Here is a 576716-nt window from a genome sequence, read left to right on the forward strand (position 1 = left end):
AAATATCAGTCTAAGTCAAATCAGTCTCCAACCCACATACATTCCCTCAAACCAAAGCACAATCCCATGGTGGTAGACTGGTTTAACCACAAATATCCTGGTGTCCTTGTATTCAGACTCTTAGTTTACACAGCTGAAATGGGATTGTTAAGGTCCCTGGCTAGTGCAAGGAATGAGGAGAACTATGAAGGAAAGGCAGTCATGTGCTCAGAGGTGGCCTAATCTGCCTTTGGATTAGCACACAGGGGCGCAATGTCCCGGCTAAAAAGAAAAATAAACAAATGAGAAGGGAAAAAAAAAAGATCGCTATGAAAAACTAGTCACTGCACATTGGAAATTGCTGAGCTGGGTGAGGGTCGTACATCAAATGAAGTAACCAATGAATACGGTTTGTTGCTGTCCATAGTGGAGCATCAGTTTGAATATTGGCTATTCTGCCTTCTATCTGCTGGTTCACTCAACACATGCTCACAAAACAGTTAGGTCCAAAGCTAAACTGCACAGTGTGGAACTCCTTTTAGACCTCTCCTGTGAGTGGCAGGAATCGAAACATTTGGCCATCTTCTGCTACACATTAGCAGGAAAGAATCTTAAAATTATCAGGACAGAAACTAAGCAAAGATACGCTAGAGTCAAACTGTAGTACCAAGTAAATTTGCCAAACAGTTCCAGTTGGAAGACTTCATACAACAGCTACGGAACATCCAGTACCCTCACCACCCTATATCGGCACACAAATCAAGTCTCAGTATTAGGAGAATTTAAATTATACCACATACCTTCCAAGACCATGAAGCAATAAAAATACAAATCAACAGGAACAATTGAAAGCTTACAAATACAGGGAAATTACATGATTGCGCAACAATCTCTTCAATGAGCAATGGCTCTGTGATGCAGTTAAAAATATAAGAAATACTTAAACAAATGAAAACACAACACATCAAATTATGGAGAATACAGCAAAGAAAGTATAAAGAGAGAAGTTTATAACAACTATTGTGTGGAATTAAAAATAAAACATTTGAAATAAACAATCTAATGATACATCTCAAAGACTTAGTAAAGCAAAAACAAATGAAACCCAAAGTTAACAGGAGGCAAGATATAATAAAGAACAGAAGGTAAGCAAATGAAATTAAATCTAAGATAATGCAAAATTTTTTAAATGAAAAGATGATTTTGACAGCTGTTTCACAATGCTGTTAGACTAACAAAGGAAAATAAAAACGGTAAATACACAAATAAGTACAATTACAAATGAAAATGAGATATTAACATTGATAACAGATAAATAAGATAATGATGAAATATTATTGGGGAACCTTTGCGAAATGGGGAAATCCTAGGAAACATGCAACCTACCAAAATCAAATCAAGAAAATACTGAAAACCTATCGCTTCTCGGCCTTTTGGCTAAGATCAAGTGAAGAAAATACAGAAAACCTAAACAGACCATCTACATGGGAAATCCAGATGTAATTCCAGGCTCTTATCCTTATCTTGGGACATCTCCTTTTATGTCTCTTCCCAAATAAATATTTTTTTTAAATGGGAGCATAAAAATATCTTTCTTGTTCATTAATTGCAACAATTGATGCCATTAAAATATTCTTACTATATATAGCAATCTATAATCAACTCCAGTGGAATATGAGATTCATAATAGACAAAGGGATCCTAAAAGCAAGTCAAGTTGAAGAAATTAAGTTGAAGGCATCATAATATCTGATTTCAAAGCATAGGATAATGCTTTAGAAATTAAAACAGAATTGTATCAGTGTAGAAACTAATAGATGAAGGAAACACAATAGTGATAAATAAATTTGCATACAGATAGTATACTGACATTTGACCATAAGTTCATACATTGGAGCATGAATTGTCTTTATAGCAAGTGGTGCTGGCATAATTGGATCTATATCTGTAGAAGAATAAGAATGAAATTAGTGCTCCATTTTTTTCACAGACAAAAACAAAATCTCAATACACATCAAAGACCTAAACCAAAAAGTCTGAAACTATGCCATTTCTACAAGGTTAGAGGAAACATTTAAAGACATTGAATAGTCAATATTTTTTTGTATAATATTGAATGTCAAGGGCAGCAAAACAAATCTAAACAAATGGGATTATATCAAACTCAGAATCTTAAACACTAAAAAGAAAACAATCAGCAGAGTGAACAGACATCATACAGAATAGGACAAAATACTTGCAAACTACTTAACTTACTACAGAAATGTACACAGAATGCATTAGCAACTAAAAGAAAAACCAGAATTACCATTTCTTGATGTAATCAAGTAATGTCAATAAAGGGGAAATGCTGGTTGCCTTGTTTTTAACAGTACACACTGTACTGAAATGTCACACTGTACATTATAAATGTGTACATTTATTGGTAACAAATTTTCTCAAAAATATATTTGTAACAACTTAGTTTACAATGAATTACCTTGACTCTTTCTCATTGGATAGAAAGTTCCATCCTCCTAGAAAAGGAAGATATATCCACAGACAGATGTTCCCCATCATTCAGACTAGCAGAATCTGATTTGTTTTAAGAGAGGTTGGTCTTGCTCTAAAAGTTATGGTCCAAGATGTCAACGAAATCACTGTTGCCATCAGATTAGGACATTACAATCACTCTTCTGGGTGAATATGCCTACATTCACTCCTTCTGGGACTGTTGTTCCTTCAACATTCTGCCTGAACTCTATCACAACCATCACACACAGCACATCCAAATACTGTCGATTCTTCATGGCCTTCTCCATGATCAAAACTCTTGGAAGCTTCCATGATACTCAAACCAGAAGGAACCATTACCTTTTTGAAATTTTCTGACAATTTATAACTGCCTCAGAACCCTTATTTCTCACAGCCTTGTCTCACAATATCTGACACAGGTACCCCTTCTATTAAGGCATGTAAGACCTAGGATTTGTCTTACTCATTTTAATCCATGCAACATTAAGCATGACTAAGCAGGACCCCTTAGAAGTTCCATAAAGTTAGTTAGAAATGACTGTGTTGATGGCATGAAGTGAATAACTTCAAGAATTACACAACCAGGATAAGCTGGGTTGTGCTGATGCAAAAAAAAAAAAAAATTAAATTCCAGTGGCTTAAAAAAGTACAGATCTATTTCTCATTCATAATGCAAGCGCATTCTGAATTTATGGTAGATTCCATTTTAATAACACCCTGACTCATGAAAACATGCTGACAGAGACTTCAATTCCCATAGCACCAGCAATTCAGATGGCAAGCAGAAAGAAAAGCACTGAATGAGGCACCACTCTGCTAAAGCTTTTGCCTAGAAATGACATTTATCACACATCAGTAACAATAGCAATCTATTGGTCAAAACTGATCACTAAGACACATCTTATTTAAGAAGACAAAAGATTGTAGTTATGATATGTGTCTAGAAAATTCAGTGAAAATCATAATCATTACAAAAAGATTAAAGCAAATTACTGTCCAGTCTCTAAAAAAGTTATCCTCCATTAAGTATGGAAAGATGGTAGTTCTGACAAAAATAAACTTCAGCCCCACCAGCAGTGGAGTAGGGTTCCCTTTCCCCACAACCTCGCCAACAAGTGTTGTTGGTGCTTTTATTCATGTGGGCCAGTCTTACTGGCGTTAGGTGGTACCTCATTGATGTTTTAATTTGGATTTCCCTTATTGCCAGGGAACTTGAGCATTTTTTCATATGTTTATTTGCCATTCGGGTTTGTTCCTTTGTGAAGTGTTGCCCATTTCCTGTGCCCATTTCTTGAGTGGCTTGTTTGTTTTGACATTTTGGTTGTTTTGGAGTTCTTTGTATACTCTGGAGATTAGCCCTCTATCACCTACGTAGTGCGCGAAGATCTTCTCCCATTCTGTGGGTTGCTTTTTTACTTTGTTGATTGTTTCTCTAACTGTACAGAAGCTTCTTAGTTTGATGAGGTCCCATTTGTTTATTCTGGTCTCGATTTCTACTGCTTTTGGTGTCCTTCTCAGGAAGTAGGGACCTACCCCTAGATCTTGAAGAGTATTTCCAACATTTTCTTCCAAAAGTTTGAAGGTTTCTGGATGTAGGTTTAGATCTGTTATCCATTTAGATCTGATCTTAGAGTATGGTGAGAGATGTAGGTCTATGTTTTTGTTTCTGCAGGCTATTAACCAGTTGTCCCAACAGCATTTATTGAAGAGACCTTCCCATTTGCCTGGATTGTCGTTTGTCTTTTTGTCAAAGATTATTTGGCTGTATCTGTGTGGGTTCCCTTCTGGTGTTTCTATTCTGCTACATTGATCTTCCTCTCTATCTTTGTGCCAGTACCAGGCTGTTTTGATAACCACTGCCCTATAGTATGTCCAGAGGTCCGGAACTGTGATTCCCCCTGCTAACTTCCTGTTCTTCAGGATGGTTCTAGCTATTCGTGGTTTTTTTGTGTTTCCAGATGAACCTTTGGATCATAGTTTCCAGTTCCATGAAGAATGTTTTGGGCAATTTGATTGGGATTGCGTTGAATGTATACATTGCTTTTGGCAGTATACCCTCTATGGAAATCAGTATGGAGAACGTTCAAACAACTCAAAATGAACATACCGTATGATCCAGCAATAGCACTCCTAGGAATATATCCAGAACACTTGTTTTATGAGAAACCAACATGCACTCCTATGTTCATAGCAGCACAATAAGTAATTGCAAAAACATGGAAGCAGCCAAAATGCCCATCAGCAGAGGATTGGATAAGAAAGCTATGGTTCATCTACTCCATGGAATACTACTCAGCTATTAAAAAAACCAAAATGCAGTTCTTTGTGGCCAAATGGGCCAAACTGGAAACCATAATGCTAAGGGAAATGAGCCAATCACAAAAGGTTGAATACCACATGTTTGCCTTGATTTAAGATGATATGATGTTATGTATAACATGTTATGTTATGTATGTTATATGTTGTGTATAAACTAAAATTGAAATGTCAATGAGGTGGTCACAGAAGGTGGTTAAGAACTCGCATTTACTTTTAACATATTGGTTACTCATTACTATGTCAATTAAGTATATAATGATGTAAATTTTTGCTGATGGTATGTTGGAGCTTTTAATTGATCGGGATGATACTCTGCTGGCTCTGTCTTCAGATCAGAGAGGGTATACCTAAGAAGCCGTTGAACTTGACTGGACAATAAGATGCTGGACTCTATGTTTGGTATATGCTTGCAATGGGGGAATCTCAACTGAACTTGAACTGTGGTTATGCAACAAGATGGAGGAATCCACCATGGTGGGAGGGTTTGGGGAGGGGGGGAGAACCCAAGTACCTATGAAACTGTATCACATAATACAATGTAATTAATGAATTAAAAATAATCAAAAAATAAACTTCAAATTATTAATGACCCAGACATCTTGAAATAGATGTCAAGAATCACAGAATTCCATATTTTTTAAAACATTTCTTAACGTAAACAGAAAAGATTTCATAGCTACAATTCTAACACAATCATACTTTTCTACCTTTCTCCATTTTCCCTCCTTCAATGCCCTCCTTCCTATATTTATTTTTTCTTCAATGCTTACAAAAACATAATTTTAATACATTCTATAATCACAGTAATTTATGCAGTACTAATTATAATATTCAATAACTTTTAAAATACCACAGTTCCACAGAACTAAAAAAAGGTAAAGCAACAATCAGATCACACAATATTTATTTTATCTCTGTACATTTTTTGCACTCTATATTAGCTATCACATATCAGAGAAAACCTCTATTTTTGGCTGGGGAGGGGTATTTCTTATTTCACTAAACATAATAGTTTCCAGTTGAATCTATTTGTTAAAAGACAAGCTGTTTGTGCCAGGATCCCATATGGGCACTGGTTCTAATTCTAGCAGCCCCACTTCCCATCCAGCTCCCTGTTTGTGGCCTGGGAAAGCAGTTGAGGATGGCCCAAAGCCTTGGGATCTTGCACCCACGCCTTGGGATCCTGCAACCACATGGGACACCTGGAAGAAGCACCTGGCTCCTGGGTCCTGGCTTTTGGCTTGAAATCAGCACAGCACTGGCCATTGTGGTCACTTGGGGAGTGAATCATCAGATGGAAGATCTTCCTCTCTGTCTTCCTTCCTCTCTGTATATCTGACTTGGCAGTAAAAATAAAATAAATCTTTTAAAACAACAACAACAAGAACAAAAGACAAGCTGTCCTTTTATGGTAAGTAGTATTTTGTGGTGTATACGTACTATGTTTTCTCAATCTATTTGTTAGTTGATGGACATCTGAGCTAATTCCACATTTTAACTATTGTCAGTTGGGCTGCTATAAACACATGGGATACAAGAACCCTTTCATATGCTGATTTCACTTTATTTAGGTAAATGTTCAGGAGTGGTATGTCTGGGTCATATGGTAGATTTATTTCCCATCTCTGAGGAATCTGTTTTTATTAGTAGTTATATTAGTTTACATTCCACTTCCACATCTTACCAGCATTGCTATTTTCTTATCTTATTTTATTTTATTTTTCATTTTGGACAATATCCATTCTAATTGGGATAAGGTGAAGCATTATTGTGGTTTTTATTTGTGTTTTGCTGATTCTTAGCAATCTTGAGCATTTTATCATGTGTTTATTGGCTTTTTGTATTTCATCCTTTGAAAAGTGACTATTCATGTCCTTTGCCCATTTATTAACTGTATTGCTTGTTTTTGATGTTGTTGAGCTTGTTTTTAGCTCCTCATATATTAGAAATATTAATCCCTTATCAGTTGCAATCAAATATTTCCTCCCATTTTTCTGGTTGCCTTCTCCCTTACTGAGTATTTACTTTGCAGTATAGAAACTTCTTAACTTTTTGTAATCCCATTTTTCTGTTTTTTGTTCTTATTATCTGTGCTTCTGAGGTCTTTTCCAGAAAGTTTTTGCTTAGGTTAATGTCTTGCAGAGTTTCTTGATGTATTCCTCTAGTAATTTCATGGCATCAGGTCGTAGATTTAGATCATTGGTCCATTTTGTGTTGATTTATGTACAAGATATAGGTAGGTGTCTGGATTCTACTTCAGCATGTGTAGACCCAATTTTTCTAGCAAAGCTTATATTGAAAAGTTTGTCCTTTTCCCAGGTATTAATTGTAGCTCATTTATCAAGGGTTATTTAGTTATAGATACATGGATTCGTTTTTAGGGTTTCAGTTCTGTTCCATTTGTTCATACTTTCATTTTTTATGACAGGATTAGGATATTGTGATTGCAATTGCCCTGTAGTTTCTTATGAAACACAATGCTTTCGTACCCAGCTTTGTTTTTGTTCTTAACATTTCTTTAGCTATTCAATGTCTCTTGTGCCCCCATATCATTTGTAACACTGATTTTCTAGATCTGAGAAGAAAGCCCTTGGAATTTTGAGTGGGATCACATTGAATGTGTATATCATGGGTAGTATGGAATTTTTAATGATACTAATTTTTCCAGTCCACAAACATTAGCATTTTTAATTGTTTGTTTATTTATGAGAGTTGTATTTTCTTCTTTGTTCCTATTTTTTACATGTTCACATTTATTTTTAGGCATTTGTGGAAATACTTGTTTGCTTTCTTCTCATATAGCTTTTTATCTTTGAAACACACCGCTGTTGTTTAGTGGAGAGTTTGTTCTTTCTGTAGATTTCCAGAGGCATATGCTGGGTGCAGCCAGGGGACTTGGACAGGTAGGGTTCCTGCATCCAGGGTGACGCCCAAACTGGATGTGGTAGATTTTCCCTGACATTGGCATGGGAGAGGATATGATCACAATGGTTGGCATGATCATAGCATAAGGATCTGTCTGCCAAGATGAAGCAACCAGCCAGGGTCCTCAGCACCGAGTGTCTCATCCACACAACTGCATGAACTATACAAAGGCACTGCATCCTCTTCACTATGAGGACAGAAACTCTAAATTCAGACGCAGTTATTGCCCCAAATTCTGGCCACAACCCTAATGAATGCCCCATAGCAGTCACAGAATTTCAAAACAGGGCAGACGTGGTCCATTGCATTCACAAAATGATCATCCATTCATGGATTGAGTTGTGGCATTCCAGCTGCTTTTTTTTTTTCAATGTATTTTTTCACTGGAAAAGAAGATCTACAGAGAGAAGGAGAGAGAGACAGAGAGGATCTTTCATCTGCTGGCTCACTTCCCAAATATCTGCATCAGCTGAAGTTGCATTGATCTGACGCCAGGAGCCAGAAGTCTCCTCTAGGTCTGCCATTTTGGTGTAGGGTTCCAAGTACTTAAGCCATCTTCCACTGATTTCCCAAAGCATCAGCAGGGTACTGATAAAAGATAATCCTATGAGAAAGGCTGGATGGGAAATGGAGCAGCTGGGATGCAACTGGCACCCATATGGGATGGTGGCACTGCAAGGAGGAGAACTGACCTATTGAGCTACCATGTTATCTTCCCCAACCCCTTAGAGGTTGAGTGCTTTGCCTAAGCAAGCTGATTCACTGTGCATTTAGAGAGTGATAGAAGACATATATTTCATGGTCATAAGTGAGTACCCTGCCTTCTAATGATCCTCCAGTCCTGACTCAAAGTCAATTGTAGATTTATCCCTCAGATTAAAGCCATGATCATTTGAACACCACAGCAGCATCCACTTGTCTTCTCAAGAGGATATTTCTCCCGCTGGTTGCTGGGTGTTTTGATCCAAAAAGATGGTCTTCCCTCCAGCCAAGGACTGTGGGAGTTACGACAGGTGTCCTCTCACTGCTACATGACTATACTGTCCCTACTGCTGTGTCTTATTGTCCTAATTTTAGAGAATTTGTACTGCAAATTTTCCTCCAACTTTTCCCTTGGGAATGTAATTCCTCCTCTTTTTTCCTGTTATCTTCTTCGTTCAGATTCAGAATGCCTTTCTCTATTGAGTCATCTTGGATCAGAGTGTACTGAGGTATATTCAAAACCTTTCAAAAAGATAATCCAATGAGAAGGGCATGCATGCTCTGCCTAATTATTTTGCTCACCATATACTTTATTTTTGCTTTGTCTTCTAGTATACACTAACAACAGCAATGTTCATTTGCTAAACACCTAAAACTGTGATTGTTTTGTGGAAGCCAACATGCTTATTTTTATTTGCTAGGCTAGTGACAAGTCAGGACTATTTGTAGTTTCGTTTTGTTTTGATCAATTAAGCAAGCAGTTTCCTTGAATTCTGCATGTTTAGGTTGTCAATCAATCCTCTTAAAAATGGCACATTCATTGAACAAACCTTTACAAATCTTCTGAAGTTGTTGTTTCACAAAATGGAACATTGCCCTCAGTTGATGACCGCACTGTGTGGGTAAGATTATAGCAAACTAGAAATTTGAAGTAAAGAACCCTTCAACCAGCCAAATTAAAGGAAACAAGAAGGAAGGGAGGGAGGAAGGAACAGGGAGCAGGAGAGCGGGAAAGGAAAAGAAAGTATGGGAGAGGGAAGTAGGGAGAGAGGGAAGGAGGGAAGAAACAAAGAAGGAAGGGAGTGACAGGAAGAGGAGAAAGAGAGATGGAGAGAGGAAGAAAGGAGTTTCCATCTCCAATATTGCTTATATCACGCATGTATGGACAGAAAAATAGATATGAATACTTTCTGATAAAATAAACCTATGAGTCCATTAATTTACTGGGTATGAATCAGTATGCTGTCAGAGGAATTAGATATACTTCTTGAAGACTGAGACATGAAAGTATAAGAAAGCATCACGCTTAACAAAAAGTAAGTTCGTTGTTACGAATGGTTCATAAGCTATTTGGGGAATAAACCAGTAGAGAAATCTATCTCTGTTTCTTTTACTCTCTTGTAATTCTACTTTTTAAGTTAAAAAAAAAAGTCTTTAAAAAGGTAAGTGTGGAAAACAGAGAAAGCATACACCAAAGCCAAGAGCATGAGGTAGGTTCACATTTCCCTTATTCACTGGATGCTCCCTAAAACAGGAAACAGCATTGCAATAAGTTGTAAATAAATAAAAATCTTATGATATCACCAGCCATTCCATGACTACCAGAGGGTAGTTTTTCTAGCTCATTTCTCAATTTGTACAGGAACACAGCTTTCATTTAGAGCTGTGTATTTCTTATGTATGCTTGCTTCTGACTATCAGTGACATTAACACTAAGTCACTGATGGTAGATGATTCCATGGTCTATGCTGAAGTTACACATATGATTGCGGCTACCTCAGGGGGACAGGCTGAGAGTCCTTCAGAGACGATACCCTGAGATGTGCAACCCCAACTCCTATAAGCCACTCATTCTGAATTATTGAAAATATAAGAATGAATATAAACAATTCAAGGCTGTGTTACTACTATAAGCAACATGTGAAACTACTAGAAAGGAGGAAAGAAGAAAGGAAATTTATCTTAAGAAATGTTCTGAGCAGACCTTCTGTTCCCCTATTTCTTTCTTTCTCCTTTCTTTTCTACGTTTCTTTTTTTCTTTCTCTTTTTCTTCCATCCTTTCATTTTCCTTTCTTCCTTCCTTTTTCTTTTTCTTCCTTCTCCTCTTATTCTTCCCCTCTCCTCCTCCTTTTTCCTCTTCTCCTCTCTCCTGCCTTTTCCCCCTATTTCTTCTTTTCCACAATACTGTTTTATAAGCATAGGGGTTCATCCCTCTCCCTCCCCTTACCCCATCCCCATTTTCTCCTCCCACCATATGTCCCCTTTAGAAAAAATTACAAGCTGAACTTCCTGATACTTATATGTATCATGATGTGATACGTATAAGGCAAGCTAGAAAACCTAGCATTATAGTGTAAAGGTGTATTTATGTATTTCTTTGTGAGTAAGATTCATACTGTATGGTACCTTTCCTTCCTGGTGTGCTAATCTTCTTTGTACAGTTCCTATATATATGTATATACATAATTTTATATATTTATATATTTTGCATATTAAGCTTATAATAGAGAGAAAATGTGATATCTGTCCTTGTTTTTGAAACTGGCTTTCTTAGATAAGATTTCCACAAAATTTCTATTGCTGGAAATTGCTTTTGAACTACAACTATAACACACACACACATTTGATTCATCTTTGTTTATATCACTTTCCTTTCTTTAAAGTCAGTTTAAACATATGATCCTAGTATGTTCAAATATAAAAGGATCAAATCTGTTCTTCATATAGAAAAAGCAGGTAGGTTAATGAAAAAAAAAAGAAAAATATCTTACCCATGATTGGCACTTCACAAAGAGCTTCCATTCTCTTCCCATTTGATCTTTCTATCAGACTTATTAGCAGGCAGAGAAATATCACTGACCCTTTTTACAGTTTTTACTAAACTGAAGTTCAGATTGATGTTCAGTGTTACAAATAAGATAATGAAATGTAGATAATCAAAACATAAATTCAACCTAATTTTCTAAATCTGTTATCTTTTTCAAAAATATGCATGCTCCTGGTATAGATATAGAGAGATGATAGATAGATAGATAGAAACTGTTCATCTATTTATCCATATCTAATTATCCATTTACCTATCAAATAAATAGTTAAGTAAACTTTATGAAGCTTTAGTCTTGGGGAGTGATATCAGTGATATTTCTACTTGTCCCTTATAGGTTAAAAAATCTAATTTTTGCCTGCACTTACATCCCCTACCTACAAAAACGATCCCCTTCCCCAAGGACTAGGTTCTTCTCTCCTTGCCTCAGTCACTTTGATGGAATTATGCCACCAGTGTTATGCAGATAATTTAAATACAACTCTTTAATTTAGCAGATCCACCCACAAGGTTCCAGAAGCTTAAGTCAGCATGAGTCTTTGGGAAAATATCACCCTGGAAAAAAATAGTACATGTGAGAAAAATACTGCGAATTTAGAAGCATTTGTTTTACAAACTACAGATGCAGAGTGAAAGAAAATGACATCTCACTTTGATATTAAGCATTCCTCCATAACACTTCCATCTGCAACATGTTTTGCAGTCACTTACCCGCTAAGCCTCACCACACACAGATTTGCACATGAGGCACAATATAGCTGACCCCGTTTTACAGATGGATATAATAGAAACATAGTGAGATTAAATAAATGTCTAAAAGTTTCCAATCAGTTTTCAGGCAGCTTCTCTTGGGCAGCTAAGTAAGCCTCACTGGTCCTTTATTAAAGTTGGAAAAGAAAATTGTATCAGCTCCAGTGTTTTCTTTTTAGAAGATAGTTGTTGGCTGACATCACTTCGGAAGGACAGTAGGAGTACTTGTCTTAAAGCCATTTTTGTGCAAAACCATAGTCATTAGTTAGATTTTAATTTTGTTCAGTGGAAGTTGGAGGGGAAGATTAGAGGTGGCTTAAAATGTTAAAAATAAATACTGTTGGTAAAAGGAAGACGAGAATCCAAAATGTTCAATTACATGTTTGTACTTTCTGCTCCCACAGCCAATCTACTCATTCAGTTTTCTGCCCTATGTGGTATCCTGGTAACTTAGTTTCCCCAGAAGGTACCATATGGGCATATGGACATATTTGCCTTTCTAATTTGGCTAGGGTTTACAAAATAGTAGACATAGATGAAAAGCTGAGAAGGGAACACTGTATTCCACCCCACTTGTGTTTCCTTACACCTGTAAGGAGTAGGCACTGGCAATCCCTTCTGCATGTTTCCCTTGATAATCACCATTTCTTGTTAGAAACCTATAATATTATTTCCTGTGCCCTGAGTAGCTGTACTCCTGTTCTAGGCTGCTTTGTTCCTCCACGTTCCTGCTAGCATTGTCCTCGTGTTTATAAACACTTCATTGAATAAATTCTTTTATGTTTCCATGCTGTGTGCCATCTGACTCAGATACCATGTTCTCAAGCTTCAAAGAACCTTGCCTCAGCATGAGCTGAGTGGCTTGCAATGTACATGCTGCTGGGCTCTGTCTTCAGAATGTCTAATGCAAGGGATGTGGAATAGAGCCTAGGAACTTGCATTTCTAACAAATTCCCAGGAGTTGGTGATGTTACCAGTCCAGGGACTACATATTGAGAACTGCTGCCTCATAGTGATTCCTAGCCCGGGAGGCATATCAGAATTGCTTTATGAAATATATAACATCAGTGATTCTTGAAGTGTCCTCTGGATGTACTGAACCGAGCCTGAAAGACTGGAGGGTTATCATTCCTAGATTGCTCCGGGTGATTGTGATGAAGCTCAGTAGCCGTGCACTCTAATATGGGCCACAATTGACTTAACTGGCATTTTACCATGAAGCCAAAAGGTCTTCCACAACAGCATAGCAAAAACAGGGTCGAAGAAGGAGGCAACATACCATTAAGAAAACAATAAATGAGGTGGAGACAAGATAAAGACTATGAGACCAGGTGGTCAGACGCAAGCCCCCTGTCTGAGGAAGGAAGTCAACTTAGAACACTCCCTGCCTAACTCTTTTATTGAACTGCTTATGAAGTCAAATTATAAGAGTTTCTGTGGCACAAATATTGCACACCACGTTCCATATTGATGTTAACCAGCCAATGTTTGATAATCGGGGAGCAACACTGTGACCCAAGTACAGAAGTTAGCACGTGACTGTCTCAAAGATCTTTTAGAGCACACAGTCATGTGGTCTTACACCACTGCCCAAATGAAGACCCCTGCACGCCGGCCCGAACCTTGGTATCAGACTTTTGCCCACTCATGGACCACTCTCTGCCTGGAAAATGGATAAGAAACTTGTTTCTTACTCCTTTTGAATGTGAAAGGGATGGTCTGTTTGAGTGCAGTGAGGAGCGTGGCCATCTCCTTTAGAGAGTGCATCGATCAGAGTGCGTTACACTCTCAGAACTGACTCCCATAAAAGTGTTGAGCTCTTTTCAGACAAAAATTGAATTTTAGCAACTTTGCATCAACAAAATTTAGCACTTACCATGCTTTTGCATCAGCAGAATATAGAATCTAGTGTGACTCAAAATGGGAATAGGATAGAAGATGGTTGAATAAATAAATGAAATGATACAATGAAGGAATACATGTTTTCCTTGCTTATTTCTCTTATGAATGATGCCAGAACAAAATTAGAAGAACCGAGTATTTTGCCCTTAGACCCTGATTATTTCTATTTTTATTTATGTACTTGAGAGGCAAAGAGACAGATCGTTTCCGCCTGCTTGTTCACTCTCCCACAGCTCACAGTGGCCTGGGCTGGGGTTACCTGAAGCTGGAAGCTGAAAAAATAATCCTAGTCTCCTTTGTGGGTGGTGAGGACCTTAAAGCATGAACCATCATCTGCTGCCTTTCCTGGTTCTGCATCAGCAGGAAGTTGGAATCAGGATTTAAGATCAAGACTCCAACCCAGGCACTCCCACACAGGACTTAGGGCCCTCAACTGTCATTTTGCCACTAGGCCAAATGCCTGCCCCAAACACTGATTTTAGCAGTGAATTTACCAACACTGAGTCAAATAAAGTTATTTGGATGGCCTCCTAGATCTTATCCATCTCTTAACATCTTGATTCAACCAGCAATTGAAAGAAATCAATCTCCCACTGAGTGACAGTTTTGACAGCTGCTGTTCTCAGGATGTCAATGTAGAATCTGTTATTCTACTTACCAATTTAAAACCGAACAGACATATGAACTGACAGTCTCACTTCTCTGATCTTACTCCTGCCGTCCCCCGCCCCAACCCTGTTTTATCCTGTTCTTCCCCCCATGTCAGCGTGTATCTTTAAAATTGGAGCCATCCGGAAGCTCTTCTGCCTGGCGCTAGAAGCTAGATTACACCTCATCTCCCTTGAGTATCATTAGGACACTTGAACAGTGGAATCTCCAGTTTGGTGAACTAAGAGGCCATCACATATTTGAAGCTGTTCGAATAATAAACGAATCTTTTCTTTATGCCTAGCTAAAGGAAGGGAATATTAAAGTGAATAAGAGTGATAATAAAAAAATGAGTTAGTAGCATGGGTATAATTAAACTGAATAGCTCACACACAAAAAAAGAAAGCCGGAACACTGACTTTCTCTGGGACACACCCCACTACACCCAGACCTCGCCTCAGAGAGGAATGTGCAGCTTGTCCTCCTAAGGCAAAGCAAACACCTACTCTCAGGTTGCCATTTACAATAAGAGAGGTGAGTTTGGCTTCCTGAATCAAAACTTCTTCCAGCCCCTGAGAACCAAAAAGCTCTCTCTTTTTCCTATTGTTTCTGTATAAGATGCCAAATATGTAATTGAATTGTTAAGATGAGTAACTGTGCAGATAAAGACTTGCTGCAAAGATATTTTATTTGTATCCAGTGTTATTAGTGGATTTTCTTTTTCTAAAGAAAGTAATTTAGTTGAGAAGAAAGGAGGGAGGGAGAGAGTGAGCAAGAGCCAGAGTCACAGACAGAGAGACAGAGAATGAGAAACAACAACAACAACAAAAACTGCTCTCCAATACTTCTTTCCAGAAATGCCTATAGTGCTTCCACGCAGGCCTAGGATAGTAGTGAGGAGTTTGGAACCCAGTGCAGCTCTCCCAGGTGAGAGGTAGGAAGCAACTGCTTGACGTGCTGCCTGTTTCCCAGCATCGCCTGAACAGGAAACTAGCAACAGAGCTGGGCAGGAATCCCAGTCACTGGAACATGGGATGTGGGTGTCTTGCCAGAAAGAGCTCAATCACCAAGGGTGGAGCTGCCACCATCTTCACTTTCTACCCTGGAGCCATTTTAAGCCCTGTGAAGTTATCCAGAGCAGGTTATACTTTCCATCCTTCCTTACCAACCCTGGGTCCCAGTCACTCCTAGGATAGTAAGATCAGCAAGAATTTCTTCATCACTCTTGATACGTTGAGTTTATCTTTACATTTATAATTTGGAAATTGTACATTTCTGTAACTCCTTTCCTCCAGTCTATTCACACAGAGGCCTTTCATAGGGAGTCTTCTTTTAATGGAAATATACTATTCAGCATGAAATCTTCATTATGTGTATGAAATGCAAGGTTTCTCATAGCTACTGTAGCTTCTTGAGTTCTTTTCTTCTCTTTTCTGTGTATTTGAAACTCACATATTTTATGCCTCCTGTAGCAAAGGGGAAAGTCTATACACTTGCTGGGACACCACAATCCAAACTTGTTTTCCAACTGTGTTGTTAATAGCTCTGTTCAATCTGTCAAAAATAGCCGTAAGAAGGAACAAGGCTTGATTTGGGGGACAGCTTCCCTCCCCTCAGTGTTGAGACTCATCTGCTGCATACTTTAATGCAAGAGAGAAGAGCCGCTTCCACCTACGATATCCTAACAGCCAGGCTTACTGCCTGGGTTTGGTAAGATGAAGTCAAGGGCCTGGAAATCATTCCAGGTAATCCATGAGGGTGGTAAAAAACCTAAAACCCAAGACATAACCAATAGTTTCACAGATTTTCTATTAGTAGCAAACTGGAATGGAGACTGGAGCCAGTACCCGGACCCAGATATTGCAAGCAAAACTATGCCAAACACTTGCCCCAAACCACACTTTTTATAGTTGTATCGATTGCGTTATGTCTGGCATTTTTATATTTCAGCAATTCTGAAAATATTAAGGCTAAAATAGAACGAGACTAACAGCTCACAGTACAGTCTTTTTAAACATCTGAGTTTGAGAATTATCTAGCCTTCTATTGGCCTGTGTTTCTTTTTTCTTAACAATATCGAACAAGGATGCTGAATGTCCCTTTAAGTGTGAATGTTCTCCAGTATTCTTCTCTCAATGACTGATAGTTATTGAAGTGATCATTTCATCCTTTAGTGTGGATAATCAATAATTAAGCAAATATACTTATATACATGTAATAAATAGTATGTATTGCACATGTGAGGTCATCTTTAGGAGCATACTGGAGCCATTGCTTTAACATTTATACTATTTTAATATCATTGTCTATTATAATATAATCTGATTATTTATTTTGAATTTTAGGGCAAATGAGTAAGCATTATAGAATGGGCCCTTTTGAGTCCCAGCTTTTCACTTGTATTTCTTATTTGGTTTTATTATTATATGATCCTGGCAAATCACTAAGTTTCAATGAGCCTAAATGACCTTATCTGTAAAATTGGATCAAATGATGAAGAAGAGTAGATACTTTATAGTATGTTTCCTCTAACAGTTCAAGCTCTGCCAAGCAGTGAAAGAGGAATCTGACTAAACTCTAGGCATTCGTATTCTTGTAAATGGCACTATACAGGTCATGTGGACACATAAGGTCAAAGAAAAATTGGTAAAGAGAGTTAAAATCCACGCACAAAGGGACTCGAGTTCTACAGAGTTTTCCTGCTTTGTTTCTTTTTTTTTTTAAAGATTTATTTTATTTGTATTACAAAGTCAGATATACTGAGAGGAGGAGAGATAGAGAGGAAGTGGAGCTGCCGGGGATTAGAACCAGTAGCCATATGAGATCAAGGCGAGGACCTTAGCCACTAGGCCACGCTGCCAAGCCCTACCTGCTTTGTTTCAAAAGTATGTGGCAGGTAGCACAAGGGAAATGGCATGGATGGTTATAACACAAAGCCAATTGTTCAAGTGAATCCTTTCTGTGTGACACTTTTGTGTCTCCCTTCCTGTATTCCAAATCTGTTGCTCTTAAGAAGTAAAGAGTCGGACCCGGCGGCGTGGCCTAGCGGCTAAAGTCCTCGCCTTGAATATGCCCGGATCCCATATGGGCACTGGTTCTAATCCCAGCAGCTCCACTTCCCATCCAGCTCCCTGCTTGTAGCCTGGGAAAGCAGTCGAGGATGGCCCGAAGCTTTGGGACCCTGCACCCGTGTGGGAGACCTGGAGGTTCCTGGTTCCTGGCTTCAGATCAGCACAGCACTGTCTGTTGCGCTCACTTGGGGAGTGAATCATCGGATGGAAGATCTTCCTCTCTGTCTCTCCTCCTCTCTGTATATCTGACTTTGTAATAAAAAAATAAAATAAATCTTAAAAATAAATAAATAAATAAAAGAAGTAAAGCGTCCCTGAACAGTCACAATTCATTTTCTTTATAGGAACAGTGATAATTCCAAAAAGCAATATTCTTACTCGTGTGTGTGTGTGTGTGTGTAAAAATCGGTTGTATAAACTCTTAACTTCAACAACCTAATTCACATGAAATTCACTCATACTATAGTATAGCATTTGTAGCTTTATCTAAATGATCTATTGATTTTTAATAAAGGGAGAAAATCAGAGGAAAACGTAAGAATTTTATCTCTAGGCATTGTATTAAGTCTTTACAATACTAAAATAAATTGTCTAATATTCATTAAAATATGTTAAAAAGGTAGAAGTCATCATAAAAACTATTCTTAATAAATATCATGTAGAATAAAATATAACCTTGTTTACAGGCTTCAAACAAAAACACATTCTGATAAACTGAGAGCTCTAGGCACATAGTCAGAATCACCACGAAGCAGGTACTTAGAAAGTTGCCAAAGTATTAAACTTTATGACCCATGTCCCCTGCTTGAACTTCACAGAAGCATAGATAAGTGGATACAGAGTCCAGTAGGAAAAGTCTTCTCCAGACCAAGGATAAATTACATAACATGCCCAAGGTGCTCTTGGCAATTTGACTAAGTTACCTTTCCAGTACTGAAGTCACACATTGTAAGGAGACGTCCTCAAGGCAGAAGGATGTGGCACTGTGACCTGCTTCAACGTTATTTTTTTCATCTTTGCCAACCATAGACACCCTCCTTTTGACAAAGTGGTTTGGCACCAAAAGAGCAATAGAAGTCAATACCTGTATTTTGAGGACCAATTGCCATAAGCTACTTAGTTTTCTATGTGAATAACAGGAACATTATTTGAGTAATAAGAGCAAAATTAGTTATGCATAGGCAGTCTAATCAACCATGAGTCAACATGTGTGATCAGAAAGTAACCTATTTGCTTAATGATTTTACAAGTTTCAAAGAGATTGAACCAGAGCAATGATGGTTGACATCAACTGTACATTAAGAAAACCTGAAGACCACTGAATGTTATAAATGCTAGACACTTACTCCATGCTGCCAGTAAACTAGGATCTCTGGTGGTGGGGCCTGAACCTCTGTATTACATGAAAACTCCATAGTTCCAATGTACATCCAAGTCTGAGAAGCACAGGTGCCTGTAAAAGCAAGGGAGAACATCAATGGAATTGAAAGATTGATCTTAATGCTAACATTGAATTCTAGAATATAAATAGGAAAGGCAATTGGAGGGGAATGAGGGTAGGTTGACCTCACCTACTATGTCACTATGCAGATGAAAAGCAGAATAACTTAAAAAATTAAAATAAAACTAGTCTCATGAATTTATTGAACTTGTTTAAGGGAATGGGAGATTGCTGTTTCCTGCGTAAATATTCAACTTCAGAAGGTTTTTCAGTTTTCCGTGAGTGGGAATGCTTGTGAAATAATATACCCAACAAAATAGCACCCCGAAATTGCTATTGCCTCATGCTGGCAACGGAAACTCTGTTTTCCCTTAGGCTTTGCTTCATAGGCTGGAGTTGCCATGGGAAGCAAAGCTTTATTGGGATGCCAGAACAAACAGGCTCTGAAACCACCCCAGCATAACTTATAGAGCTGTCTATAAATCAAAGAAAGCCCTAGGGTCAAAGCCAGTTAGACACACACACACTCACACATGTGTATACTCCCTGAAAAATGTTACAAAGAGGAAGGTGTGTCAGGGAAATCCAACTAAAATTACTGCACGTAATAATAATGAGAAATTTATGTGCCCCTTTCATCCACAGTTCTAAAAAGAAACAAAATGTGCTAAGTTTACTTGTCTTTTGAAACCTTTCCAATGTTGTAAAGGATATACAATGAGAGAAATTTTGCATTAAATCAGGTAAAAAGAAGTGATTCTTAGGGTTCTTCTATTACTCTTGTCTTGCTTCAAACATACTTGTGAGAAAACGCCATTCTCTTGTTCCTCTTGGCAAAGTCAGTTCTATAACATTCCAGGCAATCGCCTTCCATCTGCCCTACCCTGTATTTCTCTGGAAGACTTTCTAGCAGTGATCGTTGTGCCAGGATAGCATTTTAAGTCTCATCTCTCATAACACTCAGGCACCAGTGTGAATCATTTGGCAGGTCAACTATGGTTCAGTTGTCCATCTAGTCCCCTCATCTCTCCTTAGCGTTTACTTCCCAAGCATGCCTGTTGACCTACCAAAGAGGATTCTGAGGACAAATAGTTTATTATCCTTAGAAATCCAGCCATACCACATATTCTAGATCTTAAAAAAAAAAAAAAAAAAAGTTCCCAAGGCTTTGGGCTGGCCTCTACTGCTTTACCAGGCCACAAACAGGGAGCTGGATGGGAAGTGGAGCAGCTGGGTCACAAGTCAGAGCCCATATGGGATCCTGGGCAGGCAAGGACTTCACCCACTAGGCTACCATACCGGGCCCATAATCCACATCTTTAAGAAGTATTTCTATACCTATACTACTTACACTGTATTCTGAAACTGGTATTCGAAACTATACAAACCTTGTCTATGTTTGCAAAAACAGCAACAAGAACAAAAAAAAAAAAAAAAAAGAGGAGCAGGTGGTCCCAATCTGCCTCTGAAAGGAACTCCTAGATACCATTCCTTGATACTTCCTTCCCTTGTGCAGTTCTTTGTGATTTTCATAATGCCACATTCAAGTATGAATGAATCTTGAGATTCTCAATTTAAGTGATTCTGATCTAGTTCACTACCCAGTATTTTACCCCAAGGCTCTAACCTTGACATTGTACCCTTATCTTGATAACTAAGTTTCTATCTTGTGCTTGAGACCCTTTCACTGCCATAATCTAAGTCTCTATTAGAGCCTTTATGAGCATTCTACAGTAACTTGCTTTTCATACCAACTTCCCTAACACTGTTTCCTTTCATCACACCTGCTACATGATGTGAGACCTCATAGGATTCTTGGGAAAAGAGCAAATGGATGGGAAATACATTTCAGGTATTGTCTGGGTTGGATTCTTGTATGTGCTTCTCTTATGACTCATTATGTATAGCTTTTGACTGTGTATTTAGCGAAGAAATAGGCTACGGATTCCTGCACTCTTTACTTTTTCATTACAGAATCCCTGAATAATTTTGGGTCTCATTCCTCTACTTGTCCTTGTTCAAATTATCTGACTCGACAATGAAATAATGGCACACAGTAGCTACAGCCTAGTGAAAAGTACCCTGTGCTAGTTGCCTATTTCAACTGGAGAATTTTGATTTCTCTACGCATTGGAAGCATAAATGGGTGAGTTATTTCATTCTCTGAGCTTCAGATTATTTACTGGATTTCTGTGTGTGACAAACAAGTCTGTGTGATTTGTGTAGTACTGTAAGTAGACACCTGGGCCTGAGGTCTCAGAGGTTGCAGAAATCTGAGACAATTACCACGAAGAAGCCGCCGCTAGGGACCAGCTCCCTTTTGCCAGAGTGGATTCCCTAAATCAGGACTACATAACCAAAGCAGTTGCAGTTTTATTTTCTTATACTACCCACCCCCAAAATGATTTGTAGCTCTGTGTGCAGTTCTTCGCCCTGATATGTGTGCTCTGTAATAAAAACCAAATCTAATATGTCTTGAGAACAAATGTTTTAAGAAAACAGTGGTAACACATTCAAAGTAGTTTCAACCACTTCCTCAGATTAAGTTATAGCAATTTGGGAAATCCCTTCTGGTCAGGTACTGCTTAGGTTCATTTTTGTCATCTCCACTAAACCATGGTTTTACAATAACTGACACAGTGCAAGGGTTTGGTGCTTATATTTATATCTCTACTGCGCATTTTTTTCTCTCAGGTTTAGCTAAAACAAAACTTCAAAGAATAACTCCTAAACTAGTGAGGGAGCTTCAAAGCCTTCTTGCAGGGTCAATTAGCACCTATAAAATGTATCTCTGTTGTCACTAGTGGCTATAAAAATAGAGTGGGGCTAATGAGGACTGATAACCACCACCACCTACTGGGATTGTTGTCATTCAAGTGGAAAATCACTCTTAACTCTCTTTGCATAGTGAACATGTGATTGGTTTAAGCTCCAGTAAGTATTGTACATTTGAAGTTCTTTATTTAGAACTCTCACAGGTAAGATTTGTGGCAACAACAGATCTCAGGTGCCTGCTTTACTGTTAAAAGAAGTTTGCATGACTTCTTCATGAAAGGAGAACTACACCATCCTGTGTATTCTGAAGGTTCCCAAAAATCACGTGGGCATTTAAGTACCACCTAGTGTTGCATTCTGTCCAGGATGTGAAGTGAGCCTGAGACCACATCATCCCTCTGCCATTTTGCAAACTCTTAGTCTTGGACAAAGCTTCCATGCTTTTTTGCTTCCTCACTAGTAAGATGGGGCTAATGGAAGCATCTATTTCCAGACATCATAGTGCAGGAAGACAAAGAATACAAAATAATCGGTGATCATAGCATTTGTTCACCCAATGAATGAATTTTGTACCAACAGGGGTAAATGATACTTACAGTCAAATTTTGATAATTAAATTTATGTTATGTTTAAGAATTTTAAATTATAATTATGTCTCACATCATCATAAAACTACAGGTATGTATTTTTACATAGCATAGATGTTATTTCAATATGCTTTGAAATGTTTTATACCTTTTGTAAATAAAATTAACACTTCTAAATGTTTTTGAAAAATCACAAAATATAAAGGAACAGAAAAAGAACTTTACTTATATACAGTTATCCAAAAGCATTTTCTCAAAATCTCTTACAAAGAATATTTGAGTTCCAGAATACTACTGAGATAAAAAATAAAAGCAGTCATTTTTGGTTTATTTCAGCATGCTTGACATATATGAAATGCCGTCTAAATATAAGAAAATTATTGGTTATTTTGCTCCTTGATATCTGGCTGATTTTCTTTGCAATTTTTACTCCCCCGGGGTTCTTCAACATCTTTAGCGAAGGATTTTCCAACAATGAATGCATGTTAGAATCTCTGGGAAGACAGCCATCTACATTTACCTGCATTTTGCTCCAAAATCAGTTAGTCATGAGAGGTTCTGAGATGAGATGGGTAAAGTATGCTTTAAAATCCTCCCGAATGATTTCGTTACAGGAAAATGGTGCAAAGGAGATGAAGACTGCTTCCATTCTTGTCTCACATGAAAGAATAATTTCCATGCAGACAAATCAGTAAGCAAAGTGAGATTTATCAAAGACAAAACCTTTTGTCACAGCAAGCAGGAAGGGAGATTTAAAAGAGGAAACTCCAACATTCTTTGAGAAAAAATAGTGTGCTGTCAATTAAGAAATGGGGATGAAACTCCTCAAAGGGTCAGAATCCCAACCTTGCCTAGCATGCTCAAAGAAAAAAAATGAAAAAAAAATGAACAAACAAAAGACGCCATGCAAGGGTGTATTCAGTAACTCTTTCTTCATACTCTGTTGATAAGCTGCAAGTTCAGACAGGTGGAATCATTGTCTCTGTTCTGAGGATCAGAACTTCTGATCTGGCCAAAGGCAGCTTCTGGGGAGAGTCATTTGGCATCTGCTTAAATGGACTGCACTACTTTCTTGCTGTTCTTTCAATAAAACCAGGAGCCCAGAAGAGAAGCAAGCTCTTTGCGCCTTTTTAAAGAGACTTCCTTTCCCATGCAGATCTCACCTAACTGCCTATTAGTTGCTCTGCTCTTGGTAAATCTAGAAACTCAGAGGAATTGGTATTTTGTCTTTCCAAGGTCAACTTCTTGGGAGAAACAAGTTCTTACACAGTTTTAAAGATACTCCTCTGTTTTATCTTTCACCACACATTTGGCTCTATTTGCCTATTAGTTCATCTAAAAGTCTCAGTGCTAGCTTATTTTCCTCAGCATGCCTTTCTGGAAGAATGTTCTCTCCTTAGCATCCTGGCAAGCTGAACCATGAGCAGTTCCCAAGCTGTCCAGCATGAGCCTCCTTTCCTGTTTTCTCACTGTTCCCTGGAAGATCATGGATAACTACCCTCCTGAAATTCATTGTTCAAATGTTTCACTTCCTCAAATTACTTTTCTAACCCTATTAAATTCTTCACCCTTAAACTAGCTCTTAACTCTTTTGCTATACCTCTCTTCTGATTGTTGTGAGTCCTACAAAAAATAAAATGAAACAAAATGAAAATTCTGCAGTGAAGTGGTGACAGGTGCAAACCTCAGCCCTCTGTTCACAGATGTGAGGATGTTTTGAGTAGCAAGCCTCTGGGACCTGCCCTTGAATGCGTTAGAGGATTTTTATTAGATCTCCATTTTCCTTTCCTACAGAAAACAGACATTTTATTCACCTGACAGCCCTGGGAATATTTCCTTGGGAGAAATCTCTCCATCAACTAAAAGCCAATTGCATTTCTCTCATATCTGTGGAGAGAATAAATAACATCAGGATAAACAGAAAATGGAACACAGAGAGAGAGTAAGAAAATTCTGAACTGTTTAGTGTGTGATAGACTACAAAACTCCTCTGTTGTCCCTTGCAAAGAACTCTCTTGAAAATACAATGTTTTCAAATGTTCTTTAGTTACATTTTTAGTTTGGTTAGTTGGGTTGGTGATTAGCGGTTTTAGAAAAGCGTGTGGATATGCAAAAAGAGTACACAGGCAGCCAAGTTACATTCAACTTTTCTAGAGATATACTATTTGTTGAGGACTTGCCACGTACTGTTTTAGATTGGTAAAACCTCAAAAGAGCAGCCAACAAAAGGATATATTCTCTAGGAAGGAAAACTACTTGTGTGCCTGTGTGTGCAACAAGATTTCCTGTCCTCATGTCCTGGCTTGCGTTTTTGGGGGGAAAGACCTCCTCCTCATAGACTTCCCAACTAGGAATTCCAAGTAAAACTGATTTCTGTGGAAATACATGTTGTTCTTTTGTGTTCTCATAATTACTGTAGGAGAGTTCCCTTTTGGTCAATATGTTCCTTCAATTGGTTTGAGATCTGATGCCTAATGGCTAATGATTTATAAGCTCTATTATATCATGAACTTTAAAATAATTCTTAGTGAAATATCTGACACATAGTACACACTCCAAAAACAGTTTTAAACTTGTGAATAAATTTATATTTTGTAGCCTACCATTGCCCTTGTTTTATTGCCTCTTATGCTCTCTCCCTTTTTAAAGAATGTAAAGGTATGAATGAGGTATTCCTGGTAATATTACCATTCCTCTTGATGAAAATATTTATTATTACTATGACCCTAACACTTAGAGTTTGATACTAAACATCAGTTTTTGCATAATATTTCTTGAAAGTCATGAAAAAGAACAAATCTCTTTACTTTGGCTAAGCTATGTGGGAAGCAAAAAAGAAATGAATAGTGAATTATGTGAGGCAAGCTCTTGATGATACTAAAATCATTGCCAGTCACTGTTGTAACAATGAAGAATAAATATGCAAAAGGACAACCACTCTGAATTTTTTTCATGAAAATAAAGTTATAACTTCATCTGCTCGATGTTCAGTCATTTCTGGAATATATTATTAAAAATAAGAATTATATATTTATAATCATAATAAAAGATGGTTCATAACACGACCAGAGATCTTTATATATATATAAATCACTTTGCATCCAAGGATTAATGTACTGAATGAGAACAGAGGACCTAGAAGTACAAAGAGTCTGAGTGTTCTGAGTTATTCAACTGCTCAGTGCTAATAATGAAGTCAGAAATCAACATATGAATGCTTGCTGGGGTACCCATGAATAAGGAAGACAAAATTAATTAGTGGAAGAAATGCTCTTTTTTTAGTTTTCTGAAAGATGTATTTATTTGTTTGAAATGCAAGAGTTACAAAAAAAAAAAAAAAGAAGAAGGAAAGCAACACACCGACAAAAAGAGAGACAGAGAGAGAGATGGAGAGATCTTCTATCTCCTTGTTGATTACACAAATGATAATAAGGGCCAGATTTTGGCCAAGCCGAAACCAGGAAACAGAAGCTTCTTCTGGGTCTTCCGCATAGGTTCAGGAGTCCAACTATTTGGACCATCTTCCACTGCTCTCCCAGCTCGTTAGCAGAGACCTGTATTGGAAGTGAAGCAGCTGGGACTCCAGCCCAGTGCCCATATGAGATGACAGTGTCTCATGCAGTGGCTTAAACTATACTACAACACAGCCCAATAAATGCTTTAAAAAAATTATTTGAAAGGCAGTGCATATGTGTGTGTGCGTGTGTGTGTGTGTGTGTGTGTGTGTGAAAGAGACGGAGAAGAAGAGGAGCCTGAGAGAAAAATCTTGAATCTGCTGTTTCACTTCTTAAGTGGTCACAAATATCTGGCCAAGGCCAGGTTGAAGGCAACAGCATAGAATTGCATCTGGGTCCTCCAATTGGGTGCAAAGACTTGGCCCATCTTCCACTACCTTCAAAGGTGCATTAGTTATCAGTGGGATCAGAAGCAGAGAAAACATGACTTCAATCAATAAGCATGTAGGATGCCAGCACTGCATGCTGTGGCTTAACTTGCTTTACCACAACTCTGGTCTCCACTGCAGAAATCTTGAATAAAAAAGAAATACTGGAAACAAAGTTATCATCAAACAATTACTCACTGATAAATGCTTTTGAAATAACATTCCCTTCCATTTTTTTTCCAATACACATATATTTAAGCACCTTTGTTTAAAGCATTTAGGTAAGGGTAGGCATTGTCATGCAGCAGGCATTGTTCCGCAGCAGGTTAACCTGCTGTTACTGGTGGTCACATGCTATCATATAAAGCCTCAGATGGAGTTTTGACTCCACAATAAAACATGTTCTCTTTGACAGGGAATTTTAAAGTTTTTTAAAAATGAAAATTTTTGAAAGAAAGACAGAGCATGAAACAGAGAAAGAGATCTTCCATGCTAGAGTGCACTCCCACGATAGCTAAAGCAGAGGGTTGGTCCAAGCTAAAGCCAGGAACCACACTGGTCTCCAACATGGGTGGCATTTACATGCACTTTGGCCATCATTTTCTGCCTTCCCAGGTGCATCATCAGGGAAGAGGATTGGAAGTGAAGCATTGAAATCTCCATGCAACCCTCGGATACTGGCATTACAAGTGGCAATCTAACTCACTGTGCTACCATGATGACCCTGGAATTTTGAACTCTGATATGGAGAGAGGGCTTCTGAAACAGAAATCATTAGAATCATTCAGACCTAGCCTAGGAGCGCCTCTGTGAGAAGGTCTTCCTGAGTTTCAAGGACTGCATTTCTTACAATTCCCTGATGTTACCAGTGCTTGTCCTGGGGATGATACTCAGAAAGCAACTGAACTAAAGCATCTGTTTAGAAGAAGAAGCACCGGGGGTGGGGATGTGTGTGAGGATTCAAGGAAACGTCCTCACTTGTTTACAATAAAACCTTAAGGTGTTAGAATCAAAGCTGAACATATATCCAGGGGAGAAAAACAATAAACAGAGAGAGATCACTGGTTCTTTATCCTTTCCCTTGGCATTCAACCGTACCTTTGGGGGTTTCTGCTGATTATGTCCCCTCAAGCTGCAACAGGGATGATATGTCTTCACTCTAGTACTCTATGCCAACTGTCACTGCATACTTTATTATTTTCTTTGAAAACAGATGAGATAATACAGAATTGTCCAAAGTTTCATTACCAACATGAACACAAACCAGAAAGTGAAAAATATCTGAAGCTGCAGGAGGAGGTCTAGCTTACATGATATAAATATCTGAGAATTAGTTAATTATTAGAAAAAAATACACCTGAGCTTCTGTAGCCCTATTCTTTCACAACTTCTTGGTTGTAGTTGGTTGGACCTGGCACAATACCTCTGGCCTTTCTCCCAGTTCTATTGCTTTCTGGAATCATCTTCTCCCTGTGGCTGGAACAACGCTTCTCTTCACCTTGTGTATATTGTCTTTTAGTCACCATGTGATTAAGGTTGTTTAAGGCCAACCAAGTTGGTTTAGCTTCCAGAACACACTGCTTTCCCAGACAACTAACAGAACTTGGAGACTGATAAAGGATCGAGCATCTTAGGTCATCAAATACCTAGATTCTTTCTACTGTGTGTCTATAGATACCAAGGCATAATAATTTTTCAGTTATAACACATTGCTGGCACATGAGTAGCAATAATTGCACACACCTACATTAGCTAGCCTATGGGGGAGGAGTAATGGTGTTGTAGCTGATGAAAGAAAATCTTATCCAACCACTGTTTTAGACATAGCAAAATTAAAGACCCATGCAACTGACTTGCTCAAGGTCATGCGGTGAAGCTGAGACATGTTCTTTCCACTGCATCACCCTGGAATTTCCTAAACACTCCAACCAGACTTACACCTTTTCTCTAAAGAAAGCGAGAGAGAGGTCAGAGTCCTTATTTTTAAACGTGCATTAAATGGAAACCTCTGAAAGAGCAGGTGGTGGTAATGCTATGAATCTGGCTCAGCCTGGAAACACAGAGGTCATGATATTTTTCATATTTAGTAACTTTAAAAATATAGGGATGATGTAAACTTCCTAAGACCTGTTGCCAGCCTAGTGATCCTGATGGCTCTGGGCAGAAGCGTGCATCATTGGTCATAATAGTCACACGTGTAGCCAATGAGTTTACTCTAGACCAGAGAGATGCTCTGGTAATGCTTTCCAATGGCTATCTTGCTTACAGTAACACTAGCAAGGCTGCTTAAATTTCCTATTAGACATATGACAAAAATATCTTATGATGTGCAGAAGTTGCTAAGACCAAATAGTACCTTACTTCATAGAGTTGAAAGATTTAGTGAGAGAACATCATTCAATGTGCTTTGTATACTCTCCAAATCTCAATAATAATAATAACACAACTCTGATGTTTCGAATTAAATTCGCTCATTGCAAGCCCCTCTTGGACTCTGCCTACAGTTACATACCATCAGTGGAAGAATCACACTTCATATCACACTTGGAAGGGGCAGCCACAGTAACTGCAGCAAAACACCACCAGACAGCAACTTAATCCATGGCATTGACAGAACTGGAATCAGAACCTAGATATCTTCCCCAAGCCCCTGCTTTTTCTCTGATCAGAACTGTATTTGGCATTTAGCTCCCTTAGCAATTTTTGATTTAAAATATTTAAGTGGTTTACAAAGATGAGGCGCATTCAATGTGTACCACATGGAAATTTGCTCTCTCTCTCTCTCCATACTGTGTAACTTATGCTATAGGTTAAACTCCCAGGATTTTTCCATCTTGTAAAAGATACAGCTGAACGCCTGAATACTTTAAGCAATTTCTCACCAGTTCCCCTAGTACCTATTGTTCAACTCTCTATGAATTCACTTTAGCAGCGGTGGGGTTTTGCATTGTGGCATAGTGGCTAACGCCACCTGCAATGCCAGAAGCCGGATAAGAAATGGAGGAGCCAGGACTCAAAACAGCACTCAAATACCAAGTAAAGTAATGCCTTAATCCACAGCACCACAATGCTGGCCCATTGTATGGTATTTTAAATCTAGGACGAGAGGTGAGCATTGTTTGTGTTGTTCTTTAAGATTTATTTTTGGGGTTGGTGCAGTGGAATGGCCAGCTAAGCCTCTGCCTGTCAATATTCCATATGGGTTCAAGTCTTCCCATTCAGCTCCCTGTTAATGTGCCTGTGAAAGCAGAAAATGGCATAACTGCTTGGATGAAGAAGCTCCTGGATCCTGGCTTAGTCTGCCCAACTCCAGCAGCTGTGGCCATTTTGGGAATGAGAATGCGAATAGGAGTCCTCACTCTCTTTCTTTATAATTCTGCCTTTCAAATAAGTAAATAAATAAATAAGTGAATGAATAAATAAATAAATACTGAACAAGAATTCATGTTGACATCAAATGCAAGGTCTCAGAATCCTGACCAAAAAAACCTAACTCCGTGTTTAGAATACAGACCCCTTAGATTTGCATTAATTCTTTAGATCCTACTGAAATCCCATGTGATCACACCATGTATATTTCACCATGTAGAAGCTTACAAAGAATAGATGAAGTCTAAGGGTATTTTTATATCCAAAATTATGTGATTTGCTACCAGTTCAGATATTCTGAAATGGTTCCCAAATAAACTGTTAAAGGTAAAATGTGAATATAGACAATTAACATGAAAATAGGTTTTTCACAAGATTCCTAATAACATAAGAATCAATAATTTATAATTATGTCCTCTAGAATATTTTGGTCCTAAGATAAAAGAATAAATAATGGGGACCAATGTTGTGCTATAGTAAGCTAAGCCTCTGTCTGCAATGTCAGCATTTCATGTCGGTACTTGTCCAAATCCTGATTATTCCACTTCTGACCCAGCTCCCTGCTAATGTGCCTGGGAAGGCATTGGAGGATGATCAAAGAGCTTGAGTCCCTGCTGTCCAGGTGGGAGGCCCGGAGAAAGCACTTAGCTCCTGATTCCTGCTATTGGCTTAGACTTGACACAGTCCCACCCCATTTAGGGAGTGAACCAGTGGATAGAGGAGCTGTCCTTCCCTCTCCCTCTCTCCTCTCCAAGTTATTCTCAGACTTTGTCAAACATATCTTCTTTTTATTAGTTTGTTTTGTTAAGAAAGATAATGATGAGTTGTTGTAAAGAGTAGATTTTTAAATTGCATTAGTAGTAGTTCTATTACTAATTATATCTCACATTTGGGAAAATGAATGATTTTTCTACTCATGTAGAATTAAATCTGACTGAATCTGATTGGTAGGCTGTGCATTGTCATTCTCTAAACAACTGCCCATGAGTTTGTCATCAGAATTAAGAACATTAGTCACTTAGCCTGATTTTAATAAAGTAGTATGCCCTTGCAGCCTTTTAAATATTCTTTCACAAATCATTAATATGCTACTATTAATTTACATATGCATTTTAAGATATTTATTTGCATTTCACCTTCAATTTACATGGAAACTTTGAAAGAAAAACTAAGTAAGATATTATCTCTGTGCAAATAGAATTGGACAAAATCAATGTTCATGTCTAATTATATTTTCCAGCAACCTACTGTATCAGTAGAAGTGAAATGAAGGGTACTGTGAATTAGTTATGTGTGACAATCTGAGTGTGCGTCCTGGTTCTGGTGCATTGTTTAGATCATTAAATAGCTCACTTCTTGTGTCGGGTTCAGTTTCTCAACATATGAAACGAAGATGGGATTTACTATGTGATTTAAAGGCCTGTTCCAAGAAGCCTAAGAAGTATTCATAAACAGCAAAAGGTTTACAGGGTAACATAATTGAATCGCTTCTGTGCTTGCACATGCATATGGATGACAACATCAGAACACAACCAAGTTATTGCAGTGTGGATTCAGCTTTCTCTACCATCAAATGGCAGGGGAAAAAAAATAAGCAGAAGCAGTTGTTCTCTACATGAGAAGAAACAGAGTTGTCTACTTCAGTTCATCATGTCTCACCGACAAGCTATCTGAGACTGTTACCCTCACATTCTCGTATTCCCCAGTCACTGACAATTGGCTCTCTGGCTTTCTGAGGGCTCCATTTTCTCTCAGCTCAAGGCTAATACAGAGTTCAAATCCTCAGCTCCTCGGCCCTGCCCTGCCTTATGCTCACCAATTATTCTCCTTGTTCCAAGTTAATCTTCCCAGAATATAAATCTTGTGATGACCCAGATCTACTTACAAAGGCAATGGCACCTGATTACCTTTGGAATAAATCTAAGCTAAGTAGCTCAATTTTCACATGAGTTGGTCCCAATCTATCTTGCTAATCGCAGTTCACTTTCCACTCCCATCCACACACCCCACGCTCCACCTAAGGAAACGTGTTCCTCTAGAATATTAGGTTGTATTTACTGAACACTCTCAAGGCGCCAGGTGCTTTTACATATCATTTAATCAAAGGATAACACTTCATAACAGGCATTATCTCTTTTCAAGAGAACTTAGGTAACTGGCTTGAGGTCTTTAGCTGTGCTAGGTTTGAGTACTTGTATCCATTCGCTCTGGACTTGCCTGCCCATTGTGACCCCAGGGAGAGATGTCACGGTTTACGTTGTCATTTCTTTATTTGTAGTGTTCTTTACATTCCCACTTGTTTGCATCTTACTCGTTTCTTGAACCCATAAACACATGACGTTGTTGGCTGTGGGTTTTTTGTTGTTGCTGTTTTGTTTTGTTTTTGTACTCCTCTAAAAGAACTACTATTCTGTCTTCTACAACTCAGTGCTTTGCTTATAGACATCCATAACACTAGGAATTATAGTTACAGTATTTGTGTATATTTCTCAGACTCCCGTTAGATTGCAAGTCCCTGAGGCAGGAGTTTGGTGTAGCAGTTAGTTGCTGTGTATGCCCATCCTGCAGTTTCTGGGTTCAGTTCTTGCCTACAAACTTACTTATTAGTTCCTGACAATGTGCTCTCTGGGAGGCAGAAGGGGACGGCTCAGGTGATTGGGTCCTGGCCACCGATGTAGAAACGGAGATTAGCTTTATGGTCCTGGCTTTAGACTGACCCAGAACTAGAGAGTAAATCGATGAACAGAAGTGCACATCTCACTAGAAATAAATGAATAAATAAAGACTTCCAGAAAATGAAATGTGAATTTCTGAAGAGCAAGGGCCACATTAACACATTGAACAGTACCTGGAACATAGCAGATATTCACTATATCCTTCTTGAAATAAACATATGAATAAAATATTTGTTTTATCTATATTATGCTCTTTTCCAAAGTTAGATATTACAGAAATACATTAAAATCAATCACTACAGAGCAGTGTGGGCTATCACAGAAAAATCTTAGAAAGGAACATGGCTCAAACTTCAAAAAAAGGAAACTAACCTGTGCTCCAAAATGTACTATTCATCATAGAACTGATTACTCCAAAATAACTTGCTACCATTTTCCTGTAAATGACTCAAATATTTTTTTCAAGTGATATATTACTTAAAAATTTGCCTGAATTACACAAACATTAATCTACTTCCAATCTTGCAACAAAAACTCCCAGGCTTTCTTTGGGTTTGCTTTCTTGTATGAACTCACGACTGAACAGAGTGCTGGGTGTGTTCCAGAGCAAGTGCTACAGTTTGTTTATTAATGCAAGAATGGCATTTACACAGATACAAGCACATGCAGCCATCTCAGCTTTTGTACAAAGCATTATTGCAGTCATGTAAGAAAAGTTTCCAGATTTAGACAGCCATACTTATTTACTCACTGAGGTCAGAAAAGTGTTCCAGCAATCTAACATGCTAGAAGATGTCCCCTAGTTGGTTTTTTTAAAAGATTTATTTATTTTTATTGAAAAGGCAGATGCGCAGAAAGGAGAGACAGAGAGGAAGATCTTCCATCCCCAAGTGGCCACAACAGCCGGTACTGCGTTGATCTGAAGACAGGAGCCAGGAACTTTCTCCAGGTTTCCCATGTAGGTGCAGGGTCCCAAGACTTTGGGCCGTTCTTGACTGTTGGATGGGAAGTGGAGCTGCCGGGATTAGAACCGATGCCCATATGGGATCCCAGCACGTTCAAGGTGAGGACCTTAACCGCCATGCTATTGCACCAAGGCCCACCCCCTAGTTATTTTAAGGAAGAAAAAGAAGGGAAAATTAACTACAGCAAATGGTGCTACACATCTTTGAAATGTGATAAAATAAAAAGACAGCTTCCTTTTGATAGTTATTATTAAACACAGTATGGCTTATAGGGCTCCCACGTGCCTGCTCTGCTGTTACTCTGTTGCAGGCCCTTCCATTTCTGCCTAACACAGAGGGAACTTTTGTCATAACACAAGTAGCATCATGTGGGAAGCTTTCCCGTGGGTACAGAATATGCTCTCTGCATAGGAAAATGAAAAAGGACCTGTTTCACTTAAGCTGTGAAGCCATTCCCCACCCAATACATCTTCCACAGTTCTATATTCTTCAGAGTGTATGACAATGATCATTTTCCCAAGTATTTCAGGTCAGTTCTAATGAATCCTTACTCCGAATAACCATATTGTCATTTTCCCATTTTATATTGAGTTCCTTTTTTGTGCACTAACAAAGCCAAAAGGGGAGAGACAGTGTTTCACTTATTTTTATATTTTGCAAAGCATCTGTGAAGAGGCTGATCAAGCAAGTCTCCATGTTTACTGAATTAGTGACTGAAGAGCAAATGAGTTTCTTGCAACCAAGTGTAAGAAAGACTTAATCATGACTAGACAGTTTGTCCTGAAAATCCACCCACTTGAACTGATACCTTGAATTAGGAAACTTCAAATCAGGTTGTGGAGAATATCATGAAATCATTAAGACGAAGCAATCATATCATACCAAAAGAATACCTTCAGGGTTCCTAATGCCCTGGCACTCTGCTGGCTTTTGACATTCTGTCCAAAAATAATTTCATACAATCGGTGGGCTAGAGTTTCAGAAAATTCAAAGCAAAACAAAACAAAACAAAACGTAAATTTGAATAAGATGAATTTCTTCACAATAAAATCAAATGAAAAATAAATAGTGTTCATTGAAAGACAGCCTTGTTTTCTCATCCCACAGAGGAAGAATTCTATTTTATTAATAGTACTGACCAGTTACATGAAGCAATCATGGTTAGGCAACAGTATAGAACCAGAGGGTTTTTATAGCTTACCTTAACTAAGCCTCTCTTTCAATTGTCTCCTCTGGGAATTCAGAACTTTTTTTTCCTAATACTTCATTCGCAAGAATAGTCTAAGAAGGAGGCTTTATTCTTTTTTCAAACTCAAAGCATGTGCAGGGGCAAGAGCTGAGGTTGGGTCAGGCCAAAGGCAGAAGTCCAGAATTCCAGCAGGGTCTCCCACATGGGTAACAGGGATGCAAGAAACTGAGCCATCATCTAATGCCTAATAAGATACATATTAACAAAAAGCTGGAATGGATACAGAGTAACTGAAACTTGAAGCAGACATTCTAATATGGGATGATAGCCCCTCAAAAGGTGATTTAACCACTGAGCCAAACACTCAGCAAGCTTTGATTATCTGCCTTTCGTGCCAGCACAACTGGGCAAAAAGACTTATGCGGGCTTCGGTGTGGGCTTGCAGGGGGGTTGGGGTTTCACATCCAGGCTGGTGAAGAGAGCCTGGGGATTTTCCTATGTGCTTGGTCCTGGGCAGGTAGGGGCATGACCCTATGTTGCATGCTGGCCTGGTATGCAGGTGGACCAAGCTTGGGGATATTTGAAAGAGACTGGATCTTAGGTTAGTGGAGGGGTAAGATCCCAGGCCAACGCATGTGTCAGGAGGCTTGGGACCCTAGTGGGTAAGAAGAGCTCCAGGCCACCCCATCTCATGGAAGATTTAGTTTTGGAAGGCTGGGCTGGGCTGGGGAACCCACGTCCTCCTTGACATAGAAGCTGTGGATTGTTCAGGGAGGGGGTTTGATAATGTTAGGAGGGTGGACCATTAAGGCACTATGTCACAGGTGAGGAATGACTTCTGAGGGACTTTCATCAAGAAGGCCACTGTATTTGCAGGTATGCAAGGGGGCTTAGACCAAGTAATTTGGAGATGGAAGCTGAAGATCTTTATGGGTCAGACGATGCACCAGCTCACACAGGAGACCTAAGCTGGGCTAGTTAGCATGGATCATTGTCAACCACTACTCAGCAGTATACAATAAAGCTACAACTGGGGGCCTATCTGGCAGGGCTAGATCACACTACTCACCAGTGAGTCAGAACAGGGGACCAATAATGTTAAGCTGGGCCATGATACTAGCCAGCATATGAGAGAATAAAGTCTGGGCCAGATTCTGTGGGGGATATGTGGGCTCATCACTGTGGAACTGCACTTTCTCCTAGTTTGGTTAAGAGCTTGGGCTGATAGTTCAACAGTTCTGAATTGCTGCCACTCTCACCACTCCAAGCACGATCCGGTCGTTTGAGAATCCACTGATTGACATAGTCCATCATATAGTCTCCGTTTGCCCAGTATTTTCAATGCCAACATATAGCTGAGGTGGTTGATTGACTTGGTCTGTCCTCTGTCTTTTGATGGTTAGCATTCTGAGTCCAAAAGCTCGATTGGGGGGATCCCCAAAGAAACTTTGTCTGAGGTGTTCCCGGACCAGATTCTTGTATGTACTAGCAAGCACAGGGACTGGCACAGTCCATCACCCCGATCAGCTGGTGGTTGCATTTGCTGGGTTGGGTCTGTCTCTATCCCTGTCTTCCACTGGAACCAATGGGTGTTTGCAGTCTGGCCTGGTTCTGCCCAGCACATACTCGGCCCTCACATAAACCAGTGGGAGCTGAAGCCTAGTCGGAGCAATCCACAATAACCCCCACCAGGCGCGCCCCCTACCCTGGTTTGCCAGTATGTGTGGCAGACTAGTCCAATCTGTCCCACATCCCCTTCTGTTCTCATACATGTCAATGGGTATTAAAACCTTGTTCTATCTAACCAACTCAACTATCCAGCCTTCTCGGATGTTGTTGGGTGTCTCTCTGTCTAGCCACCCCAGCCTCTGTCCTAGTTTTCGTGGCCTTCCATGGGGGGTGGTAACCCAAGAGGGAGGAGCCCACTATTTCCCTCCCAGGCCACTCCCACCCCTGAATTATGCACTCTCCAGGTGGTTCTATGGTTTAACTTGACAGAATTAGCCCCCAGTGCCAGCTTCTGCCAGCTGATACTGTGGCTAAGCCCCAATAACCCTCACCCACTCTTTGTAGATTGCACCAGTAGGAATAATCATCCCAGCCTGGTTTTTCCCTGATCTGGTCCACATGAGGCGCACAGGTGTTGTAGCCCTGCCTAGTCTGGTCTGTCCCCATCCCAGCTCACACTCTCCAGAGGGAGTAGCTGTTCAGCAAGGGAACCATCCCTTATTCCCCTGCAGTTTCTGCCCCCTCCCTTCCTGGTTCTCACGTGTGCTGGTTGGGTGCTGCGGTCACATCTGGCACAGGCAACCTCACCTTGGCATTTCGTGTTGTGTACTGCTTTTGTCGCAACCAAACCTGGCTCGACCCACACTCTGTTCTGGCGTTTGGATTTGCCAGTGGATGACATGAACTGATTCAGCCTGCCCTGCCCCCGACCCATGCCAAATGTATGCCAGTGGGACACTCTCCATGACCTCTTCTGGGCTGTTTCCTTTCATGCTTCTTGTGCTTACCTGGAGGGTCTGCGTCCTGCCAGAGGAGTTGCCCAGGCTTCTCCCTCAGAACCCCTCTGAGTGCCAGATTTCACGCATACAAGTGGGTCCATGAGCCAGCACTACTCAGTTCACCTCCTGTCCTGGCAGGAACAGTGGCTTTTCCTAACTGACCTTCAACCCATTCTGGTTCTTGCTGTTGGATGTTTCAGCCCAAGCACGGCTCGTCCATACCCACATATAGCTCATATATGACTCAGTTGGGGTTGAGACCTAGCCTAGTCTGTCCCACATCTACCCTGGTCCTCCACAACACCAGAAGGTGATGTAGTTTGGCAAAGCCTGGTGCGTCTTGTCCCAGTTCTCACTTGTGCCAAGGGAGACTACAACTGTATCCTGACCAGAACACAGCCCCATTCCAGCTTGTGCGCCCCTTGGTGGGAACCTCCACCCAGCCAGGGTGTCCCCTTAGCCCCCCAACTGGGTCTGTTCCCAGCCACAGATTGCACACATGCCAGTGGTTGCTCTGATTCAGCTTGGCACAGTCCCTCACCTGTCCTTAGACACTGTGGCTCAGCATCCATGGCTCACCCAGGCCAGTCAGTGCAAAAACCTAGCTGGGCATGTCCTGTGCTCCAACCTAGTTTCCAATCTTACTTGTGGGTTACGGTTTGCTCAGTACTGCCCGGTGTGCCCATTCCATCACCTTTTTCATACATTGACCGGCTGTTGGTGCTACTTTGCCCAGCCTGTCCGACCCCCAGGTCCGGACCACCTGTTCAACAGTGGGAGTTTAATTTGCCAGGGGAGCTTCTCAAGTTTTTCCTCCTGATCCCCTCCCAGACCAGACCCAGTTCTCATACATGCCACTAGGCTTTAGGCCAGTGCCCAGTGCAGTCCAGCCCTCCCCTTGGCCTTGCATGAGCTGGTGAACATTGCAGTCCGGCCCACCCCACACCCCACTCAGGATGCACACTCGAGCGCTGCTACCCCGACCAGTCCAGACTGCCATTGGTTCTCCAATCTGTGATCAATGGCAGGCTCCCTGGTCACACCTAGCTTAGTCCACCACCACTCCATCTCTTGAAGTAACCTGTGGGGCTAGAATTTCCATAGGGTTTGGCCCACACATCCCCCACAGAATTTTCCCCCGGATATGGTTCTCTAGCGTGTTTGTTAATGTCATGGCCCTGCTTAATGTGACCGGTCTCCGCTGGGTCAGTTCTATTTCCAGCCCTGTCATCCACCTGAACCAATGGGTATTGTGGTCCAGCTCGATCCTACCCACTTCATATTCAGTCCTCACGCAAACCAGTGGGAACTGCAGCCTAGCTGGGGCGACTCCCCATAACCCCCACCAGGCCTGCTCCCTTCCCTAGTACCCATGTATGTGAGTATGTAACGCAGGCTTGTTCAGTCTGTCCCACCTCCCATTAAGCTCTGCAACTTATCAATGGGCATTGAAGCCTAATTCGACCCAACCAGCCTACTATCCAGCCCACACGCATACTGGCAGGTGCCTTTATGTTTAGCAACCCTGCCCCTGTCCTGGTTTTTGTGTTTTAGTGGGAGTAGTTACTCATGAGAAAAGTGCCCACTATCTCCCTACTAGGCCACTCTAACTTCTGGAATGCACACTCTCCAGGTGGTTCTGGCATTTAACTTAACAGAATTTGTCCCTGGTGCCAGTCTCTGCCATCTGATGATGTGGCAAAGCCCTACCAACACTTGCCCACTCTAATTTTGCTTGCACCATTCAGAACAGTCAGCCCAATCAGGCCCTTCCCCGATCTAGCTCATATGAGGCCCACAGGTGTTCCCCTCACCTGTCTCAGCCTCTGCCTTCAATGCTGTGGCATAGTATCCCTGCCTCCTGTAGACCAGTTGTTGTAAGAGCCTGGGTTGGAATGACATGTGCTGCATCCTGACTTCTATTCTTTTTATTTTGAGTTGAAATTTGTTTGGCCCTGCCCAGTGCAAGACCCTCGGAGCATGCCCCACATCTGGGACCTGGGTGGGTAGGAGACTGGGTGGGGCTTCTCCCTTAATATCTCCTTTTACATCAGATACATTAAGGAAACAATAAAAAATAAAGAAAGAAAAGAAAAAAAACAATGTAGTCTGACAAATGCTCCTACAAAAGTGATCACAAGTTATGATGTTTTGTTTTGAAATTCCAATATGAATTGCGTTTCATTTTTTCCTCCCCTAGAATCTTTCTCAGTTCATGTAATAGTTTACATAAACTAAGTGAAGAACCAATAATTCCTCCACCCCTTCCTCCTCGAAAAAAATTTGATCATGATGCATCAAATTCCAAGGTGGTAACCTGTTGTCAATTTACTCCTACTTTTTCAAAGTTGTACATTGAAATAGTGTTCTTTCTTAATGTTTTGTCTTACCCTTATAGGTTTCGCCATGTTTGTTGTTGTATTTAAAAAATAATTTATGTAACTGTTCAATCCTCATAAAAATTCTGAAAAAAAAAAAAGGACTAATTAGCTGACAAAAAAAAGAGCTTGGGCTGAACTAGGCATGACCATGGAATCCTTCAAACCTCATGGGTACTGGGAATAGGCCAGGCTGGTCCAGGCTTCAGTACCTGCAGGCATATCCAAGGATAGGGTGTGGGGTATGTTGGGCCGTAACATTCACAAGCACACACAAAGGCTGAGAAAGCAGGGGCAGACTATGCTGGATAAAAGCCTAGCACTTGCTGGTGCATGTGAGATCTGGATTTGGGAGTGGGCCTGGTGGGGGAACAGAGGAAAATTTCTTTGTGGGTTGTAGCTGTGCTGGTAAGCACGTGATTTAGTTTTGGGTGTTGATCAGGCCAGTGATCAACACAGCTCCATCTGTCGGCAAGAGTGTGGATTAGTTCTGGAGTGGGATGGAACCAGCAGGGTCAGGTCAAACCTTAGTCCATCGGCATGTGCATGAGCCAGGAATGGGAGCAGACTGGGCTGGGTAAGGCTGTAACACCTGCCAGCAGCAGTTGGGACTGGAGGCAGATCAGGTCAGGTCAGGCTGCAGCATCCAGTGGCAAAGCTCAAGACATGGGATGGACTATGCTGAGCTGGGTCAGAGCAACCAATGGCTTATGCAGGTCTGTGGCTGGGATCAGGCCTGGTTGGGGAGCTAAGGGGACACCTCAACTGGGTTGTGATTCCCACTGGTGATTCCCACTGGTGAATGGGATAGCCAGAATGGGGTCAGCAATCTGGGCTGGACACTGTTGCACTGTCCCTCGGAAATGGTATGGCCTGGGTCTGGGGTGTGCCAGACTGGGCTAGATTCCAGCACCCACTGGTGCTCGTGAAATTGAGGGTGAATGTTGGATGGGCTGGGCTGGGATTTGGCAGCCACTGAACCATGTGAGAGCTATATCTAGACATGGACTAGGTGTGGCTGGGCTGTACCACCCAATAGTAAGAACCAGAATGGGTATGGGCTAGTGGGCAAGCCACTGTTCCTGCCAAGACAGGAGATGGACTAAGTCAGTCTGGGCCAAGGACCCACTGATGTGTGTGAGATCTGCCCCTAGGAGGAGATCTGATTAAGTAGCTTGGGAAACTGCTTTGTCAGGATGCACTCCTTGTAGGTGAGTACCAAGAACCAGGGCTGGGAATAGACCAGACCAGGTCAGGTCACAGTATCTGCCATTATAGGTATGGGTCAGGTCTGGGGAGACCATGTTGGGCCAGTTTGTAACATCCACTAGCAGATATTAAGAACCAGGATGGGGTGCAGGACAGGCTTTGTCAGACTACAATACCAAACAGTTCACATTGGGGCCAGAACTGGAGACTGGCTAGGATGGTCTAGTCAGCATGAGCTGAAACTAGGGCAGACCATTCCAGGCCAGGCCAAGCTACAGCAACCACCGACAAATGCACAGGTGAGGTGTACCAGGCCAGACTGGGCCGCATCATGCACCAGCACATGTAAGAGCCTGGAGGGATGAGGTGTGAGCCTGGTAGAGGTGTGCAGAGGGCTCTCCTGCTGGGCCACTGCTCTGAGCATGAGAATTGCAGTGGTGGCAGATCAGGCTGAGCAGGGTTACAACACCTGTTAGCCTGCATGGGAACTAAACTAACTATATCCCTGGTGCATTCATAAGTCAGAGTAAATGCAGTCTGGTTGGGCTTTAACATATCATTAGCTGGAAAATGCTGGGATTGGGGATGAGCCCTGTGAGGCTAGAATGCAGAATCAACTGCAGAGTGCACAATCCAGGCCTGCCTGAGAGCGGGCCCAGTACTGAAAATGTGGACACATCTCTGATGGCCTGCGGCTCCTACTGGTGAACACGAGAACCAGGGCTGTGAGCAGATCTGGCTAGACAGGCAGTGGCACCTGCTGGCATAAGTGTAGGCTGGATAGTGGGATCAGTTGAGTTGAGCTAGGCTTCAACACCCATTGATATGTTTGAGAGCTGAATGCGGTATGAGACAGACTGGACCAATCTGCTCCACATACTGCAAGCACAGAAACAATGTCTGGGGGCGGGCCTGGTGGGGATTATTGGGGGCACTCCTACTATGCTGCAGTTCCCCTTTGGTGTACTTGAGGGTCATGTGTGTAGTAGGAAGGATTGGGCTGAGCCACAGCATCCATTGCTGTGCACAGCAACTGCCAACTACCAGTGTGTGTATAGATTGAGGTGGGTAACTGGCAAGCACACACAGTAGTCAGGTCTGAGATTACTTCTGATGATGTTTCTTTTGGGATCCCCCACTGAACTGCTGGACTCAGAACCCCAACCATGGGGAGACCACAGAATCTATGGTCTGACTGTGGAGTGCATGTGTTAGAACTGTGGCTAAGATGGAGCAGTGGATAGCATGCCCAGATATGGAAGATATGGTAGTCCACTGGGGCCTGTGGAGGACCATCTCATACCATAGCAGAGAAAAGAGGGCAGAGCATATTGGTCAGCATCCCAGCCAAGCTTCGACAGCAAATATATGGGTGAACTATGTCAGCCAATGGACCTTGGAAGGATTTCCTCATCTTTGGATTGTTGAGATTGACAGTATTTAAGAACAATCAAAACCATTTGAGCAGAACCCTTGGAGCATGCTCCACATTAGAGAGCCTGGGATGACATTGGGTGGCCATTCCCCACCCCCAGGTGCTGAGGTGGTTGGGAGGATGGGTGTGGCAGTCCCCAGATACAGGAAGAAAAGGAAAACTTGGAAACAATGGTCTCACCCACTTTCCCCTAATCCTGGATTGCACCCATATCGAGTATGTAGATATCATTATCATCTAAAAAATTGATCATCCAAAGTCAGGGTTACATTATTTTAATTCTAATTAAACTATTTGAGTATTTTAATTAAAATGTTTGAATATTCAATTTAAATTATTTTAATTCAAAATGAAGCATCCTGATTTTGTGAATATTTGTTATATTTAATCCCTATTAAACAAATCACCTATGTATTGATTGTAGACTGATATAAAGTGAGGTAATGAATCCAGGTAAGCTCTGTAGGACACTGGACAGAGGAACTGGCATAAGGGTATACAAGGCTGATGATCACAATGTATTCCCATTTTCAAGAAGCCATGTCCCAATTCTCTTTATTCATTAAGTCTATTGCTTTTCTGCTCACCAATCCACTGGTATTCAGTTTCTCTTTACTGGATCCTTGTTTCTACTGTTCTCAATTTCATTTAGTTGATATCTTTTTTTAAATTTGATATCTTTATAACTTCTAACTCATCCTTCATGCTTGGCTACTTTCTTGATTTGTAATGAAAGCATTAAGGAATGAGCTGACTTTGAGTATAATTTTGGCTTTGAAGCATGAATAAATAATTATAGTTAGGCATGAATAAATGATGATATATCTATATGATGCAATATTATGCAACACTTAAATACTCCTAAATGATTTTATCTCAAGCAAAAAAAATGTTCACAGCGTGCTATTAAGCAATAGCAAGATGTTCTGAACCATTTTAAAACTGCCAATCTCAATTTCGAAGATGTATTTTACAATCAAAATATGACTGAAAGGCGTTCATTAGTGCTTATCTCCAAGAAATGGTGGTATTATTATTGAATTTTGTTTTCATCCTTTTGTCTACTTCTTTTCAGCTTTTTAGAAAATTGGATTTTATGATCACTTAGGAAACATTTTCTATTATTTTCTAAAATATTATTAACATTGCAACAGGCATAGAAATTCCAATAATGTTGTTTGTAAACCACTATTATGTGCATTCTAATCTTAGCATTGCAAAAATAGAAGTTGTAAGGACATACAATTCCACAGGAAAAAAGTAAGGAAGTAAAAACACAAAATAAAAACTATTGTATTATTATTTATAGATTCCTTTCATTTTCATCAATATTTTCCCAAACATTTGCCATGGGAAAAAATTACTTTCATATGAAGTGGACAAGAATTCGGCATTCATGCCATATGAATTGCACACATCCACCTGAACTCTGGGCTACTCAGAAAATTTCAGCTGCTTTCTTCATGTTTTTCATCTGTCTCTCATTCATTTCTCTGTAATTAACACTGCGATCTCTAAATCAGAACCCATCAAAAATTCTCTATGAAACAGAACTTACATTTTTTTTTGACATAAGCAACCAAGCTCTGTTTTTATTACCCCATGTGTATCAACATTTACTACTCAATTTATTTTTATTGGAAAGACAGACCAGATCTGCAGAGAAGGAGAGACAGAAAAATATTCCAATCACTGGTTCACTCTCCCAAATGGCCACTAAGCTAATCCAAATCCAGGAGCTTCTTTAAGCACCCCCACATCGGTACAGGGTCCCAAGCTGTTGGACCATGCTCTACTGCTTTCCCAGACCATATGCAGGGAAGTGGAGTAGTCAGGACACAAACCAGCACCCTTATGGAATCCTGGATCTTACAAAGTGAGGATTTAGCCATCACACTGGGTCCTAATACAAACTTTGTCTCCAAAGAAACTCCACAATCAATTCAAAAAGCCTGCTATTCTGCCAACTAATTACAAGAGGTTCAGTACTGCTATTTTTCCTTTTTGAATGGCACCATTTTTGATTTTGTGATGAATCAATGTAATCAACACTTTCCAGATCCTTCTCATCCCCTTAACTGGAATAAACATTTTACTTGCACTGTTTTTCTAAAACTTACATTGCCATCAGTTTTGTTACTCCTGCTATAGGTAGTTATTAAGTATCAAAATGAATGTTTCTAACAGAATTCAGGACATGTGTTGTCCATTTCCTTTTTAGTATTGTTTTAAGCCTGCATCTCAGGGAGTCTTATCAGTCTCCTATCACATCATGTGGTGAGACTTTCAAAGTCATTGCTAGGTAAACGAAGATTGAAAGTCATTCCCATGCAAACCTTTACTTTTCTAAGTCATACTGCTTTGATATCCTAGAAATATGGCTTATTACTTTGGGTTTCTTTTTGTTTGGCTGGTTGGTTTAGAATTCTTGGACAAAATTTTGAGTAATCAGACACTGGAAGTATCATTTTTGTCTTCCCTATGTGAGAAGTTCAAGAGCCCCTACTACATTAAGTTTAAACTGATGGGATGTGTCCCTAGTTTAGAACTGTGACAACAGAAATCAGAGTTGGTTATGAATTGGGGCAAAGGTGATATCTTTCCAGTTAGCATTCTGGACAGTTTAGCCTTATAATGACATAAGAAAGAACCAAGAGATAGAGACCAGAGGTGGATGAGCAACAAGAGCCTGCTTCCAAAAACATCCAAGGAAAGTGCCATTGCCAACAGCTCCCTTAAGCATATACAACCCCATTCTGTGATGTGTGAGGAGGCCTGGCAGCACATGTAGAAACAGTAACAAAGTGGTTCCTTCACACTAATTTTACTCTTTTCTTGCATGTTAAACATGAGGGGCATGTTAACGCTCTCTAAATTGAGTGAGACCTTTTTCAACATTTAATAAGGCTCTCTGATCATATGAAAGCTAATCTGCCACTGGGATTTGGAAATGTCCTGTAAAATCCTAAAAATCTGATAAGGGCATTTGGTTCAAGGTTTCAAACAGCACAATGGAAGAGAATAAGACACCAAAAGAGACATACTGCCTTTGTCACAGGTATGCTGACTACACACAGGCATAGTGTGGCTGAGCACACAAAGGTACAGAGATGGAGAAAACTGAAGCAGCAGATTCTGTAAAATGCACAGGTACATCCTTGCAATTTCTTTAGAAAACTCCAGATTCTAATGTGATATTCTTTGGACTCCTCAAGACCTGTGATTTTTCCATCTAAAAAGGAAGTCCAAGCACACTGGATGTGAGAATAAGGACGTTTATTTGAGCCAGCGTGAGTATGTCTACCCAGCAACACATCTTGTTGCCTAGACTAAATCCTCCGAAATAACGTTGAAAAAGTTCATTTTAACAGAAACAGGAATAAATAAGATGCAGATCATGATGAAATGATATGGCACTTACATGTCATAAGCAGGGAGTTGGATCAAAAATGGAGCAGTTGGAACATAACACAGGTATCCATACATAACGCCTGTGCCACAGTCAGATTAGCTTGCTACGTCACCATGCCAGCTCCAAGATTTATGTGGTACATTCCAGAAACAAAAGTTGCAAGAATACATGACTAGCTTTACACAAATCATTATCATAATAATAAGTGTCAGTTATGGGAAATTACAGTTTGACTAAGATTAGGCATCTTTAGACGCCTAATGTTGCTGACTGATTCAGGCTTTTCCAGTCTAGTTTAGAGGTTTTAGTGAGTGTCAGTCTTGGCCGACTTCAAATTCATTTCTCTCGTATATAAGTGAGGTGGTGGTACAGATCAGGATGGGCTCCAGAAGGATTCACAGGTGTCCACAGACCATAGAACTGAGCATTTTAGATGCTCTACAGGAGCCAATACCTCAAAGTTGCTGAATCAGAAAAGAAATCAAGAGAAGAGAAAGAAGAATAAAAAACAAAGCAAAGAAGAAAGCAGTGTCAGACTTGATGTAGTAAAAGCATGTCAAGTTCAAGAACATCAATGAAAGATAAACCTTGTTGGTTCCTGGAAATTATGGGTGGAAATCGTTTTGAAGGAAATGACATCCTACATATTTAGATATGGTAAGAGCCAAAAATTAGAAGGTAATTTCACTAGAGAGGTAACAGCTAAAGTTTTAGAGACAGAAACAGAGCCTCTTGTGACTTTCTATTCATGAGATCATGGGCAAGGACTTAGACTTCACTAAGTTTCATTTCCTTCTTCTATCACAGGTATAGGGAATTTTCAGACCATGAACCTCGTGAAGATCAGGAAATCATTTGATTTGATGCTGTCAAAGCGACTGTAGGCAGGACTTGAAATTCTATCAATCTGGGTCTGGTGCAGTAGCCTAGCAGCTAAAGTTCTAGCCTTGCACATGCCGGGATTGCATTTGGGCGCCAATTTGAGCCCAGGCAGCCCTGCTTCCCATCCAGCTCATTGTTTATAGCCTGGGAAGGCATGGGAGGACAGGATGGCCCAAAGCCGTGGGACCCTATACCCACATGCAGACCTAGAAAAAGCTCCTGGCTTGTGGTTTTGGATTGTCTTAGCTCCAGTTATTGCCACCACTTGGGGAGGGAATCAGCAGATGCAAGATCTTCCTCTCTGTCTCTCCTCCTCTTTGTATATCTGATTTTCTAATAAAAATAAATAAATCTTTAAAACAAAGAAAATTCAATTTATAGCTTGCTAATCTTTAAGTTGTCAATTCTGTATGACCTGTGAATAAAGTTATAAAAATCCAAATAAATTTTAGCATTAACTATTCCCCACCCTGCTTTACCCAATAGAGAAGGAACAGAACATAAATCAGCCTCTATACTCTAATTTATCGTGACTCACACTGAGGGAAAGCTCTGCTTACTCTCTGACTTCAGTGGATTTTCCATAGGGTTTAGGAAAGTAAATGTCATTGCTTTAAACCTGAGTACATTGGGCGTCACAGCCAGATATGAAGATAATTATTTTTTATTCTCACCGTCTGTTTAGGAAGCTGACCAATTTTATGCTTTGTTACAGTCTCCGTACAAGCTGAAGCCTAGTTGAATAGAATGCTGAATCTGTTCTTCCTACAAAATCTTCACTCCCCTAAAACTTGGGCCTCAGCTAATTGCATCTGCCAATATTTCATAAGATGTTCACCTCTGGGCTTTCCAAGATAACAATATCCAACATTTCTTTCCATTTGGTTGCTGGTGTTTTGGTAAATATCTCTTTGGCTGGCAACCCTAGGGAAGAATGAACTGTAGGATTTGGACTGCAACCAACCACATGTTAAATCATACTAGAATCCGTCATTATACCTTTCAGCAGAATTTTAGGATTAACGAGAATTCATGTTCAATACTAAGCATATTCTCTGGCATATGCTATTCACTCAATCAATGTTACTGTTTTCCAGTGATCACAAGGATCACAAGTAGGTGTCACTGGCTAGTGATATCTAATCAAATGGATTTCAAGTCTTTAGAGAAGTGCTCTAAGGAAAGAGGTACAAAAACTAGGTTAAGGAAAATGGGAACAAAATGGATAGTTTAAGCCTACTGTGAATTTCCATGTGTGGCTCTATATGAAAATAATCATTTTTTTTCTTTAAGGAAAATTCTTTAAGAGTTTACTCTATGAAATGTTTTAGATACATACATGCAAGTACCACTTACTCTTCAGCCTCTGAGTAGCCAATATTGGGGAAGGGATCTCAATGTAAAATCTCCATATGTACCTAGACAGATTTTGCTTAATGAAACATGGAAGTGTGAAGAAACTATACTTTCTCAAAGTATACTAAATATATACTAAGTATACTAATACTAAAAAGTATCTTTCAGATTGTAGGACTAGAGATCACAGTTGGCCGTATGGGCTAACACTTAGGGACAAAGTCTGCTGGGCTTAGGCAAGAGGAAGGCACTCAAACAGGGGCTGAGGACCAAACCAATGTTTTGCTTTAGAGCTTGTTTCCAGAAGATATTCCAGAAAGGTTTATCTTCTAGTGCTATACTCAGAAAAGGTCAGACCATCCATCAGCCAAACAGCGTGTGATGAGATAAATCAATCTGAGGCAGTTCTCAACATGCAATGTATGACCATGTGTGTGGCATGGGCAGAAAAGCCTTTCTTGCTCCCACTTTTTTGGTCCTGGACTACTTCTTTCCATTGCTATAAGTGCGTCCAGAAAATTGATCCTCAGGGGAAGCAATTTCTTTTGGAAACAAAGCCTTCCCACTGTCTCCTTTACTTGCCACAAGTAAATAAATGTTTCCTTTGAGCAAGTCCTGCCTGTGCTGATTATTTGGTAACTCTTTAAGTGGATGGAACCCTGACTTCCTTAAGAGTAGAATGAACTTTGAAAGCAATCCTTAACAATATGGGAAGCAGGATTAGATGCAGCCATGACAGTCTTTTGATTTTTATATGTGAGTGTGAAGTCACCAGGAAGCATTGGTATCCAGTATGTAATAGTCAGTGTTCTACATGCCAGCACATTCTGCAGCCTAGCCTGGCTCATCCCATATCCCATCGAGCTCTCATGCACATTGCATAAGTGATGCAGCTTAGCTCATCTCAACTTGCCCCGAGACCCAGCTCACACATATGCCAGTGGGTGCTGCTCTCTGTGGGTGGGTGCTCGCCATGCAAGTCCATTCTGTTATCATTGTATCTTCGATAAATATTCTTGAAATTCATGTTCAACTCTGAGGAAAGGGTAGTACTGCACTACATGATTCAGGAGATCCCTAGAGAGAAGACAAGTAGCCACCTAACGTAACCATGGAGACTCAGGAGATAAATTTGTTTTAAATCTATTTATTTTTAATTCATTAATTACATTGTATTATGTGACACAGTTTTATAGGTACTTGGATTCTCCCCACCCCTTCCCAAACCCTCCCACCATGGTGGATTCCTCCACCTTGTTGCATAACCACAGTTCAAGTTCAGTTGAGATACCCCCATTGCAAGCATATACCAAACATAGAGTCCAGCATCTTATTGTCAAGTCAAGTTCAACGGCTTCTTAGGTATACCCTCTCTGATCTGAAGATAGAGCCAGCAGAGTATCATCCCGATCAGGAGATAAATTAAAGTGTTGGTTTTACCAATAATCTGAATAAGTAAAATATGCAAATGGTTCTTAATAAATTCTTAGAGACAGTCCTTTAAGAGAAGACCTCCTGTAGCAATGTAGTTTGGGACATGCTTTACTAAGTTACTACAGAACAGGATGGCTCCTACATCACTGTCTTTTTAAAAATTTTTGAATATTTCCTGTTTCTCTTCCAATGTAGTTTTCCTCAGTAAAATGAGGATCAAGATACACTATCTGCAAATACATTTCAACTTTCAGTGTAGCTGATTATGTCTTTCTGCAGTCAATCAAACATTTGTGTTTACCGTGTTCTGGTACCAGAAAATACAAAGCAGATAAGATGTATCTCATTAATTCAAAGACCAATTATTCAACAGATAAAGACAAACACATAAGCAGGTAATTCCAATACAGTGTAAATGTTTAAGCTGTTTATACCATCTGAAAGATGCTATTTACACAGATTCTGCGAGTCATATCAGATTGTTCATCTGATTGTATGCCTTCTTGTTTCACTTTCATGGAACAAGTGTAAACTCTGGCCGATGGACTTTCTGGCACAAGCACCCATTAGGAGAGAACAGATCACAGAATGTAGTAACCATGGAAATACACCTGTGCAGCACAGAGGCCCCACAGTGAAAAGCAGTGGGTAGTTTGCACTAAACTCCAGGTCTAATGTGTTTGTGGAAAACAGGATCAACAGTGAGTGAAAGACAAGAAGGAAGGACAGTGTCAGCAAAGGGCTGGATGTCACTCACCAGCAGTCACTCATGATGACAGCTGCCAGGGCTCAGAGCGCTGGATTCAGACACATTCTCGAGGCTTTGCATCACATGCCCAGGATGGTGGTCCTTGCTCATCTAAGATCACTGCCCTACTCAAACTCCTCAGTCGTGTGCTATCCAGGCTGCTGTATCTGATTTCCAGCCTGAAGGGATTACTCAAATGCAGTCTCACAGCTGTGTTGTCAACCAGGTTTCTGCTTCCCTGGCTGGCCACAAGATCTCTAAGCCCACACGTTCTGAAATCCAGAGTCTCACACGCATTTTTCCCTGGAAAGAGGACAGGGCCACATAGCAATCCCCTCTCATCCTCAGTTCATGTCTGTGTGTGCTTGGAGAAGCAAACAAGGGATGTGGGACCTTGAGTCACTCTCCTCAAGTCACCTGGAGAGAAGGGATACTAACTGGTCTAGCAGCTTCTGGTTATTGGGTGGTGTGCTGGGGCATACTTCCATTGTTCAAAATTTACCCTCAGAGGCACGCTTGGAGGCAGATATTTTTAACACTAATTTTACATGATGGATCAGAGCAACAGAGAAACTAAGTAATTTGCCTTGAGTTACTCAGGGATTACATATTGAAGCTACAACTCCAGCTTGAATTAGAGTCACTACAAAGCCTCTACTCCTGCCCCTATTCTTGCCTGCAAACAGAAAGGGTAGTGTAGTTCTTCCTGCCTCTAAGATTCTATGATGCCTTTTATCTATATACTCTATGGGTAAGTGAATTACCATGACTACTCCCCATGGTTTTTCAGTTTTGAACTACAAGTACCATCTATGTCTTACTAACTAATGTGTCCTCAATGTTCAAGCATATACTTGGACCACGCAAATTATTAGACGGCTAGGAATTTCCAAATCCCCATTTTTACCATCTTTCAAACAATTATATGGCCCTTGTGTCACCAGTTACAAGACAAAATGTGGTTCAAACAAGATCTTGTGTTTAGAACTACATTTTTGGAAATACTGTAATATAAAATTCAGGACACCTATCATAACTGCAGTCAGCACTCATTGCATATGAAGTGTTTGTTCTCTGAAACAAGACATAGCTATTGCGAGAATTCCAAAACCCTCCCTTTGCTCCCTGCTTGTCACATGGCTCCACCTTCACCCCCAAGGTTAATCACTCTCCTGATGTCTGATAATTGCACATGTAAATTGGGGCTGTGTTTATTTTAGATTTAAACATGATGGGACATACACCCCAATACATGACTCAGTCCCTCCCTCAGCTTACTAGATGCACTCACACGTGTCTGTGTTATTTTAGGCTGTACTTTCCCATTGATTAGAATATCCAATTGTGGAACTGTACAACACTCGCCTGAAGACAGTGATGGTCTACTGGTGGTGATAATCTCCAGGCTCAGATTTTAACTATAACCACTAGTCCCTGGATCTACACATTTGCTTAGCATTTTAGATATTTTGCCAAACTATTAACTAGAGTAATTGTATAAAATTGGACTTTATAAAAATTAATGATCTTTATTTGGGGCTATTGTCATGAAGGAGGTTAAGCTGCCATCTATGACATCAGCATCCCAATTGAGCACTACTTGGAGTTTGTTTCTGCATCTGTTTCACTTCCCTGTATCTGCAGCAGAAGTTCACTCTGATACTTGTCCCCTTATTCCGACATGGGAGACACTTATGAAGTTCCAGACATCTGGCTTCTGCCTGGCTCTGCCAAAGTCGATACAACCATTTGGGGAGTGAACCAATGGATGGTGATCTCTTTCTCTCTGTCTTCCCCTCTTTCTCTCTCTTTAAATAAATAAAAATAAAACTTTAAAAAAATAAACATTTACTCATCCAAAGATACTATCAAGTGAATGTGAAAGTCATTAACAAATGAAAATATCATATATAACCACTGTTAATAAAAGACTTAAAGAACCCTTGCAATTCAGCAAGAAAAAAAAGGTTATAGACTCTATAGAAAAAATGGACAAAATGTAGAAAGAAATAGTTCAAGCTTACAATAACTAGAAGTCCAGTGAATATGAAAGCAACTAATGGTGTAAGTCATTAGAGAAATGCACTAGCACTAATGAGATATAATTACATTTTTACAAAATGGTGAACATTTTAAAATGATAATTCTAAACCACCCACATTTTAAGAAACTGTACCGCTTCTAGAAATTCAGTACTAGACATGGGAGAACCATACCCTTATATATAAGTAGCATTGTGATAGCCCAGGGCTCAGGTAAGTGTGGAGATTTTGAGCATTAGGGAAATTTTTCCACAAGATCTGTAGCTAAGAAAACACAGTGTTTTAAAGAAGGAAGGCTAGACCTTTATTCATAATTCAGACTCTCCAGGAATTATAGACCAAGATGAAATTTTAAAAGATAGAATTGGGTTGTTTCTTTGTTAAAACTTTGAGAATTAAGCTGACTGGAGAGTATCCTGGCAACAGCATCTAGGATTTTGCAAAGAGGCTGCAAAGAACACAGAACTGGCAAAGGAGAATTAAAGCCCAATAAAATACACAGGTTTCAGTCACTCAAGTGAAAAGTTTTGGACAGAGATATCCAAATTAGGGTGAAGGGATTAGATATTTATATAATTCCACTGTGAACAATCTTCTGATGAAGTCTCCTTCTAGGAAGGGAAAATGAGGACTTTGGGTCTGTCTGCATGTTTCAGCTTCCAGACATTCCTAGGATATGGACTGTTTTGGAAGCCTTATCTGTCAACATCCAACACCAATGAAGCAAGTGTTTAACTTAATAAAGTATATTAGTTATACTATTTGGCTTTTTCACCAGAAGTGTCTATATCTTGTCCATTCTTTGCATTGTTGATCTTTTAAGCTATCATTTGTTTCATCTAAATCACAAGTCCATCTTCAGTATCCTTCAGAGGAGTGCAGGATGTGATTATATAACAGAAATCTGCAGAGAGTAAAAGTGGATATGCTTCCCATGAGAACCTCTGCAAGAACAATTGAGTACTGGATGCTTCCGTTAGGGGAGGAAAGAATTTTAGCTCACATGCTAGAAGCTTTTGCCTCCCTTTGCTTTTGGGGCTGCAGGTTACTAGCTCTGGCTGGCATTGAGGGGACTTGCATTTTCAAGGCTATTTTCTCTTTCTGTGTATCCCAGACATGCTGGGGGAGTTTTTCCTACAAAGGATAATGTTGGCAAGTGCACTAGATGCCCAGTCCTTGAGGTGTTGCCCGAGGTGTCAACTGTTGGTCTACCACAGCTATGACCACATGGTGCTTCAGTTCCTACCCGAGGTTCATAAAAAATATTTTCAATTCCATTGAGGATTGGTCACCACTTTTAAGCTCCCATGACTGAGCCTGTCACTCGCTCATGGCCCCTCCTGTGCAGTGATGATGTAAAAATACATTTTACTTGTAAATATATGGAGATTTTCCTTTCTCTTGATTATTGCTTTCTAATTTAGTTTCATGGCCATTAAAGACAAAACCTTATGTGATTTCTATTCTGTTATATTAATGAGACTTGCTTGGGGCACCGGCATGTTGTAAGGACTGTCCCTTTGACATGCCTCATTAGTTTGGTTTTTGAGAGCTTTCTTACTTCCTTGAACTATATGCTGCTCCAGAATCATTGTGAAATTTCTCCAATGCAAGCCTAGAGTCAGCATCTACACAGACCTCTTTTTTTTGTAACTTATTTTTTAATGGAAAGGAAGGTTTACAGAGAGAAGGAGAGACAGGAAAATCATCCATCTGCTAGTTCACTTGGCAAGTGCTGCAATAACCAGAGCTGAGCCATTCCAAAGCCAGGAGCTAGGAGCTTCTTCCAGGTCTCCCACATGGGTGCACGGTCCCAAGACCTTGGACCAACTTCTACTGCTTTCCCATGCCACAAGCGGGGTGCCAAATGGAAAGCAGAGCAACCAAGATACAAAGCAGCATGTATCTGGGATCCCCGTCCATGCAAGGCAAGGATCTAGCCACTAGGTTATTACGCTGAGCTCTGTGAAGAACGTCTACATCTTTTTAAATCTGTATTTAAGTTTCTGACTTACATCATTTTCCTTTTGCCTAAAATATGTCTCTGAGTTTTTCTTTTGCAAAAAAATAAAAGATCTTGATGATAAATTATCTGTTTTCTTTTCCCCTCATATTTGAAGCATATTCTTTCCAGATATATATTTTGCTAATGGAGACAAGGGGTCCACTTGTGACGCCATCAAACAATCATCCTCAGTGAGGTGTTACTCAGGAAAAGGGATCTATTTACTTGTGAAAAGACATGATTTCCTTAAAAAGTTGCCTAGATGAGAAGTAGTTTTCCAGGGCTTTAGTAGCCAGAGTTAGTTGAATATCCAGGATCTAGGAAACAGGAAAGCACGCACGTATGTTACCTTTAGGGTCTCTTACAGAGGAGTGGAGTCTCCAGGCAACTTTCAATTTCCAACATAACCATAATGGCCTAGGGCACTCCAGTCACCACCTCTGAATAAAAACCCTAACCAGTATCATTTTGTCCTAGGACAATGAAATCCTGGGATAATTTGCCTTGGAAGGCTTCTAATACCTTCTTCAGCCTTTTGGCTCTCCATGGAATAGCTTTTATCCAACCTCCACTCAGGGAAGGTAGCTGTAACATGAGGAAGCATTTAAATTTCCTTAGGACTGTAGACACGTTAGTGCTGGTTGCCGCACAATCTTTTCCTGTTACGGTACCTCTCACCTGAACTGCTTTGGATGTCAGGAGCTTGAAAGACCTAGTGTGGACATTGATTTTTTTTTTTTTTCTTTTGGACAATAAGTACATCATCTTGTTGACTTATCTACTTCTACCCTGGGGATTTGATTGCCTTAAGCACCCTTTAAATACAGTGAAAACACAGTAGATGATTTTTAAAAATGTTTATTCCAACTTAGTTGATACAGAAAAGTGGGAATGCATGAGCAAGGAAGAGTGAGACCCCAGACAAAACTAGGAAGTAGAATGGGAGAGAGAGAAAGAATTTTTCTTCTGCTGTTTCACTCCTCAGAGGTCTGTCATGGGCTGCCCCAGAGGAACAAATCCAGAATCCAGAAGCTCTATCCATGTCCCCCATATGAGTGACCAGGGGCCCAAATAATGTGGTAATCTTCCTCTAGTTTTTTTTTTTTCCAGGTGATTTGCAGGGAGCTGAATCAGAAATGGAACAATGCGGACATGAAGCAGCATCAATATGGAAGCTGGTGCCAAAAGTGTCGGCTTTATCCATTATACCTCAATGCTAGTCCCTTCTATGAATCTTAACATACTCTTCTATAGATTGAAATTTAATTTTTATTCTGGCTACTTTTTGGATTTCCTTTTTGCTGGAGGCATGGGAAAAAAGTAGGTTAGCAAATGTAACCATTGTGCAGTGCCTCATTCAAGTTTCTGGCTTCAATGCTTATGAAGCAATTTCCTGCTTTTTAGCTGACAGAGGTAGAAGATGATGGTGGCTCAAGTCCTTGGGTTCCCCTCCTCTGTTGCTTCATCTCTCTGTGTTACCCTGCCTTTCAGATAAATAAATGAATAAATCATTGTTATGACAAATAAATCATTTTTAAAAGATATTTTCCTTCTCTTTGGTTTTCTTAATTTAAATATTCCTAGAAGTATACATTTTGCTTGGCCATTATTTCCTTGTTTGGTGTTCTCTGAAGTTCCCGTAATTTGTTGTCATTAATTTTGAAAGGTTCTCGGCCATTAACTATTTAAACCTTTTTTCCATTTCCTTTCTCTTTTATCCTTGAATTTGAATATCTAGCAAATTGTTGGATATTCAATTCTTTTGTCCTTCCTTCCTGCCTGCCTTCCTGCCTTCCTGCCTTTCTTCCTGTGTTTTGTTCTTTTTCATCTGCTAAAGTATGTTTTGCAGTTTCTATTTGCCTTTCTGGAAGCACATTAGTTCTCGGGTAAAATTACTGATATTATAGGCATCTTTAGTTTCATTATAGTATTTTTCAGAAATACCTTTTGATTTCCAATAGTTTTGTCTCTGTGTTTACAGTCTCCATCTATTTTTGTCTCCTCTCTTCTTAGAGCCCTGCATATTTACCACAGATATTTTGAATTACCAATGTTATTATTTCAGTATCCGTATCCTAAGATGTTGTATGTTGTAAATTTTGCCATGCTCTCAAAATTGGGTAAGTTTTATTCAGTAATAAAGACTGAGATAAAGAGGGCTTTAATGTGGGGATTTATGTTAATCTGGCCCAGAGTTGAGATATGTTTAATGTTTGTTGTTCTATATGTGCAAGAAGATTCAAAATCCTTTTGTGTCCTTATTTTTGTCTCCCTGCTTAAAATGTGGCCTTCCTTAAGCACTCCTTCTCAGAGAAAGTCTGTGTCTTGCAGATTTTGTCAGCTGTAATCCAGTGTTATTATCCCAAGTCCTCACTGAGGTGGGGCTGCACGATGGGAGGGCGTGTTCTGTCATCATCTGATTGAATACAGTCTTTTGGTGGGCCTTTGCCTCTGGACTGTTACCTTCAGAAAAGTTTCTCCAGTGGTATAGACTTGTTCTCTTCAACTTAAACTCATTTTCCTGGTTGAAGCATTGTCCACCTATTCTCTCCAAGTCCTAACTCTTGCTGAATATGGTTTTTATTATCTTTTCTAGTGAAATAAAATAAGAATCTTGGAGATGTGGGACTTGGAAAACTTCTTCTATTGATGCTGGGTTAAAACTCTAGAAAAAGTTATTTTTCTCCTTTACAGTACACATTTATCCTTAAGGGTTTTAGTGTACTTTTCAATTATTATTGGCATTACTTAAATCTCAGAGAGAATGCCATGAGAAGCCAGATACATAAAATGCAGTGGCGTAGTCACAAGGCAAGGAATACCAAGGATCAATGTGCAACCAAGAAGACAACAGGTAAGAAAGAACTCTTCTCTGCAGTGCTCAGAGGGGGCATGGTCTCCCTGATAGCTTGATTTTAAACTCCTGAACTCCTGGAAATTGAGGAAGCACCATATTGTTGTTTACAGTCATACTATTTGTGGTATTCTTAAACTGCAGGTTTAGTAAACAATTATATTGTTTTTCTTGTGACCTGACAGGTCTATGTCTTAAATTCTCAGAGTGAGGATATGATTGGACTCAGGGACATAAAGCCTATAAGCGTGTTTCTTGCCCCTAGGACTATAAAACCTAGGTGCTCTCTCATACTTTTGTTAGTCCATGGTCACCCTCCACTAGGCAATTGATGCCACTTAAGTAGGTCTGTACATTTGTGGTTCTGGAGGTTTCTGTTCCAGAGAAGCAAATCCTAGCCATTTCTCCAATTATACCTGCCCCTGTGTGCGTGAAGGTGACAGTCCGTTCTGTGATCACAGTTCTCTCATGGATCCAAAAGACTCATGGATTTCCAGTTTGTACAGATTCTTCCTTTTAGAGTGATGACTTTCAAGCTGTCTGCATGACATGACTGAAACAGAAACTGGAGAAAGATACACACAAACCAAGTCCTAGCTGCTAAGCATGCTGTTTGCTCCTGGGAGTATAACTAGCTGTAGGTCCTCTCAATGGATAAAACTAGTAAATAAATTCCATTTATGCTACTCAGTGTAAATGGTACATCAGTAACTATATACTCAACATTTTGTTGTTGACCTATATGACATACACTTAGCATGTGATTTTTTTAATAGAATGTTTTATTTTTTTTTCTACTGAAAAAGCAAGTACACAAAGTTCACTCCTCTAATGCTCACAATGGGTCAGCACAGACCAGGGTGAAATAATTACCACATCATATTGTGTTCTCACTTTATCCTTTTCCACTTAATTTCTACTCTGTTGCAGGACATCATAAGCATACATATGTATTCTTTAATATGTCAATATTCTTATTGGAGGATATGTTTCTTTAAAATAATTAAAAATGAGAAAAACACTGTATACTGATCATCTTATTTATCTTCATTATTTTGTGTAAATATTAATATTTATCTGAAGACATAATTATTTTGTCTGGACAACTTCCATTAGTATTAAAGATACTAGTATTAAAGATATTAGTATTAAAGATAATTTAATCATTTTTCAAAAACATTTTAATGCACATAGAATTCTAGATTGATTTTGATTATCATTTTCACACTTAGTATTCAGATATGATTTCATTGTGCTCTAGTTTTATTTCTTTCTTAAATAAATGTGATAATCCTTGCCAATTTTGTTTAAAGAAATAAATCCTCTTTTCTTCTGGCTTATTTGAATTTCTCCTTTTACCATTGTTTTTTAGCTTTCCGATTATAATTTTAATGTTTTAGGTGGAATTCTTTGTGTTTTTCTTCCTTTGATTTTTATTGATGTTGCTGAATCTATTAGTATAAATTTCATCAAATTTGTAAAATTCATCAAAAATTTTTGCTGCTAGGCTGCTATCAATATTCTTAGAGCTCCAGTTACATGTGTCACTTTTTAAAATTTTGATTCACTAATGTCTGTGCACCAATATAAATAGTATCTATTGATTTCAGTTCACCAATGGCTTCTTCTGCAGTTTCTAAGCAACTGCTCCAGTTCCCTAGTGTAGCATTCCAATTTGTTCCTTTTGTTCCCTTTATATTGTGTTCATGCTTTTTTTTGAGTATCTTAACTTTTGAAGATTGTTTTTATTAGAAAGATATACAGAAAGATAAGAGAGAGAATGATCTTCCATCTGTTGGTTCACACACCAAGTAGCCACAATGGCTGGAACTGAAGCAATCTGAGGACAGGTGCCAAGAGCTTCTTCCAGATCTCCCACGGGTGCAGGGTCCCAAGGCTTTGAGCCGTCCTCGACTGCTCTCTCAGGCTACAAGCAGGAAACTGAAAGCAAAGTACAGCAGCTGGCACACAAACTTGTGCCCATCTGGGATCATGCATGCAAGGCTAGGGTTTAGCCACTAGGCTACCACACAGGGCCCATTGTGAGTGTTTGAATTTTTTTGAATTTATTTTTTTAATTTTATTATTATTGTTATTATTTTAATTTTGAATTTTATGGTACAATTCCATAGGGTCTGAGATTTCCCTATTCCCCTCTCCAAATTCCCAGCCCCAACTGATTTTCCCCATATCATTACAATAGTATAGTCTTTCATAAGCAGTCATAAGTCCATCAGTCTGTTATTTAAGTGTGTCCTGACATTGTTGGTACAGACAATGCCAGACAGTCCAGCATCCCATTGTCAAGATATATCCAAAAGTTCCATTGACGGTCCACCTGTGATTTGGAAGTAGAGATGCATACTGCATTGTATCTTCACATTTGGTTATGATAGTCTCTATTACAACATCACTATACATTCACTTAAATGAGAAGCAATAAAACAAAATCAACAATAGCAATGAAGTTAAAACAAAAAACGTACAGCACCATGGAGTTAAACAACATGCTGCTAAAGAACTAACGTATCAATGAAGAAATGCAAAAGAAAACACAAAAGCTTCTTGGGTAAAATGATGCTACTGTGTGATCTACAAGAGAGTAAAGAATTTGATATAGGAAAAGAAATTATTTGGAAGAAATAAAAATGAAAACAAAAATATCAAAACCCATAGGCTACAACAAAAACAGTATGGAAATGGTTGTTCATCTTATAATTTGCATGAAGGCTGCCTTATAATAGAGCTTATGGTATTTGTTCTTTTGGGATTGACTTATTTCGTTGAGCATAATGATTGCTAGTTGGGACTACCTAGCTGCAAATCGCATAATTACATTCTTTCTAATGGCTGAATAGAATTCCATAGAGTAGATGTACCACATTCCTCTTTGGTCCAGCATCTGGGTTGTTCCCATGTCTTTGATATGATAAATGTGCTGTTTAAATATCGGATTGCAGATCCACTTCTCGTGTGCAGTTTTTAATTCCTTTGGATATATTACAAGGACTGTTTGAATTTTCTAAAAATTTTTCTTTCAAGTGTGTTAAATTCTGTTTTGGAATGCAGTTGAGTGATTTATGAATCAGACTGATCCTTGGAAAATTTCTTTTTTAATCTTGCTAGAATAATTTTAAAGTAACTTTTATTTTATTTCTAATGTAATGTTGCTACTAAAGCTTATTCACAGTGTTCTATAAGATCTTAGCCAAAGTTGTCAATGAGGCTATCACTCTTTTGACCAATTCAAACTTGGACAGATCTTCATTGTTTGTGAGTTTTTTTTAATTACTTTCCCATAATCATATTATCCTACTCTGCAAACATAAAGCAACTCAAGGGAATTCTCATTAATATTTTTGGAGTAATAAATCTTCTACCTAGATCTTCCCTTTCAAATAATTTGCTCCATAAATTTTAGGTTCCTTAATTTTCCAGAACTCAATTTCTGTCTGTTGAACTCAGTAAGCTCGGACTCTGCCTGCCCTGTTGTCTGTACAATGTATCAAAAACAAACCCGGAGCACATTGTAGAACTTAGCATGGACGAATTGGTCTACATTGTGGATAAGACATAGAGGGGCTCAGTACAGCTGTCTACTAAGTAAAATTCTCACCTTGCAAGCACTGGGATCCCAAATGAGTGCCAGTTTTAATCCTGCTGCCCTGCTTCCTATTCAGCTCCCTTTTGTGGCCTGTGAAGGCAGTTGAGGATGGCCCAAAGCCTTGAGATCCTGCACCCATATGGGAGACCTGGAAGAGACCACTTGCTCCTGGCTTTGAATCATCAGCTCAGCTCTGGCCATTGCAGCCACTTGTGGAGTGAATCAGAGAATAAAAAAATCTTTCTCTCTGTCTCTTCGCCTCTCTGTATATCTGACTAAAAAAAAAAAAAAAAAGGAGAAAATCAACCATGAAGAGACATGGTATTCAGACATTAGCTTCTTCTTTGGAAGGAATTACACCTAACTTGTCACAATTTTACAAGATCAAGGAGAAGCCAAATTCACTGACCCCTATCAGCTATATTACAGAGGATGCTGTATCAAGTTGTGTCACTCTAACAGACATGAAGTTAGTTTAAAAAATAGATGCCATGCAAATACAGAAAATGTAAATGAAGTTTAGTAAGTGTACTTGGAAAATGTTCATGAAGAGGATGGTGCCAAAAATTTATCCTGAACAGGTGGGAGTAATTTCAGTTCAAGAACAAGACAGAGAGGCATTTCTGATAATCAAACTGATTATGAGAAAGATCAAAAAGCAAATGCATGAGAATATTTCAAAAATAGCAAATCGATCTAGAATGGTTTACACTCAGGTTGTAGGAAATGAATGTATTAAAATGTACTAGACACAGATGAGAGATTACTACCATCTTAACATTATTGTTCCTGTAAGTACACGTTACATGTCTAGCTCTCTGAATTTTCTGAGTGCATAATGGACAACCACAGAATTTCTGACTAAACACAACTCATATTTGCTATCAAATGGTTTCTGCATGTCACAGATGTGATCATGGCATATCTGGGATTTTGCGAAGCTGAATTTAATGTATCGGGTGTGAAGTATTGACTCTTAACTAAAGGTTTTGCTGGAAAATAATCTGCCCCCAAGTTCACATTGTCATTGTCTTTTAATTTTGGGGGATAATGATTCTATTTTTTCTTGTTCGTTAGACAGCAGATACTGCTCAGAGATCCTGAAAGACCCTTCTGTTTTAGAACAGAGCTGCTTACTTTGCTGAGCCAACAAAGAGTCTTTTGAAATGTCTACTAGCCATATAAACCTTTATATAAAGCAATAGAAGCATGAGAGTGACTTCCTTTCACCTTAGCTGAACTGTCAGTTAGAGACTGCTCATTCACAGGAGGATGGATTACCTAAGGGCAAGAACATCGGAGCTGGGAATTGCGTACAGGAGAAACATGAAGAGTGTCCGTTACACTTAAGCACTTAGATAAGTTAACGCATGTTTTTAAAGATTTTTTTTTTACTCTGATTTGAAAGGCAGAGTTATAGAGAAAAGGAAAAAGAGAGAGACCTTCCATCTGGTGTTTCACTCCATAAATCGCTACAATGACCAAAGCTAGTAGCCAGGAGCCAGAATCTTCTTCCAAGTATCCCAGAAGCCTGCAGTGGTCCAAGGACTTGATCCTCTGCTGCTATCCAGTGCCATATGCTGGGAGCTGGGCTGAAAGTGAAAAAAACAGGGCATAAAGTAGTGCCCATGCTGGCATGGCAGGAGGAAGGTGAGCCTACTACACATGGACCAGACCTATGACAGATTATTTTAATCAATCCTGTCATGAGCTCAATTTATAAACAAGTAGTGCGATTTTTCTTTCAAATGAACTCTTTGATAATGTTTTATGCATGACTATAATCAGCCATGAATATAAGCTATAATGTTCACATTTTAACTTGTATCCTTCACAATCTGATTAAGTTTATGTTGAATAATTTTTATTTCAGTGAAGATGTGGATGTTTTGACCATCTTTGCTACAATGAGCTGCAGTGATATTCTGTTCTTATTTAACCACCTGTAGTGTCTCTGTCTATTAGAGGTGAGGGTATTAGTCTCATTTTGCAAGGAAACAGAGATACAAATAAAGAAAGTAACTTTCTCAGTTATTCAAGTAATAAGTAATGGAGTTGTAAGCCAAGCCTTTACTATGATGTTCACTGCAAATTTAAACAGTATTTTCTTGAGGGCAGGTATTGTGTCTAGGATTAAAGCTACTGCTTGGAATTCCTGCATCCCATACTGCAGTCCTAGGTGACACTCTACAAGGCAGCTTCTCATCAATGGAGACCCAGGAATGCTGTGGGGTCCCTGCTACCCATATAGGAAACTCATATCAAGTTCCTGCCGCCTAGCTTTGGCCTGGCCCAGTGATGACCAAGGTGGACACTTGAATGGAGAACCTACTGATGGGAGTAATCTCTCTCAAATACATACATAAAAACAGAGAAATGTTATCTTTTTAATGAGATACAGTCACCAATTATACTCATTAGGTTGATGAGTCCTGGAAAGGTTTTAAAGCAGCACCATTTCTATGGAAGACAAGGACTGCGAATTCCATAAGGGACGAAACTATGTAGGTGTGATTCCTAGATGTGATGTATGATATCTAACAGTTTTCAGTAGAAACCTTAAAGAAAGGAAAGAAAACAGAGAACAGAGGGAATATAGGAGTAACCTGTAGCAGCACAATCTATTTAATAGGACATGTTGATTCAGCTCTTTAAAAATGTTATTTATTTGTTCATTCATTCATAGTGATTTGAAATACAGAGAAAGAGGAACGCACCATGGGAAGAGTGTGAAGAAAAGGGAAAAGGAGATGGAGAGTTACAGAGAGAGAGGGAGAGAGACATAGACATCTACAAAGTGGCTTACTTCCTGAATGCCCACAGAAGCTGGGACTGTGTTAAGCCAAAGAGAGCAGCTGGGTGCACAATCCAGATTTCCTGTATAGGTTGCAGGGATATAACTTTATTTTGCTCCAGCCTTCCTTTTATTATTTTAAAGATTTATTTATTTAATTATTTGAAAGGCAGAAAAAGGATAGACAGAATTCTTCTTTGCATAGATTCATTCCTCAAATAGCGACAACAGCCACAGGCAGGCCATTCTGAGGCTGAGAGCCAAGAGTTTCTTCCAGGCCTCCCATGTGGATGGCAGGGTTTCAGGTGGTTGAGCCATCCTCCATTTAATTCCCATAAACATTAACAGGCAGTTAGATCAGAAGTGGAGCAACTGGGGCTTAAACCCACCAGTCTCACTGTTACTTTTGCAATAAGCCTCAATCTCACCCTGTTTGAAATGCAGTTTAATTATCATGACTAGAAAGGAAATAAGTCTGTAATACTGAAGGGAGGAAAGGAATGGAGACAGCTATTCATGTAAGTAATAAGCATGTTCAATAGCATCAATAAGCACGACAGCAGAATTAAAGCAGAGCCACAGCAAACTAACCTGTGATTAAAAGGAAAAAGTTCAAAAGATGTCAGGAAGAATTTATACACAAAGAAAAAAAACAATGAACACAGATTAAACCTCGGAAATAATGGAAAGTAAAAAGCAATGAATAGGCCTGGTGTGGTAGCCTAGAGGCTAAAGTGTTCGCCTTGCACGCACCGGATCCCATATGAGTGCCAGTTCGTGTCGCAGAAGTCCCACTTACCATCTAGTTCCCTGCTTATGGCCTGGGAAACCAATCAAGGACAACCTAAACCTTGAAACTTTGTACCCATGTGGTAGACCAGAAGTGGCTCCTGGCTCCTGGCAGCAGATTGGCAAAGCTGTGGCAATTGTAGCCATTGTGGCCACTTGGAGAGTGAATCAGCAGACAGAAGATCATCTTCTCTGACTCTTCTCCTCTCTGCATTTCTGCCTTTCCAATAAAAATAATAAAAAATAAAATCTTAAAAAAAGCAATGAGATTATAGGCAAGCGCTGAATGGTCAAAGGAAAATAAGAGACTAGCCTAGAATTCCTTATTCATTAAAAAATATGTAGCTTTGCTTTGTTACTAATAGACTCTTGTATTATTGGGACAAATATTGCTCCCAGATAAAAAGAATGAAACTACCAGTATTCATACCAGTGGCCATATAAATGGGTTTCAGTCAGTAAGATAGAAGTTAAAGTTACTAAGAGGAATTTTTGGAGGTTTCTTGGAGCTCTGTATCCTTTCTTCTCCCTTTTCCTAGCAATGATATGCACATGTTAGAAATCTCGTGGCTGACTTACATCATGAGATGACCCTCAGAATAGACATCATGCTAGATGACCTCTAGCTTCCTAATGATGACAGACGTATTATGACATCTCTGAACTGAATCCTAAGCTTAATTCTAAACATTGTTTACATAGAATAGAGAGTGACAGATTTCTACCTTTCTTAATCCAGTGTCACTGTGTAGCTGAATTTAATAGTAACTGATTTAAGGTAGGACTCCGAGATATAGTGAGTGTACACTAATGGTACATACTTGTCAATTGAAACAAATATTTACCATTTTGTCATTTGTTATTATTGATATATGGCTGAGTTAAATGTCTCTGCATCAAAGTAGATCAATCAGAGTGGCCAGAGAAAATGCAGGTGTTTGATCTGTGGAGCCAGAGGATCTTTTCCAACCTCCCTTGACGTTAATGTGGTTATGTCATTGAGTTTTGCCAGTGGGAAATAGGCAAATATGGTGTGTTTCATTTTCAGAGTAGCCAACATTTCTTTCACATAGAATCTTACATTCCCTCGTTTACCCCATTTCACCTGAAGGGAGAAGAGTTTGAGGAAACAGAGCATAGTGCAGACAGAAGGACTGCGTTATTGGATAACTATATAGAAGATCATCAGACTTCTATTCTGTTAAATTATGGAGGACTGCAGTTAAGCAGTAGAGTTACTAGAACTAATTATTTCAGTGGAATTGAAACAGCACCATCAAAGTACTGCATAATGTAAATCTGTAAGTAGAAAGTTTAAGTCCTGAAACTAATTATCTAACTTACAGAAAAGAGTTTCATCTCCCTTATTTTAGTTTCATCACTGACAAAATGAGGTAAATATCAGCTACACTAGACAATTATTTATAACACTTTCTTTTCAGTCCATAATAGTATAAAGATTAACTAGTAACAGTGTAAGAGGAAGTGAGCTCCTGAATGAAGTACAGAGACAAAGGAATAGAAAAAAAAAAGGATGATACACAGTAAATCTGTTGCAAAGGCAGCTCAATCTATCTCAAGTACTCTGAAGTGATTCATCCTTGGGCCCATTCTGCCTACATTCTTGTTAAAGAAATAACCTCTGATCCACACTATTTATTTCTCTTGCTCCCTCCTGAAGAGGTTCAAGGCATAATTAAAGATCTTACTTGGCATGGCTATTTCAGGAAATGCTGCAGGTGGTAAGCGCTGAGACATCTCTTGGCATATCATGCTCAGATGTAGGACAATGCAACCTAAAACGGATATGCTCTGACAATGATTCCCTGGTAACTATGGCAAACAAATTCTGTTTGCTAAATATTGGCAATAGCCAAGAAAATGAATGAGAGCAATCATCAAATCCACAGCATTTTCTCTTATTGTTGGCAATGCCAAACTGCAAAGTGAAGCTCAGAATGCAAACAGTGACAAAACGAAGGTTTCAAGAAAGATTTTGTTTGGAAAAAAAAAATGTCAGCACATAGAAAAGACAGAGTGAAAAGAAATAATTTACAAAAAGCAAAAGGCAGGCTTGTGACTTCAGAAAACAGACATCAAATAATAATTACATAATTATTGAAAGTAAATGATAGAACTTCTGCTTAGGATATACAAATCCAGAATTCTTTAACAAATAGCATAAGCCATAAAAACAGCAAAATCATTTTTCTAGGGAAAACTTGCCAGAAGTTTAAAGGTATCAAAATAGCAAGAAAAAAACCAAAGTTATTTCTGACATAAACAGAGTCATATTTTTCCTCTTCAAGCAAAGGATTTTATCACAAATGAAAGGAAATCTATTTTATTCTTTTCATCATTTATTTTTATACATGTTATAAATTCTTGAGTAAGTTATTATAGCATTATTCCATTAAATGTTCAATAATCATTGAAACAAAGTAAACATAAATTGATAAACAATAAAAATCAATGAAAATCTTTCATATTTTCTCTGGATACATATTTTTCTGATACTTTCCGTCCTAAGATTCTGTGTGATGTAATTATTTTTTTATCATTCTTTACAGTGCCAACATAAGGATAATACATTACAGGTTTTTGCTCATCTACTGTATCAGTAAAAATAAGACGCTAAAAGGTATGAGAAAATCAAGAACAGATTACTTGGAAAGTAGTAATAAATATAAACATGTCATGTTATATTAAATCTAGTGAGATTAAACATTGCAGTTAAAACACAGAGATTGGAGCTGATAGAGCAGTACAATGAGTCAATCCACCAACTATGACACCAGCATCCCATATCCAACGCTTCACTTCTAATCAGCTGCATGCTAATTGTCTATGCAAAGCAATAGAAGATACATTGGGTACTTGGGCCCCTGCCAATTGCATGGGAAACCTGGATGAACATAGTTGTCCATTTCAACCTTGCACAACCCTAGCTAATGGAGCCATCTGATGAATGAACTAGAAATGGAAGATCTCTCTCTCTTTTTGTCTCTCTCTCTTGCTCTGTAGCTCTTTCAACCAAATAAATGTCTTTAAAAAGAAAAAAAACTTAAACGCTGAATAGAAGTGGTTTTGAGTTGCATCAAGTAAGATCCAGGTGTCGATGTTTGGCACTAACATTAAGATCTGCTTGGAATGCTTACATCCCATATCAGAATGCGTTGGTTTGAGTACTAGCTCTGTTTCTGATTAATGTGTACCCTAGAAGGCTCCAGATAGTGGTGCAAGTACTTGAATCCTTGCCATCCCTGTGTGATTCCCAGGTTTTGACTTAAGCCAGATACAGTTGTAGGCACTTTGGGAATGAACCAGCTGATGGCAGATCTCTGTTTTATGTTTTAGTCAGAATAAGTGGATTCTCATATGTTTTTATTGATCCAAACTATAATAATTGTAATTTTTGAAGTCTATGAGAAAAACAGGAAGCTTCACACATATAAGTGGAGATGGAAAAAGATGTGTTGAAAGAATCCCAGGAATACTGAAAGCCCTTATTTTGTACTCAGGAAACTGCTGCCTCAGGACATGGGAAAACAACAAAATCTCATAGATCAAATTGGACTACCTTATACCTTTCCTTTGTGATTTGAAAAAAAGTAAACCTCAATCTCCTTGCAAACACTGCACTTTGGGGATTACAGTTTAGAAACATTTAGTTAATACTTCAAGTGCTACACAAATATTTATAAGCAATGTGTAAAACGTTAGTTTGGAAATATAAACACCAAAAAATAAATAAAATTTAGAAAGAGTAATACCATGGAGTTAATGCTTATGTCTTATCAGAACTCTGTTAACAACTGAATTCCAGTATGATCGTATTGAGAGGCTAAGCCTTTAGAACATTAGAAGTCCTAAGAATGGAGCCAGAAAGCTGATTAGCTGTTTTCAATGTGTGAGAAATCTAGAGGTTGACATTCTACAGTTCATAAGAGGACTCTCACCAAAATTTGGTCATGCAGTTATGTAATCTCCTATAGGAACCATCTATAGTAGTGTTAGAGCAGGGTGAACTGACTCAGGCAAGTACAAGGGAACTTCACATGAATCTATAGTATCAAATCGGGAAAAAAATGTATTTGAAGAAATACTGGAAAGTATCAGACTTTCTTAAATACACATGATTGGTGTTTGGGGATTATACTATTTTATGTTTGTATGTTTGAAATTTTTTGCAACGAAATGAATGTGATAAAATTCATATAGTATGAATTTACATTTCATACTATAATTGCTATTCTCTCAAATGGGCTGAAGATCCCAAACACTTTTATCTTTTAGAAAATAAATTAATGAATATTATTAAAAATGCAATCCTGAAATTCAAAATGAATTTTGATGGAAAACCAATCTTAAAAACGAATGTGAAATATGTATACATACCTAAATGCTTTGGAAATTTTTCATACATTGTTATAGTTATCTAAACTGTTTTAAACATTTGGCATTTTTCTACGGTTAACATACTATCATACAGTTTAATTTTTTACACATCAATTTTTAATGTAAGATTTGTAACAACGTTCTGTATATTATGGAAGTATGCCTTTATAGTTAGAAAGTTACTTAATATCCATCGCTCTCCATAATATTAGCAATAACTTTGTTTACTTGGGAAACAAAGATGATCAATATGTATTACCAAAAAATTGAGCTCTACAGTGACTCAAGTAGTATTTCTAAGCCCACACAGCAAGTTGTTTTATTCAGTCACGTGTCAAATTAATTTTCCATATTAACCTAATTGCAAAACCTTTTTACTTAGAATTCTTCAAAACATTTTCCTTTGCATTACAACATTAAAATGGCTAGAATGAAGTTGCATGGCACCCAGAACCAGCAAAAAAGGAAAAACAACCCAGCATAAGCTTTAGCTTTAATGTAATCAAGGTCCATTCTCTAAGACTGCTGAAAGCTCAGGAGAGTTACATATTTTGAGGACTTTGTTACTTCAAACCACAACAAAAGCAAAATCTGTAGAGAAGAAATAGGGGAGAGTTACTTGGCACAGTGCTTGAGATGCTGTGTGGATTCCCCAAAAGGCTCCTATGAGAGTGCCTGCATTGAGTTTTAGATCCACTCTGATTTCAGCTTCTTGCTAAAGCACACCTTGGGAGGTAGTAGGTGTTGGCTAGCATACACGTCTGCTTTCCTGGCTAATGGGTTTGGCGTGGCCTACAGTTGGCTTGTTGAAGGCATGTGGGGTGAACTTGCAAAAGTGAGATTCAATCTCTCTGCGCATGTTCTCTATGAATTGTACCTTTCACAAATATAAAATAAAAATATAGGAAAAAAGGAAAAAAGATGGACATGTCTGCTGGATGAGTAATCTGTCTCTTTCATTCCTGTAATACAATTTTATTTCATTTAAATTCTTTCTTTTGAGTGGATGGTGGAAGAAACAGAAAAAAATTACGATACAAATGCTGCCCTTTAATTATATTAGTGAAATGGAGGACATCTGTTGTCCTCTTGAATCTGAATTTAGTTCAGCTTTCTGTTTTGCCTTTCAACACACAAGTTCTATGTGTATCTATCTCTGTGTATTGTCTTACTTTTTTCTCTTTCTTTTTCTTTCTGTTTCTTTCTTCTTTTTCTTTCTCTTCCTTCCTTCCTTCCTAATGCCAAAGTTAATATTTCATATAAAAACGAACAGAATTACATTTTGTTTGAATGTCATCCTTATCATTACAAATTCTCTAAGGACATGACTTTATTCTGTTTTGCTCATCATTGACACATGCAGTCTGAGCCAGTGGCTTACACAGTGTAAGAAATGAATATGTCTTCTAAATCATTAAGACTTGTTGCACCTGGTGTGATACCTCTGTGGTTGAATCTTAGCCTTGCATCTGACAGTATCCCATATGAACGCCATTTCATGTCACAACTGCTACACTTGCCAGCCAGTTCCCTGTTTCTAGCTGGGAAATCAATAGAGGATGGCCTAAAGCCTTTGGACCCTGCACGCATGGGAGTCATGGAGAAAGCGCTGGGCTCCTGGCTTTCAATCAGCTCAGCTGCTGTCATGCAGCTACTTGGGGAGTGAACCAGAGGACAGATCTTTGTCTCTGTCTCTTCTCTCTGTAAATCTGACTTTTCAGTACAAGTAAATACATCTTTAGACTCCTCGCATCTTTTTTTTTATTTGATCACACCTTATCATTTATGAAATCTCCTTTCTTGTGCTCCCTGAAATTCTAAATCTGAAAACCTAAACTGAAAGCTTTAATTCCTCATAAAGTATCACTGTAAAGCAGATACTTTCCTTAGTGATTTAGTGCCAGAAATTCTTGTAAGAGTTTGATATTATATGCATATTCCTCCCTAAACATGTCATATATATAAGCCAAAGCTATCTCCAAACTGGTAATCATAAAGCCAATATGTTTAGTGTATACTTAAACATGATACCAGCAGTGTCACAGAGAGGAAAATAAAATGCCCTCCTCAAAATTCACCCTACACATTACTAACATGCTTGACAGTACAGATGGAAGAAAGTATGATTGAGCATTCATCTCTATACCCTCAAACCACCTCATCATCAGTCACTTGTGTCCAGAGAGCTCCCTGGGCCAGACAGTTACCTCACGCAAGACACAGGACACCCATGGCTGTGGAAAGTCCCCTGAAGTCACTGGAACAGACACAGGAGTGTGTCTATGGATATAAATAAAACGCTTCACTCACCTCAGTCCCCAAACCTGACCTTGTTTGTCAGTACTACCTTGGCTGTGTCTGGAAAGGAACGGAAGAAGAACATGTAGACCAGCTGATGGTGTGACAGATGTAGGAACAGCAGGTGTGCCTGAGAGCAGGCGGAGGCTGGAAGGCCCTGTGCATCTGTACCTTTGCTGCCCTCTGCCTTGCTGATGGAGGAAGCCACACTGGTCTGGATAAATTCTTCCAGGAAGATCCCAACACTACCTGACATTGCCTTTTACCACTATTGGATATATCTTTATGTCCAAAATCATCAAGTTTCACCAAACTTAGCTACTACAAAATAAACAAATCACTCTACTTTATTCCATCCTAAGACATCATGTAAATTCAATCAAATATGGATAGAAAATTCACTAAAAGTCCTTTCCACATTTTTACAGAATCCTAAGCGCTATTAAAGAATTTCAAAATTAAATTTTGTAGACAATTTCAACATTCATCATTTTTTCTCTTGTTCGTGTATCATTGGCGCCTGTTATATGCAATAATTATGCTTCTCTAAAAGTTTCAAAACTGAAGTCTATTGTTTCAGTGAATGCACTATTTAAAGGTTTCCAGCTTATTTTGAATGAAATATAAGCAAAACACACAAGATATAAAAAGTTCAGTCATTGCAATTGCTTAAGGATATTTATAAACTAGTTTGTATAGATTGTAATATTTTAAGACTCAATCGGTGGCAAAGAAGAAAAGCACACGTTTCCATACTACACTGTTTCACATACACAGTATCTCCTTCAAGTTTGCTGTCCAAACGGGACTCTCTTCCTTATTTAAACATTGCTTTCTATTGACAGACAGGCTTTGCATGCTTTTGGATAGTAAGCATGACTCCAACAACCTTCTCTATATTGTCTCCAGTGCATCTTCCTTTTCCAGTCATCACATCCTCGTGTTTTCTACACAGTTCTGCAGGTGGCAGTGGCATGAAAGCTGGAGTTTAGTGTCTTGGGTTCCAACACGCTGTGACTGTGACAGCAGGACATTATCTCAGTTGGCTCTGGCTTTTTTAAGGCTTACTTGCATACTTCTAAAATAGCAGTACTGGCTGCTCCCAGGATGGGAAGCAAGCCTCCTATCTGATCCTGGTTTCATTTCTTTGCAAAATCATTGGAATGGGTGGGAGTGGAATTTCTATTCTTTATCTTGCTATGCAATTATTATATTTTTTAAGCAAAATGTTGTGACCAAGTCATTCGGGCTGTAAAGTCAAAGTAGGAGATGGAGGAATTAAACAAAAAAAAAAAGCTTTTCTTCTCCCTTAACAAGCTTTACTTTAATTATCTTCCTCTGAACATGAAGCTTCTATTTGAGCCACCAGAAACCACACATTAACTCTTTGTCTATGTACTCCTGTTATTACACTCCTAATTACCTTCAAAATTTCCAGCTCTGCATCCTGATGCCTGTTGAATGCATGGTTCAGGCTGACTTAGATGAAAGTCAGGAAATGTGGAAGAGTGACACATATTCATATACTATTACATCATCTCCAGACATACTACTGATAAAAACTATTGATTCAAGAGCATATGTTGTGAACAATCCATTAATACTGACCAGTTCAATTATCAAAAAAAAAAAGCCCCATTACTATAATCTATTTTTGAGAGCATTGATTTCATGGCCTCCTTGTAAGGATGATCATTTTGAAACTGTTACAAAAAATAACACAAGAATAATCTTTAGATTCTCTTAGTTATTCTTTTTTATCCTAACCTCTTCAAACGTGTAGGGAACAGAGACTCAGCTATGACGATATTCACTTCAAAAGCTTCTTGGAATACAATGAGAGCGAAAGGGCATACCAGAACTGCAAAGTTTTTCACCTTGCAATCTTACTTTTATTTCAAATCAGGATTTGATTACTTTACTGCTACTAGCTTGATGATTTATGAATATATTAATGTTCAGATTTGATTCAATCTTACAGATTTTCACAATGGCTGTTTTTTTTAAAGATTTATTTATTTTATTACAAAGCCAGATATACAGAGAGGAGGAGAGACAGATAGGAAGATCTTCCGTCCCATGATTCACCCCCCAAGTGAGCCTCAATGGGTCGGTGCGCGCTGATCCAAAGTCGGGAACCAGGAACCTCTTCTGGGTCTCCCACACGGGTGCAGGGTCCCAAATCTTTGGGCCATCCTTGACTGCTTTCCCAGGCCACAAGCAGGGAGCTGGATGGGAAGTGGAGCTGCCGGGATTAGAACCGGCGCCCATATGGGATCCCGGGGCGTTCAAGGCGAGGACTTTAGCTGCTATGCCACGCCGCCGGGCCCAATGGCTGTTTTATATTCAAATTTTTCATCAATATTATAATGTTTTCCTGGCTCCATTTTACAGTCAAATTGAAATTCAAGGAGTTCTAGAGGTATTCTCAAAGTGTTGGAAAGAGCAGGACCTATGGAACAGTAACACAAAAAAAAGAGAGAGAGAGAGAGAGCGAGGGGAAGATGATCATGGTAACAGAAGGGTAACCCAAAGTTCAATTTTTTGCTTCTGATGTATTATTTGTTTTCAGAAAAATTAACATGGCCATGCTATTTCTTTCCCTACTGATCAAAACCAGTAAAGTCACTTCAAGATTATACCACAGGACACTTCATTCAGATATGGGAAGGTAACAACCATTAATGAATGCTCACTCCCACTGAATAGCAGTGTGTTGCTTTTTCTGTTATATTGCCACTGCTTATTATTTTCATTTTGAGTAAATCTTATTCTTAAAACTTACTGACTTCAATAATTATCATGTCAAGAATAAGCAAAATATTCACCTTAATAAATAATAGAATTGTAAATAGCAACAGCTATGAGAAAAATACTTTTTTTTTTACCTCTTACAGAAAAGCAGGTGTGGAAGGGTTAAGGATTAGTCCAAAGTTTCAGGAGTGAACTGGGAATCTGTGCTTCTCTTACAGTTCTGGTCTCTGATAATTGAGGGTTTTAGCACAATGTGTGTTTTATCCTTTTCAAATGAGGGAAGAAGAACCACAGCTCTTACCAACAAGAAATGAGGAGACTTGCCAACATTCCAGCCAACTCTGCTCAGTAAGTGCTGGGCATCTACTGAGGGCTAGGGCTTGCGCCAAGTGCTCTGGGGGATAGAGTTGAGTAAGTCATGGTCATCGCTTTCTCTTTCAGTGGTGAAAGCAGGCACACACGACAGTAACTCGATTCCAAGGCAGACTGTGATAAGTGTTATCTTAGATCACTGGAGGAGACAGGTCACACGACTGGAATAGCATGAAGTCAGGCCTGAGGCTGAGGGCATGCTGTTATTTAGGAACCCTATCAGGTTCATCTCACATCTTGGCCATGATTCAAAATCCTGCAGCTTCTTGTCCTGGGTGTGCTGGGTCATAAATGCTTCCATCCGCCTCTCCTGGAGTATACTGTTAGGGCCACTGCACCCAGGTAGAGGAGAGATTTCTTCTACTGTTTGCATAAATTATCCTAGAATGTTTGGTACAATAAAAAAGCAACATGTTTCCAGGCTGCATATTTTCTCTATTAGCATGTCTTGGGAGATGCCTAATATCCGCCTCTAGTTTTCTATCTATCCAGGTATGAATGAAATGAAAACTGTTTCTTTGCCCATGGTGATTCTTTGATTCTTATTTATGTTTTGGCCAGATGTTGGGATGCCTGTATCCCCACAGGAATTGTGAAGTATCAAAGGGCAGAGCTCCTCAGACTTACTGTTCTATCTCCCAGTATACATGTAGGAAGTTGTTTGTTTTGAGCTAAATAGTCAAGATCAACTGTATTGAATTTAACTCTGCTATTTTTAATGCTGTTACCAGTTTCCTTATTTGCTGGAAATACTTCCAAAATGCTCCCCACTAATCATGAAACTATGCTAAGTATGTTGTAGAAAAGCCAGATAGGAGAGAGGAATAAGCCTTGGTGGAAAGAGGGAGGAGAACCCAATTGGAAGCACAGAGGCCTGAGCCCTGCTCCTGACCCTTGATGTCCCCTGGAAAGCTGCTGTGCCTCTAGAATCTCAGCCGTATGAACCACCAAACAAGAGAGAAACTTTATTACCGAAATTTGATTTTGAGCAAGCTATCATGTCCCCTGTGGTTAATCTCTATACTATCTGCAACAAAAATAATAGATTTAGGGCCCATTGTGGTAGCCTAGTGGCTAAAGACTTCACCTTGCAAGTGCTGGGATCCCATATGGGCACCAGTTCTAATCCCGGCAGAACCACTTCCCATCCAGTTCCTTGTTTGTGGCCTGGGAAAACAGTCAAGAACAACACAAAGCCTTGGAACCCTGCATCCTTGGGACTCAGAAGCAGGTCTGGTCTCCTGGTTTCAGATCGGCTCAGCTCTGGCCGCTTGGGGAGTGAATCAGTGGATGGAAGATCTTCCTCTCTGTCTCTCCTTCTCTCTCTGTATATCTGACTTTCCAATAAAAATAAATCTTTAAGAAAATAGATTTAAATTTACAAGCATTTGCACACATATAACTTCCTCATAGGTATGCATTTCATTTAGCTTTATAATTCCATGATTGGTATCTGATTATATTGAAATGAAAGCAAAATGCTGCCCAGGGCACTCCTCTCCAGGCTCTCTCATGATGCACAGTTGACCTCTAGCACTTACTCTGGCCGGGATCACATTCCTGTGGTCACACTGAAATCCAAACCACCCACTGGGGCTTCAGAGTAGACAAGTCATGGTGTGGATGGATCCAAGAAACCCACAAATACGTGCTTCTGCATCTACCAGCCAAACCTCCAATAAGAGCTGCAGAAAGCGTTTAGACAGAGGGGTCTTCCCAGTCTTCACTGCAGACCTCATGCACACTATACTTTCAGTCATCAAGTAAGAGTGAACTCAGCCTAATAATTCTATTCTGTTCTGGGATTCCAGCTCACACTCTGCTTTTTCCATTGACTGCTTGACATCTCTTTTCCTTGAGACTCAATGTGAGCCATACTACTCTCACTGGCTTCATCCTAACAGCATCTCCTCCTAATCACAGAGCTTTTCCAGCTGTGCCAATATCTGACTTCTTAACTTCATTCAAAAATTGTGTTTCAGCATTGATTTTTTTTGAACTTCTGTTACTAGATGATAGATAATTACAACAGAGTTCTTTCTGTGGGTTATATACCACTGTAATGCATGTCCTCATCATCACATTCCTATAAAAATACTTTTCAAAGTATGCTCCCTTCTGGTGATGTCACATCTTTAATAATAATTAGAGGATATCTACTACTATTGTATAGTCCATTTTTTTGAAATGTGATATGTATTTCCATTAAGTGAACTGTACCTTGTTTTATTCAAAGAGATTCCTTCACATATTACCACTAATATGTTTAGTGTGCCCTATTCTATTTCACCTGGCCATTCTTTTTTTCAATTTTTTTAAAAAATTATTTTTTGATTTTTGATACAATTTAGTTGGCACTGGGCTCTTCCATGGCCCTCCCCAATTTTCCCTCCCCTCCTCTCTGTTCTCCCTCCAGGTTCATAATGTGTGCTCTTCGTGAATTTTCCCAAGTCCATCATGTTTCCACTGGAGTGTTTCCCAACCATGCAGGAGACCTCTCATTTCGTTGTGAGTTCATTTTTATATCCTGGGGCCCAAATGTAGGTACAATGAGGATCAGATCTTTGTTACTTATGGGCGGTACCAATAACAATGATAAAGGGGACATTGACCATCGAGGTGATTGTAAACAATCAGTTTCTTATGGATGGTTGATTAATGAATTACGCCACAAGATCTTGTTACAGAAGGTACAGGTAAATATGAAGTGACAGAGTAAGATTCACATACTATATCTCTAAATTTGACATCATATTATTTTATATTAGAGCAAATAGATGATATCTCACCTTTTGGGATTGGCTATTTCCCTTAGCATAATGGTCTCTAGTTTGGCCCATTTGGCCACAAAGCAATGCATTTCATTTTTTTAAATTGCCAAGTAGTATTCCATAGTGTAGATGAGCCACAGTTTATCAAGTCCTCTGTCGATGGGCATTTAGGTTGCTTCCATGTTTTTGTGATTGTTGATTATGCTGTAATGAACATTGGGTTACATGTTGCTTTGTTGTGTAACATGTCTTTTGGATATATTCCTAAAAGTTCACCTGGCCATTCTTACGAAAACATGATTCCATTCTCCAACATGCAGCTTAAGTGTCCTTGATTTCATGTTTTTAGGTTACATTTGTGCCTTTCATTTTCCAAAACCCAGAGCATTTTTTTCCTTTTTTAAGATTTTTTTTTTTTTATTGCAAAGTCAGATATACACAGAGGAGAGACAGAGAAGAAGATCTTCCATCAGGATGATTCACTCCTTAAGTGACTGCAATGGCCGGTCTGTGCCAATCTGAAGCCAGGAGCCAGGAACCTCCTCTGGGTCTCCCATGCAAGTGCAGGAACCCAAGGCTCTGGGCCATCCTTGACTGCTTTCCCAGGCCACAAACAGGGAGCTGGATGGGAAGCGGGGCTGCTGGGATTAGAAGCAGCGCCCATATGGGATCCTGGCACATTCGGGGCAAGGACTTTAGCCACTAGACCACCATGCTGGGCCTTTTTTTTTTAATTTTTTAGGAAGTGCCCTAATCATACTAACTAATCATCAGTGAATTGTGTAACTCCTCTGCTAGTATCACACTAAATGAGTTAATTCAAGCTCCATGGTGAATAATATTGAATCTGAGGTAGACCAAATGATGAACACATAAGTGGTGCTCAATAAAGCTAAGATACAGGACAGGAGACCCACAGCCAAATAGCCTTGACAGGTCAGCTTCTGAATTCCTTGGTTATCTGTAGAAGCACACTTCTGATCATAGTACAGGGGCCAAAAAGAGATGGTTAAGACTGCTAATAAAATTAAGAGGTAAAGAATCAAAAGCTCAGGAAAACAATGAATATTTCACGATTTTCCTATGCTGACAAGGGCCTCTATATAGTACTTCTGGCATGGAAAGAGATGTTCTTCTGCGTAGGAGTCAGCCTAGGTGTTACATGTGGCACAGTGTGTGCACCAGGTATGTGTCAGTGTGCACACCGATATGTACCACTGAGGACCTTGAAACAACAAATACCTCCAAACAGCTAGAACAGGGTAGCAGTGCAGACTTGAAAAAAAAGGAGTCATAAAAAGAGGAAAGAATGCAGGAAATCTTTCAAGCTTCATCCACAGTCTTTAAGATTTGTTTTATGGTTTCAGTCAGAAGGATCATAGTTATAACATAGCTACCCTTCACTGATTTTCATAGGAATGCTCTTTTATTATATTCAAATAATTTCATAACTGGGTTTGGCTTCAGAAGAAGAAATGTAATTCAAAGCAGAGAAGTACCTTACACTAAATTATAATTTCTGTCAGCTACTCAACCAGGATGGAGGCTATTTACACTTGGATATCTAGCTGATCCTGTAACTACTACCATTATTTCAACCAATTTTTACTGACTTAGCTGTCCAAATATTTTAAAAAATCACCATGTCTATGTTTAAACACTATTGATTTTTGGAGGAGTGGATGAAAGATTAACTTGTCCAAGCTCACCTCTGGGTTCTCTTCACCACTGTGAAATCATATGGAGCTTAACTGTTTGTATGTTTGTCACCCAAGAAGGAACAGAAAGGTCCTGGAGGAGAGAGGTGCTCTGACTCACCTCTCTATCAAAAGCACCCAGGGCTGCTTGACCCTGTTAGATCTTCAACCAACAATCACTTGAATTGCTATAACCTTTTGCCATTTCCTATCTCTTTTTCATGTTGTATATAGTATTTCTTCTAGTCACCAAATGGTTGCTAATTCTACTTTGCCAGATAAAATTCCTATTGCGTATGGATTAATTTGTTCTCTGCATTCCTAATCATCAATAAATCCCTCAGAACAAGAATCGTGGCCCTCAATCCCCAAACCTAGCTTTGGACCTGAAGTGAACACACTGTACTTCACCAGTCCTGAGAGGAAGGACATCATGGGCCCTGACCCTGGCCCTGACCCTGCACCCAGCAGCTGTTCCCTGAGTACCAGGGCCTTGGCCACCTGGTGCTTATCCCCTCCTTCCACCTGACAGGAAGACCGGTTAAGCTTTCCTTTCAACAATGCATTGGAGTCAGAGGAATGAAAGAGACAAAAAGAAATGATCAGGTTGATTTCATCAACCAAAGTAGCAGTTCCTCAATCTCTTTTTGAGAAAAGATGTTTGGCAGCTTACCCTCAACATGCTCAGACATTGAACAGGATATGTGAGTAGCCTGCAGGCTCCTCCTTCCCTCCTTTCCCCTCTCCTTTTTCTCCTCAGGAAAGGATTTTTTTTTAATAGGATGCTAGCAAAAATATCAAAACCCCTGTGCTACAACAAAAACAGTAGTTTGACTCATAGATCATACAATAGTATCATTTTCTCCAAGGATTTTTTGTTTTCTTTTTCATTTCTTCATCAACACATTGGTTATTTACTATCACGTTATTTAACCCATGGTGTTGTAAACCTTATCTTTATTCCTGTTATTGATTTTGTTTTAAGGCATTTCATTTCAGGGGATGTATAGCCCTTGTATAGAGACTATCATGTCCAGATGTGAAGATACAAGGCAGTATGCATCCTTACTTCCAAATCAAAGATGGATTCCCAGTGAAACTGTTGAATACATCTTGACAATTGGATGCTGGACTCTCTGCCATTATCTGTACCCACAATATCAGGATACACTTAGCAGAATAATAGACTTATGACTACTAATGAAGGACTGTACTATTGTAATAATGTGGGGGAAATTAGCTGGTGGAAGGGCAGATGTATCATACAATTAAAAAGGTAATAGTAGAGAAAAAAAGCAAAACAGAATATGGAATGCTAACAAAGAAGGTCAATGGATTTGATTTCAATCAATAAGCAAGTGTCTTCAGAAATGAAGTCTCCACAGAGCTTCAGACAAAAGTATGCAACATATCATCTGCCCATGAAAAAATTGTTTGGGGTCTTGTTTTGGTGTTTGCTTTTTGCTGGATACAAAGTAATACATTTACTTTACAAAGTAATACAGAATTTTTAGAAACATTTTTACGTTTTATATATGTATGTATATATATACATACAAAAAGCATCTATGTGAAAGAAATCATTTGATTGAAGCAGTTTATAACTTCATATGATGCATATATGCTAAAAACTTTTTCCTTGATCATTAAATATTCTTGTACAATTTAAATTGGTCATATAATTCTGTACTATATGGTTATAACAACATGTATTTAGAGCTGCAGTTTTCATATTTAGGGTCCATTTCTTGGTTATTATACACCACGAGGTGACATGCATCCTGTACACAACGTTCTTTTGCTGTGCATACTCGTTTGGAAGAGAATGCACATTCAACAGGGGATAATGGTTTCCCTTGTTAACACTGTAAGATATGACACTGAATTGGTTTCTCAAATGTAGCCAAAGGAGCCAAGATGTGACAGTAGGAAATTTGTGAGGATTATTGAGAGTGAAGGAAAAAAATAAAAGAACAGAAACTACAACTGTCATTTTGCTCTGGTCCTTCTAAGCCACAGTAAACCACCTATCTGAAATACAGACTTTAATTGAGCCATATCTTAATTCACCCATCTCTCTAATTACAATCTTATAACACCTAGAAATCCATATGGATCAGTAAGTATACCACGTCAAATTCAACTAGTACAGTTCATCAGTCGAGAGTAATTAAAGGAACTTTATTCTTTACTTTCATCCATACATGGATTTTGAAAGGGACCCCAAAAATCAATCTACAATAACAAAATTCTAACCACTTTCTTTAATCTGACCACAACTATGAGAATTATCTTAGGCACTCTATTGTGTAGATAAGCTTAGTCCCCTTTTCAGCAAGAATTCTCATTAGGTAAATGTAAAATGGAGATGGGAGTATAGGATTATATTTGGTGGTCTAAGGTTAAGAACTTAATGATAATAATTTTTGTCCTATTGCATAATTGTTGCTTAAATATTCACTCAAGGGCCTGGCATGGTAGCCTAGTGGCAAAAGTCCTCGCATTAAATTTGCCGGGATCCCACATGGGCACCAGTTCTAATCCTGCTCCTGCTTCCTATCAGGCTTCCCACCAGTCCCTGCTTTTGGCCTGACAAAGCAGTAGAGAATGACCCAAAGCCCTGGGCTGCTGCATCCACGTGGAAGACCTGGAAGAGTATCCTGGCTCCTGGCTTCAGACTGGCTCAACCCAGGCCACTGTAGTCACTTGGGGAGTGAATCAGCGGATGGAAGATCTTTCTCTTTGTCTCTCCTCCTCTCTGTATAACTGGCTTTGCAATAAAAATAAATAAACCTTAAAAAGATTACTCACTGAAACTTGGTGAGTCACACACTATACTCGTTCCTATATAAAATATAGGCTGAAAAAAAAAATCTCTGCTCTACAGAATGTTATAAGTAGAGTAGGCAAGCAAAAGGTGAATTCTCTGATAAGAGGATTGTTCTTCCATGAAAAGATAAACAGTGTATTAAGGTTTACATGGGAGTGGAAGGGATGGGGGAAAATCTCCCCAGATCTTTTATTTATCAATATAAATTTACGTAATGAAAGCAAACAAGACATGTACTCTGGTGAATGAAAATATCTTTGACATCTAACCTTAACTTCTTGGTGCACAGATTAATTAGACAATTGATAGACTTGCACATAAGTGAGGTAATAATTAAGCATATCATAAAAGAATTAAATAAGAACCATATTTTAAACAGAAAAACAATACTTCCTTTGGAGTTTGTTGAAAAGTTTCTCTTGAATTGCAATGGAACTTTAAAGATTTTTCCTTCCCTGTTGTGTTACTAAGACAGTCACGAGTGTAATCTTTAAGTGACAACTCAGTAAAGTGAGTTTTGATTTCACTTGCCATGACATCACAATAGTTTGTATCTCCCCACTATGATCTGGATATGATCTTGAATTCTGAGGACATGAAGAGTGATTCCACATGAAACTCCTTTCAAGTTATTGTGAGAGAAGATGAACATATTTGAATTCTGCTTAACAGCTTGTAAACTTTACTCCACTTATTAGTTGAAATTAAACAAAACATTTTAATATCATTGTTGACATTTCACCCATCAAACTCTTCCAGCCAAAAAAAAAAATTTCTTTAAAAGAAAAACTGAGTCATATTTGCCATTTGCACTAAAGTACTCAAGACTCCAAATTATTTTATTTACCCTATACTATATCCACTGCTTCTGAATATTTCATGTAAATTTAATAAAGCTTATAACTTTGATGATTCCTTATTACTCAGTTTATTACACTGATACTTTCTGTGGTTTATTTTCACAGATACTTGTATTTTTCTTTTCTTGCATATTCAATATTCTAACAGTTAGGTAACAGATTCTAGCATCTGGGACTAAGTTGTCTGCTTTCTGTGACATTTACTAAGAGCCAAAGAGTCAATTTCACACATTAGTCAGCTATGCATAATTTTCCATGTATTTTCATTAAAATTTTATTAAACATTCATTTCTTAGTTTCTTCCTTCAGAATCATAACTTCATATAATTTTTTTGAAGATTTATTTATTTTATTACAAAGTCAGATATACAGAGAGGAGGAGAGACAGATAGGAAGATCTTCCATCCGATGATTCACTCCCCAAGTGAGCAGCAACGGGCCGGTGTGCGCTGATCCAAAGCCGGGAACCAGGAACCTCTTCTGGGTCTCCCACATGGGTGCAGGGTCCCAAATCTTTGGGCCGTCCTCGATTGCTTTCCCAGGCCACAAGCAGGGAGCTGGATGGGAAGTGGAGCTGCCGGGATTAGAACCGGTGCCCATATGGGATCCCGGGGCTTTTAAAGCGAGGACTTTAGCCGCTAGGCCACGCCGCCGGGCCCAACTTCATATAATTTTAACATCTGTGCTCTATTATTTATTATAATGTACTCTGAGTCACTTTACCTTTTAAAACATTTTAATTTATATCACACAGGTATTAAATGACTAAAACAGATATTTGGCGATGGTTTGAATGTGATTTAACCCCCAAGGCCCAGGTTGAAATTTGGACCCTGACATAACAATGTTGTGAGTTCGTGGAATCTTCATACAATATTTCAGAAAGTGAATTGGTCAGCTTTTTACCACTGTAATGAAATCTTGGCAGCAAGATAACTATAAATAAAAGAAGTATTTTGGGAGCTAGTATAATGGTTCAATGTCTAATCCTCCACGTACAAATGCCAGAATCCCATCTAGGTACTGGTTCATGTCCCAGCTGCTCTACTTCTGATTAACTCTCTTCTTAAAGCTTGGGAAAGCAGCAGTGGATGGCCCAAAGCTTTGACACCCTGTGCCCTTGTGGGGAAAAATCTCCTGGTTCCTGGATCCTGGTTTCAAATGGGCTCAGCTACGGCCCTTGTAGTCATTAGGGTTTTGAAACTACAGATGGAGATCTTTCTCTTTGTCTCTCCTTCTCCCTATGAATGAAAAGATCTTGAAAAGAAAAAAGAAGATAAGAGATATTTTGGCCAGTAGTTCTGGATTTCCAGGTAGTTCTAGTAGTTCAAAGTCCAAGGTTAGACAGGCCCTGTTTCTTGGCCTCTAGTGATAGTCCTTTGTTGGAAGAGTGTCCTAAGGCAGGGCAGGGCTTCTGAAGGCCTGAAGGCAAGACACAGGAGAGGCACATGTATGTCTAAACAGTACTTCTCCATCTCCTTATAAAGCCTCAGGATTCAATCTTGAATCTGTGTGGATCTACTCTAATCTCACCACTTTCCAAAGCACCTACCTCTAAACACCTTGATTGCATCAAGTTTCAATGTCTTAGAACCACCAATAATGGACTTTTGGGACAAAACCTTTCTGACAGTTCAGGCATCAAATTACATTCAAATCATGAGAGAAGGTGTCAATGCCTATAGGAGGACTGGATCAGTTAATGCGGGACACAGTGAGGCCACCTCTCTTTTGCCCTTCTGCTTTTGCACCATGTGTGGTGCAGCATGAGGCTCTCACCTCAAGCTAAGTAACATCTCAGCTGTGTACATGGCTTGATCTCAAATATTCTGTTGTGCCAATAAAATCTGGACTAAATCACGTATTTATATTAAGAATTAAACAAAGCCTATGGTAATAAATCACCTGGAAATTCCTAAAAAATTTTAAAACAAGCACCCACATTACTTCAGGAGAATAATTTTGGAGCAATCATTATCTATTAATTGCGCCACTTTATCTCTCACTGCATTTTTCCTGAAACAAGCCTCTAAGCTTGAACTCTAGGTCCTGTTTTATAAATGAGAAACTGCACATCAAAGTATTCATTAGCTTGTTCAATAACATATTTGGCAAGAGAGAATGAGCATGTGGGAAGTGAATATCTTTCACTTACCTGGGCAGAAGATGACCACAACATCCTTCTCTTGTTTGGATGATGAGTTTGATCACTGTGATCAGACTACACTTATTGAACTGAACGTCAGCAAAACACATTTGTTTCTATCTCTTTGCCTATTTCTCAATAGAGCTAGGTTTTTAGAACTGCAATTAGGGAAAAAATTGGAAAGCCCATTACTGCTATAATGCATGTTATTTCTTCATGCTTTAATTTCGCAATTCATCTCAGCTGCTCTTATGCTAAGCCACAGTCTCATCGTCTGGGCCTTCCTTCTCTCCCCAGTTTCCACCCCCACAATGTACTTATTTTCAATTAAAATGATTCTCCTGACAGAAGTTACTACAAAGAAGACCACAGTAATACTGCTGGTTGTTAATGTGAGGATTCTCGCAGTTATTATTGAGAATACAGCCATGCATAATACTTAAAGCATCAGACAGATGATATCTGATATTTGATATTTCTTGAGGACCTGCTACATATATCAATTTCTTGTAGTCTTCACTAATGGGTATCAGATGTATGAAGAAGGTATGGAAATAGAGTGTGAGTTTGAGAAGTGACCCATTCAGTGTCACACAGCTCATTAGGAGTTTAATTGGATAATGATCCCTTATCCTAAAATTTGTGAAAATTAGGTAGTAACATCTAAACTTAGGTCTGTATAAACTAAAAGGTAAGGCTATGACGTCATTTAGCCCAACAAGTTCTTCACCTTTAAATGAGGACAGCATTAGTGGTCCAACCTACTCCATAAGCCATTTAAATAGATCTAAGGCAATGGAAGGAAAAACACTTCACAAAAATTGTGACAGGTGTTGTCCTACATTCACGCCCATATTCCATTTATTAACTGAGGACAGAAAGTCTCATTTAGTTACATGGGAACTTTATGAGTTAAAGAACTCAGGAAGTGCTATTTCAATTATTTCTGCTTTGGTATTTGCTTTCGTATTTCGCATTGAATACTTACACATACCTTATAAATGCAGGCGATAGGCAGGGAACTGAAAGGGAAGGGGAACAACTGAAAGTGGAACATGAACCGGCACCCATGGGGCTCCCAGTGTTTGCAAGGTGAGGCTCCAGCAATTGAGCCATTGCACCAGACCATAAAAAGACCTTCAAGACAATTCATTCTTGAGATGATGAAATTTGACATTTTAAAAATTCAATAACTGTAATTAGGGAAGCATCTTTATCTTGTTTAGGAGAGAGTTTATATCCAAGTCAACCAAGTATTTCTACGTTGACTTCACTCACTTCATTGTTCATTGAAAATCTCCAGATAGAAAAACAGTAAGTTTTGTGACACAATTATCTTCGTGTCTTCCCTACATTTCCATTTTTCTTCTGAACACAGATGTGGACTACGCTTGTCTTCAGAATGTATTTTTGGCAGCATTCATGTGAGGAACAGCACTAGCCGATAATGATGGCGACTGTCTGGCTCAGTAAGGGGCAGACAGACTTACTGCCTATTTCTAATATGCATGTCATCCAAGCTCAAGCTCCCTCTCCTGTCACGGACCACATTGTGGGCATATCACATGGGGGCTTCTTTGTACTTCTCTGTGAAAGCTAGGGCTTAGACAAACAGTTCAAAAATGCCAATGCTCTGGATTCTTCTGATGCTGCAGCAAACTATCTTTCATCTCTAACCCAATAGCCATGCTTCTTTTTCCAACACAAATAAAGCTATGCTATTTGCGATTGATGGTTTGCTAGCAAAATCTCAGACCCTTCTCAGTCATTTATTATAGCCATGTTTGACTTTGTTACCATTATCTCATCTGTGGTACAGAATTAATTTAATTCCACTCCTGCCTCATAAAAACTGACTTACCAATTTTATGCATGGAATGCTAAACTGACCAAAGTGACATAATGGAAACAATGGGATAAGGGTGCCTGGAGGTTATAAATTAAAGAGGCAGAGAAAGTCTCATTTTTGTAATGGAGTGCTGTTGGGACAACTTGATATGATTCTTGAAAGAATTTTAGCCATCTAATAACATCCTGGAATGACCAAAATAAAAAAAAAAAGACACAGAGAGAAAAAAGGAAACAAAAGAAAGAAGAACAAAAATCAGCCCTACATTATGGAACTGGAACCATAAAACTCCGACTACATTAGGGAATATTATTCCTTATTTTAAGGCATTTCTCTTCAAAGTATTATAATTAACCCCATGAGAATTTCCTTTATTGACTTAACCACATATTCCCACAACTACACTGCATAAATTCGTAAGTATTTGTTTTATTTTAAGACAACATGTATACAGAAGAGAGTATAGACCTCTAAAGCAGAATTTAAAATAAAAAACAAACCAAGCAAAGGTCATATCAGCAGCATCATAAATGTCCTCCTATTTGCCCATTAGGTTACAGCTTCTAGTACTCTACAGATAGCAACTATTCCCATTTTATTGTCATAAGTATGATTGTGTTGCTCTTTATAGCTTCAGCGCCAAGCATGCTTTCCCTAATCAATATTGTTAACCCTTGTGTGGTTTTAAACTTTCTATAAGTAATATAGTAGTTTATTTATTATTTTTATCTGCTTTTTTTCTGCCAGGTGTGGTATAACATTATGCAGTGTTGCATGGTAATTCACCTTCATTATATCAATATTTCACTATTTTTTTTACCTATAGTTACATTGAGCACTGGGTATTTTTCATTAGACAAATAATAAGATATCTTCACAAGAATTTGAACAGTTAATATCAATTTGCAAGATGTTTGGCAGGTTATACAGAAGAATTTCTGGGTCATAGGATATTCATATTTTCATTTTATTAGATAAGTTTAGGGTTTTTTTCTTGAAATATCATGTCAATTTATATTATCTTAAAATACAAGGTATATAACCATTGTACCACATCTTCTGCAATATTAGCTATTGTGAGATTTTTCATTCTTTAATAAAGAATGTAATGTATATTTGAATTCTAATTATTAATAATTAAATTGAGAATATTTTCATGTTTATTAGCCATTTGGTTATAGTAAGCATTTTTAAATTGTATAATCTGGATTATTAATTTTCACTTGTAGGATCTCTTAGTATATTTTTATTACTTTTTCAGATGCTAATTTTCAAATAATTGCTTCCAGATTTTGTAGCTTGGATTTGGATAATATCAATTCAAGCAATCCACAGAGGTCTTGTAATTTATGCTAGCTTCATTTGTTTTTTTTAATTCATTAATTACATTGTATTATGTGACACAGTTTCATAGGTACTTGGGTTCTCCCCGCCCCTCCCCAAACCCTCCCACTATGGTGGATTCCTCCATCTTGTTGCATAACCACAGCTCAAGTTCAGTTGAGATTCCCCCATTGCAAGCGTATACCAAACATAGAGTCCAGCATCTTATTGTCCAGTCAAGTTCAACGGCTTCTTAGGTATACCCTTTCTGGTCTGAAGACAGAGCCAGCAGAGTATCATCCCAGTCAATTGAAAGCTCCAACATACCATCAGCAAAAATTTACATCATTATGGAATTAATTGACATAGTAATGAATAACCAATATGTTAAAAGTAAATGCGAGTATTTGTACATCATATTATTTCACAATTCTAAATGACATATTTCTTTAAAAAAAAATCTAAATGTGGGCCTGGCATGATAGCCTAGCGGCTAACGTCCTCGCCTTGGATGCACCAGGATCCCATATGTGCACCGGTTCTAATCCCGGCAGCCCTGGCTCCCATCAAGCTCCCTGCTTGTGGCCCGGGAAAGCAGTCAAGGATGGCCCAAGGCTTTGGAAACCTGTACTCACATGGGAGACCTGGAAGAGGTTCCAGGCTCCTGGCTTCAGATTGGCCTAGCTCCTGCTCTTGCGGCCCCTTGGACAGTGAATCAATGGATGGAAAACCTTCCTCTCTGTCTGTCTTTTCCTCTGTATATATGACTTTGCAATAAAAAATAAATCTTTAAAAATTTTAAACATTTTATTTTTTTAATTTTTATTAAAGACAGATTTACATAGAAAAGGAGATACAGAACAAAAGATATTCCCTCTGCTGGTTCACTCCCCCAAGTGATCGCAACAGCTGGAGCCGAGCCAATCTGAATCCAACAGCCAGGAGTTTCTGGGTCTCATGTGGATGCAGGGTCCCAAGCTTTGGGCCATTCTCTACTGATTTTCTAGGCTACAAGCAGGGAGCTGGATGGAGAGTGGAGCAGCTGGGATATGAACCAGTATCATATGGAATCCTGGCACTTGCAAGGTGAGAATTTAGCCACTAGGCCATCATGCCAGGCCCAACATATTCATTTTGTAATAGTTAATTTATTCCAGGTGATATTTTAAATTTTTAAAAAAATTATTTCTTTGTAAGTCAGAGTCAGAAAGAGAGACAGAGAGCAAGAGAGAGAAAGAAATATCATATTTTACTTGCCAGACTCACTTCCATACATTAGTACACTGTACAATGGTCACCACTGAGTGAGGTCAAAGCCAGGAGCCAAGAGCTTCATCTGGGTTTCCCATGCTGAGTAACAGGGGTCCAAGCATGTGGGTCATCCTCTATTGATTTTCCCAGGCCAATAGCAGGAAGCTGGATGTGAAGCAGAACAGCTTGGCTATGAACCTGTGTCCTTGTCGGATGGTGGTATGACACACAGAAGTTTCACTTGCTAAGTCACAAAGCTGGCAGAAAATTTTGCATTTTATTTTAAATTATATTTGTTATGATGTATATGTTATTATATGTGTTATGTTTTATATAACTTATTATTAATATTTACTGCTCTCCTCTTCCTCCCTCCTCATTTTCCTCTCCTGCCATTTTTCCCACATTATCACAGTACTACAGTTCTTCAATAATAGTTACAAGTTTAGCTTACTGCTATCTAAGTGTTTCATGGCATTGTAGGTACAGGCAAATATAGAACCTCTAGCATCATACTGCCAAAGTATATTTAATTTTTTATTTTTACACCAATTTTTTATTTATTTTAATATTACTACATTTTGTAACTCATTTTCATTCTTTATCAATGGACTTTCTACTAGAGTTTCCACATATGGAATAATGTTAGCTGTTTCCCATCATTTCAACTTCTAATCTTTTTCTTTGCCTTAGTTCACTGACTAGTTCCCCAACCCCAACCCCACTCAAATTTGAATAGAAATAGTGAGAAGTAGAATTTAGGTGATATTCCAAATTATATTTTCATTTCCTTTTAGTAGTTACAGGTAGACATGCAACTGAGTCTTTGTACATGGAATAGAAGAAATGTAGATTTCTGTCTTGAGGTCTTACCTACCAAATAATTGCATGTGATTTTTGATTAAACTACCTATCTTGCTTCTATTTGCTTCTCTTTAGCTTAGAAGAGATCAATCTACAAGATGAAAGACTTAAAACAATTGAATGCCACATACATTGCCACTTGATCAGCAAGACCCTGCATGGCTGCATCATCAGTAAGGATTAACTTTATTAAGCCAGTTTGCCTTTGGATTTTTCTTTTTTTCTGGTGTATCGGTTAGAGAGAGATCAGAAGACCAGGAAAAGCAGGTCTGGGAAATGAGCTTATAAAATAATATATAAATATGATAAATAAAAAAAGTGTAAAGAACTTCATACTGCATGTTAATGCCCACCAGAAAGCACCTGGCTCACACACTCAGTGAACCATTTGGCAGATAATATCACACGGCCAACTGTTGTCACCCAGCCTTGTCCATTTCCCCCAACATGCCTATCCAATGTGAGGATGCTTACGTGGGTGTGGAGGAAGAGGATCCACAAATGCATGATCAGAGGTTATGATCACACCAGGCACCCTGGGCTGCTACTCTCCAGGGCTCATCAACTAACAGCAATGTCTAATGCTCAAATTTTCAGAACTTCAAAAGCAACTTCATTCTTTGAGTAAACTAACCCATGTCTTGTTATAATCACTGCTTAGACATGGATAATATTTTATCCTTTCTTTCTTGGAAACAGACATTCACATAGGATGGAATTTGTACATTTTCTAGGAATATGTTTTATTGGGTCTCACCAATACTACTAGCCAAGGGCACAGCAATATACTTAATCAAATGAAGAATCCATCTTTGCCACAAATGCAGTTCAGTACTGAGCTCATGGCCTATGACAAAAAGCATGACCCAAATCTATAATAGGATGTGGTAACATAAAGATCTTTTGAAATCCTAGTTAATGCACTAGCTAAGTGATAACCAAGATGTTGTAATGATACCATTCAGGAAGTAGTCACCACCAAATGAATAACCATTATAAGATTCCCACTAGCAAGAATACAGAGCATAGAAACCAAAGTACGGCAGAATAACTTTACTTATCACAATTGGGAAGTATTTGTATTAAACCTACTCCATGTTAATCTTTTTTTTAAAGATTTATTATTTTTATTACAAAGTCAGATATACAGAGAGGAGGAGAGACAGATAGGAAGATCTTCAGTCCAATGATTCACTCCCCAAGTGAGCCGCAACGGGCCGGTGCGCGCCGATCCGAAGCCAGGAACCAGGAACCTCTTCCAGGTCTCCCACACGGGTGCAGGGTCCCAAATCTTTGGGCTGTCCTCAACTGCTTTCCCAGGCCACAAGCAGGAAGCTGGATGGGAAGCAGGGCTGCCGGGATTAGAACAGGCACCCGTTTGGGATCCCGGCAAGTTCAAGGCGAGGACTTTAGCCGCTAGGCCATGCCGCCAGGCCCCTCCATGTTAATCTTAAAAGCCTAAAGGCCCTTTTTAATGCCAGAAGAGGTGTGATTTGGAAATAAGGAGTAGGCAAAGAAGATACTATAGTTCATAGTTTTTAATAATTGAGATGATCAAGTTCAAAAGAAAAGCAACACATATTAATCAATATAAATACAAATATGGAAAAAATACAAGGAATTATGAATGCACAGAAACAAGGCTTCTAAATCAAGTAGAATGTGTTTGTGTTTGTGAGTCAGCAGAAATAACAGTATAAATTTGGAAGAGAATTAGAAAAGGCAGGAAATATTTCCAAGGCCAGGTGGTGATTGATTTGGATTTGGGGGAAAATAAGACATTAACTATGTAGATGTTGAGATGATAAGCAATTCAAGCATAAGGCAGAGGGAGTAGTATACCGGTAGGAAGGTATACAGATTTTGCTAGAGAAAAGGACATATTAGAAGATGAAGTCATAGAAGCAGACAGAGACAAAGCAGAAGCTTTTAATGCTGGGTTGCCTGGAGGTAAGAGAAGCCATCAAGGAGTTTTAAAGCAGGAGATGACGTGATTTGCACCGAGCAAATTGAACTAAGAACATCTGTTTCCGCTAGTTTTTGGTGTCATCCCATTCAAACAAGACAAACTAGCTGTTTGATAGCAAATTCATATTGCCAAGATTTTGGTAGGGTTTTTGGAGACGTTCCAACTTAATTCTAAAATGTTCCTTTGACACAGGTGAAATACACACATACACACAAACACACATCACTTTTGAGAGAGAGAGAGAGTGAGTGTGTGTGTGTGTGTGTGTGTGTGTGTGTGTGTGTGTTTTATGAGGCTGGGAGGTAGAAAACAGATTTTTTGGGGAATCTGGCTGATATTAAAGACAGAGAACAGAATTGCTTCAATAATGGGTTGTCTTAGAAACCAAAATTTCCATTAAGAGAGTAGGACAAGTGAAGCTACAATAATACCATCCTGAACCAGAATGCCAAATTTCAGTTCTGAATTGTAAATTCGTTGAATCAGGGCTCTGCTGAGACATTCTTCTCAGCACAAATAAGTAAACTCGATCACTAGGATGAGTTTTCCTGAACAAAAAGAGAGTTCAACCTTTATGGCCTACAAGCAGGCATTATTCCATGGATACACCTCACATCTTTTGGAATGTCAGGTTTGCAGCCCAGGATGCTGTAGAGATCTTTCATTGAATTCATACAAATATTCTCTTCTGCACTTTAGTATGGGTTATATATTTTACAGTCATCATTGGTAGATCCTTTCTCTGAGCTTATCATATTTTCACAATAAGTGTGTGGTCATTATTGGGACTCTCCTGTAAATTGAAAGAAATTTAACATGTTCTTCACAGCGACTTTTCAGTGGCCTAGGGCAATGAAATCTCATGGGATTCTCACTTAATCATGTTCAGAGACACAAGCATTCTGATAGAATAATTTTATTGTGTTTCTTTAACAAATATTTCTAAACTCAACCCAGCTATTAGAATCAACTGTAGAAGCTTTTCAAAATTTCTTTCCCAGGGTTACATTTACATAAATTATGATTTAATGGGCTGCTTGTTCACCCAAATGCTCAGAAGGGCAGGGATGGAACCAGGAGGTAAGAACCAGGAGCCAGAAGTCAGGAACTTAATCCAAGTCTCAAACATGGTGGCAGAAACCAAATTATTTAGGTCTCCTGTGCCTCCCAGGATGCACATTGGCATAAAGCCAGAACTGGGAAGTGGAGCCAGAAGTTGAACCCAGGCACTCGGATATGAGACGCAACATCCTAACCAATATCTTGCCTGCTAGGCTAAATAACCATCATGGACTTCAGTATTTTGAAAACGCTCCTTGGTGAGGCTGGAACTGTGACATAGTGGGTGGGGCAACTGCCTGTGATGCTGGCTTCATATGTGAGCACTGGTTTGGGTATCAGTTGTTCAGCTTCCCATCCAGTGCCCTGCTGATGCACCTGGAAGGGCATCAGAGGAAGGCCCAGATACTTAGACCCCTGTATTGGCGTGGAACACCTAGAGCAAATTCCTAGCTCCTGACTTCAGCCTGATCCAGCCCTAACCACCACGGCTGTCTGGCAAGTGAGTCAGTTTACGTAAGAGTTTTCTTTCTCTTTTCATTCTCTCTCTGGGGAACCTTCCCTTCAAACACATTTTTTTTCCTTTCAAAAAAGGCTCCTGAGTGGTTCTAACATGCATCTATTTTTTTCAAGCCAAACCATGTTAGCTATAGACCACAGACCAATACAGAACAAACTGGACATCAGGTTGCACTGTACTGCTCCTCATATTGCTCACAGAGGTTAACTAAAAGGTTTTTCAGGGGAAATTTCTGACTCTCTTTCATCTGTCTGTTAGCAACATTGAAATGTTCAGCAATGGGGAAAGGGGCAGGGGACACTTCAGAGCAGCAAATCTTGATAAATCTGAGAAGAGAATACGGCAGCAAAGTAAGGAAAGATCACTTTCACTCCATATGTGGTGATCGTACCCCATGAAAAGCAGACACAAACTGCACAACAGCTGCCTTGAACTGCCCCTCTTGCCTCTGCAAAACAATCACCTCTGGCAGAGAGTCTTTTCTCTTGCTTTGACAACTGGCAAAGTATCTCATCTCCAGGGTGAGAGTCCAAACTTACTGTCAGTGCGCAGTGGGCTCTGGCCACTTTCAAGGGACTTGAAGAGAAGTGAAGGGAAAGCAGGGTTTCTGCTAAGACCCATAGAACAGACATGATCTGTTCTACCTCAGAGATCCTGTCGATACGAGGTTTCTATAGGCCACCTGCTAGCATACATTAGAATTTTCCAGGAGGTTCATAATTAGTCATCTACAAAGCCACAGTCATGAAACTTATCTAATCCAATAGACATATTCATCTCACCTGAACATTTCTTATTCAAGAGGTCTGTGCTGGGATCCTTCAGCTTAAGATTCTAGTAAGTTCCTCGCTGATACTGATCTTGCTGCTCTGGGCCCACTTTCTTATCTCTAATCTTCAAGGACTTTCTCTGCAGCCCCCCTGACTTGGGCTGTCAAGAATTCAATGTCTTGCATTGCCACCGTGTTTAGGAATAACTCTTTTTTGATGTAATCTAATTAAATAATATGGAAACAAGAAACTGCGGAAAAACCAAAGTAAATAAAACAGGGGTTTTTTTTTCTCTTAAAAACTAAATGATATATTTGAAGGCTAATCTATAAGTAGCATCCAAAACAGAAAAACACTGAGATTTGCTGACTATCTGGTGGGATAACTATAAGATTGTGAAGTAAGAACAAGGAGAGAGAATTACAAAATTTTAAGATTCTGCATTCATATTGATTTATAGGTTATTTTCAAACCTTTTCTCTGTCCTCTAAGATATTAAATTGTAACAGCCCTTGGCGCTATATCATAGTGTCATTAACTCCATGTATATATAGACTTCTACTTTAAATTTAAAATTTTTAAAGATAACTAGCATTTTATTTTGTATAAGTCACATATTTCTTCCATTCTTCCTCATTGTTAATACGCACAAATTCTGAAATCGATCAGTTATGGGTCCCTGTAGTTACTGAACTTAAAGCATACTAATTATCTGCCCTTAGAAGAACAATGGGTATTTCTCCTTAGGTGCTAAAAAGTTAGAGTAAATGAAGCAGAAAGTACTAGAATATTCTGTAGCGAGGGAGAAAATGGAGTCCTTATCTAAGGACATGAAGAAAACACTGTCACAGGGGCACACGTAAATCATGTGTGTGTAGATCTCTTGACACATTGCAGATATAACTGTACAGATTCGTGTACTTGTGTGTATGCAAATTATTTCTGCCTCCTTTACTTAATACTTAATTCGGTAAGAGTTTTGAACACTTCCAGATTTTGATTTTGCATTTGTCTGAAATAGTAACAGTTACTATGAAGAAACTATTATAATCTTGGCCTAAAATGCTGGCATCCCTTATAGGCACCAGTTACAGTACCAGATGCTCCATTTCTAATCCAGCTCCCTACTAATATGCCTGAGAAGGCATTGCAGGAGACCTGGAGTAAGGCGCTGCTGCTTGGCTTCAGACTGGCCCAGCTTCTGCTATTGAGGCCATTGGGAAAGTGAACCAGCAGGTGGAAGATATATCTGCACCTCCTCCCACCACTCTAACACTGCCTCTCAAATAAATAGGCAAAATTTTTAAAAAATTGTCCTTGGAGATTTAAGAAAGCCTTTTCTTTCTCACACTGCAAATTCGATATGTATCTAAAAAGTAATTCATGTTTGCTGCCTGGTTGTTACTTACAAAACTATTTCTGTCACTCTGCTCTATGGTAGATCTATAACACTAAAATCTTTCATTGTAACTTTGATATTCCACCCAAAAAACTCCTTTTGTTTCTTGTTTTAAAGCTTAGTAAATTAATTAGATAGATGACAGGGGACAGAGACAGAAGGATGTTTCTTCCATCAGTCTGCTTCCCAAATACTTGAAATGTCCAGGACTGCGCGATGCTGAACAAAAGCTGAGAACTCAATCTAAGCCTAAGCTTTATTCACTTATGTGAAAGGCAGAGTTACAGATACAGAAAGAAGAGAAAGAGAGGGAGAGGGAGGGAGAGAGAGAGAAACAGAGAAACAGAGAGAGAGAGAGAGAGAGAGAGAGAGAGAGAGAGAGAGATCCTTCATCTGCTAGTTCACTCCCCAAATGGTCACAGTGGCCAGAGCTGAACCAGTCCAAAGCCAGGAGCCAGGAACTTCTTCCAGGACTGTGAGGATGCAGGGCCTAAGCACTTGGGTTATTCTCTGTGGCTTTTCCCATCACATTGCCCTGGAACTTATTCAGAAGCAGAGCTGTCAGTACTTAATTTAGCACCAGTATGGGGTTCTAAGCCTGCAGGTGATAGGTAGCTTAATCCACTTTGCCACAATGCCATCCCCAAATTCTTAAAGCACCAGTTAGCACATTCCTTCTTTGAGTGCTTCTTCTAGAACTTACCTCTAGTTTAATATTAGTTCATGGTATATTCCGAGTACTTATTACATATTTGTACTTGTAGTTTACAGAAAATGAAGTCTTATAAATTATTTTGGCAAAGTTTTTCCTACATTTATATGGAAGAAAAAATATGTTGAGTAGTTTTTAAAATCTGCATAAATATTTCATAGTTAATGTTAAGTAACCAAGCAAAAAACTAATAATTATGATAACATAAAAGTACAATGTAATATTAACACATTTTTTCCTTGGAAAACATAGATTTTCAAGATACAGGCTCTATTGCAGGAGATATATTTTACAAAAAAAAAAATTGAGGGCACAGCCTGGTAGTAAAGTGGCTAAAGTCCTCACCTTGCACCCGCTGGGATCCCATATTGGTGCTAGTTCTAATCCCGGCAGCCCCGCTTCCCGTCCAGCTCCCTGCTTGTGACCTGGGAAAGCAGTCAAGGATGGCCCAAAGCCTTGGCACCCTGCACCTGTGTGGGAGACCCATAAAAGGTTCCTAGCTCCTGGCTTTGGATCAGTTCAGCTCTTGCCATTGCAGCCACTTGGGGAGTAAACCAGCAGATGGAAGATCTTCTTCTCTGTCTCTACTCCTCTCTGTATGTCTGTACTTCAAATTAAAAAAAATAAAATAAAATAAATCTTTAAGAAAAAAACATTAGGAACAAACAAAGAGAATGAGATAGTTGTATAGTATACGCTCATGTCAGGCTCAGGGGCAAGCTGGTGAGCTTAAGAGCTGGTAGTCCTAAGCCATGTCTGTGACATGCATGCTGGGTTGAAGAGAGGGGCCAACTGATGGTCTTTTCACATCTCCTTGGTCTCCCACGCATCAGGACCTCCAGTCTCAGCACCAGAATCCATGGATGTGTGTCCTGGCTTCAGCACAAAGGTTGCATTTTGGCCACCTCCGTTACTGACTTCTGGGCACAGGAGAGGAACATGAAAAGTAAGTGTGCCTACTCTTGTGAATCAACTGAAGACCTCTAAAACCTCTTCAAATGCAAAGATATAAATGAAGTCTTTGCATTCATCATATTAAGGGCACTAAGGGCAGACGTAGTTTTCCCTCCTCTTCTTTTGAGCCTCCAGAAGATGCTACTGTTCAGTAAACTGATTCATGAGTCCTTCTACCATAATATTAGAAGATATCAGTATGTCATATGAATCTAATTTTAAAAACTGTCTATTGCATCAGGTAATTTGATCTATACTTCAGATCACCTTCTATAGCAAGTATTTAAATTTTCAAACACGGTGCAAAATACTCATAGACAATTGACAGGCCTTAGAAGGCATATTTTTGGGACAAGGAGGAGACTGTGCAGTGAATAACTGAACTGTCAACTTCATTCCAACAATATTCTATTCACTAAAAGGGACATTACTTCTTAAGGCCAAATGATGGTTTTACAGTCTGCAATCATCACCCAGTTTTTGGAATAATAAAATACAATGTTAGAGAGCACTCCAACTACAAACTTAAACTGTCTGTTTCATAAGCCAAAGAGTTTTCCTATTAATGATGATAGCATGTGGGACATGGCTATTGGCACTGACTGGAAATTCTCCAGCTCATAAATGGACCCATTAGATGAGCTAAGAAGAGATTTTGATATGCAGGGCCTGCATACCTAACCAGCAGGAAATAGCTACCAGAGTGATGAATTTGCATTCTTGAGCAGCCCTTAAGATTGAGGGTCAGAAATGTATGGGTGAGACAGGTAGGTCACTAGATCAGCTTCAGAAGTTGGAAGCCAAAAGTTCACCTCTCCTCATACGATGCTCTGCAGCTACCTGCAAGCTGAATGACCCCTCCCCACATTGTACTTCTTCTCACCTAAATCTGGGACTTGTACCATGGGACCACTCTCCTTTCTAGACTCATGAGAAGCCTGGTGATGCGGAGTGATATTCTATCTCTTTCCACAGACACAGGACAGAAAGTAGAAATATTTCTCTTTTTTCCTGTATTTCTACTCTAGACCTGCTGAATCCCTGAACATGGCACACAACTGTGTGATTTCCTCAGCTTTTAAATAAACTTTTTTTAAAAAATACCGTATAGGACGACTGGTTGCTGTTTCTGTAAATATAATGTTTCAATCTAATAATTTTCATTGCTTATTTAGACTTAAACTATTAAAATACAATTATGTCAAAATGTAATCATATTCAAATATATTCATAAGAAAGCAAGGTTTAAACTAACTGATAATGAAAGATGTTCCTGTGCATAAATTCTAGGAATTTATGCACAGGAACAGATAATAAATTTGTAAAACAGCATTTTTACATTAATAACACAAGACATTGACAGAAATAAAAATAGAATAACTTGGGGCCATATTTTCTCTGGGATAGGTGAAATTTCTGCAATTTGACACACACATAAAATACCTACCCCTAAAAAGACCTATGCAAATCAATAAAAATAGTTATATCTAAAAAATGAAATAAAAACCAGCCAACGGGCCCGGCGGCATGGCCTAGCGGCTAAAGTCCTCGCCTTGAACACGCCTGGATCCCACATGGGCACCGGTTCTAATCCCGGCTGCTCCACTTCCCATCCAGCTCCCTGCTTGTGGCCTGGAAAGCAGTCGAGGACGGCCCAAAGATTTGGGACCCTGCACCCGCGTGGGAGACCCGGAAGAGGTTCCTGGTTCTCAGCTTCGGATTGCCATATTACCGGCCGTTGTGCTCACTTGGGGAATGAATCATTGGACGGAAGATCTTCCTCTCTGTCTCTCCTCCTCTCTGTATTTGACTTTGTAGTAAAAATAAACAAATCTTTTAAAAAAAAAACAGCCAACAATCAATACCACCAACAAGACAACACTGATAAGAGGACTGAAGTTTTATAAAGGCTCTGCCCTGAAAGACTGAAACATGGTTGGCTCAGACGTGGAAATCTGCTTCTCTCACCAGTAATCAGAAATGAGTAAATTAAAATATGAAATATTATGTTCAATTAACAAGCCAAAATACCATTTAATAAAAATGTGTAATACCACCTTATACATAAGGAAATACACTCAACTCAAGTGATGTGCGAACTCTGGATGCAAATTTCAATTATGTATAAGCATATTCAGTTGAGTCCTTAACATCTGAAAAGTATCCTGTATAATTTCATCACAAATATGTAAGAATTTTGTGTGTCCGAATTCCATGCTCCATTTTTAGCATTATTACTGAAAAGTGACACACAGCCCCATTTGCCTTTAGATGGAGCCCTATAAAATGAAGTTCTAGCCAAGAGAATGGGTGTAGAATGTAAGCTATTCCTAGATCTAGCCAAATTATCCAGGCTCAAGGTTTAATTTTTCATGGTTTGTACATAACCTTGTGCAAGTAACCTCAGATGTCAAGCCTCAGTTTCCTCATCTGGAAAAAAAAAAAAACTTTATAATAGTTCCTACACCTTAGTGAAATAAGCCAGTCCCTCAAAGTTAATAATGCATGTTCTCTCTGGTATGTGGTAATTATTACAGACTCCCCAAAAATGTATGGGAATGAAATGTGTCTACTGATTTGATTGTTATTTTAGCCTTGTTTATAGTTCTGTCAAACTGTGACCTATTTATTTTTACTTGTTGAATTTTATGATTAGTGCTGCATAAATCCTGTGATTATAGAGTGAAATGAAATCATCTTTGTGCAAAAATTAAGCAAAATGAAGAAGCAAAAAGAAGGATTGAAGGGTAGAAAGAGGGTAGAAGGTGATTGTGGTTATCTTCTTAGAATTGTACCCACTTCAATCTGTTCTCTTTATTTTAATCAAAATTCTTAAAGAATATAAAAAGCTTTAAAAAGTACATATATATATATGTATATATGTGTGTGTGTATATATGTGTCTGTATTTATTTATTTATTTATTTATTCTTGGACCAATATCTGTGGATCAGCAAATCAGAGCTACAACCAAGAGTAGCAAGTGCTCGGCTTGGTCCTTAGCACAGCAATGGTCATAGAGTGAAGGAGGCTTGGGTTGGCTTGCCCTGGGTATGCTCTGTGTTTGTTCCTTAGAAGTCAGCAGTGTGGTGTGGAGATCTCGCACCATAACGCAGCAGACCCTCTCAAGGCTCCCAGTTACCAAAGGCCCGCGGATGCCAAAAATCTCTGACCTCTTCTCAAAAAACAGTTCTAGTTGAAGAGGACATTTAAATGTGAAACCCTTGAAAAGTTCCTGAAAATGAGTTGTCACTTTTTAAAACGAAGTTCTGCAGCCAGAAATTAAAATAGGCAGATGGAAGATCCCAAGCATCTCTGTTGTCTCAGTTATGCATTTGCTTTGAAGTAACCAACATATTTTAAAACTACTTATTTAATAACCACTTACAGCATGCCTGCTGTGCAAAAGGTACTGCTCAAAGACATCTATAAATATTAACAAATTTAATCTTCAAAACAACCCAAATAGAAACATTGTCCCATGTTGCTGATGCACTTATGTAGCATCCCAAAAATTGTAAAGCAATGGAAACAATTCAAACAGACCAGGTGACATCCAGTTCCGTTCTCTAGGGCGCCAAGCTTTGGTCCACTCTCACCGTGGAAACAGAGGGATGACCATTAACATTAGTTTTAATACTGCTTTTTATGTTAGTATGCCATAATTTCAAGTTCATATAGAGTAGTCACAGTGATTAACAGATTTACACCTTCATCTCAAGAGGCAGATACATAAGTCTATTATTAGTTTTCATTTGACTGGAAAAGAAATTGAGGCTGTGAGGATCACAGAAGTATTTAAAAAAACAACTGCGGGGAATCCTGGGATTAAATGTTTTAGTGGTGACCCACTCTTCCATTTTCTTTTCTGGATAAATTAAAATGAGAATTATTTTTTTCTCTATTACTTTTAAAGTTGCCAGAATGATTCAATCAAAGAGATGAACATTGTTTGTTAAACCAGAAAGTTAAGCAATTCTTAAAATTACCGGGAATGTTTGATTTCGATCTTTCAGGTAACCCATTTACTTATTAAGTCATGAAGGCTTTTGAAGCTTGACACAATTGTACAGGATGACTGGATAGAATGTGGCAGTCACTTTTCCACCTTCATCTTCAGCCAGCACATTGGACTGCTCCTTTGCCAGCTAGAGAGGCAGGCATGTTGGGACACTACTTGGCAGGAATTGTAAGGTCTGGTAGAGAAAACCCCAGGGCTGCAAGAAGAGGACCTGGGTTCAAGTCCTAAAAGAATTCACAAGTCTCCAGGAATCCTCAGCAAAGCACCTGTCTCTTCAGGCCCCAGTGTTTCCACCTGCCAAATAGGTAACTGCTACTGGCTTTCCCTGCATCTCGGTTCCTTTGGTGATTTTAGCTTTTTTCCTAATCATAAACTGCAGTTTCCTAATCAGTAATGCAAGAACTCTACTGTCCTAATTCTCTCTGTGGATCTGTGAATGCAAAAAAGATACTAAATATATATGCCTTTAAATATAAAATATGCTTTATAACTTGCAAATACTTAGTAGGTGAACTATTTGGGGAAAAGAGAGTTCAGATTTCAGCTAGTGAAAAAGTTACCACCAAGTTTCATATAGCCCTTAATGGGTTAAACGCTTGGACATCTGGTGAAATTCTAGCCTCAGCTGTTTAAGTGACATCTTCTTGGGTCAAATTTCTCTCCTCTCTCTGCAGTCCATCTGCTCACAGCTTGTCATGATAAACGCTTCTGAGTTACAAAGCAAAGAGTACACAGCAACAAGAGAGGGACAGCATCTTGGATCTCAACAAGACAATAGTCACAGAGCCAAAACAATACTCTCCCCTCTACTCTTCAGGCTGTTAACCCTCCCCTAAGCTATACACTCTGTCTCCAGCTTAATTTTCCTTGTATTCGAATGGCCAAGAGACAATCTGAAAACAAGATATCAAAGCCATCCATGACACAAAATGCAGCTGATGAGTAAAAATATTGCCAGGTGGCATTATATATGTCACATGATGAACAGAAGCACCTCAAAGCAGCAGCCAGACAACAAGGTTACTTGGCTGATCAAACTGCTGTGACGATTTGCTCTGAGAAACTAAACAAAATAATCAGGAAAAATTCAGTCTCACTTTACCCATTGTAAAATGAAGTGGTAATTGGTGGAAGCAATTAAGCACCTATTCCATTCTTATCACTAGGCCAACCTGTGTGGCAGAGATTTTTCATTAAAGACTAGGTCATTTTTGAAGCTTGAGGCCAAGGACTTCCATCTTGCAATGCTCTGGGAATAATCTGCACTATGTGATAAAGCAATGTAAGCACCAGAGCGGTAATTAATATTTGTGGCTTTGTCTCCTTTTCTAGAAAATCAGAGCATTATAGAGATGTTCTGTTCATTTACTCCTTTTTCTGATATGAGATCACACTTATACTTTCTTGAGAGTCTAATTACACTAAAACATCAAAATTTGCTCATTCTATACATTTTTTTGGCCACTGTATACAATTTCAAAGGCCATCATCTGTAGCCTTAACGTCATGGAACTCAAAATAACCACAGTAACAATTAGATTACGGCATATGCACACAATGCTAACAGTAACTAAGAAGTCATCCCATGTATTTTAATGTTTTTATTTCAGTTTTATTAATTCCAAATACTTTCTTTTCTCTTGTCAAATTCATTGCTGGCTCATGGATTACACACTGGCATCATTTTTCCCAAGTGTTTCCTTTTTGTCACCCCTGTGTTGGTTACTCAGTGGCGCATTTTTTCATAGTGCTATAATTTGTTGAGGTCATTGTTGTTGTTGCTGCAGTTGTTCTAACTCATACCAGTTGCTGACCTTGTTCCATGGCTTCTCAATTATGGAAATGTATATAGTGATGGAGCACTGGGATCTACCATATACAGATGTGGGGGCATAATGCAACATTCATTCTTGCTTCCAGACGAAAAATGGATTCCCAATGAAACTGTTGGAAATGTGTCAACAATGGGATGCTGGACTGTCTGACATTGTCTGTACCAGCAATGTCAGGGTACACTTAAATAAGAGATTGATGGAATTGTGATTCCTCATGAAGAACTATACCATTGTAGTAACGTGGGGGAAAATCTGTCAGGGATTGGAGTCTGCGGGGAGAATCCCAGTCTATACTAAATTGTACCACATAAATCAAAAATTCAAAATAAAAATTTAAAAAGTCACTGAGATTGATGGTGTAATCTCAGATAATATCTTAAAACATCCCTGATTCAAGTTGCTTATGCATTCCTTATGCAACAAAGTAAAGAAAACAAAGTATTGTCCAAATCAGGAGAAAAGGAAAAATTTTTTTCTGTTTTCCATTTTTTAAAAATTTGTTGTTTTTTTTTTTTCATTTAATTGGAAGGCAGAGTTGGAGTGGGGGATCTTCTGTTCACTGGTTCACTCCCCAAATGGCTGTAACAGTTCAAGCTGGACCAAAGCATGGAACCAGGACCTCCTTTCAGTTTGCCACACAGTGCAGGGGACCAATCAAGTCCATCCTCTGCTGTTTTCCCAAGCACATTAGTAGGGAGCTGGATCAGAAGTGGAGCATAAACTTGTGCCTATTTGTGATGCTGATATCACAGGCACAGGTATAACCTGGTAGCCACGAACTTGGCCCCAGGAAGGAATGATTTGTAATAAGATTCAGAGCATTAGGTAGGCAGTGAGAGTTAGTGGGATAAATTGTTTCTTGGCACACCTCCCTCCCTTGTGTAAATGGCTTGGTTCTAGTACCAGTTCCTGTAAACTTCAGATCCAGCTTCCAGCTAATATGCTTAGGAGACAGCAGATCAAAGCCCAAATGCTTGGTTTCTTCTACTCACACATGGAGAAACAGATGGAGTTTAGGTTCCTAGTTTCAGCCTAGCCTAGCTCAGGTATACATGAATTTGAAGAGTGAACCAATAGATGCTAGCTCTCTGTCCCTCCCTGATTTCTATTGTGCCATTCATTTGATAAAACTAAAAAACATAAATCAGGGACTTGCATTGTAGTCTAAACTGTGATGCCACTGCTTCCAAAGTTGGAATCCCAAACGAATGCTGGTTTGAATCCCAGCTGTGCCACCTCTGATCCAACTCCCCGCCAATGTGCTTTAATCAGCAGTCAAAGGCGGCCCACACATGGGAGAACAGGGTAGAATTCCAGGCTCCTGTTGTTAGCCGGGCCTCCTCCTTACCATTGCAACTCTCTGTCTCTCTCTCATATATATATATTGCTTTCTCCTTGTAATTCTGCCTTTCAAGTAAATAAATACATCTTGAGAAACAGTAAAAATATAAAAACAAGCAAAAAAAGAAACAGCGCAAGATAGAAATTGCCCCAGTATTTAATATATAGGATATGAAATACTGTATTTCTGATCAGCACAGTCTCAACCCATGGAGTCATTTGTCTCTTCCACTTGAAAAAAAAAATGTACTTGTTCTAAAAAACAATCCTAAAAGACTCTACATCATTTTTCCCTCTGGCTTTGCTTAAGCAACACATTTCATTCATCTACCGACAAATAATACATTATAGCATTCATGTGCCAAGTTCTGTGTGCTATGGAAATAGGACAGATACATAAGTAACACAGCTTCATCTTGCAAAGATATAATGTGATGGAAATTGTCACACATTTCTCTTGCAAAAATAAATTGGCATCAACTATGGGGAAAAAAGACTTGATTAGTTTTTATGTTTAAAATTAACATGACATATTTCAGAATCCCGCATTTCCATACCTAGATAAAATGCTGGAACATAGGCAAATATTGAATATACTCAGCCAGAAGTTACATAAAAGCATGTTGATAGTAGCATCATATTAGAAATGAATGAATCAGAAATAACTCAAATATACACAGAAATGAACTATAGCTGCATGGATCATTTTCAATGAATTTCAAAATGTGCTGATTATAAAACAAGTCACAAAATACAGCGTCTAATACAAGGGTACTAACAGTTTATGAAAAAATAAATTAAAAAATGTATTTATATAAAGGTCAAAAAACAAGAGACAAAATGAAGCTATATCAATTGGTTAGGAATATATCTCTATCTATATATATATGATAAATTACAAGGGAAAAAAGTAAATTAACACTCAAGATGGTGGCTACACTTGGTAGTGAGGGAGTGACAAAATATAAAAGGGCAATTAAAAACTTCAAATATATTGGGAATGGGATGGATATAGGATTGGTAATAGTACTATTAGCCTTCAAGTCATATTAATATAACATGACATGTGGCATTTACCTGCAAAACATTTCAAGAAAGTAAATATAATATGCACAGAATGGAATATGTAACAGAAGATCACTGATTTGTTCAAAGTCCAAATCAAAACAGTTCTTGCAACATGGAATCTTTGCTGACCTCACAGATATTTTCCTTTGCTCTATTGATCACTCTTGCTATATTTTAAAGGTTTATTTGTGTTGGGGCTGGGATTGTGATGTAATAGACTAAGCCTCTGACTGGGATGCCAGCTTTCCATATGGTTGCCAGTTCATGTCCCAGCTTTTCTACTTCCCATCCAACTCCCTGCTTATGGACTGGGAAGGCAGGGGAGCATGGCTCAAGTTCGTGGGTCCTTGTGGGAAACCTGAAAGAAGTTCCTGGATCCTTGCTCTGAATTGGCTTAGTGGCAGCTCTTGCTGCCGTTTAGGAAGAGGACAGTAGATAGAAGATCTCTCTTCGTTTCTCCTCTCTGTAACTCTGCCTTTCAAGCAAAAATTAATCTTAAAAGGTTTATTTGGTTCATGACAACCTTCCATTTGCTTTATGAGTATGGCTTAGATGAAGACATATCTCCTTGGCTGCAAGGCCTGGCCCCACCTTTCTTGCTTCTTACACAGCAACTAACTGGGAGGTCAGAAGTGACACATTCGTGAATATTGGGAATTACCCTCAAGTGCTTTGAATTAAAATTCTGGTTTTATTATTTAAAATTAATGAGACTCTGAGCATGCATTTCCATTGCTATGAAATGTTAATGATGCCTACCTATCAGGATCTTGCTGAGGATCCTCTGACATAATGCTTACTAAGTTGCTTTAGGAAAGATTAGAAACACACATGTAGGCTTGGGCCCCCACAGAAGACAAGGTGCCAACAAACATCTGTGGAGTGATTTTAACTTGCCTTTACTTTATTACGGTCAAGGTTCCTAATCAATACACAAGGCAAATGTAATAGCTTTACAACAGGGAGGTGATCGCTTACAGTCAAAAAGGAAGGTACTCAGGCCACCCAAGAGTCTGGCTTCACTAAAATATGTGGGTGGGAATTTTTCAACCTTGAGCCCTCTGAGCCGCAATAAGCTGTTGATCCATCTGCTTCCCAACTCCTCACTGGAAGGGAACTGTGAAAGGCCACCAGACTTTGGGGCCATGTGGCACTGTAAAGCACAGTCAAAGGCATACAAGGGAGCAGCTATAAACAATTCATGACAGATTTGATAGCAAGTAAAATAAACAGAAGCTGCTTTTACTTTGAATTAAGTCATTATTTGTCAACACATTTCAGAAATATAACATTGGAATTTTAGACTCGATTGTAGACAGTGTTGCAAAAATTTGAAAACTTACTTTCAGGGTAATTAGGAATGTTTTAAAATATGTTATTAGAATATTAAGGTTTTTTTCTGAAAAAAAATTTTAAAAAGGAAAAATGCAGAGAAAATTTTAGTTTTTTTTTAAATTTGGAAATATGTCCTTACTTATTAAAATGGTTTGGTTACTAACATTTGCTTGTTTCCAAGGTGCTTTTGGATATCTCATTTTATTTGGATACAAATTTTAAAAAAGTCCAATCTGTGGGCCTGGCTCAACCCAATCAGCTAATCCTCCCACTTCAAGCACTGGGATCCAATATGGGTGCCACATTGTGTCGCAGCTGTACAACTTCCCATCCAGCTTGTTGCTTGCGGCCTGGGAATACAGCAGAGAAGAGCCCAAAGCATTGGGATCCTGCACCCATAAGGGAGACCCAGAAGGAGCTGTTGGATCCTAGTTTTTGACTGGCTCAACTCCAACAGTTGTGGCTATTTGGGGAGTGAACCAGTAGATGAAGATCTTTTTCTGTAGATCCTGTTTTTCCAATAAAAATGAATATTTTTAACAATTCTTTTCTATGCAAGACCGACTGGAAGTGTAGATAGCAAGTAGCAAAGCCAGCAAAAAAACACACAACTTATTTATTTATTTATTTATTTATGAAAGGTAGAGTTTCAGATAGAGCATGAGAGACAGAGATCTTCCATCCACTGGTTCACTCCTCAAATAGCCACAACAGTGGAGTTAGGCCTGGCAGAACTTGAACCATCTGATTCTGCCTTCCCACACAGAATAACCAAATTCACAACTAACTTGACTCACTCTGGGCCCATCACCATTTCAGCTTTTACCTTGGTTGGATTACCTCTTCTCGTTAATGTTTGATACATAAAGAACTATGTTCTGAATATCTAAGGCATATTGTACAAAATTAAAAATTAAGTCATGCTTTCACTAAGCATCTTCAAAGACTGGCATTGTGTCATGAGGGGTTAAGCCACCATCTATGACAGCAGCATTCCATATCATAGCACTGGGTTTAGGCAGTATTGCTCTGTTTCTCAGCCTGTTCCCTGACTGATGATACAAGCACTTAGGTCCCTACCACCCCTTGGGAGATCTAAATGTAACTCCAGGTTCCTGGCTTTGACTGGGCTTTGCAAACATCTAGATAGTCAATGAATGATGGAGGGTCTCTTTCTGTCTCTTTCTCTCTGTGTGTCACTGTGCTGTTAATTAAATAAAATATATCTTAAGGAAAGACCTTCTTGTTTCAGGTGGTGAGGCAGACTCAGACTCTTTCCACTCTCACCGACATGGTGCAATTTTCATAGTTTGTATGAGTTTACTAGAGGCAGAAACTGCTCAGACAGTTAATATTTAAAATGCAGGGGACAAATTTTAGCTCTTCCTCTACAAGATAGGTCCCTTGATTTATTATATTTGGTAAACAAGAGGTCACCGGCCAAAGAAATCTAAAGTATAAATGGCAGTGTTGTCTCTAAAAAACAAGCAAAACAAAACAGAAAGATATTTTGTTCATTACACTTGGAAACTATTTGTGTGAGGCTTATGTCTGACCTGCCCCCCAATCCTACCAAATAAAAGTCCTGTGTTGCAAAATAGATTTTTAGACAAGAAGACAGACCCAAAATTTTGATTTGTTATATGCCTTAAATTAGCAAATCAGCTGATAACATAGACCAGAAAAACAAAGAAGTAATGAAGAAAGGAAATACGTAATCCAGAAATGTGAGGTTCTGATCTGGGAGTACAGGGAAGCGCCAGATGATAATTTTGGGAATAGTCCTAGAGGGCAGGCAGTCCTGGGTGTGACGGATGTCACAGGCAGACAGAGACTATTCCAAGAAATGAAAGAACACTGCATGTCCATGCAACTGTGACTGAGAATTTGAGAAGGAGACGTGTTCAGTGATGTGATTTATTTACTGAGAATGAAAGGATATTAATTTTAAAAAAATGAATTTCAAAGGAAAGTCAGAATATAAACACAAAAATAAACTAAAATGGAGTATGATTTTGTTCAACTAATGGATTATTAAAAGATGAACACAGGGACTGGTAGTTTAAGACTTTGCCTGCAGTGCCAGCATCCCATATGGGTGCTGGTTTGAACCCAATTGCTGTACTTCTGATCCAGCTCCCTGCGGGTATGCCTGGGAAAGCAGTAAAAGATCACCAAAGTTCTTGGGTCTTTACAACCACGCAAGAGACCTGAAAAAACCTCCAAGCTCCTGGCTTTGGGCTATTGTAGCTATTAGGGAATGAAGTAGCAGATCAAAAATATCTTGTTCTCTTTCCCTTTCATTGTTGCCCTCCCTCTCTGCAAATCTACCTTTCAATTAATAAGTAAGCAAATATTTTTTTAAAAGTGAACACAGAATATCAAATCATTAAAATTTTACAAAAGACATTTTCTTAGCACAATTCAGTGTACTTGCACTAAAATGAAGTTTTGTAGAATCGTAATAATGTTTGCTTATTGCTATTCAACTTTCACAATCAACTTATATGCAAATGAATATAGTATTCTACTTGGTTTCAGAAGAGTGCAGATGTTAACCTTGAAATACAAGTGTAAAAGTATGGCTGACGACAGTTTTGAGTTATAAAGGAGTTGTGGTGTGAAAAATAAGAACATCGATACTGATTTCCTCATTCGAACAGATCTTTTCTAAAATTGTGAAACTAAACAAGGAGGTATAGAGATTCTATTTATATGATCTTAAGCAATATCTTTACATTTAAAATTAAAAATACAATCAACAGAAGAACTGAAACTAATAATAAATATGGGAAGAAAAGGAGTAAACATTGCAACCATGTAGAAATCTGAAATGGACACATGTTGTGTGAGTCTGACTCTTTCAAAAACAGAATTATTTGTATATTAGTAAGGATCTTGAAAATAGTCAATAGAGCAACTAAACCATAAACAGTAAAGATCCTAGACAATGTAAAAGAACAGGCCAGAGCACCACTGATTTTCATTAGAAAGAATTATTTGAGGGTTTTTTTGGGGGGTGGTATTATACACAAACAACCTTGTTACGGTGCATCAATTCATGTTTCAGCTCTACCTAAGATATCAGCTTCCGGCTAATGTGCTCAAATGTCGGCTCATTGCCACCGAGTTCCTAGACATTTGGGGAATGAACTAGCAGACGCCAGGTCTCTCTTTCAATCTGTCCCCTCTTTATATCTCTCTACCTCCACCCACAACAAGTTAAAAAATAATTTAAAATAGATCTATAACAATACCCAGGAATGATCATTACAATATAGTCATGGTTGGGCCCAGTGGCGTGGCCTAGCGGCTAAAGTCCTCGCCTTGAAAGCCCCAGGATCCCATATGGACGCCGGTTCTAATCCCGGCAGCCCCAGTTCCCATCCAGCTCCCTGCTTGTGGCCTGGGAAAGCAGTCGAGGACGGCCCAAAGGCCCGTTGCGGCTCACTTGGGGAGTGAAACACCGGATGGAAGATCTTCCTCTCTGTCTCTCCTCCTCTCTGTATATCCGGCTTTCCAATAACAATAAAAATCTTAAAAAAAATAAAAACAATATAGTCATGGTTGGCTTAAAATCATTTTATATTGTATTTATACAGCATATTCATTTATCGACCACTAGAAGAATATTCAGAAATCTAGAACTAGCATGGAAATGGGAACCTCCTCCCCACCAGCTGCTTTTGTAGGGGGGATGCACCCAACCTGACTGCTTAAAGCCATTCAAGGCCATCTTGGCTCACACAGCCAGGGTTCCAACAGTGCCAGGCTTTTGAGAGCCTGGCAATGAACTCTGGGGACTTGGGGGTGTGAAACCACTTCCTAGGGATATTCCATGCAGAATGCCTCCATATGTGTAGGTGAGGAATGAACCTTGAGGGACTCCCAACAACAGGGCCACTGTACTTGCAGGTAAGCGAGGGGACTGAGATCTGGTGGTTTGGAGGTAAGAGACCAGAATGTCTGTATAGGTCAGACCAAGGCACCAGCCCACATGGAAATTCTGAGATGGACTTGTTAGCACAGAACAATGCTGATCACCACACACCAGCTCACACAAAAGCTGGGTCTGGGTCTGGGGGCCTGCTTAGCAGGGTTAAATCCTAGTACTTGACTGAATGTGAGAACAAAGGATGGGACACATTAGGCAGGGCCATGACATTGACCAACATATGAGAGAATCAGATCCAGGGGTAGATTCTGTGAGGGATAAGTGGGCCAAACCCTTTTGAAATACAAGTTCCATTGATTAGCTTCAGAGTTGGGATGATGATGGGCTGAACTAGGTGTAACCATGAAACTTGCCAAAACTCACACTTACTGGGGCCAAGACTAGGCTTGGTAGTCCATGACGCAGCACCTGCATGTGCATCCTAAAACAGAGTGTGTGGCAAGCTGGGCTGCAACATTTACCAGCCCATACAAAGGCCAAGATATAGGGCAGGCTATGTTGGGCAAGGGCCTAATACCCAGCTTGGAGCTTGGGGAACTTCTCTGTTGGGACACAGTCCATGCAGGTGAGTGCAAGAACCATGACATGAAGCAACTCAGACCAGGCCAGCTAATGACACCCACTGGCATACATTTGCCTCAGTTTTGGGGTAAACCAGGCTGGGCCAGTTCATATCACTCACTGGTAAATCTGAGCACCAGAATGGAGTGTGGCTCGAGCGGGGCCAGGCTGCAACACAAGCTAGTTCACATGAGAGTCAGGACTGGGTGCTGGCTGAGTTGGACTAAGCTGTAGCCCCAATTGACATGAGCTGGAATTGGGTTTGGGCCAGAGCCAGCCAGGCTGCAGCACCCACTGGCAAATGCTGAGGTGAAGCATTTGCCTGGGCCTGGATTTTTCCTGGGCCACAACACCCAACCAGCACATGTGAGATTCAGTGGTGTGGATGGGGTAAACGAGATAGGAGGACTGTAAGGGGTTCTTCTGCTGGACTACCACTCCACTGGTAGCATGAGGGCTGGGAAGGGAACAGATCAGATTGGGCAGGGTTACAATACCTGGTGGCCTCATGTGAGCTGGATCAGGGGAAAGCCAAGCTGGGTTCCTATTGGTGCATGCATAAGCTAGAGTGAGTGTGGGTTGGTTGGGCCGCATCATCAGCTGGCAGAGGCTGGCATGTTGGGGAGTGAGAGAGGTTCTGTCAAGTTAAACTGCAGGACCACCTGGAGAGTGCAAGATCTGGGAAAATGAATGTGCCCAGTAGGAAAATATTGAGCACTTCCCTCTTGGTTGCCACTTCAACTGGTAAGCATGAGAACCAGGACTGGAACAGGCATGGATAGACAGAATGGCACCCACTGGCACATGTGTGGGCTGGATAGTGGAGCTGGTTGGGTAGAATTGAAGAACCCACATTTTTCTGCCTTTTGTAATTCCTGCCTAAATGGCTTGGCTGGGGGCTGTGTGAACTCCGGGCCTGATAGTCTACGTGACACCCAGCAGGACACCTGGCAGGTCATGTAGGCAGACCACTCCTCAGGAAGGAGGTGCCTGGTGTTTGATAAGATCCACTGCACTATAGCTCATCAATTTGTACTTTTTAAAAGTTGCTTCAAACCCACCAAGAGAAACCTGCTAAATCATGACTGTATAATTAATAGCCTAAAATGTATAAAAACGCTGGGCTGTTCAACCAGAGGGCTCACTTGCTCTCCTTCTTTTTTGCCTTCCCTGCCAATCTTGCAGCAGCCTCGACTGTGACTGCCCCTCCCCTGCCCAGCCCTACTGGGCTGGGGGAGGTGGCTGGGAGACCTAGGTTAACCTGAATAAACCACGTTTATGCCTTAGCACCAACTTCAAACTTGATGATTTTTCTGGGGATTTCAAAATCCAGCACAACAGAACTAGTCTTCAATGCCCATTGACATGTATGTGAGCTGAATGGGATGTGGGACAGACTGGACCAGTCTGCTGTACACATTGGCAAGCATAGGAACCAAGACAGGAGACGGACCTGGTGAGGGTTATTGGGAGTCACCCCAACTAGACTACAGCTCCTACTGGTTTACGTGGCCAAGTGTGTGGTAGGCAGGATTGGGCTGGGCTCCAACCCCTATTGGTTTGTGTAAAAGACAGGGCTGGAGACAGAACTGACCCAGTAATTGCAACTAACAGTATGCATGATGTACTGTGCTGTATTGGCATGCACACACAAGAATCCTGTCTGGGATCACCTCAGATGAAGTTTCTTTGGGGATCCTACCAACTGAATTGTGGGACTCAGAAGCACAACTATGGAGAGAATTGTAGGCCCCATGGTCTGACCGTGGAATGCATGTGTCAGAGTTGGGCCTCCTCAGTGGCTTAGATGGAGCATTGGACAGCATATCCTAGTGCACATGGAGGATATGCAAGTATATTAGAGCCTGAAGAGGACACCTGGTACCAAAACCGAGGACAGAGGATAGAATAAATTAATCAACTACTCCACCAAGGTTACCACAGTGAATATCCTAGCAAGTCACTAGTTGTGCCTTTGGAAACATTTCTTCTAAGATTCTGAATCTACCTACAAACTGAAGTGCAAGGATGCGTTGATGTACAAATTTCCTATCTACATTGACATTCCAGTTTTGATTCTTCTTTTAAACCAAAGTGTTTAATGGTGTCCATAAATATTATTTAAAATATTTGAATTTCATGATCCCATTAAGTACTTCAATCTTTTAACAACCTATGACATCTAATACTCACAAGTACATGTAGATAGAAATTGTGGCCCTTTGGATGGCTAATTAATTACTCAGTAGAGATATCCTTGGAGGGTTGGAAGGATGAACTGTTTTCTGGTATGTAACCATCAGAATATCGAAGAGTGAGCTCAACATAAGATGCCCATTGGAGCTTTCATATTCTGCAACTATGGAGCCATGTCATTTCCTGGCTTGTGTGCCTTTCCATCTATCCCATGGACAGTAAGTCGCTAAAAGGAGTTTGTGATTACATCTCCCTCTAGTGACCAAAGCTTTCCCGTAGTTCAAAATCTCCTGTGGCTCATGGGCAAGAACATATTACTTGAAAAAGAAATAAAAACATTAGTTATTTGATAATTCGAGTAGTACATTATCATCATTACTCTCTGGATAAAACAACTTTTGCTATGCATGTATTACACTTAGCATTGAGGAAACTAGAACTCAAAAAATCTAGTTTTCTGTTTTCCATCTTTTTTAATTTTTCTTTTCTTTATAAAAGACAGAGAAGGTGTTAAATTGAGTGCACTTCCATCCATCAATTTACTCTAAAAGTTCCAGAGAGTATATCAGGGCCAGGGCAAAGCTAGGCACCAGGAATACAACTCAGGTCTACCACATGAGTAGCAGTAACTTGACTATCTGAACACCATTATTGTGCCCATGAAAGAGTCAGAAGTCAATCTTATCAATATAATTCACTATACCAATCAATTGCATCATGTCAACTTCAGACTGGATTACTTTTAGTGAATCGATAGAAAAAAAAAATCTCTTACTTAGTCTATCTGTGTATAATTATCCCAAGACTGATTTTGATTGTGGTAGTTATGTACCTTTTTATTAAGAAAAGAAAAAATACCAGGAACACAGCATTCAGCAATCCTATACCTTCATAAGAGAAATTAGTATTTCATTCTTGAATGTCAAAGTTGAATAACAAGGGCAAGTCCCTTATTTCTATCCAAGTACCATGTTGTTGGGAAATAGAAATGAATGAATGAACCTTACCCTTGACACAAACATTACCTTGTGAGGATTAGAGTGAAGCCTTAAGATAAGTAAATTCTAGCACTTTGAAATCTCACAAAGTTTAATACCAAATATTAAAAAGTTTAATAAAGACTATTAAAAATATTTTAATATTAGGGGTGATGACCAAATACAATAAACTGAACCCTGGGTATATTCTTATAATTAAAAATGATTTTTACGGACCCTGCAGGGTAGCCTGGTGGCTAAATCCTCACCTTCCATGTACCAGGATCCCACATGGGTGCCAGTTAGTATCGTGGTTACTCCATTTCCCATCCAGCTACCTGTTTATGGCCTGGGAAAACAGTAGAGGGTTGCCTAAAGCCTTGGGGTCTGGCACCTGCATGGGAGACATGGACGAGGCTCCTGGCTCCTCTCTTCTAATTAGCTCAGCTCTGGCTGTTGTGGCCATTTGGGGAGTGAACCAGTGGATGGAACATCTTTCTCTCTGTCCTTCCTTTGCTCTGCAAATCTTCCTAATAAAAATAAATTAATATTTAAAAAAAGAATGAAAGCATGGTATTTTAAGCATATTACCTACAAATAAAAATGATTTTTAAAGATCTATTTATAAATAAGTGGAGCAACCAGGATGAAACCAGCATATACATGGGCTCCTGGTGGTTGAAAGGTGAAGATTTAGCCACTGAGCCATCACACCGAGTCCCATCATGCTACATTATTAGAGTTTCCCCTATTTGAGATTTTTGCTGTATTTCAGTTAAATATATAGATTTATTATTTCCATGGTACATTTTCTCACTGAACCTGTTTGTAAAGAATATCCTGAGTTGGATACTTTAATTTGGCTTATATACAAAGTTGGATATTTGGTGAGGGACAGGAGGATCTTTGTCTTACACACTAACTAACTCCATCAGTTTGTTGCCCTGATTCGCCTCTTCATTTAGAATGTTGTCAATATTCTGGGATGGTGGGGTGTGTGCTGCCTCATAGGGCAGGTCAGATGCACTTAGTAAAGTGTCAGGATAGGATGAATAACACTAATGTTGGACAGCCAAAGAGGCAATTTCCTGACTGTTCTCTAGCTGGCTATCTGCCAAAAAGGTGGTATATATCCTTCATTCCATCGAAGAAGTGAATGTGAGCTTAATTCTGCTGATATATAGCTCCTATGTCCATGCCAGCAACAAACTACAACCTAAGAGTGGAAACAAGTGAGTGCCATATCTTCAGCTGCAAATGTTCCTCTTTGTCACCCTAAACTCAATCCCTCTTTCCCCAGAACTGATTGACATTCCTGATCACCTTGTTAGCGTGTTCTCGCTCGCTCTCTCTCTCTCTCTCTCTCTCCCTCCCTCCCTCCCTCCTTCCCTTCTTCCCTCTCTCCCATTAAAGGGATGCTTTCCAGTTTCCAGAATGGGAAGCATTTCTGTTCCCACCCCCATCCTATAGTCTCTCAAATCTGTGATATTTTTCTAGGCACATGAACACTAATCAGGTTCTTGAAATACAGGCTATCAAAACTCAAAAATTGGGGACTGATTCATTTTCCTCAGTAGAACATAGAGCTGAAAGAGTTTATGTGACTCTTTCTCCTCCAACCTCTTGCCCTTTTGTGATCCAATGAATTATGGGAAACTGAGGATGAGCTTAATTTGCTATTTATTGCACATTGTTAGGAACATTAATAATAGAAGACAGGTGATGAAGAAATACACAAGAGAGGGCCCAGCATGGTAGCTTAGTGACTAGTCTTCACCTTGCATGTGGTAGGATCCCTTATGGGTAGAGTTTGTATCCCGACTGCTCCACTTCCCTTCCTGCTCCATGCTTTTTGCCTGCAAAAGCATTCGAGGATAGCCTAAAGCTTTTGGACCCTGCACCCACATGGGAGACCTGAAAGAAGCTTCTGGTTTTGGATCAGCTCAGCTCTAGCCATTGTGGCTACTTGGGGAGTGAATCCAGCACTCTGTCAGGTACTGGGACCTCGCCATGCTAGACAAACCCTCAGACTTAGCTTTCACATAGACTGGTGTGTTGTGGTCAGCATTGTTCAGTGACAGCAAGTTCTACGCAGGACTCACGAGTGGGCTGCTGTATCAATCTGACCCATACAGCTCGTCTGGTCTCTCTCCTCCAAACCACTAGGACTCAGTAGCTTTGCTTACATTCAAGGAAAAGTTACCCTGTTGTTGGGAGTCCCTCAGAATGGATTCCTCACCCATACACACAGTGGCCTTAACATGAACACAGCTAGGTAGCAATTCCACACCCCCAAAACCCTAGAGCTCATCACCAGGCAGTCAGCAGTCAGAGCCTGGTGCCAAATAGTACACTGGCTGCCCGGACCCAGCTCACCGCGTGGTTGTGGTGGCTATAGCCATGGCCCCAAGCATGGAGTCTGACCCAGCCTGGGTGCTCCCAGCATCCGGTGGCTGCTAGAAGTTCTGTGTAGTTAGTATTTTCAATCACTCCATTGTAATAATGCAAATGTATCCAATGCCCACCATTAGGCAACACCTTTTTCACTATGCCAGTGTGAGAAAAGAATGGAATTCTAGACATAGTTAATATCTTAGTTCAGTTTATAGGAGATAAAGAATAAGAGCTTTCATGTCAGTGAAACCCTTATCTGAATACCTGTATGAAAAGTGTATTTTTAAAATTAGAATTTGAAAATAAATTGTCGTCTTCTAGCATTTAACCATAGACAATGGTTAAAACATTCTAAGGTTTATCTGTAAGTATGAATAATATTCCATTTGAAAATTTGTCTTAACAAAATCAAACATGAAGTATCTAAATAACGTAACACCCAGTAGAAGCTCCCTAATTAGTATCTATAGTTTGTAGTATAACCTATATTATATCTCTGTATCATAAAGATTGTTCTAAATGAGCTTAGAAATTGAAAGATGAAAGAGTCCACTTAAATGCTCAAATAAATATGTATTTAATAGTATGATATTTTAAGTGCCAGGATATCACTTAATTGGCACGGCTAAAATAAAGTAGTTTGGACTCCAATTCGTCACTCTTGACCATAAAAGAAGTATGTCAGTAGCACTGGGGTATTTACAAACAGGAGTTTTGGAGTCTTAGTGAGAACGGTTTACAACTAATCAGCATACATCTGTTGGGAAGGAACAGAATAAGAAAGATTAAATGCCTAATATGATTTTGTCACAGAGACACACAAAAACAGCTCTATGCTCTACTGAGGAAAATTAATTGCTCAAGGTGGCAGAGTTAATCCTTTACACACTGGGCTTGAAATTCCCACACTCAGCTATCTAGGCTGGGTCATGTTAACCTCTATGCTTCAACTGGAACATAAAAACTGGAACATATGAATCTCAAATTTCAAAGTAAGTCAGACTTCCCCTTCCGTACTATATCTTACAGCAACCATCAGATGTATGAATTGCTCATGTAACTTGTGATTTCCACTTTATATCAACAAAGATAGATAACAAGAGACGGACATGACTTCCCCCAAATTATTGACAGATTCTACAAGCTACTCCTCGTATCGCCAATATTTTCTAAAAGTATCTATTTAACAATATTTTTAAGCATTTTTGAAACTTATATTTTTGCTGTATTGAAATCCCATATTTCTACTTTCTGGCACTTTTCATTTGCATTTTTCTAAATCCTCAATTAAACTTAAAAAAGAAGTTGCTTTACTAGATTGTCCATCTATTAAAATAAATGAGAAAGACATTTTGTAATTGCCTCTTTTTATTGAAACGATTAAAATAATAAAAAAATAAATGCATGGGTGATTCAAGGATTACAAAGGAATTGTATCTAACCAATCCAAATCACAAAGGCATAGAAAAACTAGTTAAACATGAATGACCGTGTGAGGGACAGTGAGTGCCATTATCATGGACACAAAGGAAATATTTTCTCAAGCCAGCCATGTTTGACTTAACAATAACTAATGTAAACTTGTCTTTAATTCAGCCTTACTCATTTATAATCCAGGTAAATATACAAAGATAAAACACAGAACCCTCAGCATCAGAATCCTGATAAAGGCATAATAAAAGGCACAGTAATAAAAATAATTGAAAATGCCAACAGAGAAACTCAAGAACAAGCCCATACACCAAAATCTGTTCTGTCAAATCGTAAGAGTTTGTGTACCATCATTAATAAAAGAGATTTTTTGATAAGTGAGAAAGTATACTCACCACCAGGAAGTATAAACCTCAGATCAAATTTGATATGATACTATGGAATAGAATTTCCCCAAACAAGATGAATCTGTGTGGACAAGTGTTTTCCTTTTTGTATCTTCTATTTTTTTCACTATATATTTTTCTGAGTGAATTGTGTGTTATCACTAAGCTTATGAGCCTCTCAGTATCAAAATTAAAACTAAAACATCACTTGGGATCTGATGTAAATTTTAAAGGAAATACAGAATGAGAGAGAAGAATCAGGAAGAGCTGCAGTTGTATGAGCTGATAGCCTGGGAAGGTGGCATTGCCAGTAGTTGTGTTGATGAAGTGTGTGCAGTGGGATCAGACATGAGATATGTCTCCACTCAACAGTGCCCTAGCTCACTGAGCACATACAACAACAAAATTCCAGTAGTTCAAAGGAGCCAGAGCTAAAGCCTGGCATACACTGACGGTGGTCTGCTAGAATCCAAGACAATCTGTTCCTACACGTAGCTGTTCAGATTACCCCAATATAAAAGGAGTCTCTTTCTAGTTCTTTATTTCTTCATAAGAAGGCCAGCAGAAAGATGAGCCATAGTTATCTAAATGGTTTATTTTAGGATTTACTTTCATTTACTGATTACTTTGTTTTGCATATTCTCCAAGTTTATGGAGAATACTACTTTGGTGTGTTTTGAAAGGCAAAATTCAAGTGCTTGTTTTAATGCCATGAATGTGCATACATCATGAAGATAAGATTCTGGATGAATGGAGCAATACACTGATTAAAGGGCTAAGATTGAAAGTAGCTTCATTATAACATTTTCTATTAATATTGGTAAATGTACATAGTGTATTCTCTTCAGTTGACAAACTTCTTCCCTCAGACCATGTGGTGGTGCTTAATCATTCATCTTTTCTATTGGGAACTCAATGAACACCCAAAGCAAATGAAGAAACAAAATTTATAATCTAACAACTGGAATTATAAAGATATCTAACATAGTAATAGGAAAATTAAAAAATATAAATTGGTGAGACAGTATTCAGAGGAGGTGTGATTTTCCACAGGTGGGTGTCACCAGACAGTTTATCAGCTGAGTCTTAGCAGAAAATGGATGGAATACTACTATTGGAGACAGTTTAATGGAAAACAGTTTCCAAAGCTGTGGACACCATTTAGGTGACACAATGAAGTCCTGTGAAGTACTCACAAACAACTGAAGGATAAGAGAAGCAAGAAATTACCAACACATGGAGTCACCTATTCCTGCAAAGAGTCCCAGCCTCCACAGTAGTGGGTAAAAGAAGGTGTAGCTAGAGATATAGCCATTAACCTCCTGGCCCAATAGAAAACATTATCCCAGGGACCAGAGCTCCTCCTGATCTTTTTTTTACAGGTCATTTTGGGCAAGCCCATTTGAACAATAGCACGTGAAAATAGGCACTGAAATCCACGGGTTGGACTGCTAGGGCACAGGGCAGGGAAAAAAACACTGGAGAATGGATTAGAGAAGCACACAGGCTATGCCACAGAGATATAATAAGTGGAGCACTTTTATTTTATGGTTGACTGGATAAGCATATAGATGTCTACAAACATCTTTTTCAAATTTTATCTTGTATTTACATACACTAATAAAGCCTGTGGTAAAGAATACACATATAAGTCTCCCTGTTACATTTTAAATATATTATACTTGAGTTTCACTATATTAAAATATTATATTTAGTGCTCCTTATAAAAATTATAATACCAAAATGCAAGATGGCTAAATGGGGTGTAGCCATACTAACTTTAGCTGCTCTGGGATATGAAAAAATAAAGGAAGTACCATGTTTCCAGGGGTCTGACTGTATCTGGTGAAGAAGTGAAAAAATAACAGACTTCACAGCACAAATTTGGAGAAGGCAGAGACACTGCTGCAGCTTCCACACAGCCAGCGGCCAACTGCCAGCCATGCATCCACGCAGCCAGTGGCCAGCAATGCATCCACGCAGCCAGCGGCCAGCTGCCAGCCATGCATCCATGCAGCCAGTGGCCAACTGCCAGCCATGCATCCACGCAGCCAGCGGCCAGCTGCCAGCCATGCAGCCATGCAGCCAGTGGCCAGCTGACAGCCATGCATCCATGCAGCCAGCGGCCAACTGCCAGCCATGCAGCCACGCAACCAGCGGCCAGCTGCCAACCATGCATCCACGCAGCCAGCGGCCAGCAGCCACCCATACAGCCATGCAGCCAGTGACCAGCAACCATCTTACCACCAGACATTGCACACAAACTGCTGCTTAGTTTTAGCTGAGAGTGAGTTTCATTCTCATCCACTGACTTTTACTTCAGCTGAAGGAACTGCCCAGAGTTTGAGTAACTCCTGGGCTTGTGGGAAGGAATCCACTCCAGCAAATCACTATTGTAAGCAACAAAAAATAAGTATGCAATGTACCTTTATTTGCTCCCCCAGCGTTAGAATCAGATTCAGGGAATATGTGGAACAAAAGACAGATTTGTATTCTGCAACTGTGCAATTTCTTGAATGTCAGTTCCAGAGCTATTAGCAAAGGACTTCAATAGAGTTCTTGAAAAAATAAATGCAAACGGCCAACAAATACCTAAGAAAATATTGAACATCACTAGCCCTCAGGAAAATGAAAATTGAAGCCCTAATGAGACATCACATCATCCATTGTACAGCATCTAGAATACAAAAAGCAGGGAGTGGCAAATGCCTATAAGGACACAGAGAAAAGGGAACAAAATATGCATTGTTGTTGGCAATGTATATTAATGTAGGGTCTGTGGGAAACAGTATGGAGATTGCTTAAAAATATATAAATAGACTTGTCATATAATCCAGTAATCACTCTACTGGGTATACACCCAGAAAGGCAAGAATGCATTGTGTCAGATATCTACATCACCATTTTTATAGTAATGCTGTTCACAATAACCAAATTTCGAATTGAAGTCTGATCATCAGATGAATGGATAAAGAAAACATGGTGTTCACACAATATAATATTTTTCATGTAAAAAAGAAACATAATGAAAAGCTGTAGCACAGTGCATGCAAGTGGAAGAAATAATATTGAATTAAATAAGCTGGATAGAGAAGAGAAATTCCAGATATTCTCTGTCACATCTGAGAGCAAAAATTAACAGAGAGCACGTGCACAAGAGAAAGCAAAGTAAAAAGAGATGCCTGTGTGCATCAGTAGTACTGCAAATATTTTTCTGAGACTCTTCTGTATTCTTGAGAAAACAATGGCAAAGATTATAATAATATAATGTAAATGTAACACACACACAGAGGCAAAATATACCTAGTAATATAGAAGTGACTTCTGTAAATGATGTGTTTCTATGAGGCCTTTGCAAGCCATCACAGTTACCATTTTTTTCTCTCCTTTATTATTGCTATTAAAAAATGAAATGGACAGAATCAGAACAATGAAACAAAGGTATGCCTTATCATTCACCATGCATTCTGACTCAGAAAGGTAGATAATAGGGTTCAAACACTGACAGGATTTTACTGGAAAAAGTCTGAAATAAGCAGATGAAGTTTCCAAAGCACACTACAAAGAGCTTGAGTTAAGGAGCAGCTATACAAAGTAGCCAAGGCCACTGCACAGAAAACAAGCGCATAGGGAATGGACACTAAGAAAATCCAACAAGTTCAGGCAGATGGCAGACCTCCTCTTTTGGAGAAATTTCAATAGGCTGGTCTCACTCTGCCTTGTCAAAAGGACTCCGCCTGAATCCTGTGCTACTAATCCTCCAGAACATTCGATTTGCACTTTCATTTTATACTTTATTGTAGTGCGCATTATTGTAGAACTTGCACTTTCTGTGTCTAAATAAACACTCCGTTTATTGATGTCTCTACGGATTCACGGATTTTTTTTTATGGCTATAAACTTCCCTTACTTTTTCGTTGCTACAGTTGCTCCCAATTTGTCCTGTTAAAGCCCCTATGAGCTGGGTTTTCTGTTCTTTGACACATTCTCTTTGCTTTTCGCTTTACAAAATGTTCCTGCTTTTATTGTTTTCTTGTTTATCTATCAGAAATAGCTATTTCATCAATGATCTCTGCAAATTCTATTGTAAAAAAATTTAAGTGACAGGTATGCCCATTGCCAGAGACTTCATCTCTATTCTCAATTTCTCTTAGTGTACAGAACTAGAGAATGCACATGACTACACATGAACACATATATATCTATGTTCATATGTCCTTCTAATCAATTTAAAACTTTTTAAATTAATTAATTGATTTTATTATTTCATGATACAGTTCCAAAGGCTCTGGGAGTTCCTTTCCACCCTCCCCAAATCCCCATGCCCTACTGATTTTCCCCATGTCATTACATTAGTATAGTCCTTCACAATCAGTCTTAAGTCCATCATTCTACTATTTAAGTGTATCCTGATACTGTAGGTATGGACAATGGCAGACAGCCCAGCATCCAATTTTCAAGATACATTCAACAGTATGATACCTGCCTCTTGTCCCTTTCTCCAATTTTCTACTAATGTAAATGCTGAGAATTGGGAATGTTGGCTTACTAACTTGCTGCCACCCACTGGGAGACTGGAAGTATGTTTCTGATTCCCAGTTTTCAGCCTTGGTTGGAGTTTATCGAGAGCACTGAGGGAATGAGTCCATGGGTGAGTGCTCTGCTGGCTCTCCCTATGGGTCTCTGTGTCAGGCTGTCTGCCTTCCCCTCCAAATCATTAAAGTTATTGTTTTAATGGGGAATATTTAAACTTAAAAAAACTGTAAAATATTATAAACATTGAAATGTTTGTAAACACTGATGAACACTGGTGTGATACACAATATTCATCAACTAGAAGACTCAATGTTGTTAACACATCTTCTGTGCCCACACTGACCTCTAGATTTCATGCAGTCCCAATCAAGATAACAGGAGACACAAGGACTGAAAACATGGCTCTAAAAAGTATGTGGGAATTGAAAGGATCAAGGATCACCACAGCAATCATGTGCCTTGAGAGACTGTAAAATACGAAGAAAGACCAAAATAATTTTATATTTGGACAATGAAGTACTTATAGGATATCAGAATCTGTGATACTTGTCACAATGAATGAGTAACACTTCTCCCACCATCAAAAAAAGTGAAGGGCAAAGGAGAATTCAAATGGAAGACGGATGAGCAGCTACATGCTGACTCTTCTCCAGGATCATACGGACACTGACACACTTTACACCTCTTCATCCCTGCAATGACCCTGTGAGACAGACAGAATTAAGTCTCCCACTTCACAGATGAGGAGACTGAGCTAAAACATTTGAGGTTAAAACACAAAGTGAACCACACAACCATAATATAATAAAGTCTTTGAGACTCCAAAATTATAAACAGGTAAACTAAAATGACAAATACAAAGCTAGCATTGTAGCACAGTGGCTGAGGTCTTAGCCTAGCATACACCGGAATCCCATATGGAAACTGGTTGGTGTCCCAGCTGTTCCACGCCCCTTTCAACTCCCTGCTTCTGGCTTGGGAAAGCAGTAGAGGACAGCCCAGGGCCTTGGGACCCTGTACCTGCACAGGAGACCCAGACAAGCTCCTGGGTCCTGGCTTTGGATTGGCTCATCTCCAACCATTGCAGCCACTTGAGGAGTGAAACAGTGGACAGAAGATCTTTCTCTCTGTACCTCTTTCTCTGTATAAATCTGCCTTTCCAATAAAATAAGTCTTAATTTTAAAACATGACAAACACAAATGAGCTGCAACATATTCTTCTCCCCAATGTGTCATCAATAAAGACAGTAAATAAGAACTGATCTTTAGTAAAATGACACCTTGTTCTTCAGGATTTAAAGTGATAGTGTTTACTTCAAATCCCCTTCAAATGGTGTGTCAAACATTTTGATGTACAGATGAAATAACAAATTGAAAATAGAAAGAGCATTGAGAAATCCTAGGCTCTGGTTGAATTCCAAGTAATTATAATCAGCAGCGATGCAGTAATGAAGTTACACATGGACTTTTTGAGACTCATAGTAAAGTAGATCACTGTGGAGCTCTGAATTAAAAGAATTTAAAAGAGTCAACTCTTACTACCATTCAAGGATTAAATAACAAAATTACAGAGTTAGTTTAGGGAAGCTTTTCCTAGAAAATTCAGTAAGAAAAAAAAAATAATACTTCTAGGGGAAAACTTCGAAATTTACTGTTAAATATTATTTTATACTGATCTTGTTGAGTCACCCTAGGAGAGATATAGACACACCATAGTTGACTGTTGTATTTGAAGAATTTAATTTATTTAAGATATACACAATATGTAATATATGCAAGTAACATGTTTACATGTATTATGTATAACATATTTAATACATGTATAAATATATATATATGCATATATAGTACACATGTGTGTAAATAATTGAAATTTATGAAGAACACAGAACTGAGAATATGTGTAAATTGCTAAGAGGTAAATGCAATGTACATGCTTGGGTAAAGTAATAGTCATAGATGTATGAGAGTAGAAGAAAGTTATGAAGGAAGGGTGAAAATCAATAGCAGGGAAAGAAAACAAAACACACTCTAGGTCAAGGATCAGCAGAATCCGAGACGTGGTAGCATAAAAGAGGATAGCATGCTCAAGGAATCAAGTAATTCAGCATGATTAAAGAAATGTGTAATACACAGATTGGCAACAAGGCTCGGGAGGCACAATGTACAGAGTTGGAAAGTGTCCTAAGGTTTTAGAACCATGGCATGCTTACACTCTGGATTGCTTCATTGACAATACCTTGGTAATATGGTACACATCATACTCAGGATTATTGTTTTGGCAATAATTCACAGAAAATACAATGTGGAACAAATTTAAGGATCTAGACAGAAGATTGAAAAGTGAATTTAAGGGCCCGGCGGCGTGGCCTAGCGGCTAAAGTCCTCGCCTTGAACGCCCCGGGATCCCATATGGGTGCCGGTTCTAATCCCGGCAGCTCCACTTCCCATCCAGCTCCCTGCTTGTGGCCTGGGAAAGCAGTCAAGGACGGCCCAAAGCTTTGGGACCCTGCACCCGCGTGGGAGACCCGGAAGAGGTTCCTGGTTCCCGGCTTTGGATCGGCGCGCACCGGCCGTTGTGGCTCACTTGGGGAGTGAATCATCGGACGGAAGATCTTCCTATCTGTCTCTCCTCCTCTCTGTATATCTGACTTTGTAATAAAATAAATAAATCTTTATAAAAAAAAAGTGAATTTAAGAATAACGACGAGGAAGAATCCACAGAAATTGGCATGCATTTGAATGTGCAAGGGCTGATGAATAAAGATGAAAACTAATTCAAGGTCTTGTGGTAGAAGGTGGCTGAATGAACAGAAGCATTGCTAATGGATGATTTTGATTATTGAACTTCTAGACAGGCCAAAGCATGCAAAAGGTGAGCTTGTGGTTTCTTAATGAGAGTTTTATCCATGATTCTTTTATGAATTAAGCTTTCAAAAAATAAAGGCAACCTCAAATTTTCTGAATTTCGATGTTTACGAAATGACAACGTGAGCACTACCAAGTTTGGGAACTCTAGTTTTACTGAACCTGAGATAGCAACGTTTGTCATAATGATTCAGACATATAATTCCCTTCTGAACACAGTGAATCATTCGCTCTGTCTAATAGGCTGACATTAGGCAAAAAAGAAGTTGCCATGGCACAGATGAAGATGAGGTCAAGCAAATACATTGAATTGTGAACACCTGCTATTCTATACAATGTGTTATTTTAGAAGTTTTAAGTTGAATGCTCACAAAAACCCCTGCAGCAACAAAAGCATCTCCACCCAGAGTGAGCACTACTCTGCAATGCTGAAAATGAGCTAAACGCAGATATGACAGAGCACTGTTGGGATACAACTCTAGGATGCTATTATAAAAGCAATCTTTCCTCACTTGCCTGCCATCCATCTCCACACGTGTTCGCACCCTGAACTATCTCCAACTTCATCCCAACTGACCTCCAGAGATTCAGCCTCATAGTCTGTGTTTGACACAGAATTTTTCTCAGGAATCTCCGTAACTCTGGGCCACACTTTACATGTGAGGAAACCAGGTAAAGATTGTGGGTTTCTGGGAAGGCCCAGAACTGAGGATCAAGACACATTAACCACCACCACTTCCTCTCACCTCATGTCAATGCCCACTCATTTCTTGAAGTACAAACAGTCATTTTTCAACTACTATATTAAAGTTAAAAGTAAATGACATGAGGTTTCCAAATGTTCTTTGCAAACTTAAAATGCTATACAAATGTTACCTAGCATTATAATTATCTACCATTAAAATGCATTCGGAGTATTATTTAGCACTTCTCAGCTGGTTTATGTACTTTGTTAATTACATGAAGATTAAACTCAGTTTCTTTTTTGTAGTAAACAAATAAAAATACCGCATTAAGTTATTTTAAGAACAAAATGGGTTATGAAAAGCTTAACACATCAAAACAAAAGTCCACATAAGAAACAGGCAAAGGATACAAACAAGTCATTTTTCAGAGGATGAAATACCAATGGTTAGCAGAGACCTTAAGAAACACTCAAAGGCACTATCCATCAGGGGAATGCCATAAAAACCACAATGAGGGATCACTTCACTCTATTTATAATGACCATCAACCAATACCTAACAATAATTAATATTGACAAGTGTGCAGAGGAAAAGGCCCCCTCATGCAGAGTTGGGGGAATATAAATTAGTGCAATCATTACAGAAGACAGTGGAAATCCCTCAGAAATCTGAAAATAGATCCAGCATATGACTCAGCCATTCAATGCTTGGGATTTTACCCAAAAGAAATGAAATTAGCATATGAAAAGATTATTTGAATCCCTCTATTTAACTCAAGCCACAATTGTTAAAATATACACTCAATACAGAGGTTGATCGGATGATGACTAGAAAAAGAATATGTGGTATTTCCATACATATACTAGGACTAATACTCAGCCATAAATAATGAAATCTTTCATTGGAAACCAGAGGCAACAGGAGATCACTATGTTCAGTGAAATAAGCCAGTCCCAAAATGATAAACATTTTCTCTGATATGTGGCAATTCATATAGAAAACAAAAACATTGATTATTGCACACAGCCCTTGTCAGTATTCCTGAAGAACTCTGAGTTTCTGTTTTTCTGGTGCATTATATTCAGTGGCATATTAAGCCTGGGATTATAAAGTATATTAAAAATACGTTATTGCAAAAATTAAAGAGAAAACAGAAAAGGAGGAGGGGAATTTAAGGGTGAGAAGTATGGTTATGTTCTTCGAATCATCTTTGAAATACATGAAATCTGTTCTCTTAATATTAATTTTTTAACAAGCTAGAAAGTAAAGGAACATATTGTGCAAGCTTTGAAGGCACTGAACACTGAATATGAGGTGTACCTGTGGTGAAATTCCTATTATTAATACGTTCTTACTGATCCATCCCAAAGTTAGTGTATGGAATTGGCCTACATAGGGATACAAATGCACTGAATTTGAGATTCTGCATGTTGAGAATGCAGAGCAAATGACAGCATCACATGCTATAATGTTTCGTTGCTAATTTTGGTTACAACTTCGCTTGTTACAAATCCAATACTGCTACTGCTGACAAATAAGCTTTGGTGACAAAAATGCTTCAAAATTTCTTGGAATCTGTGTCTCAGTAAGATAATATTTGTGTGCATATTAAAGTATTGTGGACGGGCCCGGCGGCGTGGCCTAGCGGCTAAAGTCCTCGCCTTGAACGCCCCGGGATCCCACATGGGCGCCGGTTCTAATCCCGGCAGCTCCACTTCCCATCCAGCTCCCTGCTTGTGGCCTGGGAAAGCAGTCAAGGATGGCCCAAAGCCTTGGGACCCTGCACCCGCGTGGGAGACCTGGAGGAGGTTCCTGGTTCCCGGCATCAGATCAGCGCGCACCGGCCGTTGTGGCTCACTTGGGGAGTGAATCATCGGATGGAAGATCTTCCTCTCTGTCTCTCCTCCTCTCTGTACATCTGACTTTGTAATAAAACAAATAAATCTTTAAAAAAAAAAAAAGTATCGTGGACAACAAGTTTGAGTCATCCCATCTGGCCTCCCTTTGCGATGAAATTGTGAGCTTCACTTCCGGTGGTGGGGAATGCTTAAACTGCCCTTGTTTTGATCCTACAACTTGAAAATCAGACATGACCCTAACAGCATTTGTTTCAACCCAGTAATTGCCACATGATGGAAGCAACCCCTTGCCAAAGGTTATATTTGATCAGCACAGGAATCAGGTCAGAGCTCCTAACACCCTTCTAGGCTTGTTTCCTCCTTTATGCTGCACTAGGTTAACCTGGTCTCTGTCGGCCAAGACCACCTTGCTGTTGGGTGTCTGAAGCCAAGAACTTGGGTGGTTTCTTATCTGAATTTTGGACAACTGCCAGGCATGTGAATAGGCAGGGAGGGTTGACTCAGACTTTAGAACACTTTGTGCCTAAGGGGTGAAGGGATAGTCTAACAGAAGGGTGTAGTCCCTGGGTGCTTCCCCAAAGCTTACAAGTTGTCAGAGTGACTAGGTAAGGAAAAAGCAGCTGGGTCTCACCTGCAGGCCTCTTGGTAACAAGTTCTGAGACATGCACCAGCTTTTGCTTCTCTTTTTTTTTTTTTTTAAATTACTTGCCCAACCCAGAACATTGACCCCCACCCCAGATAGATAATACAGTGAAGGGAAGGGGACTGAGTATAGCCAAGAGTGAAAACAAACTCTGTTTTTCATTAACTTGTACTAAAGAGATTTATTATGCAAATGCTCAAATAGGGTCCCTTACTCTCAGAAATCCTACAGTAAAATGTGACAGGTGGCAAATAAACAGCTGTATTTCTACACAGTCACATTCATATTATAACAGGGGTAAACACAAGGCACTGTGGAAAACACGTGTGTGTGTGTGTGTGTGTGTGTGTGTGTGTGTGTGTAGAGAGAGAGAGAAAGGGAGAGAGAGAGATAGAATTTCAGAAAGATATTTCATAGGAAAGGGACTTGTCCCAAAACTTTAAAGATGAATAAAATGGGAAATGTGTGAAAAGTTACAGCTGTTGGAGAGTGAGTAATTCAGGAAGTTCATAGAATTAGAGGGAAGGATTATTGGCTATTTAGTGCTGTGCCAGAAGGTAAAAGTTGCTGCCTGCCACACTGGCCTTTGATATGGGTGCCAGTGGTTGCCACACTTACAATCCACCTGCTAGCTCATGGCCTGAGTTGATCAGAGGAGGATGGCCCTAATGTTTGGGCCTCTTTTTTTCAAGTGGAAACCCAGTTGAATCCTGGCTTCCTCTTGGTCCAGCCCTAGCCACCGTGGCCATCTGAGGAATGAACCAATGAGTGGGGTGGTAGTTGCAATGAGTGGGGTGGTAGTTGCAATGAGTGGGGTGGTAGTTGCAATGAGTGGGGTGGTAGCACCAACTACCACCCCACTCCCTTTTTCTCTCCCTCTCTCTCATTGTAAATGTTTCAAATAAATCTTAAAAAAAAAAATGTGGGTCCAGTGCAATGGCTCAATGGCTAAATCCTCACCTTACAAGTAAACGAATCCCATATGGGTGCTAGTACATGTCCCAGCTTCTCCCATCCCTGCTTGTGATCTTGGAAAGCAATACAGGATGGCGCAAAGCCTTGGGACCCAGCACCCATGTGGATGACTGAGAAAAACCTCCTGGCTTACAACTGCAGCTCAGCTCAGCTCTAGCCTTAGTGGCCACTTGGGGAGTGAACCAACAGATGGAAGATCTTTCTGTAGCTCAGGAATATTAAACCATTTATCCATATTTAGTTTGTATCTCAAAGATCATACATAAAGAAAATTATCTTCAAGACTTCTTTAAAGATGGAAATGTTGTCCTTTTTTTAAGATTTACTTATTTTTACTGGAAAGACAGATGTACAGACAGAAGAAGAGACAGAAAGATCTGCTGATTGACTCCCCAGTGGCCACAGCTGAGCCAATCTGAAGCAAGGAGCCAGGAACTTCCTCTGAGCCTCCGACATGGATGTAGGGTCCAAGGCTTTCAGTCATCTTCTACTTCCTTCCCAGGCCACAAGCAGAGAGCCGGATGGGAAGTGAAGCAGCAGGGACACAAACAGCACCCATACAGGATCCTGGTACGTGTAAGGCGAGGCTACTGTGAGAGCCCAGAAATGTTCTGTTTTCTCATGGAGACTATGACTTATGTGTTCAATGCGAGGGGTGGGAGTGGAGGGTAGGGAGTAGGGAGAAATATTTAGCCCACAAATTCCCTATAGTGCTTCACCAAAGATAATTATAGTAAGAAACTGTCAAAAAAATAACCACAGCGTGTCAGTAAATTGTCTTCAATAAGGAATGCTTGAAAAATCTCACTCTCACCTTCCTATGGTAAGAAACAGGACTTAGAAGCGTTCACTGACTGAGAGGCCCAGGGGCACAGGGAGTGTCAACGTGTCTGGAGGATCTGGAATGCTTAGGCCAGAATCTCTTTTCCACATCAAATCACTTGGAACTCCTCCTAACCCTGTTTCTCACTGTGATCCCACTCATTCTTTCCCTTGTGAATACTGTCCAATGTGCAACCTGAGTTCCAAATCATGTTTTTCACCTACTTGATGCCACATAGAGTCCCCATTCTCCCTCTGAAATAAACACCTTGAAATTTGGAAGTTTTGTTAAGGCCCAGACAAGTATGGAAAATTAAGCATTAAAAAGACCTCAGTGGTGTGCATCTTTCTGTGCTTCTTTCCCTCAGCATGCCTTCCAGTCCCAACCTCTTTCCCCAGCACACTTGGACCATGGATTAGGAATGAAGTGCGCTCTCTGCAAATGGGTGAAGCTCTGGTTCTGTTGTCACAGCATTTCATCTTGTTGTTCACTTTGAACCATGCCATAAGAAACATTTCTGCTCCAGATGATTTTATAGTCAGATACCACTCCATTATGTGTGTGTGTATCATATTCTCTTTATCAAATCATCTGATGACGGATAGCCTGTTTAATTCCATATTTGGCTATTATGAACAGTGCTGTATAAACATGTAGAACAGGCATCTCTGATACAATGATTTCATGTCTTTGGTGTATATACTCAATGATGGGATTGCAGGATCATACAGCATGTACATTTTCTATTTTTCTGCCTGTGGATCCTCTGTAGAGAAGCATAAGCATGTGATTAAATCTAGCTTTATCATAGACAGGCCAGGGAGTCTTTGAGGATCTTGGGCCACTCTGTTTAGTGACCTTTGTAAAGGTTCTTGGTTGGCTTTTTCTCATCTTTATGTTTTAACTTACCCAAAGCAAAAACACAGTGAAGGAAAGCCCGTTGGCTGGTACTTTCCTGTATCTTTTGTCACCATATCCTGCCTGTTCTGGGACAGATAAAAGCATAGGACAGAGACAACATAAGAAAGAGTGACAGACCCTGATATTACAGTTCCTTCAGCAAGTTAGATTCTTGTATTAACAATAACATGTATCTTATGTTTTAGTATTGTCCACAAATCTTACAACATGTAAAAATGACAGTACAGTTCTTTAGATGTGAAGTATGAACTAGTTCAGTACAAAAACAGAAAGGATCTCAGGGGTGACCTGGTCTGATTTCCTTTTCATTGTACTGAGGTGGTAACTGGGGCATACATGGAGATCTAAATACGTTCAGGTTAACAGAGAGAGCCAGAGTCATATTAAGAACTGGAATTCCCACCTGGCTTGACCTCAAACAGGCTGCCACTGAACTTGAGGGTCCACAGAGAACTTTCTATTCATTATTCAAAAAATTCTGGGTTTGTCCCCAGATGAGACTGGTTAAAATGATTTGCCTAAAGACACAGTTACCACAATGGCTATAAATTGCTCTGTATTTGTGACATTTCAATTGCAACACTTGCAAAACTATAAAGATGGCTGTGTGGAGTTTCCCCAAAAAACATCTGGCCCATGCAGTAAGTTGACAGTTTAAAAATAAGTGACCACTGCAGAAGATTTCTTTTTTGGGAAGTTCCAATGTGTGAGAGAAACGACCCTCTCACCCCCTTGAAAGCCAAAGCTATAAACAGAAATCTCAGAATGAAAGTTAAATGACACATCTGCTTTCATTTCTTTAAATAAAGTGTATTTTATGTGCCCTATAACATAATGATGCAGATCACTTTAAAATGGAGGTCTCCTTTGCCAGCTCACATAGACAGTGAAATAGGAATGATGAATACACTATCTGCCAAATAGGTGAAGCCATGGTTCAGTAGTCATGGCCTTTTGTTTTGTTGTTAACTTTGGATCATACCACAAGAAACTTTATATTTCCATGACTTTATTAAAAACACCCTCCCACACACTGATGCATATTTTTTTGATCCTTTGGTGAAAAAAATGCTATTTCTTCTTATTGTTATTATTATTATCATTCAATATCAGTCACTTTATTAATGAGAAACTGAAGCCAAACATTTCAAATGTAATACATCATAGCACAAACCTGTGTTTTCTGATTCCAGTGCAAATAAGCTGAATGTTACTCTGTTCAATTCCCAACAATGTTTCTTCTGGTACATTGCATCTTGCAGAGAAATACAGCAGCTACCAGTCCAACTAATACTGGTATATTTAAATGTCTATTTGCTTCTATGGAAACAGCAGTCTCTGGATTTCAGACTGTTAGGTGATTATGTGTTACATAATTAAGGTGGTTGCTATAAACACCACCACTGAAAACTTGGTTTTCAAAATGTATTCATAAAGCCTCACCTTTCACAGGTTTCCAGTTACATTTGCAATTTCAATCTAGTTGTTTTTAAAATTGCTTGATTTATAATACAAACTAAACTGTTAACATTTCTGTATGCTCCTCTACAGAATGAAGATAAATGAAGGAAAACTTAAAAGATGCATGCTCTTGGGCCCAGCGGTGTGGCCTAGCACCTAAAGTCCTCGCCTTGAACGCCCCAGGATCCCACATGGGCGCCGGTTCTAATCCCGGCTGCTCCACTTCCCATCTACTTCCCTGCTTGTGGCCTGGAAAAGCAGTCGAGGATGGCCCAAAGCCTTGGGACCCTGCACCCGCGTGGGAGACCTGGAAGAGGTTCCTGGTTTTCAGCTTCGGATTGGCGTAGCACTGGCCCGTTGCGCTCACTTCGGGAGTGAATCATCGGATGGAAGATCTTCCTCTCTGTCTCTCCTCCTCTCCGTGTATCTGGCTTTGCAATAAAAAAACTAAATCTTAAAAAATAGATGCATACTCTTAACTCCTTATGAAGGACTACACTATTGTAATAATATGGGGAAAATCTAGGGGGTGGGAATTTGGGGAGGGGGAAAATCCCAGACACTACAGAATTGTATCATAGAATTCAAAGTTAAAAATAAAAATTTAAAAAACCTCAACATACTGCAATGACCCTCTTTTATATTTATTTGTTACTGCTATTCTCACTTTATACTTGGTTGCATAAAACTTTGTTAAATTTGACTTAATTTAGTAAACTCATGCTCACCTTGCGTTAGCACAGAACATGACTACTTTTTCCTGGCTGTATGGAAGGAGTTTATTCCCAGTTGCCTGAGCAGATTTATCTTGGCACAAGTATATAAAACAGATCAAACACTCAAAGTCACACCAGTTTTATTTTCTCGGATCCACATAAAATGTTTGGTAGCAAGTCATCGTTAGCCTGAAAATAAATTGTTAGTGCTGTATGCTGTAGTTCATTTCAAAATGAGATGTGCACAACCACCATGCTGAGCTAAGCCAGGCTGTTTTCTGAAGGTTTACATTTAGCTCTGTCTTGAAACTGGACCCAGTATTGCAACAAAATCAGCTTTAAAATTTTATGTACTTATTTATTTAATTGAAAGGGTATGTCTGTGGAAGATAAAAAGACCTCTAGGTGTTGGCTCACTTCAAATACATACAGTAGCAAAATCAGGTCAAATCCAGGAGCTCCAGGAACTCCATCCAGGTCTTCCTGGTGGATCACAGATGTCCAAGTAGTGAACTGCAACCTGCTGCCTCCCGGGGGACCATTAGCAGGATATGATGGAAAATGCAGCCAGGACTCAGAACAAGGCACTCTGATTTGGATGTTGATGTCCCAAATCACCACTATTGTGCAATGATAACATGAATATTTATGAATACAATTAGACTGCTGTTTAAAATAAATCAACTTTCAATCTTCTTAAATGAAAGAGGAATCCATGCTTTGTTCAGTAATTTGTAAAAAAAAATTAATTTTTAAGAATGCTTTTCTTTATAAATAACAGAAAACCTATATAAAATAATTTAACCACTATGTATATATATTGTTTCTTTTTCATTCCTAGAGTTCCTGGTGTCAGTAGTTCCATGAAAATTTAGCTGTGCTTGGAAGGAGCAAAGACAAGATGATTTTGACCACTGATAACAGAACTGTGAAAGAAAACCAGGGCTTGTGGTTTGCCTGATAGCTCCCACATCCAGTGCCAGAGTGCCTGGTTTACAGTCTCTCCCGGGTACTGCAGATTCTGCCTTCCTACTCCTTTGCTCTCTCGGAGGTGCTGTGTGCTGGCTGGAGTAATTGAGTCCTCGCCAATGATGTGAGACACACAGAAGGAGTCTCCAGTCCAATTTCTGCATAACAGCCCTGGTCAGTTGCATGTAAGAAGTCAACCAAGTGAATGGGAGTTTCTCTCTCTTTCCTTCTCTCTCTCTCTCTCTCCCTCCCTCTTACCACTCCCTTTTGCTCTCTCTTTACCTCTCTATTTCATTCTGTCTCAAATAAATGTTTCATTAAAAAAATCTGCAATCTCTAAGAAACTCTTAAAAAGGAATATAATTGATGTGCTAGGGGCAGAAACAAAATTGAATGCCATAAATTGATCAATTACGATAACAGAAGGTATAAAAATGACAGAAGACATAAACAACAAGGCAACACATAGAATACAGTAAGAAATAGAATGGATAATAACCCAAAGATATCACTCATCTGTCTTAAATTTAGTGTTCTAAATATATCAAAAGGCAAATATTGTCAGCATAAATTAAAAAGAAATACCTAAAAATATAAAAAAAACTACATGTATGGCACAATAAATCCATCTTAAAGACCCCCCTATTAAGAGTAAGTGGATATTTTTCTGTGAAAAATGCTGTTAAAAGAGGATATGTTAGCTTAGAGTAAGTGGCTGCACAAATCTAACCACACAGAAAGTAACATTTTCTACCTAATATTACTTATCAATTAAAGTTATCAAAAATACACAAAGACAGCCTCTAGTGTTAAAAAGGTGAATATTGTAAACATACATATTCCTTAATCTGCTCCCACAGAGTAAGAGACAAAACTGACAGAAGTTCAAGGGGTAAGAGATGAACACACTTTTTTTTGAAGCAGGCAGAAAATTACCAAGGACAGAGCTGAGTGCAACAGCATCATTGAGCAAGTGGACACAAAGCAGTCCATGCAACGTTAGTAGCATGCACACTCTTCATCACACATGGAACATTTACCAAAGCAGCCCACAGATACACACAGATATACATGCAGTGAACGAATGTCCTGTATTTCATGATTCAGATTTAGTAGCCCAACAATACTTCCCTCCCTAAATTCCCTAATGTCCAAACTCCCCACTCACCCTCTCCTTACTTCTTTTATTTTTCCTCCTTTTTACACTTTTCACTTATGTTTGAAATCACAGGTTTAACACTCTACTATTAGGCAAAGTAGAGAAAGAAAGAAAGAAAGAAAGAAAAAGGAAGGAAGAAAAAGAAAGGAAGGAAGGAAGGAAGAGAATATAAAAGTAATAAAGCAATGAAAAGAAAATAAAAAAAAAAACCTTACTATTCCTCAGAAGTACAAAGTCTGTATACAATAACTAAATTCCAGGCTGTCAATTTCATATAGATTACATTTTTTTATACTTTATGTAATAGTTATCAAAGATCAAGTAAAACATATTTTCTTTTGGTAATTAGAGTATTTCATTGAGCATAATGATTTCTACTTGCATTCATATGATATAATTTAGCAAATCTATGTCATTTCAGCTAACAAACAACAGTGAAATTAATCTGGAACAAGGACAAAAAGATAGCTTGGAATTCCTGAAGAATAAACAACACAATTTTAAATAACATGTAGGGATATATATATATATATAATCTAAAATATCTAGAACTTAAAAAATTCAGGGCCTAACGTGGGACACTGCACCCATGTGGGAGACCTGGAGGAAGCTTCAGGCTCTGGCCATTGCAGCCACATGGGGAGTGCACCAGCAGGTGGAAGATCGTTCTGTCTCTCCTTTTCTCTGTAAATCTGACTTTCCAATAAAAATATTATTTTTAAAGAAGAAAAATATATATAATATATTTAGCAGGATGGGTGCTACAGCACAGTGAGTTATGCTGAAGCCTACAATGATGGTTCAAGTAACAGCTGCTCCACTTATGATCCAACTTTCTGCTAATGTGTCCAGGAAAGCAGCGTAAGATGGACCACTGGGTCCCTGCTTACAGTGTAGGGTAACCAGATAAACTTGCAGGCTCCTGAATTCAGCGTGGGCAAGTTGCAGCCACTTGAAAAGCGAAAAAGCAGATGGCAGTTCTGTCTATCTCTCTATCCAACTTCCCGTTCCCCATAATTCTCTGTCTCTAAAATGTATAAAAAACATTTCTACAAATGAATACAATTATGAAAACTTTCTGGATTCAGTGACAGTAATGCTATAAAGAAAATTTTTAGCAATGACTATAGTTATTAGAAGAAAAACAAAGTCAGGAATTCAAACTCATAATCAGAATATCACAAAACTAAGAAAATTAAATCCAATTTAGGCAGAAAAAAAATGAATAATAGAAGAACAGAAGTCAGTATCTTGTATATAATAAACATAAAAAACAAAAACCTCATTCTTGAAAATATTATGTCAGTAAGCTTCTAGCCAGGATAACTAAACAAACAAAACAAACAAACAAACATGGAAGTGGGGAGAAAGAGATAGAGAAATAAAGGAAAGAAAGGCCATGATACGGCTCATGGGTTGAACCACCACTTGTCACACTAGTATCCTAGATTGGAGCTTTAATTTGAGCCCTAACTGCTCAACTTCAGAGTCAACTCACTGTTACAGTGCCTTAAAAGACCCAATTATTTGGGCTGCTGTCACCCAAGTAGGAAATGATGACGAGTTTCCTGGGCCCCCGGCTTCTGCTTGGCCAATCCCCACCATTATAGTCATTGCAATTGTACAGGGAATGCACCAACAAATGCAAATTCCATCTCTCTCTACTTCTCCAGGCTCTCCACTCCTTCTTCCCCCCTCTCTTTCAATCACTTTGCCATCCAATTAAAATCACTGAATCTTTGAAAGAGAGAGTCAGCAAGCACAAATTATCATCAGAAATAAAAGAAGGATCATCATCATGGATTACATGGGTGCTAAAAGGAAAGTAAGGAATGCTGTGAGGAATTCCATGACTACAAATTTGAAAAGCTATATAAAAAATGGACCAATTTTAAATATTAGCTGCCAAAGTTCACATAAGAAATAGAACAATATTTTTTAATGTTCTATCAAACAGAATTAGATACATGAATTTATTTTGTTAAAACTATTTGAGTTCAAATCTGTTTTTCATAATACATTAAATATATATTATGGAAAAAATAGGCATGAATTTCAGATTTTGCAAAATAAACTCAAACTTCTAATTCCTCTTCACAAATTTTTAAATCCCTCATAGATAATATTAATAGATTTACATCTCTTTTAAACACTGAATAAACAGTGGATAAACTTCAAAAACAGAAAAACTAATACCAAATGGGTTATCTGGATAATTACGCCAAACATTTAAAGAATAAATTAAATGCTGTCTCTAGAATCACTTAAGAAAATTAAAATGAAATGGGAACACTTTCTAAATCACACAAGAGGCAAACATCTCTCCACTATGAAAAGCAGATAAATTGCAAGAAAATAAAACACAATGAACAATCTAACTAAGACAGATATGAAAACATTGACCAAAATATTGTTGAATAAAATCCAAAAGAGTGCTACACCATGACCAAATAGAGTGTATCCAAAGTATGCAGTCCTGGTTTAAAAATTTAATTTCTTTGTGCCCTAATCAGAGACGACCAACAGTGAATATCAAAACCTCCGCAGAATACTTTAAACATGCCTATTTTGTTATCCTATATCATTGGCAGAAAAAAATGGAAGTGAAACAGACTTTTTGCATGATGGATGCTGAAACTATTGCACGCAGGTCAATTGCACACAAGAGCAGAGCTTTCAATGGATATTTTACACAAATGAAATCACAGAGCATTTCTTTGACAGAAGAACAGAAGATGAAACATCACCTTCCCAATGAGATGCTGAAGATAAAGCATGTTCACAGTAAAGACTGCTAAGATAAGGACTTGATCCAGTCAAAGCAAAATCATACCAGTTTCAAGCCTGGCACAATATCCTGGTGGCTAAAGTGCTCCCCTTGCATGCACTGGGATCCCATATGGGTGTCGGTTCCAAACCCAGCAGTCCCTGCTTCCCCTCCAGCTCCCTGTTTGTGGCCTGGGAAAGCAGTCGAGGACAGCCCAAACCGCTGGGACTCTGCACCCATGTGGGAGACCTGGAGGAGGTTCCTGGCTCCTGGCTTCAGATCGTCTCAGCTCCAGCCATTGCGGCCGCTTGGAGAGTGAAACAACAGAGGATCATCCTCTCTGCTCCACTCTGTCTCTCCTGATATCTGTATCTAGCTTTCTAAATATATATGTGTGTATGTGTGTGTGTGTGTATTTAAATTGTACCAGTTTAGAGCAAAAGTCATAGTAAAACTTTTAAGGGATTTCCAGTATGTTGTATAGGTTATCCCTTGGGAGAGTCAAAGAATAACAACTGTTTATCAGAGCACCCCAGGAAAGCTTCACCAGAGTAACTTCACTACTATAATGCTTGTGGTGATTCCTCTCACCAAGCAAGGGCAATCTTAGAAGAATTTTATTATGCATCCAATTTACAGATCCACTTTAGCTGCTTCTGAATTCTCCGTTTTCAATTACTAATGCAAAAAAAAATGACTACAATGACATTCTTTAGGAACAGATTAAATAACTCTGACCTAATGGAACTTAATGTTACAAAATAAAGTTTCTATTCTTATTTTAGTCTTTGAATCGTATTTTTGTGAATTTGTTGTGGTCTTCTATGGTTCAGCTGATGATGTTTGACAAAGAGACAAAAGAGCAAAAATAGCATAGTAGGGCCATGTAGCCTTTCCAACAAAAGGTACTCAAACAACTGGACATGTGTATGACAAAAGGAAGAAGGTGCCTGGACACAGAGCTCACAAAATTCACAAAAAGTGATCCAAAGTGTGTAAGTAATCAAAATGTCAACACGAGAAAACATAGATAACCTTGAGAATATTTATGACTTTAAAGTATGACATCCAAGGTATTTTCCATAGAATGAAAAACTGAAAAAATGAATGTTACCAAAATCAAAAGTCTCTGCTCTCTAAAAGACAATGTCAAGATATGAGTACTCAAATCACAGATATAAGAAATATTTTCTCCAGAACACCAGAAGGCATTGCAGTCTGGTCCAGCCTGGTGCATCTTGTCCCAGTCCACACTTGTGCCAAGGGAGACTACAACTGTATCCTGGCCAGAATGCAGCCCCATTCCAGCTCGTGTGCCCCTTGATGGGGAACCTCAACCCAGCTAGAGAGTCCTCTAAGGACCCCCAACCGGGCCTGTTCCCAGCCATAGATCACACACATGCCAGTGGTTGCTTTGACTCAGTTTGGCATAGCCCGTCACCTGTCGCGACCCCTGCCCTAGACACTGTGGCTCGGCATCCGTGGCTCATGCACACCAGTTGGTGCAAAAACCTAGCTGGGCATGACCTGTGCTCCATCCTGGTTTCCAATCTAACTTGTGACCTAAGGTTTGCTCAGTACTGCCCGGTACACCCGTCCCATTGCCTTTTCATACACACTAAAGCTAGCCTTATTCCTGGGTGTCCCTAAGCAGCTATTTCAAATCATGAAAACCCCAGAGCTTGCCACTGGGTGGCCAGCAGGCAGAGCCGTGCACCAAATGGTGCACTGGCCGCCCAAACCCAGTGACTCAGTCACTGCCTTGCTGCAATGGTCTTGGCCTGCTGAGTCCCCATTCTCGGACCGGCCCGGCCGGGGCGCCCCCCGAGGGTTGCCAGCCCTGAGAGGCTGCCAGCCGCCCCCAAGCCCAAGGTTCTGAGTCCTCCCAAACTGGTCCTGCCGAACTGCGGTAATGCAACAGGGTGGAGGAATCCACCATAGCTGGGGGGTTGGGGGGGTTGGGAGGGGTGGGGGGAATCCCAGTGCCTATAAAAGTGTCACATAATGCAATGTAATCAATAAAAAAAATTATTTAAAAAAAAGGTTTGGCAAAAAAAGAAAAAAAGAAATATTTTGGGGCCTGGCACAACAGCCAAGTGGCAAAACCCTCACCTTGCATTGCCTGCATCCCATATTGGTGCCAGTTTGCGTTCCAGCTGCTCCATTTTCCTTCCAGATGCCAGCTTGTGGCCTGGAAAAGCAGACAAGGATGGCCCAAAGCTTAGGACCCTGTACCCACATGAGAGACCCAGAAGGTGGTCCTGGCTCTTGGCTGCAGATTGGCTTAGCTCCAGTCGTTGCAGCCACATGGGGAATGAACTAGCAAAATGGAAGATCTCTCTGTCACTACTTAGAAAAGAGAAGTACCTGTGGAAGACATATTGATGGAGATTTATCCAAAATATGCAGAGAACTTTTAAAACTCAACAATATGAAAATGAGCAAACCATTTGAAGCATAGGTAAAATGCTGACAATGTGTGCAGCAACAAGAACTCTCGTTCATGCAGGAGGGATTATAAAATTTCAGGACAACTTTGGAAGATGGTTTGGCAATTTCTTCCCACATTTCATATGATTTTTCCATTTAATCCAATAATTATGCTCCTCAGCATTTATCTAAAAGAACTGAAAATTCATGTCAACATAAAAATGGATTCAAAGATGTTTATAAAAGTTTTATTCATAATTTTTAGAATACAGGTAATTAAACCAAGGGATATCCAGACAATGAAATAGAATTCAGGAAAAATGAGATAACATACTGCATAAAGAAATTAAAAATATAACCCTCAGGTCTGGCACAGTAAGCAAGTGGCTTAATCTTCACATTACATGTGCCCGGATTCCATACGGGTGCCTGTTCATATCCTGGTGGTCCCGCTTCCCATCCAGCTCCATGCTTGTGGCCTGAGAAAGCAATTAAGAATGGTCCAAAGCCTTGGGACCCTGCACTCAGATGGGAAACCTGGAAGAAGTTCCTGGCTCTAGATCTGCTCAGATCCGGCTGTTGCGGTCACTTGGAGAGTGGATAAACTTACACATAATCTTTGTATCTCCTCTCTTCTCTGTAACTCTGCCTGTCCAATAAAAATTAATAAATAAATGCAACTATCACAGATTATTTAACCTAAAAACATTTGAAAATCAGCAAGTGCAGGTAAAGCACTCTTGTCTGTTAAAACCAAAAGATTAAATTCATATATAATACTACTAAGCCATTAGAAAGAATGAAATTTTACCATTTGCAACAAAATGGTCCCAACTAGAGATCATTATGCTCAGTGGAATAAGGGAATCCCAAAAGGACAAATATCAGATGTTCTCTATGATGTAAGGCAACCTTCAAGGAAAATTACAAGATCAATAGATAAAGGGGCAAACATGCATGTACATATACAGTCATCTAGAGGAACTGTATCATATTGTATCATATTGAGAACTGAAGATATTTTGCAGTATGCATCTTTACTCCTGTATCAAAGATGGACTCCCAATGACACTGTTAAATATATCTTAACAATAGGATGCTGGACTTCCTACCATTAGCTATGCCTGTAATGTCATGACAAACTTAAATAGAAGAATGATGGATATGTGTCTGTTTTTGAAAGACTAAACTATTGCAATAATCTAGGGGAAATCAGTGTGGGGGGTAGAGAGTGGTAGAGGGAAAATCCCTCAGCCTATGGAACAGTATCATAAAATAAATATTTTTTTAAAAAATTCTCATAAATGATATCTTGTCTACATTATAGAAAAAAAGATTCTGTTGATAAATACACAAAAGTTGAGGCTGAAGGAATTCTATACAAACTTTTCTAGCAACTTTATATAGTTAACAGCCCAGTCCTTTTGATTCTTTCATAGCTTGCTACACTTTGTCCAATTCAATATTTAAGCATCTGATTCAGCTACATTGAGTCTATACTTCCTTAGCTGGGCTCCTATGTGATGTAAAACTTGTATTAAATAATTTTGTGCTTTTCCCTTGGTATTTGTGTTGGCTAATTTAAATTTCATACCCACTTAGATCTAAAGGAAGTGGAGGTCAAGTTCTGCCTCCCATATACATAGAAAAAGACAGAGAAGTCTTAAGATGATACTACTAAAGAAAAAGCCAATCAAAAAAAGGCTTCACGCTGAATGATCACAAATACAGGACATCTCAGAAAAGGTAAAGTAGTAGAAATTCTAAAATAAAAAAAGGCAGAGACTACCAAACATGAAGTGGAAGAAAGGAAGCAGTAAAGGCGCAGTTTTTTGGAAGAAGAACCCTTCTGCATGCCGCTAGAACAATGAACAGATGCTATTACACACTGGCCAAAACCAAAGAATGTGAAACACAAGGAGGGGACTCCAATGAAAATTACAGACTTTTGTGAACATACTTAAGAGAGTTGGTGTTGGTATAGGTCCATTTCCTGTGACCAGAAATCTTGGCATCAGTTGTTGATGGTGGGGAACGTTGACAGGTTTCAATGTGAGCATACTTGCAAATACTCCATATTCTCTGCTCAGTTTTGCTGTGAACTTAAATTGCTCTTTAGCAAGCTCATTAATTTAAAACAGGAAGCAATGCTTTACCTATATATTCTCAATGTAGATGAGATTGTGGATCACTTAGCTAAAATATGAGGTTATAAGAAGTATAAAATGCTCAAAACTCCACACAACTTGTTTCTACCATTTTACGTAGGCTAGATTTAGAGAACATACAATCTATCATCATAATAAATAGAAGTATTTGATATTTCTTTTAAATGAAATCACTGCTTGTCAGTGGTTTTCTTATTTTAATCATTCTGTCTTCACTCCTGAATTGTGATTCATCCTTCTGTTGACTAGATATTGTTGTCAAGAAATCACAGCCGGAGCTGAGCTCCAGGAATTAGGAGCTTCCTCTGCGTCTCCCACGTTGGTACCGGATCCCAAGGCTTTGGACCATCCTCTACTTCTTTCCCAGGCCACAAGCAGGGAGTTAGATAAGAAGTGAAGCAGTAGGGATACCAATCGACACCCATATGGGATCAGGGTGCATGGAAGGTGAGGATTTTGAGTAGGCTGTCAAGCTGGGCCAGGAATACTTTTTGATTTTGTGTGTTGAACAACTCTGTGCAGTCTGTTTACACCCATGCAGTATTTGTGAGGTATCTCTATACTGATAAATGCATATTTGGCTTATAAGCTTTAACCTCACAATCCTTTGATGCAGATTGTTTCTCTTTCCTAACACTGTAGCAATAAACATTCCAGAGCATGTCTCAGGGTACAAATACAAGAATATCACTTGCAGGGGGAAAACAACGATGGGTGCAAGATTATGTAGATCTCCAGCTTTTCTTGATGCCCATAACATAACTGTGTAATTTTATTATTCTGACAGCCCTTCAAAAGAATTTTCATAAACTCTAATTTTACCAATAAATATTAAAAGGGAGTGACATATATTGGAATGTTAATGACACTGTGCTAAGACCTATTTCATAAAATGGATTGAATAGTTTTCTCTACCTGTACTGAATAACATAATTTTAATATAATCCTTTTGGTAAAAGAAATCATAAAGATGGCTGAAGTCTGTGTATTCTAGGTAGAACATTTTATTATCAGGTCTATTTTAATAAATTTTATTCAATTAATTTTTTAATCATGTCTTGCATCAAATTCTGTACTTTTATTTGTTTCAAAAACAGTTTCTGGGGCCAGCACAGTGGCATAACAAGCTAATTTCTGTCTGCAGCACTGACATCCTATATGGGCACCAGTTCATATCCTGGCTGCTCCATTTCCCATCCAGCTCTCCCCACCCCCGGAAAAGCAGTAGAGGATGGTCCAGGTCTTGGGCTTCTGCACTCATACTTGAGACGCAGAGGAAACTCCTGGATCCTGGTTTTAGATCAGCTCAGCCACTGTAGACATCTGAGGCATGGATCAGTAGATAGAAAATCCCTCTCCCGATCTTTCTTCCTCTCTGTAAATCTCCCTTTCAAGTAAAAATAAATAAATCTTTACAAAAATAATTTCTGTTTAGGCCTCTTCTTGATGAGTGTTCAGTACCCAATATCTTATCTAATATTTATATAAATTCAGTATTTTGCACATAAGAATAGAATTTATCAAACACTTAATGTCTATTATTGAATATTTCATTTGTTTATTGTCTTTCGTGTTCTGAATTTATTTGGATATAGTCAAATGAATTATATTAATTTTTGTCAAAGAATTAGCTTTTGATTTCATTTCTGCCAGGAGTTTTCAGAAAGGAAGTTGATGTGTGAAGACCATACCAACATCGGAGGATGAGACAATTTCAACAAGTGTTTAAGGGAAGGACAGGTTGCTCCAGCAGAATGAATTATGTGAACAGAAGTGAAGAAATGGGGCTGTGCCTGGTTTAGTTGAAGGAGGGACAAGATATTCAATATAAGTGTAGCATGAGTGGCAAGGCAAGAATGATGGTTGATACAAATAAATAACTAATAATAGTTGTTATGATTATAGCTAACTCTTTCACAATGCTTCCTGTTTCTTGGCAACGTTCTTATTTCTTTATGTGACAGATCATCTAAGTCATTAAACATCTCTATTAAATACCTGCTATTCTTATCTCTACCTCAGCTTACCAAGCCCTCAGAAACAGTAGAAGTGAATTGAAATCTAGGTAGTAGATTTTTGAACCAAAGCCCTTAAAGATTCATACAAAATTTCAACTAAGCGCATATGGAAGATATTTTTTCAAGATCAGCTGTCATTATCAGAAATCATACAATTTTGTTTTCTATTTTATTGACAGAAATAATTCTGAGAGAAGAGTTATTTGTAAGTATCACATGAATACAAAGGCAGATGCGATACAGGTAGGATCTGAGGGAGAAAAAGAAACCTAAAATTTAGTGACTCTACTGTCATATTTAGAATTGATCACTAGCTTTCATTCTAGAAATTTGAGCCTTACATGCTGTGAAAGTAAAATAATGTTAAAGTCAGCCCTCCCGAGAAAAAGCATAGTTGCCAATGTCTGTCTGCAACTATAGAAATGAAAACTTGTGAAAAGTTCAGTCCTTTACACAGTCTTAAGGCTTTTATGGCCAATGGTTTTATTTTAAAATATTGAAACCACTTTAAGTAAATTTAACATGGTGTTTCTGTGTTTTGGCATGAAGCCTAAATCTTCCCTTTCATAATTTTGTCCCTAGTTGAATCCAAACTTTAAACTGTACTCTGCTGATGAAGTTAATTCCTCCTGAGGGATTTACATAAAGCTCCTCCCTATGGCTTCCTTCATGTGCCATTGCTGTATGAAATATGCAAAAATATTACTAAATACAAAAATGAAAACAGACACGAGACAGCTGAATAGTACCCTATAGCCATTTTAAGGTATATAGCATCGAGTTGTGTATATACTAATATTGAAATGTCAATGAAGTAATCACAGGATGTGAATAAGAACTTACATTTTCGAATCATATTGGTCACTCAACACCATGTCAATTAACACCATAAGGTTGTAAACCATTGTTGATGCTATGTTGTGGCTTTTAATGGCGATATTCTGCCAGCTCTGCCTTCAGTCTGCAGATGGTCTCTCCAAAAAACTGTTGAGTTTATCTAGACAATAAGATGCTAGACACTATGCAAATTACATGCTTGCACTGAAAGAATTATGACTGGATTTGAACTGTAATACTGCAATAAGGTGGAGGAATCTACCATGGGGGGGAGGTTATGGGGAAGGGCTGGGGGAATCCCAGAGTCTATGAATCTGTGTCATAAAATCAAATGTAATAAAAAATTTTTAAAAATGTCCCTGCAGACAAGAATCTGGATAACACTGCCAAACTAAAGCCTCTTTCAAATTGTGAAATTGATTAAAAGAGATTGAGTCTACAATGCACACGTGTGTGCTTTAGCCAATTAATAAAGAAAATAGACAACCCTCTCTTGCTTGAGAAAATCTGAAAGCCTGATCTAAATTTCCAACATTTTCAGGATTCTGGATTCATGGGTTCATGGGTTCATTGGAGAGTCCCCACCCACATACTCCACACACACTCTCCCAGTTTTTTTGTTTGTTTGTTTGATTTTTATTTTTTTAATTTATTTATTATTTTTAATTCATTAATTACATTGTATTGTGTAACACAGTTTCATAGGTACTTGGATTCTCCCCACCCCTCCCCAAACCCTCCCACCATGGTGGATTCCTCCACCTTGTTGCATATCCACAGTTCAAGTTCAGTTGAGATTCCCCCATTGCAAGCATATACCAAACATAGAGTCCATCATCTTATTGTCCAGTCAAGTTCAACGGCTTCTTAGGTATACCCTCTCTGGTCTGAAGACAGAGCCAGCAGAGTATCATCCCGATGAATTAAAAGCTCCAACATACCATCAGCAAAAATTTACATCATTATGTACTTAATTCACATAGTAATGAGTAACCAATATGGTAAAAGTAAATGCGAGTTCTTAAACACTCTCCCGTTTTTATTGATACTCTTTTTTTTTTTTGCAATATAGTTCCTCATTACCCCCATCCCAACACTGACAGTTCCCCAATTTTACCAAATTTTACCCAGCTCAAACATCCTGCTTTCAAGAAAGATACTCTTTCTCATCTTTACATTCAAAAGACTTTCCAAAAGCCTCTGAGAGGATCTCATCAAACCCCTCTCAGTACTGCATTATCTGGAGAAATTAGAACGCTCAGGTGCCCCTCCCCACAGCCGTGAGCCCTCCACCCTGATGAGTCAAGCAGCTCATTCGTAAGCTTTCAGTCATAGAGCACCGCATACAGCTGATGCTCTTTTGATGAAAATTGGTGCTGAAGAACGGCAATTAGGTGTGTTGGCATCTACAGCATTAAATTTAGAACTGGAAGGAATAAGGGTAACAGAACCATAAAGTAGTCATGTCCAAAGCCTGGTTTTACCTCTAACACTGATACAGTGAATATATTAACCTTTATGTAGGTTCTTGTCTGCTGCAGCGACATAAACACTCTACACAGACCAACATTGTTTCAAACCAGGAATAGAGTTCATCGGGCAGTGAGGGACTAAACCACTTCCACGTGCCCATGTGTGGGTTGTCCCCCACCGAGAAGCTTCCAATATGAGCCATCCATGGAATTGCCTGTAACATAGAAAGAACAAAGCGAAAATGGTACCTGTGACGAGAAAGGTCCTTCTGAGCTCCTGGGCGGTGGAGTGCGGTTGAGAGCAGAGACTGAACTTGGAAACTAAGCATACAGCGGAACTAGTAAAGTGAGGACTGCAGCAGAAGGAGCGAAGGAGAGAGACCCATCCCAGCAGAGTTCAAGGCAGCAAGTAGGTTCTTTGACCTTCCACCTCTTTATATTAGGAAGGGGGTGGTCTCTCAATTGGCTATGCAAATGAAGTGGGGTTTTAGCACATGCCCTAGTGCTGGATATGAGGACTGTATCCTAGGAAGGCAGGGGTATCAATTCAACAGTTAAAGATAACATCACACCACAAGAATACGAGAAATCCAGCCCAACTAAACGTTAACTTCCTGCATACTTATCACACAATAGCATCCACCCTAATATCAAAAAGATCACGCTGTTCCTCTCTCACAGGATAATGCACTGCATATTCGTGTAAGGTTCCTTCAGATACATAGAATTTGTGTTCTGTGATTGCCCCCAGTAACCACATGCACACAAAATGCAGATTACTTAAACCAGAGAAATCTGTTTCAGAAGAAGCCTCATGAAGCCTCACCATGCTTAATCAGCTAGGGGATCTGCCTAGTAGAATCATACATACCTTGACATACTGGCATATAAGATAGTACTGGTTGTGTGGGAGACCACATAAACCTGCTCAAAAAAAGAACACTTAGAATTAGAATCATAACTTTATTTCCTGAGGAATAAACTGAAATCCAAAATGGTAATTTGTTTTTTTCTCAAATCAAACTAATACTAGCAGAACTCCAGTTAGAACCCAGGGGTTTTTTTTTCCTAGAAAGAGCTTTCTGCAATGGAACTAAGCTTTTACTTATTTAACTGAGCTTAAAAGGCTGAGATGACATGGTATCTGAGGTGGCATAGGGGACAAAGCCTCTGCCAATGCACCAGCATCCCATGTGGGCACTGATTTTTATCCCAGCTGTTCCACTTCTAATCAAGTTTTCTGCTAATGTGCTCGGGAAAACAGCAGAAGATGGCACAGGTGCTTAGGTCCCTGCATCCACGTGGGAGATTCAGAAGGATTTCTTGGTTCCTGGCTTTGACCCAGCTCATCTTTACCCATTGCGGCCACCTGAGGAATGAATCAGCAAATGGAAGACCTTAGCTGATTGTACCTATCTATACAGCTCAGCCTCCAAGACAATAAATAAATAATGTATGTATGTATACATACAGCAGAAGTATGAAGGAAAAAAAAGATGCATTTAGAGGTTCATTTTGCTAATTTGAATATGGCTGCATTAATCAAAATTTATGATAGGCATAATGATTATAGGGTAAATGAAGGCTAGTTCAAAAAGAATGGTGGCAAAAAGTTTTCAATGTCCTTATTTTCATATAAATTCAACTTCTTCTAAATGTTGAGCCTCCATTTGTTTATAGTATTTTAACGGTGACATTTACTCCCTAAATGTTGGTGGTGACTGTGACTGCGCTAGACTGAAGGTAGGAACAGAAAATGTAATAAAGGTGTCTCAGATGGGCAGCCAGAGCCCATGACTTGCTGCGTTCCAGAGGCTTCGTTAGTGGAAAGCTGGACATCGGAGAAGAGTAAGGACTCAAATTGTGGAGCTCTAACATGGCATGCAGGCCCACCTGTCCTTTGTGAAATCGTAATCTTTGCTTCCTTAGTGTTCCTATTCGTTCTCTAGATTTGTATGTAAGTTCAGTGGGATTTATGTCAAGGCACCAGGAAGAATCTAGTGCTCTGTTGCCATTGAGTCACTCACTGAAATATCCCAGAAGCACTTGATTCACACCTGCTCATTCACACAAGTCATCCAGGTGCATCCAGGAAATTACCCTTTGCCCCATGGTCAGTGAATGTTCTCTGTCTTTGTTATTCCCCTCTGCTTTTCTTCATTGGATTACGGGAGAATGTGAAGCCAAGGTCTTATTTACATAAATGAGATTTTCTTCTTGACCAGGATTTCCTAGAATGCCAGGAACAATCTTCTCACTTTTCTAATTCTACACGACTTTGTGAGGATTCTATTGTACTTTCTAGAGTTTTCATATGCTGTGTTGAAAGTGGCTTATGATTCAGTGCTCTCATCAACCTAGGAAATACCTTCATTTGTTTTTTATTTTATTAATTATAAAGACTCTATTTTCACATTTTTCTTATTAAATAAGAAAATCACAAATATATGCAAAGCAATGAAAATGCAAGGACCTCATGCACCTTTTTCCCAACTGCAATAATCAACTAGCTATAGCTAACTTTGCTTTTTTCAGTATGTCCAGACATTTCCCACAAAACCCCAGACATCTGATCATCTTCCTTAAAAACAAATTTAAGTAATCTCTTAAATAACTAGAATTCTTTGAAAAATGTCATTATTACGGAAAACCAATAATTCCTTAACGTAATAAAGTATGTACTTAGAATTCACATATTTCACACTATGTGCCTAATGAATATTTTGCTTTTTAAACAATGCATTTGCTAGAATTTGGAAGCAAATATAAATGACTTTTTGCTATTGTTTGATACGTGTTGTAAGTCAGCTTCGATGTTCATGTAGCATCTTTACCAATCTTTTTACTTTACCATCACCACCCAAAACATTCTTCTGAAAAATAAAATCAGGCCATTTATCTGTAGATTTTCAGAAAATGCTTTATCTGGATTGTGAAGTCCCACACGAACTTCGTATCATACCAATCTAATATTGAATTGTTTTCCTATCACCTCTATTAGTACATGGCATTAGACTTAAACCTGAAATCTGACTGGTTTAGCACAACAAAGTGTTGTATGATGGGAAAATTTAAAGCAGGTATGAATGATCCAACAAAAAATGGCTTTCCTCTGCCCCATTGTTCAGGAACCTATGCCCTTCACTGTTGTGACTTCCTCTAACTTCCCAGGTACCTCCTGAGTGTGCCAAGCAGGTGATCTCCTTCTAGCTAACCAGGACAGAAAGGAATGGGGATGGATTATCTCAAGTGGTGGGTGTCCATTATCTGATATACCAGACCTACCAATGGAGCATGTCACTTCCATTCATGTTTATCAGCCATGGCAAACTGCAAAATAGGCTAGAAAGTAAAGTCTAGCTGCATGCCAGGAGAAGGAAAAATCAGTGTTAAAAAAAAAAAAAAAAGCACCAGTCTCTGACCTTCTCTAAAGACTATATGTTTAAAACTCAAAAGTTAAAAGATTCACTTTTTTCAACATTTTTTTTTCATTTTACTTTATTTTTTTTTATAATCTCACTTAGTTACTTAGGGTACAAAGGGTCAAGGGCTACAGGAAAATGGGTAATACCATTGTTTTCACAGTAACATCATTTTTTTTTCTGTATCTGGGGTCAGGGGAGAAATAAAGGGAAAAGCCCCACCCAGCCTCCCTCCCATCCCAGGTCCCTGATGTGAGGCGTGCTCTGAGGGTCCTCCTTAAGCAGTTTTGATAGTTCAACAGTTCTGAATTGCTGCCAATCTCGCTGTTCCAATCACGATCAAATCTATTCAGAATCCACTGGCTGTCATAGTCCCTTCATGGTTGGGGTTCTGAGATCAGCAGTTCAGTTGGAGGAATCCCCAGAGAAACTTTGTCCAAGGTGATCCCAGACCTGATTCTTGTGTGTGCTTGCCAGTACAGGGTGTGGCACAGTCTGTCGCCCCAATCAGCTTATGCACATGCTGGTGGTTTTAATTGCTGGGTCAGTTCTGTTTCCAGCCCTGTCTTCCACGTGAACCAATGGGTGTTGCAGTCCAGCCCGATCCTGTCCACTTCATACTTGGTCCTCAAGCAAACCAGTGGGAACTGCAGCCTAGTTGGGGCAACTCTCCATAACACCTACCAGGCCTGCCCCTTACCCTGGTTCCCATGCTTGCCAGTATGTATTGCAGACCTCTCATACATGTCAATGGGTATTGAAGCCTAGTTCAACCCAACCAACCTACTATCCAGCCCACACACATACTGACCCCTGTCCTGGTTTTCGTGCTCTCCAGTGGGAGTGGTAACCCAAGAGGGAGGTGCCCACTATCTCCCTACTAAGGCACTCCAACTTCCGGATTATGCACTCTCCAGGTGGGACAGGCTGGGCTAGGTCTTTGCACCTACTGAACCATGTGAGAGCTGGGTCTGCGGTGGACCAGGAAAGACTGGGCTGTAGAATCCAACAGCAAAGCCTGAATGGGTATGAGCTGGTCAGGCAAAGCTGTTGTACCAGCCAGGATAGAAGATGGGCCACGTCAGGCTGGGCCAAGAACCCACCAGTGTATAGACAATCTGTAACTGGGAGGTAACCAGATAGAACTCTGGGAATTCTTCCTTCAGGACGCAGTCCCTATAGGTGAGTGCAACCACCAGGACTGAGAGCAGCCCAGACCAGACCAGGTATTGTACCTGCCACCAGAATACATGGTGATCAGGTCTAGGGGCAGGCCAGGCTGGGCAAATACATAGCACCTACTGGCAGATGTGAGAATCAGCATAGGATCCAGAACAGGCCAGCTTAGGAATGGGGCATTCCAGGTTGGGCAAGGCTGCAGCACCCACCAGCATGAACTAGAACTGGGGTTAGACTGGGCTGAGCCAGGCCGTAGCACCCGCTGATGAATGCCGAGGTAAGGTGATCTATGCCAGTCTAGGCCATAGCACCCACCAGCACACATAAGTCCTGGGATAAGAGGCAAGCCCAGTAGGGGAGGTGCAGGGGATCCCCTGCTGAGCCATTGCTTCTGCTCGTGAGTGTGAGAGCTGAGACTGAGGACAAACCAGGCTGGGCAGGGCTACAACACCTATTGGCCTGCATGTGAATTGGGTTGGGGAGAGCCATGCTGGGCTAAGCAATCATATCCCCTGGTGGATACATGAAACAGAATAAGTGCAGACTAACTGAACTTTGCTGCAGCATCAGCTGGCAAAGGCTGGGACAGGGGTGGGGGCAAGTTTTGTCAGGCTAGACCATAGAACCACTTGGAAAGCATAAAATCTAGAGTTGGGGTGGGCATAGCAGGGTAACTGTGGGCACCCTTCTGACATGCTACAGTTTCCACTGGTGAGCATGGACATCAGGGCTGGGAATGAGCCTGGCTGTACAGGCAGTGGCATCTGCCACTATGAGTGTGGGCTAGATAATGGGCTTGGTCAAGCTGAGCTAGGGTAGAACACTCATAGATGAGAGTCAAATGGAATGCGGGACAGACTGGACCAGTCTGCTACCCACAATTGGCATGCACAGGATCTGAGGCCAGGGGCAAGCCTGGTGGGGGGTTACTGCAGGTTGCTGCAACTTGCAGTTCCTGCTGGTGAACGTGAGAGCCTAGTGTGTGGTGGGCAATGTAAGGCTGAATTGCAGCATGATGCAGTGTTGGAGACAGAACTGACCAGGTGACTGCAACCACTGGTTGTGTGTGTGTGTGTGTGTGTGTGTGTGTGTGTGTGTGTGTCTGTGTGTAGGCTGATGTGCGTGATGGACTTAGCTGGACCCCACACTGTCTGACACAGAGAGGAGCCTGGTCTGGGATCACCTCTGGCAAAGTTTCTTTGGGGACCCTCCAACTGGGGTCTGTACTAAGTTCTGTACTCAGAACTCCAGCCACAGTGAAAATTATAAGATCTGTGGTCTGACTATTGAGTATATGTGTCAGAACTGGGTCTCCTTGGTTACTAAAGCCTGTGCAGTGGACAGCATGTCCAGATGTTCATGGGGTGTATGACAACTAGTTCATCAAAACCAGAGGACATTTAGTACCATGGAGGGCAGAACAAATCAGACAGCTCTCCCAGTCAAGCTTTGACAATGAATATCTGGGTGAACCGAGACTCTAAGCTGAACTATGTCACCGAATGTACCTTGTAAGGATTCCTCCTCATCCTTCGAGCAATGAAATCAGCACCATCTCAGAACTATCTAAGCCATTTAAGCAGTACTCTCGGAACTTGATCTACATCCAACCTCATCCACCAGTGAGGCTGGGCTGCTAGGAGCAGCGCTCTCCCTTCTCTCTCCACTTTCCCAAATACAGGAAGGAAAAAGAATATTAGAGGAAGTTGTCTCATTCACTTTTCCTGCTTCCTATACCCTCCCCATCCTGATTGTTGGTCAACATGGGCATGCATCCCCTCAACTATGTAAATACCATCAAAAATAAAATGGATTTACTGTTACAAAAATACTAAATAACAGATTTAAATCATTTTTATAATTGTTTTCATCTTTGTTTTCTGTTTTGTTTTGTTTTGCTTGGCACCTGTCAGCTTCATGCCTTAGGCAATCTGTGAAACTGATCTTCAAATGCCTGGAAATGAGACTTTGTCAAGGTAACTCTTGCCTTGTCCTTCTTCACTGCCAGGCTGAAGGAACCAGCTGGAAATCAGAGCAGCTGCTCCTGCTGCCCTAGTTAGGGTCACTTCAAAACACAGCTTGTGCTTTATCCCAGTCTAAGTAAAGTCATTTCAAGATCCCGTGGAATGGGACATGACCCATCTATTTTATATTTAGTTGTGACTTTCAATGAAGATAGACTGCAGTGTGGGGGAGGTGGAAGGGAAAGATGGAGCAAGATCTTACTGGTGCCAGGTCAACAGTATCTATATTTTTAGAGTACCTTTCACTTCCAAGAATGTGTCCACTCTATCCCAGTATTCGCAGTCATATCAGCCCTTCAAAAGTGGTTAAAAAAACAGTCAAAAATTTGAGTTGAAGGAAAAAAGATGAATAATTGAGAATTGGCCCTATTCAGTTTCACGGAATATTTATCTTACAGGGAACCTTCTTTCCTAGTGTGGAAGGGATCTACCATTCCACTGCCACGCTGGCAGCCTATTTTTATGTTCAGGAAGTAGAGTTATTGCAGAATCATGAGAATTGGAGACGGAAAGAATTCACGAAGCAATCCATTCCAACCTGAGGCCACTTCAGCACAATTTTCAGTCTGCTCTTCAGCCTAGATTAGAACACCGAATTCTTATCACACCGTTCTGAGATAATGTCGCCCCAACCAAAATTTTTCAATTTTATTAAAAATCATGAACAAAGACTTGGAGGTGTTTAAGAATCTATGTACAGGGCATGGCGCAATAGCATAGCAGTTGAAGTCCTCACCTTGCACGCGCCAGGATCCTATATGGGCGCCAGTTCTAATCCCGGCCACCCCTCTCCCCATCCAGCTCCCTGCTTGTGGCCTGGGAAAGCAGTCGAGGATGGCCCAAAGCCTTGGGACCCTGTATCCATGTGGGAGTCCTGGAAGAACTCCTGGCTCCTGGCTTTGGATTGGCTCAGCTCCAGCCATTGCAGCCACTTGAGGAGTGAACCGTCGGACAGAAGATCTTCCTCTCTGTCTCTCCTCTCTGTATATCTGCCTTTCCAATAAAAATAAATAAATCTTTAAAAAAAAAGAATCTATGTACAGTTAATTTAGGGTCAATAGAATTCTGTAGTCATTTTTTTACACAACTAGTGTTTGACAAACAAGATGCCAAATTCTTGTATATGAATGAGAATATAGAAATATTTAAAACAAAGCCAATAAATCGTGCAAAGTACATAAATCAGTGAACAATGAGACTCACACCAAAATTTTGTGATATAGAATCACACAGTTTCTTTAGGGTGTCTGAAAGGCGCATGAGCATTCCCAGCATAGCTATTATTGTTCAATAAATATGTATTGAATGAAATTCACACATATGCCCAGTAAAAGACTCTTTCATCATCCGATGTTTAGAGTGTGTCCTTCACTGGACGAAATCAATGCAGAAATATTAACCAGGCATATTGATTTATGACCCAAATTAATTTTTAGAATAATTAAAGTACACATTTAGTTTAAAAAGTAGTCTTAAAAAATAATAATGCAGAAAAATAAATAAAACCCCTGCATTAGTCATGTCTTCTGTGAAAAACAAAGCAAAACTGGGTGAGTATAATTCACAAATATGTAAAAACAGTGTGCAAAAAGTGAGTGATAGAAGCTGGTGAGTCATGAGATAGGGAGGACACAGACAATGTGACAGCAGCCTGGTACTGGGAGAGATTACCCAGGAATATTAGAGATCTATGTGATTACATTTTAAATTTCACCGAGAAGTTCATTGATTTTATACATTATACTATTTTCCTCATTGCTTTATGCATGATTCCCTTCCCTATATTTGTTCCAGTTTAGAACTTCTTTAAAACAGTGGTAGAATTAATGCTTATTAGACTGCCCTATCAAATCCCCATTTTACATGCTATTTGCTAAATAAATCCTGATTGGCTGCTTTATTGGCTCTCACTGTCCTACATCTCTGGCTAAAACTCCTAGACTTGTTCAATTTTTCAGTCACCACAATCAAAGCAAAAAAAAAAAAAAATGCCTTTGACTCAGACTGAGGTAAGTAGTTATAAAGTGATTTTTACATAAAATCTTGTAACAATCATTATGTATAAGCAGCATGTGAGAATTAATAACTCATTGACATCTTCACACTTTTTTAAACTTGAATCCACTGAAGAAAGGACATGAGGCATCATCAAGTTCAATGTTTTCACTGTAAGAATTCGTGAGAAAAGGGAAGATGAGGAAGCAAGAGAACTGAGGAAGAGAGGACTGGTGTTCAAGGTCATTTACTGTATTACTGCAGAGCTGGAATTAGAACTTCAGTTTCTTGGCTCCTAATTTAGAGTTCTTTCCAGGGAACAATTTGGTCTTCTTTTCTGGTGCTAAAGTTTTAAATGCTCAGAATTGTTCAGTACCTTTAAAAGTCCTGGTGTAAATTCCATGCTCCTGTAGGCTTCATTCCTCCTGGGGTCACACTGACATTCAGCCCATCATAGCCACTTGCACATTGACCCAGAGGCTTGGGAGAAGGTCTGTATGGGCTGTGTGTACATTGGTTACTGCAAGTATCTGGAGTTTTAAGGTATCTCCGTGGATCACATTTCTCTGCAAGCTGCACCACAGTGACCCAGACACAACACTGACAGCTGTGGAATAAATAAATAAAAACAAAGTATTTTGATCTAATGGGGGAATGAGAGGTGAGGGTTAAGAAGAGAGAAGGGAAGACACATTGAAACGGACACAGCTGTGACACAAACAGATGCTGGCCACTAGAGAGGGAGAGAGGGAGAAAAAGAGGAGTGGAAACATTAGACTTCCACCTATGTCAGAAATGTGAAAGCTCTTGGAAAGGGAGGCACATACTTGGGACAGGTGGGAAGTGTTTACATTAAAGTCAGAATGTCAGAGGCCTTCCTAAACAATAAAGACCCAAGTTGACCCACGGGAAAAAGCTGAAGTCCTTTCCCAGAAAGTTCTTTACAGAGTGCCCTTCCAGATTTCTTCATATTCCATTCCAAGTGCTGGATAGCAGCTCTGTGCATCAACACATTACACTGTATGCCAGAGCGCAATCCCCCAGACAAGCCACATCAGTGGGGAAGTCAATAGAAGTGTAATTTTTCTGCTTATTAGGATCTGTTGAACCAGAAACTCTGAAGTTATCACCTGCGTTCTGTGATTTAATTAGCATTCTGGGAGAGTCAGATGTATCTTTAGGATTGAGATCCCCTGCTATAAGTGCGGCATACTGCTAAGATTGCTCAGGATTCTCCATGGTTTCATGGAAATCACCCCTAGTCAATAGGCCTCCACTCAACCTCACAATGCGGACCATCAGGGTTCTACGGACCCAGGCTCCTACATTACCAAGACTTCATACAGAGAAAAGAGAACTGTATAGTTTGTATCTCCAATAGCTGAAGCAATTCAGCAGTGAAACCTATACAACAAAACCTGAGAACTACACATTGACATTAGAACCTACAAAACACACCTCAAACAAAGACTGATCCAGAACAGACAACAACTTCATTCTTAAGGCCTTTGCAGAGCCTGTCATTTAAGTATGCAAAACATTTTCAATACCATTAAGTTACTGAATTGAACACCTCAGGGTCTGGAGCAGAGTTAGGAAATTTGTCTTGATAGAAGTTCAGTATCTTGCACATAAAGCAGAGGCTCTCGATCCCAAATATGCATAAGGACTCCTGGAATGTTTAGAATAAGACAAATTCACTCTCTCTTTCCTTTGACATTATTTTTAGACATTAGTGATAGAGGAGCAAGGAGTTAAGACGTCTAGCTTCCAGTCTGATTTTGTCCACTGGTCCCTGATCACTGTTCTGTCTCAGATCAAGCTTTTATACATGTAATAAAGAGCTTGATTAGAGATAATTCTTTCAGATCCCTTTTCAGTTTTAACAGATAATGCCCTTGTAAAGGAGCTGCCTGTTCTATAAACCAATTAGAGAAATTAATTACATGCAAGTTCTATGTGCAATTGTCTGTGTGGTTGGCTAGGCTGGGTTCAGTGTCCTTCCTTTATAAACCTACAAGTTGTTTTCCAAAGGACCCTGGTAGTTCATTCTGTGAGACATGGCATCAACCTGTTAATTACCATTCTGGAGAAAACAACTATGCATGTGCTGTTTGACAGGGAGTAGTACTGTGACTTCAACTGGAGGGGACTTCAAAGTTAGTTCAGTAAGAATTGTTTTAGAGGTAGACTAGAAAAGAATTTCCAAGTCCAGAAGTCATTTAGATTGCTGGAGATTTTTCCCACTAGACTCTGCCCTCATGCTAATATCTCAGCATGTCTATTTTGAATCCCAACAGGTCAAAGGACACAATTTTAAAATTAGAGAATGCAGTTACTTTGCTTCTTTAGAAAGCAGTGATGTAAAAGAAAGTGATAAGGACTATTTATTTAGTAGCAACTTCATGCCAGTATACATGTCAGATGCTTCACTGAAACTCTTGTTTGATCCTAGTTCGCTGAGGAAGTCCAGGCTTACCCTTTCTGCTTCATCAGTGGGAAGCCAGGATTATTACAAAAGGACCATACAGTTCACACTGTGTGATAGGAGCCGTTCTGAGACAAGACGTCCATTGAAGTGATCTTTTCACCTTTCTTTGTTCCTTTTCCTGATACATTTTTCCCCTAAAAGCTCAGCATACTCTAACCAAATTTGGAGGAAAGAGTGAAGGAAATATTGGGAAGCCAAAAAGGTCTTTAGATTGTTTTTACTTCTACTGCCCACTCTATAAATAACTACGTATTAAACCTTGTTATCATGAAATTCCCACAGGTAATTAGGAATTAGCTCAATAGAGCTATAGACCCACAAGTCCAACTTCCAAAAAGACTTTATTATTTCAGATTTTGGTGGTCACTGCAGTCAATTTATCAAGACAGAATAATGTTAGTAAAATGTGTCCCTTACTTTCTGCACAGCAGCCACCGTAGCATTGCCTAGTTGAAGCTTCAAAACAGTCCACTGAAACAGATAGGAACCATTATAACAGTCATTTATTTAACACCTCTACTTTATTTCAGGGTTTTTAAATGTTAATGGCCTCCAACCTAATCCTCATAAAAATATGAGAGGGTTTCAGTGTAGGAATTTTGCAAATCCCATGTGAGAGGTGAAAAAAACAGGTGAGACTTAAGAAACTGGTTTTGGATCACACAGGTAGAAAATACAGGAATTAAATTTCTGAGTCCTCACACATTGTGTTTTGAGTTACACACAGGGACAGACCACAGCTACCAACTGAGGGATCACATAGCTGGGTCACAAGACTCTAATTCCAATTGTTTCCTATAAGGCTATAGAAGGACTCCTCCACCCCCACCCTCTGTTGCCAGCTTGCCCTGGGACAGATGGGAAAGGAGAGGGATAGTTCTTGAATCATGGCAGTTTATTGGTCATGTTTTCTGCCCAAAATACTGAAACTCCTGTGGATCCAACAGGTATTTAAGGCCCTAGTTATTCTTGCCAACAAGGTCGGGGATGATGAGGAGCACAAACATTGAAAATAAGAAGGCAGCTGCTCTTCCTGGCAGTCGGCAGGCATCCTTGCTTCCTTGCATTCCTGTTTTGCCATCTGTAAATGGAACAGCATGTGCAGTTTTAAAGGGGTAGTAGCCAGGGATCCTCTGCTTTCCCTTTATCCCAAAACCCTCAGTTCAAGGGGCCCTACCTGAATTCCCTTCTTGTTCTCCACCATCAAGTGCCACATCCTCATTTCAGCTATTTTCACCAGAAGAGGTCCTCTTAGACTCTATAGATCAAGTGTGCTTCATGGTCTATTGATTCCACTCACATTGTAAAGCATGTTTCAAAGTACAACAATGAAAAATCATCATATTTAATTCTTAATTAACATTAGGTTTTTCCTTAAAGAGAAATGTCATCTTTTATGAATAAACTTTACAGATGTTGTACCTCCTTTTTTTAAAGATTCATTTCATTATTTGAAAGGCAGAGTTACAGAGAGATAGGATAAGGAGAGAGAAAGAGAGAGAGATCTTCCTTTTGCTAGTTATTTCCAGGGTATCCATTATGGCAAAAGCTGGGTCAAGCTAAAAGCAGGATCCAGGAGCTTCATCCATATCTCCCATCTGTGTGGCAGGGGTGCAAGTATTTGGGCCATCTCTGGTTGCTTTCCTAAGCCATTGTCAGGGGAGCTGGATTGAAAATGGAACAGCTGGGACACACCAGTGCCTACGTTAGATGACCATGTTGTATGCAGAGGTTTCACATGCTGTGCAATAATACTGGCCCTCTGTCATTCTGTTTCTTACCTCCAAACGCAAAAACAGACACAGTATTTAAATAGAAATCACCACCAGATGGGGAAATACCCAACAACACTCAACAGGGAAATGCAAATCAAAATTACAATGAAGTATCACCTCTTTCCAGTAAGAAAAGCAGTTATCAAAAAGACAAAAGATAGCAAGAGCTGGCAGGTATGTGGAGACAAGGGAAACTTTCCAGAGGGCTGGTGAGAATGTGAGTCAGAACATCTTTCATAGAAGGCATTGTTAAGGTTCCTTTAAAAACTGAAAACAGGGCATGGCGTTGTAGCCTAGTGGCTAAAGTCCTGGTCTTGCATGCCCTGGGATCCCATATGGGCACCAGTTCTAACACCAGTGTCCCGCTTCCCATCCATCCCCCTGCTTGTGGCCTGGGAAAGCAGTTGAGGATGTCCCAAAAGCCTTGGGACCCTGTACCTGTGTGGGAAACCTGGAAAAGCTCCTGACTCCTGGCTTTGGATTGGCTCAGCTCTGGCCATTACAACCACTTGGGGTGTGAATCAACAGATGGAAGATGTTCCTCTCTGTCTCTCCTCCTCTCTGTATGTCTGACTTTGCAATAAAAATAAAATAAATCTTTAAAAAAAAACCACAGAAAACAGAATTGTTATGTGATCCTGAAATCCCCTACTGGATATATATCTAGAAAAAATGAAGTCAGTCTCTCAGAATAACCTAAGTGTCATCCACTGATGAATGTAGGAAGAAAATGTGGTACATCTACACAGCAGAATACTACTCAGCAGTCATCCTCAACATCAGTGGAACGTGGGGTCACTGGGTAAGTGAAATTAGCCACGCACAGAAGACAAATTTAACATGAGCTCATGAGCTCACTGACATGTGGACCTCCAAAGCGGGGGGGGGGGGGGGTGGTCCGGGGGGGAGATGTGATCTCCTAAAACTTTTAAGTATAATGGTTAATGGTGGTTGGCAGAGATTAGAGAGGGAGAAAGAGAGGAAGGAGTGAGAAAAGACTGATTAACCAGTACTATGCTTTTGCTGGATAGGAGTAAGGAGGTCTACGTTTCTGTAGACCAGTAAGATGATTACTTTCACTAAGCAGACAGAATTTTGGTGACTTCACCATAAGAGCTATGAAGTTTTAAAGAGAGAAGTATCTATTCTGAACGGACATCCGTAAAGCACACATGTATTGAAAAGTAACACAGAATTCCTAACTACACAAATATTATATAACTCTTTTAAGACATTTTAAATTTTTTGAAAAAATGGTAAACAAGTCAAAAAGAGGTAAAGAAGTCAACACGAGACTTGAATTATTCAAATGTCAGTTTCATTAGAAAAATGTTCATTGATTTCTTTATTCCTTGTTTACTTGAGATACAGAGATGGAGAGAGCTTCCATCCACTGGCTCATGCCATAAATGTCCACAATGGGACTGGGACTGGGCAGAAATCAAAGCTAGGATCAGGACATATCCAGGACTCCCAAGTGTGCAATAAAAACTGAATTGCTTGAGCCGTCACACCTGCTTCTGAGAATCAGCATTGGCAATAAACTGAAGTTCAAGAGAATCTGGATACTCTGTCATGGCCATGCACATTTTACACCTGGGATAAATACCTGCTGCTTCCTTGAATTTAAAAAAGAAAGCAAAATTATTTTACAATTATCTAATTCATGCTTTAAAATCTGTTTTTTATGCTTTTACTTTTATCCGTGCACCCATATTTATTTGCCAGCACAACTCTGTATTATATGTGTTTATGTATATATAACACATGTTAATTTGCATATCGGTATATAATACTAAGATATAAATGCATAAGCAGTGGAAGCATTAACTTAACTAATTTAGCTAGTCTGAAGTTAAAAGTGCAGTAGATGATCAGCAATGTCTCTGCTTGCATGAGTTTGGGCAAAGCTTTTTCACAGCATTAATCCTTTGTTTCCTTGCTTATGTCAATACAACACACAAACTTGAAATCATTTCCTCCATCTCCAATTAAGCACATTACGGAATTTTTGGAAATTTAAATCGTTTTTATTAAATAGATTTTGAAAGAATATGATGCCGCACATATAAGACTTTTTTACTACAATTATGTTTATTTTTTGAACCTTCTCCTCAAACTTCATTCTGCATAAGTAGTTTTGGGCCTGGTGCGGTGGCCTAGCGGCTTGAGTACCCGTTTGGGCACGCCAGGATCCCATATAGGCGCCAGTTCTGATCTCAGCAGCTCCATTTCCAATCCAGCTTCCTGCTTGTGGCCCGGAAGGGTGTTCGGGGATGGCCCGAGGCCTTGGGACCTTGCACCCACGTGGGAGACCTGGAGGAGGTTCCTGGCTCCTGGCTTCGGATTGACACAACGCTGGCCATTATAGTCACTTGGGGAGTGGATCGTTGGATGGAGGATCTTCCTCTCTCTCCTCCTCTCTGTATATCTGACTTTGTAATAAAAAAATTATAGTCTCATAATTTTATAGATTTTGCTTTCTTAAATTGATTTTTTATTATGGGACTCTAAGCTTACTGAGCTTGATAACTACATACATCTTTTCTGTTATTATTTTCTGTTATAAGCAATCTGCTACTGTTGGGTAGTGCATCAAAAATTGAACATTGCAAGTCCAAATTATATAAACTATAACTTTATTTACTTATTAGTGATAAAAGGCAATCTTATTCATCTTTCTCTTCTTTTATGAATTTAATGCTTTATTGAAATTATCATATCTAATAATTTAATCTGAATATATTTCAAGCTACCTCATGTAGCAACATATTTAATCTAAGTAAAGTTCTAGTCATACCAAGAACAAAAACAGAAATATCTTTTTTTTTCTTGTAGACAGTAAAGGAAGAAGGAATCACTAAGGGCTCTTTTACATCATCTTATAATGAAAATGAAGTCAATAATATCCCCATTGTATGGCATGTAGTTCATTGCGAAGAATAATTACACAATGAATATGGGCACAATTGATTAACTGTAGTAAGTAATGCAGAACGAGAAATCCTATTCCACGAATTTGTTGGCTGTGATGGTGTTAGCAGGTAGATCCCTGTTTGGGACTAGAACTTGCATTTGCAGTCTATGAATCATCACTCAAACTCTAAGTCATAATGTAACAGGCAAGTCTAAGCTATTCTTTGATTGCTGTGGTTTTGCACTGCTTAACGCTGTGCCTCCATACATAGGAACCAAGAAATTCATTTAAAATGTTAGCACCATTTGCATATAGCAATGCTGAGTAGAACCTGTTCATGGTAAGCCCATTTTCATTTTACTAAGTGATTTCAGCTTGTTTCCAAACTTGCCCTTATATAACCTCAGTGAGTCCTACTTCAGTTTCAAAGTTTAATAAAGACAGAAGCTTTCACATGGAGGCAAAAAGGATTTGTTCTTTCCAACCTGCAATGTGCACAGCTTGGGCTTCCAAAGCTACGCAAAAGATGCTAGTGTGTCATCAGTCTCACAACCAGGCAAAAGTACCAAGATCTCTCCCTGGGCTCAATACCATAAGCAAATCGAAGGGCACAGAAACTTGAAAGCTGTTGCTTTGTGTGCCCCAGTAGGTTTTGCACTTCTGCTGGCCTCCTAGGTCACTGGACAGCCAGGGAAATGAGCATCAGGCCCAGAGGTTGCCTTTAGGGGAACTACTGGAATGTTGTTTATCTTCAGACCACAACAACTGCTGCTGCTGTGTTTCACAACAGGATGGTCTGTCCAGAGCTGAGACTCTGCAGGCTTAGAATCAAGGCCTGAAATAACCGCCCCCTCAGCTTCCACCTTCCATCTCCCCACCCTGCTGAACCCCTCTCCAATAAACCGCTCAGCTTAGAAAAAAAAAAAGAAGAAGAAGTCCAGTCTGTCACCTTGAAACAAACAAAATAGAGTTTCCTGAGTAGCTTGCAGTTCATTCAATACTCTGAGATACAGCCTGCTCCAGCAAGATTTTAGGTGCCAGGAAAACCAGAAACGGTGCCTTCTTTTATTGCCTTAACCCCTTGACTCATAAAAATTAGTCTATTTCACATGGCATCTGATGTTATCTGTGTTATGAAAGAAGAGTTGAATTCTAAAATAAAAAGCAAAACTTGTTAACTTTCACTAAGCTACACATGATTTGGAGGACTCTATTTTTAAAAGTCCCCAAAAGCAGTTGTAATCTCTTCAACAATTCAATTAACTTCTCTTATATTCTGTGCAAATATTCAGAGAAATGGCCAACCCTGTATTTGGATCCATAAAATAATGTGGCTTTCCAACCTCCTGGGTTTTCCGAGTCTCCTCAGCAGATAGTTCAGAATTCGGGAGAATCTTGGAGGTTATATCCTTTAATACAGTGGGCTAAAATTGCTGCTGAGAACAAATCCTTCTGTACCTGCCATGAGGATGGCCCTGCACTGTGGGGAGTCCTAAGAGGGAATGGTTGAGCTGTAATATTTCTGACTAGATTCCAGCACCCCAGTTAGACTTGCACTATACAATTCAGCTTACCTCTTCTTTCTTGTGAAGGAGAGAGAAAGGTGGATTCAAGAAACTACATTCTTTTTTCAGGACGTGGTAGGATGCAGAATTACTTCATCTGAAGAGTGATGATTGCTTAATAAAACTACCTATTTTATTGCTTATTCCTCCTCGGAAGCCTTTAGCTGATAGCACTCTGGTAGGTCATAGTATCCCTGTTTCTGGACAATGACCAAAAAAGTCGTTCTGTCACTCAGAAGAAAATGACCACAAGCCACTTTAAGGTACAAAAGTTGAAAATAAAATACTCAATCTTAACCCTCTAAAAAGTAGTGGGGAGAATAAATAAGCAAGAAGTCAATTCAAACTAAATAAAAATGTTTTAAAAAATCAACTAGTTTACAGATAAAAGTAACACTTAAGGGTGATGGAATGCAGGGAAAAAAAAGCAAGTTAATTCTGGGTTTGGGCAATGGACTTAGTATTGAAGCTGCAGGATGTAGCACATGGGTCCATTCCAGAATTGCCAGGTTCAACACCCAGCTCCTACTCCTGACGTCAACTTCCTGCTAATGCAGACCCTGGGAGACAGCAGTGGTGGCTCAACAAGGTGGATTTCCACTTATGTTCTTGAAATTTGGGAATAAATTTGTGCATGGACATTCTCTCTCTCTATATATATATAAATAATATATACACATATAATATGTATATCTATATATCCTTAATGAATGAATTAAAAATAATTCTGACAGTGGTTCTCAAGAAAGGTTTTATGAAATTAATGCTATTTCTTGGGCCCGGCGGCGTGGCCTAGCGGCTAAAGTCCTCGCCTTGAAAGCTCCAGAATCCCATATGGGTGCTGGTTCTAATCCCGGCAGTTCCACTTCCCATCCAGCTCCCTGCTTGCAGCCTGGGAAAGCAGTCGAGGATGGCCCAAAATGCTTTGGGACCCTGCACCCATGTGGGAAACCTGGAGCAAGTTCCACTCTCCTGGCTCCTGATCAGCAAAGCACCGGCTGTTGCGCTCACTTAGGGGGTGAATCATCAGACGGAAGATCTTCTTCTCTGTCTTTCCTCCTCTCTGTATATCTGACTTTGTAATAAAAATAAAATAAATCTTTTAAAAAAGAAATTAATGCCATTTCATCTGCATCTTAAAGGACAAGCAGAATTTGATTGGGAGGATACAGTAATGACCCCAGTTCTAGCTAAATTCAAAGTAGCTGGAGCAGAAATGTATGAGAACATAAGTGGTTCGTGTGTAAAATGATGAGCACTGGAAATCAAGACCAATTCTTGACTATATCTTTTGCAAAATTTCCACAAGCACTCTGTCTTTCCAATACTGATAGCAGTCAAAGTTGAAACTTCATTAGGAGTAGCCTGAAAAGAGATTAAACATACAGATCCATGGGTCTAATTGTGTGGACTCAAGATTACCTTGGACAGTTATCAGTTGTGCTATTTTGAGCAAGTTCGATAACTTCTCTGTAACTCAGGTTTGTCTTGTATAAAGTGTGGGGAATTATTAGGACTACTATGAGAATTAAGCAATAAAAATAACATAATATTTGTCACAACTCTGGCGTTATTAAACAAGATTCAATGTGAATGGTTTGTTTCTCTCATTAGACTGATATTCCTAAATGCCGAGGAATGATTTGTTACTGTGTTACCCTCTTGGCCTAGTATCTAGAAGAATTTTACATTGAATAACTTCAACAAGCATATGAGAAATAAGTGAACTCATAAAGAAATGGAACTGCATATAGCATCAGGATTTGAGTTTGCATCTTATTGAGCTGTGCACACATGTGAAGCCATTCATAATTCATAGACGCCACATGCCTTCCAGTGGCACTGAGAGGAGCTCAGGTGCCCAAATGGAGAGGGTAGATAACAATGTGGGACTCAGTGCTCTGCTTTTGCCTGGCCTATGATTCTAAAAGATGTTTGGTCTATAACAAAATTCTATCAACTATAACATAAAAATAATTACAATAACCACTTATAAGGGTGCATTTGTTTAGGGGATTCCAAAATCATTAGCCAACAGTTGGCTAATGATATGTTCCAGAATCCTTGGGGGAAAGATGGGAAGCAGTAACACTTTTAAACAAGTGACCCTGTGGTTTCTTACTTTTTGCCCAAAGTTGCAGCCACAAATGAAAATGAAACGCTGAAGATAGCAGCTGAGTATCAATCAAATGTATATGTGTATACATATGTTTTGCATATATAAACATATACATACTTGCATACATATGCGTGTATATATACTTATTTATTTATTAATTAACTTATTTTTTATTACAAAGTCAGATATACAGAGAGGAGAGACAGAGAGGAAGATCTTCCATCTGATGTTTCACTCCCCAAGTGACCACAACGGTCGGTGCTGCACGGATCCAAGGCCGGGAACCTGGAACCTCTTCCGGGTCTCCCACGCAGGTGCAGGGTCCCAAGGCTTTGGGCCATCCTTGACTGCTTTCCCAGGCTACAGGCAGGGAGCTGGATGGGAAGTGGAGCTGCCGGGATTAGAACTGGTGCCCATATGGGATCCCGGCGCGTTCAAGGCGAGGACTTTAACCACTATGCTATTGCGCCGGGTTCCTAAGATAAATTTTAATATGATAATTGATATTTCACATTTTTTTTTGTTCCACATGAGGAAGTACAGTCAAATAGCAAATTAATAAAAGTGATTTTACTTTGGAGACATTTTTGTACAACCACTAAGATTTTTTTTTTTTATTTAAACAATTCACAAACCTTTGTACTATAGCTTTAAGACGGACAAATTACTTGCAGTACACTATGGAAAAAATCGCAATGCAAAGTTCATCATACTATCTATTTTACGTGTCTGTGTGAGGACTGCTTCCCTTATACTTATTTATTTATACAAGTACTTTTCAGCAAGAAATTAAGTACATGAAAACTTGTACTCTCCTAAATTTTCAGACAGGTTAATTAAAGAAGTTTAATATGAGAGGAGAGTGAATGGTAACATTTCAGAAGATAAAGCTCAAATGAAAAATTTCAAAGAAATAAATATACTAAACTCTCAGAAAAGGCATTGGCAAATATCTTTGTACCAATGCCTTTAAACACTTAGGCACATATTACTGTCATGATATGTTCCAAACTGTCATTAAATTTACTGTAACAAGCTACATTTATAATCTTTTGTTTAGAAGTCCTGTCTCTAGTCCAAGGTCAAATGATTTCACCTGGGTTTAAAGTATTTCCTTTTATAAGCAGAGTAAGTCAAATACTGAAAAAGCCTACCTTGCATCAGTAGTTTAATGAATCAACTGTTTTTGATATAATTATATGATAGATCACCACTCTGGTATAAAGGAAATAAAAATTCTCAAAAACATATACCAAATGAAAAAAAAACATATACCAAATGAAAAAAAAAACAAACAAGAAGACTACATACTCTATGAAATCCTAGAAGAGAGGAAAAAATACTTTGTAACATAAATCTGGGTCTGCAAATATTATGGATTATCTACAAAGCAGCATAAGAGAACTGTTGGGGAGGATCTTGATTGAGGTGGTGGTCATATGAGTCACATTTTTCAGAACTTTTAATTGCTTCTCCATCATGTCAACTGAAACAAAAAAACACTAAATCCAGAGGGGAGAGGATAGGAGACTGGAATTTAAACGCAGTTTAGATTATATCTGATTTTGCATTTTAGTGTTTTTTCTTCCTCGTTACACCAACTTCTGTGTTGTTTTAATTTTCACTTCCCACTTCTCTTAACGTTGAAACCAGACTTACAGTCTTTGAATGCAGTTCTAATTCCTTGATTGACGGTCAAGTTCCTTTACAATTAATCTGGCACTACCCTAGCTGTAATGGCCTCACCCCTAATCTACATTCACCTGTCTTTTCCCCAGCCAGTCTGAAATACTAGTCCTCTATTCTATTTCATGTTCCCAGCCTTTAACACACCTGTTACTTTATGCCAGACACCGTTCTTCATTTTTATATTCTCCATCTAACACCTAGCAGTCTCAAAACTTGGGCTGATCACCCCTCTAAAATCTAAAACCACTGAATCCTCTCTCATTTCTGTTTCTGGATGTGACACCTAACATCCTATGTGCCACTCCCCTAGATTGTTCCTTCCACCAAGAGCTACAGAAAAGGCAGGGCGTTGCCCTAATGCACTTATAATTCCGCAGTTACTAACATAGCATCTAATGGTATGTACTAAAAACGTGTTTACGGAACAAACTGGTATGGGTTGCTAAATTTATGGCAGGAAAACATACTGTCCAAATACTAAATTCCAGATTCCAAAGGCAGATGATATGCAATTGAGTGAAGGTCCTGATTCCGAGTTCTACATTGGTATTAGTGGCATGACAGTAGTCTTTTTGTTTGTCAAAATGTGTCTGAGACCAACTCAAGGACAAGAGACTATAATTTGGCAGTGTTGATCTCAGCTGAAATCAAGATGTATTTGCATAAGACAATAATCACTTAACTGCTTTGTTGCTAAGAACATTAATATTCTGGCCTTTCCAGACAGGCTAGGCAGTGCGATTAGAAGCTGTTTGAAAAATGACACCCCACAGTTAGCCAAGGTTTTGTGAACACTTTTTCAATCTCAACTGCTGATCCTTTAAAACCTCCTTTAGGATTCTTTTTTTTCCCCCATTCTTTCCCTTTTCTTGTGCATGTGTGACAAGAACTCTCTTTTGAAACTGCCTCTACCTGCCAAATTATTAGTTATTTAGGCATTTAGTCTTGTGTTTAAAATAAACATAAAATCTTTCTATTCAGTTAGCCAATAAATTCTATGCTAGATTATATGGCCAATTATGACTTTTCTGGCAAATGTACATAAAGCAATCTCATGTTTTCATCCAGTTTTTTCCCCCTACTTTCTGCTGATCCTTCAGAGATGGCATTTGTCTCCCTAGATTACTGTGCCAGGTCTGAGTAGCAGCCTGATGACACCCCCAACAACACAGTCCCTGGAAATGACTATGGGATTCCTGCTTGAAATCTACCATAGCAGAGGGCTGACACATTCTGAGAGGCTTCCTACTGCATCTTTGGACAGTGCTGGCTATTTCACATTTGGAAGTCATTTCTTGTGAGCTTCCATACCACTAGTCTGAGTCTATGTTTCATAGCCCGTGAATACAATCTCATCTGCATGCTAAGCCTTTTGATATATGAAAATGACAAAGATAATCCCATGAGAGTTCTCCAGACTGCTCTCCCATGAGAAGTCATTGGAGCTGTGCTCCTCCAAAGTCTCTTGTAATTGTCAGTGTCACTCAAAAGTCTGGTCCCTGGATATGAGCTGTCATCCAGATGTATTCTGGCAAAACATAACAGGAACCAGATCATTATGTATTTCTCAGATCAGTTATCGGGGATAGCATGTCTGTTTCCTTGGTCTCATATTTTGTTTTCTGCTTTCAAATGTGCCTTTCACTTTTTTGTTTCCTTAGGCTCATACACTCATTATACTGCCTTTCTTTTAACTCTTCTGGTGGCTTGGGGTGGGAATTTCTTTAACTCACAGATTGTTGAAGACTAAGAAACCCACATCTTGTCCTGCAATGCTTGAGTCCATTTCCTCTTTCCAACTCCAGACTCTTTCTGCCAGTGCTTACCCCGAGAGGCAATGCTAATGACTCAAGGGATTGAGTTCCTGTAACCCATATGGGAGATCTGGATTGGGTTACAATCTACCAGTCTTACAACTCAGCTTGGCTTAGAATCAGTGTGGGTGTCCACAAATTGAAGAAGTACATGGAACTCTAGCTATCTCTTGCTAACTCTCTTGTAATATACTTCTCTGTCTCTATACCTCTCAAGAAAAAATAGTGTAGCAAATGACAATGCTTCACTATGCAGAAGAGAACCACAAAGAAACTGGTTACATATTTAGATATCTTTGTTTGAGCCACTATTCTGTTTATTGACATACAAAATTTAACTTTCAGAATTCAGGACCTTGCTCATTTTAACCAACCTTCCTTCGTTCCCTTCCTTCCTTCCTTCCTTCCTTCCTTCCTTCCTTCCTTCCTTCCTTCCTCCCTTCCTTCCTTCCTCTTGCTTGCTTGCTTGCTTGCTTTATATCTTACTGTCTTTCTTGCTTTCTCTCTCTTTCTTTCTCTGTAGATTTACAGAGAGAAGGAGATACAGAGAGAAGAACTTCCATCTGCTTGTTCACTCCCCAAGTGGCCTCAACAACTGGAGCTGAGCTGATCCAAAGCCAGGAGCCAGGAGCTTCTTACTGGTCTCCCATGAGGTTGCAGGGTTCCAAGGCTGTGGGCCATCTTTTACTGCTTTTCCAGTACATAAGCAAGGAGCTGGATGAAAAGGGGAACAGCAGAGACATGAACCTGTTCCTATATGGGATCTCGGGGTAGGCAAGGTGAGGATTTAGCCACTAGGTCATCTTGCCAGGCCTGGTCACTTTAAATTTTAACACTGCCAATTAATGATTTCCCTTCTGACTTTACAAGGATGCAGCTAAGCTCAAAGAGGATTATGTTACATCACAGGAAGTATCTGTAGACCTCAGCTGTATTGACACAAGCTAGTAGTAGCCAAGTTGTTTGTTTTTCTGCCTTCCAACATCAATGCCCATGTGCTCTATCCGCACCTCCTGCTGGCAATACAACACATCTTACCCTTAAGGTGTGAATCCCGGCTGTCTTACAACTCCAAACCCTCTCCCTTCTCAATGTTTCCAATTCTGTGAAAGCTCAGTTCTACCTGTTCTAGGCAAAAATTGACAGGTTATCTTTGACTTTCATTTATAACTACCCACATGTATTCTCACAAAATAATATCACTTCTCTCTTCCAAAACACCCAGAAGCTAACCCCTTATATTAATTTGCACTTCAATATACAGTTCTAAGCCACTTTCATATTTATCTGAATTCTTGCAATTGCTTCTTCACTGTCATTTCTGCTACCCCTTTGATCCTTGCAGGCTGTTTTACTCAGAGCATCTATTGTGATTCCACCAAACATTGTCAAATCTCGCCCCCTCCCTTACTATTAAACAGAGAAAATCTTCCCCTCTCACAGTAACAAAAGCCAATGACTGCACTGACATGCATGACTCTGAAGGAAATGTGCACATATGACCTCTCTGACCTCATTGTCACCCTGATTCACCACATGATAGCTATGCCAGCATCCCTGTTTCTTCTGTTGGAAGTCATGCTCCTGCCTCAGGACCTTACAAAAACTGCTCTAGGAATCTGCACGGTTTTTCTAGTTTTCCTGGTCTTTGCTCAATAAGACTATTGCTGATTATCATTTTTTAAATTGGCTGCTTCTTTCAGTAGCATTTTTTTAACCTTTTGTTTTCTTCCTCCATAGTATTTACCAACTTCTCTTTCAATCCTTTACTATGCTTATTCTTCATTCCTCTCTCCCTTTCCAGCAACCAACCACTTTGTGAGGGCCAAGATTTTGTAACTATTTTTTTTTCCTCTCACCATATTCTAAGAGGTTAAGGTGGTGTTCTGGCACATAACACTAATATTTTTTACTACTTGAAATTCTGCTCACGGCTTACTATATGTTCTGCTTCACTTTCGACTTTGTTGCTGTTTTCTGACAATGAGATTTCTTCAAGGTCATAAGATTGTGTTCTACAAGCTGTCCAAAGAGTTTCACGAACACTGGCTGGATACCTCCCACGCTGCTCTAAGGTTGCAGTGTCTTCCTAGACAACACTTAGGCCCTTTGCCCAGACACAATGCAGCCCCCGCCCTTGTGCTCTGTCCTAGGACCCTGCCAGAATCCATTCAGGAAGTTGGTTCCAGCTCATCCAGAATTTCACGTTGCATCATTTTGGGGAAGTTTAACAGTTAGTCACTATTTTTGTCCTGCTAACACTGAATGGGAACTCACTTTGTCACTAATTTTGGTCAGCTTCTCCCAATTTTATTCACTCCTTTTCCCTAACTCCATATTTTTATCTAGTCATGGTCAATATGAATACTCTTCAACTCTTCAATGAGAAACTATGTCTGTTTCTCTTATGCCAAAATCAGTTAATGTGAGAATTTGGGCTGTTGACACTAAAAAGAAACAAGCAAACAAACAACAACAAAAACACCACCACCACCAACAACAACAAAAAAACCCTGAGGCTTGTAGACGTCCTAAAGAATATTCCTTGAAGGTTTTTAATTTCTGTCACTGTCTTCCAAAAGTCTATTTGTAAACTCAGAAGTTGAATATTTCTTCCTTTTTAAGGTTTGACTGCGTGTGGTATTAAGTCATCTTGAGGTCAAGATACTGGAGAGAACAGCTCCAGGTTCCAGGAAGCTGGAAGGCGGTGAAGGAATGAGCCAATATTTAAGAGTCTTAAGCTTTCCAAAGAATAGATCGCCTTGGATTCCTTGCCAGGAAGGAAAAGTTGACAAGCATTTATACTCCAGAATCTGAATATTGCCAAAGTTTAAGTCAGCTTGGGGTTCCCACTACAGGATCCTGTGGAGATATACTGAGCTGACTCTGCAGATGGATGCTCAAACCTGTTAATTTCATTGTTACTTATGAATCTGCTGAGCATGTGAAATCATGTGACTCATTATTCCAGCCTGACTTATCTTCAGTCCAGGTGAGTTGAGATAATAAAAGTCACAAGCATTCCTTTTTGTTCCTAGCATCTGATTAAAGGCTGCTTGAGAAATACCAGGAAGTCTCAAGGTACAGTCAAGCTCAGGATGAATGCTCAGAATGGGCGCAACAACACAATTGCACCATGGGAATATTTAAAGATGGAAGTGGTGAACCAGGGAAAACTCAGTGGCTGTAAAATTTAAGAGGCATCAAGAAGGAAGTTTCAACTTGGGCAGCGACTTGCATTACATTTCTTACACATTTCTCTTCTGACTCCCAATTCTGTTATAATCCACTGTGAATTCAGGTAATGCAAACTCATTTTCATATCAGCAAAAGGGATTAGGAAGGTAAATCTTCAGAAGAAAATAATAGGCATGATGTATTTTGAAGCTGAATATGGTGTAAATGATTTTTTAATCCACTCTTTTTTTTATTATTCATGCCTCAGCTCCCTGTCACGGCCATGAATACTTGAAATTTATAAATGCTATTGGGTCCATGATGGCACAGAGTCCCCTGGAAACTGAAGATCACCTGCAGCAAGCTCCAGGGTTCCATAAAACATAAATGTGAAGAACTTGAAGTTAATCAATATCAAAAGACTCCAATAATCTTCTTAAACTCCTTTCATAAATAAAAAGAAATCATATACCTACATTTAATTGCATTTGAAATTCAAAGCAAATTACAGATTGGTGTCAAAAATGCAGATCAGATCAGTAGAGCAGAGTGCATTCCTAGGTTTTGATGCTCCCTGTCTCCCTTGCACTTTTGTAGATTCCAGTTTGAGAATCCTAGGGAAGCCCAGGGATTGCAAAAGCATGGCCAGGAACTAACATTCATGTGAACTAACAAAGATTTCACACATGTGAAAGGAAAAGGGAAGTTGAACACTTCATGAAACACTTATATAGAATTTTGCATTTCCATGTCCATTAATACAGTGTCTTTGAAATAATCATGAGTTCCTTTGGCTATTTCAGCTGCTATTGCAGCCGATTGTGAGGACTACGTGGTCATGTACAGACACAAGTATGGATCCATTACATATGATGGAGGGTTTTAGACAAACAGAAAGAAAAATCTGCGAATGGAGAAGGGGGTGTTAAACTCATTTTTCTGCTTGAGGTTACATTTTATTTTTATTTCTTTCCCAACTGGCACGTGTCTCCTTTGTTTGGAATAATGGAGATAATTATACATTCAGGAGATCATAGTATAAACTCCTAGACCAATTAAGGAATCTTACTGTAGGCAATCATGAGAAAACGTGAGGGAGGATTACCCAGAGAGACAACGAAAATCATACCTGTACAAGTTCCCTTGCTTAGTGCAGAGATCTAATGACCACCCTTCTGCTTTTCCCATGGCCTGCTTGTTGATACTCCAGGCTTCTTTCAGGGCAAGCTGATTTGTGCTTCTAAATCCTGATCATTGGAAGTCAAAGGTTTGAATGGGTCACTGTTGGGAAACTGCTGCTTCAGTGATTTTGACCCCAACCTGTAAGTCTGAAGATTCTGGTCCAGGAGAAACTACAACAAAAGCTTCCATTGTCTTCAAGCTGCAAAAGGCTTTGTGTAGGAGAAAGCTGCCCTGTAGATCACTCACTCAATCCACCATGTATCTACAAAGCAGTTTCCACTAAGTACCACCCAGGAAAAGGATACTGTCACTAATTTGAGTTTAGATAAGGCAGATAAGGAAACAGGAAATTCAAATGTGTGTCTTACTGCATATGAAACCAGTAAGAATAGATTTTTCTGGAGTGGACTCTGAAGGTAAGGGGCCTAAAGAGCAAGTGGAATTAATCAGAAGAGGTAACAAGAGGTATTTGAAAGGAAGAGTGTGAAGCCTTACTGGGAACATAGGCCATTCAGAAAACTAGGTGGGGTCAATCAAGACTAGGCAAAGATCTGCGGACAGGTGGATCTATGTCGACAAATGACTTCTGAAAAGTCTGCACAAGCCAATCAGAAAGAGTCTTGAGCCATATGCCAAGGATCAGGACGGCAGCCTCACCCTGAGGTGGAGCCTCAAAGGGTCCCAAACTTGGACAACGATGAAAGGATCAGATTTCACTTTCTAAACATAAAGTAATGTTTCCCTCTCTGACTAAATATTATTAATTATTATGCTGTCAGTTTCAGGTCTAACAGTATAACGATGGCAACCATGATAGGTGATAATACTGTTTTAACTTGTACTTGGCATTGTGAAGCACCAACCTGTATTATATCATGCAATTCTTAACACTACCCTAGGAACAGATGTCATTATCTCTGACATTTTTCTCTGACATATAAGGCTACTAAATAAGATTCTGTGTATCTAATTAGAAAACTATAGAATTGCCAATCCTTAAGGAACAGAGGCAGAATTCAAATTCAACACAGTTTGAATCCAGAGCTCAAACTCAGCATGGAACTTAAATGGAAACACCAAATTCAACTTTTAACTTGGATTCTTGGTGACCCAGTAATGAACGACTTTCAATGGCTCAAGTCCTCCTGATATTTACGTAAAAAGGATAGACCACATAATTTCCTTCATCAAATCCAACAGGAAGATGTCTCCTTTTCTGCAGATGTCAGTGGAAAAGTAGTTCAATTTAGTCATTTATAATTTCTTACTGTTTCAAAGGTAAGACATAAAATTAGCTGGGGTGATGCTTGGTGCAGCACCAAAGATAGTACATAGGATACCGCATCTCATGTCAGAGTGTATGCTTTGACTCCTAACATAGATTCTGTTTGCAGTTTCCATCAAAAGTCTACTTTGCGGGGCAGCAGGTGTTGGTCCGGGTAATTGGGGCTTTGCTATATATCGGAGACCTGGATGGAGTTCTAGGCTCCTACTTTGGCCTGACCCAGCGCTGGCTGCTTGAGGCCATCTGGAGAGTGAGTCAGAAGATGCAAGCTGTCTATCATCTTTATCTCTGTCTCTACATCTCTATATTTTTCAAGTAAATATAACTAAGTAAATAAACATATTTTTAAAAAATGCCATGGAGTGCAAATGTCAGAGCCAAGCCTCCTCAGAGGTTCAGACGGAGCAGTGGACAGCATAATCAGGTACAAATGGAGGATATGGCAGTCTATCGGAACCTGCAGAGGATACCTGGCACCATGACAGAGGACAGAAGAAATCAATCAACAACCCCAGCCATATGTTGGCAGTGAAAAACAGGGCAAACAGAGACTCTAACATGGACTATGTCAATCAGTGGATTCTGCAGCGACTTCATCGTGCTTGGAATGGCGAGACTGGCAGCAATTCTTAACTGTTGAATTATCAAAACCACCTGAGCAAGACCCTCAGAGCATGCCACACACTGGGGACCTGGGATGAGTGAGAGGCTGAGTGGGACTTCTTCCTTTATCTCCCCCTTTACCCTAGATCTAGAAAAAAAGAGAATGTGGAAATAATAGTCTTCCCCACTTTCCTGTAGCCCTTGAACCTTTGCGCCCTAATTAACCATGTAAAGATTGTCAAAAATGAAGAAAAAAGAAACAAAGAAAGACCAAAAGAAAGAAAAGAAAAGAAAAGAAAAGAAGAGTTAGCTAAAATCAACCCCAATCAAGGACATGTGATCTCTTTCAAGGGTCATTCAGAGCCTTCCCCTCCTTCTCAGCCCTACTCCCCAAGTTTAGAGATGAAATTCTGGCAGCGGAGTGCGGTTTAGGTAAACACGTGTTGACTGTCAGTGCATCAGAAACTACAACGTCACTGAAACCTCCCTGTCACATGTAGCTGTCATCAGGTTTTGTCTCCTTTATGGTACACTGACAGTAACAATAATCCAGGCTCTGTTTTCTGTCAATTACACTTTCAGCTGCTCTGGGTGAGACTTTTCATTAAAAGTTAACAAAAAGATTCAATGTGAAAATGGCTAAAATCGTGTTTCCTCTGTGTGAAGTGGGCAAGAGATGACTTTTCCTGAATTTCACACTGCTATCAATAATTAGAATGAAGTCATGATTGACAAAAAACAGCTAACAGGGGGTAGAAATCATCACACCCTCTGGTCCTCAAGTTGCCAGAGCAGCATCAACATTTGGCTTGGCTTTTGATACTGGAAACATCACTCAGGGCCTCAGCTTCAGGACACTTAGACTTCCTGGAACCATAGGTTTAAAGTCTTGGCAAGCATGAGTCACAGATCCAGTCTCTTGTCTCCTTCGAAAATATAGGAAGAGTAAGTGATTTACAATATGTTCTTCCTCTCAACTAGCTCTCCAATCCATGGCCACTGAGCGGACTTTGAAATATGCCCACAGGGGTCCTTTATTCAAGGACATGCTCTGGGTGCTTATTATTCCCTTTACTAGACTAGAAGTTCTTTAATCATTGTCTCGACATTTGCTTTAATCTACAAACTGTCAATTTATTAGCTCACTTAGTGCCTGAAGCTTCTCACCATCTTAGTGGAGAAAAACGAATATGAATTTGGAAGACAACTCTGAAAAAAATAAAATTGGCATGAAAAGAGGATAGAAAAAAAAAACAAAGTAAGACAATGGCATATTATAAAATTAAAGTTTGTTTCTAAAATATCCTATACTTCCCTGTAAGTGTAGGGAGTTTTTAGTTCCTGTCTATATTAGCAGTGGTTGAATGAGGTAAAGAATTGCTATTTTCAAATTCAAAGCTATTGACTCTAAACCTGCAGCACTAAAGTTTTTTAGAAGTTACCCAGAGTGAACATTTGAGAGATACTCCTTTTTTTTTAAGAGATACTCTTTAAAACAAACATAGTCAAGAAACCAAAGACCATGAACTATATTAAAAATATTTCATGGAGAACATTTGAAAGAATGTCAAGAAATAATGTTTCAGATACAAGGTAAGCTAAAGAGCCCTGCAAAGCACAAGACTGGGGCAGTGGACAGAGCACGTGCAAAAGATGGCATTACAGAGTTCAAAGGGAAAGGCTGGAAAGGATGACTTTACTCTGAAATGATACAGCCGGAACTTTGTCTTGCAGATGACCTAAACACTGGCCACAGCGAGTCTAATTACTATAATCACATTGAACCCTCCCAATTACATTCCTGGCCCACTGGCATTTATCTCAGGATTTTCCTGCCAGAGTTGCTTCATTACCAAGTAAAACATTTATTTTTCCTACAGAAGAGAACTTAAGAACACCTGGTTCAGCCCATTCCCTTTACAGATGAGAAAATTAGAATGTCAGGAGGTTTGAGTGAGTTGGTCAGTCATCCAAGCAGGAAGCATCGTGGCAGGACTAGCATCTGGAACTGTCCAAAGCCCAAAACAAATTTCCTTCCAAGAGCCCATTTTTCCTTCCAAGTAAGCACCACTTGCCTCTTAATGAAAATGGCAATTCTGCTAAAGCTCAGAAATACTGGTCATTAAGCATCAAAGGTTGTATATTTTAAAGCTAGCTGAAATTGAGAGGAAGACCAAACCAGCACATTTACTCTAAAGAGGGACTCAATATGACCTCTCAGCATCCAGGCTTAACATAATTTCTGTCTACCCTGTTAATTAACCACTTTTGTGATTCTCTTACTGTAAATTGACTTCGGAGATTTCAAAAAACTTATCGCCTAAATCTAGTTTCCATTTTGTGAACAAGGAAGCAGAAATTCAAAAATGGTGTCTTACAGAATCATAAAATTTGTATCATTTCTAGCATCAATGAATAGTGAGCATTATTTTTAAATCTATAAAAACAAAAATACAAAAGGTACTTAACAGAGTTTCCAAGAAATCACAATAGAAAACTTTGTGTCTTGTCATGTTTCCTCCAAACATTTTTTATTTAAGAAACAAAACAATGGAATTACAATTGAAATAACTTTCCCATGTCCCTCTTTGCCAACCCAGGGATAGTCTATATTACACATTAGTTGTGAATCCTGGTAATTTATTTTCTGTTAATTTTGTATGCACGTATAAATGTTAGTGAGCCACAGATTTTCCACTGGCACAAAGGATTTTTAACACTTTTTTAACCTAAACAACACTAATCTTGTGTGGTTGTATATAATTTTGTCTAGAAAGCACAAAGCCATATTAGGTCCACAAAACTGTTCATAACTTCAATCAAACTCGTGCATGTAACTAGGGCTCAGGGGTTAAGTGACCTGCCCAAGGAACATGACATCACCACCCAGTGACAACGCAGGCGTCCCTGGTCATCCAAGCACCCATTCCATGTTCCTTTTAACTAGGAAACATGGCATAATTGCTGTGTTCTTTTATTTTAGTGCTGTGGGTGTTTTGATTTAGAAAGACCTGTTTATTCCCCGTGCTTCCATTCAGAAAGAAAAACAATCCTCGGCTTGAGAAATTTCATAGCAGAAACAATATACTCTTTAACTTAGCACTTCATTCTCAACAGCAGGACCAGCCAGGCAGACACCAGGCCTCACACACCATTATGAATCTGTCAGCAATTAGAATTCTAAACCCTATTCGGCTTTTACTTGCTTCAATCAACTTGTCACTGCAGTGAGGATTATCTACTTTCTCAACATAAACATCAACAGAAGTGAGCTCCGTGGCTTGTGTCCTTGGCGAAGGCGCTGCCAGGGAGAATGTTAAATAACACACTCTGCAGACAGGAGGGATCTGGGGCCTTAATGGGCCATAATTAGAGAGGGGAGAGCCTAAACTACCTTTTGTGTAAAACTTCAGAATGCTCTTCCTTAAGTTTGAGAGATGTAAGGACAAAAAGAACATGAACCGGTGCAATGTTTCCTCCCAGCAGCGAAGGCAGTAGGGATCCTGTCCAACCCTCTCACCTGTAGGGCTAAGAAACCGGAGCGTAGAGAGAAATGTAGTGGGCCAAGATTGAGCCTGAAGCAGAGTCCAGCCCGGGGTTCTGATTCAGCCCTATGCTCTTCCCACCCATCACACCACCTACCCTGCAGAAGGGGTGCAAATGATCTGAGAAATAAGTCACATACATCCAAATTCTCTCACAGATTTTCAAGGCATTCAGTGCTGCAAAACATCCAGCAAGGCAGTACACAAAAAACCTAAGAGCATAAAACAATCCCATGGGCAACCACTTACCAGGAATGAGTCCCACTGCTTCTCAGATCCCTTGCGATGAAACAGAGGGTACAAGTAGACAAGAAGAAACTATTCTGATTTCTTCCTCCAAAGCTATTCCACAAATAATTGGCCAAAAGAAGCTAGAGTTTGGTGAATTAAGACAAGGTTTGACATATAATGTTATGAATAACATTAGTGTTACAAATGTCAACTCATTCCACTTTAAAAAACATTCACCCAAGCTTGGTACTATTAACTTTATTTTACAGATGAGGGCACTGACTCCAAGAAACTTGCTCCAGATTATGCCTGTGGAAATGGTAAAACCAGAGTTAAAACATCTACAGTCTGGCTTTAATGTGACCAACTCTCTTGGTTCACCTGTGATTGTCCCAGGGTTCGAAATTAAAGCCACATGTTCTTCAGTCCTAGGAAAAGCAGAACAGTTGACTGCCCACTGTATCACTCTCATTTATCAACAATTATACTCAAGCTGCAAGAAGTGATGCAGCTAGTCCAGTTGCCATTTGTGTCTCCATGAACTTTGGAAATCATGTGGGGAAGAACTTAAATATTAATAGTCATCAAGCAATTTAACTGTAAACTTTTCAGAATGCCTGTCATTTAAATTGACATATATATATATATATATATACACACTCTTATCTGTATATATATTTTTGTGTATAAATACGTACATATACACATGCATATATATTTATATACTTACTTATTCAAGGCACATACCTTGAATGAGTTATAAAAATAAGAAAACGGAGGCTCTAAGAGAACTTGGTCAGTTGTCTAAGGTGCCAGAGTCAGCAAGAGGACAATTCAGAATTTGAATAGCAGACAACCAGAATTCCTTCAGGCTTCTTCATTGGGAAAGTGACCAAGATTGGGAAGTCCTAGAGTTGAAAAATTCTACCTATTTAGCATATGTTGTATCAACACAAAATTCATAGTTAGAAATCTAAGTATCATTCTTTGAGATTTCTCTCTTTCTGAGTTTTTACATTTCTTCCTTTTTGCGCACCCATGGAATATGGCTTCAGCTGTCTTCATAGGAGGCTCAACAATGTCTTAATTCCATGATGTATTTCCTCTTAGATTATCACTCACCTGTCCTGTTTGCCTGTGAACCTCTCTAAGTTCAAATAACACCTCTTTTTGTATTCTTCCATTAACATTGTGTTTAAATGATCTACCATCTTCCCCTTCCTACCCTCTGAATGCTTACACCTTTTAAAACCGTATGTCGATCTGCTTTGTTCAGTTACAGCATGCAAGGCTGGAAGCAGGATTACCTAGCACTCTTATCTCAGTACCTTTTGCACTTGTACCTACTTGTACTTACTTGTACAGGTAACACCTGCACACATAGGAACATTCATGTGTATTCATTTATTAAGTGTAATGTTTATAGCTGGAGATTTGGGCAACCCCCCCCCCCCAAATATCCAGATGTTTGTGTGTGTCGGGGGAGTAATTCCTTTTGGCACATGTAGCCCAGACTCCATTTAAACATGAAAGTAAGAAATAAAGCCCATTTGTTTGATGACTGTATTAGATTCCTCCTTCTATAAGATTTGAGGAACACTCAATATTATTTGGTGTTAAGAACCATTATTTTAAATGATCTAATAGAAATACATGCATGGCCACTTTCTTGGCCATGAAGGAATTCACTGTGCAAATGTGCACCCTCTGGTTGACCAAATTGTGAAATAACAGGATAGAAATGCAGAACTTCTAGGAGAACTTCAGACCCTCAAGTATATAATCCGGCAGTATAGACAATCAGAGCAACTCTTCCTGTCACACACACACACATTCTGTTCCCCACAATCACAGTCTTGGCACTCAGCATATTCTGGCTGAATAATAGTGTCAATAACAAATTGTTAAAGAAGCAGTTCAGCCACTTGAGGAGGAAAAGGGCATTCTGGTGAAAGGAAGGCGGCCAGAGACTCTGGAGGGATGCGATGTGTGAAATGCAGCCTAGGCCTTTAATGAGTTTAAGGTGTGAAAAACCCAAGCTTCAGGGCTGCATTCCCTGGCAGTAGTGAGCACAACATAGCTCTATGCCCTCTGTGTTCTATTTTAGAATGCGCTCCACGCCTGGTTCCTCACAGGCAGCTGTGGCTGTCTGTTCACTGTGAGGCATAGCCCTGCATTTAAGAAAATCTCTCTTGCTTTTCTCTAAGGAAAAGGCAGCTTAAGGAGGAAGGATCCAGAAACAACAGGATTGGTGACGAAAGAGGTAACAGTTACTGAAATTGGAGTGTAACAAACTTAATTCCAATGGACCAGGGAAGAGAGAAGACCCCTTTGGGAAGGCCAGAAATAAACAGTATTGGCATGTCTCACTTCACAACTGCACCCAGTTAGATGTTTCATTCAGCATCCAAGAGCCCCTCAAGACTCCTTGACTAGAAATGTTCCTCTTGTATTTGGGTTTTATCTTTTGAGACCTTAACCAAGGAGAAAATGAGAATGAAGATGAGTAGTTTTCACCAAGCTCCCACCCTTCTCTTCTCCATAATCCCTTCCAGGGCCCAAAGTGCAGAGCTGTCAAGTCCTGCCCTGAATGCTTTAGTTAAGTGGATGCCCAGCCCAACTGAGGAAGCTGTGTCAGGCTTGGGTTAATCTCCTCAGCTGCTAGGAAGGATAGGCAAGGTCACCATGGAGACAAACCCTTCATCAATCACTTAGTGACTCATGAGAAGATCACTAGGGTAAAAAAGGAACTTCAAGGAAAAGCTGCACCTTTTTCCTTGAAAAGGGCTGTGTCATTGCATTTTTAAATGGTAGCTGAATGTAGGCCCACAGGCGCTACCTGCTACGCTTGTGAAGGTGGGCAGACACTCCCTCCCACCCTACGGGTGCAGATTTTGCTGCCACACCCAGTTTTCTCTGATACAACTCAGTGTTAGAAATAGAAGAGACTGGGATATGATATATTAAAAATACTTATTTTTAAAAGGCATAACTGAAGATTAGGAGTGAATAACCTTCTTCAAACCCTTACAGTGACATGGGCAAGAGTCAATACCGAAATAATGGCCTTATACTAAAAATGTATGCCTGTTACCATCTTCCTGGAACCGGAATGATTCTGCTATGTAACTGATGCAAGTTTCAGAAAACTTCCATTTTTAGGTTCTTCTTAGGTTCTGGATGCACATTTAGCAAAGTGTTCTCATGGCCATTTTTAGTTTCTTAAATTTTTATAACTACAAGAGTTTAACTGCCACTGATGAAGGTCATTGCTCTTTCCCTTCTGTCTTCCCGCTCATCACTCATTCTCTTTTCGTGAGCATTAAAATGATCATCAATATTTGTGGGATCTGATTTAGGAACATTTGACCTAGATTTACATTTAGCTGGAATTTTCTAGGATATAATTATGTGGTCCTAATCACTTTCAGGATAAGTTAAGTTATTGCTTATCCTGATTTAGGACTGGGCCCCAAGAATACCTTCATAACCATCATCATGAATCAAAGGAAGAATAAATGTGTCTGAAGGCTTGTAGCATAGAAAACAAGAGAATAATTTCAGAAAAATAATATTGAGGAACTGGTGCTGTGGCTTAGTAGGTTAAGCTTCAGCCTACAGTTCCAGCATCCAATGTGGACAACAGTTTCAGTCCCGGCTGCTCCACTTCTGATCCAACTCCTTGCTAATGTGTCTGGGGAAGAAGAGAAAAAGGGTTCAAGTGCTTGGGTCCCTGCACACATGGGGGAAACCTATAAGAATCTCCTAACACCTGGATTCAAAACAGCCAATCTCTAGCCATTGCGACTACTTGAGGACTGTGCTAGCAGATGAAAGATATTTCTCTGTCTCTGCTTTTCCTTATATAAATCACCCTTTCAAGTAATAAGTAGCTCTTTAAAAAGAAGCAAAGAGCATGTTTAAAAACACTTTTGGTTTCCAGTAATTAAGAGCTACTCCTTCCCTTCAATATTTCTTTAATGAGTTTATGTTAAATACAGTATTACTGAGAATCACCAAAAAATTTCTGGATGGGTTTATGGGTTTTGTAAATTAGCAAACTTTTCTTTGTTTTCTTCTCTTTCTTTCATTCTTTCTTTCTATTCTTCCCTTCTTCCTTCTTTCTTTCATTCTCTTTCTCTTTCTTTCCTTCTTCTGTTTTTCCTTTCCTTCCTTCCTTCCTTCCTTCCTTCCTTCCTTCCTTTCCAAGACAGAGTCTGTCTTTCCTTTGAAAGACAGGGCTACAGAGAGAGGGGGGGAAGGAAGAGACAGAAAGATCTTGTATCAACTGATTCACTTATCAAAAGGCTGCTAGGGCCTCAATTGGGCCCATACAAATCCAGAAGCCAGGGACTTCTTCAGGGTCTCCCACGTGGTTGCAAGATCCCAAGCTCTTGGGCCATCTTCTGATGTTTTCTTAGGCACATCAACTTGATCAGAAGTAGAACAAGAAACTTGTGTCCAATGGGATGCTAGCACTGCAAGCATGGGCTTTACCCACTACTGCACAGCCCCAGCCCCAGGCCCTGTCTTTTTTATACAATCACTCTAGCACTAAATTTGTTTGGAATTTTACAATTTAAAAACATGAGTTCTACATCCTTCAGTTTATATGTAGGAATAGTTCCTTAATACCAATCCATTTGGGTTACTTCCATTGCTGGTAGTAGGAATAGTCTTTTAATACTTCACTCTTACTCATCAATGTTATATTTATTCTTGACCTGTTTCCCAAGCAACCAAACCAATTAATCTTATTTGATTTTTCCCAAATTAAATTGTCTTTTTAAGAGATGTGTGAATCACACCTTAACCCAAGGAAGAGCCTTAATTGTTTAAATTAGAATTGCTTAGTCCCATCTATGATATGCATTCCTTACATAGGGAGTTGCTCTAAAAATTAAATGAGACAATGCATATGAGATATCCTAGCTCAGACAGCAAAACACAAATACTTGGTAAATGCTAGCTCAAGATTAGATGACTCATTACCCATTGGTGATGGGTAAAGCTTGGGTTGATGATGTACCCAGACACCTATGGGCATTTGTAGAGTTCCTTGAAAGAAATTGTGATCAGAGCACATAGTTTCAAATTTCTTTGCTCCAACATGCACTATGAATTATAAATCTAAAGCAAGAAAACCCAGCTTTAACTTTTTTTTGCAAACTTGAGTGGGTAGGACATCTTAGTGAGAATAGGTGATCTGTTGTTAAAAAATCTGACTCTAACCTTTCCAACATCTCATTTATCTGAGGATAGTTGTGTCATACTGCATCACTGTGCTTTGATTCTTTTGAGTTTATGACAGACATGTGTTATCTGAAACATTCAGATATTGCATATCATCATTTTTATAGCAGCCAAGTCAAATGGAAAGCTAAAGCAAACCCACAAACCTTTCCTAAGTCTCACACATTCCCTCCACCAGTGCCACTAGTCACTTCTTCAGAATCAATAGGTATAGACAAGCAAGAGGCAGTTCTTATGGATGAATAACAGTGCAAATGCTCCCAACCTGGATCATGGAGAAGTAAATATGTACTTGATGGAAGGATAGATAAATAAATAACACCTGCTGGAGAAAAGCCTAGAAGTATATCACGAGCATCTTTTTTTTTTCCACAGAAGGGACTAGAAATGGAAACCATAAATAGATAAATAAGTATATAGATAAATAAAAGTGAAAATATTATTAATAAATATTATAAGTAGTAAATTGAGAGAATAGAGAAGGGAAGCATGCATTTGGTAGAAATAAAGTCTCTTAGTCTTTCAGAAAAGAAAGTTAGTAAATAAAATTTTTACTGATAAATCAGTGCTTAAAAATAAAATTAATTTTTGGAGTGATAGAAGCAATCACCAGCAGAATCAAATAGAAAAGCTCTTAAACCATATTATTACTGAATTGGAAATATAAAAGAGATGGGTTGGGAAGATGTCATTTCCAACACAAAATAATCTGTGTCATTTAATTTTCTTTAACATTTTATAAAATGATAAACCTCTGCGTTCTTTTATGTCGTTTGGATTATCAAGATAAACTCAGATACCAGTTATTAAGGATTCCATTCTCTGCCACCACGTTTCTTCACTCCATGCTGGTGTGGTTCAATAAGGTAGTCTCTAGATGCACACATTTAATTTAAAGTAGAAAAATTCAGTTCCTAATTCCAACCTGCTGCGTTTCATAGCTAGTGCCTACCACTTAGTTGGACAGCACAAAACTAAAAGAATATGATATTTTCTCGTATGTGCAGAAAGTCTTACGGAGTAACATTCTTTGGTACCATCACTCTAAATAACTTCATCCATTTTTAAAGTTTTGACTACTGCTCACTCTTATGTGGCTTGCCGACTTTACCTGTAGGCAAAGATAGTGTCTCTTGAGCAACATGTCTTCACGTGCTGATCAGACAAGACCGTTTTCATCTGATAATCCACAGCTCTTCAAACTCAACTTTTCCACATGTGAGCACACTGCACTTATCTCCTGCAAAAGACAGTGTTGGTGACTCCAGTTCCTTCTTTTCTCTTGGGTCACTATCGGGGAAGCCAGCAGAGTCAGGTGCCCTGTTAGTATTCCTCACAGCTTACTCTCTCAGCGGCAGACATCAAGCAGGAGAGTCTAGGTCCAATACATTTTCCCAAGAAGCTTCTAGCCAGGGAATCTGCCAGGATACCATTTTCTGCTTCTTCTTGGTGGGGTCTACACTTCTGCTGACTGACCTCTGTTCTGAAACTGAAAAGTCGCTGACTGTGGACATGACTCAGTTAGCTTGTGTGACTTTTTCCCCCTCCTGGTAAAATGTCATTCTTCACTACCTGTAGCTATGATGCATTGTAAGTGGTTCCATATATTTTTTTTTATTTAACCACAACAAATAAAAAAGCCTTTGGGACAATCAAAAATGTTAGTTCTCTTTAAAGCAGGGGAGAATGCCCAACATGGTCTGCTGCTCCCAAGACAGTGGTTTCACAGAAGCTTAGGCATGTGCTACTGAAATGGTTTAAACCAAAATTCCTATAGCATCAGTATCACAAAACACACTTACTGATTGCCTAATGAACGTAAAGGTTTTCGTTCAAGGAGAAATCAGATACTTTCAGGAATGTCACAGTATATCAGAGAGACATCATTTTAACAGTTATCTTTAAAATAAATCAGGTTGTTGAGCCAATAGAATGGTCAGCTCAGCATCTAGTCCAGTCTCTTCTGGCGAGTCTTTTATATTGCAAAAGTTTGAAAGAGTAACACTACAATTCTCAAATTCTTTTGTTACTACATTTTGGATGTGATTAAGTCATAATTTAGTTTGGATAGACCTACCAGATATAAATCTGGCCAAGTGTTTCAGCTTTATCGAGCTTCAGTTTCCTCATTTGAAAATTTCAGCAGTAGTATTACTGTTATAGTCTCGAGAAACATGTATGAGGATTCATTGATAAAATCATTAAAAATATCTGACCACAGCATGTAGCTCCTAATGAGCACCCAGCAAATTTTCTCTGTCTCTATTAAGAGTTAAGAAATGAAATGCTTTTCCCTGGTCCTGCTTCACTGTAAATGAACGAGACAAAATGTATCACGTCCAGTTTATTTATGAAAACCTAGCAGCTACACTGTGATTCTAGAGCCAGCAGTTCTAAGTGAAATTTCTGACCATCATCTGTAGCTAAGGTGGATAATTATGGTCCTAACTGGTGGGATAATGTCTTTGTAATACCCAGCTTCCTGTATAAGGTAGATCATCAATGCCTTTGTGAGTCAACTGTGTATTGTTATTCTAAGAATCATTGTTAGAATCCAGTCTAGAATTTTGCACCCAATATTTCTAATGTTTTAAGTATTTACTTATATCTATTAGACAAACTTCATGCTTACAATGGTGACATTGTATTGAAGTTGAGATAGGCAAAAGTTGTTTTATGATTATGTCACTTGGTAGCTATGTGTGAGAATTCATTCTCATTCTACATTCTTCTGAGAATTAACAAAACACTAAAATGTAAGTTTCAAAGTATAATTCATGGGAAGGTAAAATTCACAGTTTTATAAATCTGTGTCAACAGAACTGGGAAACATGTTATCTTCACAGATTCTAAAGGTTTTAGATCAAAAGGTAACATTGGGCTGGTTAAAATGTACTGATTACTGTGAACCAGGCCAAGTGTCTGGATTCAATGTCTCTGAGATACTCAAAGTGGTTTGTCTTGGCAATTAACTAGAATCCCATAGAAAAATACATGAAAGAAGTTGATATGCCAAATGAAATCATCGCAAGGCTTAGGGGAATCAAGATGTTAAAGTGAATTTATTGAATAAAGCCTTATATCTAGACTCTACATAACCTAAGAAAATATGAAGATACTTCATCCTCCAGAAAAATAAAAGTGAATTTGTGAAAAGAATTCCAACATCATGAACAGTTCCATTGTGGCTGCTCACTATAGGTGAGGAGGAGATATTTGTCATTGAATTTCGATTCCTGCATATAATAAGGATGATAGTATGAGACACTATGCTGGACTAGCAGGTAATGATTCAGGTCAGACATCAGAACAGTTCTGCTTACACAGATGTAAGATCTGAGTGGGTTTTCTGCTTTTTCTCTTTGGGTATCATGATCAAATAACAGAACAAAGACAACTGATGGTCGAAGCCTTCTGCTGATGCTTTAGCCCTACACTTAACCATAACAGTTACACTCACCTCATCTTCTGGAGGAAACACAGAAGAATTTCTTTCAAAAGCAAAGTTGGCCTCCAGAGCTCACAAAAGTCTAAGACCAGCTTGGGCAGAGCTATAAGATAAAGTATTAATCAAATATTTGGGGGAAAAAATCACCAAAATATATTTTTAAAAGACAATTATTACTGAGAGCAAACATGGGTTTACTAAGAGCCAAAAATACTAAAGTTGTCTTCTTTCTTCCTTGAATTAATTTACTGTCATAAAAATTATCGATTTTATATAATATGATCATAAATTTCATGTGAATCAGCAGTATGGCAGAGAAAACCAAGAAGTCATTAAAAACATCATAGTGGCAAACAAAAGAATAACTCTATTTTAATTTATCAATCAGCCAATCTTTAAAGAGCCCAGGCAAGAGCGAACATACTTTAAAAAAACATTAATCAAATAGAATAGTCAACAGGTAAGAGACAAGCTTGATAAAGCTGTTAGATAACAAATTAGATAAAAACTCATGTGATCAGCAGGAATTATGTATCAATAAATGAAATAAGCTCTTTCTCAGTACCCATTGAAAGGGTATAAGCTACGATTTTTTACTTTGAGCATATGAGGAAGTGGATTGGTTTGAGATGACTTCAAGCCAAGATCTCAGTGTATTTTCAGGGAGGAAGACCTGAGGGGTGCAATATTCAGAAGAGTCGTCTTCTTTTTTTTTTTTAAGATTCATTCATTTTTTTTTTTTTTTTTTTTTTTTTTTTTTTTTTTTAAATATATATTTTATTATATTATTTATATATCTGAGGTGAAGGGGAATATTGAGGGAGAATCCCCACCCAGTCTCCCACCCGCCCAAGGTCCCAGATGTGGGGCATGCTGAGAACTTGCTCAAGTGGTCTTTATAGTCTTCCAGTTATGTATCGCTGCCAGTCATATCCCTCCCAGCTTGATTAGGTCATTGAAGAAGCCACTGATTGTCACAGTCCATCATGGAGTCTTCGTTTGCCCAGTATTTCGCTGCCCAACGTTTAGCTGAGGTGGTTGATTGACCTGTTCCATCCTCCGTCCTCTCCTAGCCAGGGCTCTGAGTCCAGCAGTTCGATTGGGGAGATCACCAAAGAGACTTAGAGGTATTCCCAGATCAGATTCCCGCATGTTCCAGCTAGTACCGGTTCTGGCACAGTCCATCGCCACAATCAGTTGGTGGTTGCAATCGCTGGGCTGGCTCCGTTCTCAGTCCCGGCTTGCACTGGAACCAAGGGTGTTGCAGTCCAGCCTGGTTCTGCCCAGCATGCACTCTACTCTTTCATCAACCAGTGGGGTCTGCAGCCCAGTCGGGTTGACCCACAATAACCCCCACCAGGCCCACCTCTCACCCTGGTCTGCAAGTGTACATAGCAGACTAGTCCAGTCTGTCCCACTTCCCATATGGCTCCAGTACCTGTCAATGGGCATTGAAGCTTAGTTCCCTCCAACCAACCAACTCTCCAGCCCTCACGGATATTGCTGAGTGCCTCTCCTTCTAGCCACCCCAGCCCCCGTCCTAGTTTTCATGCCCTCTCGTGGGAGTAGTGACCCAAGAGGGGGAACCCCACCACTTCCCTCTTGGGTCTCTCTCAGCCCTGGTTTATGATCTCTTTGGGTGGTTCTGTGGTTTGACTCGACAGAATTAGCTCCCAGTGCCAGCTTCTGCCAGCTGTCTGCGGTTAAGCCCAAACAACGTTCACCCACTCCAATTTATGCTAGAACCGGCAGGAATAATCAGCCCAAGCTGGCTTTTCCCTGTTCTAGTCCACGTGCAGCGCTCAGGTGTTGCAGCCCTGCCCAGTCTGGTCTGTCCCCATCCCATCCCACACTATCCAATGAGAGTAGCTGTCCAGTGAGGGGACCAGCCCCTCCATCCCCCCGCTGCTCTACCCTCTCCCTTCCTGGTTCTCACGCGTGTTGGTTGGGTGCTGCATTCTAATCCAGTACAGGTAATCTCTCCCAGGAATTCCGTTTCATGCACTAGTTTTAATCGCGACCGAACTTGGCCCGACCCACACTCTGCTCCGGTGCCCGGGTTTGCCAGTGGATGACATGAACTGATTCAGCCTGGTCCGCCCCTGACCCATGCCAAATGTATGCCAATGGGAAACTTTCCATGGCCCATTCGGGGCTGTTTCCTATCATACTTCTTGCGCTTATTTTGCGCATACCAGGGGGTCCATGAGCCAGCCCTTCTCAGTTCACCTTCTGTCCTAGCAGGAACAGTGGCTTTTCATGGCTGGCTTTCACCCCACTCTGGTTCCTGTTGCTGGATGACTCAGCCCATCCATGGCTCGTCCATACCCATGTATAGCTCACACATGGCTCAGTAGGGGATTGAAACCTAGCCAAGTCAGTCCCACATCCACCCTGGTTCTCCAGGACACCAGATGGTGCTGGGGTCTGGCCCAGCCCGGTGCATCCAATCCCTGTCATACTAGCGTCATGGGAGACCACGACTGTTTCCTAGCTAGAACGCAGCCCCCATTCCAGCACTCGTGACCTTGGTGGGAACCTCAACCCAGTTAGGGTGTCCCCCCCGCTGACCAAATGGCCCGCTCCATGGCGGCAGATCACGCACCCGACAGTGAATGTTCTGACTCAGTTGTCTCAGGGCCTCTCCTGTCTTGGCCTCTACCAGAGACACCATGGCCCAGCATCCCCGATGAAAGTAGACCTGCAGGTGCAAGCGCAAACAGTTACCTGTCCCTATCACTGGCAGTCGCCAGGAGTTCATGTTTCACCTATACTAAAGTTGGCCTAATTCATGAGTGTCCCTGAGCAGCTATTACAAATAATAAAATCCCCAGAGCTCGCCGCTGGGCGGCCAGCAGGCAGAGCCTGGCACCAATTGGTGCACTGGCCGCCCTAAGAAGCAGGATGGAGCTGGATTAGTCCAGCTCCCAGATTGCCCTCATGGTTTGCGAACGTATGGGGGTCCGCTTACCGGAGGGATCGTTGCTCCATGGGCGTGGAGAAGACTAAAGGCTCGCCCACCGCCTTGCGGGGTGGTTTTGGCTCGAACCCTTAGCCGGATCCGCCTTAGCCGAGGCGCCACCCCACAGCCGCCACCCTGAGAAGTGGATCATTCCGTCCCCGGCCCCAAGCATGGGATCCGCCCTAACTCGTCCTGCCTCCATGGCGGCAGGACGGAGCTGGATTAGTCCAGCTCCCAAATTGCCCTCATGGTTTGCGAACGTATGGGGGTCCGCTTACCGGAGGGATCGTTGCTCCATGGGCGTGGAGAAGACTAAAGGCTCGCCCACCGCCTTGCGGGGTGGTTTTGGCTCGAACCCTTAGCCGGATCCGCCTTAGCCGAGGCGCCACCCCACAGCCGCCACCCTGAGAAGTGGATCATTCCGTCCCCGGCCCCAAGCATGGGATCCGCCCTAACTCGTCCTGCCTCCATGGCGGCAGGACGGAGCTGGATTAGTCCAGCTCCCAAATTGCCCTCATGGTTTGCGAACGTATGGGGGTCCGCTTACCGGAGGGATCGTTGCTCCATGGGCGTGGAGAAGACTAAAGGCTCGCCCACCGCCTTGCGGGGTGGTTTTGGCTCGAACCCTTAGCCGGATCCGCCTTAGCCGAGGCGCCACCCCACAGCCGCCACCCTGAGAAGTGGATCATTCCGTCCCCGGCCCCAAGCATGGGATCCGCCCTAACTCGTCCTGCCTCCATGGCGGCAGGACGGAGCTGGATTAGTCCAGCTCCCAAATTGCCCTCATGGTTTGCGAACGTATGGGGGTCCGCTTACCGGAGGGATCGTTGCTCCATGGGCGTGGAGAAGACTAAAGGCTCGCCCACCGCCTTGCGGGGTGGTTTTGGCTCGAACCCTTAGCCGGATCCGCCTTAGCCGAGGCGCCACCCCACAGCCGCCACCCTGAGAAGTGGATCATTCCGTCCCCGGCCCCAAGCATGGGATCCGCCCTAACTCGTCCTGCCTCCATGGCGGCAGGACGGAGCTGGATTAGTCCAGCTCCCAAATTGCCCTCATGGTTTGCGAACGTATGGGGGTCCGCTTACCGGAGGGATCGTTGCTCCATGGGCGTGGAGAAGACTAAAGGCTCGCCCACCGCCTTGCGGGGTGGTTTTGGCTCGAACCCTTAGCCGGATCCGCCTTAGCCGAGGCGCCACCCCACAGCCGCCACCCTGAGAAGTGGATCATTCCGTCCCCGGCCCCAAGCATGGGATCCGCCCTAACTCGTCCTGCCTCCATGGCGGCAGGACGGAGCTGGATTAGTCCAGCTCCCAAATTGCCCTCATGGTTTGCGAACGTATGGGGGTCCGCTTACCGGAGGGATCGTTGCTCCATGGGCGTGGAGAAGACTAAAGGCTCGCCCACCGCCTTGCGGGGTGGTTTTGGCTCGAACCCTTAGCCGGATCCGCCTTAGCCGAGGCGCCACCCCACAGCCGCCACCCTGAGAAGTGGATCATTCCGTCCCCGGCCCCAAGCATGGGATCCGCCCTAACTCGTCCTGCCTCCATGGCGGCAGGACGGAGCTGGATTAGTCCAGCTCCCAAATTGCCCTCATGGTTTGCGAACGTATGGGGGTCCGCTTACCGGAGGGATCGTTGCTCCATGGGCGTGGAGAAGACTAAAGGCTCGCCCACCGCCTTGCGGGGTGGTTTTGGCTCGAACCCTTAGCCGGATCCGCCTTAGCCGAGGCGCCACCCCACAGCCGCCACCCTGAGAAGTGGATCATTCCGTCCCCGGCCCCAAGCATGGGATCCGCCCTAACTCGTCCTGCCTCCATGGCGGCAGGACGGAGCTGGATTAGTCCAGCTCCCAAATTGCCCTCATGGTTTGCGAACGTATGGGGGTCCGCTTACCGGAGGGATCGTTGCTCCATGGGCGTGGAGAAGACTAAAGGCTCGCCCACCGCCTTGCGGGGTGGTTTTGGCTCGAACCCTTAGCCGGATCCGCCTTAGCCGAGGCGCCACCCCACAGCCGCCACCCTGAGAAGTGGATCATTCCGTCCCCGGCCCCAAGCATGGGATCCGCCCTAACTCGTCCTGCCTCCATGGCGGCAGGACGGAGCTGGATTAGTCCAGCTCCCAAATTGCCCTCATGGTTTGCGAACGTATGGGGGTCCGCTTACCGGAGGGATCGTTGCTCCATGGGCGTGGAGAAGACTAAAGGCTCGCCCACCGCCTTGCGGGGTGGTTTTGGCTCGAACCTTTAGCCGGATCCGCCTTAGCCGAGGCGCCACCCCACAGCCGCCACCCTGAGAAGTGGATCATTCCGTCCCCGGCCCCAAGCATGGGATCCGCCCTAACTCGTCCTGCCTCCATGGCGGCAGGACGGAGCTGGATTAGTCCAGCTCCCAAATTGCCCTCATGGTTTGCGAACGTATGGGGGTCCGCTTACCGGAGGGATCGTTGCTCCATGGGCGTGGAGAAGACTAAAGGCTCGCCCACCGCCTTGCGGGGTGGTTTTGGCTCGAACCCTTAGCCGGATCCGCCTTAGCCGAGGCGCCACCCCACAGCCGCCACCCTGAGAAGTGGATCATTCCGTCCCCGGCCCCAAGCATGGGATCCGCCCTAACTCGTCCTGCCTCCATGGCGGCAGGACGGAGCTGGATTAGTCCAGCTCCCAAATTGCCCTCATGGTTTGCGAACGTATGGGGGTCCGCTTACCGGAGGGATCGTTGCTCCATGGGCGTGGAGAAGACTAAAGGCTCGCCCACCGCCTTGCGGGGTGGTTTTGGCTCGAACCCTTAGCCGGATCCGCCTTAGCCGAGGCGCCACCCCACAGCCGCCACCCTGAGAAGTGGATCATTCCGTCCCCGGCCCCAAGCATGGGATCCGCCCTAACTCGTCCTGCCTCCATGGCGGCAGGACGGAGCTGGATTAGTCCAGCTCCCAAATTGCCCTCATGGTTTGCGAACGTATGGGGGTCCGCTTACCGGAGGGATCGTTGCTCCATGGGCGTGGAGAAGACTAAAGGCTCGCCCACCGCCTTGCGGGGTGGTTTTGGCTCGAACCCTTAGCCGGATCCGCCTTAGCCGAGGCGCCACCCCACAGCCGCCACCCTGAGAAGTGATTCATTCATTTTCATTATAAACTCAGATATACAGACAGGAGGAGAGACAGAGATGAAGATCTTCCATCCGATGATTCCCCAAGTGAGTGCAATGGCTGGTGCTGTGCCGATCAGGACAGGAGAGTGGAACTTCCTCCAGGTCTCCCATGCCAGCGCAGGGTCCTAAGGCTTTGGGCCATCCTCGACTGTTTTCCCAGGTCACAAGCAGAGAGCTGGATGGGAAGTGGAGCTGCCAGGATTAGAACCGGTGCCCATATGGGATCCTGGCACGTTTAGGGCGAGGACTTTAGCCACTAGGCCACGCCTCCGGGCCCCCAGAAGAGTCTTCTATTTATTGCAGTTGCTTACTGATGGAATGAACTCCTTTAGAAAGCAAAGAGTTCTAGGCAGTGGTAATGTCCGTGCAGAAACTGTCCACCTACTGTAGATGCTTTGGATAAGGTTGAACAGATAGGAGGTTGGATTTGATGAATCTAAAATCTCTTCCAATCTAAGATTCAATTAATTCATAAAGAGTAAATGGGGCATGTGAAAGAAAGGAAAAGACAATTCTTAGATACAAAGCATGTAAGTATTGTAGCAGGACATGAGTGACACACTGGTGGGTCAGAGGATTTAACCCAATATAGTCTGCATCCAGGAATTAGCACAATGTGCTCACCTATCTATCTTAAAAACACAAGGGTTTATTAAACTGGGCCTTCACATTCTAACCAGCTTCACTAAAAGAAAGACTTGTCAGTTGCTTGCAAAGAGTCCCCCCCCCCCCGTTTTTTTAATTGAGTACAAAATAGATTTGAGATACAAAATGCAGATTGAGAGCCAGTCTCATGACTTTGTGCCCCGTATTTCATACTGGCTACAACCCTGAAATGATAAATGGCTCACATTGTTCTGTCTTGAGTTTTGAAGCTAAGTTTTTAGTGGAGGATGTCATAATTTCTCCTCTGGCTACAGAATCATCCTAAGATGTTGCTACAATTAGGTGAAATAGGTAAGTATTGGTCAACGCTCAGTTACTTCCAAGTCCTCAAACTGGGTTCTTTTCTTAGCCTCTGGGGAAATTGTATCTGCAAGGAAATCAAGACGCTTGGCCCCCTGACTGCCTTCAGAGTACATTGTGGGAGGTGTAGACCAAAGGTGAGTTTACACATCAGTGACTAAGGTTTCCTGCCACTAAGCATAAGAAGTCACTCATGAGCAGCGTCCCTAAACCACAGCTACAGGATGTGGGCACAAACTCTTGTATAATTGTTGGCCAAGCGCCAAGAAGCATTCATCCCTGTGCAAATACTTGGGCTATTTTTTTTGTTGTTGCTGTTAACCTCTGAAAACCACAGGCATTAGTCTCTCTCTTTCTTCCCTTTGGCACAAGCCTTTTTTTTTTTTTTTTTTTGTCCAACTTGTTCTCTGTGTATAAAGAATTTCCTAGGACATTTTTAGTCTAAATTTAACATCTTTGCCCTCCCCACTCTTGCCCCAGAAAATGCCAGGCAGAGGTAAAACTTCCTTACAAAATACCTGCTGGCTATGCTGACTTCCACAGCTTGCTTTGGGCATTTTGATCAGATAGGGCATCAGAGCTCCTTGAGTGACCTTCGTCTTTAAGAAAATAAAGGTAACTTCTGGAAATCCCCCTAAACAACCATGATCTATTGTTTTCTCACATCAGAATTAAGTCAGTGATTAGGATACACTGACTCAGATAACAGGCCTTTCTCTTGGGAAAAAGCAGTAAGTCAGGAAGAGGGACTGGGATAGTCTAATCCCAGCAGTTAGTGTCATCCCAGCCAAAAATTCATTATCTTCTTTCCGAGCCATTTCTTCCTAGTTTCTAGTCCTTTGCTTTATGTCTATGAAAGGGAAATTTTGAATAAAAACATTGCTTTGCTTTCGTGGCCCTGGGGCTCTGTGAATTAGCTTTAGTCATGCTCTAGCAAAAGGACAGTGAAAGTGGATGCCAAAGCAAAATCTGAAATTCACAAATCACTGGCAAGCTTCTCCTGTGCCTTAGAGGATGGAAGAGGCCCAACTGACCACTGACAGCTTAGGAGGAGAATTTTTGCCAACCCTGACTTGTAAACATTAAGGAATCCATTGGCCTTGCTCCTGTCCCCACGTAGCTCATGTCTCTGGCAATATTAACCCAAGCTGAAATTAACTGCAGATTAAAGCATATATTTTAACTGAGCTGGCAGGTAGTTGTTACTGATTTTAAGTGGAATTAATTTTATATATTTTTTTAAGGAAGAACTTTCTATCAAAGCTGCCCAAGATGTATGAGACTGTGAGGAGTGTGTCAAGGATGACGCTGAAATTTTCACAAAGGAGCCTTACTGGAGAGGGTCTAGTGGAAGATCCTGAATGAGATAAAGAGCGAGTGTAGAAGATTACAATCATGACATTTTGTGGTAATTTTCTTCCTATGTAATGCTTCTTACATCTGATCCCTATTCTTCATGAAATTTTTTATGCCTTGTTAGGAAATTCTAGTGGCACAGTTCAAATGACAGCCTGAAGGAAAAACTCATGGGCTTGTATAAGCTTCCTATCTGAGCTGAAAAACAAAGAGATCAAATAAGACCGTCAAGTGCCAAGTAGAAAATCCACAGTCAGTAGGACCACAGTGATGAAATAATTCCTGGGGAGAACTAAATTTAGTTTCCTTGAATAATTATTGCAAAAATCTGCATCAGTCTACAAACATTTAACTTTGTTTCATTCCATCCTCAACAGGACCTTTATGAACTAGGCAGAAGTGGTAGCATTGTTGTTTTAAAGGTGAACAAATTAAGATTTTTCAGGGTAACATATAATTGATTCAGCTCTTTCCAAAAAAAAACATCAATTATCTTATCATTAGCTAAAGTCATTTGGAGAACTGGAATGTTCCTGGCCTTACAGGTGTATGGTCATCATCTTTATGAATACTGAAACACAGCAACCTCTTACTTGATGTTTATTGTATCTGATTCCTTTTTTCTTTTTCATTTTTTATTATATTTTTGACAATCTTTACATAGTTAATTAGGGCACAAAGGTTCAAGGGCTATAGGAAAGTGGGTAAGACTATTATTTCCATATTGTTTCCTTCATGTATCTGATGTAAAGGGGGATACTGAGGGAGAAGCTCCACCCAGTTTCCCATCCACCCCAGGTCCCGGATGTGGGGCATGCTCTGAGATACTTGCTCAAGTGGTTTTGATAGTTCACCAGTTATGAATCGCTGCCAATCTCGCCACTCCAAGCACGATGAGGTTGTTGAAGAATCCACTGATTGACATAGTCCATCATAGAGTTTCTGTTTGCCCAGTATTTCACTGCCAACATAGCTGAGGTGGTTGATTGACTTGTTCTGTCTCCCGTCTTTTCTTGGTTAGGATTCTGAGGCCAGAATTTTGATTGGGGAGATCCCTGAAGAAACTTTGTCTGAGGTGTTCCCAGACCAAATTCTTGTATGTACTAGCAAGCACAGGGACCAGCACAGTCCATCGCCCCGATCAGCTGGTGGTTGCAATTGCTGGGTTGGTTCTGTTTCCAGCCCCGACTTCCATTGGATCCAATGGGTGTTGCAGTCCAGCCTGGTTCCGCCCAGCACATACTCAGCCCTCACATAAACCAGTGGGAGCTGCAGCCTAGTCTGAGCGACCCGCAATAACTCCCACCAGGCCCGCCCCCCACTCTGGTTTGCCAGTATGTGAAGCAGACTATTCCATCATTGAATATGTATAACTAACTCTAAGAAGTTCTCAAATTCATGAATTTGTTCACCCTGTGGTCATAAACTTTCTTGGTAGACCCCATCAAACAGTTCATGGAGTATCTGATATGACAGTCTTGGTGAAATGTAAAAATCATTCTCACACCATCTGCGAGTTCCCTCTTCTCCATTTAAAGCAGGCCGATTTCCACTAAACACCCTATTTTTACAGACTGGATCTTTGGACTAGGAAATATCTTTACTCTTCCCATCCTTTCTAAGCTGTTCCTATTGATAATCATCCACTTTGTCCTTCAGAAGATCATTTGGGAACAGTCTGGCTTGGGTTACAAGGAAGACAAAGTGCAGAGAAAAGTCAATTGTCATGCTGATTCAAACAATATGCCGGACATTTCAGAGATTTCTGCCAACAAATGCCCAATCTTAAGGCATATGGGCTTTGGGGGCAGCAGTATTATAATATTTCACCAATAATTCCCTCTTCAGAACCACTGCCAAAACAATCGAACACCTTTTCATTCCACTACTGTTGACAGGACAGTTAAGGATTTCAACATTTCCTTTTACAGTCCGAATTAAGTTTCCTGCCTTGGGGACTATAACAATATTTGCCATCATGAGTGTGAAGAAGTGGAAGTTGTGAATGGGAGATTGAGAAGGAAAGTATTACTAAAAGTAAATAAACCCAAAAGGAGAGTTTTCAAGATTTGAGTTTTGAATGTCTGCATCAAATTCATGTTTCTGAATATTCCAGAGAATAAATTCTGAAAATCAAGAAAAGCAATCTTCTTGAAGAAAATATTTTGAAAATAAACTTCACCTAAATCAAAAATTAACAGCACTTTTCATATCAACTATCAAGAAAAGTATCTCAATTTTAAGTCTCAAAAAATTGAAAAATATTCTAGCAATGCTTATTGTGCTCTTTATTTAAAGCTTATTTTTTTTAAAGATTTATTTATTTATATTGGAAAGGCAGATATACAAAGTGGAGGAAAGACAGAGAAGAAGATCTTCTGTCTGATGGTTCACTCCCCAAGTGACCACAACAGCTGGAGCTGAGCCAATCCAAAACCAGGAGCCATGACCTCCTCCAGGTCTCCCACACGGGTGCAGGGTCCCAAGACTTTGGGCTATCCTCGACTGCTTTCTCAGTCCACAAGAAGGGAGCTGGATGAGAAACGGGGCTGCTGGGATTAGAACCAGTGCCCATATGGGATTCTGGTGCATTCAAGGCTAGGATTTAGCCTCTAGGTTATCGCAGGGTCCTAAAGCTTATTTTTTAATTTGTAAAACATTTATTGATTTTCAAATTTTTATTTGAAAGGTAGAGTTACATAGAGAAGGAAAGGCACAGAGAGAGAGAGAGAGAGAGAGAGAGAGAGAGAGAGCGCGCGCGCGCAAGTGCTTTCATTCACTGGTTCACTCCCCAAATGGCTTCAATGGTCAGACCTGACCCAATCTGAAGCCAGGAGTTATGAGTTTCTTCTGAGTCTCTCATAATGTTACTGGAGCCCAAGTATTTGGGTCATCTTCTGCTGTGTTTCCTGGTCATACACAGGGAGCTGGATCAGAAGTGAAACAGCTGCAACTGGAAATGGTGGCTATATGGGATGTTGGCTCCACATGAAGAGGATTAGCCTGAAACATCATGGTCTCAACCCTGTAATTAAATTTTAAATTCTTTTTTTCACTTACTTGAAAGGTATAGAGAAAATGAGTCTTCTATGACCTAGGACACTCCACAAATGTTTGCAATGGTCTGGGGTGGGTCAGGAGCCCAGGAATTAATGAAGGTCTTCCACATAGGTAGCAGGAACTCAAGTACTTGAGTCATCACCTTCTGCCTCCCAGGGTGCATTTCAGCAGAATGCGGGATTGGGAGCAGAAACGGGTCTTAAACCAGGTACTCTGATACATGATGCAAGTTTCTGAAGGGGTGTCTTAGCCACTGCACCAAACAGCTGCCCCTGCCTCTTTACACTGTGGAGTGCTTCCAGCTGAAGACCTGACAGTAGAGAGTTGTCAGTGGTTATAGCAAAGGAAGCTTCAGCATTTGCAGGAGCAAGATAAGGGGGAAGGCAAGTCATGTTGCAAGTGCTGCTGGCAGCTTTTATTAACATCGGTGTTGCCAGCACACAAAATGAGGAAGGAAGGATACTTGTTTGGTTTAGAGGTAACGTGAAAGAAAGCTTGGTAAGTTGCCTGGAAAGATTTTGACTGGGGGAAAGATGCTGCTGCTGCTGCTGGTTTTCTTGTTCTTTCTTATAATGCCTCAGGTGCATAGGCTCAGGAATTTCACTTCTACCCTCCCTCATCCTCTCCCCACCCCCATAATGATTTTACCTATATTATTCAAAACAGTAACCAATCCTCATTCAGCTGCTTAAATGTATCATTCCACTGTAGGTACAATCAATTGTAGAAAGCCCCGCCTACTATTGTCAAGATCTATTTAATGATGTCATTGGGAGTCCATCTTTTTTCAGAATCAGAGCTGAACACTGCAACATATCTTCACTGCTTAGTATGTTAGTCTTCATTATTCAGTTCCTAAGATCAATAAATATTAATATAAATATGTATGTATGTATATATGTCATACACACACACACACATATATATATATGTAGAGAGAGAGATGATATTTTTGTCCTTTTGGGATTGGCTTATTTCACTGAGCATAATGGTCTCTAGTTGGGACTATTTTGATTCAAGTGGTAGAATTTCATTTTTTTTATTAATTACACTGCATTATGTGACCCAGTTTTATAGGCACTGGGATTCCCCCCCCAACCATCCCCCCATGGTAGATTCCTTTACCTTGTTGCAATACCACAGTTCAAATTCAGTTGAGATTTTTTTTATTGCAAGCATATACCACGCATGAAGTCCAGCAACTTATTGTCCAGATATGTTCAACGGTTTCTTGGGGAGACCATCTCTGGTCTGAAGGTAGAGCCAGCAGAGTATCGTCCCAATCAATTAAAAGCCCTGACATAACATCAGCAACAATTTATAACATTATGGAATTAATTGACATGTTAGTGAGTAACCAGTATGTTAAAAAAACCTCAAGTTCTTAACCACATCCTGTGACTTCTTCATTGACACTTCAATTTTAGTTTATAAAGAACCGGGTTCTTTTTTTTTTTTACATTTTATTATTATTATTATCATTTTATGATACAGTTCCATAGGCTCCTGGCATTTCCCTTATCCCCTCCCCAATTCCCTCCCTCCACCTAGTTCCTCTATAACATTACTAACATACAGTTCTTCATACACGGTCATATGTCCATCATTGTGGGCATGGACAATGGCAGAGAGTCCAGCATCCTATTGTCAAGATATAGTGACAATGAAAAATGACATTTCATTGTAAGTCCATCTTTGTCTGGAAGTAGAAAGCCTTGGCTCCTGGCTCACCACTCTCCACCTCCTGTGATACCGTGCTGAGGCTGCACCATTGTCTCTGCAACCTTTCTTCCACTTCCGGTTCAGCAGGTCCCAGGATTAGAGAGACACCAGGCGTCCTATATAGTTAGGTTGTTGGTGGCGCTGATTTTGCCAGAACCTACTGGACGTTAGGTCTGGGTGCCACACGGACCTATTTTGACCTGTACGATGTCACAGTCGGCATTATTTTCCTGCGGGAGCAGTGCAATCCATGGAACACAGTGGGTTCTTGCAAGCTCAGCACATGTGCAGTTTACTGTTGTCCCCTGCAGTCCTAAAGCTATTGCCACAGTGTGCAAAATGGCGCCTGACATAGCACTAATAGAGTTCTTGATCTGCTGGCTGTCAGATGTGAGAGCTACCCAGACCTGTCTTGGGTGGAACCTGTAGCATGCCACGCTGCTGCAGTTCACTGAGTCAGAAATGAGTTCACTCCCAGCTCAGCGTATGTTTCACCCTTTCCCTTGCCTTTGCCTCCTTTTGCAAAATAGTGCCCAGTTCAGCTCTTGGGGGCTGACTGGGCTGTGAAATCCAGCCTGTTCCTGCACTGCCCATCTGGGATCTGCTGCTCTGTCTCTGCTCCTGGTCAAATCAAATGGATCAGCAGGACGGACAGTTCTTTGTCTGGATTCACCTCCCAAGCTCCCAGTGAAAGTCCCTTCCCACCTGGTTGCTGGTGGAATTCCAGCTGCTGGTGGAGTTCAGATTGCTGATTGCTGAATGCCGCTAGATTATCAGTCACTGCAACACCACACCATTGTGTCCGTTGCTTTGCTCTGTCTGTCAGTCTCCAGGTACCCCTCTGCTGTTGTTCTGTCCTTTTCTATTTCCTGAAATATGTCCTCTCTGCTTCATCCTGATTAAATGTTTTTCCATCCATTTAAATGTGTCCTTACCCTATGCCGCCATCTTGATTCTCCCACAACCAGGTTCTGTACACCTTAAAATGGCTATAGATTACTATTCAGCTGTCTCATGCCTATTTTCATTTTAGTATTTAGCAGTTTATAGTGTTGAAGCATGATTTTGCTGAACCTGGCTGTTTTTGGGGTAGTCTAAACTGGCTTATAACTCTAACAAGACATGTGTCAACAGTTTAGGTGCAGAACAGTTTTAGGAGGGGTGTGCAGAGAAATCTTCAATACCCAATTTCATTCTTTTTAATGGCTGAGTAGTGTTCCAAAGAAAAGATAAGCCACAATGTCTTTATCCATTCCTCTTGCAAAGGACATTTGGGCTGTTTCAATGTCTTTGCTATTATAGATTGTGCTGTGGTAAATACAGGATTATAGGTTACTTTTTCATATGCAGATTTCACATCCTTTGGATATATTCCCACAAGTGGGACAGCTGAGTCATACAGATCCATTTTTAGTTCTCTACACTTGCTTCCATAGTGGCTATGCTAGCCTACACTCCCACCAACAGTGAAGTAGGGTACCTTTCTCCCCACATTCATATCAACGGGTGTTGTTAGTAGAGTTTCAAACATAGTACACAGTAAATTCAAATTTAAAAAGATGTTCAAACTCAAAAGAAAGAAACTCAAAGAGAAAAGAAAACATGAGATAATGTTTTGAGTTTTTTAAAATTTGACATGTCAAGCAGAGAAAAAAATAAAGGAAAAAAGAGCAACAAGAATACAATGAGGTATGACAACATTTTTAAAACATGGTGCTACTTCTCTGTCTGTAACACTTTCAAATCAATAAAATAAATCTTTAACTAACTAATTGAGTAAAATATGGTCCAAAGAAGCCTCTGAAGTCCCTCAGTATTCTTAGCATTGCATTTCTGAGATCCTTAGAACTTAGGAGGCTTTTATATGTTTTCCCTGGCATAAACTGACTTCTTCAAAAGATTTAATTACAAGGAAGTGTTTTATTAAGAGATATATTTGAGGGAAAATACCCAAGGAAATGAAGCACTAAAAGCTCCTCATCAGAGAGTGATAGAATCATATCTTGTTTCAGAAAAGGGCAGTTGGCCCTGTGTGGTCGCCTAATGGCTAATGTCCTCACCTTGCCCACCCGGAAGCCTTTCTGGGCGCCTGCATCCTGATGGTCTCGTTCCCTTCCAGCTCCTTGCTTGTGGCATAGGAGGGCAATTAAGGATGGCCCAGAGCCTCGGGACCCTGTATACATGTGGGGGATATGAAGGAAGCTCCAGCCTCCTGGTTTCAGATCAGCTCAACTCTGACCATTGCAAGCCACTTAGTGAATGAATCAATGGACAGCAGATATTCCTGTCTGTATCTCCTCCTCTTTGCATATCTGACTTTCAACTAAAACTAAATAAATAAATCTTTGGACAAAAAAAAAAAAAAGACAGACAGTCAAATGCAGGATGAATTGAATGGGGGTCAGGCATGGATCAAGTATCCCAACTTAAAATCTGCAGCAATTGGGGCCAGTGCTGTGGTATAACAGGCTACATCTTCCCCCTCTGTGACAGCATCCTATAAGGGTGCTTGTTGATATGCTAGCTGCTCCACTTTAAATCCATCTTACTGCTTATAACTGGGGAAAACAGCAGAGGATGGCCTAAGTCTTTGGGACTCTGCATTCATGTGGGAAGTGAACCAGCAGATGAAGGATCTCTCTCTGTTTCTCATTATCTCTTTAAAATCTGCCTTTCAAATAAAAATAAATGAATTTTTTTAAAAAAAATTAAGCATAACCAAGTGAACAGAATTAAAAACTTAGTCAAATAACACAGTTCTAACACTGGAAAGATATAACATATGAACAATTTTGAGAGAAGAATGTGCTCTGAGTTTGATATGTGGTCTTTTAGATACAATGTTAAGGCATGTGGAATGTATTTGCTCTGGATGTATCTGAAAAAAAATTCAAAGAACTATGAACTAGTGGTTGTTAAGATGGATAACTAGTACCATAAAAACATTACAGAGAAATCTGAAAGTCTGAAGATGTTGAGTATGTGGGGTATTTAGAACAGTAAAAGATGATTCACCAATATATCGGTGGGGCATGTACAATGGCAAGACATCCAGTCAGGTGAACATCAAGCCGAAGATGCAAGTTTTCTATCATGTACAAGCCCCTCAAGTACAGTCAGCAAGGCACTGGCACCTTCCACTCCTTCTGAATCACCTCAAGTAGCTTCTGGCAATAAAGGAATGTTGCTGTTTAAAGAAAACAAACAAAAACAAAAACAAAAGCAATCCACCAAGTTTTGCATAAATACCAGAGATAAACAGTTATATATGCAAGTCATTCCCATATAATATTGGTGTCTAAAATAATAAAAACAGTGAGATCTTAAATAAGAGGATAGAAGACCAAGGTCAGGAAAATGCCTACATTTAGGGACCAAACAATAACTCAGTTTACAATCAGTTCCTCATGTGATACCATTTTAATGGGCTCAGAATCATTTACTTTTTGATTTTAAGATAGAACATACAAGAATCTGGTCTGGGAATACCTCAAGGTTTCTTTGGAGATCTCCCCAATCGAACTGCTGGACTCAGAACTCTAACCAGGAAAGGACAGAAGACAGAACAGGTCAATCATTCATCTCAGCTATATGTTGGCAGCGAAAAATGGGGCAAACAGAGACTTTATGATGGACCATGTCAATCAGTGGACGACCTCATCGAGCGAAACTGGCAGCGATTCATAACTGGAGAACTATTAACACCACTCGAGCACATATCTCAGAGCATGCCCCACATCCGGGACTCGGGGTGGGCGGGAAACCGGGTGGGGCTTCTCCCTCAATATCCCCCTTTACCTCAGATACAAGATGGAAACAATGTGGACATAATAGTATTACCCACTTCCCTATCCCCCTGAACCTTTTTTTTTTTTCTTTTTCTTTCTTTAACTGTAATTAACTATGTAAAGATTGTCAACAACACAATAAAATAGATTATAAAAAAAAAAGAAAGAAAATTTCAATTTTTTTTGAGATCAGAAATATGTGCTTATCAATCCAATGGTTTAGATTCCTGAAATAAATATTCAAAATCATACAGCACTCTTTAAAAATAATCATTCAGTACAAAAATATGGTGGGTTGGAACAGAAAGTTCAATTATTATGTATTTATAAAACAAGAACTCCTGTACCAGTAAGAGTCAAAAACCAATACTTCCACGGGCAAGGGAATAACCCAGTAGGTTGCGGTTTCCAATGAATGACATTAGGCCTGCGTAGGTCTCAATCAAAATGGGTTCAGTTAACACCATCAGGCTCTTTCCTCGGCTGGATCCAGTGGAATTCTTGTAGGCATTCTGGACAGCTGGAACAAGCTTAGACACAAACCCAGACAACTGAGGGAAAAAGGAGAAAGCATTGAGTTAATAAAGGCAAAATAGATCCAAAGATTCCCATGCCTACGATTCAATTTTCTCCAGGGGCTGCAGTTCTTGCCACCTTTCTGAAAAACCTGTTACTTATTTGTTTGTTTGTTTGAAAGTTAAGAGATACAAAGAGAGACAGTGAGAAAGAGATCTTGCATTGACTGGTTCACCCCACATGGTCACAGCAGTCAGTGATTGGCTAGGCTGAAAACAAGCGCCAAGAGCTACATGGATGGCACGGCCCAAGCACTTGGGCCATCTTCTGCTGTATTTCCCAGGCCATTAGTAGGAAGCGGAATTAGTCAGGATTCAAACAGCTGCTCACATTAGATCTCACCATCGCAGGCAGCAGCTTAACCTGTTACACAATTCTTACTTCTTCTATTTTTTTTAAAGATGTACTTATTTTTATTGGAAAGTCAGACACACAGAGAGGAGAGACAGAGAGGAAGATCTTCTGCCCACTGATTCATTCCTCAAGCAGCCGCAACAGCCGGAGCTGAGACAATCTGAAGCCAGGAGCCAGGAGCCTCTTCCAGGTCTCCCGCGCAGGTGTAGGGTGCCAAGGTGTTGGGCTGTTCTCAATTGTTTCCCCAGTCCACAAGCAGGGAGCTGGATGGAAAGCAGGGCCACCAGGATTAGAACCAGGGTCCATTTGGGATCCCGGGTATGCAAGGCAGATTTTAGCCACTAGGCTCCCACACCAGCTCCAATTCTTCTTACTTCTTATTCCTAAATTGTTTTCCAGACTATGTAACATAATTTCTGTTGGTATTTTAATACATTAATCACTTAATAAGCTATGTACCTAATAAAAAATCTTCCACATCTTGTTTACTTTCTATTATTCATAATTCATACAACAATAAGAAGTCAATTTAATATTTACTGATAGTCTATCATTAATCAGTCACTTGTTAGGTGCTGCTGGAAATGTCAAGTAAGATACAGATTCACTATTTCAGAAAATCTAGAAAATAACTTACATCAATTGAGCAAAGATCACTAAAATAAGCAGTAAGAGAGGTATAAGATACAAAAGGAACACAAAACAAGGAGATATCACAAATGATTAGAAGATGAAAATTGATTCTAAAGGAGACCTTTGGGGCCATTGCAGTTGTATAGCAAGTTAAGCCTTCACCTGTGGCACCAGCATCCGATATGAGTGCCGATTAAAGTCCTGACTTCTCCACTCCCAAACCAGCTTCCTGCTAATGAACTGGGAAAGTGTTGGGGAAAGGTCCAACTACCTGGATCCCTGAACCCACGTGGGAGACCAGGAAGAAGCTGCTGACTCCTGACTTCAGGTTGGATCAGCCCCATCTGATGCAGTTGGTAGAGTGAACCAGCAGATGAAAGATCTCTCTCTATGGGTGTCTCTCCTTCTCTCTATATAACTCTTCAAAGGAATCACTTGACAATTCTTACGAAAATAATACGATTTCAACAAATAGAAATGAGATTCAACAGGTTAGGAAGTATATAACAAATAGCTGCTGCATTTTCCAGTTCAGCATCATTTCCACCAAAACCGCCTATATTTTCCTTAATATATTCACTGTCTTCCATTTAATTCACGAAGTCATTCATCAGTAATCTTGTCATATGAAAATCATGTCATGTGGGTGTTCTCACACCAACAAAGAGAGCCCTAATATCATTAGGATCATCTAATGCAATGTCATTATGATAATAATGTAATGATGTAATATCATTTTGAATCCATCACTGCATTTCTGGTGCACTGCTGACTGAAATGTTGTTAGTAAGCACATCAACTGTTAAATGAAGCTGATATTAGCACAAGATGCAAACCTAACATCAGAGAAATCCAATCGTCTGGTCATAGAACTTGGCTCAGGTATGGGCACATGGCAAATGTGGTTGTCAAATTGACAGTATCTAACACTGAAGGTATAAGTGGTTATTTTTGCCATATAAACATGACTAAGCAGGAAGCCAACAAAGATAAAAGAATAAAGACATGCAGCAGGAAGCATTCTTGACAAAATCATTTAAATTACAAGATCTGCGTACTCCTTCAACTTTCAAGTTCAATAAGCCCTCCAAATCATTTTGGGATAGGGTATGCTGCATTGAATATCTTTATTTGTCATACAAAGAGGAATGTAATTTGGAGAGATTTCCAGAGATAAAAACAAGAGTTTAAATGAGAAAAATCCACCTTTTTGGATTTCCAATGAGGCTTTTTACAATCATCATCTCATTCCAATAAAAATCATTGAATAAATTAAACAAGATATCATCTATCCTTTGGTAGAAATGCAGGTGGTAAGTGAGTTATCCACAGTCACTTCACTTTCCACATTTTATTGAGTAAAATATTAAGAATAATGTCCCGCAGCACTCACAATGAGACCCAACATATTTCTCAAGCAATGGCTCAGTAGTCTAAATTAAAACTCTAAGAGTTCACTTCCAGTTCATTCTAAATCATTAAGTATTCCCTGAAAAGAGATCATTGTTCTCATCTCTCCACAAAGAGGCTAATTTTGCTTTAACTTATTCATACAAAAGTACATACTTGTGGTAATTCAGTGAACTCCTGTAAGAGAAGCATTGGCTTTATTCTGAATGTTTTGTTTTTTATTAAATCATTTTTGAGCAAACTACTTCTCCATTTTAAGATTCATAATCTTATTATTAAGGTAAAAAGGAAAAAAAAAAAAAAAAACTAGGTGCCAGCATTGTGGTGGAGTTTGTTGTGCCAGCATTGTGGTGGAGTTTGTTAAGCCACCACTCGAAAAGTCGACACCCAATATGAGTATAGCTGTTCAATTTTCATGTTAGCTCCTTAACAATATTCTTGGGAAATCCTCTGGCGTAGACCATCCCCAGGCATCATGGCCATTTGGTGAGTGAGCTAGCACAAGGAACATATCTTTACCTTTGTAACTTCCATTGAAATACATAAATGAATTTTTAAGTGGTAAAAAGCCCTAACGTTTAGAATATAATCCTCATTACTAGCTGAACTAACCTATGAAAAAAGAAAATGACATGCAAATAAAACTTCAGAAACATATTTGCTGTGTGACATTGTATATTCAATTCCTCACTTTTCATTCTCAGTTAGCTGTTTTGATAAGCTTTGAAACTCAAGGCTTTTTAAAATAACATCAGAAGTAAAATAAATTGGTTCCCCTGATGATAAAACATGGTGGAGTTCACTAGACTAGTCCTATTGCTGTGCGTTCTCAAAGAGTAAAGTAATTATCCCCCTCTATTTTTACTCAAACTGACATTTATGTAATTGGATAATATCAAGACCCTGGTTTTAAAAAGAGACTTTACTTCACTGAGCCTAATGCCTATAGCAAGCTAGAAGCATTTTGCTCATTTTCTATGCATTTTAGTCTACAATGGCTAAGACCGAGCACTGACAGCTGTTGCTGCTGGTTCCTAGAACAAGCATCCTCTGTTGGACCTTGGCAGGGACATAAGTTATGGTGTCACTTAATGAAACAGACATAGCCTAGGGATGCTGGAACTAAAACAGAATGCCAAAGGACATTCCCTTTCTTGCTACAAGCATCATCAGGGCTTTCATTGACTGGGGAAGTAAAAAACGTTTTTTTTGTTTGTTTGTTTGTTTTTTTAAATTCAGCTTCAAGAGGGAAAACAGAAAAGGAACGGTGCGTTTAAAAGATGGGCTTTCATTCAGTATGGTTTAAAATAAAGAATCTCAAAATCATAAGTGTTATTAAAATGTATCAATTCTAGGAACTTAGCACTCCAGTCACCCTTGATTCATACTTAACAAGAAGTCACAAACCTCTAAAAAAAATCTAACGATATAGTATTCACCTCCACTCAAACTTGTCTATTCTATCATTGTATAGGCAGGGGCAAATTCAGGGCATGGAATGCAAACAACCATTTATGTTTTCCTGTCCTACCGTTGACTGATGATAAGTCCTTGGAAAAATCATCTAATTCTACTGGGCCACACTTTACTCATCAGAAAATGGAAAAATAGTAATAATGAGGATAATGATGGTAAATTCCAATCTTATCAGCTTGTTGCATGATTTTAAATGAAGTATTCAAAAATATTTTTAATCTCATGTCACTAATAGATATAAATATGATGATTTATAGGCCAGAAATATTTTTAGCTTTCCTAGTTTAATTCCTTGCTTTTTCATACTCAAATACACATTTCTCTAGCATTCATCATGGAGACTATAGAAAGTATCCTTAAAAAAAATCACAACATATATGTTTAAGTAATAAAGGTTACCTTGGATGCTAAAATGATACATTAAATTATACCCAATACCCAATACCCAATAGTTCACTGGCTGAGCTACAAAGTATCTGCTCCAAGATGCATACCAATTATTTAGAGAAAAATAATTTGCATACATGCTATGTTAGCTAGTGATAAGGTTAATAGCATTAGTAATCATATATATATGATTTACAACATTTATGTAGTATGCGTAAAAACAAATTAGTAAGACCTTTATCTAATCATTAGAAAACACTGATGAGAGGCATTTCAGAAAATAATTGACCAAAAGTCATCAACAGTTAAAAAAATGTCACAAATGCAGGGGAACAGCTGAGAACCCATCGGAGATAAATAAAGACAACAACTAAAACTAATATGGGAGCTTGGGCTGAATTTGGGCACAGACAAAAGATATTGGGGAGAGCGGGATTGTAAAGCTTTAAGATCAGAAGTTTAGTTAATAGCATCGTACCACTGTTTAACTTCAGGTTTTGATAACTGTTATATAAATTGTTAACATTAGAAAACACTAGGTACATGGAAACTACTATTTCTAAAATTTTCTGTTTAAATTTCTTCAAAGTTAAAACTTAAGAAACCTTGAGTATTATCTTCAGTGAAAAAAATGACAAGACTACATGACTGTATTACTTTACTTTTATCTCTATATATAAACCTACATCAGAATTACACGAATATTAGTAAATTTTCATTAAGAATAAATCACAGCTCATGTGTGTTGTGACGCATTAGAACCGTGGAATTCATTAAAGAATTTCACATTTAAAGCAGCTAAATACTTTTTTCCATGTCTTTTCTTGAACACTTCCTGCCTGATTATTTTCAGTGAAATGATTACAATGAGTGTTTAATTTTTCTCATTTCAAATTTACTATCAGGGCAGGAATGGTGGCCTAGATTTAGGAGGTGGAATCAGTGAACAGAACCAGTGAAGTGAACTGTCTTCCCTTCAATCTCCTCTACTTAAAAAGAAAGAAAGAGAAATGTTTAAAAAACAAAATAAAATTCAGTTTTATTGCGGTGACTCAACAGGCTAATCTTCCACGTACTAACACCAGCAACACAAATGGGCTCTGGTTCATGTCCCAGAGCTCTGTTTTTTATTTCAGCTCTTCATTTAGGGCCTGGGAAAGCAGTGTAGCATGGCCTAAGCTCTTGGCTCTGGCCATTGTGGCCATTTGGGGAATGAACTAGAACATAGAAAATCTCTCTCTCTTTCTCCCTCTCTCTCTCTCTCTCTCTTTCTCTGTCCTTCTCTGTCAAATCTACTTTTCATATAAAATCAGCCATTATAAATTTTTTGAGACTATTAATTCTAATATTTTCTTGGGTGTGGCTTTACTTGTTAGATTCTTTTTATTAAGCCAAAGTGTACCCTATTAAGTTAATACAGTTAATAATAGTATTTAACGCAATACTAATTTTCCTCAGGCAATATTTCTTCTTAATGCCACAAATAATGTGTGTGTGTGCCTTTAGTTTCTATCTCGCTGATTAAACTTACCAAGTGCTATTTTAGTTTTAACTGCTTAACCTTTTGTGTATACAAATTAAACTGTTTCCACCATATTTGCTAAAAACATGGCAGAGCAACAAATTATTGGACAAATACTGACAACGACCCACACTACACCACTAGCGCATCCTAAATGTTCTGAACAGAATGCGAGAATGATTTTATAGTGCCTAGACCCCAGACTTAGTGGATGAAAAGCAAAAATTAACAGAAACATGTAATTCCAATGATGACAAATTCCAGGAAAAAAAGTAAAATTTAATAAAATGTCTGAAAGTAATAGGAGTGAGGAATGCTTTGCACATTTTATTCATGGTAAGTCTTTCTGAGGAAGTACAACCAAGGCTGATATCCAAGTGATTAGAAGAGACAGCTATGGGGAGAACATCTGATAGACAATATCAGCACTGCAAAGGGGGTAAACGGGGATTAGACAAGGACAGCAGGGCTGGAGGATAGTGATCGAAAGAAAGAGGCTGCAGCACGAGGCAGGCAGGGTCCTGGCCATCACTCAAACCACTTCTGTTTGCATCAAGTCAGCTTCAGGTATTGTGGCCATTTGGTAAGTGAACCAGTGTGAGGAAAATCTCTCTCTCCGCTTCTCTTTCCCTCTCTGTCTCTCCTCTTTCTGTAGAGTCTGCTTTTCAAAATAAGAATAAAGCCTTTACAAACTTTTAAGAATGTAAGAAACTGAAGCAGAAAGATGACCTGGGAGGCCACTTCCGTTGTACAGAGAAGGGACGATGTGGTTTTCACTAAGAACAACAGTGGGGAGACCGTGAGAACTGGTTGAGTTATAGACGGATCCACACGATTTTCTGAAATATTGAATCGGGGAATGAAGAGAAAGAAGGAATGTGCCTAAACACTCAGGCTTTTGACTTGAGAAAACTAGATGGGTAGTGATATCATTAGTGAGAGAATTAGTGATATCATTAGTGAGAGAATTAGAGAGGCAGAAATTGGAAATGGTGCAAAGGGGATCAAAAATTCTGTCTAGACATATCACTTTGTCTAACCAGTAACCCGCTAACAGGTTTCAATAGACAGCTGGGTATAAGCCTGGAACTCAAAAATGATATGGAAATTAAAGTCCATGTCTACATTTAAAATTTCCAAAGATATCTACAGGTCCATAAACGAACAATTATATGCATAAACTGAAGTTATTAATCTTACAAAGACAACATAATAGGGTGATTCATGTGCAATGCATATTATGAAAAATTACGCATGGACATAAAATATTTTTGCTCTAAAATAAGCTTATTTTGAATTTCATTTTTCCACAATCTTTCTGAAGTACACTTGTACAGAACAAGGATAGAGGGCCTAGTGCAGTAGCCTAGTGGCTAAAGTTCCTACAGTGCATGCACCAGGATTGCATATGGGTGCCAGTTTTAATCCAGTTGCTCACTTCCAGCTCCCTTCTCGCAGCATGGGAAAGCAGGGGAGGATGGCCCAAGGACTTGGGACCCTGCACCCGTATGGGAGACTTGGAAAAAGTTCCTGGCTCCTGGTTTAGGAGTAGCTCAGCTCCAGCCTTGTAGCCACTTGGGGAGTGAAGCAGCAGATAGAAAATCTTTCTTTGTATACCTCCTTCTCTCTGTAAATCTGACTATCCAACGAAAATAAACCTTTCAAAAAGAAAGATCAGGAATAGAATCAGCAAATTCATTTTTCCTTGTTGAAAAAGAATTAATAATTGAGAGAAAAGCAGAGGGATGTAACAGACAGAATGATTGACCACAAGTAATTTTTCATCACAATCTGCTTTTCATTCCTGAAATGACCACAACACCCAGGGCTGACCCAGGCTGAAGCCAGACCTTCAAAATTGTTTCTAATACTAGGGCAGGAGTCCAAGGACTTAAGCCATTCTCTACGGGCACAGTAGCAGAGAGCAGGATCGGGAGGGGAACTACTAGGTCTTGAACCAGTGCTTCAACACAGGATACCCATGTGGCAAAATGAACAAAAAATTTATTAAAGGGATGATTGACCACAAGTAATTTTTCATCACAATCTGTATTCTTTTGAAAACAGAGAAAATATAGATAATATCTTTGGAACAATGGGTACCTATCCATTTTATTTGAATTTTGAGTAAGATTTTGGTTTAAAAAGGCTTTTTTATGTGAAAATTGTTGGACTAAGAGTCTCTAGAAACCTCTAGGTCTGATAATCTATGACTCAATCTTCAAAGATCTATAATGACCACATTTCTCTCATTTATAACCAGGTGCATATCCTTTCTCTTCCACATGCCTTGTTACATATTGCAAGTTAATCTTTTCTTTTATTACATTTCACTTACACCTTCACTCAAATATGTATTCCAGTTTGCAAAGAGGTAGAGTCATAATCGTGGCCGTCTACATGTCTGTGTCTCCCCACCATGATACTGTTATTATTCTGGGGCAAATAGTTCTTCACCACAGAGAATGTCATTTGTAGTTAGAGTGTTGAGAGCAGCATCTAACCACTAGATATCCACAGCAAACCCTCTGCAGGTGTGACAATCAGAAATCTCAGATATTGCCAAAATGCCCCTAGGGCAAAAGCACGCCCTCTTGAGCACATGGAACTTTAGGAATATCTATCTATCTATCTATCTATCTATCTATCTATCTATCATGCTATAATGACTGTTGGGATCTACAGATCTGGTCTGAAGTTGCAGCTGTGGCATTTATTAGCTGTGTAATTTTGCACAAGTTACTTGGTTTCTCTGAATTTTATATTTCCTTTTCCATGAAATAATTAAATTGATCACATAAAACTCACAGGGTCATAGTAAAGAGTAAATGAATTAAACAGTTATATATGTTATACTCATGTGTGTGCACATCTATGTGCTCATGTATTGCAGGAAGGCAAGTGGAGTGAAGTGAGACTTGAATTTAGGATTACAGTACAAAAGCCATAAAGGAATCTTATTTTCAATAACAAAAGAAATACTAACTTCTTTACCATGATTAACATCATTATTATTGAATCACAATCTCCTAAATTCAAAGTGTAGTTTATTTCAACATTTCCAGGATCATCATGATATAAATTATCAGGATATCTTTTCATACAGCTATGAATGTTTTTCACATTGGATTATATTTTTCATCATGGGCTCAGTTTCATGAGAATCCTCTGTGACCTTAAAAATCTAAGCGCTGAAAAGAAAAAGTTGACACCACTTCATACTCAATGAACTTGGCATTTCTTTAGCGTCAGATGCGCTTCATTTCTAGACATTTCTAGGATTTGTGTGCGCACGTGTGTGTTGTCTGTCGGAGATGGTGGGAGAGGAGGGAGATGGGACTGCTTACAGAAATAAGTACTGCACTGAAGCAGAGGCAGACAAAAGGCCAATTCCCTTAGCTGGTTCTTGGAACATTTCAAGCACCTGAACTCAATCTGTGTGACAGGAACGCTGTGTCATCTGATATGAATGCCACCAGCCACATACTTTTCTCTAAAAGCTTTTATACACCCACCTCTGACTCCTTCTTTTATTCCAGTTTCCAAAATGGGGAGTGGGGGGAGGGAGTCAAGTTTTAACAACTGGTTAGCCTAAAGTACAGCAGTGGGCATGCGGATGGGGTGGAGGGTGGAATATTCTTGACTTTAGTGCAATTGTTTACCAACTGAGTGCCTGGGTCCCTGGCTTTAGGTGCTGCCTGCCAACAGTTCACTGCCAACAGTCTCAGTTTTCCTTATTATAACCATCACTTGCTTCCTGTTTACACTGGGCAAACGGACTAGGTTTCATGCCTGCCGGCTCACATTCCTCTGCTGAGCAGGTTTTCCAAACCTTCAGGCTACAAGTTTCAGCCGCCTTGTGTAGGGAGAAAAGCATCCTGAAATGAAGTGCAAGCTCATTCAATATTCAATACTTGACTACCCATGGGAAGCTACACTGTGGGTCGCATGTATACACTGTCCTTGAACATTCTCCTGGAATTATTTCTAAGATCCCAGGACTGTTTGTGAGTTGGTAGGGAGTCGGGAATGGATGGCAATAAAAGGATAAGAAGTTACAATCTTCCTACAAAGGAGAGGTGCCCACACATCATAATTTCCATTTTTATCCTGCCACACTTTCTAATCCTCAGTTCTGGGCTCCCATAACACTCTATGAATCTCCTATTAACTATGTTAGTATTTTAAACTGTAATTTGTTAATCATTCTTCTGCCCTGCTCATCTTACACACTTCAGTGTTAGGTAGGTATGCAGTGCATACCTGCTGAATTGATGCAAAGGAAAACAATGAACCAAAGATATAAAGTTAATTTGTTGGATAACAGTTTGGCTCAATGTAATGATCTCCTTAAAGGGATAGGTAAAGATGCTGGAGACATAATAATCTGGAGACCACTTTGACCTGGCTATAATACATTCACAATTATCAACCATCTGAGAAGGCTGGTTCTTCCCAGCAGTACTGTCCATGTATTTCAGGAATCCAGAAAAAGCAATGATGCAAACATGGAAAGATAAGGTTACAGGTTGCAAATATGAAATGCATAAAATAACTGAAGAAAACTGAATAAAGTTGCAGTGAATAAAATCACATCATTAAACACAAACCAACAGTTTTCTATTCCATCTCACATTCAGAATCGCATATGCACACTTACATAAAAAATGCATCAAGATAGGTAACCATTTTCTTGCATATTAGCAAACTGAGTGTACCTCTAGGGTTATCAATGTGTGAATTTAACAAATACACTTAATCCCAATGATTAAGCATCATCAATCTTAAAATGAAGATGGAAGGGAGGGAGTGTTTGGTGAAGCATTTAAGTTGCAGCTTGGGAGTCTCACCTACCTTATCAGTGTTCCTGGTTCAAACCGAAGCCATTCCATTTCCAATCCATCCTCCTAGTAATGGGCATCTTATAGACAGCAAATGACAGCTTCGATGTGCGAGACACAATTTGAGTTCTAGATTCCAGGGTTTCAGCCTGGCTCTGTCTTGGTTGATACGAGCTTTGGGGAGATGCATCAATTAGTAGAACCAGCAGAGTAAAGTTTGTCACTGTCAAACTCCCTATGAGAGAGAGAGAGAGAGAGAGAGAGAGAGAGAGAGAGAGAGAGAGAGAAAGAGAAAGAGAGAGAGAGAGAGAGAGAGAGAGAGAGAGAGAGAGAGAGAGAGAGAGAAAGAAAGAAAGAAAGAAAGAAAGAAAGAAAGAAAGAAAGAAAGAAAGAAAGAGAGAAAGAGAGAAATCTAGGGCCTAGCATGATGGCTCAATTGGCTGTGGCAACTGCCAGGATCCCATATGAGCATTGGTTTGCTTCCCAGCTGCGTACTTCTCATCCAGCTCCCTGTTTATGGCGTGGGAAAACTGAGGAGAATGGCCCAAAGCTTTAACACGCTTCACACACAATAGAGGCCTGGGATAAATTTCTGGCTTCTGGCTTCAGATTGGTTCAGCTACAGCCATTGCGGCCATTTGGGGAGTGAATCAGAAGACGGAAAATCTTTCTGTCTCTCTCCTTCTCTGTCTCTCTTTCCCTCTATGTAAATTCTTTCTTAAAACATTTTGAAATTAAATTCTATTCAAAATGCAGAGAACACGTAATTATCTTGATCTAGTGTTGTTGAATTGTATGAAAATATTATTCAATCTATAATCTATAAAAAACACAAAGGCTGCATTTATGTTGTTATAGTTAAATCGATGCCAGAAAAACTGCTATTTTACAATTTCATAATTGCTTTATGAAAATAACCCATGAAATGTATTTGGACAGATTACAAACTGGTGAGGTGTGAAGGTAAGTGAAACTAGGAACAGGCTGGCTAGCCACTCTATTTGCCAGATGCGGGGAGAGTATAGAATTCATGAGATGGTTAAAAGCAGAAGTAACATATTTTAACACGGTTGATTGATTTTGAAATTATGTACAGCAGCATGGAGAGTTAGAAATATTATAAATAATTTGAATAAAAACTAATGTGTGTTAATGTTGTTTCTTTGAGTCCTCCCTAACGAGGCATCCCTGTAATCCAGCTCTAACCCACTCTTGCAGGATCTGAACCTCAAACCTGGTCCTCAGGTTTCTGTCTGAACTTCAGATCTTCTTGTCCAACTGCTTGACAACCACGTCAATATGGTATTCTCTGGCTGTTTCAAATTTCAAAACATCCTCAACTAAACTAATCCCCAACCCACTTTTCTTCCAGCTTTACCCATTTCAAATTAGCAGAATCATTTTCTATCCAAGCTGAAGACTATTTCAATTTTGACCTCTTCTCATCTAGCTTCTATATCTTCTCAGTTACTTGCCTCAATTAGTTTTATATGCTGGAAGACTCAAAATTTATTCACCCATGATTCTTTCTACTCTTCCTAATGTATATTAGTTTCCTATGTGATCCATTATTGTTGCATTGAGAAATGCTTAAGATAGAACTTTAGCTAAACTGAATTATGCTTTATAAATACTCAACATATCTTGTTGTAGATATACTTTCACTTGATCCAAGCCTCTGTTATACCTATTAGCACACTTTTTTTTTAGTTTTTGCATTTATACTGGTCTACTTTCTTAAATAATGCAATCCACAAGTACAAGATTCTTGTATTATTTATTTGTAACCTGAACAATGATCTTAACAGTTATACTTGGTGGTATCAGAAAACGTTGGATAAGAGGATTGCAGATGCTATAAGACAAAAACTTTGAGTAAAAATAAGGTTGAATTATTTTATTAAAGTGTATTTATGTCTTCTTATTTATTTGAAAAGCAGAATGACAGGAAGAAAGAGAGACAGATCTTCCATCTGCTGCTCTCTCACCAATGGCAACAGTAGTCAGAGCTGACACAGATTAAATTCTGGAGGCCATAGCTCCATCTAGGCCTCCCATATGAGTGACAAAGGTACAAGAACTTCAGCTATCATGAGCTAGCTGCCATAGTGCCTATTAGATAGAAGGTCTATCTGAATGTCCCGGGCACTCATCTATAAGATGTGGCATCCCCAGTGGCAGGTTACCCTACACTGCAGTACCTTCACCAGAATTTTTAATTGTGTTTTTAGTACCAACTTATTTCATTGCAGATACTTTGAAAATGTTGTCTGCGTGTAACTCCGTTTTACATTATTTCCTCATCTTTGCTGAAACAGGTTTGTTGAATTAGTCCAGGTGTTTCATTTAATTGCACATTTCTCCCATATTCTCCCCATTTCACTTGCAAGACAGATGAAAAACCCAGCTTATAGCACCTCTTTAAAATCTTATGTTATTTCAAAATATTCACATAAAAGGCAGTCTAGATCCCCATATTATCTTTCTTCTTATTTAGTCTTTTACATTAATATAGTTGGGTCTTAATCAAAGCCAATCTTGGAAAACGTCCTAAACACAAATAATATTGTGATATAAAAATTAACAAGAGCAAAGAGACTAATACTCCAAGAACTGGATCAAAGTACTCATCATCTCCCAATCCAGATGGAGATCATTTATGTTCCTAGAGAGCTGAGACATGGGGTGGCCTTGGAATAATTAATGATTTGGCAAATGAAAGTGCCAGACTGCTGCAAGGAAGGAAAAAGAAACTGTGGAATAATAATTTAAAGGGAAAAACCTTAAAGAAAATATACTTAACAGATTCACAACATTCAATTGACTGCAAATTAATCAACCAACCACCCATCATCATTTGAGTTACACAAATTCCTGGTAGTCCTACTTCTATCTAATAACAGCTAATAAAACAAGTTTCACTTTTAGCTTTTACTTTACCAAGGTCAGGGCAAAATTTAATGTCCTGGCCTATTAACTCATATTTGGTGAATAATGATGTCAAAATTCCTTTGAGATTTTGTTTTTGTTATTATTTAAATGATTTCATTGCATCTAATTGTTGCATTATAAAACAAAGCAACATCAGATGTTAGAAGGAGATTGTGATATTTCTCTAAAGTTCATAAAGCTTGTTTTTAACTCTCTCACCCCAAACATCTTCCAGCAAAGGGCTCACAGGAAGTAACTACCTAATGCACCAGGTATGATGAATAAGACAAAACTTGGCCTAGGAAGAAATGGAGTAATAACTAAGGCAGTTGGTATTTATTTTGACTTATAATAAAATATAATTAATATTAATTCAAATATATATATATAATGGTTAGAAGCAGATTTCCTTTTAAGAGTGGAAATGTCTTTGGGAAAAGATGTTATTAAGTTCTTTCATTTGGATTACCAGATGTTTTAAAGGAAAACAAACAGCTTAATATTATTAATAATAATAATAAAAGAACAAGCATTTGCAGGATGACAAGAGCAGGAAAGAAGATTATAGAACAATATGTCACAATAGTACTATTAATTAACACTTTTAAAAACACAGAGGTCTGAGTTTTGCATTGTAACTTAAGGGGGTTTGTAAGACACACATCTCCGATATTCTCAGAGGATGCATTCACACAGACACCTTTGCGTAAGCGCTATGTTGTTTTTATTGGTTGTCATTTTATTTTGCTTTCTTGGCTTTCAATGGTGAATTAGGCAAGGCGCTGAAGTAGACTTCTCTTCTGAGATCTTGTGCAATAGTATCACATGATGAGTAGCAACATGACCCACGCACTGAACTAATTTAACGCCAACAATAACTTGGAGCCAAAAGTCAGCCATGAGCCCGTAAGCCTCTGAAACATCTGTGTACATTTTGAGAGAACCCTTGACTTATTCTGGAAGTAGAATGGGATTTGAGGCATGCTTACCTACATACTAGGGGAGATAAAGATACTTTCCCGTCCCCAATCATATACAGATTGCATTGAACTCTTCTTATAATAGTGGAATTTATCAATTTAAAATACCTGCTTTCATTAACCTATGTACACCCTTGTGAATAGGTGTGTCAAACTACTACATACCATAGAAAGAATTTAGATGTAGATAACCAAATTTTGAATTTATAGTACATAAAGAGCTATAATATTCTGAAGCAAATGACAGAATATAAAGGCAAACATCAAAAGGATTGAGAGGGTAAGATTATCTAGACCTGTGAATACAATAGCAGGTGTTTATTTATATATTTTGTTTCATTGTAGATGTAAAGTTTGATCTTTCACTGGACACTCACCTCCAGTTATTTTATTTCCTAACTAAGAATATCCCAGCACAACGTAAGATTCCTGGGGCAGATGAAAGAATAAACGCTGGATGGGACTCTCCTGGGCACTGAGGAGTTTAAAATCTGCTTGCATAGATGAGATTTTTAAGTTATAACAACAATCCTAATTGCTTTGCCTTTTATGGAACACTGATACACACTGTATTCCATTTCACATTACTAGGTCTAATACAAGTGTGAGGAAGAGCAGTGTTTATCATCTTAGTGTTATTGCTGTGGATACCAAGAGCCAGGGGAGAGAAGTGACTTCAACACGACCACAGAACCACCTCTTACTAGACATACTTACAGTATTCCACACTACTGTAGGCAATAAGCACATCATGTTACAACTAATACGAAGATTATTTTTACTTTAATATGAGTAAAAAACTACTCCAATGTTTGCTAAAAAGGTTCCATACATTTCTTAAGGATTGTATCACAGACATCCCAAGTTGTAACTTGTCTTTTTGGTTTTATTCTAACTGCCCATGTTTGAAAACAATGAATAAAGCTGATTTACAATAGTTTCCCAGCCGTCTCCTACCTTGCAAATCTCGAGGAACTTGTCACTGGTGTATTTCACGGGGTGCTCAGTGAAGGTAGCGTACGGAACCTGAGTGGACCATGGGTTCCAGCGGGACAGCAGTGACTGCTCCGCTGGACTTCCCCAGTAGATCCTAAGGCCTTCTCCTTGTCTCCTATAAGAAAAGGGTCTTCCATTAGCTATTTTCATTAGAACCAAAGCAAAAAGAAAAGGACAGCAATATTTCAGTTAACCTGGTTAACCTTATATCGTTGCTGGAGTAAGCAGTTTAACTCATCTAAGTCACTGAAGAGACTTCAGGAGATGGAGAGAAAGGGATGAATCTGTTTAAAACAAGGTGAGTTCAAGGCATGGCAAAGAAGTCTATGTGGAAATACTTAGTTAGGAATCTGAGTGCAATACAGTGGCCTGAGCTGAAAATACAGATTTCGTGCTCACATCCTAATAAGAATAATTAAAAGAGAAAGAGGGAAGGATGTCAAAGAGAGAGGAGAGGAACAGTCAAGGTGGGAGAGTTTAAGCAGAAATGAGATGGCATGTCAGCAGTGCCAGCTTCCACAAAGCAGTAAACATAAGACCCGATGAGAAGACGCATGAGATGTCACCAGCAGCAAGTCAAATATAATCTTTAAGAGGAATGATGGCCACTCCGAATGTCCTGTAACCACAGCTTCTATACGCCTCATGCCCCTCTATTCTCTACACATAATCCATTGAGTGAAATTGTGGCAACGAACAGGTCATATTTTGTAAAGGAGTAATTGTCTTCCCCTTGCCACTAAGTTCACAACCTTCATGAATAATTAGAATACGGGCCCCATCGGTTTGACCCAGGCCCAGACACCTGATAAACCCAAAAGCCTAGTAAAATAAAGTCAGCTTAGAGGTGCTGAGGGAAAACTGTGGGAGAGGAGCATGGCTGAGCTGAAAAACAAAACTGTGTTTTCCACGTATTTTTACAGATGCGCTCATAAGAATTTATGGTTGGTGCTTTTAGACACCCCTGAAAGCAAGAAACTCCTGGAGGTTAAACCAGGCTCAGGTGCCTTTCATTTAATCAGCTTTAAAATTAAGTTGCCTGTAATTCTACACAGTCCTATGGGACATCACAGGGGGCTGACTTTTTTTCTAGAAAATTAAATCCTGGATTTCTACAATAAAAAAACTGGGGCTTAATTATGGTGCCTCCACAAAGCTGTCACTTCCTGTATTAAGGAAGGATTCCTTTGGGAATGCTATTGTGGTTTCTGAATGTTTATCCAAGGAGAGATGTGTATAAACACAACCTCACACATGTGCAGTTAATACCCACTCCCTAGTTGGTTGATCCCTGGGCTGCATCTATCAAAAGGAACTTAGAAGAGCCTGGCACACTCTGCTGCCCAGGTCTCAGATTTTCAATGATTATATTTGAAAGCTGACACCCAACCATTTTGAACATAATCATTCACCCAAGAATAAAAGAGAAATCATATGAAAGAAAATAAGAAAAAGAGAAGAGGAAATGAAAAATAGTGTGTATATCTCTGAAATTCTTTTCTTGGTCCCTCACCTTCCCAACTGCCATTTTGAGATTTAACATCCTCTATCCTACAATCTTATTTTTGTCCTGATAATAAATCCTAAACTCAATGAATATTTAATGCATGGTGGTTAATAGATCATTCTGGCTTGAGTCCATTAAAACAACTTGCACAATGAAATTATTTATTGCTTCATATGTCAATTTATGTGCTGGGTGTAATTTTTGCTTTTATCCAAAGGGGATGAAAATCTGCCAAGAAAGCTTCTCTATTAAGTATACTTTACATTTTTCTGCCATGGGAAAGTCCTGAGTGAAATTTAAGTTTGAAATTTAAGTTTAAAATTTAAACAGAACCACGATTTCTACAGAATCAATCAATTTGACCACAGCAATGACTTTTCTCAGAGATATCACATACTTGTAAATACAGAAAGTCAGCCAACCTTCTTTCCTGAGCTCTACAGGTAAAAAAGTAGGAAGCTAAACTAAAGAAAGAAAGAGAGAAAGAAAAAAGTAGAGACTTCTGCAAACCTTTAATGTATGAGCAATATTTGGTGGATCTGTATTTAATGCTTTTCAAGTAACAACATTTCAGAGCTTTGATTCAGTGCCTCTTAGAATATATATATGTTTATATCATACATTAAATATACATTTTATATCTATCTATATATATATAGATATATATATATATGGCAGAACTACTAACAGGGAAATGCAGAGAGAGTGAGAGTGAGACAGACATTTCATCCACTGATTCACTCCCCAAATGACCAGAACAACCAGAGCTGGGCTCAACAGAAGCCAAGGGCCAGGAGCTTCGTCTAGGTCTCCCATGTGGGTGCAGGGGTCTGACTACTTGGGCATCTTCCACTGCTTCCCCAGGCACAGTAGCAGGGAGCTGGGAGCACCAAGGACTTCAGCTGGAGTCTGTAAGGGATGTTGGTGCTGCAGGTAGAAGGTTAAAGTTAATCCACTGAGCCACAGGGCCAGCTGTACCTTCCTTCTATAAATGAAAAATAGAAATGTGGAAGCTACCAGGACTTTCTTAAAGCATCACTTCAGGATATAAATGAATTGACGAGAACACTAGGCTCTTCAAACTTTGCACAGGCATTTTTTCCCAATTCTGGCTACTGCTAGGAAAATATTCAACACTAAAGTCGTTCTAGCACACAGTGTAGGCTTATTTCCCATAGACACTGAGTTAAAATTTGTTTTTTCTTAAGGAGCCTGTCAATGACTGTGAGTAAAATATTTACCTAGGTATCCTAGGCACACCTAAAAACAAAATCTCACAAAATGAATAGATTTGCATATAGACTCAATATTGACACTTATATGATTGTAGAATAAGTAGAATTGATAGTGAAAGGGAAAAGTATAAGCAAATTATGTGGTCACAGTAAAAAAAAAAAACATGGATAAACAAGTCATATGGGTTTTTCTCAAAGAGATATTGTGGTAGGGTGAACCATATGGAGGTATAATCCTATATAAGGAATGCTCACACCAAATTATTAAAGAAAGAATTGGCACTTGTAATACTGAAATGCTGTTCTGGGTGTTACTTGTGAGTGGTACTAGCTCTGTGTCTTTGGGCATTTCAAACCAATCTTCCTCATGTTTAGGTAGCACTAATTCCATGAGGATCAAAAGGAGAATGGCTGAAAACTATATCATGTATTTTAAAGCACTTCCCATCTAGAAAGACAATCACGAATTTCTACTCTGTGCTATAATCCTTACCATGCAGTGTCAAAAGAAAATATTTCAAATTTTATTTAAGCTACACATTTTTTTATCTACCTTGGTAGATATAGACGTAGTTAGAGAAAATGACAAATGCCACAAGATTACTAAGAATCACTAGTGAAACAGAATTAAAAGCCGAGCAGCACTAGTGAAACGAAGAAAACGGAGAAGGGAAAACAACCTGAGCCTTGCGCAAGATCAAACTAGGGAAGCAAATTTCGAGCACAGTGGAAAATCTGGGAGTTTCCTTCTGTCTTCAGCAGTTGTTCCCTCTTCCCACCTGATTTTGAGTTCCAGGATAAACCTGTACCCAGGCTGTACTGTCCATCAATAATTTCATATAAATAATTTCCTACTTTAAGTTCATCAAGATTTCTCCATTCAGAGAGTTCAAATCATTCCTTTGCTTCTTTCTTCAAATTCAATAAGCTTTTGGAATGAATTAATAATGTTTTGAATCACCACAGAGATGACATCCTCAAACATCCCCAAATTCCCTTTGGTCAATTCCATTTTCTACATCATATGTCCTCTGGGCATAGTATCCTGGGAAGTAGAGAGACACAGGAATTAGCCTCTAAACTCCACAAGTCCATGGCCCTACATTCCATGAACCAAGCAGATTTCCCTTAGCCATACCCCATAGCTAAAATACTGCTGAGAAACCTGCACATCTCAACACACAAGCAGAGAAGGCCCTACTGCAGTGTGATTTTGTTCTATGTTCTGTCTTTTAAAAACTGGCTGGATCTGGCTTCCATTCCCTCTAGTGGAAGCAAGAAGCCTACCATCTTTACTTCTGGTAAAGTTCAAGGCTTCTGACAAACAGACGACACAGAGCAAGGCCTTCTTAAGGATTTGGCAGAAGTTTTACAATACAGGTGTTTAGCAATATAGACTATGTAAGTTTGGAAATCTCTTCAAGGCAATGGCCAATTCTTTTATTTTAAAGCTATGTAGCTTAATAACCAGGGACCAACATTTTCAAAGATCACAGTTGTTAGTTCAGTTTGTTAATTACATGTTGTAGTCAGATCTAGAATTCTTCTCAAACACAGCAGTTGGCACGGTGGAAGGCTTAAGTAATTACTACATTAAACCATAGGCAGCCGTAGAAAAGTCTCCTTCCCCACCACAACAGTAAAGACATGCTACAGAAACGAGGTCTCCAGAGAAGAAGCTACTCAAGTGACAAAGGATTCGATTGTGGAAGATAAATATGTTTAAAGAATGCACAGCTTTGCCCCAAGCTGAGTGGAGGGAAAACTTTGTTGGATAATAAGCTTCGTAAGATAAGAAATTATTTTTGGAAGGATTCCCTTCGTTCTTGAAGTCAGTGTTAACTGAACCAGAAAACATGGCAACTGGTTGCTAGCCTGGGTGAATTTGCTCATTCCACACATTCTTCTTTCTGCAGAAAGAAGCCAAGCAGCCTTTGGCCTAGGACAACACGGCCAGCTTCCTTCCGCTAGCCCTACTTTCCTGCTAACCAGGCCTGGCCCGGAAGAGATCTCTGCAGGCACAGTCATGTCCCTGTTGCCGAAGCCAAAGCAGGACGTGAGCTCCACAGAAGCAGAAAGGCAGCCTCCATGATCAGCTCTCAGCTGCCCCACCTTCCTACTCTCACATCTCAAAGCTCCACCATGGAATTAAAAATATAGCTCCAGGCACCAAACTGAGATTTATGAGAGAGCACAGACATTAACTCTTGCTCTAAACGCAGGGCGTGTGCTTGTAAGTATGGGTGAGCAAACAGAGGGAGGCCTCTCAGGGCAGGAAGGCAGCCAGAGGAGGAGAGAGCGGAGCAGAACAACACCGTGTATTTTCTTAATGTCTCCTCTCTCCCTTCCTTACAGCCTGTATTGTTGAAAGGCTGGCCTTCTACCCCCCATGAAATGCTAGTCCCTTGCTTATTTATTCTGGACAAAAGCAGGGACAGAGTTGGCACCGCAGAGGGTATTCAATGCTCCTTTGCTCATTGAATGACCTCAGACGAAATATTTTCCATGACAGGAACCCAAAGGAGGCTGGCACAGAGTCAGACAATAAGATTTGCAGAATGTGTTTACATTCTCTCATGTCCCCAGGCTGTTCCAAACCCATGGCAGGTGCTGCCTTTATCTTCTCTCTTTGCTCACCTGGCTCCCTCCCAGAAGTTTCCAGGGCCTTGGGCTCAGTGAGATTAACTATTTCCTGGCATGGCTAATAAGAGACCCTGTGGATTACGACTTGAGGGCTGAGTTAGAGGTGATGATTGGAATTGCAGTATCCACAGGACAGAATCAGGGGTACTGTTTTCCAGGGTAGGAACCCTTGCTTGCTATTACCCCACAACACTTTGCATGTTCTCTGTGGGTTCCAAAAGTCAATGTGTAAAGCCAGGTGATTCAAACTAGGTCATCTCTAAGGTACTTTTCCGTCCTCAACAAGGCCCAGTCATTTGCAAGACTACACCATAAGCCAATGGATAACTTAACCATGTGAGAAATTCTGCAGAGAATTTCTTAAACTAGGTAAGAAAAGACTCAAGGTTAACTTAAAAAACACCACACAGAACTGAGTGTTAATAATTGGAAAAGGTTTCTCAGAAATGATTATGAATGCTCCCAGGCGGAGAGTGCACAAAGGAGATGTTCATCTGCTTTGAAAGCTGTAGTTGCGCTTGTCCTGTCAGTGGTCATGTTTGTGCCTGAGGAGAGGGAGGCTGGAGTTCAGTCCGAAGGCACACCATAAGATTTCATGACTCACTGTGTCAGATGCGCAGATATGCACCCAGAAAATGCTTACAGTGACACGATCGCCAACAGTGGGAGAACCAGGTTCATTGTCACCACTGAACACATCCTTTTTCATTAGCTATGGACGAAATAATGAATCCATAGGCCAAGTTGGCCCATGAGTTTGAATGCTTCCATTTTTGGAAGGCGACATAGTTTGGTAAGAAAGTGCTGGCCTGGCAATCAGTAAAAGCAATTTCTAATCCTAGCCCTTGCGCTAACTTTTGTAACCTAGCCGTGAATATATTTTTTCCTTGGATTAAACTAAAAGTAATTTATTACTTAATATAGGCTATCATAAACCTCATATTTTAACAACTAGAAGAAATTACATATACATATATATGTATAGATCTTATGTCATTAACCTGTTAATTTCACCAGGGATTAAAATTTAGAATATTACCCAGTTTAATATGCAAGCACCTTGTAGTACTTTGCTGTACTCAAAAACTTTCCTTTATGAAAATTAACTAATGTGTATGAAGAGTAAGACTAGTACCTAAAAGCTCAAAAAGATACTTGGTTGCTAAGTTTACTAACTCTTATGTCAGTAGCCTTTTCATCACCATTAGGATGCTATCAGCATTCCCAGCTCTAGCTGCTATTTTAATTTGCTTTTCCTAAACAGAGAACTAGGCATGCATTACCATGAGGTTTGAAGGCAAATAAATAAGAATATTCTCTTTCTCAGGCTATTTCCTATGACGGAAATATATTCCTTTGGTGGAAAAAGCTTTTGGTTTTCAGACATTGTTTAAATGAACAGTTAATCCAATGAAGACATTGATAAATAACTTTTGGAGAAACTTCATGCTCCTTTTCATCATGAGCATCTAAATGGCTCCTTGGATTTTGCCTGTCAGAATAAAATAAATGTGATCCCAGGATCAAATACTGATGGCCTCCTCTGCATTGATGCTCACAGCATGAAGTATGTCATTCCTACTCCCATACCTGGCAGACACAGGCTCTGTCACACTCTGGAAAAAGAGTCTCGTGTTCTGATCCCTCCACTAAATGTTTGAGGGTAGAACTCCCAAAGTATTTTAGCAATTGCTCCAGGAATGGCATTCTGTGTTAATTTTTGATAGCTTCCCCTCAGAAAACCCAGAGAAGGTGAACTGCAAAACTGAATTCATAGCAGTTATCTGGCCTAGGAGTTAAGTTGCCTGCATACCATAGGGAAGTGCTTGAGTTTAAGTGGCAGCTGCAGCACCCAATTCTAGCCTCCTGGCAACGCAGACCCTGAAATGCAGCATGGTTCAACTGACACAGTCCCTGCAACCCATGTGAATGACCTGGCTTTGGCCTGACCCGGCCATGGTTGTGGTAGACACTGGTGAGTGAAGCAGCAGGTCGGAGCTCCTCTCTCTCTCTCTCTCTCTTTGGATACATTGTAAAATGAGAAAAAGATTATTGTGGGGAAGATTCAGAGGCAGGAACAACCTCTTGTATCTGAATATATCAAGGCAAGTGTTATATACAGATTTCCAAATTTGTACAAAATACAATGAAAGGACCTAGATGGATATACTTCAAGCTTCAGTGAAACTCAGAGCACTCTAACGGCTTTATGAGGAGCAGGTACCCTGTTAGCTGAAATTTAAAGGATATTAAGACTGACAAGCTGAGAAGGTGATTGGAAAAGAATTGCATTGACAGCACAGAAAACAGGAATCCATGCAACAAGGTCCCCATAAGGGAATTTTGATTTGTGACTTGCTTCATGAAATGTATTTTCATAACTATTTATTTCCCTCTGGGCTACTTTTGAACAGACAGAATGGAGGTAGACAGCTCAGAAGATGTCTACAGAAATGGAGGGACGTCTAGGGCTAGTGTTGAACAGCGTGATGGATGATCTAAGGCAACCTAATCCTAACACGGAAACTGATGGGGAACTCCCTGCAGAAGCAGTAGGGAGTGGTTTTGAAGTGAGGGCCTTTGTCTCTGGCTGCTCTGACTGCCAGACTCAAAGCTACAGAGTGAAGAGGCAGTGCCTGTGCATTGAGTGAGATGCCTGGCTAGCCCAGATGCCCTCCTTGGACCTCAAGCCATGAGTAGGGCTGAACCTTGTGCTCTGTCAATGTCCTGCTTGGTGTCAGTAGGAATGCCAAAGGCAAACAAGAAAAAACAAAAATCAAAGGTTGGAGAGTAGTGATGGCGATGATAAGAGCAGAAAAGAAAAAAAAAAACCTGGAAGTGAAATAAATCTTTAGCTTTAACATACTTTATACGATTTTTAGTTCATTTTCACCTCCATTTGTTCTTCTGTTTAATAGGGATAGTGATCGTTTTCTAAAAATTGCTATGCAGATTAATTATAATTAAAATGTAAAGGATTTAACTGTGGCTGGCACATAAATAGTAGTCTTCAACATTTGCTGGTTGAAGAATGCCATACAGCACATAAAATGTTTTCTTATTCATTACATTGCTATTCTCATTCATTACATTTCTCCCCATCACACTATTCCTCGGGAAACTGTCGTTACCTGAAAACTAGAAAAAGGAAGCATAAAATACTTGGCAACACAGAGCTATTAAGGGTTGGCATTCACAAAAGGATATTTGTGATCCAAAAGTAGGACTCTGATCTAGCTTCCTGCTCAGAGCCTTGGCTATATTAGCAAGCTGTAAGTCAAGAAGATCCATGTGCTGGTTAACAAAGGGGATAATTATGGCACTGCTGGCACAGATGGCTCACTTCTTACAGTACTTTGAGTACAGGTGTGGAGTAGGGCTATCTTTGCAACGAAGAAAGAAAAAAAATATTTAGATGCTAGGATCTAGAGCATCGGTCTAGCCCCAGTTCTTCTCTTCTTCAAACAGAAAACCAATTTGGCAGCATTAACCCTGCTTCCTTTCCAGTCCTTTACCTTGGCACTAGACCTGGGTGGGAATCACATAAAAGGATTGAAAAAAATTCTAGAATACTCACACTGGTGACTGTGCTGTGGGATTCTGTCTCTCTCCAGAAAATCCTTACTTTCTCTGAAGGACATGTATGTTCTACATGAAGAGAATAACCGTCCTGCTTAAGGTGTACAACCCCTTCTCACAGCCAGGACTAACAAGCTTCCAGGAGTGTATTTGTTGCTCTGCACTCACTGTCTTGAATCCTACCACGAGCTCACAAGGGAGGTTTGTAACATTTCTTTTCACAAATAAGAAAAACATGAGATCAAAAGCCATTAATAGTTAAATGATAGAGCTAACTCTAGAATGTAGGTGTTTTTGATTCCATATCTCCCCATAATTACATGATAATCTATGGCTACAAGGGGTCATGCAGTGAAGAAGTATTTATAACTGCCAATCATTCATCTGAAATACAGCTCAGATATCCAGTTTTTTTTTAAAGATTTATTCATTTTATTACAGCCAGATATACACAGAGGAGGAGAGACAGAGAGGAAGATCTTCCGTCCGATGATTCATTCCCCAAGTGAGCCGCAACGGGCCGGTGCACGCCGATCCAAAGCCAGGAACCTGGAACCTCTTCCGGGTCTCCCACGCGGGTGCAGGGTCCCAATGCATTGGGCCGACCTCAACTGCTTTCCCAGGCCACAAGCAGGGAGCTGGATGGGAAGTGGAGCTGCCGGGATTAGAACCGGTGCCCATATGGGATCCCGGGGCTTTCAAGGCGAGGACTTTAGCCACTAGGCCATGCCGCCAGGCCCCAGATATTCAGTTTTTTAAAATATTTATTTATTTTTGTTGGAAAGACAGATTTACAGAGGGAAGCAGAGATAAATATCTTCTGTCTGCCAGTTGACTCTCCAAGTGGCCACAACAGCAGATCTGAGCTGATCTGAAGCCAGGAGCCAGGACCTTCTTCTGGGTCTCCCACATGGGTGCAGTGTTCCAAGGCTTTGGGCCGTCCTCTACAACTTTCCCAGGCCAAAGCAGGAAGATGGATGAGAAGTGAGGCAGCCAAGACACAAACTGGTACCCATATGTGATCCTGGTGCTTGCAGGACAAGGATTTAGCTACCAAGCAATTGCACCGGGTCCCAGATACCTATTTTATAGATGGCTTCTCTCTTTTTTAACCAATCTATCTTCTGCCTCTCTCCACACAGCTTATCCAACCAGCTCAGGAACCTAGAGATCTTCCACTCGGCAACCTAATTCAGAAGCACTTTCTCTGTCTTAGGTTCATCAAATGCAGATCTAATATTCATTCCCAAGACTCAGTACCACAACTCTTCAAGCTCCCACCAGAGTGTTTCACACACTGAACCGGCCTCCCATTTGTGGTAATCTCATCAGTGTGGAATTATTCTAATACTTATTTTACATCACCAAATGAAGGGTAATTGGTCAACACAAAGTCCGTGTCTACTGTCTTCACAATGCTATCTTGTAGTGCATAGTCAAAAGTTTTGAAATGTACAGATTGCAAAAATACACAATCCAAAGCAAAACAGAAGCACTCATTCTTCAGACAGCAGTGGTCTGGCTGATCTTATTCTTTTATGAATCTATATTCTGAATGCAAAGTTTAAAAAAGAGCTTTGGAAATGGACCCTGATATTTAAAGGGGAATGGGAGAGATTTCTTATTGCTATTGAAGTCTACTTTAGAATCATTTTAAAGAAATCCATGGTGGAAGTGGCTGTTTCTTTGCAGGTAGTTTGACTTTGTTGCAAAAGCATTTTGCTACAAATGCTGCCAGGCCCTGTCAACAGGGAGCCGTACTTGCCAGGTGGAGGAGAAGATAACTGTGACAAAACTACCAAAAATGCCATACAATGAAAGACACATTGGAAGGCAACTCCCTCTATTATGAATGGAAACATTTGGAAACTTACATGAGCCTCTGATGTGTGTGTCCCCTCCTAAAAAGAAGTTCCTATTGAGCTCCCCAACTAACCAAGTTTCAACATGTGCAGAGTTCCTAGGTTGAAAAAAAAGCCTCTTCTGAGAAAAGCATTTTTCTTCTGCTCATCTGTTTCCATTTCTTCGCAACAGAGAGAGATTAGAGAGTCTAAAATACATACATACAAGGGCAGTTAGAAAGAATGAGCTCTATAAACCCTGACCCAACTGCCCATGGCACTGGACAAGACAGCCAGGACTGTGGAGAATTGAAATAGGTAGGCACTGCTCTTAAGGACAAATCAAGAATCCAAGTTTTCTCTCCTAATACTTTGCAATGGAGCATGTTTCTGAGACTCAAGTCATTTGTTCTCCTTACATTGGAGGAGTTTGAAATAGAAATTTTAAGGGATGATATCTGATGAACTGCTTTATGTTTACCTTTAAGTTTACTGATGATACTTCATGCCACAACTTTTATCAACAAAGCAAAAATGCTTTCTCTAAGTTTGGCAAGCAGACCATAATGAATCTTTTCCACCTGCTCATGGTCAATGTGAGCCCTTGAAACAAGTCTACCAGAATCAGCGGTCCCATGGATTATCTTCTAAATAGCAGAAGTAAAATTCACACAACACAAAAGCCATGCTTCATGTAGGTATTTGACTGTAATAAAAGAGATTTTGAAGGTCGGAAGATGCAGATGTGGGCTCAGATCTCAGTGCTTAGATTGCTCTGTGACCTCACAGAAATCCCTTTAACCCTGGTTTAGCAGAAAGTGGTATGACAATGTGGAGTGCTTGGCACCACTCAGAATATATCGGAGACACTTTACTGAGCACAACTTGCAATAAAAAACAGCAGAAAAGAAATTAATGAGTTCTTTTGGACTCTTGCTAACTTCTTTTGCTCCCACCAAAACATGCCAAATCAAAGGTTTTGTGGCTACAAGGAGAGGTTGAAAAGGAATACGATGTGAAACGTTAGACTATGTACAAAGTTAAGCAATTTCAGACATTTCCTGAAATAGAACTGATTCACCTACATTCCACAGTGTATATTTGCTTTGGGGTAAGTAAGCCAAGATTTATTCAGGCTTTTTTTTTTTCAATTTGTCATCAAGTTACAAAAGTATTGCTTTGCAAACACATGCATTTGGAATTTATGATTCTGCTTTTACTGATGTGTTCTCCTTGCCACAGAGCCTAGCATTCCCACTCAGGCTCAGCGCAATAGTGCCAATATGAGCCATGAACCTCCCTGCTTTTCCCAATTTTAGTAGTATTTATCTCAGTGCAGCAGATTTTGGATACATGAATGAGGACAACCAGCTATATTTTCACATTCATTCCAAAGGCCCAAACCTCTAAGAATGATCTCTTGGCCATCCTTTAGGCCCAACTAAATGTCCCCTGGCAGCTCAGTTTACTCCTGGAATGACAGACTTATTGAAGATCTCACACATAATCAAAGAGAGGGAAGGCCATTTGGCCAGGGAATTTGAGTATCTCAGGCAGCATGCTTGATAAACTTCAAGGTGCATTTAAATCACCGGCACTTACAGAGATTCTGATTCAGTGAGTCGAGAATAGGACTACTGACTCTAGATGTCATACTTCTAACAAGTGACTCCTTCCAGTGAACCTAAAAACTGTAGAATGGAGAGAAGTGTGGGTCTTGGGTCCACAAAATCATTGGGCCTCAAGAGCTAGCTCCTCATGCTATAGAGATGAACACAACTAGAAGAGTCTATCTGCAGTTAACGAGTAGAAGACACAATGGCTATGCCTTGAATGTAAGCAGAGATTTCTATCACTGAATAACAATTGTAGGTAGAATTCAAAGGTTGGCACTCAGGGCCCAGCCTAGTAGCTAAAGTCCTCATCTTGCAAGCACCAGGAGCCATATGAATGCTGAGTTGTATCCTGACTGCTCTACGTCCAATCCAGTTCCCTGCTTGTGGCTTGGCAAAGCAGTAGAGGATTATCCAAAGCATTGGGACCTTGCACCTGAATGGGATATCCCAGAGAAGGTTCTGGCTCCTGGCTTTGGACTGGCTCAGCTGTAGCCATTGCTGCCACTGGGGAGTGAACCAGTAGATGGAAGATCTTTCTCTCCTTCTCTCTATAAATCTGACATTCCAATAAAAATAAATAAATCTAAAATAAGAAGCTGTCATTTACGCAATTTCCCTACATAAAGCCAAACTACTAAGTAAAATTCCTCACAATGCTTATTTTTCATTAGCTAAGTACACCAAGATTTGCTTGAAGATTATTTAAAAGTTTAAAAAGATATAAATATTTGTCATGTAGTTAGCTCTCTAACTATGTGCATGGTATGGATTTGTATATCTGTGTTTTTGCCCTGCTTTATTTTTGAAAAGCAACAGCTACAACACACAACTACTTCCTTCAACCACTCCTCAACTAGCAAGATCAAAATCTCTTCACTAGCCGGGTTCCCTTCCTCTGACATATTCTGGTTTTCTGAAGTCCTTATTAAAGCATGTGGCCAGGAAAGGAAAACAATACTTTAACATTGATCCAGTCATTGTGGAGTATGCTATGACAAACGCCTCCTTCCTTCTAGAGGTTGGCTATGTTCTAAGTCAGCCAACAACAACACTAGCTGTTTGTTGACTTAAGATACTACCAACTAACTTGGTGCTCACCATCAAACACATTTTCAAATGCTTTCTTAAAAAAAGGAAATAAAACGTATGATAGCAAAGGATACAAAGTAGGAGCTGCAGCAAAAAGTTTTAAGTCATTGTGACACCTGTTGCTGCTAAGCTACATCATAAAGAGCTGACTTTCAAATTGACATTTGAAGAAATTAGGTGACGAAAACATAGTTCATAGTTAAATTCTGCCTTTGGCATCAGATCTTTTCATGAACAAGCTTTTGATCAGAAACTAGGGGTGGAACAAACAAACTCATCCCATGACTTATTTAGGCTGTATGCTCAAGGCAAAGGCAAGAAGAATTGAATATGTAATGTTAGTTGCCAGCTCATCAGAAAGTGTAGCTCTACTTAGGTAAGGGAAGTAAAACCCCAAGCAGGTGTTTTTTGGTTTAAAAAACAAAACAAAACAAAACATGTTGTGGACAAAGTTGAAGAAATGGTTCATTCTTTAAAAGTACATCTTTTAAAAATGAGATAAAATAAATCTTTTCACAATATAATTAGGAGGTGGCAGAACATTTGCAAAATGGATTCTATTCACATTGTAAATATTATCCAGAAGACTGTGAGAGCCAAAGAGACAAAGTTTGAGTATAACTTTCAGTTAATCCTGCATCCCAACCAGTAGTGCAGCATGCATACTTGGAACTTCTGATCATCTAAATTTAAAATCTGAGTGCACTTACAATCCTGACGATGCTTTGGGCACAGATAGAGACTAACCATATCCCCATATAAACACCCCCTACAGACAATAAGGAAGAAATGACGCTCAGAATATCATGGTTTCTTAGCAACGGTGTAAAGGTGAAATAAACCAAGATACTTTTTGCATTCTGAGTGGTGGGTGCCTAACAGGGTTTATGTCAATTAAATACTAAATATTAAGCAAAAATAAATTCTTATTTAAAAGCATACAGTAGTGCTTAGCAACATTATTATTAATTAAAACAAATGCATGCTGAGTACAATCTTACTTTTTGGAAAAAAAAAAAAAAACTGCCCTAAGCAATGTTCATTGGAGATGAGCAAGGAAATTCCCCTGCATTCAGGGTGCTCACTGTCTACTTTGGAAGACTGTGTTGTAAGATAAGAAGAGAAAGGCAAGAGAAGAGAAGACTTACAGACGGGGAAACTCCTTGTCTGACTTGGGAATCAGTTAATCCTAAAGAAGTGGCAATTTAATTAGAACATCCAATTATAATGAAAAGTGGCCATTCAAATACTAGGTGAAAGTTATTGCAAATGGACAGGCCTGGTATAAAAGCACACACGAAAGTGTTGGATTTTTCCTGTTTCTCACCCTAGGCAGGGTGAATAATGGGTATTCCTTTTTAACCATTAAGTCTTTATTAACCATTGCTCTGAGTTGGTGAGTGATTCTAGGTGTTGGACAAATGAAGGTGCCAGAGAAACATAACTTTTATGCTCTGCATGTAAGAAGTACATTGTTTACAAACAGCACAGTGCTTTTTTTTAAAAAAAAAAGAAGAGTTGGGAACAGAGAAACTGTGATGACCTACTTTAGAGAAACAACAACGAAAAGAGAAAAGAAAAAGAAAAGAAAGAAATACAAACTTCAGAGTAGAAGATAATGGGTCTTATTCACTAATTGGATGTCTCCTCAGAAAATCACAATGTGTTCTACCATCCTATGGTTCTGAGGTTTTCTCCATCAGTGAATGGTAAGACAGTGATGCCCCCTACCAAAGCAGTCAGTAAGGGTCTGCAAATGGAAAGGAGCTTTTTAATGAACCTGCTGAGCTTGAAGAATTAGACAAATCCATCTCTGATGCTTTCTGCTCTCTTTCCTAAAACACCTTTCTCCACTTTTCCCTGCCAAACCCTTTGCAACAATGAAAGAGCTATTTAGCTATTCAAGACCCAAATCAGGAAGGCTCCAAGTTAAACCCAAGAGAAAAGATAAAAGTGTCTAGCTATCCAGGTTACCACTACTATCATTTCTGGTATGCAAAGCTGGAGGTGGTTGTGGGGGGTCTCCCTTACAAACAGACCAGAACTTTAACTTGGTTGAAACTGACAGCCAGACGAAGGACGCTGCCAGAGTAGCCTCCTCAGAACCTTGTTTATTGCTGGAGGAACAACAAAACAGATATGGGAGGTACGGAATCGCTCCCCGCAATCTGGCATCCAGTCACCAACCTTAAAGAAAATAAATTCCTTATAAATGACATAAACCAATTAGAGAGTTCCCTAAATGGAGCCCATGCTACAAAAGAGAGATAGCAGGATCCTATTAAGCAGAATGATCTGAGGAAGGGCCAAAACAAGCAGGACTATGAATATCTGCATTCTGGCCTGTTCCAGAGACGGCTGAGCCCTCTTCTCTGAACCCTCACCTGGGCCATGGCCATCTCTGTAAATAGTGTTTCCTGGCTTTCCTTCTGGGACAATCTGAGCAAGCATTTCTGCTTGTTGTCATGTAGCATTTAATTATAGAGTTGTTTTAGAGCCAGTCATCGTAGAGCATATAAGGAAGAACTGAGATTTGGAATAACTTCTCACTTTAAAGCTTTTGCTTAGGGGATTTACAAATTTGCCTTATTTGTTCCATTTAGAATTCAAGATTACAGTTGATTATTTTTCTAGCCTAAAGTCACTATAGGTTTGAAGGGTAAGAACAAAGAGGTGTGAATTCTGGTAGACACATGGTCTGTTAATTAAGCACGTATAATAATGCCAGGATCTGTACTTTTCAAATTTTCTTGTTATCTCTCCATATCCCTATAAGTTGTATACTATTGTTGTTATTCTCATTTTGGAAATACATAGGGAAATTCATAGTCAAGGAGTCAAATAATTTTTCCAGTGCCACCATGATAGTAGATTGAGAAAGCATATGCTTGGTCCAAAGTGTGATGCTGTCACAAAACTAATATAATATAAAAATGTAATGGAGGGAAAATATGGATACAGCATACAGATAGGAAAAGTAGAAAAAATGAGGAAAATTACATTTAATCTGACCACCAAGACAATCACTCTTACTGTTCTGAGCACACGCTGCAATTGCACACATTTTAAAAGCATTTTGATTTCCAACACAGATGCTACAAAGTTTTAAGGCATTTTACAACTTCTTGTTATATACACACTCATTGGGAAAGAACACATAAGATATTTTCATGTATTTTCAAAGAGTTCAAAAGGCAGTTGCCATGTGCCACTCCAGGTCCAGACACTGCCTAGTATCTAAAGAAACAGAAAGTACTGGCGTTCTTCTAGTGTTTGTGTTTCAGAAGATCCTTTGAAATGGTAGCCATGATGAGTATGTAGAAGGCTGCAGCTCTTGGGCTCTCTTGGAGGGCATCCAGAGGAGCGCTTCAAGACCATCACAGGTGTTTCTGCATGAGCACAGTCAGAAAACAGGGCTCCCAGCTTCAATGAACCCATTCATTCCTCAGATGGTCATTACCTCTCTTGCCCTGATTAATAATCAGGGTGTTGGTAGGAGCTAATGGGATAAACATTTGCCAAATTCCACTGAAATGAACAAAGAACTATGCAAACAAAAGGTGACAGTTAAAAGCTCTAATAATGAAAGCAATAGGTTCTTAGGTGTGGAATTTTCCAACTGCTGATTCACTACCCCAATGGCCTCAATGACTGGGAGCAGGGAGCTTCTTCCAGGTTTCCCATGTGATGCAGGACCCAAGTTTTTGGGCCACTGACTCTTGATTTCCCAAATGTATTAGCAGGGAGATGTACTTGAAATGGGACGGCTGGGTCTCAAATCAGTGCCCATATAGGATTCTGGGGTCACAGGTGATAGCAACAATGCTGGTCCTATATACTCACCATTTTGAGAGTGGTCTGCCTGACTTAATCTCATCCTGTATAAAGTAAAATATATCTGCAAATATTCTCCAAGATGTCCTCATCCGCAAACTCCTTCATTCCTACTAAAATCTTTGATCAAAGTTGGCCACGCTTCATTTGCCTGAAACCATGCAGATTTATGATTTCCCTTCAGAGAAAGTTATGCTGGGGGGCTGTCACTGTACTGACAGAATCCTATAGGGACACTTGCCATAAACATAAAATTTCTTTGCAATCTCAGTATTATATATATGATAACTATATAATATATGTGAACAAATATATAAAATATTTGTTATTTATATATAAGTGTATAAGTTTATATATAAATACAGAATATATGTAAACAAATGCATGCATGCATTCTCATAGAAGAAGTGCATGACACTAGCATACCATATACCTGGAAGAAAAGATACTTTGCATTATGTGTCTCTATCCTCAATTAAAAGTAGGATTCCAAGGAAACATTTAAATAGACCTTTGCAGTATGATATTGGATGTTGTACGCTTGCCTATACTTACCATGTCATGATACAGTTAAATAGCAGCAAATTGAGCTTGCAATTGTTACTAAGAAACTATACTTTTATAATAACATAAGAGGAAATGATGGGAGGAAGTAAAGGCGAGGAAGGAGATTGGGAGAGGGGTGAGTCCCTATGCTTAGAAAACTATCATGGAAAATAACAAAAAAAGAGAAAAATCAAAATTACATAATTATGTTTCCTGCTGCATTGAATTTACATTGGCTGATCATACCATAAAAATAATATTCAAAACTATACATTTTAACACTGACTAAAATTCATACTTCATACTTCATAGTTATGGCATATTGCCAACTAAACATAGATGCCTTTGCAATTTTGTTACCTTAGATTTCCTGAACATGGTTTAGAAAGCATAACTGGGTACTGGGGCCTCAGTGGTAAAATTCTGAGTACAGATGAGTTGATAGTGTTAAATTGAATGAATTTAAGGGCTCTTGAGATCTTGGTAGCATGATCCAATAATTTCATATTAGGTAATATTTATTTAGTGCTGTATTAGACAATTTGAATAGATCATTTTAACCAATCCATATCGTGATCTATCATTTTATAGGTAAAGAAATAAAGGGAACAAAAAGGAAGAGAATGTAAGCACTATTACAAACAATGGTAAAGGTTGAACCTGAACTCAGATCAGTGTATTAGCACTCAAAAGACAAAGCTGTTAGCCACCAGTAGTAGTGCATTCAGAAAACCATCATAATCATTGAACTGAGAGGTATAAAGTAAAATAATGACAGTAGGAATGGAAGGCAGAGATGTGGCAAAGATAAACTTGATAGAATTTGACAACCTGATTAGATTGGGAGGAAAGAAGAGGAAAAACTAAAAGATGACTGATTTTTCAAGTCTGGATAATTGGTAAGATGATGGGAACATTTTCATAAATAAAGGACTGTACAAGAGAAGCAAGTTTGTTAGGGAAGCAAGAGATGGAGAAGATGAAGACTTGGGTTTGATGTGCCTGAGGGGCATGCAGGTGGAGACAGCCAAGGGGGAAGAAATGCAGGTGTGATGTGTTCCCCACCACGCAGGCCCCAGACTTGTTAAAGGCCCAATCAGTTCTTGTCAGCCTAGGTGTTCAGTCTTTCAGACTTACGTAATACACATCAGCATGTGACAAAGGGTCAAATTGTTCATACATGCTTCCATAGAAGGGAAGAAAAAGGGTTCCCAAGCAGCAAGTATGCTTCAAGTCCAACTCTGCCTAACAAGCTGTGGTCTTTGGCAAAGCTATCTTCAGCCGCTTACTTAGAAATTCATAGCATTAGCACAAATTGATGATTTTAGCATAGATGCAGTAACAGATGAGTAATCCCATTTTTACCTGCCCTAAGCAAAGGTTAATTTGCTACTCCCTGATAATGAATTGTGTTTAGGGTTGTTATAATAGCAAATTGGAATTAAATGTTTCACCCAGGGTTTGGCCTAAGAAGACCCCTGACCTATTGGAAACGGGAGGAGAATTATAAAAAAAAAAAAAAAAAAAAAAGCTGAAGGAAATATTGGAGAAGAAAAGAAACATGGAATGCAATCCCCAAGTTCTTTTATCAAATTGAATCTCTGTTGTTATGTATTTATGATCATGAGATTGATTTTTGCCCATTGTAAAATTAGGCAAATAGTTGCAAATAATATGGTTAGTAGCATGTAATTTGAGAGAATCAAGATGGCGGAATAGGGTAAGGACACATTTATACAGACGGAAAAACATTTAACCAGGATGAAGCAGAGAGGACATATTCCAGGAAATAGGAGAGGACAGAAAAACAGCAGAGGGGCACCTGGAGACTGACAAACACAGGAAAGCAGCAGACACAATGGTGTGGTGTTGCAGAGACTGATATTCCAGCACGGCGATCTGAACTCCACCAGCAGCTGGAACTCCACCAGCAACCAGGTGGGAAGGGACTTTCACTGGGAGCTCGGGTGGTGAACCCAGACAAAGAACTGTCCGTTCTGCTGGTCCATTTGAATTGACCAAGAGCAGAGACAGAGCAGCAGATCTCAGATGGGCAGTGCAGGAACAGGCTGGATTTCACAGTCCAGTCAGCCACCTAGAGCTGAATTGGGCGCCATTTTGCCTAAGGAGGAAAGGGCAAGGGAGAGGACTGAGCATGCGCTGAGCTGGGAGTGAGCTCATTTCTGTCTGGGTGAACTGCAACCACGTGGCATTCTACAGGTTCCACTCAGGGCAGGTCTGGGTAGCCCTCAGATCTGACGGCCAGCAGATCAAGAACCTTAGTGGTTGCATGGCAGGCGCCATTTTGGGCACTGTGGCAATAGCTTTAGGACTGCAGGGGACAACAGTGAACTGCGCATGTGCTGATCTCACGAGAACTTGCTGAGGTCCGAGATTGCACTGGTCCTGCAGGAAAATAATACTGACTGGGTCATCGTACGGGTCAAAATAGGTCCGTGTGGCACCCAGACCTAATGTCCAACAGGTTCCGACAAGATCAGCGCCACCAACAACCAAATTATATAGGACACCTGGTGTCTCTCTAATCCTGGGACCTGCTCCAACCGAAAGTGGGAGAAAGGTTGCAGAGACAACAGTGCAGCCTCACCACAGTATCACAGGAGGTGGTGAGTGGTGAGCCAAGAGCTGGGGCTGTGGAGACCACAGTAGAAATCTGACATAAGAACCCAGCCCTGGACCTTGCTGGAGGTTGTGGCACAAGTGGCTGCAAGAAAAGTTGTGTACCAACCACAATAAGTAAAATCGCATTGTAGACCTGTGGGTGACACAGCTCAGAAACCTACCCCAAGGAGAAGACTCTGCTAACCAGAAGTACAATGATCAAGAGCAAAAGAAGAGACAAAGGCACAATGAATATTGCCGAAAACTCTCCTGCAAGGGAGCAAAACCCTATGCCAATCTCAGAGTTAACTGAGGAAGACATCGAGAAAATGCAGGACACAGAATCCATAAGACTCATTTTAAAGATTCTGATCAACAATGAGAAGCTCATGCAAGAGTTTAAAGAATTTAAGGAAGCAATAAAGCAAATCAAGGCTGGTATATCAGAAATTAAGAACACAATAGAGCAAATTAAGAGTACAGTGGAGAGTCTCCAAAATAGAATGAAGCAAGCAGAAGAAAGAATCTCAGAATTGGAAGGTATTTCCTGTCACCAGGGAGAAGCAAACAAAAAGCTGGAAGCAGAGCTGGATCAGGCCAAAAAAAGTATTCAAGAATTGAAAGACACTATTAAGAGGCCAAATCTAAGAGTTATGGGAGTCCCAGAAGGTGCAGAAAGAGAAGCTGAGTTTGCAAATGTATTTAATGAAATAAAAAAGGAAAATTTCCCTAATCTAGAGGAAGAATTGGGAAACAAGTTCCAGGAGGGGCACAGAACTCCCAACAGGCTTGACCAAAAGTGATCTTCACCAAGACACATGATCATCAAGCTCTCTTCAATTGAACATAAGGAAAAGATCCTGAAATGTACACGTGAAAAAAATCAATTGACATATAAAGGAAAGCCAATTAAGCTCACAGGAAATCTCTCACAGGAAACTCTAGAGGCAAGAAGAGAATGGAGTGACATATTCCAGATTCTAAAAGAAAAAAATTTTCAGCCCAGGATAACATATCCAGCAAAGCTTTCTTTTGTCTTTGAAAATGAAATACAATTCTTCCACAGTAAAGAAAAGCTAAAAGAATTTGCCTCTTCCAAACCTGCCCTACAAATGATACTTCAAGATGTTCTCTTGGCAGAGAGGAGGAACAGCACCTACCAAAACCAAAGGCAAACAGGAAGAACATCCCAGTAAAAGGACAACAAAAGACTAAACAAATGAACAACCCATTCCTAAAATGACAGGACCAACGTAACACCCATGTATATTAAACTCTGAATGTAAATGGCTTAAGCTTAATCAAACATCATAGAGTAGTACACTTGAATAAAAAACAAAACCCATGTGCTTATTGTCTGGAGGAGACACACTTCAACAAAGATTAGTGGAAACTATATCACATGGGTTTTGTTATTCTCTGTTAGTTTCATCTCTTCAAAACACTTCCTTCAGATTAAATCATTCAATGACTCGTAGATCATATGACAGCATCATTTTCTTCAAGAAGGTTCTTGATTTTCATTTCTTCAGCTAAACATTAGTCATTTAATAGCATGTTAACTTCTTGGTGTTGTAAATTTCTTTTTTCTTCCTGTTGTTGATTTTGTTTTGTGGCTCTTCATTTAAGGGGATGTATAGTAGCTGTGTAATGGAGACTGTCATATCTAGTAACATGTCATTTAACTTCAGGCATTGTAAATTTCTATTTGTTGATTTTGTATCATGACTTTTCATTGAAGGGGATGTACAGTAGTTGTGTAATGGAGACTGTCATATCTAGTAACATGTCATTTAACTTCATGGCATTGTAAATTTCCTCTTTTCTTTCTATTGTTGATTTTGTATTATGACTTTTCATTTAAGGGGATGTACAGTAGCTGTGAAATGGAGACTAACATTCAGATGTGAGGATGTAGTGTGGTATGCATTTCTGCTTCCAGACAAAGATGGACTTACAATGAAACTGTTTACTATATCTTGACAATAGGATTCTGGACTCTCTGCCATTGTCCAGGCCCGCAATGATAGACATATGACTGAGTATGAAGAACTATATGTTAGTAATGATATAGAGGATCTGGGGGGGGGAGGGAACTGGGGAGGGGATAAGGGAATATGAAACTGTACTATAAAATAGTAATAATAATAATAAAATGTATTAAAAAAAAACTAGCATGTAATTTCTCCTAATATTGCTGTGTACTACTTTACTCATTCCTTTGCCCCTGAAAATGTATGTTAACCATTGAAGCTTTGATTTACTTCCTGTTGCAGTCTTACTACAGCTTCCAGAAATGACTAAACAGGACAAACAAGCATTGATATCTCAGTTTGCACAATAGCAGCACCTGCTTCTCAGATACAATATATCCCTCAGTTTTGAACACAGAAGCAACTACATGGTTGAGCTAAACATAAACATCATGAAAGCTAGTTTTATTATTTAGCTCAAATCTAGAAGTGTATACACAAATACTTACACACAAAAGTACATTTTTCATTTTCCCTTTACTTTCTTTTCAGTTCTGATTTAAACTTTCTGTTGAGTATCCAAATGCTAATATCTATGAGTACCTGGTGAATGACAGTCATATTCCATTAATATTGACTCAGTTCTGCTAATCTTTCCCAGATTCCGACCTAAAATTATTTATCTTTTCTTACAATTTAGAGGCTAACATTGTAGCATAGTTCATTAAGCTGAAGCCCAAAACATCAGTAGCCCATATGAGTGCCAGTTCTAGTGCTGATGCCTCTACTTGGAATATAGTACCCTGATAGTGTGTGTTGGAAAGCAGTGGAAGATGGTGCAAGAGCTTGAACCCTGGACCCACGCGGGAGAACAAGAAGCTTGTGCTCCCTAGTTTCAGCCTGGTGCAATTCTAGCTGTTGCTTCCACTTGGGGAGTGTACCAGCAGGTATAAGATCGCTCTTTTGGGCTTTCTTTTGTAACTCTTTTACATAAATAAATAAATCTTATATAAAAAGTCACACTTTCAACTTCAGGGCAAATATGAAAAGATAAATGCATGGAAGTTCTGCTTCAAAAATGTGCCTCTAATTGAAAATGTGGCTATTTTAGCCATTTGTTACAAAAGAAGAGTTATTTTTCTGAGAATTACAAGTGTTAACTCAGCATCTTCAATGGAAATAACAGATACTGTGTTCAACAGCCCTTCTCTGCTAACCTCAAATAGAAATCTACAAATTCAAAGCACCTGATTGTTTTACCAAGAGATGGTCGTTTTTTGAGATACTGGATGGGCAACAAACTATAGGTGGAAATCCCTGAGGGTGACTTTATCCCTCAAAGGAAAAAGATAAATCCTAATCAGAGGTTTCTGCCTCTCCCTACTTCCCATTCTTCCTGTCTGAAGTGCACATATGAGACCATGCAGGACAGCGTCATTTTACAACCAAGCAGTGACAAGCATGATCATCATAGTTTTCAGGCCAAAATCAGCAAAATGGAAAGATGAAAGTGCACAGAATCTCTTCTGATCTGTTATCCATCATTAAGTGTCAGTACTGAGATTTAAGGCACTGTTTGTCCTAACAACCACATCCTATACTTACCACCAGTCCACTGAAACTGACCTAGGTAAAATTGGGGAGTTCATTAGGAGAGACGCACTCCCAATAGTACATAGAAAATTGTAACCTGGCCTCGTATATCAGAAACAGCAGAAAGGAGAAAGCTGCGCTGGAACCCACACAGCCTCTCCAGCTCTCAATCCCAGGCCTCGGGTCTCTTATGACTGAAATCTCCATGCAGTGGCCTGATTACTTTCTCTTTGACAAGAATTTGGAAGCATTCCTCTTTCTGCACATGGGTATGGTTCACCTGTAACTCTGAGGTTACATATTCTATTCTCCCTGTTTCTTCACAGCCATAATTCTTTCGCTCTCACCTGGTCTAGCTCAGTCTTGGTTACAAATATGTGGCCAGGAGAATCTGTTTCTTCTTGAGAAAGGCATCTGCTCCACAGCCAGGAGTTGCCAATAACATGGAATATGCAAGGCTTCACATATTTGCACTTAGTAAATAGTTACTGAGCTCCTACTCTGGGCTGATACTGTTCTGGCTGCCAGGTAATGGCCCTGCAAAGCACATCAAGTGTCACGGGACTCACGTGCTGATTCATGGAGACAGGGAGAAAACAAATGCATAATATGTGGTACAAAGATGCAGCACCATAAAAAATTAGCCAGAGTAAAGCCAAAAGACTGACTGTGGCAAAAAAACAAAAAAACAAACAAAAAAAAAAACGTACCATTCTTCTTTAAAAAGGGTAGTCATGGTTCTTACTAAGTGACATTTGAATGGAAATAAAGAGAAAATAAGAGCTTGATCCTTGTTCTACTAAGCAACACTCTACTAGGGGGAGAGAACGTCAAATCCAAGGACGCTGGAACAGAAACAGTCCCTTTTAAAAGAAATATGAAAGAGGGCTGCACATCTGTAACAGAGCTAGTGAGGAGGCAAGCTGCAGAAGTTAGTCCAGAGAAGGGTCAAAAACCATGACTTCTGAGACTTCATCCGTCACAGCAGTAATCCCAACTAAGCATGACTAACACGGAATGGGCAACGTTTCCATGCCAGATACTTAGGAAAACGGATGTAGGTATGCGATAGTACTTATATCAGAGAAATGATCATAAATGGAAACTCAACAGTGTCTCTGGGGAGAGCACAAGGCAGGGATGCACGAAGGGAGGCTCATGGAATTTGGGGACAGATCTACATCTGAATTCTTGTAGAACCACTAGACTTGTAGGGCCTTGAGGAACATTAGCCTGTGGCTCTCAAGTAATAGAATTAATGTTCACCACAAAGAATTGTGAGAAAGTAATGAATGACAATAAGCATAATGAGGTTCTGTAGATGTGGTACAGGGAGTTAATCTTTTTACTGCAACAGCAGCATCCCACATGAGTGCCAGTTCCAGAAGTGTCTGTTGCACTTGCGATCTAGTTTGCTAAGAATCCACTTGGGAAATCAGCAGAAGATGGCCCAATTGCTTCCCAGCGATGTAGTACCCACCTAGGTTGTACCTACCCATGTGTGAGACGTGCATGGGGGTCTAGGCTCCTAGTTTCAGACTGGCCCAGCGTTGGCCATCACAGTTTTGTGGGGAGTGAACCAGAAGATGGAAGAACTCTGTCTCTCACTCTCTGTAACTCTAACTTCGCAATAAACAAATATTTTAAAAACTACATACAATGGTGGCAATATGTATATAAGAGAGTCTCTGTGAAGACAGAGTTTTATGATTACAAAACTTTAGGAAACATTCTGTTTTAGATGTTTATAATGCAGACGAGTTTGATAATTTTAAAGTACATCAGTGATAAGCCCAATTAAATGTATTCAGTCTGGGCCCGGCGGCATGGCCTAGCAGCTAAAGTCCTCGCCTTGAAAGCCCCGGGATCCCATATGGTCACTGGTTCTAATCCCTGCAGCTCCGCTTCCCATCCAGATCCCTGTTTGTGGCCTGGGAAAGCAGTTGAGGACGGCCCAGTGCATTGGGACACTGCACCCGCATGGGAGACCTGGAAGAGGTTCCAGGTTCCCGGCTTCGGATCAGCACAGCACCGGCTGTTGCGGCTCACATGGGGAGTGAATCATCGGATGGAAGATCTTCCTCTCTGTCTCTTCTCCTCTGTGTATATCTGGCTGTAATAAAATGAATAAATCTTTAAAAAAATGTATTCAGTCTGGTATTTCTTCATTTATTGGAACACTGAACGTGTTTTTCATGTTGTGTGACTGCATTGAACTAGTGTAGCAGAATGTGGCCACTCTAACTTGTGCCAGGTGTGACAGGTCCTGGGGAGAAATTTTCACAAGTCAAAGTTTAACTACACGTAAACCCTACTTCTCCACAAAAGTTGGGAACTAATACTATAGAAAAATAATTAAGGTCATCATTTTAAAATTTTCAAGTTTCATTTTTTTTAAAAGGGGGAGAGACCAAGTAACATAGTTCATTTACTACTTTGTTGTGCAAATGCCCACCACGGCATTTGATCAGGCAAAGTTGAGAGTCTGGAATTTTAGGTCTCTGACGTTGGTAGTAAAGAGAGTAGGCAAGAAATAATCTGCTGCTCCCAGGGTGGAGCCCAGCAGGAGGCTGGGACTGGAAGTAGCACCAGGACTTGAATCCAGGGACTCCATGTGGGATGCAGAGGTCGCAAGTGTTGTCTTCATTAATGGGACATATGAAGCAAGAGCTAAGGTGTTTGGATGAGACTTCACTGGGTACCAGTCCTTTTAAGATCTATGTATCAATTTTTGCTAGATGTCAGTGACTGGTTCCTGCCTTAAAAACAATTTGGTCATGGGAGAAGGGGGAAGTCTGCAAGCATCTTGTTTGTTGTATATCATGAAAATAGTTACACATATTGTTAAAACATATACTGAGACGTGTGATTGGTTTAACACAAGTTGTAGATTATCTTGAAAATTAACTGAATTTCCCTGCCACCCCTGTGTCTTCCTTTTCCTTATTTTAAAAAATAGGACAGAAATTTTTAGCATTTTTTGCCTTTCCCAAGTCTGATATGAAAACAAGGCAGGTAACAATCCCTTGTCTTCCTTAGTTTTAACAAAATTTCAATTAATGAATTATAGCCCAATAATTGCTAACTATTTTTATAACAATATTTTCTCTCTTGGCTTCTGTGAATCCATTGACATTCTTTTTGTTGAAACTGAATTTCATGGTAATTTTTTTCATTAAAAAGTAAAATATGCTACTTTCACAGCATCAAAAGTCTTGAACAGGGGGCAGTACCTTGGAATAGTATGCTAAGCTCCTATCTGTAGTGGCAGCATCCCAAATGAGTGCTGGTTCATGTCCTGGCTTTCAATACTGCTAATGGCTTGGGAAAGAAGCAGAGGAAAGCTCAAGTTCTTAGGACCCTGAACCCACCTGGGAGTCCCAGAAGAAGCTCATAGCTCCTGGCTTCAGATTAGCTTATCCCTGCATACTGCTGCCACTCAGGGAGTGAATCAACAGATGGAAGTTCTCTATCTCTTCTCTCTGTAACTTTGCCTTTCATATAAAAATAAAAAGAATCTTTTAAAAATCTTCACCACGTCATATCATATGGAAATCTTGTTAACTAATTTCTGCTAAATAAAAGAAACTGGTGGCCACTGTGGTGCTGTGGGTAAGGCTGCTGCTTATTATGCTAGTGTCTCACATTGTAGTGCTACTTTGAGTCCTGCTTCCAATCCAGCTTCCTGCTAAAGCATCTGGGAAGTACAAGATAATGGTTCAAATGATTGTGCCAATGGGAAACTAGGATAGCATTCTGTGCTGCTTGCTTCAGCTTGGCCCAACACTGGATATTTTTGATGGAATGTCTCCCTCTCTATTCCTGCCTTTCAAATCCCCCCCATAATATCAAATATTAAAGAAATAGTTTGTTGGCTTTTGGAATAAAATTTAATAAAACTTGAGTCATGTAGCAGCTATTTCCTGAACTCTGTCAGAAGCTGAATGGTATTTTTATGGATCTGAAAATTATCACCAGTCAGAAGTGGGATGTCCTATTGCTTTTAACAATGATAAAACATGAGGAACAAACAATTGAGTTTTTAATCAGAAATGAAAATGAATGGTCAAGGAAATCCTAAGTCTTTAATAATTAATTCATAGACTTTCTGGTGCTTTAAAATATGGGCTCGGTAACTCAGACCCAATGCATTATAATTCACGCCACGCAGGTTGATTTAAAGTTTCCTTTTTAGTTATGCATGGTTTACTTCATAATAATAATAAAAGAAAACCACAGAATTCCACCCCTACAGCATCACTCCCTCTAACCGGCCTCGGCATGCCACTTGCAGAGCACTTAAACCCACACACCAAGAGTTTTACTTCTTGGGCTTGGCTGAGTGACTTGGATGAGACTTTCACTATTCAGACACAGAAAATATTAATTATCATCATATCTGTCATTATTTTCCCATCCCCCCTTCCACATCCTCATCTTGCCTCTCTGATCCTTTCTCTCTGCAGCCAGCATAACGAAAGGCAGTGATTTGCTGAGTGGATTGTGGTTTTACTCGAAAAGAAAAAGGGCCAGCTGTGTATTCCTGTTTGGAGTAATCAAAACAAGGAGCTGGAAACATATTTCTTCAAGTGCCCTAAGGCAGTTCTGTGGAAAAATCCAGAAAGTATCATTTCATGAAAGCAGCTACAAAAGAAAGGGAGAAGGAGAAAAATGAATGAGGAGGAGAAAGGGAGACAGAGACAGAAAATAGTAAAGGCAGAAAGATGAAAACTAAGTACAGAAGCAGAGGAATAGTAGGAGGTGGAATGAGAAGAAAATGGAGCACGGAACCGTGTATTTAATGCCCTCTCTCCCACTCTCTGATCAGCATGCCCAGGCAGATACAGGTGTTTGTAGAGTGTGTGGAAGCAGCAACCGGAGCTGGCTTGGCTTGCTAAAAGAACAAACGCCTACAAGATATGACTTCACCAGTGCCTGGATGACCCACTGCCCAAAATAACACCACTCTATGCACTGGCTGATGCCTAAAATTCCAGTGTTCGTGATTCATTTTCACTGGAAACTTCTTTGGTGTCTATTGACATTGCTCTCACTTAGGAAGCTCTTTCACGTTGCTTATAGTCATTTACAATTATCCTGTAGGTGTCTCTCAAGATCTTGCCTCTGTGTTGAAAGGACCCAGAGGTAAAGAAGAAAATAGGAACCTAGTAGGTATCTGAACAAGACAAAGTGTCAAACAATACAAGTGGAGTCATTCAACACAAAATTTATTTATCAAAGTAGCGCATAATTCTTTTGAGATCAGGTTTACAATGGATATTTAGTTTGTATTTCAACATTCAGAAAGCTGAGAATGTACCACTACACTTTGGTTTTAAGTTTATAAAAGTAAATATGTCACATATATACTACTCCCATTCTATCTCTTTCTTTCTCTCTCCCTCCCTCTCTTCTCCTTCCTCCCTCCCTCCCTGTCTCACACACATGTACAAACACACACGCACAGAGGTGCACACACATGTACATAAAACCCATAATTATATAGCTTGGGGGTTTGCAAATACCAAAAAAGTGAACAATATCCAGTTCATAGTAGATTAACTGAGTTGGTGCATATGGAGGTCTTTAAACAACATCGGGTTCATAGCAGGTTCAGTTACTTGCTTGCTATTGAACAGGGTCAGGCACTCTTGCTAAACCATTAAATGCCAAGGGAATTTTTGAGATCATTTACTTCTGGGGGCTGGGACCATCTTCCCTGAATTACAAAGAGAATAAATACATAGGTAAAACTGGTTTTGGTTAGAATGGAGAAGGGGATCAGCGGTAGGTTGTTGAGTAGGTAATCCACAATGTCTGCCATTAGTGTTTATTACCTCCCTATGATGCAGATAGTATCTTCCCTCTATTACAGGGAGAATGTAAGACTCAGAGACATTAATTAATTTGCCTAAGGTAATAGAAATAGAAATTGTAGGGTTGGGTTGCACTTTAAACCAGATAATCTGACTTCAAGTCCTGTGTTCTTTCCATTATGACAAACACCTCCATCATGATGAAGGGCTAAGTCTCTCACATGTCCCATTGCATGAGTTTTTTCTGGTCTGACAGGCATGAAAGCTTTATATTCTGGTTTCCATTGTGCCATTTAGAGGAGTGTAAGGATGGAAAAGAAAATGGGTAAGAAAAGCATTAAATGAGATGCAAGTGTTCCTATTTAGAATATAAGTGTTGCTGTTCTTAAACCGTTCACTGAGGTTTCACCATATAGCAGATATCATACTAGAATAGATAGAAATTATTACAATGTATGTGCATGTATATGGACACAGGATTTCAGGCAGATTATATAATTTAAAGTGCAAATTAATCTAACAATTTCTATTACCTTAGACTAATTAATGGCTCTGAGGCTTAGATTGTCCATGTAATATAGGGCTGATGCTCTCTGTATCATAGGGTTGCAATAAATATTAAAAGACATAAACACACTGAAAATCTATTCTATGGCATATTATTGGAAATAAGACCTTGCTGGAACACAGATTCTTGCATTTATTTATAAACTATTTATGGTTTCTTTCTTACTACAATGGTACTATTAAGTGTTTGTGGTACATGCATATGGTCTATCACAGATACATCCTGAAACTTTGATTTGTGTATTTTTGTTATTTTATGTCACTTATATGCTTCCCAAGAACATTAAGTGCATTACTTAGAACTGGAACCCAGATACTGGATATGCCTTTCTGTTCATCCCTTTTAATATGGGGATAGGAGAAGAAAAACAAGAATACAAGTTTGAAAGATAGACCTGTGTTCAAATTCCAGAATGAGGCTATTGAGTAGAAATAATTCTACCTGTATTTCAGCCCAGGATCGTCACATATTTTTAGAACACTAGGACAATTCCTGAACACACAAAAAATGGGATTATTTTCTAAACGGAACAAACTAAGGTTGCATTAAACTCTGATATATTCAAGAATGTATGCTGAGTCTTAGGCGCTTACCTCTCTCCATATTGTCACACCCAAGCTTATTTAATGAGTATATGGTACAAACGAGACACGTACGAACAGGCTTTTCTCAGAGCATCACTCACTCCATGACTGATATGGAATAATATACATTGAGGTGAGCCTCTATTTGTGAAGCAATATGCTATTCTGCACCAATTCCAGCACTGTGCACTAGGCAAGAAGACCTAAGGCTGTGAGACCCCCAACACATCCCAACCCCTAGAAACCTGCAACCATTGCCCAAATGTTTATTTTGGGAAGATTCAATCTTATGACCTGGGCATTAAGTTACCCAGTCATTGCTCCTTAGTCTGACAGTTACAGTTGAATTTTAAGTCTACAATAATACAAATAATGCTATGGGAAGACAAACCACCAAGCCCTAATTAAAGAACCAAGGATACAATGAGGGTACATGGTGACAGGGCTCTTTGTTACGAAGGGACATACTTTGTGAGGAGGATTAGTGAGCAGAGACAAAAAAAAAGATATAAAAAAAAATTGGTTGGCCCAGACTTGGTAACAGAGTAATGTCTAAGTTTCACATCTTCGAAAAATAGAAGGGCTATGTGAAGAAATAGTGAGTTTCTCACTCCTGGGCAGGTTGAAGCACATACTAGTTTTCAATTTGCTATATACAGTGTGATGATGATTTGAGCATACATACATAGTGGAATTGAAATAAAGGTATAACTGCATCTTAATTCTTGGACTGATGTTGCCATGTTCCTCAATATGTTTTTCTACTATTGCTGCTGTTATTTTAAAGTTCCTAAGCCAATTTTTCAATCAATGACCCTCTCGAATTGGCTTTTAAAATTTCACGACCATTAACTTTCACTCAGTCTTTGATACTATGTGTACTCACCAATCTTTATCCACTTCAAAATCACAATGAATGATACATTATAAATTTGCGAAGTTTTAATCATAAATAAAAGCTGAAAAAAGCTTATTTCAAAGGGACTAAAGTTGCATGTATTCATGTATTCCCATGCTTAAATTTATCCTATTGTCTTCATTTTTCTTCACTGACACAATCAGATCACCGATATTAATTTGGCTTACTTTGAATTTACTGTTTTCAGAAATATGTATGTGATTCTGAAATGCCCCTTGGATCCTGGAATAGGAGTTGCTACATGAGCTTTCCTCATATTCTGACAATTGTATTTGAATCAAGTGCTTCATATGAATTTTTCTTCATCACATAGTCAATGCTATAAAGGCCCTAGGATGGCTGGAAACCATAGCGGAAGCTGCTTTGTGGAGCAGAAAGCCACAAGGCTGCACATTTCACACATCTCTCCTGCTGCTTCATTTTATTCTCTCTCTGTCCTTCACTTGCCAAACCACTACAATTCAGCTAATTCCTTCTGGAGTAGTGTCTCACCCAGTGCTGCAATTATAGTGGAGACAGAAATGGAGTTAGAAATGCAGTAATAAGGAGGCAAAGAGAAGAAGCTACAATGATTCATCCCTAAAGCATGTGGTCCAGTAAATATGCACGTGGCCCAGTAATCACTAATTTTATGTACTAACTAAAAGAAAGGAGGAAGAAATGAAAATTAGGTGTTTACACAAAACCTTCTTCTCTTGGTATTTTCCCAAGTATGCAGCTTGCTTAAGGGGATATGTCCATGTTTAACCAGAGTGCCAAATCTGCCATCACAAATAATCTCAAAGTATTATTTGAGACAGTCACAAGCAAAGTCTAGGAAGGTGCTGGGCACTGTTAATAACATCTGCTTTTTACACTTTATGCTTGATACACAAGATCTACTATCCTTTTGCTAAGTTGAAATCTCTCAGACCCCAATATTTAAAGCATGTGTGAGGCAATATTTGGAAATTTTTTATTTTTTATTTATTTTATTGGAAAGTCAGATATGCAGAGAGGAAAGATAGGAAGATCTTCTTTCCACTGATTCACTTCCCAAGCAGTCTCAGTGGCCAGTGCTGAGCCGATCTGAAGCCAGAAGCCAGGAGCTTGTTCTGGGTCTCCCATGCAGGTGAAGGGTCCCAGGGTTTTGGGCTTCCCTTGACTGCTTTCCCAGGCCACAAGCAGGGAGTTGAATGGGAAGTGGGGCCACCAGGATTAGAACTGGTGCCCATATGGGATCTTGGCGGTTCAAGGTAAGGACTTAAGCCACTAGGCCACTATGCCAGCCATATTTGGACAAGTAAATTGTGGTCTAAAATTATCTGGTAGATAAACAGACACACAAAAAATGACATTATACTCTAAGAAATTTTGTTCATGGCCCAACTTTGTATAAATTCACTTATTCTGCTTTCTGATATTTACTCAATATTGATTTCTGCATATTTCCCTTAAAGCAGGTTTTCCCACTTCTTTCCTATCCAAAACAACCGTCTTGCATAGTAGAATTCCAGTGAGAGCCATTTTAAAAGTTTTTCCCTCTGCTCTTTCAACTTGGAACTTTTCTACCCCAGCACCCTACTTGTAGCATCAAATCAAGGTGTACTGCTGTGACTCTTCCACAGGGACCACCACCACCTCTTTATTCGTATAATCTTCCCAATAATTCAAGTACTCATCTTACCTATTTTACTGTGGAAATAGAACATTTCCCTTTCTCTTGCATTCCCACTCAGATCAATTCTCCCATTGTTTTTTTGTGCTGTCAGTCGTGTAGGCTGCTTCATGGGTCTTATTGAAGCAGCACTTAATAATATTCCAGATGGTCAAGATGGCAAAATAGGGTAAGGACACATTTAAACAGATGGAGAACCATTAGCCAGGATAAAGCAGAGAGGGCACATTCCAGGAAATAGAAAAGGACAGACAACCCAGCAGCAGAGGGGCACCTGGAGACACGAGAAAGCAGTGGAAACAATGGTGCGGTGTTGACGAGACATTCCAGTGGCAGTCAACAAGTAGCGAACTGAGCTGCACCAGCAACCAGGTGGGAAGGGGAATTCACTGGGATCTCAGGAGGTAATCCCAGGCAAAGAACTGCCCATCTTGCTGAATTGTTTGATTAACCATGAGCAGAAACAGAGCAGTATACACCAAACAGGCAGTACAGTAACAGTGTGAATTTCAAAGGCCAGACCTGACCAGAGCCACATTGGGCATCAATGTGGACCAAAAGCTTTGGTCCAAGATTGCGCATGGACTAAGCTGGGAACACAATCATTTCTGGCTCAGTGTATTGCACCGACGTGGCATCCTACAGGTTCCACCCAAAACAGGTCCAGGTAGCCTCCAGATCTAATGTTCAGCAATTTAAGAATTCCACCAGTGGCACATCAGGTGCCATTTTGCACAGTGTGGAAAAAGCTTTCAGACTGCAGGGACAACAGTGAACTGTGCATGCACTGAGCTGGGAGCAAACTCACTTCCAGTTCACTGCATTGCACTGGTCCCACAGGGAAAATAATACTGACTTTGTCATCCAATTGGTCAAAATAGGTCCAGGTGGCCCTCAGACTTAATAGCCAGCAGGTACCAGCAAGATCAGCACTGCCAACAACCTAGCTGTTTAGGACACCTGGAGTCTCCCTACTTGTGGGAACTGCTTGAACCAGAAGTGGGGAAAAAGGTTGTGCAGAAAATGGTGCAACCATAGCATGGGATCACAGGAGGTAGAGAGTGGCAAGACAAATGCTGAGGCTATAGAGAGCATGATGAAAACCTAACACAAGAACCCATACCTGAAACTCTTTGGAGGATGTAGCACAAGTGACTTTAAACAACCAGGTACCAAATGCAATCAGCAAGATCAAACTGTAGTCCTGTGACACAGCTTAGAAACCTGCTCTAAGGAGACGATTAATGAGATGTATAATGACCAAGCGCAAAGAAGAGAAACAGGCCCAGTGAATATTACTGAAGATTCCCTTGCAAAGGAGGAAAAACCTTTGCCAACCTCAGAGTTAACCGAAGAATACACTGAAAAATGGGGAATAAAGGATTGAAAACACTTAAAAAGATTCTTATCAAAAATGAGAAGCACACACAGGAGTTCATGGAATATGTCACACAGGAAATAGTAACAGTAAAACCGAATCAGGCTGAATTATTATAAATGAATACAATGTAGCAAATTAAAATTCAGTGTAAAGTCTGTATAATAGAGTTAGTAAGGCAGAAGAAAAAAATCTCAGAATTGAAAGATATTTCTTGCCACAATGGCAAAACAATCAAAATGCTGGAGGAATAATTGAATCAAACTAAGAAAAGTATCAAAGAATTAAGGGACACTAGTAAAAGGATAAATATAAGTTATAGCAGTTCCAGAAGGCACAGACAACGAAGGTGGGTTTAAAAACATATTTAATGAAATAATAAAGGAACATTTTCCTAATCTGGAGAAAGAACTGTGAAACAGAATACAGAGAGGGCACAAAACTCCGAATAAGGTTGACCAAAATCAATCCTCACCACAACACAGGATAATCAAGCTCTCTTCAGTGAACATAAGGAAAATATACTTACATGTTTTTTTGTGTAAAAGTCAATTGACCTATAGAGGAATGGCAATCAGATTCACAGCTGACCTCTCATAGGAAACTCTACAGGCCAAGAGAATGGAGCAACATATTCCAGCTTCTAAGAAGAAAAATATGTCGGCCCAGAATGACATACCCAACAAAGCATTCCTTTCACTTTGAAAAATAAAGTAAAATTTTCCATAGCAAAGAAAAGGTTAAAGAATTTGACTCTTTACAAGACCTGCGCTTCAAATGATACTTAAAGATGTTCTTTTGACAGAAAAGTAATAGCACCCACCAAAACCAAAGGCAAATGTGAAAAACATCACAGTAAAATAACAACAGAAGACTAAATGAAACAATGAACAGCCCATTGCTAAAATGCAGGACAAAATTACCACCCTTTCATATTAACCTTGAATGTAAATGACTTAAACCCATCAATTAAGCATCATATTTTAGTAGACTGGATTAAAAAATCTATTTGTTGCCTACAGGAGACACATCTCACCAACAAAGATCAGCAGAAACTCTATCTCACGGATTTTAGTTTTTTTATCATATCTTCAAAAGTTTTTTTCATTTTAAATTCGTCACTGACTCATAGGTCATAGTGTAGCATCATTTTCTTCAACAATGTTCTTGATTTTCATTTCTTCAGCGATGCACAAGTCATTCAGTAGCATGTTACTTCGTGGCATTATAAATTCCTATTTTTCTTCCCATTGTTGCTTTGTTTTATGGCTTTTCATTTAAAGGATATATAGTAACTGTAATCCAGATGTGAGGATACAGTGCAGTATGCATCTGTACTTTCAGATCAAATAGACTCCCAAAGAAACTGTTAAATGTATCTTGACAGTAGGACGCTGAACTCTCTGCCATTGTCCATGCCTGCAATGATGGACTTACAATGATTTATGAAGAACTACATTTGTGCAAGCATAGAGGAAATCTGTGTGGGGGAGAGGGGATTTGGGGAGTGGAATAAGGAAAATCCTAGTCTATGGAACTGTATCATAAAATAATATTCGATCCAGCTCCCTTATGATGGTATGGAAAAATCAGTAGACACAAGCCCAAGTGTTTAGGCCCCTACCACCCACAAGGGAGACCTGAATGAAGCTGCTGGCACTTGGCTCTGGCCAACCCAACCTTAGCTGTTGCAGCTATCCGGGAAATAAGCCAACAGATAGACTCTGGTTCGTTTTCTCTCTCTCTCTTTCTCTCTCTCTCTCTCTCTCTCGCTTGCTCTTTCTCTCTTTCTCTCTTTCTCTTTCTCTTTCTCTATTCTCCACTTCCCCTTAACTGGTTTTCAAACAAATAATTCTGAAAATATTTACACTTTGCTATATAGATACACTTCACTTAAAATTCAACAGCATCCTTAATACTTCCAAATACAGATATTTTTATACTGTATCTAGTCTTTCTCCTTCTTCTGCCTTCATTTCTATCTTCACTGTCCTTTACGCACTAACTATACTAAAGCAAAACTCCATCTATTCAGTGCTTTATGAGTTTCTCTATTCTTTCTGAAACATGTGTCTTTGTTATTGCTACAATTTCCACCTGGCAGAGCTTTTTCTTTAACCATCTTCATATTTCTACTGCCTAGATGCTATCCAACCTCCAGAGGTTATATCATATTCTATTTACTTTATGCCTTACATATGTAACAACAGCCTTATGAATTTTCTGTTCCATGTCAGCTGCTCTGCACTGTTAGAGAACATACTGCAACTAGCGGCTGAAGTCCTCACCTTGAAAGCGCCGGGATCCCATATGAGCGCCGGTTCTAATCCCGGCAGCCCCACTTCCCATCCAGCTCCCTGCTTGTGGCCTGGGAAAGCAGTCAAGGATGGCCCAAAGCCTTGGGACACTGCACCCGCATGGGAGACCTGGAAGAGGTTCCAGGTTCCCGGCTTCGGATCGGCACAGCACCGGCCGTTGAGCTCAATTGGGGAGTGATTCATTGGATGTAAGATCTTCCTCTCTGTCTCTCCTCCTCTCTGTATATCTGGCTGTAATAGAAATAAATAAATCTTAAAAAAAAAGTATTAGTTACAGCATGGACTGTGTTATATAAGCGTATATGATAAAAGTAAATTAGCAGTGTGCAAACATTTATATTCAACATACATTTAATCCTACCTGAACATATTATTTGAACCTGGCTTGAAAATTTACTCTTATGGATAAGCTGTTTGGTATCTAATTCATGTTACCAAATAGAAAATCTACACAGAGCAGTCAAATCAAAATGAAAAGGACTGCACACTTCTCTATAGGTGGCACATACCCCATTTGCTCCTTCTGACAGCATTCAAATGGCATGAATGCATGTTGTGCCTTAACCTCAATAAATATTTGACAAATATGTGGCTTGTGCATTATGATTATTATAGTCAATAGTTCCTATACTCCTTTCATATATTAAGATTCAATAAATACTCAAGACAGGTTTTTAGGGAACTTAATACACCCTTATACTTTTTTCTCTAAAGCATAAAAATCAACTATCCATGAACTTCAAAATGTGATCAAAATCAGTCAACTCTTTCCACATGACTTTAAGTAAATATCTCTGATGTGCATTTGCCAGAAATGTACTTGTTTATTTTAGAAAGTGAGGGAAGAAGGGGGAGATAGATAGGGATAAAGATGAAATGCACCTACATGTTGGGTCACTCCACAGTTTCCACCAAGGCTGGGATTAGTGCCAAATCCAGAGCCAGGCTGCATGGATGGAAGAGACTCAATTACTTACTATGGCCCTGCTTCTGCATTTGCAAGAAGCCAGAGTTATGGGCCCAGCACAGTAGCCTAAAAGCTAAAGTCCTTGCCTTGAATGTGCCGGGATCCCATATGGACACCAGCTCTAAACCTGGCAGCTCTGCTTCCCATCCAGCTCCTTGCTTGTGCCCTGGGAAAGCAGTAGAGAACAGACCAAAGCCTTGGGTGGGAACCTGTGCCCATGTGGGAGATTCTGAGGAGGTTCCTGGCTCCTGGCTTTGCATTAGCTCAGCTTCGGCCATTGCAGTCACCTGGGAATTGAATCAGCAGACAGAAGATCTTCTCCTCTCTATCTATCCTCCTCTCTGTATATCTGATCCTTCAATAAAATAAATAAATCTTAAAAAAAAAAGAAAAAAGGAAAAGAAGCTAGAGTTAAAAGTGGAGTTGGGTATCAAACCTACATACTTCGTATTATCTAAATGTCATCTCCCTTGAAAGGTTTTTAAACTGGCTAGAAGTACCTACAACCAAGGAGAGGGATATGCCTAATTCTTTAGTCTTTGGGGAGGGGAGTTGGTAACTAACAGTAGGGATTGTTCCATAAGAATCTGCATTAGTGAACAAAATTGTACTTACATCATAAGGTGTTTGAAAATATTTAGTTCTACTATCTGGCTCAGATGTGTCAATTTCTTTGATCATATACATGAGCAACATTCAAAATCCAAAAAATTAGGGACACCACTCTCCTTTTAGGTCTATGATATGGTTTGGATCCTGAGTAATACGAAAACTCCAAAGTAAAAGTGAATTTAGCATTGCAATGTGGGCAGACAGGCTCAATAATGGAAATTTTATTGTCTTCTCACTAAAGAAAAATGTCTTATGAAATTGGACTTGGAGACCAGATTCCAGATTTCACTGTTAACAGATTTCTCTCCAGAGATTATAAAATACCTCATTCACCCAGTAGTTTCAATTCACTTTGCTCCAAGAAAATTAACAGAGCTTGGCTGAAACAAGTGGGAGCAATGTCTGTTGTATTTGTATCAGTCTCCTTGGATCATTACTTCAAAGTTGTTAGCTTCTCACATGAAAACAATCCTCCATGGGATCAATGAAAGATACGAAGTACAAGAATTGTAAAAATATAAGATTTGAAGTTTCAGGACATTTAGGGGGATCAAAAGAGCTTGTCTTTGAGACACTCCCCAACCCCCTCACCTCCACCAACTGGCTTCCAGACCAAAACTATATTATTTCCACAAAAGAGTAGGCGAACACTGTCTAAGTCAACTTTTCCTATACTGCTTGGTGAAAACATGCTAGGAGCATCTTGCAATGAACCTGTGCATGTCACACATGTCTATAGGCCTCTATAGGTGTTCTTTTCATTTAACAATTGTAGAATATATTTTAGACCTAAGTTTAAAGTCACACCAGCAGAAGCTCATGCCACAGAAGAAGAGGCAGAGTGGGACTTGATAGAGTTCAAACACAAAGAGAAAGATGAAATGCTTTTCTTGCTACTTTACATTGACCAAGAGGAGACAAATACTGGGTGAGATCCATCAAACGAGCTGATCCTTTCATTCAGAAATATCGGGGACAAATAATACCAAACGTATTTGTACTATAAATACCATTTACCTTCTGTAAATATGAGAAAGGAATTGACTTATCTAATGTCACATACTGACAATGGTAACAAAACAGGAATTAGAACTCAAATCCCCTCAGTTTTTCTGTGACTTCAAAATACAATTTCTCTCACATTCTATGAGTACAATTGATCTAGAGAGATTGGAAATGAAGAAGATGTAGACATTTGATCCCCAGGTTTCTTATCTTTTCTTCCTGAATCCTTCCTTTCATCTAAACAAGGTATGTTTACATTTACATTCCAACACTCTAGAACAGCAGCAAAACATTATATGCTACCTCTCAGTGCTTGTTCTGTACATCATGGAACTATGTTAACGTTGCTCAGCCTGTTAAATAAATAGCTCCTGAGTTACTAAATTGATTCTTGATTCTGTGTAACTGCAGGCCAAAAAGTTAGGACCAACAGGTGACAGTTTCAAGAGAAACTAATTTCAACAGAACACAGAACAAACCATCCTAGCCCGAGTCATCAATGGTCAGACAGGCTAGGCAGGAATGTGAATTCATTTTTAACCAAAGTCTTTGAACACAGGCTAGATAATCACACCTAAGGTTTACTGAAGAGAATATAACTTCTTTGGGTGGTCTCCAATTTAGTGACTCTATGACTCCTTTAGTCTAGACACAAGACTTCATAATTAATCTAAGAGAAGGATCTCTAGCACCACCTTCCTGTAACCTGGGGAACTTGTTTCAGCTGGCTAGTGGACCTAAAGAACTAGTATCATGAATGATAATAGTACCTAGTAGTATTCACCATTGAACAGCCACAGGGGGGAAAATGGCATTTTGCTTGTCCTCTATTGAGCTGATTTTAATTAGAATAACGACATTTGTTTCAAAGAAGCATGACGGACACATAGACTGGTATTTCAACTTACATAAGGAGAAAAATTGTTGTAGTTGTAGGATGAAAATCTAAGCTAATTTTACTGCACAAAGTCTTCAAATCCATGCATAGATTTCATATGTATTTCCATTATTTTTTGAAAATATTTATGTATTTATTTACTTGCTTGAAAGAGTTACAGAAAGAGACAAAGAAAAGAAGAGAGAGAGAGAAAGAGAGAGAACCATCTGCTAGTTTACTCTCTAAAGGGTCAACAGGCAGGACTGGGCTGAACCAAAGCCAGGAACCACGAGTTTCAACTGCACCTCCCACACAGGTGGCAGAGGACCAAGTGCAAGTGCTTGAGCCATCCTCAAGAAGCTGAATTGGAAATGGAGTAGCTGGGACTCACATGAGATGCTGACGTTGCGGATGGTAGCTTTACCAGCTGTGCCATAGTACTGGTCCTTGTTTCCATGAATTTTTAAAGACCCCTTATATCAATAGAAAAAAAAATACAGACAAATCAATCTGAAAACGAATCAAACCTTCATAGCTCACCTGAGCTACATTCAGGCCATCTAAAATCACACAACTAGTGACTGGTAAAGTTGGCACAAAATTCCACTGATTACAAGGCCAGAATTCTTTTCATTACCCAATGCTGTGAAGCCCACTATAACATAACACCTAATTATACATGTTCAGGAATACAAGTCAAAGCAGATCCCATGTATAATAATAGATGCTTAAACTACATATGGGAAAAGCATGCTATAATGTGGTTAATCTATGATGTGAATCAATTATGAAGGGATTGATTGCACTGAATTTTTCCCATCAAGTATTGAGTTGTACTCTTATACATGTAGTGTGTTTGCGTTGTAAGGAATAAAACATGTGGTCTCATTGGAATCCAACGCACATGAGACACACTGGGGCATCTTGCTGCACGAAAAAGGCAAAAGACACAAGTACTGCATTCAGTTTTTCTAAATATTAGCCATTTAAACTGGTGAATTACCTTGCAGAGTTATTACTGTTATTTTCATGTTTATGACTGAGACCAAGGGTCAGGAAAGCGGAGTGTTAACCTATACTCACAGTACTAGTAACAAGAATCAGGATTCAAACCCACAATTATTTGCTTCCTGGGCCCATGCATTTTCCTAAGAGATAAGGATTGCTTATTTATCCCTGTCCCTATAAATATATACAATTTAATATAAGCAATTTTCTCTCTTTGTGTCTTAGATACTCTCTTAGGTCTTAGTGTCTTCTAAATTCTGGAAGTTCCTCAGATATGAACAGGATGCTAAAATAGTTCTTATTCACATTATTTCCAAAAATAAATCATGTTAAACCTAAATACATACTATATCCTAGATATCTGTATTTTTTTCTTTCCTATTTTCTGCTAGGGCACATTCATCTGAGTTTATTGGAATCTTGGCATGAACTGAGGGCCCTTAGTAAAGCAGCAATATATTCACAGTTTCTTTATGTGCATGTGGGCAAGCTTAACTTAGGTATTGACTATGTGCAGGATTCTGTAAACAGCTGCAGCTTAAGCAGGCAGCATAAATGTGCATAGGGATCAGTTAGTAATGAAAGACATGTGCCATCAAGTGAATGGGGACCTTCTTAACCCGGCACACCATTCTCTTGGTGCCAACTTATCATAGAGACTTCTCACACAGAAAAAAAAATGCATCTTTTCATGGCATTATTGTTATGCTGAGGGGTTCAGAGGTGGGGCAGGAAGGTCCTAACTAGTCAAGGTCCCAGAACCTCAGCTCCACCTTTATTTAACTAAGATTTTGGTAAGGTGATGTCACATTCAAGTGAGCCTCAGTTTTTTCAACTATAAAATTCCAAATGGACTACCTACCTGTCTATATAATTGAAGTGTGTGTATATCCAATCAAATAATGAGTACACAAGGATTTTTCAGATTCCAGGATGTTAAGATATTGAGCTCTCATGGTTGGTTTTTTGTTTTGTTTTGTTTTTTGTCTGTAGCCAAAATACTTTCTTTCCAATGATTCACTCACCATAAAAACAGAGATGAGATTTTTGCAGTTGCCTTTATCTGTGTTGGGGTAGCCTTGCGGTAGAAAAAGCATGCATTTTGGTATCACTGAGATCTGTGTTTCCTCCTGTGTATACTACTTGATGGCTTTGTGGCCTTGAGTATATTTGTTTGTTTTCCTCTACTTTAGTTTCCTCATCTGTAAATGGAGATAATAATATCTTGATAGTGCTGATCCTGAAACTGAAGAGCTAATGCAGCATTTTATCACCCATAGTGACTGCTTAATACATTGTAGTAGGCTTTGTCATTATTCTCACCCCTTTTTAAATGGCCAATGACAAACAATGGAAAGTAAACTTCTCCCCTACTAAGCTCTGTCCCAGCAGCCTCTTGCTTCCTGTAGGGAGCCAGTAGGCATTCAGGGTTAAGCAGACCTAAGAACACTGTGGCTCCAATGTTCTATGTGTTCCACAGGCCAGACTCTGCTTGAACACTTCTGCTGCCACCCAGCAATTGCCCAGGGGAACTGCACAATGTTAATGCAAGTAAAGGTACAGGCATAGCTGCTTGACACTTTCAAGAAACAATGAGGAAAAAACTTTTGGAGAAGCCTCTTCCCCAACAATGACATGTGACAAAGATGTCAGATTTACATGCTAGGATAGGTGACATTCAAAGTTCCATCCTCTGGTAGCCTTCTAAAAAGTTGAATTCCCTTCTAAAAAATCTAACTTCTACAAAAGTACCTGAACCCCTCCTTTTTTTTTTTTTTTTTGGCCTGTTCAGCATATCATTATTAATTTCCTAAAAGCAGCCAGATAATCATTTCAAATTGTGGAATTTTAGTCTAAAAGTGAACGCTACTATAATGGCAGGACTGTGTTCTCACTATTTTTTAGGTGGAAAATATATTTTAAGGTTCAGAGAAGAAAGAAGACAGTGCCAAGGATCCCATTTAGGAAGTCGAAACTTCTCATACTACTAATTCCACATCTCTCTGTGCTCCTCTCCCCAGATGCTTCTAATGAGCAGATTCTTTAGTTTCTGATGTGCTAAATAGAATAAAGTAATAAAAAGGCCAGAGTTGGTATGTTTAGGCTAATAAACAGCCTGCTTACTTATTCACTATGCTGTTTTGGTGCTGGGGGCTAAAATTCTAAAGTGAGAAACTGAATCAAACACTGAGAAATTTTTTCCAGCTCCAATAGTCTATATTTCTTATTGCCGATCTTCATTTGCTGAGTTAAAATAATATCAACTTAGACAAATTTAAATACATCATAACTAACAAGTTTTGCTGCTATAAATCAACTGGAAGAAATCCTGAATTCTGAAGTTTTGCCAAGCCTGTTCTAACCCCCAGGCCATCCCTCAGATGGGTTTTCTCTGTGACATACCCCACCATGGCCCAGATCTCATTCCAATCTGCTACACATGCCATTTTCCTCTTATATTTAAGCTGATGAATATGGGTTAGGTCTTCCCTGCCTGAGGTGGTACATCAGTGAATAGTCTGGAAATGCCTCATGCAACAGGGTCCAAAGTGTTAGAAGCAAAAATAATCCATGGCTGACACTTGAGAGGCAGTGCAGCTAATTAAGAAAAAATAGGGAGATTCACAGCCTGGGACCTTGATCACACCTTTATTATAGAGCTAGGATAGACTTCAATAAGAGGACAAAAATCATTGAAAAACCACCTAAAACTGTTAAAATGATAGTTTTATTTATGTTTTTGCCTTATGTACTATTAATCTTGTTTTGTTGTATTTTTCCTTCTATATTATTTATGTATATAAGAGGAACACATTTCATATATTTCACTTTTAAGATCAAAACGGTATTTTCAACCCTGTACTCGTTCTCCCAATCCCACTCTACTTCATCCTTCATTTCTTCTTTTTAATTTTCACAGTCAGATACTTTCAGTTTACTTTATAATCACAAATTTGTCCCTCCACGAAATAAAAAAATTTGCAAAGTAGTTAGTAGGAAAACAACTGCTCCTCAGAAATTTAGACAAGGGCTTTAAGCCATAATCAAATCCCCGAAAGTCAAGTTTACACACATACATTGCATTTTCTTTTGTTCTCTGTGTATTAGTTACCACAAATCAGGGAAAATATGTAATGCTTGTCTTTTTGGGACTGGCTATTTCACTAAACTTAACGGTCTCCAATTGCATCTATTTTGATGTGAAGAACATGTTTTTATTCTGTTAACTTGGATGTTTCTAAAGACAGATGATTCAAAAATTGTTTTAGTATCTCATTGCTAAATCCTAATAATCCCATTCATTGAAGAAAAATACAAAGAAAAAAGCTTTTTCTCAATGCAGAAATTTGAAAAGCCAATATTTTAAACAATGATTACAAGTAGCAAGACTAAAATCAAAACTGCCTTATTGGGAACAGATAGTCTCCTAGTGTTATAAAGTGTGTGGACATGTGAGATTGCTTGGATTTGACAAAATCTAGCTCCTAACTTCAGTAAATGCAGACTCTGGGAGATAACAATTATGCTGCAAGTAACTGAGTCTCTATCATTCACCTGGGAGACCTGTATTGTACTCCAGGTCTCTTGCTTTGGTTTCAACCCTGACCTAGCTATTATGATCATTAGGTAAGTGAACCGATGGATGAGAACTCTCTCTCTCTCTCTTCCCTACTCTCTCTAACAGATGGATGTTAGTGAATGGTGATGGATAGATGATTGATAGATAGATAGATAGATGCTTAGTGTCCTCTTTCTGAAAAATTCAAATTCTCTCACTTCTAAGATTCAGTGCTTTAGATCCCAGAAAAGAATCATGTTGTTTTTCAGAGAACGGATTTTTCCGTTTTGAAGACAAATCCTTACATTGGATTCCATTTGGGTTTCAGAATCCTGCCACTGGACAATAAAGGCCAGGAGTATCTGTGTAAAAAAAATGTGTGCAGTTTCTTACAATAATGGGCTATCTTGTTATTCAGAGAAAAAGACACAGATTCTCAAAATAGGCACCTTCATCCCACATACAAAGTGACAGTATAAATTTAAAGGCAGTTCTTTCAAGTTGCCCAACAGGGATGAGAACCTGCCCTCTGCAGGAATTCTTAAGTAACAACGAGGAAAAATCTCATTTAAATATAACCTCTTGGCAACCAAATATTTATTTGGAAGAAATTGGGAGTGGCCTTGTCCAATTCGACACTTGGGTTCAGTCCATTGCTCAAAAATAACAGGATTGTGGTATTTGGGGAACGCCTCCCCTCAGAGGTTTGCCAAGAAATAGTTCAGCAATGCCCCATCATCCATCCACCCATCCTTGTCAACATGCCTCCCCGGGCATTATGAGTGAGTGGACAGGACCACACCCAAAATCATGTCCAGAGCATTCTTGGCACAAATCTCCAAAGGCAAAGTCAAGAGTATACATGACAAAGTCTTTGCCTGCTGCGCTCTTCATCACAGCATGTGATCTAATTTGATCCTTGCTGGGAATGGTAGGACCATAAGCGCCATGGAAATTTTGTTGCAGACCTTTTCTTTATCCGAGCAAATCGCTGATGATTTTGTTCCATAGGATTCTGAGACCATTAGTCACTATTGTTCACAAGAGGACAATATGAAGAATCTCATGAATAACCTTTCCTTTTCACACCAAGATTAGGTATCCAACACCATTCACCAGGGATGACTCAGAGACCAGATCACACTTTGGTCAGCAATACAGTCTATCTACACTCCCTGTTCTAATCATATGTCCACCATTAATCAAAAGTACCCAGAAATCTACCACTGGTTGTAGGAACTTGAAAATGCAAAGGACCTCCATGTTCTAAAGAATTTCTGACTCCGCTTGGTTAATAAAATAAATAAAACCTTCTATTCTGCCATTAATATTGTACCTGAACACCTTCTCTTCTCTCTGTGTTTTCTATCATGGTTTCCAAAAACAAAATTTTTACCCTTTCTATAGGCAGTTGTGAAAATACTTCCCCCTAAACTTCGAGTCAGAATATTTTTCTCTACCAAACTTTAACAACATATTTTTTTCCTGCAGCAACTCCTACACCTGAAGAAAAAGGAGGAGGAACGGGGAAGAAGAGAGGGAATACAAATGAGGGAAGAAGAACGAGGAGGAAGAAGATTTAGAAGAGGGGAAGGAGGCCATGTCTGTGCTTCCATATTATATCACACCATTATTAATTTAAGTATGTCATACTAAGACTTACATGAAAACTAGTTATTTTATAAATTTATTCTACTAGTCCCCAACTCAATCTCAAGCTATTTGAAGGCAGCGTATATATGTACCCTGACCCTTTCCTGACAAAGACTATCAGATTATTATCCACTATTTGCTGAATTACCATATGAAAAATCATTAGTAGTGGTCGGCGCCATGGAACAGTAGTTTAAGTCTCTGTCTGTGGTGCTGGCGTCTGATATAGGTGCTAGTTCATGTCCTAGCTGCTCCCATCCCAATCCACCTCCCTGATTATGCCCTGGGAAAGCAGCAGAAGATGGGCAAGGCCTTCGGCACCCGTACCCATTACAATGGGCTCAGCTCCGCCCATTGTGGACATTTAGGGAGTGAGCCAATGGATGAATGATCTCTCCTTCTATCTCTCCTTCTCTCTTTAACCTTATCTGTCAGACAAAAATAAATAAATATTTTAAAAATGGACACAACTAGCCTTATCTCTAGGATCTGGATGAGCAGCATCCACACTACAATGTAGGATGACAGCATAGTGAAGATGTATAGTTGAAATCATTGAAGAAACTATTTAACTAAAAAGTCCAAAAATATCAATTACCTAATATTCTTAAGTGCAAGTTATGTTTTGTGCTAGAATCAGCTTTCTTATTCTTGAAGTCTAGAAGATAGCCATTTGTGTTGTAGATGTCCAGGCATTTGGTTTCTAGGACATTGCTCTGTGTAGATTAATAGTATCACTTCTCACACACATTGTCTGCTTGGTCTGAGTCAGAGAATATCATCTTGTTCATATAAGTATTATTCTACGTATTTTCCCAGTCACAGAAACAGATTATTTAAATCCCAGGAGCAAGGACCCATTTTTCTCCAATCAAACCATCAAGTTCTTTCTACCTCGGACTGGCTCCAGATCTCTGTTATTTTGCCGTTGAGTAACAGGACTTGAGTTGAGTGCGTGATTAATAGTCTTTCCCTGTTGAATTCACCGCAAATCTGCACTCCTGACTGCCCAACTCTGGGCTCAGTGGCTCCTCAGGAGGCAGCTACCCATCAGCATTTTTGCAGAATCTTAAAGGATACACATAGGATACGACTCTCAATCTTCATGAGAAAGGCAAAGTAATTAGGAAGCTAACAAATTTGGAGCTCCTAGAGCAATCATTAGTTTGTCCCTTATTTAATCCTCATAATTCTGTATGGTAGATGCCATTGACTTAATTATACAGTTAAGTACAGAAACCTCAGAAAACTTAGACAGCAAAGCAAATAAGCAACAGATCTAGAATTGGAACCAAGTATGAAGTCCTAAATACAAACATTCTGCCAAATGAATTACAATCCTCACTGACCCAATCTTCAGAAGCTGGAAGAAACATTTCTCTTCGTCTATATATCTATTTGGCAGGACTAGGTTGGACTGCATAAAAATGGCAATCCTTGGAATGATAAGCCAATCATTTCCACTCACAGTCAAAGAAGGAAAAAAAGGCTATACGGTGTAGGAGTGAAAACATAGCACCACAGCAATGAGAACTGCAGGATGCTGCCTGTCCATCACTCTACCAAACCCGAGTTAGATCTTTGGATCCAGAGTGGTTAATTACTGCTAGGAATAAGGAGATGTGGAACGAGACAGAGAAGGGTGCTTTCTTATCTTTTCGTTTTGATTAGTTTCTATGTAGTTGATAGATAAAAAACACGGGGCATTAAGGAAAAACTCCCATTTGCTTGTTCACCTACCAAACGTCCATGATAGTTGGGAATGATTCACATAGCAGCCAGAATCCTGAAATTCCAAGCAGGCATTTAGGGAATAGAGCAGCATTTTGGGGATCACTGTCTGCTTGTTTTTTGTGTGTGTGTGTGCCTCTCTATTTATATCTAGTTGCCCCAGCCTTTGTCCAAAAGGTAAACCCAGTTTCCTAACAGACTGAGATACATTGTATTTCATTTGGGTGTATGAATTTCCTCAATAATGAACTCTGTTAGAAGACAAGATACGAGATTTTTACTGAGAAACAGCAGTATACTATTAGAATTCAGAAAAAAAAAAAGGGTCTTATCATGAAGTTGAATATAAATTTGTAATGACAGTTTTTTGTGATGCAGAATGGAAAATGTTGCAGAAACAGAAAATTAGACTTTTTATTCATGTCTGAAAACAATCTGCAAAGATGTTGCAGCTGTTGCTTTCTGTCTATTGGGAGGAGAAGATGATCGAGTCATTCCATGGCTGTTAATGTCACTCCTCCAAACAGCAGACACAATTTACCACTCACTCTACTATTCACTCATATTGGCAGCCTACTAACATGTGGTGGCCCTAAGCACTGTAAAGAGTGCCATCCTAAGTCACACATGCACACGCACACACACACACACACACACACACGACAAGGAAAAGAATATTTTACAGTTGGTAAAATTAAATTCTTTCTAGATTTGGACATTTCAAAATTTGAAATAAGGTCTTTAATGCTGAACGTTTCTCATGCTTTCTGGTAGCTGTGTTTTTTGTGCCTGTGGCTTTCTGTCTCTTGAATAATTCATCGCTGCTCACAATTTTTCTTAGATTTCACTTGCTCCCAAGGCTTCTTAATTGGAATCCTATATGCTGCAGAAAGTGTTCTGTAAATAATGATTAAGGAAAGGAGACTAGTTCTGCCTCACTTCATGTTATTTTCTGTGAGAACACCTGGGGAAAGGAAGGCATGAAAAGTCAGGAGACTCTCTGGAGGAAAAACAACATACACCTTTGTCCAGTAACCTCTCATCCCAATGTCCAGTTAACAGAAATTGTTTGTTTTGTACCAAAAAGAAAGTATCCTTTTGCAAGGTAAACACTCCATTGAATGAGTACTTATACTGATTAGAAATACGTAGATGAAAAATAATGTAATCTCCTTCATACTGCATGGGTATTTTTAAGAAAGAAGGGAAAGAAGGATAATGTGGAAAAAATTACGTACATTCTTGGACTTAAGAAAGAAAAGCATAAAAGAAGAAGATACATCTCTTGAACCTGGAAAAATAGATCAACCACCAAGCCAATCAATCTTTTATTCCCACATTCCATTCCTGCCTTAAATCTGCAAAATAAAGGTGCAAATGTTCAAATTCTGCTGAAAATGGTGAAGTTTCCCATTACACTCTCCACCCGCTGACAAGGAATCTACTTTTCTCATTTTATGGAAGTAAAATTAGAAGTGTTATATAATTTCATTTAACCATTTATTCAAGAGATGATAAAACACTTCTTATTAATTTAACCCATTACATGTTGCAGGGCAGTGAAATTGAGGCTGTAAGAGAGGAAGCGTTTTCCTCAAGGACACACAGCAAACTGGAGGCAGAGGTGGGACTAGAATTCAGATTTTCTTCTTTCTAGCTCCCTTGTTGGAGACTCCGTGCTGCACTTCTAAGTCATTGCCTTCACGTATCAGTATTAAGTTCAAAATGCTCTTTATCAGTGAATAAGCTAGAACAAGTGCACTCTATAAACCATACCCTGCCACACACGCCTGTACCACTTTCAGCTTCCTCTCAGTACCCTTCATTCCCCAGGACTCATATGAAATCACAGATCTCTTGACTTGGAGTAAAAATGCCATAATATCAAGATGCACTCCTGACTTTAATCCTTAAAATATCCCCATCATCACTGGTAAAGCCCTGTGTTTATATAATACTTTCCCCCCAAGGAAACAGAGTGATTCAGGGACATTATTTCATTACATAGTAAGTAATTATCCTGAGATAAGTGGACAATTTTATTCACTTATACACTGAATCAGACACATTCCCCAGCAGTTCAAGCAATGGTCCCACAGTTTACACAAAGGGTTTTTAGACTAGTTATAACTGAACCCTTTCATTCCAAGTGACAGTTGCTGTTTCAAGTGACAAGTGACAGTAGCATTATCTAGCTCCTCCAAAACGGCCACATATTATCAACCTCTAAACACAAAACTCATCTTTACTATAGACTGTTCTAGGCCATTCTTTTTTTTTTTTTTTTAAGCAGGTCCAAGTCACATTGGCCTGCTTACAGTACTTCAGAGCCATCAAGTTCCCACTTGCTTGCACACGCTATTCCCTATTCCTGGAAGATCCTCTTCTTAAATTTCTTTACCTTGTTAACTCCGATTCACTTTCCTGATTCTGGCACCAGTCTTCCTTCTGAGGAGAAGTCGTTCCTAATTTCTCCCCAACATCTTCATTTCATGTTAAAATCCAAAAATAAAAGCTCTGAAATTTAGTATGTTGCACACTACCTCTAAGATATGATCCAATTAAACTACTCTCCTATTTCCATGCCTCTGTATATTAGCCCTCGCTTGAATGCGGGTTGGATTTAGTGACTTACCGCTAGTGAAAAAGAGTGCAACAGCAGTGATGTCACCTACTGGATTAGATTACAACAAAACCGGCTTCTCTCTTCCCAACTTCTTTTACTCTCTTGCTCCCTCCCTTGCTGCCATTGACAGCCACTGGCATCCATGTTGTCAGTGACATAACAAGGAACTGACATAGCAAGGACTGACATAACAAGGAACTGATATCCAGAAACAACCACACATGCTAGTTGGAAAGTGACTTCCCTTAGTTGAGGCTTGGGATGCAACACCTCCTGTGAAACCTATGTTGACACTTTCTGAGAGGATCCAGTTGATCATGTCCATATTCCTGACTCCCAAACTAAGGAATAATCAACCTTTATTGTTTGACACTTTTAGGTTTTGAGATAAGTTGTAATACAGTAATCGGTAATTTTCACACATCATGTATCTCTCTGCCAAAGCATTTTTTAAATTGTGATTGTTAATTACTGCCTGCTTACACCTTCACTATTAGCTCCAGGAGGGTAGAAGCTGCCTGGTTGAACACCATGCATCACAGTATATAACTAGCACTCAGCACAAAGCAGTGCCCAGTAGGAATCATCTGAGTGAATAGTTTGTTCCAATTATAACTTTTCTTCATATCCTGTAAGATACCCTGAACAACAAACATAAAGTGAATCCTGCCTTGCAGGCTTGCAGTCTGTTCTCCCACTCCTCTTACATTAGAAAAACCTAATCCAATCATGTGTCCTAAGATACTGAGTGTTGAATTCATACTCAGGGAAAACCACTCATTGTCGGATATTTATGCCTAGGCATTCTGCTCCTCCTTGTCTCTCTGCCCAAATTCTACTCTTCCTATAAACACTTGCTCAGTTCTACTCTTCCAACGCTTCTTTCAGCCAGAGCCCTGAGCAAATCCTACTTTTGACCAACACATGTGAAACATGGGTCAGCCTTACTGTTGTAACTGAACAATACCTGCAGAGTCCGTAGGTTGTTACTCTCATCATACACAAATCTTGATACCTGTTCAGAGCTCAGCAAGGGCTCACTTGGTGAATTGCTCCTTGGTAAGAACATACATTTAAGGGGCCTCTTTCTATTTTCAGAAAGCTTCTGGAAGGGCAGATTACTAAATCAGTGCATTTTTTCCTTAAGCAAAGACCACAAACCACATATGAAGCCAAGAAAAAGATGTGATTAGAGGAAAATACATCAGTATCTTTAATTCTCCACTGAGATTGGAAAATTAAAAAATGTCATCTTCCACTAGATCATTTCTTCTTAATTAAAAGTTAGCCATATTCTTTCAGTGCACTCAATTTTCTGATCAGGTCAACAAAAACCAACAAACACCATTCCCACCTCCTCCCCTGTCTTCCCAACCCCCCTCCTGAAGTTATGCAACCCTTGGGGGCGGCCAACACTTGAGCTATTTGCTCTGCGCTCATAATTAGATTGTCTAGACAGGAGATGTTGCTGGAGCAATAGGAAAATATTTTACAAGGTGTTCTGCAGAACCACACTTATAACAGTGATTAGAACGCACTGACAGACGCGAAGCCAGCAGAATTGGCCTGGGCCATGAGCCCGTTTTACCCAGAGCAGAGGCCCTTTGAAGCTCCCATCTGAGAATGAGAAGGCAAATTAGAACTCTGAGAGTACAAAGTAGCTCTCTGGCCTTGGAATCCAAAAGAGCAAGACTGAGATGCTAGAGTCATGTCTGGGATGCCCACCTCCTGCCCTCCACATGCTGACATTAAGTCAAAAGGGGCAGCAACTCTGCAAAGCAAATGCATGAAGGCCATGGCAAGCAATTTCCCAGGCCTTGCTTCTGTAGTGTGCATGACCTATCCCTTTTATTTTTCAGAATATGAATTCAAACTTCAGGGAGATCAATGTGCACCTGACAGCTATTGACCTGACCTCCCCACTCAGTGTTTGTTGGCATATCAACATGGCAGCAACACCATTATCTAGTAAAGAATCATTTTATCAAGATTTTTTCCACAGGAAAAAAAATGATTAGATAGAATCAGCCCCCTAAGTTTAAGAACAGCTTCAAAATAGAATTCAAAGATTTTAGAGATCTTACATGTTCAACAAGAGGAGATTCAGCAGAGAGAAGAGACATTCATCAGGAAAGTGGATCAGGAACCAGGTCCCTGGGCCCCCAAAGTCTTTCTCCTAAACTTACTGTATATGCTTATATAACTCAAGTGCTTAGTGCCCATCAGGTAATCTTCTAAGCACTTCTTTCATATTACCTCATTGAATCTTTGACAGAAAGCAACAAAAGTGATGCTATTATCCTTCTGCTCCCTGCTCCAGATTCCAGACAAGGAGGTTGGAGTATAGACTGTTAAATAACTTAATTCAGGTCAACCTGGGAAATATGTGCAAGCAGATTCCCCTCACACTGACTTGAGAACCTGCTCCCCAAGCCCTAGATTGCCTACATTTTGCATCTGTCAGAGAGCTCATATTGAGGCAGTGGTAAAAAAAATGAGGTGCATTTACCTTGAAAAATCACAACATAGGGCAGGTGTGTTAAGACAGTTAAGACATCTGCATTGTATATTGGAGTGATCCAGCCAAAGTCTCAAATTTGATCGCAGTGTCAGCATAATGCTGATGTGGACTTGTGGAGGTAGCAGATGATAAAGTGATCGAATCCCTATCACACCTGAAGGAGACTGAACTGTGTTCTCCCATCCCGGCTTCATCTGGCCTAGATCCAGTCATGCAGGCATTTGATAATCTGACAGAAGTTCTCTCTCTTCTCCCTCATCCTCCTTATCTCTCAAATAATAAATTCAAATGAAAACAACAAAGATTTTGAGGACAAATAAGCATTAGGTATATGACAAAATAGATTTGAAATTAAAGGATCTCATATTTCAGAACTTAATCCCATCTGCTTCCATGATGGCAAGTGGTCATTTGACCCACCACAATCTCAATGTCCTTATTACTACTTTTAAGCTTTAAGAAATCTGGGAGGGTTGACAAGTAAATAGGGATTTTTTTTTATTCTTCTACTGGACTTTCATTTTATCTCAATCCATTATAATTTGCAATGCTCTTTTACACCCACCACTTAAATCTGTGACAATCCTGTGAAGTTGGTCTGGAAAAAAATGTTATTACTGATACTTAATAGACTGGAAATTGAGACCTCCCCCCCCAGGAACAGAAGCAAATTTTCCAAAATTAAAGGATAAGAAATTATATAGTTACAATTAGTTATCATCTTAACCCTCCAGTTAATTTTCATGGAAGCCTTCTTCCCCTCCCATTTCCTCTTTTCTGGGAGGTTACAGACACAATATGATTATAGAAATTATTTTTTAATTAAACTCTGGGAATGAATCCAATTATGACAGCAATGAGAATTAGAGTTCCCATGCCAGATAAGGACTGCTAACAAGAGATGCATACTAACGACAAGGCACCCTGTGTGATAACAGGACCTTTTACTGCTTCCCTGTTTCGGTCCCTGGCAAATGCTTTCATCCAAAGAGAATTGGCTTTGCTCTCACAAACAAACGAGCCATGGCCTCTGCTTTTCTCTTGCCATCATCTCTCCCTTTCACAATAAGCAAAACAATGCAACAAAGCTAACTATCCAGTCAGTACCAGTAGGCACATGTTCCTTTCTGGCAAGCCTTTTCTGGCTGCCTAAGAGCAGCACAAGTGAGCGCTAAGAGAAGCCATCTTCTCCTAAGTGGACAGAGGAAGGAGAGAGAAAACCACACGTGAAAAAGAATGAGAGGGGTAGAGGTGGAAGCGTGAAGAAGAGGAGAGAGGGCAAACTACACAAAAATTACCCTTTATCCAAAGACGCCGATGATAATGCCTGCACCCCTTATAATCTCACCCTTCACATGTACAAGGTGGATTCAGCAGATCATGCACATTCCCAGGCATCACAGATTCAACTGCACAGGGCAAGTGACACCCCTGATGTTTCAGTATGGCCACCTGCTGCCAGTGGCTGCCAGGGAAAAATCTGTGCCTTCTGTTGATGGTCTCAAACCCTGCCCAAGTCCTTCTCTGCAGCTGATTTGTTTGTTTGTTTTTAGCTGACTTGTTCTTTAGCAGCTGATTTCCCCTCACCTCCCACTCTTCACTCTGGCTCTGCTGCTTCCCCTCTGACCTTATAACGATGACCTAATGTCTGAGAAGAGCCAACTGATTTGGAAGTAAAGATAAGGATCCAATTAACCTACTCAGTTCCATGTTAACAAAAGCGTTACTCTGGAAGAAAAATCAGAACTCGCTCATGCCTAGCTCTCAAGTTATAGCACTAGGACCTAACAATAATCCTGATAATGTAGCAAAATAGTCATTGTTGCAACTTTTTAACAGATACAGAAATCAAAGTGACAGCTGCATAAGTGGGTCTGGGACCCAGGATTCTACTCCTGTTCTAAGCAAATAACCCTTTATCACTTTATGTTCTTCCTTTTGGGTGCCCAGAGAAAGCCCTTTAACATTTAACAGCATGCCAACTGCTGGCACAGGGTTTCTCACTCTAACCACAGGATGCAGATCTGGATAAAGCTGCACAGGTTAATTAGGAGGGCTGGAATTACATCAACTCACAGTAGTAATAATTGAGTGCCTCATGGGAAAGAAAACAAAATATTCCATACAAAATAAAAAAAAATGTCTAGTAAAACTAATCAAAGGAAAGCGGTAATGGATGACAACATGCTACACCAGCAAAAAAAGAGTAGATTTTTTATTTTTCAGGATGAAGATTTAAGGTACACTAAGGTACCAAATGGAAACATATTACTTAGATACAGAAACATTAAAGTAATTATGTACAAATAGGAAAAGAGAAGGAATGAAATGAGTTTCTTACGGACATGGATTATAATGAAAAGTCATAGATAGTATTCAAAAATATAGGACTGGAAATATTATGTTAAGTTACATTGACAGAGCAATGGATTCCAAACCTTCTTATGTACGTTAGAATACACACACATTCAGTGGAAAGCAAATATGGACAGTATGGTACTATGCTTAGAAGTACAATCATAGAGTTGGGAGCGGGCAACTTGGGTGAGTTCCATTCTTAGGGTGGGGGCAGACTGAAACTTCGGCAAAGTGGCGGTCTGCCGGGGGTGCCTCTATTCGATGGAACTCGGCCGCAGAATGGTGCCAAACCCCACGGGCGCGTTCTCGGTACCGCCCCCCCCCGACCCAGGGGGGCAACGGAGCCCCCAGGGTTAGCAGCCATGGGGGCCACCTCAGAGCCGGACTAAAGTCTGAGCTCCGTCCTGCTCCCATTAATTGGGAGCGGGGCAACTTGGGTGAGTTCCATTCGCCAAACCCGCAGCAGGGAGGCTGTGAGCGAGTCATCTGTTCTGGGCAGCCAGTGCACCAAGTGGTGCCAGGCTCTGCCTGCTGGCCACCCAGCAGCTAGCTCAGAGGTTTTTACGATATGGAAAGCTATTTGGGGACACCCATCAATTGACCCAACTTTGGTATAAGGGAGACAGGATTCCTTGCAATGTCCAGGAACAGAGGCTTGAATCTCTAGAACAACACACCCACCGCCCTCGTTGGATGGTGAACGGGATTGGAAAGTGGCACGATCTAGGGATCGGGGGTTCAAACCTCCAGCAACTGGGAAGTTGCGGGGGGCCGCAGGATGGGGAGTCTTGCTCAGATCCTGACTCCAGCCACCAGGTGCTCAAGGCAAACTGTGCCCGGGGCTGTCAGGATGGAACACAGGTCAAGCCGAGTTGGGCCATTGCACCTGCTACTCTGCTTGAATCAAGGATGCGAAGCTACAATGTCTAAGGCTGAGGCTAGGACAAATGAGGGACTGAAACAAGCTGAGGCAGAGCAACCACTGGCAGGCGTATGATCTACGGCTAGTAACAGGCCCAGTCTGGCAGCCAAGGGGATACCCTAACTGGGTTGAGGCTCCCTCCAAGGGGAACGTGTGCAGGAATGGGGGCTGTGTCCTAACCTAGAAATAGTTGTAGTATCCCAAGGCACTAGTTGGGCTGGGATTGGATGCACCGGACTGTGCCGGACCCCAACACCGTCTGGTGTCCTGGATAACCAAGGTAAACATGAGACTGGCTAGGCTAGGTCTCGACCCCCCACTGAGCCACTTGTGAACTGTACGTGGGTATAGATGAGCCACAGCTGGGCTGAAACATCCTATAACAAGAACCAGAATGGGGTGAAAGCCAGCCAGGTTAAGCCACTGTCCCTGCTAGGACAAGAGGTGAACTGAGAAGAGCTGGCTCAAAACCCCCTGGTATGCGCACAACTTGACAATGGGAGAGGCTCAAAGGGAGGTGCCTGGGCAACTCCTCTGGCAAGATACAGACCCTCCAGGTTAGCGCAAGAAGCACAATAGGTAACAGCCCAGAACAGGCCATGGAAAATTTCCCACGGGCATACATTTGGCACGGGACAGGGGCAGACCAGGCTGAATCAGTGCATGTTGTCCACTGGCAAATCCAAACACCAGAACGGAGTGTGGGTCGGGCCGGGTTTGGTCGCGACAAACCTAGCGTACAATGTGGAATGTCAGGGCGAGGTTACCGGTACTAGATTTGACTGCAGCACCCAACCAGCACACGTGAGAACCAGGAAGGGCAGAGCCGGCATGGGGATTTAGGGGCTGGTCCCCTCACCAGACAGCTACTCCCACTGGAGAGCATGGGCTGGGTTGGGGACAGACCACACTAAGCAGGGCTACAACACCTGTGCGCCGCATGGGAACTAGACCAGGGAAAAGCTAGGTTGAGCAAATTATCCCCTGCTGGGGCAAGCATAAATTAGAATGGATGAGGGGTGTAAGGACTTAACCGCAACACCAGCTGGCAGAAGCTGGCTCTGGGGGCTAATTCTGTTAAGTTAAATCGCGGAACCACCCGAAAAATGCATAAACCGGGACAGTGAGAGACCCAGGAGGGAAACAATGGGTTCCCCCCTCCTGGTCACTACCCCCGCGGGAGGACATGATAACTTGGAAGGGGGCCGGGGTGGCTAGACAGAGTAGAACTCACCAACATCTGTGGGGGCTGGATGGCTGAGCTGGTTAGTTAGAACTAAGCTTTAAAACCCAGGGACAAATACAAGAGCTAAATGGGATGTGGGACAGACTGGACTAGTCTGCTATACACATAGGCAAACCAGGATAGGGGGCGGGCCTAGTGGGGGTTACTGTGGGTCGCCCTGGCTAGGCTGCAGCCCCCACTGGTTGATGCAAGTGCCAAGTACGTACTAGGCAGAACCAACCTAGTCTGCAACACCCACTGGTTCCAGAACAACTCCAGTCCGAAAACAAAACCAGCCTAGGAATTGCACCTACAAGCTGATCATGGCGATGACCAGCTGGACTCAGAACCCTAGCCAAGAAAAGACAGAGGACAGAACGGGTCAATCAACCATCTCAGATATATGTTGGCAGCGAAAACTGGGCGAATGAAGACTATGATGGACAGTGTCAATCAGTGAACTCTGCAATGACCTTATCAAGCTGGGATTGACGAGACTGCAGTGATTCATAACTAGAGAAATATTAAAACCACTAGGGGTTGATCGCAGCTAAACAGTCTCCCCAAGAAGCTGTTCAATCCATCTGGACAATGAGCAGCTGGACTATATGCTTGGCATCTGTTTGCAAGGGAAGAATCTTGATTGAATTTAAACTGTAATGCTACAACGGGGTGGGGGGTCCACCGTGGGGGAGGGGTATGGGGAGGGGTGGGGGGGAATCCCAGAGCCTATGAAACTGTCACATAATGCAAATAATTAATAATAATAAAAAAAGAAAAAGAGAAGTACAATCATATAAAAATCAACATGGCAGAAATACTTCATCTGTTGTATCAGACAGCAAAATTCTATAATAAGGGAGGATTAAAATAGTAATGAAAAAGCAGGTGTTTCTACATCAAACAAGACAATGTCAACATTCACAATATAAGTCAAAAGGTAAAAATTTCAGCATATTCACAGAAAAATTTATATTGATTCAAGTAGAAAAAATTTACTACCAGATAAACAGGCAAAGATATAGAAAATAATTTAAAAATAGTGCCGAAATAGTTACCTAAATGCCATTTATCAAACTTCACAGAGTGATAGTATATTGAAATATCTACAAAATTGTTAAAAAAAGGATAGTTAGATGTAAAAATATTCACTGAAAATCCAAAGAGTAAAAATAATAAGACATTTTCTGAACACTATATAGACAAAAGTAGACATCAGCATAAAAAGTAAGGGCATTAAAACAAGCTCGCTTTAGATAAAAAAAAAAAAAAGTTCTGATGTCTACAAGGTTACCAATTAGGATTGCCTGTCACTTTCCCCATTACCTCTCACTAAAATGGATGACGCAACAAAAGAACTGTGTCCCAACTGGAGTGACTGATGAACACCCTTAGGGGTAAGAACAAAATGGCTAAATGCAGTGGGTAACTCCACAGGCAGAGTACAAGGCATTGTCCCTCTGAGATCCTGCCAATAGTGGCAACCTGGCTGAGCCTAGAGCATAACAGGTTAAGTGAAATAAATTGGACACAGAAAGACAAATATTGTTATGTGGAAATTTAAAATGTTTGGTCTCACAGAAGTTGAGTCAAGGAGAGTAATTACCAGAAGTTGGCAACACTTGGGTGGGACCTAGACAGAGGATGGCGAACACAATTAAGGATGTAGTTAGATAAATGAAACAACTTCTACTGTTCTATAGCACAGCAGGGTATCCGTGGGTGACAATTAACTCTGTATTTAAAAATAGTAGCATTGGATGGAAGAAGTCCAAACACTACCGTACAGAAACCAACGTCATCGGAAAGACAACCAGAAGCCCTGAGCGGTCCGCAGAAACAGAAGAACAATAAACGTCCTTCGGGACCAGGGAGGAGAACTTTCTCTGGTCCGAGCCTGGCTCCATCTCTGGACCCCCACCCTCCCTTGCAATGACCATCAGGATCGCTTCAAAAACCCCTCATAGCAAACAAACAATCATACAAACTAAAAAAACCTAAAATAAATAGACAAACAACAAAAAGTAGAGCTTGGAATCTGACAGGAAAGAGCTGGCATGGATTTGCTCATGCCTCGCTGGGTGGGACACGAAGATTATTCACTCTTCACCGTGGTGTTGGGGACTTTCCTGCACACCCCCCCCCAAAAAAATGTTCTGCACCTTAATCGTTGACAAATGTCTTGTTAGAGTTACAAGCCAGTCTAGATTATCCTAAAATCTGCCAAGATCAGTAAAATTATACTTCAACACAACAAATGGCTAAATACTAAAATGAAATAGACACGAGACAGCTGAATGGTACCTTATAGCCATTTTAAGGTATATAGCAGCCGGTCCTGTATACAAACTAAAATTGAAATGTCAATGAGCTAATCATAGGTTGTGGTTAAGAACTTGTTTTTTTTTTTTTTTTTTTTTAACATACTGGTTACACAAAACCATGTCAATTCCATAATGTTACAAACTGCTGTTGATGTTATATTGGGACTCTTAATTGACTGTGATGATATTATACCAGCTCTAACTTTGGACCAGAAATGGTCTCCCCAAGAAACTGTTCAACCCATCTGGACAATAAGTAGCTGGACTCTATGTTTGGTATATGTTTGCAAGGAAAGAATCTTGATTGAATTTGAACTGTAATACTGCACCAAGGTGGAGGAATCCACCAGGGGAGAGGGGCGTGGGGAGGGGCGGGGGGATTCCCAGAGCCTATGAAACTGTCACATAATGCATAATAATTAATAAAAAAAAAGTAAAAAAAAAGTGAAAAAAAAATAAATAAAAATAAAAATAGTAGCATTTCCAATGATCATGACACAAAAAGTTGATGATAGATATGCAAATTCCTCTGATTGGATCTGATCATTTCATGTCACATACATGTTTTGAAAGAACATGCTGTATTTTATAAATATGTATATTTATTAAGTACCACATAAATTTTTAATTATACAGTTATTTCAATCTATTCTCATGTCAAAGAAGAAACAAAATACTATTATACATAAAATGTAATAGTAAAACTCTACCATGTTGCTGAAAAAGCAATGTTGAGCAAAATTTACCATCCATAAAGTTTGCATATCTAACAAATATGACTATAAGCATTAGCCCTTATTATTTTGCATGATACAATTTTGTAGGTGATTTTTGTAGGGAATTCCCCCTCCTCCTTCCCTCTTTTCCCATTTTCCCCTTCCACCATTTCTCCTCATATCATTACAGTATCATAGCCCTTTAGTAACAATCACAAGTTTAACTTTCTGCTGTTTCAATATATCCTGACACTGGTTTAGGTAAGTCCAGCCTGACATAAGCATAGGTAAGAGTATAAAATTAAGTGTCATACCATCAAGGTGTATCTAACTAATTCGGAGTCCTCTTTTTATTCGGGAGTACAGATGCATACTGCTATGTGTCTTCACTTCCCTGTATGCTTAAATAAGTATTTCTTTAACAAAATAATATTCTTAACCTGAGAAATACACACTCACTTTCCTTCAAATTATAGAGATAAATATTGGAATGAAAGGAAGATAGCTGTCTTTAACCTCTCTCTCTCTGGAAAAGTCAAAATGTTGGTAATGTATGCGATAATGTTGGTGGCAGTGTGTGAGAAGGGTACTTTTGTACTTGCTGGGAACACCAACTGACCTTGTCATTTAGGAAAGCAATCGCAGCTATCTATCTGCTAAAATCAGGTCTTTCCCTCTGAAAGCTACTGCCAGAACCTGACAGTACAAACAGTAAAACACATCTGTGCGCAATTTTATGGGAAAGGATATCTAGAGAAATATTTTTATACTAGAAAAGGCAAAGGTAAATATCCACAAATGAGGGCCCGTATAAACAGATTAGTCTATACACTACTAAAAAAAACTGATAGTGATCTATATATGACTATATAAAAAGTTTTTAATTTATATCATTAGGTAATGTAGCATGAGGCATTAGGTAACACAGCATGAAGCAATTTATGCCATTTACTGCCCTTTGTTTAAACAATATGTAATAAGTATGTGCATATACATATAATTTTAATTTAAGTATATATTTAAACATATACACTAAAACATCTTCACTCTTTGCTATTTTTGTACTATTTCTTTTAAGAATACACAAGAAAGTGTTGCAGCCCGTACAGAAAATATTTGTTTGCAATCTTTAAAAATATTTTTCTGGGGCCAGCACTATGATATAGCAAGCAAAGCCTGCAACACCAGCATCCTATATGGGCATCAGTTCAGTTGCTGCCCATCTGACTCAGCTCCCTGAAAAACACATTTTTTAAGTCCTCTTAAAAGTAAATTTATTTTTTTTTCCTGGCCTGGTGTGATAGCCTTGCATGTGCCACGATTCAATATGTGCATCAGTTTGTATCCCAGATGCTTCACTTCCATCCAGCTCCCTGCTAGTGGCCTGGGGGAGCAGTAACAGTTGGCTCAGAGCCTCGGGAACCTGCACCTATGTGGGAGACCCTGAAGAATCTCCTTGCTCCTTGTTTCAGATCAGCTTAGCTCCAGCTGTTGTGGCCACTTGGGTAGTAAACCAGCAGTTGGAAGATCTTTCTCTCTGTCTCTCCTTCTCTCTGTAACATCCGCCTTTCAATAAAAATTTTAAAAACCTTTATATATATACAATATATAAGTTATATATATTGTATATATATTATAATTATATATATGTTCCTACGTACAAGGGAACATCAAACAGTCTAGAAAAGTAGACTCAAGCTTTAGCATCCATGGGCATACACCAGAGCCAAGATAGGCTGTGAGCCATGCTAGGCTGAGCTACTTTACCTGCCAGTTTACATGAGAGCCAAGGATGGGAGCAGGCTGGGCAGGGCTTTGCTACAGCATCTGCTGGCAAGTACCAGGACTGGGTACAAGTCACGTTAGGTTAAGTTGAAGTGCAGTACCCCCTGGCATGCGTAAGATCCAGGGCTGGGGTTGGACCTAGTAGGGCAACTGTTGGCACTGCTGTGCTGGGCTGCACTTGCCAGTGGTGAGCAGGAGACAGGGCTCAGAGCAGGTCAGGCTAGACAAGGCAATAGCACCCACTGGCATACGTGTGTGCTGAGTCTGGAAGCAAGTCAGGCTAACTTAAGCCTCAGCATCCATGGTGTGTATGATGAGATCTAGATGGGATGCCAGACAGGCTGGACTAGATTGCTGCATATGCAGTCACCTGCACAAAATGGGACTAGGGCAGCCCAGGTGGAGGTTATTGGAGGTCACCCAAACTGGGCTGCAGCGCCTGCTAGTGTACATAACGGCTGGGTTTGTGGCAGTCTAGGTTGGGATAGGCCACACCTGACAAGATAGCTAAACTCACAGGTATGAGTGTAGGTTGATGTATATGATGGAGTCAAGTGGACCCTGCCACCTGGCTGGTGTGACACAAGAGTCAGGTCTGTGATCACCTCAGGTAAGGGTTTTTTGGGGGACTCCCTAACTAATCTGCTAAACTCAAACTTTGGCCATAGGAAGACCATAGGATGTAGTCTGACATTGAAGTGGAGTGCACATACTGGGGACAGTGTATCCTTGGTTGCTGATGCCTGAGCAGTGGACAGCTTGCCCAGATGTACACATGACTCTGACCATCAGCTCATCTAGGCTAGTACAGGATGTCGAGTACCACATCAGAGGATGGAAACAGAACAGGCTAGACAATTCTTCTGGCCAAGCTTTGCTGCAAGTATCTGGGTGTGTGGATGCACTAAAGTAGACTTTGTCATCAAATAAATCTTGGAAATACTTTTTTCAACCCTAAGCAAAGAAACAATGTCTCAGAACTACCAAAAGAACTCAAGTGACACCCTCTAGCATTCTTCCCCACATCAGGGTGTCTAAGATGACTTCAAATGACTAAACACATCCTCTAGGGCTAATATAGTTTGGCAGCAAGGAGCCCTTTGCTCTACACCCTGTAGGTAACAGGATAAAAAGAAAAAAAAAAATGGAAACATTTGTCACACTCTCCTTCCTCTATGCCTGGACTCTCCCTACCCTAGTCAGTGGCCTGCATGGGCAGGCAGCTTTATCAACTATGTAAATAGCATTTAAAAATAAAATAAAATACATTCTTAAAAGATGTTTGTTTTAATGCAAATACATTGAGATCCATGCATAGTTTTCCATAATGCATATTTTCCATGAAACTTTAAAGCTCTCTTATCTATATCTAATTGAACAATCTGCTGATGAAAATGTAATGAACCTAGTTAATTGATCACTTCTTGCATCCTTAAAACCAGGAAATAAAAACTAGGTATTTAATATGGTAAGCTATGACTAAAGAAAAGCAGTCACGCATTCAGAGTGTTTTCTTCCTGCCCCTGATATCTTAAAAGGATGCATCACTATGCACCAGTTCTGAAGCCAGGTACCTAAAGGATAAGAAAAACTATCTCTGCCCTCAGGAAACTCATAGTTCAGTGGGAATTGCTCACATTCAGTCTTAGAAGAGAACACGTGTCCTTCTGGTTTAGCTCTAACATGTTAAACAATAGCAGTTCCTTCCAAGGCAACAGCAGGAACTAGTTCAGTTCAGCAGTCTTCCTCTGTAGATCTCACCAAGTTTCCTGGTAGCCATCAACATGTCCACGATAGATGCCCTGTTCTCCCAATAAGCCTCTACGGGAGATCTCAAAGACACTTCCTAGGAGAAACCCTCTTAGCCGTCCTGCACTCTATCCACTGGGCTCTCCCCAATAACTTCAGTTCTCAAAGGCACAGCAATATGCTCATCTGCTCTCCTTTGTTTCTGCTGTACCTTTTGCCTGGAATGTTTAAATTTTGTTTCTCTTTCTTGGGTAGTTCCTCACTAACATCAGAGATTGGCTCAAAAGATTCATAAAAAATATTTTTCTGATTATCTATCGCACGAGTTAGGGTGAGACCATTTACCTCCTGATTTCACAGCTCTGTTTTTGCCTTTAACTAGTTACTTACCAGATTCTCACATGGAAGTGCAAGTTAAAGTTGTGCATTGGTGCCTGACTTGGAGTAAGAACTCAGTTTTTTGATGACTTCAACTGTCAAGGTCACTGTTCTCCCAGCTTCCATTACTGAATGGAGTTGTGTGATTGACTTTCCTGCATGCTCCACCCCACTATATGATTTCCCCAGGTCTAAGGCATCATACTTACTTGTCCAGTGACATCCTAGGGAAGACAAACTTGCCCAGGCAGATGGGATCAATGGCACTCAGGGGAATCCGCTGCAGCTGCACGCAACTGAGCATGATGAAGTCATATTTACAAATCAAAAGAGTTCTGTCTGTGAGGAGCAGTATCCTTTCCTTCTCATTGTTCCAGTGGTCTATCCTACAGGAGAATCATCAGAGAAAAAGGAAAATTAGAGACATAGGCTTTCCCTGTTAAAAATAATGGCCTTTAGTGAAACATCTCTTCTAATGAAAAAGATGGTGAGATTTGATCACCTCCAAACAAAAAGGAACTGAGACATAGCTCATTCTACTCCCCAGACCTCAGCTTGGCCCCATGACTAAGGAAGAAGGGCAGCAGAACATAACAGAGTGATGTTTCATTAGTATGAGATCCCATGATGGAGTCGACAGGGATAACACCAAGCCTGGATCTGTTGAGCATCAGCTGATTCGCGTGTCACCATACCTTCCCAGTTCTCTTCAGAGCACATCTTCCTCCAAGGACACCAAAGTTGTCTCCTTTTTCTAATTCAGTGTTCATCACCACAAACTACCTTATGCTTATCTCCAAAATTCACATTATTTACTCAAGGAAAATGGGAGTAGTAACTTGTGGTTCTGACACACAGTGACTCTGTCAGACTGGACTTCTAATATTCCTACGGCTCAGTTTGTTTATCTGTAAAATGGAAACAGTTACTAGTACTCACCCTTTGAAATCCAGGGGGAGGATTAAGGGAAGTGGATCTCAGTCATGGCTATTTTAGTTAACTGTTACTATAGATGACAGGTACTTAGGACACACAGGATGAGTGACTCCTAAGCATAGTTTAAACACATTTGATTCTGTTGGGAGTTCAAGACTGAATGAATTCTAGCAAGCACAGAGGATATGAGAAGGAAAAGGCAGATGCAAAAGAAAAGAGGGAAAGGAAGAAAGAGTAAAATAATAAACAGGTCATTGATTGGGGCCCTAGTAACTGCCAGTCTTATGTTCTTACACGTGTTGGCTCCAGATCTTCCCACAACCCTTTGAAGAGCGTTACATTCAGAGCCACTTGCAGAATGTGATAGCAGAGATCATCAGAGAGTGGACGGGAACAGCAGAGAGGTCAAGAGATTAGGCTGAAATCTAGTGCTGTGATGTCCGTCCATTCCAGAACAGACAGATCAAACTCCTAGCACACTGAGAGAAGAGAGCTTTGCTGTCCGCCTAACATTCAGTCTCACTCAGAAAGACATAGGGCCTCTGCCATGTCTTATCAGACATCTACCTAAGTTCTCTAAATAGACTGCATCTACTTAGCAGTGAGTTATAAGCTGGTGCCTAATAAACCACACTTGTTTTTAGTCTAAAAACACTGCAGCTTTTGGTTGAATGATTTTACTGAAAATGTCAGCACTCCATAATGAGATTTATGTTAAAAGGTAAAGGATTCCGAGGGGAAAAAAAAAAGAATTTTTTAGGAGCCCAGAGTGCTCTGCTGTGACACAGACTCTGCATAATTAACAAGTCGGGAATGTCAGAATTCAAGTAAACAGACATGGAAATAGTTTGGGGCCACCATCTCTAACTTGTAGGTGATATATTTATTTATTTAAATTTAATCACTCCATTTTCTCCCAAAGAAAGTATGGAGAAAGCATTAAATTACATATTCTTGATACAAATACCATTAAAGTTGGGTGGCAATAGTAGCATCAACAGATGCAGGACTAGTAATAATAATATTAATAATGATAATAATAATAATCTAGTGAGTCTGTACAATGCCTGGTGGTTTACAAAGTCCTTGAATAACAACATTCGCTGAATCCTCACAGTAATAGTTTGGATTAAATATTTCCCTCAACTTAAAGACAGGGAAAATAAGGCCCATAGAGTCTTACAATGAAATGGCTAGGATTTCACACACAACAAGCAAGCCTTCAGGGAACGGAAACAGATATGAAGCCACCGAATCCAGTGCTTATTTCTTCCCTGGTACCACTTACTATCCCAGGAGGACCCATCAGTGTGATGTGTAAATACGGTAAAACTCACCTCTGGAAGAGGCCACTGTGATGGCCCAGACCACTCCTGCAATTGCAAACTTCTTCCCCAAAGCAGCCCTCTACTCCCTCTTCTCAACCTAGTCCTCTTGGAGTTCTCACCACCTCCAGGAAGCACACTCCCTCCAAACAGGGCAGCTGGAAACTGGGTCATCCTCGTCTCATCACATACCCTTCCTTTCATGTCAAGACCTAAACATTTTATACCCAAAAGTTTTTTGAGAACATCGTTTCTCTCTGTCATCACCATCACCACCCTAGATCTGTCTTCCCTGCTCTCCAGTAACTGCCACCTGGTTCACCCATATCAATTATTACTCTGTCTTGACTTTTTCAGCCTACAGCAGTGAGGGGTTTCTTCTGAGGAAATAAATCTCATCTTCGATGCCACCCTCTGGATTAAAAACTTTCCATAACTTGAATGAAAAACAGCAGAGTTCCTAAACAAGATCTAATAGGCTCTGCTGGTTCGATCCTTTCTACAGTTTCCGTTTCATCTCAGGCATCTGTCCAGCCCAGTCCCCTAACCTTCCTTCAGTTTCTGAGCTTCTCCACAAGACCCTTGGCACCTGCTGCTCTTCCTGCCTGTGTTCTTCCTCACCTACGTAACTCTTACAGAACAGAGCTTCATTATCCCTTCCTCTAGCACACTCTCCCAGGCCTCTGCGACTACTTACCTTCTTTCTAATATACCTTTCATAGCCTGTTTCTCCTTCATTTTATATCTGCTTCTATGAATACATACATGCACACATAGACCCGTACAGAAATATATTTGAAAGACTGAGAGGAGATGCCTATCTCATTTCATATACTGTCAAATTGGCAAAGACAGAATTGTTTCCTGGCATGTATTCCCAAATTTGTGACTGTCCAAAAAAATATTTCTCAATTGAAAATTTCTCAATTCCTCTCTGTGCAATCTACATGCCTTGGATGATGCTGTTCAGGGAGTATAACCTTCAGGTTAATCCCCCACAAAATGCTCACCATAAAAGAGCGTACTTTTACAAAAATAATGATCAGAAACATTGGAAAAATGTCTTTGTCATGTAATAGTAAGAAGAAGCATGCTGCATATAATACACTTTCAGTTTAGGAACAACAAAAAATTTACCAATCAAAATATCAACACTGATAATTTCTGAATGGTTAAGATTTCAGGGTCCTCTATTCCTTCCCATGCCTTTATTTTTCCAAGTGTATTTTACACCGAGCATATTCCACTTTTATGTTAACAAATACATTCTAAATGAAAAACATCATTCATCCTCCATACTGCAGTAGTCTCAACCTTCATTCCAAGGGACGTCATGTGTCCTTCTTTTAAATACACACCAATCTTGACAGTGGCTTTACAAGTAGCCCTAGATATTCTGTATTATTACAGTGCTTTCTGAACTTGTCCACCTCTATCCCCTCCCCCCTGCACACACAGAGTTGGAGCCCCTCCCGTGGGGAGTCAGTGCCTTACTCACATCTGTTCTCCTCATTACTCCTGATACGGGGTAGAAGTGCCTTTTTTCCATGTGCAGGGCATGGAAAAAAAAAAGGAAGAACCCACTATGACATTAACACAGTCTGTTGAGAGGGTCAGATGCCTCCTCGGAGCACTCATGGCCTGTCTCCTCCACAGCTGCAGCTCCTCAAACCCACCAAGGCTTCCCTGCAGGAGCCCAGATCACCGCAGGAGAGCAGGCACCTGAGAGCTCCCAGGAAGCAGGTAATGTGGATGACAGCAGTTTCACCAGCAGAGGGCAACCGCGAACTAGCAATGACAGGCTGGAGCCACAGCAAATTTCCACGAGTCCCAGCTGCAGCAGAAATCATCCTAGAAGCTGTCCCAGCTGCTAGAACTCCATGCCCAACAATTTCATTAGCTGCTCTTCTAAAAGACTGTGCCATAATCTGTTTGCGGATTGCATACAAATCTCTTTCAAGAAAGATTTTCTTCTAATATTAGTCATATTGTAATCTCAACTTAGTACAGGCATCCTCCCTTATATGAAATAGAGTAAGCATCTCTGATTTGCACAGCAATTTTCTTGTACCCCCAAACCTCTAAGCACAATGAAACCCAAGATAAAGACAGTATCTTAGCTAGTCAGGAATCAGCAACCCAAGAGGAAAACGTTGAAACATTAATCATGTATATTCGCAGATCACCAATATTACGTTCCAAGCAATTAAGAGAATACATTTTGGGCTTTTCCCTTCAAACACCAAGAAATGAAAAATGCATAGCACTAAAACAAAGCAATTTACTTATCCTGAATTTAGTGGAATTTTACAAAAACCTTCAGCTAAATAATCCCTGGACATTTCTTTCAGTCATTTGGTTACTCTTGCCCTTTTCTTATCACATTCATTAAACACAGAAGACTATCAAAATAAACACAATGTTTCAATAAAACCTTGAAGTTCTCAAAACCTTCCTCTCTTCTCAGGTCTCCCAATTTTATATTCTCCAAGTTTATATTTCTCCCTCTCCCCTATTAGTCCCAACTATCTTACACAGGCAATCTTGCACCAGAGTTGCTGCAAACAGCAGGAACACTGGGTGAACCTTTCAATTTGTAAGCTTTACACAGTCCAGTGAGATGTGAGGAATCCATAAGGAAGAGGAATACAGCACCCAAACGTGGGAAAAGGCTTGGCAATTGTAATCAGAATCCCCAGGGCCGTGGCTCGGGAATCCCAGAGCTGGGCTCAGTGCACTGAAGCAAACAAGCTCAGCAAAGCTTGTCGGTCCCTCGGAGGGTTCTCAGCACTTTCACTCCCGTTTACCCAAAGGCACATAACCAAAAGTCATGGAAATGAAATTCAAACCGAAGGAGTCTGCCTATAGAGGCCATGCTTGTCATGAGCTATTTTGTTCAACTGGAAGTCATCTTGTTGCACCAAGGAAGTCAGGCAAGGCTCTGGGTGAAATGTGCCAGAAGAGAGTTTTAAAGAATGAGCAGAAAACTATATTTTTAATATTACAAAGTGTAGCATAAGTAAACGTATAAAACCAAGTACATATACTTACTAAATGAAATGTGTTTGCATAATATACAAATAAAAACATGAAATGACTTAAAAGATGCCTCTCACAGAAATTCTAATTGCAGGGAACTGAGATGGAATTCATAAATCCCTTAGCCTTTTCAAAGGTACTCAATTACAGGACGAAGGTTTAAAAACCAACGCATTTTCTGGAACCAGAACCATGGCTTAGTAAATTAAGCCCAACATCCCACACAGCTGCTGATTCAAGTCCCAGTTACTCCAATTCTGATCCAGCTCCCTGCTTATGACCTGGGAAAACAGCAGAGAACGGCCCAAGTCCTTGAGTCCCTGTACTGACATGGAGACCTGAAGAAGCTCCTGGTTCTTGGCTTCAGATCAGATCAGCTCAGCTCTGGCCATTGTAGCCTTTTGGGGAGTGAACTAACAGACGGAAGCTAGCTCTTTCTTTTTCTCTCCCTCTCCCTCTCTCTCTCTGGATAAAAAGCAGAGCACTGAAACTTCACCAGCCACTCTACTATGGAATACTGGCTTCACAGGAAGTGGCTTAATCCACTGTGCCACAAGGCCTGCCCTACTAATTACCCTGAGGACAAGCTACATTTGACGATCAGTTTAAGATCACATTCTGGGGTCTGGCACAATAGCATCGTGGTTAAAGTCCTCGCCTTGAACGCACCAGGATCCCATATGGTCACTGGTTCTAGTCCCAGCGGCCCTGCTTCCCATCCAGCTCCCTGCTTGTGGCCTGGAAAAGCAGTTGAGGACGGCCCAAAGCCTTGGGACACTGCACCTGCATGGGAGACTCGGAAGAGCTCCTGGCTTCGGATTGGCTCAGCTCCAGCCGTTGTGGCCACTTGGGGAGTGAACCATCGGACGGAAGATCTTCCTCTATGTCTTTAATCCTCTCTGTATATCCACCTTTCCAATAAAAATAAATAAGTCTTTAAAAAAAGATCATATTCTGTAATCACATATCTGTCTTGATTTTCATCTCCAAATTCAAGTTCTGTATCCTGAGCAGTAGCTGACTTTCTATACCCCATTCCTGGGCTGTGAAATGATGCTCTCCAACTTATGAGTTCTAAGGCAGCAGAGGTTGCTGAACTTTTCTAAGATTCAATTGCCATATATGCCAAAGCAGGCTAACAACAGAGAGCTTCATGAAGTAAAAGGCACATAGAAAATATTCAGTTATTGTTGGCTGTTAGCAAGGTGGTATTGGGACTAGCGTTAAGGCACAGCCCAATTAAGCACCCCATATATGAGGGCTGTTTTAGTTGTTCAGCTTCTGATCTAGTTTCCTGCTGGTACACCTGAGAAAGTAACACAAGATGGACCAAGGATCAGGACCCCGCCACTCATGTGGGAAACCTGGATGGACTTGCTCCTGGCTTTAGCCTCGTCCAGGACAACCATGTCATTGTGGTCCTCTGGGAAGTAAACCAGTGGATGGAAAATCTGTTTGTCTCTCTCTCACTCCCTCACTATCATTCCATATTTTTAATAAATAAAATAAAATCATTAAGCAAAATAATATGATGATGAAGATGACTCCTGTAAGCCCATTTGGAAAATTTATTGAATTAATGAATCGATTAATGAATAACTGACTGAACCAAACTCATATATATATATATATGATTAATACATATATTAAATACATATCTTTATATAAAACAGAGTGAGAAAGGAGAGTTAATATCGAGTTGCCTGCTTTTTATTTGAATCAGCTTTTAAATTACATTGCAAGCTTAATTTAAGTTACCCTGACCATGCATATGCATTATGTAACGTTGCCTTTGCAGGTGGCTACTGTGAGACACTTCACAAGAAAAGAACCCAGAGCAGTTGGAACACAGGCCCAGTAAGAAACAAGCAAGTATCCCAATCAAGGACGCATGCTACACTCATGCTGATACAATTGCCAGAAGTGAACAGCTGATTCAAGTATGATCCCAAGTCAGCAGTCTAAGGACAGCAATTCAAGATTAAAGCTTGAGAGAAAATTGATTTTTATTGATTCTCAATTGAACTTCTCACTAGGAAGCATTTCTTTAGATATGCAACACTGGGTAAGTAGGCCAGAAGAAATCAATCACCCTTCTCAAAAAAAAAAAAAAAACAAAACTATTTTTGAACAACTACATTATAAGCTCAAATGGTCCAGTGGTGGAGCACATGGGCTCCCATCCCACAGGCACTTCCTCATAAACCCTACTGCAGAGACCCTGATAAAAGGGACACAGAGGAGTATCTGAGGAAAAGAGCATTCTCACTAGAGATGTTGCCCCCAGATGAATTTCAGCAAGTACCAATGAAATGGCAAGGAAATCAGTACCAGCGGAGCCAGGAAATAAGGAAGACAGCAGAGAAGGCTGAAGTAGTGGAATATCATAGTCAGAAATGACTGCAGCTCTTCTGCAAGTCCAGAATATTTTCTCATTCCTTGGTAATAATCCCTGTCTTGACAGGTGAAGAATCCAAGCCTCAATAAAGTGACGTGGACACAGCAAGTAGTCACAATGTTAAGGACAACAATCCGCATCCAGGTTGTTGACTCTCCATTAGGCATTTTTTCACTTATTTTTGTGATGTAACCAGGTAATTTTGCTCTTCTGACTGTATTACTGTCAGTAGGAGAATCTTTTAGAAGTCTCACTAAAATAAAGTCTGGATATCCTTTCTCTCCCAGAAAACTGCTAAATAGCTCAAGTTGAACAGCTCAAGTACTGCACAGTGCTCTAGGAGCTAAGAAGAGGTTCAGTATCAGAGGGGCTCTCTTCTTCCCTGAAATCACTTTAAGGGATGCACTCAATAGAAAGCCAAGGGCAACAGAGAGGGACAATGTGGCACATAGGCACACACCTTGCCATAGTCATTGCTTTTTTATAGGTATTATTATTATTATTATTATTATTTTATGATACAGTTCCATAGGCTCCTGGTATTTCCCTTATCCCAACCCCATCTCCCCCCACACCCGCCTAGTTCCTCTATATCATTACTAAAGTATAGTTCTTCATACACAGTCATATGTCCATCATTGCGGGCATGGACAATGGCAGAGTCCAGCATCCTATTGTCAAGATATGGTAAACAGTTTCATTGTAAGTCCATCTTTGTCTGGAAGTAGAAATGCGTACTACATTGTATTCTCACATTTGGATATGTTAGTCTCCATTTCACAGCTACTGTACATCCCCTCAAATGAAAAGTCATAATAAAAAATCAACAATAGAAAGAAAAATAGAAATTCACAGTGCCATGAAGTCAAATGACATGTTACTAGATATGACAGTCTCCATTACACAGCTACTATACATCCCCTTAAATGAAAACCCACAAAATAAAATCCACATCAGGAGGAAAAAAGAAATTAACAACACCATGAAGTTAAATAACATGCTACTAAATGATTAACACTGTAGCTGAAGAAATGAAAATCAAGAACCTTCTTGCAGAAAATGATGCTACTGTATGATCTATGAATCATTGAAGAATTTGATCAGAAGAAAGTGTTTTGAAGAGATGAAACTAACAGAAAACATCAAAACCCATGCAACATAGTTTCCACTGATTTTTGTTGGTGAAATGTGTCTCTTCTAGACAACAAATAGATCTGTTTTATTTTTTAATCCAGTCTACTACTAATCTACGACATTTGATTGAGCTTAAGCCATTTACATTCAGGGTTAATATGTATGGGTGGTAGTTTGGTCCTGTCATTTTAGGAATGGGTTGTTCATTCTGTTGTCATTTTACTGGGATATTCTGCACATTTGCCTTTGGTTTTGTTTGGTGCTATTCTTCTTCTCTGTCAAGAGAACATCTTGAAGTATCATTTGTAGGGCAGGTTTGGAAGACATTGCTCTCTAAGTTTTAAATGGGAGTGATAGCTGCTTCTAGTATCAGCAATGACAGTATTCCGAAAACAGGAAATACAGTCCAGATTAGGAAAATCCAAAAGAAGGAGATATATTATAAAAACACTCTAAGGAATCCCATAGAAACCCAAGAACAACAGTCACATCCAGGTGGATTTTATGCAACCTGGAAAGTCATAGGTAAAGAAAGCTGCTCTCTCAGGAGTGGTTATGCCAGGCTGCTCCTTCCGGATTTCATCTGTTTCCTTTAGGCCAGCGGGCTTCTTCCACTTCCAGTCAATTCTATTCCTCTTTAATTCCAGCTTGCCTATGACCTCTCATTGTTTATTTAGCCCTGCCTCTCCACGAGTTTTCAGATGCATTCTCACCACTACCTGTACTCCCAGTTTAGAACATCCTAACAAAGTCTATGAATCCAAGTCACTCACTCTGAGCTGTCCCTTTGAATCACAGCTTGGCTAAAGAATTAGTCTTATTTTGTCCATTTAGTTATAGCCAGTAACACAGTTATACAGTAGAAAATAGGAATTGCCAGAGAGAACTTTATACTGTTTCAGGATACTTGATTCTATAATTCCTTTATCTTTTATGAAAATTTTAAGACAAATTCATCTATACCTGGAAAAAGAAATCCCTGTTGCAATTTCCATAGGAGTTGCACTAAATATGCTTATTGGATTCGAAGAGAATCTATGACTTCACTTTGTGGAGTCTTCCAATCCATGAACTCAGTACATCAGTCAATCTATTTAGATTTCCTATGATTCTTTTATCTGCATTTTGTAGTACATAATGTCTGAATGTGTTTTTCATAAATTTATACTTAAATATGTTTTCACTTTGGTTATATATGTGTGTGGGATGGGGCACAGAGAGACAAATTATTGAATTTTTATTCCAATTTTCTTCATTGCTATCTATTTACAAATACCATATACTAATTTACATTTGTTAGTCTTGTGACCTGAAATAATGCTAAAATCATTTATTCATTATTGGAGTTTTAGGTTATTTTGTCTTACTTAACCATAATGATGCCTTGAATTTATCTTCTTAGTGTATTCTAATTGATTTCAAAATACCAAGGAGAGAAACTAGTGTTGTGGTTCAGTGTGTTAGGCCAACCCTTGCAACTCTGCCATCCCCTTTGGATACCTATTAGAGTCTCAGCTGCTCCACTTCTCATTCAGCTCCTTGCTAATCCAACTGCAAAACCTGTGTAAGGCGACACAATTGTTTCACCCTTTGCCACCCACATGGAAGACCTGGATGTAGTTACATGTTTTTTACTTAAGTTCGACCTGACAAGTGCAGCCCTTTAAAGAGTAAAGCAGAGAATGGAAGATCTATCTGTCTCTCCTTCTCTTTCTATAAATTTACATTTCAAGTAAATAAATATTTTTTAACAAGACAAGAAGAAGGTAACTGGGCATTGCAGCATGATAGGTTAAGTCCCCTCTTGGAAAACCTACTTTGCTTTTTGAAATGTTGGTTCCACTACCACCTCCTCCTTCCAATCCAGCTTCCTATGAATAAGCCTGAGAAGACAGTGGATAACAGCCTAAGTATTTGCATTCCAATCACCCTTATGGGAAACCTGGATAAAGTTCCTAACTTCCCCTGTTAGTCTGGCACAACCTTAGCTCTTGCAGGCAGTTGAGGAGTAAACCTGTGATTGGAAGATTTCTGCCTTTCCCTCTCTCTGTGATGCTCTTTCAAACGAATTCATTTCAAAAAGTACCACACTGACATGATTGGACTTGTTGGAAAACATACGCACAGCAGAGTCACTGGAATGAGTATGACGAGCTGCTTCACACACACCACAACATCCAGGGATGGATGAAGTGTTAGTTAAAGATGATAGAGAGTGGCAAGGGACTGGCAAACTGAGAGCCTATATGCTAACTAAAATCATCAAATCAAATGAAAAACAAAACCACCCAGGGGTAAGGAAATGGCCTAGGGAGCTCCAGTTTGTCCTGGAGAAAGTGAATGAAACTCATTAGCATAGCATTCAAGATTCTTTCTGAACTCTTCCTACACTCTTACTCTGCTTCATTCCCTACCTCTTGTTCATTAGAATGCAACCATACTTAACTGGGTCTGTCTCGGATCTCTGCATATATTCTCACCACTTTCTGGGTGTTTTGTTTTGTTGTTTTGTTTTGTTGTTTTGTTTTGTTTTACCATTACATCATTCAGAAAGTCTCTCCTCCTGCTTCAGTCTTGGATATGGCATTTGCTTAATCCAACAAAGAACAGAATTACTTGTGGGATTTACATTAGCATGAATCACACTCTGCTGTGACTTCTTTTCCATGCTCTGCATCCTCAAAAAGCCAAGAACTCCTTGAAGACTTGAGAATGTGCTTGGCCTAAGAAAAGAGCTCAGCAAAAACATAAGTAAATAGTAACAGCAGTAATTAAAAAAATATTTTTGTATGGTACATACCATGTAGCAAAAAATCACTGTATGTTCAGTTGACTTAATCATTAAAATAGCCCCAGTGACACCCCCATTTGATAGATTAAAATCCAAGGCCCAGAGAACAAGATACATTCACACAACCAAGGTCAGACTGCTAGTAAGTGACAGAGCGGGGCATTTAGCTGCATCAGGCTTCTTTCCCCTCCTGGCTCTCTCAAGTCCTTTCTAATTGGTAGCAGTCAAGAGAAAACAAACACTTCCAAGTACATTTGTGATTGCAGTAACTAAATGCCCTCACTGTCCTGTAATGCAGGTCACTCAGGGACCGTTAGCTATCTGGATGAGGTTGCTGCCATAGAGAATTTATAGAGAAAAGCAATGTGTTTAATTAAGTGGTTGTCGAAAACACCCACCCAGTATAAATGGATTCTGGCAACAGAGGTGCTTCTGCTGCTGCCAGATTCTTGCCACAGATCATTAACATCCTGATAGATTTGAGGTACTTTTCAGCCTGAATGCTTTTCCCCAAGGACAGAGAGCAAGTCTTACTGGACTTTGAGAGGCTTGAAGGCATGGGGACATGGAAGCTGGCCTCATTGCCTGGCCCCTGTGAGGGTCAATGCAAGGCTTCAGACGATAGATGACTCTATTGGAATTAAATCTGAATCAAGTCCACAATAGTTCTGAGCCTTCACATGGACCACACAACGCACTGGGAAGTGAGGAGAGAGGGATTCGGATAGGAAAGAAGCAGAAATAGACCCTTCCTTAAAAAACACTTTCCTTACAACTTACACAATAATCTACACTATATGGTGTCATAGTAGACAGGAAGATAAATAAGGTGAGTTTCATTGAATCCGTGTGCAAAAGTTTGGGTCAGCAGGAAGGAAAGAAACCAAGCAAAAGAAATAAGGTTGAGTATAATCATGAAGTCAAGGTACAGTCAGGAATTGGGTGTGAGGGTACAACAGCAGACAGTTCAAGTGGACTGATGGAATTTGAAAGGTGAAGAACTTAAATAGTCCTAGAGAAAGACATTCAGATTTCAGGGTCTTAAGAATGCAACAGAATAATACAGAAGCAAACGCAACTCACTCAAATTACTGGACCATGAGCATGAGAATGAGCTGGACCAACGCTTTGTAATTGCAATGTCACAGGAATGAACTGGGAATCCCATGAAAACACGGATGGTTTAGTTGATCTGATTAGTGTCTTTGTTCTCCATCGCTAATAAGTTACCAGGTGCCTCTGGTGCTATTGACTTTGCAATCATGGTTTGAGCAACTTATATAAAGTATGAAAAAATTAGCATGGTTGGGAAGACACATTTCAGAATGTTAACGTAATTTGTACAAAACTTTTACCTCTCATTTATTCAGGACTACAAAGAATTAGTAATCCCTGACTTCAGGTTATTTGTCTCCTTACTTCTAAATTATTTGCAAGAGAAGCTTCTACCACAGAATCAGTTCAGCAATACTTACAATAAAAAAGATGGTGATAAAAGTTAGATTGGCTTTAGTTCACCAATAACACCCATTATTCCCTCCAATTTCTGACTTTTTTCATTGTTTGGGGCCAAAGAATAAATAATGTCAGATGAACTGGACTCACCAGGGACCTGTCTGAAGTAGGAAAGGTCTCAGAACTTATCCAACGATCCTTTGACCCTCCTGTCTACAAATACAAGACAATCAACAAAGAAGTCTGTCACAGGTACAAAGATCATTTAACCAATTTCAACTGCAGTGATCGCTGTGTTGGGAAACGAAAAAATCACAAAAGGCAGCAGAAGCAGCGTAATGAGAAGACAACTACACGAGAGAACGGAGTCATGAAGTCAGGCTCTCCTGTGACCCTGGATAAATGGCTGCCCTTGGGCAGGTCATTTAATCTCGGGCTTCTTCATCCAGAAAATAGAGCTGATCATTCCACTAGCCTCCGTTACTGGTCTGTTTCAGGACAGCAGGTGTGAACGCAAGCTCAAGAAACAAGGTTTTGGAATCCAAGGACCTGAAAAACAGAGCCTAGCTGCCCATTCCTGAACATGCCTTTGCTACCTCTCTTCTCATTTAAACATCTCAGTGAGCATGTAAGCTGGGAAACCTTTATTCCACCTGCCCCACCAAGTCCAGAAACAGAATTCTGCGTTTTTAAAGCATGTGTCCTCCAGAGGATCACTGGGGATTCTCCTGAGGATGTCAAATGTCAAAAAAGCAGTCCCCGCTCATGGGGAAGCTACAACATATTAACAGGACACAGGCAGCATCTTAGCACAGTAGAAAGGCTTTAGCAAAAGTCAGGGCCAATAGAGTTGGAGCCTTAAGCCTAGCGCTTTAGAGCTGTTACTCTTCTGAGCATTGATTGATTTCCTCAGCTACAAACTAGAGGTAATGTATCACAGACTGCTATTGTGAAGATGGAAGAAGGGCACTTTCAAACTATAAAGTGCTATAAAAATTTCTTATTTTTATTAAAAAATAAAATGGGGATACCTCATGCATTTTCATTTTTCTTCCCACTCATAAAATGTTACTTTGCCTCATTGATTGTTATCTTTTATTTTGCCTCTTTAATTGTAAAATAATAAAAAAATAAGCTTTTAAACTTGTACAGCCATTCACAGGTTGGGAAGTTATTGTGCAATAATGGGTGAATGACTGAACAACTTTACAACAACTTACATGATAACCAGGTAAAACACAAGAAAATGACTGAGAGAAGTACCATTTAAGGAAGATCATCCAAATTACAAGTATCCTACCCATCTAATGGCAAATGCGTAGACAGTACCCTTGAACTGTTGGGTAAATGTTGCTATTATTATTAATACAAAACAATCGTAGGCAAAAGAATGTATGGGATAAAATAGCTGGAATACCTTACAGAATTACAGTAGGTGTGCATCTCTCAAGAGCACTGAATGTCTAATGGACCAAAGAACACATTAAAGCAAATTCACTGACTTATAAAACAAAGGAAATACCTACCAAAGTCCATCCAGCTACACTAATCATACAGAGTAGATCCAGGATTCAAACCTACATCTCCTGAGTTCACAGTCAGGCCTTTAAGGCTGTTTGTTCACCCTCACTTTTATTTTGGTCTCATTAAGGTACCAGTTAGTTGAATTTCACACAACTATCACAACAAAATCCTGCCAGATACAGAGCAGAGGGAGGAAAACAATGTGACTTCTCCAAGTACTATTCACAAGTATGAAGAACAAGAATTACTTGACCCCAATCACCAAACACAGGTTTTCTCCTTTAGGAGTAAGAAGGAAAAGGACACCTTCCCCCAGCACCACTTCACCCTTTTGTATGAGGATGGAAGAGCCCATCTCCTACCACTACCCTACTCATGCGAGCCAGAAGAGTCACTCCACTGCCATGAGAACCTGTTCCTGAGACGCCACCGAAGGTTGAGATGTTCTTTGTGATAACTTAATGGTTCACTTTTCAGAGCATACAATTTCTGTAAAAACCTCTTGTTCAAAAGGAACAAGAGCGTGAAAGGGGCAGGCAAGGCTGACATAAGCACTGTTCTGTTTATAGCTGCAGAGCCACGCACTGCTCCTCCCGGGGCTGCACAGGAGGCCGGGATCCTAACTGGCATTACTGTTGGTTTTAGCTAAACTGAAGTTAGAATTTGTAGCTGTATGTACACAGTTGAACTCAAGGCCTCTCTGTTCATTGTTCTTGTGTTCTCGTCCCAAACTCGAGTTTCTGATTTTATGAGTAATATAATCACACCCATGTAAAACATAAATTGCTTGGAAAATAGCTTTACTAATTTAAGAAGTTATTTTTAATGTAGCCAGCTTCTTTTGAAGGTAGCAATGTTACAAATACGTATATTGGACTCATTGTACCTTTTGAAAAACTACTTTGGAAGAGAATATCTTGATCCATAGTAGAGTTACTCACTCGACATCTCCATGTGGATGTTCTTGGATAGCTCATATCCCTTTGTCCCAAAACTCAACAAGTTCAGTAAAAGATGAATAGCATGATTTTGGGGAGGATCACATATGATTATGTGTATAAAGCTCTTTTAGAATTTTATTTTAATATTTATTTAAAAGTCAGAGTTACAGAAAAGAGAGATATAGAGATGAGATATGACTCTCCATTTCTCTTTAAATAAAATAATCTTTAAAAAGTGAAACTCAAGTTCTATTATTTTGAGTCTTCCCTTATTATTTCTTTATCTAGCTAAAGGCTTTTTAACTTCTGTCTTTTTTAAGGATTTATTTATTTTTAATAGAAAGTCAGAGAGGAGAGGAGAAGAGACAGAGAGAAAGATCTTCCATCCGCCTGTTCACTCCCTAAGTGACCACAACGGCCGATGCTGCGCCGATCCGAAGCCAGGGGTCAGGAACTTCTCCCAGGTCTCTCACATGAGTGCAGGGTCCCAAAGCTTTGGGCTGTCCTTAACTGCTTCCCAAGGCCACAAGCAGGAAGGTAGATGGGAAGTAGGGCTGCCAGGATATGAATTGGCACTCATATGGGATCCCGGCATGTTCAAGGAAAAGAATTTAGCGGCAAGGATACCGCGCAGGGCCCTAACTTTTGTCTTTTAAGAAATCAATTATTTTCATTAATCTTTTTGCATTGATTCGTAAGTTTCAACTTCAGTTCATTCTCTATTTTTTTTCTTTTCTTGTACAAATGTTGGGTTTAGTTCTTTCTTTTCAAGACTCTAACATGCATTGGTAGGTTATTTGATATCACTGTCTTTTTTGTTTGATGTCAATGCTTATTGCTATAAATGTCCCTCTTAGACCTGCTCTTGCTGTATTTCATAGTTCTTGGCATGTTATGGATTCACTTTCACTTGCTTCAAGGAATGTGTAAATTTTTGTTATAATTGTTTGAACAAGTGTTTTTGTTTTATTCATTCAGGAATGCATTATTCACTCTCTATAGACTTGTTTATATTTTCTAAAGTTTATGTTTTTCATTCTAATTTCATTTCATTATGGTGAGAAAATACATAGGATAAATTTCAGATTCCTTTAATATTTGTTAACATTTGTTTTGTGGACTGATGTGCAGTTTATCTTTGAGAAAGTTTTGTGCGCCTATATGAAGAATGTAAACTCTCCAGCTGTTGGATGAATTATTCCAAAAATATCTGCCTGGCCCAATTGATCTTGTACAAAAATTTAACTCTGATATTTGTTCATTTATTTTTTTGTCTGCATGATTTGTTCATTGATAAAAGTACAGTGCTGAAGTATCATTTTAGATAATTGGGTGCTCAAACATCTGATGTACACACAGTTACAATCACCAAATTTTTTGAAATGATCCCTTCCTCATTATGTAATGATCACCTCTGTCCCTTTTTGAGTTTGTGTTTTTACATCAATTTTGTGTGGTATCAAAATAGCTGTTCTATTCATTTTTTTTGGTTTTCATTTGCATAGAATATATATTGACATCCTCTCACTTTCCTTGTGTATCTTTAGTGGTAAAGTAAATTTTGGACAAGAAATATCTATTGTTGATGGGAGTGTAGACTAGTGCACCCGCTATGGTAGTCAGTATGCAAAGAGGTAAGAGAATTGAAACCTGATCTACCGTATGACCCAGCTAGCCCACTGCTAGAAATATATTCAAAGGAAGTGAAATCTGCATATGAAAAAGCAAACTTCAACCATACATTTATAGCACTAAATCCACAGTAACAAAGGTATAGAAACAACCCAGATGCCTGTCAAAAGAGCAATGGATAAAGAAACAATATTACATTTACTCTGAGGAATGCTACTCAGCCAATAAAAAGAATGAATTCTACCATTTGCAACAAAATGGTCCCAACAAGAGACCATTATGTTCAGTGAAACAAGTCAACCGCAAACTACAAATACCATATGTTTTTTCCTGATGTAAGTCAATCTTCATGCAAAATACAAAAATAATCCAAAAACACTTCGGCAGAAATGATAGAAACCAGAACTCCTGAAAGTGACTTAGACGGGGAGGAGAAGTCAGATGACTTTGCCAGCGAGGGAGACCAACAATAAACATCAAAGAACTGCCATTTAAATAATAAAGATGGATTTCAACGTGCAGAGGGAAAAAAATCTTAAAGAAAACACATCATTATGATTGTATTAGATCGCATATTCACATTAGATTGCAACCCTTTTTGTTTTAAATGTAAGTAGGTTCTACGAAACAGAAGAGACAGGAATATCCAAGCTTCCCATCCATTTCAGCCCTAGCTTCAAAGCTTGAGTGTTTGTGGGTGCAACTATTCATATTCACCCGAGAAATGCTTGTTTTACCTATTGTTTTAGTTGTTAGATTAACCACACAGAATTATGTCACTAAATATGAATACACATTACACTTCTGATTTATGTTTGGAAAATTTACATCTACAAGTTTTTATAATCACTGACCAATTAAACAACTAGAAAGGAACAATTCAATAAAAATGCCATGAAACAATTAACATGTGCAATATTAAGGGACTGCTGTCACTATTGATTGAGAACTCAAAAACAGCCACAACTGAACTTTCAAAGACATTACTTTGTGTTCTTCCTTATAAGTAAAATGCATTGGGCCCTGTGTGGTAGCCTACTGGCTAAAGTCCTCGCCTTGAATGTGCCAGGATCCCATTTGGGCACCAGTTTGTATCCTGGTGGCCCTGCTTCCCATCCAGCTCCCTGCTTGTTGGTATCCCAAGCAACAACTTAACCCTGGGGCCAAACATCTACCCACGCTCAGACTTTCGGTACATGAAAAGTAACTGAGGATGGAAATGAATGCAGAAGCTATCATCACTAAAAACAACATAAAGCCTTTTACCAATATTTAATTCTCATGAGTGGACATGAAACACACGAAAATCTACTATGTGCTATATACTTCAAAAAGAATTTTATCTGTATTGCTTTTTAGTCATTTCAAGAACTCTGTATGTATACTTAAAAAGAAAGGCTCAAAAATGACAGATTGGTTTTAAAAATTAATTTTCACTCAATTCTTGAAACCTATTTGAAACAATAATCAAAGTGAACTGTGTTTAGATCCCATTGACTGAGGAATCTGTGATGCTGGTCTGGATGATTAAACACAATCAAGTGTTTGAAATACAGTCCAAGCTATCCTGCCCAGAAGTGAAAGGTGAAATGAGCCTTCACTAGAGGGATAGGAATCATCAAACTCCATTCGATGCTTTAATGACTAGATACAAAGCCAGAAGTCAGAACATAACACCATTAAGTATCTGAAGTAGATATTCTAATTAAATTGTATTTCCTAACTAATAGTATGACTCTGCAGGAAAAAAGAGGTATCCCCTTTTTTTATTATGTGAGCATTTTACGTATCATCATAAAAATTTCGTAACAACTAATATTAACCTGTTGAATGAAGAAAGGATTGAAAGTCACCTGGACATCAGACTTCTGTGAGTAACAGAAAAGAAAGAGACGCTAACAATGATTAAAGCAATAATACCTTACAAGTTAGGGTTCGTTTGCATCCTAACCCTTGACAGGTGTGCTATTTTTCCTCTACTGCTTGGCATCCCAGTTTTGTTGCTTATATAACTGTATATAAACTGTCATACAAAATTTTGATTCTGACTTTATATATCTTTCCTATAATCCCTTTGCCTTGAGCTCATAGAAGCACAGTTAGTAGCTCAGTGTGGTAAAAGGTAGTGTTTTTAATGGAAAGAGACTGAAACCAGAGAGTTAGGAAGCTAATAATAGTCTTTAAGGTCAATAATACAGGCCTGACACAAGGTGGGGGAAGCAATGGGTAGTGAGTAGCTCAGGCCACAGAACACTTGTAGGAGTCAAATTTGATCACACCAGGAAACTTGACTCCCTAACTGCATAATTCAATCACATATTTTTGCAAATCAACCAGAAAACATTCCACCACAGGGCTTATCTCCCATCATGCTACAGTAACGTCAAGAACATGCTCTGACCTTCATTGGACCATCACTACTCACTCTGTCAAAAGCCAGAATCCTTGAATGGTTTCTTCAGATGTCTCGGCTATCTGGCCTTTCAGATCTTCCATGGCAGACTCGATTGCCCCTGGCTAAGTGGAAAGAAGAAAATACTTAGTTAATGATGGCTCAGGTCTTTTTGTCTCATGATTGGTTAGCATATTCCAGAAGCTCCTTCAGAAAACTAATTAGAAAAGATAGAGTTCTTGTGGCTTTCTGTTTTGGTTAGACTGTCTGGCAGAGAATGTAGCCTTAAACTCTTGTAGTTATTAATTTGACCTCTTAGGTGGAGCAAATGTGATCCAAATCCTGACTCCTAAAATCTCATTCATGTCTTTTCATAGAAATGAAGACAGCCATTTTTAGTTCAAAACATTTAATGCTGTGAATTTTTAAATCAATGCGTTTTTTCTCTTTTCAGAAAGCACATGAAATTAAAATACAAACTAGTGTCCTTCTTCCAATTTTCTAAATATAAACTTGAATTGGGAGATGAATACTTTTTATCTCCTCACCTCAATTTCTTCATACTTCCCCTTGTTCTGGCCTTACACTGTAATTGTTATATATCCTAGTAATTTCAATTATTCTTAAAGTACTGTGCACATCTGAATCACTTGCAGTATGTGTTGAAACAGATTTTTGTATCTGTCATCTGAGTTTCCAGTTCACTTGGTCTGGGATGAAACGTGAGTATTTACATTTCTAATAAGTTCTTGGCTAAAGCTGTTGGTGTAAGGATGGCACTGTGCAAATCATTGCTAAAAAACCTATTCTCAATCTCTGGGCTGCTTGTCAGAGCCACTAGAGAGCTTTAAACAATGTGAACACCCAGGCTGTGTGCAGGTCTGGTCCATTGAAAATTAGTGGATGACACCCGCACTCAATTCATCAAGAATTTTTAAAGACCCCTAGATTGCCCCAATGGAAGCCAAAGTTGAGAATTGCTACAGTCTAGTGCTTACCTAAGTCATTTCATTTTGTCACTGAGGAACCCAGGGCAAAGGTAGGAGTAACTTGACAAGTTCACTCAACTAAACAACGTCAGAGAAGGGAACAGAAACCCCTTTCATTTTCTGACTGCATTAATGACAAGTAGATGGCAACACACATTCTCTGCATAGTGGGACCTTAATGCCAACACCAAACTGACCCGACCTACAGGACATGACGCTCAAACCCTGAGGGTGGACTGGGAATGCCGGGCTGCTGGCCCAAGAAACACACGGACACTCGTACTTGGTGGAAAAGAGTACCTCTCTCTTTATTTTTACTCCTCATATATATACCTCCTTCTCTAGGGGAGGGGGGAAAAGGGAGTGGTTTCCTGGGAGTAATTATCTTCACTGAAGCAGGGAAGGAACTAATCAGCTATATTGAAACAGGGGAGGAACTAATTATCTGAACAGGAACAAGGGTGGAGGTTGTATTCTGCTTGCTCTACAGAGGATGTTTTGGCCTAATATCCTGCTTGCTGTAGCCCTGCCTGCAGGCTTTTGCAATGCAACAGGCTGTCAGGTAGGCCAAGTCTAAGGCCCATAAGTCTGTGGCTCCTAACACCAAACTTGCCATAAATACTATCTGCAATTCTCCTGGCTGGATCTAGTCTCACACAAAAAGAAACAAGGACATCATCCTGGTGAGGACGCATTCCAAGGCCACTTGGAAGGATTTTGTTTTCTTCTCAATCTATGATAAAAGGCTATGAAACATTTGAGTACCAGTGCCCATTTGTTAAGAAAAATGCTACATACATGTCAACATAGGAGAAAAATAAAAGGAGTGCAGCTACTTCAAATGAACTGAGGGCAAATGGACGCGTGCTTTACCTACTTAGCTCTCATGCCGCCAGTCCATTCTTCTCAGGCAATTCATCCAGGGAATGGATAGGGCAACTTTCCAGCAGAATGCAGTGTTCTGTGTGTGTATTACACATCTATCATGAATTCACTTTGAGACTGTAAACTGTTTTGGGCCTCTCTCCTTATTTATAGAACAATTGATTGGTCTAAGCCAAAATTTCCTAAGTTGATAACCAAAATGTAGTGAGAATCAAAGAAATGTAATCATAGCATCAACAGATTCTACATCTATCCTTCCAATGAGTTTCCTGTTGAAATGGTGGGCAGTGGACTGATTCCTGATTCTATCATTCTCTGCTACTGATGAAAGAGTTGTCAGGCAGCTGATAAAACACTGTAAGCCTATTAGACCTTCCTGGGCACCAGTCAAATGTTCTTGAACTTCTGGTACAGAGCAGCTCCCTGTGATTCCATGACAATTCTTGCTTCATCTAACTTCATCTCCTTGTCATTCAGTCTGACTGTACCAGGCCCACGAATCAAGGTTCTCTAAAAAAAATAATGCCCTTTTTTCCCAATACAACACAAATATGTTTTCTATTCTTGTTCCTGTAATCTCATACTTTTGGCACTAATAAATACAATTCAATAATGAGACAAATACTTTTCACAAGAAAATAATGCAAATGGAGTTAGAGAATAATGCAATAAACCTAAAATAAGCACTTTGTTGAATGCTTTTATACCTGGCAAAAATACACAATGAGGAGCATAATAATACATTTTTCAAATCCTACTTATCTTTCCTATAGAAAGTGATGGGTAAAAATCTACGAGAATGAAAAATGATCTAACTTTTAATCCATATAGTCCACCACTGTGTAGCTATCCTTCAGAAATTCTTGTTTGTGTAACCTGACACATGCATGAAGTATTCTTTGCAGCCTTGCTTATGGAATAGCACAAATTTGTAAGAAAAGAAGCAAATGCTTATCAGCAGGTTGTTGGATGTGTCATCAGGTACAATCACATAATGCAGTATGATGAAGGTTTTAAAAAAAAGAAACTTGTGCTAACATTAAATAATTTTTTTAAAGATTTTTTTTAAATTTTTTTTTATTACAGCCAGATACACATAGAGGAGGAGAGACAGAGAGGAAGATCTTCCATCCGATGATTTACTCCCCAAGTGAGCCGCAACGGGCCAATGCGCACCGATCCAAAGCTGGGAACCTGGAACCTCTTCCGGGTCTCCCACGCGGTTGCAGGGTCCCAAAGCACTGGGCCGTCCTCGACTGCTTTCCCAGGCCACAAGCAGGGAGCTGGATGGGAAGTGGAGCTGCCAGGATTAGAACCGGCGCCCATATGGGATCCCGGGGCTTTCAAGGTGAGGACTTTAGGTGCTAGGCCACGCCGCCGGGCCCAAGATTAAATAATTTAAAAATATGTTATTAAATGAAAGAAAAAGATAATTAGCATAGAGAAAATATTTCACCTTCTGCGTTTGGGTGAGGGGGATAAGAACTGATACTAACGCTTACTTACATCTGCAGAATTGATTCTATGACTCTAGAAGGATATACAGAAACTACTCCCAGCGCTATCCTACAGGTGGGGAAAGAAAGTGACAGAAACAGATGGTGGAAGTGATCTTCTGTTGCACATTTTAAAAAATATAAACACTGAAAATATAGTGTGTTCCTCACAGAATGGAATGGTAACCTCTGGAGATCCATCAGTAAGCTTTGAAGAAGTGTACTTCAGTATAGAAATACATTCTCATACATTTTATTATTACTTCTTGCATTAACAGATTAACTTCAGCCACTTACCAATGGAAACAAAACAAAGTGCGCAAATGCTTTGCACTCAGGACATCAAGTTGCAAATCTCAGTTTTTAACAGTGTTCATGGTATTTAACTCATTATGCATCAAGTTGCTACTTGTTAGGTGGGTGAAATAATAACAGCTATCACAGAGTTATTGTCAGTTGCCATGAAACACTGTATGTGAGATATTTTCCAGACAGTAAGATGCTGGACTCTATGCTTGGTATATGCTTGCAGTGAGAGAAACTCAACTGAGCTTGAACTGTGGTTATGTAACAAGGTGGAATAATCCAACATGGGGGGAGGGGGGGGAGGGGGGAGGGGGGAGGGGGGGAGGGGGGAGGGGGGGAGGGGGGGGAGGGGGAGGGGGTATCCCAGTACCTATGAAACTGTGTCACATAATACAATGTAATTAAATAAAAAAAGGCATTATAAAAACTGATTGTTTGTAGCAATCAAGATTGCTGAATTAGGTACAAAACTCTTGAACGCCCAACATGTCATATGTTATTAGGTTCACCCTTTCTAAATGGCAGAAATTATTTGTACCTGGATCAGATAAAATCTGAAAGTTAATAGGTAGCTTGATTAAGCCTGGGACCTTTAATCAACAATAAATGAGATGAAGTAAGTGAAAAAAAAAGTTTTACTATCATTCACATTGATAATATTAAGTATAAGGGTGATAATCATATCAGAATAGGTGGATCAACTGGTTACTGCCATTGAGTAGTTATCTTTGAGACTCCCTGCACCCTAAGAAAAATAGGATAACATGATGGAAAACATGACCATATCATTTGACATTGATTAAGGCAATATGCACTTTAGTGTCTATCACTAAGTTGTTTCTGGCAAGACAAACTATTGAGAGAATTTGTTTTAGTTTTTTTTTAAAATAATCATTTACCGATTTTATATATTTGAGAGACAGAAATAGAGTCAGAGAGAGAGATCTTGCATCCACTGGTTTGCCCACATCAGCCAAGGCTAGGCCAGGCCAAAATCAGGAGCCCGAAACTCAATCCAGGCTTCGCACATGGAGTGGCAGAGAAACCCAGCATTTACATGAACCATCATTCGCTGCCTCCCAGGATGCACTTTAGCAGGAAACTAGAATCAGGAGTAGAGCTGAGACATGAACCTAAGCAATCTGATGTAACATCTCAAGTAGCACCTAAACCACCATGCCAAATTCTCTCCTTTGCTGGAATTTCTAAGACATGTGTATCTGTCCACTTCTTTGAACTTGTTTGAGCAAGACAGCAGAGAGTTCAGTTTCACAAAAGCAATACCTTGTCCCTGCTAGTTTTCTTTCTCGCAAGTTATGAGTTCCAAAGCAAGGGGCAATAAAGAACAATGTTTGGAAACAATCAGGTTTTTCTTGTGTGTGCTGTCACAGCCAGACAGTACAGCTTGGCAATGAGCACACAGATGCACATAACACAAAGCTACATCAATTAAAATTTGCAAAGTCCATGAAAATTCACCTTTTCCTGAAAATGAAGAGATTGTATCTTCGTACTGTATTATTGTTAAGTGTCTGCTGTTATAAAGAAAGCTCCTTTATCACAATCCTCAAGGAACTTTAGCAGAAGGAGGGAAGTTGACAAGCCTTTTGCCCTGTGAACTATCTATTTTCTCAATTAAAAAGAAGCTCACACAGGCTATACCAATATAACTAATAAATGCAGTTGTCCCAAATGTGAGAGCAAGACACAGAGAACCCTAGAGCCAGACAAGAGGGGAAGGCAGAGAGTATGAAAGCCAAATTAGTGTCATGGAAGCAATGACATCTTGCTACACAATGGGAAGTCCTGAACCTGCTTATTAAAGTCTCGGTGCTTACAATAGAACACAGTCTATAAAAAGGCCATGGGGAACCATTAATTAAATATTAAAAGATCAAATAGTTTTAGTCCCATTAGCTTATATGTAATTTAGATTCTCAAGTATAAATTTAGAGATAATTCCCTATCCTGAAACCCTTTCAACTTTCTGATAAGGTATCTCCAAATACAGAATCCTACAGGGAATTTAAAAATATCTTTCCCCATATGGATTAATTATTGTTCCTTTCATGAGAAGTTGCTTTTGAATATCAGTCTCTACAACTAAGATGATTATCATAATATGCCTCAAGTTATAACCCTTGATGGGTACTTTTGTTCAGAGGAGGCAAGAGGCCTTTTTTAGATACATCTAAGCAGTAATAGCAGATGAACAGAAACAAGAGTAAAAGGTTATCTCAGCAGACTCATGACAAAGGATTTGGACCTTCATTCCTGTGACCTCTCACTGATTTTCCAAGGTCACAGGCAGCAGAGTGTGGAGGAAAGCAGGAGTTTGGAATTCCTAGAATTTCAATCCCAACATGACCCAGAGGTTGTTGGTTAAACTTGGATAAGTCATACCTGTTTTGTGTTCTTCAGGGGTAGAATTAGACATGCTTTAAGAACCTTTTACTTCTTAGAAAAATGAATCTAAACTAAGTCATCGATGCACCATTTTAGTACATAAATAACAGGCTGAAATCTCAAGGAAGTTGACATCTCACACTGACCACATGAATGTAAGAAAATAGAGGAGAGCTTGACTTATTTTATGATCTGGCATTCAGAGGTGGCATCTAAAATATAACATCATCATGCCAACATTGCCTTTTTGTAGACATGAATTAATTTACATTCCCATATCATTCACCCCTTTGCAAATAATGCTTGACATTCATATCTATTATTCTTGTGGTAAGAGCATTAGCCTCTGAAAAACTGAGTGTCACCATGCTACAGAAAGGCCAAAAATAGCTTTTCTTGTTGGTCTAAAGATATCAAAGAAAATAACCTACATATTCACCAAAAATTAAGTAAATTGTGGAACATATCTATAGTGAGGTATCATGCAGCTGTCAATAATAATGTTGCATTTAGTGAACTAAGCAAGTCCAAAAGGACAAATATATGCTGACACAAGAGAGCCTTCTTGCAAAGTAGAAAATAAATAGATACGTAGATAGTAAAGTAAACACATATATTCTCACAGATGAACTATACTATAGAGACCAGCATACCAGGAAGGGAAAGATGAATCTCTGCTCTCAGGTTAAAGGAGGACTCCAAATGAAACAGTTAAGTATACCTTGGCAGAATGATGCTAGATGTTTTACATTTCCTACACCTACTATGCCAGGAAACACTTAAATAGCAGAGTGTTAAGCTTATAATTACTACTACTAGTAAAGGACTATACCGTGTACTGCAATACAGGGGACATTGTGATGGGAAAAACAGGGAAGGAAGAAAGGGGAGGGGAGGGAGGAATCCCTATACCTACCAAAGTGTATCATAGATAATAATAATAATAATAATGGCCCACCAACAACAAAACTAAAAAATTAAGTCCAAACTCTCTGATTTTCACATGTATGTAGAAATGATCTGGGGTGGTAGAGGTTTCCCTAGCCTTTGGGGATGATACTTTATTACATGCTGAAGATAATGAAGACTTAGGTTTATATTTTTATGAATCTAAATATCTGCATAATTAAACATGATATTACAACATAGGAAACAGTATTTGGTATATAATGCTACTTTATATGTAAGAAAAAAAATTAAAAATAACCTCCAAAATGTTTAAAAGCACATTAAATGCATATTTCAACCATTTAAAAATGGGATTATCATAACATTTTATTTACCTTACTCACATTCTCATATTTATCTTCAATAAACCATTTCCTGGGCAATGACTTGAGAACTTTTTATGTTTTATATTTTTATTTATTAGAAAGAAACACACAAAAACATACAGAGATCTTCTATCCACTGCTTCACTCCTCAAATGCAGGTAATAGACAGAAGTGGACCAGGCTGAATTCAGCATGCTAGATTTTCACTTTGGTGTCCCAAATCGGATTCATACTTGAGCCTCCAACTACTGCCATACAGGGAGTGCACGAGCTGGAAACTACAATTGGAAGGAAATCTGTAATTTGCACTCAGGTTCTCTGACTTGAGTCGGTCTTAACTGTGGCACAGAATATTCATTCCTAAAACTTTTTAATAATATAAAATGCTCAGCTGAGAAATTCTTCCATTTATTTACATAATGTCCTTCTGACTTTGCAAAATGCATCCTTTCCATGCAATCAGTGTGGCATGCATGGGCTTAGAGAGGGGGTAAAGTGCAATTCAGAAAATAAAGAATGAGACAGAGACAAGATAAGGATTACAAAAGCAGGCAGCAAGGGAAGTCCTCTTCTCTGAGGAAGGAGGTTGACCTAGAATTTTTTAAATATTTTTTTAAAGATTAATTTATTTTATTGGAAAGGCTGCTACACAGAGAGAAGGAGATACAAATAGAAAAATCTTCCATCTGCTGGCTTACTCCCCAAGTGGGCGCCAACAGCTAGAGCTGAGCCAATGTGTGAAGCCAGGAGCCAAGAGCCTCTCCCAGGTCTCCCACACAGGTGCAGGGTCCCAAGGCCTTGGGCCATCCTCAACTGTCTTCCCAAACCACAGGCAGGGAGGTGGATGGGAAGTGGACCAGCCATAACATGAACTGGCACCCAAATGGGATCTTGACATGTGCAAGGTGAGGACTATAGGCACTAGGCTACCATACTGGGTCCCGCTGACTCAATTTTTATTGAAAGGCTTGAGAGGTCAAATTACAGGAGTTGATATGGCACAATGTTGATAGTTATACAATATTGATGTTAACCAGCATGCTTGATAATCAGGAAGCAACAGTGTGACCCAAGACAGAAATCGGTATGTGACTCTCCAAAGATATCTTAAAAACACCATCCTGTGGCCTTGGATGGTTGCCCAACCACAGACCCTCATGCACAGATGTAGACCCTGGTCCTGGACTATACCAGTGTCTGCCTGCAGAGTTTGCAGTTGGTCCCCAGCACCAGTAGTCTGTGAACTAAGATTCCAGACAGTCATAATCTGTTCTGTTCTTTTTTTATCAAGTCATGCTGTTATTTATTTATTTATTTATTTATTTATTTATTTATTTATTTTACAAACTGCCTGTGGCAGTTCCCATCATGAGGATTCAGAGGGTTGAAACATGAGCTAAATAACCCCTTTTTCTTTATAAAGCTTTCCAGCTTCAAATGTTTCATTACATTAATGCAAAAGAGACTAACACCTTGTGTAATAAATTGATTTCCTTTCTTTGTTATATGGAGTAATAGAATGAAGAATTTAGGTGGGACATCTTGTATTAGTCCTTGCTTTGCTACATACTAGCCCATCAGTCAAGTCAACCTTCATTATCTGCTGTGATGTAAGGAAAGCAAATTGCTTCTGTCCAGTCCCTTTTGTCCACTGGAAAACAAGTGTGTTGGTTGTTGCTCTGCTGCCAAAAAGTAACATCATTTTCAAAAATGTGTCTAACTGCACAATCTGAGGCCAGCACTGCAGCATTACACTGCCACATCCCTCATCATTGGCATCTCATATGGACACCAGTTCAAGACCTAGCTGCCTTGCTTCCGATCCAGTTCCCTGCTGATCAACTTGAGAAAGCAGCAGAAGACGGACTAAATTCTGGGGTTCCTGCACCTGTGGGAGACACAGAAAAATCTCTTGGCTCCAAGCTTTGGACTGGCAATAGCCCTGGCTGCCAGAGCCATTTAGAACTAGTAAATGGAAGCTTACTCCCTGTTGCTCCCTTTCTCTGTTCAAATAAACTGCTCTTTAAATAAATAAGAAATAAAGTATTAATAAAAGAAGTACACAATCTGCTTGCTAGATTGAGATGCACTGCACTGAGACATCTGTTTCACTTAATTTCAGCTCTAATAAGTAATCTTTTATGATGATTCTCATAATATTAAGAGAATTTTAAGAGCCGTGGCCTGAGTCTATAGGCTCCCAAGAAATGAAGTAGCTTCCTTTCCCCTGCCTCTGACCATCTCCATGTACACTGATAACTCAACTGTGAGATCAGGGTAACGTCATGGCCATCTTAATGGCAGGACCTGTGACCAATTACAGGAGTTTTAATTAAAAGAAAAAGAAAAAGAGAGAAACTGTTTATAGTAATAATGAGATGACCTTTAGGAGATATTTATAGATATGCTATGCAATCTATTTAAAGAACTTTAAAAGAGCTAGCTTATTTGAACCATCATAAAAATGGCATCTTATCCTTTGTATATGAGGGAATTCACACACACACACACACACACACACACTCTCTCTCTCTCTCTCTCTCTCTCTCTCTCTCTCTTCCATTTTTTCAATTAGCATACCATAGCAGATTTGTGCTTTACAAGCTGGTAAACCTGGGTTATTTTTTACTTGTTAGAAACGTCTATTTTCATACTTAATGAAAATTATAAAATTATTAGAAATACAAATTAAGATAACTGCTATTTTTGCATGTACTAATGCACATTCATTAAATCACATGTCAATAAGAATTTTTTAACAATTATATGTCTTGGTCTCAAGGAAACCAAATACAGAATGCATGGGAATTTCACCACTCCAGTCTTCTGGTCTACTTTAGATTCATTAGCAAAACTGGAAGGTTTCCCCTCAAAATTTTTTGAAAATGTATGGCTGTTCATAAATCTGGTGAAGAACTTATTTTTCATGTGGAGTGAAGTCAGTCACTGAGAACCCTATAAAGGACTATAAGTTCAATTGCGCATGGTGGGAGGAGCATTGGATTCACAGCTGCAGCTCTTCTGCTTACAGGACTGGGAGAAAACTCACCTCTCTAGGACTTTAATACGGTCACTCTGAAAACAACAATGATGACCTCTCCCCAGTCTGCTTCACTGTGGGTACTCCAGGGAAGAAGACATAGTATGGATCTGAATTTACTCTAGCAAATCAGATAAAAAATATCAAAATAATATAAAGCAAGAGAAATGCGTCAGTGCTTTGGACTGTGTTAATGTACATAAGCAGTAGCTACTTTTCCTAGAATTGCCTTTTCCATAGGGTCGGTCTAATAGAAGGCTCCGGAGGCAGAAGTGAGATTGCAGTCATTTTCCTTGGTAAAGATCTGAGCAAGTCATGATGCGCTGGAGTAACTTCATGGCAACTCATCTCCCATTTTACTCACTGTTCAAAGGGCAGCTCCTGGAACTAAGTCTCTTTTTGTTAAAATCAGACATCCTCTTCACAGTTCTGCAATCCCTGCACTAAGGTTGAAACTCAGTGGAAAAGGCACTGGCATGTGTGATTCACACCAACAAAGTTAGAGCTTGAGCGAGACAGATAGAGGTTCAATGTTTTCCTCATGAGTCCATTGTGTTATCAGAAAACCCAGTGTTTCCATACAGGAACTTTTTCCCAATTGCCAATTTCCTGTTCTTTCTAGACAGAATTCATGTAGTTGACCTATCCCAACTTACGGCCCATCATCATATGCACAGACATTAGTTTTTGCATAGATTTCCTAGTCACCACTCATAATTACTTGGATGACAAATTCATTATTCTATAATACCCAATGATATTCACTCATCAAACCTTGGCATTATCAATAGGAAAGATAATAAGCTCTAGGTGATGCTTTGATTTCCTTTGCAGTTACAGCTTCTGACTTAGTTTGCATATTCAATAAAGTTCACATCTTCTGAAAACAAACCATATGTTCTGCATATGCAAAAACACACACATAGTATAGCACCTATCATATAAAGGTATTTATAATGTTTAAACATATATACATAAAATTCAATTGCTTTAGTTAAAACTGTATCTCAACCAAAGATGTGTTTTAAAAGCTACCTAGTGAAGACTCATTAAAGTTTCTCAAGTAGTCACAAATTCTTGGCTCCATCTATGTGTGAAATTGAAGCATATACTTTTTAACAACAAAATGTACCACATACAAATGAAAATCAGACAAACTGTACTGCCACAGTGCGCCCCCTCCCTGGTGTTTCCTCTAGTAGATTATAGCACTGGGCACCAACCACCATTTGTCAACCACAATGTTGAAGAACTGGGGAAGTAAATTGTACATTGGAAGGAGGGTTCGAGAGAGAAAGTTATGTGAAAACCAGAAAGCATTCTTCACTTGTCCCAAATGCTAGAGGTTTAAAATATTGTTCTGTTTTATCTGGATCTACAAGCTCCCTCTTCACTGTACCACCAATATCTTCCCATTGAGCCAGTAGGGAGATAAGCTCCAGGCGGCAGTTACAGGTTAAAGATTTGAAAGGACCTGATCGGACAATGTAAATCCACCATCGCAATACAGACTGGCAAGATCCAGCCCATTCTCAGCAATGCTCATCACTCCATAATGCCCCCTCCAAATATTGAACACCCACACAGAGCTCACAGCTTCTTGTGCTCTACTTGCTATGCTTCTCTGTCCATATAGAGCTATTCCTTTGAGGTTGGGTTTAGTAGGAACAAAAGAGCAAGGAATCAAAGACCCAGGGAGCCTAAAGGAAGTGGCATCTGCTTCTTCTTGATATTATCTTGTTGTGATCAAGACCCTAACTACTCTGAAGTCCAGACGATTCACATGTAAAATGAACATAAGGAGGCAATCTCCTGATTTTTGCGACCATCAGACAGGTAACAAATATAAATTGACTTGGTAAAACATGGGACATATAGGAGAATATAAGAATTTCTTTCTAGAGAGAAGCTTTATGTGGTATTTAAGAAGCACCAATCAATTTACCCGTGTAACGAAGAACTTCCGTGAGACAAAAGGCCAATGGTATGGATTGGGGTAAAGTGTTGACTCAGTCACACTTGACACTCTTGACATGGACCTTGGCACTGAGTCCTTGGCTGGATCCCCTTCCTCCACAGACAGATGGTCAGTCTCAGAGGGCTGCTCATCTCCTTCTTGCCGCAGTGACACAGGCTGGAATCCTTCAAGGCTCCCAAGAGTGGCCATTTCTCCAGCCTACACCAAGAGAAGAAACAAGCCTCTAATCAGAAAAAAAAAAAAAAAAAAAAAAAAAACACCTGCATCTTGCATATGGCAAATAGGCTATAGTAATAATACCATTCTTGAAACTGACAAATACTCCACTCATGATCTAAACAGAAGGACTCGGTGGCTTGCAGCTCAGTACCATACATGAACTCATCAACCATGGCTGTTTACCCCAGCGGGCAGCACAGGCTCCTGGACACAGAAAAGAGCCTGTGAGTGAGCAGTTCTAGTTTTTCATCTCTAATTCCAGCATTCCAGACACTGAGCAGAGGAAGAGCACTAGGAAATAGTTGTCACATAATTTTCTTTTCAAGATTTCATAGCATTTTAGCTTGAAAATACACCATATTGCAACATTATTTAGGAGTTAGAAGCAATGATAATGCATCTTCCTGCATGTTTCTTGGGTAGGAACAGAACATAGCTGAACATATTTTTAAATAAGAAAATTTCAGTTCTAAGGAAGTCATATTGACAAATTCCCAAAGGCATCTAATCTCTCTCTGGCTCTCTCCCCAGACATATATGTATGTATATATGTGTGTATATGTAGAAACACACACAAGGTCTTCCAACAGCCCATGAAAATTAACATTGTGATAAAAATATGCATTAATTGCAAATTTATACATAAAAAATTAACAATTTTAATTCCATTTTCTATGAATTTTTGACGAATATTACTGTGCTAGAATAGCTGACAAAAGAATGACTTCCAATGAAACTGTTAAATGTATCTTGAAAATAGGATGCTGGGCCTTCTACCACTGTTTATACCTATAATATCATGATACACTTAAATAGCAGAGTGGTGAACCAGTGACTATGCTATTACAATAATGTTAGATTTGCTGACCACCTATGACAGGAAAACATCAGCCAGCTGTAAAAAAGATCCATAGAGGCTTTATTTGAGATCCATCCTCGGGTCTTTACCCCAAGTATCAGGAAAGAGGAGAAAAGAGAGAGAAAAGTCCGGGGAGCTGCAAGGGAGGCAGAGGGACGTGTGTGTGTAGGGGGGGGGAGGTAGTTATTTCCCTTCCAACGCAGAAGCTGGCACCGGCTCTCACTAAGCCTTAACTGGGTGGGCCCAGTGTGATAGCGTAGTGGTTAAAGTCCTCGCCTTGAACGCACCAGGATCCCATATGGGTGTCGGTTCTAATCCCAGTGGCCCCACTTCCCATCCAGCTCTCTGCTTGTGGCCTGGGAAAGCAGTCGAGGACAGCCCAAAGCTTTGGGACCCTGCACCCGCTTGGGAGACCTGGAAGAGCTCCTGGCTTTGCATTGGCTCAGTTCTAGTTGTTGCAGCCACTTGGTGAGTGAATCACTGGATGGAAGATCTTCCTCTCTGACTCTCCTCCTCTCTGTATATCCACCTTTCTAATAAAAATAAATAAATCTTTAAAAAAAAAGTCCTAACTGGGTAAGGAATGTCAGCCTATGCCCATGATTGGCTGTTTGGAGCCCTGCTAGTCTGATGACATGTCTGGCTTCAGTGGCCCTTTCTGGTTCTGGGTTGAGGCTGGGGTGATGTGTCAGGTATGAAATAAGCCCAGCCCCACTCCTGCACTAATGGCAGCCAATATTTCATCCTCTTGATAATAGGAAAAGGGGCAACAAAGCTGTTCTGGCTGCTTCCTGCTGAGGAGGGGTGTAGTCCCTATGCAAGGTCTGGAGGAGGCTCTGTGGGTATAGGAGTATAGGAGTGGAGCAGTAGCTGATTGAGGGGGACCCGTGAGGCTTTACAAATTTTTTCCTGAATGAATATGGCAGTAGGATTTCAGAAGGGTTTTAGGCAAGACATGTTGTACCAGGAGGTGGGACCAAGGACTTTGGCCACCATGGGGGTGGTGAGGATTATTTTATGAGGTCTGGTCCATCATGGCTGAAGTGAATCAGGACAAAGAGTCTTGTGAAAATTCAAGTCATTCAGTGGGAGAAGCTAGACATTAGGGTCAGACGGCGAGTTTGGATCTGGGTTTGGAAGGCATTTGTCTGTGTGTTTTCAAAGAAGCTTATGAATGAGAGTAAGTATGGTAAATAGTTCATTAAAGGAAGAGATATAGGGAGGAACTAGTGCATGAATAAGGGTCAGCCATACATAAGTTTGAAAGCGTGAGGATCTTCATGAGGTAGCCAGTCAGTTCCTGACTGCCCAGGTCCATACACAGGATGGCATAGCGGAGGGCATAGCCCTTGTAGATGGGCATCATGTGGATCCTGCCATCATCTGAGTCCACCATGGTGTCCGTGGTGCTGCCCCAGTCATACAGCAACAGTACAGCCTGGAAGACCATGCATATGGTTGGCATGTTGAAGGTCTCAAATATGATCTGGTTCATCTTTTTTGATTGGCCTTGGGGTTTTGTTCTTGTCAAGAGGTATGGGGTGCTCCTTGGGGGCCACACACAGGTTGTTGTAGAAGGTCAATGTCAGATCTTTTTTTTTACATCCTCTCAGTTGGTCACAATGTTGTGTTCGATGGGGTACTTGTGGGTCAGGATGTTGTGCTTGTTCTGCACCTTATCTATGTTGTAGTGATACAGGAAACTGAGGTTTGAAAGGATAAAGGACACCCAACTTAAGGGATATCTGAATAGGCTAATGGTGGCAGTCACAACTGGTGTGGAAGTGTACAAAATTTGAGGGTCAATCTTTGAGAAAGATAGAGGCCATTACTCATCTGACTCATTATACTCCAGTAGAGGGAAACGTGACATTAATAGAGGCTGTGTTCTGAACAGGTTGAGGCTGTATTCTGGACAGATTGAGAAAGGCATCCAAAGTAGACAAGATGTCACATCCCAACAAGGGGATTGGGCAGGACAGGATAACCAGAAAATAATGAGTGAAGAGTATTCCCTCGAGGGAGCGCAGCAAATGGCCTGATTGTAAGGGTTTGGAAGGAGTTCCATCAATACCCATAACAATGATCTGGGAAAGATAGGTACGGCCTGAGTGGGCAAGCAACACAGAGTAGGTAACTCCTATTTCCACCAGAAAATTGATGGATGTAACCACTACCTCAATGGAAACCCGTGGCTTGGCCAGGTTGATGGGGTGTCTGCCCCTCGGCCCTGCTAATCCTCAGCCAGTCCCAAAAGTTTAGGTGTTAGTTGGGTCAGCAATATTGCCCCTTGAGGGGGCAGGAGTGCCCCATAGAGGTGGAGCACCAGTCCTCCACATTGGGCAATCTGATTTCCAGTGTCCCATTAGCGTGCAACGTAGACATGGCTTAGTAGGGCTGTGAGGTCATGGGTTTGGACGTTGTGGTGACCCTTCTGCCCACATTTAAAGCAGGTCCCATGTCCAGGTCCCATGAGGTACAGTAGGTCATAATGCTACCACCAGAGCCTGGGATTGGCGAGGAGAGTCATCTTTTTCTGTATCTGCCTGGCTTACCTGTTTGGCTATCTCCTCATGAGTGTTGTAGAGTTTAAATGCCATTTTTACCAGGCCTTGGATAGGAGTCTGAGGACCCTCCTTTGCTTGTGTGAGGTTTTTTTACGAATATCTGGAGAAGACTGGGAAATGAAATGTGTTGCCAAAACCATGGCCCCTGAGGGAGACTCAGGGTTTAATTTAGTGTATTTAATGAGAGCCTCAGACAACCTATCCAGCAACAGTGCTGAATTTTCATCTGAGTTTTGTGTGACCTCCTGCAATCTATTAAAATTGCCCACCTTTATTAGAGACTGTCTGCATGTCTTCCAGAAGGGGTTGGACCATGTGAGTCACACTGTGGCAGTCCCATTGATTGTCTTGGTATTTTCAGTTTGGGGGTATGTCAGGGACCACCTGAGTCCCTTGTAGGAGGGTTTGGTCAGTTAGGCATTGTTGATCCACATGGTCCCTTGCTGCCTGTAGGATGTGAGCCCATTCCCCAGAGGTTAGTGAGAAAGTGAGGATGACACGGATGTCTGCCATGAATTTGACATAAGAATACAGGTCTACAATTAACTTACATTGTACACTAGAGAAACAATGAGCATAACATGAGTAACTTGGTTGATAAAAGTAAAGAGATTTTAAACAGTTTTCAAACAGGTACGGCTAGCACCTGTTTGCTCATCTTAGGAAGTACTTGCAGGATTGTATAAAAAGGTGCAACTTCTAGATCTTTTAGAATTGAGATAATGATCATGACTGATAACATAAAAGATCATCAAACTTGTGTCACGGCGGTATTCTAATATAACACAGATTTGCACCACTTTGCACCTTGACAGTATTTTTAATGTGGTCCCAGTAGCCTAATCAGTTGTTGTCTCTACAAAATGAGAGATAAATCCTTCAACATTTGCAGGAAGCCTTACTGCATACATCAAAATGTCAAGTTTTTAGACTTTGGGGATTTTTGAATGTCTGTCAAGGATGCCAAGAAGGCTTTAAATATCCGGTTGAAATGGAATCTCTTTACATGACACAATAGACATCACATTAATTATGGACATAAAGTAAGTACTCATATACGTTTAAAACAAGTACATAACTTTTGATGATCTTGAGCAATGAGGATCTAATGAAAGACAGCGAATACAAGGATTACCTCAACATGAAAATACTTGCAGATAAGAGGTAGTGCACTGGTTTATCTTAAATACTGGGACAATTTAACAGGGACAATTTAACAGAGTCAGATCTAGATTTTGCTGGAGGTAACTAGAAAATTTAGTCATTAGTTAGTTAAAATCCATTTAAAAAGAGATGTTACAATAACAGGTGTATTTCAAAATAATGTTTTAACAGAAAATCAGACTTTAATTCCAGGTCTAGTGATAAATATTTAGAAAATGCTTATATAATAAAGACCATCATTAAATATTATATTACATACAAATAATACAAGATGTATTCCTCTCACATCTTTCGTAGCTTCCCCACCCCTTCTTTAACATATTCTAATCTCTAAATACTCTATCCTCTCTTACCTTTGCGGTCTAATGCAACTATTTTTCTGTAGGACAGAATATGTTAAAGAGACTATGTATTTTTTCTGTGGGCCCTTGGTTGTATTTCCCAACCCTCCCCTCCTGGCTGGTAGGTGGGTAAGGCAGGAAGACTTGATAAAGAGAGAAGGAACAAACTTAAATTGTCCTTGGAAAAAAACTGCAGCCATGGGCATAGTGGAGGACAAGAGAAGCCATAATAACTGCTGCTGAGGAAGGGGAAGAGAGCCAGACAGTTTAACCGTGAGGTTGTTGGGTAGAAAGAGAGCCTTGTGGAGGTGTAGATTTTAAGATTTTTTTGGAGGCAGCCAAGTGCCAATCTGTATGGCGCTTGGACTCTCTAACCTGGCTGGAGTCCAGAGTCCAAGGTGGTGAGATTATTTTAATGTTAGATTTATGTGGAATGTGAAGTTTGAAACGACGTATGGAGAGAAATCTGTTGGGAGTGGAAGAGGTTACATTTACCTACCACACACAGCAAGTAGTAGGCTATTGTCAATCTGATTGGAGATTACTGAGAGGTTATGAAGTTTTTTCACACAAGCAGTCTATGTCAGAGTCTGAGAGGGTGGCAGGAGGAGGAGGTAGGTCCAGTTAGTGCCGGAAGGCAGGTGTGACTGAAGGAGGAGTCCTTATTGGCTGAGGCGGTGCAGGCCTGAGATCCAAGGCCATGATGGCCAGACAGTAGAAGGAGGGAGGGGATGTAGCAGAGTAGCGGAGTAGTCAGAGTTGTTAGAGAAGTTTCTGTTTGATAAGGAGCTGGTGGTGGAACAGGAGGGGTTAATTGATGTAGGCACAGAATCTGGGGGCAAGGAATTTGGGAGAACAAGGAGGACTATATAGCCTCTGGACCGAAAGTCAGTTGAGGGGGAAGAGACAAATCTTCTGGAGGGTAGGTGAAGTGAGGAGGAAATAACATGGGTCTTGCAGGTTTAGGGTAAGGAGGACCTGGGTAACGGACCAAGATGAGCATATGGTGAGGCCAGAGCATATCTCAAAAAGTCTGTATATACGGCACTTTAAACCACTTGCCATTGCAGTGACAAAAATTGTCCAAATCCATAAAGACACTGATATTAATGTGCTCTCCTCCAGCTACTTTGAATCATTGTCTAAGGGGTAATGTAGTCAAGCCACCATGGAATAAAAGATAAGACATTCCCAGCATAAGTCCTGACCTAGCCCCAAATTTTTAAAGTGAGCCATTAGACAGGTCTGGGTATTGTACGCTCAGGACTCTGTGTTGTCCATCCTATCCTGATCGAGTGTCTCATGACTAATTCAGATGTGAGGAAAGTGTCCCCACCTTGGAATCTGAGCTAGGAAGGAATGTGGTTCCCTAATGATGTGGGTGGGTCAGTGAAAGGTACGTCTCCCAAATCACAGAGGTCCATCCCCCCACCCCACCATACCCCCCCAAATGGTTGGGCGGGTCAATGAAAAGGACGTCTCCTGTATCACTGAGGGCTCCAAAGATGGATGACCAGTGCGTGAGGGACATCTCCCACCTCACAAGTAGTCTGAGACTCAGAGGACCAGTGTATGCATGACTTGGCAGTCTGGAACAGAACAGAGAGGACTTTTCAGGACAGGAGGGGATCAGTGGAGGGCTTATCTGCTCAGGTCTGTTGTCCTGTGGCAGGCAGAGGTCCCAGAAGGTCAGCTGTTTGGAGGTTGAGGCGGAGGCCTTGGCCACACAGGTAGGGCAGCCAGAAGATCCCTCCTGGGTTTTGGCACCAAAATGTTAGATGTGTCAACCACCCGTGAAAAGAAAACATCAGCCAGTTGTAAAAAGATACACAGAGGCTTTTATTTGAGATCTGTTCTGGGGCATTTATCCCACACAGTCAAAAGAGGAGAAAGGAGAAAAAAAGATCTGGGGAATTGCAAGGGAAGAGAGGCAGGCAGAGCACCGTGTGGGAGGGTTTTATACCCCTTCCAACAAGAAAGTTGGCACAGGCTCTGTTTAAGTCCTAATTGGGTAAGCAATGTCAGTCTAGGCTCATCATTGCTCGGCTGGACTCTTGCTAATCCAATGATGTCTCTGGCTCCTAAGGCCCTTTCCAGCTCCGGGCTGAGGCTGGGGTGACATTTTGGATGTGAAGTAAGCCCAGCACCTGCAGCAGCCAACAAATAATATCAGGAAAAACAGTCTAGGGGAAGGAGAATGGGAATAGCAGAAGGGGAAATCACAAAGCCTAAGAAGCTGTAACAAGAAAAATAAAAATTAAAAGAAAAAATTTTTTTCAAGTAAGACATAAGTAAAAATAAATTAACACATTAGCAGTAGTTACTTCTAGATTACCCCTACAGATATTTTTAATTTTCTTTGTATCTGGACGCTAGCAGTGGCCATAAACAATTTAAGATAAAACGATAATTGATTTATAATTTGTAACTTAAAGCAAAACAAAATAAAATGGAAGGCACATGCTAGCCTAGAAAATTGTGAGCTTAAATTGGTTGTCCATTTTCATAGTGAGGCAGGAAGTCAGCTGTTCTATAGCACTCAAGAATGTGAAAGAGGCATACAAACCCAATTTTTCCATGTAACTATGAATGCCATGTAATTCTCAGGGAGGTCGCTGTATTATTAATCAAACAAAGCTGGATTTACTTTCATTTCTTCAGTTCTTATGAAACACCAGAAGACAAGAAAAAGCATCTATCCTCAGTCAGTTTCGACAGTTGAAGCTGGGATTAACTAGAGTAGTCAAGAGAGGTAAAAATAGTATGCTCATACAATTTATTATCTAAAGTTGGATATTTTGGCATGAAAAAAGGTGTTATTAGCAATTATGCCAGGATGAAAGGAGTACATGGAATAATTTCATGCAAATGTAATACACACACATGCGTGAGTACACGCACGCACACACACACACACACACACACACACAAGAAACACAGTCCCACTAGGGCATTAGATGTAGGATAAAATAAACCGGGTAGGAGAATTCACAAGAGGAAAAGTCTCACAGACCACATTGTACTTTACTCCATCACCATCTTTCTCAGAAGGGACCTGCCTAGGGGCATGCTTGGATGGATACCCACCCAAACCCTCCATTGTGCTGTATTATAGCACAAAGGGCCCCTGTAAGTTTGCAGGTAATATTTATTTAAAACTAGGTGGACAAAGGCAGAAATTGGCTTGTATCTAGGTGAGGAGTGCAAACACAGGATAAATTGGGGGTGTGTGAGAGAAAGAAGAGATTCCTGAGGCCTTTGACCTGGCTGGCTTCTGCCTGCTTTTCTTAAGCAGGCTTGCCACTTGTATCACAGCGGGTGTCGGAAACATGTTTCTAAAAGTTGCCAGTAACCTATGAAGGCAGGTTTGTGTCACTGGGGAAGGAAAGCCTGCTTCTGTATTTGCTCACTCTGTGAACACGCTCCTAACAACAGACATCTGCGAAGGCTCCTGTGCCTGGAAAACAGAGGGAGGATTTAATTAGCGCCACTTCCTCTCCCTCAGGCTGTCTTCTCTGGAAACACTTGGGGAAGCAAAGCACTCAGCAACCAAGCTGTTTGAGATCCAGGAAAGAAGGAAATTCAGCCTCATTTAAATTGTTACAGCCATAGGTGGTGGGAAAGTTGAACCCAGCTATCCCAAAGAGAATGCAGCCCCATTCCCACCGCTGGATGTCTTGGAAGGGCAATGAATGTAACATCTTTAACAATGTCCCCATAGAAAACATTGTGTATCTCAACTTCTCATGCCATTTCAGGTCACCTCTGCACATACAGCATATTTATCCAAAAATCAATTAAAACGATCCTTCTTTGGGGCATATATTGTGACACAGTACATTATGCCACCACTGATGTGCCTGAAATGATGGCTCAAGTACTGGGGCCCCTGCCACCACATAGGCTACCAGAATGGAGTCCCTGGTCCTCGGCTTAAGCTTATCCCAGCCATAGTTTGATGGACTTCAGGATTGTGAAACAGCAGTTGAAAGAGACTCTTGTAGACTAGGTTTGACTTGAATACTTACTCCCTAGGTTCTTAATCTCTTACTTAAAAAAGGATTTTAAGCACAGATACTGACATGTCTTAAGAAAAAGGTAAAGTTTATTCAGAGGGTGAGGATTACAAATATAAATGGGTCACCTTCAGGGGGAGAATAAGCCAGAAAAGGTAAGGAAAACAGAGAGAGATTGCTACATTGAGTCTTCAGAGTCTGTCCATGGGAAGTAAAATTGCGCCTGAGAGGCCAGAGTGCTGAAGTATGCAATGAGACACCCACTTAGAGAGCAAGAGCCAGGAAGTGAGAACTCTAGGGAGAGTGCGCCCCTTCCAAGAACAGGGCTTTAAGCGGGGCAGGGCAGGGAGAGGGAAGTCATCACACAACAACATAGTAACAGATTCCAGGCAACAATTGGTAATAAGTGAGTGCCACTTGACTCGCAGATGGGCAATCAATAGCATAGGCAGTGGAGGTGTGGCTTCCAAACTCTGAGCTAGACCTTGTCAATACCACTCTACCTTTCCCTTCTCTATCACTCTACCTTTCCCTTCTCTATCACTCTCTGTCAATTAAATAAATAAACAGCTTTTTTTAAATGTCTTTCTACCTCTGTAGAAATATACTAATGGCACTAAAATACTAAAAGTGGCATAATGCCAGAAACATAATCAACCAAAAGCAAGGGCTTTCACAAAGAAAAATGATACCTTGCAACAGATCCAAGGAGAATCATTTAGAACTGGAAAGAACCACTGTTTGCTAAGATTTCCTCAGGCAAATTTGATGATGATGATGATGATGATGATGATGATGTGTGTAAATATATAAAAGGTAGAACTGGGAAACTAATGGCAAATGTCTGAGGCTGATCTGCCATTGGATCAGAAATACAGCCTGCAGGAAGCAGGGATAGTCTCAGCTTCTCCCAAATCGCCAGCCCTGCCACCACCAATACCAATGAATGACGCTACTGCATACGGAAACACAGATCTTACAGAATGTGTAGGAATTCATAAATGTTTAACTAAATGTTAAAATCAGGAAAAAAATCAAGTTTTATACTCCATGAAAATGCTTCTGTTCTATAGATAAACGATATTCTTTAAGATGATCCTTCTCATTTTTCAGCATCAGAGACAGATCCAGCACAGCTAGTGCCCAGTAGATATGTGTTTCTCTGGGAAAAGAACGTGCTTGAAAAAAAAATGCCAACCAGATGCCCTGAGTGATAGGGACATGAGTTGAGGGCAAAGAAAGAGGAGTTTAGAGATCTTCTCCTCTCAGAACAGCTTAATGAAGAACAGCTCAGGAATAGCAAAACACATCCTAATTCAGAAGAAGAAAGCAGGAGTGACACATTACTGAGGAGCTGCTCCATGGGGAAACTCTATTCACCGTTTCTTGCATGCCCCCTTCTTCCCCTGCTTTCCAACATGCCCTTCTAGGCTCCTGGCCTTGCCGATCTCCCTGTTGAGCCTGTATAGCCACTCCTTCGCTTGTTTCCTTCCTTTCCTCTGACGTGAGTTGGGGGCAAAGAAAGTCATGTGGAATATCTTTCCCCCTATTTTAGACATTTGTGACACTCAGCAAGGTATTAGAAACCAACAGCTTCTTAAGCATCTCCATTACTTTAACTTAGGATCCCTGGAAAGACAAGTTACCTAGTTGGCAAATATTCATTTGTTGTAACTCCTACTGTCTCAATCGCTTCATCGTACTATGCTGAACTATCAGAGGACAGGTCATTGACATACAACAGAAAATCTTTCTCCCCATTCTGACAGCGGGGGAGTGCAACATCAAACATCATCAGATTTGGTGTCCTGAGAGGACCTCATCTCTCCTTCTCTAAATGAGGTGCTTTAAATGTTGTGTTCTCTAGAGGATTGAACACAGTCCCCTCATATGGCAGAATGGGAGGAATGGGTATAAAGGGCCTATCTAATTCCTTATGGTCCTTTTTCAAGGTCCTTTTACATGCCAAGCATGGGGGCACAGCATCCTTGTGGCTCTACCTCTTAAAACTGGTGCCATGGGATTTAGTTCATACATGAGTATTTGAAGTGGACACAAATATTCAAACCATCACATCCATCTGTAATAAATAAGAAAATGGAGGCTCAGGGAGGCTAGCTGTACCCTTGAGCTCTTAGTTAATTAAAACTTGAATAAAGACAATAAAGACTGTATTACTCATTAATTTATGAATATTCTCCAAATTATGAATATGAGATATTTATGATGGGAAAGTGGGGTAAATGGTATAGAAGAACTCTTTGCATTGCAACCTCACAATTTTTGCTTTAAATTTAAATATGCTCTAAAACGCTTTTAAAAATGACATTGTGGGGCCTGGCAGCACGGCCTAGCAACAAAAGTCCTCGCCTTGAACGCCGCAGGATCCCATATGGGCACCTGTTCTAATCCTGGCAGCTCCACTTCCCATCCAGCTTCCTGCTTGTGGCCTGGGAAGGCAGTCGAAGACGGCCCAAAGCTTTGGGACACTGCACCCGCGTTGGAGACCCGGAAGAGGTTCCTGGTTCCCAGCTTTGATCGGCGCAGCACTGGCCGTTGTGCTCATTTGGGGAGTGAATCATCGGACGGAACATCTTCCTCTCTGTCTCTCCTCCTCTCTGTATATCTGATTTTGTATAAAAATAATCTTAAAAATGACATTGTGAGTACCAATTTTGTAGCAGATGTATTGTGTGCTCAATGTGTGAGCAAACTGGAAACAAAGAAATATTGAACTTGTGAACAAGAACTACTCCCCTTCGGCAGGGGCAATGAGGATCAGGAGTGACAAGGGAACACAGACGTTAGTTCTTGTGGCCAGGGCTGTAGTCTTATTTTCTGATGTGTTTTCTGATGGTGACATCTCCACCGGTATGAAAGGGTTAACATCCTCAAAGCACATACCTAAAATAAAAATCTACTTTTAATTTTGACATTTTGTAAAGGTAATTTATGTGAATTTATGTGTGCAGCCTTTCCTGAGTCTCTCTGAGAACAGGAGAGGGATATGCGGTAGATAAACAACAATACTCTAACACCTCATAACTCTCCAACAAGCCTGCTTCTGTGCCAGTTGAGATAAGAAAATTGGCAAACAAGTCTCCACACTTTCACATTTTGTACATTGGTGATAACATGCCAGCAGGGCCTTTCTGTGTCCTGAGGGAAAATGGAGTTGATGAAGAGTCTGTCCAGGCTCTTCCGCCAGGGCTGTGACTTACAGCAGCATTTGGGAGGATGTGATGCCAGGCTGAAAAACAGGTCTCTGGGAAAGTCATGTCTTCTTGTCCTCTTCCTTCACAGGAGGTTGTTCTACAAAAGGAGCACTGCTGGACTGGCTAGTTTGCAAAGGATGTTCATAGAAACTACTGTCAATGACCCTGGGACTAAACAGGTGGGTCATCTGGTCAACCATTGCATTTCCATCAATACAGTCCCATTGGTCTGGGATTCTGAGGGCTTCATTTAGTAGGAAAGAAACTGTTCAAGTTTAGAAGTTGTTAAATTATCCCTAAATTTCCTTCCTACTTAGTGACAACAGGATTTGGCTGATTTGTCACCAATACCCAGAATCTTGAGGATCTAATCCTATGAGAGGTTCCCCATAGACTGGGAGGGATTTTTTCCATCTTATCTTCAGCAAGGTATCCCAACTGGACAAGACTGTTCCCAGATTGTAAGCCCAGAGTGGAGGTCCTGGGATATTAAACTCAGGTTTTTGTCCAATACCAATGCAAATTCATGCTGACCAGGATTGCTGGGACGTCAAAAGCTGAATGGGGATTCTCACCAAGACCAGTGCCAAAGCCATTCTAGAGCCTCTTTAACTATTGTTACCCTTATGAAGGGAGGAAGAGTCTGCTTACCTTCCCATATAACATGATAACTTTCAAAGCAGATTCTTTAACAAATACATAAGTAAAATAATTGATAAAGATGGGAATACTGACTGTAGAATCTTAAAAGATCATAGGTCACTTGAAATTAATTTCTTGCACATTTCCATGCACACTTCCATCTCTCACACAGTCTGAGTTATGACTGTGTGAGTTTCTGTGGCACTGAGAATACTGGTCTGTCATCAACTTTCCCGCAGTCTTTTCTATGAGCTACTTCAGGACAGGAATTATATGCACTCCCAGTCTAGCACCCAGGGTGGGCATGATAAGTTGCTAAGGAGAAGTTCCTTCAATGGGAGAGTAGACATCCTTTTTGCTTCTCTAAAGTGTCTGAGATGTGAAGGGCAAGGCTCAGATCTGATTCATCCTTTTTACATATTGCCTCATAAACAGTGAAAGCTCAAAAAGTAAAGTTGTTCAACAAGTCATCGGCAAAATATTTATATACATACACTCACAGAGAAACTCATGGACACTTGTAGTTTATATAGAAACTCCTATCTCAATGGAGGTAGCAGAAATGTAAGCAGATAATCTCAACCTTTTATGATCCACAATAGAATATGTACAAAGCATAAGTTGAAACATTAATGGAAATAACATGGGTGAATTGGTAGAAAGACAGGGAGGGAGACTGTGGGAAGCTTTAGGCGTGGTGAAAATTACCTCAGAGATGACTGCATAATTCGGGGGTGGGAGAACATTCCAGGCAAAGGTGTGAGGGGTGAGAGGAGGGTGTGTTACAAATGGCAAGTAACACAGTATGTGTGACCCAGATATCAGCTACTCACTCCCACCTCCCATTTCTTGAAGAGATGGCTATGCTTCGTGATGACTGTCACATTGATGGTTCAAGTGTGAAATTACTCTGTATTCCTTTCTGTCTACTGTCAGCCCTCCTTACCTGCTGGCACAGTTCCCTCTTAGTCAACCAACATGCAGAGGCAGGACTTGCCACTGCAAGTCTTCCACTCAAGCCAAGGATTGCATGAGATCAACAACATGATTGAGGATTTAGAGATTCTGAAAAGGTGAGTTTGCACTGTGTATGGTCCATGATGGTATCATCCTTCGATTTCTCTTTTTTTCTTTCCTGATTAGTAAATTCTTCCTTTGTGCATATGACAGCTGATTATTATAATTTGAAATATATATATGTATATATATGCATATATGTGTGTGTATATAGTTATATATTTTACAGGTCTCACAGGTTCTCCCCTTCACATTTTCAACCAAATCAAGATGATGCCTTTATAAACACAAATTGTAGAAGTAACATAATAATATAAACTCAAGGGGTCAGAGACATGGCTCAATTGCCTAATGTTCTGCCTGTAAGTGACAGCATCTCATGTGGGCCCCGGTTAGTTTTCAGGCTGCTCCACTTCCTATGCAGCTCCCTGTTTTTGACCTGTGAAAGTAACAGGGAATGGCACAAAGCCTTGGGATCCTGCACCTGTTTGGACACCCGGAAGAGGTTCCTGACTCTTTGCTTCTGATTGGCTCAGCTTCAGCCATTGCAGCCACTTGGAGAGTGAACCAGCACATCGAAGATTTTTGTCTCTCCTTTTCTCTGTAAATCTGCCTTTCCAATAAAGATAAAATAAATCTTTAAAAACATATGTAAGCATATACCAACCATAGAGTCCAGCATCTTATTGTCCAGATAAATTCAACAGCTTGTTGGGGAGACCATCTCTGGTCTGAAGGTAGAACCAGCAGAGTATCATCCCAAACAATTAAAAGCCCCAACATAACATCAGCAACAATTTATAATGTTATGGAGTTAATTGACATAGTATTGAGTAACCAATATGTTAAATAAAAAAAGGCAAGTTAATAATAAAAAAGAAGATAATGAGAAAATTAAAGCCATATTAATATAAGCCAGGAAAAAATAAAATAATGATTATGTAAAAAATGTAAACCCAAACAAGAAGTGTTGAGTGAAAGGGAAGTTGTCACGGGGTGCTTCTGAGACGGGAGAAGGTATGCCCTGCTGTCAGTAAGGCATCGGGCTGTAAGGAAGAAAGAAAAGTAACTGGCAAAGAATTGACCAAGATCAAAATGCTGGTCCTGAATGCTTCAGAGAGTCTGTAAAGACTCAAAGATGCTTTTCACAGACAAATGAAAAAGGATTCAAAATATTAGAAGATTCAATTGAGTTCAACAAATCAACAGGATTCTGCTGCAGGAACTAGACGGTAGCTGTGCTTAGAAATTACAATAACTTTCTGTCCCAGCTCTGGGGTTAACCAAGGAATGTCTGACTTGGTGTCTTTATCAGCACTGAGCATTTTAAAAGCTTAATGTATATCTCCCTTCTAAAACACAGATTTGCTTTCGTTATGGTTATCAGTGGCAAAGCTGGTGATTCTTTCTCTTTCTGATCATTACTTAATTTATGTATTTTATGATACAGTCCCAAAGACTCTGGGCTCCCCCTTCTCTCCTTCCCCCACTGATTTCCTCCATTTTATTACAATAATATAGTCCTTCAGAAGCAGTCATAAGTCCATAATTCTTGACCATAACTAAAGGAAATCTGTGCTTTAGAAGGGAAATAAACATTAAGCATTTAAAACGTTCAATGCTAATAATGACACAAAACCAGACAAAATAATTAAAAATAAAAACAACAATTCTAAAGTTACTTTGAGCATCTTTCACTGTAACTAGGGGAGCATATTAAAACCTGGAGTTCAGGATGTTCTTTAAGATGTTAGAAAAAGTTAAATGGAACCATAGAACTATACTAAGGTCACAGGGAACAACCAAAAGAGTAATAATGATAGCGCTCATGAAAAAAAGTGAAGTTCAGAACCGAAGTATGAACAGAAGACAGTAGTTCTATTTTAAGAATGACATTCAGATTTATGTTGGTTATTTTTTTTAGAGTGGACGCTTCAGAATTGTAAAGAAATAAAACTAAAAAGCTTCACATTTGCTTGCCAAAGCAGTTAGGTAAGAGACACAAATGACCTTTCGTTTTTCTATATTTCAACAAGAAAATAAGACGATACTGATATACATGAAAACAATTTTGTATGCATACATGTGCGCTTATGTGGATAAAATAGCAGATAATGCAGTTAAATGTATATGTATGTGACATCGTATAACTACTGTTAGTGCCGTGGGCAGCACTAGTACATAGAAAACAGGCTGAGAAAATAAAAATGCCTCTGCAAGGCATTCCCTTTTCCTTGCTCTTGTGAATGCATGTCTCAAGGCTGACTTATGGGAGAGGGATGATGTTTGGTTTTGATCAGCCTTTCTGTAAACTTTATGGCTTCAGCATATTAAAATGTAGTTATGGACTTTGGCCGTATTAGATACCTTTGTGGAGACAAAATGAAAATAGTAGTGAAAGTTCTTTACAAACCATGAAATGTACTGATTGTGTGTCTTTGGAGAGCTATTTGTATCACCATCCAAGCAGTAGGAGGCAATAAAATCTCTAACATGGCTGGCAGTGCTTCCAGGATGCCAAGGGGAATGAGGTTTCCTAGTGTATTCAGGGAAGGCTCATTTCTGTCATGATAAGATTATTGGCAAGATGTGGAGTTGATCGGGAGGAAATACAAAGTGGTTAGCCCAGGAATGTTTCAAGGGTTCTTTTTTTCGCCTGGGCTAGAGGAAGAGATACAAAATGCATCTCACAAGTCCAAAACTTGATGCTGTCTGTGTGACCTGTGAACATGCTCTCTGTATTGATTCCTGCTTCCACAGAGAATCTATCTCTTCAGAACATAAACGCAAATACCTCTTTACTTAATAATTTATCCTGTTTGTGAATGTAAAAACGTGCCTGTCGACTCCTCCAGGGGTGTATAAGTGAGTCCAGCAATTGCTGTCTGGCAGCATCTCTGCATCTAAGGACTTCAGCAATGACAATGAATGGCATTGGAAAAGAAGCAATTGTTTTATGTGTCACTATAACATCCTTGTTATCAGTGAGGGAAATTTTATGTTCCTGTTTTAATGAAATAGGGTCAATCAGTAATACACAATTTTATACTGACCTAATATTATTCTTTACTTATGCTCTTATATCTCAATTAAAGTAGGTCTCAATATAAAGATAGTATCAACCAGCGCTATTACACACTCTTGGTGTATTTGAGTATTGGAAAAAGAGGACTTATTTGAAATAAATGTTGTCTATGTTTAACTCATCAACTTCTAGTAGCAAATCCCAGTACATTTGTTATGACAATGTCATTTAAAAAGAACTATAGTATCTTGTTGACAATTTACAACAGCAGAAAATTCAAAACTAACCATAGTTTAGGTAGCATATTTCTTATCCTTTAAAACTAACATTGCACAGACATAATAGAAAGACATCATGGTACATTTGCTACAAGAGCTATAAGATGGGACTTAGCACATGACATGAGCTTACATTTTTTTTCAAAACTAAAATAGAGTTACATATAAAAGAAAGTTTATAAGGAATTTTACCTCTGTGTTAAACTTGGTTTTCTATGAGCAGAAGCATATTGTATTTTCCCTTAAATATGTTTTGCAATGTTTTACAGTAGAAATAAGAAAATTAATGGTAAAAAGAACCTCATACATATATTTGAAAGTTCAAAAGCACCTACATGTTGACTGAATCTCTGTACTTTTTCTGCCAAAGCCTAACTAATAAAATGAGCTAATTTGAAAATGCTACATTATTATTACATACTTCTCTTTCTTGAGCACTCACCATTAAGGGGAAAAATTGCCTCATACAGAAAAAATACTAAGGTTTGAGCTTCAGAAAATTTCCAAAAGTTAAAGTCAGAGGAACACTAAAATTAATACAGACAATTTCCTGTGTGAAAAGTTAGTTGTGTTATTAGGCAATGTTTTAATTTGTTTACTGATATGCAAAGGCTGCATTCAGGAAATAAAATCAAAAGACACTTTTAGAGATGGAGACAGCGTCGGTCTGGTCAGGCAAGGTTTATCTCAAAAGGGGTCATGAAACTGCGATGCAGGCCAAGAAGTTACAGTGCTGTTATGCAATTCATATGAGGAGAGAGGCAGGGAGGGCAGTTTGTCTTAGATAAGTCCAATGCAGTTCCAGTGAACAGACCCTCTGAGAACAAAACCCTTAGTCACAGATGGTCTGGAGCGAGTTAGCCGGAGTTACAGTCTTCACAGCAAAGGTCACACTTCACAAGTGATGTGTAGGAGGAAAAGGAATGACTATTTTAAAAAGTCTGGGAAGGGAAAAGAAAAGGGGACTGTTGAAAGCAATGATTCCACACTGAACTGACCCAGAAATACTTGTCCTGTGTTACTACAAAGGTTAAAAAAAAAAAAAGTCACATAATAGCCCACCTTTTACTGAGAAAGGATCAAACCAAAAATGCCTAGCTGAAACAAATCCATCCCCCAACATATGCCTGGCTATCCCTTGTGACTCCTAACCCTTCAGTGACTTTTCTGATATTTAGACTTTCCCCAGAGATGTGACCATACCTTTAAACACATTCCTTTCCTTGTTTGACAGGCTTTCCTTTCTTCATCTTTTGCTTTACTTATTTTACTTATGCAAAATTTTAGTTTCTCATTTGTTTTCCATTGTTGAAAGGAAATCCTATCTAGGAAGTTAACCAAACAATAGGAGTGGCAAAGACAATCGTGTTTTCTTCTATGGAGCCTGAAAGATGTCTTTGCTTTAAACACAATTTGGGGGGTGATGGATCAACATCATCCACCGACCTCTCAAGCAAATGTTTGCAGGATTAATTATGTCAACCCTTTTATAAGATAAAGGGCAACATAAAGACATGAATTGATTTGCTTCATGTAATCAATACCTTTATCAGCAAGTGGGTTACATGACCCAGAAAATCCTGGAGTTAACAAATCTGGCCCTTCAATTTGCCAGCTGCCTGAAGTCAGGTGGCAATTAAAACCTCTTCGTCCCAGTTTTCTGAAACATGAATTAGATCTAATATCTATCTTATGGGCAGTGAAAGAATTAGAGGAGCTAATGGCATATCAAAATCCCTACAATCAGGTTTCCAAGGCACAATTTTAAAAAGTTTGATGAAAGCCTGAAAGGAGTCTAAATAACTGACTAAACATATGTGAGAGAAACATGGGGCAGGGGTTGGGGGGCAGAGTAAATCAACTGAAGTGATAGAGAAAGACATAAGAAGATGACATGGGAAAACGTGATGTGGGAATCAGAAATTCTGGGCTTATATGTAAATCATTTCTTCGTCATGAAAATCGCTTTTTTCTGTATGTACTAAGAAGACACTGAACTATTTGGCTCCTAATTTCCTCTATCAATTTGCTGGCCTCAGATTCTATACAAGCCTCATGTGGGAGGCTTTACTTTAAGTCAAGGTGGAGAGTTGAAAGATCATTCACAAAGCAAAGTCAAACACAAAAAAAATAAAACAACCAGAATACATAAAGGAAATATGGAAAGCAGAATTAAAAGATAAATGTATTTTAGTGCAAAGAACTTAATAAATTCATGAGCAGTTTTATTTGTATTTGTATAATATGCCATTTCCATAAACTTTGTGAAGACCTTCCAGATTTTTCTAGACCTTGACTCTATGTCTCCAGTAATTTTAAAGTCTTTTCACCTGATGCATAAAAAGACACTGATATTGACAATGGTGGCTGTGCTCGCTAAGAACTTACTTTGTACCAGCCATGTGGTTTCACCCACACTGACTCAGTCTAAACTCATAATGATCTTGTGGCTCAGGAACTGAAATTTTCTTCATTGGTGCAAGATAGACAACCAAAGCTCAGATAGTTAAGGAATTTTCCCAGGTCCACACAGTAAGAACCAGAGAGGAAAGCTGGCTAAGGGTCACTCTGGCCCCAAACCACTGTGTCTTACATATACTAGTAGCAGTAATCGTAGTTGCTAAACTTGTTAGCTAGTGAATAACTCCCTTCTTCCTGAAAACTGTTGAGAGCACATCTTATATTCATCCATTAACTTGATTGAAGTTATCATTTCACATTGTATACATATGTAAAAATACCATATTTTTACACTGCAATCACATAGTATGTTTATTTGTCAGTTAGGTCTCAACCAAGCCAGAAAGAAGCAAATAGACAAATAATTTTCAGCAGCAGTGTACTCATGACAATACAGGGTTAATTGTATGAACTATCCATATTGGTTTTACTTGTTCTCTATTGTTAGTTATTTGTGTTGCTTCTTTTTGATTTGGTTCTATATTGACTGTTCTGAAGATCCTTATGAGGAAAGCTCCTCCTAAGAGTTGGTTTCTCCTTCAATGTGAATTTATGGAATTAGAAACTTTGGATGAAAGAGGATATACATTCCATGTAGGGCTGTCGGGATATATGGCCACATTTTATCTGTCAGAGGTGTTTTACCAAGTCAAATTTCAGTATAAAATAAGAAAGTCTGCTTCTTTGGCAGATCAGCAGTTGAGCTAATAATTTCTAAACATTTTTAACATTTCACTTATGTATTTGAGGGAAAAAAAGAGATAGAAAGCAAATTCCTATTTACTGGTTCATTCCCAACAAGTGCAAACGGGCCTATGACCAGGCTATGAGCTCATGCCAGAAACCAGCAGTTTATTTATTTATTTTGGAGATTTATTTACTTTCATTGGAAATTCAGATTTAGAGAGGAGGAGAGACAAAGAGAAAGATCCTCTGTCCACTGGCCTCAATCCTGGAGCTGAGCTGATCCGAAGCCATGAGCCAGCAGCTTCCTCTGGGTCTCTCACATGAATGCGGGATCCCAAGGCTTTCGGCCATCCTCTACTGCTTTACCGGGCTACAAGCAGGGAGCTAGATAGGAATTGGAATAGCCAGGATGCAAACCAGAACCTATATTGGATCCCAGCATGTGCAAATTGAGGATGTTAACCACTAGGCTACTGTGCTGGGTCCAGAAACCTGCAGTTTAGTTCTACCCTAATGCCCCAGCATCTGAATCAGCAGGAATCTGAAGTCTGTAGCTAGTACTGAGAACCAAGCTCATGAACTCCACTATGGGGGATGGGCATCACAGCTGGTGTCCTAGCCACTAACTCACATATGGGCTCCTGCATTTTTAATGATTTAAAAAACATGTGAGTCTGATATTTATTTTAATTCATACTAATTCAATTCAATTTAACTTTTAACTTGTGAGATTGAACAGTTGGAGCATGCATAGATATTTTTATTTCAGTCTCAGCTTCTTTGTCTTGATTGATATGAGTTCTTCATTAAATGTATAAAATGTGCAAATTTTATGATATAAGTAGATGTTATGTTATATAATGATACTATGGAAGGTTTACTACCTATGTAATGATGAAGTAATGATGAAGAGAAGTTATTAAACAGACACACCAATTATACAAGTTCATGCTTACTCACTATAGAGCAAAATGGATCACACAAGCTGGCTTCCAATTCTAATTCTTTATAAAGGAATGACTTGAACTTGAGTACTCCACCTTCTTTCCTAAATTAACTTCTCTGCAAAATTCTGACATAAAAGAATGTCTTCTTCAATTCATTAATTCAGAATCATTCTTGGGGAAATCTCTTTGGGCTAAGCACTGTGATAGGGTGAATGGTAAGCAGAGAGTAGAAGGGAAAATGCAAATACCATTTTGACCCTGGAGAATACTGTCTGTGAAAGAATCAGATCGGCAAATAGATAATAATTATTGTAAGTTGCTATGTAAAGTACTAGATGACAGACTGCGTAAAGTGCACTAGAGTTCTTGAGGCCCCACAGAGAATCATACTGAACAGGCTGAAAGCCCGTGAGCCCAGCAGCTTTTCAGTGAGACAAACATCTGGGGGACACCGAGGACCTGGTACGGCAGCTATTGAAAGATCAGTATTCTACTGCACCCCAGGAAACTGTCTCTTGGTGCCATCCGTGATGGGCAAAGAGACGCCACTGAGGGAATGACAAATGATATGCAGAACTTTCTATCCTGGCAGTAAATTGCTGAATCAAAATAATGTACTTCAGCTTTCCCTGAGAATAAATCGTAGTTCCTTCTCAACTAGGAATCAGATAATGATGGAAACCATGCAGAGAATCTTGGGACTAGAGTTATGGTGAGGCACGTTAAACCACTGTCTACAGCACTGGCATCCTGGCTGCTCCACTTCCAATTCAGTGCCCAGACAATGTACCTGGGAAAGCAGCAGCAGATGTCTTGACTGCTTGGGCCCCTGTACTCACGTGGGAGGTCCAGAAAAAAGTCCTGGCCCCTGTGAGCTTTTGGGGATGAGCCAATGGATACATGATAGATTGATAGATAGGTAGGTAGGTAGTAGATAGATGATAGATAGATAGATCTCTCCCCACCATCACCCCAGCCTCTCCTTCTGCAGTTATGACATTCAAATAAATCAGTTCTTTTTAAGAAAAGGGAAGAACCATAACTGTGTATCATCTTCATGAGGACATAAAGGACCAGACAAGACAACAGTATTACACAGATGTGGGTATGTAGACACAAATTCAACGCAAGAAGAAACTGGTATGAGAACAAGTCTAGGAGGAAGCGAATGCTTCCTCATGAGACAGCGAATGCTTGATTTCTAGCATGCATGTAATTCAACCCAAAATTTCATGTTTACCCTACTTTGAAGAATCTGGAAAGCTTTCTTTGCTGTTTAGTTCCTCTCCAGGTATCTAAGCATTCTGCATCTGATATGGCATCATTTTCATGTCAGAAAACACTTCTGAGAAGTTTGAGCTCCCTTGAATTTATAAAAGGCACTTAATTCTTAGTAAATGATATTTAGAGGATTCTAAAATCATAACTGACATCAAAAATTATAATGGTAGGTTAATACAACAAAGAGAACAAACTTAATCTTCCAAAAACCAGAATTAAGGACCCATTCAATATTGTTTGATGATTTGGGCCTATAGCGTCAATCCCCTGAATACTATTTTTCTTACCTGGAAAAAAAATGTGAGCTATGCTTACCTGTGAAATTTACTTCACAGGATGGTTAGAGACATAAAGTGTTTATGTGTACCAATCAAGTTGCACTCACTACAAAAGTGTGTTTCTGTCATCCTTCTGCCATCATTTAAAATATTTGTTTTTTTTTTTCCTTTTTGGTTAATATGTTTTAACATATTTTTACTTCAGTAAGCAATTTTTTCTGGTTCCCTTTAAAACCAAGTGCCTTGGGCCCGGGGGCGTGGCCTAGCAACAAAAGTCCTCGCCTTAAAAGCCCCGGGATCCCATGTGGGCGCCGGTTCTAATCCTGGCAGCTCCACTTCCCATCCAGCTCCCTGCTTGTGGCCTGGGAAAAGCAATCAAGGATGGCCCAATGCATTGGGACACTGCACCGGCATGGGAGACCCGGAAGAGGTTCCTGGTTCCCGGCATCGGATTGGCGCGCATCGGCCATTGCAGCTCACTTGGGGAGTGAAACATCGGATGGAAGATCTTCCTCTCTGTCTCTCCTCCTCTCTGTATATCCGGCTTTCCAATAATAATAAAATCTTTAAAAAAAAAAAAAAAAAACCAAGTGCCTTGAAATGACCATCTGCTTCCATGATCTCCAATTCCTCTTCTGCTTGTCTGTCTTAAGCCTAGTGCAGATACCTGGCTATATATTTAGTCCTCAAACACCAGCTAACTTTCACCCTTGGAGTATCTTTCCTCTCAGTCAATTCTTTTCCCTGTGGAAGACTTCACTTGGCTCTCTGGACACACCTTGTTCACCTAGTGCTTGCCTACTGCTCTGCTGCTTCTCCTCCACCTCCTTTCCTGATCCTAGTAGAAGCAGAGTAAAGTAGATGACAGAAAGAATGGTAAGAAGAGCCCACTGCATCATATAGGTAACAGGGATTTGCATTGTCTACAGGAACATGGGTGAAAAATTCTTCCCATTATTACCCTCTGCTGGAAACAGCCAAGAATTCCATGCTGTCCTGACTACTACCCTCCACCTTTTCCCCTTGGTGCACCATTGACTAGATTCTTATAACCTTCCAAATCATAAGATATAATGGCACCTCAATTAATTTCATTGTTACAAATACCATGTATATATCAATGACTCCCATTTAAAAACCTTTACCATGCTTGTAATCACCAAATCGAAAATTCATATGTTAACATGTTACTCAACATCTCAAACTCAAACTGCCTAAAAGAAAACTCGTAATATATCTTGAAAGTCCTGTTACTATGGGTAGCACTATGGTCGAGTCCATCAAGCTGCCACTTTGGACCCCTGCATCCCATAGAGACTGCCTGGTTTGAGTCCTAAATATTTTGCTTCCAATCATACTATACATGAATGCACTTGGAAAGCAGTGAATGGTGGTACAAGTACTATAACCTCTGCTAGCCACACTGGAGACCAGGATGGAGTTCCTGGATGCTAAATTTGGCTTGGACCAACCTTGGCTATTATGGACACTTGGGGAGTGAACAAGCAGATGGAAAGAGTTCTCCCTCTATCTCTTCTCTAACTCTGCATTTTAAGTAAAAGTAAATAAATATCTTAAGAGAGTTTATCTTCTGTCAAATTTCTCTATCAGATATTTGATAAATTGCATGCAATGAAACAAAAAATGTTTAACAACATGCTTGATAAATGTTTTTAAGTGGATAAAGCTTATCAATACCTCATGTTACTCTGTATCGATTCACCTTTGTACCTCCAATGAATCACAGGCTCTTATAGACAAATGTAATTCCAAAGTAGTCTCACATACAGCCATGTCATGAATATGAGAAAAAATATGGTTATTTTCCAAACAGCACAGGCTTCAGGGTTTTGTACAGCATACTCACTTAGTGACCGGTAGAGCCCTTCATCAGCCCAAGGGACTTCTACAATCATTTCTTAGGAAGTGTTTGATTCCCAGACAAAATGACAAGATTGGTCAAATAAACAACTGTCCATATCCCAGAAGTTTATAAGAATTTATGCAACATCACTTTTCTAACATTCACATAACTCAGAGAAACGGATAAGAGATGGAAAGAGAGGAAATCGTTATCATTTGCTTAGAAATATTTCTTACAAGTGGACAAAATGTTTAATGTATTTAAAAATATTTTATCCATCTTTTTGCCATCCTCATTTATCTGCTAATGTTTAATACTGCTTTTTCTGTTTAATTTATTGGCCTGCTATTTCTGAAAGACTTGAATCAGATGTGAGTTACACTTTGCAGGTGTTCTGTCTCTGCCAAATTCTAGACTTAGATAACAATGAGTCTGGTACTGACACTGGGTCAATAGTTGTACTTCTCACCAAATTCACTGAGACTCTTAGCTTGACACATAGCATCATCAGTCAGAGACAGACCCAGACATTCTGCCCCATTTTACTTTACTCCATTTTACTTATATAGAACACAATAGATGTTGTTTAGTCTAAAAAAGGTGCTCTTCAGACAGTCCTGACTTACAATTTTGCTTGAAGTCATGTCTTGCTGAAAATTCTTCTCATCTTTACCAGTCCAAAGTCCAGATGACATGCCAGTGTCTCCTCACATCCATCTATGTGGGCAACTGACCTAGTTGTCATAAATCTATCCTTGCTCAGGGAACCCACAGTATCCATCACACGTTGGCTTTTGTTATAGTCATTAGTGCATACATTTTTCCAAAACATCCTACTAGGGATTGGTGTGATGGCTCAATGGGCTAATTCTTTGCCAGCAAATGTCAGCATCCCATGTGGGCACTGGTTCACGTCCCAGGTGGTCCACTTCACATCCAGATCCCTGCTTGTTACCTAGGAAAATAGAAGAGCATGGTCCAAAGCCTTGGGACCCTACACCCATGTGGGAGACCTAAAAGAATCTCCTGGCTTCAGACCAGTGCAGCTCTGGCTGCTGCAGCCATTTGAGGAGTGAACCAATGGATGGAATATGTTTTTCTCTGTCTCTCCTTCTCTCTGTAACATCTGCCTTTCCAACAAAAATAAATAAATCTTTTTTAAAAAAAAAACACTATCCATTGGGTAAGTTTAACTTCCCTGAGTTAACTCTTCCCCCTCAAAATCCTAAGCTTTGGTCCATAAACACCATAAATGATCAAGAGGTTATTATTAATCAATGATTAACAAAAAATTAAAGCTAAACTAGTTTCTGGGATTTGGGCAGTTTGTCCTTTACTCTTTGGAAACAACATTCTGTTGCTATCCATGTGCTCTCATATATTTTAATTCCTTTTCTTGTTTTTTGATCTCTTGAGTGATACCTCTTCAGAAGGATCCTAAAACTTACAGAAATTCAGAGTGGATGTAGAAGGTGAGGATGCAAGTACCTCTTACCCATCTGTTCATCCTACACCAAAGGAACTCTCCAAAAATTCGGCTAAAACAAATATTTCACAATAATCAAGCCAATAAGGAAAGAAATTTCTTTAGTAAATTTCCATGCTCTATGGCATGCTGATATTTCCACTGAATACTAAGAAAAGGTCAAAATGCCCTGAAATATTTAATTGTAGGAAATGTTAAAGTACAGTATTAGGCAGAGTTCATAAAATGCTACTGTATTGGAATACCTGGTACCATTCATTACATGACATGCCAGGGACAATCAATGACTAAGAGACCTGCATTTGATTCACAGATTCAATGATCCTGGGTTTGGGGACCTTATACATATCAATTCATCCTACTGGGACTGTTTTTCTATTTGGGAAAATGTAATGAATTTAATGATTTTTTTCAGGATTTATACAGCCAGAAAGACCCTCAGAATATAAAGAAATTTGCCAAATATTGTGCATCACTGCTGTGAGCCTAAAGGAAAGTATTGTCATAACACATTCTCTTTCTCTCCATACCACACCACACACACACACACACACACACACACACACACACACACACACACTGAGGAAACATAACTACATCTAAGAATGATATAACCTTTTGAGCACGAAAGGGAAAATGGTAGCTAAAATTAGCATCTTACAAATATAAGCAACCGAATCACTAAGGATGAGATTTTGCTGAAACTGTAGAACAATGAAATAAGCTGATAGCTGTCACAAGACAGGAAACTGCAGGAATCAATTTGAAAGGATTTGGGATGCACCTCTGTTCAACTGAAAAGCCAGACTACAACCCCAAGACTTTCGTGCATTACACCTCATAATGCTGCCAATGACACTAGGAGAGCAGAATTAAAACTTTCTCATTCAAAGATCCAGAGCAAGTTCAGACTTCATGCAGCCTTCCCTCCCACATTTACATATCACTTTTCTGTTTATAATGTTTCTTCATATACAGATTCTCATTTGTTCTTTAAAAGCAGTTCCATAGGGCTGTGTGTCATACGTGTCATTACAGAGTGTCTCTCATACGAGTTAAGAAAAACCCTTTCCAACATGCCTTCAAAGAAATAATCACCTTGGCTTTTATTTTGACCTGACAGTTTATGAAGGCTTTTCTTGTTTCTGGGCTTTTCAGATTACAGCATGACCTGCTGGGCGGGACAGTAGAGACAGCAAAAGCAGGAATCCAATCTAATCTTGGCTTTAGTCTGCTGACCAACTCGAACAAATCACTTCCACAGAGCAAGCCCCAATAGATCAAGCTGCTGAGTGGAGAAAATTATACTTATCCTAGCATGTTCACAGGGCAGTTGAGATCAAAATCAATATATAGATAACTATGTCAAGTGACTTTATAGCCTTAAAAATACTGGTCTGAAAACCTCATCAACCCTGGGCAATCAAGAAGAATAAAAGGATTTCCTTTGGTGATGAAAGCCTACGACAAATCAGAAGTGGACACAATCAGAAACACAGCCTAGAAAACAGGAGCCAGCAATCCCTACAGAGACACCCAGCTCTCTACAGAACTAGTACAAGCCTCCTTGCCTTACCTCACTAGACTTGTGACAGCCTAGGCTGTTTCTCTTCCTGGTAACAGAGGAGGTGTGGCCAGCTCAGACAAAACCAGGGCAGTTATCTGTTACTTGCACTCCATCTGGAGCTCTGCTCCCCAGGCGGGCTGAGGCTCCGGTGTTCTTCTCAAAACAATTGTCAAAGGAGAGAAGTAAGGATGTGTACAGGGTGGATTTCAACCTGTCAGAGAGAGGGAATTGATGTGGTGGGTGGGGCCTCACTGCTCCACAGTGACACAGCTGTCCTTCCTGTCCTCTCCTGCAAGAAGATCTGGATTCCTCTACCAGCTTCCTTTTTGATGAGATCTGACTGCAAAGAACAGGAATGACCTTCCTTCCATTCTCTCATGGCATCCGCGTGTTTACAAATGGGTATAATAAAGCTCAAGTCTGAAACCTACACCCCTACTATTAATACTTTCTGTGATGCCATGACATTTTGGATGTTTTGAGTTTTAAGCATTACCACCACTTTTGCATCAGAAACATAGGAGACATGTAAAGATTATTCCAATCAGAGCAAGAATACATACACTAGGGCTATTTGGTCAGTGTTCCTAATAAAGTACATGGCACTGTTTCCTATATGGTCTTCCTCTGATTAGAATGTAAGCCCCTTGAAGGTAAAAACCATGTCTTCTCCCACATATTCTCGAATATTTCCCTGGCTTTAGTGATTAATAAATTCATGTTGAGTGAATGATGATCATTAATATTGCTTTAATGAATCTTGATCCATCACTTAATGGTTTTCCAACTCATGGAAACTTAAAATTCTATCTTTTTGATTTTTGTCTATTTCTGTGTTACTTGTTTGTTTTTGGGTATCTGTCAATTGCAAATATAACTTTCCCTTCAAAGATGTAGTTAGAACTGAAAAACTCATTTATGAAAATCAATCTAGGGCAAAATCTGACACAGAAATGGTGCTTAAAAAACAAAACAGAATCTTAATGAATACATTCTGAACTCCAAAGCAGTGTACTCTACATCAAGAGTCAGAATAAAATGAAATATAAACTGCACAAAGTATATGATTTGCTAGGAGAAAGGAAAGAAAGCAAAGTGCTGTATACTTATGATTGAAATTCAGCTTTCCATCCTAAATCCTATGACTCCATTCATCAGACTCTAAGTCTGTTTGCATTCGTGCGGTAGCTGGAGAAACTGGTGTTCACTGAAGAACTAAGCTGCCTGGATTCCCCCTAGAAGGAAAAACAACTCACATACATCCTCACTCCACCTACCAAAAACATGTTAGAAAGAGTTCTAGGCAAACTGAGGTTCCAAAGAAATTATGTGGGAACCAAAGTAGAGAAGGGTATGTTTCCTAGGGCCAATCAGGAAAAGTCACAGAGAAAATCCAGCTTTTTCCCATGTCTCCAAGTACTGAAGATGGAATCAGTACTTCTCATTCCACGGGCAGGTGACTGAGTTACTTTCTTGGCCATCTTCTGTTCTCCATGAAGACAGCGACAGAAAAATATGAATGCTATGTGCATAGCTTCTTGGCATAAAGAGTTTTTTTGATGTTTTATAATTTTTATTTTTTTTGATACAGTATAGTTGGTGATGGGTTTCCCCTCTCCCCCTCCCCAACTTCCCTCTCCTACCCTCTGTTCTCCTCTCTAGAATCATAATGTATGTCCATCATGAGTTTTCCCAAGTCCATCATGCTTCCACTTGAGTATCTCCCAGCCATGTAGTATAGAAGAATAACTTTTTATTGTAGGTTATTTCTTGTATCCTGGGGCCCTAATATAGGTAGAGTGAGAATTAGGCCTTCGTTGTTTATGGGCCGTACCAATAACAGCTTGGCATAAAGAGTATAAGAAGATGAAATACATGAATGAATTTGTATCATGCCAACATAGATGGAATCCAAACTAGCACTGTGGGAATACAGATGAGTTAGTAACTCCATAAAGTAACTCCAGAGAGGTAGGTGGTATTAGATCCGGGCTGTTAAGAAGAGCTAGGACATGTGCAGCGGGTAGAGTGAGTGATAAAGGATATATCTGAGTTCGGCTAAGTCACCATTGCCTGCTCTGATTTTTGTCTGTCCTAATACAGACCCTGGGCTAGAAAAAGTTTCACAAAACTGGTATCTAGGGCCCGGCGGCATGGCCTAGCAGCTAAAGTCCTTGCCTTGAACGCCCCAGGATCCCATATGGGCGCAGGTTCTAATCCCGGAAGCTCCACTTCCCATCCAGCTCCCTGCTTGTGGCCTGGGAAAGCAGTCGAGGACGGCCCAAAGCTTTGGGACCCTGCACCCGTGAGGGAGACCCAGAAGAGGTTCCTGGTTCCCGGCATTGGATAGGCGCGCACCGGCCCATTGCGGCTCACTTGGGGAGTGAATCATTGGAAGGAAGATCTTCCCTCTGTTTCTCCTCCTCTCTGTATATTTGACTTTCCAATAAAAATAAATCTTTAAAAAAAAAAACTGGTATCTAGGTCACACCACTTAGGCACCACAAAACTACAGGGCAATTAGAAGTAATTGTGGGACAAATACTGTTTCCACTCAACTCTAAGTATCTTTTTGATGGCTCAGGGTTGGGGCGAAAAAGAGGGCCAGAACAGAGAGATGCTGGATTCTAGCTTGCTCTCTTAAGATGAACAAACTGAAGCACTGTTGTTTAAAGTACAGCATATCAAAGGACAGATTTTGACAAGATGTCAGTTGTTCACATGGGAGCTATCTAATTATCAGGTTTGTAGGGGCCTATAAACACTTCTCTAGGCTGATCCTGAGCCCCAGTCAAAATCCTGCCCTTAGTGGTTGAGGTGGAGAACCTAGTTCATCCAGGAAGAGCACACAGCATAGAGAGAAGGCTCAGGCTCTTGTATTTCTAAACACCTTAGTCAGCTCCAGTCTCAGCTGCCTCCCCTGTACAAGGAGAGTTACAAGCCAAACCTCAACCACCTGCCTGGGGCTGCTGATGGAGCACATGACATGTTAGAGCTGGGGAGCCTTGGAATCCTCACCATTGGCATGACTATGAAGCACTGTCATCACAGAACATGTGACTGACATACATGACAATTCACCTCATGGCTACTCTTCCTAGTCAAAGGTCATATGTAGATAAAACCTGTGCAGTCAAATGCTTTGTATAGCATGCTCAGCTGCGAAATAATCATTTTTAGTTGGCCATTTGGAGACACATTTTCTTGTTTTGTTGATTTCCCTTTTGTGTAACAGCCTGCACAAGTTTTATTCTTTCTGACTTACCTTCCTTCAGTGCTCGTGCCAATGAGAAGCAATGCAGGCTGTCACTTATTTGTGTTAAGAAACTGGTTTATTAGCCTTTCTGCTGATTTCCAGAAGAGGAAATGGCTGTGGACTATCACACAGATAACGCTTCTCCCTGTCCTCAATAGGGCTGCTCTTTGACAATCCATCTGGAGAAGCACCATGGCATGGGTAGTAAGAACCAGACTGCCTCCATCCCAGGTCTCCCCCCAGTTGGTACACAGACATGCATCACAAAGGCCAACCAGGTGCTGTCTACTAGATGGTTATCTAGACATCTACTAGACTCCCTCTCCCTGGAAGTCTTTTGGGAAACATGAGCTCAGTGGTGGTGAATAGATACAATGATGGATGAGGGGATGAATGAATAACACATGCATGAACTACTCCATTTTGCTCCACAGCCCCATGAGGCCCTGCATGTGACACATCAGAAGAGGGGAAACCACAAGGCCCCTTCTGCTATAACAAAGGACTAAATTCAGCCCAAAACATCTTTTCTCTTTATTTATTGTGGACAATCTGTCCCTTATCAGATGAACTCAAGACTTCTTGGAAATGTGCATATTTTATTCAAAAATACCCATTCCTTTCCCACTTTGTTTTCCTGCAGATATTTGTCTGTGTTGCTGTATGCTCTGCTTCTGACAGAACTTATACAAACTGCTTTGGCTTTCTAAGTTGTTTCGTTTTCTTCATTCAATTATTTCTCTCATTTCCCTTTCTATAGCTGACTTGCATACCCACACTCCAACTTAACTCACAGCAAAAGGAAATAATTTCATTCTACGCAGCTTTTTTGAGCACTGGAAAGGGAACTGAAGTGGAAGCCAGAAGCTCAAGGACTGAGTCCCCATCTTGCCACAAGCAAGAACGGTGAGCCTTACCCGAAAATCTCTCCCTTTTGGAGTCCTCCACCTTTGCACTTGCCTGTTATGTCTGTAGGTGCACACGACTGAGGCTTTGAGCACCAACATGCAAAACTGTTGCATCACCTCTGGCTTTCATTGCAGACAGGGCTTTATTCTTTGCCATTTTTGGCTTTGCTTTCAGACCATCTGGAATCATAGCTCAGTGAGCTCCCTTCTTGCTCTCTTCCTTGATCCCCATCCCACTCCTTGATCCACTCCTTCCCTGCTGACCTCGTGGGCATGAACTCTGTGCAGTTGCAGCAGCCTCTACATATTGCGGCCCTCAAGCTTTGTTGTTGTTGTTCTACTGTCTTCATTTTGAAATTTTAAAAAACAATTTTCAATGAAAAGAATTTTTAAAAATGAACCACATGTTCATTTGGTACTGTGCCCACAAATTCCGTGGAGCTGGTGTTATCCCTACTCTTACATTTCCACTTTCACAAAACACTCTACAACTAAGAAGCCTGGGAGGAGGAAAATGCTGATGAGGCTTTCCCTACCACAAGGGGCAAGGAGATGGGCTCCATGCAAAGCAAAGCTTTGTCTTGGAACTTGCTTCCTTACAAATCCAAATCCACAGAAACTCCAAAGCCAGAAGGGGAAACCTGCCAATAGCCCCACCCCTATCAACCGTGCCCATCTTGGGTGGATCAGGCATCTGACTCATGCCTGGGGTGTGGCTCACCATTCCTGAGAAGCCCCTGTGCTCCACCTTAATCACAGGGCTCAAGAAAAAACAGAGATTACCCTGTAGTGACTGTAGAAACCAGCCAGTTGTCACCCACACCTAGAGCTGGATGCTTGCTAGAGCTGATCCCAGGAAGGCATCTTAGCTCATCTTTATGAAAGAAAATTATGGTTGCTTATGAGAGTTGACATATCAAACATGTCAGTTTGCATGGCACTCTCAACACTAATGTTCTATGGATTACATCCCCTTTTCTGTATCTTTTGGACCCATAGAAGAAAAATTCACTTCTCTATCACATGAATAAAACATGTCTGTTCTCAGTGTAAATTCTGATGTTTAACTTATGTGAACAGAGTTCAAGATAATCTTGATTTTTTAGAAAAGATTTATCTCATTTTTATTGCAAAGTCAGATATATAGAGAGGAGGAGGAGAGACAGAGAGGAAGATCTTCCCTCCGATGATTTACTCCCCAAGTGACCTCAATGGCCGATGCTATGCCGATCCGAAGCCAGGACCAAGAAACTTCCTCCAGGTCTCCCACATGGATGAAGGGTCCCAAGGCTTTGGGCCATCCTCGGCTGCTTTCCCAGAGTCCACAGCAGGGAACTGGATGAGAAGCAGGGCCACCGGGACTAGAACCAGTGCCTATATAGAATCCCAGTGCTTTCAAGGCTAGGACTTTAGCCACTAAGCCACTATACCAGGCCCAAGATAATCTTGCTGTTTTCTTAAACTCTCAGTAAGATGAGATGATTTCCATTGACTTGTTTCTTCTATCCAAAAGCCTGAGTCATTTCATGGATCTCTGCCAGGAATAAATCCAAAGAGCAAGGTGAACTTTGACAAAATTTAAACATATAAATAGAGTGTATGACAGATTACAATGCAAGACAGACAAGCTTTTGAAACACTGAGAGTCCAAGGAAAGAAGAGCCCTAGGTAGGGTAAAAGTGGTCTAACACATGTGCAGTTCAGTATGAAGAGATCCTTAACTGGTTCACCAGCACTCCAATGTGCTTGAGCAAGTACATGCAGCCTTCAAGATGTTTGAAGGATATGCATATAAAAAGTCTATCTATGGGCTTCAAAAACTTTTTATAACAAAAACTTTCTATTCCATTTTCCCACAGATTTTTGATGCATCCCTCTATACCCTTGGGCAGGTTCCTGTTTCTGGCATTAACCAGATAAAGAGTTTGGAAAGTGTCCAGAATAAGGCCTCTTCAAGGGATGGTATTTTGAACTTCTAAATCAAGCTATTAATAGCAGCAAGGTGGTAGCTTCAGGACTAATTTTCCAAGTAAGAATTCATGTAGAACATAAAGCAAAATGACGAGAGCAACAGAACAATTCAATGAGAAAAGTTCTGATCATAGTAAGTGACCCTCAGAAGCAGTTACCGTAGAATTCCTTCAATGTCAGAGAGAATGCCAAAGTGGTGGCAAAAGGAAACACAGGCCAGTTACTCAGGAGCATCTCCTCTGGGCCAGTGAGGCTTCCTACCCATAAAGGACTGCTTTGAGCCTGAGCCATTAGACTCCCATAAGCAGTCACTTGAGTATACATTTGAAGACATTTAGTATTCTGTTCTACTTAAATAGCTGAGACAAAGACAGGAGGTAGCTGACTCTAAAGCCAAGGCTTTGATTTCCATCATTATAATATGCTGAAGACCATGCTCCATGGATCTATCTTGGCATTTGATGAGTTCCTGCAAATTGTGACCAAGTTTGCACACAGATTGCCCAAGCCACACGGAGAGAGGGATGACTGGGTAGGAAGGTGAATCCCTTTGTGTTAGTCCTTGAGCAGCCACATGCTGTCAGTTGTTCTTGGAACAGGCAAAATTTTGCACAATTACATTCTATGAATGCCTGAATCAAAACCAGATTCATAGTTTGGGTCTTAGGACTTTAGTCTTAGGCTGCATTTATGTATACTTTACTGTAGGGCAACATCCAGAAAGACAATCTATCCTTTTTTTTTAAGATTCAGTTTTATTGGTAGTCAGATATTTAGAGGTAAAGAGAGAGAGGAAGATCTTCCATCCATTGATTCCCTCCCCAAGTGGCCGCAATGGCCCGATCTGCTCTGATCTGAAGCTAGGAGCCCGGAGCCTCTTCTGGGTATCCCCAGCAGGTACAGGGTCCCAAAGCTTTGGGCCGTCCTCGACTGCTTTCCCAGGCCACAAGCAGGGAGCTGGATGGGAAGCGGGGCCTCCGAGATTAGAACTGGTGCTCATATGGGATCCCAGCAATTGCAAGGTGAGAACTTTAGCCACTAGGCTACTGCACTGGGCCCAATCCACTCTTTTAAAGAGGGCATGTGATATTCAGGCAGTCCTTGGACCACCTGCCTGAGAATGGTTGATACAAACACATGGTCCCAGCTTCATTCTCATCTTCACTGCCTTACCCTCCCTGGGAGCAGGCCTAGCACCCTTCATGGTAATACCTGTCAGAAGGTTGCTACCACAAACACAAGTTGAGAACCAGAGTGGTACACATTCTTCACTGTAACAGTCATTCAGACAGCCACAATCTAGAGACTACTACATGAAAACTCAAAAGCACAAGTGTATAGGATGAGAGTCCCACTGCTTGGAGGCAGCAGGTATGCCTGTCTCCAGAACACTGGGTAGCTGTTTCAGGACAGCATACGATGAAGCTGGAAGGAAAGTAGTCTATGCAACAGGTGACCCATCACTTTCTCCTTCCTCCACTGCCCTGCATTTTAGGATCTGAGGTTTCCTACATACACTTTGTATATCAAGAATCCTTCCTAAAATCTTGTAGGTTAAATCTGTACTGTCTGACTTAATTCTACAAAAGAAAGTTGTTTGCTTAGCAATGCTAAGAACAAAAAAATTGCAAAGAGATAGGAGCCAGAGATGAATTCACAGTATCATAGCCCACAAACGGAGGGAAAAAGTTCATCAAAACCCATGCCCATTTTCAGAGATGTGCCATGTCATACAAAGAGTGCAGGTCCAGTGAGGACAAGATCCAGCTCCTCTGAGTTTTCTGGAAGCACGTTTGAGGCCCCAGGTGACAGGGGAGCTGCTGAGAGAGCCTGCCACACAACACGCCTTATCCGTTCTCAGAGGGTGTCAACACCCTCCTTCCTACACCTGCTGTTCCCAAATATCACAACCTGATTTTTTCCTCCAACCTCCTGTCTTGATGATGATGATTAAATATTCATAGAATGCTGAGATGCCAGCATACCTTGTGAAATTTCAGATACCTTTTTTAAATGGAAACATTTTTTTTAAGTTTATCTCAATTCTGAAGAAAGGTAAAAAGAATGACAAATGCCAGGGATTTGAAAATTAGAAATTAAGCAGAAGAGTTAGCATCCTAAGTTTTCACAACTGTCTTTCAAACTAAAGTTGTCCCACTCTGTGACAAAGAGTAAAGCAGAGATTAAGAAGTCCATGGCAAGGAAGACAAGTTATTTATATTGCTGAAAAAAATCTTGTGTTGCTTTGTTTTAGGATTTACTTATTTAAAAAAAAAGATTTATTTATTTATTTTTACTTGAAAGTAATACCTACAGAGAGAGGGAGACAGAAAGATCTTCCACCTGCCGACTCACTCCCCATGGCCAGAGTTGTGCCAGACCCAAGTTGGGTGCAGGAGTTTCTTTTGGGTTTACCACTTGGGTGCAGATGTTAAAGGACCTGGGGCATCCTCCACTGTTTTCCTAAGCCACTAGCAAGAAGCTGGAACAAACGTGGAGCAACCAGGTCCAGTGTGGCAGCCAAGTGGCTGAAGTCCTCACCTTGCATGCACTGGGATCCCATATGAGCACCTGTTCAAACCCTGGAGTTCTCTTCCAGCTCTTCTACTTATGGTCTGGGAGAGCAGTAGATGATGGGCCAAAGCCTTGGCAACCTGCACCCATGTGGGAGACCCAAAGAAAGTTCCTGGCTTCTGGCTTCGGATCAGCTCAGCTCTGGCATTGTGGCCACTTCGGGAGTAAACCAGCAGATGGATAATCTTTCGAAATCTCTGTCTCTGCTTTTCTCTTTTAGTTCTTCTGGTGTCTCTCACGTGGGTGCAGGTCCCATCCTTTCCTGCTTTCCCAGGCCACTGGTAGGGAAATGTACTAGTGGTGTGTACTGAATTTTAACCTGAGTCTAACATTTCCTTCTTTTCTATACTTTCTTGCCCCGAGAAACTCATAAGCTTACTAACATAACATTTTGTTCTTAATGTCAGAGACATGCCCAGGGTTAAATACCATATGTCATGTCAGATGTGGCATAACTGGTTATGAAAATAATCACAAACTGAAGGTGAGGTATGAAAAATCTGTCTTTTCCAGCACACAGATCTCCTGATCAGCTGAATGGTGTCAATGTAGATCGAGGCTCTGCCAGTCACACCACAGATAACTTGAACTGATGTATGCCAGCGTGCTATCTAAAATACTAACTGAACCAAGTGTTATCATGGTGAATCAATGCCCCTGTGAGTAGTCACTCAGAGGGGGAGCTATTAGTAAGACTATCTTGGATCAATTTTCCTCTCTGTTTCGAATTGTTTCACAAGTGTACACACAGGATCTGTCCTAAACACCTTACAATATCAAACATTTAATCTATGCAACACCTCCATAAGGAGGTATAGTTCTTGCCCTTTACAGGTGGAAAAAGTGGGCACCGTGACAGATTAGGTTGCCTCACCCATTTTCTCTACTTGCATTTTATGTTTAGCACAAGCTACATTAACCCGTCTGTGAACATTCCTGAGCCTTCCCACTTGCATGTCCTTGCCCTTACTGTCTTCTTGATGTGGAGTTTAGGATGCTGGCTTTCTATCTCCTATGCCAGCCATGGCAGACTCAGGTAAATTTCAGTAGCAGACTGTTGTCAGAATTTATGAATCACACATAAATTCAAACGCTTTTGAACTGTGATTCCACTAACTGAATCTTTGTTGTCATATCACCAACCTCCCTGCTCAGAAAAGCTCTCGATGTTTGGTTTCCTCATTGCAAATCAAACTGAGCACTAAATTATTATCCTGTCATTAAAGATTCAGCAACAATGCCTTGCCTGTTTTCTGCATTCTCTCTGTTTGTCTTATACTCAAGCCAAATCAACTGCCACCAATCCCAAAATACGCACTCCCTATGATTTTCCCACATTCACACCTTTCTCAGGGTGTTTCCTGGAGTCCTTCCACATCACCTTGGCTTGCAGAAAGTCTCCATGGCCCATAAGAGTCTATTCAAGAGTTACCTCCTCTAAGATTTTTCCAGTTCTTTCCACCTCACCTTGACACAAACATCACTGGTCTTCACCTTGAACATTCACACCTTTCTACCACTTTATAATGCATACAGCATCGGTCTTGTAATTTTTTTTTTAAGATTGTGACATTCCCTGATATAATCAAGAGCTCTATGAGAGCCAGCATGTGAATTACAGTAAGTTCCACCCTCCTTGGCATATAATAGGTATTTAATAAGCATTTTGTGGCATGAAACACCATAGAGTGGAGTGGATAGAGGATGAAAATAAGTAAAGCTGTAGGCATTATCATTACTGAATGTTTGGGGCTGGTTTTGTGGGCTATACACATCTTGTATCAGAGTGCCCACTTTGACTGTGTTTTCTATCCAGCTTCTTGTTAATGTAGCTGGAGGAAACAGAATGGCTAAGTCCATGAGCTTCTGCCACTTATGTGGAAGAATTCAAAGGAATCTCAGTGTTCAAGTCCTGACTCTGCTGTTGGTACCACGTTCCTGTAACTGCCCACTCTGAGACAAAATAGGGCATGGGTCCAGTGGTTGTCACCTACATGGAAGACCCTGACTAATTCTGGGCTTCTGGCTTTTTAGGAATGAATAACCCTAGGTAAAATCTCTCTGTCTCTCTGTCTTTCTCCCATGATTCATTCTTACCCCCTCACTCACTTCTAAAAAATTAAACAATGATATAGCCCATGCGAACTTCCTTTAGTGCTTCCTCAATGATAATCTTATCCTACATTACCTTCAACCAATACATGTAATACAAAAATAATAAAGTTAAATACTTCCTAATGCCTGTTATATACCAGTCAATGAACAAATAAAATAAACAAAATAGTCTGGACTATACTACGCAGTGATTATGAAATTAGGAGATACGTCTTAGAATATAAACCGACACAAAACCCAAAATTTACCTCACATTTCTGTGAGATGTCCTTATTTATGTCTCATTGTCTCTTCTCTGTACATTGCAGTGATGAGTGAAATATCACAAGAATTCTCAAAAACAAAACCAAACACCATGCTATAAGGAAGGAATTATTGCCTTAAATACAAAGAACACAGTAAGAATTTTCCATTAGATAATCTAGATTTTCATTCCCCAGAAAAACAGACATTTGAAAACAAATTGGCCTATGAGCATGATAGGGCAACAGCAGTCATCCAACAATTCTGTTTGAGCTATTGTCCATCCCTGGAGTTTCTACTTTTTTTTTTAAATTTTTGTTTCTTGTTGCTACCACTTTTTAATTTTTATTCTGTTCTCAGCTCAAGGTAAGCACATTCATGCTTTCTCTTTTGCTTACCACAACTGAGACAGGCTGATATATTCAAAATGAAAATGACTATACATGAAAAAACCGAAGTGGAAGTAAACAAAATAACAATAGCACAAAATAGGTGGTTGATCCCAGTATTTCCAATTAGGGAAAGATTTTCCTGAGCACCAGATTCTATCTTATCTTCCTCCAAAATGCAGATAATCTGGAATAAGATGCAAGCACCCGGGCTGTGGTTCCTCGGTTCCTCCATCTTGATTCTTATGCAGACACCAAGAAGAGGGTATCATCAAAACGAATGGGGTAGCAAGAACCTTGGCTAAGATCCTTCCTCTCAGTTCCATTATTCTCTTTCAAACGATTAAACTCATAATCCATTTCCCAAGAGGTGTTAGGTCACACCCTTAAGCTCTAAACAGACCTGAAACCCATCCCAACCACCCAGGTGAACATGTCTGCCCACTTCTTCCTCAGCATTCCATTGACTTCTGCATCCATCTACTCACTCATTTGCAACAGGCCACAGTCATTTGAAATTTTACTTTAGACCTTAGAGAAACGTTAATCACAGTTGGCAATCTCTTAGAGGACCATCTCCTACACAATTTTGAAATGTTGAGTAAGACACATGATTGTGTATTTTTGCATTTCATGACCTTCTCCCCCTACAATGCAAACACAAAACAAAAAATAGTTTATCACTATGTCATCTGTCTCAAGAAACTTTACCCTATGTGCCTGGATATGTCTATAGCATATGAATAAGTCAGACTTCAAATTTTTCATTTCCCATTCTATTTTCACTCCTAGTACTGGGGACAACACACCAGACCATCAAATCACACAAACCATTGAATGGAATGATTTCTATTTGAGACTCATGGCTGATTTCTACATGAATAAACAGCGCACTAAGTACAGTATGCATGAATTTTTGTAAACATTTTCTCACCTTATCACTTACTGGGCCTCAGTTCAGTGAGATCATCAGGACAGGGGTTATGACTCTGGCTTTCCTACTTCCTAACCTCCTCCATAACCATCTCTCACTTTCCTTTCAATTGCACCTGCTACCTTGAGACATTGCACTTATTTCTGCTACCCTGTCTTTGTTCCATCCCCTATACCTGAAACGCCAACTTCATCTCCTCTCTCACCAGTAGAATATGCCATCTTCTAAGACCTCTTCCTTGTGAAACTGGATTTGGTTCTGTCCTTGCATACATATCTTTTTATTTTAAAACTGGGAAGAAGCTTTATTTTTTGTTCGTGTGTATGGCTCAGTTTAATTACCATTTTGAACACTTTTTTAGAAGTCTTCTAAAATTTAGCATTGAAACAAAAAGTCGTGAGCACAGAATGGCACAGACCCAGGATAGAAGGGTGTAAATGTGGTGTGAGAGGAGTGCATTTTTATCATTGAAGGAATAACTGCCAACATCTCAGGAGAAAATCCTGGAGACAATTAACTTGGATATCTTAACAGCTTTTACAATAATTAGTTTTAAGAAGAAAACTGCCCATGGGGCAAAAAGAAATGGTACCTTGAGATATCTGGACTGAAGTATGTTTCTGAGGGCAATTTTGGAGCGGAGGGCAAGATATCAATGGTAACAAGTAATTCAGTCTTATTCCTCAGAAGACAGAGTATGGAAAGAAGAAAACAGAGCTGTGAAGGTAAGGCCAAGAGACAAAACCCAGCAAGATAAAGAGAAAGTGAATCAGAGGAACTGAACCAATGGAACTCCATTATTGTGGAAATCCTAAAGGGCATTTTAAGAATAATGGTGCTTGCCAAGTTATTAAAACGCCTGAGGTTCCACAACTGCTCAGTCCTTGTAGCTGCATGAAAAGAATAATAAGGAGATCTACTTCTTGGGGCTATCCGGGAGAATATGCAAGAAATGGAGCAAGAACAGATTGAAATTCAGAAAATGAAGACGCTTATTAGTTATTTGCTGATGTGACTTGAAGCACCTTATGGTGCTGATGGTAAATGTCTATGATGTTGGCATTCAATAGCTTCTTTTGATTATAAAAGGTTTGACTAGAGTCTTTGTTGTACAAGCCTAGTCCCTTAGAACTGACAGGATGCTGCTTTATAAAGCACTGCTTATTTATTATGGCCTTTACAAGTCTCTCTAACTGAGTGGCACAGTCCATGTCACCAGTCAATCTCTGAGGCTATTAGACAGGTCAGGCTTGCCCCAGTCAGGATGGCAAGACTCAAGAAACTCCTGTCGTTTAGGCCCAGCAGGTTCCCATTCATCAGGGCAGCTCAGGGAGGAAGACAGGAAGGCATCTGCATCACAGATTTGCCATTCTCCAGGGATGCAACAGCATTATATATATATATATATATTGTTTTGTGTCTTATTCTCATGGAAACTATTTCCAAAAAGGTCAGGGATGCTTGCTACACCCTTTAATACAGGATCGCTTCCTTCTTAGCTTTTTCTGCTCTCCCTAAGCTTTCACCAAAAGCATTATCAGAAAGCAAACAAGAACAGAAGGTGCCCAGAACCTGGCCTGTGCATCTGCTAGACAGAACTGGAAGTCAAAAGGGGGCTTTCACTCATGGAGCTCCTGGTATTTATTGCTCAGTCTGGAAAGGAAATGGGACCATCTGCTATGGACTTCCCCAAATGGAGTCCTCTTTCACTATTCAGTCCTATGCATATATGAGGTATGGGCATATTGAAATAGAAGCATAGTTCCCATCTGCAGCCCGAGCAATGACAAACCCAGGGTCTGAATCAAGTTCAATAGGATGACTTCTCAGGACACTGCTGGGATGTCAGATGGCTGAACACTCATTCAACCTTCCCTTTTGGAACTCCTGGGTACTAGCACCCGCAATGTACAGGTAGGAAAGTCCCACTGTTCAAAAGAGAAACAGTAACAATAGATGAGCAGCAGAGCCAGGGTCAGAACCGGGTGTTCCAGGCCTATGGCCTACACCGATGTACCTCTTATCCCAGGCCAAAGTTGGCCAAGAGGAACATGATGGTTGTAATTGACTGTCTTGGTGACCATCAGCATAAAGGTGATATCACTCAGTCTGAGAACCCCATCAGCAGACCTTCATATAACACAGTTTACATTAAAACAACTTTTACATTCTGAAAGTTTTCCCAGCTGTGTCTTAGTGTAAACTATATGTGTATAATTTCATCCACCTCTGTGCTGATTATGGTCAAGAGTGAACAGCAATGGAGTGCTGGTAGAGAGGTGTTGCAGGGCAGGAGTGGACTGCCAGGAACCTAGGTAAAGCATTCTTGCGAGAAACAACCCTCTAAAGCTGGGCACATATCTTAGAAATACTGCCCAGACCATCATCTTGATGCAGACCATGCAGAAAGGACATGGCCAGGCTGATTTTGACTCAGTGGTACCCAGAGCAGACCTTCCTTGCTGCAGCAAAAGGCCTCCATATTGCTAAGTGTTCCCATACAAACACTAAATATTACCCTTGCTTCTTTTCATATTCTGCTTCCAAACCATTAGTGAATAGTGTTGGCTCTAACTCCATTACATAACATTTACTTATACCTTATGGTAGCTATTACAAATTACCCAAAACATAGTGGCCAAAAAACAACACACTTTTATCTTATAATTTTGCTGCTCAGAAATCTGCCAGGTTTTATTCATTTCCATCGGATCTAGGACAGAATGCCTCTCTTCTGTTCCCTGGCATCTAGAAGCCTATCCTTAGCTCACGGCCCTTTGCTCTGCCAGCGAAGTCATCTTTTTACAATCAGCATATTGCCAGTAGGTCTCCAGATTTTAGTCATCTTGTATAACTGAAATTTTGTATATTTTGACAAATTTTCTCACCCCAAAATCACTGATAGCCCAATTATACCCTTTGATTGGAGGAGTTCAACATTTTCAGATACTAAATAAAAGTGGCTTATTTCATGTCATTCTTCCTTCATCTATGATGCTGCAAAGGACAGAGTTTATTTAGCAGTACAGGCTTATTGGCATTCATATATTATAATATGTCATGATAAAATAAATAGTATGTGAAATATAATGTCTGTTTCTCTGTTGATTCCATGTAATTGTCTCTTTTAGTCCACTAGTTCCCTCTTACAGGAACCTTCATTATTGCTCTGGACCCATGCAAAGTGACTACTTTGTACTTTGTCAATTAAAGTGTTTCTGTGATTTCCTCCTTTTAAATAAACTTTATAAACAAGCAAATAAATACTTAAAAATAAATGCAGTACAGAAAGAAAAGAATCAATTCTAAGAGTGGTAGAAACTGTTAAGATGATTGTATTCAACTACCGGAGAAGCACCAGACCAATAGCCATGTGAGTTCACTCCCACATTCTCTAGGGCAGACCACTCAGCACATTCTCCTTGTAAGCAAGGTGAGACCAAATGGCCAGGCTACAAGTGGCGTTCAGCGATTTCAAAGAGCGTTATTTCCATTTGGGCAAATCTGTAGAATAAATCCTCTGTTGCTTAATTTACCTTGAACGGGTCTCTCTTTTTTACAACCAAAGAAGCATAACACCTTCAATAATATTACCTGCAAGGTAATACCCAGCTCTAATGCCCTTTGAAATACCAGTGTTAACTATACTTGGGGTCAGATTTGTGTCTATCAAATGTATCTCCAATATACTCAGCACAAAATTTTAGATTATGAAGTGAAAAGGCTCTTGCTGGGGTAGTAGCTCGAGCTCCAAGCTCACCACAGCATTTTCCCTATTTGTGCATGCCTAATAGCACAGTTTTCTACGCTTGTGAAATACACTTCTTTTTCGGAATGCCTGAACTTACTGAAGCTACAAGGATATTGTAGAGGTAGAACTGCTATCTGAATTATTTTCACAAGTCTTTACAGAGGCATGCATTCAGAAAGAAATGAGAGCCATGGAATGAATTCCCTCATTCTTACATTATTGATTGGAAATTATTCAGAAGTCCTATAGAAATAATCCACAAACTGGGGCAATTTTTGGTGTGGGGGGGTAGTTCTTGAGGGGGAAAAAAAGAATTCAAGTCATTGTTAGAATATTCGACTCAATGCCTTTACTTCACAGTTGGGAAAGCACAAGACACAGAGCCAGGAACTAAGAGATCCAGAGACATCACGATGTCATTCATCTCGGGCTTGCCACCATCCTTGGAGCACTGTGGATCTGACCACACAGTACGAGACAGTGTGAGTAGCCCTGTATGTGCTTACTATTTGAGACTTTTATTAGGATGACGATAGAAAGAAAACAAAACATGGTGTTGTCTTGAAGAAACGTCACCAAGGTTCCACATGTCTTCAGTATCCAGATGAATCTTTGTAACCATCCGGAAAATTCACTTAGAAAGTATTTATTGAACATGCCCACAAGACCTGCTGTTCCTTCCTTCAAGGAGTTCATGGCAAAATGAAGAGAGACAAGGATAGAAATGAGCAGTGAAACTGGGGAGTGAAGTCTGCAAGCGCGCAGACACATTTTCATCTTGCTGTTCTTTATCAAAGGCGAGTCTAGCCTATACTTTCGTTTTGTCCAATGAAACATAGAATCTAGCTAACCCATTAGTTTCACAGTGTGATATTCACTCAGTTAATGTTTATTGAATTTGACATGAGGTACATAAACTGCTACTGGTAAGTGTGCTCTGAAGGAAAGTAACAATTAACCTATGTAATGCAAACGAGAGTCCATGTTAAAGTAGTTATTCAGCCATGTGGAAAATACTATGTACATAACCATGCACCCCGGGAAACGTTGCTGAGGGAAAGTTAGCATCTTTTAGTCAGGCCTCTAAGAAAAGGTGGTGGCTGCTTGGGTTGGAATAACGTGGCAGATGTCAGCTGGCAGATGGCGAGAAGGAGGCAGTTCCGGACATGGGCCTCCAACAGAGAAGTTCGTGTGGGAAAGTGAAGAGCAAATTGACCCCACGTGCAAAGAGAGTGGGCAGGGTGTAAGTAAAGACAAGGAGCACGAGAAGAAGTAAGAGGAAATGCTGTTTGGTGGGTGGATTTGTGATTTGCATCCCAAGTGGGGAGTTGAAGAGAGCCGGAATTGATGATGTTAGCATAAACAAAATGGCCTTTGCCCACTGCAGGAACAGTAACTCTTGGCCAGTTCCTAGGCTGGAATGCCTCCTTTTGTGGCACATGCCATCGGGGGCTATCTATCCTTACAAACAGAAAGTCCTGCAATTCTTCTGTAAATCTTAATAAGCCATCTCCTCATCAGAAGGCTTGACCACTTTCCCAATGTTCAGTGCTTAAAATGAAAGCAACGTTTTTCATGCTAAGATAAAAGCCAAAATAAGTTTTCTCCTAACTCCATCATAGATGATTTCTGCTTTGGGATGGATTGAATTCTTCAGATCCATGGGCAACATGCAAGAGATATTGCATGGACACTTCATAGATGGCTGGTCGGTCTCCCTGCCCTAGCATGTATCTTCCAGCAACATCAAACTGAGAGATGGAGACCAGGTGATACCGACTACACGTTTGGGAATGTTAATTATGAATAAAGTAGGATCTATGGAACTGTAAATAGTTCTAGCACATGGGATAGGAAAAGATCTGGAACCTGTTTTATGAACATCTCATGTCGTAGGAGGGACAGGATATAGTTAGCTCCTAAACCAGAGATGGTCATCCGAGGTAAGGGTTCCTCTGCAGCAGTAGTCACCAAATGAACTTCTCTTGGACCTTTTGTGTGGCCCAACAGCACCTGCCTGTACCAAGGATGGGAAAGGTACAGGGGAGACTGTTTTCCAGACGCGGACCTCCCATTTAAAGATTTATTTATTTTATTACAAAGTCAGATAAACAGAGAGGAAGAGAGACAGAGAGGAAGATCTTCCGCCCGATGATTCACTCCCCAAGTGAGCCGCAACGGGCCGGTATGCGCCGATCTGAAACCGGGAACCAGGAACCTCTTCCAGGTCTCCCACACGGGTGCAGGGTCCCAAGGCTTTGGGCCGTCCTCGACTGCTTTCCCAGGCCACAAGCAGGGAGCTGGATGGGAAGTGGAGCTGCCGGGATTAGAACCGGCGCCCACATGGGATCCCGGGGCTTTCAAGGCGAGGACTTTAGCCGCTAGGCCACGCCGCCGGGCCCGGAACTCCCATTTAACCTGATTAGCTACGGTTTCACAGATTCTCCATAGGTGATTTCTGGAAAGTGATTTAAACGTTTGAGAAACCTATGTACAGACTCCAGCTACCTAGAATGCTTTAACCTCTATATATGACCCTATTACTTTGCTGTTCAATGTTCTTGGTCAGTATTTAAGCTCTGGCTTGGCTTTATATCTGTATCTTCTGTCTCACGCACCTTACTTGCCAGCCAGACCTGTACCATGGACTTGCCTGTGATGTTCCCTGTGTTTAGGACGAACCTGTTGCTCCCTGACTTGATGGTAAATAAGCATTCTTTAAAACCCGGCTCAGAGGTAAAATCTTCCCTAGGCCCCCAACGAGAAAAGTGCTTGATTCCTTTTTCTCAAAACTATTTGCCAAAGAGTAATTGTTTGTTGACATGTCGATTTCTTCAATTACACTATGAGTCTCCAAGGGCAAAGAACCGGGTTTTGTTCATTACTCTTGCCACCCCTGGTCGGCAGAAGGTCAAACCTTTGTAAATTTGTTGAGAATGCTCTTTTAACTTGCAGTGATGAGTTGCACCCACCAGATGGCAGTGTGTGGACATTTTTCCTTTACCAATCAGGAAGAAGGGAGAGGGTTATACCGCAAGCTGCTTTTCCCTCTTTCCTTGAGGACAAGCAGAAAGAAACCAAGAAGTTTCATGACAGTGGAGTTCACACCCTCCGAATAGAACCGTAGGAAGCTGTTGTGTTCCCTATACACCACTGCTTTCTGAAAACATTCCTCCAGCCAGCTGAAGAGGGTTATGTGATGTTCTGTATTGTAAGACAGAGGAACTTGGGTTTGAGTTTAACTTTCGTAAGTGCAAGGTGACCATCTTTTCAGCACTGAAGAAGAATGGCCAGCAACACCCACCAATTGCTGGCATCTGTTGAAGTCTGCCTAACCTCCTGCCCAACCCCATCTGTCAGATGCAAGGAGCAAGCAAAAGTCAGAGACACATTTAGAACTTTTCCTCTAGTTCTGTACTGTTTTTAATTGATTCTAACTAGACACATATATGCTGAACAGTGTAATATTTTGATATAAATGTATTTTATGGTCTGACTTAATAATGGTGTTTAGCACACTCATTCCATATGTATGGAATGAGCACTGAAACTTATTTCTCATGCCAAAGTGCAATTTTGCTATCCAATGATAATCTCTCTGTTTCTGCCCCTCCTTATTAAGCCTCCCCTACCTGTGGGAACCACTATTCCATTCTTTGTCTGAGACCAGCACTCTTAGATCCTCAGTAATGAGAGAGATTATGCAGCACCTGCCTATCTGTGCCAAACTGACTTTACTTATCAATGTCCTCTAGGCTCATCTGGTGACACGAATGGCAGGATTACACTGGTTTTTTTATGAGTGAGTAGTTTTCAATTATGTACATGGGCCACATTTCCTTCATTCATTCATCCATTGATGGACACTTGAATTGCTGCTCTATGTCTTGGCTATTTCAACAGTGTGACAATGAACATGAAGACAACTGTCTAACATGCACATTTCATTTCCTTTTGATAAATATCCAATACTTTAGACGCCAGCATCTTCCCTGGATTCTGACCTCCTTTTGTACTAGAGAGCACGGTGCTGGTCAGAACGGAGACTTAAAGGTCATTGTTCCTTCTCCAGGCCACAGCACGGAGGTCTGCCCTCACACAGAACCAGCGTCTTGGCCTGTGTAGGCTATGCTGGTCTCTTAAACTGCTCACAGGCAAAGGGACCCCAAATTAGAAGACATCCCAGTTCAAATGAAAAACAAAAGAAACAGTCCAAAATATTTCCCAGGTTAAAATATGCCCAAAGCCAAAAAGGGCCTCAAGTTTTCACTTCTTTTCTGTCTCTTCCAATTTGCTATTTTATAGTCTCTATTCTCTAACAAAGTGCTACAACTGCTGCTATAGTAGCGTGTGGAGAGGCTGTTCTCCCACTGCCATCCATGATGTCCCAGTCCTTGAATACTTATCCTGTTCTTGAAGGCACTGTCTTTTCCTTATAGAGGCAGAGGATACATTAGAATTTGATGCCAGAAAAGTCCACAGATCTGAGCTTCTCTTATCCAAACAACATTCTTTTAGTTCTAAAGGGAGGCAGGGAAGAGCATTTTTTGCCCTGAAGAACCTCATTGGATAATTCTGTCCTCCTCTGAGTAAATGCTGACCTCTATGGAAATACAGCTCTTGAGACACAGGCTCTAAGGGTAGGTTTCACTGCAGTGATTAAGCTACCACCCAGGACATGTTCCTCCCCTGTAACAGTGCATGGGTTAGAGTCCCCGCTCCACTCTCCATTCCAGCTCCCTGCTAATGTGCATCGTGGAGGCAGTGCGATGGCTCCAGTAGTTGTGTCCCCACCCACATGGGAGATCCAGACTGATTAACCTTATCTTCTTCCTACTTTAGCCTGGCCCAACCTTGGCTGTGGCAGATATTTGGGGAATGAATCAAATGCAAGCTCGCTCGCTCACTCTCTCATTCTCTCTCTCATTCTTGCTTAGTGTGTATATGTGAGTGTGACTTTAAAATAAAACATTTAAAGGAAAAAATGGAGATAAACTTTGGGGTCAAACAGACCTAAATTTAGGCTCTGGTTCTATTACATGCAAACTCAGTTCTCTTGGGCAAATTAATTAGTATCTGCATTTTTTAGCTTCCTCATCTACATAAATCCATGAATATAAGCATTCCTGAGGATGACTCTGTGTATTTTAAATGGTGAAGCACATAGTGTTTTGCACAGGGTACTAGGTACAGAATAGCAGTCACTGTTATTATTCACATTTGCAGGAGTGAAGAATGCACAGCACCCTGGAAGCATTCTTGATGTTACATTCTACACAACCTACTGAGAAATGTCTACGAATCCATCAGTGCATCGTAAATCGTGAGTGGATCCATCCCTTCAGTGAGATCTATACGGCTTTCATCTATTCATTCTCTCATTCACTAGATTTCTTGAGTCCATAAGTTGTAGAAGCTCATAGCAGGCAGAGAAGGTACAAGAGAGTATTAACATGGTCTCAGCACTCATGATGAGATGCACAGAGTACTGGAGAATTGGTCCAAGTGGTTATAACAGTGAATCAGAGATCTGACATGGACGTGCACAAGGCTCATTGGATGCACAGGGATAGAGCCTCTCTAAGGTTCCTTAAAAATCATTGCTGGCTTACATGGTCTAACACTCCGCTCCTGGTAATGGTAGTCTTAGCAGCAACCTTTTTTTTTCTTGAGGAATTGTGAGGCAGAGATATGGTAAAGAGAGAGATCACACCTAGTGCTCCCCTAAATGCCCACAATAGCCAGGAACTCAATACGAATTTCCCATGTAGATGGCAGGAATTCCATCACTAGCGCCATCACTACTGCCTCCCAGGGTCGGTACCAGCAGGGAAATGGAGGCAGGAACCAGAACTAGATTTCAAACCCTCATACTTCAATAAGAGACGTGGTTTTCTTAAAGACTAGGTTAAGAGTCTGCTGTTAACACTAGTCTTTTGCAAGTCCATTAAGATGTCTCAAACCTCCTGTCACACTCTGCTGTCTGAATGAAACACCTTCCTTCCTGGAAAGCTCCTGCACTTCACCAAGTCATCCATCCTCACTTCCCTGGAGGAGACATGGTGGTCTCCTGGAGGTCATCTTACTGAAGGTGGCAGCCACAAGTTTGCACTTCAACGACTCACACCTAATTTAGCACCCACTACAGTGATGGGGCAGAGGGGACACAAATGAAGCCGTGGAGGCTCCACTCATCCCTCAGGCAATTGGTGCCACCTTCTCTTCAGTTAGCACAGGGAAAACCAGCTATATCAATCTCTCCAACCATCCAGATCCACATCATAAAATTTCCCAGTGCTTTATGTTTTCTAATACATCAGATTTTCTGCTTTTTACTTCCACCATCTTTAGCTGAGTTTTGTTCTATACAACAGTGAAGAATAAGTGTAAATACCCACACGGATTTCATGGTATCAGTTCTTCATATGTGATAGCCATTCAAAATGTGCATGGCCGATGGAATTAAGTTTGGTACTAAAACTATTGAAGTCCCGGCATAGTTTATTACATATTAGGGATTTTCCATGAATTTTCTGAAGCATTGTCATATGTCATAACATCAGATTAATATAGTGTTGATCTCATATTTTTCTTTTCAAACGTATATAATTAGAAAAATATGAGATCAACACTGTATCAATCTGAGCGGCTAAAGTTCTCGCCTTGAACACGCCCCGGGATCCCATATGGGCGCCGGTTCTAATTCTGGCAGCTCCACTTCCTATCCAGCTCCCTGCTTGTGGCCTGGGAAAGCAGTCGAGGATGGTCCAAATGCTTTGGAATCCTGCACCCATGTGGGAGACCTGGAGGAAGTTCCTGGCTCCTGGATTCGGATTGGCACAGCACCGGCCATTGCGGTCACTTGGGGAGTGAATCATCGGACGGAAGATCTTCCTCTCTCTTTCTCTCCTCTTCTCTGTATATCTGACTTTGTAATAAAAATAAATAAATCTTTTAAAAAAACAAACGTATATAATTAAGCTATCATTAACACACATAAAGTGACTGACATATGCTAAGTGTGTCTTGAAAATTTCAGTCTCATAAACTTAATTCTAAAAACTTAGCAAACAAACAATCATACAAACTAAAACAACCTAAAATAAATAGACAAACAACAGAAAGTAGAGCTTGAAATCTGACAGGAAAGAGCTGGCATGGATTTGCTCATGCCTCGCTGGGTGGGACACGAAGATTAGTCACTCTTCACCGTGGTGTTGGGGACTTTCCTGCACACCTCCCCCCCAAAAAAATGTTCTGCACCTTAATTGTTGACAAATGTCTTGTTAGAGTTACAAGCCAGTCTAGATTATCCTAAAATCTGCCAAGATCAGTAAAATTATACTTCAACACAACAAATGGTTAAATACTAAAATGAAATAGACACAAGACAGCTGAATGGTACCTTATAGCCATTTTAAGGTATATAGCAGCCGGTCCATTGAAATGTCAATGAGCAAATCATAGGTTGTGGTTAAGAACTTGTTTTTTTTTTTTTTTTTTAACATACTGGTTACGCAAAACCATGTCAATTCCATAATGTTACAAATTGCTGTTAATGTTATATTGGGACTCTTAATTGACTGTGATGATATTCTACCAGCTCTAACTTTGGACCAGAAATGGTCTCCCCAAGAAACTGTTCAACCCATCTGGACAATAAGTAGCTGGACTCTATGTTTGGTACATGTTTGCAGGGAAAGAGTCTTGATTGAATTTGAACTGTAATACTGCACCAAGGTGGAGGAATCCACCAGGGGGGAGGGGCGTGGGGAGGGGTGGGAGGATTCCCAGAGCCTATGAAACTGTCACATAATGCATAATAATTAATTAAAAAAAAAAGATTATCCTGAAACACATATTTTAAAATACTGCTCACTTAATTGGTTGGCTTCAGTCTAGTGTGCAAGACACTATAGATATTTTCAATTATAAATTCTTTACCATTACTTATATTAATTCAATGAAAACTTGCACTAAGTATGATACTAACCTGGAAATACCAATTTAAAAAAAAAGATTCATTTATTTTATTTGAATTTCAGACTTACAGTGAGAGAGAAAGGAATGGGAGAAAAAGAGATCTTCCATTTGCTGGTTCACTTGCAAGGGTAAAGCTGACACTAGGAGACAGTATCTTCATCTGGTTCTCTGATGTGGGTCAAAGGCCCAAACATTTGGGCTAATTTCTGCTGCCTTCCTGGGTGCATTATCAAGGAGCTAGATTAGAAGTGGAGCAGCTGGGATGATCACATAGGGAATGCTGGTGTCATAGGTAATGGTTTAATCCACTACAACACAGCACCAGCTCCTGGAATTACTTCTTTTTAAATTCTCACACTAATCCAAGAAGACAAACCTGTTGCTTCTTTAAAGGTGATGAGACAACCCTCAAGAATGCTTCAATGCTCTCTCGCAGTTGGGAGTCAGAGCAAAAAACAAGATCTGATCCTTCCTCTACCAAGGTCAGAGTTCTCACTACTACACCACACCATGATATTGGACCAGTACCTGGCATTTTTTATTTTAGTTCAGTTTCAGCTAAAATTGTGGGCCTTCTGTCTCCCAGACAATCTCTAAAATAGCCATTAAAAATATCAAGCAGCAACAATAAATTTCCTATTCTCATTAGTTCCTCCCTTCTCTGTGGATATTAGCAACAGTCAAATGCCATTTTTTTCTCATCTGACTACGAAACCAGGAAATGACAGAATGCTGCTCATATTTTATTATCTGAGGTATACAGTCACATCACAAAAGGCTGTATTGGTCATGGTTAAAACTTCCTCATCCTGCCACCTTTCAAACTTAAAAAATAAATAAATAAATAAATAAGAAGAAAAGAAAATTAAATTAGATATGTCAAGGACAATCTATTTATGGTAGACTTGCATTAACTTCTAAGGATCAATGTCATTTCTTCAAATGCCCACAAAACAATGATCTGTACCAAAACATCAGGAAAAAACCCACAAGAAAAAACTGCACATTATTTCCTGAATTCAGTGCTCAGTTCTATGCCAAAGAACAACATAATCCCTTTTATTAAAAGGGAAGCCCTTTAGAGTCTAATATTATATTGTTTATTTACAGAGCCATTGAGAAACACCCACAGGCTTCACTCCAGTGGTATTTTAATGCTCCATGTGATAGCACAACCATTTGCCTCTTTATTTTGAAGTGTGAAACTTCATCAATCACAATTGCTCATTCCTTTTCCTCTTTATTGGTTGTAATAGGGAAACTACAAAAAGTTCATGGAAAAGTATAAACAGAACATTTATATTTTGTTGGAGAAAAAACTACAGCCATATGCACTTTTATCATAAAATGCATATTCCACAAACTTTTAAAAAACTCATATGTCAGCAAGTATTTGACTATTCCTAAAGCTCAAATTAAAGATTAATAGTGCCTTAGAATCACAGAAATAAATGACTACCCATGTAGCAGGTAAACCCTAAAGTTTTCTCATTGAACCAAAGCATTTGGCCACAGAGTGTTAAATGACAAGGGTCATATCAGATACTCTATCCTTGTATTCTCAATGCCAACAACACAATAAGGCCTCGAGAAGAAATTTCTATGAATAACAGGAAGATGATAGTAAGTATACCCTTAAGAGAGTAAACCCCAAGTTTAAATTCATACTAAAACATGCATGAGTGATTTGAGAACCTTTCTAGAAAACAGATTTTATCTGAGACTTTGGGAAGGGATTCTAGAGACTCATAAATCAGGAGAGGAAAGCCCTATGGAGAAAAGGGAAGAAGAAAGAAGATTTGAACGAGCAGCACTGGAAATGTGAAATAAGTTCTGGTGCTGGAGAGGCCCATTGTTCAAGCTTCCATATTGCTGGTATGGAGTCATATTTTTCAATCAATGTGACAGAGTTCAAATATCTCTAACGTCCTGTGGGCATAAAGTGAGGTAAAGAATTTGGAAGCACACAGTCCAAGATCATCTACATACAAACTTGCAGTTGAAGTCAGCCTTAAGAATAGATAAGTGGATTGAAAGAACCATCTTCTGATGGAGTTAGACTCATTTCTCAACTACAGTCTCTAAAACTAAACTGAAGGACGCTGGCTTACTCCAGCTTTCCAGTCAGATGCTACTCGGCACATCCTATGATGAATTTACAGTCATTTTCAAGAGAACCAGCTCCTCCTTCCTTCCCCCTCCCCTGTCACTTGATGACAGAGCAGTATCTCAGATCTCACAGACCGGAAATTTGTGCCCTCAATGTCAAGTCTTGAAGCATGGAACTATCACCTGGAGAGCCCCTTTGCTTCAGTATCTTCGAACGTAGAGTGAAGATAATGCCACCTCACTCTTCTTTCCTGTAGTGTTTTGTAAGAAACAACTGATTAAAGTAAAAGCTTTGGGTAAACAATAAAATGCTGTAGAAAAGGTAATTTTGGCAATTGTAATATTATTGGATGAATCTGAATGAGTGCCTTGTCAAGTTTGTACAAAAAGTATTGAGTCCAAAAGTGTCATATTGGATAAATCAAAAAGATACTGGCTCAAAGGATTCTGACCATTTCTATAATTTTCTACTTGGTGTCTAACTAAGTAGCTTGAATCTATGGTACGCTGATGCCGAACGAATTAAGAAAATCATTCCCACATTAAAGGTGTAAAAATATTTTTAAGTATATTATTAATGAGGTAGTGGGAAGTTGGCTGACAATAAAGTAGCTTTGGAAGTGTTTGGCTTCTAATTAAACTGAGCTAATAAGTTTCTCCAGTGAGTCGGAGTATGAGGCAAAGAAGCCTAATAGACCTGGCTTCTGTGATCTCAATTAGGGAATGGCCAACTGAAAATGCAAAGCCATCCACACCATGGGGTGACTCATTCTCACACTTTAGGAGCAGCTTTCCTCTCAGGAGCACAGCAGGTCACAGGCACCTGCGGAGGCTGAAGATAGAATCTCTGAGGCCTTCAGACCCTGTTAGCACCTCACATTCAGGGACCAGGGCACCATGTCACTACCACAGGGTATACAGAGTGCTTTCAACATTCAGAGCTCAGAACTGGGAACTAACGGACAGAGATAGGATTAAACCAACACCCTTTGTCTTAGTAAAGCTTACCAACAAGAAATACTTTTTTAAAAAAATTACAGCAATTCTGTGTTGGTTTCAGACGTAACCAATTCCTTGATGGAGTAAAAGGACTCTTTTCCGATCTTGCCCAGGCAGCCTCTCTACTTCTGTCCACCACTCCTTGAACCTCTGTCTCCAGACACAAGCGGTGGAGCTTCTCTCAAACCTAGATGTGTCCTGTTGGGCCTCAAGTCCATCCTCCTACTAATGTGAATTTTGTGAGGCAACAAATTGTGTTTCAAGTCCTTGGCTCCCTGTTACTGACATGGTAGTTCCAGACTGAATTCCCAGCTTCCAGTCTGGGCTTGACCCATCTCATTCCAGGTATTTCAGGCTAACAGATCCAAGTTCTCTAATAAACAAAAATTAATAGCAGTGATGAAGAGTTCGTGGAAAAACAGAACTTCAAAAAAATTTACTTATTTGAAACACGAGAGAGAGAGAGAGAGAGAGAGAGAGAGAGAGATTGATTCTTTCCACTGGTTTACTCCCCAAATGGCCTCAACAGCTAGAGCTGAGACGGGCTGAAGCCAAAAGTCTGGAGCTTTATTCAGGACTCCCACATGGGTGCGGGGGCTCCAACCTTGGACCATTCCTGGTTGCTTTCCCAGGAGCATTAGCAGGGACCCGGAAGTGCAGCTGGGACGTGACAACCGGCATACACGTAAGATAGCAGCTTTGTGGGCAGCAGCTTAACCTGTCACACCATGATGCACGCCACAGCAAAACAGATTTGAAACCGAATCTTTATAAAAATTGGAAAATCAGCATATACTTTTTGTTTGTTTGCTTTAAAACTTTATTTTTATTGGAAAGTCAGATATACAGAGAGGAGGAGAGACAGAGAGAAAGATCTTTCTTTCGTCTGCTGATTCACTCCCCAGGTGGCTGCAATGGCAGGAGCAGTCAAGCCAAAGGCAGAATCTAGAAGCTTCTTCTGGGTCTACCACATGCATGCCGGGTCCCAAGGCTTTGGACCATCCTCAGTTGCTTTCCCAGGCCACAAGCAGGGAGTTAGATGGAAAGTGGGGCTGCCAGGACACAAACCAGTCTTCATATGGGATCCCGGTATATACAAGGTGAGGACTTTACCCTAGGCCACCGCACTGGGCCCTACATATATTATTTAATATGAAATTTTAATGTGCTAGTGAAGATTCTTCATATGAATAGATTTTTAAATTTTTGCACTGAAATAAATCTTTTAATTTAGTTTTAGATAATTTATGTAGTACCTCCTATCTTTTGAATGGAGGCCATTGTACAAACTTTGAATAATAACGCTTCTATAGTAAAGCAAATATTTTCTTACTTTTATCCCTCTCTGGATTTTTAGCAACTCAAGGCTGAATGAAGTGACTCCCAGATCTTGCTGCCTGTGGTCCCACTGATCCTCCTACCCTGTATCTTAACTAGTTTAATGTGTGGCACCTTTGCTGACAGTTTGGACTCATCAGATCCATCCCTGGGCCAAGCACTCTATTTGGCAAAGTTTCTAAGCAAATGAATCAATGGGAAACAGAGTGCATACGGTGTGTGATTAGCCTCATCATTACTGAGTCCAACTTCTTCTGTGTATCCCAGGAGAAAGGCTTGACATAGAGATGAGGCTATGTTTCAGATCAGAGAATATCTATTCAGTACGATTGTACATAAAATGATGGCCTATCTCCCAAGGGTGGGGAGTGGTGGCAAGAAATCAAAGGATTGATGTTGTACAGGGTTGCTAAGCATCAATATTGAGAATGAGATCACAAGGAAGTGGTAATTAATGCAAGTAACAATCATTTATTAAGGCAGGTGCCATGATTAGACATATAATCTCCCACAATGCCTTCTGTGTGAGAGTTTTCTTATTACTATCCATTGTAAAGACAAATAAATGGAGATACAAAGATTCACAATAGACCTAAAATCACAAAATAGGGAGGATGAGGTCAGGAATCAAGCCCACATCCTGTGCTTTCAGCTGCAAAGGTTTACAAAGTCCTACTCTAACATTATGGGACACTTTGAATAATGATATGCCAAGAAAAATATATAAATTCATCTGAAACATAACCAATAGAAATTAGTCCTATTATTCTCCTTTTCCTTTGTTCTTCAGTGTAATTCCTATGCTTGTAGCTACAGAGCCTCACACCAGCCTTCAAGTTTACTGTATCTCTGTGTGTATGTGTGCATAGATCTGACAGGGCTAGTTCATTTCAAGTAACCAAGTATGTCTTTGGACAGCTCTTGTCAAGATCCAATAGGAGAGCCAATTCCAAAAATATGTCCCTTTAGTGGTTTTTTAGGGTTCTCTGCTCTGCACGGATTGACAATGTGGTAACAAGAGACATTCTGGAGACTGGATTTAATGCAACCATATGCTAGACAGAATGAGAACCCATATTGCAGCAGACCAGCCGGTACATTTCCATGTTAACAGAAGCTTGATTGCAAATTACATTTAGTCTCAACAGCTCAGTTCACTGCACACAGATGCCATGGGGGACTGTAAAGTTAGTGAGATGTGGGGGAGTACGACTAACATTTAAAAAAAAAATCCTTCAGCTGATAGAATGCCAGGCAGCATCAGCGCTGATGCTGAAAAGAAAATGCTGCTATATTTGTTTTGCCAGAAGACGAAAAATAATCATTGTCGCAGGTTGTTAGTCAAATTATGAATATGAACTCGGCTGGTAATTGTCTGATAATACAAACAGCGATATTAGGCTTGTCAGATGCTGCCACACACTGCCTGACAGCTAACATGTACATACTCTCTGAACAAGGAGTGGGTTCATTGCTTCCAAAAAGTCATGCAGACAGAAGTATGGGTGATTGAGAACTTCCCCAGGATTCTGATTTCAGCATCAGGGCTGGATCAGGGTCAATTTCTGGGAAGTCTGTGTCTCTTCCATGCAGCGAGGGATCTATAGAATTGTGGGAAGAGCACACTGTAAGTTTCAACTGCAAATTCAACTGTCCTTGCTATCAAAGGGAAATCATCCAACTTCTCCAGGCATTGGTTTCTCTACTTAAAATCAGGGATAATAATCTCAGCAAAGTTCTCCTCCTGGAGTAACTGTTAACTACAGCCTAGAAATTTGTGTGTAAACCATACAGTGTGCTATAAAATTGAGTGATGGAAGTTGTCCATTTCATTGAGTTTCTTTTTGTTCTCATTTTAAAAGGCACAGCCGTAACGATTTCCTGGCAATTTTCTCATGGTTGTAGCAGGCTTTGTCTTCTCTAGATACAAGCACCTGTCAGAATTATGCATCTTATTCAGAGGCTATGGCCACAGGGTACCTCTCGTCCTGCCTAAATCCTTTATCATGTTTTCTCCATAAGGCAACATCTACAAGACTTTCATGTGTACCTAATGGACTGAATCTTCCATCCTCTTCTCCAGATTCAAGCTGTGGTAGCTATGGCTGTGTTCAACCATGAGTTTTCTCCCATTAGGTTCTCATTCCCTAAGTGCTGATCAAAGGAAAATGAGTAGAAGTGAGGATTTCAATTTCCAATCCTCACCTTTTAAGCTTCCTGTGTGTGCACAATCTTCATTCTCTTTCACTGCCCACCAGCTTGATGACAGACTTCAGAAACTAAGGGGAGGAGAGAAGCACAAGATGCAAGGAACCCAGGCCTCTGAATGACTGGACCAGATCTTCCCTCCTTACTTTTCCAACTTACACTGGGCTTGAAAGTGGGGAAAATGCCTATTCTTTCAAGCCATTGGAAATCAGTTGCTTGGTTATCAAAGTCGCAAACCAGGCCCAGTGTGGTAGCATAGTGGCTAGGATCCTCCCCTTGCATGCTCCAGGATCCCATGTGGGTGCTGGTTTGTGCCCCGGCTGTCCCACTTCTCTTCCAGCTCCCTGCTTGTGGCCTGGAAAAAGTGGTGGAAGACGGTCCAAAGTCTTGGGACCCTGAATCCATATGGAGAGGAGGAAGCTCCTGGCTCCTGTCTTCAGAACAGCTCAGCTGTGGCTGTTGCAGCCACTTATGGAATGAACTAACGGACAGAAGATCTTTCTGCCTCTCTTTCTCTCTGTAGATTTGATTTTCCAATAAAAACAAATAAATTTAAAAAAAAAGAAAAAGTAGCAAAACTGCCTTAAAACTCAAGCAGCCATGGACTTTACTTCTTACATGCATTGCTTTGATACTAGAAACACAATCAGCATCTCACCATGCACTACCTGAACACAACATTCACCGCACCTTTCCTTACATCTTATGACATTGCTCATCTTCCTGTCAACTGACGTTATGCTGCTTTACTGAGAAAACTGCTGTCTTCATGGTCTAGATCCTCAGCATATACTCTGATGGATTGCCTCAATCTCCTCTGTGCATTCACAAAACATGCTACTATAATGGAATTGTGGCTTACAGATATATCTGCTCCTCTCGAGCAGGGATGTTACCTGATTCAAGTTCTAAATGAATGTTAAGAGAATCCATACTCTCCTTACCCGTTAATGCTTGTCCTCAATCTGAAACTCGGTGTTCTGAGGCTACACCCTTCCACTTACACAAGGAAGAACATGCAAATACATATAGAATCCCATTTGGTTTAACTTTATAAGATCTCCTAAAACAGCTAAAGGAAAAAATGATCATATTATCCTTTTCATCCATTGAACAATCAAGGTCTGCCTTTGCTACAACCAGGGATTTGAAAAGACAGAGGAGGCTTGCTTCAGAAAAGTGGCAGAAAGTGGCTTGGAGGACACCCCTATTAAAAAGGCCTCCTCCCCTCCTCAGCCCTCCTATTCCCTTTTGGTGCACTGCTGAGAACTTGTCAGTCATCCTGCAGGAGGCAAGAGGTAAAGTGGCAGGCTGTTCCCATGTGAGCACACAGCAGCCTATCAATAAAGGCTGCAGGCAGGACGTAAATGTCAAGTTCTGTTCACAGCTGGACCTGGATGCTCACATCAAATGTTGCTTTGTACATCTTGGAAATACCTGCTGGGTTCTAGAAGTTAGGGAAATATATATATTTTTGTGTTGTAATTTATTTTCAACTGTCAGTTGTTATTAGTTGTTTTGATTTGGGAGCTTTCCCCACAAAACACACACACACACACACACACACACACACACACACACACACAGATTTTTCAGAAGCTAGCTTATTTAGTTACTTACTCAGCTTTTTTTTTTTTTTGGCATCTGCAGTTGGCACTTTGATGTTCTCATTGGCATTGGCTTTTTTTCCGTCTAGTTAACTCCTAGATGGTGCTTAGCATTGTAAGGCAAGATTGTGGCAAAACTAAAGATCTAGGTTGGGAATGGGATGCTGATGTTTGAATCTTGGCTATATGCTACTTACATGTAGCAAATGATTCCATCTTGGTCTCTACATCTAGGAAACAGGAGTAAAACTAATAATGATCAGTTCTTTGAAGATAGGGATCATGTCCATTTTTGGTCAAAATTTTATTTCTATTCTTATCCTACCACATGATATATTGTATATTATCCAAAAGGATTGTTGGGTAACTGATTGGCTGTTTTATCAAGGTAAAATAAGTTAATAAACATGGAAATACTATAAATCCTGTAGTGGTATACACAAGGAGCCACAGTTATTCCACATATGGGGACCGCATAGAATGAAGAGCTACTTAACTTTTTGGAATACTGGAAGATACTCTGGCAAATATATTTCAAATATCATAGTATCCATGTGTGGCTGACAGTTGTGATATTAATGACAGTCAAGGCACAAGTCACCTGCCTTACCAGAGAGGAAGAAGGGGGAAGAAACAGTGTTAGGAATGCCTAGAATATTAAAGGTAGAAAGATGCTTACACATATGTGAAGAATCCCATGTTTTCTTATATAACAAAGCAACTTATATTGACTAGCCAAGAGCATTGGAATCTAGAGTTGGGAAAGAATTTCCCCAAGGAGTGATGGTTTCCCAAGATGTTTTATAATTTTGTATAATCCCACCAAATCTGAAAAAAATATGACTTCAAGCAGAAATTGTCAAAACACACCACCCTAGCTGACCTTTGGGCCAGTCAAGTCTGTCAACATTCAAACAAAATACTTAGAGGACATGACGTATCCGTGGTAACTTAGCTATGTGTGATATTCTTTGCAAGTCACGTACCTGAAACAGATTTCCAGATAACAAATAGCGATAAACACAAAGAATGCTGGTGAGAAGCAAAAATAATTAAAGCAGCGACACAGAAGCAGTAACAATGTAAGATTTTTTCCTAAGTCTTACTATGGCTTTACTCTTCTCAGTTCAAACAGCTGTTTCTTTGACCATGAGTTATGATACCCTCAGAATAATAAAAAAAATTACTTTGCTGTTCAGTTAGAAGAATTTTCCCCAAAAATTATCAATAGAAGCTTCTTGAGTATATACATATTCTCCAAAACTCCCAACACAAAACCCTAAACAGAAATCATCACTAATGTATCCTCTCCAGAGGATCTATCCTCCCAGAAGTCTTTTCACACAAGAGTCCTGAACAAGTGTCACTGCACATAGCCCATCCCCCACTCAGAGCCACATTTCATAATTCAGCACACCTCTCATTTTTCGTCTGGACCCAGGTAACAGTGGAAATAAAGAAATTAAAGGCTGCTGTACTAAAGCTGTAATCTTATTTCTTCCAAGATGCGCATGATGCATCAACTCTAAGTTTCTCAATTAATGTTGAAGGAAGTGAAAGAAGAGAGAGAGATATTTTAGACTACAGTGACAAAAAGATGAGTAGCATTTGGTTCTCAATCTTTAGCAAGATTAGAATCTATTTGGGAGACAGACACAGACAAACACAAGTACCATGCACTTTAAATATTACAATAGAGTTGAATGCTCTGTCCTCTGATTGCTTAGGGGTCATGCTGGGTCATGAGATCAAACAAGGCTTCAGAGACTAGAAAACATTTGAATTGAACCATGAAACTTGTGTAGGATTTCCACAGATGGCAAGGATCAAGAAGAAGGGCATTTTACATGGAGGAAATAACAAGTTCAGTTACAAAGAGGGTGGACAGATGTGACACTGAAAAGGGACTATAACCCATCAGGAAGGATGAGATCAGTATTTCCCAGAGGATGCAGTTGGGGACAAAGGCAGTGAAATGGCCCTAGGGTTGATGATATTGAGAGCTGTATCCTGAAATTCCATTCAGAAATGTGAAATGCAGAATTTCCTGATACACTGGTTAGGAAGTTACACAGTGCAGAGAAGCTAGAGTAAGAGTGAATGCAAAAGAGAATGGAGAGAAAGACTCCAGAGGGTGAAGGCATCAGATTTAGAAAATGCAGAAAAGGACAGTTTGTGAAAGAAGCAGAGTTTAGTTTGTTCATCTAAATAAGTGGGAATGCAACCTGAAAAGGTAAGTATTTTGGGAAGGTTCACGGGGGTTTTGCTTCTGTCACATTGAATTTGAAGCTGATTGTTAGGAAAACATTTGAAGACATGAAGAGAAAATTGACAAGATCTAAGATCTAAACATTAGGCAGTTCATTACAGCCATTATGAAAAGATCACGCCCTGGGCAGGGAATCAGATTTTATGAGCCCAAGGTCCCTTTTGGTTCAGAGATCTCAGAATTTGGTGGTTAGACACCCACACAAGAGTGTAAATTGTCCAGAATCCACTTGCTGATCATATCCAATACATAATTACTGTGGCAGCTTGCAGAAGAACTGAACACAAAGGGATACTCAATATCTACACACAGTCCAGTGACAGGAAGTTGTTTGAATAAACGCATTTAAGCAATACCACTCTGCTGTGACCTCAGTTAAGTGGTTCCTTTTCTGTTGATCTGACATCATCCAGGAGACACAATGAAAATATATTCTCAGTTGTAAGAAACTGCCTAGGTTGCTTTGTATTTAAGTAAGTGTTACACTGCTGGGAGAAAAGCAACTAGTACCTGTTAGACCTTCTTAATGCCAAATTTGTGTTAACCATACCAATATGCCAACACAGTCGCCTATTCTTTAAAAAATAAAAATCTGTGCGTGGCAGATGCTGACACACTAGCAGTTGGGGTCTGGGGACCCAGGTAGACAGGCAAGATCCCAGGCCAACATGGCACACCACCCATATCACCAGAGGACCAGGCTTGGGGATCTGCATGCTTGCAGGCATAGGGAGCCATACATTGCTCAGGGAAACAAGTGTTGGGATATATGGGAGGGAGGACTGTTGACAGAGAATGTGGCAGGTAAGGAATGACTTCTGAGACACTTCCACCAGGTTGCTGCACTTGCAGGTAAATGAGGGTGGCTAAGACCAGGTATTTTGACAACCTGTATCCAATGCAATAAGATAATGCGATATAATCTATAAACCAACAATTAATGTCAGAATATTTAAGATCTACATCAAAAAACTGTAAAATCTACTATACCCTCAATATGCTATGTTAACCAGTAATGGGGAGGGAGTGCAGGGAAATCTTTCAGGACCATAAAAAGAGTGAGAAAAAAGTACAATATAGCCTGTCAAGATCAAATCTGATAATTCATAGACAACAGACTCAAAGCGGCACTAAACAACAATAAAACTACTACACCAATGCATGAGGGGGGAATCAGGTGCGATTCTGACAACCTCTTAACAGGAGGTCATGTGCGTGGAGCAGGGGGGCACTCCAGAGTGGAGCAGGTGGTAAGGAGGAAGCTTGGATCCCAACCATGAAGACTCCCAGACCTTCACCACAAACTATTAATACGAGCAACAAGGACTATATCCCAACTGCCAAGGAGACCACAGGGAATTGGATGCCCTCGGAGGCTGAGTACTCTGAGGTCACCCACCCCCAACCGGAGCTTCCGCAGGGGATGGAAGAAGTCCAAACACTACCGTACAGAAACCAACGTCATCGGAAAGACAACCAGAAGCTTAGCGGTCCGCAGACACAGAAGAACAATAAATGTCCTTCGGGACCAGGGAGGAGAGCTTTCTCTGGTCCGAGCCTGGCTCCACCTCTGGACCCCCGCCCTCCCTCGCAATGACCATCAGGATCGCTTCAAAAACCCCTCACAGCAAACAATCATACAAACTAAAAAAAACCTAAAATAAATAGACAAACAACAGAAAGTAGAGCTTGAAATCTGACAGGAAAGAGCTGGCGTGGATTGGCTCATGCCTCACTGGGTGGGACATGAAGATTAGTCACTCCTCACCATGGTGTTGAGGATTTTCCTGCACACCCGCCCCCCCCCAAAAAACCCAAATGTTCTGCACCTTAAATGTCGACAAATATCTTGTTAGAGTTACAAGCGAGTCTAGATTATCCTAAAATCTGCCAAGACCAGCAAAATTATACTTCAACACAACAAATGGCTAAATACTAAAATGAAATAGACACGAGACAGCTGAATGGTACCCTATAGCCATTTTAAGGTATATAGCAGCCGGTCCTGTATATAAACTAAAATTGAGATGTCAATGAGCTAATCAGAGGTTGTGGTTAGGACTTGTTTTTTGTTTTTTTAACATACTGGTTACTCAAAACCATGTCAATTCCATAATATTGCAAATTGCTGTTGATGTTATATTGGGACTCTTAATTGACTGGGATGATATTATACCCGCTCTAACTTTGGACCAGAAATGGTCTCCCCAAGAAACTGTTCAACCCATCTGGACAATAAGTAGCTGGACTCTATGCTTGGTATATGTTTGCAAGGAAAGAATCTTGATTGAATTTGAACTGTAATGCTGCATCAAGGTGGAGGAATCCACCAGGGGGGAGGGGGAGGGGCAGGGGTGGGGAGATTCCCAGAGCCTATGAAACTGTCACATAATGCAAAATATTAATAAAAACATATATATATATAAAAGACCAGGTATTTTGGAGGAAGGAAACTGGTAGAACTTGTGGGGCCAAACTAATACACGTGCCTCTGTGGGAGACTTGGTTGAGCTTATTGGTACTAACTACAACCTAGTGGTGCACACAAAAGCCAGAGCTGAGGGGTCTATTTGGCAGGGCTTGATTACAGTACCCATCAGTGTCAGGACAGAGAGTGGACACATTAAGCTGGGCCATAACACTAACCAGCATGCAAGAGAACTAGGTTTGGGAGCAGATTCTATGGAGGGTTGGTGGGTTCACCCTTGTGGGACAGTCATTTCAGCTGGTTTGCTTTAGGTCTGCGAGTGGTAATGGGCCGTAGGCTTGACCATGGAACTCACCTATACTCATGGGTACTCACCAATATTGTTTCTATAGCAGTCACAGGCATAATCAGGAATTGGGTATGGGATGAACAGGGTGGCAACCTCCACCAGCACACACAAAGGGCCTAGCACCTGCTGGTGTGCATGAGATCTGAGTCTGAAAGTGGGCCTGGTGGGAGAACTTGGGGAACTCCCCTGGTGAGTTGTAACTCCCACTGGTGAGTTGGGTGTTAGTCATGTCAGGCAGAGCTCCCTGAGCTAGGTCAAGCGACCATATCCACTAGTGCAAGCATGAGCCAGGGTAATAATGGCCTTAAAAGGCTTTATGATAGCACCAGCTAGCAAGGTGCCAGGACTGGGGACAAGCCCTGTCAGACCAGATTGTAGAACAACTTGGAAAATGCAAGATCTAGAGCTGGGAATGAGATTAGTAGGGAAATTGTGAACACCCCTTATATAGGCTGCAGGTCCCACTGGTGAGCATGAGAACCAGGGCTGGGGACGGCCCTGGCTAGACAAGTGGTGGCTCCCACCAGCGTATGTGTGGGCTGGATAGTGGGGACAGTTGAACTAGTTATACCAGTTAGATTCCAATAACCATCGACGAAAGCCAAACGGGATGCAGGTCCAACTGTACAAATCTGCTGTACATAATGCCATGTGCAGGAACTGTGGCTGGGGACAGGCTTGGTGGGGTTACTGGGAGTTGTTGCAAGTAGGCTCCAGAGCCAAGTGTGTGGTGAGCTGGATTAGGCTGGGCAACAGCATCCATTGGTTTTTGTATGAGATGGACTAAGAACAAAACTGAGCAGGTGACTGCAAGCACCTGTGTGTGGAGGCTGATGTGGGTGATGGACTAAACCAGACCCTGCACTGGCTGGCACACACAGGAATGAGGTCTGGGGCCCCCTCTGGTGAGGTTTCTTTAGGAACCACCACCACCCCTTCTCCCAAACTAGGCCACTGGACTCAAAATCCTAACAATGGGGAAAATCACAGGATCTGTGGTCTGACAGTGGAGTGTATGTATCAAAACTTGGTCTTGGGCTTGGCGGCGTGGCCTAGTGGCTAGGGTCCTCGCCTTGATCCCATATGGCCGCTGGTTCTGGTCCCGGCAGCTCCACTTCCTCTCTGTCTCTCCTCCTCTCAGTATATCTGACTTTGCAATAAAAATAAAATAAATCTTAAAAAAAAAAAAAACTTGGTCTCTTCAGTTGCTGAGGCCTATGCAGTGGACAGCATGACCAGATGCACATGGGGGCAATGGCAACCAATTCATTGAGGCCTGCAGAGGATGTCTAGTATCATGGAGGGCAAAACAAACTGTACAGCTCTGCTGGCCAAGTGTTGACAGCAAATTTCTGGGTGAGTGCAGATCCTAAGGTGGTCTGTGTGAGTCAACGGACTTTGGAAGGATTTCCTCAACCTCGGAACAACAAAATCGATAGCATCTAAGAGCTATCAAAGCCACTTAAGCAGTGCCCGCAGAACATGCTTCATATCAGGACCCAGGGATGACATCAGCTGGCCATCCCTCATCCTCAGATATGGATATGATTGGGCTGCTGGTAATGGTCCTCTCCCATTTTCTATCCACTTTTTCCAGATACAAGAAGAAAAAAGGAGATTAGTAACACTTTCCCCCATTCCTTGACCCTCTCCATCCTAACTGGTGGTCCACATGGCCATGCATGCTTCTCAATTATGCAAAAATCATCAAAAGTAAAATAAATGTAGTATTAAAAAGAAAATACATTCAAGAAAAATTACAAGACTGAGTTTACTATTTGCACCATATTTCACTTGACCTTCCTGGTATGTATGCACTCCTGGTGAGTGCAGGAAATACAGGTCGGAGAGCCCAATGGCTGTGCTTTTTCTATGAGATCAGTGTCACCCCTTGTGAAATCTGCCTACCTTTTCTATGCAGTGCTAATACATCTGTGAATTATTTTTAAAATAATAATACCTCTACTGCTGATTCCTAGTGCTATCAGAATGGTCAGTGAGGTGGGTTTTCTTGGACAAGGGTAATATTAGGAAAGGAGAATGCTTGTGCTGCATACACATCCTTAAACTGTTAGAACTAGGAAGCAACCAAGATACTGGGAAGTAAAACGTTTATTTCACAAATGAATGAAGGTCAAGAGACATCAGCCGATTCACCAGACAATAGACAGGTAGCAAGGGCTTATTCAATAGAGAGGTGGGAATTCCTCCTTCCAGGAATCTGAAGATCATAGTCTGGGACATTGGCAGGAAAGAAATGATAGGTTGAAAAGAAATATGGGTTGGGCCCAGCGCATTAGGCTAGCGGCTAAAGTCCTCACCTTGAATGCATGGGGATCCCACATGATTCTGCTTCTAATCCTGGCAGTTCCACTTCCCATCCAGCTCCCTGCTTGTGGCCTGTGAAAGTAATCAAGGATGGTCCAAAGCCTTGGGAACCTGCACCTTCGTGGGAAACCTGGAAGAAGCTCCTGGCTCTGGCCATTGCAGCCACTTGGGGAGTGAATCATTGGACAGAAGATCTTCCTCTCTGTCTCTCCTCTTCTCTGTATATTGGACTGTATATTGTCTGGACTGTGGCATGAGTATTTTAACTGTTCTTCCTAGGCTTTGCTTCTCCTTGATCTCCTCGCTGGATCAGGTCCTATTATCTTCTCATCATGCTCCTGCCTCTTCCCTCTCTGTCTCCTCAGTATCCAGGAAAGAGCCCCAACCATCACCCTGGCATTCAAACCCCTCCAGGATCTGGTCCCAACAGAACATTCTCAGCTAAGCCTGGATCCATTGCTAAATCTTGAGTATACACAGCCATGCCTTACACCCACTTCTCAATTTAGAAGAGAATACATCGATATCTGCCTATTCGACACATATTTCTGTTCCTGGTTTCATGTGTGTGCTCCTCCCACTTTGCTCTGAGATGTTTCTTGCATTGATCATCTCTCCCACTTTCATGAGCCCAACTTAGTACACTAAACACTAACCTTCCGCCAGCAAAACAACTGCATTATTTGGTGTAAAGTATGCGCCCCATCCCAAAGATGACTCCATTCCGAAAGACATGAGCAAAACATCAGCTTTGCTACAGATGAGAGCTTCTACACAGTTTCAAATCAGAATTGAGATGCCATTTGAGAAGCTGGTTCTTGACCCAAATACTTTGAAAAAATTGCTTTACCTATTCTCCCTCTTGTCTGTTCCATTGCCTAAGTTGCTTTGAAATCTATAGCACAGCCAGTATCTCCAATCAGAGCAGTGTTTCCTTTCCAGACAGGAAGACTGCTGCTAAGTAGAGAAACCTCACTTGTTTTTGCTGTCTGCCTGCAAAGGTGACTCACCCAGTCAAACCGAGGCTGGTTGTTTTGAACTTTCACTATTAGAGCCGATTTACAGTTATAATTTTATTTTCTCTCTTTCTCTTTTACTCCCTCCTCCCCTACCTCCTTTCCAAGCCCTGTGATGCACACATCTGACAACTAGAATTTGTATAAGCAGATACAGCCCACACAACTGGACATGCTTTCAACTAAAACCCACAAATGAATTGCTTGTGTTTATGTCTGTGATGATAGTGTTCTGGTAATGACTCGGCCTTTTTTTCCTCTTTGATTGAATATTGCCCTGGACCAGCCAGTCTGGCCTCCTGTTATTTAATGAGGACATTGGAGTACAACCTCAAGATGTCTGCAGAAATGACCTTTTCTTTGGGCTCACTCCAAATGTAGAAAAAGGTAGAGCCCAAGACAGACAGGCTGGTTCTGGAATACAGCTTTGGGATTGGCTCATTGCCCAGAAACCCCAATTCATGGCATCACACACTATCAGAGCCACAGTGATCAGTGGGGAAACCCCCAGTTAAAAGTTTGCATTTTGTAGCTATGGAAACAGAGAAGTAGAGAGGAAAGCAATATGCCATAAATTGGATGGCACAGTCACAATAAACCCTAGGCAGTGTTCTTCTGAATGACTTGAGATGGAAATTCACAACTAGCTATGGGCTTCTTTTTGTTTCTCCTGTGTTGCACTGGGACACTGCTGTACTGTCTTTTTCCATCCTCATAAGATGAGACAAGGTGCAAGCAAAAGAGTTAGCCTCTGGTTGTTAGCTCAATGCCACACTCTCAGGGTAGACAGGAACACAGGGTAAGATCTGCAATGAAGGGTCTCATCAGAGAATCTCTAAAGTTGAATGTTTCTCTCTATCACCTTACAATTGAATTTTGGCTTCAGATACAAAATTAGGGATTCATTTACCAGCTGGACATTATGACAATATTAAAATGAGAAATAGAATTTAAAAGTGCTTGGTAATATGAAAGTATGTGCTAATTGTGAGAACTTCTGCAATGTTATAAATCTCTATCCATGCACACTTCTAGATTCCATGCTGTCATTTTATCAAAGACACTGTATTCCTAAATGGGACTTCAAAGATTATCCTTGGTGGGGCTGTCAGGATGGCTCAATTAGCTAATCCTTTACCTGCACATGCCAGCATCCCATATGGGTGCCAGTTCATGTCCCGGCTGCTCCATTTCCCATCCAGCTCCCTGCTTATGGCCTAGTAAAGCAGTAGAGGATGGTCCAAAGCCTTGGGACCCTACATGGGAAGCCTCAAAAAAGTTATTGACTTGGGATAGGTTCAACTCCTGCCATTATGATCATTTGGGGAATGAACCAGTGGATGGGAAATGTTTCTATCGCTCCTTATCTTTGTAAATCTGTTTTCTTAAAGATTTAAAAAAATTTTTTATTGGAAATACAGATTATTCTCAGCTATAGGCTTAGCTTACACTCATTAAAAGTCATGTAGAACTCAGAGAAACATTTTATTTTTTTTCCTTCTATTATATTTTGAATTTTATGATACAATTCCATGGGCTCTGGGATTTCTCTTACTCCCTCCCCAAATTCCTCCCCACAATTGATTTACCCCTTATTATTGTAATAGTATAGTCCTTCTTAAGCAGTCATAAATCCATCACTCTACTATTTAAATGTGTTCTGACATTGTGGGGACAGACATTGCAGACAGTCCAGCATCCAATTGTCAAAATATAATGGTGGTGTGGGCTGGATATGACTGCAGTCTTCCTCAGCATGGGTATGGACAGAATCTGAGGTGTGCCAAACTAGGCTAAGCTCCAGCATCCACTGGTGTTTGTGAGAGCCAGAGTAGGTGCAGGAATGGCTGGGCTATGGTTCCGCTCTTACTGGGCCACATGAGAGCTGTGTCAGGGCACCGACTAGGTGTGGTTGGGCTATAATACCAAACAGTAATATCCAGGTTGGATATGGGGCAGTTGGTTACTGTTCCTGCCAGGGCAGGAGGTGGACCAATAAACTACCAGTGTGAGATATACCACTAAGAAGAGGCCCAACAGAGGAGCTTGGGGAAATAGTTTGTCAGGGTGCAGTCCCTGCAGGTGAGCACAAGAACCAAAGCAAGGATTAGCCCAGAGCAGACCAGGCTACATTACCTGCTGGTATACATGTGGCTCATATACAGGAGTGGATCATGCTCATTCAGTTCATAACACTCACTGGCAGATCCGATAACCAGGATGGGGTGCAGGCAAGGCTGCAACTGGCCACATCACCAGCCAGTTCACATTATGGCCAGGACTGGGGGCTGCCTGCACCAGGTTGGGTGGCAGCTCCAGCCAACATGAGCTGAAATGGGGGTTCAAGGCCAGGTCAGACTACAGCACCCACCAGCAAACTCTGAGGTGAGATGGGCCATGCCAGATTGGGCCACAGCACCCACCAGCCCACACAAGACCAGAACAGGGGAATGAAACTGGTATGCGAGTAGTGGGACTCCACTGTTGGGCCACTGCTCATGCAAGCAAGCATGAGAGCTGGAACTGGGGGCAGACCAGGATGGACAGGGCTACAATACCTGCTGGCCTACATGTGAACTGAGGGAGGAGAGCCAGGTTAGGTAGATATAGTTGCAATGCAAACAAAAACCCAAATTCTAGAGATGAAGAGATAGAGTTCAGTATTTTGGTAACAGAGTTGTATCTCAATTTTGGGCCAAAATCTTCTGATTCTGGAGTTTCTGTGTATACTTTTTATCTTCTGCTGTATTACCTCTACTCAATAACATTATCAAAATTCTTTATAAGTCTATGTCTTACTTTGCACCTGAAACAATCATACCTTTACAGTAGTTCCAAACTCTCACTATGTCCTTCATTAGTGCTTCAGTAAAAGGAACAATACATTGAGAATCAAAATGACTGAACAAGACGTGTAAAGGTGGCAGAGCAAAAATTCTTTCCCACAGTTGAAAATAGAAAGGGAACTTTGGGATACTAAAATAAGTAACAAGGATCACAACATTCACCATGGCATGCAAGCACTAGTGATGTCCTTTCCAATGCTTTGAATATAATAATGGGATATCATGAAAAACTGAGCAACAATCTACAAAATAACTCATCAGTTCTTCTCAAAAGTGCCACGGTCATAAAAGACAAGGAGAAACTGTGAAGGTGTTCCAAATGGCAAGAGATCTGAAACCTAAAAATAGTTGGGACTCTGAAATGGATGCTAGAAATGAAAAAGGAGCATGTGCAGAAAAAAATGGTGAACTGTGAATAAACTCTGCACCTTAATAAGTAATACTATATAGAAGTTTATATCAGCATTTATCATTTAATCCTTTGGGTTTATAAGATTAAAATTAGAGAAAAGTCAATAAAATACATAGGAATACTATGATCTATTAATATATTGTTAATTTGTTATTTATTAATATATTAATTATTGATATATCTCACCCTTGCTCAGGTTAAGAACTTTAAATATAATTAAGCTTATGAGACAACACTGCTACCTATCAGCCTAAGCTCTCTAAACTGTACGTGTCATCACCTTTAAAATCAGAGCAACAGTACCTTTTGCTGATATGAGATCAAAGTGCTACAGGAAACAGGGCATTTTGAAAACTATACCCTATCATAAAATATATTCTATTATTGGGGCCAGAGCTGTGGCATTGCACCTCCATCTGTAGCACTGGCATCCCATATGAGCTCTGGTTCATGTTCCGGCTGCTCCACTTCTAATCAAGCCTCCTGCTACTAGTCAAGGAAAGCAGTGGAGGATGGCCCAAACTGTTGGGTCCCTACAACTACAAAGTCGCTCCTGGCTCCCATTTCTGTACCTGTCCAACTCTGGTCATGGCAGCCATTTGAGGAGAGTGGATCTAACTCTGAATTTCAAGTAAAATAAATATTTTGAATACACACAAACACACAAATACATATTTAATTACTATTTAACCGTTAATCTTTACTACCCAATTCAGCTAAGGTTACCAGATAAAAGTGCATATTATGGTTAAATTTGAATTTCAAATGAATATTTTTTAGTATAAGTATATCCTATGTAACAACTGAGATGTATTTTATATACATACATATATGTCTATTTACATAAGCTTCAAACTAAACTAGACACCTCAGGTTTCTATTGCTAGAGCTGTTAAACCTACATCTACCTCAGTGAGTAGCGCTCTGTCCCTTTCTCTCTTCCATCTCTCCTTTAGTTTCTCATATAATATTGGTAGCTTTGGCCTAAAAATTCTACCCAAGCTCCATGATAATCTGGCCGTAAGAGGAAGGCAACAAGCATCAATCCCAATACTCCAATATATGTTCATGGAGTGTATGTGACTCAAAGTGACTTTCTGTTCCTTTCAAGCAGTTGCATAAAACTCCTTTTGTCTTAAGGGTATTTGTAGTATTTCACCTTTCACCTTTCACCAATGATACAAGTGCTCATTTGAATTTTAAGCTATATGGAAAGATGAGGACCACCACCAACTCATAAGAAGGTCCTAATGAACGTGTCCCAAACCATATGTGTGGTTTGGGGAGGGAAACAAAGAGAAAAAAGGGAGAATTTGAACAAAACACTTTCTTATAACCAGCTAACCAAGCAGAAGTTATGCCTAACCTTACCTTCCTGATGAAAAGCTGTGACTAAAAGAGGATGACAACTCTGGCCCTTGGCCTCATTAGGAAATGATCATCTTGTTATCCTTGACTATTCATTGTATATTCCTCCTCTTCCACAGCGGCTGTTTATAAAATTCCCTCAATGCCACTTTCATTTTCTGTCTTCCCATTTATTCTCTAAGCCAGTTATGGTTTGCTTTCCTTTGAATAGCCACATTACTTTAAAAGTCCTAAGGTCTTTATCTGATGCTATGAATACAGTTGTCTATATAGTTCCTCCTATTTTATCCTTGAAGTCAAAGGCTGCCTTGTGTCCATACCAAGATTTTATATAATACCTGCATGGCAAACATGATGAGAGGGAGATGAGAGACCCAAGTGCTGCTTCAAACTGAGTACTACCTTGGTACATTGCCAACGGCACATATTGTTGCAGGTGCAATTGTAACATTTGTCAACAGCTTCCATTTTTTACATATGCCATGACCTAGACAATCTGTCAGAACCTTATGTGCTGATACTCTGCCTCCAGATCCCTGGATTCTGATAGAGTATGCATTTGAGTGACAGCCTTGAGATGCCAACATCTTCTTGGATACTGATAACAATTTGCTTCTGTGGGGAATCACAATGTTCCCCTTAAGTTCCAACTCCCATATTCGCTTCTCTACATCTTAGATTCAGATCAGAAATATTATCATCAAAGCATTCTTTAAAAGGTGCTACACAGTGAGGAGCCTGAGATAGCAATAGGTTTCCTATAATCAATAGCATGAAACCTTTGGGCTTTTTTTCTCTCTAGCCATTTTCAAGACAATTTTGCTTTAAGGGGAGGTGGCAGTCTTGTAATAACTCACAGAAGTCACAACCTTCAAGATTACATGTTATTTTATAGGATACTCCTACTGAATTTAAATGTCTTCAAACCTAGATATATAGTCTTACAACAGAGTAACACATTTCATCTGTCTGTGCTTCTACTTACAATTACTTTACTATAGAAATTGCAGGAACAAAATTTGCCCTTCTTCCTTCACAGAGTTTCATAGGAATGCACTATGATAATAATTAGCCAAAACTTCTAGAATAGATACAATAGACATCAAAGTTAAAACTCAGTATTTCATTGTCTCATTTTTAAAATGGGGAAACAAGGGGTGGATGTTGTAGCAGAGTTGGTTACATTTCTGCCTGTAGCACCAGCATCCCATATGGATACTGCTTTGAAACCAGCTGTTCCAACTTGTGATCCAGCTCCCTGATAGTGTGCCTAGGAAAGCATCAGAGGATGATCCAAGACCTTGGGTCCCTGTACCCATATGGGAGAGCCAGAAGAAGCTCCAGGCTGCTGGCTTTGGACCCATCCAGTTCTGGGCACTACTGGCAAGCTAGGAGTGAAGCACTGTGTGGAAGATCTCTGTTTTTCCTTCTTTCTCTGTAAATCTACCTTTAAAGTAAAAAATAAACACATCTTTTAACAAATAACAATAAAGCATAAATCCAGCAAGTTTAAACAAATTTTACAAAGTCACAGAGCTATGAATCAATAGAAATAGGATCTTACTGTCCTAGAACCTGCACTTTCAACTATAAAATGTCCTTCAGTTTTCACATGAAAACTAACAATGTATCATTGGAGGTGGCCATTTGACAATACAGATAAGATGCTGCCTAGGGCAATAACATCCCATACCTGAGTACCAGGGTTGAATTCCCAACACCAATTCCTGGTGATGCGCACACTGGAAGGCAATAGGTAATGAAGCTGAGGTCCTGCTACTCATACAAGAGACCTAGATTGAATTCTTTCATTCTCCCTCTCTCTCTCTCTCCCTCTCTCTTCCCCCCTTCTCTCTCTCTCTCTCTCTCTCTCTTCCTAGCCCTTTGTGTCTTCATTGCAAATCAATTAACAATTTTAAAAAGTATTTTTAAAATCTATTTTATGAGAAAATAAAGTATTGTGCACACGATGCAGCTCTCCTCTAATCCTAACAAAACAACTCAGCATGACAAGGAAGGTATTTTCACCTACTTTATAAATAATCAGTGATCAGCCTTAGTTTGGTCTAACTAATACATGCAAAACTAGGAGTCGGGTATGTTTTCTGCTTCTATGATCAACTTCCATTAGCTAAAGAAACAAGTATAGCCTTCAAGTTTGGTCTGGAACTAGAACACATATTCTTTTAAATACTAGCAGACGGTTGTGCCACCTTACAAGTATATAGCTCTATCCTCCATGTGTCTGCTGAGACAACTTGATTTATTTTATCTGGAACAAGGAGTTTTCCCAGGGTCAGCACCTTCTAGCTCCAAATGGACTTTTCTCTGTCTCATACATAATCCCTCAAACCACAATTGCCAGCAAAGTCATGCTTCCAGATTTTTTACTATCTATAATGATGCTACGAACTAAGGAAGAGAACTCAGCTCTGTTCCAGGTATCAGTACTGCTTACAGTGTTGGCAGAGGGAAGTCTACATTGTACTTTGTCAACAAAGTTAATGTGATATGAGACAATAAAGATGGAATGCCATCAGTGTTACATTCCCATGGAAGCATTTTTCTGATTACTTAAAAAATACAACAACATAGGCCAAAAGGAAAAACACCGTGTAACTCCATTTTGAGTAGATTAGGAAATCTCATCATGGAAAAATAATTTCTGACATGAAAAATTCTGCAGAAGAGTAGAAAAGTCTTTTCTGAGATCTGAGACCCTGGAGCTGCCAAAATCCTAAGTGGGGCTGGAGGTGCAGTTTTACTTCTGCTAAAATTCAGAAAAAATTAACAAGGATCAGAGAAAGGAAAATGGAGGAGGATTTGTGTGTGTCAAAACACCCATTTTATTTCTTTGTCATCTCTGTGGATCTCAGAGTAGCTGGGGGGAAACTGAAGAATTAACTAACTATAAACAAACAACCCTAGAAGATCACACGGTCCAACAGACCCAGAGCTCAGTAAATAATAACTACCTGCATTTGCACAGCATTTTACAGTTTACTGTGCTGTTTTAATTAAAACATTTCTTTTGATCCTCAAGAACAATAAGGGAGGTGAGCTGAGGTTAAGAGCCTCATTTTACACCTAAGACGACTGAAGCCCAGAAGAGGAAAAAGAACTCACTCGAGGTTCCACAGAGGAACCTGCCATACAGTTTCCCAAATGATGCCACATTATTCTCACGAATGTTTAGAACTACAACCAAAATTATATATTGTTTTAGTGAAAGTGGACTTCTTTATGTATTTGTCTAGGAAGTAATTCAATGAATATTATCAATTATTGCCTTCCCAGACCGGAAAACACAAATAAGCAAACATTTAGAACAAACAGGGACCAAAATGGTCACCTACTAACCTGAAGGTGGACAAGGTGAAAGAGAATGTATTAGGATCTCATTGCAAGATCTATCACAACTTTGGTAGAAAGCTTATTGAACATTCAATTTAGTGAACTGAATCATGCGTTATTCTATAAAAAGAGAGGTCTAGCATCTGTAATCATGTAACAAATATTTATGTTGCTCTACACCATGTGCTGACTTTCCTAAATCAAAGGTAAAAACATGTAAGTAATGTGTTTCATGGAGTAAGAAACTATTTCAAGCACTGACCATGAAATGAGTGTTAATGTAAGAAACCATATCCCTCTATGTAAAATGGGGAACCTGCTGCCAAAATTATTAAAACATTAAATAAATTGATAAAACATATTAAGAAAATCTATACGGATTCCTGAAACTCTCATAGCAAAGATATGTGGAACAAATGAAAGAGGACCGCAAAGCCTTCCCGACAACTATGTCTCCTGCATTCTCCACCATACACCTCAAGACCCCGACTGGGCATTACAGTTAGTTCCTGGAGCCACGGCTTGACCTCACACAGAAGTAGGCTGTTGCCCACCTCTCATAACTCCTATTGCACTTTGCAAAGGCCTACTTCTAAGCCACCATGCTACACTGTCATGAAGAACTCCTATGCTGTCCTCTACATTAGATTGGGCCTCTGGAAGACAACTCCTAAGTCTTTTGTACATCCACTTCAGGGACCTCCCACAACTGACTCCAACATATTGCAAGTCATTGCAGAACACTTTTGGAGCAAAAAGCCAATGTGTGAATGAGTACATTACCAATGACTTTTCAAGAGGGTATTGTTTTTTGGAAAAGGCGAATAATCGCAGCAAATCCATGAAAGTAAATGTTATACCCTCTCACTTTAACGCATTTTAAAACTTGAACTAAGTAACCTTCTTATTGTGAAAACTGAGGCACTGCCAGCCTTGATGGGCCTGGCAAGGCCAGCTACTTGCGGTCTGACTGGGAGGGACTCAGGAATGCCTTCCCACATACTCACGCACCTATGGGAGATGGAATCCTGTCAGAAAACCATTTCTCTGCTTTAGGCTGAGTACAGGCTTGATGGAGTGCCAACAAGTACAATGAATGTTTTACCTTACAAATGCTGAGAAGACAACATGTTCCTTTTAACATTGTTTCATTCAGAAGAAGGCATTTAAAATCCAAATCTGGTTTTTTTTCTTGATGAGAAATTTCAGGCTGCCTGCCCAAGCTTTTATTTGTTGAGAGCAGAAAGGAAAAGAAAGCATTTTGTTAAGACTTTTTAATTTTCATATTTAATGGAACAGATTGGGTAGCAGGTTCCTTTGATTTTTATTTTTCTGTTCCCTGAATACCTTCTTGTAGATTACATATTCTGCTGAAGCTTCCTGCAAGAACTTTTCTACAATTCACTAGTTAAGGCTGTCAAATGTTACCCACTGAATCAAGAATATTTCTTGCGCCAATATTCAGTTATTATTATGGGAGCAGACCAATCATAAATCTGAAAGCTGGAGAAAAAGGGAACATGTACTGATGCTTCCCCATATTCTCTTGAGCACATAAAATTATATAACTCTCCAAAGCCTTGCTTTTATTGCTACATCTAAAATGCTTTGCATTCTTCACAGGGTAAGTTTTTTTTTTTTCCAAAGAATCTATTCCTCTTCAGTAAAAGAGAATTAATCAATCTATCAGCAGCTTCATTTGTCTTAACTAATCAAGAGTTAGAGGAAACCATCACTGGATTAAAAGCAGGAGGCAGGATTACTGATTTCAGCAACTACTTACTAAAGTAATTCTTTTCTTATTCCTCCAGATAAAAGAAGGGCAGCATCTTTGTTTCTGAAACAAAGCTAGAACAATGCCTGGCTCCTAACCAGAGTTAAATCAATACTCCTTGAATAAATGAATAGAACAGTCAACTATTTGACTTGTTTGGGGGCATAGGGTTTAATTTACTCCACTTGTTAAAAAACGTATTGATAATAATTGGATTTCTGAACTCACTTAGTTACTGCAAGGATCCACTTAGTTACTGCAAGGATCCAATAAGATAAAGGATGACTTGGTGAATTATACACATAATTTTAAAAGCAAAAGCATTAATAGTAGCTGCAGGTCTGCACCTACCTAATGTGGCCTTGGCCAAGACAAGTCACTAATCTGAACTTTGGAATTCCAAAGTATGAAAGAACATGATCGGACTAGGTGATCTGTAAATTTCCTTCCAATTCAAACCAACTAAAGGATTCAAACCAATCAACAAATACACACTTAGTACCCATCTAGGCAGGACACTTTTCTAGGAAGAAACAGCATGGAACAACCCAAGAGATGTCAAAGGAAAATAAAAACCAATACATTTTTTGAAATACTGTCTCCTGGTTTTATTTTGAAATATACAAGCAGGTCATTAGGGAGACACGTGGAGAGATGTGAAAACCAGATTTCACAACAAAAGTCATTTGGGGAAAAAAATTCATTAGTTTTTGGTACGTATCTTGTGGAGATCATTCTGACCTTCCAAACTGCTTATGTAACAAACTTGGATTTGATATTTGGTGTTGGCTTTTCTAATCTATCTAATGAGTAATGTTTTTTTAAAACAGTGAAAACATGCTGCTTTGAAACATTCAGGACAATGTGAATTTTGGAGTAAAGTAAATGAAGGAAACATGTGGTTGGAACAAGTGAGTTCAGGTGGTGTGTGATAACTGTGGGCAAAGGCAGGCACCAAAGGGTCAGCATTTTCACAACTGCAAGGGGAATTCATTGATCTAGAGTTAGAAAGCTTCTGAACTCACCTGAAGGAACACAAAAACAAGGAAAAATGATGTGTAAACAATAGAAATGAAAATTAAACATATGAGACCATGATGCTTTCCATCAGACACATCTGTGAGAGCAACATGTTACAATGGTACCTCTCCACATTCAGATTCAATGTACAGACCTGCTCTTTTTCAGTGGGCCTATTTTTGAAAAAAGCCCATCTCAGTCCATCACTTTTTTGACACAAAACAAAAAGCACAAAAACTGTTATTGATTCTTGTTCCTTCACTTCCTGTGTCCAATAAGCCATGGGGCTTTATTATCGCAAATGACCCCTACCACATCCAAATGAAAGCCCGGCCGGGGATGTGGGAGATCTCTAGAAGAACAAGTGCACCTGACAGAGCAAAGCAGGCTCCACTTTTGTGAATAAATGACCAGATAAACTTGTCACGGCTTAGCACAATAAACATTTTCTTGTTCATATTATAGTTCTTGAAAGGCATGGCCAAAGACTTAAGTTACTTCTGTTTTTTAGCTACTAAAAACGAAGTATAATATTGCCTTCTAAAGAGAGAAGAGGGCAAATGAGATAATGTTAAGGAACCATCTTAGCAGTGGTCTACTCATTTTCTGCTCACATTCCCTTGGTCAAAATCCACATCAAACTGAGCCCTACATTATATCAGGAAGACTGAGCAATAGTGCCTTGAGGAGGAAGCACAAGGAACACTCTGATGAACAGAGACCACTCCCTGTGACAGCTGAAAAATGTTTCAGTAATTAAAGCAGTGAAACCAAACAATGTTGGAAACTGATAGCAACCACTTAATAAAAACCAATGTGCATAGCAGTGAGAAATGTTGTGATGGATTAATTCAGCAATATAGGCTAACTATAAGACAAACTGTAATATCACTTTAACAGAACTTTCTGTGATCGCTCTAACTTAAAAGTGTTCATACTCTATAATGAAAATATATATAGTGCTTTCAGTGTTTATTAAATCACCAAATGCATGTTATCCAGAGTCATACTGGATTTATCAGATGGCTCTAACTAGATGGTGAGCTCTGAAACTAATGACTCATCTCCATTATTAGCATACCTCTCAACATCACATTAACATGCTTGTTTCAGTAGGACGTCTGAATATTTATACCCTGTAAACATGTTTGATTGAAAGATACAACATAGGGCCCAGCACACTAGCCTGGTGGCTAAAGTCTTCACCTTACATGCACTGCGATCCCATATGGACACTGGTTCTAATCCTGGTGGCCCCACTTCCTATCCAGCTCCCTGCTTATTGCCTGGGAAAGCAGTCAAGGACAGCTCAAAGCTTTGGGACCCTGCACATGCAAGGGAGACTCAGAAGAGGCTCTGGGCTCCTGGCTTTGGATTGGCTCAGCTCTGGTCATTGCGGCTGCTTGGGGAGTCAATCAACAGATGGAATATCTTCCTGTCTCTCCTCCTCTCTGTATGTCTTTCACACAAAAATAAAATAAATCTTAAAAACTACAACATAAAGTCCTATACCTGGACATATAATAGAATTTTACATGTTTCCTTGTTGTCCATGTTGACTTGAATCCTGCTTTAAATCTTTGTGCCTAGTCTGTCTCCTATCTCATATTGTTGTTTGGGAATACCAACAGCATATAGTTAACATTTCAGAAAGTACATTTATGACTTTGGGCAGATCCTTACTCCTTGTACCTTATTTTTGTCTTTTAGAAACTGAGAGTATCAGTCCCAATTCTTGTTAAATCACAAAATGGGTGAAAGCCCACTCTCAATAACATGGTTGTTTCCAACTTCTATTTATGTATTTTAATTTTATTTGAAATGCCTAGAGATAGAGAGACAGGCAGAGAGTGATCTTATATCCATTAGTTCACTCCCCAAATGTCTACAGTAGCCAGGGCTGGCCTAGGTCAAAATCAGGAACCTATAACCCAGTTCAGGTCTCCCAAACAGTGGCAGGGGTCCAAGCACTTGACCCATCATCATCAGCTGCCTCCCAGGGTATACAATACACATTAGCAGAAAGCTGAAATCAAAATGCAGCTGAAACTTAAAACCAAGTACTGTGATGTGAAATGAAGGTATCCCAAGGAAAGATTTAACCACAGCACCTAATAATTTTTAATATGGCATTAATAAATGGGAAATATTTTTACCCATTTTTATAATCTCTTTGACATGTCACCCAGATTAGGAAGAAAAGACAGGCTGCTTCTTGAGATGGTTTTCCCCCACCCACCGCCCCAGCCCCAAAGCAAACTGTCCTATGAGATCTTCTGGGACCAAATTGGATGGGTTATTTCTTGCCTATAAAACATGCAAAAGAAGAATACGGATTTATACTCTACTCTGGATCAAGCATCTTGTTGTAAATTATTCCCACTCACTTCATTCAACAGGTATGAGATCAATGAGACTATCAAAATAAAAATAGTAAAAACAAATAAAACAGGCAACATTGAAATATTCATTTTCCAGGTTTAATAGTAACAATTTTATTCCATTATCAAATTCTCTAGGTGAAATTGAAGCCCAAGATTAATATCCTCCTCAATTGTAAGTTGTGTGCCAGGAATCAAATGTTTCCCTGGCCCTTTCTTTGATTTCAGCCATGGGAATACATACAGAGCCTGTCTCACCTCCAGTCTGAGTGCACCATCAGTTGGATAGCAAAGTTTCTGCAGTGGTTTCCAAATCAAATTAATCCAGTCAAGCCTTTTTCATGCCCCACTGGTTAAAGAAACCACGAAGTTAACAGAAATAAAACGATCATAAAGCATGATTCATACTCTCATAATAATAAAAGCAGCAACAACAAAAAAACAGAAGACGGCCCCAACCACTAACATTGGTTCCAAAAAATGAAATATGCTTTAGATTTCAACTTCTGAGCTATTGCCAAAACCCAACAGACATACAGGAGATATTCATAAGAGACAAGGGAGAAAGAGTCTCTATATCCTCTAGCCTTTCCAGTATACCAGTCTGTCTAAAGTATACAAAATGGAAAGGAAATTTTGTGAGAATATAATACTTTATCAATTAGTTAAGCTAATGATATTTCTCATAAGTACAAGTTGGGAAAATTTTGTGAAATGTGCTCAAGTTCTCACCTCTACTGAATGTTCGAGCATTTCAGTGATGGCAGTTATCTGCACTGTTTAAGATTATTTTTTATTTTTTTAAAGTCAGGGTTACAGGAAGGTTATGAGGAGGAGGAGGAGAGGGATGAAGAGAAAAGAGAAATACCTTCCATCAATGGGTTTACGTCAGTTTATTCCCCAGATGTCCTCACCAGACAGAGCTGAAGCTGGGGTTAAACTGAAGGCTGGAGCGTAAAACTCCATTCCAATCTCTCAAGTGGGTGTCAGAGACCCAAGTATTTGAGCCATCTTCCACCACCTCTTCCTGACCCAATACTGGGAAGGTGGATCAGAAGCAGAGCAGCCAGGACTCAAACCTGTGCTCTGTGGGCCCAGCGGCATGGCCTAGTGGCTAAAGTCCTCACCTTGAACGCGCCCCAGGATCCCACATGGGCTGCAGGTTCTAATCCCGGTAGCTCCACTTCTCATCCAGCTCCCTGCTTGTGGCCTGGGAAAGCAGTTGAGGACGGCCCAATGCATTGGGACCCTGCACCCTCGTGGGAGACCCGGAAGAGGTTCCTGGTTCCCGGCTTCGGATCGGCGTGCACCGGCCTGTTGCGACTCACTTGGGGAGTGAATCATCGGGCAGAAGATCTTCCTCTCTGTCTCTCCTCCTCTCTGTATATCTGACTTTGTAATAAAAATAAAATAAATCTTTAAAAAAAAACAAATGCCAGTTCTTAACCACATCCTGTGACTACTTCATTGACATTTCAATTTTAGTTTATATACAGAACCAGCTGTTATACACCTTAAAATGGCAATAGGGTACTATTCAGCTGTCTCGTGTCTATTTTCATTTTAGTATTTAGCAGTTTATAGTGCTGAAGCATAATTTTGTTGAACTTGGCAGATTTTAGGATAGTCTAAACTGGCTTATAACTCTAACAAGGTATATGTCAACAGTTGAGGTGCAGAACAGTTTTAGGAGGGGTGCACAAAGAAATCTTCAATACCTTAGTGAGGAGCAACTAATCTCTGTGTCCCACCCAGTAAAGTATATGTGAATCCACGTTGACCGTTTCCTATCTAGTTCTAAGCTTTCCTTGTTGTTCTCTATCTATTCTAAATTTTTTTGTTTGCTTTTTTTTTTGGGTGGGGGGCCTCCGGAGAGACCCTGATGGTCACTGCAAGAGAGGGTGGGGAATCCAAAGTTGGAACTAAGTAAAAATCAGAGAAAGCTCCTCTCCCGAGTCCCAAAGGAAGTTTAATGTTCTGTTTCTGTAGACTGCTCAGGGCTCCTATCTGTTGTTCCAATGACCTTAGATGCTGTGAGGAAGGATTTGGGTTTCTTCCATCCCATGTGGTAGATCCAAACGGGGGAGGTGGGTGACCTCAGAGTTCTCGACCTCCGAAGGCAATCCAATTCCCTGTGGTCTCCTTGGCAGTTGGGATGTAGTCCTTGGTGCCTGTACTGATAGTCCTTGGTGAGGATCCGGGAATCTTCAAGATTGGGATACAAGGCTTCTCCTGTCCTCCTGCTGGGGTTCCCCCCCTGGTCTATGCATATGACCTCCTGTTAAGAGGTTGTCAGGATCGCTCCTGATTCCCCTTATATGTCTTTGTAGCTTTACTATTGTCTAATGCTGATTTGAGTCTGTCGTCTATGAGTTACCTGTTATGTTCCTGATAGGTTATACTTCACGTCTTCCTCACACATTCTAAGGAGATGGAAGATTTCCTGCTCTCCCGCCCCATTTCCGAGTAGCACAGGGTTTTGAAAGTATATTGGGTTTTACGATTCTTTGACGTAGATCATAAGCAGTCTGACTCACACTGATTCATTGGTTCGTTCATTGGTTCGTTCATTGGTTCGTTCATTGGTTACATCACAATATCTTACTGCCTGAGATGCAGGCTGTTTGGGGTTGGAATAGTATTACAGGAAAACCACTGGTCTCCAGGTCATTCTTTGAGTGGTGAGTAACTTTGTTGGTTGGTTGGTTTCTTCCACACAGCAAACTGAGCCCTTGGGGATTTCCAGCCCCACTTCGAACCTGTATGACAACTAACTGGCTGATATTATGACCTCCATACCCTTTGTTAAGTAGCTACTTTCAGCATTTGGCTATTGCCATTTCATCTCCAAATACTAACAACTGGGACTTGTTTGTTACAGAATTACAACAGCTAGTGTTACTAACCCTTCCTAATCTAAAGTGCCTCCCAAAGTGATAATTATGATGTCCTTGGATTCTGTGTTTTCCAAAATGTAGGTGGTTGATTTCCATCAAGTTTGGTCAGTGCACATTTCTTAGCATCGGACACTCACATTTCAATCATGTATTTTAATAAAAAATAATCAATGTTCATAGTAAGCCTGGAGACCATCTCTTACATATTTTCCTTTAGTATGCCTCTGTTTAGCACACTGTTCAGCACTTCAGGTCTGGTAGGTTCCCCAAGATAACCCAGCCACATGCTCACAAAAACCTCCAGATGATACAGCCAGCCCCAACACATCCACACCTACAGGAACAGCCTCCTTTGTGCAGCCCATAACCAGCCACAGAGCAGCTCACACAGCCAAGCAGAAGCCCTGGGGACTCAACAGATAAAAAAAAATGCTGGCTCCTTCTACCACTTCTGGAGTTGGATAAAGTGCTAATCCACAAACACAGGGGACCTAACCACCACAGAGACTATTCTTACAGTACATTTAGTCAATACCTAAAAATGGTACTTTTTATAAAATACCATTTGACATTTCAATTTATAAGTATATATTTCACAATATTCAAGTCTGAGCAAGCTGGGAGAATATTCAAAAAGTTCATGGAAATATGTTATGAAAACATTCAGTGTTATGGAAAAAATTCAAGAATGTTTTATACCAAACACATGTGGCTTGAAGAGCTATCCATGATGCACCAACTCAGGGATGTATTACCTTGTATTAACGTTTTCCCTAATGGTTCCCTTTGCCCCCAATTTTTCTGCCCTTGGATTGCACCTCCCAGTAAAGTATTTGAATTAAACTTTGTCTCAAGTAAACGAAGAGAGATTACTTCAATAACCAACTGAAAAATAGGAGACTTCTTTAAGCAAAATTTGAGTTCATGGAGGACAGGAAATCTGAGATGAAGGGAAAAGAGAAAAAGCCAAGGCTGACTTCTCTTTGAGAAGGATTTTTGCAGTATTTTTATTAGTTTTATTTTAAATTGTGGTAAAATATGCATAACAAAATTTACCATCTTTGTCACTTTTATGTGTACAGTTTGATAGTGTTAAGTACATTCACATAGCTGTACAATCTCCAGAATTTTTTCGTCTTGAAAATGTAAACTACATTTCTATTAAATAATTATCCATTTCTCTTAACCCCATCCTCCCTCGACCATCACTCTGCTTTCTATCTACGAACGTGACGATTCTATGTACTTTACGTCAGTGGAGCCACAAAGCATTTTTTATGACTAGCTAATTTCACGAGGTGTAAAATCATCAAGATTCATGCATACTGTTGAAACGTGTCCTGAGTTTCCTTCCTTTTGATGACTAAAATGTATTGTGTTGAATGACTGATCTATTTCTCTGGTTATAGTTATTAGCTTGCCTTTACCTTTAGGATATTGTGAATATTGTCTCTATGAACATGAGGATGTAACTATCACTTTGAGACCATGTTTGTTTTCTTTTTTAAAAAAAAAGATTTATTTGTTTTTATTGGAAAGGCGGGTTTACAGGAGGAGAGACAGAGAGAAAGATTGTCCGATGGTTCACTCCCCAAGCGACTGCAACGGCTGGAGATGAGCCAATCTGAAGCCAGGAGCTCTTCCAGGTCTCCCACATGGGTGCAGGGTCCCAAGACTTTGGGCCATCCTCAACTGCTTTCCCAGGCCACAGGCAGGGAGCTGGATGGGAAGCGGAGCTGCCGGGATTAGAACCGATGACCATATGGGATCCCAGTGCATGCAAGGTGAGAACTTTAACCACTATGCTATTACGCCAGGCCCGACCTTATTTGTTTTCAATTCCTCTGGCCCATGGTGGATTTGCTGAATCCCACAGTAATAATTCCCCTCCCCTTTTGTTTTAGAAATCATCATACTGTTTCCATTAGTTTTATACAACTCAATATTTCCTCCAATTATTTCCAATGATTCCAGGCTATCCACATGTCTACCAATATTTATTTGTTATTTTCCTGACAGTAACCATTCTGATGTGTGTAACATATTATTGCAGCATCTTTGCTTTGATTTGCTTTTCTGTAAAAACATTTTAGAATGGGCCCGGCGGCGTGGCCTAGTGGCTAAAGTCCTTGCCTTGAACGTGCCAGAATCCCATATGGGCTGCCGGTTCTAATCCCGGCAGCTCCACTTCCCATCCAGCTCCCTGCTTGTGGCCTGGGAAAGCAGTCGAGGATGGCCCAATGCTTTGGGATCCTGCACCCGCATGGGAGACATGGAAGAGGTTCCTGGTTCCCAGCTTCGGACCGGCACAGCACCAGCTGTTGCACTCACTTGGGAGTGAATCATCGGACGGAAGATCTTACTCTCTGACTCTCCTCCTCTCTGTATATCTGACTTTGTAATGAAAATAAATAAATCTTAAAAAAAAAACATTTTAGAAGGATTGGGAGGGTGTATTTTAGCTTACAAGTTGTAGCTAACAAGCCCAACTATATCTCACAGACAAAGAAAGGGATAGTGGTATGATTTTAAAATTTTCCTTGCTTTCCTCCCTGGTCCTATAACCTCAAGCACTTGCAAGTAAGATGAAGAGTAGGATAAACTAAGCAGATTGGGCTGACGCTAACTACTAACACCAAATTGAATTTAGAGTATATGTCTCATACAGTATATTTAGGTATAAGTTAGTTTTAGCACTTGTATTGCTTAGCACTTTTTCAAATTTTCATCCTATTTTGAAGGGAAGGGGAGAAAGACAGATTGAGAGACAGAGGCAGAAAAAGTGATGGAGAAAGATCTTTCAAGTGCTAGTTTACTTCTCAACTGCCTACAAAAGCCAGGTTAGCCAGAAAATCAATCTAAATCATCTGTGAGGGTAGCAGGGACCCAACTACATGAGCCATTGTGTGCTGACTTCCCAGGATGCACATTATCAAAAGGCGGGATAGAACATTGAGCCAGAATTTGAAGCAGCTACTCAATATGGCCTGGGGACAATTAATATCCTAACCACCATGTCAAGCACTCACCTTTCTTTGCCCAGGCTTAAAATCTTGTCAGAAAGTATGTGCAATGGAATGAATGGCCAAGCAATAATACATATGTGTGGCAGAGAGACAGAGACAGAGAAATACATGCAAAGACAGTGAGCTTTCCTTCTGGTGGTTGACAATTCAAATGTTCCCAATGGCCAGAAATGAGATGTAGCTGAAGTCAGGAGCTGGGAATTTAATCCAGGTCTCTCACACAAATGGCCAGAATACAACAATGTGAGCCATCCCCAGCAGCCTACCAGGTGTACATCAGCAAAAATCGGAAATCAGAAGGAAAGCTGGGATTACAATACAGTGTGTGGACATTCCAAGTAGCAACTGAATTGCTATGTCAAATGCACTACAAAAACCTACACAATATAGCATTACTGAACGGGATTTATCCATGTCTTCTTTGTGCCAAGGTGAACTAAAACATTTCATACTTAATGAAAGTTCAGCAGAGCAGATAAGAGACAAGCCACTGGCACTCACAAGGTCAAATAGCCAAGAACATATGACCTATTAGAGTAATACAGTCTACACTTCCTGCCCCAGCTATTGTGGATGGCTAAATTTCTTCTGTATTTTTGACTCCAAATAGAAGCAGTGGGGCTATTTCTCAAAGATCTCAGCCATGCTTGCAATTTGACTAAGAGGGAATACATAATGCTTCTCCCACATCTCAAGTTCTGGTCCATTCAAGAATAAAAACAGAAATCAGCAAAAATCAAGAGTAGTTTATCTTCATAGAAAAGTGATGTCTTCTTCCTTCTCAGTTTTATACTGCACTCTGAACAGAACATACACACCCTACCTTAAGCAGAGCTGAGTACTGTAAACACGCATTCCTGCCTGAGTACACATTTCTTAATGTCAAGTCTCTCTAACAGGAGGAAAAGTAGCATAAGAATAATACTATCATCCTTCCTTTACTCTCCTTTTTCCTTCAGTCTCAGCTGTCGTTTAGCTTACTAGTCCTGTTGTAGAACATGTTTTCTATGAGTCTTAAAGTACCTTGAGCTTTAAATCAGGAAGCCACTGATCTCTTTGACCCCTGAATACCCTTAAACTATTTAAAGATTCTCTCATTTACCTTTATGATCGAAGTGACAGAACTCAAGGTTAATTCAAGGAGAAAGATGGAACGTTGCATTTCTTCTCACAGACAGGCCACACCTGCAGCTATTGTCAGTACCAACCATTCTCCCCCCCACCCCACCACCAGTTGGATCCATTCTTTCTTTGGGAGAAGTCAGTGGAGAAAAGCTCTTCCTTGATATATCACTCATGGGATAAGATCAACAGTCTGAATCCTCTGACTTTAACTGCATTATATAAGGAGACTGAGGATTATATAACGCCCATGTTTTACTCCCCCAAAATATTGTCTCTGCCTTTGGCTTTTCAAGAACTGGAGTTTATTTTGAACCTAAAATTTGAAAATTCGGGCCTGGCCCGGCACAATGGCCTAGCAGCTAAAGTCTTCACCTTGAACGTGTCAGGATCCTATATGGGTGCCAGTTCTAATCCCGGTGGCCCCATTTCCCATCCAGCTTTCTGCTTGTGGCCTGGGAAAGCAGGCAAGGACGGCCCAAAGCCTTGGGTCCCTCCACCTGCATGGGAGACCTGGAAGAATCTCCTGGTTCCTGGCTTCAGATTGGCTCAGCTCTGGTCGTTGCAGTCACTTGGGGAGTGAATCATCAAGAAGATCTTTCTCTCTGTCTTTCCTCTTCTCTGTATATCTGGCTTTGCATTAAAAATAAAATAAATCTTTAAAAAATTTTTGAAAACTGTACCCTGATCTCTATGTATCAGCCTTACCAGAGAATAGCATGGATAGAGTTATTTCTAGAAGCTGGTGTTATAACTTAACCCATTAAGTTGCTGCCTGACGCACCTGCATCCCATATGGGCAAGAGAATGAGTCTTGCTCTACCTCCAATCCAGCTCCCTGTTAATGCTCCAAAGAAAGCAACAAAAGATAGCTAAGGTGCTTGGGCCCTTGCTTCCACAAGAAGCTCCTGGCTTCTGCCTGGCAGAGTCCTGGCCATTGCAGTCATCTGGAGAGTGAATAAGCAGATGGAAAGTCTCTCTGTGTGTAATTCTGCCTTTCAAATAAATAATTAAATCTTTTAAAAAGTCATGTCTAGTGCCTGAAAGATGAGCAAAGGGTTTCAGGAAGCATAACAGAAAAAGTGAGCATTTAACTACTTGAAAGGCAGAGTTATAGAATAAGGGGAGGAGAGATTTTTTCATCTGCTGGTTCACTCCCTAAGTGGCTGCAACGGCCAGGGGGTAAGCCAGGCTGCAGTCAGAAGGCCAGAGCTTCTTCTGGGTTTCTCCTGTGGTTGCAGGGGCAGAAGCACTGGGGCTATCTTCTTTCCTACACTCATAAACAGGGAGCTAAATTAGAGTGGAGCAGCCAAGTCATCAACTAGAGCCCATATAAGGTGCTGGACATGCAGGCTTAATCCACTGTGCCATACCACCAAGCCCTGACAATCTTTTTGGGCTTTTTGCTTTGTTTTATTTTTGGTAAGAGTAAATTTTTCAATAGATATCCCTGGAATAGTTGGATGTTCACTTGCCAGAAACAAACAAAAAGCTAAATCCTGACTTTGTACCTTTTTACAAAACCTAACTCAAACATGGATTAAAAAAAAAAAACAAAAAAACGTAGAACTATAAAACCTCAATGTAGGGCCCGGCGGCGTGGCCTAGTGGCTAAAGTCCTCGCCTTGAAAGCCCCGGGATCCCATATGGGCGCCGGTTCTAATCCCGGCAGCTCCACTTCCCATCCAGCTCCCTGCTTGTGGCCTGGGAAAGCAGTTGAGGACGGCCCAATGCCTTGGGACAATGCACCCGCGTGGGGGACCCGGAGGAGGTTCCAGGTTCCCGGCATCGGATTGGTGCACATCTGCCCGTTGCGGCTCACTTGGGGAGTGAATCATCGGACGGAAGATCTTCCTCTCTGTCTCTCCTCCTCTCTGTATATCTGACTGTAATAAAATAAATAAATCTTAAAAAAAAAAAAAACCTCAATGTAAACATTATAAAAGTTACAGGAAAAAATGGTGAGGGGAATATTTTTTAACATTTTTAAATAATATTTTAAAGAATATTTTAAACATTGCATTCAATAAAGTTATTAAATAAGATTAAAATTAGAAGTCTAAATTAAAAAGAAAAAGTTATATATTATACTTGCCCCAAATTAAGAAATTCTACCTCTCAAAAGACACTGACAGAACAATATGACACAGAGACTAAGAAAAGTTATATACAAATTATATATGATTACAGATGTGTAACTGGAATATTTAAGCATAAAAGCTATACAATTTAACAGCCAAATAGCACAGCAACACATAAGCAAATTTAAAAATGAACATTTGTTCATCACAAATATAAAATCAGGGCTGGGGGCATCGCGATAGCCCCACCTGCAGCACTAGCATACCGGTTTGTATTCCACTTTTGAGCCAGCTCCCTGTTGGTGCCCAGGAAAGCAGCAGAGGATGGCTCAAATACTTACACCGTTACAACCAGGTGGATGATCAGGAAGAAGCTCCTGCCTCCTGCCTGCTGATCAGCCCACCTCTGACCTTGTGACACTTTGGTGATTAACAGAGGGGATGGAGCTCTCTCTGTAACTCTTCCTTTAACATAAAAATACAATAAATCTTAGAAAAAAATACATGAAAATAACAAATAAGCCATGTGAATCAGAAGCACAATGCAACATCATTGCATACTTGTGGTAACAAGTTTAAAAACAGGCTGACAAGTGGAGTGACTAGAACTCCTTATGCATTGCTGATGAAATGGCATACTATTAGAGCAACCTTGGAAATTTGTATGGCGGGACCTTATCAGTTTAAACATGTACTACGAAATGCTCTCACTGATAGGCATTTATTCAGGTGAAATATGAATTAAAGTCCATAAAAGATCCTGGATATTACTATTTATAGCAACTTTAGTTGTAGTCACGAAAAACTGGAAACAACTCTGGCACAAACATGCAAAACAACCACTACTGAGAGATAAAGACGGCACTGATACATGTGACAACATGGGTGGCTTGCAGAAGCATTATTCCCACTGAGGAAAAGCGACATTACAAAGTCTTCACAGTATATGATTTCACTTATTTGACATTCTTACAAGGGAAAACTATAAAAACAGATCAGTGGTTGCTAGGGAAGGGGGATTAACTGCAAACAGCATGGGGAAATTTAGAAAGTAACAAAAATGTCTGTATCATGATTGGAATGGTGGTTACAAGAGGAAATGTTTGCTGAAATTCACGTAATTGCATGCTAAGGAGGATTTTGCTGCATTTAAATCTTATAATTTTTCAAAGTGGGAAAATAGTTCTTGATTATATGCAAGCATGCCTCTCTATGCATACACTTAAATGTATTATATCAATTCATTTTCTAGAATTCAGTGGATTCTTTTTCCTGAGTCCCTATTCCTACTTTGGGGTCAAATTTATCTTCAGTTCTTCCTTAGATCTATACTGCATCTCTGCTTCTTCCAAGTTGGGTTCATCCAGTGTCTTAGCCTACATGGCCCACTGTACCTCTAACTCCCACTGCTTCCCTTGCATTCTTAGAGAAGAGAACTTTATCCTGCAAGACTGTACTTCCTGCCCATGGTGGTCATTTCCTCCTCAGGATATTGATACTACTCCATCAGCACTACTGGGAAGAAGAAACAGGGTCCTCTTGGCTGCAAATTACACAAGTCTCAAACTCATCTGAACGTTCATCTCTCTTCCCCTCTCTCCCTTCTGCCTCCCACTTCCCTCCCACACAATCTAGTAGAATGCTCTACTCTTTCCCCTGCTTGCCTCTGGAAAAACTGCTTAGTCCATATCCTTAAATATCAGTCTTTTTCCTTCTCCACAAAACGCTGTAAGTTCTCCAAAGAACTTCGACATTTCCAAGACAAATGTCAGCCAGACAAGCAGGCTCTTTCTGAGCTCAATCCTTTCCTGCCTCCCCTGAGGCATTCAAGCACAGAGGTAAGTACAGGGGTGCAGGAAGAGCAAAGTGAGATGGAAACACTGGGAGGAAAAAAATATTATCTTAAAATTTTCATCCAACTCACTTGGATGAAAAACTTAACTGTGCTGCCTTATTGCATTTTCCTGAACAGAAAGTTGAAAGCATTTGAGCAAAGTATTGAATCCCGTAAGGTACCCAAAGTGGTGGTTACTAATTTGACATTGCGGAAATTATGTTATGATATTATAAAATTATGCTAATTCTCTGGAAAGCAAAAACAGAATTTTTAGTATAAGGATTAATGTGTGAACATCATGAAAAAAGAATATGCATAAAATCATACTAAGAAAAGATGTGGGTCTATCAGCATTTTGTACAGTTGTTCCAAAGTGAAAAAAGAAAATCAGATTCTAAAAACTAAAATTTATAGAAACTGCTGCCAAGCGTTGAGTAAAAAAGTAATCAGTGAAAAAGTGTAATTAATTCACATATTACATATTCTACTTTTTAAGTCCTCTACAGTGGCAGTCATGTACTTTTGAGGAGGGCATCTGGAAATCTTAGCTCATTTAAATCATTCTCTCTCTAGCAAGCAGCTAGCCAGGAATCTCTGTTCTAAAAGCTGCTGTCAGCTTGCCTCTGCCTCCAGCCCCAGATGAAGTCCGTCTGCCTTGCCACCAGACAGTCAAAACAACCACAGGTTGGCTCCAGCACAGCACTCTCTAGATATCCAGCATGCAAAGAAGCTTGGGCACATCTTTGAGAGCTACATGAAGCCTCATAATTCCCTTGGCGCATTTAGAAGTAAGGTGTTGATCTCTCCACTACACAAAATATTTAAGAAGCAACTAGATGGCATTGAGGGCATATTGCAAAAGGGAGTTTTTCTATATGACTTATCAAATCTGCTATGAGACTTCATGATTTCCTGAAATCCCCCCTTATTTTTAACAATGTAAGAAATAATACTATATTATGAGAAATAAGTCTGGCTGATTTCATAGAGAAAGGAAAATGAATGATGCCATGTTCAGGAATTAAATACGCTGAGAGATACAATAAAGACTGAAAATTTGAGAATGTTTCAAAATGTGTAACTGTAGTGCTATAATTTTTTTAATTTAAACATGGCTTATGTTTTATGATTATATTGGGATTCTATGTATTTTCTGAATGCAGGTGAATAGATACTGACCTTGCCTACTGAAAGTACTGAGACTTACATCAGTGCGATTCAGTGAGGAGAAAAGATTAATGTGGAATTTCCATAAGGGAATGATGCCTCAGTACATTGAAGTGTATACATTATAATCACTAGTGTAAAATGGGGTGAGTCAATAGAAAAACTGAGTATTTTGTAACCAACATATTAGAGAGAAAAATATATTTGAGAGAATTCATAATTTTTGAAATCATTGGTAGGATGGAAACTAATGTTTTTGTTTTGATCCATTCCTCTCATAATACATTGAGTGTGATCTTATGGAGAACCTTTTTCTTGCCATATAAGCAACAATATGAGTATATTTCAAAAAACTCAGGGAAATGAAATTAAAACACTTGTACTTTAGGCATAAGAATCTGCAGTCAATTCATAGTTGTTTTCACACATATTTTATGAATTTTTAAAGAGCCCTTATAATCCACAAATGCCAAATTTTTACATCAAAATAAAATTTCAATTTAGTTCCATTTTCTATGAATTGTTCAAAGTACCCTAATTTGTTGTATACAATCTGTCTGATATTCTGAGGTTTTCAACAGAATGGGATTTAGCAGTTGAGAAATTCCCTTGATATTCATTAATATCAAATCAGAGGATTAGAGTAAGTGGGAAATCTCTGTTCTTTCTACTCAATCTTGCTATAAAGCTAAAACAATTCGTAAAAGCTCAGGGAATTATATTTTGTGTAGATTCTTTAGGAAATAGATACCATTTTTCCCTAGATTCAAAAGATCATCCTGTTATGTGCACTCAAACTATTTCCTGGAGACCCTATAACTTTACTTTTTCAATACCTCACGGAGGGAATACTACGCAGAGATTCAAACAATAGTGCGAACTCTAACTGTATCTTCACTGAGCACCATCTATGTGACTTAGGCCTTTCTCTTGGCTTCATCAGGCAGCAGATGGGGCAAATAACTACCTCCCTTACTTGACATGAAATGGACATGAAAATTATTTGAAAACCACAAGGTCATATGCAAATGTAAATAAGGAAAAAAAGAAAAATTATGTTCTAAAACTGATCCAATCATTCATCTATGGAATATTCCAGGCATAACCCATTTCTTCTGGCAAATTTTGTGATTCCACAACAAAGTAGAAAGAACTGCAAGCTTTCCAGACTTCACAGTTTAGTGAGAAAGCAGGCAATAAGTAACCATGTAACTACCTATACCGCAAGTATTTGATATTTGCCACAGGAGAAACTTAAGGACAGGGAGAAAAACATGGCAAGTAACCCGATTTAGAATAGAACTACAGTAGGTAGGTAATGACGGTTTCTAAGAGACTTCAACCATAACGAGCTGGCATGCGAAAATTTGAACAGAAAGGATTACAAATATTATTCTCTGAGAAAGCACCTGCAAAGGTCTTGAAGTTTAAAAATAACTCAACACTTTTATTTATGATAAAGATCATCTCATACTGCTCTGGAGAATAGATTAGAATATTCATAAATATCAACATAATAATTTTAAGTTGGTCTAAACTTTCTATCTTCAATACATGCTTCCAGTTAAGTAAGTCTTTACATCTGAAGAAAGTTTTTAATCAAATATATTTAGTTATTATTACATCCAAATGACATTTAGGATGTCCTGTGTTCCATATATTTCAAAGAAAGCACTAGATTTATTCAGATGAAGTATTTTATAAAGAAATTTGACAGATTAGAATCAATCTAGAGAAAGGCAAAGTAGACCTACAGTCAAGAGTGGAACGTTCCAAGAAAATTTGAACTGGAAGAGAGAAAATTAAAATATCAACCTCCCAACATATCAACTCAACTCATCTTTTAGAGAAAGCAGACTCAGACTTTCTAGTGGATACCCAAGGGACTCACTGCAATTAGAGGTTGAAGGAAGGTGAAAGATTACACAAGATACAAGAACTGTAGCAATGGTACAATTGCTCAGTGGCTAAATCCTTTCTCTGTGTGTACCATCTGGGTGCTGGTTCTAATCCTGGTGGCCCAGTTCCCATCCAGTTCCCTGCTTGTGGCCTGGGAAGGCAGTAGAGAATGGCCCAAAGCCTTGGAACCCTGTATGCACATGGGAGACCCGGAAGAAGCTCCTGGCTCCTGAATTCCAATCAGTTCAGCTCCAGCCATTGTGGCCACTTGGGGAGTGAATCAGCAAACAGAAAATCTTCCTCTCTGTTTTTCCTTTTCTCTGTAAATCTGTCTTTCAAATAAAAATATATAAGTCTTTTAAAAAAGAAATATAAATAATGGGAAATAACTAATTTGGCAAGGAACAGAAACAGTGTTCCATTAGAAATCACAAATACACCATAGATCACATGTTAAAGATACTTAGAGAAGATTCAGGTACTTTTTGTGACTAAAATACTAGTTGGAGTTTAAGGTTTCTTCCACCATTGAAATTTTTTTTCTTATCAAAAAAGATGTGAAAAATCACTCTCAGTAAAAAGAAGACCTTTTAAAAAAGATTTACACATTCTAAAAGCGGAGTTAAAATGAGAGGAAGACCTCCCATCTATTGTTTCACTCCCTAGATATTCCCAATAGCCAGTGCTGGGCCAAACTAAAGACAGAAAACAAGAGCTTCATCCAGGTCTCACCTGCTTTGTGCAGTACATTAACAGGGAGCTAGACTAGATCTAGTGCTTTGGTATGGGATACTACCATCACAGGGGACAGCTTAGCCTACCACCAGCCCACTAAAGGGGCACGCTTCATTTTCCAAAAAACAGTAATCACTTAAGAGAACTGGAGCTGTGTTCATGAGTGTTTTGCCCTTAATAACAATATCATAAAGCTGTAGAGTTGTATAAACTATTTTTAAGGTCTGCAAAACTTTTCCAGAAAAAGATTATTTTTAAAAAAGCCTATGGATTTCAAAGAAGTCTAAACCAAAATAAGCTTTTTTTTACTTCCATTTTTTATTGAACTTTTAAATTGTTTTGAATAACTTCTAACAAGCAAATTATCAATGGATAAAAATTTTAATTATTACCAATTTCATTACACATTGCCTAATATGAGTTTAGAAGGCAAACACCTTGATAACGGAAATAGTGTAGAAAATGAAAGTATCAGGCATTTTCGTCTTAAGCAAAAATGTTCTGTACCGGGTCTGGGGGAAAAGCAGACTGACCATTTCTGGAGGCAGATGAAATGGGTCAGGAAAGCCACAGATCTACAGCAGATACTTAAAGTTGAAGAATCAAGCAGGTGAAATCACCTTGTTAAAAGACATTTTAACAAAATAACAAAGTGTCCAAAGAAAAAAGATTCTTTTAAGAAAGTAGCTTACACAACATATACCTTAGGTATTGATCCTTGGATTTTCTTAAAGGAATCTTTTCTCTTTTCTAGTTGGATCACCAGTCCAGCTGTAAGTACTTCTTTCATAAACTTCCATTTTATCACTTACCATCTGTTTCTTGAAAAAAGCAATGATGAACTGACTTAATTTTAGAGAACTATAGAAAAAAATCTAAATAAACTCTTATCAAAGGCTGGAAACTGTGGAGAGCGGGACTTTGCCCCAAGATGGCGCTTGTTATTGTCTTCTCACGGCACAAAGGCAGTAAACAAGTTTTAGGAAGTTGCAGAGGATTGGTTCAAGGTCTCATGCAGTCTGCACGGTGTGCGCGTGATCAGAGTTGTGATTGGTGTGTGTGTGCGTGATCAAGGCTGTGATTGTGTTTGATGCGTGGCCAAGCAGCCCTGTTGCAATTGGCTGTTGATAGGGTTTTAACCCAAGTTTGAGAGAACAAAGAGAAGAAGAACAAAGAGGAGTAGTGGTAGAGTAGTGGTAGTAGTAGTAGTAGAAGAGGAAGCCTGTAAATATGCTGTAGTTACTGCCCTTCTGTATTATACTTGGATTTCTTGTTTTGTTATGTTATGTAATTAGTTTGTCCTTCAATAAATCCTCATAAGAGCAAGCACCTGTGTCGGAGCTTCACTCGCTGGACGAGGGACCCCGTTAGGAAACTATAAGATTAAAAACTCAGAGACTGTGCAGGATTCAGACTTTTGCCAGCTCAAGGAAGTCCATAGTAAAAGGAAAAAAAAAATGAAACTGACACAATGAAGAACAGCAAACAAAGAAAACCACAGAGACTGAATTCTGGTGGCAGTCCTACCTCTATCCATCGCTGTGCCCTCGTTATAAAAAAAAACTGTTCCGCTTATGCCTTTGAATTGATTTTACTTAAAATTAGCCATTTACAACACTAAATATAAAACACAGGAAGGTAGAAAACACCCATTCCCTGTTATAAGCTATGTATGGAATGGTTAATGAGGCTGGTTATGGAATGGTTAATGAGATCGGGACATTACCACCAGGAATTGTCAGCAGTGTGGATTACAGACGTGACATTCTGAATCATTCAGCCAGCCCCCCTTTTTAGCTCCTTCTTCAATACCTAGGCACGTTTGTCTAGGAATTCTGCTGTAGTGATGCACGACCATTGATCCATAATCACTGCTCTGCAAGCACTTCCTGCCAAGGGTCTGATAACAAATGTTTTGACATTGTGGAATACATAGGCTCCACCACAAGAGTTAAACCCCGGTCTTGTGCAAAAGCAGCCACACAGAGTACTTACTCAAACAGGCCTGTCTATGATCTAATAAAGCTTTATTTACAAAAACAGGTAGCAGACGGAATTTAATTTATGAGCCACAGTTTAACAACATGGTTCCAGGTTTTTAAGAGCAAATTGAAGAACCATTATATGAAATCAAAACTGGTTGACACAAACACGAAACAGTTGTTGTAAATCTCAGAGGGATTGCCAAAATATCTTCAGGTATAAAGGAATAAAAAATCTGCATAAGGTTACACCTGAGATGAGTTTTTAAGTCCAAGAAAGACTGAAACAGATCATGAATGGATTGAGAGAAGACCAGCATTTCCACACTCAGTGAGTTTGGGGAAGCCCTGGTATTTAACTCCCAATAGTTCCCTATTATAGGTGCAAGACATAAAAGGTAAGGAAAGTGACAAGAAGTATGACAATATGGGGAAATATGAATAAGTCAAACAAGACTTCAATACTAAGAAATCTGAACTTCATCCTGAAAGCTTTGGAAAGTCATTTTAAGCAGAGCAGAATAGACATTATCCAATTTTTTTTGCTTTTTTAAATGATCTCTCGGAGCTATAAAAAGTAGAGGAAGGAATTCTACGTAGGAAACAAGGCAGTTGTTCCTACGTGAAGTCACAAGTGCCTGAATCTATGAAAAGGATTGAATTTACACAGTATGTTCAATAGGGTCAAACTTAATGCAGGCTATACGTGGGGTCAAGAAAGGAAATCGGATGAACAAAAGGGACCAGTCACCAATCCTGGGACAAGTACAGCTTGGCACATGTTGAGTGTAGGACATCTGTGGGACATTCAAGTGCATGTGTAAAAGGAAAATAAACAGATGGCTACAAAGGAAGATCAGCTTTTTGACATATAACTGCTTAGCACACACAATCCTGGGAGGCATCACTGCCATTGCTCTCATTTCAATGGTGCAGAAACTGAGGTAGTGGCCAGAGAAGTACTTCCTACAACAGCACTAGATGGATTTCCAATCTTCCAGTCTGAATTACAGAATTTGGTGTTAACAAATATGAGAGCAGGTGACAAGGTCTTTTAGAAAGAGTGTATAGGATGAAAACAAGGATGACTGAGGTTGAAAAATTCCAAGAACAAAGGTTTCAAAGGGATAACGAGTATAGAGGGCCATCGGTTATACCCACACACTAGAACCAGAATATTTGAGATCAAATTGCATATTAAGTGCTTGCCAGCACCTGCTAGAGCTGAACAATAAATCTTTTAGAATTTCCTACTCCTCACCCCCACCTGATTTTAACTTCCACATAAGAATAATGACAGCTATCTCCTATGAGCATATGTAGTAATTAAAAGGTACATGTGAACACTTTGTTACCAGGGAATCATGGTAGATTCTTCCCTCAGCTTAGTATAGAAATAAAAGCCAAGAGTCAAGTTTTTCTTTCCTCTCTTTTCATAATCATGAACATAGTAAGGGGCATGGGGGACCCAGGTGTCTGGGCCTATAGAGAAGTGCCATGAATGAGTATTCAAGTGACTATCTAGTCCTATTCTGGGAGCATAGCCTGTACCTTCCCATTTCCTAAGTCTGGGCAGAGAAGCCTAAGGGAAGCTCCATTCAGCCTGGTTGATTTGACAACTCCAAGGTCTTATTTTGCACAGCCAGCCCATCTAGTACAAGCAGAGAGCTGTGAAATAGGTTCAGTACATGGGTATCCCCCTCTTCTCCAAGGCCTCACCTTGATCATGTAGCGTGGTAGTTACAGCATTCAAGCTATGCATTTATTTTTGCTAACTTAAAAAGGAAATAGGTAAAAGTAGTATAATAGGAAAAGTATGGAATAGTACTGTCATCAAAGCTACAGAAATAGACAGCAAGAGACAAGAAGCGAGCAAATTATTAAATACTGTTGTGGTTAGGAAAAATGGCCGCATACACTTGCAGACCATGTGCACAGTAGTGTACAGCAACCCTTACTGTGGCTGGTAAAGGAGAGAGGGGTAGTCAAGGAAAACAGTCATTAAGAACAAAACACAGTCTCAAATAGTTTGTGTGTGGACAAAGCAGACTACTGGGTAAAGATGTCAGTGGTAAGTGGTTATTCACAAGTGTGCAGGCTTCGGCAGAAGAAATGAATAATATTCTATGATGGACAAAAAAGTGGGGAAGCAAGAGATTGAAGATAAAAGGAAAAGGAGAGAACTAATGGAGAAAAGTTGTTGAGAAAGAAGTGTTAAGATCTAGAACTGAGAAGGAAATTGGCTTAGAAAGCAAAGAAAAACTGTTTCCACCAGTTAGGTATAGACAAGGTGAGGGCTAATGACAGTGAAAACCCCCACTGGCAAACATCAAGACCACTGTGAATCGGCAGTCAATCCATTCTTGAGAGTGATAGAACTACGACATGTTGTATTTGAGCCTAGAGAATTCTATAATGTCCCTTGTAGAGACCAGGAGAAGAGCCAGATTTTGGACACATAAAGGATCTACAGATGATTCCAAAAGCTAGACATGATTGGAGTCATGAATTTACAGAGGCTCCAGCGTATTGTGTGAGTTTTTCCCAGCTGATTCCATGGCCTAAATGTAGAAGCAGAGTGCACTGGGCAAGAAAAGAGAGGTTTGATTCAAGCAAGAGAATTGCTTCTTTTTAATGATTTTTTAAAGATTCTTTAAATTTTTTTTATTGGAAAGAGATACACAGAGACAAGCAGATACAGAGATAAAGGTCTTCCACCTGCTGTTCACTCCTCAAGTGGCTGCAGCAGCCAGAGCTGAGCTTATCCAAAGCCAGGAGACACAAGCCTCTTCCAGGTCTCCTATGTGGGCACAGAATCCCAAGGTTTTGGGCCATCCTCAACTGCTTTCACAGGCCACAGGCAGGGAGCTGGATGGGAAGTAGGGCAGCCGGGATTAGAACCAGTGCCCATATGGGATCCCAGGGCGTGCAAGGTGAGGACTTTAGCCATTAGGCTACCACAGCAGACCGAGAATCACTACTTAAGACAGAGCAAAGAACAGAAAAGAGCAGAACTGTTGGGTGGAGGGGTGTGGGTACAGGAAGGACGTGTGAAAAGCAGAAGACTTGGAAGGCTTATTCAAAGGTCATGCATATGTAAGAGAAATGGGAAATTTTATAATGAATAATGGCGATGTATGGTATAGGAAAAAGTCTCACTGCTCCAGTCATATACTAAGATAAAAACACATGTTAGACTACTTCTGGATAATCTATACCCCTTGGAGAGATCAAATGTCATCTAAGTAGGCAATGCGGAAGGATATGCACAAAAAGAACTAAAGTACAAGCATTTGTTAGCAGAGAGAAATAAGCTCAGGAGTATTATAAATAGTGAGAAGAGGTGGAATTCAGGGAAGAAAGGTTAGAGGACTGAAGGCAGGACAAGATTTCAGAAAGCAGAAATAGCCAAAAGGCAATGTTGCTAGGAAAAGCTGCTATGTGAAGCCTGGCAGAGCTTCAGACTTTCAAAAACCACTTAGTAATAAAGTTATTTGGATGCTAGAAAACCATGGTTTTTCCTCAGGATTCCAAACATCATGTTGTGAAAATATGCTGCCTCCAAAATAATCCCTTTCTGGGTGAGCAAGGCAGGATTTTCTTTTCTCAAAAAACCTAAGTTTGTGGTGGAAGCCACAGTGGCTCCACTCAAGGACAAGAGCACAGACAACTCGTGGTGGTGCCAGCTGCTGCCTGAACTGATCAAGCAAACTATTCAAGTTCACATAGTTTGCCAATGAAAAAGCTTTTCAGAGCCTAATCTAATGGACTGAAGGTCTGTGCTTTCTGCACTAAAATACCTCTAAAGAAAGCAAGCTCTCAATAAGTATGTGAGCTATAGAGAGCAAATGAGTTAGCAGCTGCCAAAACAATAAACTTTGCAAGCAGACTCTCACCGAGACTCACCACCATGACCAAATAGTTCATTACATGACAGTTTGAGAAATACACTAAAACCAAAATACAGTGTGGGTTGAGACTGAGAGCCAGGAACCAAGGAGAATGAATTAGCAAAGATCCTTGGAGGTGAGACTGGAGTTGGCCCATGAATGATGTTTTTCATTTACCCAAAAGATACCTTTCCTGCAGACTCTCAAACACTCTTCCTATCATCTCTATGTAGTTGCAGTAACTTTTTCTTCAGTGCAGAACCAGAAGGAATCTGCAATATCACTTGAAATCGCTGTCAGTAGACCAGAGACCACCCACCCATAGGCAATTGTCTCCCTTTGCAAAAACAGTCTTTGCCGCAGCAATGCTGCTCCTGGGACCTGACCTCCTTTCAAGTCTGTAGTCAGCCTGCTTATCGGGTCTGACCTCCTGCAGCTGGATCTTGTTTTTGACTTGGCTGCTGCTTCTCATCTGTTTCCATTTCAGGCTCTGGTCCTGTTTCTTAAATATGTGTGCTGCCAATCCTTTCTTTCTTTCCCAGACCAAGGCACAGGGATTGTACTGAGGTACCATGGTCCTAGGTGGAACAAAAAGTGAGCATCCCTCATTGGAGTTCTGGGAAAGACTGCACTGGGGAACAGTTGAGCCTCCTCTTAGGAGCAAGGGATTAGAAAGAACAGAACTAGGTACCCCAGCACATAGGATAGGATGAAGATATGCTCCACCTCCAGGAGCAAGCAGCTTCCTGGAAAGTTGAAACAGATGAAAAAGCAAGATTGAGTCTCTCTCCCTCTTGTCCTTTCTCACACCACTGCTTATCCCATCCTTGTCTCCCCACCCAAAATCCCTCCTACTCCCCAAGGGTTGCCATTTTGGAGCCAAAATTCACTTTGTCAGCGCAACAGCAGCCTTGCCTTCCCTTGCTCCACACCATGTGACCCTGGAGAACCTCCAGGGCATATTTCATCTGGCATCAGCAACTAGAGGTCACTGTGACCCAACACTTTCTGCATTCTCCGGCCTGGCAGCGCCTGCCAAAGCCAGCCATGGCGGGGGAGGGCAAGCGCCACTTGCGTGAGCTAACCAAGTCTGGTGTCGGTCGCCTTTACTGCCAGGAGACAGCATCGTCGCTTTTCCACTGCCGGCCATTCATTGGACTTGGCCAGCTTTGTTCCTTTTCTGGACCAAGTCAACAAGCTGAGACCAGAGGAGCTGTGACTCGGGCACACAGGGTAGAGCCATTTCTGTTTGCATGCACACTGTGGGCTACAGCTGTGCCCTGCGGGCTCCAGAGACAGTGATCCCTGCCACCTGTCCTCCAAAGAATCGCTATTTCATTGGTTTCCTGCATAGGAAAAACACAGATTGCTGTAGAAGCCAAAGACTTCATCTTGAAATTTGTTCAGGGTCAAAAGCAATGAATGTGAAACTCTAAGGCTGGGAAACTATTTTAATATCATTTTACAAGGGTCCCTGTCCACACCAGAATCATAAAGTTTTAGGGCTAGTAAAGATCATAAACCATCCAAGCCAGTAGTTCTCCATCCAGTTTGGTAAAGGGAACCTTTCAGTAACAGACAAAAACAAGCCACTCCCTGCCCTGGGAAAAAGTCCATGGCCACACATGATTTTGCCCATGATTTGCAGGGTGCAAGGACTCAGGAAGCCATCTGTGGACAGTCTTGTCTGCTTCCACTGCTTGTTTCTTCCTCTGTTAGCCTTGTATTTTGCAGAAGGGGAAAGGTTCAGAGAGGTTCAGTGAGGTTCAGAGAGGATGCTGCCTCTTGCAAGGATCAAAGCAAGATGCATTCCTGCAGAAGCCAGCTCTCACAGTTGACAGCCTCCCTCCCATATGACACAGTGTCTCCTAGGCCAGAGCAGAGCCCCTATGCCTCCTGTCTGATTTTCTTTACTCTAGTTGTCACTCACATTTCTTCCCCCTTCTAGCTGTTTTCCCTTTAGATGAATTTTCTTTGCTTCTCCCAGTCTTTCCTCTTATCACCTGGTTTCCTCTAGAACTTTCTCTCTTGCCTTTTCTTTCTTTTGGTGTGGAGCCTCACTTTCTCTACAGATTGTTAGGTCTTAGCTCTGCAGCCCTCTGAAGAGGGTGCTGGTTCCTGTTGAATCAAAATATAGAGTATCTACAGCAAAGATGGAATGAGGTTGCAGAAAGGAGTGAAATCAAAGGCCAAATCCTGTCTCTCTACTTACTTTCAGTATGGTACTTAGCGAAGGTGGGTCTTTTTATAGCTAGTAAAGAAAAGGCAACTACAGAAATGAGGAAAATTAGAAATCAATGGTGTAGATCAAAGGCTCCCAATGTGCGCTCCAAGAAAGCTAGGGAAAGCTTAGACCCCACCCCCACTTCAGGGATCTGCAAAGTTGAAATTAGTATCAAAATAAGAGTATGATACTATTTTCCATTTGCACCATAATGCCACTTGCACTGATGGCCAAGAATGGTGACAGGTAAAATTGGAATGAATGTACCTAGGCAGTGAAGCCAAATCAGGCTTTATTTTTCAATGCTGTGAGCAAAAGTAAAAAGATTTACCTTTAGAATACCATTAAAGCCAAAATCGCTGTTTGTAATATTTAGAATGTGGCATACACATCTTTTTACATTCCATGACAAACAGGAAATGTGCTTAAAGGACTTCTGCTATACACTGAAGAACAATACTTATTCAAGAAAAAGTGGTTTTGCAACAGAAACCAAATCAACCACTTTTGTTATGAATCACCATACTTAATTAAGAACAACTGACAGTTCAACTATGGTTATTTAAACCTGGATATGTCAAAAACATATTCTCAGTAATAAGCAGTGGAAGGCTGCCACTTCAAGGGCAAAACCAGGAATGTCTTTTGACAATCAAAAACCTCAAGGTGTTCATTAAAAATTAAAATGTCAGCATGAATTTAACAGCTTCCTATACTGAAAATGTTCTGATTAGAATGATGACGTATGGAACTATGTGATCATTTTGATTTTGAAATAAAGTGTGCCGACAGCTGGTAGAAGTCAGTAAATCAGTATTTCCCAACTGAATAAGGCATAGTGTTATAAAATGGTGAACAATGCCTGATGAAGCTCTCCATTTAAAAGGCAAGGTAGACTGTGGGATTTTAATATAACAATATGAAATGTTTCATAGTACCTTTCAAGATTCTGCAAAATAATGAATCTGTAAAGAACTACCACTTGTTGAGTTTTTGTGTAGCAGCAAAAGCAAAAATGCCTACAGTTATCTGAGTACGCAATTAAAATGTTTCACCCTTTTATAACTTTGAATCTGAAGAATTCCTTTATCTAATTCAACTAATACGCTACTATAGATGAAATATGAAAAGATATAAGAAAATATGCATCTTTAATTAGACCCAACTTTAAGGAGAGCTACAAAAATATAAAAACATATAACTTTTCTCATGAAAAATGTGTGAGTTAATATTTTTTAATTTACCTATCTTAATTTCTAATTCAATAAATAGAAATAGATATAACTCACATAACAAGATTTTTGGAATCCTCAATAATTTTGAGGTATGCAAAGCAATTCTGTGGTGCACGTGTTTGAATATCACTGCTGGAGACATTTCTAAGGAGGAGAATATAATCAATACAACACTCATTGAGTGACTCGCAAGAGTAAGGTTCAGTAAGAGAAATCATGAGGAATTCAACTCTTTAATGATTGTTTATTTAAAAGGTTATATCAAAGAGAGAGGGAAGACAAAGTGTGTGTGTGTGTGTGTGTGTGTGTGTGTATGAGAGAGAGAGAGAGAGAGAGAGAGAGAGCGATAGTGTTGTGGGAGCAGGGAGGCTGACCTTCCATCTGCTGGTTCTTTCTCCAAATGGCTTCAATGGCTAGAGCTAGGCAGGTCTGAAGCCAGGAATCTGGGGTTTCCTCTAGGTCTCCCAAGTAGGAACAAGGGTCCAAACACTTGAACCATCTTCCCAGGCCATTAGCAGGAAGCTGGGTGAAAGTCAAGCATCCAGGACTTGAACCAGCAGCCATATGGGATGCTGACATCATAGACAGCAGCTTTATATGCTAGGCCACAACACTGGTCCCAGGAATCCTGCTACAGAGTCCACAGTTAGGTGAGGAGATAGGACAGGTAAGTCAGTCATTGCCCTATAATTTTTTTTTTATTGTATTGTTGTTGACAATCTTTACATAGTTAATTGCGGTTAAAAAAAAAAAAGGTTCAGGGGGTATAGGGAAGTGACTGCCCTATAATCTTAGGATAACCAACAGAGAGCCACAGGAGAGAGAAAGAATGTACTACTAGGGCTCCATGGCAGTGGAGGAAAGAAGGACTAGGAAAGTTCTCGCAGAGGTGATAACAGTAAAGAAGCCCAAACACACAGTAAATACTCAGAAAACAAAACCAAAGCAGCTATAAGGATTTGGAGGAACTGGTCCCTGCCACGGCCAGCAGGAGCCAGGAGAACAGAGGCAGTATAAAGAGCAGGCATGCTCGGCTCTACCTTCAGACCAGAGATGGTCTCCCCAACAAGCCGTTGAATTTACCTAGACAATAAGAGGCTGGACTCCATGCTTGGTATATGCTCGCGATGAACGAATCTCAACTGATCTTGAACTGTGGTAATGCCACAAGGTGGAGGAATCCACCATGGGGGGAGGGTTTGGGGAGGGATGGGGGGAATCCCAGTACCTATAAAACTGTGTCACATAATGCAATGTAATTAATAAAAAAAAATTTTAAAAAGAGCAGGCATGCCACTGTGCAGATGAAAATCTCGGGGGAGAAGACCCTTATAAATTACGTACTCAATAAACGCTTGCCAGATGAATCTGTACATGGAAACAATGATGGGCTAAGCCATGGATGGGCTTGCTCTGTCTTTCCATCTGTAATTCCCATGATAATTAAGACAAAAATTGGTTGCTAAGAAAAGGCCAAGAAAAGTGACATGATTCATGCCCACCGTAGATCAAAGGCAGATAGGGGCTCTAGCCAAACTGCCTTCTCCTGCCTCCAAAGTCTCCTGCGCCAGTCAAGTCACTCTGAAATCAGGCATTAGATGAGATTCCTCCATCCCAAGTGAAGAAGGACACTGAATGAAAACGGAGGGAGGCAAACACATGCCTGTAGTGACATCACTTGAGGTTGCTTCTCATGAACACCCACCCCTGGGAAGGACATCAGGGATCAGCAATGAGAAGAGGTTCTACCTGTCCTCCAGCCTCAGGAACTACATGCAGGCTCCTTTCTGATTATGGCTTTGAGAACATGGTGCGACCCTCAGCACAGAGCCCAGAGAAGAGCTCCAGCAATGTCCATGATGCTTTCTAAAGGAAATGGAATATAGCCTGGTGAAACCAGAACACTCTCAGGCAAATTTGAAGGCTTCTAAAGGAGAGTAACTCTATAATTCTCTGGATGCCCAACATCCAGCATGGGATCCATCCAGCAATCACATTTCCTACATATCTGAGGAACTACTCCGAACACAAAGATAAGAGATCTTTGACTAAGACACAACTTTCTATGCTCTGTTCTGTGACTTCCCATTCTTCCTTTCCCCCCATTGAAACTCATGCCAGCTGTTGGTCTCCTAATGTATCCCAGCAGATAGCTTCTCCTGCACTGAAATCAGAAGATCAAAAGAGTTCTGTTTTATAACAGAATGAGCCTTTAAGGTTCCCATGGCAATGAGACAGCAGACACAGAAGATTCCCTTTCCTTCCCCTTTACATGCCTCTCTCTCATCTCCCTTTCCAGACAAGAGCCAAAAGAATTGCACTGGTCCCTTAATCACAAGCGAGCCTGTGAGGGAGGTTGCAATCAATACCCATTCACAAGACTGATAGGATGCTCTGCAGCACAGGGAGCAACTGCAAAACTGATGCCAATCATTCCCTAAGGCCGTGCATCTTGCTGCTCTGGGATAGATGGGAATGAGGAGGAAGACTTCAGAGATGGATGACAGTGAGGAGATTATCATCCCTAAAGAAGAGGTGTTACTAGTTCTTGCACTTCTCCCAACAGCACTGACATGTACAGCATTACTCATCATCTGTAAATTCACCCAAATTTAAGATGCTTCCTCTTTTTTCAGATTGGCTGCCAAGACAAGTGTCACTGAGAGAAAATTAATTAGGCCTGGGTATATTTGAGTGCCATATCTCACAGAGCTGTGTTGGAACAAATGATGTAAGTAAGATTGAGTGAGCAACTGGAGGGATTTCAAGAGGACAAAAAGCAAGTTGCACTCCAAGTGCAAAGGTTTGACACAGTCTGGCTAGCCTGGGACTCCTAGAAATCACTTACTGGGAAATCTCACAGCATTTTAAATAGGTGTTCTTTGTTCCTATATGCAGCTTTAAAGACAGGATGTAGAAGGCGTTGGCAGGAGGAGAACGAGGGGCAGTAAGGGATTGTCTGAAGATGAACAGAAGGTAAATGTAACTAGAAGCACAGATGTGCCCCGTGAGATCCAGTCTCCTGCCTAGAACTTCTCATATAGCACTTAGGCTAGGTGAAGTCCCATGTCCAATTATTTCATGTGATGCTCTACAACTAATTTGTCAAAGTATGGGTACTTCAATTAGTTTATAGATGAAACTGGTTGTTACAGTACAGCCTGTTAAACTATCAGTTATGATGCTAGTATGATAATTAGAGTGATTTGAGTCTCACTGTTCTGTTTCTCATCCAGCTTCCTGCTAAATACTTAAACCCTTCCTGCACATCAGAGACCCAGATGGAGTTCTGGATTCCAGGATTTGGACAAGCCTAGCCATAGATGTCACAGACTGTCAAGGAGTTAATTAGTGGATGAAAGATCTCTGACTCTGTCTCTTCCTCTGCGGACGGCCCAATGCATTGGGACTCTGCACCCGCGTGGGAGACCCGGAAGAGGTTCCAGGTTCCCGGCTTCGGATCAGCGCGCATCGGCACGTTGCGGATCACTTGGGGAGTGAATCATCGGACGGAAGATCTTCCTCTCTGTCTCTCCTCCTCTGTGTATATCTGGCTGTAGTAAAAATGAATAAATCTTTAAAATATATATTTTATGTGTTTTCATTGGAAAGACAAAATAACAGAAAGAACAAAGAAACAGTGAGGGAAAGACTTCCATCCACTGTTTCACTCCCCCAAATGACCACAACAGCCAAAATCGAGCTGATCTGCATTCTGTACTGCTTTCCCACACAATAAGCAGGGAACTGGAGCAGATGTAGAACAGCCAAGATACAATCTGGCACTGAAAGCAGTAGAGGACAGCCCAAAGCCATTGGACTCTATACCATGTAGGAGTCCCAGAAGCAGCTCCGAGCTGCTGCCTTCAGATCAGCTGAGCTCCAGATGTTGCAGCCATTTAGGAAGTGAATGATTGGGTGGAAGATGTTTCTCAGTCTCTACTTCTCTCTGTAAATCTGCCTTTGTAGTAAAAATAAATCTTAAAAAAAGATAATTACCCTACTCCACTGCTGGTGGGGCTGCAGGCTGGTACAGCCTCTATGGAAATCAGTATGGAGAATATTCAAACAACTCAAAATCAACATACCGTATGATCCAGCAATAGCACTCCTAGGAATATATCCAGAACACTTGTTTTATGAGAAACCAACATGCACTCCTATGTTCATAGCAGCACAATCAGTAATTGCAAAAACATGGAAGCAACCAAAATGCCCATCAGCAGAGGACTGGATAAGAAAGCTATGGTTCATCTACTCCATGGAATACTACTCAGCTATTAAAAAAAACAAAATGCAGTTCTTTGTGGCCAAATGGGCCAAACTGGAAACTATAATGCTAAGGGAAATGAACCAATCCCAAAAGGTTAAATACCACATGTTTGCCTTAATTTAAGAGGATATGATGTTATGTATAACATGTTATGTTATGAATGTTATATGTTGTGTATAAACTAAAATTGAAATGTCAGTGAGGTGGTCACAGAAGGTGGCTAGGAACTCGCATTTACTTTTAACATATTGGTTACTCATTACTATGTCAATTAATTCCATAATGATGTAAATTTTTGCTGATGGTATGTTGGAGCTTTCAATTGACTGGGATGATACTCGGCTGGCTCTGTCTTCAGATCAGAAAGGGTATACATAAGAAGCCGTTGAACTTGACTGGACAATAAGATGCTGGACTCTATGTTTGGTATATGCTTGCAATGGGGGAATCTCAACTGAACTTGAGCTGTGGTTATGCAACAAGGTGGAGGAATCCACCATGGTGGGAGGGTTTGGGGAAGGGTGGGGAGAACCCAAGTACCTATGAAACAGTGTCACATAATACAATGTAATTAATGAATTAAAAATAATAAATAATAATAAAAAAAGATAATTAGATCCATGGAAATATGGTTAACCCCCCAAAACTGACTAATACAGGATATTAATATTTTGTTTTCCTTTGCAAAATAAATGGTTTAAGCACATGCTGTGGCAGGGGGTGGGGGCGTGGCGGAATTTCTTGAAGATCATGAGCTTCAAATTTCCCAGAACTCAACATACTAGAAGTTGGTGGACTGGTTCTCAAACACAGACTGCATCACCTGGTTTACCTTTGCCTACTCACCTCCTGCAAGCTAAAGGAAAATCTCCACAGATAAAAGACCACATTACACTACAAACTCAAATCAGCCAGGTTCCAAAATGAAAATGGCTTCTTCTTCTTTGGTATCTAAGTAAATATTATTAATTCCATCTCTATAAGCCTATGATAGAAGAGAGCCTTTTATTCAGCTCACAGAAGCAATCCATACAACATAGAACAGGTTATGCTGCCAAAAACAGTTTTGAAAATCTTTGTGGAAGCCAAAATTAATACTTCTCCTTTCCCCTGGGACAGCTCCGTTGGTCCCCACAAATAGGTTCTCTCTGAACATTGAAGGCTACTCAATTAATCTTCTTGTTTGCAGAGATTTAAAAGCATGTAAGGAAGGTCAGAAAATAAAATCAAGCCAAATGCTGCTGAATTTTTCACTATTACACAAGCCTCACCTTGCCTCAATTTAATTCCTCTGCATTGTATGTTTCCATTGTCTATAATTCACACTATTTCCAGATTCTTTTATTTCTCATTTCTTCTCTTCCACTCTGCTTCTCTCCTCCTCTGCTCCCGATCTCCCTCTTGCTTTTTCCCTCTTTCTCTTCCACTCGTCCCTGTTTTCTCTCTCTCCTTCTCTTTCTTGATCTATTTAAACAAATTAGAGCATAGTAAGACATACAGAAGAATTGATATGGTTTACACTTACAAAAGTCTTTGACAAGATATATTCATTAAACTAGCTAATACCTTTACAACACCTAGAACAATACATGCAGAATGTGCAGGAGGCATTCAAAAGATCAATGTTCTTTTTATCACCATCACCATCATTAGCTCTATTCCCCTAGATTGTCATAAGCAAGCAGGAACGGTGGCATTGCCTGCAGAAGCAAGCAATTTCAACTGTGATTTTAGGGCAAGTTGAGATTTCTGCACCTGCTCCCACAGCATAATGAATAGTGTGACTCCCCTTCAGTTCCAGTCACAAGAACAAATGAACAACAGAGTAACTCTGTCAGAGAAGAATCTGAGAAACTGGTTTTCCGGTGCAACACATTAAAGCTGCAGCTTCCGATGCTAGCATCTCATACAGGAGTGACAGTTCAAATTCCAGCTGCTCCTAGTTCAGTCCTGCTCCCTGACAAAGTGCCTGGAAAGCAGAAGATCATGCCCCAGCCACTTACTTGGTCCCTGTCACCCATCTAAGATATCTGGATGAAATTCCTGGCTATTGTTTGTGCTTGACCCAGCCCTGGCTGCTGCAACCTTCCGGGGAATAACCCAGCAGATGCAAGATTTCTCTGCCTCTCACTCTATCACTTTGCTTCTCAAATAGCAAATCTTTAAAAAAAATTTTTAAGTAAAAGAAAAACATCTAACAACAAACAGTAGAAACATTATGATTGCAGACAAGACAAATACAAGGAAGCTTCAAAAAGCTTTGAAAAATGTAATTAAATGTTCATTTTTTTGCAAAAAATCTTTTACTTCATAGTTTTTCATAATACACATTTTGTTATCTTTTGAACGATTCCTTGTATAACTATGTAAAACCCAATTAAATTATAATGAAAGGGCCCTGTGTAGTAACCTAGTGTGGCTAAAGTCCTCACCTTGCATGCACCAGTCCCATATCGGCACCAGTTTGTGTTTGGGCTGCCCTACTTCCCATCCAGGCCCCTAATTGTGGCCTGAGAAAGCAGCGAGGACAGCCCAAAGCTCTGGGACCCTGTATCTGCATCGGAGATCCAGAAGAAGCCCCTGGCTTCTGGCTTCGGATCAGCTCAGCTCTGGCCATTGGTGCCGCTTGAGTAAACCAGCAGATGGAAGATCTTTCTCTCTGTCTTTCCTTCTCTCTGTGAATCTACCTCCCCCAAAAATAAATAAATAAATAAATTTTCAAATTTATTTCTACTGGAAAGTCGGATATACAGAGAGGAGGAGAGTCAGAGAGGAAGATCTTCTGTCTGATGATTCACTCCCCAAGCAGCCACAACAACCAGAGCTGCACTGATCCAAAGCCAGGAGTCTCTTGAGGTCTCCCACATGGATGTAGGGTCCCAAGGCTTTAGGTCATCCTCAACTGTTTTCCTAGGCCACAAGCATGGAGCTGGATGGGAAGTGGGGCTGTCAGAAATAAAATGAGTCGCTCATATGGGATCCTGGTGCTTTTAAGGCGAGGACTTTAGCTGCTGAGCTACTGTGTCAGACCCTAAAATAAACAAATCTTTTAAAACATCATAATGGTTTTTTTAGTTTGTATGATTGTTTATTTGCTATGAGGGGTTTTCGGAGCGATCCCGATGGTCATTGCGAGGGAGAGTGGGGATCCAGAGGTGGAGCCAGGCTCAGACCAGAGAAAGCTCTCCTCCCTGGTCCCGAAGGACGTTTATTGTTCTTCTGTTTCCGCTTGGAATCTGACAGGAAAGTGCTGGCGTGGATTGGCTCATGCCTCACTGGGTGGGACACAAAGATTAGTCACTCCTCACCATGGTGTTGAGGATTTTCCTGCACACCCCCTCCAAAAAAAAATGTTCTGCACCTTAATTGTTGACAAATGTCTTGTTAGAGTTACAAGCCACTCTAGATTATCCTAAAATCTGCCAAGATCAGCAAAATTATACTTCAACACAACAAATGGCTAAATACTAAAATGAAATAGACACGAGACAGCTGAATAGTACCTTATAGCCGTTTTAAGGTATATAGCGGCCGGTCCTGTATATAAACTAAAATTGAAATGTCAATGAGCTAATCAGAGGTTGTGGTTAAGAATTTGCTTTTTTTTTTTTTTTAAACATACTGGTTACTCAAAACCATGTCAATTCCATAATGTTGCAAACTGCTGTTGATGTTATACTGGGACTCTTAATTGACTGTGATGATATTCTACCAGCTCTAACTTCGGACCAGAAATGGTCTCCCCAAGAAACTGTTCAACCCATCTGGACAATAAGTAGCTGGACTCCATGCTTGGTATATGTTTGCAAGGAAAGAATCTTGATTGAATTTGAACTGTAATGCTGCATCAAGGTGGAGGAATCCACCAGGGGGGAGGGGAGGGGGAGGGGTGGGGGGATTCCCAGAGCCTGTGAAACTGTCACATAATGCATAATAATTAATAATAAAAAATCATAATGGAAGTGCAGGGAAGATTTTAAAGATTAAGAGTAAAATCGGAGACTCGCAAGATGGCCGACATAGGAGGAAGACTGTGAGAGAGCTCACAGACAGAGAGGGCTAGAACGCGACAAAAGAGTAAGTGGAGCAGCATAGAACTACAGGGAGAAGAACGTGAAGTTCCCTGGACAGTGTGGAACCAAAAAAATCCACACAACTCGGAAGAGCAACCAGGGAAAAAAACAAAAGAAAGAGCAGGGGAGACGACTTTCCGCTCCTGACCTGCTGAGTCACCTCTGAGTGCAGACACTGAAAGCCGCCGACCGATCCGGAGACCGACCCGCAGACGCAGTGGCCGTGAGGACCAGCGGTGATTGGGACCCGCTGGCATCTGCTCACCCTGGTCACCAGGACCCTGAATCACCGGGACCCGCCGGCATCCGCCCACCCTGGTCGCCAAGCCCCGCCGGGACCTGCCCCAGCCGCAGCCTCCAGGTTCCAGCCGCCTGCACCCGCCGAGACCAGCAACGGACACAGCAGTCGCTGGGAGACACACCTGCGGCGAGAATTCCGACCAGAGGAAGAGGCAGACTGCAAGAACCTGAGGTTTGAGAGAGTTGGGTGGGGACAGTGGTGGGTTGGAGGCTTCGGGAGTTGGCCCCCCAGGGGCATGCACAAAGCCTGAACACAATTGGTGCTCCTCTCCCCGCCCCTCCCCCACCCCCAGACTCCTGCCTCTAGAGACACAGGGCGAGTGCCTTGAAATTGCCAAAACTGTGTCTGGGAGAAAGGCAAAAGGCACATTGGATATTCCCCCGTGCCTTTGCGGTCTGGCACTCAGCTGGGCGGTGCTATACCACAGGAACCCAAGCACGCCATCTGGGCTGGGCAGTCCCGTGCTAGCGCTGGGGCGGTCGGTCCCCTGCAAGCGCTGGGGTGGGCGGGCCTGCACAGGAGGCGCTTCCAGAGAACACCTGGAACACCCCACGCCCTATAGTCCAGTGCTCCGAGCCCTGTGATCCCGCGCACAGGGGGTGCACACAGAGAGTGCCTTCACTCCCCCACGCCCTGTGGTAGCATACCTGTAGGGGACGAGCTGAGAGTGCGCTTTGAATCCACTGGGCCCTGGAAGTGGCGCCCTGAGGTCCAGTGTTCTGGAGACGCACCAAAAGTGCCTTGAAAATTCCCACACCCTGCTACTCCACGCCTGCAGACTCCGATCTCTACAGGATAGTGCTTGGAGACCCCTCAGCACACTGGTGCCTAGGTCTCTCAAAAAAGAAACACTAACACAATGGGAAGAAATACCAGAAAAGGTAATGATCCAGATGAGAGTGCCAACACCCTACCAATACAGGATCGAAAGCCAATGTCTATTTCGGAGATGCGAGATGAAGACATAGAAGATCTACCAGACAAGGAATTCAAAAAAATAATGTTAAAATATGTCAGAGACAATGAGAAGAATTGGGAGGACTTCAAGGAATTCAAGAACCACATAGCCTCAGAAATACAACAAATGAAAAGTAAAATCCTTGACTTAGAGCACAAAATTGAGAGCCTAACCAACAGAACAAATACAGCAGAAGAGAGGATCTCTGAAACAGAAGACACACAAAACGAACATACCCAGTTCATGAAACAGCTGGAGACAAGTTTGAACAAAGCCAATAAGACCATACAAGAAATGAAAGACAACCTCAGAAAATCAAATATTAGGATTATTGGCCTTCCTGAAGGAGCAGAAAAAGAGTCAGGAATGCAAATGGTGCTCGACGAAATTATACAGGAAAACTTTCAAAACACTTGGAACATGAACCCAGCCCAAATCCAGGACGGTCAGAGGACTCCCAGCAGATATGACCCAAAGCGATCTTCACCCAGACATATGGTGTTCAAGTTCCACTCCAACGAAGACAAAGAAAGAATCCTAAGACAAGTACGAAGCAGAGAAAAGATGATATACCGGGGAAAACCAATCAGGATCACTGCTGACTTCTCTGAAGAGACTTTACAAGCAAGAAGAGAATGGACAAAGATCTTCTAAATCCTGAATCAGAACAACTGTCAACCAAGAATATTGTACCCAGCAAAGATCTCATTCGTATTTGAGAACGAAATCAAATACTTCCACAGCAAAGAGAAATTAGAAGAATATGCCAGCACAAAACCAGCTCTACAAAATCTCCTTAGAAATGCACTAAATCCAGAAAAAAAGGAGGTGAATCATAAGCAAAGATGGCAAACAGGAAGATCTTCCCACTAAAGTCCACACAAGGAAGGGCAATTACACAGATATCAACACCCACAAAAACAAGTATGGCAGGGCAAAATCACAACCTCTCAATTTTAACTCTTAACACAAATGGCCTGAACTCACCAATCAAAAGGCATAGATTAACAGAATGGATTATCAAACAGCACCCAACTATCTGTTGCCTACAAGAGACACATCTAACCAGAAGAGATTCGAAGAAGCTGAAAGTGAAAGGTTGGAAACAAATATTTCATGCCAATGGACGAGAAAAAAAGGCTGGGGTAGCTGTCTTAATTTCAGATGATGTGGACTTCAATCTGACACACATCAAAAAGGACAGGGAAGGACACTATATATTGGTGAAGGGACTGATCCATCAGGAAGTAATTACCATTGTGAACATATATGCACCAAATTCAAACACACCTAGCTACGTGAAGCAATTACTCACGGACTTAAGGGGAGACATAGATATGCACACAATAATAGTGGGTGATCTTAACACCCCACTAACAACTATAGACAGATCAACAAAACAAAAACTCAACAAAGAAACAACAGAACTCATACAAACAATAGAACAACTGGACTTGGTTGACATCTATAGAATTTTTTACCCTAAGGCCACAGATTATACATTTTTTTCAGCAGTGCATGGCACCTTCTCCAGGATCGACCACATGATAGGACACAAAGCAAACCTAAATAACTTCAAAAAGATAGGAATCATACCATGTACCCTCTCAGACCACCAAGGAATGAAGCTGGAAATCAGCAATTCAAAATGTCCCAGGAAATACAGAAACTCTTGGAGGCTGAACAATATGCTATTAAACGAACAATGGATCAGAGAAGAAATTAAAGATGAGATCAAAAAATTTATGGAAACCAATGAAAACTCTGACACAACATTCCAAAATTTGTGGGACACTGCCAAAGCAGTGCTACGGGGTAAACTCATCGCAATTGGAGCTCATGTCAAGGCCCAAGAGAGGCGCCAAATAAAGGAACTAAACACACACCTCCAGGAATTGGAAAAACAACAGCAGAAGAGCCCCACACACAATAGGAAACAAGAAATCATCAAAACAAGGGAGGAAATCAACCAGATAGAAATAAAAAAAACCATACACAAAATCAATGAATCAAAAAGCTGTTTTTTTGAGAAGATAAACAAGATAGACACCCCACTGGCCCGACTGACAAAGAAAAAACAAGAGAAGGCAAGAATTACCAGCATCAAAGATGAAAAAGGCAACATAACAACAGACACCGCATCCATTAAGGCCATAATTAGAAATTACTACAAAGCACTGTACTCCAACAAATCAGAAGATCACCAAGAAATGGAAAAGTTCTTAGACTTCTACCACCTGCCAAAACTTAGCCCAGAGGCAACAAACGACCTGAACAAACCCATAACTGAAGTAGAGATTGAATCAGTGATTAAAGACCTCCCAACAAACAAAAGCCCAGGCCCAGACGGCTTCACTCCAGAATTCTACAAAACATTCCGAACAGAACTGACCCCAATCCTCTACAAACTCTTCAAAACAATAGAAGAAGAGGCAACCCTTCCAAACTCATTCTATGAAGCCAACATTACCTTACTCCCAAAACCAGACAGAGAACTAACAGAGAAGAAAAACTACAGACCTATCTCTTTGATGAACATTGATGCTAAGATTCTCAACAAAATCCTAGCCAACAGAATTCAAAAACACATCAGACAGATCGTTCATCCAGATCAAGTAGGATTCATCCCTGGAATGCAGGGATGGTTCAACATTCGCAAATCCATAAATGTGATACACCACATCCAAAAACTGAAAAACAAGAATCACATGATAGTATCAATAGATGCAGAAAAAGCTTTCGACAAAATCCAACACCACTTCCTATTAAAAACCCTAACAAAGGTAGGCATAGATGGAAAAATCCACAACATAATTAAAACCATATATGAAAAACCCAACGCCAGCATCATACTGAATGGAGAAAAACTGGAACCCTTCCCACTGAGATCTGGAACAAGACAGGGATGTCCACTTTCTCCACTACTATTCAACATAGTCCTAGAGGTACTCGCTGAGGCCATAAGACAAGAAAAAGAAATCAGAGGAATCCAAATGGGAAACGAAGAAGTCAAACTCTCACTATACGCAGATGATATGATTCTTTATGTAGAAGAGCCAAGAGACTCAATACAGAGACTGCTAGAACTTGTACGAGAGTTTGGTAGAGTGGCAGGGTACAAAATTAATGAACAAAAATCAACAGCCATAGTGTATGCGAACAGCCCCAAGATGGAAAAAGACTTAACCAGCAAGATACCATTCAAAATAACAGAGAAAAGTATGAAATATCTGGGAATAAATCTAACCAAAAATGTAGGAGACTTATTTGAAGAAAACTACAAACTGCTTAAAAAAGAAATTGAACAAGACCTCAAAAGATGGAGTAACATCCCATGCTCCTGGATAGGTAAAATCAATATCATTAAAATGTCTATACTGCCAAAAGCAATATATACATTCAACGCAATCCCAATCAAATTGCCCAAAACATTCTTCATGGAACTGGAAACAATGATCCAAAGGTTCATCTGGAAGCACAAAAAACCACGGATAGCTAGAACCATCCTGAAGAACAGAAAGTTAGCAGGGGGAATCACAGTTCCGGACCTCTGGACATACTATAGGGCAGTGGTTATCAAAACAGCGTGGTACTGGCACAAAGATAGAGAGGAAGATCAATGGAGCAGAATAGAAACACCAGAAGGAACCCACACAGATACAGCCAAATAATCTTTGACAAAAAGACAAACGATAATCCAGGCAAATGGGAAGGTCTGTTCAATAAATGCTGTTGGGACAACTGGTTGATAGCCTGCAGAAACAAAAAAATAGATCCACATCTCTCACCATACACTAAGATCAGATCTAAATGGATAACAGATCTAAACCTACATCCAGAAACCTTCAAACTTTTGGAAGAAAATGTTGGAAACACACTGGAACACTTAGGGGTAGGCCCTCACTTCCTAAAAAAGACTCCAAATGCAGTAGAAATCGAGACCAAAATAAACAATTGGGACCTCATCAAACTAAGAAGCTTCTGTACAGCTAGAGAAACAATCAACAAAGTAAAAAGGCAACCCACAGAATGGGAGAAGATCTTCGCACACGACATAGGTGATAGAGGGCTGATCTCCAGAATATACAAAGAGCTACAAAACAACCAAAATGTCAAAACAAACAAGCCACTCAAGAAATGGGCACGGGAAATGGGCAAACACTTCACAAAGGAACAAACCCAAATGGCAAATAAACATATGAAAAAATGCTCAAGTTCCCTGGCAATAAGGGAAATCCAAATTAAAACATCAATGAGGTACCACCTAACACCAGTAAGACTGGCCCACATGAATAAAAGCACCAACAACACTTGTTGGCAAGGTTGCGGGGAAAAGGGAACCCTACTCCACTGCTGGTGGGGCTGCAGGCTGGTACAGCCTCTATGGAAATCAGTATGGAGAATATTCAAACAACTCAAATTCAACATACCATATGATCCAGCAATAGCACTCCTAGGAATATATCCAGAACACTTGTTTTATGAGAAACCAACATGCACTCCTATGCTCATAGCAGCACAATCAGTAATTGCAAAAACATGGAAGCAACCAAAATGCCCATCAACAGAGGATTGGATAAGAAAGCTATGGTTCATCTACTCCATGGAATACTACTCAGCTATTAAAAAAAACAAAATGCAGTTCTTTGTGGCCAAATGGGCCAAACTGGAAACCATAATGCTAAGGGAAATGAGCCAATCCCAAAAGGTTAAATACCACATGTTTGCCTTAATTTAAGAGGATATGATGTTATGTATAACATGTTATGTTTTGAATGTTATATGTTGTGTATAAACTAAGATTGAAGTATAGGTGAGGTGGTCACAGAAGGTGACTGGGAACTCACATTTACTTTTAACATGTTGGTTACTCATTACTATGTCAATTAATTCCATAATGATGTAAATTTTTGCTGATGGTATGTTGGAGCTTTCAATTGACTGGGATGATGCTCTGCTGGCTCTGTCTTCAGACCAGAGAGGGTATACCTAAGAAGCCGTTGGACTTGACTGGACAATAAGATGCTGGACTCTATGTTTGGTATACGCTTGCAATGGGGGAATCTCAACTGAACTTGAGCTGTGGTTATGCAACAAGGTGGAGGAATCCACCATGGTGGGAGGGTTTGGGGAGGGGTGGGGAGAACCCAAGTATCTATGTAACTGTGTCACATAATACAATGTAATTACTGAAGTTAAATAATAAATATATATAAAAAAAAAAAGAGTAAAATCTTCTGGATAAATGGAATGTGGATTGCTTTTTTTTTAAGTCCTTATTTTTTTAACAAGAAGAACTGCTTCTCTTAGGAAAGAGAGAGAGAGAGAATCAGGCTGACAGGTAAGACGAGGTGGTCAGCTGAAATACAGTTCACCCAGACCCTTAAAGTAAGTTTTTGATTGTTTTTTCCTGAGATGAGACTTACTGGGCAGGATGGTAATGGTAAGAAACCTTTCTTCCTAATATTTCAATGCTGCTGAATTTAAGAGCCCCAGGCAGTGGGATCAGAAAAGATCCAAAATGTGGACAAGCGAAAGTTACAGATCCCCTAAAAAATACTGTCATTTTATGAATGAAGAAAATAAGTCACAGAGAATTTAAGTAGTTTAACCAACATCAAGTATTTAACACAGCAAAGTTGGGGTTCTAAGCCAGGTTATAAAACATTCTATTGAACTATTATGCATCATAAATAGAAAACAAAGTAAAACAAACAAAAACAAAACAGTTTAAGAAGTGTCATTTATCAAATCAAAATAATGTGAAATCAGTTTCTCTACTATAAATCATAGGCCAGGATTTCTTACAGAAAATATAATTTAGCTACATGGCACTTAAAAAGTATAGGCCTTGGGCCCAGTGCAATGGCGTAGTGGCTAAAAGTCTTCACCTTGAACGTACAAGGATCCCATATGGGCACCGGTTCTAATTTTGACGGTCCCGCTTCCCATGCAGCTTCCTGCTTATGGCCTGGGAAAGCAGTCGAGGACATCCCAAAGCTTTGGGACCCTGCACCTGCGTGGGAGACCCAGAGGAGGCTCCTGGTTTTGGATTGGCTCAGCTCCAGCCGTTGCGGCTGCTTGGGGAGTGAAACATCGGATGGAAGATCTTCCTCTCTGTCTCTCCTCTCTGTATATTCGCCTTTCTAATAAAAATAAAATAAATCTTTAAAAATATATATATATATATTAAAGTATAGGCCTAAAACAAAAATATCTAGAAAAGTTTAAAAGGAAACCACTTTAAGATTTACCACAATGTTAATGCTATTACAAACAACAAAGCTAAACTGAAAGAATTTTAAAGTTTCAAGGAGAAAGCCTTACATTGAACAAAGGTGTAAAGATACTTAAGGAAGTTTCTAGAAAATTGAATTAAAAGTTTATCCAGCCCGGCAGCATGGCCTAGCAGCTAAAGTCCTTGCCTTGAATGCCCCGGGATCCCATATGGGCACCGGTTCTAGTCCCAGCAGTTCCACTTCCCATCCAGCTCCCTGCCTGTGGCCTGGGAAAGCAGTTGAGGACGGCCCAAAGCTTTGGGACCCTGCACCCATGTGGGAGACCCGGAAGAGCTTCCTGGTTCCCAGCTTCAGATTGGCACAGCACCAGCCGTTGTGGTCACTTGGGGAGTGAATCATCAGGCGGAAGATCTTCCTCTCTGTCTCTCCTCCTCTGTGTCTCTCCTCCTCTCTGTATATCTGCCTTTGTAATAAAATAAATAAATCTTTATAAAAAAAGTGTATCCATTTTTTTTCATGACACATGCTTCTCATGAACTTTTTCAAGACCAATCATATGCATGAATTTCAAAAACATATTGGCAATAAAAGAAATACCCCTTTTTAAAATTTAAATTTAAAATTAAATTTAAATTTGAAATATAGAGAAAATAAATTTCATGTATTCCATACAGGCAAAGAAGATAACCCTACTTAGCTCTCTCCCTCTCTCCCTTGCTCTCACAATCCCCCTGCTTCTTTCCTTCCTTCTTAATTTTTACAAAACAAACAAAAGGTAATAAAGGGCCTAATCCACTACTAGCCATAATATTCAACAACTAAAAAGTAGGAAGTCCAGTGTTGCATAGTATTGAAAAGAGTGAAAATAAATTTCTTCTAATTCTGCTTTCCACAATCTTTTTGAAGTAGCTATATTAAATACAACCATAAAAAAAAACACTGTCACAAATTTTCTATATAAAGATTCAAAATACATGAAGAAAAAAGCTACAACATGGTAAAACTTAGTGAAATACTTTAAAGTACATCTTTCAATTGTGACATTATAAGATTAAAAGCAAATAAGAATCTGAACAACTTGATTTAAAAATATATATTCTTTCTATATCTTTGCACACTCAAAAAAGCTAGTCTTGGTCCAGCTGCAAGGAAAATTTAACTAAATTATATAAAGCATACCATCCCTATCTATACAGATATATACATATATGTACACAAACAGATATACAGAGATATACAGGATTTGTAATTTGTAATTTTCATGCAGTGAAGTTAAAAAAAAGTTTAAAGGTTACCCACCCTCTCCCAAAAAAGACAATTCACCATGAAATACTAAAATAATTTCTGCCTATTTAGAAATGAATGACAATCAGAATTCTACATGTCAACATATGTGCAGTACAGCCAAAGGAGCAAGGCAATGTTGAGAGGTGTCCGTTTCCAATGCATTGAGGGATAGTAGCAAGGATCCAGGATTGTCGCAATAGATGTTTCCCGTTGTTCTTTGGTTTCAAATTCCACAAAAGAAATCATTTTGGATCTCCAGTAGGTTTTTAATATAGCATACTTATATAAACAACATTGTCACATTTCCCAGATAATCTTTCAATCTGGCTGTGATTAGCATTGTGGGGAAATAATTTTTATGATAAACCAGGAGCAGTATTAAGGACTTAATTACAACCATTAATGATTCTTATGTGTCAATAAATTTAACTCTGATATTAAAAATAGTTAATTTATTTTAATTATTGCTCTTAAATGTATTTGTTTTCTAGAAATAATGCTTAAAACAAGCTGTGAATCCAATTCAAAATACCATAAAGTAGCAATAAAAACCTAAAGATGAAAATAACAAATGATCAATTAATATTAATATAGCATAAAATGATACATTTTAGAATTAATCAATAGCTGCCAACTGCCATTTATTTCCAAAATGGAGATTCTTACAATGTTAGGAGAAACTTATTTACAAGTTATGCTAGTAAATTCCATCTTTGAAATCAAAGTAAAATAGATAATAAAAAAACCCTAGGGAAGTATAAATTACCAAATGGACTCCAAAGGATCCTTCTAAAACCAAAAGGTCCAGTAATTAGAGAACACTGTCATTATTCTACAAGATTAATGTAATATAACAATTTCCACAACCTACACATTGTAAGAGTCATTCTCAGTAATGTGGTGATGACTTAAAGTATACTGGACAATATTCATAGATTACATGGAAATACTTTGTGATTTTGCATAAGGGACTTGAGTGTTCTTGAGTTTCCATATCTACAAGGGTCCTGGAACATAATACAAAGGTATGACAAAATAAAAAATAGACATTTGATTGATAATTTAATATATTTGTAAATAATAGAAATAAGCTTGGGGTTTAGGTAAGCAATCTTAGCATTTCTGGTCAAGGTTAAAGAGAATCACCTTGATTTTTCTGTTAGAGACAAAACAGTCATGTCCTTAAACCATAGCTCCAATGCTTGTCAATGCTTTAATAATCTTACTGGTATTTAAAGATGTTTTCCAAATTTTGTTAAATGTCTCAAGCTGATGAAACAGCCTTAAAAAATGAACATTAAAGTACTTTTTGTATTTATGATACATCATTTACTCTATTTGAAAGTTATCAGGAGATAAATGATAAAATGTAATTTGGAAATAAATCATGGAGGACTCTGAATGCTTAGCTGATGGTAAAAGTATTACCATTTCAACCCACATTGATTTCAGCTCAGTCTAGGGGTGAGATCACTCATGGAGCGATTGAACATCTAATTTCATGATTATATGTATTAAAATAAAAATAAACTGAATGGATCTTTACCCCCAAAGGATGGTAGGATTTTATCTTTTATTCATTTCCTAAAAGCCACTGTATTTCCTCCTTAAACTATTCATTATGGATCAGGTCACTTACTCCTGGGGAATGAAAGTCTTGCAACTACAAAGACACTGATGCTATGGCTAAGTGGTAAGAAGACTGCAAACACAGCACCAATATGCTGCCTTCATTTGGCTCCAGTGTGCTCACTGCCCAGCCGCCTCTGGACCAGCTGCAGGATGCTTGTTTCCAGACTTGAAAAGGGAAGATTGTACTGGGAATCTCTTATATGAGACAGAAACAAGCAAGCAAACAAAAACAAAACAACAACAACAACCACCACCAAAAAAAAACCATAGCTTTGTAACACCAGCATCAGCTAATGCCACATTACAAGTTCTGACTCCAGATAGGACAGATATACCACTTCTGAGAGGCACACAATGAGAAATGTTAGTGAAAGAATTATTATCTCAAGAAACTGATAAATAATTAAAGTTATGCTTATTTAGCCAAAATTTGCCAAAATTTGTTGTAGTTTAATTGAAAATTTTGAGTTGCAAAAGTAAAGACTCTGGTCACTGGAAAGAAAACATGAAGATTTGCATGGACTTAGAGGCATTCTGAACCAAATTTCAGTATTGATACATGTGTTACAGTAGCATGTTGTAGACAGATATTTCATTTTTTATATTAGACTGTATCTTAAGGAGGAAATCATTTTAATGGGGTCATTGATCTAGACAAGCCTCTATCTATGGCTATTTTTATTTGAGTAATATAAAGTACAAATTTTATTTGTAAGTTGAGAGTATCTGTTGTTGGAATCTACAATTAACAATTCAGTGAATACTTGGCACCATTTCTTGAGCATCTACTCTGCCACCAATGCACTGTTTTTGTCTTTTACACTGCTGACCAGAGGTGGACTGCTCTCGGGTGCATGAGGAAGCTGGGGAGCACCATGGTAAAAGAATGTGTCAAGGTCACAGAGCCAATGAATGACAAACTAAGATTTGAAGCTGGACCTGCAAGCACCACAAGCTGTACGCACGGTGTTTATATGCCTAGAATAAGGTGACAAAAAAGTTGGTAGAGCAGACACTTGAAAAATGTTAGTTTACTTAACTGGCAACAGACCAATAAACTTAGCAGTTGAATGTTGACCTATGAGGACTTTCAAGATCACATCCTCATTTCCCAGACTGGAAAATTTAAACCTACATCAAGAAGATGATTCACCCAAAGCAACAATGCAAACCTATGATAAAGCTGGCATTAAAATTTATCTCACCAACCTCTGCTCCAGGCATGCACAAGGGCCATTTGATGCCCCAGACACTGGGGCCATGAACTAGTCAGTGAGGTACAGTGACCATGTGGCTATGTATCATGGTCTTACCTCTCCTTCTCTGGGTTCAACTAGGTCTCTCTTGCCCACATAGCTCAGAAAAGCCACACCACTGCTGCTCCACCCTTGGTTAGAAGCCCAATGTCCTTGCCAAGTTTCTGGGTCTTTGGCTCCAAGTCAGCACTACCATCATAGCAGTGTCAGTGACAAATGCCTTCTCCCCAGCTCTGTGTCACTTTTGGTCACCTGGACCCCAGTCATTATGCTTCTGCCAAGAATCTCACAAAATATTTTTGAAACAGTTCTGGCAGCTTCAGTACCTGCCCTACCACCACTAATTATAGCACTCAGACTCAGCCAATGGAAAAATATGAGACATGAGCCATTGCCATCTTCTCCCTTTTCCTTGTCCTTTTTCTCAGATTCTGTCTCTCCCAAACCACATCTCTCCCTGCCTTCCCCAGTGCAAAACAAAAAGCCCCTGTGTATGTGACTAAACACAAACATGTACAGGTAAGTAAATGCTCTGTTAGGTCTATGTGTGTGCATGCGTGTGCATGTGTCTTCACATGTGCAATTGTAGCAGCAGTACCGTAAATAGTTCAGTCTTTTGCTAGGCTTGCAATCAACCAACTGACCTTTTTAAGTGTTAGTCAGTTTATGTCTACAACAGCTACAGTTGTAATAATTTTAACCCTGGAATTTACCTCAGTAAGCTCAAGAAGCTCAAGGTAAATTGTAAAGTTTGAGATAGAGTCAGTCTGACCCAATTGCAGTAAGTGACATGACACCTGAGAGTATCTCCTGTTGCTCAAGTGTAACTTCACAAGTCTTGACTTGCAACCAAGTCAGAGACACCATGAACAAGAACGTGCCCAATTTGTAATGCCCAAAAGACTGCTTACTGCCTTCATGAATGAGGTGACAAATTTCATCCCTTATTGTTTCGCCTTCTGACAAGATGTGCCTAACATTCTTCTAGCTTTTAGCTTACCCCAAAAGGCAAAATTTCTTTAAAAAAAAAAATGAATTCGATATTGAGCTGAATAGCATGCTCTTATCTTTCATTATCTTTTGGTTATCTTCCCAAAAGCCATACAAAGCTGAAAGAGTTTAATTAGTGATCCATCCAAAGTCACAGTTAAGGGATGGCAAAATCAAGCAAGAATCCAGGTCTTTTCATTCCTAATGCATGCCTTGCCAATGAGCACACTCTCCTCCAGGCCGTCTTTCCATATTTGAGAACATTCACCCTTTCATTTCCTCCTCCTCTTACTTCCCACTAACAAGCAACCCCCTGGGGAAAGTTCTTGTGTGAAGACATCTACTCAGCTGGGACCAGGTAGAGCGCTGACTATCAAAGAGCCTCCAACTCTTCATTAAGGAGTTTAACGCTCTTTGAAATCTCTTTTCAAAACAGAAACAAGTAGATGAATCCCAAGCAAACTCTGACTTTTACAAACAGATATATAATAGTATTAAAAAGAACTTCTACTAACATGAAATTATAAACAAAGGAACCTTACAAAGTTTAACATTATTAATGCAACAGGACATCAGGTAGTTAGAACACACAAATCTTCACAAGGAAGGAAATAACAGAAATGACAGTATATGAATGTGTGTTTACCTTTGTTTTACTTTTTAATGGAAATAAACACAGCATTACAGTTTCAGAAAAGCTGAGAATTAAGAGTAAACCTTTGTAACTAAATCATGATTAGTAAACCTTACAAGGAATTTTCTTCACACAAATTTGCCTCAACTTCTCTTTATCTTTAGCTCTTGTGATTAAACATGTCTTTTTTTTTCCATTCAAAAATGAATTTTAGATTAGTCATTTTGTGAGTACATTTGCTGTCCCTGCAAAATAGTGGCCCACTCTCTATGCCTGACTTATCTTTTCCCTTTCTTAAATTCTACCCACCATCCCACCTCTTTATTCTGTCTCCTTCACTAACTACTTTTCTTCTTTGGCATCTTGCTCTTCAAAGACACTACTCAAGGCTAGTGTTTGGCTCCTGTAAAAATCTCTCTCTGTACATGTTTTTTCCCTCATTCATTCTCTTGCCCTGCTGATAACCTGTAAAATCATTTCATCATTTCATGGTTCTTTCCAATAAGCTCCAGCAGCATGTAGTCAGAGTGTTCCTCAGTTTGCCTGATGACATCATGCTGTCACCTTCAGTCCCTACTCCTTTTCAATCACACTATTAATCTGCCACTTATCTAGAATGAAATCATTTGAATTTTTATTTTCGCATGCTAGAACTGGAAATTTTGCTAGACATTTAACTGCACTTATTCTTACCTCTTCCAATTACTAATACTCTTGACAAGACTATTGCTAGTCAATACGTGAATTATCATAGTTACTTCTTTGTGCCGTTCCTGAATTGATGTCTTTCACTCCAATCCACCCTGGATGGCCCTGCCAAAAAAATTTTCCACCAACAGTGTTTTTCATCACATTACTCGCCTAACTTCAATAATTATTTTTGGGGTATTTTTACTCTCTAATCATGAATATCTGATTTCTAAGTCATACTGTGTCCTTATGTACCTCTGTCTCACTAATTAAACCACTAATCAACACACATTTCATGATTTACCCAAGCAACCTACCTGTTCTATCATGAATTACCTCACATCTCTTTATTTTTTGCTTATACAAATCCTGTTTCCCTAAATATCTCCCCTGTACCCATGTGGTAGATCCAGACGAAGATCCTGGTTCCTGGCTTTGGCCTGGCCCAATCCTGGTTGTTGCAACCATTTACAGAGTGATCCAGCGGATGGAAAAACTGTGTGTGTGTGTGTGTGTGTGTATTTCTTCCTCTCTGCCTTTCAAATAAATACATACATAGAAAAATAGAAAGAAAGCAAAAATGTGCAATTTGAGAATGGCAATTAATGCTGCCTCTTATATACCAAACTCCAATTATTACTTTATTTAGGCTAGATACACAAAATCTTTTAGGTAGATATTACTATCAAATATAAATTAATAATGAATAAATAAATAAACTCTCAGAACCATTGAAAATGTATATAAAGTGTTGCATGTTAGGCTAGCATGAGGTAGAACCAAGATAGATAAATTAAAGTCTTCCTGAAGCAGGGAAATGAGTTCCTAGGTGGAGAAATATATGATAATCTATCACCACTAGACCTTTATACAGGCCTGATTTTATATGCACGAAAGCTGTTACAGAACTTAGCAAAAACAGCTTCTCAGCCTTTTGGCTAAGATCAAGTGCATAGCTTAGCAAAAGAGAAGAATTTAGTCTGCAACCTAGCTACAGGTAAGAACTTTTACTGACAATTCCAAATTCTCCCCTCCTCTCTCTGTCCAGTTAGAGGTATATGAGAAATCTAAACTACAACTTTAGAACATCATAACTACAAAAACACACTTTTTAAGGAAAGATATTTTAGAGAAATTCTTGATAAGGCTAACAGATTCTTCAAAGGACAATAACTGAAGACTAACTCAATGAGATCATCTTTATTTAAAAGAACAATGGTTTTATACCAGTTGCAGTACATTAGATTTGAATACCATACATTGGTTTCTGCTAAAGTGTAACGAGGACAATGCAGTGTCTATTCTCCAATTAAAAAACACATCTGCTAGCTAAAAGATGCTTCGGGGTCAGCATAACTAGGGAGTAAAACTGTCTTCTGCAGTACCAGTAGCCCATATGTGTTTGGGTTTGTATCCTAACTGTCCTACTTCAAGGTTAGCTCCCTGATAATGACCCAGGAAAATTAAAGTAAGATAGCCTAAGTTTGGGGGACCCTGTAATCAGATGAGACAACCAGATGCACCTGCTGGCTCCTGACATTGGCCTGGCCTGGCCCAGGACATTGCCGTCATCTGGAAAATGAAAAAGTAGATGGAAGACCTCTCTGTGTATCTCTCAGTAAGTGCTTAAAAAGGTGAGAGATGTGAATATTTCCAGCAATAGATCGAATCCATGACCTGAGTCTGAAGTTGTAATGTATCAATGTGTCTATAGTCACCTTTTAATTGATATACAATAAACATAAGATATACAAATCTTAAATCTTCAGTTCAGTTTTGATAATTCTATGAATATGTGTCAATTCTCTCAATCAAAATGCTTTTGTTTTTAACTTGCTGTTGAAAGTTCCTGTGGATTTAGCCTGGATAAACTTGCATGAACATGTAGGAATAGAGTTGCTCACTCATGTGATACATTCATGCTTAGTTTTATAAGAAATTGCAAAGAGCCAGGAGTGATGGCTCAGTGGCTAAATTCTGGCCTTGCATGTTTTGGGACCTGATATGGGCACCAGTTCATGTCCCTGCTGCTCCACTTCCCATCTAGCTCCCTACTTGTGGCCTGGAAAAGGAGTAGAGAATGGTCCAAAGCCTTGGGACCCTGCATCTGTGTGAGAGATCCAGAAAAAGCCCCTGGCTTTGGATTAGCTCAACTCTGAGCATTATGGCCACTTAGGGAATAAACCAGTGGATGCTGATCTTCCTTTGTCTCTACTTCTCTCTGTAAATTTGCTTTTCCAATAAAAATAAATAAATCTTTTTTTAAAAAAAGCAGAAATGTATTTTAAAACCATCACTACAAAGTGTTTAAAAGTTAAACAAGAAGAAAGAAAGGGGGGAGGGAGGAACTGGACACTTGAAACCAAGAAATCAAACTAACGCTACAATTACGGGCAAACCGACAGTATGTGGCTCTGGTTCTACTGCTCAAGGAAAGACACGGTATTATTTGTGGGCCACATAAACCACAAAACAATAATCTATAATTTATTGTGAAGAAACACTAGAAAAATGCACAGTGAGGAGCACTCTTTAAAGTGAGTAGCCTCTATTTTTAATTATTCATGATATGAACACAAAGAGTATGTGACAATCTGTTCCTGACAACTAAACGCAATGGATGATCCCAGACTGGACCTTGATCTAACACGAAAATTTAACATTTACAAAGGATGTTACAAAGCAAATGAAAATTCTGCAGTGTGATGTGTTCAGAAAATGTACCAATGCTAAATTTCTTTATGACATTGATGAAAGAAGGAAAATCTTTCAGTGATAGGTTCATTTATTACACTTCTTTCTCCATATATTTTAGAATTGAGTTCACTGTGAATATTAAATGTTCCCTTTCTTCCTCCATCACCATCGATTCTGCCTGACACAGGCAATACGGCCTATCTATTCTCTGATCACTACTCCTCAACTAGTGGAAGCTCAGCTTCTTCGTCCATGCCAGGAGAGAGATGACCCCAGACTGTAGCAGTCTGCAGCCTCATCGAACCCAACTCCTTGTAGACTCCCCTGTAGATATGTAGGCCCCAAGGACTGTGAGAAACACGCTGCACTGAAGTCAACACACAAGCTAATTAGCAGACTTTGAACCTCAGAGATCTTCCTTGTATTATTTTCTCATATCACCATCTGAAGCTCCCAAAAAAGCATGCACTCCTGTCCATTGATTTGTTACAGAAATTACACACATCTGTTCCTTTTGAATATCCCTGAGTCAATGATAAACTCAAAGGTGTAGGGCAGAGTATGAACTATCATAGCATTTTGCCATAGATATGCCACTGTGGATGCTTTTGCATCTGTATGTTTGACTCTTTCAGTAGCATATGCACATGGGAGCACCACGCTGGCATTGATAGTGGAGGTGTGGGGACATCCCTGCATCTGTGTATGGATAAATACCTCACATTCAGGCTTTTGCATGTGTGTGAGAGTGTGAGTGTCTGTTTTAATGTTAATTAGGTAATACACGTGTTAGGCACTCCTTCAACTGCATATGACATCAAAACGAACTGAGAGAATTTCTTGGTTCCCCCAAGTGAAAGATCCAAGGTCAGCTCTAAATTCCCCTTTGCACAGAGGAAGATGGAAAAACACATGTAGTGGTGACTGGTTCTCAGCAAATGTATTATTTTCTGGTGTAATTAACCAAGAATTCCCTGACCAGATTTCTTGCCTGTATCATCTGATTTGGGCCTTTCATTGAACATTCACATTGTATTACCTTTCACTGGCCTTTAGTTTCTTGCTTCTAGGCTATACCTCAGGCAAATAAAAAAAAGTCAGAGATTTGTGAAGTCACCAAATTTAAACGCAGAAGTTGATGTAAGAATTTATTTCACTGTAACAGGTCTTTCTCAATTCCATTAACTCAGATTTAAGACAAATGCCAATTTAAAGCAATGGCACAGCCCTTTCAAACTTTTCCCGCAGCCCAGTTAAATCTCTGTGTTTCCTGGGTCAATGCCATTTTTCACTCTGATTTTAGGCTGGGGAAAAAATATTCCCCTCAATCATGTAAGGCTGTGGAATACACGGGTGTATTGTAGTGTAGATTTCAAGCTACTGGCACAAAAACTGTACGGTTATTCTCTGTTTTACTGTATGTTACTTTGACTTAAATTTTACATTGAAGTTTTTGAAGACTCAGACACAGAATGCAAAATTAACACAGAGATATCCCTGAGATACTCTGCTCAGTTTCCCAGGTAGTAACATTTCACAAAACCATGGTTTAATATCATAGCCAGGATAGTTCCATCAATGTTAATAAACTTCCCCCCAATTTACTAGCATTTGCCTGTGTGGGAACATATGTAAGTGTGCAGGTTTACATTCTCTAAACTGCAGACAACATGCCCAACAGCTCCATCTCCAAAGCATCCGTTAGGCTGAACTGTTTTTTTATATATATTTTCATCAGCACTTTGAAATATTTATTGTATGTATCCTATGTATGTTTTTTTATTCATTAATTACATTGTATTATGTGGCACTGTTTCATAGGTACTTGGGTTCTCCCCACCCCTCCCCAAACCCTCCCACCATGGTGGATTCCTCCACCTTGTTGCATAACCACAGTTCAAGTTCAGTTGAGATTCCCCCATTGCAAGCGTATACCAAACATAGAGTCCAGCATCTTATTGTCCAGTCAAGTTCAACGGCTTCTTATGTATACCCTCTCTGGTGTGAAGACAAAGCCAGCCGAGTATCATCCCGATCAATTAAAAGCTCCAACATACCATCAGCAAAAATTTACATCATTATGGAATTAATTGACATAGTAATGAGTAACCAATATGTTAAAAGTAAATGCGAGTTCTTAACCACCTTCTGTGACCACCTCACTGACATTTCAATTTTAGTTTATACACAACATATAACATACATAACGTAACATGTTATACATAACATCATATCCTCTTAAATTAAGGCAAACATGTGGTATCTAACCTTTTGGGATTGGCTCATTTTCCTTAGCATTATAGTTTCCAGTTTGGCCCATTTAGCCACAAAGAACTGCATTTTGTTTTTTTTTAATAGCTGAGTAGTATTCCATGGAGTAGATGAACCATAGCTTTCTTATCCAATCCTCTGCTGATGGGCATTTTGGTTGCTTCCATGTTTTTGCAATTATTGATTTTGTGGCTATGAACATAGGAATGCATGTTGGTTTCTCATAAAACAAGTGTTCTGGATATATTCCTAGGAGTGCTATTGCTGGATCATACGGTATGTTGAATTTGAGTTGTTTGAATGTTCTCCATACTGATTTCCATAGAGGCTGTACCAGCCTGCAGCCCCACCAGCAGTGGAGTAGGGTTCCCTTTCCCCCGCAACCTCGCCAGCAAGTGTTGTTGGTGCTTTTATTCATGTGGGCCAGTCTTACTGGCATTAAGTGGTACCTCATTGATGTTTTAATTTGGATTTCCCTTATTAGGCTGAACTTTTTAAATGACATCTCTCTCCAGCTGTCACCTCTTCCATCCCTGCTCCCTGGCAAGAACTCAATTTCCTTCCATTTTTAAAATGTTGTTATTTTATAATGCCATATATTAACATATAGTATAATATCATTGTGTATATATTAAAAAATCATGTATACCATAATTACATAGCATTATAACATTAAATGAAATTGCCAATGTGTAGTAAGATATAATTATTATATATGATTATATTAAGTATACAATTAAATGTGTAGATATACCATTAATAGAACATAATAATATGCTAATATTGATACATGTTAAATAATGTGGTATGTGACTTTCTTCTATTTGCTTTTGATTATTATTTTCCATGATACATTTTATAGCTATACAGATTCCTCCCTTTTTTTGCCTACCCATTTTCCTCCCCCATTTTATCCTATATTATTACAGTAGTATAATCCTTGATACTAGTTGCAAGTTTAACGTTCTGCTACTCAAATGCATCATGGAATTGTAGGCATAGACAAAGATAAAAAATGTGATATCATATTATCAAGGTATATTTAACTGTTTCACTAGGACTCCTCCTTTTATCTGCGAGTCTGAATGCCTACTGAGACACATCTGAAATTATTTCAACATAAGTTCCTGGAGATTCTGTCACATGATTGTGTGTGTAGATCCATGGCTTGCCCTTTTGTATTACTGAGTAGTAGTCCATGCTGTTTGTGTGTGTTTGTATATATATATTCCTCAGTTTGTTTAACTCCTCACCTATAAGAACAGCTCAGCTATCTTAACTGTTGAAAACACAAATACAGGTTATGGGGAAACCTAAATTTATATTTCTTTGGAAATAACTATAAATTGATATTTCCCAAAAAGTATATTTGCTGGGATCATGTGGTGGCTTCATATTTAGCTGACTTTTTAATTAAGCATTTTGTTTTAAGAATATTATTTATTTGGCATTTATTTGAAGTAACACAGAAAAAGCAACATGTAGTGATCCAGTAGTTAAGGCCACCATCTGAAATGCCTGAATACAATATTGGCACCATTTAGGATCCCAGCAGCTCCACCTCCAATTCTGCTCCCTGCTAATGTTCTGGCAAAGCAGAGGAAGATGGAGCAAGCATTTGTGCCCTTGTTGCATATCGGAGAGCTGGAAGAAGCTCCTGGCTATTAATTTTGGCCTGGCCCTCCCTGGCCTTTGCAGGTATCTGGAGAATGAAACAGCAGATAGAAGAAACTTTTCTTTTCTTTTTTTTTCTTTTCTTTTTTCTCTCTCTCCCTCTCTCTCTCACACACACACACACACACACACACACACACACACACACACATTGACTTACAATCTTACAGAACCAGAATGCAGTGTTGCAACCAGGATAATGACACTGATAGTTAAAATTCAGACTGCCTCTGTCAACACAAGAGTCCACTTTATCCTTGCCCTCTAGCTCACTTCCCCTTAACCTCACAACCAGTAATCTGCAATCCATTTCTACATTATATTAAGAAAGTATTGAAATGGGATCATACCGATGTTCACTACTAGAATTGTTCTTGTTACTTCTTTAACACAATCTTCAGTATTTATCCAGACTGTTGCACATGTGAATTTTTTTTTCTTTTTCATTACTGCATAGTGTTTTGTTAAGGAGAAGTCACCTATTCTGGTAACTTTTTCTTTGTAGATGCCTTAGAATTTTCTACATGAGCAAGTATCTCATGTTAAAATACCCACAATTTGAGGCCAGTGCATGGCATAAAGGGCTAATCCTCCTCTTGTGGCACCAGCATCCCATATGGGCACTGGTTTGTGTTCAAACCAATCTACTTCAGGTCAAGCTCCCTGCTTATTGACTGGAAAACCAGCAGAAGATGATCAAATCCTTAGGATGCTGCACTAATGTGGAAGACCCAGAAGAAGCTACTGACTCCAAGCTTTGCATCAGATCAGCTCCAGCTGTTGCAGCCATTTGGGGGAAAAAATAGAGGATGGAAGATCTCTGTTTTTCCTTCTCTCTGTAGAATCTGCCTTTCAAATAAAATAATACATACACATTTTTAAATATCCACAGTTTTAGTTATTCTGTTTCAGTCTATGTGGTTTGCATTTATTGTTATTTTATTCCATGGCAACAGACCCACAATATATTAAAAAGAGTGTCAGGAAAAGACATCCTTGCCTTGATCCCCATCCCAGGAGGAAACCATTTCCTAATGTACCATTAAATATGATGTTAGCTGTTAGCTTTAATAATAGAGAATCATAAAGTTGTGGCAATTCTTTCCCTATTCATAGCTTTCTAAACATTTGTCATGATAATATTTGATATTAGGAAATCAATTTTAGTATCAATTTCAGTATCTATAATCATAGTTTTTCTTTAGTGTTTTGATATCATAGATTACATTGACTTCCAAATATTGGAACAGCCTTGCATATCTAGAATAATTCCCACCTGGTCATAGTGGATGCTTCTTTTTAAATACTATTAGATTTGTACAAATATTTTTGAGAACTTGTAAGTGTCCAAATCACTCTAAAATATATAAGATATTAATTTATAGTTTTATTTCTTTTTGGTATTCTCTTTTGGTTTTTAATATCAGGATAATACTATTATCTTCCTCAAATAAAAAAGGAAGGATTTTCTGAGTTCTCTGGAAGAGACTTGACAAAATTGATGCTAATTCTTTAAATGCAATGAAATCATCTCGGGATTGGTAGCTATTTATTATTGTTTTGTTATAAATTTGTTGTTTTAATGGTGCCTAGGCTTTTCAAAAACAAGCATTTGAACTGAACTTCAGCATGGTCTAATTTGTTGGAAATTGGTCTAATTGTTAGTTGTTGAATAGATGCAAACAAAGTTTTTTATGATATTCCCTCATTAGCATTTTAATGGCTAAAGAATATGTTATGATATCTGTTAAAGTGGGGAGGGAATCTTTGCCTTCTCCAGAAATCTAGTGAACAGCCAAGAATCTGACCAATCAGAGTAATAAAAGGTTAGAATTATCATATGCAGACAGCCACCCAGGGACTACTCAGAAACAGACCTGTTAAAGCCAATCTAGAGTGACAGAAACTAGAACATCTGGTATACAGGAAGGGGAGATGTTACTATTGCTCTTGGAAAGAGTGAACCTTTCAATTAATTTCTTATAAGTAGCATAGCTTGGTCTTTTATTGTTTACTCTGGTAAGTCTTTGCTTTTGATTGTTATATTTGGAACACTTACCTTTAAAATAATTTTTGGTATGTTACATAGATCTGCCATTTTATTATCTACTTCCTGTTTGTTTTTCATTTATTATTTTCCTATAGATAACATGAGCAATTTTTGACAGCATATATATACCCAGCATGGTAGACTAGAGGCTAAAGTCCTTGCCTTGCTTCATCCAAATCTCCTGCAAGGATGCAGTCACCTAGATGTTAGGCCATTTTCTGTTGCTTTTCCAGGCACAGTAGCTGGGATGTGGATAGGAAGTGGAACAGCTAGGACTCAAACTGGCACCTTTATGGGATCCTGGCCTGCCACATAGCAAATTAACATTCTGAGTCAAATTACAGACCCTATGATTGCATTTATTTTTACACATTTTCTTTAATTATTAAAACCTATCTATGTAGCTTTTTGCATGTTTCTGGACTAAGAGGAGAAACAGAATCCAGGAATACAATCCACATCCTTTACCAGAGAGGCAGGGACCATTTACTTGAGCCAACTTCTCTAATCCCAAGGTCTGCATTAGCAGGAAGGTACAACCTGAGTAAGAGTTAGGAATCAAAGCTGGACACTCTGTTGTAGGATGTGGGAATCTTAACTGGTAAATTAAACATTCCTTCCCCAATAAACTGTCATTACAGATCACCAATTTTTCAGTTCTCAAATTTCTACTTAATTCTTCTTTGAAAATTCGTATTTTTTCTGATGTTTTCTGTCATCTTTTTATTTCAAGAGAATTTGTATCTAATTACTGAATTATTTTATTTGGCTGTTTTAAAATTCTTAACATAATTTCAGCACCTCAGTCTTCTCAGTGTTGTAATAATCATGTTTTTCTCATTCTAGTTGTGATTTTCTTAATTTTTGGTAACACGTGTGATTTAAACTGTATCATGGACATTTTGTATGTTGTGTTACAAGAACCTAGATCCCACTTTAATCTTTCTATAACTCTTGAAAATCAGGCATGCAGGTATATCCTGGCCTATTTTATTGGGCTATGCTTCTAATGACAACTAATGACAATTCACCTTTCAGTCTCTTTGTGGTATTGTCGTGTTTCTGTTTCTTTTTTTCCCTTTTTTTTTTTCATTTGTTTTGGTTTTGTTTTTATTTTGTTTTGGTGTGTTTTATTTGTATGACAGTGCTCAGGGCTAGCAATGGTCCCTGCCGTTATTGCTTGAGATAGTGGAAGAGTTTTCCTAACCTGTACCAATGAGCATCTACTGACAGGAGAGAAGAGTCTCACAGTAGTGAGAACAGAAGGGTCTCCCTGACCTAGCACTCTCCATGGCTATGCTTGTCAGACACAGAGAGAAGTAAATATGCTTTAATTATAGGATAGTAAACCTTTTACTACTGCCTGTACCTGCAATGTCATGCTCTGCTTAGAAATTGCACAGTGTTAGACTTGTAACTGTTACTAAAGGACTATTCTGTTATAATAACATGGGGGTGGGAAACAGTGGGAGGTGGACGATATAGAAGGAGAAAGGGGAGGTGTAGAGGTGAATCCCTACACCTATAAAATCATATCTTAGAAAATAATATAAACTTTAAAATGAAAGCAAAAAAAAATAGAAGGGGCGAGAACTTCAGATGTCTGGCAATTGTCATGGTAGGATTCCTACTCCTGCTACTAGTGTTACATATCTCTCACAGTATCTCTAGATAAGAGAAAAGTTTCTCAGGTCCTTAACATCATAGAAGCTCCCAAGGATGGGCCCTTGTTTAGGTTCAATTACTCTTGGTCTTACGAAATACCCAGAGTCTCTAAATAGGGTTGTGGAGGAAACAATATTAAAGTCTAGTTAGAAAAAACACTTCCCTTAGCTGTCTCCAGGTCAATCCCCCTTGTTGGTGATTCCCAGTTTATCAGATATCTCGAAAGACACTCTCATGTAACTTTGGATGGAAATTAGGCTACCTGTGTTTCCTCCTATTGCTAGCTTGGTGTTCAGGAAATTCTGAATCTGTGTCACATTTTCAGCTTGGTGGAAGGCTACAAGGCATTCTCCCATATTTTTCACCTAGTCCTGAGGTACAACCCAATTTTCCCCTTATTACTTTCAGAGCTCCTTTGTCGATTGCCCTTTATAGTAATTGCCAAATTTGTAGGTATACATGCAGGAAGAACCAGAGTCTACTGCATCCTGTCCAGATACTATACTATTTCATTATCAGACAGATTTGACCTTGAATATTCTGTTTTACAGAGTTTTGTTGAAGGTCACAGGAAATTATTGCATATTTCTCAAAAGTGCAAAAGAGCTTTCTCTTTCACACAACTCAATGAATTCTATATTTCATAGTTGCTCTCTTGCAATAGTTAAAAAATGAACTAAGTATAATAAACTAAAATTTTAAAATTTTTGATTGGAAGGAGAGGGATTACTCAGGCTTCCAGAGGGATATTTTCAGCAGACCACCCTAGAAATCTTAGGAGTATACTGTGTGCATCTCATACCTCAGTTTTGCCTCTGGAACCAATGGACAGAAAAATATCTTTGAGTCATATTATTAGGAGTCAATTTTCCAGGAAAAATGATTGTTTGTCAATAATTGCCACAGACCAAAAGATGGCAGAATTCTTTAATAGCCTTCCCAAGGCTAAACATAATGAAGAAATAATTCCCCACAAGATTTCACTAGTGCTCAGTTGGTTCCCTAAATCCAGCAGCCAGTGTGAATAATTCAGTTTTCCCTTTGTACCACCAAATCTCTAAGTCACACTTTCATAGTTTTATAGCCTAAATAATAGCACCTTCTAGCTGTTTGTACTTGTCAAGAATCTTTACCCTGCAAAATTTGAAATACCAGCACAAAGCTACTAAACAAAAGCATTAACTTATATAAATAGGAAGTGTGAAAGACAAATCCGACCATCGCTGTATCCAAGGGTCCAAATACTGTAACTGAAACCTAACCTCTCTTCTCCATCTCTCATCTTTTCTTGATTCTTCTTAAATCTCTAGGGTGAGATTTGGTTTCTTGTCGTGACTCCTTATTACACAGATTTCTATGGCCTGTCTGTAGTTTCACTTCCTGCATTCGGTGTCTCTGAATTCATATCCTGGCAACTCCTTCTCTTTATATTCCCCAAAGATGTTGAGGTTGAAACATAAGCTCTCTTCATCTCCCAACTCCTCTGATGGCCTTTCCTTCATGAAAATAGAATATTCTCCCTTCCTCCATGAAGAAATGCTATTAGTTACTGTATATGCAATGTATAAAGATGTCCAAGTTACTCTATATGCAATGTATAAGGATGTTCTAAGTCACCCTTATTTTTTATCCACAGAACTCCATAACCATCATAGTCAGTGCGTAAGGACACATCTGGCAACTGTCTGTCAATGGTTGAAACCTAGCACATAACACCTTGTTATCAGGTAAATTAATAAACATCTCTGTGCTTTAAATTCCTCATCCATAAAATTTACACAAAATGTTGCCAGTTTGTCTAGCCATCTAGCATTAATCTTAATGCCTATCACATAGAAAGTATACAGTAATATCAGTCTTACTGCTGTATCGAGAATTCCTTATGAGTTTAATACTGGAGACTGTTATCATAAAATTACCACAAAAAGCTCATGAATTACATTATTATTATCCATATTTTAGACATGAAGAAATTTTGTTTGAAAGGTATATTAGCTTTTTAGTACTGTAGCTAAATACCTCAGACAGGCAACTACAAAAACAATTATGGTCTATGGTTATGAAAGTTAACAGTCCGAAATGGGTCAGACTCCATTGGTTCAGACATCTGGTGAAGCTAGAGGGTGACACAGAACCTACAGGGAAATGGTCACCTAAGTAAGCCAGGAAACAGAAAAACAGGACATGCCGATTGTCTTTATTTATGTGCTCTCTCCATATAAAGCCACCATGACTCAACTGTGGGTCTCTGTTATACACAACCTAATCACTGTCCAAAGTCCCTACTTTTAGATTCTGGGAATGGATTAGTATAAGACTTTCAGAATCAGGCATTTAAATACAGGGACTTTTGGAGGACACCCAAACTAATCTCCAAACTACATAAAAGGGATTAAATAACTTGCCTGTGATCACAGAGCTAACAAATATTAGTGACAAAACTGGCATGTAGCTGCTCTTGGACAGTATAATGCCTCCTATAGCTTCAGTGTTAATGCTCAAAACCAAAATTAGATTTGCTTACACAACAAGACTGAGTTTGCACGGTCCTGCTTGTGAAAAAGTGGTGTATGCAAATTTCTTAATGTTTCTGAGTGTCTCTGTGTGTCAGTGCATACATCTATATATATAAAACTCTTTCAAGTAAAACGAATCTGTTAAAGACAGAAAAAACATATTGACAGAGACTATCTTATTTTATAAGTGTCTTGATCTTTTTAAAATTCAATGAAACAACAATATGATTTCTGGATTTCATACAGTGATAGATACAATTACAAATAAATACAAAGCATAATTAGACTGGGGTTTCCATGTCATTTTATAAAAAAATAAACTGATGTTTTCACTTCCTGATTGACTATCAAAGTGTTAACTGAAGTCAAACTAGGTTATGGAGCCTTTCTGTGTTCAAGGATTATGCTACTTGATCATACAGAGGGGGGAACTCATCGATAAATATGTCAAAGATAGCTTAAGGGAAAGCAAAACATGGGGAAATAGAAAGTCTAGGGTGTTAGCTTTAAGCTAGCAAATATTTATATTACTAATCATTTTAGGGGCCTCAGTCTTCTTGAATGTGATGTTTGAATGGGAATCATGATGCTTATGGGGATTAACGCATGATGGTTATGGCCCCATTCATGCACATGGTCTGTGAGCACAGAATTCATCAGACAGGCCACAGACACACTCACTCAAATTTGCTTCAATTAATGCAGCATGCAGAGACAGACTTGGGGTGTCTGAAGAAAATCTTCCAACACATACTATTATGTTAATATACCTATGGAAATATGAACCACACTTTGGAAATATCTTTTATCACTACATCTTTTTCTTCCGTGTTTGACTCAGTCATTTTGTTTCAGTGAGAAGCTAGTCCACAGCTGTTGGCACTTTCTACACTGGAGCAGTAATGAAACAAAGATGAGTGGCTCCCAAAGTTGCAAATATGATAGGATGATGGAAAAGAGGTCACAGAACGTGTAAAAAAGCAATCATGGCTCTGTGGGAAGCACATCCTGTCACACGTGGCATCTTATTGCCATCTCTGATGATTTCTCTTCTTTTTATTGCCTGTGTCTAGACAAAATAAAACTGCTGGAGTTTTACAAAATGATTTCCAATCTAAAACTCTTCATTTTCATGTAAAAACCCAGAGGGGATATTTCCTTCTTTAATGATTTAGACCTGAAGAAACAGGGTACCAATGCAAACACAAGCAAGCTTTTGTGGCTAAGCATATATCATGTGCTGGCAACACAAACAGAAACAAGCCCAGGGCTCCAAATGCATCCCTGGATGAAACATTTTTGGATCCATTCACTGATTCCCAAAGAAGATTTTCTTATTCAGTTTCTTCTGTGTTCCTAACAACTCTGCAACCCTAATAAACCTTAGAGAGCCTAGAGAAAGTGTGATGGACGTGATGTTAAGCCATTAATTTAGCAATGCTTCAAGGGAGAAGAAAGTGTGATTAATTCCTACACTTCAAAAATTATCCCCCCATAAGAAAAAAAACTCAAGATACAGTTGTAAGAGTAGACAATGAGAGGGAGAAAAAAATATTCAGACACTTGGGATTGCATATCACCCTCAATAGCATGCACGCAGCAAGCACTGATGCTTTCCAAAGGTTCGGCCATCATTTTGATTAGTAGCCTATGACAATATGCCCCAAAGGATTAGGTGTGAATAGGAATGAAAACTGAAAAGTTTGACCTCGTCCAGGATTATGTATCCAAGCTGTTCATCTGTCAGAATGGAAGCTTAGTTCAAGTGCACCAATTAACCTTGTGGGAGATCCTACCATGTCAGAACACATGCTAGACCTTGCCATAGGGATCTCAACATGATTCCTGATCACAAGAAGCATATAAATCAACAAAAGAATTGGCACATGTATACAAATAATGCTGATTCATTGAAAAATGATGATGCAATCATGGAAAACACTTCAGGAGGAAGAGAGCCTTGCAGTTCTTTCATTCCTCTATCCAGCATGTACTGAAGCCAATTTATCCATCCCGGCACTCTACTTGAAAGGAGTCACATACAAAGGAATCATAAAGAAAAAGACACAGCAAGAATTCTTCTAATAATAAAGCAAGTGAACACAAAGTGTTTGAGAAGTCAGGGGAGGAAGAAAAATACAGCAGTAGGCATGCCTTTACACAAGAGTAGAGTAGTTGCAGTAGGGTGGGAAGAAGCAAGTGGAGAGGGAGAATAAGGTCAGAACGAGCAGTGCCTACTGAAGCAGGAGATGGGGAGGTGAGCGTACAGTGAAAGGAGAGTTGTTGGAACCTGATCACAAACGGTGTGGTAGTCCACTTACTATGGCTGAAGGGGGACCAATGTCAACACTACACATGTACCCACTTAGATCTTATTACCAATTTCATAAACAGCCTCAAGAAAATATTTACTCCTGACAGCCAGCACTCACTGTCTCTTTGTTGGCCAAAACATATTTGCCTGCTTAAGCAGTCGGGTGTACTGGCACTTTATGTCCTCTCAGCCCCAGCTCAGCCCTGATCAGGAGAGATGGCCTTTACCAAATGACTGGTGCCGGAGCAACAGGAGTGTTCTAGCTCCTCTGCAACAGAACTGGCAAAACCCCACAGGGCTATCTCTGCTCTCCCCGAGGCTCTGCTATGAAGCAGGTGCCGACTTAACCTTTGGGACCTTGCTTGGTGGTGGTCCCCAACTTACAAGTCTCTCTTACTGGGTACTACTTCCTTACTACCTTACTGGTTGTTCCTGGAAATACATCCTTAAAATTCTGTTCCAGATGGATTGTCTCCTTGGGATTTATTTCTGAAAATCCCAATCTAAGCAAGAAACATTAGGTTTCCAGGAAAAAGAGAGAGCATGAGAAAATGCTAGGAGAAAAGCAGCAAAACCTTTACACTAGGAGCAAGAAGTCATTTCTACTAACCAACTGATAACCTTGGAAAACTAGCTCCTACTTCAAACTTAAGTGTCCATACTTAAACACAGAAAAACTCTAACACAGAGGAGGAAATATTACTAATCCTCAGGTAAGATTTCAGTTGAAATATACTTTAGTTCAATTAAACATGTACATGTAAATACAGGTAGTTAATTTTATGCGTGGCTCTGTGAGTGTGTGTGTGTATTTCTTGGCCAATAAAAATATCAGATCTCTTACTTTGATATTGTTTTTTATGCATCCATTTAGCCTTTGGGAAATGAATGTTTTTCTTTGTTTTCACTACAACTATCAAATGACCTTATTTTCAGATCTTTCTCTGCCTCAAAGAAGGGCTTTTGAGGTTCCACTATTTCTGCTTTCTCCCTCTGTGTTGAAGGAAGATTGTTCTTGTATTCTTTTTATAGTGATGATCTGAGTTGGTGAAGTGTTGGGTATAGCTGAAAAAAGTTCATTAAATACAGAAATTAAATGTTTTTTACTTGAGTAGTTTCCACTACAGAAAGGCATAATGGAAAATAGTTTTATTCTCATAAACATTTTTAAATAAATCATAGTTTTTATAGAACACCTAAAAATCTCAATATTAAATTTCTATTAAGCAATCCTTTGATTTTTCCCTCACTTGTAAGATATTTTTCCATTCACTGTATTTTCCTGTTTGACTCTTGACTTGAAGAATTCACTACATATTCCCTACAGCTTAAGTCAGCAAATTTTTCCCAAATATCTACTTAAAAAGAGCTATTACCTCTCCCTTATCAGATATTTTTCCCATGTATTTTGATTTTTTTCACTGATCTACAGTCCTGTGTACAGTATGGAATGATCATATCCAGGCAACTGGAAGGTTTATGATTTCTGATATATATTTCTCTGTTATAAATATTCAAAATTCACTTTACCAGCTACTGAAAATCTAAAACTTTTTAAATTTTTGCTATTAATATTCTTCCATATTTGGGACATTGGAAGTTATTCTCTCTATCCAACTATACCCAGACACATAGTAACCATCCTCTTTCCCTCCTCAACATTTCTCCCATGTTCTAGAAACCATTATTCTATTCTTGATTTATTTGCTATAATTTTTTGTCTTCAGTATTTATGAAAATGAGGTGTTTGTCTTCCTTTATTTAACTTATTCCAATTAGCCTAATGTTCTCTGATCTGTCACACTGGTTACTGCTGAAAAATATTTTATTCTTTGTATTCACATTTTCTTTGTTCTTTTGATGCACACTTAGACTGAATCCATACCTTAAACAGTCTACTTAAAATTTTGTCAAGTATGTTTTCTTTTTTTTAGATGTATTATTTATTTTTTTATTATTATTCATTAATTACATTGTATTAGTTTCATATATACTGGGATTTCCCCCACCCCTCCTCACACCCTCCCACCATGGTGGATTGCTCCACTCTGTTACATGACCACAGGTTAAGTTCAGTTGAGATTCCCTCACTGCAAGCATATACCAAACATAGAGTCCAGCATCTTACTCTCCAGCCTAGTTCAACGGATTCTTAGGGAGACCCTTCCAATATACCATCAGCAAAAATTTACATCGTTATGGAATTAATTGACATAGCAATGAGTAACCAATATGTTAAAAATAAATGCTGGTTCTTAACCACATTCTGTGACCACCTCATTGACATTTCAATTTTTGTTTATGCATAACATATAACATAATATTCATAAAATAACATGTTATACATAACATCATATCCTCTTAAATTAAGGCAAACATGTGGTATCTAACCTTTTGGGATTGGCTCATTTCCCTTAGCATTATGGTTTCCAGTTTGGCCCATTTGGCCACAAAGAACTGCATTTTGTTTTTTTTTAATAGCTGAGTAGTATTCCAAGGAGTAGATGAACCATAGCTGTCTTATCCAATCCTCTATGTCAAGTATGTTTTCAAAAATGCATTTTAAATGCATTCTTTACTTCACTAATCTTTGCTATTTCAGTCTCCATTTCATTTGCCTCTTTTCTGATTCTTGTTATTTCTTTTTTTCTCATAATTTTCCTTTGCTTGTTCTTGCTTCAAGTTCCTTGTGTTACATCAGTATGTTGTTTACTAGAAATCTATTACTTTATATAGATACTTACTGTTTTAACTTTTTTTAATATTGCTTTCTGTGTTCCAAATATTTTGATGCATTGTTTTCATTTTCATTTATCTTTGAAAGTTTCATTGGTTTTTTGATTGTTCATGTGAATATTGTTTAACTTCCATATATTTGCATAATTTCTAAAAATCATTTTGCTTTTCTAGTCTTATTCCATTATTTTCAGAGGAGATATGTGGTATGATATCAATATATGTTTTAAGTGCTAAGATCTCACCTGTGGTCTAGCCTAGAGAATTTCTGTTGAGAGGAATCTGTATTGTGAACTATTGGGTGGAGTGTTCTGGAATGCTTATTCCAGTTGGTCTAAAGTATGACTTGTTCCCAACATTTCCTTGTTGATACTTTTATCTGAATGACTCTTCTTTAATGCTGTTGTATTAGACACTCTCTCTCCTTTTAGGTATAATAAAGTCTGCTTTCATAACTGCTTATTCCAGTGCTCTGTGCATGTAAATTTGTAATTGTCACTTGCTCTTGTTGAATTCATCCATTATCATAATATAGTGGCCTTTTGGTCTTTTTTTACAGGATCTGAATGAAAGTATATTTTTCAATTATATGCAATTACAGCTACCCCTGTTCAGTTTGGATTCCCAGTTTTGTGGTCCATCTTTGTCAATCTCTTAAGCTTCAGTGTGTGAGTATTTTTACTGATGAAATTAATTTCTTCTAGGAAACAAAACTCTCAGTATGACTTTATTCATTCATTATTTGGTCTGCCTATGTTAGAGAACTTAATCCATTTCTTTTCAATATTGCTATTAATAAGTATATACTCTTGCCCCTCTGTTACCTTTTCCTGGATGTTTTCTATATCCTTATTTTTCTTCCCCTCAAGTTCTATGGTATTGTTCTACATTTATAGTGTTTAATTATCTCCTCTCATTTTTTTTTAACTTGTCTACTTTTGAGTTTTATATTTTCACTCTCATGAAGGTCATCATTTTATTCCCAGTGTAAAAACCAATTAGTATTTCTTATGTAGCTGGTTTGTAGCTAATGAATAACCTCAGTTTTCCCCTTGTCATACCAAGCCTCGATCCTTTGATACTTTTGCTTTCTTTTCTGTTATAGAAGATTTCTGCTGAAAAGTTTGCCACCATCAATCAAATGAAAAATTCTTTATGTGTGATTTGAACTTTTCTACTGCTGTTTTACAAATTCCATTTATGCACTCAGCAACTTGGCTACTTATACCATGAAAGGGATATTTTCAGGACTGTTTCTCTTATTTGAAAGAGTTTCAAAGAGAAAGAGAATGAGAGAGATCTGCTATCAACTGGTTCCCTTCCCAAATGGCCACAATGGTCAGAGCTAGGAAGAAGCTTCATGTGGGACTCCCAAGTATCTGTTGATTGCTTTTCTAGATGCACTAGTCGGGAGCAGGATCACAAACAAAGCATCAAGACACAAACCAGCAGCCACGTGCTATGCCTGCTATGCCACAATATCAGACCCTAAAAAAAAAATCTTTTGATCAAATTGACCAGGAGTCATCTGAGCTTCCTGGATATTTATATCCATACCTTTCCTGATACATGATAAATTTTCAGCAATTATTTCACTAAATAGGCTTTCTAAAACTTTTCCCTCTCTTTTTATAGTATAAATGTTTGCTGACTTACTATTGTCCTTTGACTCTTGAAAGCTTTCTTTATTCTTCTCAACATTTTTTTATGTCTGCAGTTTCAAACCTCCTCAAATTCAGAAATTGTTCCTCTGCCTGTTCAGTCCTACTATTGAGGCTTTCAACTGTATTTCTATTTCATGAATGCAATATTTATCGACAAGATTTCAAAATGCTTCTTTTTAATAATCTTTACCTCTGGTTTTCTGATTCATATAAATTGTCATCCTAACGTCATTGGATCAGTTCTATATATGTTGTTATATCTTTTCACATTTCATTAAAATTACAGTTTTGAATTCTTTGTCGAGCAATTAGTGGATTTCTAATACTTCGGGTTCTGTCATCAGAGGTATTGTGTTCCTTTTGAAGGAGTCATTTATTGCACCCCTGCATGTTATTTGTGTATCTTGTGGAAAAGGTGCCTCTTTAATTTTATAGGGTGCCTTCCACAGTAAAAAATTTTCCTCTGTGGTGTGTTGGTTTGAGGTGACATTGGCTTAGGTTTCAGGTAGGTGCATTCCAGAAACAACTTCTTCAGCAGTAATTTTATATTAGCAATGTCTGCAGGTGTCTCAGGGGTCTACATGCAGGAAATGTGGCATTGTACCACCAGTGGGAAGAGAACTCACTCAAGCATGCTCACTGGTAGCTCTCCATTCATCAAGAGCTTGTGTACAGAGTACAACATGTTGCAGTGGTGTGGTATCCTAGTAACCTCTCAAAGGGTCTGGGAGTACCATATACTCTTCATCAGTAAATGTCTCCATGTCTTAGCATGAAGACTGCTGAGAGCCTGCTTGCTATCACTACTGACTACTGACAGCAATTCCTTCTTGGTTCAGGGTTGATTTTAAGAGATCCTACAGTAGATGATGTGTGTCTGATTTCCTTGTTTACATAGCCACTGTGAATCTCCATGCTCTACTACATCTGTCACTCTCCCATTTTACCCGTTCATTCGCTAAATCAAACACTACTGTGAAATACTTGGTGTTTTGGTCCTTTGTTGTTGAGGGAAGCACTGCAGGCTCTTCCGGTAAGCGGCCTTAGTGATATAAATTCTAATCACTGGATATTTGTAAGAATACTAAAACAGAACTCCAATTACAAACCTTAATGAGCTGACTTTGTATTCTCTGAATCCAAAATAAGCTGGGCATAAAAAAGCTAAGAATTTGCCAATAATCTTAAACTAACAGTCAGTGGACTCTGAAATTAAATTACATCAACATTACTCACACTACATCCAGAAAAAAAATTGCTCAACAATCAAGAATTCCACTGAGCTCTTCCTCAGTTTTCCCAAGTTTCTGCTACCCTCATTCTATGTCTTCTCCAAGGATCCCAAAAGTCAGATGAGAGCTTTACCTTCTCCTTTTCAGAAGCTATTGCCACTCACAGAGACATTCATTCTATGCTCTGCCTTCCCCACTACTGAATATCTTCCTGCTGCTGTCATTCTCCCACTCAGGCTTCAGTTTCCACATCCAGGCCCTGCTGAGCTTTGTGTTGATACTGAACCCTTGAGTGTAGATCCCAGCCTTCCCAATCCCAAGCCTTGGCAGCAGATTCTCTCATCCTCCAGTCTAATCCTCCCCAGGCTTCTCCACTCTGTCACCGTCCTTGTTGCTGTGATCCAACATACCCATAAAACCAACACTGTCTCAATTGTAACAAAAGTATGTTTTACTATATGCAAATATGACCTAGGAAGAATGTATAGGAACAACAATACCTGCAGTAGCTGCAGGAAGCCAGTTCTTTCGCTGTGCCAGCACCTTTCCATGCACTATACAGATACCTTCCCATTCTACACAGCACTATACAGGTATTTTTCCATTCTACATAGAAATTCAGAGAAATTTAGCCATCAATTACAGGTTTCATTAATACTGATTGCCATTCAAAATTGAGTCCAAACATCTCATTTGAATATCTGCTTTTTTCTACTTGCACTGGATTACAAAATGTAAATTATGATCATACTGTTCTGAAGAGTATATTTTGCAATTTATACTTCTTCACTTCTACTAGGATTGAGTGTCAACTACAAAACCATTTGTTTTGGGGCTTGGCAGTGTGGCCTAGTGGCTAAGGTCCTCGCCTTGATCCCATATGGCTGCTGGTTCTAGTCCCGGCAGCTCCAATTCCTCTCTGTCTCTCCTCCTCTCAGTATATCTGACTTTGTAATAAAAATAAAATAAACCTTTAAAAAAAAAACCACTTGTATTGATGAATATGCTGCAATTCTTTTTTAAGATTTATTTATTTTTATTGGAAAGGTGGATATACAGAGAGGAGGACAGGCAGAGAGGAAGATCTAAATCTGATGGTTCACTCCCCAAGCGGCCGCAATGACTAGAGCTGGGCCAATCCAAAGCCAGGAGACAGGAGCCTCCTTCAGGTTTCCCACATGGGTGCAGGGTCCCAAAGCTTTGGTCCATCCTTAATTGCGTTTCCAGACCACAAGAAGGGAGCTGGATAGGAAGTGGGGCCACCAGGATTAGAACCTGCACCCATATGGGATCATGACGCACAAAAGGCAAGGACCCATATACTGCAATTCTTGCAACAGAGTGTTATGCAGTTAACAATTAGATTGCATCTCATGATCTATATCAAAGCACTGAAAAGCCTGATATGTTTTTTTAAACATTTATTTATTTTTATTAGAAAGACAGATACACAGAGAGGAGAGACAGGGAGGAAGATCTTTAGTCCGATGGCTCACTCCCCAAGTGGCTTCAATGGCTAGAGCCGAGCCCATCTGAAGCAGGAACCTCCCCCGGGTCTCCCACGTGGAACCAGGGTCCCTAAGTTCTGGGCCATGCTCAATTGTCATCCCAGGCCACAAGCAGAGAGCTGGATGAATGGGAAGTAGAGCTGCCAAAATCAGAACTGGCACCCATAGGGGATCCGGCACACTCAAAACGAGGACTTAAACCATTACACTATTGCACTGATATGCTTTTAATACCCTATGTTATTCCTTAATGGGTCAGGAGAACAGAAAAATCTTCCACCTTCTTAGAATGTGTGAGGAAGACATTAAGTATAACCTATCAAGATTGTAACACACAACTTACACACAGCACACTCAAATCTGTATTAAAACTATAAAGTCATGCAGTGGGATCCAAGAGCGATCCTGACAGCCCTTTAACAGGTGTTCATATGCACAGAGCAGGCGGAGATCCCAGTGTGAAGAGGGAGAAAGGAGGAGGCTTGCACCCCAATCCTGAAGATCCCTGGATCCTCACCAAGGACTATCAGTACGGGCACAAAAGGCTATGTCCCAACTGCCAAGAAGACCATGAGGAATTGGATTGCCGTTTTAGGCCAAGAACTCTGAGGTCATCCACTCCCTATCGGAACTCCCACACGAGATGGAAGAAGCCCAGATCCTTCCTCACAGGATCTAATGTCATCAGAACAATGGCCGGGAGCCCTGAGCAGTTCTCAGAAACAGAAGAACAGTAAACTTCCTTCGGGACTCAGGAGAGGAGCTTTCTCTGGTCCTTACTTAGTTCCAACTTAAAATCTGATCAGATCGACAGAGCCCAATAAGGAAAGCTTAACTAGACAGGAAGCAGTCAGCTTGGACTCACCTATACCTTACTAGCTGGGACACAAAGATTAGTTACTCCCCGTTAGGGTATTGAGGATTTCTCAGCACACCCCTCCTAAAACTGTTCTGTGCCTCAAGTGTTAACATATGCCTAGTTACAGTTATAAGCCGGATTGGACTATCCTAAAATCTGCCAAGTTCAGTAAAAATTATGCTTCAATACTATAAACAGCTAAATATAAAAATGAAAATAGACACGAGACAACTGAATAGTACCCTATAACCATTTTAAGGTGTATAGCAGCCAGTTGTGTATAAACTAAAATTGAAATGTCAATGAAGTAGTCACAGGATGTGGTTAAGAAGTTGCATTTTCTAACATATCGGTTACTCACTACCATGTCAATTAACTCCAAAGAGTTGTAAATGGTTGTTGATGGTGTTTTGTGGCTGTTCATTGGAGGGGATGATATTCTGCCAGCTCTACTTTTAGACCAGGGATGGTCTCCCAATGAAACTGTTGAGTTTATTTGGACAATAAGATGCTGGACTCTATACCTGGTACATGCTTGCAATGAAAGAACCATGACTGGATATGAACTGTTCTACTGCAACAATGTGGAGGAATCCAACATGGGGGGAGGGTATGGAGAGGGGTTGTTGGAATCCCAGAGTCTATGAAACTGTGTCATAAAATGAAATAAAAAGAAAAAAAGTGATGGAAAATGATGCAAAAAGATCAAAAAAATTAGATTGCATCTATATTGATAATAACATCAAAATAGCTTGGGTAATCTTTTGGTGTTCTAAGGACTGAAATATAATGCTTATCATTTGGAATATTTACCTTTGTGTAATAATTTAAATTAAATACATAGACCTTAACAAATAAAAGGAAGCATTTAATAAACTCTTCATATCAATGAATATTCTGGTCTCTTGAAAGGATTCATTTTCTTCACCCAGGGTAAGCATTAGATTCCAAAAAAATAAATCACCACTTTGACATAAAATATAATGCTTTGACTCTTGAATATCATACCTCATATGTTTAAATGAATGAATTCTGATCATAGCACATTCCTTCCCAAAATCATCTAGCAACTCCACATTTTCTATAGAAGTCCAAACTATCCGTAAAATGTCTTTCCTCATCAACTGACTTTTCAAATTTCTTCCCCATTCATACATCCTAGTCCAATGCTTTTCTGCACTCAGTGGTCTGCCTTTTTCCCTACTTACACACCTGATAACCTAGATATCCTCTTCCTTCTTTCTGCTACCCTTCCGAAGTTTAAATCCTTTCCTTTTATTAATTCCATCTAATCTCTTCAGCTCTGAAATTTTTGTGCTAGTTGACTTAATTTTTTTCTTATAGCATAGATTGCAATCTACCTTGCATTAATTTAAACTCATATCTTCTCTCTTTCTCATTTTGAATTGGTCTTGGAGGACATGGACTGATTTCAAACAACAAGATCCATTTAGTCATTTGTTTTTCAACTAGCTATTGGCTATTTGCCTTACCATTGTAGGAGACAGACACCACATACCAGGAATCAACCTAATTGATACTGGATCATTGCATATAAAAATAAAACATGGAAAAAAAATTAAGTTCCTTATTTAAGTCTCATCACAGAGTAGAACACAAATTTTGTAACGGTACTTGTCTTTCAAAGGCTTCATTATTTCAAGAAACCCAACTTTCTCCTTCATTAATAAGTCACTTCTCATAATGTCATCCTTATATTATGAAGCATAGACTCCAGTCACGTGCAACCTTTGGATCATGACCCAACAACTAGTTATAAAAGGTGATGCAACCACTAACTCAGGTAGAATGCCAATGCCACCATGCCCTTCAGTTCAAAAGATTGGATGTCATAGACTGCCAGAGCCATTGCTGTGCCCAAATTGAGCGGTAAACGGCACACTCTCAATATATAGAAGCCAGGACCTGGAAGCAGTTGTCACCCAGAAACCTTCAACAGAGTTACTCACAAAATGGATTGTGGTGACAGTCTACTTCTCAGTGGGTCCACAAAGTATTCTTCCACCTGGAGAAAAAAACATGAAAAACAGAGAGCATTTAATGTCACAGAAGGTCAAGTGCCATAAAGGGCCTCATAGGTAGTCTAACATTGCCATATTCTGGTAGAGAAATGAAATCAAAGAGAACTTTCTTGCATGAGGCGACCAAGGAAGTCGGTGATAGTGTTGAAAGCTTCCTTACTCTACTGACACCACTACTTCCCAGTCCTCAGTCTTTAGAGGATCCCTTAAACCTGTAACTTTTATCTATATCCCCTCCATTTTATTCTTCCAGTGAAATAATTTTATGCTTATAAAAACACAGATAAAATTACACTCTATATTTGAGTCAATATTTTATTTCAGATTTACCATATTTCTTGGTTTGGTTTGGTTTGGTTTGGTTTGGGGGGTGGGGTGTGTATATGGTGTGTAGGGTGTTTTCTCTCTGATTTCCTACTAAGAGTCACTTAATCGTGATATTAAGAAGTAATATGAAATTCGAATGGCTTTAGAGCAAGTATGTCTTCCAGTAGTCTCCATTGCAGAGATACAACATAAAGAAACAATTAGATGGTCCTGGCACAATAGCATGGCTGCTACAGTTCTCACCTTGTATGCACTGGGATCCCATGTGGGTGCCAGTTCTAATCCCAGCAGTCCCACTTTCCAGCCAGCTTTCTGCTTGTGGCCTGGGAAAGCAGTTGAGAACAGCCCAAAGCCTTGGGACCACCTGGGAGACCTAGAAGAGGCTCCTAGCTCCTGGCTTCAGATTGGCTCAGCTCTAGCCACTTGGGGAATGAACCAGCAGATGGAAGATATTCCTCTTTGTCTCTCTTCTTCTTTGTATATCTGACTGTCCAGTAAAAATAAAATATTTTTCCATTTATTTGATTTCATTTTATGACACAGTTTCATAGACTCTGGGATTCCAACAACCCCTCCCCCCATGCTGGATTCCTCCACATTGTTGCAGTAGAACAGTTCATATTCAGTCATGGTTCTTTCATTGCAAGCATGTACCAGGTATAGAGTCCAGCATCTTATTGTCCAAATAAACTCAACAGTTTCATTGGGAGACCATCCCTGGTCTAAAAGTAGAGCTGGCAGAATATCATCCCCTCCAATGAACAGCCACAAAACACCATCAACAACCATTTACAACTCTTTGGAGTTAATTGACATGGTAGTGAGTAACCGATATGTTAGAAAATGCAACTTCTTAACCACATCCTGTGACTACTTCATTGACATTTCAATTTTAGTTTATACACAACTGGCTGCTATACACCTTAAAATGGTTATAGGGTACTATTCAGTTGTCTCGTGTCTATTTTCATTTTTATATTTAGCTGTTTATAGTATTGAAGCATAATTTTTACTGAACTTGGCAGATTTTAGGATAGTCCAATCCGGCTTATAACTGTAACTAGGCATATGTTAACACTTGAGGCACAGAACAGTTTTAGGAGGGGTGTGCTGAGAAATCCTCAATACCCTAACGGGGAGTAACTAATCTTTGTGTCCCAGCTAGTAAGGTATAGGTGAGTCCAAGCTGACTGCTTCCTGTCTAGTTAAGCTTTCCTTATTGGGCTCTGTCGATCTGATCTAATTTTAATATTTTGGGGGGTTGGGAATGGGGGCGACAGAGCAACCCTGCTGCTCATTGCAAGAGAGGGTGGGGATCCAAAGTTGGAACTAAGTAAGGACCAGAGAAAGCTCCTCTCCTGAGTCCCGAAGGAAGTTTACTGTTCTTCTGTTTCTGAGAACTGCTCAGGGCTCCCGGCCATTGTTCTGATGACATTAGATCCTGTGAGGAAGGATCTGGGCTTCTTCCATCTCGTGTGGGAGTTCCGATAGGGAGTGGATGACCTCAGAGTTCTTGGCCTAAAACGGCAATCCAATTCCCCATGGTCTTCTTGGCAGTTGGGATATAGTCCCATACTGATAGTCCTTGGTGAGGATCCGGGAATCTTTAGGATTGGGATACAAGCCTCTTCCTGTCCTCCTGCTCCTCTCTGGGATCCCCTCTCACCCCCAGCTCTATGCATGTGACCTTCTGTTAAAGGGCTATCAGGATCGCTCTTGGATTCCCCCTGTATGTCTTCATAGTTTTGCTACTGTCTAATGCTGATTCGAGTCTGTTGTCTATAAGTCACCTGTTATAATCTTGATAGGTTATACTTAATGTCTTCCTCACACATTCTAAGAAGGTGGAAGATTTCTCTGCTTATCTTAAAAAAAATCAGAAAACCCAAAGACCTATGAGGAAGGGTTTACTCTTCTTATACATGCTTACATAGCATCTTTAGTATTACACAGCATCTTTACATAGCATCTTTAGTATTTTATTTACTCTTCTATAAACATAAGATACTACCTTCTTCCTTGTTCTTCACTCAGAATACATTACAGGCAGGGGTTTGGTACAGTGGTTAAAACAGCATCTAGAACACCCACATCTCCTATTATAATGCCTCTGTTTGAGTTCAAGCTATTCTGTTTCTGCTAACAGCTCCCTGTTAATGTGCACATTGTGAGGCAGTAGCCCATTGGCCCAAGCACTTAGTTCCCTGCCAACTATGTGAGAGATTCCAATTCAGTTCCAGGATCCTGGCTTCACTCCACTCCAGCCCCATCTAACACAAGGTTTAGTGAATTTAACCAAAGGAAGGAAAATCTCTGGATCTTTCTTTACCTTTTAAATAAATAATATAAATAAATATTTCTTTAAACATTATAATGGTGTTGGCATGATCGTTCAATTGGCTAAACCTTCATCTGCAAACAGCAGCATCCAATTGGGACATCAGTTTGTGTCATGGCTGCCCCATTTCCCTTCCAGCACCTTGCTGGTAGCCTGAGAAAGCAATTGAGGATGTCCACAGCCTTGGGATCCCATGGCCATGTAGGAGACCTGGAAGAGAGTCCTCGCTCCTGACTTCTGATTGGCCTAGCTCCAGCTGGTACAATCATTTGAGGAGTGAACCAGCAAATGGAAGATCTTTCTGTCTCTCCTTCTCTCTGTAAATTTGCCTTTCCAAGAAAAATAAATAAACCTTTAAAACTTATTAAAAACATATAACAAATCCAGATTGGTGTGAGGATTTCAAGATATGACAACTAGCAAGCTATAAATTCCAACATTTCAGACAGAATATACTATTAATTATCATAGTCATTCTGCATTAAAGCTTAAAAAAAAAAATGTTCTGCACCTAAAATGTTGACATATATCTTGTTAGAGTTACAAGCCAGTCTGGATTATCCTAAAATCTGCCAAGATCAGCAAAATTTTACTTCAACACAACAACTGGCTAAATACTAAGATGAAATGGACACGAAACAGCTGAATGGTGCCTTATGGCCATTTTAAGGTATAGAGCAGCCGGTCCTGTATATGAACTAAATTGAAATGTCAATGAGCTAATCATAGGTTGTGGCTAGGACTTGTTTTCTTTTTTTTTTTTTATTTATTTTTTTTTCTTTTTAATACACTGGTTACTCAAAACCATGTCAACTCCATAACATTGCAAATTGCTGTTGATGTTATATTGGGACTCTTAATTGACTGTGATGATATTCTGCCAGCTCAAACTTCAGACCAGAAAAGGTCTCCCCAAGAAACTGTTCAACCCATCTGGACAATAAGTAGCTGGACTCTATGCTTGGTATATGTTTGCAATGAAAGAATCTTGATTGAATTTGAACTGTAATACTGCATCAAGGTGGAGGAATCCACCGGGGGGAGGGGAGGGGGAGGGGGGGGGGATACCCAGAGCCTATGAAACTGTCACATAATGCAAAATAATTAACAATAAAAAAAAAAAGCTTAGTATATGCCTAGCAAACCTGGATGATCCAAGAGAGTAATAAAAACACACACTAAGAAACTAGGAATGTAAGTACAACTCAAAAAGAGAAAGAACTGGGAATGAAATCCAATCCTAGGAGATCAGAAGAAGAGAAAATTTGTCAATAGAGGGGAAATTTTATATGTTTTGAGTTTCCAACAATTTCCTTTAAGATTTAGACTTTTTTTAAATCCCCTAAAGGTGAGGGTATTTGATATTTTCAATGCCTAGATCTTCTGAAGGACTTGACTGGTCTTGACATAGGAGAAAACATACTTTGTTTATGGAGAAGGTCATTAATTCCGAAAGAAGCTTCTGAGTTGGCATAAATTAGTCAGAAGGACGCCAAGGTAATGGGAAGGAAAGTTGATTTTTACATCAGAATCCAAATTATTAGGTGAGGCTTGGGATTTGCGTCTGGTTTTGTATTTGACATTTAACAACCAGAGGAAGTAAACAGACGGCTCAAGCACGTGAATCGGAGGCCTCTGTGCAGGGCAGTTCCAGGATCTTCTGGGTTTTTCCACAAATGTTCACTCCATTTGAAACTAAATCATAAGTTCAGGTTGCCAAATGAAATTATAGTTTCTCCTGCCACCAGAGGGCCCCAACACCAGGCAATTTGGCAGAAGATTGTTGGCTTTGAGCAAAGTGCTAAGAACAAGAATGTTGCTTCCACCTCTCCACCCAGAAGTACAGATTTAAAGTCAGATTCGCCTTGCCTCTTCCCATGTGTTTTTTTGGTGTGCTACCTAAGATGGCATATGCCATGCATTGAATGCTGCATAACATGTATTACTTAATCTTCTCAACAGTCCTGTGAACTATATTATTTTGCCTTTCTTACTTTACAGATAAGAAAACTAAGACTAAAACTGTTTAAACATATACCTAAACTACAATGCAACTAGAAACAAGACAGAGCTGAGATCTGAACTTGAGACTGATTTCAAAGTTCAAATTCTTAGCTCCACTGCTGTATTTTCCCTTCTACAACTCAAACAGTGTTTAGTTTCCATCTTGGGTCTTTCGATCATTTACAGAACACATGACCACAATGAGTAAGATGCTAGCTTGTGAACGACTTCTATTTCTAGGGAGACATGGGTTCCTCTTTAACTTAAGAGGAGAAAAGAAATATGGGAGAAAGAAGGGGAAAGGAATCAGAAGCATCCATTAATGTTCTTTAATGACTGCAATCCATCTGTATTTCAAGTAGTCTCTTATTCCTGCTTTCTCCCATCACAGCAAGAGCTGTAATGCTGTCCAGATAATGTATAAAGTAACTTTGGCCTGAACTGTAGTTCTTCTCAACCTAGAATTGAGACACGTCAAAGTCCAGAAGACCTGTGGAAGGGATCCAGGATTGAGGAGCTCCTTGGAAAATTCACTGATCTAAAGAAGCCTTGTCTTATGCCAAGTAAATAGCCTCTAGGATGGAGCAGAGATCACCTATCAGCTGGCTCAGGTCAGAAGAACTTAAGTCAAGACTAAGTAAAGAATGCATTCTGAAGAGGTTGTTTCACACCTTGTTTCTATAAGGCTTTGGGAGGAAGTGGTTCTGACACTGTGAAACCAGTGTAAGAGACCATGACACAAAGATAGGAGGAAGGGATTGTCCCCAATGCAGAGGATATCAGAAGGAGTCACACCACCCCCTCATACAATACCATTTTTAGAACATAATTTTAATGCTGGACAAAATAGATTTGTGATTCCTCTGATGGATGCCATGAGTCTTAACCACAGCAGGAAGTAAAGCAGAGGTCTGAGGTGATGTTTTGAAACTGACAAAAGCCAGAAACTTTAACTCTGTTGGCGCTGCCCAAGGAGTACAGCAATAGCAGTTGACAGTGACAATCCTATGAGAGACAAACTTTTTGGCAAAGACTGAGAAGGCTTATCTGTGAACCAATAAACTATTCCTCTGGGAATTCCTAAAATAATTGAGATAATTGGAAAATGGTAAATGTCCAATATTTCATTTTCTTCACCTTCTGGGAAGAAAGGTCTGTTCAATTTTGATTAGAATCAATTTAGTATCATTGACATCCATTTCATTAGCCACCACAGAGAAGATTCCACAGTGATGACAAGCTTGCTGAGCATGTGATTTTCAAGTTCTCAGATTCAGAGTGAGGCTAGGTTCCACAACTCTCACCTGACCCAGGGAGGACTGGAGGCAGATTTCCAGTCACAATCTCCATCAGAGAGAGCTTCCACCAGCATATTGAGGATGGAATCCTATGTCTTCAAGCAGTGCGTCCATGGCCCAGTTCCAGCAGTGCATGGAGGGAATGACTGTTGATAGGGAGAGTTCCCTAGTACATTAGGTGTGATTAGCCAACCTGGAGATTTCCTCCAGTTCTAACATAACATGTCTCTTTGAAAAATCAAAACATCTGGTGTCAAAGGGAGATATCAGAGTCAGCGCAGTTTTGCCTATTTTCTTGACCTTGGAAAAATGATAGGAAAACAAGTACACGTTCTTTTCTGTAACTTGGCATTCAAAATTGGAATTCTTATATGTAACTGATTACAAGAGAAGAGCATTATATTCTCAGAACTCTATCAATGAACCATATAAAAACTGTCAAAATTTTAAAAAGAAAAATTTAAGTAAAAAAAATAGAACATTTGAAATCCATCCACCCCAAAAAATACCCACCTGGGATTTTGCTAAAATAGCAAAAATTCTTCAACTCTCAGTACACATATTCACTGCCATGATCCCTTGTACCGTTGCTTCCTCAGCATTACACAAAGGAAAAGAGGGGAGGCTTCAGAACTTTGAATAGAATCTGTAATTATCTTCACTCCATAGTGCCACAAATTTTGCTTATTTTTGCTGTCACTGAAACACCAGAGAGATTGTTATTCCTTTGCTTTGTTAAAGCCTTGCCTACATCCATTGCTGATGTCCACCTGTTTGAATGCTCCATCGAGTCCAGAACACCTTTTGGATAATTAACTTCCCAGATAGTTTCATAACAGGGCACTGAAGTTAAGGACAGTACCAAGGATGGGGTGAACTAGTAATGTTGTAAAACTGCAGTGGAATGCAACAGTCACTGCTTCCTTCAAACTGAAGATTCAACAGGGAAATGTAAGCCTATAGTTACGGAGAAGTGGCACTGCCTCTTCTGTGCTCTGTTTCTTTCTGAATGTTTCCACAGAGAAACTCTCCCCACTCAAAAGGCAATTTCCTTACTGTCCTTGTAAATGTCACCCATGGCCCTGAATCTTTTTCTCCAAGGTCAGAGCCAGGAGAGTGATTTCTGGTCATGAGTTATTCATGTATTTGCTTCCCTTGGAGACTGTACTCCAGAATGGCTCCCTGCTTTACGCTCCCAGTAGCGATGAATAAGGATTCTTATATCTGTGTCAACAATGGTACCATGTGACTTTGTAATGTTTACCAATATGATAGGTAGAAAATGAGTCTCATTGTGGTTTTAATTTGAATCTCTCTGATTATTTGTGATGTTGGGGATCACTTCATGACCACGTAGATAATTTGGGCTTCCCCTTCTGTGAATTACCTATTCATATTCTTTGCGAATTCCGCTTTCTCTTGTTGATTTTCAAGAGTTGATTAATTCCAGATATTAATCCCCTGTCAGTTTTTATGTTGCAGTTATCTTCTCCCAGGCTATTGCCCATGTTACTTTTGTCTGCAATGTCTTTCATTAAGAGAAATTTTAATTTTTATATAGTCAGATCTTCTATATTTTCCACTATAGTTTTAAATTCAGGAGCACTTATTCAATGTACCATTTCCCATTCCAAAATTACCATTATGTTTGAAAATTTTTTTTACTGATTTCTAATTTATTTTACATTTATACTAATTATTTCACATTTAATGTGTTAGAGATTTTATCAAGTTTTCTTTTTATCTCTAAATTAAGCAAATTGTATCAGTTATATACATCTTTCCTCCACCAATTTATTATCCACTAATGTAACAACATAATATAATTTATAATCCAAGCTAGAAGACATCTGAGAACAAAATAGGCTTATGGTGGAACTTAATAAAGCAAATTAAAACAATCAACTTAACTTCCTGTCTTATCCCACATGGCATTGTTTATGGCTCTTTCATCTGTCTCATCATTCTCTTTGTCTTTTCTTGTGATAGGTTACATTGTTTTATGCAGCAATACAGGGTAACAAAAATATTCTCTGCTATTTTTTGTATCCAGAACAGTCATTTTCTGCTAAGCTTTTATTTTTCAAAATATATTTCATTCTCAGCATCTAACATTCATCTAAAAACATTTTCATTAGATTTCCATGTATTATTTATTTTAATTTGGGAAAAGTGGACATATTTCAAATATTCTATTCCCTTCCATGAACATGGTTTATCTACATTTATTCAGATACTCCTGTGTGCCTCTTGATAGAGATGATGTCTCCAAAATGATCTGATAGGTTATATTAGATTAAGGTATTTATATTTAAGTTTTTATTATGAATTATGTATATATTTTACTTATTTGCCATTGATGAGTAAAATAATATTAGTTGTTGTAGATAATCTTTTATTCATAACTACTTCTGGTGGTTCGAAACCAAAAAGTGTAAAAGTTTATATTTGTTTCTAAAAAGAATTGTATCACCTCAAACTTTTCCATTCCAATATTACTACATCTTTGTGTTACATATTTTATTATAATTATGTTCTGCAGCTAAATTAACTAATAGTGATAATAGCCTTTATGATCTTGTGTAAAGTATGTGTGCATTTGTATGTGTTTATTCATAAAGTTTCTTCTTTAAATAAAGATACTTAGACAGTGGGAATTTGGCCTAACAAATAAGACCTCCCATTTGGGACATTTATCAATTTTTATTTGGTAGTTATCCTGCTTCTGTTAAATTAAATATAAAACATTAAATCAATACTGTTACATTAGTAGATTTCCTGATATGAAAATTCCTTTGCGTCACTGAGTTAAATCATGCATAATCATGATGTTTTGTCTTTTTAAAAATAGCATTGTTGGGCCAGGCGCACTAGCCTAGCAGCTAAAGTCCTTGCCTTGCACAGGCCATGATCCCATATGGGTGCCAGTTCTTGTCCAGGCAGCCCTGCTTCCCATCCAGCTCCCTGCTTGTGGCCTGGGAAAGCAGTCGAGGACGGCCCAAAGCCTTGGGACCCTGCACCCACGTGGGAGACCCGGAAGAGGCTCCAGGCTTCCAGCTTCAGTTTGGCTCAGTTCCAGCCATTGTGGCCACTGAGGAGTGAATCATCAGATGGAAGATCTTCCTCTCAGTCTCTCCTCCTATCTGTATATCTGACTTTTCCATAAAAATAAATCTTAAAAAATAATAAAAAATAAAAATAGCATTTTCATACCTTGACATTATGATACTAAATTTTCTACCTTGATCTATACCTACAATTCAATGATGCACTTAAAGAACAGGATGCTTGGAAGCAAGGTACTGAGCAGTGTTCTAGCCAAAGAAGTCCTTGGTTCTTGTGAGCCTAGGGAACTACTGAAATGCTATGTATTTTACTGAGTGTTCTGAGGTTTCACTGAATTCTCAATATAAGTCTAAGTCTTCAAGTAACAGAAAGGAGGCAGAAGCTCATAGAGGCGAAAGAGGTTGGCCAAAATCCACACAGTAAACTTTAGGTAGGGCTGGAAGTAAATCTGAAAGCTTCTGGTGTCTACTTCTGTCTCCCCGCTCCCTTGGTTCCAGACAAGACTCACAGAGCACCAAAGATTACAAGCAGACTGCAACTTGTTAGAGGTTTCCCCAGGATGAATATTTAACCCTTAGCTCTCTTTCTTTCCTAGTACTCTGCATGCTCAAAGAGTACAAGGTGTAGTCTGAAGAAACCACATTTAGGAAACGAATTTGTCCAGGCGAGGGAAGCAATATCATACAAGAGCAAACAGAATTGTGTTTTGGATATTTTGTGATGTTCATGTGGTTCTGTCCACAGCACCGATTTAATTTTTGCAGCTTATTGTGAGTTGGCAAAGCGCAAATACCTTTGCTTCCCCCTTGCCCACGGCCCCAGAGTGGCTCCCACGGTACCTTTTCCTCTCTCATCTATCCCTGTTTTTTCCATTTCCTTTTTCCCTCTCATTCTCCTCTTTTTTCATCATAGCCCCTATTTTGGTCTCCAACCCGTACCTCCCCCGCCCCCTTTCTCCGCTAACCCGTTCCTTTTGATGCCTCCGTTTTTCCTGGCCTGTTCTCTCCTCCCTCCCTCTCTATATCACGCTTAAGCCACCCCCTAACAAGCTAATGAATATAAAAAAAAATAATAATAAAAAAGAATATATAAAAAAAAAGAACAGGATGCTTGGTTTGTAAATGTTACTATAGGACTATACCACTATAAAAACATGGGGGGAATTATGAAGCAAGGGGAGGAAAAGTGAGGAATTTCCTCACCTACAAAACTGCATCATGGAAAATAATATAAATAATTATAAAACAGCACTGTTTTCATGGTGTAATGATTTACTTAAAATTTTCTCATATATATTTATAAATAAAATGATTCTATATGTTTCTTTATATGTAATATTTTTATCCATTAGAAGTTAATGCTATTCTTGCTTCAGAAAGTATTTGGTCGCATTGGGGTTTTTTATTATTTCATTGTCTGGAACAGCATGCAAAAGAAATATCTTACCTGATGTTATTTTCTTTGCTGTAGTTTACAGTTACTGATGGGATTTGGTAGGGCTCTTGGCAGTAGGATATGAAAGAGTATAGAAACAGAAACTTTTCTGATAACCCTTTTGTTTTATGATTTTTTTGGAATTTCAAATTTTCTACTTCTCTTCCTGATTCCATAATATTTTTTAAATTGATCTGTTCCATCTAGTTGTATCAGTTTCCACCTCTTATGAGTAGCAGTTTCTGTCTCTAAGATCTCAATTCTAACTGTAGTTACAACTAATTTGTGCCTATGGTCACATCACCCTTTTAATCCTATATTTTGAAAAATCTCATGTTATTTCTTCTTTATTTCTTGATCACTATTACCAAGATCACTGGGTACCTTTGTACGTAATGAAGAGTTTTGCCTTCATGTAGCATTATTGTTTTTCATAAAATTTATCCTCTTCCTCATTTGACAGAGAGAGTAACATACTCTTGCAATTATTGTGGCTTCTTAGTGAAAAATTAAGTTTTTATTCTTCTTTAAGACTATTTATTTGAAAGACAAAGCAATAGGTAGAGAGAGGAAGGGAGGGAGCTGTTATATCCACTCTTCAAATGGCAGCAAGGGCCAAAGCTAGGAGTCCAGAGTTCTACACAGATCCCTCCACAGGGGCAGCTGGGATGCTGGTGATTTGGACACCCTTCACTGCCTTCCCAGACACAAGAGCAAGGAGCTGGATGAGAAGCAGAGCAGCCAAACCTAAATGGGCACTCCTGTGTGGGATACTGGTACCAGAGGCAGTGGTTTAACCCACTGCCCTACAGGACTGACTCCTAAACTTTTTAATTTTAATCTTTCTGTATTCTTTAGCTTAAATATAGTTTATATAGATAATGTGGGAGGAAGAGAGAATCCATCCTCTCAATCTAATCTGAATGAATCTGCTATTGATTGATAGGCATAATACATTTTTTAAAAATTATCCCTTGGTTGTATTTTGTTTCTGCGAACATGTTTTCTTTTTCTTTTTATAAGGTTTCCATTTCTTGAGCCTGGCATGATGGCCTAGAGGCTAAATCTTTGCCTTGCAGGCACCAGAATCCCACGTGGGCCCAGTTCGTGTCTCAGCTGCTCCACTTCCCATCCAGCTCCCTGCTCATGTCCTAGGAAAGCATTAGAAAATTATGCTTCAGAGGGCTGCGGGAGAGGACGTCTAGCTTGGATCCCGAACCCAGTCCGCCATGTGCCCATGGCTCATGGCGGGCTGGGCCCGGACATGCCTGAGTGCGGCCTGCTTCCTTCTGGGGTGAGTACGCCGAGGGGGGAGGCCTCCGTGACTGGGCATGTCCGGGACCCACCCAACACCCTCATTGGGTGGTGGGTGAACGGGATTGGGGAGGGGCGCAACCTCGGGCCTGCAGGATTTAACCTCCGGCTGCCAGAGGCGAGCCGAGGGCTGCGGGAGAGGACGTCTAGCTCGGATCCCGAACCCAGTCCGCCATGTGCCCATGGCTCATGGCGGGCTGGGCCCGGACATGCCTGAGTGCGGCCTGCTTCCTTCTGGGGTGAGTACGCCGAGGGGGGAGGCCTCCGTGACTGGGCATGTCCGGGACCCACCCAACACCCTCATTGGGTGGTGGGTGAACGGGATTGGGGAGGGGCGCAAACTCGGGCCTGCAGGATTTAACCTCCGGCTGCCAGAGGCGAGCCGAGGGCTGCGGGAGAGGACGTCTAGCTCGGATCCCGAACCCAGTCCGCCATGTGCCCATGGCTCATGGCGGGCTGGGCCCGGACATGCCTGAGTGCGGCCTGCTTCCTTCTGGGGTGAGTACGCCGAGGGGGGAGGCCTCCGTGACTGGGCATGTCCGGGACCCACCCGCCACCCTCATTGGGTGGCGGGTGAACGGGATTGGGGAGGGGCGCAACCTCGGGCCTGCAGGATTTAACCTCCGGCTGCCAGAGGCGAGCCGAGGGCTGCGGGAGAGGACGTCTAGCTCGGATCCCGAACCCAGTCCGCCATGTGCCCATGGCTCATGGCGGGCTGGGCCCGGGCGGCCAGTGAGCCATTTGGCGCCAGGCTGTGCCTGCTGGCCTGCTGGCCGGGGAGCTCTGGGGTATTGGACATCTGAATCGCTGCTGAGATAGCTCTAGAGTGACCCCACTGTTTCTGGGATCTGAGTCAATCCTAAAGATTCCCAATGCCAGTAACTCTTCCTTTGAAGAACTTCCAATCCCTTAATAATGCTGAGCTTTGAACACCTATCAAGTAAAAGATAAGCTCCGGCTTGTGTAGCAGGCTGGCACCTAATGGTCCTCGGAGCAACCACGTGCAGGTGCATGATTTACGGCTAGGAACGGTCCCAATCTGGGATGCCACAGCTGGGATGAGGTTCCCACCAAGGGGTGTATGTGCTGGAATGGGGGCTGCGTTCTATCTAGGAAACAGTTGCAGTCACCCGAGGCACTAGTGTGGGCTGGGATTGGATGCACCAGGCCGGTTCAGATCCCAGCACCATCTGGTGTTATGGAGAAACAGGGTAGATGTGGGACTGACTAGGCTGGGTCTCAATCCCCTTCTGAGCCATGTGTGAGCTGTATGTGGGTATGGACGAGCCATGGCTGGGCTGAAACATCCAACAACAAGAGTCAGAATGGGGTGAAAGCCAGCCAGGAAAAGCCACTGTTCCTGCTAGGACAGGAGGTGAACTGAGTAGGGTTGGCTCAAGAACCCCCTGGCAAGCGCAAAATCTGGCATTGGGAGGGGTTCTGATGGAGGAGCCTGGGCAACTCCTCTGGCAGGACACAGTCCCTGCAGGTAAGCGCGAGAAGCATGATTGGAAACAGCCCAGAATAGGCCATGGAAAGTTTCCCACTGGCATGCATTCGGCATGGGTCAGGAGCAGACCAGGCTGAATCAGTTCATGTCATCCTCTGGCAAATCCGATCACCAGAACAGAGTGTGGAATGGGCCGGGTTTGGTTGCGACAAAACCAGTACACATTATGGAACGCCAGGGCGTGGTTGCCTGTACTGGATATGAATGCAGCACCCATCCAGCACACGTGAGATCCAGGAAGGGAGGGGCAGAGCTGGCGGGGGGGTTAAGGGGCTGGTCCCCTCGCTGGACAACCACTCCTACTGGAGAGTGTTGGCTGGGATAGAGACAGACACGACTAAGCAAGGCTACAACACCTGTGCGCTGCATGTGGACAAGATCAGGGCCACAGCATCAGCTGGCAGAAGCTGGCACTGGGGACTAATTCTGTCGAGTCAAATCACAGGACCACCTAAAGAGTGCATAAACCGGGACAGAGAGACCTGGGAGGGAAAAAGTGGGTTCCCCCTTCTTGGGTCACTATTCCCGTGGGAGGGCATGAAAACTAGGATGGGGGCTGGGATGGCTAGACAGAGGCACTCAACAACATCTGTGAGGGCTGGATGGTTGAGTCGATTAGATAGAACTAAGCTTTAATACCCATTGACAAGTACCAGAGCCAAATGGGATGGGGGACAGGCTGGTCTTCTGCTACACAAATTGGCAAACCAGGGTAGGGGGCGGGCTTGGTGGGGGTTATTGTGGGTCGCCCCGACTAGGCTGCAGCTCCCACTGGATGATGTAAGGGCCGAACCAGACTGGACTGCAACACCCATTGGTTCCAGTGCAACTCGGGACTGAAAACAGAACCAACACAGCAATTGCAACCACCAGCTGATCAGGGTGATGGACTGTGCCGGGCCCTGTGCTTGCTAGAACATACAAGAATCTGGTCTGGGAATACCTCAAAGTATCTTTGGAGATCTCCCCACTTGAACTGCTGGACTCAGAATTCTAACCAAGAAAAGACAGAAGACAGAATAGGACAATCATTCATCTCAGCTACATGTTGGCAGCGAAATATGGGACAAATGGAGACTTCATGATGGACCATATCAATCAGTGGACGACCTCATCGAGCGAAACTGGCAGTGACTCATAACTGGAGAACTATTAACTCCACTTGAGCACATATCTCAGAGCATGCCCCACATCCGGGACTTGGGGTGGGCGGGAAACCGGGTGGGGCTTCTCCCTCAATATCCCCTTTTACCTCAGACACATGATGGAAACAATATGGACATAATAGCATTGCCCACCTCCCTATCCCCCTGAACCTTTTTTTTTTTTTCTTCTCTTTCTTGATTTTCCTTCAACTATAGTTAACTATGTAAAGATTGTCAACAACAATACAATAAAATGGATTATAAAAAAAAAAAAAAAGAAAAAAAAGAAAATTATGCTTCAATACAATAAACTGCTAAATACAAAAATGAAAATAGACACGAGACAGCTGAATAGTATCCTATAGCCATTTTAAGGTGGATAGAAGCTGGATGTATATAAACTAAAATTGAAATGTTAATGAAGTAGTCACAGGATGTGGTGAAGAACCTGCATTTTCTAACATATCAGTCACTCAATACCATGTCAATTAACCCCATAATGTTGTAGACAGTTGTTGATGTTATGTTATGGCTTTTAATTGGTTGGAACGATATTCTGCCAGCTCTGCCTTTAGACCTGAGATGGTCTCCCCAAGAAACTGTTGAACTGATCTGGACAATAAGATCCTGGACTCCATGCATGGTACTAGATTGCAATGAAAGAAACAAGACTGGATTTGAACTGTAATACTGCAATAAGGTGGAGTAATCCACCATAGGGAGAGGGCCCGGGGAGGGGTTGGGGGAACCTCAGAGCCTATGAACAATGTTAAAAAATAAAATGCAATAAAATTTAAAAATGGTCAAAAAAAATGGTTCAAAGCCTTGGTACCCTGCACCTGTGTTGCAGACCCAGAACAAGCTCCTGGCTTCAGATCAACTCAGTTCCAGTCATTGTAGCCACTTATGGAGTAATTCAGCAGATGGAAGATCTTTCTGTCTCTTTTCTGTCTGTAAATCTGCCTTCTCAATAAAAATAAGTAAAATACATTTTTTTAAGTTTTCATTTATTTTGGGGCCCGGTGGCGTGGTCTAGCGGCTAAAGTCCTAGCCTTGAACGCCCCGGGATCCCATATGGGCACTGGTTCTAATCCCGGCTGCTCCACTTCCCATCCAGCTCCTTGCTTGTGGCCTGGGAAAGCAGTTGAGGATGGCCCAATGCATTGGGACCCTGCACCCGCGTGGGAGACCTAGAAGAGGTTCCAGGTTCCCGGCCTCGGATCGGCGCGCACCGGCCCGTTGCGGCTCACTTGGGGAGTGAAACATCGGATGGAAGATCTTCCTCTCTGTCTCTCCTCCTCTCTGTATATCTGGCTGTAATAAAATGAATAAATCTTTAAAAAAAGTTTTCATTTATTTTGTCCCTCCCCAACATTTTTAATTGGACAGATAAGTTTTTTTAGCTTTCTTGAAATGTATACCTTGATTTTTTAATAGCCTGAAGTTATTCTTAAGATTAATAAGACATATCTACCTTTTGATCTCTGATATGTAGGAATCAGTGAGGAATAACAAATAAAGTATTGGGACGAAATGGACACGTTTTTGGCTTTTGTTTATATGCCTGTGAAACTGTGGTTTTTCTACTTTTTATTTGCTGATTGTTAGTGCTGTAGTAAGCTTATGATAAACAGAGTGGATTCAAATTGTTTTTGCAAAAGTTAAAGAAAAAAAGAAGCAAGGAAGGAGACTGAGGGAGTGTGGAGGGTAGTATTGCCATCTTAGAATTTTACATATGGGATACATGAAATCTATTCTCTTTATGTTAAGAACAAATTTAAAAATAAATCACCAGTATTTAGAGAGTTTATCCATGTAACTTTTCCTCAACCTCACAAGTACTCACATACACATTTTATCTTCCCCTGCCTCTCCCCCAATCCCTGCCTTGCTGGCATCCTCTCCATGCTGGAAAAGCGAAGGAAGCATGTTAATAGTAGTATAGATTACTCCATGCTATTCTACACCTTTTTATCCTTTTTTTCTGAGAGAGGCAATGACTTGGCTGAATTACTTCCTAATCTCCAACACCAAATCTTCCTCTTTTCTTCGTGATACTGCCCCTGGGTTTCCATGTGACACACAGCCAACAAAAGTGAAATTTGCCAGCCTCCCCTGAGAGGTGCCCATGTGATAATGTTGTAATCAAAGACATGTGAGAAGTAATGTACGATTTCTGAAACAAATCTTAAATTAAAAAGACATGACTTTTCTTTTCCTCTTCTTTCATTGAGATGCCTAAAATATGTCTGTGATTGTAAAATATCAGGCACCACAGATAAAAATATGACCTTCAGGAAAGGTTTACAGCCAAGACACTGGGATATGACCCCTCTGGAAGGGGTGAAGGGCTTTTTTTCCTACCTTCAGCACCTTTTTAAAGTGCTGTGAAATTTCACACATACCTGGACCTATCCATTAATATCCCCTTCCCAAATAAAGGATCCAAGATTTTCTTCTGTTCTCAAACAGTCCTCTTGAGTCTTTCATCAATGGAGCTCTGTCCTACACATGCCTGTATTCTGCACACCCAAAACAGTACTTGGAGCACAGTATCCACTTAGCAAACATTTCCTGAATGAAGGTTACAAGGAAAAGAAGTAGAAAGGAGAATACCAGAGAAAATGCCATCTATTGCACAATTTTGTTTGTCTTCAATTCCAGAGGTACTCGCATCCACATAAACAAATGTAGCAAGAGTTACACATAGCTCACATATACATGTGCCATGTATTCTGTAGGGTAAATATGGATCGTCAAGTCCAGTTCAACTTAATAGTTTTCTGTGCCCCTTTTAATATTTTTTTCAGATTGCAGCCCAAGGCTCAACTCCAAATCACATAACTTCTTAAAGGCAGCACAAGAATTTCCTAACTATCCAGGTAAAGAGGGGTCAGAAAGGAGAAGAAACGTCTATAGTTTCTTCCTCCTGATCCAGTTATGCAAAGCATCTTCTGCAATTTTAGAATCCAGCTTCCAAGCCCTTTGTGAAGCCCATCGCACTACTTCTGTGTTATTGTTCCTAAAATCGTTAACCCATTAATTAAAACTGTGTGGGCTTACTCCAAAATGCCAATTGAATCGCTTTTGTCTGTTCTACAATAAATGACAGCACAGAGGCAGGTTGGCGTTAATTACGTTAAAGCCCTATTCATCTCTATTGATGTTAGTTCCCAGGGAATGTTTCATAACATCAACATGCTATATTGTTTAGGCCCTATTCTTCTTATCAGAAATGGCAGCATCATAAAACATTGCCCATCTAAATGAACCACATTCACAGCCGCCTGTTTTCAGCGGTGGAAGTCACATCCCACATTCTGATCTTTTTTCCCTTGAATCAATTTAAATTTCAACAAAATTGTGTTATTTTTTTTCTGGCTCCCTTAGCACAGGATAGTGGGAATTATCATGTTAACAATTGCAGAGTCGGAAAAAAAAGACTCAATTTTCATTGAATCTTTTCCCAAACTGTTCCCTTCACCTAAAACAAATTCTCACATCTAATCCATTAACTTTCTTCTTTGTTGAAAACGTATTCAGTTCTAGCTTCCAGAGGAAATACAGCATGATTGAGAACAGGAAGAAAGGAAGTCTCCCTTGTTCCCCATTTCAAGTTTCTCAGTGTTTTCATAAAAATGTTTATCAGAATCCTCCCTTCGGTGAGCTTTTTATTAATTTGTCTCCCTCACCTGCTGGATTAGCTCCCTGCAGCAGGAGCTATTTTGTATACAAATCATACTATGAAAATAATAATAAAATTGCTAAAATCGAATTGTTTACTTTCATTTGTTTAGTATTTCGTTGTTTACACAAATACCTGATCACTTCAAGGTCCTCAGACCTTGATAGGCACACATACCCGCCACCATAGCACATCACAGCAACAGCTCTCTGTTAAGAAATACGAATGCACCTGATTTGCAGTTTTAAATAAGACCTGAAATTTATGGAGGAAGGCATAGGGAAACATAAATAGCTTTGAATTACCACAGAGAAATTAGAATCTAGCTCTATTTGTACTCAAGTACTTCGCTTTTTTAGCCATTTGCTATAATTGATGAAGATCTCAAGTATCATACATATATACTCATAATCCTTCTCCCCAACTTACTGCCAACAAAAGCATATGCAAGGCATCCTATGCCACAGGCAGCAGGGAGAGGCTTTCTTACCTGGGAGATGTCCAGTGGTACACTCCCCGTCATCTCTGATGATTGGTGATCCAGCCTTTCATTGTCGTACCCACTTTGGACAAAGACTAATGTAAGGAATGCCTAAGAGTCTCAGTGTGATGTGACAAACGGAATACTGGAATGGGGCCAGGGAACTGTAACTCTGATCCTAATCTAGCCCTAATTTTATGACTGACTAGAGCTCAGTCACCATTTCCCTATCTATAAGTTCTTGGGGTTAAACTGTATATAGTTCCTTCCAGTTGGATCTTCCTAGAAAATTAGATTTCTGAAATTAGATATGCCAGCATTTGGCACAGTGAATTCTCAATGGTAGTATTTGATGAAGTAATAGACAAATGAATACACGTCCCTCCCAAGTAAAAGACACCTACTTCAATTTTCAGGAATCAGAAATAAGGTCTTGCTTTACTTCAAGACTCAAAAAACGATGTAAGCTTACTGTTCACAGCCATAGCACTTTTAAGCCTTCCAACACATTTCCATCTGGCTCTGATTTCCCATTTTCCCAATTTGGAACAACTTTTCCCATCCATTGGAATTGCTTCTTTTCTTATGTTTACAAAACATAAGATTTAGGGATTTTACATAATTCATCCAAAACATAGACTAACTCCAACTGAATCCAAATACCACTCACCAAGCAACACAGCACACTGCATTAGATACACAAAAATACGATTCTGTGTGCCTTTGAAAACTTGGTAGAAGAATTTCCACCTGACAATGTTTTTAATCACAAAAATATTACCCTGTGGGCTTCTTTTGTATGCTTCATGTATATGTTTAGATTCCTGTGCAGATTTTAGAGTGTTTTGGCTCATCACAGTCTGGTTCTTCAAATGAATACAGAAAAATGAGATTTTTACCATTTTTAGTACTGACTTTGTATTTACATATCTTGCTTATCCAGATGTAAACTTTGAGAACAGCTGTGTCCTTAGACACAAAGGATTTATTGATTGCTTATAGGCATTCTGAATATTGTTGGGGCACTTGGGTTTATTTTGGCAAGGCTAGGAGAGGCAGAGTGAAGCAGGCTGTGAAGAAATCTAATTGTTTACAAAAGTAAGCTTGAGATATAAATCTAATGGAAACCTCAGGAGTCATTAAGTTAAAAAATTGAAGTTAATCAAGAAAAAAGAGTATTGATTGGGATTTTTTTCCTTCTCTTTAGTACTTTTCTATATTCACTCTACAGAGTACTTCAAAAAGTTCATAGAAAATGGAATCAAGAGACTGCTTTATTTTCGAAGTTTATTAAGATTCATACATATGAGAGAACTCCAAAAAATCATGAAAATCTCATATTATGAAGAAAGTCTGCATGAATTTCTAATCATTTTTAAACCAAGATGAACATACTTTTTAGAGTTCATGTTTCCATGAACTTTCTAAAGTAACTTCATCTAAATGAAAATTGATGTGGCACTATCTGGCAGATGTTTCTGAGCACCAAACATATGTTGATCCATCTAATACTCCTAATGTGTTCATCAGTCAATATTACTTCAAAGAACCCAAACCCAGAGAAATGATTCTCCTAGAAGCTACTGAGTGACACAGTCAGATTCAACCCAGATAAGTGCTGCTAACACACCTGCTCTCTCCAAAGGTGCTATCTTTTCTCCAGTCCTAACTGGCTTGCAGTACTCTTCCGACCTTCCAGCACACAGCCCAGCTTTCAGCAACAGAATTTTTCTGCAGTATACTTTGGGCCCATGTCATTCCTCATCTCAAAAACATTAGCATCTAGGGCCTGGTGGCATGGCCTAGCGGCTAAAGTCCTAGCCTTGAACACGCTGGGATCCCATATAGGCACTGGTTCTAATCCCTGCTGCTCCACTTCCCTTCCAGCTCCCTGCTTGTGGCCTGGGAAAGCAGTCGAGGATGGCCCAAAGCTTTGGGACCCTGCACCCATGTGGGAGACCCAGAAGAGGTTCCTGGTTCCTGGCTTTGGATCAGCGCAGCACCGGCCGTTGCGGCTCACTTGGGGAGTGAATCATCGGACGGAAGATCTTCCTATCTGTCTCTCTTCCTCTCTGTATATCTGACTTTGTAATAAACTGAATAAATCTTTAAAAAAAATTAGCATCTCTTACCTATCCTCCCAAATCAAATAAAACATTCTAACCCTGCTCTTTGGGACTCTACAGCTTTGCCAATCTCTCTTTTCAATGTACTTTCTTAAATCTCCCCTTGCTTTGAGAACAGGTATCTAGCCTAGTTAACTCACCTGATTCTCAAATAGGAATACCTAGGTTCAATGCCCAACTCTGTTTTCTGACTCTAACTTCCAACAGGGCATCCCCCTGGGATGCAGGGCCCGGTCTCCCAAGAGTTAACTCCACAGCTTAGCTTGTTTTTCAAGGGGTGACAGAATGTACAATCTTGGCCTGATACATTTAGTTCCTGGCTTAACCAAAAGCTCCTGCTTCCCTGCTTCACATTTATCAAGATGCCCCTGGGGGTCTTAGGAGCTGCTTGAGCATTGGAAAAATACTGGAAGGAACCAGAGACTATAAAATGCAGACTGCATTTCAATAAAGCGGCATTCTCTTTGTACAAATGGCCCAATGCGTGTTGTCTTCTTTGTAACCCTAGTCCCTCCGCTCGACTCGGAGTACATGGTGACGCGGGCGTTGCCGACACTGGGAGGCAGTTATGACGGCTAAAGCAGTTCCTGTCATCTGCATAGGAGACCCGTGTTGAATTCCCAAATCCTGCTCTGCTGTGGGCCAAGTCTAGACATTCCATGTATTTGCGGTGTGAACCATTGATAATTTTCTTGATATCTCTTTTTCTCTCCCTTTCTTCCTCTCTTTCCCTCTCTTCTTCACTCTCGTGAAAATCTTTAGAATCAAGTAGGAAATCAATCTTTCCTTCCATAATCTTAGGCTCAAGGTAAGCTTTTACCAGCCATTGCCGAAATCTGGAATTTGATTTTTAGTTTATCTCCATGCTGTCATCCACATGCTATGGTAAACATCCTTAGTACCAGGGCTGACATAAACTGCAATTACTCTCCATTGTGCAAAAAATAACTCTTTTCCTATTATGAATTGGAAGAGTGCCCCAAATACAACTCTAACCCTCATGCAAAGGTGCTTGAAGACAGGATCATTAAAGTGACTGAAGGTCGAATGAGATTCTGGGGTTAATTCCTGCTTAACAGGATTGGTGTCCTTATAAGAAAAGGAGATCTCATGCCTGGTGCAATGGGTTAGTGGCAATATTCTTACCTTGCAAGTTCTGGGATCCCATATGTGAAGCAGTTCATGTCCTGGCTGCTCTACTTCCCAGCCAGTTCCCTGCTTACAGTCTGGAAAGATAGTAGAGCATGGCCCAAATCCTTGGGACCCTTCATCCATGTGGGAGATCTGAAAGAAGCTTCTGGCTTCAGATCAAATCAACTCCCACTGTTGCAGCCATTTTGGGAGTGAACCAGTAGATCAAAGGTCTTTGTTCTACTTCTCTCTATAGATCTGACTTTGCAATAAAAAAAAAAAAAATAAAGAAATCTTTTAAAATATCATCCTCTAAACTGTTTATTTATATCTTTGGTCATTTACTTAAATTTGAAATGACTTTAATTATTTATTTTTATTTAAATTTGAGAGGACTTTGCCCCTAGTCTATCACACCAGGTCCTAGAGGATGATTTTACTTTGACTTTTTTTTAAAAGATTTATTTTTATTGGAAAGTCAGATACATACAGAGAGGAGGAGAGACAGAGAGGAAGATCTTCCCTCCTATGATTCACCCCCCAAGTGACTGCAACGGCCGATGCTGTGCCGATCCAAACGAAGGAGCCAGATCCTCTTCCGGGTCTTCCATGTGTGTGCAGGGTCCCAAGACCACAAGCATGGAGCTGGATGGGAAGCAGGGCTGCCAGGATTAGAACCAGTGCCCATATGGGATCCTGGCATGTTCAAAGCAAGGACTTTAGCCGCTAGGCCACAGCGCCAGGCCCATTATTTTGACTTTGTGTTAATGTTATCCTGCATTCACAATTTTCTTATGATGTTCAGGTATTACTTTTACAATCAGGAGGTAGGGTTGAAAATCTCATTAAATATCTATCCAGTCTCCCACAATACCCTATAAGGGATTTCAATAGGTCTGCCTTCACTACTTATCATTTTTTTTCTCTTTTGTCCAGCATCCCCTTCCTATTAAGCACCATTTACATTCACTAGATCAATGTCTTTTCCTTTAGGCAAGCCAAATAAATGAAGCCTAATAATAGGAGCTAGTGAATTAACAGTGTTAAGTGCTCCACAAGCTTAGTACATTCATAGTATATATACTTGGATTTGACCATGTCTTCTAAAAACACCCCAAACTTGGACTACCCTCATGGCTAGTCAGTGTGTCATAAAAGGCCAAACCACCATTTCAATCACTAACCAGAATGCCAGACATGAATTCCCTTATACTACTCTGTGCTTGACTAATTATCTAGACTTGTGGTAACAAAGGCAAACCATAACACAACATCAAATAACACAATGCCCAAGTTCATTCCCACTCCCTGTTAGCCACCTCTGCTGATCCATTTGCTCTCAGTCCAGAAAGAACAAGGAGGTCATGCAGCAGAGTGATTGTTGAGATGCTCATGCCTCCCTAGGCTGGGGAGCAGTGTGGAATATGCTTAGGGACTGTATTCAATGGACCTGATTTTTTTTTTGGTGGGGGGGAAATTCCTTGGAATATGTTACATTCCAAGGACTTATTCAATGGATTGTCCCTTTCCAAATCCCATTAACTCTGCAATCTGCAGTTCATGGACTAGTCTCTTACAGTAAAGGGTAAATTCAAATCAAGAAATACATTATTACTTCAGATCCTCCTGTATATTCTACAAGGCACCATCCCAGCCCCAGGCAGACAGAATTTCTACTTTAGAAGGAAAATCACAGAGAAGTAGTTCATTTCCCAATGAAACTTCCCACTATTCAGTTAAAACTTTGGTTCTGAACCATATTTCTAGAACCCAGGTCAGCACAATTTCCACTACAGTAATGATTCTCAACCTTGGCTGCATATTGGAATCAGCTGTAAACTTTCATAATCACAGATGTCCAGTTAGATCCCTGCAGGATTCTGAGTTAATTGACCTGGTATGGCCTGTGTATCAAGAGTTTTAAAACATCTTCCAGGTAATTTCCAATATGACAGCAAACTGCTGACCCACCTTGAGGCACTTCATCTGGCCATGCTAACTACTTCCAGCTCCTTTGCCTTGCATGTTTTATCATTTTCCACATTATTGGGTTACACATTGTATACAATCCTTTCACATCCACTAGACTCTTACATGATACCATCCAGTAGGAGAAGAGTAGAGCCATGAAAGATCATCACTGGATGGTAAGATGGGAAAGCTGGGAGCTGGCACAATAGCTCAACAGACTAATTTTCTATCTTCAATACAGACATATTGTCCAGCTGTTTCACTTCCTATCCAGCATTCTGTTTATGGACTGGAAAAGCAGTAGAAGATGGCTCAAATCCTTGGGTCCCTATATCCAAGTAGAAGATCCAGAAGAAGTTTCTGGCTCCTGACTTTGTTTTGGCTCAGCTCTAGCCACTGCAGCCATGTGGGGAGTAAACCAGCAAATGGAAGATCTGTCTCTCCTTTCTGTAAAAGAGTGTTTTGGACCCAGTGTTGTAGCCTAGTGGCAAAAGTCCTTGCCTTGAATGCGCCGGGATCCCATACGGGCACCAGTTCTAATCCTGGCAGCCCCACTTCCCATCCAGCTCCCTGCTTGTGGCCTGGGAAAACAGTTGAAGATGGCCCAAAGCCTTGGACCCTGCACACACATGGGAGACCCAAAAGAAGTTCCTGGCTCCTGGCTCCTGGCTCCTGGCTTTGGATCGGCATAGCATCGGCCATTGCATTCATTTGGGGAGTAAATCATAGGAGAGAAGATCTTCCTCTCTGTCTCTCCTCCTCTCTGTATATCTGACTTTCCAATAAAAATAGATAAATCTTTTAAAAAGAAGAGTGTTATGACCTAACCTGGCCTGGCTGCCCCTATACCAGACTGCTGTGCACATTGGCAGGTGCTTTGGCCAGATCCAGGGAAGCCCTCCAGAATCCATCTTCTGATCCACGCATCTTAGTTCCCTGGAATACCTTCAAGTACATGGAGGTGGTGATTGAGGTCAGGTGGCCCTGACTGGTGTGAATTCACAGTGGTGTGCCAGGCGTTCTTCCCCATTTGTCCTAAATCTTATTAAAAAAAAAATAGAATAGGAAACTATGCTGGCACATTAGCATAATTAGCATAGAGTCTGCATTAACCAGGCCCAGAATATACAGCTATTGGGTGCTTTTCTCCCAGTAGTATACAACTTGCCCGAATACAAGACAATCTATGCAGTTGCTTATAGCTGGGGAAAAACTTACTTATTAATCCTATTTTCTGCAAACTTTGTGAAATACTCTTAACACTGTTGTTTTTATCAGGATTATTTTCATTTCACACATGCTTCTATTCAGTATGACATGCTTCACATATTTGGCATACGACTTGTAATTTAATAGATGCTTAGTTCATGATGAATAAATTAGTTAGCTGTAAAAGATGCTTTGGGCCAGTGTTTGGCAAGCCTCTGCCTGTGGCACAGGCATCCCACATAGGTGCCACTTGCAGTCCCAGTAGCTCCACTTCTGATCAAACTACATACTGATGGCCTGGAAAAGCAGAAGAAGAGGATTTGTGTCCCTAGGTCTCTGCATCCACATGGGAGAATCAAAGACAGATCTTCATTCCTGACTTCAGACATGTCTAGCTTGACCATTGCAGCCATTCATGGAGTGCATCAATACGTGGAAGACCTCTCTGTATATATCATTCTCTCTGTAAGCCTATCTTTCAAATAGAAATAAAATAAATCTTAAAAAAATTCCTCCTATTACAAGCATTTTAAAAATAATTAAAATTACCCAAAGATAAAAGTAAGTTAGGTTACTCTTCATAAAACACAATACATAAAGGAAATTTTCCTATAAAGTCAAAAGAAATCTCCTTGGCTAAGGGTATATACCCAGAAAGATTTCTGCTAATGACTTTAAATAAATAAATATAGGGGTGCCAACCTTGTGGCTCAGCAAGTTAACCTGTTGGCTGCAATGCCAGCATTCCATATGGATGCTGTTAGGAGTCCAAGCTATTCCACTTCACATATCCAGCTTCCTGCAAATCTGCCCAGAAAAGCAGTGGAAGATGACTCAAATGTATGGGCCCCTGCCACCCACATAAGAGACTGAATGAAACTCCTGGCTCCTGACTTCAGCCTGGCCCAGCCCTGACTGTTACCACCATTTGAAACTTGAACCAGCAATTATAAGGCCTCTGCCGCTTCCTCTCCTTGTCTCTGTCTCTTTTTCTCATTTTCTCTGAAATCTGCCTTTCAAATAAATAAATATTTTTCAATAAATAAATGAACAAATTCCCCAGGAAATTTGCCTTCCTTCTAGAACCATCAAAGTTTAAAAGTCAACAAAATCAAAACCGCCCACAGGATTTCCTGGATATGTAGGTGATTAGCTTTGCATGAGTCATCCAGTAAAAATGGCAACTTTCTCCTGATCAAAAATTTTTCTTGGAAGGAACCCCAAAATACTCCTGGAGACCTCTGTAGAGAGCCAAAATTTCAACCCAAGAGACTGATTTATATTCAAGCTGCCCAGTTGCCTTTCATCTGCTCCACTAGGAAATCAGTGAATCAATTAATTAAGATATATGGAACAGCCACTATGTATCATGCCTTACTGAGCACCACGGTGATGAGAGAAGCATAAAACATGGTCTGTGAGTTCAAGCAGCTTCTGCTCTGATGAGCAAGAATGTATGTAAATGCTGAAACAGTGATAAAATGTGATAGCAGAGATGGGCCTCAAAGCCCTTGGAGTCCTCCACATTCAACAGGGTACGAACTACACTGAGAGAGAGAGAGAAGAGAGAGAGAGAAGAGAGAGAGAGAGAGAGAGAGAGAGATCACAGGAGGAGAGCTGCATGCATCAAATCCAGACATAGAAACATCATCCATGTTCTTACTGTCTTTGATCAGAACTTGGTCATGTAGTCACCTTTAACATCAGGGGAGACTTGAAAAAGTCACATAATGAGGAACATGTCGATAAAACAAAGCTGAACTTGATGTAACTTGTAGAAAGAGACTATTCTATCATGATAATACATGGAAAAAGGGCAGGAGTGGAAAATGAGGAGAGAGGAAGAGCAGCAGGGAGTGTATCCCTATACCTACAAAAAAAATTTACACAAAGCAAAGTACACTAGCAGCTCTCACTTCCCACTTCAGGGCCATCGCTAAGCTTGCGCTTCTGCTTCACTTTTTCTTCAGCCCATTGGAGAGAACAATATAAAGTGCTTTCTAGTCAGCATACCAAATTCAGAGACACCTGAGTAGAGTCTATCAAATCTGGATAGCTCTCCTTCCAGTCCAGCGACCCACAAACTGCATTCAGTACATTATGGTGAACCAAGGGAAATTGACAAGAAGAGAAACACTGGTTTAGAAAAGGAAGAAGAGCCATGCATTGTATGGTCTCCTACTAAAGGACTGAAAGAGGATGGTCCCTTGGCAGACGTTGATCCTGCTCTATAGAACAATCTCCTGCCCGTTTGTCTCTCTCTGGGACGTTCCTACATGTGTGCTTTCCTCTGTAGCCACATCTCACCTGAATTCTTGTGTCTTCTAGGTGCAGTTCAAATTTTATAACCAGTTCCACATAGTACAAACACAAGGGTCTAAAGAAAAGAGCGTGATTTTCAAGTATGGATCAGGACTGTTTTGACAGTAAAGTACACTACAAATTTTTGGTAGTTTTGTACTTTATAAGCTCCTTGTCAAAGTCTTTGTGCAAGTACCAACAGCCAAAGTCTTTCTTTAACAGAAGGAAGCATGAGTAGGTGAACACTGCTGATTTCTGCTATAAGGAACCATTGTATTAACTTGGAAAGAAATAAGAATATTCATTTTATATTTGCTTGGAAATTCCAAGTTATACTCTAGAATCCCAAATATGATCAAGAGAAACAGGGAGTAGGGACAAGGGTGAGGGCCTAATTCTCAGTTCATGTCTTAGAATTGTTTGGATTTTTGAACCACATGAACGCATTACTATTTCTAGAAAAAAAAAGAGCAACTATTGAACTTAAAACTTGGTACTCACATTCATCCAAATAACATGTCTCTCTGGCTTTTTTGGCAGGATTAACTCTCTCTGTGGGCCTTGCTTACAATATTTGTTTTCAAGAAATTTTACTTGGATAGAAATATGAACAGATTTCATCAGGAGCAAGAATCTTGTGGCAAGATTCATTCCTGGATCCTCGGCACAACTGTGTAACCCTCTCCTGCTCCTCTATGCAGAGGCATAGACACCCACAAAGAACACTGCGGGAAAGGAGGACAATTGGGAGAGACAACTGAATAGAAATATTGATTCACTGTGGCATACATGAAAGGCCTTTAAAAAGTAGTTTCTGAATAAGTAGAAGGAACATAGAAGGGCTTTTCAAATCAATCCATAAGAGAACTATGAATCCAACCCTTCTAAGGACTAAACAAAATATTTAACTCATACCTGGTCACCAACAAGAAAGCAAGAGACTCCGCAGCACAAATTGGCCTATGAAATCAGTTAAGATAGCTCATAGTTGAATTTTAGAGTGATTGGTCACAGTGGCTTTTCATGAATTTTGAAGAGATCTCTTAAAGAACAGAAATTCAATTTCTTCTGTATTATTGAAATTCCTGGTGAAATATCCAGAGCTAAATTTTGTCTCAAGTTGAGATGATTTAATACCATTGACCATGGATAAAATGGAATGCCTCATTCAGAAGAGGAAATGACACAGAAACTTGGAGAAGGTCCCTGGATGAAGGTATTTTAGGAGTGCTGGAATGATATGGTCTCTGAGCCCATAATGACCCTGAAGACTTAGTGCCTTAATACATGTGACACTATCACTGTGTCTCATTCTCCCTCTACCTGTGCCAGTACTTGAATTGTATCCCGTAGGACAAGGTCTGGACCAAATAGAAAGTAGTTCACAAACACAATCATTGTCTACCAAAGGCACACTTATAGATGACAATAATATATGGGAAAAATACTGTTATATCATTAATGCACCTAAGAGTATAAGGCACATAGTTCAAACAGTAGTACTCTGGCACCCACATGGGATGCTGATGTTTTATTCTACAGCTGGAATTGCTAAACCTAAGAAATAGACTTATTTTTTTTCCTGGTGGTGGTGGGCAAGCATAAACATAAATAGGGTCAACTAGCTTACTACAACTCTTTACGGAACAACAGTTCGCATCTAAGTAAGAATGAAGATGAAATTGTGTCAAACAGGTTAAACTGCTCTTGGCAACATCAGCATCCCATGTGGGTGCCAGAGTACTACTGTTTCACTTCTGATCGAGCTCCTTATTAATGTACCTGGAAAAGCAGTGGAGCCTGGGCCTCTGCAATGACATAGGAGTCTGGGATGATGCTCCTGGCTTGAGCCTGACCAAGTCACAGCCATTGTAGACACCTGGGGAGTGAAACTGCAGATGAAAGATCTATGTCTCTTCTCTCTGTGTATAATTCGGCCAAATAAATAAATCTTTTTAAAAAAAAGAATCACAGATAGCTTCAAATCATAAACTCCTAAGAATTAAACTGACTACAAAGAGGAATGACAAAAAACAGGATGAAATCTGAAAAGCCTGGTTTCAAGTTGAAGTTTTGCCATTTGCATGTGAACATTTGGACACCATCTCCAGAACTCACATGCATCTAAGCCCTTATAACAGATGTGGAGAGGCAGAGCCGCGTTCCACCTTCACAGATGGGCTTGGGATTTCCCGCTTTGATGCTTGAGCTGCTGAAATTACTGCCACAGGAGTCTCCAGCTGTCAACCTTTTAGGAATGACACAAGATGTAAAGCTTCCTGGTGACTCTCCCTTGACCTAATGGCACACATCCGAACACTGAGAGCAGTTGGCATGAGACCGTCCTGTGGGACATTTTAAATCTAGAGCTTCTGAAAGTGTCCATTGAATTTCCCAAGAACTGAACACTCCATGGCAGGTCCATGTTTCCCTTTGCCTTCCTCTGGATCTGCCCTTTTCCTCCCATAGGTACCAATCCTGAGGACACACCATATAAACATCTGCATGTTAATCTCATGTCATCTTTTACCTTCTAAGGAAACCTTGTTTCTATAGGACACAAGTTACTTAGCAGGGTTCAGTCTGCATCAGCTTTCAGATAAAACAAGAGTTACATGCCCCATGACCAAAGCAGTCCATCTTTTTGGGCTTCAATTCACTACCTTTTAAATGAAGATGCTACATATAAGGGCCTTTTCTCCTCTGTACATCTTGTTATATGGAATATGTTCAGTGGCTGGAGACAGTAGGTAACTCCTGTCAATGCAGTCTGAACCATAAACTGAAAGATCTGCCCACAATAAAATACTGTCTTTCGACCCCAGTTCTCTGGTGCACACAGAGTTAAATTTCCACCCTATGATTTAATCTTCACATCTGTCAACAGCTAAAATATAAGAAAGCCCTTGTGAAGTTCAGATATATTTGTTCTCTTTACCAAAACAGATTCTGGAGTAATAAAAAAAAGTAGGAATTCTGGCTGCTGCAGAGAAAACAAAGAGTTTGGAAATGTGGAAAATAGCCCTGAATCAAATAGCAGCATCAAGGCAGCCCACATGCCTGGGACAGAAAGTTGCATATTTATGGGTCTTTTAGACCCATCTCCAGAACCCTCTAGGCTTAGGTGTGCTGTGGGGCTAGCTCTAGAGTTCAAATGACCTGGTCTTGATAGGCCACTCAAGAAAAGTTGAGTGGCCATTTCTAGAGTGCCCATTCTTCTGTGAACTGGCACTCTAGCAACTCTTGCCTTCCTCCAGGAGCTCCTGGAGGGTGAAGTGTCATATGGAAACAAAAAACTATGAACAACAGAGCAATAAAACGCATATACAATGATTTACTGTTTGTGCTACAGATTTCAGTCTCCCAGTCAAAAAGCGAACCTAATCACTGAGCTCACGTTGTCCTCAATACTTTCCATAAAACCCTTACCATACATAGGCTGTTGCATGCTATCAAGTGTTTGTCATGTGTCAACTCACATAATCCCTTTGATAACTGATAATGGGAAGGCAGAAAATAAAGCATATGGTCTACATGGTGACACTCATACAAAATTCACATGCTGAATTCTAACCTCTAACAGGTGGTTAGAGATAGGACCTAGGGGAGGGAGCTAGATTATGAGGGTACAGCCCTCAAACAGGTATTAGCAGGTAAGGAATTGGGGAGGGAATAAGATCATCAGGGTGTGGCCCTTATGAATGGGATTTATTGCCCTAGGAAACAAGGCCCAAGGAAGTCTGCTTGCCCCTCCAGCATGTGAGCACAGCTGTGAAGTAGGTGAATAAATGGTCTGTAAGAATCAAACCCTAACTGGACCCTGATTCTGCCAGTCCTTCCATCTAGGGTTCCCTAGCCTCCAGAATAGATGCTTGTTACATAGAAGCAATTTGGGCTGCAGGATTTCATCCTCACAATCTACACAGGTTGGAACAAAGGACAAAATGTCCACCAAGGAAAGGTTCTTCTGTTGGTTTCCTTTTCTTTATGTTTATTGTGAATAATCATTCTGGTTTCAATACTGCAGCAGCAAAGTTGCTGACTCTGAAGAATATCTGAATGAATGAATATATACCCTGGTTGAAACAACTTGTATTTTTGGTTAACATTCCCCAAAATTTATTTTTACATTTAGTTTGATTCTAGTTAAGAATATTGTGTCATTTTTAATGAGAAATAATTTGAAAGGTTTATATATCCAGGTATTAAATGAAAGTAAAGATTTACGAGCATTTAAACAACACAATGCTGGTGGAGAGATATACAGCTGGGTAAATGAAACAGAAAAAGAAAGCTCAGACACAGAGGCATGTGTTTCTCATGTCTTCCTGGGACCTGCTATCCTCATCAGTTTTTTTATTTGTTTAAAAATTTAGAATAAACAAAATTTAGAATAGATAAAAAATTTATAATAGGTAAACAAAATAGATAAAACAAAAAATTTAGAATAGACAGAGAACAACAAGGAAAGGCTAGACCAGACAGGAAACAGTCAACGTGGATTCACATATACCTTGCTAGGTGGGACACAGAGATTAGTTGCTCCTCACTAAGGTATTGAAGATTTCTCTGTGCAACCCTCCTAAAACTGTTCTGCACCTCAACTGTTGACATATGCCTTGTTAGAGTTATAAGCCAGTTTAGACTATTCTAAAATCTGCCAAGCTCAGCAAAATTATGCTTCAATACTATAAACTGCTAAATACTAAAATGAAAATAGACACGAGACAGCTGAATAGTACCCTATAGCCATTTTAAGGGGTATAGCAGCTGGTTCTGTATATAAACTAAAATTGAAATGTCAATGAAGTAGTCACAGGATGTGGTTAAGAACTGGCATTTTTTTAACATTGGTTACTCAATACCATGTCAATTAACCCCATAATGTTGTAAATTGCTGTTGATGTTATGTTGGGGCTTTTAATTGATCGGGATGATATTCTGCCAGCTCTACCTTCAGACCAGAGATGGTCTCCCCTAGAAACTGTTGAATTAATCTGCACAATAAGATGCTGGACTCTATGCATGGTACATGCTTGCAATGGAAGAATTATGTCTGGATTTCAACTGTACTACTGCAACAAGGTGGAGTAATCCACCATGGGGGGATGGCACGGGGAGCGGTTGTAGGAATCTCAGAGCCTATGAAACTGTGTCACATAATGCAACGTAATTAATAAAAAAAACATTTTATTTGTTTAAAAAACAGAGTGATGAGAGAAAGAGAGGGGGGGCAGGAATAAACCTTATGAAGAAACTACATGTTTTGAGAACAAAACTCTGTTAAGGCATTATGCATGCAAGGCAGCAGTAGGCCAAAAGCTGAAGCCACCAGAGGCAAGTGGTGCTCTTAAGATAACAGGTGTAAATGTAACAGGTTATTAAAAAAAAATGTCAGAGGCAGCAAGAGAAGGGTCAGGACAGACCAAGGCCAGGATCAGAGAATGGACGCTGTGAGAGTCACACTGCACTGACAAGGTCTGTGATGGGCATGACCAGAGACTCAGGTAGCACAGATTCCCAAGGTAACCAGCCACATGCTCTGCCCTCCTCCTCTCTGGGCATTAATGATCCATCTGAGGACTTTCCATTTGGGACAGTGATTAGTCAGAAAGCCAAAGACTCACAGGGAAATGACACTGATACATAATATGGTTTTCCAAATGAATAAAAACAGCAAGGACTGGCATTGAGCTGTTCCTCTCTCCTCAAGAGGAATGTTCTAGCCTGCTGATTTCCAAAACTTCTTAGATCTATTTCTTTTCTCTTATGCATTACTATCTTTTCAAGCCCTGGGTCAAGCTGTACAGGTTATCACAGAAAGAGAATAACCTTCTGTCTGCTAGTTCACTCCCAGTCACAACAGCAAGGTGTAGACTAAGCATCGGCCAGGAGCCAAGAACTTTCATCCTGGTCTTGTAAATGAGTGACAGGGAATCAAGCACTTGGGCCATCACTATTGCCTTCCCAGGCACATTAGCAGAGAGCTGGAATGGAATCAGAGCAGCCCATCTCAAATCAATATTTTGTATGGGTTGCCAGTGTCATTTATTTACAAAGATCTTTCCTTGATACCAAGCTTCTTTATCCCATCACATCCACCTGATGTTATTCACATCCAAAATATATCACATTTGCACTGATGCATTTGTTTGCTAATGGTCTAATTAAACAAGCATAAAAGTTCAGTGTCAAAAAGAATGCTGTCTTTTTGACCATCAAGTGACTAGTTCCTAAAATATCATGAGATTCATAATAAAAACGTCTTCATAAATCTCTACATAACGAAAGAGTGAAATCAGGAAAGAGTAAGGGAACATGATGCCTTCATTTGGCCCAAGAAAAAAGTTACATCCTGGTGTGTAGAAGAAAGTGTCCCTCTCCAGAGTGAAGCCAATTGGAGGAAAAACATGTCTCAAATTGGAAACAGAAATCAGAGGGGAGTGGAGCTAATGGTGGAGGGGAGGAATGAAGGGGAGGAATCTTTTGTACTTGGTAATAACAGCCATCAAGGTGTTGCAATTGCACAGAAATGTATCTTGGAGACACAAGCATGAGCTACATAGAAGATGGCTCTTTCCAAACTCAGGCAGATGATGCTAGCTTTCTAAGAACAAAGGGTGGGTATTGAAGACAGTGAGCAGCTTGGGTAACTGCCTCATGATGGTGCACCTATGATACTCTTGGCTGAAGAGTGCAATTCCTATGTCTCAGCAGCAAACGAAGCAGTTGGACATTCTAGAATAAGAACTTACAGTTATTTATAAGAGAAACTGTTTTTAGTTTTCTCATCTTTGGCTGTATTTCCCTAAGTACCCTCAAAGTCTCATGTATTTAAGGACTCCAGGATCCATTTTCTGAACTGTACAGAAAGTAAAAGCATTTCCAGGGGACCACCTGCTGGACTCAGTAGGAGCACAGTGAGAGAACCCCAGGGGAGAAGCAACAGTGAAATGAAGAGAGTAGGTGTTTCTCAGCCTTGAAATTCTCCTATCTATTCCAGACCTTCAATATGTTTGCCAAAGACAGGGAGAAAAATGAAGGGGGGTTGAGGGGGAGCTAATGACTTGAATTAAAAATCTGTTCCACTATATCCAATGAACTATTATTGCACTGAATTTGTTCTTCTGTTTCCAGCAGTGAGAATTACATTTCTGGCAGCTCACCTACCCCCTAGCACCAGGTCCCTCTTGTGGTCATGTTGCTCATAGTCTGAAAAGTATCCACCAGTCCACCTTTCCATGGTTCTAGATTAATAATTTCAGTAGGAAAAGGTAGATAAACTTTGTCTTTCCAGGTGAAATCATCCAGTAAAGTAGAAAATAAGAGTATATTTATACTTGGATTTCTGATCCTATGTATGTGACATTCTTCTTCAAGTAGCTTCTAGAAACTCATTTCTCCATGATATTCTAGCTCAGTATTGTAAGACATAACATGTATACTTGCAGTGTGCAATATCAAAACCTTTGTCTCTGGGAGGTTTTAAATTTTTATTTATTTATTTATTTAAAGGCCAAGGACAGACAGAGAAGGAGAGACAGAGAATTTGCAGCCACTGGTCACTCCCCAAGCCACAACATGGAAGCCAGGAACCCTGAACTCCATCCAGGTCTCCTAGTTGAGTGACAGTAGACCAGACACTTCAGCCATCATCAATCAGCTGCCCTTCCAGGCACAACTTCAGAGAGCTGGCTCAAAGGCAGAGTAGCTGGGACTTGAAATGGAATACAGCCAATGTCGCAAGGCAGCAAGTTAACCTGACACCCGAGAAGGCCACCCCTCTGGAACATTTTTAAACAATTATTTCTTGGTTATTTCTTATCTGTTTATTCTGCTCTTTCTGGAGCTATTAGTAGTTGAATACAAGGCCTTATGGTTTGATGTCTCAGTTTTCTTCTTTTGTCTCTTATCAGCTTTGTGTTTTGATTTGAATTTCTTGGTTGTTGTCTTATTTTTTTAGACTTTTTTTACATAATTTTAATTTCCCAGAAGTTCTTTATTATTCTGATTGCTCTTCATTGTTCTGTTTTTAAATTTATGAAACATCATATTTTTATTTCCAGGATGATCTATTTTTGTTTATCTCTGAGGATACTATTTATAATTTTTAATTGGCTCCTTCCATCACATCTGCTTTTCTTTAAGTTCATTTTTATTTGATTTAGCTTTATTTATTTACTTCGTCTTCTCTCAGATATACTTCAGGTATGTTTCTATAGCACTCTCTTTCTCTCTTTGTTTCCTTGGTCACTGTCTTTTCTGGTCTAAAAATTTCTTAACAATTGGATATTAATAAGATTGGTTGTCTCCTTTACTGTGGCAATCATTGTATTTCAAATTACTTATTTGCCCAATTTGTATAATCACATAGGTCATATGAATATACATGTATTATATATACATATATAAATCATATTAGAAGTATCAAAATACTGTATTTTAAACATGGCAATCTTTTACAAGTTTGGATAATACTTAGGTAAGCTTTCACAACATACAGTTATCTTTTATAAACTGTTTTTTCTAAAATTAATGGTTTCTTTTTTTACATTTATAATATTAGTTCATCTGTAATTCATTCTTGTGTATAAAAATGAGATAAAAATTCTGCTTCATTGTTTCCCAAATAACTAGACACAAATCTCAACATTATTTATTGAGAAATTCACTGAATTGAAGTGTCATTGGTATTAGGGTTTAATTGAGACACATATATAAAAATTGTATCAAACTTATGAAATCAAAGTATTCCAAAAGCTTGAGTAGAGATTAGCGGTTAAAAATACTTTGGGCTTGGGCCTGGCGGCGTGGCCTAGCGGCTAAAGTCCTCGCCTTGAACGCCCCAGGATCCCATATGGGTGCCGGTTCTAGTCCCGGCAGCTCCACTTCCCATCCAGCTCCCTGCCTGTGGCCTGGGAAAGCAGTTGAGGACGGCCCAATGCATTGGGACTCAGCACCCGCTTGGGAGACCCGGGAGAGGTTCCAGGTTCCCGGCATCGGATCGGCGTGCACCGGCCCGTTGCGGCTCACTTGGGGAGTGAATCATCGGACGGAAGATCTTCCTCTGTCTCTCCTCCTCTGTGTATATCTGGCTGTAATAAAATGAATAAATCTTTAAAAAAAAATACTTTGGGCTTATTTAGCTTTGCACGGCACTCAAAGATATTCAGAAAGGGCAGGTGTATGGCATAGGAGCACGTTTTCACCTAAAATGGCCACTTGCCATATTAAAGTCCCTATTCAGGTCCTGGCTATTCCACTTACAGTTCAGCTCCCTGCTAATGTGTTCCTGTAAGACACCAAATGATGGCTGAAGTATCTGAAAGCCCGACACTATATGGGACACCTGGATTAAGTCCCACTCCCCTGGCTTCAGCCTGATCCAACACTGGCTTGTTGTAGACATCTGGGAAGTGAACCAGAGGACTGAAGAATTATCCGATTGATCTGTTTCTTTCAACATAATTAAAATAATTTTTATTTAACTGAAAATTTTAAAGAAAAGATTCATAATAACATGATAAACAGAAATGTTTAAAAGCTACTCTTTCTAACCTTCTCTTCCATTGCTTCACTTTTTACAAAGTCTGCTAGAGGAGTGGGCTTTTACTCGTATTTAAGGTGCCTACATCCCATATCAAAGAACGTAGGTTCATGCCTAAGTTCCAGCTGCTGACTTCACTCTCCTACTGATGCCAACCCTGGAGGCAGCTGCTACTGGCTTAATTGGGTTCCAGCCATTCATGTTGGAGACCTGAACTGTGATCTTTGCTTTTGGCTTTCATTTGGCCCTGCATCAGCCATTGTTGGCAACTGAAGCGGGAACCAGCAAATGGGAGCAATTTCATGTTCGTTTTTGTATTGAACTCCATCTCCTTCCCCTCTAAAATAATTTAAAAAATGAAAATAAATCAAGGCTGCTTGGTCTTTCACCTTTTAGGTATATTCAGGCAGAAAAAAAAGTAGGCAGAAAGGAAGAAGAAAGAAAATAAGAGAGAAAAGAAGAGGGAAGAAGAAAGAAAAAGCGGTGGTAGTGGTGGTGGAGGAGGAGACAACAGTACCTTTAATAGGAAGAAACTTTCCCCAAATCTCCAGTAGACATCTACTTATATCTTCTTGGCCAGACTATATTTGTTACAAGAAAAGATTGGGAAATGAATTTTAAACAAGTATCAGATTCCCATTTGTAAAAGAGAAGCAGAGAATGCATGACTAAACATTAGATATGACCTAATACATTGACTGTACAAAATAATAATGTAGAGCATTTTGTGAAACTGTCATAGACTTCCTAGATTAACTACTTATATTTGTATGCATTTAAAAAATGAAAAACAAAGCAACTATTTTCTCTGGGGAAAGCAAAAAGACTAAAAACTCAAACAGGCATAATTTACTTTTTCTTCCTGATTCAACAATTAATCTTGCTTTGTGATAACCATAATCATGTGGGCTGTAAAGTCTTTCTGACTTTAGAAGGCAAGAAAATTCATTTCAATCATTGCCTTTGGAGTCCGCTTTTTCCATTCTTGTTCATTCCTGGGCTCCAGATTATAATGTCAGGATACACGTAAATAGCAGGATGATGGACTTGGGACTATTTTTTGAAGGACTATCCTATTGTAATAACATAGGGGAAATCATCCATTTGTATAGAAATGCATCATACAAGAGTAAAAATGAAAAGTTTTAAAAATTAATTAAAAATTTAAAAATATATCACAGACATCCTGAATTCACATGGATATCACATCAATCATAGTAATTCTCCATCTTAGCTTTTCCCTACACTGTCCCCGACATCAGCTGTGCTTGAACACATCCACTGACAGGGAGCTCACTATTTCTCTGGACAATCCATTCAAGTCCTAAAATGTTCAAATTGCCAACAGATCATTCCTTAGTAATCAGGTGAAGGATAGTCAGCGTTTACCTTGATTTAGTTATCTTCTTCTACCCCTTAAATCCTATAGCACATACCTAACTCCTGTCATAAGAGGAACAGTAATCAATTATTTCAACACTACCGTCAAGCTCACCCACACGATCCTACCTTCTTACACCATGCTACATTCATTTCTGAGTTTCCAACTTTTTATGGTATCACGCCAGTGACATTTTTAGACACATTCTTTTGAATATGTTAACCTCTTTTGGTTAATATTCCCTTAATATCCCCTTAAAATGGTACCATAACAGAACACATGATTGCCAGACAGACTGGGGAAAATACAAGAAATAAGGTTGCCAAATTTCATATTACCTTGGGAGGCACCACTGGATATGAAAGAAAACGCTTTTTTTTTAACTCTGGGGAAATTTTTGTCCAAAAGATAAGCTTGTTGATCTTACTAAAAACACATGGAAACCTATGCACTCCACATTCTGGGTTGTTATCCAACATATATCCTTACTCAGTACCCACAATGCAAATAAATCTGCTCCAAGGGTAGAAACAAAGTGAGAGAGATGAGGTCCATGTAGGAATCATCTCATTTAGGAGTCGAAGCAGCATTACAAGACACATTTCAACCATCCTGAATATCAAATAACTCCAGGATAAAATCCCTTCCAATATGCTGTCCTAATCACAATGAGAAGATGTCCCAATTTGTGGGACCGAAACAGCCAGAAGCTGTTTCTGATGTGCAGTCTCTTAGTACTCTGTTTCTTCATATCTACTCATTCTTCTTCTTTATACTCATTTAGAGCACACTAATGGAAGTAGCCTGCCACGTGGTTTTGCTTTTTGCCACTTTTTCTCAGGAAATGTGATTAAAGAACTTGGAGTGGGCTGTTTTATGCACAAATATTCAGACAGTCTCTTAGCGATAAATGGCTGTCGCTTCTATTATCTGTCTGGCTCTGAGTTCTATTATCTGTTGTGAATTGGTGCAGGGCTCTGTAAAACAGTTTTCAGGCAGCCTCATTACTCCCTTCCACACCTTCTGCTCCATCTGAGAGTGCTGCTGCTGTGATTGCTGGGTAATGTTTGCCATTAGACAAGGCACATAAAAGAATCAAGCTATGACTAATTCACTTGATGGCTCTGTGCCCCGTGTCATGCTCATTAACACATCTCAACTCCGTTATTAAAGAGAACCACAGAACAGACCTCAGCGAGCTCACATTTATACTATTGCTGCCTTATTTTTCCACCTGAGCCAAATTCTTGTCACTAAGTACTGTGACTATCTTCACCTACTAGCCTAGGCCTATTCCACCCTGCCACACTTAACTAGATCTTCCGTTGCATAACTGCTAAGAGATTCCATTGCTAAAAGAAGCTTTAGATTAGGTGGAAATGGGGGGATCATGCCCTCTGAAGAGTCATTCAATCAGCTTTCAGTGGAAAAGTCATTCTGTCACACTCTTAGCATGAATTCAAAAGGAAAAATAACAATAATAGCATCTTAAATTATGTGCCAAGTCTATTAAGGTATATCCAGTCTCTTTGTAATCATTAAATCACTTAAGGTTCACAGGAACCCTGAGTGGTAGGCTGCAAAAACTGTGTTCTGCTTTTAGTTTCAGCCCTAGGTTTCTAACTCAGAGAATATATTATATAAAAAGATAAGTAGCTTATCTGTAGTACAGGGAAATATAAAGCAACAATCATAGCAAAAACATAAGAGACAGAAAAAAGGGGGTTAAGAGAAAAGTATTTTCCCTACTACTCATTCATGCGTTCTGGTCTATGACTGTAGGAACATCAAATTACTTTAGTCATTAACTCAAACTGAATAATCACAAGACCAGCTGAAATGTGGGTCTTTAAGTGAACCATTGCGATCGTTCATTGATATCTAGCTATTCTTTTTTTTAAAGATTTATTTATTTTATTACAAAGTCAGATATACAGAGAGGAGGAGAGACAGAGAGGAAGATCTTCCATCCAATGATTCACTCCCCAAGTGAGCCGCAACGGCCGGTGCTGCGCTGATCCAAAGCCGGGAACCAGGAACCTCTTCTGGGTCTCCCACATGGGTGCAGGGTCCCAAAGCTTTGGGCCATCCTCGACTGCTTTCCCAGGCCACAAGCAGGGAGCCGGGTGGGAAGTGGAGCTGCCAGGATTAGAACCAGTGCCCCTATGAGATCCAGCGGTATTCAAGGCTAGGACATTAGCCGCTAGGCCACGCCGCCGAGCCCGATATCTAGCTATTCTTGAATTCTGAGTGCATGGGGGATTGCACTGATCTACCTCTTGAAGTTGGGCCTTGCCATGTGCCTTCATCTGACTGTGAAATGTGAACAGAATCAATCCATTGCAGATACATGAATCTCTACTGTGGCTCTTCCCATTCCGTTGAGACTGTAGAAGCCTGGCTATATACAGACGTATCATAGTGTCTAAGAATCCTGAGCTACTGAGTCAGTACATGGGATATGGTAACCTTGAAGAAACACCAACACTTTCAGAAAAACACAAACAACTGGTAAATAAAATTTGGCCAATTGAATCAATTTTGGTATATAAAATAAGAGTATTGCTTGCTGCCATAGCAGAACATAATCCAACTTAACTAATAAGGCATTTGTTTGCTATGTATGTAGCATGAAGAATTGATGCCACATGCTGAATGAAAAAGAGAAATCACTAAACATAAGAGTCCAAAGTTCAAATCCACTTGAGGACATTAATTCTTTCAGGAGTTTAATACTGGTTGCCAAAGTTTTTTATTACATAAAGACAGTCATTTTGTGAAGATATGTAAATTCTGAAACTAAGCACCTGCTTTGGGCACTAAGCTGTTAAACCTGGTGCTGGCTATGATCAGAAGTGGGTAGCTTTTCCTAATGTATGTGAAAAAGTACTTTATAGGAAAGCTGAATTCAAGCTCAGTTTTTCTACAACATGTAAGACAACACTTGTCTAAACTTTTCACTTGTTTTCTTCTTGATAATATGAATAACAGTATCACATTGCTAAGAGATCTATATTGAATAAGGGTCATAAAAGTACATATATAGTGCTTTCAACATATATCAATAGCATTCAAATAAGCAAGGTCAACTTTGATTACTGAAGATCTTATTTGGATATACACAGGTTATATATACTGAACTATATACATATCTATATACATATATACACACACACGCACAGGACTAATGATGGTTTTCTGAAGTAAAAGCTATGGAAAGATTCACAAATTAATTTATATTTTTTCAGAAAAATAAATTAAGTCTATAAAGATAAAACATAAAGTTACAGAAATTTGATTTGACCTGATTTAGTGAGAGAAAGATACTGTAAGGGAAGCAAGGTCAGGAGACAGGGAGAAAGAGAGCAAAGATGAATAAAAATGCCAGGTGGTTTGCATGAACAAGAGTTGAAGAAGTGCCCCTTGAGAGGAGGATGAAGCTAGGCTTTGAAACAACCAGAATCAGGAACATATACATGCCTCTCTTTCCATCCATTTTTTTTTCTCTATATATATCTCACTTAATTTTCCTCTCATTCAAATGGACTTTCCCAAACAATAGGAAACATTACTGCCAAGAATTCTTAAATGTTCCATCAGAAAAGAAAAACTACCTCTCCTTTCTCAATTATGTTTCAAGATCTGGAAAGATTTCTGATTGCCTGCTGTAATCAAGTTTCCACATCTAGACAAATAAATGGTTTTCAGTGGCAATGGCAACACCATAATTGGTTAAACTTGAATAATGTATCTTCCATCAATCAAGCTTTATTCAGGAAAGGCAACCAGGTCACAATAAAGTCATGGTAGCCAGTTTAAATGGAAGAGATTTTCTAAAAGGAATCAATGGTATACATAAGAAAATAGGTGGTACATTAGGATGAATCCACTGGGAGAATGATGACGGCAACAACATGATGATGAATGATGGTAACAAATACAGACTCAACGTTCTATTGGAAAAAGAATAATTAATTCTTTCTTTCCTGAATTCATAGGCAGAATTTGCAACTCACTATATAGATAATTTTCTAAAAACCATTTTGTCTGGGCTAACATGTGTTTTCCTGTCCATTACTTCTTCTATTGTGAGCAACACTCACCTATCACAGAAAATTGTATGAACCAGAAGCCCTCTAATGAGATTTCCCGGAATCCCTTTTGATAAATAGTTCCAGGCTAGAGTTTATAAATAAAAGAAGTCACATAAAATTTTGAGAGGCAAAAATGGTTTGGGAGATGAAGGCAGCCACACAGGTGGCCAGAAAATAATTTATAAAGCTAGCCAAGATACCTGGGTGAGAATTCTCCTAGGCCTCAAGAATTGCATCCATTTCCTGATGTATTTTATGACTACTCATTACAGGGTTTCAGGCAGTTTACCTCACATTTCGGATGTATGCTTTCTGATAACTACTTCTCTAAGACATACCAGATTTTTGTGCGTTTATGTGACAGTCAGTTACACAGGCAGAGGTAGAGACACAGGGAGATTTGGGGTCATCCCCAGCTGCTTTTCCCAGGTACTCTGGCACAGAGGTAGATTAGAAGTGAAGTAGTCAGGAAACAATCGATATGGGATGCTGGTACTACATGCAATGGTTTCAGATGCCATGCCACAATGCCGCTCCAGCCCAAGGTAAATGTTCACTTTTATATTAATTTCCAGTATTCCTGTGTTATTTAGAATAATTCTGTTTTCTCATTTTGACAGGGATCACTATGTACAGAAATCTAGTTGGATACAGGTAGAATGAATCCAAATTGAATTAACAAAAAAGTTTTGCAAAGGTCAAGATTCAGGGCAGGATGTACAGAGAATGAAAAAGGTGGAAAATGGGTGAAGCAGGGAATTGCCTTAATCTCCTGTGAAGTAATATAGCAAACCCAGGATTCAATATGAAAGAAACTATTTTCCCATAAAACTCATTTTTTTCAAAAGATTTATTTACTTATTTACCTACATATTTATTTACTTATTTAAAAGGTAGAGAGTTTCCATCTACTTGTAGACTCCATTAATAACTACAGCAGCCAAATGTGGGACAGGCTCAAGCCATGAACTCCATTCAGGTCTCCCCCTTCGGTGTCACAAACAAAAGCATTTAGACCACTGACTTCTGCCTTAATAAGATATAGGATCAGAAATGGAACAGCCATGATTTAAACTGGCACTCCAGTATCTCAAGTGGCAGCTTAACCCATTGCACCACAACACTGACCCCAGTTTTGTCTTCTGAACTTTCATTTATTCTTTTTTCTTTCTTTTTTTTCTATTTGATAGTCAGAGAGGGGGCCCTGGCTGCCCCACTTACAATCCAGAACCCTGCTAATGCCACTGAAACAGCAGCAGAAGATGTCCGAAGCGCTTAGGCTCCTACTACCCACTGGGAGACCTAAAGCAGCTCTTGGCTCATAGTTTTGGGTCAGCCAATCTCCCTCCATAGCAACCACTGGGGAATGATCCAGCAGAGGAAAGATCTCTCTCTCTCTCTCTCTCTCTCTCTCTGAAAGGCAGAATAAGAGAGAGAGAGAGAATCAGATAAATAAATCTTTTTTTAGAAAATTTATTTATTTTTATTGGAAAGTCAGATATATAGAGAAGACGAGAGACAGGACAATCTTCCATCCATTGATTCTCTCACCAAGCAGCTGCAATGGCCGGAGCTGAGCCAATCCAAAACCAGGAGCCCAGAGTCTCCTCCAGGTCTCCCACGTGGGTGCAGGGTCCCAAGGTTTTGGGCCGCCCTCGACTGCTTTCCCAGGCCACGAGCAGGGAGCTGGATGGGAAGCGGGCCACCGGGATTAGAACCAGTGCCCACATGGGATCCTGGCACACCCAAAGCAAGAACTTTAGCCATTAGGCTACCACACCAGACCCTGATAAATAAATAAATATTTTAAAACTAAAATAAAAAGAGTCAGATAAGCAGACATAAATCTCCCATCTACTAGTTCGCTTTTCAAGTGCTCATGTCAGCCAGGACTGGGACAGACTGAAGCTAGCAGCCAGAAACTTAATCCTGCCTCCCATATAGGTGACAGGATCAAGCTACTTGAGCCATGATGCACTGCCTCCCAAAACGTACTTTACTATGGAGCTGGGATCAGAAGAGAAATTGGGACTTCAACTCAGCTACTCCAACATAAGATTCGTAATCCCCAAGTAGTCTCTAACTGCTAAGCCAAATTCCTATTGAAAAGATTTCTTGGATAACACCAGAAACACGGGAAATAAAAGTAAGATAGACAAATGAGCTTGCAATAAGCTATGAAGCTGAATTCACAATAATGAAGACATGGAATCAACCCAGACATCTATCATCTTATAACTGAATAAAGAAAATGTGATATACACACATGATGACATACTACTTGGCCATAAAAAAAAAGAATGAAATACTATCATTAGCAGCAAAGGGGATAAAACTGGAAACCATTATCTTAGTGAGCTAAACCATTCCCCAAAATACAAGTAGCCTATTTTCACTGGTATGTGGCAGTTAACATAGATTATAAGAAACTTGTAAGAATTAAACTGGCATGCAATGATTTGTTTATAGCTCATCTATAGTCCTATGTAACAATAGTCTTTCTATGTTTTACTTGTTAAACATTACAGTTAGTGAGCATCAGGCTGTGGTTATTACAAAAATTGAAAGTATCATATTGCATAAATTAAAGGAAAAGAAAGAAACAAAGAGAAAGGGTAGATTGAGGAATAGTTATCTTCTTAGAATTACCTATAAGATTCATGAAATCTGTTCTCTTTATATTAATAAAAAAAACCCTAAAACAAAAATGCAAATTAACATCACTACTCACTTACTAGTATTGTCAAAATAAAACACAGTGACACCATCAAATATTAAACAAGACACAGAGGAACTCAATCATTAAACATTACTCAGAGAATGTGAAACAATACAGCCATTCTGGAAAAGAGTTTGGCTACAAAAGCAAAAATAAACAACAATAACAAAAACCCACAACAATAGTAACTGACATGCAAAGACCTGAAGACCCACTCTGGGCATCGATCCTAAAGAAATGGATACTCACCCTCACACCAGTATCTCTACACATTTGTCTGAGATACTGTTAACATGCTCATACTGCCCTTAACGAAATACCTCCTGAAGTGAATGTGTGAGCTATAATCTATTAATTGATCGATTGATAGTTTTGAAAACTGGATGACCGTGAGCAACGTGTCAGCAGGTGTGCTGCCTCCTAAAAATTGTGAGGGAGAATCTCCACATCTCCCACTGTGCTTGTAGTTGTGTGATAGGAGTGGTCATCATCTACTTAGAAGCATAACCCCAAACTGTGATTTCATTATTCACATGATATGTTCTCAACAAGCGCATCTAATTTCAAATTTAACCTTTCCCCAGGACAGCAACCCTATTAGATTAGAACTCACACTCAGCACTTCATTTTTCACTTGATTACTTTACAAAGACCCTATCTCCAAATGGGATTATGCTCTGCAGTACTAGAGTTTTAAAACTACAACATGGGAATTTTAGGCAGATGTAAGTCAAACCCAGTGGTCTTCCATAGGTAAGTTCTGTAACAAATGGCAGTACATCCATACCATAAGTCATGACTCAGCAACTAAAAGGAAAAGCTATTAATATAATCAACAACTTGAATGATTGCCAGAAACTTAAACTGAGTGAAAACAAGTCCATTCCAAAAGGCTATATTCTGGGCCCAGTGCAGAAACCTAGTGGCTAAAGTCCTCAGTTTGCATGTACCAGTAATCCCATATGAGAACCAGTTTGTGTTCCAGGGACCCCACTTCCCATCCAGCTCCATGCCTGTGGCCTCGGAAAGCAGTCAAGGATGGCCCAAAGACTTGGGAATCCTACACCTGTGTGGGAGACCCAAAAGAAGCTCCTGGCTCCTGGCTTCTGGCTTCAGATTGGCTCAGCTCTGGCAGTTGTGGCCACATAGGGTGTGAATTAGCAAACGGAACATCTTCTTGTTTTTCTTCATGTCTGTATATCTGAACTGCCAATAAAAATAAATCTTTTTAAAAAGCCTATATTCCATTTCAGGTTATGATTCCACTTATATTTTCTTCCTAGCTCTAGAAATGAGAGAATTACAGAAGCAGAGAAGAAATGAGTGAAGAATATGGGGGGTCTAAAAGAACAAAACAAGGGATGCCTGTAATAGTGAAACAGTCTGTACTGTAGTTGCTTCAAGCTTAATAGCCTGATAATATTGTGCTGAGGTTTTGCAACATGTTCCTACAGGCAGACACTGCAAGCAGAGACAGCTTCTTCTTTCGATATATATATTTTTTACAGTTTAAAATTACCTCAAGATTAAAATTTTAAATGCATGTTTCTTACATTGAGTATAATTTTATCCCATATTTAAGTCATTTTCATATATTACATGATAAAAGCTGATTTGGAAAATACAAAACAATTCAAGAAATGTTTTTCCAAGACACTCATTATCTAAGGTTGTACTTTAAAAAAGTAATGATGGTCCAATAAATATGTAGCCTAGAACTACTCTGTCCCTAGAAGCATATGCAGATTTAGTCCAAGATGTCCTAACTCCCATTACCCTCTCAGCATCCTGTGAAAATTGAGACAGGCTCTGCAGCTTTCTGTTCATACCTGGAGGGAATCCGGAGTGTTGACAGTTCACACTCTCCCGTTTCTGAGATCCTGCTTTGACTGAATTAGCTCCATTTATGGACCATCAAGCAATTGTGCGCCGGGGGGCATGCAGTGTCACTTCAGTCTTACCCCATCCCCAATACTCCTAAGGGAGGTATATACATGATGTGTTTTACTGATGATCAAAATGACAGAGGAGAGGATTATAACATATCCACAAAACATATTCAAATTAAATACCAGATTTCTTCATTCTAGGAGGCCTTTTGATTTGCTACAACCAAGATTTTTCACTGCATACTTCGTAAGATTTTTATTTTTATTGAAAAGGCAGAGAAATTTACACTGAGGAGAGGCAGAGAGAGATCTTCCGTCCACTGGTTCACTCCCCACATGATTGCAACAGACGGAGCTGAATCAGTCCAAAGCCTGCAGCTTCTTCTAGGTCTCTCCCATGGGTACAGGGGTGCAAGCTCCAGCAATTGTCCTCTGCTTTCCCAAGGCACATTAGCAGAAAGCTGGGCTGGAAGTGGAGCATCCAGGACTCAAACCAGTACCCATATGCGATGTTGGGACCACATTACCTGTTACAAGGTGGAGCTGGCTCCTGCTGCACACTTTTCTCTCAAAGTTTTCAGCTTCATGCTGTCTTCTAAATTCTCATGTTTCCTCGCTAGCCCCTCACCTTTCTCCCTGTAATGCCGAATTCATGCTCAAGAATCACCACTGATTTGACTTTCTCTTTTGTTGTCTTGGCTCCTCATAGCCCATCACTTCCGAGGGTTAGTTTTCCAGTAGGCAAGTGTGAAGAACTTTTTCTGGCCAAGAAAAGTTTTTTCCTATGAAGAATTACTGTGACATTTGGTAAGAAAATCCATTTATTTTCTTTGCCAACCACTTGGCACAAATATGCATGTACATCTGTATGTGTATGGATGGTTCCTTTGGATAGGGCTAACCATGCACAATAAATAGATCTGAAGCAGAGGTGATACCCAAGACTATAACCATCTACAAGCCAAGAAGACAGAACTAAGAAGAAGCAAGCCTTGCCAATATCTTGATTTCACACTGTCAACATGCAGGTTTGTTCTGTTGTTTAAGTATGTAGTACTTCGCTTTGGCTGGCCTAGAAAACAACTGTAACAAGTCTAGGCAGTTGGGGCGATGTACTTGTATGCCACATGCAACCCATTTAAGAGAGATGAGGGAAAGTCATTTTCTTCTCTAAAAAAAAGTGTTTCTATTTTGCTTTCGACGTTTGCAAGGAAAGATTGATTGAACTGTAATGCTGCATCAAGGTGGAGGAATCCACCAGGGGGGAGGGGAGGGGGAGGGGTGGGGGGATTCCCAGAGACTATGAAACTGTCACATAATGCAAAATATTAATAAAAATTTAAAAAGACATATTTGTAACTGTAGCAGCAGTCTCAATACCACAAGGGAAAACACGACTGACAGGGACACTATCTTCACCTTTGTTGCCGAAGAGTTACTTAGCCAACCCCCGAAGTGCTTACCTCTGGACATCTTGTTTTATAAGTCTTATTAATAAAACTCAGTTGTTTGACTTAGTTCTGATAGGTACTCCCTCAGTTGCAGCCAAAAGCATTAAATTGTCATACCTCCAAGTGTTGCCATTAGCTGTCTTTATATGAAATTAATCCATTTCTAGAGCCAAGAGGCTCAACACAGAGACTACTAGAACTTATACGAGAGTTCGGCAGAGTGGCAGGGTACAAAATTAATGAACAAAAATCAACAGCCACAGTGTATGCTAATAGCCCCAAGTTGGAAAAAGATCTAACCAGCAAGATACCATTCAAAATAACAGAGAAAAGCATGAAGCATCTGGGAATAAACCTAACCAAAAATGTAGGAGACTTATTTGAGGAAAACTACAAACTACTGAAAAAAGAAATTGAACAAGACCTCGAAAGATGGAGTAACATCCCATGCTCCTGGATAGGTAAAATCAATATCATTAAAATGTCTATATTGCCAAAAGCAATATATACATTCAATGCAATTCCAATCAAATTGCCCAAAACATTCTTCATGGAACTGGAAACAATGATCCAAAGGTTCATCTGGAAACACAAAAAACCACGAATAGCTAGAACCATCCTGAAGAACAGGAAGTTAGCAGGGGGAATCACAGTCCCGGACCTCTGGACATACTACAGGGCAGTGGTTATCAAAACAGCCTGGTACTGGCACAAAGATAGAGAGGAAGATCAATGGAGCAGAATAGAAACACCAGAAGGGAACCCACACAGATACAGTCAAATAATCTTTGACAAAAAGACAAACGATAATCCAGGCAAATGGGAAGGTCTGTTCAATAAATGCTGTTGGGACAACTGGTTGATAGCCTGTAGAAACAAAAAGATAGACCCACATCTCTCACCATACACTAAGATCAGATCTAAATGGATAAAAGATCTAAACCTGCATCCAGAAACCTTCAAACTTTTGGAAGAAAATGTTGGAAATACTCTGCAAGATCTAGGAGTAGGTCCCTACTTCCTAAGAAGGACACCAAAAGCAGTAGAAATCGAGACCAAAATAAACAAATGGGACCTCATCAAACTAAGAAGCTTCTGTACAGCTAGAGAAACAATCAACAAAGTAAAAAAGCAGCCCACAGAATGAGAGAAGATCTTTGCGTACTACGTAGGTGATAGAGGGCTAATCTCCAGAGTATACAAAGAATTACAAAACAGCCAAAACACCAAAATAAACAAGCCGCTCAAGAAATGGGCACGGGAAATGGGCAGACATTTCACAAAGGAACAATCCCAAATGGCAAATAAACATATGAAAAAATGCTCAAGCTCCCTGGCAATAAGAGAAATCCAAATTAAAACATCAATGAGGTACCACCTAATGCCAGTAAGACTGGCCCACATGAATAAAAGCACCAACACCACTTGTTGGCGAGATTGCGGGGAAAAGGGAACCCTACTCCACTGCTGGTGGGGCTGCAGATTGGCACAGCCTCTATGGAAATCAGTATGGAGAATATTCAAACAACTCAAAATCGACATACCATATGACCCAGCTATAGCATTCCTAGGAATATATCCAAAAAACTTGTTTTACAAGAAACCAACATGCACTCCTATGTTCACAGCAGCACAATCAGTAATTACAAAAACATGGAAACAACCAAAATGCCCTTCAGCAGAGGATTGGATAAGAAAGCTATGGTTCATCTACTCCATGGAATACTACTCAGCTATTAAAAAAAAACAAAATGCAGTTCTTTGTGGCCAAATGGGCCAAACTGGAAACCATAATGCTAAGGGAAATGAACCAATCCCAAAAGGTTAGATACCACATGTTTGCCTTAATTTAAGATGATATGATGTTAAGCACAACATGTTATGTTATGGATATTATGTCATATGTAGTATATAAACTAAAATTGAACTGTGAATGGGGGGGTCACAGAAAGTAGTTAAGAAATCGCATTTATTTTTAACATGATGACTGCTCAATACCATGTCAATTAATTCCATAACAATGTTAATTGTTGCAGATGGTATATTAGTGCTTTTATTTGACCGGAATGATACTCTGCTGACTCTGCCCTCAGACCAGAGAGGGTCTACCCAATAAGTAGTTGGACTTGACTGGACTATAAGATGTTGGACTCTATGCTTGGCATATACTTGCAAAGAGGGAATTTCAACTGTACTTGAACTATGGTTATGCAACAAGGTGGAGGAACCCACCATGGGGGGAGAGTGGGGTGGAGAATCCCAGATTCTATGTAATTACAACACAATGTAATTAATGAATAAATTTAATAAAAAAATAATGGTAGCATGCTCCTAATCATAGGAGCTATGATCAATACACACACAAAAAAAGAAATTAATCCATTTCTGTCTGAAATCGGGAAGACTCATTGTAAGGGGTAATAAAAGTACAGAAAGTGCAAGAGTGAATTTTCATCACATCAGAGCAGTGGACAGAAATGAATAGAGGTAGATTTGGAAAAAAACTATTAAATTGCATCTAAAGTCATTCGGCAGAAAGGATTCCTTCCCAGTGCTGTGATATATTAATTTCTTCATTCAGGAAACATTTACCAAATAATATTTATGTAAGGACATACAATGCCACTTCCTTTGAAAGGATGATTGAGTCTCGAACCTTGAGCAAGATTGCTCATTGTGTGTATTGACACTAAATATTTTTGCTGCAAGATTCATTTGGCTCACAAGGAGAACCAAACGAGTGAGGTAAATCCTGGCCTGTGGCCCCTGGCAGCAAAAGCAGCCAGACACTAGCCTTTCTACTCTCTGCCACATGGCAGACTCCTCCTGTAATAAGGAAAACAATGCTCATATCAAGCAATATCTTAAAAAACAACATCAAATGGCATGGTCAGTTGGGAGCTACATGGTATGGCACGGCTGGGAGTCTACATTGCAGAGAGCAGCCCACTGTCTAGGGCTGCCTTCCAGAGCATAATCACAGCTTATAAAAGCACCCTGGCGCCATGGTCATGGGGCACTGCCCCTTTCCAGTGAGTCGGGTGGTTCCAGAAATGGGAGAACAGCTGGCACAACTGGTGGCAAGTTAAGTCATCATCTGTCTGAACCCAGCAGTTCACAACTAGAGTGAGAAAAGGAATAACAAAAACAAGCCTTAAGTTGTTTTTCCTGTTTTTTTTTCCTATCCCTTGTCTTGCTTTATATTTGTTTATGTGCTGAGAGCCAAGAAATCATTATTTTCCTTCTTGGTGCCCAATAACTGAAAAGCCACTTTGCAGGGCGCCGATGCTACCATGCCAGTATTGTTGTTGCCCCATGGAAGGGTGGGTAGGGACTGGCAGCGAGGCAGCTCGTGTTTTAATTGGCCTCCTCTTGAAAGGGAAGGAGCCAAACATTTGCGGGATGCTTATTGGAGCCAGTTTCAGAGTAATAAAAGTGAATCTTTGATACACAGAGAGTTTATGTTCTTCATAAAAATGCTAATTGCAATCTTCACTGCTGAAAGGAGTGGCAAGAATGCTTTCCCCTTTGGGCTTTTTAGCGTGAATACAGTTGTACTATGTGATGACCTTGATTCACTAAACAGGGACAAAGCTTCAGTCCTCTCTACATCCTTGCAAAACCAATCCAAAGATTCTAACCCTGCAAATCACAGAATATGCAGACTCTTTTCATGGAAAACTGGAAAGCAATGTATTTGTTTCTTTTAAGAAAAAAAATCCCTTAACCCAAACACATAGGGAACGCTTACAATATTTTTTTTTCCCTCAGTGAGTATGTTTTTCCAGGGTCAATTTGGAGGTTCTTCCTATTTGGCTGAGAAAGCCTGGAGCCCCAGTAACTGCGTTCACAGCCCTCTCTGTGGCTTGGAAACCTTCCCCACCTACAGATGCTACAAGAATTTGCTGATGTTTTTCCAGGGCCCCACTGTTTGCCTCTCTGAGTAGAGAGAAGAAAGATGGGGTGATGAGTGAGGTTTTATTTGTTCTGCAGGATGACTCATTCAGCAAGAGTTTCCGACCCAGAATTTTAGTCTCTCTTTGCTCTATTCATTGTCCTCCCCACCCTTTTTGCTTTTTTTCAGTCCTTGGGCAGGTTTCCATTCATGCTCTCTTGTCATCCTCTTCCTCAAATCACAAAATATCATAAGACTTTAAAACAAAAAGTTAAATATCCCACAACTGCACTCAATTGACTCAGGAACTTGTGTAAAGGGCAAGAATTTTGAAACACGATCAACACAATAATCAGTTCTGGGTTGCATTAAATAGCATCCTTCCAGGCTGAGCCAATTCTTACAAAAGAAAACAGTCCTCTCCCATTCCTTCCCCCTGCCATGAATGAGACTCTGTGTCTCAAAAACATTTTATTGAATATGTCTGTCTTTCCAACAGGGAGAGTGTAGAGTCTTTCTCAGAACTCAGATCCATCTTTGGTCCAGCTGCAGTTTGGTATTGCTCAACAGCACTGGGCTGTTCACAGAAGCTGTACAGTGTCTCCGCTGTGGATAATCAGTCCTTATAGTAATGCTTGGCTTGTTGGTGTTCTTTTGAAAAAGGGGAGGGTGAGAGGGCATTAAATCTGAAGCTAATCAAAATGAATGGAACAAAACATCACACCAGGAACCAACTTTCATTCTGCTCATGCACTAGAAATTTATATTCATAACCTGATTTCTAATATTCCATTCATCTTTTCCAATTCATTATAACATGAACAAGACACTGTTCTTTAAACCTTATCTTTTCCATCTGCAAATTGGACAACAAAAGAGAAAGAATCAGAGAATGTGATACTTTAATACTTTTTTTTAATACTTCTTACAGAGATGTGACTCCCCTACATTATAATTCTCTATCCTCTTAATCAATTGTCCATTGCAATCTGTTTCTTCTTTATTTTCTAAATCTGATGCAACTGGATAGTGACCATAAAGCCCAAGTTAACAGAGCAAGCAAGAGCAACATGACCAGAGGGATCCTTCAAGGAAATATATAGTGATGGACTACTGAGGTCTACCATATCCAGATGTGGGGGTACAATGCAACATGCATTTCTACTTCCAAACAAAAGATGGACCGCAAATAACTGTTGTAAATGTGTAGACAATGGGATGCCAGACTGTCTGACACTGTTTGCACCAGCAATGTTGGGGCACACTTAAATAAGAAACTGAAGGAATTATGACTCCTTATGAAGCACCCTACTATTGTAGCAACATGGGGAAAACCTGTCAGAGGTGGGAGTTTGGGGGCGGGATCCTAAATAAAAATCTAAAAAAACTATGTAAAGATCATAAAAAATATGAAAAACAACAAAAAATAAGGTGTGATTGCCACTTTATTTTTTATTTTTTATCTTTTTTTCATGCCAACCATGGAAAATAAATAATAAATAAATAAATAAATAAATAATTAAATAAAACAAAGACTGTGTGTTGAAGAAAGCAGGGAATTTCACTCAAGTTTAGGTTAAGGTGGTTTCACAAGACCAAGACTTCAGTGCCAAATGAATTCATACAAAATGCTCTGATGTTCTCCTAAGGGCAGGAGGAGGGAGCAACTACTGGCTGGATGGAGGAGAGATGAAAAAGCTGGTAGACAAGCTATGAAATGCTTCTATGAAGAGTGGAGGATGTCATACAAGTGTTGGCATCTGTACTACCAAAGTGGCTTTTCAATTAGCCAAGTGAAAATGTCTGGGTGTCATCAAGTGTGAAGAGAACACTGCAGCAAGCAGAAAAAATTTTTGCCAGGGTATGGAGACAACAGAATGTAAGTGGTGAAGGAAAGGGACAAGAACATTTGAAAGATGAAAGAATGAATCAACAGATGGATGAATGAGTAAGTAACAGTAAGGGGGCATTGATGACATTTGAAAAGAAAAGTGACATAATCAAACAAGCTAATGCTGGAACATTAAGCTGCAGGATCTTGGGTTAATTCAAACACAGAAAGAAACCCATGACTTGTCCTATAGTCACACTAAACATACTACTTAATCATTCATTTATTGATGAGTATCTTCCTGTATTAGAGTAGATATAAACTTTTTTATTGTGTTGTCCATTTTTGCATCCATAGTACTGGCTATGTGACTAGCATGTAGGAATGATTGAATTAGTATGTGTATTGAATCTATTAGCATATGGATAAATGAATACCTAAGGGGTAAAGAAGGGTGAAGACAGCTGGAGTGAAAACAAAGATGTACCTATGTAAATCATCAAGAGGTGTTAAAATCAACAATACATGGAGTGTGAAATTGACCTGACAGTCAAGACACGATTCGGACACTTGTATCCCTCATACCAAAATGCCTGAGTTCAAGCCCTGGCTCTATTCCAGCTTACAACTTTCTGCAAATGTGCACTCCAGGAAGCAGCAGGTGATGGCTCAGAGAGCTGCATGCATCACTATCATTCATGTGGGAAACCTAGGTTGAATTCCTGGCTCCAAACTTCAACCCAGCCCAGCTGCACCTGCAAGGGCATTTAGGGGAGTGAATCAATAGAATTACCCTTGTCTGTCTTATTGCCTGCTTTCCAAATAAATACAAAGTGTAAAATAAAATCAACAATGCTTTGTAACTGATTATGCATAAGGCAAGACGTAGAAGAGGTCAAAGGTGACAGATTCGGAAACTGAGAGACTGATACTGGTTTGGACACAGTGAACACCTACCTTGAGAGAGGCAGAGGAGTAGTTCTCAGAGATGAGATTTGTTTTGCTCCTGCTGAGTTAGAATTTTGATGGTGATCTGATTTTTTTTTTATATTTATTATTTAACTTCAGTAATTACATTGTATTATGTGACACAATTACATAGATACTTGGGTTCTCCCCACCCCTCCCCAAACCCTCCCACCATGGTGGATTCCTCCACCTTGTTGCATAGCCACAGCTCAAGTTCAGTTGAGATTCCCCCATTGCAAGCGTATACCAAACATAGAGTCCAGCATCTTATTGTCCAGTCAAGTCCAACGGCTTCTTAGGTATACCCTCTCTGGTCTGAAGACAGAGCCAGCAGAGCATCATCCCAGTCAATTGAAAGCTCCAACATACCATCAGCAAAAATTTACATCATTATGGAATTAATTGACATAGTAATGAGTAACCAACATGTTAAAAGTAAATGCGAGTTCCCAGTCACCTTCTGTGACCACCTCACCTATACTTCAATCTTAGTTTATACACAACATATAACATTCAAAACATAACATGTTATACATAACATCATATCATCTTAAATTAAGGCAAACATGTGGTATTTAACCTTTTGGGATTGGCTCATTTCCCTTAGCATTATGGTTTCCAGTTTGGCCCATTTGGCCACAAAGAACGTCCAGGAAAGCTAGGAATTCAGAAGTGGGGCTCAGAAAAGGCAAAACTAGTGAGGTTTCATTGGTGCCTGTGGAGAACCATCAGTTAAAGCTCTGGACCAGAATGAACTTGTTCAAGAGGGAGGCAGAGAAGAAAAAGAAAACAAAGACAGCCTAAGGGAAGAAGGCAGGATGAGCTGGGGTCTGATATTTCAGAACTGAGTCTTGATCTCCTGATCCAGTTATCTGATCTTTTAACCATCCAGCCAATCCAGAAAGTACCATATTTGAGACTTGCTTAGAGATTGGAGGCCTTAAAATACATGCTGCATTCCAGTCATTAACTAAGCTTGCCAGTTTCTAAATCAACCATTAACAGCTACCAAGTGGCTCAGAGATTGCCATTCGAGGCTATACTCTGCAGACTTATTTTTCCCTCTGATGCTATTTAGTTTATGATGATGTTATTAAAATGAAAGGATTTTCTAATGAGCTAGGAGGGAATCCACTTAACCAAATTGTTCGTAAAAGGAATAAAACAACATCAAGACACTTTGTTCTGTGCCAATCCACCAATATAGGATCCTGTGGTTGTAAGAACCTTCTTATGTAAATATTTACAGGGAGAGTAAAAAAGGAAAGTGGTTTGGGAAGCCACCAGATGGAATAATACAAGAACAAACCTGAACATAGTTAAAATGTAGGCCTCAAATCCCAAGCAAGCAGGGCAAGGAAACCTCTCAGGGATCTGCCATTGCCTACGGAGTTAAGACAAGAACACAGAAGAACCAGAAGATAGCTACAGCTTTTGTCTAGAGACTCACTTCTGCTGAGCTCAGAAAACTAGGGCTCCAGCTTTTTAAAATCCTTAAAACCTAAGGCGCAGCAGACTTTGTACTCATAATAGCATGCATGGATGAATGCATTGTCCAGATTTTAGGAAGGTTTATTTATCTGAAAGGCAGAGTTACAGAGGGAGAGAGAGAGGGAGTTCATGATAGCTGCAAAGATCAAAACTGGGCCAAGTTGACTCCAGGAGCCTGGAACTCCATCCAGGTCTCCCACATGGGTGTCAGGGGCCCAAGCACCTTGATCATCATCCACTGCCTTGCTAGGTGCATTAGCAAGAACATGAATTGGAAGTAGAGCATCTGGGACTTGAACCAACACTCTGACATAGGAGGTTTGCATCACATACAGTGGGTGGCTTCACCAATTGCACCATAATGCTGGGTCCTATCCATCACTTCTCCATTTTTATCCAACCTTTTGACTCTTTTCCAATGTCTTTTAAGGGGTGCCATTTGCATGCTTAGAATCCTTGAAGAAGGAGAGAAGCTTCCTCCCGGTGTATCCTATCCAGCACTTTTCCATGCAGTGCTGAGGCTGCCTTCACCCAAACTGCTCCACGTGGCCTCGTATGCTTTCTCAGTTTCCACTTCTCCTTCTGTCTTGAGGAGTCTAATTACCAAGAAAGGAGCCTTAACAGATATGTCAGTTATATAATATTTTTTGAAACTCCTCCCCTCACCTCTCCCTGGCTTTCCTCTGCAACCCTTTTCCAACTCAGAGCATATTTGAAGCAAACTTGGCTCAAAATGCACTTTGCAAATAAACCACAAAATAACATGATTGTAAAAACGTTAGCTGCAAAAGTAATAAATAAGGAAATAAATAAGTGCGTAACCACAGAGCCTTGTCTGGCTCCTCAGCTCTCTGACCACAGCGGTCCTCTGCTGTCTGTTTTCACCAGGGGACTGAGTAGAGAGGCTGGGGCATAGGAAAGACAACCTAGTCCTGCTCAGGAATCTCATGCATTTGTTCCTCATTGTAAGGTAGAAGGTTCCACATCAGAGCTATCTAACTATGAGAAGTGTTGCCAGAGTAGAAAAAGAGGGTTTCTAGGCCCACCAGTTTCAGAATCCCCTATCCTTTTTGTAAGCAGCTAACAGGGTCAGGCTCCAGAACTGCATGCACACATGGGCATCTTATTTCACTCTCCAGCAACCCTGGGAAGTGGATATGATTAGTCCCAGTATGTAGCACTCAGCCTATCAAGAAACAGTTGGATTACAACAGTTCACAGATGCTCTGAAATTTTTCTATGTTTGGAGCCAGTACAGTGAGTGCAAGGAAAGATGCGATAATCCCCCCACTGCTTAGATTCCACATTCAAGCCTGGCTATTGAGCTGTCCCTATTTTCAAAGGATTTGAGAATAAATCACCAAAGCTGAAAATACCAGTTTTGCCCAGCATTTTCTCTGCTTATACTTTGAAACCCTTGCTAAACCCAAGCACTTCTTGCAGGAAGACCTCTGTGGCAGAGGATTCTTCCAATTGCATGGACCAGGGCAGTCCCACGAAGGACAAGATGGACAAGTGAAACATCTAGCTCAGAACTAAACAATTGGCAATAAAAAGCTCATTTCCAGGCCAGTATTCAACAATATTTTATGCCCAGGAAAAGGCTTAGCACATGGAATGGAAAAATGCAGCCAGTAATATTTCAATATAATAGTAAATCAAAATGTTTAAAGGAAATGAACTAAAAAGTTGTTTCTGGTGCAAAAACCTTGAAAATCATATCTTCTAATGGTTCATGAAAATTGCACATTATGAAAAACTGTGGGGGCACCAGCTGCCATCACTGTGCCCACCATAGGAGTGTAGGCTCAAGGGGGTCCAGGAGTGTGGACTTGCAGGGTCCTAGGGGATAGCAACTGCAGGGGCATGCAAAAAACCTGGGGGCTCATGCCCAGGCAGCCAGAGCAAGCCTGGGGATTTCCCCATGGGTTTCATTCTCAAGGGTGGGAGGATGGGATGGAAGCTGAGAGCCCTAGGCTAACATGCTGGCATGGTGTGCTGGTGGATAGGACTTGGGAACTTTGAATGATCTTGGAACTTGAGTAGGCAGAGGGGCAAGGTCTCAGGCCAGAATGCATGCCAGGAGCTTGGGACCCTAGTGGTGGCAGAGCTCCAACACAGTATAACATCACACTGGAAGACTGAGCTTTGGAAAACTGGGCTGAGGCACAGGGACTGGATTGCCCAGGGAAGGAGGTAACGGGTTTTGTGGGAGAGAGGGCCGCTAAGAGAGTATGTTGTTGATGAGGAATGATTTCTGAGGGACTTCCATCAACAAGGCTACTGCACCTGCAGGTAAGGAAGGGGACTGAGACCAAGCATTTGGAGGAGGGAACTGGAGGACCTTTATAGGTCAGACCAATGTGCCAGCCCACATGAGAGTCCTAAACTGGGTTGGTTAGCATCAACCACCACTGACCACCACTCAACTGCACACGCTAAAGATAGGGCTGGGGACCTACCTGGCAGGGCTAGATCACAGTACCTGCCAAAGACAGTCAAAACAGGAAATGGGTGATGTTAGACTGGGCCATGACACTAACCAGCACATGAAAGAATCAGATCTCAGGGCAGATTCTGTGGAGGGTATGTGGACCCACCCCAGTGGAACAGCAATATCCACTGGTTTGCTTAAGATCTGGGGGTAGTGATGGGCTGAGTTAGGCATGACCATGGAAGCATCCAATGCTCATGAGTACTGGAGTTAGAAACAGGCCAGGCTGGTCCAGGTTGAAGCACCCGCAAGCACACCCAAGAATATGGAGTAGAGGCAGGCTGGACCACAACATCCACCAGCTCACATAGGCTGGGTCGGAGGGAGCAGGTTATGCCAAGTAAGGGCTTACCATACGCTGGAACATATGAGATCTGGGTCTGGGAATAGGCCTGATGGGGGAACTTGGCAAACTTCCCTATTGTGATGTAGCTCCCACTGTGAACGTTTGATTCAGACCTGGGTGTTGGTCAGGCCAAGCAGATAGCTCCAGCCAACATCAAGCATGTGGGTTGCTTCTGGAGGGGAGCGGACAGGGCAGAGCCAGGTCAAACCTTAGCATACTAACCTGTGCAGTAGCCAGGATGGAATGCAGGTCATGCAAGGCTAGCCTAACACAGCTATCAGTTTCCAATGCAAGGATGGGCAGGGCTGGGCTGCACCACCCATCAGCAAGAGTTGAAACTGGGGACAGGCCAGACTGCAGCATCCAATGGCAAAGGCCAAGGTGGGATTTGCCAAGCTGGGTCAAAGAAATCAGTGGCATACAAAAGACCTGTAGCTGGAAACAGGCCTGATTGGGCAGCTAAGGGAACACCCTGACTGGGTTGTGGTTCCCACTGGTAAGTTCAAGAACCAGAATTGAGGCAGCGATCTGGGCTAGACATGGCTGCAGTGTCCCTCAGCATAGGTGTGGACTGGGTATGCCAGGCTGGGATAGACTCCAGCACCTACTTGTGCTTGTGAAAGCCAGGGTGGGTGCAGGATGGGCTGACTAGGTCTCAGAACCCACTGAACCATGCAAGAGCTGTGTGTGGGTGTGAACCAGGCATGGCTGTGCCATAGCACACAAGAGTAAGAGCCAAAATGGGTGTGGACTTATTGCACAAGGCCACTGTTCCTGCCAGAACAGGAGGTGGAAGATCAGTTTGGCTCAAGGATCCACTGGTTTGCGTGAGATTTGCCACTGGGAGGAGACCTGATAAAGGAGCTTGGGAACTAAAGATGAGCACAAGAATCAAGACTGGGAGCAGCCCAGACCAGGCTAAGTTACAGTAGCCACAGGCATACATGTGGGTCATGTCTGGAGGTGTGCCAAGCTAGCATCCACTGGCAGATGTGAGAACCAGGACAGGTTGCAAGACAGGCCAGATTGGGTCACAATTCCAGCCACTTCACATTAGGGATGGGACTGGGGGTTGGCTGAGCTGGGCTGGGCTGCAGCACCCACCGGCATGAACTGGGACCAGGCACAGACTGGGCCAGGCCAGACTACAGCACCCATCAGCAAACACAGAGGTGAGGCAGGCCATGCCAGACTGGGCTGCAGCACCCACCAGCATACAGGAGACCTAGGAGGAGAGATACAAGCCTTTGGTAAGAGGACAGCATGGGCTCCCTTGCTGGGCCACGCTCCTACTGGTGAGTGTGAGAACTGGGACTGGGGGCAGATCAGGCTGAGCAGGGCTACAAAACCTCTTGGCCTGATTGGCAACTGGGTTAGGGAGAGAGCCAAGCTGTGCTAACCAACTGTATCCACTGATGCATGCATGAGCCAGATTAAGGACAGACTGTTTGGGCTTTGCCATAGAATCGGCTAGCAAGTGCTGGGACCAGGGCAAATCCTATCAGCCCAGACTGCAGAACTAATTGGAGACTGCAAGATCCAGTACTGGAAGTGGACCCAGCGAGGAAACTGTTGGCAACTCTCTGATGGACTACAACTCCCACTAGTAGGCATGAGAACCAGGGCTGGCTAGACAGGTAGAGGTACCTGCTGACATAAATGTGGGCTGAATAGTGAGGTTAGTTAGGTTAAACTGGGCTCCAATGCCCATTAAGGTATATGAAAGTTGAATGGGATGTAAGACAGACTGGATCAGCCTTCTGTACATACCAGCAAGCATAGGAACCATGGCTGGTGGTGGGCCTGGTTGGGATTATTGGGGGCTGCTTCAACTAGGCTGTAGTGCCCACTGGTGTACATGAGGGGCCAAGTGTGCAGTGGGATTGGTTGAGCTGGACTGCAGCGTCATTGGGTTGTATAAGAGAGAGGACTGCAAACACAAATGACCCATCAATCACAACTACCAGTGTGTGCAATAAGCTAATGAGAACAGACTAAGCCAGACCCTGTACTGGCAAGCACACACAAGAGTCAGATCTGAAATCACCTCAAACAAGGTTTATTTGGGAATTCCCAACTGAACTGCTGGACTCAGAGCTCCAACCATGGGGAGAATTACATGATCTGTGGACTGAAGATGGAGTGCCTGTGTTAGAACTGGGCCTCCTCAGTGGCTAAGATGGAACAGTAAATGACATGCCCAGATGCACATGGAGGATATGGCAGTCATTGGATTCTTCAGAGGACACCTTATACTACGGCAGAGGAAGAAAGAATAAATTGGTCAACTACCCCTGCCAAGTGTTGACAGCAAATATCTAGGCAAATGGAGATTCCAAGGTGGACTATAGCAGCCAATGGACCTTGGAAGTGTTTCCTCATCTTTGGATTGGCGAGATCGACAAAATTTCAAACTATCGAAGCTACTTACACCGAACATCGGGCATCCTGAGATGCCATCAGATAGGTTTTCTGCATCATCGGGTACTGAGGCAGTTGGGAAGCTGGGTGCAGCTTCTCTCCTTATTTTATGCCTTCCCCCAAATACAGGAAGAAGAAAAGGAAAATTTGGAAACAATGGTTTCATACAGTTTCCTCTACTCCTTAACACTTCCCACCCTGATCAACTATGTAAATGTCGTCAAAAAGAAAAGCTATGCACAGATTTCAAATGTTTTTAGAAATAAAATCTTAAAAATTTTATGTTTTTCATGAACATTTTTTAGTCACCTTGTATAAGAGACAGCAGCAAGCTAAACACTTTGTCCAGAGCCCTTGCGTCACAGAAGCTGAGAGGATCGTAGTCACATCACTGGTTGTACAATGGTGCACTCACCCGGGGCTGGACCAAGGACATGACCCACAGAGCCCACTGGGACAGCCTTTCTCCAGAGATATACAAAAGAAACAAACAGGGAAAATTTTAGCACAGCCTCAAATAAATTAATAAGCAAGTTAGAGAGAGCAATGCAAATGCAAATGATAAGTAGCCAAGACCACATGTGGACTGAGAATGGAAATGCAGTTCAAGCATGCTCGTTTCCACTCATGTCTTAGGTTTCCACAACAACTCCATGAATACAGATTATTATGCCCATTTTCTAACTGAGAAAACAGTCTCAGAAAAGGGATATGGCTTTTCCAACATGTCCAGTTCTTACCTAGGAAGCTGATGCAGATGCCCAAGTCCCTAGCCTTGCCCTGGGAGGTTCTCCTCATGCCCATCTTATTTTTATTAGAAATACCAGCAGCAGATCAGAGCCCTGAGACTGAGGAGGGAAATGCTGAAAGGAATAATCAAGGAAGAAGGAAGAGAAACTTTGGGAACAATGGAGAAGAGATGGAGAGGAGAACAGAAGAGGAATGAATGGTGTAAGTGGTCTGTACAATATTTGTATTTATTTAAAGTCAAACTAAATTATTCTTTTTCTAGGCAATAGCATTTCGAATGCTAAAGAATTATGGTTTTAATTTTCGAAAACTGTCAGAACTCAGTTGGAAGTTACTCTTTCTAACATCAAGTATGCACTTGTCCACCTCCTAAAACAGATCATAAAGAATATAGTTTACCCTTTGTGGGAAGCATGGCACAGGTTGACACATTCAAGAGAACTCTAAATTTAAAGGACTACTTGATCCTACACACAATCCAGATTTCTATGATATTTTTAGTTACTGAGAACTTGTGGTAGAATTCTATTTCCTGCTTCCTCTCCTATTATCTAGCCATTGGCCTTGAATTTCTCTTCATTTTCAGTGAGCTGGCCTAAGGCAGCCCCTTTGCCTACTGTGATTAAGTTCAATTCAATATCTTACATTTCTGTAGGTAGCCAGGTTATTAGCATGAATTAAAACTAATCCACTTCTGAGTGAGAGGCCTAGTCCACCAGCAACATGCCTAGACCTTAGTGCATGCAGCTTGAGTCCTTCTTGTTGCTGCCAATACCTTTGCTCATTTACCAGGGTAACCTGTATTTTCCCACTGAATGGCCTTCAGGGTCTAACACAAACAAAACCTCCCACAGGATCTCCCAGAAACCGCCATGGGATCCTGCAGGGGTCCCCACTGCCGTCTCAGGTTTGTTGCCAGTGGAGATGTTCTGCTACAATGAAAGATAATCTTGGGATTTGCATCTGCACCTCAAGCACAGTTGTGCTCAAAACAAGATTTAAAACTCCTGTCTCCAAGGAGATTTTATGCTGGTGGAAGTGGTAAATAGAAGGAGAAAAGGTTGGTGGTAAAGAAGAGGAGGAGAAAGGAGACTTGAAAGAACGTTGGCTCCATCAAACTCCATTTTCCCAAAAACAGCAGCACAAACTCGAGAGCTGGCAATACTTCAATCCCTTGTTAGACTGTGTCCAGTGACTGTCAACAGAGTAAGCTCATTGCCACCAAACCCAGGACTGAGAGATGACTGTGCCCCCCAGGAAAGAGAGCAAAGGCAAGAAGCGCTGTTGCCTGGAGGCCAAGAGGGGAGGGAGCAGCCCCAGCTGGCCTGGCAGGAGACAATGCAGTCCTGTGGCTGTGGCTCTGCCCTTTCCTGCTCTCAGCAGGCTGGCTCCATAGTGCTGAGCATGTCCCAGGCTGAACCCTTCAGAGGCCTTCCCACTTTTAGACAGGTATTCAAATGAATGAATGTTTCATTTTAAAAGACTTTGTTTAAAAATACAGTCTCAGAATGTCCTCTGTTCCTCTTGCTCTCATGCTCACCAAAGCCAGTATAAGAAAACTTTAGGCCACTTGGAAATCAACTACATCAGGGCAATTAAACATTGGTTGGACTCCCAACATATGCCCTTTGAATATGCCTGTTGTAGAAGTTTCCAGAATTTGACTTTTTATAGACTTTTGAGTGCATTGACACACAACAAAGGACACATTTTGTGATACTTTACACTCAGTTCCTATGATGCCACAGTGTCTGCCCTTCTGGGATATCGAGACTATATTGATAAAGCTACCATTCAGGTGCTTGGACTTGGACCTTTCTAGCAGCTACTTTCTTATATCCTGGCAACAACGCCTCACAGTTCCTTTGGGAATGCTGAGGACTAGCCAACATCAGGAGACTATAGAGAGAAGAAACAATTATTACAGTATCATTGAATTTTTCTAGAAGATTGTTTTAAAAATTTTTCTAGGTGGTCACAGAAGGTGGCTGGGAACTCGCATTTACTTTCAACATGTTGGTTACTCATTACTATGTCAATTAATTCCATAACGATGTAAATTTTTGCTGATGGTATGATGGAGCTTTCAATTGACTGGGATAATACTCTGCTGGCTCTGTCTTCAGACCAGAGAGGGTATACCTAAGAAGACGTTGAACTTGACTGGACAATAAGATGCTGGACTCTATGTTTGGTATACGCTTGCAATGGGGGAATCTCAACTGAACTTGAGCTGTGGTTATGCAACAAGGTGGAGGAATCCACCATGGTGGGAGGGTTTGGGGAGGGGTGGGAGAACCCAAGTATCTATGTAACTGTGTCACATAATACAATGTAATTAATGAAGTTAAATAATAAAAACAAAATTTACTCAAAAAAAAAATTTTCTGGTTTAATTCCATCTTTTCATCAAGCAAGGAAATAGGATGGGCAAGAGAAAGAGATTTGGTATAACTGGCCATTTATTATCTGGTAAGGGCCAGGCTCTGTTGATGTACATTAATGCCAACACTCACAACAGGTTTGGAAATAAGACTCAAAAGTTCCAAACTCTTGGCTCAAAAATGTCTTCCCTAGCTTCCTTTGTATATGCAACATTCTCACTTCAGATATCTTTCATTTCCTTGTCTGAATGAGTGCTTACTCATCATCCAAGAGAACCTTTTTCAGGTTCCTTTTCTGCCCTGCCACTTTTACTGTTCTCCCTCCACTCAAGTCTCAATGATTCCTATTAAAGCCCAGCAGTTTATTAACCCTTAGAGCCTTTGTTCATACGGCTAGTCTCTCAACCAGACTGGGAGTTCCTTGAGTTCAGACACAATTTTATTTCTCTTGGTATAGCCAGTGCCCAGCATAAAAGCTGGCAACAAAGCAGACAGGATAGAGAGAGAAAAAAAGAAACAATGGAAGGCTACTGGCAGAGAAATGTCCAAAGTTATACAGCAGAAAAGAAAAGACTTTCAAAGTGCTGAAGGAAGCGGCTCTGAAAGGAAGGCCTGGCTGAAGGTGGAGGAGATGCGCAGGAATGCTGGGTCTTCTGAGGCACCAAACAAAGACTGTCAGACACAGAGGGCTGCAGAGAAGCACAAGAGCACAGGACCGAAGAGAGGGTCATGGGGTGGACAGTCACCCTGGTTTTGCCATTTGAAGGTAACTCAGAGGAAATTAGCAGGGAGTTCAGAATGATTCAGAAGTGATTTTTCTCTTCAGGCAATCTGGGGAACCTATGAAGTTGACCAATGAAGCAATTACCCTCTGTGTCTAGTTTGCCTAATTGTCCCAAGTTAAAAGACCTCCATCTTCGCAGCACAATCTGCTTATCTCATCTTATCTGTCATAGAGAAAATTCCAGTACATGATGGTAAAGCAAATTGTGATGCAGAAGCAAAGCACAGGCTGAGGGGGTAATAAGTTTCCCAAGGGCTTAGCTAAACATTTAGGTGACAGAATCTTAAGAGGGTAAGAAGCCTGGAAATCCAAGTTGTTGCAATTGGGAAGGCAAACTAACCTTCCTACTGAATTGAATTCCCTCCAAAACCACTGCTAGTATAATCCAGGAGTGGCTTAGCTTTGGGTTTATTCCTGAGAATAAAGAAGAGTCAAAAGATAGGCAGAGGAGCTGTTACCAGAATTCCTATCAGACACATGACTTCGGGCAAGATAACTTCCCTATCTGAAGCTCAATTTCTGCGTCTATGAAGGAGGTGGTAAAATATATAATCTCCACAGGGAATAGTTATATGGAAATCTAGATATCAGCCTTAAACGTTCTCTGTAATGGCCTAAGTCGTGCTATTAAGTGGTTTACTGCCTCTAGCCATGCTGGATCCTATATAGTCGAATGCCACTTTGAAAACTGGCTGTGCTACTTCCAGTTGAGCTCCCTGTTAATATGCCTGAAAGGGCAGTGGAAGATACCCCAAGTGCTTGAGACCCTGCCACCAGTGTGGGTGGATTACCTGTCGACTGGCCCAACCCTGACCAGCACAGTCACTTCGATGGAAGCACTCTCTTTCTCTCAATCTCTGCCTTTCCAACAAATAAAACCTTTTTAAAAATTTTTCTGTAAGCGCTACAGTGTTACACTAATATTTCAAATTACCAGTATGATAGAATACTCTTGTTTTCAATTTTAAAAAGAGCATTGAATAGGACCAAAAGTTTAAAGTTCCCAGACAACATAGTTAATTCTTTTCCATTTTTTATGACTCTCAGCATTCATGAATCTCTACATGAGTATCTCCTGGGATGAGGGCTTTATTTTGTATTATTTATTTACGTATTACCAAACATCAAATGTCAAGCCTCATTCTAAGCTGCAGTAACAATCACAACAAATGCTCAATTTTCCTTGATCATTTTCTATGTTCCAGATATGACCTGTACTAGCTTATGAACTTCTGTCACATCACTATGAGATAGGTAGAGTTAATACCTTCACATCACAGATGAGAAAACTAAAATGGAAGAGTGTAAATAACTTGCTTAAAGCCACACAGCAGAAAAGCAGCAAAGCAGGGTTCAAGGATTGGTCCAGGCCACCTGTCCCTGAATCCCACACATTTAACACTGTGTTATTTTGTCACCATAGCACCATTCTTCCTCTCATAGAGCTTTCAGACAAATCGACAATGCAGATAGGCTGAGAACTACAGCTGCCTCCATGGGGAAACCTCTGAGAAGAACTTCTCTCAGAGAAGGGAAGTCTGCAAGTCTGTTGATTAGTACCTGGGAGCCAGAATCCAGTGTTATGGCAGCACTTAACTCCAACCACATGCCTTGAACACTTGAATATTTTCCTCTGAAATATTTACAGCCCTTTAGATCTAATCGTAATACTCACCTCACTCGTATACAGCTTTATGATCTGTTTACAAGACATTTTAAATCCTTGGTCTCATTTGATCCTCCCCGCAGCGCTGGGAGATGGGTGGGCCTGGGAATATTAGCTTCATTTTACACATGAAGAAACTGAGGTCTTGGGAAAGAAAATTGGCAATGCTAAGTTACTTGCTTTGTAAGTGCTAGGTTCGAGACTTCATGATACAAAGCTTTGACAGACTGAATTATCTCTACGGTCCAACCTGCAGGTGTTTCCTAAGAGCTCTCAGAGAAAGATTCTGAAGTTGTATTTTTTTTACAGATGTGCATGTGTGTTAGGTAAAGTAGTTTGTATTTCTGGTAGTGGTCTTTGTCACTTACAGCTAAGCACTTTCAAGCTCAGAACTTAGAGAACATTGTACTCTCAGAATTAACCATCAACTTTGATCGTTCCTGACCTTGTCTAATGTGATCTTCTAATGTGCTCATTTTGATTATTTTAAAACATTGCTTGTCACACTTCACATCACAGAAGAGGCCTGGCACTGGCAGAATACATTGGTCTCAGAAACATACTATTTATTCCCTAAGGCAAGTGGAGCCCTCCAAACACATTCTTCCATTAGGCCAAGATTATCATGGGGATATGAAATTAATTTCCATGCATCATGAAAATGAGTCTTCAGAAACTCTGAATACATTTCTACTTGCTTACTATAGCCAATATTGTTATAATACTAGAGGCATGTTTTATTTACATCCTCTCTCCCTTTTTCAGCAAGAGGCACCCAGCCAGCTAGGGCAACTGCTGGCAGCCAATGACTTTATGGTGATTGGCACTTGATTATTACAACTGGTTCATTTGTCTCTCAGTGGTGAAAAAGGGTTTTGAGTGGCTGGATTTTATATAGGGACTCAAAAATGAATGAAGTTGTTAGTTTAAAACGTATTCCTTTGAAATATTACTCACTTGTATTTATAAAACCAAACATCCTTTAGTTTGATTTCTGTTGCTACTGGGTACATCAGGGGGATTCTGGAAATAAGTAAACTGAACATGTACTCCTCCGTTTTGGAGCCCAGGTTGAAATATGTCATGATCTTATTTATCAAACATACAATTTGAATCGGTGAATCGGCAAGTGTGAATACATCTTTATAGCAGCAATAGGGCAGAAATTTGTGCAAATGGCAAAAACCTGGGTGGTCACCAGGGTCAAACAGGTGGGGAAGGGTGAAGCCTGCGAGACGTTAGCCTGAACAGATCCTGTAAGAACTCAAGGCTATCAGGGAAAACCACTGGACATCACAACTGTAAAATGAGGGCTACAGAAAAGCCTATGGTTTCCTCCTAGATGATCTTTGCAAAAACATGACTCTGATCATGACATTCAGCAGTTTAGTTGTTTTTCATCCCCAGGTTATTGTACACGCGCCTCCTTTCACCCGGGATACCACTCCACAACATGCTCTACATCCTTGACAAAACCTCCCAGGCGGCAGACTCAGTAAGCTGTCCTTCCTTCTGTGGTTTGCTCAAGTACTTTGCACATACTTAGAATATAGAACCAAGTCTGTCACACTGTGATTCACTATAGGTGTTTCTTCACTAGACTACACAAGAACAATTCTATGTATCCTAAGGGTCTTACACGATGATGCGTACGTAGACGATAGTCAAATGTTTGATGAAACAAAGCAAGGAGGAAAAGCAAAGCAAGGAATGGAATGAAGAATAGAGGCATGGGCCCTGGCGCAGAAGCTTAGCGGCTAAGTCCTAGCCGTGTGCACTGGGAGCCCCCTGTGGGCACCAGTTCTAATCTCAGCAGCCCCACTTCCCAATCAGCTCCCTGCTTGTAGCCTGGGAAGGCAGTACAGGATGACCCAAAGTTTTGGGACCCTGGAGCTGCATGAGAGACCTGGAGGAGGCGCCTGGCTTCAGAACAGCTTAGCACCAGCCATTGAGGCCACTTGGGGAGTGAATCAACAGATGGAGGATCATCCTCTCTGTATATCTGACTTTGCAATAAAAAAAAATAAATCTTAAAAAAGAAGAACAGTGGGAAAGAAAAAGAGACACTAGATAGACAGGGAAAAAGAAATGCAACAGGAAATGGAAGAAGGGAAAGAAGATGCGTTCTATACAGAACAGAAATGGTCTCTCTCTCTTCACACATATAGGGAATCCATATTTACTTCACAGCTTCTCAATTAAGTGACTTATTTGGATCTAATACGACATTGACTCTTGGTTTTCTATTGATTCTGAAGAAGTCCCTAGGAAGATTTAATAAGCATAGAAAAGATAAATAAGTGTACAGGTAATAAACTCTAGATTACATAAGCAAACATTATTTAATTACATTCCTATTAATATACTGACTCAGTAATGAATTTTTGAGGTATTTAATTATCAATTTGACAAGATAATCTAGGAGTAGTTAATGATTATACCAGTAAATTGTTTTTAAAAATCACTGACAATTATTAAGTCTCATAACAGACATCAAATTAACTTGCTAGAGCTGTCTGGTTAAATAGACAGCAGTTAATTATGAGGTACTTAAACATGCCTCCAATTTTAATATGCAAGCTTTTTTAATAGTGTAACATCAACGGTGTTGTGTAAGGGAAGAGTGTACACGTGAGGAAAGTGCAAATTCCATCCAGTGTGACCACCAAACAAGCAGGAGCATGATCCTGGATGCCTCTCCTGGTTTGCTCCACTTACACGTTGCAGCAGGAAGATAGTTTCTTAAGAGATCAATGGTTGTCACATACATGATTCTCTCTCAGTCAATTCTCAGGGGGAATGTGACCAGATTCCAAAGGCTTATCATAGTATTTGCTATGTGCAATGTTCTATAAGCCAGACACCATGGAAGATGCCTTTATATAGGTTCTTTTCATGGTCAAAAGATAGAAAATCTCACATCAATATGAATGTTTTCCTTGGAATCCTAAAAACAGAGCAAAGGGATACACATCAGGCCGCTTGACTGTGACAGTTCAAGAATTGACATCTGAGACTTTGTTTGTTCATTCCGTATCTTGCCATCATTATCCAAGCATGGATAACATCAAAACTCATGTTTCTTAGTTCTTCTCAGTGTTAGAAGCAGAGTAGTGGAGTAGAGTGGCTAGTTGTTAGCTTTCACAGTGTAGAATACAGTGACATAGTGGCAAAACCTAAGGCTTCAAAGAAATATATTCCCTGGGCTCAGAAAAATCCAACTGAATTGGAATGGAACAAACTGAATCAAATTGGACCCTGCAAGGAAGGCAAACTCCAACTAGCATCCATGATTTTTTACCCGTGGGCAAAAGCTCTTGAATTAAGCAGCAGGATTTGTGCATCGATCATGTCACCATTCTATGCAGGTTGAAATCTCAGGTCCTTCACTTGCCAGTTATTTCCCAAATCTTCCACAGTTCACTCTTAACTGCTAGCTTTGTGATAATGGCTAAGTGACTCAACCTCCCTCAGCCTCCTTCAGGAAAGCATGGATAAAATCAATCTACCTCATGGAATTGCTGTTCAAATAATTTTTATAGAATCTTCAGAATAGTGGCTGCTACATAAAAAGTGCTGTGCATGTGTAAAATAAAATAAAGAAACTCACGGCTTTGAATTTCACTTTACCTGCAGCAACTCACACATCTGCACAAGGAGGATTATCCATATGTAGGACATAAAGACAACAGAGGCTCATAAAAGCAAGCATATGATAAGAATCTGGTTGGACATATTTGCTTGTAAGATGTGAGTCCTGTTCTGTCAGATGCAGGATACACTCCTTGGGTTTCTTTTCTTATTATACATATTTTTAATATGCAACCCACTGTTGTCAGAGTTCTGATAATATAAGTAATTTGGAGTCACAACATTTTCAGCATTATTAGAAAAGCACTTTAACAAGTTCAATACTCAGGGCCAGAGCCACAGTGTAGTAGGTTAACATTACACCTGTGGTACCAGCATCCCACATGGGAACCACTTGAAGTCTAAGCTGCCCCATTTACAATTCAGCTGCCTGCTAATCTATCTGGGAAAGTAACAGAAGATGCCGCCCAAGTGCTTGGATATCTGCACCCACAGGGAAGACCTAGAAGCAGCTCAAGGCTCCTGGCCTCACACTGGCTCAGCTCTGGTCATCACAGACATTTGGGAAATAAACCAGTGGGTAGAAGATCTCTTGCACCCCCTTAACTCCACCTCGCTTCTCTGTGTGTGTGTGTGTGTGTGTGTGTGCCCTCCTCTCTTAAAAAATCTACATTTCAAATAAACACAAATAAATCTTTGAAGAAAAAAACTAGTACTCAACAATGCAAAGATTTCTAGCTGCCTCAAGATGTGACAGAATCTGTGATAGAATTATTTTCCTAAGAAGGTCAGGAATCATGAAATCTCATCTTGATTCAACCATTAATGTTGTTGATATGAATAACGAAAATTTCTTGAAGTCTCACTCTGTGACATGTACTATACTTTTATGCCTCACAGAAAACCTCAGGTATAGATGCTTTTATTTTACCTTGAAGGAAAGAAAACCAAAGATCATATAAGTAAGTTATTCAAGATCCAATTGCTGGTCAGTGGTATAATTTACCTTAACAAATTCAAAGGCACCATAATCAGTTCACCTCTGTGTAGCTGGTGTGAACCTATGGCTCTAGACAACTCTAAGTCTCATAAATTTCAAGGCCCTCCAGCACACCAATGTTGAAAAATTGGTGGATTATTGTAAGAATGCTACATTTTAAAATCATTGAAAGAACTAAATATAAATGAATACTGCTAATCTCAAGACAATTTAAATGGCCTCCCCTTGCAAGCACCAGGATCCCATATGGGCACTAAGTCATGTCCTGGCTGCTCTAGTTCCCATCCAGCCCCCTGTTTATGACCTGGGAAATCAGAGGAGGATGGCTCAACCTTGAGACCTTGCATACAATTCACAGACCCACAGGAGGCTCTCACTCCTGACTTCGGATAGGCTCAACTCCAGCTATTACAACCATCTGGAAAGTGAACCAGCAGATGGCAGATCTTTCTCATTCTTTCTCTGGGTAAATCTGCCTTTCCAATGAAAATAAGTCTTTAGACAAACAACAAAAACACCTACTAATCTTCAGTGGTCTCAGTTTCAAGCATTCATTTTCTGTTTGTTATCATAAAGTCCCTTCTGGTTTATATTTTCCAATCTTTAATAAATGTATCGTCATAAATACTTTCCCTTGTAGCTAAAAGTGATAATTATCATTTTATGACTGGAAAAACTGCCATAACTACCAAATGATATTCAGCAAAATTAGCACATATGGTTACCCTCTTCTAAATGTGTAACTAGTTTTTACTGCATTTTCTATTATATATAATGCCACAAGGAAAATCTGCACCATCACGTCACTTCTATAGAATGCATTTTCCAAGAGATGAGACTAGAACAGAGTGCATGTATGTTTACAGCTCTGATATTTTAAAGAGGGATGGTGTTTTGTCGCTAATAACTACATATGGCCCCTTACTGTAAAAATCTTAAGAAGTGACTGGTTTCCTAAGGTGAATAAATATTCACTCAACAGAATGCTGAATTCTTGTTGCCTAGCTCTGAGGCAATGCTTTCTGGATGTTAAGAGGAAAAGGATTGGTGAGAAGTTCAGGAGAAAAGTAGACTTACAGGAATAAAGAGTGACCTAAGAGGAAATCCTCAGGAGACGGGCACTCAGGAGACATTAGAGCAAACCAGTTCTCCCAGACCTCCTTTGGATAACTGATTCCAAATACTAAGAAAACATTCCAGCTATTGCAGTTCAGTATCAGTTCATCAGAAATTTAGTAAAAGCAGGACATATAAACATGCATATATCTTTTTTTTATTCTACTAACTCTGGTTTTTATTTTTTAAAAAGCATTTGTACATACCTATTGGTCATAGCACATTTCAAATGTGCTATGACCAATAGGTATGTATATGTGTGTGTGTGTGTGTGTATATATATATATATATATATATATATATATATATATAAAACGCACACTGAACAAATAAGGGCATATATCTTAAGATAGTCACCTGCCTGACAGTAGAACTAGCACCTTTCTTTTTCTTAATTTTGTTTTATTTTTGATGATGCTTAGTGGAGAAGGATTGCATGCCCATGTGGACCACCAATTAGGGTGGACAGGGTCAAGGATTAGAGGAAAGTGGATGAGACAATTGTTTCCAATTGTCTTGGTTTTTTCTTCTTCTTCCTATGTCTGGGGGAAGGAAGGAGAAAGGTGAGAAGCTGCAGCCATCATTCTAACCCCATCAGTACCTAGGGATAGGGGGTGGCCACTCAATATCATCCCAGGGTCCCTGATATGAAGCATGTTTCCAAGGGCTTAAGTGGTTTCAATAATTCTGAGATGCTGTTGATTTCATCACTCCAAGAATGAGAAAACCCTTCCAAGGTCCCTTGGCTAACATAGTCCACCCTAGAGTCTCCACTTTCTCAGATATTTGCTGTCAAAGCTTGGCCGTCAGAGTTGTCCAATTTTTTCTGCCCTCTGCCGTGGTACTAGACATCCTCCACAGGCCTCAATGAGCTGTAAATACCCCCATGCGCATCTGAGCATGCGGTCTACGGCACAGGCATCAACAACTTATGAGGCCCAGTTCTGACCCGTGCATTCCAAGGTCAGATCACAGATTCTGTGATTTATCCTATGGTTAAAGTTTAGACTTCAGTGATCCAGTTGAGGGGTCCCCAAATAAACCTCATCTGAGCTGATCCCAGTCCTGGCTGCTGTGTGTGCCAGCCAGCACAGGTGCTAGCTCAGTCCTTCACTGGAATCAGCCTACACACACACCAGAGGTTAGATTTGCCTCCATCTCATACACAAACAAGCGAATCCTTCGGCCAGTCAACCTTACTCACCACACACTTGGCCCTCATGCACACCAGTGAGAGATGCAGCCCAGTCGGAGAAACTCCCAATCACCCCCACCAGGCCCACCAGCCACAGTTCCTAAGAATGTTGGTATGTGCAGCAGACTATGCCAGTCTGTCCCACATCCCATTAGGCTTTTGGACACATCAAGGGGTGATGCAACCTAGCTCAGCCCAAATGACCCCACTATCTAATCCATACTTATGCCACTAGGTGGTACCATCTGTCCAGCCAGGCCTGCTGCTAGTGATGGTTCTCATGTTCACCAGTGGGTACTGTAGCCCGTCAGAGTGGTACCCTCATTTTCCCTACAAGCCCACTCCCAGCCCTAGACCTTGTACTTTCCATGAGGTTCTACAGTCTAGCCTGACAGGACTTTCCCCTATTCCTGGATCTTGCTAGCTGATGATGCAACAAAGCCTGACCAGCCTGCACTTACTCTGGCCCATGCATGCACCAGTAAGTAAAGTCACTTAGCCAAGCCTGGCTCTCTCCCTAACCCAGCACACATGCAGAGCAATGGATTTTGTAAACCTTCCCAGGCTGGTCTCCCCAGAGTCCCAGCTCTCATGCTCACAAGCTGGAGCAGTGGTCCAGAGAACTCCCTGTAGTCTCCCTACCATGCTCACCATCCCCACCCCCCACCTGAGGCTCTTGCATGTGCTGGTGGATGCTGCAACCCAGCATTTTCCAGAGGTTGTTGCATCCTGGCTCAGCCAAGCCTGCCCCGAGTTTCAGCTCATGCTAGAGGGTGCTGCCCGGCCAGCCCCTAGTCCCAGACCCAATGTGCTGCTGCCAGTTTTCGTGTGGCCTAGTGGATTCCAAAACCTATTCCAGTCTGTGAGATGCACATCCTGGCTCTCATGAGCACCAGTGGGTGCTACACTCTGGCCCAGTCTGGCGCACCTCAGACCCAGTCCACACCCAGCATCTTTCTTTAAGCATACATTTTCTACTCCCAGAATTCTTTTCTTGAATAAACAAGTATTCCATAGGGAATTCTCTTATTTCCAATTTCAGGCATTGTCAGTTTATGTTTTGTTTTAGTAGAAAAGAAAATATTTAAAACTGACAGAATTCAACCATTTCATTCACAAGCTAATTTAAGAGCATTTTTTAAGCAACTTGTCCCCACTGAGCCTCAACAAAGAAATTTTTTAATGACACAAATCTCCTTATATCCACACTCACAATTTTTTTTGGCATACTGCTTAGATTACATTAACAAAGACAAGTATATAGAAATACTTATATAGAAAGACAAATACAAGTATACAGAAAAAGGCTTGAGTAAAACTCTCACGTGCATACAAGTCAACTTGCATGAGTCACAGGGTTTACACAGAAAATGGAGGACCTCAGTAAGTTCACTCGGCTGCATGTACCTACCGAGAAATCAACTGGTCCTGAACACAGATGACATGGACACATGGAGAACAAAATCGCTTATGTCCCAGGAGCAGAGTCAGTACCTCTCTTCCACCTACCACAGCAAGAAACTGATTCCAGGCAAAGTTCTGTAAGAGGAAGAGGCCGCCTCTGGAACTCACAACACCAACAAAGGGTCCTGAACTCTGCTGTAAGATTTCCCACAAAGTTGATCATGTTGGTGAGGCACTCTAATCACTTCGTCTAAGTCACTTTGTTTGTAAAATCTAATAATTTAACTAGGAAACTTCAAAGATCTGTTTCTAATCCCAAAACAAAGGTTTGATTGGCCATTTTCTTGTGTTTTCCCAACTCCGGTCCAACACACAGTGACCACTAGGGGTCAGACTTTCCACATGACTTCTTTTACAAGAAGGAACCCAGGTTTTGGATTTTTTTTTTTTTTTTTAAGTGGGGAGAAATCGAGAGGTCTTCCAGCTTGGCAAGTTGTGCCAAATTCAAAACTCCTTCACATTTAAGGCTCCATTCATTTTTTTAAAATATTTCTAAGAAACAGTGGTCTTACAACCCCCTCTCCCAAGGAAGTTTCTTATATTTTACATAGATCCCTCAAATGTAATTTCAGTTTATCTTTTATTTGATTTGCCCAAGGAAACTGTTAACCATCCTCTACTGTCTTTTGGTTAGCATACGTGTTCTCCCAAGCAAGTGTCAGTTCCCGTCTCCGTTTCTGCATGTAAAATAGGGGTCCAAGGCTGGACTCCATCTTTTAACAAACAGGCAAGGATAACAAAAATCTAAGAGAGCTAACCATGGCTAGTGAGCAGCAGGCCTAGGATTAAAATTCTGTTTTACATAACCTCCGAAATCCGCGTTCTTTTCACTAAGAAACATCTCTCACATGACACCCCCACCTCCCGCCTTCACCCACCAATGAGAGCCAGGGACTTCCCTCCAGGCTGCTGGTCAGACAGAACATGGCAGGAGTGGTCTCCAGAGTTTTAGCAAAGCAGTACCTTCTTTGGTCCCCTGGACCATTGCAGCGATGGGCTCAACTTAGTTCAAGAAACCCTTGGCATCCCTCTCTTCAGGCTCCAACATGAGATGGCCAAGCTGAGACTTTGTAGAGGAATCTGAAGCTAGTAAACTCCACAGCAGCAGTAAAAATCAAATGTGTTCTGATGTGTTGGATCAAAACTTGCACCCCACCCTGCTCTGATAGCAGCTGCAAGTGTTTATTTTATTTTTCTAACATCTGGCCAGCCCATGTGTAAACAGAATGAAGAGGTCAATACAGGGAATGGATCTGAATGCCTCAATTCTCAGCCTCTTAAGGAGCCAAGGGAAAACAGCAGTGTCTGAGTTAGGAAATTCCTTTAACTTTGTGGGGATTTAGGGAGCAGTGTTTCATGGAACTTCAGGATCTCTTATCCACAGGTTCTTTTTCACGGTGCTGTGGAGAAGGCAGTTAGCCAAAAATGCAGTTAAGTAGTTGTAAGAACTCTGAATTGGGAATTAGATAATTCAGATTCCAATTCAGTCTCCACTGATTACAGACCATTAACCTTTGGGAAAATTAGTCTTTCCAGGTCTCATTTACCATCTAGGTTCCAAGATGATAGCATCTTCCCTAAAGTTTCATCCAGCTGTTTTCTTCCATTTTTCTTGGCGCAATGCTAGTAGCTATCTTATCATTATATTTATTTAATAAATCTACTTCAGGTCTCTGCCTCTGCCTACGCAACACTTCAAAAAGTATCAACTCTCCCAAACTTCTTAAGAGAAGGTTTACATTGTCCCCTCTTAAAGAATACACTAGACCTAATATAAACTCTATCAATTATTGCCTGTGTTCACAAAACTGATTATTTATGCAAGGTCTTCTGTTTTAAAAAATATAACAAGATGATGTACTTGCTGAGCCTTATTTTCAATGTGAAACATGACTTTGATATTCAAATGCGCTTTTTAAAATTGCAATAAATTTTCATTTTCCACAAAGTGAATCAGGGTAAAGTTCTTGTTTAACACAAGCATACAGTTAGCCTTGATAAATGAAATGCAAGCAAAATAATGTATCATGATTTTACAAATATATCCAGAATGCTCAGAATGCTGAGTTAATTTTGGAAGCATTGAATGGTTGATGGATTTTTTTAATCATAAGAATACAATCTTAAGTTAGAAATTGAGATATTGATATTCAAAGAAATTACTTTGTAACTTCTCCATTAAGCCTTAAGAACATAAAATTGCTATTTTATACCTGTTTCACAGAACAATGGTTCTTTTAACTCCCATTTATTTATCACATGATCTTTTGGACAGAAGTTACCAAATTGAAAGAGATACAATAAGAATTAAGAAGTCAGAAGACCTCATGGACTGGATCCATTCTACTTAGAGGTGGTACTTTAATTGAGGTAACTTAAAACTTCCCAGAGTGGGAATCCTCATCTCAAAAGAAGCCACAGTCTTCCTTTCAGTCCTTTCTTTATTCCAGCTGTTCCCACATCCAAGATGGCTGAAGATGCTGGGTTCTGTTCAAATCCAGCAGAGGGTGCTCTTGGAGCAGAATTGAGGATGGCACTGGAAAATTCTGGCAGGACAATCTTGGCCTTCTTCACCAAATTGCTGGCTTGGCGTTACTGGAATCCTTCTTAGCCAATCTCCCTGTTCTCCTTGCCTTGCTGAATAAATGTCTGGTGATACTCTGGTTAAAATCTGAAGACCCCATTTTCTAGTTCTATCTTTCCATTATTTGGAGGGGAAGGGAGGGAGAAAGAGAGAAAGAGAGGGAGAAATTTGGCTAATCTTCAAAAAACAAAATCATGGAAGCAGTTAAGAAATGTGACATCCAGGCAATTGCACAGAAGAGTCACTAAGGACGGAGAAACCAGGAAAAGCTTAACCAACGTAGGTGTGTATCAAAGCTAGCCAAATCTTAAACAACACTACCCATCCACTTCTCATGACTCATTATCCACAAGAAAATTTATGAATGCTTTTTAAAAAATAATGACAATTACTTATACATATAGAAAGAGCCCAAATAGCAACACAAAATGAACCTTGTACTATGAATGGTAGCAGAAACCCAAAGACTTTTTAGTCCAAGAATGATGTCACCAGGCTTAGCAACTGGGTCACCAAGCAAAAGCTGTATCCATTTAGATTCAAAACTCAGACATTGACCTCTAATTTGTAGCACAATGAAAAATAAAAATAAGTGAGAATGAAGACGCAATGGAGATATGGACACTGGGCCTGATGCCAACACTCCTCATTTCTATGTCTTTGACTTAGAAACTTGGTTGGGTTTCTTTAAACGTCAATTAAGATTCACATTGAGTTTCACATTATGGGTCTATGAGAGAATAATTTTCTTTATTTTTAATATTTATTTATTTTTATTAGAAAGTCAGATATACAGAGAGAAACAGAGAGGAAGATCTTCCGTCCAATGATGCACTCTCCAAGTAACCGCAACAACCGATGCTGCACCGATCCAAAGCCAGGAACCAGGAACTGCCTCCAGGTCTCCCACATGGGTGCAGGGTCCCAAGGCTTTGGGTCATCCTCAGCTGCTTTCCCAGGCCACAAGCAGGGAACTGGATCAGAAGTGGAGTAGCTGGGATTAGAACCGGCACCCATATGGGATCCAGGGCGTTCAAGGCGAGGACTTTAGCTGCTAGGCCACGGTGCTGGGCCCAAGAGAAGAATTTTCTATACTCACTCATTCTCCCCTATCATTTTGGAAATCCTAAGATATGGATTTTGAGACCACCTAAGAACGGCTTGAGTAAGCCTGGGCTATGATACCCTTGTTGACTAAATGTAGTTTCTACCATGTAACCCTACCAGGACAATTTAGATTTACTCCAAATTATCCAAATTATCACTGGATACTTATACTACCTAGAGATACTCACAAACCCTCTGAGCCTTCTCAGACAAAGCTGTATTTAAGACACAAAAGACATTCACAATAGAAGGAGCTTTCTCTAATGAAACTCTGAATTTTGGATCTTGGCTTCAAAGTCTTAAGAGATTTTCAGTGAGTTCACCATTCATTAAATGAACATACTTCTTCACTTTGTGACCAGTTTGGATCCAACTGAGCCTTCTTTTTAAATGTAAGTCTACTTTAAAGATATGCCAGGGAGTTCATAAATAAAACCAAAATAGGGCTCCAGGCTATGGCTCAATGGCTAAATCCTCACCTTGGAAGTGCTAGAATCTTATATGGGCATCAGATCATGTCCCACCTGATCCACTTCCCTTCCAACTCCCTGATTATGGCCTGGGAAAGCAATAGACTATGGTCCAAAATCTTGGGGCCCTGCATCTGCTGAAAGGCCCAGAAGAAGCTCCTGACTCCTAGCTTCGGATTGGCTCAGCTCTGGCTGTGGTGGCCACTTGTAGAGTCAACCAGCAGATGGCATATGTTTCTCTGTCTGTCCTTTTTTCCGTAAATCTGATCTGCCTTTCAATTAAAAATTTATATGTATATTTTTAAGCTCAACTAAAAAGAGAATATAAATGCAATTATCCTGAAAACTAATGAAGCTGCTCTAAACCCAAAATTGACTATAATTGTTTAATGTTTTATTTATTTGAAAGAGACAGAGAGAGCTCTCACTCTCTAGTTCATACTCCCCAAGTGCTCACAGTGACCAAGGATGGCCCAGGCTGGTGTCAGGAGCTGGGAATTCAACCCAGGTACATAGCAAGACACCAACAACCAAAGCCCTCACTGCCTCCCAAGACCTGCATCAGCAGGAAGCTGGAATCAGGAAGTCAGTGCCAGGAATGGAATGTGGATATGGAATGCAGCCTTCTCAAATGGCAGTTAAGCAGTAGGCTCAGGACCCATATACATCCCATGCTTCTTCCCATCCCTCCAAAATAATAATAATAATAACAATAATAATAATAATAATAATATTTCCTTTCTGTATGAATCCACTAAGACATTTAATATGTGAACCTTTACACATAGGCAATTAAACAACTTAGGTCCTTATCCTGAAAGCACCACTGGAATAAAGAACTTTCTCTGCCTGACCTCCAAGCTAACCTTAGCAAACGTCAAAGACAGGCTACCACAGTTGTATTTCCAAAACAGTGATACGCGGCCCCCAAGCCATGTAGTTCTCCTTGGCTGAAGACTTTCCGATAATCTCACATAGGATAAGAACAGATCTGAAACATCTGGAGGAACAGCTGGGTGAGCATGAACCCCAATATCAGCTGTCTCAGCTCCTAGCAAAAACGTCTAGACAGAAGTCACTAACCACATCTTCAAGTACAACTGTGCCATGCTCTAGCGTCAAAAACAATCTTTGTGCTGTAGATACCCGGCTGTGGATATCTACAGCTCGAGATCTGGCGGTTGGGCATCTTTCTCCCCATAGATGAAGACTGCTGGGCTTGGCTCTGCTTCCAACAAAGCATTTACTTCCTTCACATCCCTCCCTCCCTCCACCCTCCGCCACACACAAGCAGTTTCTTCCTGTCTTTTTACTAGAGTCCCAACTTGTTAAATAAATGGTTTAGACCTGAAGCAGCCTTAACAGACCGAAGCTCAGAGGGGACCAGCCATTCACTCTGGGTTAATGGACTCCAGCTTATTTCTGCCTTTCACCAAACACATAGATGCCACTGTAACACTCTGCAACCCAGGCCACGCTTCTGCTCAGTTACTCCGTGGATCTCCAAGGGAGCTTGGGAGAATCTCAGCAGCCCAAACAGGCCTGGAAGACCTCAAGGAAGCAGCTCCGCTCGTGTTTCTCTCCTGTTCCCATGTTCCCTGTCTTGATGGCTGAATGGTGTTTGCCTAAGGTTTCTGATTCCCTTTGGTCGGGCGAGAATCCTTCGCAGCTTGGTCATGAGGTAAGTTCTCCTGTCTACTTTCAGTTTCTGTGAAACAGCTCTCAGTGAACCGGGGCATGCAGACACCAAAGCAGCAACATGAAACACCCTCACCAACCCCTGTTGTAGCCCTCTCGAGACGGTTGAAAACATTCTTGGTTTAGTTTTACTTTTAATAATATTTCCTTGTAATTAGTGAGGACTCTTAAAACTTCTGCCTCCCTCTGTGGTAGGAATGACATATCCACCCATTTTATAGGAGACATGAAAAAAGTGAGACCCAGTGCTGAGAAAAAGCACATGATTCATCGTGCAGCAAGCAGTGAGTCAGGGCAGCAGACGACCCAGGCTTCCAGACTCCAGAGCTGGTACTCCCGTTGCTGGTCTACGCATCCTGCCCATTGGGATTTCCAAATGTTTGGTATCTTTGTTAAAAAGTCAACAAATATGTTAACTAGCTTCTTTTGAGTACTTTTTATTATAATGTAAAAGAGTAATAAGAGAGCTTGTGATTCTTAACCTCTCTACGAGCAGAGCCTAAAACATTAAATACATATTTTGTCATGAAAGAGCCATGAGCTTCCCAAGTTGTGTTCACCCCCCAAGTCAAGAAGGTAAAGGGAAGTAATCTGAAAATGTTGGACTGTCAGGAAACTGGACAAGGTCAGACATCCAGTTGAAGTTGGAAATGGCAACTTCATCCCACAATCCAGGTTCTAAGCTTCTCTGGTGTTTGGTACTATTTTCAACATGCAGTGTTTCCGTACTGAGAAGAAAGGGAAGGGTTGTGGTAAGCAACTTCTTGTTGAATCAGAGCATTTTGAAATCCTGGAAAGCCTTGTCCAAAAAGAAAGTGGTTACAGGTCCTGTGCAATCCTTCCTCCAGGAAGAGGAATAACAACAAAAGGTGGCATGTTACCAGCACTGGTGAGTGAGAAGGAAAGGCCAGGAGCCCCAAGGAACCAGGTGAGAGGCAGCTCTTGATGTTCTGCAAGGCAGTTCACCACACTTACTGAGCCCTTACTAACATGACGGGTCCCAAGGGAGAAGATGTAAGTAAGGCAACCATATGTATGCCACCATCCAAAGCAGATCACTGTGAATCCAAGGGCTATTCATAATTATTTACACCAGGACAAAAGGCATAAGATATCAAGGTAACCCAGGACATTTGGTCACCTTAGCCATCAGGATTGATATCAATGACAAAAGGTCTTCCCTGCCCAAGCATAGAGATGCAATTTACAAGGCTGCCTAGTTATAATAAGGCATTATGGAAAAGAGTTGCAGGACCAAGAGATCACCTCTTGATGGGGGAATTGGCATGTGAACACTGCAAAGGATGGGCATGTACAGCAGTGAGGGATCAAATAGAAGCCACTGAATCCAAATGATTTTTAAAGACCTTTTCTTCTTCCATGTGGGGTGTGTGTGTGTATGGGGGAGAGGCGGCACTCCATGGCAAGAAGGGAGAGTCTATCTGATATAACTACAGTGGAAAGAGAACTAATACCACAGAGAGATGGGTCCTGGTGCCAGGCTGGGTTTCATTGTAGTTTTCTAAACCCAGTCCTCTCTTCCCAAGTATAACTGTGAAACTTAGCTTTCCCACACCAGACCTGTGTTGACTCTCCAACCCTACATCTCAGCACCTGCTGCTGGTCTCACTGCCCGACTGTCTCCCTTCCAACAAGCAGGAAAGTCTCATTTGAGGAACTGTACCACTTCTAACTTCGTTGCCAAGACCTTTCTGGAGCCTCTAGAAAGGGGGATTTGCACATTAGTACAAATGTCGGTTGGGTCATCCAACTGGGCCAGAAATCTTGATGGGGTGGATTTGAGGGACTATCCCCTTGTCAAACTCTTGAGGCTTCCTAGTTGGTGACCCTACTATTATTCCTATTTTCTAAGAGTTCACACAAGTTCAGAGGAACTTGAGAGCAGGGTTCCCTAGAGGGCTAAGGGTCAAGCCAGTCAGAGACTTTCCTCTTTGGACTGTTTCCTGTGGTTGGGTAGGCAGGTGTTACTAGGGTAAACGATTAAGAAATCAAGACATTAAAGAACGGAGAAATGAATAACTCAGCCAAGGTCACACAGCAAGGGACAGAGCTGCAACTTCAATTGGAATCATCTGGAGCTGCGCCATCTAGTCATGCCCCAACCTCCCAGGCTACTCTCAGAAGGGGCAGCAGAGAGAAGGGAGAAAGAGCAGGAGGAGGATGTAGAGAAGGAGGATGTGAAGAAGTCGGGCCGGGGCCAGGGATAGAGAAGACCTGCGCCCTGGGCGGATGACAGACAACATTCCTCATCCACTCCGACTTCCCCGGCTGATGATCCAAGGAGGCAGGCCCAAAGCTGTGCAGTAGGGCAGGGGCTGTCGGGTCATGTCGTAACAGAGGCGCAAGTGTGGCCCTCCTGCACTGCGCAGGGCTTTCAAAGGCCACTTGTAAACTGTGATGCGGCGCAGGGGTGACTCCGAGGGGCTGGGGCCTGGCCAGTAAGAAGGGACTGGCCTCCCTTTAGTGCCTAGAAATCAAAACCGCCAACCTTGGCCTCTTTCTTCCCTCACACTGAGGCACTTTTATTGGAGAGATGAAGGGAGGCAGAGCGGGCCTACAGTCCTCGCTTTGCTTTTGGAGGTTAATGACCCAGTTAGCAGCTCTTGGCTGCGTTTCCGACATTTTGCAGACATCAAGCCCCGTGTCTCTGCCAAGTACATTCTGTTCCCTGGAGCTCATCCAATGCATCTCAGATTACTATGTAATGCGACAAAGAGGGAGAGGTGGCTGGGAGGAGCGGGCAGGAGCGGGGCGGAGCGAGCAGGCGGGCAGAGGGCGGGGCCCGGGCCTGCGGGCCTGGAGGGTTACCACTCTAAATATAGCTGCCCTGTTGGAGACACAATCCTCTAGGTGCTTACTGACTGCACCAGAGCCATCCGAAGTGAGGGTACGGCGAGCCCCGTCCTCCAGGAATCCTGCAGCGAACGGAGACAATACCAAGCAGCAGCTCGGACTGGGAAGTGGGGAAGAGCTCGCAGGAAACTCCCGCCCCAGGAGGTGGGGGGCGGAGCCAGGGAGCGTCGGTCCTGCCCCAGGCCTCCCCTACCCCCAACTTTCCACCCTAAGAGCAACCCCCCCAACCAGCCCGCAGTTCCAGCTCGACTGCAGCCTGAGCTCTAATTATAGACGTGAATGGAAAGCGGCCGCTTTTGAATGATCTTGTTGCTCGCGCTGCCGTTGGAAACTGAGGAGCAGGTGCTACACTGCTAGATACCGAGTGATTCATTTCCAAGCACGCACATTCACTGACGCACAGGGATCCACTGGCTGCCTCCTGCCAGTGCCCAGTGCTGCATTCCAGAACTGGGTTAAGAGACTGTGAGTCCCGGGACCAGGACTGAGACCAGAACCTTTTTTTTTTCTTATCTCTGTGTTCTCCAGCCTTAGAAATCCATCCAGGCATGAGAAGAGCCCCAGGCAAAGAGTAGCTTGTTTTACATATGGACAAACTGAGGGTGGAAGAGGCGGAGGGGTGTGGCCCAGAGCATAGCAGTGAGTCAGCACCATCCAGTGTAAGAGACCTCTCCTTTGCCTTATCAAAACATTACTGATAGCCGACTCACTTCAAGGCCATTAATTGCAGGCTTGGATCTATATAGCAGACGGACACTCCCCCTCCTTTCCTGGTTCAGCACCTACCCTTCCTTATTCACTTGCCCACACAGAAAACCTGCTAATTCCAGCTAATCCTCATTGGTAGGAATAATAGTTCCAGGCCTGGAAATGGGGTGGCATGGAAACTGTGACCATCTTTTCTGGCAGTTATGTGAGCATCAATTCTTCAGTGCCCTATATCAGCACAATCCTGTTACAAGGAACTACAACAGAGGGGGGCCGAATTTAGAGCTTTCTTCCCATCAGCTCATTTCACATGCACCTAGTGATGGCAGGAAGAACTTGGCGATGGAATCCAGGCCACACAAGCACAGTGAGAAGCGCTATGCCCATTTTATCAGAGTCCCCAAAGCAACAGTGTCTGACAAGGAAGAAGTGACTTGTTCACAATTATCATCTGCTGATGAGTGGCCAGGTCATGAGCCAAAACCATCCCAGGCTGTGTCTAGCACCCAGGTCTTAGTGTGCCAGGGGGAGCAGGACCCTGCTGTGAGCGCCCCTGGAGACTGGCTTCCTGCCCCTTCAAGGTCTGAAGCCTCCACTCACAAGATCAGTTCTATCCTTGTCTGCAGGGAGAAACTGGGCAAGAATAGCCCTCTTCTAGAAGTTCAGCCACGGCATTCGTCTCCAGTGAATTAGGCCAGTTCCACTCTGCAATGAAACTGAACTCAGTCCCTCTTCTCTGCTGACTACTCGGGGCTTACCACTTAGGCTGTGTCAGCCTTGACAAGCCATCTCAAGATCTCTTCTGTGAAGGATAAACAGACAGCCCCACAAAATGTGCTATTAAGAGGAAAGAAAGGGAATAGATATGAAGGGTATTTTGATGGTTATTTATCCCTTAGAGGCAAGGAATACATGTCAATCTTCATAAATCCCCACCCTATCCAACATACACAGGGTCCAGTCCCAAGCACTGAATATAGCAGACACATGGAAATGTTCAGGAATCATAAAACTTCCACATGGCTATGAACAATTGTGTTTATCCAAGCTAGTAATTGTCAAGTTTCTCAGATAACAGAGATGAGTGGGATTGAACATGGGCAGACTTGTATGTATAAACCCAGATTCCATAGCGAGCAGTTTGTACAATAATGATAAGCTATTGAATCGTAATGGGTGTCTGTTTTCTTACACATAAATTGGGCATCCCTGTGCCTCCTGGAGGCAGTCCTGAGTCTTGTTGGCAGTGAAGAGTCAGAAAGGAGGGGAATGCCCACAGGTGAGTGGCTGCTTCTTCAATTGGGCTGTTTAGTTTGGAATCGGAATTCAGCTATGTGACTTGGAGAATTGTTTAAACCTCCATATGCCTCAATTTCCTCATGTAATAAAGTAAGATAATATCTATATTATGGTATTACTGTGCGAATTAAACCAGTGAATAAATGTAGGGCCTAAAAATAGTGCCTACACCACATTCTGTGTGCTCTCAGGACAGATGGCTGTTGTGCTATTAGAACTGGATGAAGAGTGAACAATACCATGTGTACAAACTTCTTAGTCTAATGCCTAGCAAAGAATCAGCCCTAAGTCAGTCAGTATCTATTATTTCCCCATTTGTAAAAATGGGCTTATAGGGCCTGGCATGATAGCCTAGTGGCTAAAGTCCTTGTCTTACATGTGCTGGGATCCTGCATGGATGCCAGTTCATATCCCGGCTGCTCCATTTCCCTTCCAGCTTCCAGCTTCTGGCCTGAGAAAACAGTGGAGGACAATCCAAAGCCTTGGGAACCTGCATCTGTATGGGAGACCTGGAAGAAGCTCCTGGCTACTGGCTTCGGATCAGTTCAGTTCTGGCCACTTGGGGAGTGGGTCAGTGGATGGAAGATCTTTCTCTCTGTCTTTCCTTCTATCTACCTGCCTTCCAATAAAAATAAAATAAAATAAATCTTAAAAAGTGGGCTTATAAAAACTCCTCTACTATAGAATGAGTTTAAGGGTTAAATTAGATAGTATTGATGAACACCTTTTATAGAGCTACAGAAGATTGCTCTTTTTTTTTTTTTTTTTAACCAACTTCACTATTACTAACTTTACTATTGGGGCATAATTCAACAAATATTTTGAGTTAACTGCACCTGGTCCTATCTGAGATACAGAAATAAAAGCACCCATGCCTCCAGGATGGGCATAAGTAGATAAAGACCAAGGATAGATACACAAATAACACATACAAAAGGTAGTGAACACTCTGATTTGTGGCCATTCTGGAGGAGCAAGAAGACATCCTGAGGAGCGAGGCCAGAAAAGGTTGCAAGAACGATACTGGAACATAAAAAAGAGCCTGGAAGAATTGGCACTATTTGGACATGTGGAGATAGAGAAATTCCCAGGAAAGAAATCAGCAATAGTCAAGGGTCAAATGCAACAATGGAGAAAGAGTATTTAGAGAGAAATTCAAGTTTGAAATGTTCAGAGAGTACAGCCGCCAGAAGTAGCCTGAGCAAGCTGTTTGAGGAGGTAGGCAAGGAGGCCAGCTGTCTCTGGAGGCCAGGACGTGCCCAGGAGGGCCATGTGTTCCCACTAATGGACTGGTAGGCAGATGGGCTGAGAGCAGCCTCCTGGGTCTCAAGATGATGACTCATGGTCCAGCTGAAGAACCCCATGTATTCAAAATGGAGAGCATGGAGGAATGTTCCTGAGCCCAAAGCTAAAGTAAGGTTTTTCAGAATTTGCTCAAAACACCTCTCAGGTTTCATGATTGTTACTTACTTTCAGGATTCCTCCTTCATATTAGCCTGTGAGCTCCACGATGGAAAAAGGACTCTTTCTTTTTCACATTTCCATAACCTAGGGCCTACCAGAAGGCATGGGTTCAATACGGATCACATGAACTAGCAAATGCTCCTTTGATCCCAAGGCCAAAAAGATCACTGATGTGACCCACAACTGGACAGAGGATTCTCCAGAGATCTTTCCTACCTTTAACATCAACAGCCAGGTGGTGCCCACGTGATAGAGTTTAGAATTCACTACACAGGGTGCACAACTTACTTTGTGGTCTCTCGGTGTATATTTATAGAAAATAAAGTGGGGAGAAAGGAAAAAAAACGAAATGTGGACCAGGAATAAAACTTGTTCCTAGAGCTCTCCCTCTCTTGTTTGTTCTTTTATAAGCCTTCCTCTAATTTCTGTCCTGATTTTCTTAAAGAGGAGAGGGAGGAAAAAGAAGCAAATGAAGAAATATAGGAGAAGGGAGAAAGAAAAGAAGGGAGGAAGGGAGAGAAGGAAGGAAGAAGTGATAAACAGGAGTGAGAGAGAAGCAAAGAAACTTGTCCAAGAAGACCATGGGTTTAGGCAACCAGTTTTATTGTCTTTTGAAGTCCTCTGTGGCCAGGAGGACCCTTGCCAGCTCAAGTTGGAAAGCAGGGAAAACAACTGTCCAACTGCTTTCAATTACTATGAATTTGTTATAAACAACTGATACAAACATATCCACTGACCTATCCTGGCATTTTTTGAAGTATCAGTGTCGTTTTCTTCCTGTACTTCATTTGAGAAAGTGATTTGGTGTTGTTTCTCAAACAGGGGCTCAGAATGTTGGAATGGAACAGATAGAACCTAGCAGGTCTCTGATTCAACCCCTTCATAGTTTAAAGGAGGAAACTTAAGAAAAACCAAAACTCTTGTCTAAACTCATCAGTTATGGAGAGTAGGATCCAAAATTTATAGCTTCACACACAGTGTCCTTACCATACATCATTATACCTGCTTTAATGGAGAATTCACAGTTCCCCTGAAAAGAGGACAGCATTAATGGAAGTCTTGGGTTTGAATCCCATTTGTACTCTATACAGCTGTGTAACCTTGGGCAAGAACTCAGAGTTTCTGTATATTAATAGTCACCATTGAGCCCTTTCTGGGACTAAACTGAATAAAGTTAAGAACTTGGTTCAAGGCAGCATAAGTCATAAGTGTTAGAGGAAGACTATGAACCCAGGCCTATCATATTTTAAATCCCATGAATTTCTCCATGGTCATATTTTACTTCTAGATGCTGCAGCTTTCTCATCTATCAAAAGCAGCTCTTTAATGTGTTTTAAGGTCCAGCAAAGCATTTAACATTAAATAGGAAGTATAAAAACAGCAGTTGTCAGTTTGAAAGACACATTTGACTGTATTAAGTACGCTACACCTTAAATTTTATCATTTGATCACATTACTCAAAAATGCTGGCTATAACTACTCATCACTGTCACCTTCCAACTCTGCCCTCTCAGTCTCAACTTCTCTTCTGTGTCCTCTCAAGGCACTGGATTTCAAACAACAAAGATTATTTGCAGAACAAGCAAGGCAGAATGAGAACTGAATCTATCTATTGGAACCAGAAAGTTGAACCCAACAGATCAAGACTGACAAAAGCAGCAACATCCATCACAGGTCAAAGTACAGGAGCCTAGTAGATTGTCCTGACTAGGGGTCTAACTACAGAGATTTGGAATAAACAATACCCAAGGCAGGCAAGTCCTCAAAGACCAAATTACAGAAACAGGGTCAAAACTATTATTTCAGGTCAAAAAGACATACTGCAGCTAGGAGAAAATGAAGGATAGTTAGATCATCAGAAACATATCTCAGATTTAAACCAAGATCTAGCAGGAAGGAGTAGATATTACAATCAGGGTAGGGCTTCTGAACCTGACAGATGAATCTTTTCCCCATCCTCTAATATTAAAACCTGATGAGCAATATGAAATAACCATGGCCATAAATTGCATGTGGGTACATATGCTTGGGGCAGAAGCAGAAAAATATTCATGAGGGCAGGTTGGGCATTGTGGTACCACAGGTTAAGGTGTTACTTGAGATACCTATTTCTCACATCAGAGTGCCTGGTTCAAGTCCCAGCTACTGCAGACTTCAGATGCAGCTCCCACTCTTGTAATACACCTGAGGCAGTAGAGGATGACCCAAGTGCTCAGACCCTGCCACCCAAGTGTAAGACTTGGAGGCGGTTTCTGGCTTCCGACTTTGGCCTGGCCCAGTCCTATCTACTGTAAACATTTGGGGAATGAACCAGAAGCAGAAAGAATTCATTCATATTCTCTCTCTCTCTCTCTTCCAAATAAAGTAGTAAATCTTTTTTCAAAAACCCATGGTAATAATAGCCACCAAATCCACGTTAGTAGTTTCCCTTGTAGAGGGTGGGAGGGAATGGAGTGAAGAAGAGGAAATAGAAGTTTTAACTGTGTGTGTTATGTTTAACTTCTTTTCAAAATAGGGATCTGAAGCAAATATGGCAAAATGTTAGCATCTGTTAATTCTGATGATGAGTACATGACATCTGTTATATCTTTTCTGTATGGTTACATATTTAATCGTTCAAAAATATAAAGTAGTAAATAGATTTAAAACCTAATACATTTTATTAATATGCAATTACTATAGAAAATATGGGGATTTTATGAATAATAACATAGGAAGATAAGTTTTAAATAGTATGTTGATTAGTTGATGTGATATTTCCAAAGTAAATCAAGAAGACTTATTCCAATGAGAATTCATATAAGACCTTTGTAGTAGGTTTGCATATGACAGCCCATATGTGTTGGGAGAAGAATTTCAAGATTCTTCAAATCATACCATCTGACCTACTATTCCAGAAATTCTTAACCATTGACCCTTAACCTGGGTGGTCAGAAAAACCTATTTGAAGATAAGAATTAGGATCTTTTTCCTCATTCAGAAAGAAAACCTAGAAGACTCTGGACAAAGTTAAGGTTACAGATTCCACAACCTAATATTCATGGATAGAAAACCAACAAAGAATAAAGAATAGAAAAGCACCATTAAGCCCAGGATCTAATTGACATTTATGGGACGTTCTGCCCAAGGCAGCAGAATGCATACTTTAATATGTGGAGCATACACTGAGGAAAACCAAACTTACACAATTTGCAGCTATCTCTTATGAAGCAGATTACTTCAGACCCTGAAAAACAATTTATACAAAACTGGAGAGTCATCTCGGGTCTCTGGCCACACAAAAAGTGACAGAAAACAGATTCATTGCATGATGGTTAGCACTCATCCATAACGGCTCAACGCTAAACCATTCTGGAGGAAACCAAAGAGCAGTAATTTATAGGTATGTTTCTAGAGCCTACGTGTCTGAGAGCATATGTTCAAGGACAAACACAGGAATTCCAAATATGTCTGGAGGTCAGTCCTTCTCTAGGATAGTCAGTCATTTGGGAGCAAAATCCTGGCGTCAGCTGAAGAGTTTTGGACCTGACTCTGCCATTAATCTACAAGAGGTTATAGACCAATCCCTTCCATTTCCCCTTTCTGAGGACCAGCTTCCTCTTAGACAAAATGGAGTCACTAGAATCTCAAGACCAGGACTCCAAGATGGCTTTCACGTCTAGCTTTCTGTGACATATCTGTTTCCCTGGGGTCTTCAAAAGAAGAATGAACAGTTGCGCCATGTTTGTGCTAGGAGGCGGAAGGGAACGTGAGACCTCAGAGAGCACGTTTGCTTACACGCACTGGTTTCTTCCCCTCAGAATCCTAGATACACTCAGACGGATCCCAAAAGGTTCCACAAGGACATATTTACTAACAGCTTCCAAAAAGCAGCAAAATGGCAAAACAAGCTTTGCAAGAGAAATTCTGTATACCAGACAATTTAATTCTGAACAATGGACCACATGAGGATGTATAAATAACTAATTATGCTGGACAACATGAACAGCTTTTTTGGATGATTGCAAAACTGGGGAGGAAGGAAATGTGATGGGTATTTATACATTTGGGCTTCAGTCAAAGATTTCATATTCATTCTTAAGCAATTTGACTTACAAAATTAGCTCAGACTAGAACTTGGTCAAATAACTTGAAACTGGCAGAGGCTTTGCTATCCCAGAGGGATGAACTGTTTCCCAGGAATCCTGGGGAATGGAATAGAGAATTGAGTATTCCTGTAAGCTCTGCAGGACGTTTGGTGAAAGGTGCCTTGGTCTGCAAAGAGACCCCCAAAAAGGAATGAGGACTATAATGTCTGTCTGACAGCGTTTGTAATACATATTTTAGTGGGAAGTCCATCCCATTTTGTTCTAACATTAGCACACACAGTTAGGCATTTAATTCCACATTTGTCCTGGTTCTTTACTCTCTCTTCAGTACTATGTTAAACCTTTGAGAGACTGGATCTCTGTACGGTGCCTGGAGATACTTGTTCACTGTTGTATTTATCTGGTACCTGCTGATGCCTCTGATGCCTACACAGTAGGTGCAAATATATACTTGTTGGGTAAATGAATTACTGAGTGAGATGAATAACACACAGTTCTAACCCAAATACAATTGTCAGTAGCTGGGAGAGAAAAAACTGTACAATTCACTCCAGTACACAAGTACCGAAGTAAGTGATCACTTAGGGACTCTGAGACAGAAAGCAGGCATCCTTAACAGGGTGAAGCAAGGACATAAATGGGAGTAAGAACTCCCCCCTTTTTCTGCTGTAGGGCCTTCACACACCCATTTATCATCCCTAGTTTCTACCTAAATCTTGTCATTTCATAACATCACTTACAGAGAAGCCTTTCCTAACTCCCATACTACTCTAGCCCTCTCCATCTCACCCTTGCATCATAATACCACATGCCATGGCTTTTCCTCTTTAAAGCACACAACATAACTCATTATCCCTATTAGTTTCAAATGTATTCTTCCAATATAGTATGAATTACACTCTGTTTTGTCTGTGACTATCTCAACAATATCTACCATAGGGCCTTATTCCTAGGTTGTTCATTGAATGAGTGATAATGTTCTCCAAAGGAAGCAGGATTTTACCAGTACTTTGAGAAAGACCTTGAAAGTATGAAAATTCCAGGAGGATACAACAACCTAGCCAGAAACAAAGAGAAATTCAGATGAGAATGGAAATGGTCATGAGCAGCTCAGCGTTTGTCACGATTGAGCTGCCAAAGAGCAGTGGGCGCCAGCCATGGTTTTTAGGTTCTTTTAAAAAAAACTTTTTTTTATTGGAAAGGCAGATATACAGAGAGAAAGAGAGACCGAGAGAGAAAGATCTCCTACCTTGCTGGTTCACTCCCAATGTGGCTGCAATGGAGCTGAACTGAGCTGATCTGAGGCCAGGAACTTCTTCCAAGCCTTCCACACAGGTTTTTTGTTTGTTTGCTTGTTTTTTTTTTTTTTTTTTTTGGCCATTCCTCTACTGCTTTCCCACGCCATAAGCAGGGAGCTAGATGGGAAGCAGAGCAGCCAGGGCATGAACTGGTGCCCCAGTCATGTTTTTTGAAGAAGAGAATTATGAATATTAGAGCTGGAACTAAGAAAAGTAGACCAAAAAGCTTGAAAAAGTTGATGGGTAAAAAGAGAAATTGGAAAAAGATTGCTGGGTGGCTAGTAAAGTTATTCATGCAAAATCAATGGACAGTCCGATTAGGAAGCTGTAGGAATGATGATGACAATGACGACGATGATGATGGTTAAGAGGGAGAAGAGGAAGAGGAGAGAGAGACAGATGAGGAGCAGGAGAAAAAGACTCCAGCAATCACCTTCAATTCTACATGGAACAGTGGGTGGAAGAGGTGAAGTGGTAAGCAGACATTATAAATATAGCAAAGCAGAGTGATTAGGTAATACTTGGTATCTGAGGAGTTCAAGAACCACTTGGGAGAACTTTGCAGCAAGAAAATGAGATACAGGACCAAGATAAGTATTTAGCTGATACTTGTCCAGAGTGGGCAACTAGAGTCAGCATGTCTATAATCCTTAGAATGTGATGGGACACACCACTGACTTTTAGTGTAGTAATGCAGTCTGAGCCTCAAACCATGGTGCAAGCATCCTCTAGGCTGCTAGGATGCAATACCTGCTCCCTGTGCTGGACACTGGGTGGCAGGAGCATGTTGTTCATATCATTGGATCATTGTCAAAAATGTAGGCTCCCCCTTGGCTGTTGAAGAAACAACTCACCTCTCTACCTTGAAGATCTTTTACAACTGTATCTCCTTCTGCTGTGTCCTCCAAACCAGTGCATGAATCCTAAGCCTAGCTTTTCTTGACTGCCTCCCATCCATACTCCCAGTAGCCAAAGCTAAGATCTCTATGGCTATGTTATATTGCTACTGAAGAAATGATAGATTTTGGGGAAAATGATCCATACAGTATAGCAAGAGATTTTACTAAAAACAGAATGTTTAGCTTTGACCTACAGATTATAACCCTGAGTGCTTTTGAACTTACGTAATGAGGAAACCCACACAAGTGTCAGACTGGTGTGAAACATTTTACTGAGGTGAAGAGTATTGCAATGGCAGCCAGCCATGACTGTCATTGGAAAGAATATAATTTCTCACCAATTACCCATACTTAAAAGTGGGAAGATATGAGTTTACAGTGATGTGGAAATACTCTAGGTTGTTTTCTAAAGGATTGAAAAAAATGAAACGTGACTTTAACCAACTGCTTCCTTCAGGAGTGCTACTGTGGCAGAACTAGCCCTTTACAGATACCCTGAGAATGAATCTTTTAAATTAACTTCTTTGAAAATTTAGGTAAGAGGTTTTCAAAATTACTTCCTACCTGAACCAAGGAAGCACACAGGTTTAAAAAGGAGGGGTCTGATGTAAGAAGCAATGTGATTTTTATCCCTGAGTCATGCTCTGAACCACTTAGGAAACTTAACTGTCTGGAGGAAGGTGGATCCTATACTATTGGCCAACAATCAAGATGGGTCTTTTGCTCTCTTTAATAGCATATTCAGCTTGAGGCTTTCTATAGAAATGAAAATATCATGTAAGCCAAGTAGTCCTAGAACATTACCTCAGCATCTTCTGCAACCTCTGAGGTCTGCTAATTATTTTCACCTCTGTTTCAAAGCTATTTCCTCTTTTTCATGCTGATGTTCCTTCTTAGTATAGGTAGCAGCAGTATTAGACAAGGAAAAGCCCAAGTTCAAAACCTGTCCTACTGCTAACAGGATTTCCTGGGGCCTCCTGGAGCCCAGAGGGCTGGTCCTTGTCTGACTAATCTCGAGATTTCGTGAGTAGTTAATGTGTGTGTATGGGGAAGGGCTTTGAGACTTTTGAGTTCTCTAAATGTAAGAGATCATAATCATTCACTGATTGTAGTTGACAGGTGGATTTTAAACTTCAGTTGCTGCTCCATTTTCCCCCCAGGGTTCTCAAGTATGGGGAAGAGGTGATACTTGCCTTCTTGGGCTGCTTAACTCCTGTCTCTGGATCTGCAATGAAGGCGATGCTAAATCCTATCTCTGCAGGGTAAGTACCTCTAGCCTGTGAAAACTGACTCCAGTGTCTATATTAGAGAAAATAAAAGAGAACGATGACTCATTTCCACCAATCACAATCCATAACAAAACACAGCCAAACTGACCAGGGAAAACCAGATCAACCAGTCTCACTTTCAACATAGCCAAAGCAGGGAGTCCTTTAAGCTGGAGGGGAACGTGATCTGGTCCAGATTACCCTGAGCACCAGTTTCATGGACCACCCTCTGGATGAGTGACGTCATCAAGGCCATCTAACTATTCACAATTTCCTTATCAATATAATTTGCTTAACAACCTACAAAAGAAATTATCAATGTATAATTAGATAATAAAAATAATAAGTCCCCACACACATTTTTCTTGCAGGCAAAAGTAATAATTATAGGTAAATAGTACATAATATTTATAAGATAGCAAGCCCTACCTAACAGCTCTCTTTACATTAACTTACTTAAGTCTTTGCAACAAATTTGATACAATTTTGTTTTTATTCCCCCATTAAAGATAAATGAACTGAAGCTCAGTGGGATGGTTTATCTGAGGTCTTATAACTCACCAGGACATACCCAGAATTTTTATACAGTTTATTTTTCATTTTATTTTAAAGGCAGAGAGGGGTCAGTGTTGTGGCCTAAGAGGTTAAGACACCACCTACAATGCTGATAACCCATATGGGCACTGGTTGGAGTCCCAGCTGCTTCCAATCCAGCTCTCTGTTAATATGCCTACAGGTAAAGCAAAAAGATGGCCCAATTACTTGGATCCCAACACCCTAATAGGAGACTCAAATGGAGCTCTGGACGCCTGGCTTTTGCCTGGTCCAGTCCCAGCAGCTGCAGCCATCTGGAGAATGCATCAGTGGATGGAAGATCTCTATAGCTCTTCCTCTCTCACTGTAACTTTGACTTTCAAATAGAATAAATAAATAAATATATATATATATGAAATAAATCATATACACATACATATGAAAGGCAAAGAGGTAGAGAAAAACTGGAAGAGATGGACATCTTCTATTTACTGATTGACTCCCTAACTGCCTGCCATAGGAAAAAGCCAGGAGTACAAATCTCCATCTAGGTCTGCCATGTGGGTAGAGGGGATCCAGCTGAATGAGCCATTATCTTCTGCTTCTCCAAATGCATGTTTCCAAAAAACTAAATCAAAAGCAACAACCAGGACTTTAATAACTCACTTCGATATGGGAGCGGGCATTCCATAGGGCAACTTTTTTTTTTTTGTAAAGTCAGATATAGAGAGGAGGAGAGACAGAGGGAGATCTTCCATCTGATGATTCACTCCCCAAGTAGCCGCAATGGCCAGAGCCAAGCCAATCCGAAGCAAGGAGCTTGGAGCCTCTCTGGGTCTTCCACGTGGGTGCAGGGTCCCAAGGCTTTGGGCTGTCCTTGACTGCTTTCCCAAGCCACAAACAGGGAATTGGATAGGAAGTGATACCATCAGGATTAGAACCAGTGCCCATATGGGATTCCAGGTACAAGGCTGGAATCTAAAACTCTAAGACAAGCAGTCCCATCATTCCCACAAGAACCAGCGTTTAACCTAGACAGCCTGACACCAAAGGACTAAGTTTATCCATCATACTATCTGGAACCCACTCACAACAATGAAGTTGTTTCATCTGTCTGCTCTGACATTCAGTACTTGACTTTCCTCCCCTTATTAATATAGAAAGGTTTTGTAGAAAACATACTTTTCAACTAGTTTTAAAAAAATTTGGTAATAATACATTCCAGTGACGTATAATGATTCAGCTTCTTACAAACCTAATAATTGCTATTTTTTCCCGCCTAAACTACCATTGTGAGTTAATACACATCTCATGGTTATTCATGATTTGAAGAACATCACATGTATAAACTGAAGAACATTTATTATTAAAGCTGCAATTACTGCGCTTGATCGGATCTCACTGACTGAGTAATTGAGGAGATAAAAGAATGATTGGGCATTTACTTAAGAAGGTCAAAAGTGATTTCTGGAGCAGTCAGTGATGTTCAGTTTTGTTCCCCAAAATCACCCTTTTGTGGAGGAGAGGAAAGCAAACGTGCCTCTGCCTGTGACTGATGGACATTTATCTCCAAAGCTTCACCAGCCAGACCTACCCTGGCATCTCCAAAGACACTGTTTTCCCTGGCAGAAATAAATCAAGTCTCAATTGGACCTCAAGTGTCCTCTTCCCCTTTTCTGACTCCAGATCACTCTCTCTTCCACCCAACTTTAAACCTTAGCTCGCCTCCAAAACCCTCTAAGCCCTCCATTGTTCCACTGAGCCTCTCATCCTCTAATCCTACAAAACTCACACCTTATTTACATGTATGTCCTAGATATTCCCATTTAAAATATTCTCTTCATTGTATTTTCCATTGTGCACCATCATGCTTATTTCAGAACTGAGCCCTTATAATCCTGCATTCAACTATGTGTGTTTGCTTTTGCCACCAGAACAAGCTGCTACCTGGCAGGGTAAAGGTCACATTCATCCTTGCACAGTCCTTCACTAACACAACTCCTGGCAAGAGGAAGCTTTCCATACATTTTGGTTTACTTGAACTGAACTATGTACACAAAAGAGTGAAAATTATTCTGTGACTATGCATTGGCATGAAAGCCCACACCCAAATACTAACACAGGAATAAACATTTTCTAACTGCAGCACATTTAAACTCCTGGAGATTTACTCATCTAAAAGGATAATTCCATTAGACAGCATGATTGAGATTTCTCCTATCATGAGTCTAAATAAGAATTATCATAATGACAAATTAGTGGCAGAAGTAATTCATTTTTTAGAAAGGAATTCTAAAACTGCACGATGAACTTGTATTTATAGAATCTCATTCAGGCATTCTTTGGTACTTTCTCCCTAGTAATATTTAACTTCATGTCCATTTGCAGTTGTTCTATCAACATAGGATTTCATTTCCACAGTAACACACAGGAGCTAGACTCATTGATATTGTACCAGTAAGCGAGCTGAAGTGCAGACAGGAAGAGAAAACCAAAATCTGAAACCCAAGTCCCCTGTTGATCCCTGTGTTGGTTACTCCCAGACACTGGGTATTTTTTCCATTTTCACAGCTATCACAAAATATCTGAGGCTGGATAATAAGAAGTATAGTTAGCTCATAGATTTCGAGGTTGAAGGCATTGACATCAGCTAAGTTCTTGGCTACGTAACATTGAGGAGTAGAGAAGAGAGAAAAAATTCATACAATTAAGACAGAAAGCCAGTGGGAGGAGAGACCCATCATTTTTGGTGACAATGATGTCTCAAGCACTTACTCATCGTCATGTATGAACTGCCTTAATCACTTCTGAGGGCAGCCTCCTCAGGGGTCTCCCTCTGCAAAGTGCTCTGTGCCTCATGAAGGTCCTAGTACCATTTTCACATGGCCACACTTAGAGCCAAGATTCCATACATGGACTTTTGAAAGACAAATCACATCCAAACACGTGCAGGTGCCCAGGATACTTTCTGAGTGTATGTTTTCAGGCGAGTCACTTCCTCCCCAATTTCCAGAGTTCCTTCTGCACAGATCTGTATATAAACCTGCAGCTGCCCAGCCACACTTGGCGAAGCACACCCAAGGTGCCCAAGTGCTGGCGATCCGTCACTCTTCACTGTTTCAGTGTCCAGGGCTCTTTAGGTTTCCAATGACATTTCAGAACCATACTTTCTATTGTGTTTATCCTCATCTTCTACCCACAAATAACTGACGTCCTAACCCTTAAAACATCTCTTCCTCCTTTCACCTTTATCCTACCCAAAGAACTACTTTATTTCTTTAAATCTCTTCTTCAAAAATGAAGCTAGAAATGTAACTGCTCGGGCCCGGCGTGACAGCCTAGCGGCTAAAGTCCTCGCCTTGCACGCGCCAGGATCCCATATGGGCGCCAGTTCTAATCCCAGCGGCCCACTACCCATCCAGCTCCCTGCTTGTGGCCTGGGAAAACAGTCTAGGACGACCCAAAGCCTTGGGACCCTGCACCTGCGTGGCAGACCCGGAAGAGCTCCTGGCTCCTGGCTTCGGATCGGTGCTGTACCGCCCGCTGCACTCACTTGGGGAGTGAAACATCGGACAGAAAATCTTCCTCTCTGTCTCTCCTCTCTGTATATCCACCTTTCCAATAAAAAATAAATAAATCTTTAAAAAAAAGAAATGTAATTAATCAAAGGAGGTGCTGTTTTAAGTGAAAAAAATTCTCATCTATCTTAGCAGAGCATTGATCAACAATACACTTATAAGCACATGATTTAGTTTCATGGCAACAATTACAATAAAAACATGTAAATAAAAACAGTTGATAGTCCTTGCTCTAAGGAGGTAGAAAGGACATCGATTTAGAAACTGTCACCTTTGTTCCATGTCTTCTGGAGAATTTGGCTTTGGGGTGGAGTCAGCATATTCCAACCCGAAAACGACCTGAAACAATGCCTTCCCTATCTGAAACTGGAAAACTAGCTTCTGGAAAACACAAAGACACTGTGTCTGCACCAGGTGTCATCCTGTGAAGGCGATACTTCAACACACAGTCAAACATGAAGCAGATTTTACAACTCAGTTCATACCCTTTACAACTTGTGGTAAAGAGCCAAAAGTCTCTGCTAAGGACACTCCCTTCCATTCTCCCTCCTGTAGTCTAGAACAAAAATAGAAAAAAACAGACACATACTGACAGGAAATCCTATTTCTCTTTCACTTGCGCAACACTGTTTCTTTCAGAGCTGTTTTCTAGTTCTCCTCTATCCATTCTCCTGTGAACCTGTTCCCGGAATGCACCGGGAAGAGAATCTGCCCCACAGGCTTCAGTCCAGCTGCGTCTCCAGCCCTCCCAGGCCCTGGCAGCACTGCTCCTGCAGAGGGACGGAGACACCGCCTCTAGGCATGACTTCTGACCAGCCTAGTCACTGATGCCGAACGCAGATGGCATGTCTGACTGGAAATGATGCCATTTCAACAGAAGTCAGAAATCAATCCTTCAGTTTAAAATGAAAGCAAGATAAAGAACCCTGGGTGGGAGGGAGGAGATGTGTACCTTGAGCATGTCTCTGCTGCTACTTGACTCCAGGCTCCTGAACTCCTCTGGGACCACAGTAGAACAAGAAGGGGACAAGATTCTGCTTTGCCAACGTGGTAGGATTGAAAAATTGGAGGAGACCCTGGGTGAGAAAAAGTTTTAGGCAATATTTAAGCTGTGTGCATTTTTTGAAAGATTCAACATACAGTGAAGTTGGAAAAAGAAATTGGTTGTTCTCTCTGGTCCAGAACTTAGAGTCATAAAGCAGCTAACTCAGCAGCTTTTGGGCAAAGTTGGGGAAAGAATTCTGGCCTCCTGCCTCCTGTCCCAGTTCTTCCGATCCAGCACATGGCTCTAGAACAGAACGCATCATCTAGAGATAGTCTATAAAGGCAACCTGAGAAAGACAAGTGCACCGTTTGCCAGCCCCACCACCCCAGGCCCCAGAGAACAACCACGCTGACTCTGGGAAACCTGCACAGGCAAATTCAGAAAATAAGCTTAGAGGGCCGACTGCCTCTTAAGAATGTTCATGACGTAGAGTTGAATTCAAATGACTGTCTGAATTGTACCAGCCCTTTCCAGGGAGGACAAAGCAAGCTGGCTTCCCCCTGCTCTCTAGCAGTGGCCTAGGAGCAATTCAGGTGAGTAAGGCAAGGAGAGAAAGCCAGCAAGTAAAATCTTCCATCTGCAGGCTCACTCAGTGTGACAGCTAGACAGGTGTTGGTCCAGGCTGAAGCCAAGAGTTCAGAATTCAATCCAGCTCTTCCACGGGGGTGGCATGGGGCTTTGAGCCATTACCTACTAACCTGCAAGGTTTGTATCCACAGAATCTGGGATGGAAAGCAGAGCCATGGCACTCTAATATGTAATACAAGCTTCCCAAAATTTCCGATAGGACAAGTATTTAAAAAGATAGCAGCATACAGCAGAGCAGGAAGAGTCCCTCACTGAACCTGTGTGTACAGGTTCTCCCTGCGGCTCCCTGGGACACTGGGTAAGGGCTGGATTTGTCCCTCTGTAGTATGAAGGATACGGAGGGAGGGAGAGAAGAAAAACGAATAATTGCAGATTCTTAGGTCTTAAAGTCCAGGGTGCCTTAAGGGGATTCTGAGCACACACCTGGGTCAGAGTGAGTTCAGAGTAAACATGTGGCTCTCCCTGCACCATTGCAAATGATGTGGAAATAATTGGAACTCAACCCACAGTGTCTGCTTTGGAGCTCTCCCGGGTCAGGTGGAAGAGGTCCTTGTGGAGCAAGGATACTAAATCCAGGCACTCCCAGCAGGACCAGGCTGCAGTAGTGTAGCTTCTAGTGGCTCGGACTCTGAACCTCAATGATTTCCTTCCACCTCTTCCCAAAGACTACAGGAGGTTCAGGCTTGGGCACACGAGTTGAGGCAATTGCAAACGGCTTCCCGGCTAGGTACAATGTCAGGGATCGCTTGTGGGACCTGGGTAGTAGGCATACATGCTCAGCCCGGTGGGGAAATTCAGAGAAGGATTTGGGTCAGAGGACCTAGGAACAGGTACACAGTCCAACAGTGAGGCTCAGACCAATCCCTGCTATGGTGGACACCAGGAGAAAATCAAGGATATTCTAGTAAGAACAGAAGACCCCATTCAATGAGTGGACAGAGGAATAGGATGAGACCCAGTTCCAAGCACAAAGAGAAAAGCCCAATTCCAGGGCCACCTCAACCAGATTGACTTGGGTCCAATTTCCTGGTGCTACTGACCCAAAGATTCTTAAATTGTAACACATTTCCTTAATATGGACAAGGTTTATACACTACAGTATCTACGCCACAGCTGTGCCTCCATAAGCAGCTAAAGGGAACCCCACATAGGTTACCAGAGAGCCAGGGGTGTCCCACAGGAGCCCCAACTCCTTCCCAATTTGCCTATTTGACTTTTCAGAAACTCCATCACCTCCTTGGGTTGTAGCCCCAGGATGTGTGAGTTCATGACATGAAGGTGTCCAGACTGTCATACAGGAAGTTCAAAGGTCATATAGGAGGGTCCTTACAGGACTCCTCCTTGGGGTACAGAAAGAAGGAAGCTCGCAGAGGATCAGGAACCCCTACCCACAATCTGCTGGAACATTTCTCTTTTTAAAGTGTAATACCTTGGGTTTCCATAGGAGGTTTCATTTGGAAACCACACCAGGCAGGCAATGAAAAGTGAATGCAGGGGAGAAGTTGACAAGAACAGAACAGAGGAGGAAGCAAAGAGGGAAAGGCAAGAAGAGGGCCTGGCTGGCTGATAGCCCAGCCTCAGCACTCTCTCACCCCTCCCGCCAACCTCTCCCTGCTCCCCTGCCCACATTTGCAAGAATCACTTCTGTTCCTTTTTTCAACACTCCCAGAGAAGAATCCATAGACATCAGTCCAGAAAATCTGCCTCTGCTGGGATCTCCTCCTCCAGTGCTGAGGGCTGCTAGCCAGCAGAGGAGAAAACCAGGCAGGAGGGGGTGGAGGCGGGGAAGGGTTGGCTGTGGGCTACACAGGAGGGTAGCAGAGGCCCCAGGCTGTAAATCAGGCTCAGAGGTTTGGATTGCCCACAGTTTGACCTGCAGACGCCCCTCTGGATTCCCAAACCCTCCCACTCACACCCAGGTTCAGGGAATCCTGCCCAGCTCCCAGGCTGCCGCTGGAAGCCAGGCCCACCCTGGGAGGAGTTGTTTTGATTTTTCAGGAAAACTCCTCAAAGCCAAAGTTCTCCTCCCAAGAACAACACAGGCAAGGAATTTCTACGTGCTCGGGAGCTGAAGACGTTGGGAGATGTCGGGCCATTGCCTGGTGGAGAAGACCCAGATGTCACGCCCACACCAGGAGCAGTCTGCCCACGTCCTCATCGCTGTTTTTTTTTTCCTCACGGTGTTCCTTCTCTCCTTCCAGGCCACCGTGTTTCCTGAGTTATTTCCATGGCTTCG

General features: G+C 40.3%; 1 protein-coding gene across 1 annotated transcript; it reads right to left on the reverse strand.

Moving 5' to 3' along the window:
* Positions 1 to 206463: 206463 nt before the first annotated feature.
* TPRG1 (tumor protein p63 regulated 1) lies at positions 206464 to 473106 on the reverse strand. Its single transcript, XM_004577781.2, has 6 exons — positions 473089 to 473106; positions 319629 to 319859; positions 307321 to 307412; positions 287930 to 288106; positions 222348 to 222501; positions 206464 to 206831 (listed from the first exon to the last, which is right to left on the reverse strand). Exons 2-6 carry the CDS (start codon positions 319848 to 319850, stop codon positions 206637 to 206639), a joined length of 840 nt encoding a protein of 279 aa, XP_004577838.2. The 5' UTR covers positions 319851 to 319859; positions 473089 to 473106; the 3' UTR covers positions 206464 to 206636.
* Positions 473107 to 576716: the final 103610 nt, after the last annotated feature.

Source organism: Ochotona princeps, chromosome 3 (genome assembly GCF_030435755.1).
Source record: "Ochotona princeps isolate mOchPri1 chromosome 3, mOchPri1.hap1, whole genome shotgun sequence".
Taxonomy (NCBI): Eukaryota; Metazoa; Chordata; class Mammalia; order Lagomorpha; family Ochotonidae; genus Ochotona; species Ochotona princeps.

What these genes read in the sequence shown, in the direction of transcription:
- TPRG1 (XM_004577781.2), bottom strand. Translation starts at nt 319,850, where the DNA reads ATGGCCACTCTTGGGAGCCTTGAAGGATTCCAGCCTGTGTCACTGCGG. An exon ending in GGAAGTTCTTCGTTACACGG is followed by an intron (nt 307,413 to 319,628) that starts GTAAATTGATTG and finishes CTTTCCACTTAG; the next exon opens with CCAGGGGCAATCGAGTCTGC. An exon ending in CCTAGGATGTCACTGGACAA is followed by an intron (nt 222,502 to 287,929) that starts GTAAGTATGATG and finishes CTTTTCTTATAG; the next exon opens with GAGACAAGGAGAAGGCCTTA.